The following is a 576,716-nucleotide window of genomic DNA, read 5'->3' on the forward strand; positions in this document are numbered from 1 at the left end:
TAAATATAACCAGTTCTATAAGCTCAGGTGAAATTCCAGCTCTCTTTGTCCTTTTAGGTGCTTTGGTGACATGCTGAATGAAAGATGACTCCAGACAGATACAAAACCATTTCAGGAGTAGAATTCTGTGCCCTCTAGTCATCAAGATGGAATTAGAAATCCTAGTGGCTCAACATAGAATAGCTTAGGAATCCAGCTTCAGAAGGCATTGCTAAGTGTTTCACATAACAAACCTGCTGTTCATGCAAGCATAAGGAAACTCTCCTATTACAGATAATCCTCATACCTTGAGTACCTTTAATTTCACTGGTTCTAACATTCAACCTGATGTTTAACAAATCACTCGCCTTGCCAATACAAAACCCATTTTTACAGTCAGTATGCCAATTAGCAAGTCTTTATAGAGGTATTCATAGCAGACAACAGTGTCAACAGCAACCTCTGGAGTATGTCCCTTTCTGATCTAATGCTAGGCAAAGACAACGGAACTGGGCTTTTTTTTTTTTTTTTAAGTATGATAGTTGACCCTTTATAGTATTCAAGCTTACACTGTTGGCACATGTATATAACATCACACTATCTGTACTGAAATACAGTATTTTTAAATGAATTACAGAAATGTTGACAGTGAATGGTCATCCCATGACTAAATCCTGACAAAAAGAATATGAGCAGAGGTAAGGCAGACAGCTTCCACCTAAAGTGCCCTTGGTTTCCTTCCCCATGAGCTTGAACAAGGCTGTGTCAATGACCCAACTTCAACATGTAGTGATGGCAAAGCAACAGTTCGGACTGTAGATTCCTGAGAGATTTTGTGATGCAAAACTTCATGCTTGTCTAGACTGGCCAGACGGTTACACGGCAGAGAAAGAAACTTCTATCTTAAGTTACTGTATTTTAGGGTGCCTTTTTTTTTCTTTTAATGACAACTTAGTTTTCACTCAAATTAACAACCCTTTACTTTACATCTTGACCCATCAGCATCCGTTTCTTCCTCTGTCTTCAATCCCCCCTCTCTACTAGCTCTTTCTTTTCAGTTCATGAACATGATCAGGTCTTTTCATCCTTCTAAGTATTGATTCCATTTTCATCTAAAAGTCTAAAAATATGAACTGTAGTTGCTTGTTCCACCCTCTCACCTCCCATATACGGTCTCTACTTCAAAATGATATCCGACCCACTACAATTTTTTTTTTTTCAGTCCTGTGTCTTTATTCAAGAGAATTAGAAAGAGACTAGATCTGGCAACATAGGGGTGAGGTCCTGGCCAGAAAGGTGGGGTGGGCTCAGGCCCTGGGGATTCAAGGGCAGACTGATGGCCTGGAAGGAGCCAAGGATACCAGGTCCTCGCAGCAGCTGAGGAGGTACCCGAGGGTGAGCTTTCAGGCACTGGGGGCGGAGGGGGGGGTTCAGTGATCAGCTGGTTCCACAGGTTCCAGCATAGGTTGGGCTGGCCTGGAATCTCCCTGAGACCACCCTGCCTTGTCTGCCTAGATCATCCACTGGTCCTGATCCTGTTCGTTGCCTTCCATGTCCACCTCACTGACCTCTCCATCATCAGGTGATTTGTAGTCATTCATCTCTTCCATATCCTGCATGTCCACATCACCCTGAGTCCTCTTCACTGTCCTCATCGTCATCTTCATCTTCCTCTTCCTCGTCATGGTAGTGTTCTGAGGCCGGCTTGCCGATAGGTACCAGGTTGTTGTCTTTCTCTGCAACGCTCTGGAGCCAGGCCTGATGCTGCTGTTCTTGCTGCTGCAGCTCTGTCTCCTCCACGCAGGGTCAATCCAGGTTAAACCACAGTGTCTCAGTCACACAGGGCAAGAGTGAGGGGAACAAGGTGGACACGGCTCCTAGATAGCTGTTCGACCTTGGCCAAGTCACTGAACCTCTCTGAGCCTCAGTTTCCTCATCGCACCGGGAGGCAGTAGCCAGCCCCCACTACATTTTTAAAAACTACTCTCAGTAAAATTGTTAATTGTCAAACCTAGAGGATACTCTTCAGTTCTGACCTTACAAATTAGCTATCACAGTAAGATGAAAACAAGTCTCGATCAAATTCTGCACCATGCACTTTGTAGCATTTTTTCCTCTCCTCGCCGCCTCCTCTTTCTCGATTTCTACAGTCCACACTCATCTAGACTGTCAATACCTTTTATGATTTCTTCTTGATCTCCTGTTCTTTAATATGTTTTTTTGTTTTGTTTTGTTTCTGGTTTTTTGCTGTGCCCGGCTTGTGGGATCTTAGTTCCCCAACCAGGGATAGAACCTGGGCCCTTGGCAGTGAAAGCACGGAGTCCTAACCACTGGACAACCAGGGAATTCCCTCCTGTTCTTTAAATGTTGGTTCCCAAGTCTACAACCTTGGCCAGCGCTCTTGTTCTACAAAGTCTTCCTGGTAAATAATACCCAATCTCCCGATTCTGATCCCTTGATGATGAACTTTGAGAGCCTGCCAGATTCATCCTCCACACAGCTGGAGGGCACTGACGCCTCCCTAAAATAGAGGCTCCTTCATTTATATGGCACCAATATGAAAAATTGTATGTGTCCATCGCACAGCTTTCGCATGTGTTGCCAACTGACTTCAGCCTTTTTGGTCCTTCAGCAACTGTCAGGTTCTGAGTAAATATCAGCTGGTCATGGATTGGGCTAGGCAGAAGCTAAGCATGCCCCTTCCCCCGCCCAACTTTGATATCAGGTGGTAGATTACAAGGAAAGCAAGCCTTAGTCTGAATTCTTCCAAATGTGTAAACTTTTATTTGCAAGTGGGCAAAGTTATAACCTGATCATTTAAGGTTAAGGAATCCTCACTCTCTGTCCTGAAGCGTGCCTAAAGCATCTCGTATGAGAGGTTCACTCTGAAGTGGGTGTAGCGATATCCAAACAGCAGAATCAGCCAACCTTCTATTCAGGTCTGTCAGTAGATGCCCCCAAGAACTGAATAGAAGATGGACCTAGAGATTATAATACTAAGCAAAGTAAGCCAGACAGAGAAAGACAAATATATGATATCACTTATATGTGGAATCTTAAACAAATGATACAAATGAAGCTATTTACAAAACAGAAAGACTCACAGACATAAAAAACATACTTATGATTACTTAAGGGGGGGGCGTAAATTAGGACTTTGGGATTAGCAGATAAAAGCTACTATATATAAAATAGATCAACAAGGACCTACTGTGCAGTACAGGGAACTATATTCAATATCTTGTAATAAACTATAATGGAAAAGAATCTGAAAAAGAATATATATGTAGCTGAATCACTTTGCTGTACACCAGAAAGTCACACAACATTGTAAATCAACTACACTTCAATAAAATAAGAATAAAGAAAATAAAAGACACTATTAAAAAAATTGGGGAATTCCCTGGCAGTCCAGTGGTTAGGACTCCACACTCTCACTGCCAAGGGCCCAGGTTCAATCCCTGGTCAAGGAAATAAGATCCCATAAGCCACATGGCATAACAAACAAACAAACAAAACCACAAAGAAAAACAAAACAAAATCTGAATAGAAGGCACTGGGGAAAGGTGGACAACACAAATCATATAAAATTTAGTTAGACTGAGAAGGTAATAAGATGCTGGGCTTTCTGGCAACTTATTCACCATACATTGGATCTTTGAGTGTCTCCTATATGTTAGGCACTGTTCTCAGCACTGGGTATAGAGCTATGGCAGGTAAAGCCAAGAAAAATTCCTTCTTTCATGTAACTTCCTCTCTGGTCAGGTGTTCTTGTACCTCATTCTCATAAGAGTGACAAGGCTCTGAAATCTTTCTAGTCAGCTATATATCTGGGACACCATTCATTTCACCAACGAAAATATATTTCTAACATCCCTTATGCTAATTAATGAACCTTCTGGTATAAATTTCAATAAAGATCCTTGAAAGGCTTAAGTAGCCACCTGGGGAGTATGGATTCCTGATTAGGGCACTTCAGACGATAACTAACCACCTCTGGAGTGTGAATTCCTAATAGGGTAACTCTAATGATAACTAACCGCCCCTAGAGTGTAGATTAAAGTTAATTTACACACAAGTACATTACACTGTTTATAAGGAAGTATTTTAAAGTAAATTATTACAGAGGCAATAAGACAACATGGCAGGAAGCATGGTTGCTCAGAACTCCCAAGTTTCACATAGAGATTTTAAAATCCTGAAGCAGACTATTCCCTAGGACTCCCAGATCTGCAACAGGGGAGAACAAAATCTGACTCGGTGTTGGATCTGTTTCTTTTACTTTGACCTGTGCTTTCCATTACTTTTGTTCTATCGATAGCTATAGGCAAACGTAATGGCCTGCCTTGGGGAACCCTGCCCCTCTGCCTGAATGTTAAACTAAAGTGCCTTTGTTCAACCCACAGGGAAACACCCTGCCCCTGCCCACCTGTGAATGGCTGCAGAAAAGAAGAAATTAACACATTCCCTCCCCGAGGATGGCCAAAACCAGGAGATATTTTGCAAGACGTATGGCCTTTTTACTTTACTTCCTCACCTCCTCCCCATCTCTGTTCTACAAAAGAAATTGGCATCCAGACCCCGATAAGATGGTACACCTGGGATGCTAGTCTGCCATCTTCTCAGACACCTGGCTTTCCAGATAAAGTTGCTGTCTCTTGCCTCCAGACCTCATCTCCCGATTTATTGGCCTGTTGTGTGGCGAGCAGAACAAGCTTGGACTCGGTAACAGATCCTCCCCAAGATCCAGCAACTATGGCAACAACAAAAGCCAACAGGGGCCTCCAGGCTCCTCCTCCTGTCACATGGTTCATATCCATTCTGAATGGCTAGCACCCATACCGTTCCAATCACTGAATATTTTAAATAGCACTCTTGCTCAAATATTTACTCATGAAGAAACTGACAAGACTCTTTGAATCTCATTCCCAAGTACCCTGGGGAAGGAATTATAATCTTCCCAGTTTGGTCCTGGGATTCACGCTCAAATTGATAGAGATCAGCCAGACCACAGGACCTTTACACTCTCGTTGGATGGGATGGGGTTGCTTGCAGACCTTGTGTAGGAGTGCAAGACGTATACTGGATTGCTCCATCGTCAGTGTTCTGCCAGGAGGATAAGTGAAAAGGGCAAAACCCCAAAAGAGTTGAAGACATAAGCAGGAGAATGGATAGTGGAATGCAAGTGGGTAGAAAGGGAAATAAAAACAGGGCTCTATTAAATCATTTACAGTATTTTAATTTTATATCAATATAATATTGAATTTTACTTATATCAAAAAGAGCTATCAATGTACACTTGAAATGCTACAGGTTCTGGTTCATGTATATAAATACATGTATATAGTTCCACAGATGACGTGACAGTGTTAATAACTACTGCTTTAAAGTAATGATATTTTCCCTATCTTATTGTGATGTTGTGATATAATAAGAAATATATACACATATTTTGGTCTTTGTGCCGGGCTCCTGGCCGGAGCTCCTAAAGCCATTGTAATTTCCTAAGCAATATAGGTGCCAGGAACATCTTGTGTTTTAATATTTGGTCTCTGACCTCAGTTCCTGACTCAGAGCTCCTAAACCATCTGGAATTTCCAGGATGACAGAAGTGTCTTTTGCTCTAATGAGGCAAAAGATGGTGGACCCCTGGATAAATTCAGGATGGGGGTTGGTCACCAAAAGACCAAGCCCTGATTAGAAGCTTGGAACTTTTGGCCCCATTCCCCTCCTCCAGGGAAGGGAGAGGGGCTAGAACTTGAGTTAATATCTATCATGCATATGTGACAAAGCCTCCATAAAAATCCCTGCACGATGGGCTTCAGAAGCTTCCGGGTTCACAGACACGTGCCAAGAGGGTGGTGCATCCCGGCTCCATGGGGAGAGGAGCTCTTATGATTTGGACCCTTCTGTTCCGCACTGTGTATTTCTTCATCTGGATGTTCATCTGTATCTGTTATTTCCTTTATTATATAATAAGCTAGTAAATGTAAATGTCTTCTTGATTTCTGTGAGCTATTCTAGCAAATTATTAAACCTGAGGAGGGGGTCATGGGAGCCCTGATTTATAGCCAGTGGCTCAGAAATACAGATGACAACTTAGTACTTTCAACTGGAGTCTGAAGTGGGGCAGTCTCGGGGGATTGAGTCCTTAACTTGTGAGCTAAAGAACTCCAGGCGATTTTGTCAGAACTGAACTGAATTGTAGGACACCCTACAGGTAGAGTCAGAAGTATTGTGAGAAAAAAAAAAAAAAAAAAGAAGTATTGTGAGTGTGACAGTAAAGGAAAACGCAGTGTGATTTTCTTAGACACTTAACAATAACAGAGTAGAGTTCCCTGGTGGTCCAGTGGTTAGGACTCTGTGCTTCCACTTCAGGGGGGACAGGTTTGATTCCTGGTCAGGGAACTACAATCCCACAAACCGAGTGATGTGGCCAAAACAAACAAACAAACAAGAAACAATAACAGGGTAAATGAAATGCATCCTTGATATCATGGGGAGATTGGATATTCAAGGACATCATGGTGTTCATTGGTGTTTACATTATGTCCGTTTCATTTCAAAGGAAGGAAAGTTGCATTTAGAAGATCTAGCTAGTGGTTGAATGATCAGTTTAGGTGGAGTGTATGGTAAGTTAAAGAGAGTTGTGGACCACTGTCGCTTTGTAAAGACAGCTAAGGAGACAGCATGTATCCCACATTATTTATAACAGCAAAAAGTTCAAAACTGGGAAATGGAAGTAATGAGCAAATATTGAAAATCTATTATGTGCAAGTCCTATTCATGCAAACTAACCCGAGTCAATTTGGGCACGTGCAACTTATAGGCTCTCTTTAGTGATACAAGCAGCCAAAAAAATTCCACTTCAGGTAAAAGCCAAGATTCCGGGACTTCCCTGGTGGCACAGTGGTTAAGAATCCGCCTGCCAATGCAGGGGACACGGGTTCGAGCCCTGCCCCGAGAAGATCCCACATGCCACAGAGCAACTAAGCCTGTGTGCCACAACTACTGAGCCTGTGCTCTAGAGCCCGTGAGCCACAACTACAGAGCCCATGTGCAGCAACTACTGAAGTCCACGCGCCTAGAGTCTGTGCTCTGCAACAAGAGAAGCCACTACGAGGAGCCCACACACCACAATGAAGAGTTGCCCCCGCTCTCAGCAACTAGAGAAAGCCCGTGTGCAGCAATGAAAACCCAATGCAGCCAATAAATAAATAAAATAAATAAATAAATTTATAAAAGAAAAAAAAACTCGGAAAAAAAATAAAAAATAAAAAAAGAATCCGCCTGCCAATGCAGGGGACACGGGTTTGATCCCTGGCCCAGGAAGATCCCACATGCTATGGAGCAACTAAGCCCATGTGCCACAACCACTGAACCTGCGCTCTAGAGCCTACGAGCCACAACTACTTAAGCCTGTATGCTGCAACTACTGAAGCCCATGTGCCTAGAGCCCATGCTCCACAATAAGAGAAGCCACCTCAGTGAGAAGCCTGAGCACCGCAACGAAGAGTAGCCTCCACTCGTGGCAACTAGAGAAAGCCTGCACACAGCAACGAAGTCCCAATGCAGCCTATAACAAACAAACAAACAAACAAATAAATAAATGTATTAAAAAAAAAAAAAAAACCCAAGATTCCAAAGGGAGAATTGGGTCAGGCACCAAGAATCCTCCAGTGTTCTTGGTAAGAGATCCCTTGAAGGATTTAGCCTAGGACATCATTGCTAAACGTTCAGGCTGTAGGCCTCTTGGGATTTGTATACCCTACTTATACAATGGGAGAGAATATTTTTAGAAAAATCACATATCTTGGGCATTCCCTGGAGGTCCAATGGTTAAGACTCCATGCTTTCACTCCTGAGGGCACGCGTTCAATCACTGGTCAGGGAACTAAGATCCCTCAAGCTGTGCAGTGAGACTAAATAAAAAAATTAAAAAAAATAAAAAACCCACATATCTTGAATATCTTTCGTTTTGCCAGAAAAAAAATTTCCAGCATTTATCCTGTTTTTCCATAGGCCCTTGTCTTTACCAGTAAAACCCATTTCTCATGTTTAGTTGGCAAATTATAAAGTGTTATGGTTGGTCAAGATACTGGTAACAGAAACATCTGCAAAAGCTGCCTCTGAAAGCCAGAAAAACACCATCCCTGGGCTGCATATTAGTTTTTTGTTTTTAGCTTTTCATTATGAACATTTTTTTATACAGAAAAGTAGAGAGAATAGTATAAGAACATCCATATACTCACCACCTAGACCTAATAATTCTTAACATTTTATCATATTTGCTCAAGTATTTTACAGTGAATTATAGACATCATGATATTTCACCCTTAAATACTTTATGATGCATTTCTAACAACCTAATACATTTTCCCATGATCACAATACCACCATCACACTGAATAAAACTAACAGTAATCCCTAATATCCTCTCATGCTCAGCCTGTACTCAGAATTCCACATTTGTCCCCAAAGTATATTTTACAGTTGACTTTTAAAAACCAGACCCAACGATGATCTTGCCTTGCATTTGGCTGTTACTGGTTTATACCTTCCAGATTAGGATGCTGGTAGCATCTGAATTACAGCCTAACCTAGGTGGTACACACATAATATCACGTATATATGCTAAAATATGTTAAAGAAAACTACAGACCTCATAATGACTTTACTAGATACTTTTACCAACATCATCTCATCTATCTCTTTCCCAAAAAGGAAGAAGGTTTCCAAAGGACTCAGCCAAGCTAACATGTATTCTCTGCCAAAAAGGCCTTTCTAGTCACTTTGAGAATTCTGAAGTTAAAAGAACAGATGATTCCAGCACCACACTTGGAGAAATGCTGGCCAGTGGTGTAACATGCAGACTCTCAGGTACAGCTCTGAAGGCTCTCTAGGATTTGGCCTCAAACCACTTTTCTACTGCCTTTTGTCCCCACATAGGTACCTGGAGCTATTCAATGTTTGCTGACAGGCAGGGACCAGGGCGAGGAGAGACGCTTGAGACTGCAGAAGGCCACGCCTGTGCTTGAATGAAGTCTCCTTAAATTTTGTGTCCTGGGTACCTCCCTTACCTTGCCCTAGTCCCCAACCTGAGATCTCAGGCATCTCACCTGTACAATTTCAGTACATCACACACTGAGTTTAAGATTTCCTCTTATAAATACTTTGGAAATCAAAGCATGCATCCTTGGTAACTGTTCACAGATTACTTGAATTTCAGCACCTTAAGATCTGAGATCCCCAGGGCCTCTGAGAGTCCAGAGAAAGCCTACGTGTGATTTCAGAAAGGTGCTTTGTCAGGTCAAGACAGCTCTGCGGAGGATACACACTAGGCAGGCAGTGGCCTGGGAAAGTGCAGAAGAGACTCCACCTAAATGGCAGGGTTCTATGATCTATACACCTCACATGTGGGTGATGAGAAATGGGTACTGAATAGACCTTTCCAAGTCCAAGCCAGCCATTTGCCAGGGAACTGTGGGCTTCACCTGACTTGGTCATGTCTGTTTCCTCATTTTGAAAATGTGAGTAATCATCATCACTTTTTTAGTGTTATGGCAAGGAATAAAAGAGTCATGTGTAAAGCCTTTCTACCTGTAACACAGTTGGTGCTCATTAAATGCTAGTTTCTCTAGAAGAGCTTAATAGAGAGTTAATACGTCCTTTCCTTCAGGAGAGGTTCCAGCAGCGGTGGAGGTTTCAGACCTGCTAGGACCTGAGATGACGATGCTGATGATAAAAGTAATCATGAGGAGGAGGGGGAGGAAGAGGAGCGAGGGATGGTGAAAGGGAGGCGGAGAGGAAGAGGAGGGGAAGGGTGAGGGAGAGGAAGGCGAGAGAGGAGGAGGAGGGGAAGGGTGAGGGAGAGGAAGGCGAGAGAGGAGGAGGAGGGGAAGGGTGAGGGAGAGGAAGGCGGAGAGGAAGAGGAGGGGAAGGGTGAGGGGGAGGAAGCGAGAAGGAGAATTTATTGTCTTTACGTGTGCCAGATACTGTTCTAAGAATTATACGTGGAATACCTCATTTAATCCTCCCAACCCTATGAGGTAGTAATTTGTAAAATCCTGGTGTGGAGATGCAAAATGATCCTCTCCAGAGTCCTGAGGCTCTTCTGGCTCAGTAAGACCTACGAATTAAAGGCAGAAGAGGAAATTATCTTTGTTTTTTCTCTCTAGTTCGTGTGGATATCAGGCCAAACTAGGTCTCCTTACCTGGCCTGGAGCATAGCAGTCAGGGCACACACACCGTCTGCCCGGGGAGTGGCGGTGGGGGTACCATGTTGACAGGAGAAGCATCCTCTCCTTTGACCAATTTCTAATGTTGCGAATGATCAGATAAACTGTGCTGTTCTTATAACACTAGCACTAACGATGAACATTAGATCCTCTGTGTTCAAAGGATGTGTCAAAAGATGATTTCCTTTGTGTTTTATAAAATAGGAGAGTAGGTTTGTTGGATTGTTTAGTGGAATTAAATGGTTTCAGAAGATCCACTCCCAAACTGCAGTCCAAGTTCCCACACGCTGACTTTCGATCCTTTGCCAAAAGCTCTGCCAGTTCTTTAGTTTATCGGTCAGCAAAGTTGTTGTGTTTCACGAATGGGTGTGTATTTCATGGCTGTTAGCATCCCTGAGAACTTTCAGTGAACCTAGTTACTTCCGTCATCAACTCCTCCACACCACTGATATGGAAGTCAACTTTAAGTAACAAAAGTTAGTTTACCCAAAACAAAGTATGCATTTTAGCCCTTGTAAAGCATGTCTTGCCCTCTCTCCATTGCCTGCCATGCAGCTCTTCACATGGTTAGCATATCACTGACAGATCTCTTCAAGCTCACAGCAATGAAAGGGCTTCAAAACGTTTCCAGCCCCAGGATTCTTGGCTATCAAGATCCACATGGGCAGAAGCAGTTTTGATCATTTCCAGCCTTCTGGCAAACAGGTCACGTATGTCATAATCTGGTATTTTTATTTATTCAGAAACTACTGACTGAACACCTACTATGTGCCAGGATTTGTAGAGTCTCTGGCAAAAAATTCAGAAATCTTCTTCCGGCTGGAGAAGGAGACGGAGAAAGCCTAGAAATAGGAGAGAAGCAATTCCTAGAGGCACAGGGAGGCTGTGGAGAGAGCAAGGCATTCGCATGGACTCTCTGCTAGAGAAAACATTTGTGAAAGGACCAGACACAATGCAGGTTCTGTCTCAAATATTTGAATCTATTCCATCTACACCATTTGGCTGGCAGGAAGTCCCTGCTCTCTGTGGATTTACTAACGGGAGACACAAACCTCTGACATAATGAAGTGGCAGGAGGCCTGCTTTACTCCAGCTTCCCTTGAAGGGAGAGAATAGTAGCTAAAGTTTCGGCCGTTAATCCCAGCGCGCACATTTTCGTGTGGGTGCGTTGCTGGTATGCAATCGTCTGTTAAATCCAACAGACTTCAGCTCTGTAAGATACAGAAAATTAACTCATGGATATTTTCAAACAATAAGAAAAAGGAAGCTTAGAAGCAAAGTTTGGACACTGGGCCCTTTTTTAGAACAAGACAGAGTCTGATCTCTTAGAGGAGAAACTTTGCTTGTACTGTTTTCTTGCCCTTATCTGCTCCATCCTCGCACATTTCTGACAACAACACAGACAGGCTACAGGCTGAAATCGGTTCCCTTGAGCATATTTAGCTACCAGTGAAACTGGGGGAAACTAGATTTTAGAAGGTTAAATCAGACAATAATTCAGAAAGTTTGCTTTTAAGGAAAGGCAATGTAATCATTGCTCAGAAGACACTTTTCGTGCAGCCCAAAGATAATTAGCAACAAAACCTAAATTAGATGCAGTGCTGGCTAAATCAACTTGCTGTAACTTAGAAAAAAAGATTCCTCAGCAAAGCCCACAACATTATAATGAAAAACGCCATCTACTAAGGCTGGCCTGATTGACTTCGTCAAATGGTATATAAATTAAATCCATCTGAAGAATCTGATCTCCAAATGGGATTTTCATTTCCATAAGACTGCAGTTTAAAAATGTATGAGAAGTAAGAAAGAGTAAAATCATTTCCCCTCATGCCTGGTGAACTTGGCAGCCCACGTGGAAAATGAGCCAGCTCTTCCCCTGCTGCACAAATCCATTCAAAATGATTTCATAGTTTTCCTTCCTTATCCTTTGGAATGTGGAAGCCATTTTCCAGTGGGTTCAAAAAAAATTCTGAACTTAACCCTTTGAGAGAAGATATTTAGTGTCTTTTTTTATTTATCTAAGGGTATGTAGAATAATGCAATGGAACTTTTGGGGGTGTTGTTTTGCTTTTTGTTTTTTAGCACAAATGCTGTAGGCAGAAAGTTGATTCAACCTTATTTAATGAGGACCCAAGGGAAATAGTTGTGCCTGATATAATGCAAAGTTCTGTAATTGAACTAATGTGATTTTGCGGCCACCTGCCAGGGAAATACCAACGCAGATAGATTAAATGATACAGAAAACTTTTTTTTTTTGCTTTGTATTGCAAAATTAAATACGCTAATTAAGGATCACCAGTTAATGTAGCCACTATGGAAAACAGTATGCAGGTTCCTCAAAAAACTAAAAATAGAGTTGCAATATGATCCAGCAATCCCACTCCTGGGCATATACCCAGGCAAAACTATAATTTGAGAAGATACGTGCACCCCTATGTTCACAGCAGCACTACTCACGACAGCCGAGACATGGAAGCAACCTAAATGCCCACCCACAGATGAATGGATAAAGAAGATGTGGTACATATATATACAACAGAATACAACTCAGCCATAAAAAAGAATGAAATAATGCCATCTGCAGCAACATGGATGGACACAGAAATTATCATACTAAGCCAAGGAAGGCAGAAAGAGAGAGGCAAATACCATATGATATCACTTGTATGTAGAATCTAAAATATGACACAAATGAAAATATCTAAGAAGCAAAAACAGACTCAGAGAACACGCAGAGAACACACTTGTGGTTGCCAGAGGGAAGGGGAGTTGGGGGAGGAAAGGATTGGGAGTTTGGGGTTAACAGATGCAAGCTATTATATATAAATGGATAAACAACAAGGTCCTACAATATAGCACAGGGAACTATATTCAATATCCTGTGATAAACCATAAGGGAAAAGAATATGAAAAAGAATATAAGTGTGTATAACTGAATCACTTTGCTATACAGCAGAAATTAAATACAACACTGTAAATCAGCTATACTTCAATAAAATTTTAAAAAAAATATCACCAGTTGAAGACTGCTAGCTTTTGTAGTCAAGTTGGATTCTTTCTGGAGTGTCATTCTTCCCTTGTCTAGTTTATCGCCTATCCTAAGCCAAACTCTATTCCAGGTAGAAAAGATAAATAAATATGTGCTTATATATGCATAAAATACATCTTCCAGAAGAGAAACCTACACACAAAAAAACTTTTTAAATTTTTGTATATATATATTTTTTTAAATTTTTGTATATTTTATATTTTCTTTTTTTGTATTGATCAAGTCAGTTTGTACATTGGGACCCACAAAATGCAGGCAGCCCCAGTGGCCTGGCCCATATCACAAATTTCAACCCAAATCAGCCTGTGTTTATGGAAAACACCTGTCAAGAAACTGAACCTAACCAATCACAATCATCTAAAGCTTTCACTAGCTTACCTGACCACAGAAAACAGGACCTGCTGGCCTTATAAGGAAATCCCTCACTTCCTAGCCAATCGTGCCCTGTTTCTACATTGCCTCCTCTAATACTCTGTAAAACTCGCTCTTGCCCCAGATTGGGGCACTGTAGTCCCCCAATTCAGGGATTATTTTCCTTCAATAAAGGACATCAAACTTGTTGCTAAATTGTTCCAGTTCTGTCATTTGACTAGTATAGATGTCATCCATGTTAATCAAAACTGAGAAAGGGTATACAGAAAGCCTTCCATCCCTAACTCCCAGCTGCCCAATTCTTCTTTCTAAGACAACAAATATTGTAAGTTTGTTTTGATTTGGTTTTTGTTGCAGTAAGGTGTGTAACCCTTTCTGAGGCAGTTTATGGATATTTAGGTAACTACATATAAGTATTCTCTAAATCCCAATCTTTATTTTATACAAAGGGTAGCATAGCAAAATATCCATCTGTACCTTACCTTTTTTTAACTCAAAATATACATTTGACAAAGGAGCAAAGTCTACAACAACTGAATATCCACATCCAAAAAAGAGAAGAATCTAGACACAGACTTTACATCCTTCACAAAAGTCAACTCAAAATGGATCATAGAAATAAATGTAAAATGCAAAAGTGTAAAACTCCTAGAAGATAACCTAGGAGAAAACCTAGATAACTGTGAGTATGGTGGATGCCTTTTTCAATATAATTCCAGATGGGACTTCCCTGGTGGTGCAGTGGTTAAGAATCCTCCTGCCAATGCAGGAGACACAGGTTCGAGCCCTGGTCTCGAAGATATCATTACACACCTATTAGAATGGTGAAAATCCAAAATACTGATAATACCAAATGCTGGTGAGAAGCCACAGGAACCACAGAAACTCTCATTCATTGCTGGTAGGAATGCAAAAAAAAAAAAGATACAGCCACTTTGGAAGACAGTTTGGCAGTTTCTTACAAAACTGAACATACTGAACATACAATCCAGCATTGTGTTTCTTGGTATTCACCCAAGTGTGTTGAAAAGTTTTGTCTACACAAAAACCTGCATACACAAGTTTATAGCAGCTTTATCCATAGTTATCAAAACTTGGAAACAACCAAGATGTTCTTCAGTAGGTGAACGGATAAAATTTTTTTTTAAAGAAGTTAATCTTATACCTGGTGACTCTCTTTCAAAATGATTCATGTGATTTTTCCTGAAAGTTTTCCAAAATTTTGAACAGGTCATGAAACCTAATATATATGAGGCAAGGAGAACCACTGTTTGCTAAATCCCCACTGCTACTCACAACATCTAACACTTTTTTTTTTTTCACGTCATGGATTTATTCATTCCCCACCCCACTCAGGCTCTACCCCCAGGAGGAGGCTCCAGTCCGCATCCTCAGACCTGACGGTCTGTCGAACATACTCCTTGCTGGGGAATGAGCAAGCAGGAAGAGAAGCTGAGACGTTTTCTGGACCACTAGACTCCTGCTGGAGGCTGTCACCGCAACCAATGGACTTTGGTGTGACGATGGCAGGTTATTGCAAGTTCTTTACTTTCCTGCAAGAATTGGGGGGTGGGGGGGGGTGTCTAAACATGAGGATCTGCCACCGGAACGTGTTGGGCGTGTGACCTTTAGCTGTCCCATGGGTCCCAGCATGATTGGGAATGGCAGGTCTAGAGGTGTCCACGGAGGAAGTCCACAGCTTCCACGTGACAACGTGTCACATGTTGGAAGCGCACTCACACGCCCCTTAACAACATCGAACACTTATTTAGCACAACTATGTCAGTCATTTTTCTAAGTGTTCTACATACTTTTAATTCCTTATAACAATCCTATGAGGGAGTTTATATTATCCTTTTCTTTCTTTGGGCTTCACCGTGCGGCACGTGGGATCATAGTTCCCCCAGCAGGGATGGAACCCACGCCTCCCGCATTGGATGCATGAAGTCTTAACCACTGGAGCTCCAGGGAACTCCCCATATTCTCTTTCTTTCACAGGTGCATAGACTGAGTCACAGAGAATAAGTAACCTGCTCAAAGTCACACAGCAATAGTGGAGCTAGAAATTATAAGCAGTTTGGCTTCAGAGGCCTTCCTTTTAACCATGAGGCTACTCGTTGCCAAAGACTGTACTTTAAATGTATTATTTCACTTTTAATCCTTACAGGCCTATCTGATTTAAAACTATTAAACCTACTTTACACATGGGGAAACGTAGACGAAAAGAAATCAAGTAACGTGCCCAAGGTTACATACCCGTCTTGAAGTTACTGGTATTCCAAAGCTGACCAGCTTTCTCTTACTCCTTTGCTGTATCTCACTTGTGTAAAAACTGCATTGCTTTCTTTACATACATATACATACATGTATCCATTAATTTGATCTTTAGTCAAAGGTAAATAAATCTTGCAATTCGAGCTTCTGGTGAGGGTAGGTCATCAGAAATACCATGTTGACACATCCCCTTTCACTTAAAGCAAATAACTTGACCTTGTAGTTAACCCATGAGGCCCTTTTGCAGGGAAATTTACTATTTTTCTTGGACTTTTAGAAAATGGCATAGTGGCCCTTTTTCATTTCAGCATCTTAAAGGGCTCTCCTCTCATGAAAAGTAGTTAGCAGCCCTTTCTCCTCACTCTACTATAAAACACTACTGATTTAATACTTATTATCATTTGTTATAGAACAGGCACTATCCCAAGAGCTGGGTTACAATGATGAACAAAACAGCCATGGTTCCTATACTTATGGGAGCTTCCATTCTAATGGAGAGACAGACATTAATAAATAATCACACAAATTTATACTGATGAACTGTAATAATTGCTCTGATGGGTAAGTGCATTGCTCTGAGAGCCTGTAACAGGGCAGCGGGTCTAATTTTGGTGTGTGTTGACGGGGGGTGTTGAAGACAAAAATCCCTCAGGAAGTACATTTGAGACAAGATCTGCAGAAAGGGGTGATGGAGGAGGCATGTTCAAGGGACTGAGAGGACTCACTGAGAGGACTCTGGGGTGCCTGGAGCACTGGTGACCGAGAAGAACACTCATAATTAGGCTGGAGAAGGAGTAGGCATGAGTCAGGGGACTTCCCTGGTGGCCCAGTGGGTAAGACTCCACGCTCCCAATGCACGGGGCCGGGGTTCGATCCTTGGTCAGAGAACTAGAACCTGCCTGCAACTAAAAGATCCTGAATGCTGCAACTAAAGATCCCATGTGTGCAAGTAAGGCATGGCCAAATTAAACAAACATTAAAGAAAAGGAGGGGGGGCCTTCCCTGGTGGTGCAGTGGTAAGACTCCAACTCCCAATGCAGGAGGCCCCGGGTTTGATCCCACGTGTATGCCGCAGCTAAGGAGCTTGAGTGCCACAACTAAGGAGCCTGCCTGCTGCAACTAAGACCCAGCATTCAACCAAATAAAAATAAATAAATAAAAATACACAAAAAAATAAAAGGAGTAGGCATGAGCCAGAGAGCGTGCAGCGTTTTGCAGAATCTTAAGGGATTCCAGTCTTTGATCCAAAAACAATGAAAAACCTTTGAAGGGTTTTGGGCAGTTTTTATTTACACCCCTTCTGACACCACTTCTGTTTTTTCCAACACCACAACTCCAACTCTGACACCAACCAGATGCGCAACAATTCAATTCAATTCTGACACTGCCTACCCGGAGTTAGCATCAGATCCCACAGGTTAAAGGGCTCCGTCCCCCAAGACTGCCCCACCTCAGATGCCAAATGCAAGTCCAGGACCCTCTTATTTCTGAATGACCAACTATAATTTGGGGGTCCCCATAACCTTCTCTTCAGATTTGAGAATTGGCTAGAATGGCTCACAGAGCTCAGGAAACTGCTTTACTTGCTGTCACTGGTTTACAGGAACAGCCAGTGGAAGAGATACGTAGGGCAGGTTATGAGGGAAGGGGGCTTGGCGCGTCCATGACCTTTCTGGGTGGGTGGGCTATCCTCCCAGATACCTTGATGTGTCCACCACCTAGGAGCTCTCCAAACTCCATCATTTAGAGGATTCTATGGAGGTTTCACTACATAGGCACAAATGGTTAACTCACTGGTCGCTGGTGATTGGACTTGGTGATTGGTCTCAACCTCCAGCCCCTCTCCCCTCTCCAGAGGTCAGGGGGTGGGGCTGAAAGTTCCAACCCCCTACTCACCTGGTTTGGTCTTTCCTGGTGAACAGCCCCTAGCCTAGAGCTATGTAGGAGCCCCCCCGCCTCCAGGCTTCTCAATAGCATACAAAGACACTCTTATCACTTCAGGGATTCCAAGGGTTTTAGGAGCTATATGCCAGGAACAGGGGACAGAGATTAAATCTTTATTATTATTATTATTATTATTATTATTATTATTATTATTAGCCACGAGGCTTGCTTGCAGATCTTAGCAGCTTGGGGGATCTTAGTTCCCTGGCCAGGGGTTGTACCCTCTGCAGTGGAAGCGCAGAGTCCTAACCAGTGGACCACCAGGGAATTCCCTAAATCTTTATTATTTGTGATGCTAGAGATTTTAAGCGGAAGGATGTGCTCAAGTTTCCATTTTTGTGCAGGGTGGAAAATGGATTGGGGGACAATAAATAACGTGAGTGTTGATGGTAGTTTGATCTGGGAGACGGAGGAAGAGATGAAGAGAAGAGCATACACTTGAGGAATATGAAGGTCCAAGGGCGGACCTGGGAGGCGGATATCAGGGGTAAGGCAGGAAGAGGCATGACAGCGATAGCTCCTTAGGGGTCCATCTGTGCAGCTGGACGGAGAGTGCTGCCAGTCATGAGCTAAGAACTGGAGGAGGACTAGGTTTAGAGCGAAAGTGTGTGAATTCAGTTTTCAGCACATTGCATTGAAGGTGCTTTTGAGGCATTCAAGTGGAGATGTCAAACAAACAGCTGGAGAGATTCACCTGAGACAGTGATGTGCTTCCAGATATTTGTCTATGGCTAGTCCTGAGATCACCTAGGGACAGAATATAAAGCAAGCAAAGCTGGAGGCTGAAGCATGGACTGATTATGTAGTTCATGAACTTGACCAAATTCTCTTCCATTCATCATTTGGTTCCTAATAAGTACTGAATAAATGTTTGAAGAATAGAATCTTTTAATATTTTCAATGATTATTTGGACCTCATCCTGAGCTGGTCATAAGAGCAAGTAAAACATCAGATGGTATATCTCCTTCCCTAATTCCCTCTCAGTTACACATTTTTTAGGGAGTGGAAAGGATTCAACATTAAGAATCATTTCTTTGGTGTCTGGATGCAGCACAGTAGAACAGAACTCTAACCACCATGCTTTCACCAAACCTCACTGCCATTTCCTCTGGGAAATCCTTTCCTTGTGCTCCCCATCCCATAGAAGAAAATGCCACCTTTGGATCTCCCTATATGGAAGATGCATTTTCACGGTAGCAACACCCATCATTCCATTAGAGCATCAAGCGTTTCTTTGTTTGTGGGTCTGTCTCCCTGCAAGACTGTGAGCTCTTTAAAGGCAGGTATGTTGTCAGAATCCATCTTTGTATCTCTAGCACATTGCTTAGCTCAAAGTAGGACATGCTCAATACATTTTTTTTTAATCAAAACTTTAGTTTTTTTAGCGCTGTTTTAAGTTCACAGCAAAATGAAGCAGAAAGTACAGAGTTCCCATATCTCTACACACCCATAGCTTCTCCCACTATCCACCACCAGGGTGGGACATTTGTTACAACTGATGAACCTATATTGACACATCACAATCATCCAAAGTCCATAGTGTACCTTAGGGTTCACTATTGGTGTTGGACAAATGCATAATGACATGTATCCATCATTATAGCATCACATAGAATAGTTTCCTGCTCTAAAAATCCTCTGCACTCTTTCTATTCTTCTCTGCCTCCTTCTAACCTCTGGTAACCACTGATTTTTCTCCATAGTCTTGCCTTTTTCAGAATGTCATATAGTTGAAATCATACAGTATGCAGCCTTTCCAGAATGGCTTCTTTCACAAAGTAATATGCATTTAAGCTTCTTCCATCTCTTTTCATGGCTTGATAGCTCATTTCTGTTTAGTGCTGAATAATATTCCATTGTCTGGAGGTATCACAATTTATTTATCCATTCACCTCCCAAAGGACATATTGGTTGCTTCCAAGTTTTGGCAATTATGAATAAAGCTGCTATAAACATGTGTTCATGTTTTTGGTGTGAACACAGATCTTCAGTTCATTTGGATAAATACCAAAGAGTGTGATTGCTGGGTTGTATGGTAAGAGTATGTTTAGTTTTCTAAGAAACTGACAAGCTGTCTTCCAGAGTGGTTGTACAATTTTGCATTCCCACCAGCAATGAATGAAAGTTCTTGTAGCACCACTACACACCTATTAGAATAGCCAAAATGCCTTTTAAAAGTTTTTAAAATTTCTACCTAAATGGATAGATTATATTTATTGGTAAGGTGATGTGAAGTACCTCAGAGCTAAGAATTACTCAGGGGTTTCCCTTTCAGGAAAGCCCCAAAAGAAAACTTACAAAACTTTATGAAAATTAGATTAGAAATAAAATGTAGATTTAATTTATTGGGTTCCAATTAGTTTATAAAAAGTATTCTCTATATTTTTATAAAAAGTATAACGTTGGCAGATTAATAAGAACAAGAAAGAAGTAGTTACTAAGTGTACCTGCATGTTGATTAGGGGGGAAATCTAAATGGAGAAGTTAATTAAAAATTTAAAGGGACACTTCAGGAAGTTTATTAATCTTTGCTGATTAAAATAAATGACAATAATTTGTTGCTCTATATCATTTGGGAAGAAGTAGGACATTAGGTCGTTAATGTTTGCCTGTTTGTAAGATGAGCCCAAGTCATAAGTTATGTCTACAATGCTGTCCTTATTCACTTGAAATGCCCTTTAATATCCTCCTACCCGATTACTTAAGAACACTTCAGCTTCATAAATTGTGAGCTGTTTGGACAGGTTGGTTCAATTAAGAGTATACCAAAAAAAAAAAAAAAAATCCATATAACTATTGTCATAAAATTCTTTAAAATTACGCAAAAGCCACATGATCTTCCTGAAGTAAGACTGAAACACAAACAGAGCTGTTTTCTTTCTACTGTGTGTTATTAAGTTTAATTGCTTCATTCTCGTGATTGCTTTTGAAAGAGAAGGAATCAATCAAGCTTTCACCAAAAGCGGATACCACTGCATTATGTATGAGGTTGGCAAGGGAAAAGAGACCTGTGACCTAGAAGGAAATCAGGATCTAAAGCACTTACAAATGTGAGTCTCTTACGTGTCCAAGTCTCCTTTGTCAGGAGGCATGCTGCCCTTGAACGTGAACTTCAACATTATTCACTTAATATAAATTTCTCAGGTTTATTTGTTAAGATCGTGCAGGCCCTTCATTGTGAAAAGGATGCTACGGATACATTAAAGACAATATAAAGATACACTTTCCCCAGGAGTGTTGAAAAGGTTCTGTCTACACTGCCTCCTTAAATTCCTTGGGAATTTACAGCATTGCTTTTGAGGTGACAAAGCAGGATTAGGGGTGGTAGTGATGGAAGAAAATGTGCCTGTGTTTGAATCTCCTGGTCCCCTGGGGGGAAGGCTTTGGTCTCCTTGGCACCAGAGTTCAACAAGCGGAGTGAGTTGGCCTAGATTCTTCATTTAAATGCAATTATTTCACATCTGAATTTTTTTTAAAGAGATGTGCAATTTATTTACTTTTATTTATTTACTCTTGGCCGCACCCCAAGGCATGTGGGATCTTAGTTCCCTGTCTAGGTATCGAACTCAAGTCCACTGCACTGAAAGGCGGAGCCTAACCACTGGACTGCTGGGGACGTCCCTCACATCTAAGTATTTTAAGTGAGATGCTAGGGGTAGAAAAATAACCCTGTGTTTCTCCCCTCATTTCTGAATCTGTCTACACATTAATGAGTTTGTTTCCTTGCTATATAATACGAGGTCACCACTGGGAAATGGGGAACATTCACAGTGATCGATTGATTAATTGATTGACTTGAGATATACATACAATGTACATGTATGTATATAGCATTCACAGAGTTTTAAAGCCACGATATAACCCATGTTACCCTCCAGCACAGTTCCAGAGCAATTTCTCATATTGAAAGCCTTCTCATCCAACCTGCTAGCAAGATTGAGCTTTAACTAATCTGTAATTTGTTTATCTTTGTAGGCAAGATGCAACAGGCTGGAGAAACAGTTAGCAAAGACAGGATATCTTAGTTGGGGTGAAATCTTAGAAGGGAAAATAAGAATTTGGTAGAGAAAGCATCTTTTAACAGCCTTCTCCCTAGAAAAATCCCATCATCTTCTGGTCTGAGATTTGTTTCGCTAATCATTATAGTTCCATTGGACCTAGATATCATTAACAAACAACTTAAAAGCCATGTTTCTATCAAAAGGCATTCTTTTCTTAAGTGTCTAGTTTCTAATAATTTTAGTCTGTCAAATGGTTGAACTCAGAGCTGGGCTTCCAGAACACACAGCCGTTCTTTTACAGCCCTTGGGAGAATGGAGAGGAGACATAGTTTTTGAGTGCCTCCTTAGAGTGAAGTACAGAACTTGGCAATTTCCCAACTTCCTTGATATACAGAAGAGGAAACTCTAGGATAAGTTAGGATGTCTGAATACAGGCAGATGGTTGGGTAAACCGTAAGCAGGGACCACAGTGCGGTTCACCTCACCATACCCAGTACCTTGCTAAAGAAGCGATCCCGGGTAGGAAGGGAGAAAGGGAGGGATCGTCACTCAACTAGAGCAACTAGAATAGAAAAGTAATGAAGTTGTGGGTGTCCTCTTTGTTTGGGCGGTGTTAACAGAGTGTCCTTCTGTGCCTTAACTATGTCTTATACAGCCTATACAACGTGTAGCGCAATGCCGTAAATACGGTGGATGCTCGAAGGAGGTTTTTACAATTAATTCCATTATCATCCTTTAAAATATGTTTAGGACTTCCCCAGTGGTCCAGTGGTTAAGACTCCATGCTTCCATGGCAGGGGGCATAGTTTCGATCCCTGGTTGGGGAATTTCTGCATGCCTCGTGGGGCAGCCAAAACAAACAAACAAAAGCAAAAAAAACACACACAGACAAAAAACACAAATGTCTGATGTCAGTTGTCATCACTGCTGCAAACAGATTTTGATCATAATTTGAGTCCATTTCCTCAGGCAGATAAACACTGGTACTGGATTATAATGACATGAGCAAGGGCTGGGTTGTGAGCTCCCACTGCAACTCCAGCGAAAAATCTATTAATATCACATTAACACTTCAGAATTTGGTTAGTGTCTTAATTAAAAGGCACTAGGCATTAAAGACAAGCTGACCCAAATAATGCTAGCTGTCAGGTGCTGAAATGTCTGTATCCACGTGCTGTAGAATCTCTTACCAATGGTGTCCTCTGACTAATTGCAGGGGCCCCAACATAAGCATAGGGTGAAAGGATCACATGCTTCCACTGCTATTCTGAAGGCAGAGGAAAAAGAACATACTGAGTGTGGAGAAATTTGGAGAGTGCTGCCAGAGAGCAGTCGATGACCAACCAGACATCCTACCTCTGGGACAAAATGTCTTCCTTGTTTCCTGAAGTCAGTAGAACCATCTGAACTTAGGAACATGCCCTAGAGTTTCTCTTCTCTTTCTAGAGGAGAAGTGAGGGAAGAAATTGTTCTCTTTTGCACAATTTTATATTGAATTCAATAGGTAACTCATTGACTAAGTTCCCCACAAAAACTCAAATACTCAAGTTTGAGTCTTGCTAGTATTGTATCACAAATGACCACAAACCGACTGGTTTAAAACCACACCCACTGATTAGCTCACAGTTCTATAAGTGAGAAGTCCTAGTGGGCTTGACTGGGCTTTCTCTCTGCTCCAGACAAGGTCAAAATTAAGGTACCAGCAGGGCTGGGCTCTTATCTGCAAGATTTGATGAAGATTCTCTTTCAAGCTCTTTCAGGTTGGTGATAGAATTAGTTCCTTGTGGTTGTAGGACTGAGAGCCCTGTTTCCTTGCTGGCTGCCAACAGGGGCTGCTCTTTGTTTCTAGGGGCTACTTGCATTCCTGGTTTTGTGGCCCTTTCTATTATTTTTTAAATAAATAAACAAATTTATTTATTTATTTATTGGCTGTGTTGAGTGTTCACTGCTGCACGAAGGCTTTCTCTAGTTGTGCACAGTAGGGGCTACTCTTTGTTGTGGTGTGTAGGCTTCTCATTGCAGTGGCTTCTCTTGTCGCAGAGCACAGGCTCTAGAGTGTGGGCTTCAGTAGTTGCAGCACACAGGCCCTAGAGCACACGGGCTTCAGTAGTTGTGGTGCATGGGCTTAGTTGCTCCGCAGCATGTGAGGTCTTCCCAGCCCAGGGATCAAACCTATGTCCCCTGGCTCATAGGCTTAGTTGCTCCGCAGCATGTGAGGTCTTCTCAGCCCAGGGATCAAACCCATGTCCCCTGCATTGGCAAGCAGTTTCTTTACCACTGCACCACCAGGGAAGTCCCAAGATCTCCATGATTTTAAAGGGCTTGTGGGAATTCCCTGACAGTCCTGTGGTTAGGACTTGGCACTCTTACTGCTGAGGACATGCATTCAATCCCTGGTCGGGGACTAAGATCCTGCAAGCTGTGCAGTGTGGCCAAAAAAAACAAAGTGGAGGGGGGACTCATGAGGGAGATTAGGCCATCTGGATAACCTCCTTTTTCCATATAATATAACCTAATCACGGGGGTGATAGGTCTTCATAGTCACAGCTTCCACCCCATACTCAAAGGGGAGGGGATTATGCAAGAGTAAGGTTCCCTAGGGGTCATGCTTAGAATTCTGTCTACCCTAAGTTTCAAAGTCTGTTTTCTCTCAATGGATGGTAAAGAAAGGAGACCATCAGGTACACCATGAAGGTGTTCATTTCTTCCCTTTCGACCTTCTTGTTGCGAGGATTGGAAAAGGCAAAGCTGATGATTTTGAAGTCTCTGGGCAAAGTGATCTACCTGGGCCATAAGGAGGTTGGGGGAGAGGGGACCTCACTTTCCCACTTGAATTTGTTGCTCTTTTAAAACCGAAGTCAGACTTTCAGAAAGTTAATGCACTTCCTGTTAGTCTCTTTCCCTGTCTGTGAGATCCCACATTCCTATAGCCTTGGGGGACAGAGAGATAATAAAATTTGATTACAGGCATACTTGGGAAATATTGCAGATTCAGTTCCAGACCACTGCAATAAAATGAATATTTCAATAACATGAGTGACAACTTTTTTTTGGTTTCCAGTGCACATAAATGTTATGTTTACATTATACTGTAGTCTATGAAGTGTGCAATAGCATTATGTCAAAAAAACAGCGCTCATATCTTAATTAAAAATTCTTGCTAAAAAACACTAACCATCATCTGAGCCTTCAGCAAGTCACTTAACAGTAACATCAAAGATCACTGATCACAGATCACCATCACAAATATAATAATAATGAAAACATTTGAAATATTGCAAGAATTACCAAAATGTGACACAGAAATACGAAGGGGGCAAATGCTGTTGGAAAAATGGTGCCAACAGACTTGTTCAACGTGGGGTTGCTCCAAAACTTCAATTTGTAAAAACACAACATCTGCGAAGCCCAATAAAGGGAAGCTCAGTAAAACAAAATATGCCCTTATTAAAAAACAACAAACATTATGACATACGCATTCAGCAAAGATTTTTTTAAATTTATTTTATTTATTGTATTTATTGGCTGTGTTGGGTCTTCGTTGTGGCATATAGGCTTTCTCTAGTTGCGGCGGGCTGGGGCTACTCTTTATTGAGGTGTGCGGGCTTCTCATTGCAGTGGCTTCTCTTGTGCAGCACGGGCTGTAGGTGTGTGGGCTTCAGTAGTTGTGGCACTTGGGCTCTGTACTTGTGGCTCACAGGCTTAGCTGACCTGCGGCATGTGGGGTCTTCCCCGACTAGGGATCAAACCCATGTCCCCTGCATTGGCAGGCGGATTCTTAACCACTGTGCCACTAGGGAAGTCCCAGAGAAGATTTACTATGTGTAATAGCACTCTGCTAAGTGGCGGGGATACAGCGATGATACACACACGTAGTTGCTGGCCTCAGTAGTCACTGCTGTGATAGGGGTAAAGCTAAAGCTGTGAGGGACACAAAAGAGCAGAGTTTTATCCTGAGAGGGATGATGCAGTCCACAAAGGCTTCTAGAAAAGTGAGGTCTAAGTTGACTCAAGGGTAAGTAGGCATTTCTTAGACAAGGGCAGAATGTGCCTGAGTGAGTGTTTGTGTGCCTGCAGGATGATTGTCCCAAACAGAGGGAATGACCTGTCCTTGTGGTCGACTTGGATCTCTACATTCCACAAAGCCTGAGCAAGCAGTCAGATCTAAGAGGACAGGGTAGTGAGAGGATTAAGTGCACAGACTCTGAAGCCCTCTGTCTTTTTTAAAACAATTGTGGTAAAATACACTTAAGATAAAATGTACTATTTTAACCATTTTAAAGTGTGCAATTCAGTGGCCTTAAGTACATTCATAACTATCGTGTGTAAAAATGTCATTTCTATCTAGCTACAAAACTTTTTCATCACCCCAAATGGAAACCCCTGGGACTTCCCTGGTGGTCTAGCAGTTAAGACTCCATACTGCCAATGCAGGGGACCAGGGTTCACTCACTGGTCAGAGAACTAGATCCCACGTGCATGTTTCAACTAAAGATCCCGCACACTGTAACTAAAGATCCTGTTTGTGGCAATGAAGATCCCGCATGCTGCAACTAAGACCCAGCACAGTCAAATAAATAAATAAATATTTTTTTAAAAAATGAACCTCAGATTAGAGGTTACATTAAAAAAAAAAAAAAAAGGAAACCCCATACCCATTAAGTAGTCACTTCTCATTTCCCCCACCTCTTCCCAGCCCCTGGCAACTATTAATCTGCTTTCTGTCTCCATGGATTTGCCTACTGTGGATATTTCATATCAATAGATTTATACAACATGTGGTCTTCTTTCACTTAGCATAATGCTTTAAGGTTCACCCATGTTGAAGTAGGTATCAGTACTTCATTCCTTTTTATTGCAGAGTAATATTCCATTGTATGGATATTCTACCATTTGTTTACCCATTTACCCACTGATGGACATTTTGCCTTGTTTCTGTCTTTTGGCTTTGTGAATAGTATAGCCATGAACATTTGTGTACAGGTTTTTGTTTGAATGCCTGTCTTCAATTCTTTTGGGTGTACACCCAGGAGTAGCATTATCAAGTCATGTCTAACTTGCTGAGGATCTACCAAACTGTTTTCTATAGGGGTTGCACCATTTTACATTCCCACTAACAGTGTGTGACGGTTCCAATTTCTCCACATCTTGCCAACGCTACCTGCTTTTTAATCTTAGTTCTACCACTCACCAGTTGTAAAACCTTCGAAAGTCCTTAGCTTTTCTGGACCTCAGTTTCCTCATCTGTGAAATGATGAAAATAATGGTGTTTCCTTTACCAGGCTGCTGTGAGGATTAAATTTAGCTAACATATACACATTTTAGTTAATATGTATAGGACAGTGTTTGGCATGAGTTGGTTGAACCATATGAAATTGCTGATTGACTGTTACTAATGTACAGAAAATGTAAATTTATGTGACTCAATCTAATAGCAAGCAGTGTATAACAACTTGTTTTAAGTAGGTAAGGGCCAACTCAATATAGTTTACCTTTTGTCTAAGATGATTAGGGCCCTCATTAGCGGGCTTCAAATAGGAAAGTGATATGATTACATATAGAAAATAGACTGAGGGACTTCCCTAGTTGTCCAGTGGTTAGGACTCAGAGCTTTCACTGCAGGGGACATGGGTTTGATTCCTGGTCAGGGAACTAAAATCCCACATGACCCTTGGTGTGGCAAAAAAAAGAAAACAGATTGAAAGTAAGGACTACCTCTGCATTTGGTTTAGAGGCTGGTGTAGTAGTTCCAGGTGGGAAATCATAGTGGTATTGAGGTTGGAACCGAAATTAGCAGGATCCTGTGGGGCTCCTGGGCATGGAATCCTGTCTGTCCCCTGTTTTCTTGCTTGTAGGGAACAGAATCCTACTTCCATGACCTTCCCTGAGTTCCAAAGGGCAGATTCCAACAGTTGCTAATCAAGGGAGGAGCAGCCAAGAAACCACCTGAGGCCAGGAACCAGAGAAACTCATCGAGATCACCTGAGACCAGATTAGAAGTGTGCAGGCCCTGCACACACCCTAATCTTATCAGCAACCCCACCCTTGAACCATTGCTATAAAATTCCTCACCAAATCCTCCCAGGTCGGGACACATAGGTTTGCAGGGCAGGAGCCTGCTGTGCCCATTTTTGCCTGGCAAAAAAGCTATTCTTTTCTACTTCACCCCAATCTCTATCTCTGAGATTCAATCTGGCACTGGTGCACAGAGGCTGAGCTTTCCGCATCAGATCTAAGTAGCTATAATCAAGAGAGCCTTAGAAAATAAAATAGACAAAAAGGTATATTGATCAGATGTAAGCATATGCTGATCTTGTTGATTTTACCTCTTAAAAATAAATATTACTCAATGCAGCTAGATTTCTCCATCTTATCACTTCACCTGTCTATGCTGTCATTATCTTTCAAGTAGACTGCTATAATGATCTCTTATAGCTTTTCCATCTCAATTATTGTTTTATTCCATATCTATTATTGATTTTTCCAATCTTGTCTCCATATTGCAAAGTGACATTAATAAAGTATTTCAGACATACAGAAAGGAATAAGGAATCATGAATATTCACGTATCTGACTCATATGTTAAGAAAATAAAAACAGGGAATTCCTGGCAGTCCAGTGGTTAGGACTCTGCACTTTCACTGCCAAGGACCTGGGTTGGATCCCTGGTTGGGGAACTGAGATCCCACTAGCTGTGTGGTGTGGCCATTTAAATAAATAAGTAAAAAAATAAAACTAAAAATACATCTGGTTGTGTCCCTCTTGTAACCCTCTCCAATCACATCCTCCTCTCCTCAGTCTACCTGTATTTAAATATTTCAGGGACTTCCCTAGTGGCACAGTGGTTGAGACTCCACCTGCCAATGCAAGGAACATGGGTTCAATCCCTGGTCCAGGAAGATCCCACATTCTGCAGAGTAACCAAGCCCATGAGCCACAACTACTGAAGCCTGCGTGCTCTAGGGCCTGCATGTTGCAACTACTGAGCCCACATGCTGCAACTACTGAAGCCCATACCCTCGAGCCTGTGCTCTGCAAAGAGAGAAGCCACCACACTGAGAAGCCCATGCACCACAACGAAGAGTAGCCCCTGCTCTCTGCAACTAGAGAAAGCCCACGTGCAGCAATGAAGACCCAACACAGCCAAATAAATAAAATAAAATAAAATAATAAATACGTAAAAAAAATATTGCAGAAGGAGGTACCTACCATCCTGATTTGGGTATTTATCATTTTCTCCCATGTCTGTATACTTTTATAACATTAATATGTGTCCATGTATGTAATATTGTATATTTTCTTGAGCATTTTAATGCCTCATAGAGATGAAATCACATTGTATGTGTCGTTCTGACACTTCTCCCCACCCCCACCTCACTTAATCTCATATTAGTGTGAAGTGTTCATGCTGAAACGTGTCTTCCTGGTCCATTTATTCTCAATGCAGTGGAATCTTTCCATTGTATGCATATACAAGAATGACACAGTTATCTGTTCAAAAGGCAGATCCGATCATGTCAATCTCCTGCTCAGGATACCTCAGCAGTTTGCTGCTGCTTGAGGTTGAGGACTACAATCAGGTCTGGCTTGATTTCTGGCTCCTTCTACTGCCAAAGCCCATCCTAAGCCCCTGGCTTCTTCCCCTTCTATTAATTAACTCCTACTCACTCTTCAGATCTCAGCTCAAATTTACTTCCGTGAGAAAGTCTTCCCCAACACCTCTACCACACCTGTTAGATTGCTTCCCTTACATGCTTTCGTAACAATCTTTCAGAACAAATAATCACATGATTTCATTACTGTTAGTACCTCCTCACCCAACCTAAAAGTCTGCAGAGACCATATCTATTTTTGCTCATAATTGCATCTCCAACAGACTTACCAAGTGCCTGGCACTTAGTAGGCATTCAATAAAACTTGTCTGAATGAATGAGAAGAGAAATAAGTATTGGAAGTATTTTCCTGCCTAACAGATACATTCTTCTAATTAATTCTGCTTAATTTAAATGTGTTAGATACTGTTAAACCCACAATGTACTGATCCAGTAAGCTTTTATTCAGCAATTCATGAATCAAGTAGCATCATATCTAGCTGACAGAAAGGAGCTCTAAAGAGTTGTGCAAGGTGACAGATTTTATAGACAAAAGCTAGAAGGAACAAGGAATTATACTAGGCATTCCCTGATTGGTTAAAGCAGGACTACCTTCCTTATATGGGGTAAAGGTGAACTCTTGCTGGGTCAGGTAACTTGTGCTGAGCAGGCAAGTGCTGACTGGTTGACCTAGGTCTTCCTTTTCTGGGTGAGCTGAGAAGAGAAACTTAGTTAAGTTTTGGTTTGCTGACATGGGGCCTAGCATGAGCAACTGCATCTTGGGCCTATTTTAGATATTTTAATACTACTTATTCCATGATTTAATTTTGAACCCTGATTGGGTAGCCAGGACTGAATATACCCTTCCTCTGTAAACAACTAGAAAACTGGACAAAACATATGAAACTAGTCTTTTTCAGATACTGGACAACATGAGTGCATGACCTTGAACAAAGCTGAGAGAAGGGAAACCAATGAGGCAAATCCTATTTTGCTCTGATGCATTTTGGGGACAATGGTGCAGGGAGGGAGATCCCAAGCAGACATGGCACTCAATTCAAAAGATGAAAAAAAGACAAAAAGACTAAAGAACAGATGAGATAATAGCAAATAAATAGCAAGGTGGTAGATTTAAACTCAACCATGTTGATGGAATTCTCTGGTGGTCCAGTGGTTAGGACTTGGAGCTTTCACTGCCATGGTCCAAGTTTAATCCTTGATCGGGGAACTAAGACCTTCAAGTCTCATGGTACAGCAAAAAACAAAACAAACAAATGAACAAACAAAAAGCTCAACTATGTTGATAATTACACACCAATTAAGAGGCTGAGATTCTCAGACTGAATAAAAAAGCAAGGCCCAAATATTGTGCTATCTATAAGAAATGTGCTTTAAATTTAAAGACACATATAGGGTGAAAGTAAAAAGTAGAAAAGGATATACCATGCAAACACTAATCATAAAAAAGATGATATTCCTATATTAATATCAAAGTAGACATGCAAGCAGATAAGCCAAGGGGTCGCTGGAGAAAGAGAACCAGGCATGACTTTCTTGACATAAGAGAAGCCATTTTTGGCCTAAGGCATTTTGTGATCCAAGCCTGGCCATAATGCTTGCCCTTGAACAGGTCTCAATAATTAATGACCTTGAGATAGGATTAAGATGGCGGAGTAGGAGGACGTGTGCTCACTCCCTCTTGTAAGAGCACCAGAATTACAACTAACTGCTGAACAATCATCAACAGAAAGACACTGGAGCTCACCAAAAAAGACACCCCACATCCAGAGACAAAGGAGAAGCCACAATGCAACGGTAGGAGGGGCACAGATGCGTTACAATCAAATCCCATAAATGCTGGGTGGGTGACTCACAAACAGGAGCACAGTTATACTGCAGGAGTCCACCCACTAAAGTGAGGGTTCTGAGCCCCACATCAGGCTTCCCAACCAGGGAGTCCAGCAACCGGAGGAGGAATCCCCAGAGAATCAGACCCTGAAAGCCAGCGGGATTTGATTGCAGGACCTCCACAGGACTGGGAGAAACAGAGACTCCACTCTTAGAGGGCACACAAAAAAATGTGCTCACCAGCACCCAGGAGGAAGGAGCAGTGACCTGGTAGGAGACTGAACCAGACCTACCTGCGGGTGTTGGAGGGTTGCCTGCCGAGGTGGGGGGCAGCTGTGGCTCACCGAGGAGGCAGGGGCACTGGCAGCAGGGGTTCTGGGAAGTGCTTATTGGCGTGAGCCCCCCCAGAGTCCACCATTAGCCCCACCACAGAGCCTGTGGGCTCCAGCGCTAGGTGGCCTCAGGCCAAACAACCAACAAGGTGTGAACACAGCCCTACCCATTAGCAGACAAGCAGATTAAAGTTTTACTGAGCTCCGCCCACCAAATCAGATTAAAGCTTTACTGAGCTCCACCCACCCAGCCCTACCCACCATCAGTCCCTTGAATCAGGAAGCAGGCACCAGCCTCCTAGATAGCTTCCTGCACAAGAGGGCAGACAGCAGTATTAAGCAGTATCAGCAGTATTTCGTCTTGCAGAACTGAAAACCACAGCCACAGAAAGATAGAGAAAATGAAAAAGCAGAGGACTTTGTACCAGATGAAGGGACAGGATAAAGCCCCAGAAAAACAACTAAATGAAGAGGAGATAGGCACCCTTACAGAAAAAGAATTCAGAATAATGATAGTGAAGATGATCCAGGAATTTGAAAAAAGACTGGATGCAAAGATCAAAAAGTTTACTAAAGACCTAGAAGAATTAAAGAGCAAACAAACAGAGATATGCAACACAATAACAGAAATGAAAAATACACTAGAAGGAACCAATAGCAGATGAACTGAGGCAGAAGGGCAAATAAGTGACCTGGAGGACAGAATGGTGATAATCACTGATGTGGAAAAGAATAAGGAAAAAAGAATGAAAAGAACTGAAGACAGCCTAAGATACCTCTGGGACAATGTTAAATGCACCAACGTTCGCATTATAGGGGTCCCAGAAGGAGAAGAGAGAGAGAAAGGACCTGAGAAAATATTGGAAGAGATTATAGTTGAAAACTTCCCTACCATGGGAAAGGAAATAGCTACCCCAGTCCAGGAAGCGCAGAGAGTCCCAGGCAGGAGAAACTCAAGGAGAAACACGCCAAGACATATAGTAGTCAAATGGACAGAAATTAAAGACAGAGAAATGTTATTAAAAGCAACAAGGGAAAAATGACAAATAACATGCAAGGGAACTCCCATCAGGTTAACAGCTGATTTCTCAGCAGAAACTCTGCAAGCCAGAAGGGAGTGGCATGATATATTTCAAGTGATGAAAGGGAAGAACCTACAACCAAGAATACTCTACCCAGCAAGGATTCAGATTCGACGGAGAAATCAAAAGCTTTACAGACAAGCAACAGCTAAGAGAATTCAGCACCACCAAACCAGCCCTACAACAAATGCTAAAGGAACTTCTCTGGGCGGGAAACATAAGAGAAGAGAAGGACCTACAAAAACAAAAACAAAACAATTAAGAAAATGGTAATAGGAACATACATATCGATAATTACCTGGAATGTAAATGGACTAAATGCCCCAACCAGAAGACACAGACTGGCTGAATGGATACAAAAACAAGACCCATATATATGCTGTCTGCAAGAGACCCACTTCAGACCTAGGCACACATACAGACTGAAAGTGAGGGGATGGAAAAAGATATTCCATGCAAATGGAAATCAAAAGAAAGCTGGAGTAGCAATACTCATATCAGATCAAATAGACTTTAAAATAAAAAATGTTATAAGAGACAAGAAAGGACATTACATAAAGATCAAGGAATCCATCCAAGAAGAGGAGATAACAATTATAAATATATATGCACCCAATATAGGAGCACCTCAATACATAAGGCAAATGCTAACAACTATGAAAGAGGAAATGCAAGGCAGAAAAAGAGACACAGATGTAGAGAAGAAACACATGGACACCAAGTGGGGAAAGCAGGGAGGGTTGGGGGGGAGTGAATTGGGAGATTGGGATACCAAATTGTATACTCTAAATATATGCTGTTTATTGTCTGTTGACTGAATCTCAATAAAAGTTCTTAAAAAAAAATTAATGACCTTAAGGGAACAAAAAATGCAGAAACAAAGGACTGTTATCAGGCAAGTGAAGTAACAATAGCAAAGATAAATCAGTTGTAAAGACTCCCAGTTCTATTTCAGTGGTAAAGACTAGCCTACACCACTATCTTGTGCTGTCTTGCAGATTTAAATTCCCCCTTGGGCACTCAACTGCCAGGTCAACCAGAATCTAAGGGATGATGATGTTGACTTTTCCTGACCCTCAGAGACTTCAATCAACTAAAGCTTGGACTGGACCCCCCCAACCCCCTTCATGAATATGCATGAACTCTTAGCTTAAAACCTCCCCAATTTTGCTGTTCAGGGAGTCATTGCTTTGGGAAGAATCCCTGGTGTTCTCCTTACTTGCTGCAAGTAATAACAAATCCTTCCTTCTCCCAATCTTTGCCTTAATTGTGTCTTTTGGCTTGACACCCACCAAGAGGCTAACCCAGTTTTCGGGTAACAGACATAAAGACAAGCAATTTTACCAGAGTTAAAGAGCAGTACATTTCATAATGACCAAAAAAAGTCAATTCATTGAGAAGACATAGCAGTCTTAACTATGCACGTACCTAATATCAAAATTTCAAAATATGCTAAGTGAAACCTGACAGAACCAAAAGGAGAGATAGACAAATCCACCATCACAATTTTAGTTGAAGCTTTCAATACTGCTCTCAGCAACTGACAGAAGAAGAAGAAGATAGACTATCTTGGACACAAAAGATGTGAAGCAACATTAGCTTTTCAAGTACACATGAAAAATTTATTGAGATAGATAATATTTGGAGCCATAAATTAATCCTGATTAACATAAAATGACTGAAAAACTACAGAATGTTCCTTTTTATTACAATAGAATTAAATTGGAAATTAATTACAAAAGTTATCTGGGAAGTTGCCCAGATATCTGGAAATTAAACAAATTTCCTTGTAACTCATGGCTCAGAGAAGTTGCAAAGGAAACAATATTTGAAATGAAATACAATCCATCAAACAATCAAAAAAAAACGGATGAACTCTAGCTAGACTAAGAGAAAAGAAAGGGAATATACAAATTATCAATATCAGGAATAAAAGAGGGGACATCTCTGAAGATATTAAAGGTTAATAAGGGAGTAGCATGAAGAACTTTATATCAATCAATGAAATGGGCCAATTCATTGAGGCCATAAATTACTAAAACTATCTCAAGAAAAAAATAAAAAATTGTAATAGTCCTATATCTAATAACTAAATAAAAATATAGTTAAATATCTTTCTGCAAAGAAAACTCCATGCTCATATGGCTTCACTGGTGAATTCCATTAAACAATTAAGGAAGAAATAATACACAAACTCTTTCAGAAAATAGAGGAAGAAAGCTTTCTATGTCACTGTATGAGGTCATTATTTGCCAACACCAAAAAGCTGACAAAGTCATTATAAGAAAAGAAAGCTGCAGATTAACACCGATTGTGAAGGATAAACCCAAAAATCCTTAACAAAGCATTAGCAAATTGAATCCTGAAACAGAAATGCAAAGGACCTAAACTAGCCAAAACAATCTTAAAAATGAACAAAGATGGAGAATTTATGCTATCTGATTTCAAGACATATTACGATAATCCAGACAATGTCATACTAGGGAAAGAATATCAATTCCACTTCTATGTATTTAGTCCAACAAAATGAAGACGTTATGTCCATACAAAGACTTTTTTTTTATATCAATCTACATGCACCTTTATTTATAATAGCAAAAAACTAGAAATAACCCAAATGTCCATCAACATGAATGGATATATAAATTTTGGTATATCCATTCAATGGAATGTTACTTAGCATTAATACGGAATAAACTATTTATACATGCAACAACCTGAATGAATTTCAAAAACATTATACTAGGTGGAAGAGGCCAGACCCAAAAGTGTACACTATAAGAGTCTATACAAAACTCTAGATAAGGGACTTCCCTCATGGTGCAGTGGTTGAGAGTCCAGCTGCCAATGAAGGGGACACTGGTTTGATCCCTGATCCAGAAGGATCCCACATGCCGCGAAGCAACTAAGCCCACACGCCACAACTATTGAGCCTGCGCTCTAGAGCCCGTGAGCCACAACTACTGAGCCCGTGTGCTGCAACTACTGAAGCCCACATGCCTAGAGCCCGTGCTCTGCAATAACAAGCCACTGCAATGAGAAGCCACTGCAATGAGGAGCCCATGCAGCACAATGAAGATCCCCCGCTCACCAGAACTAGAGAAAGCCCATGTGCAGCAATGAAGACCCAATACAGCCAATAACTAAATAAATAAACAAAATTTTTAAAAAATGAAATGGTTAAAAAAAAATGCAGTCTCCTTGAATACACTCCAGACTTAGCGAATCAGAAAGTTGGGATGGTGGGGCTCAAGAATTTATGTTAAAACAAAACAAAATCCCCAAATGATTCTGTTGATCAGCTAGGTTTAAGAAATGCAGATACTCTAGGAAACATGGATAGTCAGGCAAGTTAAATTTGTTTGTAAACAGTATAGTCCTTGGGTTTCACCAGACACCTCGTGAATCTGCTAAGGGAACATGGTCCTTGAGTGCCCTTGACCTTCATTACTCTCTTAGCCTCAACCTAATCCACCTTCTGGTGGTAGGTAGCTCCCTCTGCCCGCCAGTTGTCATGTTTTTATACTGTTATTGTTTCCTAGTTTTTACCTTCTTTTTTCTCCCCCCCACCAGCCATGCCGTGTGGCTTTCAGGATCTCAGTTCCCCAAGCAAGGACTGAACCTGGGCCATGGTAGTGAAAGTCCCTAACCACTAGACCACCAGGGAACTCCCTAGCTTTTACCTTCTTTACTTCCTTTTTCTTTTGTAAAAGGAGGTAAAGGGATCATAGCTTATATATTTTATCCACAAAGTGTTATGTGCTGATTCCTGTTTTCCATTTAACCACAGGAATCTTTTGGGAATCAATTGCTGTCACTTTGAAAGCAATCACAGGCATCCCTTGAGTTTTTCAGAACATTTTGGCCCAGATACTGTGTAAGGTCAAAGCCTAGTGCTTCTTCAGACCTGAGGGCGTTTGGCCACGATAGTAGGTTTATGTGGTACTATTTTTTCAAATAGGGCTAATTTTGATTAAAAAATGTGAATCATCTATCACAATGTCTTACATTACCTCTGAGCTGTTCCATCAGGAATCAAACAAGCCAAATCAGTCTCAGCTCTGAGGAGAGCCTACGAATTACGTTGCTGTTCCTGAGATTTCCTTGGAGATGATGCATTTACAGTATCAAATTCTACCAGACCAACTCACAAACAACTTTCTCCTTAGCGTCCTGACCCATGACTTCTCTTCTTGGCATGCTCATCCATCTTCCTTCAGAATCAGGTTCTTCATGATTTTGAGCTGGGCCTGTTCCTGAAATAATTATCACCTGGCTTCACCGACTGAGCTTTAGTCAGGCAGCTGGGGATGTGCTGGAGTTTGTCCTCTTGGACACACAAGTGAAATGTAACAGACTGCAAAGAGCTGTATTTTCCAAAATGGCTTATTTATGGTTTTCTCTTTATACTTGGCCTTGAATTAATCTCAAAACTTTTCTCTACTCCGTTCCCTGTAGTGACCTAAATGGGAAGGAAATCCAAGAGAGGGGATATATGGATACATACAGCTGATTCACTTTGCTGTACAGCGGAAACTAACACAACATTGTTAAGCAACTATACTCCAATTTAAAAAAAAAGTTTTATGGCTAAGATTTGGAGGTCATGTTGGGGGCCATCATCAGGTTGATTTTAACTGACTGACTAGTTTATCACTTGTTTCAGGTCCAGTGAGAACTTAAAAATGGAAATGTATTTTCTTTTCCTTACTCTAAAACTAAGACATGATTGTTTTCCCCCCAAATTTAGGGAATGTAGAAATCTTTAAAGATCCAGAATTAACATTATCATATATATCAGGCTTTTCTGCAAATGTATAGTATACACGTGTATTTTTAACAACATGGAGTCCTGTGAAACACACCATTTTATCAACTACCCTTTTCACTAAATATTCAGTGAACCGCTTTTCAGAGATTAACCACGCCATAAGAAGTGGCTTCTTACAATGAATATCCTCTAATTTATTTGAACAGTTCCCCAAAGATGGACATGTAGGTTGCAGAGTACTTTTTACAGCATGGCTTACTCGACACCCACTTCGACTCCCTCCTCACTGCCCTCCTCAATTCTAAAAGCTGGAAAGATAAACACTTGTTTTCTCAGATACCCCTACAGGTCAGGTGGCCACTCATCTGGGCCTGGCCAATGAAACAGAAACTGAAGCAGCCGATCCTGCCTCCTGGGCGTCCTGCTCCCCACAGGGAGCCCCAGGTGCAGCAGACACTGCCAAGAGCAGAGCAGAAAGAGGGGAGCCCAGCTCCCTCACAGCATCCCTGAGTCTCCAGCCCTGGACGCCCCTCTGTTAGACTTCCAATGGCATGAGATAAATAGATGCCTTATTTAAACCACTAACAAAACAAACTACAAAATGCCTCTAGGTACTCACTAGGTTATTTCTAAGCAAAATTTCCAGCAGTAGAATTGTTGGATCAAAGAGTATGCGTTTTTAAATACTTTTGAAACATTTTATCAATTGACACGTCCACCAACCCTGTATTATTACTGACCTGGGTCCTTGGACTGTTTAATCAATGGAAATTGATGAGGCCAGACGAGAATTTCAGGCAAGGCTTTCTTGGGGCTCCTTTTGCAGCACCACGGAATGAAAACAAGAAACAGGTGACTCCGCTTGCTCTCCTTAAATGGGGTGAGGATGGGGCGGGTGGATGGGTGTGGCCGGAGGCGTGGCTTAGGTGGTCTGCCCACTCCCGTGGTGGTGCTGTGTGCAGGGATTCTGCGCAGTAGCCTGACTTTGCTCCTGGCACCTCAGAAGCGGAGGTTGGTTTGTGGCCTTTTTGTATCTTATTGTTCATAATTGTGGGGACTGAAGCCTGCATGCAGTTATTTTTAGTCCTTTATAGTTTCTTTGTATTCTGTTGCTTGAGGAGGTGTTTACGCTCTGCCCTCCAGTAAAGGTCCCAACCTATCTCATGGTGCAAGCACTCTGGTAGAGGGTCCCAGGTCCCAGGCTATCTCTATATGAGTTTACAACTTTTTCTGCACCCTGCTAACTCAGGATATTAACACTTAAAAAAAAAACAGCTTTATAGAGATATAATTGATATATAAAGACCTGCACAAGTTGATGAATATGGACATATTCAGAGACTCGTGACACTATCACGACAATCAAGGGAATAAACACATCTAACCCTCCCAGGGTGTCCCTGTGTCCCTTCGTGTTTTTGCCTGCATGTCGGTGGTAAGAACAGCTAACATGAGACCTACAGTCTTAAAATTGTTTTCCAGCTTTGAGATATAATTGATGTATAACATTGTATAAGTTTACCTCTTAACAGACGTTGAAGTGCACAGTATGGATTGTGGATTGCATTTTCACTTTTTTTTTTGCAGCATTTCCAAACCGATGGGTAAAAAAGGCTATCTCATTGTAATTTGTCTCATTTTAATTTGTCTATCTTTGATTACCACTGATAATCATACATTTAGTGAATGCTTCCATTTCTTCTTTTGTAAATTTCAAGTTAGACCAGAGAACTTACTGGAAGCAGCTGCTTCCCTCATCTTTGCTTGTGGGCAGTGTTGAGGGATGTGGCTAGCAGCCAACTTGTTTGAAATTCCAGCAACTCCATTACATCCCTGTCACTTTCCAGTAGGATATTACAGACATGAGCTCTGTTTCAGGCCTGCTCTTTGGCAGTTTCCAGATGTCTCCACAATCCCAACACACTTGGGAAGGATCTTGGTGAGATATGTTATATCTCAAAAAAAAAAAAAAAAAAAGCTAGAGATCTTTGAGCATCTGCTACTTTAAGGCATAAGCTAAACAAGTTTCTGAACAGCTTAAGTTGCTACTTCAAATACAAAGGGTTGAGTCATTAATTTTCTTATGTTGGGTGGAACCAGATAGCCCAACAGTCAGAGAATAGCAATTTCTTACAGGTGACACAAATGTCTCCGTATAAATCACATACCGTATAGCAAATAACATCATTTGGGTAGATAATGTAATGGATTTTTTCATGGGTGCTCTTTCATGTTGACAAGGAATGCCACGTCTTCATTTACCCCCTTTTTTTTTTTCATTTACCCATTTTTAACTGATGTTTTCGTAATCACCCAAGGCTATGAATAAGGAAGTATGAATTGGGTACAAGGGCTAGAGTAAAAATCCAAACACAGCTGAGGATGGAGGCAAGGCCAAAAGTATGTGTTGAAGTGGACAGAGAAAAAGAGAGAGAGCAGATATTCCAGGGAGCCTGAGCCTTTCTACACCTTTGCATGTCTGGACGCTGCCTTTCTGAGTCATTTTTCACGAATGATTTGTAGCCTAAGAGGGACCCACAGGCTCTGGATGGCACGTACAGGCAGCGGGGCTTTCGCATCAAGGAGCAGACTGGTGATGATCTGCAAGTAGTGTCTGCAAGTAGCATTGTCCTTGGGAAGATGGGCTGGTTTCTCCTTGGCCCCTCAAGTTTTCGACTGCGCTCTGCAACAGGAGGCTGACCTCTAGGGACTACAGGCGGGATTCTCAAACTTTTGGATTTCAGGATTCTCACAACCTAACAACCACTGAGGACTCAGCTTGTTTTGTGGGTTATATCTATTGGTATTTGCAGCAATAGAAATTAAAGCTGAGTAACATTTAAAATACTTATTCATCAAAAATAACAGTAACACTATATGTTAACAGAAATCACATGCTTTTTAATAAAAAAAAATTGCTTTCCATTGTTGTAACGCTCTATTCTATCGGGATTAACGGAAGACAGCTGGATTTTCACATCTGCTTCTGCACTCAATCTGTTGAAGTATCACAGGTCAGATAGCCTTTGGGAAACACTGTTATTCACTATTGAGAGAATGAAAGTAAAAACAGGCAAATACCATCTTAGAGTTATATTGAAAATAGTTTGACTTCAAGGATCTTCTGAGAAGGTCTGGGATATCCCCAGGAGTTCCCGGCCGCACCCAACACAACTCCTGTGACCTCTGAGTCCTACTAGTTCAGCCAGTGGCAGCCCCGGCAATAACAGTGCCATTGAAATACTTCTTGCCCTGGCTCCATCCCCACAGGGTTTTTGTTTGCTTTTTGGCCGCACTGTGAAGCATGTGGGATCTTAGTTCCTTGACCAGGGATTGAACCTGGGCCCCCTGCAGTGGAAGTGCAGAGTCTTAACCACTGGACCACCAGGGAAGTCATACACTGAGGCTGGCTTGGTCTCTCAAAAAGAGAGTAAGGCTTATTTCAAGTGACTCTCTTCTATGGGTTACACTTACTTCTCCCCATATCCCTTTGGGCCTAGGGGTAGAACATCTGAGTCATTGCATTATTGTTCTTAGTTTTTCTACACTGTGCACATCTTTGTAAATAGAAATTGAACTTATCCTGATTTTTTACCACTACATGTAAGTAAAACAAGAATTCAGCAAACACAGAGCCTTATTATACGCCAGTGGTTCTCAAGGTGTGGTCCCTGGGGCATCGGCATTAGAATCACCTGGAAACTTGTCAGAATTAGAATTAAAATTTTTGGACCACACTCCAGACTGACAGAACCAGAAGTTTTAGGAATGGGGCCCAGCAATTTAACAAGCTCTTCAGGCGATTTTGATACATATTAAATTGTGACCCAGACTGAAAACACAGCTCAAACAAGGTAATCGATACTAGCGCCCTGGTAAATTTAGAAACTGTACAGTTAGATAAAGTTAGCCCTTGGTTAATAATAGCTATGGGAATTCCCTGGCAGTCCTGTGGTTAGGACTTGGTGCTTTCACTGCCGTGGACGGGGTTCAATCCATGGTCAGGGTCTGGGAACTAAGATCCCGCAAGCTGCGTGGCATGGCCAAAAAAATAAAAAAGCTTGTTTGTATCTTTAACAATGGATGATGATGGAAGTATCAGAAGAGTATTTAGATTCTGTTGGGTACATTTATAAAAACTGATGTAACAGTTTTATTTTAAAAAGTTAATAGTTACAGTATGCTAAAAACTGCATCCTTTTCAACTATTTCAACTCATGAAAATTGTGGATGTCAAATTTAAAATGTGCAAAGGGGCACATCATTTTAAAAAATACTCTTGTGGGTACTGAAGGGAAGACGTTTACAGATCACTTGTCTATGGTTATCGATTTACTTTTTTTGCTTTGGCCAGGGATCAAACCCATGCCCACTGCAGTGGAAGCACAGAGTCCGAACCACTGGACCACCAGGGAAGCCCCTAGCTGTTTACTTTTTGACCACTACAAAAGTATGGCTGTCAACTGTCTATAAACTGGGTGGAGGTGAATGTGGGATACCTGGATGTGATGACCGAGAAACCAACCCAACTGGGCATGCACTAAACTTTAAAGCTTGCTTCCATGGCAGAGAGGTGGCCCCCATGGCAACACCCCCCAACTTGGCGTAATGGCCTTACCAGCGGGTCTGCCCTCCCTACCACGAGCCGCGGTACTACCTGAGCTCTCTGCAGATTTCTTTGATAAGAGGTGGGAGCTGGGGAAGGTGAACTTTAGGTGACATAGAAAGTATTGATCTATTCAAGTTTTTGAAGAATACTAATAGTCCCTTCTACTATATCCTATAACAAATACCTGTGCTGACTTATTGTTTGCAAATATATGATTTTCATCTGGCTTTCTGAAATATTGACAAGAGTTACAACCACTTTACACTGCTTTCTCCAAACTCCCCCTAGCTTCCAGGTATCTCAGAATGGGACATTTTTTCCTTCTTGATATAGTTCAAAAAGTATGCTTAGAGTAAAACCAAAGTAACACCACACACACACACACACACACACACACACACACACACAACCAGTCAAACATAAAGACAAAAGCCCCACAAAAAACCCCAAACAAAACCCAAAGAATAACATCAACTATCCTCTCAACACCCATAAAAGCTTGGTAGCAATCACTGTATCATGACTAAAGGGAAATCATAATCTGTTGACTATTTCCTCTGGGAAGACTTCTGTGGGCCATCTTTAGAAAAAGGTAACACATGTAAACAAGTTTATGTGGATACAGGGAGCTAAACATTCTTCTCCCATTTTCACCTCTCTCTTCATTCACATCCTACATTAAAGACTATCCATTTGCACTCCATTTTGTGTTTCTGTTTGGAGCACATGAATTCTTATACATCTGCATTTTAAATTAAATCTAAATCCTCTTTAACATAGCATGGAAAAAAAGAAAAAAGAAAAAAAGAAGACTAACCAGCGCCAATTTAGTTTCAGCCATTTTATATAGGAATCCCAAAGCATCGCATTTCCTTGTACTCTGGGAACAATATATAGCCTGAACAAAAGGTTATAGTGGGAAGGAAATGTAATTGATTCTGAAGAGCGTGAACATCTGCAGAGAATGTGTTGTAAGAGAAAATGATCTCTGAGGGTCCTGCTTATGATGATGAAACGGTTTCTAGTTACCCATGTCAGAGAAATAACTGTCTGCCCCCGCCCCGCACCCCAAGTCCAACCCACTAAGCAGAGCGAGGCTACAGATGCTTGAAGCTACTTTCTATGACACGGAAACCAACAGAAACGGGTATAGAAGACTTGACAAAAACTACATTTGCCCAGTGGTGTTGAAAAGTCAGAAAAACTTTATTCTGGTGCAGATATTGTCATTAAATGTAATGTGATTGTGGCCAAGTCAATTTCTCTCTCTGGGCCTCAAGTTTCTTGACTTTGACATGGGAGAGCTGAGCTGGATGACAGACACGGTTCTTTTATGATTCTCTCTACAATAAGATTAACAGGCTATTTTCTCATCTAGAAGTCTCTTAAAGTCTCAGACTTCTCATTGTAGATGGGAAGAGCAAAAATTCTAACACAAGTGATTTAAGAACATCAACATTTATTTAACATGATAAAAAAGAAATGAGATATGAACATTTGCATTTAAACAATAGTAAGTAGCCTTTAATACTTACATTACATGTGCTCATTGTATAATATATACACAATGAACATAATTACATTTGTACACAAACTAAGTACTGGATTTGAAAACCTGCTTATTGCTGTACACATCTAGTCCAATGAAGTATGAGCCCAGTACTTCAAAATACCTACATGTTAAATTGTTTTTTAAGAAAAAGTAAGCGATAACATTTGTATTTAAGCTGACAAGAGTGTGGCAGTAACTGCTGACAATGCAATCTGACTGAGAAATAATTATAGCAGGAAACGGACATACTTCACTTAGCAGTAATAAAATGGCACATTTTAAATATATATATAAAATTTTTACAAATCAAGTGTGAAACAAAGCATTGCAGTAGCCAAAATGGGAGGAAGGAAAAAAAAAAAAAAGGAAAACAAGCATCACTGGAAATAATAACTAAATTTAGGTACTGAAAAGTGAAAAGAAATATAAATCCACCTAGACTTTAGAAACATCAAAATCTGGAAATCAGCAACTAAGTAAGCTCTGGCTGTAGACTGCACACTAAAAAGCACCTTTACTTATGTGCTCTGAAATCATAGCAGCAAGCTGGTGTCAGGATAATAACCTTGAGATTACATTACATAACCTTGAGTGTACATATGGGCCGTTAAAGCTGTTTTGGAATAAACATTTTCCAGAAGTGATAAAATGATGCTCTGTGGCCAAAAGCATCAGAACTATGAATTTCATAGATTTAAAATATACTGTACAATATCTTCTCACATTGCCAAAGGTCCATGTCCTCAGCTTTGAATGGTTTCAACAGAAGTCAGTATAGCTGAAAAATACAAAGAAGGAAAATTACTTTGACACCTGCAAACTTAAATGAATGACCATTTCCTAAAGTAACTAACGGTGACATTCTCTAACAATAGAACTGACAGGCATAGCCATGAAAATCCTAAAACATAATACAATTGAAGGACATCGTCTCTTCATTTCCATAAGCTTAATTCACAAAGCAAAGAAATATAATGCAGTTAAAGAGCAATTCAGATGAAAAAAAGGACCCAAACGTGTGGCTGAATCCAAAAGATGGATGAAATGAGCAGAGGTTTGCATGACTTTACTAAAATATGTAATACTATATGAAGCTGCCTACATAGCGGAGTCATTTGTAAAACTTCCCTGAGTCTTGCCAAAACTACTAGATCAGAAAGATGACACATGCACAGTGCGAAGATGGATTATAAAATAATGCAAGTTTGAATGCCACTGGTTGCTTGTGGTGACTGCACACCACAAGGCTAGAAAATATCCGGCAATCACTGTTATCTCGCTCTAGTATGTAATGCTACTGGCTCTTGGAATGAAAGTAAAACGAAACAAAATTGAATAATAACAACTTATGGAACCTGGAAATGTACTTGAGTTTTAACTGTGAACATTCTTTGCTATCAGAATGGTCCAAGTACAATGAATTGTAACCTGTTTATTGAACCAAAGGCAATGAGAGTGGCTCTTAATGGGCATTTCACCACTAAGATAGATAGAGGCCACGGATCAATTCCTTGCACAGCAGGAATCAAATGAGCATAATGCTTACTATCCCTGTGCTGGGTGTTATCCTGTCACCAGTGGCAACTGCCACTTCTGAATGGATTAAAAGTTTCAATATATGAGTGACAGAGGCAAGACACAGGTTACGACGGTAACAAATAGGGGGTTTATAACTCCAGAAAGGACGTCAGTCCTGCAGAGATATCAACTGACACCAAACAAAACCTCTTTCTAGGCCCCAGACAGACATGATCTCAAATAAAAATTACAGATATGACAAGACAGTTAAACGTAAATCCTCTGGCTGAAAAAAAGGGACACAGGTTACAGCGGCTACAAAAAGGTGTGAATGGAAGTAGAGTCTAGAAAATGAGCACTGCTGGATGAAAAACTTAGTCAAGTTAGTATTTGTACTCATTTATTTTGAGTACCTAAAAATCAAAGAACATGTTTGTAATTATGCTTTTAATGGCTGTAGGTGTTTTCTCAGCTTATAACTGTTTGACAGAAATTGGTGTAATCCTAAGGCAACAAACATTAGAAACTCTGGTAGACACTGGGAGAAAAAAAGTGCAGAAAAAGGCATAAGATGCTCACTCTATACCTCACAGCTTTTCTGAAAAATAAAAAAAAGTATGTAAGTACAAAACAGGTAAAATTTAGCCACTGTTGACAAAGGTGAAAAGTAAGACACCTCAGGAAATTATTCTTGGTTTTAAAAGTGTGGTCTAAGGAACACTGGTAGAGAAAGGGTCCTTTACCCTGTCCCCACTGTGGCTTTTTTAATAGCTACCTCCCTGACTTAAAAAAGATTAATTATTTAGAAATAATTTCTGATGGATCTTAAAGACTTTACATTCCACATCTAGTTGGCTGTACCATAAACTTTTCTTTACCCTTAAAAATAATTAGCAAACTCCCAATGCGGCTAAAAACCCATGCTGGCTGTAAAAAACATTTCTGTATCAAAACGTAATGACTTGAACAGAATTCTCAGACCCGACTATGGAAAGAAAGGGTGGGAGCACAGCTGCAAAACACTGGGAAGCCTGTCTTGGCACAGGCCCTACCCTCCAAGTTTGGCTGTCTTTAAGGATGATGAAAAACAGAGACAGAGAAAATGTTGTCACGTTACTGCCCGTGGTTCAAATACTTGGTCTACTTGCTCTGCCAACTCTCCCTGATGCATGGGCCAGAATTCATCACTGTTTTTATTCACCAAACCAACAAAGGAATAAAAGTCAGGCTGAAAGCTCTAACAGTAAAGCACAAAAACGAAAGGAGACGACGTACTTGTTCTGAGACTACACACACATGAAGTGTGAGCCTTCGGTGAGCTGCGGCTGAGTGGACGGAACGGGTGATGCCGAGGACTCAGGAGATGGGGACAGGCTTTGCACTAAAACACACCGAGAGAACGTGACAAGGTTAACATCCCGGAGACACCTTTGGACAAGGAGATCTTGATGCTGTGATCCCAACACGATCAGAACATGTGTTGGGAAGGAATTCTTGGTTGCGTTTCGGTTCTGTTTTTTTGCTGTTCTGGTAACTGATTATTCAGTATGAAATGTCTCTTGAAGACTTTAGAAATTCTTCTTCCTTGTACACCTTGATCTTATAATGTTATATGCCAACTATATCTCAATGAAAGTGGAAAAAATAAAAAAAGTCTTTTTTTTTTGGCTCCGAGGTTAACTTTTAGTTGTCTATCAGTGATTCACCCCTGTTGGGTCTCACTTTTAAAAGCTTTTCTAGTTCCACGCAGCTAAATATTGCAGATGGTTTAAATGTTGTGGTTTTAATACACCCACACACCCCTTTAACCCAGACCTGCCATAATAATAACCGAATGTGATCAATGACAATTTTTTTTAAAAAGTGAGAATTCCTATACACACTGCCTTGTAAGCGAAAAGAGGTAAAGGAGAAGACACTGCTTCACACTGGTTACAAAGGAACAAGGCTAAGGATAGAAACTTCCATGATACAGAAAATGCTCTTAAGAACAGTCCCGCATAATGGAATTTCATTGTACTTACCCTTCTGCAGAATGGCTGGCGGGGGGAGAAAGAATTACTAAGAATAGTTTTTTGCTTAAACTGATACATCACACTAGTGGTATGATTCCCCTACCCCCATCCCTTGGCAAAAATCATAAAGAAAAAAAAAAAGAAAAGAAAAAGAGAAAAGATTTGTGAAGAATCCAGAAAATATTAAAAAATAGCACAGAAAATTTTATTATTTTTTAACATGCTGTCAATCATGATCTTCTGTTATCAAAGAAAAACCCAGATGTGGATTAGAGCAGGAGCTAAGTAAAGTAAATCCATTCTCCTAGTGGAGATATTCAGTCTTCCACAGTTCCCAAAGGGGTAGCTTTATGAATAATGCTCTGAGAATCCTGCGTCAGAGAAACAGGTAAAACTTCCAAGTCCTAAAGGATCTTCTTCTTAGAAAAAAGTTTAAGGTATGTGTTAAAGTTCAGATTAAAAAAACAAATAAAAAAAAGAGAAGGAACTGATGTCCACGCCAGGAAAGAGGGCAGATCTGGCTGCACAGGCAGGGCTGGCCCTGTGCTCTGGTATAGCCGCAGCCCTCCTGACGGCGCAGGTGTGGGAAGGCAAAGGCTGCCTAGTTTGTAGTCAATGTCCCTGAGTAGCTCCCTTGCTAGAGTCTCCACATGGCAAATACATTCAGAGGTTCAGAGGAAGCACCAGTGAGAAAATTAGGAAACGTGTAATATCTACCTGCCATTGTCTGACTTCCTCTAGAAGCCTCAGGAGTTAGTTCGTAAGAAATAACAGTCTCTTCCTGCTCATGAATATTGTCCTTTGCATTTTCTTCAGGGTGGCCTTCTGGTTTATGATTTGGGATCTGTGACTCATCTTGAGGGCTAGTGAAAATAGATGGATCTTTTAAAATTTGTTATTTTAGAATGCAATTCATTTTTTTCTTCCAACTTAGTGTTATGAAAAATCTTAACTGTACCAAAAAGATGTCACCATCTATATCTAACCACTGCTAATATTTTGCCCGCATTTTTCTTTATACACATTTTGCCAATTTTGTTTCAATCTAAACCTGAGGACCCCTACACCCCAAATGATTTTAAAGCAGATTACAGACACATCATTCAATCTGTAAATACCATCAAATACCCACTCAGTGCTCAAATGATCCTGATTGCCTCGTAATATCATCTTAGGGTTATCTGTTTGAATCAGGATCCAAAGTCCATACATTGTATTTGCCCGACAAGTTCCTTCAAGTCTACTTTAATCTAAAATACACCACCCCACACACCCGTTTTATTCTTTGCCATTTATCTGGGAAAGAGTCAGGCTTCTCTGTCCAATAAAGTTTATTACATTCTGGATTTAGATGAGTGTATCCCTTATATTTTTTATAAACTGATATGATTTTGAGGCTTGATCAGATTTAGGTTTGGGGGGAAAGGGGGCGAATATTCCATTAGGTTGGTGTCTGGTGTTAATATTGCATTAACAGTGATGTTAAAAATGATCAGTGACTTCAGCGGTTATCAGCTTGACCCTTTCATTACAAAGTTCCTGGTCACATTTTTTTCAGCTAAAGGCTTCAGCAGCCACTGGGGAGTATTGTTCATATCTATTATTTTAACAAGGTTAGCAAAGCAGTGATATTCTAAGTCTCTCATTCTTTACTGGGTGAAATTCTCCTAAAAAGAAAAATAATTTCCTCATAAGCTCTTTGCTTGCAGTTTGCTTGGGAGAGGTAAGATAAATATTTAATTCTTTCCCTTTATGTAACAGGTTTTGAAACAATAATTCGATTCCCTAGCATCCTCTGAAGTGGCCACAAAATTATTTTTTGTTATTGCTGTATCATGAACTCATAGATTTCTAATATACTGAGTGTATTTTAATCTATGTCTATTAAAAATTCAGCAGGGATTTTTTTATCAGCTATTGCAAATATTTTTCAAATTCACTCTTGGGAGTTGCCTTGTTGCCTAGCGGTTAGAATTCCAGGCTTTCACTGCTGCGGCCTGGGTTCAATCTCTGGTTGGGGAACTAAGATCCTACAAGCTGTGTGGAGCAGCCAAAATAAAACAAACAAACAAACAAACAAACAAACAAAAATCACTCTTGTTATTCACCGAAGAGGTAAAGGCATTCCTAATAACATGAAATCACAGCATTTCTCTTTCAGCACTGAGAATCTGTTTATGGAGGGTGGGATTGAGGATACGCATTTAAAAAAGCTACTTAACAAATAAAATTAAAAATAAAATAGCAGGGTTTCTCTGGTGGCACAGTGGTTAAGAATCCACTTGCCAATGCAGAAGACACGGGTTTGAGCCCTGGTCCAGGAAAATTCCCACATGCCACGGAGCAACTAAGCCCATGTGCCACAACTATCGAGCCTGTGCTCTAGAGCCCGTGAGCCACAACTATTGAGCCTGTGTGCCAAAACTACTAAAGCCTGTGCGTCTACAGCCCGTGCTCTGCAACAAGAGAACCCACCACAATGAAGAGCCTGTGCACCATAATGAAGAGTAGCCCCTGCTCACCACAACTACAGAAAGCCAGCGAGCAGCAACGAAGACCCAATGCAGCCAATAAATAAATAAATAAATAAATAAATAAATAAAAAGGGGGGAAAGTGGATATTAAAAAAAATAGCAAATCACTATAATATTTGGAATGCTTATCAGACAGCTTAGACATCTCATCAATGTCTGTCATTATGCAGGCAATGTTGAGGTGCCTACTTTGCTACAGCTTGTGTGCTTCTGGCATTTTTATTTTTAAACATTTCATTATTTATTTATTTATTTATTGGCTGCGTTGGGTCCTCATTGCTGTGCACGGGCTTTCTCTAGTTGTGCGAGCGGGGGCTACTCTTCATTGTGGTCCACGGGCTCCTCACTGCGGTGGCTTCTCTTGTTGCAGAGCATAGGCTCTAGATGCGTAGATGCACGGGCTTCAGTAGTTGCAGCACACAGGCTCAGCAGTTGTAGCTTGAGGGCTCTACAGCACAGGCTCAGTAGTTGTTGAGCACAGGCTTAGCTGCTCTGCGGCATGTGGGATCTTCCTGGACCAGGGCTCAAATCCATGTCCCCTGCATTAGGCAGGCAGATTCTTAACCACTGTGCCACCAGGGAAGTCCCTGGCATTTTTCTTTTTCTTTTTTTAATAAATTTATTTATTTATTTATTTTATTGGCTGTGTTGGGTCTTCATTGCTGCACACGGGCTTTCTCTAGTTGCGGTGAGCAGGGGCTACTCTTCATTGTGGTGTGTGGGCTTCTCATTGCGGTGGCCTTTCTTGTTGCAGAGCATGGGCTCTAGGCACGTGGGCTTCAGCAGTTGCAGCACATGGGCTCAGTAGTTGTGCCTCATGGGCTCTAGAGTGGAGGCTCAATAGTTGTGGCATAAGGGCTTAGTTGCTTCACAGCATGTGGCATCTTCCTGGGGCAGGGCTCGAACCTGTGTCCCCTGCATTGGCAAGAGGATTCTTATCCACTGTGCCACCTAGGAAGTCCCCTGGCATTTTTTAAAAAAAGGTATTTATTGATCACTTTCTAGATGTTTAGCAGTGCTAAGTGCTATACACATATTTTCTTAGTTAATCCTTGTAACACACGTGAGATGGATACTATTATCCGCATTTTTACAAGTGAGGAACCTTTAGGAAGCATTTAGGAAGGTTGTGTAACTTGCTCAAGATCCTACAGCTCCTAAGTAGGTATTCCGGGACTGAAATCCAAGACCTGTGACTCTGAAGTTGACCATTTTTAAGCAGGTATACAATTTTGTGAATCATTTCTTTGTTTGTTTGTTTTCCCTAATTATTACCTGTATGGAACATCCTCAGGCACCTTTTCTTTGTTTCCTTCTTTATCCATCACTTCCTCAGAATTTACTCCATTTGGCTCAGGTGTGAAAAGTGTTTCAGAAAAAACATTTTCAGTTTTTTTACACTATAGAAGAAGAATAAAAAATTTCTTTTTCAAATCATTTTTACCACACGTGATATATTAGTGAATTATCTAAATTGATTCCTAAATAAAAGTTTATTTAAAAGCCATACCCTATCAAATATTTTACTGAAATATAAATTTAGATTCAAGGATATTAAAAATATTAACATACTTTGCAGCTAGGATAAAAGGTACATTGCCATTAGAGAGCTGCTTTGGGATATGATTCTTTAATTGGATTAACAGTAACTTATTCTAGCCTTGATTGATCGTGTTTTAAGTTTTCAATTAACCCAGTTTTGGATATGGCTGAATACATCAATCAAATTATACTGAAACCTATCATTTCACTGAGATCTATAGCCTCTGTGACAGAATGATACGTAACTATTTTCAACCTTCCCATCTGATCTCATATTAAAAAATCCACCCCTTTGAAGTATCTGTCCTAAAATAATCTCTCTAACCTCTTCGCTGAAATCTGTATTTTGAGATTCAGCTTCTTTTAGTCGAACAGTTTCTGTGGCAGGAGTTTCATGGTTTGGCTTCACATCATTTTCTGTAATAATAGCGTCCAGTTCCTTAATGTTCTCATCCCTCCTTCGAGCCTGTTCAAAAGATAGACAGCATTTTTATATTCATACTATAAAGGCATGCATACTTTTTAGATAGTACTTGCTAATTAAAAAAAAAGTTGACTCTTCACTCACAGGGAGGTTTCTTTATGAAAAACAATTTTGTAAAGAACATGCAGTTATTCAGCTGTCATTCGGTTCAATCTCCATTAGCAATGCCTGCTCTCCATTAGACAAGATGGAAAGGGGATTTTTATGACGACAGGGCATCACTTTCATCTGGTCCATATCTACTAACAGGGATAGGCCAGACTGAAGCCAATGTAAAGGTCTGCTAGTCTGCTGTGATTTATGAATCAGGGTAAAAAATAATAATGAGAAAAGGAATAGCGTCTCTTTCTAAGACCGAAGTTAAAATGTGCTGAATAGTAGAACTTTTATTCAGAAGCTCTCCCTTGCTACAATTTAGGTCATGCTAAATTAAGATACAGAGTAATGCACATTTTATTGGGAGGGGAATTGGGGACTATCTTGGTAACCTGCATGGCATTTTACATTTGTTGAAAGCACTTTTATCTTATTAGTATCTCTGTGAAGCAGATAGGACAGGTTGTATCTTTACCTGATTTACAGTAGAGGAGATTAAGTCCACAACTGATACGAGGGCATCCAACAAGTAATTTAGCTCTGGTTTTCTGAACTCAGGCCTACTTCCGTTTTACTAAGCTGTCTTGGCATATTATTATAAGAGTTAAATAATGTAACTATCCATGTTGCCGACATTTAAAAACCCATCAACCATGTAACTCTATGATTCTAAGACTGAAGTGATGTTAGATTTACCCACAAGAATGAGTAAAGGCAACTGACATACCTGGGTAACCCTGAACGTATTATCCCTTAAACTTGCAGGACTGGGTAAGGGTGACTGGTCTAAAGCACCAAGAATGTTTAATCCTTTTTTCTTTTCCCTTAAGCATGCCTGTTGATGCCTCCTGATTCTTTCCATTTGCTCTTCCACAGTCATCCTAGGTCGAGTGCTTTCAGCCAAACAGAGCTGTTCCACTGCACTTCTTGGTCTTTCCTTTAAATTGAAAGTAAACAGATGAATACCTGAACACAGGATAACTTCTGAAAAGTATGTCAGAATAAAAAAAAAAATGTTCTAAGACGCATTTATTTTGTTTGCAAAGTGGAAGTTTTGGGTGTCATTTAGATAACACCAGAGAGGCAGATGACTTTATGCCTGCACTGATGCAGGATCAAATACAGAAAGAGAGGGAGACAGAAGGTAGGAGGGAGGGGAGAGAAGAGGAACTTAAGGAGGGGATTTGCTTGTTTTAAAAAAATATATAAAAGGGTACAGCAGCTCTGGAGTGACCCTACCCCACGGCCTTGAAACAGGAAATGGTATAAAACTCAAGCTAGGAGAAAACAGGAGGCATAGCTTCTACATATCAGCAATTTCTTTAATTATATTAAAAATATAATGTTTCAAGTCACACTTTTTTTGTTTAACTGTGAAAAGACTGGTAGAGAAAACATCCTTGGTTTATGAGCAATAACAAAGCTATGGAAAAATCTGTTTTCTAAGAATCAGATGGTTATATTTGAAAACATATATATACACATATACATTTACATGGTTCATTTTTATGGTTTACTGAAGGGTTTAAAAATATTAGTCATATTAAATATTAGTCAAAGTAAGAAGTTCTTACTTCTCACTTTCTTACTAAAGATATAAAACAGTATTGGTATAAGATCCAAAATAAGTACATCAATAACTGTCATAAGGAAATTTTAGCTTATTTGGTATAACAGGTATTTTAGAGATTAAACATATTCTAAGATTTATAGAAGAGAATGCATAGGTTTCTAGAAGAGAATGCATAGGTTTCTTTGTGTCCTTTGGACTGAACTGCTGGGAACTGACTGAGACATTGGTGGAGTTGCTGGAGTTTTGGAAAGCACCCAGGGCAGAGGTAAGTATTTTTGTGACTAAGCAGTTATGTCAGGATAATGGCCGAGATCCTTTTCTCTCCACTGCAATCTAAAATGTGTCTGCAGGGCAGTAGCAACAGCTCTGTAACTGCTTTCTATTGTATAGACTATCTTAGCTCAAGCAGAAACTAAAAGGAAAATGAAAAATGAAAAGCCTCAAAGTGCAGAAATGATGATGTTTCTCATTTATTTGTAAAACATTTCCTTTTGTGAAAAAAAAATTTAAAAAAAGGTAAACTCTAGATACTGATTGGGAAGTTGGCTATTTTAGAACTCTTCCCTTTTATTTTTAGTAACAACAAACACGTATTCTTCCTGGTTTTTCTATGTTTGTGCAAAAGTGTTGTCTCACCGAAACTTCCCTTTCCAAGTTATCATATTGTACAAATCTACTGTATTCTTCTAAAATGCCAGATATTATTAATTTTTAGATCTTTTCTCCAATATAACTGGAAAAGAATATCTTATTGGGGTTTTAGTTAGCACTTTAAAAATGATTATCAGTGTTGAGCAATTTTCACGTATTTGTGAATTACTGTTACATATTTTCCATTTACAAAAAACCCTAAAAATAACTGATTTATATTCATTCCTCAAATATTATTATGAAACTTTTCCGTTGTATTGCAAGTATTTTCTTCTAGCATCTGTATGGCTTATAAAGGACTTTCCTGTACAGTATTAAGATAATTACAGTCTTCTATACTTTCCCCCCAGTATTTGGTTATGTAGAAGTCTTTCTTCTAGTATATAAGATAGTTATTTTTTAAAAAAGGTAGTTATAGAATAATATAAATCCACTAATATCTTTCTGTCTGATCTCAACGTGCATTAAAAATTTTGTTTTTTTCTGTTGACTTATTTCACATTACAATTTCCAAAGAAAACACCCCTTTAATCTAAAAAATACCCAACTCTATGAACAACATTACTACAGAACCATTACATTTCTTATATATAAATTTGTCCGGATTTTTGGCAAATACTTTGTATTTTAATATCTTTCAGGAATAATCATAAATCTTACCATTTGTTGTACCTTTCAGTCTTATAGTTTTAAGTTATCTCATACCAAATAAGTAGAGAATTTATAAAGATGAAAAGTAAAAGTCATTTTGCAGCCCAAATTTCTAGAGGGTACTTGGGGAAAGGGAGTTAAGACCTCTGAGAATCTTCCCCAGAAGACCAAGATCAGACTGGTTTAAAGCCAGTTTGAATTCAGTGGATCTCAGATGAAAGTGTAAAATATAGGATTTACTTCCCAATCTCAATTCACAGGTCTCACTGGAACTAGGCAAACTCCAAGTCTACCATAGGTGAAAGGCCCTGCAAACTCAGGCTGGCTTGGAAATCCATCAGCTTGAACGATCACGGAACATGTCAATCCCTCTCCTAAGGAAATTCTTGGAGGCACCAATGGAGGTAATACGGAAATACAGGGCAGCTACCTGAGAACAGATTCCACAAACTGTGCCCTAAAGACCTCAGGTGGAGTCTGAGCAAAGAAAACCTAGATTAGGCCTGTCCTCTGAGGTGCTAATTCTCTAACTGTAATTTTAAAAAATTAAGATTATTAATTTTTTCCTAGAATATGTAAAAAAAGTTTTGAAAAACCACTAAAACTTAAACCATATATAAGGTGGCAGTAAATCAGCGTGAGACTCCTTCTAGAAATTAATGTATACTTAAATACCGTTCTTGAATCCATCATCTTCTTAGTTTTCCTTAAGGTTACATATGAGGCTATTGTTGAAGATTCAGGCGTTGGGGATTTTGTTCTTGGAGGGACTACTCCAACAGGAAAGTGCGAACCTAAAAATTAAAAGAGTTAAGTTCTACAAAAAATCTTCACATGACACTGCTATCTTTCGACATATTCAATTTCTGAGGCTTTTAAAATCAGAAGGCAAATTTATTGTTTGAAAAGATACAGGGAAATGTTGTCTTCATTAGTTACTTTACCTAATAAGCCGGCAATGACACTAACCAGACAAATTTAGGGTTAGATTTAGAAATAAAGTTCTATTGATTATAACAGATAACATTAAAAAATTATAAAATTTAGTAATACTCAGTGGATCATATATCCTTATAACAACCCTGTAAAGAAAAGCAGGTGAATGAAGTGCAGGATCTGGTCTACTTCCTCAAGTCCATACAGCTCAGCAGCCTGGCTGGAGCGTCTGCTTTGGCCTTTTTCCCCCGCGTGTTGCTCTGCTTCTTTATGAAGGACTTACACTATTTTCAGAGGCTGAAAGTACCTTCCTTAGTTTTATCTTCTCAAACAGATGAGGAAAGTTACAGCCAGAAGGGTTAAGTAATTTACCTACATGTCCTTAACTCCCATCTGGTCTCTTAAAAACACTGCACTGCCTCCATGAAGAATCCAGTAACAATGTTAACAATATTTAACTACAGGTGATTGAAGTTAGGTTCTCTATTGCATTTTTGAAAATTTCTAAAATGAACACACACTACTGTTATAATTAGAAAACATACAATACACATACATACAAAATTATTAACGCAACAATAAAAGCTGTCAGTTAGCATAAAATGTATTCATTTGTACCATAGTCATCTTGTGTAGGCAGAATATATACACTGTAGTCCACTGAGGACACAAGGAAAAGAAGAAAATCAAATCTCAACGGTTTGCTGAAAAAAAGAAAAATCATTCTCTTTGGGCTCACTAAAGTTACATTAACTAAGTAGAAAAATGAAATCTGTTTTTCCCCACCAAAGACAAAAGGGTGGTTGATCATTCAGGGCCCCTTTAGGTTATGAACCAAACAACCTGCAGCTTAATGAAGTTTTAGTACTGTTTATGAACTCTGCATGTTTATTAAGAGTTGTATCTTTGAGGATGGAAGAGCTGGACTAATGTGTTACGATACAAGTAATTTTGCAATTCAGATTAGGAAAAGGCTCCTACCATGCCTGCCGGCGGTCCATTTTTAAAAGCTCCACTTTAAGTCATGTGGTACAAAATAAATTACACCATAATAGATCTGTATACTTCACACAATTTACGTGAGAGCTTATACGTTTTTTAAAACAACATCCCAAATTTTAAAAGAAGAAAAACTTCAAGGAAGAATTCAAACCATATTAGGGAACATATTTCAGGTGATATAGTTTTTATGAGTAAATACATCTATCAGTTTTCTGCCAAGGAGTATTGCAACCCGTTTAGCCACTCTTGTTGACAGACATATGACTGCTTCCAGTTTTTGTCTATTATGAATTAAAGCTACTATAAAAACCTTTGGATAAGTCTTTTTGAGGAATTCTGTCCTCATTTTTCTTAGATAAATATATAGGATTCCTGGATAGGAAAGCTGCATGTTTAACCTTATAAGAAACTGCCAAAATGTTCCATCCTATACCACATCAGAAATGTGTATGAATTCCAACTATTCCACATCCTAACCAACACTAGGTAGTTAGTCAGTCTTTCAAGTTTAGCCACTATAGAAGGTGTGAACTGTGATTTTTATTTACAGTAGAACTGCATTTCTTTTATGATTAATAACTTGTAAACTTTTCCATGTGCTTATTGGCCATTTGTCTACCTGTTTGTTGACTCTCCAAGGCTTCTGCCTACTTTTTATTGGGTTGTTTATCTTCTTTACTGATTTTCAAAAGTTGTTTATATATTTTGGATACAAGGATTTTGTAAGGTACATGTATTGATAATTTTTTTTCCATTCTGATGGTCAAAAGTTGTAAATTTTGATAAAATCGGATTAACTCGTTTTCACTGAGAGTATAACCCTAATCCAGCAGACTCCTTGTTTGTTCATGCTCTGAGCTTTGTCCTGTTACAAGGCTTGGAAGCCTCCTGCTATGGACTGAATCGGTCCTCCTAAAATTCCTCTTGAAGCCCTACACCCTGATGTGATGGCCTTGGAGATGGGGCTTAAAAGGAGGTCGTTAAGGTTAAATGAGGTCATAAGGATGGGGCCCTGACCCCCAAAGATCACTGTCCTTATAAAATGACATACCAGGGAATTTACACGCACTCAGAGGAAAGGCCAAGTGAGGGCACAGCAAGAGGCAGCCATCTACAAGTCAGGAAAAGAGTCCTCACCCAAAACCAAACCCTCCTGGGACTCAATCTGGGACTTCTAGCCTCCAGAACTGTGAGAATACATTTCTGTTGTTTAAACCACTTGGTCTACGGTATATTGTTATGGCAGCCCAAGTAGGCTGATGTACCACTCTTCATATAATTTTTGGCCTGAACATTCCTCTTTTTACTTTTCTTCACCTTGTTGAAGCTTCTCAAAAAAATTTAAAATGCTCTGAACTAGCATTTTTATTTATTTTTTTTTGAACTGGCATTTATAATCAATTTCTGCAGGAGGACTGGCCAAGGTATCCAGTTACCTATTTGCCAAAAACCTTTAAGTTTGCTTGCCGTCTGATATTTCCTGCACGTTTATAATTATATGCACCAAATACAGTGAGGACTAAGACTAAGACTGCTTAACTTACATCTGCGTATGAAAAGGGAGAGTTAACAAGGACTTTCAATAAAGATACGAAAGAAGATATGACTTGGAAGAGAATGAGAAAGGAGTGTAAATATTGGGACTTCTCTGGCAGTCCAGTGATTAAGACTCCCTGCTTCCACTGCAGGGGGCATGGGTTCGATCCCTGGTTGGGGTTAGGGTTAGGGTGAGAGGGATGTGGGATCTTAGCTCCCCAACCAGGGATTGAGCCTGCACCCCCTGCACTGGAAGGCAAAGTCTTAACCACTGGACTGACAGGGAAGTCCCCCTTTTTCTTTATAACACCAATTTCTTGAATGACCAGCATTAAAAAAATAGAGTACACACAGTAAGAATAAGCATTATTTTATAGAATTTTTTTATTTTATAGAAACTGTAAAAATTTGTTTTAGTACTAATCTTTTATGTATAATTTTGAAAGAGTAAAAACCAGAAAATAAAAGTGTCAGGTTAGGAAACAGAAAGCTTTTCAAAAGTTTGGCATAAACTTATTTCTCAGTAAAACCTAACCTGAACTGATATAAAGCTTTTTAGTCTTTATCCCACATAGGATGAATATTCCAGAAACAGTAATGTATTTAAAAAGGGGGGACTGGGACTTCCTAGGTGGGGAATTGGTTAAGAATCTGCCTGCCAATGCAGGGGACATGGGGTTGATCCCTGCTCCAGGAAGATCCCACATGCCACGGAGCAACTAAGTCCGTGCGCCACAACTATTGAGCCCATGTGCCGAAACTACCCAAGCCTGCAAGCCTAGAGCCCGTGCTCCGTAACAAGAGAAGCCACTGCAACGAGGAGAACGCGCATCAGAATGAAGAATAGCCCCCGCTGACAGCAACTAGAGGAAGCCCACGCGCAGCAATGAAGACCCAACTCAGTAAATAAATAAATAAATGAATAAATAAATAAATAAATAAATAAATTTATAAAAAACAAAAAAGGGGTGGGGGACGACTGCCTAATGCCTGGCAAAGAGACAGATGACTCGTAACATACGGTTTATGGGTCACATTATCTTCCCACTATCTGAAAACTTCTAAATTCAGAAACTCATCAGATTCTAAAGGTTTCATAAGGGATTGTGGACTTACATATGCACTGTGTCAACACAGAAACTGAATTGATTGCTAAAATGTCTGAAAAACACAGGAGATAAAACATATCTCAAATGCTGACCTTTGACAGAAGTTTCCATTTCTGAAACAGGTTCTGATTTTTCTTCTCCATTAGACTCATCAACTTCTGCCACTGTTGTTAACTCTGGTTCACTCTTGTAGAGTCTATAATCTGGACCCTTGAAAGGAAGATATGTAATTACAAAGAAAAAAAAAAGCAAAAGTCTCTTTTAAAATGTTTACCTCTATAGACTCACACTCTAACAATTAAAAGTCTCAGTCAGCTATCTTGGGTATAACACAATTAATATACATGTTACAACCAGGGTAGAAAAAAGAGGGTTTAAAAGATTTTTAACCAGTAAATCTTTTAGTTTTAAAATTAAGACTATTTCTTTTAGGGACAAAGTCATCAGAACATTTTTATCATAGAAAAATTACAGTCTGAAAATATAACATATTAACTCTGCCCTATTCCTTTTCTCCTTGTTCTCTTCTCCTTGCTTATTGCATTTTACATTTATTTACTTCCCAAACTTCTTTTCCCTAGTTTCCATGGGTAATGTCTCTCCTTGGCAATGTCCACATCCTCTAACACTTTTCCTAGACTGAACTGCCCACATCCCAACCTTTTTATCATTCCTGGTAAGAATCTTTTCCTTCTCACTTCTTTCTGATCTAAAGATACCATTTTTCTTCTATTCTGAAATGGCAGATTTAAAATATGACTCCTTAAACACATGCAAAGTAACCACTTTATGAATATATTCATGAAAAGCAAGAAACTATGAAATATTATTAAAATTGTGAAAGTATTACAAAGTAAGAATGGTAAAACTAAAATAGGAAACACAAATGGTAATATTATATAAACAAAAAAAGTGCTGGCTAAAAGTGGTGTTATAATAAAAAAAAACTTTGAGTCTAAAATAAATTAAGTTTGAAAAATGAGGGCATGTACGGTTGATTATTCTGTGGCTATTGCAGCCACTTACACAGTGAGATCCATTTCTTGGATATCCTTGAACATGGTGAATCTTCTTTTCTTCGGGCAGATGGACTGGGCCCCTGCTATAACAGAGCAAGGAGCTGCTATCACTGGGCAGAGGGGGGATTATGGGAGGCTGGTCTGTAAAGTCATAGGACCGAGGAAGTGGAGGACGAGGTGGGACTACTTCCTCTTCCTAAAGATTGTAGAATAGTCACCTTATTTAGATAAGCATATTGAATTAAGTATATCGAAATTCTTTGCAAAGGTAAGTTAACTTACATTCATTTCAAGACAATCAAAGGGACACTGCCAAGCCAAGAGTCTCATATTGAAAAGTAAAATCAAAAAATGTTTATGATAGCCAATAACTGAGTTTTAAATTTGCATCTCATTTTCTCCTGTAACACACAGGTTAGCTTTATTCTGAGGTTCAATAACAAAATATCAAATGAAAGTACTGTATTTTACTTTAAAAATAGAAGGAAAGAATTAATTAAAATTAATTTAAAAAAGCCTCACTCCATACTGTATTGTTTTGGTAATTTTTAAGAGGAAAAAAAAAACATTTCTTTTTGATTGGCTTTTAAACAAAATTCAAGATCATAGATGCTTTCAACTAGGTTGACAGTATCTCTTTGTAGCTGTAATTTCTTTATGGTATGCATCATACACAGCCAACTCATCTATCAATCATCCTATGCATTTAAGTATACCAAACAATGATAAACAAATATTCAAATTACTTAGACTAGAAAAAACATGACAATGTTCAAGTTCTAACACGGATGAGAAGTAGTGATTCAATTTTTTTTTGCATTAAGAAAAGGGAAGAAGATAACATTTGTTAGAAGCACCAAATTACTGAACCAGTGAAATTTCAAGATAAAAACAATAATGCAAATATATTTAGAAAACATTTTTGCTATGTGTAAATTCTCATTTTAATTATAAATTAAAATAATTAGTTTATAGTTAGACAAACAATCCAAACTTACCTCAGTTTTGTACTTAACTGTTGAGAAAGGCTTCGATCCTATCATACCTATTAAAAAAATTATAAAACATAACTACTTACACCAAACATATCTTCCTAAATTGACAGAAAAAAGGAACAATTTCATTTCACTTATTTTAAACAAAGCCTACAGTTTCTAACCCCTCATTTATTAATGTTTTCTGAATTTAAAACCCATTATATTGATGTACAGTAGAAACTAACAAATTGTAAATCAACTATACTTCAATAAAATAAATTAAAAAAACCCATTACATTAAAAAATACAAGCTGAAATATCTAATTTAAACAAGACAATGAGGAAATGGCTTTTCTCAAATACTACCGGAGTAAGTATGATTTGATATAATCTTTTAGGAGGGCAATTTTGGCTGTGCCTATCAAAATGGAAAAATGTGCGCTTATTTCCCACTTGATAAAATCCATTAGTACTAGCATGTATGTTTACTATGTACACAGTAATGTTCATTATACATTGGCTTATGAAAATAAACCAAAAAAACCCAACCAACCAACCCACAACCTGGAAGCAACCTACAAGTGTTCATTAACACCAAAATTGTTAAATTATAGTTCACCTATACAACGGATTCTTACACAGCTGTCACTGTATTGTACTGTTAAGGAGAAAAAAAGCATATTGATGAAAAACAACATTTTCTGTTGTGGGGAAAAAACTCCCAAAACCAAAACACTCTGTATGTATAATTACAGGCACAAAACAATGATTTATTTTTGTGTGAGTGTGGCTGGTAGAACTTTTGTTTTCTACGTTACATATAAACTTGGGTACTGATTCAGTATTACAAAGTGCCTGTTTCCTCATGTCAAAAATCCATTAAAATAACAAGACAAACCCACTTCTATGTGTCATTCCATTTGGTATAACATGATGGTTAATTAGTGCGGAATGAAAGGTGAAGCTAGTGCACCTGCTTCTGCAGCGCCTCTCTGCTGTTTGTGTTTACTCAGTCCTTCCATGACATCCTGAATTCTCCAGAGTTCTTTCTGAATTTGTGCACGCTGAATTCCTGCTGATTCAGTCTATCAGTACAAATGGACAGATCACATACGGGGGGAGAAATCATTAAATACAGTTATAAATTCCACTAATTATATATTTTAAAAAATGAGAGTTGCAGTGGATTAAGTTTTGAGAATATTTAATATGATCTGTGTGACCATCTCAATTTTGCAATGTCAATGGCAAAGATAGAAAGAAAAGCAGAGAAAGAAAAATGTAATATTTCAGACCTATACACACTATTTCACATCTTTTTAAATAAGCATCGCATTGCATTATTTACAATCCCAGGAAGGAAGACTGATTAGATGGGATTAAAAATGGGGAATCCCCCCTAAACCAAAACCAACAAAGCAAAACAAAAACACAAGAGAACAGAAACTCACAAACCACAAATTAAACAAAAAATTTTAGGGGATAAAAGGAAAGTATTTTAGCTTCCTAAGTTCTAGAACATTGAGACATGCCAAAAAAAGAAAAAAAGAAAGGAAAAAAAAGGGCAATTAACAAATATATTTTCAAGAGTTTTGACTGACAGAGGTAAAAAAATGTAGTTGCAGGACAAATTTTCCGTTTTGGAATCTAAATTTATTATTGCCATTTTTATTCTATTCTAAAATTATATCTACTTTTTAAACTGTAATACACCATTTCATATCCTTTGGCTAAATATGCTAATTGAAGCCAAAATAAGGTCATATTGGTAAGATCCTAATAAAACTCCATGACTTAATGATAAATAGGAAAACAAGAATATCACTTTTAGGAATGTAACTTTAAAATCAATAGGTAGTAAGTATGAAACTGTCACAATTATGACAGTCCTGAGATGTGAATACTGATAAAGACTTATAGGCAGGGAATATAAACTATAAAAATCAGACAATTGCACATACAGAATATGTATTATTACTTTTGCAATAACAAAAAAATACATATTTTTGTCTCTCTGAAAGGTTTACAATGAAAGTCTCATTTTTGTTTTATTTTGCACTTCTCTGGTTACTAGTGACATTGACCAACTTTTTCAAACACTTGTTAGCCAACTGAGTTAAATTTTCTATTAATTAAAACTACTATGTTCTTCATCTATTTTTATAATGCATTGTTTCTCCAAATCAAAAAGAAAAAGTTCTTTGCAAATCTAGATAGTAACTTGCTGAATTTTTAGAGATTAAAGATACTTCTTCCTCGTATGTCATCTTTCAAGTTTTCTATGTTGCTTTCATTGTTGGCTTATGTATTTAACAAGCATATATATAATATGTTTTATTTGCTTGGTTCTATTCTAAGTGCTTCAAAAAAAATCAACACATTTAACCATCATAATAACCCAACGGGGTAGGTATTATTATTATTTTACAGTTGTGGAAACTGAGGCACAAAGCTGTTATGTAACTGGCCTAAGGCTACATGTGCAGTGCTACTTCTCATAAGGTGTGCCTCCCAGTTCTTTAGTTTTTCAAATCATGTCTTAGCTACCTGTGATATTTATTATACCTTAAAAATATAGAACCATTTTGTTAATTTTGTTCTGGAAATTTGGTTGGAATGGAATTGTGCTTATGGGAAGAGTTTTCATCATAATAATATTAAATCAGGCCATCAATGAACATGGTATAGCAATTATACCTCTCCATTTATTCAGGTCTTCTCTTATATCATATAATATAGTAATTAAGTTTTCATGATGGACATTTTTTGCTAGGTTAAATCAGGATTGGCAAACTGCTTTGGCCTGCAGCTTCTTTTTTTATAACCTGTGAGCTAAAAATAAATTTTACATACTTAAGGGGTTATTAAAAACCCCCAAACACCAAAGATTTAGTGACAGAGCATATATACCTGACACACCAAATATAATATATTTAATATCTGACCTTTTACAGAAAAAGTTTGCTGACCCCTTGGTTATATTTTAGATGTTTACCATTATATTCTATTTTATTTTCTATTGTATTTAGTAACTTCAATGTTACTAAATACAGAAGTCACAACCACACATGGCTACTTAAATTTAGATAATAAAAATTCAGTTCCTCAGTCACACTAGCAACACTGCAAGTGCCCAACAGCTACATGTGGTTGGTGGTTACTACTGTGGACAGCACGCATAGAAGACAGTTGACTTTCTATGAGTAAACCTTACTAAGTCTTTATTGTTGTATTGATTTGTTGAGTCCACTGGGCTTACAATGGAGATGATCAAATATACACAGGGTCACAAGCATAAAGTCATTTTTATTATTTTCTTAAACATATATTAACTCCAATCCTCAGGGCAACATTTTAAGACAGGTATTATTATTTCCATTTTATAGATAAGAAAACAAACACCTGGAACTTGATTCCCTATTTGCCTCTTCATAAAACTGGATTCTTTGTGCCAAATGGTACTGGCATCTTCCCCTATTCTAATATAGCAGTCAAGATAACAGTCTAAATACAATTTGATAAAAGAGAGGGATTTAATATAGAATGGATAAGATAATTTGACACTTCACTGACAAGTGACATAGTTAGCTAGGAGAACAGAACACTCTAGGGCTCACCACGAGCCGAATAGAAAAGAACTTTTAAACAATGAGGGATGGGCTACTTTGTGAGACAGTAAGATTCCTATCATTTGAAGTATTCAAACCCAGATGTTAGGCAGCCAATAATGCAACAACTGTTAAGGGTGTGCATGAATCTACCAAGATGCGTTGTACAGCACCAGTCAAAGCCAGTTAAGCCAATGTAAAAATATTATAATTCTGTACCTGAACTTCACCAAGGCGATCTAGCTGCTCTTGCATCTGGTTCCTGGTAACAGTTACATCGTATTCTAACTTATCATATTCTCTCCATGCTCGTTCCAGTTCCTAAAATCAAAGAGCTTTAATTATTTTATTGGAGAAATGTGCTGGTGTGTTATCAAGCCTATAGTTTATAATGGGCAAAATAAAAAATTTTATAACTTTCATAATTATATCCCTTTGCTTTTTTCTCTTTTTGTTTCAATTTAAGAATTTACTGAGCAACTGATTTATTATTGTGCTGTTGCTGTACTCAAATTCACTTAAAAAAACAACAAAATCTCAAAACCTAAAAAACCCAAACAAACCCACCTTAACAATTTATTATTTGTTCATTCATGACATCAAAATATTCAGTTGATTCTAACATCTAAAGAATTTTATTTTGAGGAAATGTTATTTTATTCATGGTAATACATAAAATTTCTCTTGAAAGTGATTTCTTAAAATGCAGAAGAGGCATAAATAAAGCATTTTCTTATCTGACGTGATTAAAATTTGTCCAGGAATAAAAATACTAAATAGGTTGTATTATAGCATGTTAGATTTTTCAATAACACCAGAAGCCTGACATGACCTTACTCAGAATAAATCTACAGTAATGTAATGAACCTAATTCAGCTAACTAATCCAGTAAATTCTGCTCATAAAGACTCGACAGAGGTACTACTCACCTATACTTTTCTCCTTTGGGGAAAAAAAAACTACCCCCAAACCCTCAGAGAGAAAACTTTCATACTTGACTCTTATCCACTTGTCACCTATTTAATACAGAATAATTCTACAAGTGCTCAAAAATACATTGTCACAACATTCTGTTTCAGGGATGCTATTTCATGGGAGTATAGGCACCCTTCAGACATTTCAGAGAGTGGTATGAGGTCAAATTGATAAACTAAGGACAGAGAGTATATCTGATCACTATTTTGTCACCAGTATCTAGTGTGGTGTTGGCACACATGACACAACCAACAAATATTTACTGAATGCTGTTGTAAAATAAATCAGTAACTCTTGTCTAAGAGCCTCCCTTGACCAGAGATTTCTTGACTTGAGCTGCTTTGAGTGAAGCTCTCCTGGGAAATGTTATTTCAACAATAGCAATAGTTTTGGGATAAAGAAAGAGGGTACTGAGTGTAGAAGAGAGGTTACTTAAAACATCTTAGCAGTTTTTAAAAAAAGGCAGCAATACTCAAGTTCCTAGAAGTTTTCTTTTCTTTTTTAAATTTATGTATTTATTTATTTATTGGCTGCCCTGCGTCTTCGTTGCTGTGTGCAGGCTTTCTCTAGTTGCAGCAAGCGGGGGCTACTCTTCGCGGCGGTGCTCAGGCCTCTCTTTGCAGTGGCTTCTCTTGTTGCGGAGCACAGCCTCTAGGCACGTGGACTTCAGTAGTTGTGGTACGTGGGCTCAGTAGGATCATGTGGGATCTTCTTGGACCAGGGCTTGAACCCATGTCCCCTGCACTGGCAGGTGGATTCTTAACCACTGTGCCACCAGGGAAGTCCTAGAGGTTCTCTTTTAAAGAGTTATTCTATTTTGTATATTCTGCAACTAGCTTAAAATCATTTAAAAACTTAGGCAATGAAAGTTACTTTAAAAAATTAAGATGAGTGTTAAAATTTAGCCATTTGGAATAATTGCTTTTTGAATTTAAGATGTCTCCTTAGAAGCAGGTTTTATAATGAATTATATTTTTTTAAAAAGCAGAGATAAACCACTGGAGATTTTTATTCTCTCTATAGCATATAATTTAGGGAGTCTATTAAGCAGATTTCACAATGAATTAAATTTTATTTATTTATTTATTTATTTATTATTTATTGGCTGCATTAGGTCTTAGTTGTTGTGTGCAGGCTTTCTGTAGTTGTGGAGAGCAGGGCTACTCCTCATTGCAGTGCATGGGCTTCTTATTGAGACGGCTACTCTTGTTGCAGAGCACGGGCTCTAGGTGCGTGGGCTCCATAGTTGTGGCTCTTGGGCTCTAGACTGCAGGCTTCGTAGTTGTGGCACACGGGCTTAGTTGCTCTGAGTCCCTTTCAATTTGTATACAACACAGGGACTGCAAATTTAAATAGTGGGCCTCTGAAGGCTTCAGGGAGGGTAAAATGAGAATAACTGACCCACTGGTAGCCCAGCAATGAAGTGAGATGGCATTGCCAAACTGACACTGAACCTCTTTTGTAGAAAAGTTCAGGGTGAGATCAAAGGTGCTACAGAGGCAACTAAATACAAGAACATTTTAGGATGCTGAGAATTCTAGTCTTTCTTACCGAAACACATAAAAATATAGAGATTGAGAGGTAGAGCTTACTTTAGTAATACTTTAGGGGTGAAGAAATGCAATATACTTTCAATTTTCCTAACCTGGAGAGTCTCGCCAGTGCACTGTACCAGTTGGCCTGAGTCCCATTATCCTGCTGGGCTTGTTTCTGCCTTTACCTCTGGGCTCCTCCAACATGATTATGGGTGGGTAGTAACACAAGTGGATGAGGGACAGCAAGAAAAGAGGGAGCACTGGCATAACATCAGTCCTCCTAACACCTGGCTGAGCATTTCATTAAAGAATTTAGTGGCTTCTACAAGTATAATGTTAAAATCTTTAAATATAACATTACCGCTTTTTGTCAAGAAGATAATATATAGGTATACTAAGGCAATTAAAAGGGGTAATGACTCGCAAATATACAATTATCTTAAAATCACAGGCACAAGTCAGGAAACACAGCAGTGCTTTCAATAAAAACATGGACTTTCAAGCCATATAGTTAAGAGAATGAGTTAAATCCTGCAATTTACAACCACATGATGAACCTCATCCAAACAGTATATACTATACGATTATGCTTTTATAAAGTTCAAAAACAGGCAAAGCTAATATATAGCTTAAAAATCAGGTAGTGGTGTTTGGGGAGGAGGCAGTCACCAGGAGTGGAGTTTCTGGCATGCTAGTAAAATTCAGTGGCTTGATATGCATGTTGGCCATATCTGTGCAGTTAATCTGTGTACTTCTCTGAGAATATGTTCCACTCTAACAAAGGTTAAAAAAAAGTGTGCGTATGTGCGTGTGTGGAGTTGCTAGAGGGATGGCAGAAAACTTTAAAAAAATTTGACTTTGGGCTTCCTAGGTGGCGCAGTGCTTGAGAATCCGCCTGCCAATGCAGGGGACATGGGTTCGATCCCTGCTCCAGGAAGATCCCACGTGCCTCGGAGCAACTAAGCCCGTGCGCCACAACTACTGAGTCTGTGCTTTAGAGCCCGTGAGCCACAACTATTGAGCCCATGTGCTGCAACTACTGAAGCCCATGCGCCTAGAGCCCGTGCTCCACAACAAGAGAAGCCATGGCAATGAGGAGCCTGTGCAGCACAACGAAGAGTAGCCCCCATTCACCGCAACTAAAAGAAGAAAGCCTGCACACAGCAAAAAAGACCCAACACAGCCAATAAAATAAATAAGTAAGTAAATTTATAAAAAAAAATTGACTTAGTCTAAGTTTAAGGATTGGAACAAGTAAGTACATTTTAACAGTGGTTACTTCTTTATAGTCTGCAATGAGACAAGACTTGGCCACTGTGAGGAAAAACAAATTTCAAGTAGGTTTGCAACACTTACAGGCAATGAAACCCCAGACTACCAAAAAGATGAAAGAGGATTTTAATATCTAACTACAGAGCCACAGCAGCTACATATTGTGATCTTTATTAAGAAGGGATTAGGACTGATGATTTATTTCCAAGTTTTTAATGTAATAAGAACTTTCCTTTTCTTGTCCAGAACCAATTGCAATTTATAATAAAATCTACCCATGGGAGTAGTTACACAACATGATACACATAAGTATAAATATTATTACATAATGCTTAGAGCTAATAGAGAGACTGCCTTGCTTTTGGTTTGCCTCTTAAGTAGTGTCCCTGAGTATTAATCTAAGAAATGTTAATTCGCTGTTCTACTTTTTGTTTTAAAAAAATGAAGCGTAAGGCTTTGGTAAGGAATTGGGAATAGATTTTCTGTTTCAAAATAGAGACGAGGCAATAATATAGATATGTGATTATTAGCTTCTTAAGCTCCAACCATGCTTCAATTTTAAATATTACAGATTAATGTCCACTACTAAACCTTGGATAATTAAAATACTGCACTATTTAAATTTACTGTTACATTTTGGGGATTAGGCACAAAAAATATTAATTTTGACTACCAACCAACGATAACAACTCTGTCAACTGGGTATTAGAAGCAGCTGATTTTTGAGATCAAGCAAGATAAAAATCTGATTTCATTTTTACCTTCAGGATATAGATTTCTTGACATAGATTTTTAAGAATGTGTTCAGCAATTTGAATAATTTTTTTAAAAAATGTCTTTTATGATTTTATACTTGCCTTGGTACATAACTGCATCTCAAATAAAAATCACTATTTACTAAGCACATGACATATCTTACTATACTATCTAATAATGACTACTATATTGGCCTTTTTATTTATTTATTTATTTATTTATTTATTTATTTAGCTGCGCTGTGCAGCTTGCAGGATTTTGGTTCCCCTGACCAAGGATCGAACCTGGGCTCCCTGCAGTGGAAGTGCGGAGTCCTAACCACTTGGACTGCTAGGAAATTCCCAATATTGCTTTTCTGAATCTAAAAAGATGTTGCAAGGGACCAAATTCAAACTGTATAAAGTGAGGTTCAACTAAATCAGGCATAGTTACAGAGCTACCTTTATTTTAAATTTCTAGTTTGTAATAATTATAGTCATTCTTTTTTGGCTACTTATAATCTTTAACTCATGTATTCAGTTTCTCCGCTAATCTTCTCTTCTAAACAAAACAATATTCCATCTCAAAGAAAATGGTTAATTTTTACTGCACAAATTGAAGACATAATAAGTTTTTATAATGATAAAAGTAGAAAAATTAGCACACACAATAAGATGAAGAAAAAAGACCTATTATTATGCTACCTTTTTGTTAGAATTTTTGTGAATTTTCTTTTAACCTTTCTCAGGCATACCCAATGGCAATTTCCAAATATACACAAAAGTAGCCCACTAACACCCAAATTCAATAGTTATCAATACATGGCCAATCTGGCTTCGTCTACAGCAACCATTTTCTATCCCTGTGAGATTATATGAAAGCAAACACCCGACATCATATCATTTCATTTATAAATACTTCAGGATGCATTTCTAAAGAAAAGAAATGAAAATGAAAAAGATAACAGGGAAATTCTTATTTACTTAAATCATTAATATGTATCCCTTCAAATTTTTTTTTTTTTGTGGCACTGCTCGGCTTTTGGTATCTTAATTAGTTCCCCGACCAGGGATTGAACCTGGGGCCCTGGCAGTAAGAGTGCCAAGTCCTAACCACTGGATTTAGGAATTTCCTAAAAAATACTTTTAACTATAACAATTTCCCTCTGCCCCTCTCTATTCCCTTGCTACTTATTTGTTGAAGAGAATGGATCATTTGTTCTGCAGAATTTCTCTGTTGCTAGATTTTGCTAATTGAATTCCTGTGGTATTGCTTAGTTTGCTCTTCTGTTTCCTGTATTTCCTATAAACTCGTAGTTGGATATTGAAGCTTGCTAAGATTCAGATTTGATTTTTGATTTTTCCCACCCTCACAAGTGTTGCTGGACACTTTCCACTGCAGCACATCAGGAGGTGTATCCTGTCTCTCTTTCTGGGAATGTAGTACTGTGATCGTGAAATGAGCAGGGTATTTAAAAACTATCTTGAAATCCTTCAAAGTGTATTCCATGACAATTCATGGATGTCGAGGGATCTACGGTAAAAAATTACTCTTTGCTGTAACCATAATTCTCAGTAGCTTTGTTACATTGAGAATGAGAATATGAAGACATTTAATGTGCAAGCTTCTCCTCAGGGTGGTTCATTTGTCCTCCTCCCCTGCCCCTTTAAGTTTGTCCTTTCTGGTCTAAAATCTCCATGTACTCAAAGCCCTCCTATGCAGAACCGAGTTTAAAACATCAGTAAGTTTAATGGAAGTCTATACATAATGCTTATCCACTGCGTAATCCTGGGCAATCTCTCTGTGCTTCAGTTTTCCATTTTTAACACAGCGATAACAGTACCCTTGTCAAAGGGTTATTCTGTGGCTTAGGTACATGGAAAAGCACTTATAACAGAATCTGGCACTCAATAAACGGCTCCAGAAACATTTGCAGTATTTACTGTTATTTTTTATTCTGCAAAAGATAAATGCGTACGGAATCTACCAGCCACTCGGGAGGACTGGGGGCCTTTATATTTGTTTTCTGATGTCTGAAATTCCAATTAACTAAGTAATTATTTTGGTGCCAAAACCTGGGACTGAGCCATGAAATTCCAATTTTAGATTTCTGAGTAAGAGAATCTAGATTTGACTGATTTTTTCAGAAAGTACAAATTAGTGACCACATACAGTGAAGTGGAGTAGGAAGTACAGAAGCCCTAGAATTTAAAAAGCCTTTGACTCAGGTGTTGACTTTTTCGTATTGGCTATGTCACTTTGAAAGTCATTTAATCTTCACGAACCTGAGTTTCTTCTTCATCTGTGCAGTGGAGGTAATAAAAATGAAAATAAAATGGAGATAATAACTATCTATTTTGTACAGCATTTGCTTAAGGACCAAACCAGATAATATATGTACAAAATATAGAAATACAAATATATTTTATTGGATGAGCCCCACATTCTCATCTAAGATATGTGAATAGTGTCTGCTTTACCTGGCGCCTTGAGTTGTCAGAAAGAATAAAAGCAGTACCTGATGAGCGGATAAAGCGTGAGGATATTTCTCTTACAATTGGAGATAAGGCCTCATGTAAAATCCCCAAGCGGTGACTGTAGCAGATGTTTATGCCCCCTGCCCACCTGATTTCAAGGAACTGTGGTTCCGGTTCAGCTCCTCGAGTGCTAGTGTTTGTGGTCAATTAGCTAAGACGGTTTGGAAATATGGGTGAATTTAGGACCCTGGGGCAACTCTGACCAAGGAGCAGTAGAACCCCAGCCTCCCCGCCTCCCAATGGGAAATTCAGAAACATTCAGCTCATTTCCTCAGAGGGTTGCCCACGGTGATACCAACTCGGCAGTGAACATCTACTGGCTTTTCTCCCTCACTGTCTCATTCTCTGCACTCCTGCCCTCCCTTCTGCTTCCTGGAATCAGCTCCCAAATAAACTTTCTGAACCCAGGTCCTCATTCCAGGCTCTGCTTTCGGAAGAAAACCCAAACTAAGACAGCAACACATTGAAAATTTGCAAGGTATAACTGACTGTTATAAAACAATCTTTCTCACTAATCAGGCTTAGGTTAAAAAGAAATAGAATAAAGTAAAGAAAAAATTAAAAAAAAAAACAGAAACAAAAACAAAAAGAAAGAAAGAAAAAAAGAAGTAGAGGCCAGGAGAGCACACAAAGTCATTACGTGCTTAAAGCGTGCGTGCGAGTGTGTGTGTTGGGTGGGGCTTAGGGAAAGGAGATACTACAGCAAGAATTAAATCGACCACACAGGGAACACTGCTTTACATGTTTACCTTGTGTTAATACTAGTTTTAATACCTTAGTGACCAACCAGGTGAGGAGAAGATGTTCTCAGAATCAAAGCTTTAATCTACAGAGGCCTTAACATTAACACCTCTTATATCTTTTACAACTCGGACTTGGATTTGAACCAATGCCCCAAATCAACTGTGAAAGAATCAGAGGAATCCTCTGGGATTGGGCTGGCATAAATGTAATTCAAATTTAAGTCTAATCAACATCCACTGAATGCCAACCGTATGTCCGGTATGTTGTTATAAATGCATCATTTGTAGCCTTAAGCTACAAATATAAGTTTACATAAAGGCACAAATAACACAGTTTGTATTCTATGCATTAAGACATGTCTCAGAAGAACACACTGAGGGTTTGTAATGACCACTGAACAATGGGAAGGCAAAGAAAAAAAAAACAACAACAAAAGCCCAGGAAAGTGATTATATGGGATAACAACCAGAAAATGAGATACTTAAACATGATTAATTTCTTTGAACATATTTTGATAAACTTCCATCAGGACTAGAGTTACCTTGGGATGGAGCAAATTCTAAGCCTACTGATGAGATTTAAGTTATTAAACCTATTTGGTAAGGGAAGAAATAACAGTTTAGTGGATTATTGTACATCCCTAGAACTTTCCATGACAGACATGAAATCATGAAATAGTTTCCAACTTAATTTTTATTTGACTCAGGTTGTCACAGGGATACCGAGCTTTTCACTAGCCTGGCACTGACAGCTTAACCCCTCTTTCCCTTTCTTATTTTATAATCCCCATCCTCTATTTCAGTCAGCTGGTCAATTCGATTTCTTGTTTCTCCAAATATATCCTTCATGTTCTCATCTCTGGGCTATGGTTCAGAACATTTTGTCCTGTATGGACAGACCTTTACTTTCTCTTTCTTCCAAATCCTACCCATCACTGATGAACTAAACGACTTCTTCCTTACAGACAACATTTTAGGTTCACACAGTTTCTTTATGACGATATTATAAAAAGCCATGTAGATCTAAGTCTTCAGGACTATGGTTAGAAGCCCTGAATTTGACCTCTAGGCGTTGCATTTATTAGCTTTGTAACGTTGGGTAAGTCTTTCAGTCAATCATTCGTCACATTTTTAATGCACACCCTATAGTGTTGAATGCTAGAGTTACAAAGATGAATAAGATATGGTTCTGATTTCAAGGAGATCACAACTGAAAGGATAAATTCTTAAAAAAAATCTATAAACATCACAATATAATTAAGAGACTCGAGATAATGGAAATAATAGCATTTTATTTTTAAAAGAATAGGTATATTAAACATAAGGTACTTAGGAATCACAAAAACCAAGTTTTGATTTATATAAAACCATGGTATATTCCTTTTAAAATAGTTCATGTTTGGAATGTGAATTTAGTGTTTAGAATTAAAGCCATGTTGAGATTCTGGTAGCTTCCCAGCTGGGAAAGACCTCTCTTGGTTAAGTTAAGCTATCCTGCCTATGGACCTTCTTAAAAGGTAGCTGCCCCCAAACAGCCCACTGAAGGTACAGACAAGGGTGTGTTAGCAGTTTTCTATAACAGGTGGCTTTTTTCCCTTTCAAAGGACTGCTTAGACAGGTGCTCTTACTATGTTTAGAAATGACCACGTCATAGGATCTAAAGTAGACTGTTTAAACTCATAAAACACTCAATTTATAAACTCTAAGTAAGACCTTTAGGTTTGGTAATTCCCATAGACTCTTTATAAAGTAACTTGACTATGGGTTAAAAGGTTCGGCTAATTATATTTTTTACTCAAAACTATCATCTAAACTTAGATCACACTGCAGCTATAAAATGCTAGTGCTGACAGCTTCTTAAAAGCATTTCACAGGAGCCTTTAATTGAAATCGTTGGTTAAATGAATCCAATTGCTACCTTCCAAAAATTATTCTAACAAAACATTTATTTTCTTAATGCAATAAATTTTAACATTTTTAAGGACTTTTCATTTTTATAATATATAAACGGGTGTATTTATCTTCCCTGGAAAACTATTTCACAAAGAACAAAAGGCTCACTAATTAAAAAAACAAAGACCATCCTTTATTTTTGTTATTATTAATAATAACAAATTAAATTTTTGCTATAATAAAGAAAAATCCTAAAGAAAGCCCAATTAAATAGAGATATAAATTAAAAAACAAACAACAACAAAACAAAAAACTGCATAACATTCCAGTGATTCTTACTAGGAAAAAAATCTGCTACTTACAGCAGTGGCTCGGGAGAGTTCTCGACATGTGCTAAGCAGCCCATTTTGTAAATCGTCCCTCTGTAACACCACGGTCTGAATGGCTGCTGGGTTATCTGCATTCATTTCTATCTCTTGGCTGGCTGACAGCAATGCTTGCTCAAGCGTGTACTATTATAATAAAAATGATTACACTTAATGTTCTGCATCATTGAATTAATTCTTCTTTACTTTAGTTATCAGTGTCCTGATAATAATCATATAAAGTAACATCAGTTGTAGATAATAAACATAATTGTCCTACTTTCTCCTTGTGGAGTTGCTGAAGTTTCTCCTCCAGAGCATGTACTACTTTATCCTGCTCACATAATCGGCTTAACTTGGCCTAGGTTACAAAAGAAGATGTCTTTTGTTAGCAATTTTTAATTTTTCCTGTAATTGGATTTAGGCATAACAACAACAACAACAAGACACATTTAAAACAGCCATGGAATAGCTAGTTAGGTCAATTTTCATTTCAATTAGTAAAATAAAAATTAAAATATAGCTTATAAAGAAAGAATGCTTAAAAACGCATATAAAATAAAAAACATTTTCAACCATATTATTTAACCTACATAATTCAAAATATTCTTAGTATTCAGGCAGTCTCATATGACTTTAACAAATCATTTTAGTGTGGTTAAGATATTTTCTCTACAAACTGCTGGACAGGTTAAGTAACTTATGCAGTCCTTAAAACACAGACTGGATTCTGTTTTTATAGTTTTAAAATTATGCTCATATGTTTTTCAGAAAAATCTCTTCTAACTACAATAATACAAATAAAAACATTGTTAATGGAGAAAAATCACTTTCAATAGTTTCAATGTTTTAAATTCTTGGTAATACCCCAATTTTTTAGTTATAAAAATACGAGAGGGTACTTTAATAAAATTTCAATCCTGCAATAAACCAGTTCACCACACGTCTGAAAATAAAAGCCCTGGACAAGCTGTAAATATGTCCCAAACGTTATTGCATACTGACAAGAAAGCAAGAAATGTGAGATGCCACTTTCTTTGCCATTTATCTATTAAAGTAACCACCTTCTCTCCGTTAGACAACATCAGATGGAATACACAGAAATGAGGAGGTACAACTCAATGGAATAAAACCAGGGGAAATGAGGGAAGAATGAGACATAAATAAGGAAGTCAGTGATGTAAAATATGATTAAGAACAATAACAAAAGGATGCAGTGATAGAATTTCTAGAGGCTGATACTTTCTCTAGATGACAGCCAATTTTACTGTCTCCAATCCTCCATAATTTTATATTGGAAAATAGCCTTGACTTTCACTTAAATGATTCTAAATATGTTCAGTTGCTAACTACGAGGGTGGGGATGGGCAGGGAATAAATCGGGGAGTGAGGGTTTAACTGAATCTAGATGCAAAAGAAAATGTTATTTTTTATTGGGGTACAGTTGTTTTACAATGTTGTATTAGTTTCTACCACAAAGTGAAGTGGAGTTCCCTGTGCTATACAGCAGGTTCTCATTAATTATCTATTTTACACATATTAGTGTGTGTGTATATATATATATATGTCAAATGTTATTGATGTCATTTTGGAGGGCAGGAGATGAAGACGTAATTTTTTTGTCATGCTTATTTCCAATGTTTTGGCAGAAAATACGACAGAGCATTGATAGTATATCGCATACTGATACTTACATCAATGTCTACTTCTTCAGGTCTGTATTTATATAATGCACCTCTACATTCATCCTGTGACAGCTATAAGGGAAAATGTTATAGAGCAACTTTAAAAATAATTTAAAAATATACATTTAATTAGCTTATAGTTAATATCTTAGATTTATACAATAACAGAAATAGGTTTTTAATGATTCTTATACTTTTAGAAGTTTCATTCAAACACAGATTACAAAAATAGAAAATTATTTAACAGTGATACAATATGCAAGATACAGAAGAATGATGTTAACTTAAGCTCGTCAAACGAAATAATAAGCTGGCCAAACAAAATTATACAGCACCTTACATTTTCCATTTGCGAGACACACATTAATTTAATGAAAAATTGACAAATACAATCATAGCAACTGCATTGAATTAAATTTCGAGCCAGGCATATTTCAACAGTCAAAAGTGTTCCTTTATGCTATACACATAATCACACAACCGTGTATGTGTATGCTCAGATGCCAACACATCTTAGTACAATTTTATTAACAAAACCTGTTAACACATTGTATACATATACATAATATATAAACACACATACACAATATAGACTTATCTTGTTCCTCTGTCTTAAGAACTAAAAAGATAATGGAGGAAAGGATGGGTTTAATCAAAAAGTGGAAAAGCACTCAAACCTCTTAAAACTGAAAGCCTATGTTATAAACTATGGACAGTCAAATTCCATAACAAGTTTCTATGTGTTTGCTGACACCACTTGTTTTCTTATATTGTAATGAATTATTATTCAGTGCATTTAAGCATCCTTTTTTCAGCTTCTTCCAAATATCTTTTGGTCAAGCAAATCCTCACTTCTGATTGTGCTTACCAAGATTTCAATAAGCCATCCCAGTCAGCTGTACCATGGGTCACATGATGGCACCTCTGCAGGCAAAACTATACTATCTCTCTCGTCTTTTAACTTTATACTGACTGCTAGACAGTAACAAAAACATAGTAGGAAAATGTAATTTGCGCTCACTGCATGTTTACTAAATGGTACACTTTTTCTTAAACTGGGGATAGGAGTAATGTATCCTAACTACATTCTAGACTGGAAAATTAAATTTCATATATACATATATAAACGCATAAGAATGTAAAAGTTACAAGTATATATGCCCTCTCTGTAAAAAATTGCTTGACATTTACATCTTGAGGAGGCATAATTTAAACAGTAGATAACTTTAAGTGATCTAGGAATGTGGGAGTCAGGAGATTAAAAATGCAAGCATTCCAAACATACAATAATAAATCCTGGGTTTCCATGTTTCACTTCCAAGACATTGCTTTCACGTACCTCATGCAAGTGATTCTGTGACTACTCAGGGGTATGCACAGTGATCATTAAACCACAAAACTTTCATAGAAATGAACATCACATGAAAAATGAATTTAATGACAGAAGTCAGAATACTCGTGCACTATTTTAAAATAAACACCACTGAGTATGTCCTGAGAAGTGTCAACTGTCATTCTAAATTAAAGCACCTAGATCCAAGAAAAGAATTTATACTATCTGAAAAAAGTAATGAAAAATAAGTTTTAAAATGTTTAGATCCATGATAAAAAATGAGACAATGCTAAAATCAGTATTTCTCATTTATAAGAAATAAAAGATGTGAAGCCTTTAGCTACTAAATGTCTACATATACTTTGCTTATTTAATATTTAAAGTTAAATGCCAAACAGCTTTACTAAACCATGGAACGTATAATTTGAACATAACTAGTGGATAGTGCTATATCTAGATTAAAATATAAATTGTACCTTATATCTCAGGGTCAAAAGAAAAAGAAACAAGTATTTTAAAATGGAAACAGTAATTTGTAACAAATATTTAGGATAATGGTAAAATATTTTTACTTAGGGAATCTTATTGCATATTCATTTTCCTATCAGCTGGCATATTATAAAAAAGATGTATACTGTGTACTTATAATTTTAGAGTGATATCTCCTTAAAGCCATAGAAATAATATTACACATATAACTTAGATTTATTTTGTTGGACCTATATTTTTTGGTACCAATGAAAATTTATTTAAACCTTTTATCAACTTATTCAATAAAGACAATTAAATATCAACTAATAAAAATCTGAAAATAATCAACCTTCCACTATACATTTCTTTTGCTTATCAGAAGAAAAGCATAAGAAAACAAGATTATTCTTTAAATAATTAACTTTTAAGCATGGCCTATTTCCCATTACTGATAACAATTACTGAGGCTTTTCTTAAGAAAAGATGAATATAATTTATTTTTTTTAAATGTTACTTTTTGGCCATGCCTCAGGGCTTGCGGGATCTTTGTTCCCTGACCAGGGATTGAACCCGGGCCATGGCAGTGAAAGCGTCGAGTCCTAACCACTGGACCATCAGGGAATTCCTGAATATAATTTATTTAAAAAATTCCCATCTAGAATTAAAGTTTACTGTTCTGTCCTCACTATGAAAATCCTACTAATAAAAAGTAATTTTATGAATATTCTGATTAACTCAAGTTCTGCAAGAAATAACGTTTCATGGCGGTACTTTATTTTTTTTTTAATCATTTTTCAAATTCATCTTTCGCAAAAAAGCTCTGAGTTTGAATACCTTTGTTTGAGGTACCTTAGCAACACTGGAAAAGTAAGTGAAAGGGGGCTACATAGTAACTATATGAGCTTGAGCAGTGCTCAAGCTTCAATTTGAGAAGCGTATTATACAGACTTTATTGACAATATAAGGATGTGTTATACTTAGAAGGTCATAACTTTTTCATAGTAAGGTATCTTATAATCTTTTTAAAAACTGGTTTGGCATTAAGTTAAAACAAAATCACTTTTGCCAATTAAAATTCAACTTTCTACAGTATCCCTTTTAAGTATGTGAAATATATAAACATGTATATATTTTTTAAAAGCATATGAATATGTATACAAAACAAAAAAGACTCGTGGGGAAATTTGATAAAATTAGACATGTCCTATGAAAACTCAAAAATGCTCCTAAGGCTGTATGTATTTGCTAATTAGTCTGTATCCTTTAGACACTCACTTAGCATTTGCTTTGATTCATTTTTAGGTCCTTTTTATTTGACTACTTTTAAGAAAGTTACTGGGACTTCCCTGGTGGTCCAGTGGTTAAGACTCCATGCTTCCACTGCAGGGTGTGGGTTTAATCCCTGGTGGGGGAACTAAGATTCTGCATGCCACGTGGCGCAGCCAAAAAAAAATTAAAAAAAAAAATTACTGCTTAGGTAATTTCTTAGGTGTCCTCTTTCTCCTAGGAAGACACAAACACAGAGGTTCTCCTGAGAGAAAACCTGAATGGCTATGATTCAGAAAAACTGGTCATAAAACACTATATTGCCACTTTATTTTCAGCAAAATTTTCAGGAACCTATTAACACAGCATTGCAACGCAATGTCAGAAAAGCAAACCATCAGGTGTACAACATAAACTTTCATTAAGATTTTCTTTGAATAATAACATGTAATGGAAATCTGGAGAAAAAAGTAAGATGCAATTTCACTTCATAGAAGTTTATATAAACAGAGTTTAAGAAATGTGTCTCTCACTCTTATACATCAATGATGCTCGCAATAATTAAGTACTTTACTACTGGCTGATTAAAGAAAAGGATCATCTAAAAACTCCCTAGATTTGACAGCACTGACCGTCAATATTGATTACTTGGCTCCCTGGCTCATACCCAGGCATGGCTGCGGCTGTTAGACATTCCGATCTTACTGTTCTGTACAATATCAGGTTTTTTTCTTTCAGGTATCAATATGAGGAAATATATTTATATGAATCTATTACTCTTTCAGTATTCAAGGTTAGTGATGCTGTGTAAGACCAGTCTCAGATACCTCCATATTTTTTGAAAAACTCCAGTAAGAACTTTTAGTGCAACTGAGTGATTTCAATCAGCAAAGACTTCTGCACCACCAACCTTGATTACAGACTGATATAAAAAAAGAAAAACCAAACCAAACCAAACAGAAAATCCCGGCTCTCACACTTACTGGAAATATACAAAATGTGAAAAATGAAAACATAACCTATTAGAACAGAAGGCCTTTGATTATATAAAATTATAAACTGACAGCTTTGGACAGTGAAAAAGGTATCAATCCCAGAACAAGTGGTAAGGTTCTCAGTGTGGCTTTTTGGAATGAAGTGTCAATGTTCTATAATCTGGTGACTTTAAGAATGGAAAGATTCCATTTTCTTTTGAAAAGTAAAGCTGTTTAACTTTAAATATTTAATACCTCGTTTATCTCTTTATTGCAAATTAAAAACTATGCTCAATCACATAACATACTTTTAAATGTTTTGAAAATTGTGCTCAGCAATAAAAGTCACCCTGCCACCAAACTGTTTCAGTCTCCCAGTTACAAGGACCACGATGCAGACCCTCAAGGAGCCTGAAGCAAACCGGAGGCCTTTCAAGGCAGTGCTAGCTCAAGGTGCTTCTTTTTACCAGGTGCTTTTACATATTTTAATCAATATATATATATTCATTTTTCATGTTAGTTAATTTTTTTCCTCTGTATGATTTTTAAAATATTGTAACAGTTTATAGGCCACAGTAATCTGAGGGTGTTGAAGTGGAAGAAGCTGATGTTGCAAAACACACAGCTAAGAACATTTAGACCATGAAATACAAAAAAACTGGATAGGAATGTATAACATGACTTCTTTTGCAGATCTGCAGATTACCAAAGTCCTAAATGAAAGCCAGCCAACTCTACGGCACGTATTCTGAGTTAGGGAAAAGAAGGGGGTAAGATATGACAATCGTGATGACTACCTAATAGTGAAAAGAATACAGGGAGAGGACACACGCAGTATGGTAAGAAACGGCTGTCTTTAGGTTTTACCACACCCCAGTACAGAAACGAGCTTTCAATAACTCCCATACAAATATAATCTACTCCTAAAACACTGGGGGTGGGGGTGGAGAGGCTGCCCCTGAAAGGAAAAAAAAATTTTTTCTTAACTTTTCCCTAAAATTCAGTTATGCTTTTAGAGTTAAAATTAATGGCAAGTTAGTAAAAATTTTGCAAATGTACTGCAGACCTCCAAGTACATATCAATCAAATACTCTGCACAAAAACTTCAGGAAAATGGCACACAATATTCAACAGCAAAATGTTCAGCAAAGCCATGCTAAGAACTGCAGCATCTTGAAAAGCATGGATGAATTGCGTTTTTTCCAAAAAGACAGAAACAAAAAATGGAATAAGAAAAAGACTGATGTTATGAGTAACTCTGAGGATAAACCAAAACTGTCACTGAGGGATTTTGCAGATGATAAAGCAGTATCATTCACTGTCCAAGACCTTACTTGCTGGTACAGTTGGGGTCTTAGCGCCGAGTTCTCAATCATTGTGTGAACCATGGTGATAATAGGTTCATTTTCTTTCATCTATTTCAAATCAGGAGGAGCATACAGCAAACATCAGTTTACAGCATAGCTAGATTTGAAAGACGACACTGTAAATATAGCCTCTACTTTAATATCTTTCCTAACAGTGCAGTTGTTTACATGTTATCCCAAGGTTGTACAGAATTAACTTATATAAACCATTTCAAACAAGTACTAAATGCTGTAAAATATTTCCAAGGTCATAAAAAGAGCTTACTAATTGCAATAAAGGTTTTATTTTATAAACATGGTATTCCTATATATACTAGGATATATAGTATATTCTATATTGAATATTCCTATATATATTAGAATAGATGATAAAAACATCAAGATTCAAAGGCTAAACTAAAGGGCAACAACCTATAAACTTAAAAGGAGGAAAATGGCATGATTCAACCGATTACTCATTTAGTAAAAAAAAAGCTTAAAATGATATTCAGTCCTTTTAAGGTTATTCAGAAAATTTTTAGTTCTCTATAAATAATGTAATAATATATCTTGTCACTTAGACAAACACACATTTTATTAATCTTGATAGACATTTACATATACTCTATTTCGGATCTCCTCAAAGTATAACACCACTATGTAGAATGATTTCAGACACGCAAACTAAAATTTATTCAGCTAAGACTCAGTGAATCTCCCTAGCTCCTTAAAAAGGCTGATACCATATTTCACATTTCCAGCTATATTGTACTTAATTACTGCCTCTAGAAAAATCTTTGTTTTAGCAGGCTCTGGACTCAAGAGTTAAAGCATTCAAAAGACAATTATTATTATGTATATAGAGTAAAAGGCCAAGAAAGTTTGTACCATTTGTAAGCAGATAAGTCTGTGTATAATTGCAACTTGTGACAGTTTATATAATTTTCATCCCCCATATTATAGAAAAAAAGCATTTCTAGCATGGTTAACTAATACTACTCTACTGATTTAGCTAAATCTGCAACAAAAGGTTACTAATGTTAAGATTAAATGCATAAGTAAAAATCAAATGTTGAAAACTGCATATCTAGACAGTTTTATTTTTAGTCTAGTTACCAATGTTTCATGTCAATTACATCTGTTTTGGTTGTTACATGAGAAACCTTCTGTGACTGGTTTAATCTACTTTTTTTTTTTAAATTAATTAATTTATTTTATTTATTATTTTTATTGGCTGCATTGGGTCTTCGTGGCTGCACACGGGCTTTCTCTAGTTGCTGCGAGTGGGGGCTACTCTTCATTGTCGTGCGCAGGCTCCTCACTGTAGTGGCTTCTCTTGTTGTGGAGCATGGGCCCTAGGCGCATGGGCTTCAATAGTTGTGGCACACGGGCTCAGTAGTTGTGGCTGGCTCACGGGCTCTCGAGCACAGGCTCAATAGTTGTGGCGCACAGGCTTAGCTGTTCCGTGGCGTGTGGAATCTTCCCAGGGCAGGGCTCGAACCCGTGTCCCTTGCATTGGCAGGCGGATTCTTTACCACTACACCACCTAGGAAGTCCTTAATCTACTTTTAACAAGTTTTATTCAAGGTTAAATAATTTGTTTCTAAATGTACACATTTACATATTAGTTAAACTCAAACTTCTATATATCAAACTCAAATCTATACACTGGTTGAACTCAAACTTTTTTTCCCCCAGTGTTATCCAGTAAGGGACCAAGGCATTTATAGGTGACATCTCATGCACACAGGTAAGAACTGTGTTCATATGCATGCAGGACGAAATTTTACAGTGCTGGAAACTAACACAAATAGACAACTACAGATACAAATTTTTCTTTAGCTGAAAAAAAACTTTTATACAGAAATTTAAGACCTCTTTATAATTTAAAGTTTATTTTTAAAAAATACATTTATTTATTTATTTATTTATTTATTGGCTGTGTTGGGTCTTCATTGCTGCACACGGGCTTTCTCTAGTTGTGGAGAGCGGGGGGGCTACTCTTCATTGTGGTGTGTGGGCTCCTCATTGTGGTGGCTTCTCTTGTTGTGGAGCACAGGCTCTAGGCACACGGGCTTCAGTAGTTGTGGCACATGGGCTGAACAGTTGTGGCTCATGGGCTCTAGAGTGTAGGCTCAGTAGTTGTGGCACACGAGCTTAGTTGCTCTGAGGCATGTGGGATCTTCCTGGAGCAGGGATCGAACCAGTGCCCCTGCACTGGCAGGTGGAGTCTTAACCACTGAGCCACCAGGGGGGTCCCTTAAAGTTTGTTTTAAAGGAATGCTGGTTGTTTTATCTTAACCAAATGTTGATCTTGGAATAAAGTATAACTACCTTTGGTTTTGGCTTAATCATTTGACTGCACTGATATGTGCTTCATATAATATAGGTAATGTAAGTCTCTCTTCATTTTTAGTATTACTTAAATTCAGTTTTCAAAGCAATCTCATCTATACTTGCTATTTTTCCATAGCATGCCATGACAAAGAGTACCTGACGTAGAGGTTAGGTGGCAGGGGAAGGGGAGTGGGGAGGCGATAGAGGGGCTGGGGTTTGAAAGAAGGAGCATGAATGTTTAACAAATGATGCAGGTCAGATAGTATCCAAATGTAAAAGTTACTCAAAGGTCAAATTGAAACTGCCCGTGGAGTCTCGGAAATCTGGCACTACAAATGGACCACCGTCAAAGGGCTAGGTCTGCCACTAGAGCGGCTCCCACTTTTAAGTGGAGCTTCAGTACGGTACAGATCAATGACTGATGCTCAGACGCTAGGCCTGATACTTGGAATGTATTTATAAAGGGAGAAGAGACCATAAGATTTCTGCAGAAGTGTAATCAAGCCTGATTTATTTAGCAGAATACATTGTGAGGGTAAATATGTATGTTACAGAGGGAAGCCACGTTTGTGACTGAAAAATGACTCCATTTAATTTACCTGTCAAAGATCACTAAATATTAAGTCACTGAGAAGGATCCTGCAAGAAGACATGGACTTAGGAACAGAAAAACTAAAAAAACACTAAGAGTAAAAATAATATTAAAAAAAAGATTGTTGGGACTTCCCTGGTGGTGCAGTGGTTAAGAATCCACCTGCTAATAATACAGGGGACATAGGTTTGAGTCCTGGTTGGGGAAGATCCCACATGCCTTGGATCAAATAAGCCCATGGACAACAATTACTGAGCCCATGTGTTGCAACTACTGAAGCCCGCGCACCTAGAGCCTGTGCTGCACAATAAGAGAAGCCACTGCAATAAGAAGCCTGAGCACTGCAACGAAGAGTAGTCCCTGCTCTCCGCAACTACAGAAAGCCTGCGAGCAGCAATGAAGACCCAACACAGCCAATAATTAAAAATTAAAGTAAAAAAAAAAGTTATTATAAAATATTAGCTATATTCCTTATGCTGTACAATATATCCGTGTAGGTTATCTTATAACATCATAATTTGTACCTCTTAATCCCCTACCTCTATCTTGTCCCTCCCCACTCCTGTCTTCCCACTGGTAGCCACTAGTTTGCTCTCTACATCTGTGAGTCTGTTTTTGTTTCACTCGTTTATTTTTTAGATTCCACTTATAAGTGACAACATGGAGTATTCGTCTTTCTCTGTCTGACAATCTGCAGTTTATACATTTAAAGTCTCAGAGATCACTTCTGGAATTGACTATTTTTCATTATAAAAAATTTCAAATGTATATATCAAATCCTAGAATATTAAAATTAGAAAGCATTTTTGGAAAGTGACAATTTAGTACAGCAAAGAAATGAAAAACATTAGCAGCAATTATTTTGAATTGTGGGACTGGATCATTAGCTTTTCTTTCTCTATACTTCTCTACACTTCCCAAATTTTCTCCACTGAGTAGATACTGCTCTTCTATTTTTTAAAAAAAAGTTATTGGAGAGTCAGGGATAAAAATACACAAATATCAAATAAACTGAATTCATGGAACAACTACATCCTCTGGCAAACACCCCTTGGTGACACAAAGAGGCTAAGAAAAAATTTTAGCATGTGTTCGTATTATGTTCAAGGCTGTTGGAGCCCTTTAGTGCAGTGAGGCCCTGATCTTTATTCTGCTGTAAGAATCTGTTTCCACATCAGAAATTGAATGAAGAAATGTAAACTAACTAAAAAAAGTAAGCTGCCCCAATGCATTTGTAAATACCTATGACTCTTATAGTATCTCTTTTCCTTTTTATTAGCAGCTACTTTAGAAATCAAAGTTTATTTCAACCAGTGGTTCTTAATCCAGAATCACCTGAGAAGCCTGAAAAGAAGAGAGACCCTGATTCCCAGATAATTATAATGTGCAACTTGAAAATCTCTGATGTAGACAATCTCATTAAAACATTACGGGGACAGGCTGATCTAAAGATTCCTTTTGGCAGAAGTAACTACAATGTTCTTTCTCAAGGTGTTGAAGTAAGTCAAACGTAATTTGATAACAGTCAACATTCTTCAGCTCGCATATTCCTTGCGAATCTCATTTTACTTCAGTTGGAGAATGGGATAAGTCTATCTACAGAAAGACAGGAGCAGCAGGACTATTCCCTTGGGCACCACACTCACCTGACCAAGGGCTGTCAGGATGAGTGGGCTTGTAGGAAAGATGTGCACAGGGCAGGGGTCCTGTACGTGGTGGCACTCTCCTTGCGTGTGGCCTGCAACAGCTGAGGTCAGCTAAACACAATACTCAGGACCCCACACAACGGGAGTTTGGTCCCCATTAAACAATTTCAATGATCTGACTGAAACTTGACTCCAGGTTTACTGAATTCGAAATACTAGATCTGCTTTCTCTCCAAAGAGATCCTAGAAATAGGCTAGTGGTTTTTCACTAAATCACCTCTGAAATATCTGTATCCATCTATCTATCTTATTAAAGTATAGTTGATTTATAGTATTGTGTTAGTTTCTGCTGTTTACCAAAATGATTCAGTTATACATATGTATACATTCTTTTTATATTCTTTTCCATTATGGTTTATCATAGGATATTGAATGTAGTTCCCTGTGCTACAGAAGGGAACAAGAGGACCTTGTTTATCCATCCTATATATAATAGTTTGCATCTGCTAACTCCAAACTCCCAATCCATCCCTCTGCCATCCTCCTTCCCCTTGGCAATCACAAGTCTGTTCTCTATGTCTGTGAGTCTGTTTCGTCAAAAGGGTCAATTGTGTCATGAAATATCTATATTTTAAAATTTGGAAACTGATCATTTCTGTAACTTACACTGAAACAGCACATTCTATCTGGCTTTTGCTATGCAAACTTTATATAACAGCTTTTGAATTAAAGCAGTAAAATATGACCCCTTCCCCCCCCCCCAACAAAAATACATAATGCTCTGTGAGCACCTTAGAATTTCACGTCAAGTTCTTAAAAAAAAAAAAAAAGGAGTATCTAGCAATTCTCTTCTGGTCTGAACACAGGAATCCTAGGCAGCATTAAGGTACTGCTGATAATGGCAGATATATTTTTGTTTTAAGGAATCAGAGCAAGACAAAGACTAATTAGTACTTGGGGGATGTTTAATAATTTACTTGAAAATGTGTTAAATGCTTCGCTTCCTGCTTTAATTCCTGCTTTGAACTAAAAGGTAATACAGGTTTAGGTTCCAGCTAATTGCTAAATTATAAAACTATTATAAAAGGTCAATTACTTTATAATAATGAAAATGAGAATATATGATTTGGGCATTACACTATTTTCACAATTAACTTCAGCAATAAATAAGAAAACCTAAGTGGAAATATCTTGGAAATACACTTAGGCAATGCCAATACATTTCTATTTACAACAAAAGCACATATTTTTATTTGAAAATTTTTAAGTCCGAGTGTTTACAAAAACTACCTAGAAAATCTGATACTTAACTCGAGCCTCTTTCTCAGGTTTGAGGTCTGTTGGGCTAGTATGGATACAGAGCATCCTTTGATGTTACTGCTAGAAATACCTTGATTTAAAAACCCGTCACCAAAAAACTTACTCAACACAACTCTATTGAAACTATGTCACAGCTGGTAGGATCTTGAGCCGAACTTCCCAACTGACACCTGTGGGCTGGGAAAGGGTTCCAGGTGTGTGGAGATGGGGACCACCTCAGTCCTCTGAGGGCCTAACACGCTCCCAACAGCACAGCCTCCAGTTTCTGTCAAGGTGTGTACAAATACTGTCCCTTTTCTATGTACCATATAGGAAAAAGGTTAGAAAGCACTGAGGTTGTGTTTATGATTCAAAAAACCGCAGACGTCAACTCTTTCTTTGGTGTTCCTCGTCATTATTTATCTCAGTAGTTCTCAAACCTGACCGAGGAGAAAAAAAAAATCACTTGTGGAGTTTTAACATGCAGGGTTGGGTGGGCTCTGACACTTCTCACTGGGGACTGGGGGGCAGAGGGCCTTGAGAACTGTACTTCGTTTTTGTCTTTCTACAGATCTAATGGTAGTTCTGACAGGAAATCAGGCTTGAGAACAATGGTCCTACGCTGGCACTAATTTAAGTCATTCAGGACCAATCCAACCAGCACCAATAAGGGATTTTTCAAGGTCTTGATGAGCTGGTACTAAATGTTGGTCAAGGTATCTGTGCAACTACCAAAAGATGAAAAATGTCAAACTAATAATCTAAACACAAGTATATCGCATGTAGATGAAAATATTCTTGCCTTTGTATGACATACAGCATTAAGAGACAACCCCCTTAAAAAATCAATTGAATCTCCTCATTAATATTATTAGTGGACGCAGCAGAATCACGGGGAGCGGAGTCTGGGCGTATTATTAGGAATCTGATTTCCAATTGCCAGTTGCTCTGTTAACCTAGCAAGTTCTAACATCTGTTTCAAAGTCTCTAGCTCTACAGAAATTAGACCAGCTAGGAATGTGGAAGGAACAGGATATTGTAAGTCATGAGATAAATGCTCCTGAATCACTTTTAGGGGGAGCGGCAGGACGGAGAAAGATCAGCAGTGAGCAAAGCCAGGGCAATCACTCATAAGATTTACCCCTGGGGAGACTAATTTCCAGCCCCCCTGTAGGTATAAGAAGTGGTTAAGTACTGGCTTAATCGCTATTTATTTCTTTATTTGGGCATGTGGCTAGAGGGAGCCTAGCTCTCGGACCAGGGATCGAACCCGAGCCTCCTGCAGTGGAAGCTCAGAGTCTTAATCACTGGACCACTAGGGAATCCTCCTCAATTGCTTTTTAAAAAGGTTATATAATAAGTCATCTAGGATAGCATTGTCCAATAGAACTTTCTGTGATGATGGAAATCTTCTCTGTTAGTGTCGTTCAATATGCCACACCAATGGCTCTTCTGCTCTTGAACTGGTAGAACAGTGTAAAGCAATTATATTCCAATAAAGAACTCAAAAAAAAGAGAGAGAGAGAGAGAGAAAAAAAAGAAATGTGGCTAGTGGGAAAGAGGAAATGAATTTTACTTTTATAAAAATGTAGCTAATTGAAATAGCCACATATGCCTAGAGGCTATTATACTGGATAGTAAGTCTAGAAATTCTCGACCAGTAAAGAAAGTATAATTTCTGCCTAGGTTTGAATCTCATTCCCAGAAGGGAAACCATTTGCTCAAGCTTTGTCTAGTAACTGAGTTTCCTCAAGTCTGCGCTAACAGCGTCCTCTCTTTTTTTGAGGTGGGGGTGCGGGGCAAGCAGTCTGGAAGATTTCCATCCACCCTACAGAGCTTTTGTCCTTCACTGATCACCACTGAGAAGACCCATTTTTGTGCTGTCATTTTCCATTTAAATGGAAAATGGACTTTTCCTGAGTTCTTAATGACATCTTAGAAAAAAAGAATTTTTAAGTTGGGAATCTGTCTTAACAATAGCCAAAAACCCTGATAGCCTAATCACTGAAGAATCCATCTCTCAAGAATGTCCTCCTGTGTCTAGATCAATAAACTCTTAAGATGTGTGGCAAAAATAAAAGGCTAAAGAATTGGACATGCCCAGGGTGAAGCTGTGAGGAATGCAGGGGCCTTTATAAACAGGTCATTTGGATAAAGACAACGTAAATGCCTTCCACTCTCATTCCAGGCACATCTGAAAGTCCAAGAACCTGAGATTGAAGGGTATGACTACCACTCATTGTTTAACAGGAAGCAGGAAAATCTGAAGTGACTTTTCAAATAGAAGAATGTAAATAAGTCTTTTTATAACCGATGGGGCAAAGTATGGAGGTCTGTTACTTTGGAAATTTTAAAGCAATCAGAACAAACTGTTCATGCTGTGTATGGTCTCTAAAGGTAAACCTTTCGGAAAGTATTACTATTATATATATTCAGAAAAATCAATGGTACTTTAAAAGAGGTAGCTAGACCATACAATATACCCTCTTTTTCTTCAAGGGAGAATGATAGGTTTAAGAAAAAAAAAGAAAGAAAAAGAAAAAAAACAAATTGGGACACTAAGATACAAGTCAAATGTATTTGACATCATTCCCTTAAGAGGGAAAAAAAAAAAAAAGAGCAGCTCTAAACTGACTGATGCTGTTAAGTACTGGCTTTAGGAATAAGGTTCATTTATCAAGAAATATGAAAATACCCCTAATCCAGCAGAACTAAAGGAGGGCAATCTCTATACTCACAACCTTATTTAAATTGCTGAATTTTTAAAGCCACCATTTTGAGATATATACCTGTGGTGTATTTTGAAGGAAACTTTTAAGGTCTAGGCTAATGTCTTTCCAAAGAGTTAATTTATGTATATAATTTACTTCCAGTGAGTTTTATTATTCTTTTTCATGTACATGTCTTATAAGGATTTTTTAAAAATTAAAATCCTTTTGGCTATAGGATACATTTTATAGATCTGATTTTTACTTTAGTGGCTTAAATCTGTTTTCCTTGATTACCGACTTTTTAAAAAACTATTGTTCCTTTAACTTTAAATAATGTATTATCTGATGCCACCATCTGTGTTCCTGGCATCCACAGGCAACTGGAAATATTAAAAAAAAAAAACCCTCAATATCCATTTTATACAAATGCTTTATTGTGGATATAATGTATGAAATGGTCATATACTTCTCTTCTTTGCAAGCATTTTGCAAAACAATACATAAAACGATACTATTTTAAAGGGACAAAACATTCCCAAAGTGAAAATCTTACATCTCTGTTAGTTAAAAAAAAGCATTTGTTCTGGCCAATGGGTAAATCTACTCTAAAATATACTTGAGTTTTTAAATCGAAATTAAAATATCTTCAAGATACAGGATCTGGGTTTTATTAATAGCAATTGTATTCTTACTGCGTTAAAATTGGCACTGAGTAGCAGAATTCCTACCATTAATTCAAAGACTTAGCTTATGTTTTAACTACATAATCACATCCTTAGGTTGATCCCAGAAATGTTTTTGGCATTTATGCTCAACTTTATTTCCTTCCTGAGCTTTGAAAATCATTTACAATTCTACTCTGTAAGCTCTAACATCCTGCCTGACACTGAGCTTCATAAATCTCTGCTGAGTGAACTTTCTGACAAAATACATTAAAATAAGACAGAAGCAAACAAAAGCCACAATAATTGGGTTATAAAAATATTTGCTTTTGTAAATAAACTGTGGAACTGTGTAAATATTTTGCATTTTAGGAGAGGTAGGGAAATTTTGTTTTCATTTTCCTATCCTGTTAGATAGGAAAATAACCAGTTACGTAACCAGGAGCTGCTATTTCTCAGGTAAGAAAGATCAGCAACCTAAGACAGAACGATTCCAGGTACAAGAACAACTCTACTGATTTTGAAGGAAGTAAAATAGATTTAAGAAAAAAGAAAGATAAATCATTAATACAAGGTATTCATCCTCTTTGTGATTTTGGACAAGTCATCCAACCTGACTGAATAGGGATAAAAGTCACTGGCCTCACGCTGCAGAGGCGAGTATCGGAAGCAGGTGGGACACATTACATGACAGCGCTTTGAAAACTGTTAAGTGATACTTCAGCTATTCGGATGGACAGACGCTGGACAGGTGCACGTTGTAGAGAATGCGGGTGCTTCTGCAGTATCTGAGAAACGATGGGGCACTGGCCGGAGAAAAGGGTTGATGGGGAAGGAAGTGTTTCACAGGTTGGGGGGTGGGGGTGGTGATGAAATGAGGGCCTGAGTGACAAACCAAAAAGAGACTTGCTATTGTAGGGAACAGGGCGTTTGACGTTTCCTGAGTTAGTGGAAAGACAGTGTGGCAGGTGCTTTAAGCATCACCAGGATTTGGTGACTAAATGGCCACGGGGAGCTTGGTACGTGGAAGCTGTCTTGATGGCTTCTATGATCCTGACTGAACACCACGCAGATATTATGGGTCAGCTGAAGTAAAAGCTGTTCGGATGCTTCTATAGAATCGCATGATTTTCCTGTTTTCAGTAAAAGTGTTTTAAAAATACTTTTAACTCTAGTTCAAGGTATTGTTAGCTTTAATATGAGTTGGCTGCGTGACTGAATTCTGCCATTTTTTTAAATTTGTACAATCTCCACCCTCAAGAGTGGAACGGCAGGCAGGGTACCAAGGACCATCACATCTGGGGTCCTTCCAGCTAGCCTGCCAATTGTTTTTCTTTTCACCCACCAGGCAGTGAGAGGTTGTCCAAGTCGTAGCTGGAGAAGACTTTCCTCTTTTCCCACTTTATGTTCTAGGTCTAAGCAAATAGCTAAAGTAATGGTCCTGACCCTCCTCAAAGTCCATCGAGCTCTTCCCCAAGGATGAGGTGTAAAATAAATGTCTATTACATCAATGCGGTTAAAGATGACCAATATTCTGAACCATTTCTGTTTTCAGTTTTTTTGGTCAGGGAATTGGCGGATCAGATAACAACCTTAACTTTGGACATGATGGAGACATACTGAAGGCAGAACTTCCAAATGGAGATCTCTGTGAGCAACCAGAACTACATGACGGAAACTGCAGAGAGAGGTGCTTCGGTCGCCTTTTGTGCCCCCTCCACATCTGTGGTTTCAGCTCTTGCTGTGCCTATGGGAAGCCACTGGGTGCTCGCGTATGCTCGTGACACAGTCTCAAGGGGCGACCCTTGGTCAGTGGCGGATGGGGGAGAGCACAAATGGTTCCCACTTCTCTAGCTCAGCTGGGTAGTTCTGCACGGTTTCTACCTGTTTGTCAACAAGTGTCAGGTGAGGCCCCAGCTGCCTATGGCTCAACTCTATTCCTGTACCTTGGAATCACTTCCCAAAGTAAACTTCCTGCAAACAAGCCCGCATCAGGGAAGCCCACATCACAGGCTCTGCTTTCTGGAAGAAATCCAGGGGCTAGAGATGAAAAGTAACAAAGAAACAACTAGCCAATGGTGGGTAGATGAATGTTCAGATGAGAGAACACCAAGAAACAGGGCACTTCCCCAGTCAGGGTTGAGATGGGTGAAAACAGTTAACAAGAAGGGACAGGTGCATCACTGGTAAGAAACAGGAGAACCATGGTAATAATGGCTAAGCATCAGAGAGGTCAAGAGATCAGAGTATTGACACACATGTGTTAAATCTTTCCACATCCTAAGCTGTCATCTACCCGTTGTCCATTTATTTATATTCTGCCTGTATGATGTCACATCCTGCTTAAGGATTTTCTGGGTGTTACCTCCCTCCCCCAGCACTTCTATGATCAAATATGCAGAGGAAGGGAGAGACAGGAAAAGAAAAAAGGAGGAATGGTGTGAGAGAGAGAGAGAGATACAGGATTGCTCTGAATAGCACGGCTAAAGAAAATACATTCTGCACCATGTAACGAGTTTGGGTTAGCAAGTGTTAAATAATATACTTTCAGTTTTCCAATTTCCTTAGTTTGCTTTTTTCAAATGCCTCTTCTGTATCCCCCAGAAACATTACCTCCTGTAGCTCTCAATCATCCCTAAAAATAGAAGCTCTAGGACCCCTTCAAATATTTGAGAAAATGGGATCTTGCTTAATAGCTCAAAAGAATGAAGTTGCTGAATGGACAACAATGAAAGCCATCACGAATCTTTTCAATCATCTTGTTAGCATTTCTCCCCTTATAGGGAAGCTGTTTTTCATGAACACAAAGAACAAACTGCCAGAAAGTACTCTGAGATTTTTACCTTGAATGGCTTCAGCACCAATTACATACACCCAGTTAACGGCTCCTTTTCGCGCTTCCCCTGGCAATAAGTATGTTTAAAAGTGGTCAGAGTTCCTGCTTTTAGGTTGTGGTTTCTTGAAAGGATACAGAAAGCATGCTGAGGTGTAATGTCCACAGCAACCAATAAAAGTGTCGGATTTCTTCCAAAAGTCACTAGTAGTTTTAGGGCATGGTTCGCAAAATATTAATATTTATAAAACCTGAATGCTGCTACAGAGCTTTTGCATATTAGAAACGTCAGCTGACTCTTCAAGGTGTTTTAGAGGTGAGTATAATCAAAAATCACTCTAAAAATTATGCTTATAAAAGAAGGCTTGAGCTGTTCTGACTTGCACACCTTAAACATTTTTATGCAACAAGAATGCCACAGGTATCGCCTGAGCTGTATTTTTCCTTTCTTGTACTATATGGCAAACTGGTTTGTCATGAGAAACTTTCAGCTTTTCCATGAAAATTTGAGGATAAGGTCCTTTAGCCATCTGGTGGTAAAGAATATACTATGTGATGCTAAATTCAGAAATGACTTAAGTACGTTCCAGGTCGGGGCGGGGGGTGTGCAGGGTGGCGGTGCGTGCAGACAGCTCCAGCTGGGTAGGGGGAAATGAATTTCATTAAATTACTGCAGCAGAGTCATAGTCTTCTCACCAAGACCTTTTTTTTTTTTTTAAGCTCTTTATTGGAATATAATTGCTTTACACTCTTGTACCAGCTTTTGAGGTACACCAAAGTGAATCAGCTGTATTTATACATATATCCCCATATCCCCTCCCCTCCTTCAACTCCCTCCCACCCTCCCTGTCCTGGCCCTCTAAGCAAGAACTTCTGAGTACACCGGGAACAGGCAATCCCCAGCACAGGTGTGGCGGACTGAGGGATGTCCCTTCCTTCCCTGTTTTCATGCAGATATATCTGATGCCGTGACTCTTGAAGGGAGAGGGGTAAAGGCAGAATGTCATATTGTGAAGGGCCATTTGTGAAAGCACATTCGATGTTACCACAAGCAAAGCTCATATTTGTAGGAGTCAAACTCCATTTACTGTATCAGGTTTTCTACAATGGGGAGGCTGGCTACTGGAGTGTATAATCACACTGGTGGGGGGAGGAGGAGGAGGAGGGAAGAGGAAGGGGGCTGGTATATGCTCAAGTTTACCCTCCAGCGGGCAGCCTGCTTGCAAAAAGGCCTGTGAAGGGTTGCTGCACGTCTCTAGATCCTCTGTCCATCCCTAACTACGTATCTCTTCACCTCAGTTCTTAAGTATCTTATTTTCTGTTACCATGGCTTACATGGAAAGCTGGCGGAAATTCCCTCATAACCGCTCTTTAATCACTAATAGAAAAAGAAAGAAAAAGCAAGGGAGGAAGAAAGAAACAAATGGAGAGAAGAAGATGGATGAGGATGGGAACATGGCCTAATAATTCCCAACCCTATTAATCCTCCCTTCACGGACGGTCAAAGAAGCTCCAGCCCTCGCTCCACCTCTTCATCCACAGAGGCCTTGCCTAGTTCCCTCTCCTCAGCTTCTGCTCTAGTTTCTACAACCCCAGCTTCATTCCTTTGCTCAATCCACCCAGGAATAACCAAGGGGAAAGCCAATGTGAAATCTATTCCATAGATATATTTTAGGATGAAATTTCCAAGTTTCACTTAAACTGTAACTGAAAGTTTCTCTAATGTAACAGTGATAGCTAAGCTAAATGAGAAGAAAATGAGCTACTGATATATTATGTATTTATTCATTTTCTAAGCAGAACCTGGATGAGGTTCATTAAGTATCCAGTTAGGATTTATATGTTCACATGTTATACTCTGGGGTTTTGTTATGTTAAAATGAATGAAAATGACAAACCTAGGTTCATCTTAATAAATGTAGACTTTGAAGAGTTTACTAATTGGGCTATAAAAATATAAGTGAACTGTAATATTGTACTTCAAAGTAAAACAAAAATCAGAAGAAAATTCTACCATATAATTAGTATAACTTTTGTTATTTTTAAAAATACTTCAGTACATGACTTGCCCTCATAATGGTGAAAAGGCACCAGAAGTCAAGAGTTTTGGACTGACTGCATAATATGGAAATTTTCAGAATTTCAGATAAGGCATTTGTTACAGTATCAGAAATGAATTTACCTCCGATGCAACTCAGAGACTACCCTTTGGTTCTATTTTTCATGAATAGTGATAGGGATTAAGAGAATTTAAATCAATTAAAAATTGGCCTTAGGTTACTCTGATGATTTATTTGAGCAAGCAGAGTTAGTGTTGAAAGAGTATCAATTAGTACATGTTCTCTTGGTATGATATACAGTCTATAAAATGTGACCAGAGCCTCTGACTTTCAGGTTTTAAAATCTACTTTCAAATTTATAATTATATAAAACTCGTGAATCAGTTCATAAACCCAGGCAACCAATAATGTCTATAAAAGTACACCTGGTCATCTAGAATTGGCTACTGGCAGTAACAAGATTAAAAGCTGGAAATGTTTGATCTTAGTGAAAAATTTCATTAAAATTCAAAATTACCAAGGATTCTTTCTATATAACTTAATAACCTTACTACTGATGTAAAATGTAGGACAGTTCAAAGGTAAATATTTCATTTATATTAAGTGCAACTACTTGAAACCATAAAAATTTTTGACTTATTTAAAGAGAGATTTTTCTTTAGGAAACCTTAAGGATGTACACATTTAGGCATATCTGAGTTTCTGGGCAAAGCCCTCACCATGTTTTTATACACTGTCTAATTATTATCTAAAAATGGCCCAATTTTTGCCATCAGAAATAGTCTTATTTCAATGCAAATCATTATTTAAACTATCAAATTCTACAATTTTTCTCATTATCACAAAATTTTAAAAGTGGATTACCATAGCTATTTCAGGATCTAATATAAAAAAAGGTGAATTACTGGAAAAGCTCTGCTGACACGTTGAGAGAACGGAAAGGATCGATAAGAAGTCGAGATTTTATTTTAATTAATTAAGTAATTAACAACACACATGTATTCTCTTATACTTCAGGAGGCTAGAAGTCTGAAATCATTTCAGCGGGCCGAAACCACAGGGTGGGCAGGGCCACGTCCCTCGAGAGGCTCTGGGGGGATCCCCTTTCCTTGCCTTTTCCATCTTCTAGAGCTGCATTCCTTAGCTCCTGGCCTGAAAGATGAGACTGTAGAAGCCACCTGTAGGACTGCCAGCACGGAGCAGCAGCAAAGGCTCAGCATGGCGCAGCGAGGCAGCAAAGGACAGCCACAGAAGCCTCCGCTGGATCTGGGCCCCTGAGGCCAGGGGAAGAAACAGCCTGACCCAGGAAGAGGGGGTGAGGCGAGGCATCTCAGCAAATGCTGGTCTTTTCAACGTATCCACCTGTCCTCTCTCAAGAGCTGCTCCAGTTCTACGTGTCTGCAATGCCAGTTTAGATTTGTTGAGGTGAGTAGTAAATTAACAATAAATGAATAAACCACTAGGTTTATTTCCAGAGATTCTAGATAACTTCAGAGTCACATTTATATCTTTTTAACCCTAATGTTTGTGATACCCCGTTGTTTGTCAGAATTATCTCTAGCTTTATAGACAGAGGAGCTTTTAAGAAAGTTAGTCCCCATGTATCGTAGAAGCTTTCTGGCAGTGTGGAATTTTGAGGGAAGACTTATGTTACTATTTTGTTGGCAAATATGTCTTTGTTAGATTGCATAATGTACACTGTGGTTAAATTTAATAGCACCAGTCTCTGAAGTGAGGACTGGAATTTGGATTCATGAAATGCTGATTTCTAAAGCATTCTGATGGGCAAAACCATGATGAAACCATTTTGTGGGAAAATAAATTATATATTAACAAAAGCATATTTCTTTCAAAAAATTAAAAGAAAAACGATTGAACATCTTTTCAAGGGTTATCCTAATGCAAAATCCCTCTTTAAATATAACTAATTTAAAGCAGAACATTATTATTTTGTTTCAAACAGGGCAAATATAAATATGTAAATACTGTCATAACATTTCCATAGTAACCTCTTTCATTTGATAAAGTATTCAAGTTTGAACATTCTGAAAACAAGCTAAAGCAAGTTTTAGTTTAATTTACACGAAAAAAAGTGTTCACTAGAAGAAATTTTATGTTTAAGAACATAGCAAAAATTCTCATCAAATTAAAGTTAAATATTAACAGGGAAGTTCATAAAGGCTAACACTGAGGAGTGTTAGTCCTTGCTCATGAACTTCCACTCACACTTTTCAACATGCACCTTAACCAACCACACTCACTGCCAACACTGAGAGGACGCTAGCAGCTGCAGGTCACTATCAAACTGACCTCAGCAAACAGCAAACACTGGGAGGAGATGGCGAACAATTACAAAATACCTCCATCACACATTTCACCCATCGTTAACCTCCCCTTTGGGAATACGGAGCCCACCACACCCACTTCCTCCTGGCCTTCCAACAAGGAATTCACAGCTGGGTGTCTATTTCTTTAATTAGGTCCCCTCTGAGCTGACGTGAGCCAATGAGTACAAGTTTCCTTGGGATAAGAAGAAAGAAATCTGGAGAATCCAGGCTCTGAATTTCGGATACTTAGCATATGCACCCCGCCTCATCTCCACAACTGTCCTTTCTAACCTGGTTATTATGGTATTTCCTGAATTTCCCTGGTGACAGGTTTCTTAGTCTGCTACTTGTAAAAGTCACGCTATTAACTCAAAATGACCGAAATATCTGAGTAGCCTGAAAATTGTACTACATTTAAAACATTAAAACATAAGGTATGATACGTAAGAAAAATTCTTCAAATCCCACCTGATGATCCAAATATATGGTGTTCCTTTGAAGGTGATGTGAAAGGATTTCGTTCTAGTAGGCATCAGTCAAGAAACAAAGGGACAGAGAAAGGGTGCGGAATTCATGAAAAGGTCAATTTTGAAACAGGAAAAACAGGTAGTCTGCCACAGCCTATTATAGCACAGAACGCAACAACTTCCACACACATGCTCCCGTGTAAACGGTACAGATGATGTTTTCAATGATTCTAAGTTACACTTAGTTTTGGAAGAAATTAAGTAGACATGCACATAAGCTGGAACATTAAGCAGAAAAATCCTTCGAATGGCTTTAGCAGACTCAATGTTAGAAGCTTTATGTGTGAATTCTTTTCTGTGATATACTACTACTTCTTTGGATGTTTCTCCTATTACCAGAGGCTATTAAACCCTTTGAGAAACATTTACATGTATTCACTTTAAAAACCGAGAACACAAGACATTAAATCTTTGACATTTAGAAGGCAGTATTATTAAAACGAAAACCAATTCTCCACATATTACTTTATGGGAAATGATGGGACTCTTCAGTATGTTTTACCGGAGGTGGAAGTTACAGTGTTTGGAGAATGACAGCACTACTCTGAAGTCTGCGTGCACTTCCTCTCCACGACTGAAAGTCGGTGGGTGCCTTGGCAGGCAGAAGGCTATAGAGAAATGCATCCGACCCATGTTTCCCTTTAATGCCGGATAACCAGGGGAATTCTCAAAGGGTCAATAGGAGATGCCGATGTTGTCGCCGCAATGGTGGGATGGGCTCATGCACACGGCATCAAACGGATTAATGATGAGTGGCTCAGAGTGCATGACGAGCACAGACACACAGACACATCTCCCCATGGCTGACCTTTGGGCTGTGGGCCTCGAGCTTTAGCTGCATGAGCTGTGCTAACGTGTGCTCCCGGATACTACTCAGCTCCGCTTGCTGCCGTCTCAGCTTTATAAGCAGCAGCGTAAGCTCCTCTGGCTGAAGGAGTACAATTTAAGAATCCAAACAGTGGAAAACAGATTAATTGTGGTCTTAAGTGACAGATATTAAACCAAGATTTCTTGGCAAGTTTCCTCTTATGGTTGACATCAAACATAGTGCCTAGGCACTATGATGATAGGTCCTACATAAATGCATAGATATCTAGAGAAATAGAAGGAACAGTGTTACTTGATAAGATACAGCAAAACAACAATATATTAAGGCATTTTCTCAGAACTCATGAGAGAATATTCAATAGTATAAAAAAGTGCAATGCCAAAAAAATAAAAAAAAATTATAAAGGTTTGTACATGACAGCTATTATTAACACATATTTTAATGAGATGTTTAAAAAATGACACCTAAGCCTCTTATAGTAATAGAACAACACCTGCATGCCCAACACTCTATTTTAGAGAACAGAAGGTAAATGAAAAGAATTAAAATTCATGTAAAGCTTGGATGATATCTTCACATCATTAAGCTCAGTCAGTACCTGGGATCTATTAACTGCTTCCTAATTATATTTTTAAATGCCACTGTTAGTATTTTCACAGGATATTTTATATTAACCAAAAGACCAGTTTTTATTTTTAAGGGAAAAAAAATGTATTTACTACACACAGAAAGTTTCCATGTGTGCATAAATCCTCCTTCCACACTTGGAGGAGGGCAGAGAACCTTTTGGTTCCTCTGATGTCTGAAGAGAATAAACTTTCCAACGTAGATAAAATTCCTAACAGGCCAATCCAATATATTTTTCTTAGCTAGAAATGCAATAAAGTATGGTCATTGGCAGTCTTACAGGCCATAAAATATTATTCAGTGTTTTTCTGAGCTTTGTTATGATTAAAAACTGCACAGAGACCACAGGGAGACTCTGCTCACTTAAGGGCTACAGTTGTGCCCTTAAAACTTCCAAGCCAAAAAGCGTTCCCGAGATTGACTTGTTTCGCCTACACAGTGCATTACACTAGCTCTCTTCTGTTCTGTTCATATGCTGTTGCTCTTTATTTTCCACACACACAAAATTTTTTTTAGGGACACAAATCATTCTTTAGAAAATGGAAGTATAGTTGATTTATTGTATTGTTAGTTGCAGGTATATGCAAAGCGATTCAGTAACATATACATATTTTCAGATTATTTTCCATTATAGCTTATTATAAGATATAGAATATAGTTCCCTATTTTATACAGTAAATCCTTGTTGCTTATATATTTTATGCAATAGTCTGTCTGTTACAAATCAATTTTAACTGCTATTTGAAGTTACATAAAAGTTATTGTCCTCAAGATGAAAAAATGTCAGAAGCAAACCACAGTTACTATTGGATTCTCCAGATAAAACGGAGTATCTATACAGACGAGACAACAGCCTTTTAACAGTTAAAGAATGGGTGTGCGTGTGTGACCTGAAGAAATTTCTTAACAGGAAAAGAAGAGATGCTGTTGCTCTGATGCCAACCACATCTCGTGACCTCATGGCTGTGGGACAGTCCATATCTTATGCTGTCACATCAATCTCTAGAGGTCTTGCCAGAGAGAAAGAGGAGTGGACTAAGGAAGCAGTCTGAGACTCAGAATGATATTTGACAGAAATACTAAAAGAAGACCTTAAAACTCTGGTTTATTATTTATGGAGCTAAAGAGATTTTCAAAGGTATGAAAGATCACAAGTTTGCTAGATGTTTAAATTTGAGGCAAAATAAAAAGAGGCACAACTGACTCCTCCAAAAAGAGGAAGCAGTAAATAAATTTTATCCTAAATATCCACTAGAGGGAGCAAGGTAGAAGAGAAAATTTCACATGATACTTAGCATTATCTTATGATTAAGGTCTGTTTGTCAGAACAACAATCTAATGCTTAAAATTTCCAAGAGTTAAAAATTTTTAGTTATAGTCAAGCAATATCTACAGCCTTTAATAAATAAACCACAAGTAGTTTAAAGCCAAGAAATCTTCCTTGTATCTAAGCACGTAAGAGATGAAATAAAAGAATGTTTGAAAAATACATAAGATAAATTTGTTTTGATTACTGCAGGAAGAGGATTTTAAATAATAAACAACTATATGGTCTTCAAATCACATCTTCACAGAAATTGAGGCTACCTACTAATATTAAAGCATAGTTCCCCTGATAAAAGAATGACATTAAAATAAAACGAAGTGATGAAATTTGAAGAGTAATAGTGTCCTGGTAACATAACTCCTTTCCAATTTGAACAGAAACAATACTGACTATGAAATGATAAAGGTAAGTACTTATTTGAACCTAGTATTTGTAACAGTCTCACTTTCTCTGCATAAATATGTAAATCAGTTTCTTTTCTGCTCTCAACTAATGTATATAAAAATCCACAGGAGAAACAGGCCTGTGGTTTGACTACAGACACAGGGTTGCTTGTTGAATTTGTTTCCCTAACGAACTATCCAATTTTTGTTTTAAGGACGAGGAAATTAACATCCAGTGAAGTAAAGAAACACTCTCAGGTTATACAGTAAACCTGGAAAACAGCATCTCATATTTAGGCAGACATTGAAATGGCGACATGATTCCAAATTCTCCTTATTGAGTGTCTCTTCCACAAAACTAGTAACAGTTTTTCTCTGGGAGGCATGTCTCTGAAAACTCAAACTTAAAAGCTATGTCAGCTATGTGCTATCATGTGTAGCACATAAATAAAACATGATATGGAAAATAAATATCGTACTCACCGTTTTGCCTTGGAGGCTCTGGGGACTAACAGACTGTAAAGTCAGGCCAGCTGGCATTGACCTCCTGTCAGGCACATACACGTGCTAGGGTGATAAAGGCACAGTATAAATTCTGTGGTCAATGTCAGTGATGAAAATTATATTATAAAATGCCATTTAAAAGTGCTACTGGCACTTATGGAAAGAAGACAGATACTAAAACTTCTGGACTAAAATACAGACGATGATGAACGGAGTAATTCTATGTCGTCTGGCTCAGTGGTTCTCAAACTTACTGGTCTCAGGAGCCCTCTATATCCTTAGAAGATTTTAGTGACAGGAGTGGCATTATTTTAGTTTTGCAAATCTCTTTAATGTCTGGCTGGATTTTCACATTTGCCTCTGTATTCAATCTGTGGTGATAATCTCTTTTACGGGGAGTACATGAAGAAAATCCACCTTCGGTATACGTAATTGGAAAAAGGAAGAGAACTTGAATAGCTTTTTTGGATATTTGCAGATGTTCATCTTTGATATGGCACTAAAGCTTGATAAATGGTACTTTCTTAAAGGTTAGTTGCAAAGTGGTATCTGAAACTGTATCAATGAACATTTGTACACTGTCACACTGACATCCATTGGTCTATTTGTACTTTTTTCCCTTAATATTTATTTATTTGGCTGCGCTTGGTCTTAGTTGCGGGTCCTCCGGACCTTTTAGTTGCGGCATGCGAGCTCTTGGTTGCAGCATGTGGGATCTGGTTCCCTGATCAGGGATTGAACCCAGGCCCCCTGGTTTAGGAGCATGGCGTCTTAGCCACTGGACCATCAGGGAAGTCCTGGTCTATTTGCACTTTATTTTTTTAATTTTTATTTTTAAAATTTATTTATTTATTTTCTTATTGGCTGCATTGGGTCTTTGTTGCTGCACCCAGGCTTTCTCCAGTTGTGGCGAGTGGGGCTACTCTTTGTTGTGGTGCTTGGGCTTCTCACTGCGGTGGCTTGCCTTGCTGTGGAGCACAGGCTCTAGGCATGGGAGCTTCAGTAGCTGCAGCATGCAGGCTTCAGTAGTTGTGGCTCATGGGCTTAGTTGCTCTGCAGCATGTGGGATCATCCCAGACCAGGGATCGCACCTGTGTCCCCTGCACTGGCAGGCGGATTCTTAAGCACTGCACCACCAGGGAAGTCCCTATTTGCACTTTAAATGAATCTTTGACCCATCCATTCTTTCGTGACATCAGACTCGGGCCGTGTGGAAAATACTGGGTCAGTGAGTTATGCAGATGTCCCAAGCACTGGCATATATCAGTATACAAGATCAGCAGCTCCTATCTGTTAATACCATTGCTGATCTTTAAGCACCAGAGAGCTGTCAAGCTCACAGAGGCAGATACAAGACCGGCTAACATTTCACTCTGAGGAAGAGTCTGTCAAACACCAAGTCTGAACAACTATAGTTTGTTGTTTGTTCTTTCAAGTAAAAATGGTGTTTCAATAAAATTTAAAAAAAGGGGGGGTCTGGGCTCTGCACTCGAGTGAGGAGGTTGTGGTGTCAGCTGATTCCAGGCGATTCGAGGTCCAGCCAGTATGATCGAGCTTGTCTGCAATGACCTTCTGGGAATGAAGGTCTGTGTTAAATATAATACTGATGACACCATCGGGGACCTTAAGAAGCTGATCGCAGTCCAAACTGGTACCCACTGGAACAAGATCGTTTTGAAGAAGTGGTACCTGATTTCTAAGCACCATATGCCTCTGGGGGACTATGAAACCCAAGTTGGAACAAATCTGGAGCTTTATTACCAACAGAGCAGAAGTCCTTCTCCCTGCCCTTCCCTCTTCTCCCACCTCACCACCCACACTTGTATGGATGCTTGTTTTTGAAAATTTGTGTTAATAAAAATTTAGAGGCTGGAAAAAAAAAAAAGGAGCTAGTTCAGCTTGCAACACAAATAACTACTCAAGTGTTTTTCCCTGAGACAATCATTTACACTTTGATATGCAATAGAAATGCTTTAAATATATTCCCCATTTCATCACACAGAATATTAAAATGCTATGGAATGAAAAGTCAACACTGAATAAAATTATCTTTCATTGTTTCATCAAAGGGATTAAGTGAAACTGCTGCTTTATTTCTACTGCAAGTCTGTGGCAGTGAAGCACTGCAATGACCACTAGTACAGTCGGAGCCATTCCCTTGACTTACGCTAAGGTGCTAGTACTTTTACCCACCATAGCTTTCACACTATTAGAAAATGATAACACAACGGACAATGCCTTATTACTATAAATATAGTTCTGAGCTTACTTACAGACTCCCTGAAAGGGCCATGGGGACCCTCAGGTACCCCTTAAGGGTCCTTGAACCCTACTTTGAGAACCATTGATCACATCAAGGAAGACGATAGGACAGTTTGAAAGAAAAATTGGCAATGTTGGAGAAGTTTTTCGGGAAGAGGAATAGATGTTTAGTTGACTGGGAAAACTGGCTAGAGAGCACACACACATCTCATGTGCTGCTGAATCAGAGGATAAATTTTGGCCATGAGAACACAGTTCAACCGTGCACTAATAATCTGTTTTAGGTCAGATTTCTCTTGAATATTGTCACTATTTTTATTAGCCTTTGGATGTACCAAGTGACAAAATATTGAACTTTGTTACAGTGGAGTTCAAAGTGAGCCTTTTTTTGGTGAGACAAAGTAAAACTTCCTCTGAAAGAAAACTCCTGATTGACTTATTAATTTCTAATTAATACTTATTTATGAAAAAATCAAGCAAACGCTTTATGCAATGATGTAACCAAAGGAGTCAGCCCATCACAAGGATAAGAAAAGGTGCTTTTCAAAATGGCATAAAGTAAGAGTTTCTTTAGAATTAAAAGAAAGTGACAGAAAAATTCCTTTTCACTTTAGGACAGACATTAGAGACCTGGCTGCACACAGTGTGAAGGATCAAAACAACTGCTTCAGCATCATGAAAAGCTGATCGACGCAAAGCACTCCAAACTCACTTCAAAAAATCTACTAAGCAAGGCAACTTAATTTGCAACTTAAGGTGCAAATTAAAGCGTGATCTCTATTTATATCTTAATTTTTAAAAAAGTATATATAGAGAATTCCCTGGCGGGCCAGTGATTAGGACTGAGTTTTCACCACTGAGGGCATGGGTTCAACCCTGGCTGGGGAACTAAGATTCTGCAAGCCACGAGGCACAGCCAAAAAAAAAAAAAAAGAAAAGAAAAGAAAAGTATATATAATACCAGTAAGCATTGTTGCTTTAATATGAAATTGGGGGACTTCCCTGGTGGTCCAGTGATTAAGAGTTTGACTTCCAATGCAGGGGGTATGGGTTTGATACCCAGTTGGGTAGCTAAGTTTCCACGCCTCAGGGCCAAAAAACCAAAACATAAAACAGAATCAATACCATAACAAATTCAATAAAGACTTTAAAAATAGTCCACATCAAAAAAAATTTTAAAAACCTTTAAAAAATTATTTAAAAAAAAAGAAATTGGGAACCTGAGGAGATATTTCAATATGCCATATCTTCAGCTGGTTAGAAGATGAGGTTAGCACTTTTATCTCAGCAAAGAACACGAAGAGCCTGATACAAGACTGCAGGGATGCCAGTGGAGGGAGGGTGTAGAATTTGCAAGTGTGAGAAGGGCCAATCAAAATGCATGTGGTCTTAACCCACAGGGAAAGCTGATGAGACAGGCTATCAAGCAGGGAAGAATACATAATGCATCTGCTCCAAAGAGCTGCTTCTGAGAGACGAAGCATTGCAAGCTTAGTTTTCTACAGGAGGTCTGACACTGCAGAATACACTTCCTTAATTTTTATAACAAAAAAAGAGCTGGCTTTGCCTACCTCCTCCCCATTTTCCTGTCTCTTGCATTCAGAGAGAGAGAGAGCAGTGTAGTAGAAGGAAAAGGCAGCGTCCCTGGACAAGCAGGGAACCCCGGACAAGAAGACGTCTTACCTTGGGGTGATGGGGCCGGTGCCTGCGGTCTATCGTCACATCTCCCCTCTGAATGGGTGAAGACACTTCTGATCTGTAGGTTCGCTGCGGGGAGTAGCCCTGATACGCAGCTATGGAGCCGTGGGAAGGTGACGTGGGGATGGAGTGCATTGTCTGGTCAGAAATATTAACCATGGTTTTAGGACTGGTCAGGGTGCCGTGGCGAGGAAGGGTGCCCTGCTTGTTATAAAACTGACGCTGCTGCCACTCGTAAAGCTGCCACATGGTGTCGTCTCTCATGGACCTCCGCTTCTCTTCGGCTCCAGGTCCCGCCGTCTTGTCATGAGCAGAAGGGGTTACGCTGCAGATACTTTCTGGCCTGGTCTTGCTGTTTCTCGGGAGTGTTCTATAGCCTTCAGGGTAGCGGGCCACGATCTGGGCTCTGTGGCTTGGCATATTTCTTGGTAATGTTTGGTAAGAGATTACTCTGAAATAAGAGAACAATTGGAATGTAAAAATGAAGGAGAGTTGTTTTCCAGATTCTAAATTAGAGTCCTTTTTTTCCCCCTCCTGGTAGGTAACATATATACTTAGAACTTTTTTTTTTTTTTTAAGATTTTTAAAAAATTTTATTTATTTAATTTAATTTTGACTGTGCTGGGTCTTTGTTGCAGCGTGCAGGCTCCAGAGCATGTGGACTCAATAGTTGCAGTGCAGGGGCTTCGTTGCAGGATGTGAGCTCTTAGGTCCCTGACCAGGGATTGACCCCACATCCCCTGCATTGGGAGCACTGTGTCTTAACCACTGGACCATCAGGGAAGTCCCGGGACTTATTTTTTTAAAAGATCAAAATATTACCCAAGGTGCAAGTGATTAATGAACAATTTTAATCGTTTCATGAATTCTATTTGATGGATTTAATATATTAAGTGAACAGCATCTATGTCACTCACATAAAAGACTATTAATTCCACCAATGTACAGTCTGGTTTCAAGAAGGAAGAGTATCATGCTTTTTTCAGAAATAAGAATGTTCAAGATCGCAAGTCTGTCCTCATATCTTATTTGTTTTTACATAAATACACTCCCAGAATCTCATCTTCACACATCTCACCAGAACACTTAAATAGGGTTTCTGTGTGTAGATGGAACACTGGAGTTTTTGGGTTGTGCCGAACAGCGCGAAGGAAATGAAGGACTGCAGGTGGTGATGCTCTACAGTATCACATCCTCCTGAAAGCAGGACTGTTTGTGGGAAGAAGTACATCAGTCAGCACCTTTGTGGCTTGAAGGAACAATTTCCCTTGATAACTTCTCTTGATTTGAGAAATAAAAATGACTTGAAGCTAAAGCTCAAAATTTAATTATTTAAAGACAAAATACTTCAGCATAATATTTCAGAGACAAAACTGCAAATCTCTGGAATTTTACACTGCTTTAATATTAGTGAACTTTATTATTAGTCCAGTGGGAAAAAAGCAGTTGATCAAAAACCAGGAGGGTCGAGCTTTCATTCCTGCTTTCCCACTAACTAGGCAGACCTGAGATGAATGAGTCACACCTCTGGGACTGAGAGAATGTTCAAGTGTGTGTGTGGCGAAGACCAACAGAACATACTCCTTCTAAATACCTGGGGTTAAAGAAGCCTTAGTGGACAAGTTGGAACTAGAATGCAGACCTCTTATTTCCTTAAGCAGCACTCTTTTCATTATGCCAATGATTCCCAGACTTTTAGATTTAATGAAAAAGCAAACATCCTTCTATTTTAAACATTTTGCCAAAAGTATGAAAATTATTAAAAAAAAAACTTTACTATTTGATTGCAATGATATAAAGATAAAAAGATACCCCCAAATTAGGAAGGGCATAATCTTAGAGTGCTAGAGTCCTTCATATGCTACCGAAATCTGGCCAACAGAAACTTTTTGGGATTTGACTTTCTCATCTAGAAGATGGTTTGATCACAAAGTGGTCTTACAACTCTAAAATCCCATGTCTTATTTTGTTTTTGAAATATTTCCAATTCCTTCAACCATTCCCCTAAACTTCCTTCATCATGCTGACTGTCCCTCATCTTACTGAAAAGCTTATTTATTGAAAAACTTATTACTGGTTTAAAACAGGCTTGCTCAAAATTTACACCCCCCCCCCAATACTCCCACACAAGAACCACTTCTGAGAGGCCAACCATCTGATGGCTTTGAGGAGAAAGGTACCCAAAACTCTGATGTAAGCAGTAGAAAGAGTTTAATTCTTTGCTGCTTTCTCTTAAACTTACTTGATGATAACCAGATTTTCTAATATTTCCTAATTTTTCCCTGCTTGGTCTCCCTTCCTATTCCCACCTTCTCCGTTAAACTGAAAGGCAGAAACCAGATAAAGTCCAGAGCTGGCAACTCCAAAGCTATGTGCTTAGGAATTGTGTCAGACAAGGGAAGATGATTCCATCCAAGAAATTCTGCCCTGGTACTCTAGCAATGTACTCCAACATACCTTGGTTTATTTGGCCACTCATAAACTCAAGAAATATCATAGACACCTTACTGTGCAAGAAGCTCTGGACTAGACACAGAACTATATCAGAAGCATATACCGAAAACATAAATATTAACTTTATACTCTGTTTGAAAATCTGTAAAAAGATTATTTATAATCACATAAAACAGGGACACACATTTTTGATCTAAAACACATGACAAACTGCCTGTGGACTAATGTTTAAATTCCAGTTCAGAAAATCTGATTACACAAAACCCAAGCATTCACATGAGCTGGACCCTGGGGCAAAGATGGATATTGAACTTGAACACCTATCACGTGATCATTAACGGCAGGCTATTTGCCTACCAAGTTTGGCTAATTAGTGACCACAAAGTGTAAAAGGCTCTTCTGCCATCTTTGGAACTACTTTTGGAGAATTTTAATGGGAAATCTGGTTATCATCAAGTAAGTTTATTTTTATCCCATATATACTTTCTACCGCTTTGAGACCTGTTTTTTAAAAACTACAGTTTCCTTCAGTGGTTTTCCCCCAAAGAAATTCAAATTAAGCAAAGTGTGATTTACTTTTAAGTGAAAGCTTAAGAAACGAACTCTGTGAGTGCCTTCGTCGGGTTCAGTGCTCCATTCAGCAGCAGCTGCCTGTCAAACGCTGTGAAAACCCTGCCCCGTGATTCTGCCACGTAGAACAATGGCTTAGGCACCCGGCATCTGAACGGTGGCCGCCACTCACAAAGAAACTTTCAGGCTCTGTTCACAGATGCAGTCATCTACTACATGACTACATATTAAACCTCTATTCTTTCTATCAGAACTTTAGGAATAAAAGCCAGCCTTTCATCAAGTTTCATAAAATGAATCATACCAGGTATTACCATTATGCTTCTTCCCACCGATAAAAATTATTTCATTATAAAACCTTGCAACTACTTCTTAAGTATGAAGTTCATATAATAATGTAGATGATCTATTTTGGTGACCCAAACTGGACTCCAGCCAGTGAACCCAAAGTTGGAGAAGCAATGTGGAGAAAACCTTAGCTCAAAATAACCTAAGACCAACCTTCAAAAGCTGGAAGCTCTGCAGTTAAAATAAAAGAGTCACAGAGAGCCTTTATGTATGTTAATTACACCCAACCAAGGACCTGAAGAAGTGCTTGAAAACTAATACTTATGCTCAACAATTTAAAAACAAAATTAACTTCCAGATATTGAACCCCTTTGATTATACACATTCAACCTTAAGAAAGTATGATTTTATTTGAGGAAAAGTGATTCTATTAAGAAGTGAGATTTAATTTGCTGGGTTGAGATGCAGCAAATCTTCTGGCTGGGATTTTTATTATCATTTCCCTGAAAACAATTACCTTTGTAAGTACTTTCAAACATCCTTTCCCCCACCACCCCGCCCCGAACTACCTCTGGCTTTTCTTCTGTCTAATCAAATTTTATTTTTGAAACAGCAACTGTGTCTCACAATCGTCCCCTGGGAAAATTAGAAAAGTGAGCACTGAGGGTGGAGGAGAAGAAAATGGAAGTGAGCAACACATCACGGGGGATGGGTTCTGCAGCCCTGGTTGAGCTGCACTCCTGAGAGGAGGCTGGCTGACAACCGCCTGGAACGCAAGGACATTTGGCTGTGCCAGGTCTTAGTTGCGGCATGCGGGATCTAGCTCCCCAACCAGGGGTCAAACCTGGGCCCCCCTGCATTGGGAGCATGGAGCCTTAACCCCTGGACCACCAGAGAAGTCCCAAGTTCATCTTCTTATAAGCCAAACCTCAGTAACTCTTGCTTTCTGATTTCCTACTACCGAGAGGTGAGAGTTACACTAAGTCCTCAGTTAATTTTACTACGTTAGTTCATTACTTTATAAATCTTACATCACCAGCTTCCCACCTAACAACACAACACAACACTTTTTCTCATCCATAATCACCTGTTTTTCCCCCATTTCCTTCTGCCCTTATTTTTGGCCTCCTTTGCAGGCTCCCCACCTTTTTAAAATTTAAATGTAAACGTTCTTTCTGATTTTCCCTTAGAATCTTTATTTTATCCAGCTTCTGCTGAATGAATTTATCTACTTTCATCCTTACCTTTAAGCAGTATGTCCGATATACTGATGACACCCCAAATCTTTTATTCAAGACCTTTCTTTGGAGATATAGACTGTAGGCACCTCAAATCTAACCTGTCCAATCACTCATTACCTTCTCTCTTCCCAAACCTTCTCTATGCAGTGAAAGGCACTGGACCACGCTTGGTAACCAGACCAAAAAGCAGGGCGTCATTCTTGATTCCCCCCAGCTGCTCAAATTAGACTCACGTTTACCATCAAGCACATCCAAGCACTTCAACTAGCCTTGTCAATTACATTGTGAATACAAGCCCTTCCTCTTCTCATTTCACTCATTCCAAAAGTTTCTGAACTTTCTCCAATTCATCCCCCAGATTCTGCTGCAGGGGCGATAACTGCTGAAACACCAACCTGCATACAGCTCCTCTGGCTTCTCTCTCCAGCCTTGTTTTTCATCCATCAGCACAGCAGCCATGCCTAAGCCAGATTCTCGTCTTTGGAGTCCTTTCCCAGCTCTACTAACTCCCGAGTTTTGCATATCCAAACCAAGATACGCACACGAGCCTTCATATCTTGGCTTGTACTTCACTTCCCCTGGAGGCTTCCTAAACCCTTAGGTTGTGGGGGTTTGTCCCTGAACGTCTTCTTACAGCATCCTATTCTTCCATCACTGTTATTTGTCACCATATACTGTACTTGTCTGTTTAACTTTCTCCTCCACTAGACTAAGAACCGTTGTGATAAATCTACACCATATCTTTTCAGTATTTTACTTTCTGGCCCCTTGGTTACCATATCATAGTTATACAATAAGTATATGAAAGAACAAGTGCGTAAATGAATGAAGAAATGTTTAGATGGGGAGAGAAAGATGGCGGCGAAGTAGAGGGACGTGGAATGCATCCCTCTCCACAGATGCATTGGGAATGCACCAAAAGACACAATAATTCCCACAGAGAACCAACTGAACACCAGCAGACGGCCTTGGACACCAGAAAGGACCGCAAGGATCCCCACATAACCGGTAGGGAGGCATCTACGAGGGCTCAAAGAGGGTGAAGCGGCGGAGCCGTGGCAGACGGGAGGGAGTGAGAAACACACGGAGGGTCCGCACCGCAGCTCAGCGTTCCCGGACCGAGATGTCGATCCACAGCTGAACAGAGGGTCCGGAAGCGGGAGCGTGGGAACCGGAGAGCAGGTTCAGGGTGAGAAAATTGTTGCAAGTAAGGTGACGGACCGAGAGGACAAGAGGGAAGAGATCCGCGGCGAGGAGTGCTCGTCCCTGAGAGCTGCCCGGCCATGATGGCGGCTGCAGGCTGCAGGCTGCAGGCTCCCGGGCGGGGGGAGGAGCCGCAGGCATAGCCTCTCCCTCTCTTTCTTCGCCTCTGCAACAGGCAGCGGAGAGACGCCCTGCGGGCCACCTAAGGTGCTCAGGGAGAACAAGTACCCTCAGGCACTCGGGCGGGGCTAGATTAAAACCCCTTGGAACACCGGCAGTAGGGAGGCTGCCGAGAAAAAAAAAAAACAAAAAAACCCCAAGAGAGGCCCAACTCTGAGACTTTCTGTTTACACCTGAAATGCTTAGATGAATAAATATAATACTTAGTTCTGTGCATTATGAGTGTAAGAAAGCCAAGGGATGAGACTGAAAACTAGAAAACCCAAGCCTTTCCAGTATCCACATTACATGTCTCAGGAGAGCTGTGCATCACATCAAGCTGTGGAAGCTACTACAAGTTCTCACTGTGTGGGGCTGTGTGTGTGGTGTGTGTGTGTGTTCAAAACATAATCTGTAACCACAGCCTACGCCTTCTCTTGTGCTGGGCCAGGGAGGATGACTCCTTGCCATTAGTAAAGTTGGGTGACAGAACGCTGAGAAACAGAGAAAAAACACTTTGATTACCATGAAGAAAAGATGAGTAATGAAGCTGTAATAACTCAAATGCAATTTGACTTAATGCTCTGAATTGGTGTCTCAGAAACCAATCTCCCACCAACATAACAGGAAAGAAACCTGGGTTCACAACACATAACGAGACACTTACCCCCTGGTTTCCTCTTCATGACCTCTCCCCTTCTGGATTTTAATCCACTGTTCCAGCTGTTGCATTGAATTGGTCCTCTGTATGACTCGATCAGCCTCTGTGTGTAAGGGCCCTGTGTTTGGGTGACTTCCACCTCTAAGATCTGCCAGGCTAACATTGACTGTTTTGTTCTCTGAACTATTCACATTGACTGGCCTGTAGTGTCCAGTCTGACCGGGGCACGAGGACCCACTCTCATATTCAGAGGACAGAGAATTCAACTTGACACTATTAATCTTTGTTAAAGGTCTATCTTGGCCATCTTTCTGAAATCCGTATTTTTCAGCTTCTAATGCCTTTTTTTCTTCATTTTTGCTCATTTCCTTGTTTTTCTGGTTATTTTGGACCTCCGGTTTAATTAGCACTCTATGGTTGGGAAAGTTATTGATTTCTTTAGTTGGTGCATTTTCTGATGTAATCTTATCCACTCTGAAATCAGAGAAGAAAGCCAGAGTAAATCAGATGAAATAATGCACGTTATTTCTGGGATTCAATCTAGAAAAAACATAAAATTACCTTCGACCTTACAAAAAAAAACCCGAAAGTGTCACAGAAGAGAAGTCTGCACAAATCTCCCATGTTGTGGTATGAAAATTCAAGTACGACACCAGAATATATAAATAGAAAGGAGAAAAAAACACAAAATATACAGCATATAAAGCACGAGAGGACAAAAAGTGATGAGGTGTCCCCACCATTAGAAATCTGGAAAGAAAGCAAATAAGGCTGCCCTTTGACAGTGAAACCACAAGAATCCACACTTAAAAGACCACAGTAGCTAGTCATTTGAAATAGACAACATGGTTCCCAGCCAGGAAGGCTAACTCATCATGAGACAAACACGACTCTGGTTTGTGGCAATGGAAATTCTATTCTGATGCTATCAAAGATCTGAACTGACTAACTCTCTGTGTCTGTGTTCAAGAGGACTTGAGTTTCGGGTAAGAGCTCTTGGAGCCTGACTGTATGTGCTCAGCTTGCAGCTCTAGCTCTTACTAGCTGTGTTTCGGGCAAGGTGCAGAAACTGACCAAGCCTCAGTCTCCTCTTTGGTGAATGGGGAAGACTGTGGCACCAAGGATACAGGACTGCTGTGAGGACCAGATGGGTGAATCAGTGGCTGGCGCAGACTTGATCGCCACTACCATTCCATCTCATCAAGCAACTGTGGATTAGACTGGCATCTCGTGTCCACGTCCCCGCAGGAAGAATAGGCTGCTCAGCAGTGTGTGTCTGGGCCAGAGGACAGTTTTGTTGCTCACCATGCCAGCTGCTACATCAGGGTCTTTTTAATGAGAATCAGCTTCCCTGAGACCAATCACTTCCAGGATCTGACAAGACCAAGCTGAGTGTCTGAACCTGTACAAAACTGCTAAGATCACACCACACTGGGAGGCCTCTTGGGAACTGACCAACCTTGCACATGTCAATACATAATAATGCTCCTACTGGATCCTAAGTGTGCTATTGCTGCCAGTTTCAGTGATGTGTAGGACATACATAATCTATACATAGCCTGTGCAGCTATATAGAGACAGCTAGTTAGGAACACAATCGGTGAGAGAAATAAAAAGAAACATGACTGTTTTCTCTGGAGTACAGTTATGGACTACCCAAATATTTAGGTTAGGTGAAACCTGTAGCTTCCAAATTGGAAGGAATATTAGACGCTGGGAAAGTGGACTAAGATATCCTACAGAGCTTCTTTCCCTTGAAAGATGAAAGCCAGAGAAGATCTACAGTAAGAGCACATTTATCCATGCTAAGTTCAGGGGTGGGGAGGATTTTTTTAACATTGAATATCAAATATCTGAAAAGGTTTTTTAAAATTAGTTACCTCTAGTCTATGTAAAGCTATTATTTTAAATTAGAACTGCAATGACTTTTTCCTCAATTTTTTCCCAAAGACTTAAGAGATGTAATCAAAAAAGACACATGCTGACTTTTCTCTAAATGGAACCAAAACTGATTCTGAAATGTATGCTAACATAAATAATGTAAAACTTGTGATCTAATTTTAAAAAAATGACATTTAAGTTACTGCAGAAGATACATGCAAATACAGAAAATGAAAATAATGGGGCTGGAGATGGAAATTATTCAGAGAATGTATATTATGCTTAGATTTTTTAATGCCATCAATGTCTGCACGCTCGGGGACAATGACATTGTAGTTCATACGTTAAATACTTTATACATTTAGAAGAAGTGAACTATCTAGTTAAAAGCTGCATGTTCTCTCTCTTAGATGATATGCCCTGTTAAATGTGTGTAAGTATTCTGGCCATACAGGAAAGAGAGCCCAACACCTTAAAACCCAGTAAACAAAATCACCCCATACTTATGAAATGAAGTAGTACAGTAATTAGGTATCTTCACACTGAATGATTAAGACTAACAGGGCAGGATAAAAATGCCAAGAGCTAGAAGCAGAATAAAAGATGTAATTTCTACAGAATAATGACAACTGACACCAGGCTGGGCACACAGGTGGTGTTCAACAATTCTTGACTAATGGGGCAAACTATATCAACACAACTCCCTAAAAACTGCTGTGGGCACATTATCAATGAAGAGTTGTCAGACGTCAAAACAAAACACTGAATATCATCTTTATCACTATAAATTATGAGCAATTATTAGCTTTTAGAGTAGAAAATACAAGAAAAAAATGGAACGAAATTCTGGGGTAAGTGCAACATATAATACTGAAATTATCTGGAAATCATATACTTTAATTTTCTTTTTTAAACCTTTTTTTTTTTTTTAAATTGCATTGGGTCTTTGTTGCTGCACACAGGCTTCTTCTCTAGTTGTGATGAGCAGGGGCTACTCTTCATTGTGGTGTGCAGACTTCCCATTGCGGTGGCTTTTCTTGTTTCGGAGCATGGGCTCTAGGTGCGAGGGCTTCAGTAGTTGCAGCACATGGGCTTCTGTAGTTGTGGCTCACGGGCTCTAGAGCGCAAACTCAGCAGTTGCGGCACACGGGCTTAGCTGCTGTGCAGCATGTGGGATCTTCCCAGACCAGGGCTCGAACCCGTGTCCCCTGCATTGGCAGGTGGATTCTTAAACCACTGTGCCACCAGGGAAGTCCCCGTGTATTTTAATTATTATATTGATTTCTGTATTCTAAACAATTCCCTGAAAATTCCCTGAAATTTCAAAAGCAGATTTTTCTTTTATTAGCTCTCAACCTAGAAAATGCATTTGGTTGAGGTGGTTATTCTTAAAAATAGGTCTCCCAGATTCAACCCTGGACCTTCTTTCCCTTTTTCTCCATACTTTTCCCTAGCTCTAATTACTACTGATTAGTTAAGTTGATTTGCAACAGAAACTTTAAAAAATAAACACAAATTTACCTATATAGCATCGACTTGAGTCTTTTAACCAACACATTGAAAGACTTTATTAATACGTACACTTAAAAAGAAAAAAAAAGATTTACACCGTAACAATCCTATAATTTCCTGAGAAGAGAGCAAAAAGACTAAACTTGCAAGTTAGCGATCTTCCATAAGGAGATGTACTCAATTGTTGCTGACTGGAAGAAAAATTTAATTGTATCATACATCTTTCTTCAAATTATAGGAATATACAAAAAAAATGTTGTAAGTCCATTTTTTAGCTGCTATTTACGTATTTTAGCAACAGATTTCCTCTCACTAGTTCTTAATAAAGTTGAGTATTAAAATGATTCATATGTTGAAGCAGGGGGGAAAAATCACACTTACATCAATTTTAACAGTACATATTTATATTACCAAAGAATCTAAGCCCTGGAGTTTTAAAATAAAGAAGGTAAAATTCATCAAGAAGTAGATATATTTAGAAACAGTCTAAAGCTTGATGAACTATTTTCTGGAGACATTCATCAGAAAACAACCAGAATTAACCCAGAAATACCAAAGCAACAAAACTCACCAAAAATTTTCAATTTAATTTATTAAGCTTGAAAAACATACAACATAGTATAAAAACACAATGCAATTAACGTCATGAATATAAATTCTTTTCTAAGATTTAGAACCTTAAAAAACACTGTCTTGTGTACTTTTAAGATAGCAATTAAAAATGTACTTACCGGAAATTAAAGGTAATTCTGTAAGAAGAAAGAACATTCAGTTGGAATGTTAGGATTCTGGAGTCGCCTGAGAACATTGATAGGTGAGAATGAGGAGAGAGCGGAGGTGGGAGAGAAATGCAGGTGGTGCCTCAAACTAAATAAAGGCATATTCATTTCATACAGAACATGAGTCAGTCCTTGCTTTCTGAGGAAGAATGGCTTCGCATCATGACTACTAAAATGATATGTACTAGGATAATGACATACTTGCAAGGCATGGAATAGGATGTAAGTGGAAATCACCATTATTTTCCCTACAAGCCTTTACCTTTTCACAGGTTCTGTCTGTACCAGGGCAGCATCTAACATGGCTTTCATCCACAGCTCCATTTCCTTTCCTGTGTCAGTGCAGAAATAATAGGTCCGCATGTTTGGATGGGCTGCCTGATTGAAAACGACACGATCATTGTAAATAGAAATATGACATCTGTAAAAGAAAAAGAAAGAAAGTTCAGTGGCTCCCTGCACAGATCATTACTATCAAATTTCAAAGAAAGCAGACGTGTCTTACATACGGATATAGAAATGAGGGATTTAAGAAAAAGGCAATTCGATATTGAAAAATACATACATATTACATTTTTTCTCCTAACTTTACCATTTTTCTTTTTCTTAAAAAAAAAAAAAAAGATGTATAGAAGGGGAAGAAGGTAAGAAAGGAAGCCTGGCCGCTCTTGTTCCATGTATACATCCCTAGCAATTTCCATTTACTAGAATTCACATCTCTCTATTCAAGAATGTTCCAGAGCCACCACCAACAAAAGTCACTGAAATGTACACGTCATGACATTTCCCTCCTGTGTTACCAATTCCTTAAGCTCTTAAAAGGTGCTGCTGTTAAAGCATTTTGACCAATCCTATACACAAACATAAAAGATTTATAAATGACCCAAAATGGCATTGCCCTTCTCAAGTTTCAGAGTTAAGATGTGAATACTCTGGGTTTGAGGATATATAACTGGTAAGTAGGTTTCTTTCTTTAGGGTGCTTCAATCTGTCTCTATCTAGAGAGGGAAAGCAACATATAGAAGGCGCCGCTGACGGATAGCTACCCAAGTTCAAGCACTGAGCACTCAGTTTAGCCTTGGGCTGGCAGGGCAAAGACGGACACAGTGGAGTTGCAACAGAGTAGAAAACAAAGGCTGATTAACACAACATTGTAAATCAACTAGACTTCAATAAAATTAAAAAAAAAAAAAAAGAAAGAAAACAAAGGCAGAGGTGGGGAATTCTATAGGAAAAACATTCTTAATTTCCATTTAAAAATGCCTGTGACAGCTCCCTAGTAGACACTGAAGGACAAGGAAAAATAAACAAAAGCTATTTTAGCATAGAATGAGGCGAAAGGAAGAATACTAAGCACAGAGTCAGTCTAAAGAGATGAGAGGAGTAAATCTGGAGCCACACACTTCACTCGGAGATCTTGACTATCTGCTTTATCTACAATGTCAAATTCACTGCTTCAAAATCTTTTTCGGAATCAGGATATAAATAAATTCAGTCAACACAGTGAGCAAATTAACTTGCACAACCAACGAATCTTACTTGACTGTGTAAGGGATACAACACTATCTATGGAAACCACTTGAAAGAAACAGCTCAAATGCTTGAAATGATTAAAACCACCAAGTGTCCCTGGACTGTCTCAGTGGGGTTTTGGAGAAATGGATAAAGATGACTGCTCGTATCTGTGATCAAGGGAAGGAACACTGGGCTGGAGCTCAGAAGATCCAGCTGTAGCCAGGACTTAAGACACTAACAAACCACACCCAAGCTTGTAATGTGTCAAATCGGAATATTTACAAGATGATGGCAAAGTTCCCAATTCGGCTGTAAGTTCCACAATTTGTTCAACAATTGTCTACAGTTTCTACTTACCATTGTGAAAGCAGTAGCATCAATGCCAACAGACTCAGCAGTAAAAGTGGCTCATAAATTCAGAGAAGACAACAGGGCAGAGGAGAGAAGTTGAAATAGAAATCATTACCCTTGTTACAGATAAAATACAATCAAAATTAAACCAAATAATTACAGAGACAATATACTTAACATGCATGGTCGCTTTTATTGCTACTTTAACATTCTATTTATTTCTATTTAAAAAAAAAGCTGTATATTTTTAGAGTCTAGGAACCCAGCAAAATGTCCTATGACTAGTACAAATTCAATAAACGTTTGCCAAGTTGATGACCAAACAAAAAAATTTAAACCCATGCCCAAATAACAGTGTTATTAGTATCACAGAGTTTGGCACTATACTTAAAAAAAAATTATTATTTTAAGTTATCAGTATTAAACTATGTTATACATCTTAAAATATTTAATTCCCTTTCTCTGGGTTCATACTATTAATAACATTTATTGAAATGGGTAGCTACTGCCCTCGTAGCCGCTGGCCTTTGCTCAGATAGTACCGATACCCTCTCGTTGAGGTCACCCATCACCCTCCCATCACGCTGCCTTTCCCTTTCTTTTCTCCATAGCTAATAACGTAACACATTAATTGACAAAAGTTGTAAACCCAGCTGTAGTTCTGAATATTCTTTAAAAGTGGATAGGAATTAAAAATTGAATCCATTTTATAATGGTACAAATATTTTCATTGTTAAATAACAGCATATGTTACCCTCATATCCCCTCTTCTCCTTAAAATGAAATTTTTACATTAAACCCTTCAGAGTTCTTAAGACACTTGGCCCCTAAACATTTCAGCTTGTACTTCCTAATGAAAGGGACACTCTTCTTCTCAACCCTAAGACCACTATTATATTTTAAATATAAAAATGACTGTAACTGAAATATCTTTTTGTGATAATCCATGATCAATATCTATTTTTTAATCAACGCAAGATTCAAACACGGAATAAGAAAGTATGACCATTTCCTTACCTTAAAAGCGTATTTGCGATTAATGTGATCCTCAGAGGTAAGCATAGCTATCTGAAAACTAGGCAACAGTATGCTTCCCAGAATACCCTCTTCTTTCTCATCTAAGAGATAATCGAACATCTGGTTAGAATTTTAAATGTTCTCATGAGCAGAATAAATTTTCTTGAAACTCATTTTGACAAAAATCAAAAGATCTTCACATATAATGAACAACTCAGGTATTATTTAGGTAGTTCTTTGTAAGATTTTAAGGGAAAATATTAAATAGCAGAGTATGTATACTGCTTTACTTTCAACAAGCTTCCCTATCCTAAGCAAACCAGAAATTGGCCCACATGTCGGAAAAATGTCAATTAGACACAAAGACAGCATACATTTCTTTGGCGTACAGACTGAATTCTACAAAGCCCTTTGACGTGTGACTCACTGAAACTACATTAGCGTACAAGTAATGATACGGGAAGTTTACAAAGTGAATCCACCCATATTTCTGGTAGGATTTAAACATGCAACCATTTTCAAGCCCAGACGAAAGCACGGCTCACTTGTCACGTCCCTCAGATCTGGCTCGGTGTCTCATCAGCAAGGCCTTCCTTGACTGCTCTGTTTTAAAGTGCTTCCCATCCTGAGCCATCCCAGCGCCCTCTCTTCTCTCCCTGGAACTCCACCACGGGCCCCTTCACCAGCGCCCCCAGGAGCGCTGACGCACTGTGTGTCTCGGTTTTTTATTTATCATCTTTCTCCCTCCACTCGAATGTAAACTCCATGAAGATACTTAGGAACAACGGTACTAGAAACTCAAAAATTTCTGAATATATGATTACACACATTAAACTATGCTATAAAAATCATATGCTTTTTAAACATGTATCTTTGAAGGGTTGTTTTTATCAGTAACTATGATATACAATAAAGTTATGGGAATACATTACAGGCCTACGAGGCAAGCACATAAAATATACCTAAGAAAATGACAAAACATTAACCTTGGCACAGTACAGATCCACACGACTAACTTGCTGCTTGGGGGCGCAGATGTACAATATATAGTACGTCGTTGGAGACAAGTACATTGTATTAAGACAAGTTAATAAAGCTGTGCATTTGGCTTTTGAACTCACCAATGAGAAAAACCATAAATGAGAAATAATTCTTTTTATTATGCCTGCCATATTTTTTTTATTATTATAAACTTAAGGGATTTTATTTATTTTCCCCTCATTTCTAGACTATATGGTAAAACTTCCAAAAGAAAAAAAGTCGCATTAGAGGTTATTTATATAGCTTTTCTCATAACAATGGAACAAAATTTTGCTTTTACTATACTGTACTCATTCAGCAAAGAATGAACAAAAGTGCAGATTTATTCTAAAAGGTAAAAAAAAAAAAGAGGCAGAAAGCAGACATCAATTATAGAGAATACGACAATTTGGAAGAATGAGTCATTCTAATTTTAAATCCAATTTTATGTTTATCTAGAGCATATAATCAGAAACAGCTCATGAAGTCATCTTTATTAAAACATCATTTTTTATCAAATAATACATTCTTCTATGTTGCATAATTGGAAAACTGACTTCCCTAAAGTTATTTCAGAATACGCAGAAGCAAGAAGCAGAGGGTGACTTCACTGGATTGGATTATCATGGACTGTTTCCTGGCCAGATCCTAAGTCGCTGTGAGATCTTGGGCAAGTTTCATCTACCACACAACTGAGGAAAACAGGACTTACCACAAAGGAACTTGTTGTGAGAGTTAAATGAGTTAACCGACATAATGAATGCAATAATGCACTCAGCCCATACTAAGTGTTCAGTAATACCGCCGTTATTACATAAAACTGAAAGCATATAAAATCTTCCTCTGTCAAATGACGATCAGAAGAGTCCTCCGCTAGATTACTTAAATGTTCCTAATCGTGGCTTTCTTTTAGGTAGTTTCTGTCTACCTAGGCAACTGTCTTATTGATACTTTCTTACTGTCTTACCTCTCCCTAGGTAACTGTCTTAGTTTCTATCCCTAGAGTGCCTCGCACACTGCCAAGCCAAGGGTAGGAACTGAGTGATGTCTGCAGAAAGCATGAACTCCCGTTGGGGGTGGGGAGTCAGCCAGGCCTTTCTTAGACTGCTCTGTAGCCTAACTTCTCCCTCTGCCCCATCCTACTTCCCTCCTTTCCCGGCCCCAGGTCCTGGTCCCAAGAACCCAGTAAGTCTCTTGCACACTGATCTCCATCACAAGGCTTGCTTGCTGAGGAACACAACCTGGGACAGGAACCATAAAAATCTCAACATTTCAGTGGATTCAAGTAACATTTTCGATCCCCCATTTCTTCTTTGGCTTTAAAGACGTTTGGGAACAAGACAAGAAATACATACAATTACAGCCGGTAAGTAACTTACAGACTGGAGTATTGTTACTCCTTACCCTGCCTCACCTAGAATACGTCAATATTTTTCTAACTGGTCTCCTGGCTTCCAGTTCAAGTGCTAGAGTGATTTTTCTAAAATGTACACTCGATCTTGATACTATTTTCATATTCAGGACAGGAGTTTAGATTCATTAGGATGACACACAAATGTCTTTTGTGCCTTGATCTCCTTTTTAGCCTTTACTCTTGCTAGGTCTTCAGACATAACCTTTATCCCTCAAGCCCTATACTGTAACTTTACAAACATGCCATCCTCACTCATGCTTTGCACATGCTAAGTCCTGTGTCTAGGTCAACCTTCTTTCCTAATCCCTTCCTTGTACAGGCCTGGTCAACACTCATCAACACAAGTGAGTACTGTAACATTCTTTCTCAGACTCCTTCAGCTAATCTGTGAGTTCCAGAGGGAGAGGGATTTATATTGTTAGTTTCTGTGTCCTACCACCTAATAAGATGTCTGGTGCATCAAAAGAGCTCCCTATTAGCTACCATCCTAGTCTAAAGCCCGTCATCATTTCTACACAGTGACTCCTAACTCCGTTTCCTTCCTTCCCCTTTATAACGCATTTTCTTACAGCAGCTTAAGTGAGCTTTTCAAAATGTAAATCAAAGCACATCACTCTTATGCTTAAAAATACATAACTGGGGACTTCCCTGGTAGTCCAGTGGTTAAGACTCCATGCTTCCACTACAGGGGGTGCGGGTTCAGTTCCTTGCTGGGGAACTAAGATTCCACATGCTGCGTGGCCAAACACAAAAAGAAAACACTGCCATGCCTGTGGACTCGGGGGGAATTAACTTTCCTGAATCTCAGTTTCTTCATCTGTAAAATGGGTATATAAACACAGTATCTGAGTCTCAGAAATACACAACTGTTTCCTTATGGTACCTTGGGCAGAATCTAAACTCCAATAGAATCTCAAACTGGTGCAGTCTCCCATCCGTCTCTTTCCCTACTGCTAACCTCCCTGCTTGGTACACTGGTTTCTTTCTGCTTCTTCAACATTCCAAACACTTTCCTACCACAGAGCCTTTGCACTACTGCTCCCCCTGCCTGGAATACTCTGCTCCCTCTGGCTCTTGCCTGTCACTGGGATCTTGCTACCTAAAACAACTGCTCAGAGTCCTGATCCAAAGAGGCCCTTGCCCCATGCCTTTCTTTCATATCATGGCCTTATGTTCCTAAAAACAGTGATTATGGTCTTGTTTATTTATTTGAGTTTATCTACTGTCTCCCTGACCTCTCTAGACGGCAAGCTTCATTGAAGCTTTCTTTCATTGCTATTTTGAAAATACTTGGAATGAAGCAGGTCCTGCTCATTAAATATATGTTGAGTAAACTGCATCCCATGGTAAATTTCATCAGCAGACTGACTACAGAATAGAGCAGTTTCAGTGCTTTACCACAGTGTTCATGATATGCCTGGTATGTTGTAAAGAACAGTGAGAACCTGGGCTTCCATCTGGTATTGGATGCTATCCTATTGCAAAAAAACCCAGCAAAGCTCTTATTCTCTCTTATAGTATTATTTTCCATATCTGTAAAACACAGACTGACCTGTCAAAAAATTCTGACAGCACACTCTAAATATTAGTATATTAACTACTTTGAGAGATACAGAAGAAATGAATGGGGCCGTTGTATTTAGTGTACAAGAGGAGACGAGATTGGGAATTCCCTGGTGGTCCAGTGGTAGGACTCCGAGCTTTCACTGCTGTGGGCCGGGGTTCCATCCTTGGCCAGGGAACTAAGATCCCACAAGCTGCGCAACGTGGCCAAAAAAAAAGAGAGAGAGAGAAGACAAGATGTGGGTGGTCAGGAGAAGTGTCTGGGTGCAGATCCCGGCTCTGAGACTTGCAAGGAGAGTCGGGCCAGCAACTGGACCTTGCTGCCCTTAGTTTCTCTTGTGTGAAAGGTCAGAATAAGATCTGCCACCTTACCTGTGGCTGTGAGGCAATGATGGGGGAGATCATGATGTTATGTGCTTAGCATACAGTAAACGCTCCAAAAATTGCAAGCTATTAGGATCATCTCACTAAAATCTGATAGTTTTTATTTCCTATTGATAAAATAGTGACAGCATAGTATTGTAATGTTTCTTTCCAACCACCTGAAGAATGGAAGTGAGTTAAATGGTATTTCTTTACTTTCTATATTTTCTTCTTTTCTTATATTCCTCCTGTCTGGGGAAGTGTCCTAAAATTAATAAATACACTGAATGTAAAATGCATATGCTTAATAATAATATGGAATCTCATACTCAACATGGCTTCTGAATTTACCTCTACTTTTTTCAAACGAGGTTGAAAGTTCTTCTATTTTAACAACAGTGCCAAGTAGCAAGCACCTTTCCATAAGCCACAATAACAGCAAATGACAAGGAACTCAGTGCTCTTTTCGCTGCAAATCGACACCAGGAAAGTTTTATGTGAGAAGCAGCACTTTCTTAAAGTTCTAAATAGTTTATAAAACGCACTGCAAAAGGGAGAAAAGTACAAATTATAAGCTTAGGAATAATGTATGAGCTACCAATCCTAACTTTCTAAAAGACTGGGGAAACCTTTAAGGAAAATTGTAGAGTAAATCTGGCACTTAACTAAAGATAATACCACGATTGCGGCCTGACCAACATCTCTAGAACTAAATGAAATTTTATAGGGTCTGGTTAATTCTGACTCAGCAGTACTTCTCAACCACAGTATTGGGGGGGGGGGGGGGAAGATGAGTACAATTCTAGTAACTTCACAATTTGAAGGTCAATATGCATATGATGCTTTGATAGATGATCACAGAATTTTGCCACACCTTCTTTTGGACAATCACAAAGTAAATTTTAAAACTGCTAATAGGCTCTAAAATTCTATTGTATTTTGAGGTATATAAATTAGTAATTTTGCACTGAAAACCTAATTCTTTAGTGACTGTTTCCAATCAGACTTTAAAGTAGGGAAGAAGGAATAACTGTCCGGATTCATGATTTTATACTGCAGCTGAAGCAGATTTCTGGGGAGAGCACAGCCTATGTACTGCTTTCACTGTTTCGCATCAGCTCTGTGGTATCTAACAGATCCACGTGGTACACGAACAGAGACTTCCCTAGACTCTGACTTAAAATTGTTATTAATCAACAACTTACTAACCAGAAAACATTAAAAGAAAAAGGAAAAAAAAAAAAAGACAGGACATCCCTGGCGGTCTAGTGGTTAAGAATGCGCCTTCCAAAGCAGGGGATGCGGGTTCGACCCCTGGTCGGGGAACTAAGACCCCACATGCTGTGGGGCTACCAAGCCTGTATGCCACACAACACAGAGCTCACGTGCTGCAAGCACAATCCCGTGTGCTGTAACTAAGACCCGATGCAGCCATAAACAAACAAGCAAGCAAACAAATATTTTAAAAAAAGGAAAATAATGAGAGAGAGAGATAGAGAAATGAAGACTGCCTTTAATAATATCTTTATTTTTTCTCCACCAACATTAATAGCCTGGTTTGTATCTCTTCTGTAACTTTCTCAATGTTTCAGGGAGGTCCTTACTGTTTTTAAAACAAAAAGTGTAGGGGGAGGGCTGGAAGGGATCATAAGAAATACATTCTACCTTATATCTTTCTCATCTGTTAGTACATCATAGTAGTCTCTAATGCTCTAAGATCACTTGCTAGGGAAAACTGGGTATCTAACGGACTGATGGCTAGATCTGACAAAGCTGACAAGTAAAAAGAATCCCATCAAACTAGTGTTTTTCTTTAATCTATGAGGCACTGAATTGAAGGATAACATTATAGAGTGAATACTCACATGTTCACACAAAACAAATCAGTTCAGCACAATCAGATTATAGAAACGACCAAAACTAAGACCAATCTGCTTGAAGCCTTCTGTCCCGCCTTAGTTACTCAGAATTAGGTCAATAAAGAAAAGATTTTCCTGATACTATTTGTTGATAATAAAATAGCAAAAAAATTTATAATTTTTTTCTTTAAAAGAGTATCTGATACTTAACATTTATTGCTTATGGTAAACTCACCTCTATAATAAAAGAGGCAAAGGTCAGAAAGCACGAACCAGCGTTTCTTCCACAGCTTCATGCCAGTACTGTCCTGCGTTAAATCAGCGTATTAAAGGATTTTTTTTTTTTCATTTCAGAAAATTAAAACTCATTCTGGTTTTCTTACTTGTTTAAAATAAGCTTTCAAAACAAGGTGTGTTTGATATATGCTACACAGAAATGCAACTAAAACGCTAATCAAAATTTTGGGGTAGTTTTCTAGGGACTTGTATCATATTAAGATATTCCCAAGTATACTGGTCTTTGAAGAGTAATACTGTCATGTAAAAGGAATTCTGTTGAAGCAATTTGATTTGGTTTCATATTTACAAGCAATCTGAAATCCACTCTATTGAACACGTCCGCTAACATGAGAATAATGTAACTGTGCAGTAGTGCGTGCATTCTGGTAAACCAGATTTAATAAATATGTTAATCTTCAACAAGAAGAAAAGTATGTGATTTGAAATTATTCCAAAGGTAATGTGATTTAAAATGATTATGAATAAAGGAACCTTAGCATCAAACACATTTCATAAGCCTTTTTTTCTTCTTACGTACACAGCTCGGGATTTGCTTATCCTGCAGAAAAGAGTACCTACTTGGCAGCTTTTTCGAAGTAATTTAGGTAATAAAAATACCAAGCTCATACAAAATCACAATTTTAATAAAAATTACCTTCCCACATGCAATAAAGCAAAACCACAAGAGAAAACGAAGCACAGACCCAGACTCAGACTCAGACACACACACACACACACACACACACACACACACACACACACACGCACGTACACACAGAGAGGCAAAAAAGAGGCCAGTTTGTATGTGTGTTGATTGACATTTCTTAACTTATTTCTAGTTGTGACCATCATCTAATAAAAGGCTTTAGAACTGAAGAAATTATATGGGTAAAAGTCTCTTGAAGTAAGAGATTTGTCCTTAAAATTGACAGCTACACTAAGGAAAGCACCCCCCACCCCCAATTATATGGTATTTTTCAATTTCCTAATTAACTATTTCTTTAGTACAAATAATTAAAAAGTTTAGATTTTTAAGTGGCTCTACAAACATTCTTTGTAAGTCACACACCTATTACAAAATAATCACTCACGGTAGGGAAACTGGTTGGTAATGCTCTGGCAATACTAAATTAACCAAGGGATCAAGAATCAGAACAGCAATTACTGTAAATAAGGAATCCCACATCCTCTATAAAGCTCAGTATCACACTGAGCTATTTCCATAGAATTTGGACTCATAAGAAAGTCTAGTTAAAAAAAATCTTTTAGCTTGGATAAGTTTAAATGTCAGATGGTTAAAATATAGTAAATGATCTTTAAGTAAAAATTAAAAGTTGGTATCCAAGTTCCATACCCAATCAACTCAGTAAGAAATTAGTAAAACTACTTCGCTCGAATGGGAATTCTCTGGATTTTAAGTGGGTCTTCTTCCAATACAGTAGTTTAGTTGCCACACAGCTTTCAGACAGAACGATGTCTAATGAATGTTTCATAATGAATTCACTGTGAATTTTGATGAATATAACTGTTAGGTCATCTGAAAGCAATTAGCAATACTGGACAGAATAAGTCAGCACCACAAATGAACTAATATTTAACCTGCTCTGCATCATCTGTATACATGTAGAATCAGAGAGAGGAGAAAGGTCTTTTTTTTTTTTTTTTTTCAGCTGTATTTACACACATATCCCCATATCCCCTCCCTCCCGGGACTCCCCCTACCCTCCCTGTCCCGGGGATAAAGCTCTTGAATGCCGAGTTATCTCACGTATCTGGAGGTCATTCATCTGAAACCCAGCTGCAAACCAGAAAGTGAAAAAAAACCCAAAGGCCTCTAATCAATCAAAATAGATGTTACCAAGTCCAGCATACATGCATTCTTACTAATTCTAAAACTAACACCAAAGTTCCAAAAAAGCATAGCTACCAGGTGTCCCAGATAATGGAACAATATAAACTCCAACTTATCAGGGTATCTGAGTGACCCATGCTTGATCAAACAAACAAGACAAGAAAAAATAGCACAGACACTTAACAGAATAGTCTTGAGAGCACAGAAGCAAAAACCTGGAAAAATCAGAAAAACCTCAAATTATGATCAGATTTCTCTATAAATTAAAGCAAAGAAGTACATAATTATACATTTCTTGAATGATTTTTATAGGAATAGAAAAATGTACAATACCTCCATGTTTTTTCCATGTAAAAAATATTTCTGCCTAGAAAATTTTAGCATGTTATTCCTCATATTTTCAGGCAGCATACATTTAACTTCAAATTTAGAAATACTTATTTCTCTCTCCCTTTCTCCCTCCCTCTCTCTCTCTCTCTCTCTCACACACACACACACACACACACACACACAATATCTTTAAGTAACATCCATTACTTTTTCTCTATTGTTCCCCTAACACTCTTTGTGGTAATAAGAAGTGAAAAATCTGGATGACTAACTCTACAAGCTCTTTCTCCACTTTATACAATTGTCTTAGGTACCTTCAGCCAAAAAGGTCCCTTTTCATTCTTTTTTCAGATCAAACAGAAAAAAAAAATTACCTGTTTATAAAGCCAACCTCGTCTGACCACAGGTGCATTAGGATTCCTTTTAATTGAATTTGACCTCTTTCCGAAATTATGAACCTTTTTTGAAGCCCGTGAAGTCTAAGGGGAGAAAAAAAAAAGCCCAACAGAAAATATGATATTAATGCCTAGATATTGAGTTTATTTTTCATTGTCATAATTTTAATTTCTTTTCAGATTTCTCTGAAACTTCGAGGATTTAATCTTTTCAGATGAATTACTGCAATTCTGCTTTTGTGCCTTAGTTGTTTCAAGGGTAAGAATTCAGCACAGACTTTTCCCCCTCTAGGATATTACAAAAAGATCACAAATTTCTCTCCTTTAAAATTTGCATGTACAATTTTTTAAAAGGCACAGTGTCTGGCACTACCTGCTAAATAAAATGAACCTTGAGTAAAAATAATATTAATGCATGTTAAAGGATAAACCAAATGACAGAGTTTTTTGATTCATATCTGCATTTAATAGTGCTGTTCCAGTTAAAGAAAGTTAACAGTGTCATGTCACGAGAGCAAATCTCACAGATAAAATATAAACAAACATATCACGTCAAGTCAAAACAAAACCGGAAGGATCTGCTTAATGTCATGTAGTGTTTTCTTCTTTATGCACAACTCTGAACTTGAATAATACCAGACAGATGGTGTTTACCATATTCTTAAAAGTACACATAATCTTTTAAAATACTGCTATGTTTAGCCAGAACACTTTATCTTAGTGCGAATGACAGCAGTAACCAACAAATATAAAGACAAAGAAGCTGAATTTGAATTTCTCTATGAAGATTAATCATATCAATTTCTCTCTTATTTTTTCAACTTATCTAGAATCTTTGGAAATCTAGCACATTTCATGAGAATCTCCTTTTATGAGGCTCATGTTAGTACATAACAGGATTTTAAGGCCCAACACCAACTATTTTTCTTGGATAAATTTTAATTTACTTTTGAACAGATAATACTTAAGCACAGTGTAAATCTCAAATGGTACAGAAAGATATAAAAGGACCAATCTCCTTCTCACCTCTGGACTCCAGCACCCAAACAACCCAAACACAAACTGAGGCGACTGGTATCACTGTGTATATATGTGTGTCTGTCCATCTAAATAACTGTTTTCATAATTATGGAATATCTCTTTTTTTCTCAAATAACTGCATACATAATACCTACTCTTCAGCATTCATCATTAATTGTCATATAAATTACAGATATTATACATGCATGATAGTTTTATGTGGTAGAATTTCTCATTTTCTATTTTGACTGCTGGGATTTATATCATATTTAGACAGCCCATCTGCATTCTGAGTTTATTAAAAAAACAAAAAACAAACTTCCATTGTTTTCTGTACTGCTTTTATAGCTTTGATTTTACCATTTCAACACCTGATCCATCTTGAAAATTTTGGGTGTAAAGTGTGAGGCACAGATCCAACTTTCTTTCCAGACAATGACTTAGTGGCCCCCAACCCACCAGTCATTTTTCTAGATCTTAATTAGTATATATTTACAAGCATTATAATGCTGAGTTATCCTACTAGTGTTTTATGTTACACAAGAATTAGAAATAATTTACATTATTTGAAAATTTACATTTACCTGTAAGATTCTACAACACTTCATTTAAAAAACCTTAACAGGCATTTAAAACAGATAATTGTCTATTACCCATTTCTTTACAATAACCATAATTTACTATTACAGCTGTTTTACTATTATAAAATACATAATTATTTTCTAAATAAAGAAAATTCTTTTATCATCCTTTGATTTGCTATCCTTAATTTAGGAGCTGAGCAGTAACATTAAGGCAACTATTTATTCAGATTTAGCAGCAAGTTTTCTAAGAATCTGAAGACATTTTAATATTAAAATTCTAAATTTAAAACATTAACATGATTTAAAGTACAAGAAGCAATAACTACAAATTTTTATAGACACACAAGTCTTGGATCATAGATTAAACAATTAACATTTTTGTTTCTGATTACAAAGAAAAACCACCCACTTCTGTTTCCATATGGCTATGGTACTTTTCACATAATGGGTTCTAAATACTTCAGTCATTGAGCACACTGGCATAGGGTTTCCCTTTAGCAGTAAAAGATTTTACATTTTAAAAAAACAGTACAATGTAATATGATAGAATAAAATATGTACCATTCTAGGCATACTTAATAGTTAGGAAATGGGATTTCTATGCCATTATAGTAATCATCACCTTTAAAACTTAAGTTGATACAATAAACTGTCATTTTCTCACACAAATATCAATTACGTTTGTAAAACTATTCAAAATCTGAACTCAACAATATTTTAAAAATGTACATCATTAAAATATTAAAATATACTCTTTATTACTTTATATTCTAAGCCATTGCTTCTATGTCAATTACCTTAAATATAATTAGGTTCACGTAATAATAAAAATGAAATGATTATTCTATAATTCTAAGTCCATTAAGAGTGATACTAACAGATACTACCAATTATACCAGTTATCAATAATTAACAGTAAGCAAAATAACTTACTCTGCCTACAGGGCTCATTGGATGCACTGCATAGTCTGAAGTCATGTTATAGTTAGAAGCTTCGTTTATCATGCTTATAGGTCGTTCCTTCTTTTCTTCGGATGTCATGGTTGCAACGGTCCTGAAATACAATATGTCAGAAGGCTAGAACTTGCAGTTTAATTAAATCACTTCACAATAATGTTCCCTAGAGTTAATGCTGGTGTTTGACTTTTTCTAAACAGCTGGGTACTAGTTAGAGCTACATAAGCTCTAGAGTTGGAGCTTAATATTTACAACTACTTTAAATATAAGTAAGCACAACTTAAGTTAACATTATGTTTATTTTAATAAGCCTTAAGGCAGATATACTACTTGGTCATCTAACGGTACTATTAAAAATTTAATTGCAAGATCAGCTATTCTCATACTGAAAACAATAACAATGATAGGGAATTCCGAGGCAGTCCAGTGGTTAGGACTCGGAGCTTTCACTGCCGAGGACTCGGGTTCCATCCCTGGTTGGGGAACTGAGACTCCCCCAAGTCACACGGCGTGGCCAAAAAAAAAAAAGAAAAAAGAAAAAAAAGAAAACAATAACGATAATACCAATAACTAATTTTTGTGAAGAGATTTACAGTATATAAACTACTTTCACACAAATTTCATTTGATGATTATAAAAACCCTGAGAAATGATAATTACCACTACCTTTGATTTAAGGATGAGAAAACTAAGCTCAAATTAGTTGAAAAATTTGACTAAGCTGACAGTTTCCCTGACCTTGCATCCTGTGCTCTTGAGTTTACGGTGTCTGAGCTATTGTAAAAAACAGCTTCTGAAACTAAATTCCTCACGAAAAAAATTTTTAAGTCATGTTTCTATATCACACATGTAAACAGATGGCATTCTGTTATTGTACTTGACTGCAAGTGTCCAGATAAGAAAACTGTTAAGTTGTACTGTATTAAATACGGTAACAGTGATTTCAATGCTAACCCCATCCTGAACAGAGGCATTTCATGAAACATTTTACTTACTGTTCATTCACTACAAAAATACAATTGTCCTGTGATGGCTGTCCTGTGACTGGATGTTTACAGGTCACTTTCCTTTCATTATGGCTGGAAGAAAAGAGAATAAAAGAAAATATATGTACTATTACCACAAACTTTAAAAAATATCCTGGTAGCAAAATAGCCATTTCTTCACTGCAACATGAAAGGTAGTGAATAAAGGAGATGCAATTCAAACTCGCAGGTGTTGACACTCCTACATAACCTTTTCTACTATCTACTGTGTGCACACGTGTGTGTAAATGCTACTTACAGTTTCACAGTACAGCTAGACTGAACACACACCTCCCCCGCCCCGGCCCCCAAGCATGACCTCAATCTGTTCTATTTTATAAACAAAAGTAAGTTGATCTGGCTCCACAATCACTGCATTATTTTTCTTTCCATTTATTTGTATCATCTTTAATCTCCATTGTCAATGTCCTTCTTTTTTTTTAAACCCCTTTTTGGTTTTTTCTAGAGCTATTTCTCTTCGTTTATTAGTAGTAGTAGTATTTTTTTGCTGCGTGAGGGCTTTCTCTAGTTGCGGCGAGTGAGGGCTTCTCATTGCAGTGGCTTCTCTTGTGGCAGAGCACAGGCTCTAGATGCGGAGGCTCAGTAGTTGTGGCTCACGGGCTTAGTGGCTCTACGGCATGTGGGATCTTCCTGAACCAGGGATTGAACCTGTGTCCCCTGCATTGGCAGGTGGATTCTTAACCACTGCACCACCAGGGAAGTCCCAATCATTGCATTCTACATGCTAGGTGGGCCACAAAAAAGTGGCCTAAGTATGAATATCCACTTACCTTCATTATTTTGTATCCCAATCTAGGTACATTACAGAGACCTAATGCCAAATTCATGTATGGAAAAATAAATCTAACAGTACTACTAGATGGGCACCAGATCATTAAAACAAGGTATACAGTTTAAATATGTGTGTGTGTGTGTGTGTGTGTGTGTGTGTGTGTATGTATATAGACTACTGTGACGATAGAATGACTGATGGAATATAATGCGTTTCTATTATTCCTTTAGTTAATTGGTGCTTATTACACCAATTGGTGTTTACATGACTACGAATTTATCAGACTTTTGCGGTGGTTTTTTCTTTTCACAAAACATATTTGATAGGTGTTAAGAGGTGGTGGATTTAGATATTTATTTGTGGTAATATTTTCACTACACAAAAAGTAATTAAGTGACTTTATTTTACCTGCTGATCTGGAGACCTAAATCTCATAATGGGATATCTATTTATATACTAAGCAATAAACTGATAACAGAATAACTAAGAAAGTACAGCCTCTGGAGATAAGTGGAAAACAATGCGATGAATACCACCAATGTGTCAAGGTCTGTAAATTCTCATGTTTCAACAGAATAAAACACGGTGGGGGAGAAGAGGGGTAAACCTGCGACAGAGATTAGACACTTTAATAATGAAAATTGGAGGACAGCATCTTTTTTCTTTAGAGTGTCTTCTTGGGAAGAAGAGTTAAAAAGCTGGAGTTGGTTGAGTAGAAGATTATAAAAACCAATATTGCAAAAATAAAGCAAATTACCCCCTATTATATTGCATTAGTTTCCCATGATATGTCATCTTGTCTAGAAGGAATATATCAGATTCTAATCCTAATATTCTGGAAGCTGTAAATTATAACAACATGGCCCTGCAATGGTTACCGGGCTAAGATATTATGCTGACCTGGAACAGTAGATTTGAGTACCCATTAGACAAGGACACAGGGCAGTGGAGACATTAAAATAAAGAACAACCAAAAAGGAGCACAAACATTCTTTTCCCCGAAAGTGGATGCTATTTCAGTTAAATTGACATTTTCATTGTTCAAGTACTTTTAAGATCACAATGTCTTAAAATAAAACTAAAAATCTTAGCATTCCATTTTAGTTAAAAGTCCAGTGACTAAAACCAATACGAAAAATGAACATATTTATGTTCTTCTTTTACTTTTTCAGCGTATTCAATGTTTTCTTTTAATTAATATTATGATATTAAATTGACATAAAAATGCATAATTTAGAAGGACACTCTAACATGAAAGTCTTTTGCTATTCTTTAATGAAATAATTTTTCCTACTATGTATGCCTAATTGTAACACAAAGTAAACAAAGAAATCCTCTCAAATGTTCATTCATTTGTTCTGACTAATATATATCTCCTCCTCTTGAGCCTCCCTCCCACCCTCCCCATCCCACTCCTACAGGTCTTCACAAAGGACCAAGCTTATCTCCCTGTGTATGCAGCAGCTTCCCACTAGCTGTCTATTTTACATTTGGTAGTGTGTATATATGTCAATGCTACTCTCTCATCACGTCCCAGCCCCTACCCCCCCGCCGTGTTCTCTACGTCTGTGTCTTTATTCCTGCTCTGTCACTATGTTCCTCAGTACCATTTTTCTATATTCCATATATATGCGTTAGCATACAGTATTTGTTTTTCTCTTTCTGACTTACTGCACTCTGTGTGACAGACTCTAGGTCCATCCACCTCACTACAAATAACTCGATTTCATTCCTTTTTATGGCTGAGTAATATTCCATCGTGTATATGTGCCACATCTTCTTTATCTATTCATGCATCAGTGGACATTTAGGTTGTTTCCATGTCCTGGCTATTGTAAATAGTGCTGCAATGAACACTGTGGTACACGTATCTTTTTAAAATATGGTTTTCTCAGGGTATATATATTCCCCCAGTAGTGGGACTGTGGGTCATATGGTAGTTTTTTTTCTTTTTTTTTTTTTAAAGGAATCTCCATACTGTTCTCCATACTGGAGAACAGTATTTATATCCCTACCAACAGTGTAGGAGGGCTCCCTTTTCTCCACAGCCTCTCCAGCATTTATTGTGCCTAGATTTTTTGATGATGGCCATAATGACCAGTGTGAGGTGATACCTCATTGTGGTTTTGTTTGCATTTCTCTAATGATAGTGATGCTGAGCATCTTTTCATGTGTCTGCTGGCCATCTGTATGTCTTCTTTGGAGAAATGTCTATTTAGGTAGAAGATTGAGATTTCATAGGCAATTAGTTTAGTTACAAAACTGTCATCTCCTGTAAAACAATATACTTATCAAATAAAAAAATGAGAGTAATGTTTTCTAATCATTTTGCTAAAAATGAATTAAAATAAATCAAGAGTATGACAAACCAAAATATCAGCTAAACAAAATTTCAGTCTTAACTGTTGAAACGCGGTAACTTTCCACTACCTGACAGGATCATCAATACTCACTGCTCTTGTGCAAATCTATTTTTATACACATTTCTATATATTTAAAAATTTATTTTTAAATTTTGAAATCATTCCTTCTTATGTCGGCATTTACACTTCATTTGTACACTAGTGTTGCATTTTTAAGTACTATACTGGTAAAGGATAAAACATAATTTCTAAATCACTCACAGAAACTAAAAATGTGAGTTAAAAACATACTGAGTGCCAATAAATGACAGCAATGTAAATGAAATTCAAATGAACCTTTAAAAAAATAAGGAAAAAGCCATCTCTGTTAATGCATAGAATTCTTTTAGTGCATAACACACAAAGTTCTTTAATACACACAGTAACTGGGCACTGCGGGAGATGGCTGGCCGAGGTATCAAGTCACGATCACTGTTCTTGGTGCAAAGGAGGAGTGACTGCTCAGGGCCATGAGAGGGCGGGGAAGACAGGATTTCCAGCCTTTCTTCAATTCTACCAGCTTGTCCCCAGCATTATGTACAATGTGTATCTTTTCATCCTACACTCACATCCTTTCTGTAGTCCAAAAGTTTTTTCCCCCTCCTCCTTTGAAGGGTCTCGAAATGCAGATCAAGAGTACCACCAGTTTTCATATAACATTCATGTGCAAATGTGCTCCAATGCAGCTCATATACTAGGGAACAATTTGAGCATCACATAAATTCTGCATTTGTTTATGCGTGACCCCTGTCCATGAGAAAGTCTAGGTGAGTGCAGAAACTGCACCTTGATGATGCAGCCAACCAGGGGCATGCAAACCACACACCTGCACACCCTCAAGCGTCCACCAGCTACTTCAGCTCATTGCCTGTTTTACGAAACACACCCATCCATGTGCAGTGATGCGACTTTGTCTAATTTTCCATCTTCCCTATTTCTAACACGTCCCAGTAATTCACAAGCTGAAACCTTTCTAATGTCCATTTCTACAAGCAAACTGCAGGTCTTTTTCAACACAAAGTGTATTTGTAGTGTTTTGTATTTTCTAAGCACTTAACGTGTGAAACTGTGCCACCACTTTCATTAGGTTCCTATCTTTATTTTTATGTGTCACTAATGAGGTTTTTGAGTGTTGTGCTCATAAACCCATTTTCCACAAAAGCCCCAGGCTTTCATTGTCCGATTTTGCACAGGGAGGTGATTTTTAGGAAGACACATGCTGTGTTACAGCAAAAGTGACTGTGCTACTAAATTATGAACTAATGTACCTCTGTGCTACTAAAAATGAATTTGAACGTTTACTAGACAAGGTATTACTTTAAAAGTCTTTACCAGAGATTTTAACGCTCCTCATGACAGAAGAAAAAACTGGAAAGGTATGGTTTTATATAATTTTGTGTTTCTAGAGGAATCATTATAAAGAAGGGATAAAATTCGGGTCTTGATATAAAACATCCTTACAGTCACAGAACAAAGTAATTCCCTTCTTGTCTCAGACTCACTATGGCATAGCAGGAGCTTCAAACTTTTCTAAATATGAGACCAGGTATTCATCTCCACCTGACTCTTACTTCCAGACTTCTGTCTGTGATGGTTTAATGTGTACGTTTAGACCACTGGTTTTCAACTGGGAATGATTTCTATGTCCCAGGGGCATTTGGAAATGTCTGGTTATATATAATATATTACTGAAGTATAGTTGATTTACAGTGTTGTGCTAATTTCTGCTGTACAGCAAATTGACTCAGTTATGCACATATACACATTCTTTTTTATGTTCTTTTCCATTATGGTTTATCCCAGGGCATTGAATATAGTTCCCTGTGCTATACAGTAGGATCTTGTTGTCCACCTATTGTCTGGTAATATTTTTGAATGTTACAACTGGGGCTGGTAGGTAATGGGTAGAGGTCAGTATGCTGCTCAACACCTTACAATGTGCAGGGAAGTTTTCCACATGAAAGAAGCATCCAGCCCCAAGCATCAATAGTGCTGAGGCTGATAAACCATCACAGCCCTAACAATGAACTCTACCAAAGAAGCCACACTTAATTATTTCTTTGTGTTCCTCTTTTTCTCTAGAGACAGCAGAGGCAGCCACTGAGACCACGCGTTCTGGAATCAGACAACTTAGGTGTGAATCCCAGCTCTTCCTCTCACTAGTTAGATGACCTTAGGCAAGTTGCTATACCTGTCCACGCCTCAACCGCCTCAATTAGATAACAGGAGCTTTGTCACAGGTTGTTAGTTTATTTTTTCAGAACTCTTCTGGGCACCTGGGGATGGCAGTGAACAAATCATAAAAATCCTTGCCCTCATGGAACTTACTTTCTAGTGGAGACATTTATGAAGATTAAAAGAGTGAAGAGTGTAAACACGGCCTGGAACAGACAAGCCCTCGGTAACTGTTATCCACGTCTGTTATGAACTGCAGGACTTTGAGCATATGTCGTTGTCATCAGACTACTTACTGTTCAGTCACCTGTCTGATCTGAGACAGTTCAAATTAACACCTACCCCCCAAACTGTTTAAAACCCCTGTTATCCCACTACTCGGTATCTACTGTAAAAGAATAAAGCTGTGATCTCTCTTGGCTTTCATGCTTCTGGTCAAGATATCCCTAATATGCCCAAAAACAAAAAGTAGAGGAGAAAAGCAATCCTAATATAAAAGCTCCAGAGCAAGAGCAGCTATGTTTTAAAGTCGGTATTCGAGAAGGTTTTTAAATAGTGACAAACACCACTTAAAAAAAAAAGGCCTCTGCTACTCCGGAGGGTTCAGGACGGAAGGAAAGAGGTGATATGCAGCAGCTCAACTTGAGGATCACGCTCTATCAAAAATTCAGAGAAAGGATTGAACCAATGCCATTTTTAGAAAAGATATCAAGACACTGACAAATAGCAACACAAATTGCTTGTTCTTTGGCACTATGCCCTCTTCACAATTTATTACCAGACATTTAACCATTTACTAAAACGAGAAAATCAAACAAATGAAAGACCTGCTTAATTCCAGCCTCTATGGAGCTATTCCATTCAGTAATAATTTGGTTTTAAAAGATCGTAAGATGAATAAATCAGTGTGTGTATAAAATGGTCTCTTTCCACCAAATTATATAAAAAACAAATTAAAAATGACATGTCTACTGGCAATGGAATAGAAATTCATTATTCTCCTTTATTCTTTCTCACATCTTATTTGTGAACCCAACAATGCATCACGGAGGTAACTGTACCAGAAAAGCTGTGCAAAGGTGTGCCGTTTAAGCAGTTCTGAGTTTTACATCAAAAGGGAAAGCTGATAAAATACAGAGCTTCTATAATCTATTTATGGAATCAAAATTTAGTGGGTTAGAGTCAACTCTAAGCAGCAGGTTCTGTTATGTGAAGAGTAACTTAGACTGTAGGGCAGCGCCCTAAAGATCAGGGATGCTGGGTGTTTGTGTCTGTTTCCAGGCCTGTTAGAGGAAGACATTTTTTAGTTCCGTCCACCCTGCTGGTCTGCTCTCAGCAGGAGACTTACGAGGGAGTATGCCAACCAAATGACACCCCTGAGGAAACAACCCCGCATACACTAAAGAGATGTATAAAATGCACGTCAAATATAAACCCCAATAAAATTACAGGTTTAGAAAGAGAGGAAAAGGGAATTCCCTGGTGGCACAGTGGTTAAGAATCTGTCTGCCAATGCAGACGGGTTCGATTCCTGGGCCAGGAAGATCCCACATGCCACGGAGCAACTAAGCCACAACTACTGAGCCTGCACTTTAGACCCTGTGAGCTTTAGATCCACAACTACTGAAGCCTGTGCACCCTAGAGCCCATGCTCTGCAAACAAGAGAAGCCACCGCAATGAGAAGCCCGTGCGTAGCAACAAAGAGTAGCCCCCGCTCGCCACAACTACAGAAAGCCCGTGTATAGCAATGAAGACCCAGCATAGCCAGAAAGAAAGAAAGAGAGAGAGAGAGAGAGAGAAAGATGTCTGCTAATATGGTGTTTAAATTTTTTAGTATATTGATAAAAGTCAGTAACACTGACTTCAGTAACACTGAAGCAACTGTTTCACTCTTATTTTTAATTAACTTTTATTTATTGGCTGCATTGGGTCTTCATTGCTGCATGTGGGCTTTCTGTAGTTGTGGAGAGCAGGGGCTACTCTTTGTTGCAGTGTGCGGGCTTCTCCTGTTGCAGAGCACAGGCTCTAGGTGCTCGGGGTTCAGTAGTTGTGGCTTGCAGGCTCAGTAGTTGTGGCGCATGGGCTTAGCTACTCCGCTGGCATGTGGGATCTTTCCGAATCAGGAATCGAACCTGTGTCCCCAGCATTGGCAGGCAGATTCTTAACCACTGTACCACCAGGGAAGCCCACTGTTTCATTCTTAATGGAGTGTTATTTCAAACTACATAAGGTAAAAAAATATTTAACACACTTGACTATGAACTGACAAATTAAATCTGGTTTTAAAACTCCTGTTATCCAACAAGGCCAAAATTTTGCAACCTTTGTTGAGTATAAATGTAAATTTTATATCAAATATTTTAAATAGGTAAAATACTCTCAACAAGAAGTTCTTTAAAACAGGATTTGTTTGTTTTTTTGTAGTAATGAATGTAGTACTTAGAGTACTACATTAAAAAATTAAAATGAAAAATTAGAGCAATGCTACATATGATCAATCAGTACAGCACATGGTATTACATTCTTTGAATCAAGTCTGGAAAGATGCTAATCCTGATTTAAAAATAAGAACATCTGAGATTTGAAGGCAATATGACTATTCACAACTGCATACTACAGCAACACTGATTGGCCTGTCCTGTTTAGTTAGGCATTTGCACAGTCCCAAACTGGCTGCTGTGGTCCCAAACATCACATGCAGACCACAGAATCCAGAGGTGAAAGGAAAGTCTCTGTTTACATATCTCTTTTCAAGAAGTTTCCCAGGAGCTCCCCAGCCACTCTTGTTCATTAGCTAGACATATGTGTCTATGTCTAATTCAATCAACGGTAAGTGAACTCACACCATTCAAGATTCACAATTTTGTCTGCGAAAGTGAATAAAATGAGGTTATATTATAATGGCAAGGAAGAAGGGCAAGGGAAAGGCTTTTAGCTAAAGAAACAGTTCATTTTGCTTAGAGAAAGCAACTCACATAGGTTTCTGAAGAAAATATTGGCACTAGCGAATTCGAAACTAGATTTTCCCATTCTGTGTTTGGGAAGGTAAAGAGAGTGATTTAACCTGAACTTTAGAAACTCTAGAGGTTTTATTTACACACTCAGAAAAAAAATTTTTTCCTTTGCATTGTTTTAATTAATTTTAAACTTGAGGTATAATTGACATATAACATTACATCAGTCTCAGGTATACAAGATAATGAGTCAATATTTGTACATATTGTGAAGTGACCACCACAATAAGTCTAGGTAATAGTTAACATCAGGGACTTCCCTGGTGGCACAGTGGTTAAGAATCCGCCCGCCAATGCAGAGGACACAGGTTCGATCCCTGGTCCAGGAAGATCCCACATGCTGCAGAGCAACTAAGCCTGTGCGCCACAACTACTGAGCCCGCATAACACAACTACTGAAGCCCGTGCACCTAGAGCCCGAGCTCTGCAACAAGAGAAGCCACTGCAATGAGAAGCCTTCACACTGCAACAAAGAGAAGCCCCTGCCCGCCACAACCAGAGAAAGCCCATGAGCGTCAAAGAAGACCCAATGCAGCCAATAAATAAAAAATAAAATTTATTAGAAAGAGTTAACATCAGTTACCATACAAAGTTACAAAAATGTTTTTCCTGTGATAACTTTTAAGATCTTAGCAACTTTCAAATATGCAAAAAAGTATTATTAACTATAGTTATCATGCTGTACCTTACACCCCCATGACGTATTTATTTTAACACGGGAAGTTTGTACCTTTTGAACTCCTTCACCCATTTCACCCTCCCTACCCCTGCCCACTGACTCTGGCAACCATCAATCTGTTCTCTGTTATCTGTAAGTTCTCTCTTTTTAAAGATTCTACATATAAGTGAGATCATATAGTATTTGTCTTTCTCTGTCTGACTTGTTTCACTTAGCATAATGCCCTCAAGGTCCATCCACGTTGCTGCAAATGGGGAAGACTGCCTTCCTTTTTTTAATTAATTAATTAATTAATTTTATTGGCTGTGTTGTGTCTTCGTTGCTGCACACAGGCTTTCTCTAGCTGTGGCAAGTGGGGGCTACTCTTCATTGTGGTGCATGGGCTCCTCACTGTGGTGGCTTCTCTTGTTGCGGAGCACGGGCTCTAGGCGTGTGGACTTCAGTAGTTGTTGCACATGGGCTCAAGAGTTGTGGCTCATGGGCTCTAGAGCGCAGGCTCAATAGTTGTAGCACATGGGCTTAGTTTCTCCGTGGCATGTGGGATTTTCCTGGGGCAGGGATTGAACCCGTGACCCCTGTATTGGCAGGTGGATTCTTAACCACTGTGCCACCTAGGAAGTCCCCTGCCTTCCTTTTTTTAATGGGTGAATAATATTCCATTGTGTATGTATGTATATGTATATGTAACGTACATACACACATACACACTACATTTTCTTTATCCAGTCATCCAGTGATGGACATAGGTTGTTTCCATATCTTGGCTATTATAAATAATGCTACAATGAACATGGTGCGGGGGGGGGGGCAATGCAGATAGCTTTTTGATTTAGTGTTTTTATTTCCTTTGGATAAAAACCCAGAAGTGGAATTGCTGGATCAACATGGTAGTTCTATTTTTAATTTTTTGAGGAAACTCTATACTGTTTTCCACTGTGGCTGCAGCAACTTACATTCCCACTAATGGTGCACTGGGGGTTCCCTTTTCTCCACATCCTCACCAACACTTGCTATTGCATATATTTTGGATGACAGCCACTGTAACAGGTGTGAGGTGATAGCCCATTGTGGTTTTGATTTGCATTTTCATGATGATCAGTATTGTTGAGTATATTTTCATGTACCTGTTGGCCATCTGTATGTCCTCTTTGGAAAAATGTCTATTCAAACCCTCTTCCCATTTTCTTTTGGGCTATTGAGTTGTATGGGTTCTTTATATATTTGAGATTATTACTCCTTATCAGATATATGATTTGCAAAAGGTAGGTTGCCTTTTCATTTTGTTGATGGTTTCCTTTGTTGTGCAGAAGCTTTTTAGTTTGATGCAGTCCCACTTGTTTACTTTTGCTTTTGTTGCCTTTGCCTTTGGTGTTAGGAAAATTTTTTTAATGTTTTGGCCATTAATAACCATGTACTGACTACTTACTAGTATTGCAATTCTCCCCTATGGGAATAGTTGTTTTTGTGTTTTGTTTTTTTCTTTTTTTAAAAAAAAACCTTTGTTTCATGAGTAACTCCAATGACTGCTTTACTACAAAATCCATTCTGTTTTTTAATTTGAGAAATAAATATTGAAATTGCTATTATATTAACATTGTCAATTACGGCCAATAATTCTTCTGAGTAATATATTAGACAAAGCAAGGTTTATTAGGTAGTGTTTTATATGTGTATCCATGACAAGAGGTTGAAAATTTACCCACTATGCAAAAACAAAATATGTATTTCAGAAAACTCTGTCCCACAAAAGAGATTTTGGTTGTCTCTTCTTAAATTCAGCTGCAAAACCATTTGTATGATTTGTTCAGAATTATGAGAGAGAAAGAAGGATTTAATTTAGCCTAAGAAAAACAGAGTATCATAGTGGTTTGGCAATTCTTTCTGCAACCCTGGTAAAGAAGCCAGTATCAGGACTTGGACTTTCACAAGGGCCCAACCCATAAAAGCTGCCACATACCCACAGTGTTGTTAGACTGGAGCAAGGCAGAGATGTGGGGATTATAGAAGCGATTTTTATTTCCCAAATTTAGGCAGAAAACCAGACAGCAAACAGCTCAGATGATCACTGATGACTCTTTTCAGTATCCTTCCACTCAAACCAAAAAGAATATTGTACACTCTCAATTTGGCCTTGGTTTCATTACATTATCAGACAATTATACTTTTCAGCTTATTTTAAACTGAAAAGCTTTGCAAACTATTATATAAAGGATGGATAAACAACAAGCTCCCACTGTATAGCACAGGGAACTGTATTCAATATCCTGTGGTAAACCATAAAGGAAAAGTGTGTGTGTGCATGTGTGTGTGTGTGTGTGTGTGTGTGTATAACCCAATCACTCTGTTGTACAGGAGAAATTAACAACATTGTAAATCAATTATACTTCAATAAAAAAAGAAAATATTGAGCTTTCATCGATAGAAATCATAACGCTGTATGTATCACTCTGAGAGTCAGTCTCAAATTAGGTTTAAAAAACACGTTTGTAGCAGTGACTTAGTTATTAAATATTATTTTCACTTAGTTATTAAATCAATTGGTTCTATGGTGGTCCAGGGTAAATTTTAAAATATCTTTAAATGTAAAGTTGATTAATGTCTTATGCAGATAACTGTTTACATTTATTTTCCTTTGAATAAAAAGGAGAAAAACGTTATGTTGAAATCTGACCACAATGACTGTTCCTGCAATTTATTTTTAAACTGAAAATATGCTGGCATGGAAAACTACGCCTACAATTAAAAGCAGTGTTTTAAGAACAAAAGAAAACACTAAAAGTGCCATGCTTTTTCTTGGGAGAAACTGAATTCTTGAGCCTTAGTTATGTGAAGAAATAACCACTGAGTTAGCAATCTGAAAGATTGTAATTTTTTTTTCTTTGCAAAACATGTAAAGTATATATTTCCCTTCCCCACATTTAGTTCTAAATGCCATTTGCCTTTAACTTAGAGCTAAATGCTTCCAGACATCCTGCTCAAACCTCAAGTGATTCACGTACCCACATCTATGAATTCTCCTTACAGTCTTAACCCTTTATAATCTATCCTTTCTCCTCTCATCATTCAGGAAATGGATCAGCTCAGATTTCTCGGAGGAAACAAAGGACTGAACAGGTGTGAGCGCCTCGCTGATCCTCGCTCCCAACAATGAGTATTAAAATCATCACCAAAACAGTAAACACCACGCGACGTCTCAGCGCAGCTCACACACTCCGTCTGCTGCACTGGAAACTTGAGCATCGCTCCTGAGGTGTGCCTTACTCTCTTCACTTCGCACGTGAATAAACTGAGGCTCACAGCATTTAAGAAGTTGTCAGAAGTCACACAGAGACGTGGTCCCCAAGGCTCGAGCTGTGGTGCCCTTTTTAGTGCCCCTTCCCCTCCTTTCAACAGCTGCCCCTTCCTTGACGCATCTCAGCCAGTGGGACCTTCTACGTTCTGCCCTGCATCTTCTCCCAGTGTAACTAAAACACAACACAACACAACACAACACAACACAACACACACAACACCATCTTATCCTTGGAGGTCCTTCCCTCTTGCACGGACCGTGGACATACATCCTCCCCCATTTCTTTCTGTCTCACTGCCTAGCACCACTCCAAGATTATTTCTATCTGAAGCACAGTAATGAAACCTGTCCTGATTCCAATTTAATTTTAAACCCCCAGTATTTTTTTTCCATCTTCTTATTCTCTACGGCTTTGCAATCATTTTCAACTCTTAGCTGCTCAGACAACATTATCACAACATAACTGTAAATGTAACCTCACATTTGATGATCGGTCCCAAAGAATTTAAGTACAAATAACAACAGTAAAGAATGGGTTTTATAAAAGCACCCAACAGGAACTGAAAACTTTGCTTTTCCCAGTGGTAAAACAGGAGTATGATGTAACGTTGCAAGTACAGAGCTGAAAGCATTATTATAGACTAGGAACAAAGTAAAGTAAAAAATAAAAAATTCAAAAAATGAGACACATACAAATTCATCTGTTTTAGTCTTCTGTATTTACAGATAATTTCTAAATCATCTTCTCCAAAAAAACTTTCCTAAATAAAACCAACATACTCACTTAGTATCTACAAAATAAATTTTACAATAGATTTTAAATAATTTTGGAAGTAATGCAAGAATAATTCAATTAACACCATGCTCATTACGAACAAAACGTACCCAGCACGTTAATAACTGTTATCCATCCTGAGTGTTATGGGACAGCTACATTTTAGATCACTTAATAAATTACATTATAAACAAAAATGTTTAAAATAATTTAGATAATTCTCTCAATTGGAAGCCATTTGAGTGGTTCTTGAGAAGCTTTTAAATGGGAAGGTTAAAGGATACTTTATGGTTAAAACAGAAAAATGGCTCTTAGAATGTACAAGCTAATCCACCAGAGTAATTTTCTGTCAAGCACTCAAGAATCAAGTGACAGTTCTGGATGCTACCCAGAAATTACCCTACGTGAGTAGACAGCTAAGGGCATCTCCATCACTGTCTTAGTCCAGGCTCATATGTCTCCAAGACTCTTTTAACATCCAAATCCAACTCATTTTAATCAGGATATCTCCCATTTAGACCATCTTCACTGAGCCTCAACTCCCTTCTGTAAAAAAGACACCAAAACCAAAACAACAACAAACTTTACTCCAGAGGATTTTTGAAAGGATCAAGTACCTGGTAGCAACACCCTCCAAACAGTAGCTAACTTTGAATGCATTAGCAGGGTTAGATTTCCCGAAAAGAAGTGAAATTATGTTGCACCCTTGCTTTAAAAAGTTGTTGGCTCTCTGCCCTATCTTTAATGTACAGTACAACTACAATTTAACAAATCAGGAACCTGATAATTTGATCTAAGGTTAAAGCTTACTGTTGAATGATCCATGTAAAAAGTCCTCGTAAAACCACACGATAGAGTAAAAATGATTACAGGGTGTATTTTAGTGGTTTCAAAGAATACTTACGTGAAACATGACAGTCACTTGTATAAAAAAACTACTAATTACAAAAGTCTAATGGAGTTTTAAAATAAGACTAAGCAGAACTCCAACTTGGAAACCTGTCGGTAGTCAGAAATATTCTTGGCATTTAGCAGCAGTAACGTGGCATTAAGTACACATACGACCTAGAACTTCAGTAATTCGGACCACTCCGCTAGTCCCTGATGAATGCTAATTGGCAATGTTTTATGGTAACGTGCCTTCAGTGGAAGTTTACTATACCACTGGGAAGGAAGCAAACAACAAATTAGAAAAAGTGGAATTTAAGCACCATCTCTTTTGCTTTTGTGGGTGGTCATACACTACTTTAAAAAGTTAACCTAATTCTAGCCTACACTTAACCACACAGTTGCAAAAAAGATCCAGTTATTTTCTTGTAGATGAAATATTCTTCCCAACAGAATCAAGCAGGGAAGGTGGCACAGAGTGGCTGCCGTTTGAACTGAGCCTCCACGGATCAGCAATAATATTGGGATGCGGCCAGAGCTCAGCACAGACTGAAGGGATGGGGCACAGAAATGGGGCTGAAAATCTAGGCTTTGAATGACAATATATTTACATATAAAAATTCTGTTATGTAAGGTTTCAAACAATGTATTTGCCCCCTTCCTAGGTTCTCTGTCACTTCAGTTTCAAAGGAATGTATATTTTTTTTAACTCTGAAAAGGTCCAAATAATAATGCACTTATGTGACGCACGCAGCACTTTAATTAAGGCTCCATTTAGTCAGCAAATCATTATCCCCAAGTACTGAGAAATTTCTCACTTACAGATGAGGTAGGAGTCGGACAGAAATCTGACCCAGAATAGCAGGGCAGGGCCCACTTCCCACAGCAGAGACCCAGACACAGTGAGCAAAGCCGGCAATGAACTCCAACGGCCACTGCAGGCCACTGTGATGGCCGTACTCTACTCTGGAGACCCTTCCTTCTAACAGAATGCAAGGCCGCGGCATGCTGTTAGTTGGTTAGATAACCAGTCGGTTTTCATCATCACAGAAAAAGTGAAATCTCTCTAATACAGGATCAAGATATTCTGCTCATTCATTTAACTTGCTTCATCAATTTATTTAGTCATGCTCAAATATTCATTAAGCATCTGCTGCACACAAGGTTTCATACTGTCCACCACTAGGAAACAAAAATATAGTTCAAGACTATAACTGGCTTAAAGAATTACTATTCCATCTGAGTTTACTATTAAGCTAAATTTCAAACTTGAAGAATATCACAATTATATTTTTCCATCAGGCTTCAGTTATTTGTGGAACGAGTTCCTCAAAGCGCACCTTATTCACTAGAAGACAGACAAGTACTCAATTCCCAGTGCTTTAGGCATGAGTCAGACTTTTGTCAATTTCAGGTTATTCCCCCACCCCCCAAACTCTGCTCATCCTCCCTTCTTTTTTGTTTTGCCAGATTTAATTTCCTGTTCATACAAAAAAGTTTAAGTAGCTTCTCTTCACTTGAACTTTAGTAGCTTTTAGGCCAATGACCTCTCATGTCATAATGCCTCAAAAACATCTTTGTTTAGAATGTATACTGAATATATTCCAATTCATCGTTAGTATAGTAACTTACTAAGCTTAAAATATAGGCTAATTTAAAACCGTGTTACAATATTTTAAGTAGATTCAAGATAAATTTTAAAGGGAATAAAAATATTAATGAGTTCTCTATATACTCTCTAGCTTTGGGCGGAATTTTCAGCTGAAAATTCTGCAGCTTATGGGAAAAATTATGGATTTTGAATTAAGGCTGTAAAGTCAAATAAAATGAAGTTGAAACCCTACTTCTATATGTCCTGTGCTTCTAAATATAGAATAAGTATAACTATTAGGAGTTTTAATAAGGCAGTTATTGATATCTTTGCACATTTGCATATGAAAAGCTGATTTAGATCACTTCCTTTCAATACCGATCTTATTCACTTAAAAAATATGTACAGTCTTATTCTTTAACTGCTTCAGAAAATTGACATGAAAATATTTAACATTTATTAAGAATTTTTGTACTGTCTTTTCTTCAACTAGACTTACAAAGTAAAAAGTCCCTGTTCTTTAAGAGAAAACTTTGTTTGAAAATTCCTCTAAAAGACATTGAAATCACAAGGCTGCTACTGAATCTTCAAGAAAAGAATTATGCCAGAAATGACAAAGCCTAAGACTGTAAAGGCTTCAGTTTATACTATATAAACAGTACGAAATTAAAATAATATGATTCATCCACTCAAAATGAAGCGGGGGAAGCAAAATAGCCACAGAGGCGCACGCACACACACACACACCCCCCCCCCCCCAGAGTCTTACCCAACATAGCCTACTTCTTAAACTAACAATTTCAAAACAACTAAATCAATTTATATAGTGCAATTCAAAAGAGACATGAATTAATATTGCTAATAAGAAACAAATCTTGAAAGGCATGTTGCCAGCCTTTACAATCTAAGGCAGTAGTAATTTAATTACTTTAAATGCCAAAATATTGTCTATAATAATCTCCTGCCATTATACTGCTCTTAAATTTTAGGTAAATGAGAATTCCTATTTTGAATCACATTCCTGAAATAACCCCCAATAATTAAAGACTTAAATAAACAGCAGCTTCAGGTAATTGTTAATTAGAGTTACACTTTTTAATAAAAGTTATTATGTAATGAGTACTGTTAGCATCTCCAAAGGAACTTCTGAGAATTATTCATTTAGTTCTCGTGAAGGGGGGAAAAAACATCAAGCTTCTCCTCTGAATAAGTTAAAAAAATAAATGAGAATCTTTAGGGTTTCAAGCAATTTGCAGCTACTGTGCATTTAGGCAGCTTCAAGTTAAGGAGAGACCAAGAGGAAGATAACATCGTAAAATGCTCAAGTCATGTGAAAAACCTAACAATGCATTTACATTTCTACAAGAATGCAATACTTCAGTTATAGAAATACTTATAATATGTAAATCCTTTGCACAGGGTACCATGCCTGGCAGTAGGGCTACAAAGATTACTTCCCAGAGGATCATTAACTGAGCAAAAAAGAACTACTGCTCATTTAGCCATCAGCTAGTTATTATTATACATGAAAGTAACCAGGGTTACTCACCGGCCTCCATCAAGATCACGTTCGTAAACAGACATTCAACTACAGGCCAAAGGGGGGACACTGGAATAAAAATCAGACGCCACTGCTTTGTCTTTGAGCTGCTCCCAAATGAGCGCTGTGGGGAAGGAGCGCTCAGGAAATGCACAGTGGCTGTCGGGCTGGCCTGCCACTCTGCCAGTCTGACACCAGACTGACGTCACGCACCAACATGTCATTGCAGCCGCAAGTTGAGGCAGCTTCTCCAGAAGAGTCTGTTGTGATTATGCATGCCTTCCAGCCATAAGGGTAAAATATGATTTCAATTCCCTTAAAGTTGGCACATAGCATAGGGTAAAATACCAGCATATGTGGTTGCAAACAGCTTGTGAAGAATGTTCAGTGGGGAATTTTAAATAACCTTAGCTCTAAATAGATACTTTCTGCTAAAACTTTAAGCAAATCTATTTATATGATTCCGTTAAAAACTCTTTGTTGTTGTTGTTTGCTGTTGTTCCCAAAGTTGATACATATCTATTTCAAAAAATTCAGCCAATAAAAAAAGCACTTTACAAACTCATCTGAGCCTCGGAACCCAACCGTGCAGGTTCTGCAATTATCTCCATTTTACTGAAGAGACTGAGTCACAGAGTAGTTAGGGAATTTGCCCCTGGTCACAATGCTAGTAAGTGACTGGGCAGGACTCAAAACCCGTACATCAGATCACTAAGTTACACCATCTAGCAGTAAGGATAACAGCTGTTAACATTTTGGTGGGCATTCTTTTAGACCAGAGTTTGTGTATATAAACATATATTTATTCAGAAAAGGAAATCAAACTATATATGTTGTTTTGCAATCTGCTTTTTTTTTTAATCGAACAATATGCGTGGACAGCTTTCCATGTCAGTAGCGATGTTCCTAACTTTTCTCGTTTGGATGGCTGCCCACGATTACTGAAACCTGATTCCCACTGGACACTTATTTTAAAATTTTTTGTTACAAACAGTATGTAATGTATATCACAGTCTAGACACCTTTGTGTTTAGATGTGTAGGATAATTCTTAGAAGTGGGATGGACAGGTCAAAGCATGTGCATGTTTTCAACATCTACATGTGTGGCCCTCCAAAAAGAGGTAACAATTTATATTTATACCTCAATGCATTAGACTTCTTTCCCACATACTGGGTATTGACAGTTATTTTTCTTCTTTGGAAATCTAATAGAAAATACAGTTCTAATTGTGTGTGTGTGTTTTAACTGCACGTGAGGTTAAACCTTTCTTCCTATGCCTGTTCACACAAGAGGCAGTCCAGCTAATTAATGGCCACAAGAACATAGGCCCTGGAGTCCAAGTTCAAGTCCACCTCTTCTTCTCAATAGGTTTCTGACTACAGGCAAGTTACTTAGCCTCTCCATACTTCAATTTCCCTATATGGAAAATAAAGATAACAATTTAATCCTCATGGGATTTTTGTGAGAATTAAATGAGAAAAACCACATATGCAATTGGAACAGTGTCTACCACATAACAAGTATTCAGTTAAATGCTAACTCACATTTAATGGCCAACCGTATTTCTTCTGCATTTCATGCCCTTCAACCAAAGTGGTGATTCTTAAGGGTATGCACAAACCATTTTACAAAATGTACTGGAAATATCTTGTTAGAATGCTAATGACATAAAAATGTGCAGATACCTCAAAGTGAGTTGTCTTACAACTAAATCTAGCATGTAACATAACTGGCGCTGAAACACTCCCTTCATATGAAACCGCTATAACAAAAATTAAAAATAGCATTTCAAGTTGAGAAAACAAAATTGTTTCATCATGTCGCTTGAAATATAGACGAGCAAGCCGACAGAGTTTGCTATAACCAGAAGGGTTTGCATATGTTTTAGAAAAGCAGTCAGTCATTCATGGATCTGTCCTACTTTTTTTTTTCAAAGTGAAGGTTTTGCTAATTTCAATTAGTCTCTGTTTAAACCTCTCACGCTAAAAAGGAAAACAAAATCCATTCTTGAAAACATCAAAGAGAAGTCAACAGTATAACTTCTGCCATAATTCTAAATGGAAAGGACAGCCCCTTTTAAATGACACAAATCATAACAACCGTTAAGCAGAATATATGAAGGTTAAAATGTAGTAAGCTTATTATTCCTACCCCAAACCAATGTGACCTTGTGTTATGTAATAGTCTTCAACTGTTCACACCATCAGGACAGTTATAACAAAACACTTCTAAAATGCACTAAGAAGGAAGTTTTTTATATTTTTCTAGCAGATCTGGTTTAGGTGTAGTCGTTGTATATGCTATAAAATGACCCCATCTGAAAGCAGACATTTCTGTAATAAAATGGCGCATAATATGTTGCAGAATCATAGCCACATGGTGGACCTGTACATGGCTGCCAGGAGAAAAACAACAATAAAGAAGCAGCAGAGACCTGTCGGGAGACTCTGAGAGATTACCAGGAATAAAGAGAACTAACAAGTCGACCAGGGTTTGGTTTAGGAAGTTACCAGCACCCTGCACTATTTCTCTAGGACCTCAGGCCCCTCCACGCCCCGCCCATGGTGTACAGGACTTCCGCAGGGAAAACAGTGTGGTCCAGCAAGGAACAAAAAAGAGGGGATAAGATAAGGTCCCTTCTCTCAAGGCCAGAACAGCCTGGAACTGACAGTTTAATAGGGAAGAGAGAGCTGTAAACAGATCATTATAACATAACCTGATCTGCAGAGCACAGAAGAGGAAGTGGCTAAATGCCTGGGGGAATCTGGAAAAGGCTTAACAAAGTACAGTAAATGACAGCTGACCTGACTATTTCAAGAGGAGATTTCAGTTAGAGGTAGCAGTAGTTGTGAAAGCACAAATTTAACATGCAATCTAAATTTTACACCTACAAAAGGTGCCCAATTAACAAAGAAACTATTCATTTAAGGAAAAAAAATGCATACCAATAGGGCAATTCTCAAAAGTGCCTTGTAAGATTCTGCCCTGCTTTTCCCCAAAGTCAAGGGTGGCTAGTTGAGCCTTTTTGATACTGCCCAAACAACATTTTTAGGAAAGGAAGCTGAGGTAGATGGTGGATGTATTATGCCCCGTTACTTTGTCGGAGATAATAAACTTCTGTAAATCAGTAGAGAATCCTAAATCTCAATTAATTCTGATTCTCTATTTATGCATCTCTATGCCACAGGGCAGAAACCACAGAAGGGAATTCCTAGGTGGCAGAGTGGTTAAGAATCCGCCTGCCAATGCTAGGGGACAGGGGTTCAATCCCTGCTCTGGGAGGATCCCACATGCCGCGGAACGAGGCCCATGTGCCATAACTATAGAGTCTGCGCTCTAGAGCCCGTGAGCAACAACTACTGAAGCCTGCATGCCTAGTCTGTGCTCCGCAACATGAGAAGCCACAGCAATGAGAAGCCCGTGCACCGCAAGGAAGAGTAGCCCCCGCTCTCTGCAACTAGGGAGAGCCCGTGTGCAGCAATGAAGACCCAACACAGCCAATAAATAAATAAATACATACATCAAAAAAAAAAAAAAAAAAAAAGCCACAGAAGAAGAGTCCAGTGGGGGCCTCCAAAGTATTTGCCACCAAATACTGTGCTTCAGTGCATTCTTTAGGGCTGTTTGTGATGACTGAGGATTTAGTTGTGATACCTATCATTTCTCAGTTCTCAGTTTCTTCACTTCTCAGCAGCATTTAAAACTCTTGACCACTCAATTCTTAAAAATGCCACCATTGACCCTGAGTGATGCGACCCGGCTCCCCAGCCTTCACTTTGCAAAACAGGCACGAATCCAAATGACTCAACCCAGCACCCCACTGTCTCTATAATTTGGTGCCAATTTACTTATCACTAATACCCAAAGCAGAAGCTCTTTTTATGGGTGAGAAGCAGGTCTACCAATATCTTTTCCATACTGTCTAACAGCGCTGCAAATACAAAGCACTCAAATGCCCCTCACTTGATTACTGATTTTCATCCCCTGGTTCACTTAACGCAAATCTTTCAGGTCAGAAAAATACTAGCAGAGAAGACCACCACCATGTATTTCCGATGTGTGTTTCTTCTGACACTGCCAGGCAATTAACTCAATTGTGACACAATCTACCTGCAGATAGCGTCAGAACCCACAGGTTTAAGGCCAGTTCCGCAAGGCTGCCCTCCCCCCCTCCTTCAGATACCAATCACAAATCCAGGCTGTCATCTGTACTCCTGGCTCACAGGCTATAAACAGAGGGTCCCACGACCCCCTTCTCGGGTGTGACTGATTAGCTTCAGCAGCTCACAGAACTCACAGAAATAGTTATTTACCTTAACTAATTTATTACAAAGAATATTATAAAGGATATAGATAAGTAGCCAGACGGAGAGGTACACAGGTACATACTTTACAAAGGTAAAGTAAGAATACTGATCGCCTCCTTTTCCTTTCTCACAAATTTCCACATTCATTCATGTTGGCATATCAACCACCATATCTTCACGACTTAAAAAGAAACATCAAAGCAGCACTAATTACAAAAGTAAATTAAAAATACAGTCATCCCTCAGTATCTGTGGGGTTTTGGTTCCAGGACCCCCACCCCTCAGATACCAACATCCACAGATGCTCAAGTCCCTTATTTAAAATGACAGTATTTGCATATAACCTACACACACAGCCTCCAGCATACTTTAAATCATCTCCAGATTACTTATAATACTTGATACATTGTAAATGCTATGTAAATAGGCAAATTCAAGCTTTGCTCTTTGGAACCTTTTGGAATTCCCCCCCCCCCCCCCCAATATTTTCCATCCACAGTTAGGGGAATCAGGGGATGCAGGACCCTCGGATACAAAGGACTGGCTATAATTCAAAAATATGATGTCTCTCACATCCTCATTATCTTCTGTTAAAAGATGGCACAGGTAAAGAGCAAGCAATCAACTCACAGAAATTGAACACCCACAACCAGTGATAGCCTGAGACAGATTCCAAACATCCAGTGAATTTACTGCATGGGCGGGTAACTGCTAAATCAACTGAAGTTCAGTACAGAAACTAACTCGACACCACTAAGGAAGACAATTGCTGTGAGTGTTGGAGTTATCCTCACTTGACACTGACATAACAGTTCAGATATTCTCAATTCACTAACCGAAAAAATGTTCAAGGGTTGTTCCATGCTACCAGCTAGGTTTTCTATTAGAGTTAAAATTTCATAACACAGCAAACCCTTGGAAAAAGTAATTGGAAGAGCTGAATGATTTAAGAATCAGATATACCCACAAACACCTGCTTAGGAAGGAATCAATTATAATGAAAAAGTCCTTCATACCACTAGAGTCTTCCTCCCCAGGGAAGGGTAGCTACTAAGTATACTTGCTTACTAACAGGACTCAGAACCTTCTAATTTGAAAATATTCGGTTCTCAGGTCATCGATGACCACGTTGGCCCTTAAAGGCCAGTTTCATAAGATACTGACTTGGCCATCTTATACCCTTTTAATTTATTTCTTTCAATCCTTTTAAAATTCTTTCCACTTTTTGCATGAGATTGCTAGCCATGACTTCCTCCTTATGAACTCTGCCATAATTTGTGTATCTCACCAATTTACACATTTTTGATCCAGCTCAAATGAAACCTCTTTGGAGAGATTTCCCCCAATTTCCCTCACTCAGGCAGCTGCAATAATACACATCATGAACAGTTAGCATGACCAAGAAAATCTGCAGTTATCCACACCTACGTCTCAAAGAGTCTGTCAGGAAAGATGGAAACTGGTCTGCAAGATAAATAGAACAGATATACTCATGGAAAGTGGACTAATGTTATAAAATCAAATAAAAACCAAAGTGAGAGATAAAATCTAAAAGGTAACAATGATGTGGGCATCAAAATGAATCATCTTTCTTCCCTTTCACGACTATTAAATGACATCTCAACTTCTGAGCTACAGGTGAAATATCTGGTTATAGTTATACCTCCCTTTGAATCTCTGAACTCTCAAACTATCTCTGGGTGCTTTTACTTGATGGGGAAAAAATGGATTCTGAGTAGTCAATTTTTTAATAGGCTCTGGCATCTTTAACTATATTCTAACTGCAACCATTTCAATTGTACAAAAATTCCAGGTCAAAGTGTATGTGTGCAACAAATAAAGTACGAAAACTACTAATTTTGTGCTTCAATGTGCAATGGTAAGTAATATAAAATTAGATTTGGAAATATTTGTGTTTTATAAAAGATAATTTTAAATTCTAACATAATAAAGAAATTCAGACCCAAGAATGCAATGATGAATATGAAATAATATATCAACAACCAAGGAAAACAAATACAAATTTACACCTGATTTCCTTGACTAGGTCCTAACTCCAGCTCTCGATGAATATACATTTTTGAACGATAGTTTGTGACTTATACTCTGCCTATATGTAGACTGATTTTCGTTCTGAAATAAACTATGAAATCTAACTGGTTTTCTACAGAGCCTGATTTACCAACAAAACATCTATTATTCAAGTACTAACTCAGTTCTACACTTATACCATCTGCCTGGAAGATACATGGTCTGTTTTTGATGTGCAAAATAGAATCAAACATATGACAATGTCACCAGTTTCATTACCGTCAAAAAACAGGCCTCAAAGAAACTTATGAGAATGGTGCTTTGTGCACTGGCTTCATTTATTCAATAAAAGTACTGCTTACTCTCTTGCAAGGAGGCGAGAAAACATGAATGTTTTTAAAGGTTTTATCACCGCAGAGCAGGATGGAATACATTATGGAGACTCATCATTGAGACACAGCCTTGGGACCAAAGAGACTTTTATATCTACAGCTGACTCAATGAAAGGTCCTCATAAGTGTCCTTTTTTTCTCTTCATGACATTATGTAACAGACACAGCAGGTGGTCTTGTGGCAACACCTCCAAGACCATTTGCCTGCCAAGGCCAAATTCAAGGTATGAGTATTCTGCCTTAAAAAACAAAACAGGTTTTAACTTACTACACTTCTACACTCAGGTTTCTGGCACTGGAGGAGTAATTTCTTCGTCTGTTTTTATATCTTATTTGTACAAGTTCCTTGGCCTAAAGTTTTTTCTGCTTTTAAGTGAAAATACTTTATTTTAGAAGTTTATTGGAAATGTTATACATACTGCTGTCCAGTGTTGAAAAGAAAAAGTAAACAAACCTGGGTTGAGATTTAATTTTCTTGGCTACTATTAACAGATTTTTAAAATTCATTCAACGAAAATTTATTGAAGATATTGCTTCTTCTATAGAAGAAGCATTTGCTTGACTCCTGTGGGAGAACTAAAAAAAGAAGAAGAAATGTCCAAACTAGTTGTGGGTAAGTAACTACATAAATAAAAAACAAGTAAGACTATGAGATGCTACAGCATAAGTGGATTCTGGAACCAGACTGCTTAGGTCAGAATCTGAGGTCAGGCCTTAGGAAGACTACTGTGCCTCAGTTCTTCATCTCTAAAATGGGTATAAGAGCATCCTCCTCCTCCTAGGACTGTCATAAGGATTAGATGAATGCAAACATTAAAGCCCTTATAACGGTGCCTGACACATAATTAGAGCTCATTAAGCAATAACAATTACTGTTCTGAAAGACACGTGCATCAAAAAAGCAGAGATAAATGTAAATGGGCTTTGAGCATAAACCCATATAAGGTGGGTATAATTTGAAATAATAAGGCCAAATAGCAGTGAGATGCAGCAAAAATCCTGCAGAGTTAAGGGTTACTGCTTCCAAACCCTACTGCCACTACCCAGAGTTGCATCCATACCTTCTACAGAGTTTGAGTATATAAACTATCTAATTTCTCTTTTTGCCTAAAAGTTTGAGTTCGATTTCTATAAAAAAAGAATCCTGAGTAAGACAATGTATTTAGGAAAAAGTGAAGTGGTTTATGAGGTATACAAAATAGAACAGGAAAGAAATAAAACAAACAAAAATCCCTTTCCTCAAATTATATAATATTTGCCATGTCTAAACAAAGCTGCCAAATAAACACTGCAGAGAGAACAAAGGACAAATTCAAGAATGGTACTTTCACATATGTTTCATATCTTTGACAGTCAATGTCTCAGTATAAATTTAGCTTCTGAAATGTGAAATTCAAATACTTTTTTATTACCAGCAAAAAAGGGAAGCAGATGGGAAGTTGATGTACAACAAAGGGAGTCCAACTCGAGGATGGAAGATGCCTTAGAGGACTGGGGCGGGGAGGGTGGGGGGGACTCGAGGTGGGGGGAGTCAAGGAAGGGAGGGAATACGGGGATATGTGTATAAAAACAGATGATTGAACCTGGTGTACCCCCCCCCAAAAAAAAAGTCATAATTAAACAATATGAAAATAAAGAAATTTCTATCAGTAAAAAAAAAAAAAAAAAAAGGGAAGCAGCATTTAGAGTTCTAAAGTACTGAGAAACTTAGACATTTACCCTAGGTCAGTGGTTCCTCAACTCAAATCCTGGTTGCCTCCAAACCAAACCCTGGGAGTTCTGAGTCAGCAGGTTTAGTTTGGGCATCACATGAGTAGCTGATATGTATGTGTGAACAAACCTAGTTCTACTTGTTTCTTCCCTTAGGTACAACCCATCTTTACATTTATGATTTATATGATGGAGGTTAATGGAAAGCGTTTAAAGAAAATGTCTCAACTCTTTTTACCTATAAAATTTCCTGAATTTTACATGTAGGAATTATGAAGTATATTAAGTTTTTTTCACATTTTAACAAAACATTTTCTCTCTCCCCTTTGGAATGAGTTAGGATGCTTTCAGTAACAGAATATTTAATTAAAAAGTGGCTCAAACAATGAAGAATCTAGAGTTTCAAATGGCAAGAAGACAGGGCAGTCTCTGGGTTGACTCATTTAGAAGCTCTATAATGCCAGGACTCCTCTGCGAATCTCTTACTTTTCTCTCATAGTTCCACGGTTGCCACTGCAGCTCCAGGTATCATGTTCTTATGGTAAAGAAGGGAACGAATTCCTGTCTTGGGTTTCTTTTTTTTAAGAAAATGAAGAAAATGTTCACAGTTTTTCAGCGTAAACTACTCACCTATGGCATAAGGCACAGGACTAACTCCCTAAGAATAATTATGATCTGTACCCTGGGGCTTAGGAGGCTCACCTTCCCAGAACACTTGGAAGAAACAACCACTAGAACAGTCTGGACTCTTTCCAATAGGAAGAAAGTTGGAGGGATGTGTGTGGACAGTAGCTTGCTAGGCACCAAAAGGGGCCATTACATTCTGTGGCAGAATAATAAACCATGTTTAAATCAATCAAAATGTAATTCATCATGGAGAAACCAGTTCAGGGCATTAAGTGACTGGAAAACATCAGCAACAGCCAACAAAAGGAAGATTAAGCTGCCAACAGAAAAAGAAACAAAAGATGTATCCAACTGGAAACTGGAAGGAAAGAACCCACTTCCTTACCCAGTAAAGTTACTGTCAATCAAACTAAACACTTGATCTGAAAATTACTAGTCAGGAATGTTTTCCTACTCTAAACAATCTGTCTGTCCATTACTCTCTGATTGCTAGATCAGCTAAGTGTTTCCAAAGTGTTATTTACATATTAGATATAAAAGACAAACTAAGAAAGGAATAGATATATTAATTTGAATAACAGAACAAATCCAGTTCTTAAAATTTTAGTTCAGATGCCTGAGGATCAATGGTATAACAAATTATGGATACTTAAACACAAACTTTAGAAATGGATCACTTTCACAGGCTTCCTTTGAAAATATTCCAAAAACAATATATACTGGTGTTATCTGACCAAAAATAAAACATCCTGATTGTTCAGAATTTCATCTGGAAGCCCCAGAGTCAGCTTGAGATCCCAGCATAAATATGTAGTATTTAAAAGTGTAGCTGCTGCACTTCCCTGGTGGTGCAGTGGTTGGGAGTCTGACTGCCAATGCAGGGGACACTGGTTCGAGCCCTGGTCCGGGAAGATCCCACATGCGGCGGAGCAACTAAGCCCGTGTGCCACAACTACTGAGCCTGTGCTCTAGAGCCCATGAGCCACAACTATTGAGCCCATGTGCCACAACTACTGAAGCCTGTGTGCCTAGAGCCTGTGCTCTGCAACAAGAGAAGCCACTGCAATGAGAAGGCTATGCACCACAATGAAGAGTAGCCCCTGCTCTCTGCAACTTAGAGAAAGCCTGCAACAAAGACCCAACAAAGCCAATTAATTAATTAATTAATTAATTAAAAAAACCCAACAAACTAGCATCCTAGTTTGTAAACTTAAAAAAAAAAAAAAGGTGCAGCTGCTATGGAAAACAGTTCAGTGGTTCCTCAGAAAGCTAAAAAATAGAATTACCATACAACCTAGCAACTCAACTCCTAGCTATATACCCCAAAGAACTGAAAACAGGTACTCAAACAAATACTTGTACACAAATATTCCTAGCCACTATTCACAAAAGCCCAAAAGTGGAAACAACCCAAATGTCCATGAATGGATGAATGAGCAAAGAAAATGTAGCATATACACAAGATGGGATATTATTCAGTCATAAAAAAGAATGAAGTACCGATAGATGCTAAACATGGTTGAACCTCAAAACCATTACACTAAATGAAATAAGGCAGACAGAAAAGGTGACATATTGCATTATTCCATTTATAAGAAATACTCAGATAAGGTAAATCCATAGAGATAGAAAGCTGATTAATGACTGCCAAGGGCGAAGGGGGAAAGGGGGAAACTGGGAGCAACTGCTTAACGGGCATAGTTTCCTTCTGGGGTGATGAGATTATTTTGAAATTAGCTAGGGGCGATGGGTGCCTACCATTGTGAATATACTGAATGCCACTGAACCATACACCTTCATATGGCTAATTTTATGCTATATGAATTTTACAGCACAAAAAATAACTGATGTAGCTGTACTATGAAATATGCAAAGATCTGAAGGAAGACATGCATTGGAATTTAGTCAATCCTAATCACAAGTATTAATATTTCAACTGACTTTAATACAGCACAGCATCCTACAATTCTTGCTCTGATGGGATATAATTTGGGATCTTCTTTATTACATCCAGCATTCTAAGATTTAAAATGTGAATCTATTGCACTGAATTTCATATTAATTCCCACAATGCAAATGGTACTGCCTACCCAGCTCATTCAGGAAAAAGCTACGTTAAAAAGCATTGTGATCTAAGTTACAAATGAAAGAGAACCTAATTATTAATTGTTATGGTGAGGCCTAGGGAAATTTCTTGGTGGTTTAGGACCCTCTGAACTCACTTTTTAAGGCTGTTTATCCCATCCTTCTCGAGAGAAGGATGGGATAAACAGTTTCTTTGCTACGTCTGTTGTTTTAATGGGAAGGTTCTACAGGATCAGATTGGTCCTTCCAAGAAGGCAGGCCATACAGTACAACATGGGAAAAGAACAAGCATTTGCAATCCTGTGTTAAAACTCCACACGTTCTGGAGTTAAAACTCCATCTTTGTCTAGAAAGTTTCCTTGTTTACAAATATTTTCTATGTGGTAAGCAAGTTTTGCACTGGTCGGGAATTTCTGCCTCGAGGAGGGGGATGGTAGCTGGCTGGGCTAGTGGGGCAGGCAGCAGGCACCCCTCTCTCAGCTGGCATCATCTCTCCTTCAGACGGAGCGACACCAGCAGTCCTAGGGCCGTGAAATATTTAGACACTGAGATCCTCACCCTTAGGGAAGTAGACTGGGATCAGCAGTACAGCCAATAGCTAGATATTGCCTGGCACGTCACATCCAGGGAATTAAGAGATGGTGAAAACCCTTTTCACTGGTGTCCATCCCGTACTGCCCTGAAACTGCTGTTCCACCGTGGCTGTAAGAGAGGAACTCCAATGCTAACAGATTCTCATACATTTATAAGATACAAAGCATACATATTTCATAAGCTGATGGTATGCGTTTTACTTTTAAAATGTACCTGTATATTTAAAGTCACATACTTTTGAAGTAGTATCATACTAATTTTGTTTTATTAGAATATTGACTGATTATTGCAAATGCTTTAAGTGGGAACAGTCACTGAAGTAAAATGTCTAAAATTCTGGAGTTAGCTATCTTTATTTAGGAATAGTTCATAAACTTCTAAAAGTGAAGGGCATTTAAGTTTAAACACTTTTTTTTTGGCAACAAATTCTTTTTTAAAAAACACTCATATGAAACTACACAGTTATAAAGAAGGTAACTTTCTTGGAATGATGTCTTATCAAGAAATGAGTCTAAAGGTAGACAACTGGCTTCTATACCAAATAAGAGCACCATCCACTGACAATGTGGGCAAGTGAGCAAAGGAGTCAATGGTAGAATTCTGCCTGGAAAAGAAAAGCAGAGTTCAATTCAAGCAGAGGTCTTCCCTTCAATCATTCCTGGACATTTTGAGACTCTACCATATTTGAGTATCACATGTACTATTAACAGTATTTGAGAGTTCTTTTACATACACATAAAAAGCGACTTGAGCCTCACCCAAAGCAATATCTGCAAAACCGAAGGTTTTATCCACTAGCTGTATTTTTCTAATATATCATGAATACTAAAATGAGAATATTTCACATATGAAAAGATGCTCAACATCACTAATCATCAGGGAAATGCAAATCAAAACCACAATGAGATATCACACCTCACACCTGTTAGAATGGTTATTATCAAAGGAGACAAGAAATACGCGTTGGAGAGGATATGGAGAAAAGAGAATCCTCGTGCACTGGTGGTGGGAAGGTCTTGGTGCAGCCACTATGGAAGACAGTGGAGGGTCCTCAAAAAATTAAAAACAGAACTGCCATAAGATCCAGCAATTCTACTTCTGAATATTTATCTGAAGAAAGTGAAAACACTAATTTGAAAAGATATCTGCACCCCCACGTTCACTGCAGCATTATTTACAATAGCCAAGATATGGAAACAACTTAAATGCCCATCAATGGATGAATGGATAAAGAGGATGTCGTATATATACGAAATGGGTGAAGGGAGTCAAAATTTATAGTCTTCCAGTTATAAAATAAATAAGCTGTGGGATGTAATGTACAGCATGGAGACTGTTAATAATACTATACTGCACATTTGAAAGTTGATGAGACTACATTTTCGTTCTCATCACAAGAAAAAAATTACATAACTATATATGCTGATGAATGTTAACTAGACTTACTGTGGTGATCATTTCACAATTATACAAATATCGAATGATGCTGTACATCTGAAACTGTACATATAATGTTGTATGCCAACCATATCTCAATAAATTTTTTTTTTAATGAGAAAATTTCATTCCATACTACCTTGTTACACTTTATTTAACTTGAAAATTCTTCAATATAAAGAGTGGAGGAAGGTTAATGTATTAAATACCCTGTCATGATTCCACATTCAGGGCAACTAAGATGACCATTACACAAGCACTTCGAATATCAAATATCAAATAAATCTGTATCAAAGGGCTCATTAATAAGCATAAGGGATGTTGGAAATATTTTTTCATGGTGAAATGAGTGATATTCAAGTACGTGGTTGGATAGAAAGTCCTTACATAAAAAGGAAGTAAGAATTTGGCTACCCCAGCAGCCAAAGACCTTTGGAGTAGTGGCCAGTACAGAATTTCACTGGGGTCTTTCTTCCTCTCAGGAAAGGATTCTGCTACCCGAAACCATCAAGTTAGCTGATCCCCCTGTCAGCATGTGTTACACTTCAAGTAAATCTTTCTTGTAAGGTGCCTGCTGGAATGCTTTAATAGGACACAGGGTAGGGACTTTACTCTTCTTACAGGAATAGGTTAAATGATTGCTCTTGTACCTAACCTGCTAATAGCGTGTGTGGCAGAATTCAGTCTAGGACTTGCTTTCATGCACTAACAACTGGGCGCAAGGTGGTGGGGAAGGAAACATACATGTGTCACATCTACCTGTAACTGTCAGAGGCTACAGGTACTTGTCAAAAGAATTAACAAAGGCAAATGCCCAAATTGGCTTACCTCAGCTCACAACATACCTAAAAACCATTTTATAAACTACCAGTGACATGTAAACCACGCTCTGAGATATGCTAAATGAAACCTTATGTTAAAAAAAAATTAAAGAGAAAAACAAATACCGTATGCTAATGCATATACATATGGAATATAAAAAAATGGCACTGATGAACCTAGTAGCAGGGCAGGAATAAAGACACAGACATAGAGAACAGACTTGAGGCAGGGGTGGGGGGGAGCTGCGACAAAGTGAGAGAGTAGCACTGACATTTACGCACCACCAAACGTAAAATAGATGGCTTGTGGGAAGCTGCTGCATACACAGGGAGATCAGCTTGGTGTTTTGTGATGACCTAGAGGGGTGGGATACGGAGGACGGGAGGGAGGCTCAAGAGGGAGGGGATATGGGGATACATGCACACACACAGCTGATTCACTTTGTTATACAGCAGAAACTAACACAACATTGTAAAGCAATTATACTCCAATAAAGATCTGAAAAAAAATTAGCAACTATTTATTCTAACAAAGCAAATAACTATGGCTATAGATCGAAAGTCCCAGATTTCCCAGATGAGTTGCTGGTGTTCAAAAGTACTAGTATAAACCTGCTTAGAGTTCCCTATTTCATTTCTTCCAAAAAGTATGTTCAAAAAAAAATTACATTCAACAGCTCTGAAAGTGGAAGGCTTCACGCATCTCATGGTATTTTATGATCACTGTCCACCAGGAGGCAGCTGTGATACCATTTTTATAACCTGCGTATGCTCGCACGTCAGAAACACAGGGTATGCGTCCAGAGCAGGGAATAAAATCCCAGAGACAATAGCAGAGCACACCTCTACCCCTGGCACCCAGAGGCTGTGGAGAGGAGGCCCTCAGCAACATTTAGCGGGCAGGAACCAAAATTAGGCCAGGACTAAGTAAATGCACAGCTGTCTGGATAAAATTGTAGATTTGATGTGCACAATAATTGAAGGAAACAACAAAAATTTCACTCACATCTCGTGTTCTTCCTGCCCCAGTAAAACAAGTATTCATCTAGTAACATCTCTTGGATTGTGTACGCTGGTCCACTGAGCAAAAATTTAGGCCAAAGCAAACTGGCAGCTACCTCCCCAAGCGCGGTGTCGGATGAAGTGAACGCCGCTGGCAGGGAGGGCACAGACTCCCTGCCCCGACAGCATCACGCTTGATCCAACTGCGCATGTTTACAGCATCCGCCTGGCTGGCAGGCATTTGGGCTTGTCATCCCAGAATTAAAGAGTAGCTAAAAGAAAATCTGATGTGCTTCTATTTCAAAAAACATTTACGTACACTTCTGGGTCTGACTCAAACGTATTTTCTCTGGTACTGATTTTTCACCTTCCTTCTTTGTCTATTATTAACTTATTGTCTTTTTTCTTACAAGCCATTTCAAATTCTCCATGGGAAGAGGCGGGATGTGAATACACGGAAGTTTCTAGTGCCTGAACCAGCTCTTCACTCAATTCACTATTTCAATCAACAATAATGGAGCGTGCTTAGCAAGAGGGGGTGTTGTGTGTAAGGGATGCCACATGTACAACTGCACTCTGTAATTCCTGCCGCTGAGAAGGAACAAATCGTCAATTAGGTTTTCCAAAGATTACATTTTCCAAAGATATTTCTATCCAGATTTTTATAAAGTACAGAAATGTTTGGTGTGCATAACAGATAAACTGTTACACACTAATTAAGCACTAGTTATGAAATGAACAGTCATGCCTGAATCCAAATCATCTGTAACTTTGGAAAAATTAAAAAATGCATCTTTGTTTGAGGATGTTGGTACCCTATAATCTCAAAGAGAGCTGGACCGTTAAAAGAATATTTTCAATGAACTGAAGTCCATAGTTTATTTTAGATTCCTTCAGCTTTTACCTAATATGTCATTTTTCTGTTTCAGAACCCCATCCAGGGTACCATGTTATATTTAGTCATTATGTCCTTGGGCTCTTCTTGGCTGTGACAGTTTCTCAGGGTTCCCTTGTTTTTCCTGACCTTAGAGAATGAGTGTTTACGTACAGTGTCTTTTGTCTTTAGTCTTACAGACACCATTGACTTCCAAAGTCACTTTGGTCAGCACCTTTCTGCCCCACTCTGTCCAGTTAGGTTGTGTCACATATTTGTAACAGTTAGCTTCTTTTGTCACAATCTGTATTCTACCCTGGGATCCCCTGACCTCCCAAATGATTTTTTAGAATTTGCATACAGTTTGGATTTACTGTGTGTGTGTAAAGTTCAATGGGTTTTATCAGGTAACCACAATTACAGCATCACACAGAAGAGTTTCACCACCCTAAAAATCCCCTGTGCTTCACGTATTCAACTCTTCCCTCCTTTCCCTCAAACCCCTGATCTTTTTTACTGACTCCACAGTTTTGCTTTTTCCAAAATATCTGTAGGAATCACAGTTGGCAGACTTTTTAAACTAGCTTCTTTCACTTAGCAATATGCATTTAACATTCACCTGTGTCTTTTTGCGGCTTGTCCATTTCTTACTATTGTTGAATTGTTCCATTATATATGGATGTTTGTTTATCCATTCACCTATTAAAGGATATCATCCTGGCTACTTCCAGTTTTGACAATTATGAATAAATCTGCTATAAACATTTGTGTGCAGGTTTTCTTTTCTTTTCTATGTATGTATGTATGTATGTACTTATGGCTGCGTTGGGTCTTTGCTGCTGCGTGCGGGCTTTCTCTAGCTGTGGAGAGCAGGGGCTACTCTTCGTTGCGGTGCCTGGGCTTCTCAGTGCGGTGGCTTCTCTTGTTGCAGAACATGGGCTCTAGGTGTGTGGGCTTCAGTGGTTGCAGCATGCGGGCTCAGTAGTTGTGGTGCATGGGCTTAGTTGCTCCGTGGCACGTGGGATCTTCCTGGACCAGGGATGGAACCCACGTCCCCTGCATCGGCAGGTGGATTCTTAACCACTGTCCCACCAGGGAAGTCCTTGTGTGCAGGTTTTTGTGTTGACATAAATTTTCAACTTCTTTGGGTATGTACCAAGAAGGATGATTGCAGAATCATATGGTCAGACTATGTTCAGCTTTTTAAGAGACTGCCACACTGTCTTCCAATTATGCATTCCTACCAGCAAGGAATGAGAGCTCCTACTGCTCCACAACACTGCCAGCAAATGGTATTGTCAGTTTTTTGGATTTCAGCCATTCTAATAGGTGTGTAGTATTATCTCACTATTATTATTATTATTATTATTTTTTGGCGCACGGGCTTAGTTGCTCCGCGGCATGTGGGATCTTCCTGGAGCTGGGATCAAACCCGTGACCTCTGCATTGGCAGGCGGATTCTTAACCACTGCGCCACCTAGGAAGCCCTCTCACTATTATTTAATTTGCAATTTCCCCAATGACAAATGTGTTGAGCATCTTTTCATATACTTACTGGCCATCTGTATATTTTCTTTGGTAAAGTGTCTACTCAGATCTTTTTTTGCTCATAATTTAATTGGGTTTGTTTTCTTATTGTTGAATAAAGACATGTTTAATGAAAGAATTATCTTTGTGTTCAGATTTACATAATTTACTAGAGAACAGATTATAGATCAATCTCATCATTTCATCTAGGTCAGCAAAAGTAGAACTAATTAACTACTTGAGTGCTTGGTTTTATTTTTCTAAAAAGCAGCACATAAAAGGAAATCAATCCCAAATGTCAAAATCGCTTATGGAGAAATAATTAAAGAAATTAAGGTACATTCATTCACAAAAACAGTGCACTACACAGCTTTTAACACATTCATTATAAATTCTGAGCACATTCTGGCTTTATAAAAAATCAAGAATTGTATTGTTTAAAACCCAAGCTACATAAATGGCACAGCTTGTCCACGATCGGCAAACACGTATGTTTCGTTTCCATACCTCAGTCAACCTTAGTGATGCAGATTCCAAGTCGGAAATTAACTCCTCTGTTTTCTGTAGGAATTATAACTGCATTCAATGAGTCAGTGTGATAGATGCATTCAACCACTGGTTTTTAAAAAACAGCTACTGAAGATGTTTTTGACTTTTTTTGTGTGGGAATTTGTTTTTTGAGGGAAAAAAAAATCTTTGGCAAGTGTATATATTAATTAACTGCTATTCTATACTGTTTGACACAACCAGAAAGAAAAGTGCTTATTGTTCCCATTTTTTAAATGATCCCCCTCTTCCATATCCACCAAAACCAGTTATTTAAGATCGTATATGAGACAGTTCTCCCTGAATGACACCAGAAATTCAGGCCATTCATTAGGCTTAAGATCATCTTTCCTTCTGAAAAAAATCCATAGGAAAAAAATCCAACTAAAGCCTAAAACTAAAAACTATTTAACTGTATTTTTAAAATAGAGGTATATGTGAAATGTTACATTAGTATGCTTTTTAAGTAAGAGTAGGTTACCTACAAGCACTCACCATATAGTAAGCTAGTCCTTCTATTTAAATTATGATTGCCAATACATGGTAGGAAATTTAAAAATCAAGAAGAAGAGGTAATCTAGAGCACTACCTATCCAAATGAATCACAAATCTTTTGTAGTTGTTTCTAAAAACAAAACAAAGTACATACACACAGAGCCCTCAAACACACACCAAAGAACCCCCAAAACTTAAAAGAATATACACAGCTCTAGGGGATTAAAAATAGAAGTATAATCGACAAATTTCTTATTAAAAGGTCTGACTGCATTTCAAGTTTGGAAATATAATTACATTTCTGAAGTATTTTATACTACTATCTCACTACATACATAGTACTGTCTTTTATTTAAAATGACTAATATTAGTTTTTTAAAAATATACATAGACATATAGAAGAAAATAGAACAAAATAGGTCAATGATCCCAATGCCTAGAACAACCTTTTGACACACAAAAATAAATGAAATATATGTACATGCTCATTTAGGAGAGAGTGAGAAGTGAAACCCATCTAACCCTACCCTCCCAATCCAGGCAACCTGTGTCACCTTCTGCTTCAGATACACCAATTACTGCAATCCCCTCCTCCCTTTCACTGGAGCAAAGTCAATCATAAAACTTCAGACATACTTTTTAAAGAGGAAATAGTTTATTTTAGGGAGAAACATTTCTGTTCTACAGCATCTTTAGATACTGCTGCTAAGATTATGAATTTTTAATACAGAAGAATATGATGTTATTGCTTGTTCTTATTGGGTCTAATGAAAATAAGGTTCCTTTCCCAAATGAGAATGAAACATATCTATTCCTCATTCTGTAGTGTTCTTGACAACTAGGTTAAATAGTTGGTATCAAAAAAAAAAAAAATCACTGGTGTCCCCAACTTTTTAAGTTACAAAGAAAGTCAAGAGCTGAGGTTTAGGCAAAAACAACTCAGTTCAATCATGTAACACTGCAAGTAAACATCTTCAGCAAAAATTACTGGTAACCTCTGTTACAACTCTCTGCAAGAAAACTGTCCCTGGTAGATCTAAATCCATGCTACTCGACAATCCCATTCCGCTTTAATTCGTGTCCACAACTCCCAGAGAAGCTACTTTTCTATTAGTCTTAAGTCTCCTCACAAGTCTCGGCAGATGATCTTGCACTCTAATTGACTGAGATGACCGAAATCACGTGATATACGCCCTTTCATTTCCACACCTGGGCAGTCAGCTTCTAAGATGGTACCCAATGATCCTGAACTGGAACCATGCAGCTAATCTTAGCAAATACTTGATCCGCAGAAATGTGTATTGTTGTTTTAAACACCACACTTTGGGATGATTTGTTTTGCAGCAATAGGTAAATTGATGTCATTCATTCAATTTTTCCTAAACCTTACAAATGTTGTTTTCTCAAGTGTAAAAGCATTCTTCCCTCAGTTCTTCCTTCTGCCAAACTTCTCCAGAGAGTCTACACCAATTGTGCCACTAAAACTGCCTTCTCAAAGGTCAATCAGTATTCTCATAATTGCTACATCAAAGGTCTCTGTTTCTTTCTCATCCCTCTGATGTCCATGCAGTTTTTGACCACTGGAAATCTTTATATCCTTGGCTTCCACAACACTGAATTCCCCTGAGTTCTGACCCAGGCTCTCTGGACTAATTTTCTGACTTTCTTCATGTGCTGTATTTTTATTCATACCCATTAAACACAGGTATTTCTCCAAAATTCTGACTTCCGCCCCCATCTTTTCCCACAATAGGTATAGCAGCAACAACAGCTGAAACCAGCACAATTAAAATCTATCAGGTACTAATGTGCTAGGCCTTATGCCAGCCTCTTTACATACCATATAGACCATCCCATACTTGCCTAGCCTCTCAACTCCTCGATGCCTAAATACACCCTGCAATTCTGGCTTATCTACCACTTTAATCAAGCGTTCTTTCCTTTTCAGAAGTAAACTCATTCCAAATACCTTATTCTCTCATTTATTACCATCTCCCCAGTGTTTACAACAGTGCTTGACATACAGTAATGTCTATGAAGCATATGGTAGGATATTTGCTGCATAATGACTGGAAAACCCACACATATCCCACCTCTTTTTGACATAGGGTGGGCTGCCATTAAAAAGCAGACACTGGCTTAGAGCTACAACTGTTATAATTAGGAATTCAACCTGCTTGTCCTGTTCTGAAGCACATGTATGTCACTCCATGTATATTATAAAGTACCAGCATGTCAAAAGTTGTGTAAGACCTCTACACAGAAAACTGTAAAATACTACCAACTAAAGTTTTAAAAGTTCTTAGGAAATGGAGGAATATCCCATGGCATACCATGAAAAGTCAATACTGTGAAGATGCCAAGTCTCTCGAAATTGATCTACAGATTCAGTGCAATCAAAATTTCTGCAAGATTTCTTGTGGAAATTAAAGCCAATTCAATAATGTATATGCAAATGCAAAGGGCCAAAGTAGAATAACAATCTCTGAAAAGATGACTGGCAATACTGTTTTGGTGAGGATGTGGGCCAATCAGAACTTTCTCCCAATGCTTTTGGAAGCCTTAGTACAACTGCTCTGAAACACCGTTTGACAGTATTTTCTAAAGTTGAACACACACATATCCTGTGATCCAGCCATTCTCTTCTTCAGAATAAATTTCAAAAAAGGTGTGAATGACACCACCAAAAAGACATGCAAGAATGCTAACAGCAATATTATCTATGATAGTTATACACTGGAAATAACCCAAATGTCTCTCTGTGGGAGAATGGATAAAATGAATAGTGACGTATTTATTCAATGGAACACTAGAGAGCAACGAAAATGGAGAAACTCCTGCTACATGCAACATGGATGAATCTTGAAGAAAAATGAGTGAAACAAGCTAGACACTACACTATGCTGTATTCTACTATATTATCCCTTATACTTAGCAATACAGTATTAAGTGTTAGAAGTTAAAACAGAGGTACTTTGGGGACAAAGGGAGTTGGTGGCTGGGTGGAGACATGAAGTGGTCTTTTGGGGTGCTAGTAATGTTCTCATGTTTCTTGACTTGAGTAGTGGTACACACACGTTTACCTTGTGATACTTTATCCAGTTATACACGTAAGATGTGTACTATAATGTACGTTATACTTCAAATTTGACATACAATGGCTGAAGGAAGCAATATTCATGGAAGACCACACAAAACTGTGGTCCTTGGCCATTTTTTAAACCAGCTATCACCATTATTAAAGATGAAGGGGTTCTTTCTGAAAGAAACCAAGTCTAACTTTCATTATCACAAGGCTTTTATTACTACATTTATTCATCAGAATAAATCTGAAAATCATAATTATAACAGAGTTGAATCATACGGCATCACCATGTTTTATAAGTCAAAAACAGTCAAATACTGACAACTATATTTACTTCATTTACACATTACTGTAAGACAGTTTCACTACTATGACTTAAAGACACAATCAAAATAATCCCGTGAGTAGTTACATATAACAATATTGGGAAATGAAGTCCGGACTGGAAACATAAGAACCCAAGGTTATGGCTGGCACCGTAAAAGGTAACAGCAGCAGGCAGACAATGGGCAGGAGAGACAGGAGTCATACCTGCAGGCGACCATGACTTGGCCTCCCCTCCTCCCTCCCCGTTCTAGCAGTGGTCCCTGGGCCACAGCCAATTCCGTCGGTGAATCCCTTAGGCAGTCGAGGCTCCGCCCTTTTAGCTGAGACCCTCTAAGAATCACCCACAATAAGATATGGCCAATGTCATTCCCTTAGCTTTTTTCAAAGGCAGCTGTAACGAAAAGCTGTAGGAAGTTTGCCTGTTTGGCTGCAAAATTTTTGTAGAGTGCCCATTATACTATTAAGTGCTCCCAAATAAAAACTCACATGAGAAATTCTATTCAGGGAAAAACATGGCTTGTGGATGAACCGATAGGCATATTCTTTCTAACAGCACAGCGACTTACATTTCTGTTTTAGACTGGGAAAAACAGCTAAAAGTGGAGTTCAATTATAGGAACTCTATTGACTTTTACATTTTGCAAGTTTGCACTTGGTGATGTTCCTTAGTTTTGAACTTATCTTGTTTTATTTTACTGATCATATTGTCTTACTTTCTGTTATGTTTCCTAGAAAAAAACAATATAAATAAATCTAATTCATATCAAACATTATTATGCAATTTTTTCTAATACATCTTATTTATAAGTTGGGGACGAATCATTAAATTATCACGTTACCTTTGGAGACACAAATTTAGTCAGAAAATCAAAACCCAGCACATCTTTGAGCTATAATGCAGCTCTCCAGTAACAACTGCTTGGAACAGATTTCTCTACATTTGCTAAATAATTTGTGATTTCTTACAAATTGTGAAATGGATTTTTTAAAGGTGTCTCTGGGAATAGGATTGGTCTTGTATATGGATTATTAGGACATTTTTTCAGGATATGAATATACAGTTTCAAGCATAAACATGCTGTTGGAAATTTCAAATGTAACTTGAAGTGGGGGTGGGGTGGGGGTGGATCCAAACTACTTACATGCAACCCACACGTGCACACGCACACACGTGGCTAAAGTCTCAGCTATTAACGTGTCAGAGTCTATATTACCTTGGCCGTCTGTCTCTGCATGCTAGACAGCACGCAACACTCAATAAACAGTTACTAAATGTCTGGATTCTTTTACAGCTTCTATGTTATTGATAACTCATAACATATTTTTATATTTCACGTTAAAAAAAAAACTTTTGGCTAACCTAAACAAACTTAAACTGACAGGGATTTCAAGTATTACAAAAGAAGGGACGGACTAGTTTTTAGGAAGCAAATAAATTCTGGAGGAAAAAAGGAAGGGAAGGGGAGGGGAAGGGAAAGGAGGGGAGGGGACAGAAAGAAAAGAAAAATATTCCTGCTTTCAAATGAAAGGCAGCATCTACGTGGACAGACGGATATGATTAACAATTCCTGATTTCCTGCTTCAGATTTAACATCCCTTGGAGGCAACTGTTAAATTTGCTTTTACTTTCCCTTCGCAGCTACTCTAAAACCTTTTGTCATTCTCCTTAAGCCACCTACCCCATCCCTCCTGCGCCCCCAAGTAAACGTCTGTTGCCCTACAGCTCAAATCTGAATTTGAGTTACGTCCATGCTTACTTATTCCTTCAAGCCTTCAGAAGACGAGGTGCCTGCCCCCCATTGTATATCCTTGACCTGTTTTCTTCCCAAGTTCCCTGGGACCTTGTTCTAACAATGTGTCTTCTCTTTCCTGAATCTTCAATCGCCTCTCTCCTGGCTCCTGCTTTACCAGCTACAAAACACACTTTAGCGCGTTCTTTGATGCGTCCTGTCAATGAATTTCTCTTTTCTTTCTGGGCACAAAGACCAGCTCCCATTGGTTGGGCGCACTCTCCCCACCCCCTTCACTCCTCCACTGTCACCCCACGTCCATCCTCTCCCTAAGGGAAGGTCACTGATGTCTTCCTAAGGGACAAAGTCAAAGGCCGCTTCTTCGTCATCACTCAGAGGACTGATGTGCAGCGCCTGATACAGTCGGTGCTCCTGGTTTTTCTCATTTCACTCCTCTGCTTCTCTCCTGCTGACCCTTTCCACGAGGTCTCTCTGCCCCTCACCTAGACACGCGGTTTTCTTTTAGGTTCTACCTTTAATCCCCCTTCATTTACACCCCCCATGTTTAAGTGATTTAATTCAGTCTTTACTTAAGGACTCCAGTTATTGTTCAATAACTCTACTGGTGTTTTCACTAAACCAATACATTCTGACCTACATCTCTTGGTAGATATTTTCTCCCGCTTTGTGGGGCCCTATTACTCATTTGTGCTCTTTCAGCAAAAGGCACATCCTACCCATGTTTCAACCTTCAAAATGTCCAAACCTCTTTATCCCCACCTAAACCTGTTTCTCGTCTAAATTTCTCATCTCAAATATAATCCAAATGCTGCAGGGTGGCCCCTCCCCTCCCCCTTGCTCTCCCCTATCCCAGCTCATCGAACCCTAAGATTCTGCCTCCTTAACATGCACTGCACCAAACCTCTCTCCCTTTCTGCTGCCACAGTTTAAACCCGATGACGCTACTGGGACCGGCCCTCCTCACCACCTGAGCTCTCTCCCCGCGAAGAGCCCACCCCCAATCCTCTAGCAGCCCTGGAGTAACTGCTCCTTGGTCTTGCTGGTCACTCTGTTTTGACGGCGGCCCACCCCTGCTTTTCCGCCTAGCAAGTTCTGAATCATCCTTCAAAACCCAGCACAGACATCACGTGCTCTGGGGAGCCACCCGCGCTCTCAGATCCCTGGCAGGAGGGATCACTTCCTCCTCTGCGCCGCCTCACAGGCTGCACGCTTCTCTCACTGTCCTCAGTACACACCCCAGAGGAATCGCTTGCCCACCTTTGGAGATTAAGCTGCGTCTGGAATGTGTAAAGGCTCCTGTGTTTGTTTGTTTAATTCTTTGACAGAAATTATCTTTTTAGACCCTATTCCCCTCTACCGGTCAGATTAAGAGCTGTCTGAGGCTCACCAGAATCTAGCCCGGGGAACTGGAATAGTATCAAAAACATAAGAGTTCTTCAGCTTGGAGATGGAGAACTCTGAAGTTACCTAGATCTGTGTTTAAATCCTGGCTTCGGTACTTACTAGCTCGGAGAACTTCAAAGACTCTCTCTCAACATGTTTTCCTATTTCTGAAATGGGGATAATAACACCTTTCCCATAGACTGTTGTGAGGATTATATGAGATAACAGGCACTCAACAACTGCTAACATGAAGTATATGAAGTGTTCGGTGAATTTATGAACAGACTGATTACATAACATTTTGAAAGTTATCAATACTTAAGATTAAAACTAAACATGCAAGCACACTTTAATTTCTCAAAACCTACTTATCAATACATTTACATAAAAGTAGTAATTTAACAGATGCTTTACATACTTATTAAAACTAAACTTGAATTCTTTCTCTTTTGATTTTGGTTGATATTTTAAAATTTTCTAATCCTTGTAATGGAAAGAAGCATAAAACCACTAATTTCATCTATTTTCTCAAACTCAACATGACTGAGATTCAATTACTTCCTCTTTACTACTCAGTAACTCTGGTGCTTCAAAATGAAATTAAAAAGAAGTGACTGAAAGACAGACTGAGCTAACAGACATTAGCTAATAAGGGGAAAACTCACATAAATTAGATATGAAAAAGTCATTTCAAGTCAAGACAGCCATCATTCAATAGCATCAGGTTAAAAACTGAACATACAAAAATCAAGAGCCAGCAAAATATCAATATTAAAACATGATCATGAATGATTTTATGTTCTCCTTTTTACTTGTTCATTTTTTAAAAAATTTTCTACAATAAGCATGTATCAATTTTTTACAATAAAATAAAAAAAAAAAAATCTTGAGCCTGAACTGTTCTGAGAAGAATCTCTCTTTAGGTCTTTGGACGGAGGTGCAAAAAAACATCTTTCAAAAATGGCAATGGTATCTGAATTCCTGAAGCAGGCCTGGTTTACTGACAATGAAGAGCAGGAGTACACCAAAACTGTGAAAACATCCAAAGGTGGTCCTGGGTCAGCAGTGAGCCCCTATCCTACCTTCAATCCATCCTCGGATGCTGAGGCCTTGCATAAAGCAATCACAGTTAAAGGTGTGGATGAAGCAACCATCACTGAAATTCTGACTAAGAGAAACAATGCACAGCGTCAGCAGATCAAAGCAGCCTATCTTCAGGAAAAAGGAAAGCCCCTGGATGAAGCTCTGAAGAAAGCCCTCACAGGTCACCTTGAGGAAGCTGCTTTGGCTCTATTGAAAACTCCAGCCCAGTTTGACGCTGATGAGCTCCGTGCTGCCATGAAGGGCCTTGGAACTGATGAAGACACTCTGAATGAAATTCTGGCATCAAGAACTAACAGAGAAATCAGAGAAATTAACAGAGTCTATAGAGAGGAACTGAAGAGAGATCTGGCTAAAGACATCGCCGCAGACACATCTGGAGATTATGAGAAGGCTTTGCTTTCTCTTGCTAAGGGTGACCGATCTAAGGAGCTTGCCCTAAATGACGACTTGGCTGATACGGATGCCAGGGCCTTATATGAAGCAGGAGAAAGAAGAAAAGGGACAGATGTGAATGTGTTCACTACCATTCTGACCACCAGAAGCTATCCCCATCTTCGCAGAGTGTTTCAGAAGTATTCCAGGTACAGTAAGCATGACATGAACAAAGTTCTGGACCTGGAGTTGAAAGGTGACATCGAGAAATGCCTCACAGTTATTGTGAAGTGTGCTACAAGCAAACCACTGTTCTTTGCTGAGAAACTTCATCAGGCCATGAAGGGTGTTGGAACTCGTCATAAGATACTGATCAGGATTATGGGTTCCCGTTCTGAAATCGACATGAATGACATCAAAGCATGCTATCAGAAGCTGTATGTCATTTCTCTCTGCCAAGCCATCCTGGATGAAACTAAGGGAGATTATGAAAAAATCCTGGTGGCTTTCTGTGGAGGAAACTAAACATTGCATTGGTGATCTCAAGCTTTTTGATCAGAAGACTTTTTAATTATATCTTTTCATTCCATATCATAGAGTTTAATAGGAAAGTTTCTTCAACAGGAATATAGTTTAGTAACTCCTTCCTGGAAAATACAGCTTATAAATCATTTTTTTGTATTACAACTTTATATAATAAAGATAAGTTTTTAAAAAAATATATTTACTCCAAACTACAAAACCTCATAAAGAGGTTGTTCTAGTAACATTGCCTGAGAAAAATGTGTATGTCACAGAAAATAAAATGATTTTACAGGACAAAAAAAAAAAATCTTTTGGAAAATGCTCAAAATAAACCTGTCAGTGACAAGGTAGAATTATAATGTATAGTCCATATGGTATCTATTATGGAAGAAAATGTGTATACATGGGGGGTACACATACGGGGAAAAAAAATCTAGAAGACAGTATGTAAAAAATGTTCTTGGCTTCTCTGGTTGGTGAAATTACCAGTAGTTTTTATGGCCTTTATAGTGTTCTGTATTTTCTAATTTCTTTACGATGGTCTAGTATTACTTTAAAAAATAACAGTTTTTTGGATTCATATACCATAGAATTCAATCATTTAAATTGTACAACTGTTTTTAGACATTCACAAAATTGTGCAACTCTCACCATAATCAATTTTAGAACAGTTTTATCACTCCAAAAGAAAACCTGCATCTGTCAGCAGTCACTCATTACCTCCTCTCCCCAGCTCCTGGCAACCTCCCATCTATTTTCTGTCCCTACAGATTTGCCTATTCTGAATATTTCATATAAATCATATAATATGTGGTCCTCTGTGAATGACTTCTTTAGTATAATGTTTTCAAGGTTCATTCATGCTATAGCATGTATTAGTACTTCATTTCTTTTAATTTAATTTAATTTTTATTTTATTTATTTTTGGCTGTGTTGGGTCTTTGTTGCTGCATGCCGGCTTTCTCTAGCTGTGGCATAGGGGGGCTGCTTTTCTTTGTGGTGCACGTGCTTCTCATTGGGGTGGCTTCTTTTGTTGTGGAGCATGGGCTCTAGGTACACAGGTTTCAGTAGTTGTGGCACAGGGGCTCAGTAGTTGTGGCACACGGGCTTAGCTGCTCTGCGGCATATGGGATCTTCCCGGACCAGGGCTTGAACCCGTGTCCCCTGCACTGGCAGGCGGATTCCCATCCACTGCGCCACCAGGGAAGTCTAGTACTTCCTTTCTTTTTGTCACCAAGTAATATTCCACTATTTGGATAGAGTGCATTTTATCCCCTTACGAGCTGTCATTTGAGTTGTTTCCACTTTGAGGCTGTTCTGAATAATGCTGCTAGGAATGCTCATGTACGTGTTTTGTACACCCGTGTTTTCAAAATCTCTTGGATATACAAGGAGTGGAACTACCTGGTCATTTGGTAACTCCATGTTTAGCTTTTAGAGGAACTATTAAACTGGTTTTCAAAGCAGCTGCATCATTTTACATTCCCACTAGCGATGGAGGAGGGCTGTAATTTTCCCACATCATTGCCGACACATGTGTTACTGCCCATCTTTCTGATTACGGCTTTCCTAGTGGGTCTGAAGTGACAGCTCATTATGGATTTGATTTGTATTTCTGTGATGGCTAATGAGGTTTAGCATCTTTGCAGGTACTTCCTCTTCTTTGGCAAAGTGTTTATTCAGATCTTTTGCCCATTTTTAAATTGGGTTATTTATCTTTTTATGATTGAGTTGTGGGAGTTTTATAAAAAATTATTTTAGATACAAGTCTATCAGATACATGATTTGCAAAATGTTTGGTATTAATGTACAAAAAGGAAAAAGAACTCCATCTCTTCCAAAAATTCAGTTACCTGAATTAGCATGAAGACTGTGGTCAGGGCGTAAAACACAGCAATGACAATTATAAAACAACTTAATGTGTGAGCAGCATTTTATAATTTCCGACCTAATCCTCACGTGGATGGTAATAACTGGACTACTTCTGAAGCTGACAATCAAAGGCCAGCAGAGGTAAAGTGACATTCAAACTTTCTCCTGAGTTCGTTATTTTTTTCTATGTGTCATCTTTCTTATTTGTTTTAAATTAAAGTTTTCTCCCTGTATTGTTTTCAAATTTGTGAGCAAGTGGTCTTAATCTTTGTATGTTTAGACAGGAATTCCTCAAAGTCTAATAGGTAAGTAGGATTACTAACACCCAAATCTCTGGTACCTGGTTCAGGCCTTTGTCAGCTGTGAGATTACCCCTCTACACTCTGATGGTGTGAGAGATCTCACAGAAGGAACTGTGAAGCTTGGCACAGATTTGTAAGGGCCGACATGACAAAGGTGGAAGGTGAGTGTCCCGATGAACCCAGTTTGGCGGTGTGCTATGAGTTTTCTATGACTATTGTAACAAATGACCACAACACTGGTGGCTTAAAACAATAGAAACTTATTCTCTCACAGTTCTGGAGACCAGGAATCAGGCTGAAATCAGTTTCACTTCATCAAAATTGAGGTGTTGGCAGGGCCACCATCCCTCAGGAAGGCTCTAGAGGAGAATCGGCTCCTTCCTCTTCTAGATGCTGGTGCACCTGGCGTTCCTTGTGGCCCCATCACTCCATCTTTGCCTCTGGGGTCACACTGTCTTCTCCTCTTGTGCCTGAAATCTCCCCCCCGCCTGCCCTTATAAGGACACTTGCGATTATGTTTAGTCCCAGCCCCCACGATCCAGGTCCAGCTCCCCATCTCAAGGTACGAAATCTCTGCCATACAAGGTGACCTTCCGGGTTCCAGGGACTAGGACGGGATCAGTGTGCATCCATTGAGCCATGACTTAGCTGGGGGAGGGGAGGTTTTACACAACCCGAAAATAAAGTCCCTAAGTTGTGAAGGGGCAACTTCTACTACCTTCCTTTCTTTATACTCACAGTCCAGCTGTTTCACAAAAACTGCTCCTAGTTTCTATTCCAGCCCTAATGCTACCTCCAAATACTGCTCAAAGTCACCATCATAGTTACCTGCCCAAGCAGCTTCAATTACTCTTTTTTCTTTTTAAATAAATTTATTTACTTAGGTATTGGCTGCATTGGGTCTTTGTGGCTGCACACGGGCTTTCTCTAGTTGCGCCGAGTGGGAGCTACCCTTCACTGTGGTGCGTGGGCTCCTCATTGCGGTGGCTTCTCTTGCTGTGGAGCATGGGCTCTAGGCACACGGGCTTCAGCAGTTGAGGCACACGGGCTCTAGAGCACCGGTTTAGTTGCTCCGAGGCATGTGGGATCTTCCTGGCCTAGGAATCGAACCCACGTCCCCTGCACTGGCAGGTGGATCTTAATCACTGCGCCACCTAGGAAGTCCCTCGATTACTCTTGAGAACAGTTTTACACAGAGGAAAACACTATCGAAGATTCAAATTTGTTACAATAAAAAACATAGGAGGAAAAAAGAGAAACAATAACGTTGTTATCTCCAAGTTATTTATAAATATATGATACAAATTTAACATTAAAAGACGAATTAGGTATTTAATATTAAATCACTCCTCATTACCCCAAAATAATTGAAATGTACAATGCAGTCATAAGTGGTACACATGCAGTACAAGCTTTAAAATGTACTGGCAATTTCTTTCCTCTTATAGTAGACAGTGAGTATATGGGCATTTTTACCCTTATCCTTTGTAGGTCTGTAATATTTTTACAATGTTATTTTACAATTTTTAAGTATTAAAAAAGAAAAAGTTTACAACGTAGTCTTCCTCCATAAGCCCTAAAAAGCATCCAAAGCACTAAGCTTCGTGTTGATGCCTAGAATTACATCAGTAACTCTATCACACGCCATTGTTAAAATCTATAAACCGGTTAATTCTTTGGTTATGTAAAAGACTCTTGCTTCCTTATCAACTATTTAGGGAAGTGGAGAAAAGGTGAGTAGTGAAAATGAGAACATCTCTGACCAACCAGGAAACACATACGCTGATTAAGTTTCCCAATCTTCACATCCTTTGCCCTACAACTTCTATTTTTTGATACGGAAAGATTTTTGCACTATTTACTAAGATTAAGTTATCCCTCTCCCAGATGGATTTTGTTGGCTAGATGTTAACTGCCGCAATTCTCCCTTTCTTGCCATAAGCAACTTGGCCTCAAAGCAAAGAGATGTTTCTGAAATACTTATAAAATCGCTTTTGGTAGACAAAAATCATATTTTCTCATTGACTTACACTGTAATTTCAGAGATTTATTCTTAAGGAAAAAGTAGAGCTCCAAGAAAAATTTATGCTTATATCTAAAGCATACTTTCCTTTCTGACAGAAAAAAAAATTTCTATCATAGTTCATTGAAGCTATTTAAAAAACCCCAGAGATGTGTGCTAAGCAAGCAGACAAGCTGTCTAGCAGACACGAAGAAGGCTGGAGGAGATCTTGATCTCTAACTCTGAACCTCTTCCACTGGAAATCATCCATGCTAAACGGTGGCTTCGGGCAGGGGGAGCTCCATCTGTATTAAGTAAGTCACAGATCCTCTGTTCTAGACTTGTGACTTGCTATCTTTACCAAGTAGATTTTAAACTTATACTTGAAAAAATGGCAGAAGTAAAAATCTCAGAATACTTGCAGGATTTTACTAAGACATGTATTTTTCATTAAAGGTTCTCTAAACTGCATATTCAATGTCTGGTCCTTTACAGTGGAGTAAATATGGCTACTAAACCACCAAAATACCAATTCTACACTAGGCTTAAGAAGAAACTTGGTCTATCTCCATTATCAGAAACCAACAAGACTGACATTCCATCTGCAGAGCATCCTAGGGCAAAGCAACCAAGCCCATCTCAGGCTCCTAAGTAGCTCAGGTAGGAGTCCTCGCCCCCAGATCCAGTAACATTTGGACCCTCCATTCTCAGAATACAATAATAGGATTCAAGAACATGTATACTTGTTAGGTTAAAGCAAGAAAAACCACAGTTTAAATTAATTTCAAATTTAACACAGGTGCCAGGATAAGAGCCTAAACTGCTAGCCAAATTAAACTCTCAATTTTTCAAAACAAAATAAAGACAAAGAGCCCCTAAAGTAAGTGGGTGGGCCAGGGGAGCAGCCAACAGGTGTTCTATTGAAGAGGCAGATGGCTTGAGACTCCAGTAAACTAAAAGCCACTCTGTAGCCTCCCTGGCAGCATCTGGGATAATGGGAAAGAAATAGCATGTCGTCATGAGGGAGGAGAAAAAGCTTACAAATTCAGTTCAGGGCCAGTGGGCTAGGGTTGCTGAGGAGGAATCATCCTGAGGTTATTATTACAGTACACTGTAATTCAAACCGTTTTAAGGCTTAACCCCCAAGAAAAATGTATGGCAGATTTGGCAAGGAGGGCATGTCCACAGCTAGTCAGTCGAACGAAACGAAGACATTCTAGAAACTGTAGAGCCTGAGGTGGTTTGTTTGCACTCAAACATTAAGCTTGAGATGGGTGGGAGGAGGATATTTCTGTCTGGAAATGGTGTGAGGCTATTGCTATTGTTGAGGTTATTATTTTTAACGTTTATTCTGACCTATGGTTCTTTTCATTTTTCAAGCCCATGACGCCTGACGAAACACAGGTTACACAGAGCTGAAAATGTTTAGGGTAAGTCAGGAAAGGCCGAGCCCATGCATGTGGCTACCTGCAGGGCTCTCTCGTCTGTGCCAGGTGAGAGCAGAGATCTGGGTGAGCGAATCCAGGATTAATGGGGAGAAAGAGCAAAACGAATCTAAGAAACAGAAATACTGAAATGTGATTTCTGGACCAAATGTCTGAGCTATAAATACAAGCAAGTACTGAAGGTTGCTAAGAAGGATCCAGATGAGAAAAGAACCACTAAGTTGGGAACTGCAATCAAGACAGGTTGTTGAAAACCTGAAATGCAGCAGGTAATGTGGGCACCATCAATAAAACACTGAGGAAACGGCAGGCTGAGGGTAAATTTATGTGAATCTGCGGAGGGTTTAGTGACCACCTATTAAGGCCCTAATTAAAGAGTTAGGTTATGTCATGTCAGGTTAAGTAATGGGATTGCATACACATATACCTTTTTTTTTTTTTAGCTCTTTATTGGATACATATACTTTTGATGCACATATCCTAAATTATTTATGCCCCCGAGCTCTTGTTAAAAGTTTTATAATGAGTTAGTTAACTGACCTTGAATTTGCCAGAAAGCCAGGGTTAGAAGAAATGTGCTAGAGAGAAGCTAGTGTATAATGGCCATGGCCCTAAAGACACAGTATTTGAGGTGTTGCTCCAATGCCAACCCATGCACCCATTCATTCTCTGAAAGCTGAACAACTCTGCTCTATAAGGACTATGTCGGGCCGGATTTCATCACATTTTCAATGGATGGGCCGTAGAGTTCCAGAATTCCTGGCTATAAGTAATTATAAAATTCAAACAAGGTCAACAAAGAATTGTTTACAGTTAAAAAAACAGTCCCTATCTATTCATATTATTGGCTCATATGGTGATTAATTACATAACAGAGTCTGATAATTTTAATGTTTCTTAAACAATAACAGTGTGAAAAGGGTTTTGTTTTTAAAAAACAGCAAGTTTCACAAAAACAAAGAACAAAAAATCAAAATATAAGCTATTAAATAGGTTATTCTTTGATAATGATTGAAAAATATGAGAAGGAAAAAAATTTAATTCAATAAACATTTAGTAAGTGTCAACTGTGCACCAGGTATACTTTGGTTTCCACTAATTTAAGAGTTCAAACTTCGCTAAGTGTGATTTTATTTATTTAACATTGTTTATATACTAACAGAAACAAATTTGAGGTTTTTTTTTTAGATAAAATATTTATCACTTTGTCTACGAGGTCAAACACACTTGGAACATAACAGGTATTTAGCAATTACTCTACAGAAGTTGGCTAAGCAATTGAGACACTTTTAACATTTTATCACGTATGGATTCTGGTTTAAAAAATATATTATTGTAAAGAGATTCTAAGTATTTTATTATTTATAAATCAGTATACTTCTATGAATCTGATATTCCAGACAGCTGATAGGTAATATTTTGAAAAAACTTTAATACAGAAAATATGTAATTGGAGAGGAAATTAAGGAGACACATTTATTCAACATCTACTTTGTGACTAACATTATGCTAGGTTATTTTTATAAAAATTTAATTCCCATAAATCTAAAAGAAAAGTATTGACACTTCTGTTTACTATTGAAAACACAGAGACCAGAGAAATGCAGATACTTGCCTACAGTTACAAGGCAAAAGCTAGATTAGAACCCAGGCCCACCAGATTATAAATACCAGTTATTTCACAAATCATATTTTAAAAATTAATTTGTTTCTCCATGGGACTAATATAGGAGTAACTTTAAGAGACTGAATGAGAACTTGTGAGAATTATCAAAATCTTTATTTGGTCATATTGTGCCCCAAATCCTGCAGAGAGTATTCACTGCCTATACTTCTAGCGTTTGGGGCTTTTAAAAATGTAATTTTAGCTTACATCACCATTTCTATCACCAAATTTAATCATATCCTATAAATCCCATTTACATTGTAATTCTAAGATGGTTCTTCCAAATACAAAATGAGAAAAGAATTGAGGTAATTTTCTGGAAGATACATGCAAACCCATAATTCTTCCCTCACTTTACCAAATATTTCAATATAAGAAATATACATTCAGAATTAATGTCTGCTAAATGTCTAATACCATGTATTGGTTTTTCTTTTCAAAAGTAAACCATATTCCAAAGGAAAAAGTTCTGAATGTTAAAGGCCAAGAAGTTGTGCTATAAACAAACCCTTCTGGCCCACAGTTACCCAAACTTACTTGACCACTGGCCCCATTTTCAAGTGACACCCCTCAGGACCTCTAAGCAATACTGAACTTCATAAAAGCCAGGGAAATAAATGCTCCTTAACTGGCAGATGTTAAATTAAATAAATGAGTACATGAACTCAATGATTTGGAAATGAACAAAATATACAGGTACGTGCTTAATCTTTAGAAACCTGGCAAAGAAATCCTTGTCATCAGTAATTTTTCTTTTCATAGTCCCCTCTTTTCATTTCCCAGTATTTCTTAGTATTTTTCTTGAACAGATCTTCTACTGATTATACATTTCGCTTCTATTGAAGGCCTATGATTAGAGGTAAATGGGACTAAGTACGTAGGAGAAAACAGTGTAAAGTATCATTTTGCCATGAAAATTTCATGATTATTTCATGAGTAAATATGGGGGGAAAAGTTAAAATTTGTAATCTTCTAATTATATAATATACATGGAATATGTATTTCTGAAAAATTCAAAGACCACAGAACTTATACATCTGAAATATTTTTAATTAAAAAAGGAAACAGCTGACAGGATTCTGTAAAAGCAATACTTGCTTCTTTTCCCAAGTCATCTGTGAATGTCTTACAGCCCTCATGAATCTTTGCAATAGTCCAAGAAATCATCTTATTACTTTAGAAACCTTAAATGAACTTCCAATTACCATAGTAAAATATTTTATTAAAAATAAGGGGAAATAAACAGGGTGTATATGCCACCCAAAGGCACACAAGTGAGTCAGTATTTAGAAGGGGGATAGATTGCTTGAGTGCTGTTACCCAGTCCTCACCTCTCACTGCTAACCCTCCCTTTTCCATGAATATACAAGGTGAAGTATACGCCCACCTCCTTCACATATGCCAATCCTGGAAAATGGCATAGTGGGGGCAGTTCTCAAAATAAAGATATTTTAGGAAAGCATCACATAATTGCCTGGCATTTGAAGGCACTAAGCTTTTAGTATTCTCTTCCTATCCCTCCCACCCGCCTGCCGTTTTTCTAGAGCTCTTTAATGCACCTTCTATACCTCAAATTCCCTACCTGACATTTCTGTTTACTCACAAACATGATTTTCCCCCAAGGAAATAAATATGGTAATTTTATGCTTTTCCTTCAAATCTTCAAAAATACAACGGTTTATCTTGAGCAGAGGATGCAATTTTAATTTCTGGGAGAATACCCTGAAGATCTGCTTGCCAAGCTTATCTATTATAAATATATAATCAAAATCATGTTCATTAGGAAATAATTTATAGATTTTAAATGCTGCTTGATATTATGAGAAGATAATACGAAAAAAAAAATTGCAAACAAAAAACTCCGCCCTTTAACGTCATGGTAAAACATGAACATGTTGGATAACAAAAATAATCACAAAACATGTAAGGAAGATTACCTGCCTAGCAATCACCATACGATGAGCTCAAGTGAGAAAAGCCCCAAACGGCAAAACTATTATTGCACTCCCAACACTTCTGTAGCTAATTCAATCACTAAAACAGAACAAATTCCAAATATGAATCCTGAATAACTGTAACATATTTTACAAAGTGTTGTCAATCTCTTTTTATTTTAGAGTATTTTAAATAACCAATTATATTACAAGGCCAATTTATTTTTGAACCACCTATGTCAGAGCACGGACATATTACCACAACAGAGCCTCTCATCTCTTTAAAGAATTCCTCCTCTTATGCTATTACTTTATTAGATACAGTTTTTTTAAATTCTTGCTCTTACGCGAAATTCTTGCTCTTAGGCTACTACTTTATTAGATACAGTTTAAAAATGTGAAAGCAAAAATTACAATTTAATTAGTATACAAGAACAAAAATGTTAAACTGTCCACACAGGCAAATCCTGAACTCCCTTAGCACACACAACTCTGCCAGCGTTACTCAGCACCAGTGAGCAAATGAAATGTGTGGAGAACATGGAGGAGCATCACCACAGCAATTTATGAACTTGTCACCTCAGGAATACACTGAAAATATTTCAAAAGACTGAGATTGGACAGCAGAAACAATCTTCTCCCAGTCTCAGCGAAGTTACTTGCTACATAAAGCTTCATCTTAGTACAAAACAAGCAGCAGATATAAGTAGAGACAGAGCCTTGCTAGGAATTACAGAATAGAACAAAATAGGTAATTAACTCACCAAATAGCCTTTTGCTAAAAAGCTGCATTCTTTTCTTTGTCTCAGGCCTCCGGTTTCCAAAGACAAATTACATGCTCTCTGACAGAATGACGACAAAAGGGCACACCGTGATCTCTTTTCTGCTATTTCCACTAGAAGAAAACTGAACCACACTGCAGCCTCCAAGAATAAGTACTTCATACGAGCATGCTCAGTATCTAATTTAAATGACTTGGTATTTCTTGTCGGCATGTGATGGCCTACTTACTTCCAAACAAACTCCAAGAGCTGCAAATTTAATCGAAGGTCATTTACTGCAATAAACTAAACAGAACCACCAGATGATAACTGATTTGTTTTTTAACTTCATGATTTTTGTGGTTCATTTAACTTGATCTGACTGGAAATGATTATTTCTATACTTTTATTCAAACAAGTCCTTAATATTTCATTAACTATGTCCACATAAGCATCCAAAATGCTGGAATGAACTGGAAATTTCAAGACATCCACGATGTGATCCTCAAAAATAAATCTGACCACTGATAAATTAAGCAAACTATAAGCCATTCATACTGCACTTTTTAACCTCTTATTCAGTCCTCTTGCCTACTCATTAAATAAAACCACCTACAAACTATCTAGTAATATTTTAATTTCCCCTTTGGAAATATCAGCAAACTGGTATGTTCAGTATGTTTATTAAAAACATCTGCTATCTTCAAACTACAGCAAATAGGATTTTTCTCACCTATAGATTACACATTATATAACAGAGTATATACTTATATAAAACAGACCTCACCCAAATGTTGACAAAGTTTCAAATAGGACTTAAGGGTTTTTTTTTTTTGCATTTTCAAGAACTTTTTTTACCAAAACGCCACACAACCACACACACACAGATCAACCAAATAGTTGGCATATGTATGTTTATGTCGCCAAATAACTAATTTGCCTGGTTTGTTGAGTACCTTGCTGCAGAGACCATTCACTTTCACATGATGGAAATATGGTCAAGAAGCTTATCCTCTGCTCACTATGACCAGTTCAGTCTTCCAGAAACAGAAACCTAGCACAGCAGATACAGCCCCACCAAACCAACCAGACAATTCTCGAATGTCCACTTCCCATTTTCACCTTGGGCAGACATGCAAAAATAGGAAGGGTCCACACACTTGACACACACCCAGCCTGGGACAGCAAACCACCCACAGCGGGGCTGACCTTTAGATGCGCCCATGTGCTAATTTATGATTTTCCTTTCTTTTCACAACCCTTCTGGGTTACTTTTGCCACCTCCCTGTTGTAAACTACCTATCCCCCAGCCCCTACAAAGTCTCACTTTGTGAACAGCAGCCTTGCCTCTCTCCATGCCTACCCCCAAATGAATGTGGAAGGCCTGGGAAAGTAAGAAGGCACAGGAAACAGACAAATTCCACAGCAGCAGCTGAGATAAGGTCCCTCATAGATGGTGCAAGGAGATCTTTAAAGGTTCAGAGGTTGTAAAAAATAAAATGTTAAAGCTTTGAAACAAAACAACACAGAAAACTACTAATGGAACCACATTTAATTCCAATACATTTCTAGAAAATAAAGGTGTTAAGTTCAAAGAAAATTACCAACACACCAGTTTCTTTGGCATTCTACCAAAGCAACTCATTCTTTTTTTTTTTAATTTATTTATTTATATATTTATTTATTTTATTGGCTGTGTTGGGTCTTCGTTGCTGCACACGGACTTTCTCTAGTTGTGGTGAGCGGGGGCTACTCTTCATTGTGGTGTGCAGGCTTCTCACTGCCGTGGCTTCTCTTGTTGTAGAGCACAGGCTGTAGGCGCATGGGCTTCAGTAGTTGCGGCACATGGGCTCAATAGTTGTGGCTCATGGGCTCTATAGCGCAGGCTCATTTGTTGTGGCTCCCGGGCTTAGTTGCTCCACGGCATGTGGTATCTTCCTGGGGCAGGGATCGAACCCGTGTTCCCTGCATTGGCAGACGGATTCTTACCCACTGCGCCACCTAGGAAGTCCCCAAAGCAACTCATTCTTATTGGTAAAGGAAAAATTTGGTAAGAACAACTACAAGGTCTGTGGGTGCTGTGTGTTACATAAACATTCTATCTTTAACGAAAAAGCACAGGAAGTGAAGGAACACAAATTATCAACAAGGCTCAATATGCATATGTTTTAAGTACTGTAAAGTCTGGTTAAGTTCTGTGTACTGTACATGTCAGGGTGAGGATTCTGTAGAAAGAGTAAGTTACCTAAAGCACTCAAGGAAAGCGCTATGATTCCTGAACGAGAAGGAAAAGTTCTTCACTGAAAACTAGCAAATGAAAAAAATCTATATATGAGACATGGCACAAGGAAATGCAGAGTGGAAATAAAAAACAAGAAGGACTAACCATCTCTAGAGACAAAGCAAGAGAACAAATAACTAAGGTAAGATCACCACAGCAGAAGAAAGGTTCCTCCGTGTTCTGGAGAGTTTGCAGGGAAGACAGAAAGCATTCTGATGAGGGGAAGTTTGAAGAGGTTTTGCAAGGGGGTTAATGTTTTGAAATGCCTAGATGAATACTGAGGATCTGGCCCAGAAAGGAGAGGGAAGGAAGAAGAAACGGCCAGGCCAGGGACTGGGAGAGAGGACGGCAGAGGACTTGGGAACTGGTGCGGGGACCAGAAACTGTCATCAATGGGATGAGAGAAAAGAGGAAAAAGAAGATAATTATTTTGGGATGGTACTTGGAAGCAGATGGCAAGAAGAACTTTATACTCTGGATAATGGAAGAGTTAGGGTCATGTGTTAAAAAGCAGAACAGAAGAGTCAACTTTGGAAAGACAGGCAGATACAAAAACAAGGGAAAGAGGCATTTATTTTCCAGCACAAGGCAAAGTACATCCCTTTTCAAAGGCACATTCTGAATTCTTCCCTATCAGTTAACAGCTCTTCAACTTGAATTTCCTCTCTCCTAACCATTCAACCTTAGCATTCTGATTCAAATTTGAAGTCATCTTGTAATTACATGTATCCTCTGATTTTACCTAGAGGTCCTGTTTTTTTCTTCTTCTTCTTTTAAATCTCTCTCTCTCATCACTCATTGATTAATCTACTTGCTTACGCTTTCTCTACCTACGCAACCTGATAAAAAGTTTCCCAAATGCTACCCTGATAAGAATGGATGAATCTGTAAAAATTCAACAAACGATATGACCTATTTCTATGACGAGTGGGTAACCTCTGAAGACTGTACACAGTTCTAGCGCATTTCACTGCACATACACACCGAGAGGTTGCATGAATCTCTCTGTGTAATAAACATACCTGGCATTCATTCATTCCTAACTGCAGAGAGGGGCAGGGAGGAGGGAGAATGGAAATGAACATATGAGCCTTATATTGCAATTTCTTGTCGTTTTGGTTTTTACCAGAGGGTCACAGCAGAATCGTTTGCATACCTAAAACACACTCAAGCACACACATTCAAGGTCCAAAAATCTTTCAATCTGACCACTCGGTGTGGGGGGCAGACATTATGAAGAAGCTCCCTACATGATTTTTGAGGTTCCTCTGGTTAAGAGCCACTGTTTGAGGTACCCATGAGTTTATAGGGTGAGATGGACACAAATAATTGAAAGCCAATGACAAAGACAGGGAAGGGAGTAAGATAAGGATACAATAGTTGTGCACGATTTACAGATCAGTTAATATTTGAGGAGGACTGGCAGGAAGAATAGAGATGCTCTGGTACAAAAAGACAGATGGATACTTCAGAGGATCTTTCAGAGCAAACAAAGGAACAACGCGGGCAAGGCAGAAAGCCAGGGCAGAGGCATACTGTGTGGGCAAAGGCAGTTCCCGTGTGCACACGGCGCAGGGGCAGTAAAGCAGAAAGAGGCCAGCGAGGCACATGGACAGTTTATGAAAGACTTTATAAGTAATTCTGGAATGTACTAAACAGATGAATGAACACAGTTATCACTGCTAGCTCTTCAGAGACACTTTTTTTTTTTTTTTTTTTGCCGTGCCATGCGGCTTGAGGGACCTTAGTTCCCCAACCAAGGACTGAACCTGGGCCCTCAACAGCTGAAAGCGCAGATACCTAACCACTGGACCGCAAGGGAATTCTCACAAAGTAATTTTAAATAGTGCAATGATATGGTCCTATTTATGTTTTTAAATACATGGCTGATGGCAACTCGTGAAAAATGGATGAGGGAAGGGAGATTAATGGCTGGGGACTGATGGTTATGAGAATTAGAGAGAGATTCTAAAGTAGTACTGTATGGGGAGTACTGGAGAGGAAATAATAAATTTGATAAAATTTAAGGACAGGATGAATAGGATATGGTGCTGGACTGGATGGAGCAGTCAAACAGATGGACAAGTAGAGTACAACTACAGGGATTCTGGTTGGGGCAAGTGGGTGCAATGAGGCGACTAACTCAGCCAGAGAAGACAGATGCAAAAGACAGGAGGGCAGGTTGCATCTCAGGGAGGGTGAGTTCAGCAGGAGGAGAGCGGACATGAAGCAGAGTTGGCGCAGTTTGAAACTGGTGGAGTTTAGCATCTTGACAGCTACCTGATGAGATCTACTATTGGCTGATGGAAATATACACCTGGGGTTCAAAAAAGGGATCAAAGCCAAAGATACAGATCTACAGAAGAAGAAGGGAAGCCATATAAAGAACCTGAGAAGGGAGGTCGGAATGGCAGAACCACCCATGGAGGAAATAATATGGAGTAATACGGAGGAATCCAAGGAAGGAAACTTCAAGAAAGTGGCCAGACCGTCACAGACAGGATGGTCCGTGATGACTAGAAAAGGCCAATGGACGTATCCATCGAACACCACTACAAAACCCGTGCACACTGTTTTAACAGCACTGTGGGGTCAAAAATCAGCTTAGGAAAGGCTCAGGTGGGACTGAGTCCTAAAGAGACTTAATAACAGGTATATTTATTGAGGGCTTACTCTTTGCCAGACACTGCACTACACACTTTACATGGGTTGTATCATTTGCCCTTGCAACAATGTTATGTGATCACTTTATTTGAAATCTCAAATAGAGATGAGAAAATAAAGGCAAAGAGCTTTGTTAATTGTCTTTTCCAAGCTCACACAGCTAGAAAGTGGTGCAGCTGTGCTATGATTCCCTAGTTGGTGTGTTCACCAGGACCTTGCTACACTAACTCAACTGCTGGGATGCTAAAAAAGCAAGCAAGCAAGTAAGCAAGCAATAAATAACACAGAATGTTAAAAACATATGGTTTCATTTAATATTCACAACATCCCTATGCAAGAGATCAATTATTATTCTACCTATTTTACAGATCTGGAGACTGAGGCTCAGGAGGCTTACCCAGTGTCACTGATAATCAGTACAGGAATTTGGATCCTAAATTTTGGACCCCAAAACCCATGATCTGAATGAGATCTAAAGGGCAGTAAGCTTATGAAGAAGGCAGAATTATAAAAAAAGAAAAAAGGATTTTTCAATAGCTGAGGCACCATGGAAAGAGGCAGGGGAAGAGAGGAGAGTAACCGTGAAGAGGAGAAATGATAGTTAATGGGGAAGCAACGAACACGAGGCAAGGAGGACTGCACTAGTTTCTATTTAGTTTTATTGAAGTTAAACTTACATTCATAAAACTCATACCTGGTAATTGCATAATTCAATGACTTTGAATAAATTTACAGGTCGTGCAACCATTACTGCATCCACTTTCAGAACATTTCCATCATGTCTAAAAATTCCCTCCTGCCCCATCTGCAGTCTATCCCCATTTCCACCCCCAGCCCCAAGCAACAGGCTCTTGAAGACGAGAAATAAACCACAAGTTAGAAACAGCTGTGGCCCCCACTGTCACCACTTCCTTCTTTGGAACAAATGGATGATACTCCTCAGTACAACACAGTAACAATCAGTCATAGGTTCTGACTATATATCTTGTTGGTAAAAGGTTCCTACTTACATTTTATTGCTTTCCAACTCAAAGATCTTCAGAGCATATTAAGGAGAAAAAAGTAGAAGCACTGTGACTTTTTAAAATATGCAATCTTAATAACTAATACAATTGGGATTTTTTGTTTTTTAAATATATAGCAAGAAAGTAAGCCCAGGCAATGTACAATAATAATTTAAAAAAAAAAGTTAACATGAAGAGTCTCTACAAAATCTGCGGCATATATTTGCAAAAATCTTTGGTAAAGGAATACCTTCTGCACAATAATTTGTTATTGTCTGACAAAGGAAGAACTGCAAATTTTAAAATATACTTTCATAAGATAAACTTAAATATCCCAGTGACTTTTACTGCAGTGATAAACAATTAGCATCTACTTAGCATGTGGCAAGATAATGAACAGACCTAATTATACATTATTTTGGCATTCAAACTGTCTCTTGCTATCAACAATGCTTAAGGCTATAAGAAAATCTCTTGTGCTTTACTAGAAAAACAAAAGTGAATGTAAATTTTTGTTTCTAAATAAAGACATAAGAGAAAACTATTTAAAAAAATACTGTATTGTGTAAATGAAAAGAAAAAATAAGGGTGGGACAGAACTATTTTCTGCTTTCCACTAAGAAACAGAACATAAGTATTTCTTACTGTTTCTTCCCCCAAAATCAGAATAGTCAATTTCTTTCCATTCTGCCTAAGCATTCTTAGTCAATTAGTTAAAGTATTATCATAAGTATTAAAGAAATTTATAACTTAAAAAAGCAATTTGTTCCCTTTGTTCATTCATTCATTTTACAGATATTTATTTTTAATGAGATTTCTTATTTGATAAATCTGACATGTTACATTTTGTAAATTTAAGGTGCACATCATGTTACTTTGATACATTTACATATTGTACTATGACTGTCACAGAAGCAATACTTATCACATCACATCATTACAGGGCAATATTACTGCCTGTATTCTTTATACTCACAAATATTTATCAAGCATCAACTCTGTGCCAGGCACTGTTGTACGTATTAGGGATACAGCAGTAAACAGGTCTGTGCTCTTACGGAGCTCACACGCTCCTGAGGAAGAAGCTCAATAAACAAAGAATGTACCACATCCCCTCGGGATCCACCTGGGATTGCTGTCAGGATCCCCCATGGACACCAAAATCTGCGGATGCTCAAGTGTCACAGGGAAGAGCTAAATCAGACTCCATGTTCGATCTGTTTCTTTGACTTTAACCTTTGCTTTTCGCTGCTTTGGTTATTATAATCATACACAATGGCCTGCCTCAGAGAACCCTACCCACCTGTGAATGGCTGCAGAAAAGAAGAAATGAACACATCCCCTCACCAAGGCTGCTCATTCCAGATGTTTTGCCAAACGGAAAGCCCTTCTTACTCTCCTTCCCTGCGCCTCTCCCTCTCTATTCTGCCTTTTCACTTTACTTCCTCACGGTCTCTCCCTCTCTGATTCTATAAAAGAAACTGGCATCCAGACACTGAGAAAATGGTTTTTTGGAGACACTCGTTTGCCATCTTCTAGGTCTGCTGGCTTTTTGCATAAAGTCGTATCCCTTGCTCAATACCTCGTCTCCGATTCACTGGCCTGTCAGTGAGCAGAGTGAGCTTGGATGCGGTAACACAAGTACCTTATATGAAGTGGCGCAGTATCTGTATATAACCTACCCCGTATACTTTAAATCATCTCTAGGTTACTTATAATACTTAATACAATGTAAATGCTATGTAAATAGTTGCTGGTGCAAGACAAATTCCAGTGCTGTGTTTTGGAACTTTCTGGAATTTTTTTTTTTAAAACATCTTGGATCTGTGGTTGGTTGGGTCTGAGGATGCAGAACCACGGCTACGGAGGGCTGACTACAAGACCCTGGGAGAGGGTTATGCCAAGAACTACGACAGGTGACGGAGTGAAGGATGCATGGCCAAGAAAAGTCCTGAGGAGGCGACATGTAAGCACTGGCTTAAACTGGCAGAGAAGGGGGAAAAGAAACCCAGAGAGTGGATAGTGTAAAGGCTCCGAGGCCGCCATACCTAAAGAAAAGAAAGAAGGCCCGAGTGACTGGGGTGTGGTGAGCGCGGGGAAGAGTTGAGAGATGAGGTGTGAGAGGTCACAGGTCCACTGGTGTTGGATTTATGAGCCAGAGAAGGGACTCTGGATTTTATTCTAAGTGCTATGGAGAGCCACTCAAAGGCTGTAATGTGATGTGATTTATATTTGTACATTTTAAGAAGATGCCTTTGGCTACAGTGTGGAGAGTGAATTGTAAAGGGGCAAGAGGAGAAACAGAAACAGTTGAGAGGGCCTGGAATTGTCTGGGTGAGAGGTGATGGTGGCACAGCTGGGAGGTACGAGAGAGAGACAGACAGACAAACAGATCTGGGATGCTTTTCAGGAGGAGGAAGCATCAACAGAGCCTCCTGATAGATTAGAGGTTGGGGGGCGGGGGATTAAGTGAAGTAAAGAGAAAAATTAAGGAGTGTGCGAAGTTTTTATTTTTTTTCTGACGTGTCCATTAGACGCTATGTGGCGAGGTCAGCAGGTGGAGAACGGGGATAAGGTCTGGCTGGAGATGTGGGTTTATGGGTGATTGGCAGATGGTGTGCAAAGTGCCTTGGAACTGAATGAGGTGAAGGAAAAGAGAACACAGGACAGATGCTGTGCCTTCATCAATCCACGCCTGCTACAGATGCTTGGAATACGGGTGAAAAAGCCAGACCCCCTTGCCCTCACGGAGCTTACACTCTCTCAGAGAAGACAAATACAACATAACAAATAAGTAAATTGTGTTGTATGACACAAGGGGTAAGTGCTATTGAAAAAAAGAAAAGGTAGAGGAACCAGGGTGGGGGTGGGGTGGGGCTTGGGTGATGGAGCTAAATGGGGGTCAGGGTGAGCCTCATTCAAAACATGACATGTGCATGAAGGGCCAGGCAGAGGGAAAGGGCAGTGCTAAGGCCCCGAGGTAGGGATAAGTGAGATCTAAAGTGAGTACCACACTGGCGTACCTGAAGAATGGCCGGGAGACCAGTGTGGCTGCAGTGGAAGACAAAGAGCCAGCAAGGAGTGCCCAGAAAAGCAGTACGAAACCCAGAGTACATGATGTCACAGATGCCAAGGGGGAAAGGGTGTCAAGGACCAACTGTGCTGCACGCTGCCAAGAGGATGAGTAAGACCGGAACAAACAGGTTCCTAACGCTGGAAGTGCAACGTGGAGCCAGCAGAGAAGAGAGGCATCTCTAGGGGAGGGCAGGGAAGGAGGTCCAGCTGGCAGGCGGCATATCCACGTCTAAAGGTAGTAAGACAGGTTCTCAGGGCTTAACTAGATTCTTGATCTACTGTAGTCATCAAATAAGGATTTAAAAATTTTAATAACGTCAACATCATCAATCAATTCTGGAATCCAAAAAGCCCATTTTGCTTATTTTCTCACTCTATTAAGTATAAACCACTCAAAAATCACTACTCTTTTTCAAAAAAAAAAAAAAAATTCTTTTTTTTTTTTAAAACAGAGAAATAGAGCTAAAAACTCACAAGCCAGAGAAGCAGCTTCAGCATCAGCACAGTACCAACCATTCCAGGTATTGTGGATATAAGCCCGATCATTCATTTGCACAAGAATATTGTCAGATAGGTTTTACTACCCACATCCTATAAGAGGAAAAAGATGAAATAGACAGAGGCTACCCACAGTCTCACTGCTAGGAAACTGAGGGAAAGGGCTAGAAGGAGTCCATGTTTTCTCTCCTCTGCCACCTAGTGCCTCTCTTCTATTCATACGCACCTAAAACAAGAGGCAGACAGGGTAGGATTTCTTCTTGCTTTGTAAGACATCTCATGCTAGCTAGACATGATGATTTTAAATTTTCATTTTATTTTTTCCCCTATCCTCCCTCCTATCCATCTATCCATCCACCTCCTCTTCTATCATTTATAAATATGTACCAGCGTCTGCTATATACAAATAGACACTCTGCACATGAAGTCCTATTGCATTTTAGAAAATAAAGTTTTATAAAAATAAAAAAAGATCTCCCCAAATAAGCATTACTGTTGTATAAAAAGTATAATTGACCAATATATCAACAATGATGGTAAACTGTGATCTTCATTTAAATAAATTACTAAAATGGCACCAGAAATTAGTTATCTTAATGTTCTTCTGGAAAAATTACTTCCTGACAGTTTGTGGCTCAAATTTCTTCACTACGTAGATTTAACAATATATACGATTTTACAGTCTAATGACCTATGACAAATCAACTCTCAAATTATCTTTCTGTGGTAATTTAAAACATTTGCTTGAAATAGCAGATCCCTAAAAAATGTTAAATCAGAATTGACAAAACGTAATCTGCTGATAAATTGAGCAAAGAAGGAGACTTTTCAAGGAGTTTAATTAAGAAGGGGTGACAACATCTCATGACACAGAAGCAAAGTTCTATTTAAGAAATTAGACTCAATAAAGTACCATTCGAGGTCGTGGGAAGAACGTAAGCATTGCTTTTCAAAAATCATCTAGATTCAGATACACTTCAGTCATCTCAATTAGTGTAGGTAAGGCAAACGCCAGATGCTCATTAGGCAAAGTTACATAAACAGCAACAATGAGAGAAAACAAGATGCCAAGAGTCAAAAGGACACTCAGTAGGAAATGGCTGTGGAAGTTAAAATATCTGTGCTAAGGAACGGGTCAGGCGGCTGTGAAAAAGAACAGGGCGGAACCGCGTGTCCCATCCCGGCCGGTGTCTCTGGTGTAGGTACATCATCCCAGAAGCAGGTGAGGCAACAGTGAATGTGGGCAGCATGTGTGAAGCGACTTCCCTGGTTTACTTTGTACCCTTCTGTGCTATATAAATTGTTTTCCACAGCATCTATCAGTTATGCAATTAACAACAAAAAGGGAAAAAAGGAAATGAGAAAGGGAAGAAGAGATGGGAAGAAGGGAAAACAGCAAGGAAACCAACAGGAGTCAGGTGACAGGTACCAGGCCGAGCAGTGTGGCGTGGAGAGATCCAGAGTGAGATGCCCCCCAGCTAGCAAGCCCTAATCCTGCTACTAAATGTGAGCAAGGTAAACTCCCTAAGCTTCAGTTTACTCACGTGCTGAGTGAGGATAACACTGTTTCTCACCCTATGGAGTTACTGTGAGCATTAAAGGAGCTCATCTTTGAAACGTGCCTGGCACAGTGCAAGTACCCAATAAATGGTAGCTATTAATTTCAGAGAATACTAAAATAACTTCACCTCTAAATCTTTTCTTCTTTATACCGTAATCTTAAAGTTTCTTACATTTGGTATAAATTCTTTTCACTACTTTAGAAAAGTAGTTTTTAGTAATAACCACAAAGCCAATCCACTAGAAAAATGTATGCTGCTGGTACTATTAGAAACATATTAGGACTTCCCTGGTGGCGCAGTGGTTAAGAATCCGCCTGCCAATGCAGGGGCCACAGGTTCGATCCCTGGTCTGGGAAGATCTCACATGCCGCGGAGCAACTAAGCCCACGAGCCACAACTATTGAGCTTGCCGACCACAACTACTGAAGTCCACAAGCCTAGAGTCCGTACTCCACAACAAGAGAAGCCACCACAAGGAGAAGCCCATGCACCGCAATGAAGAGTTGACCCCACCTGCCACAGCTACAGAAAGCCTGAGCGCAGCAACTAAGACCAATGCCGCCAAATTAATTAATTAATTATTTTTTTAAACAAGACATATATTGCATCTGGGATTTCCTATTCCCCCTGAAAATAAGCACCTAGCATCTTGTCCTCACTCACCTGACCCTGAGCCCTAAACTTTGTGCTTCTTACCCAGAAATTTCATTTTTCAATTTGTCTGCTGCATATCATAACACCGTTAAGTAGCTGTACCTCTTCAAGTCATCCCTCAGCAGATGGGTAGAAAATGAGTATTATTCAGGGACATATTCTTAAGACTGTATTTTCATGTTAAAAAAAAAAAATCAAAACTCAAACCATAAATCAGAATATATTTCAAAGTAAATAATAACATTCCTCACCTCCAGTTCAGAGTAAGAAACTGATTAAAATTTTTAAATTGCTTTTTCACAATAACCTAACTCAGTCAACATAATGCTCACATTTGCTTTTCAAATGCCGGCCTTATGTGTTCCCCCATGAGCCCCTTGTGAAGCTCATGAATTATCCTAATAAACAAAATCTTGCCTAATGAAGCATTATTCTTGCAAATCTCACTATATTCTGTCCCTCTTCTAATTATTAAGATTTTTCTTCTAAAAAAAATTAAAAACACTTGACATTGCACTTTCTTTTGTGTTTGGGAGTCCACTTACATGCGATGGTCCTTGAATTTATACATCTCATCAACACTACAAAACCTAATCTTATATTTGTAAGTTTAAAATCTAAAGCAGGGGTTAACAAACTTATTCTGCAAAGGACGGCAAATATTTTAGACTTTGTTGACCAGACAGTCTCGGTCACAGTGATCACCTCTGCCACTGTAGTGAGAAAACAGTCATAGACAATATGTAAACAAATGGATGTGGCTGCGTTCCAATAAAACTTTATTTACAAAAACAGGCAGCAGGCTGGATGTGGTCCACAGGCCACTGCTGCCAACTCCTAATCTAGAGCAGCAATTAAGTAAAATCTATCTTCTATCTACTTCTTCAAAGTTCAGTGACACAAGTCTCTGACCAATCCATTGATGGGTCATTTCACTTATTTAATGATTAGTACTACTTATTTTATTAAATTATTTTCTATCCTTATTAATTCCATTTAGATTCTTCCCAATATTTAACTAATTTTCCATAATTCTGCCCTTCAAGTATGACTTGCTTAATGATTTAGTATTTCTTCATGAACCCCATTTTCTAAAATTTATCATTTTTATAACTTTGGATTCTCTTCAAATCTCCTGCGAAAAGTAGAAATGTCAGCACTTCTCTGCAAATAAAATGCCTTACAAAATTCAAAGATAAAACAGGCATTTACATGTTTCCTTTTCCCTTCATTAAAAAAAATCAAAGCAATGATTAATAAAGATATCCTTTTAAGAAATGGTAGTTAGCGTCTAAGACAGCCAAAGATCCTCACCTCCTGGTACTCACACCTTTGTATCACCCCCCACTTGGGCTCTAGGTCTTAGTCTCTAGGATCGCTCGCTCTGGACAAAGCCAGCTGCCATGTCATGAGAGCCCCGTCACCCCGTGGAGAGAAACCAACTGGCCAGACCCAACTTGCCAGCCATGTGATCCTCCAGCCCCAGCGTCCAAGCTTTCAGAGACCCAAGCCCCAGCCAACAACAGACAACAACCTCATAAGACACCCTGAACCAGAACTGCCCTACCGAGCAGCTCCAGAATTGCTGCCCTGCAGGAAGGATGGATGACAAGAAATGGTTACTGTACTAAGTTCTGGGGTGATCTGAAGTCACAGGGGATCCTCCTGGTCTGATTAGGTTACAGTGTAGCTTATTTTGTAGCACTGTTTTGGTTACCGTCAGCTGCAGTGGATAAACAAGCATCTCCTGTCTTGCAACAGGTTGGGTTTAGGGGATGAGACTGGTATTAGCAACAACCGATTTGGCTGTACTGTAGTGATGGCCGTTGTGCTGTGTCTGCTCAACAGTAAATTGACGCTTGCTGTGCGGACAGCTGTGCCAGACAGTCAAGGTGGCTGGATTTCTGCACACTGGTGTACACCCCACAACAACAGTTAAATCTCCCAAAAAACAATCCTTACTTCACTTGTGTTCTCGCCCATGTGGATTGCACTGCTTCCCAGGGCAGTATTTTTAAAGCCTGGTCTGACCCGTTTGAGGATAATGAAATGCAGTTAATGGGATGCTTTCTACCAGCACTTTAAAATAATGACACAGAAGAGAAGGTACGGGTAGTAAGGGGAAAGTAATTTTTCATTTCAGTTTTATATAAAGAAAGGTACTTGTATATGAACAGTGGGTCATGTAAGAATACGTATTTCTTGTTGCAGATAATGGTCAAAAAAGTTTAACACCACTGACATAAAATGCCCAATACGTTCACATCCTAGAACTAATGAGTCACAAATACTCTCCCAGTTCCCACCATCTCGTTCTTGTTTTCCAACTTCTCTTCTGCTTGCCTGTTAAAAACACTGCTCATTTTGTTTTTATGTTGATATTTTAAAGTCAACATGGAAATCGGCTCTGAACAATTGCTTTTTCCTAACTTCAGTTCTGTCCATCTTGAGGGTTGAGAATAGGGAAGTCCCTTCTCCTTGGGGACATCCCTTCTGAGACACACTCAGTGGCTGTCTCAAAAGAGTAAGGCAGGCAAGGAGAGGAAGATCACAGAGGGAACCTGAAACAACCCTGAAATCACTGGGACTTCTGACTAAATGAATCATCACCTTCACTTTTCCAACGTGCTAGAAATTAGATACACTGGGCTTATAAGTTGATTTTTAACTCCGTAACTTCCCAGCAACAATTATATTTTCCACCCAGTGAACTTTCCAATTGTTATTACTTATATGCAGTAGGTGAAAGCTCCCTGGTCTTATGACAAGGACTACCCGCAGAGGACATATCCTCAGGGCAGAGTATCTTCCAGTTCTCTCTTCTGTAGTGCCTGGGACAGGCTTTGCACCATTAAGCTAATCAATGAATGAATGAATATTTTAAAAAAGGCATTTATTTTGGTAAATAAAAAATAAACCTATCCAATCAAAGGATAATTCATTTACTTATTTGTAATGCTTCAAGAGAAAGGTATTTTTATCCATAAGAAAGTCTTCCTAGCTTTAAGGCAGTACTTCTACTACTGAAAATATAAATACTAGAGCCAAACATTTCTTAAAACTGTAATAGGAGGGAAGATTTCAAGATTACTTCAAAACGAGACAGAATGAACCAAAAAAAAAGCTCAGGGTGATGGTTCTATTGTGAACTGATGATTTTCTTTCTATCAAAAAGGCACAATGAAGCTTCAGAAAAGCCCTGGAATCGCTTCTCGGCCTTTTGGCTACGATCAAGTGCAGAAAAGCTCTGGAAAAAATGATACTAAGAGTAAGACTGAGCTGATTAAGAATTTCTAAAAAACATGCTACAGGGGGAAATGGGGAACCAACATGTTGTAACCAGATCTCAAAATTTAATAAGAAAATGGATTGATGTCTTTGGAAAAGCACAGAAGAGCAAGTAATCAAATTCCTTGAGAATGAGATCAAGAAAAGGGGGGAGGGCATTAAATCACAAAAAGCTCGAATGAAAGGAAAGTTCTGGCTCTTTCTGAAAGCCCTTATTCTAAGCAACAGTCCCGATTTTTCCTAATTATTCAAAAAGCAGTTCTTTTTCATGTCAATACAACTTTAGCACAATTATGTCATCCTAGTCCTATCGCTGGTCCAGACAAGACAAGAATATGTACAACAGTCTGTTTACTGGCCTAACTAGCACAAATATGTTGACATCCGCCAAACTTATTTCTCTGAGCTCCAGACTCACATACCTGGACTGCCCAGCTGACATCTCCATCTGGGTCCCCCACAACCGTCTCTAGGCCTCCAACCTTCAACACACAGCTCCTCCCCAACTCCCCACCTCGCCCCACCCTCCCAAAGTACAAACCATTTTTCTCATTTTAAAACATGGAACTTCCACCCAGCTGCATACGTCACAAAACTAGAAATTAGTCCTCCCGTGTAATCCAACAAATCGCGTGTCGTTCTACCCTCTAAATTCTCTCTCCGATGAGTCTACTTTCCCCTGTCTCAGCTGAAACTCCCTTAACTCCTCCACCACCTTTGCTCCTTTGGACAAAAGCAATCGCTTCTCAGCTATTCTCCTTCTTCTACTCTAAGTCTCAAATCATTTAATTCTCCACCCGGCAGCCAGAGTAATACACACAATGCCATCCCCCTATCTAAAATCTTCAACAGCCTGGGCCACGGGGTCCTGCACCATAAGAGTCCCCTGCCTCGCCCATTGCTCCAGGTGCTCTGGCTGCTCTTGGACCCCGTGGACCCCTGCAGCCTAGGAGGCTCTCCCCTGGTAACTAACTCTTCCACTCACCTGTCTAGTCTCAGCTTAAATCTTTTAAAATACGCATATATATTTACCTGTGTGGTCATTAGTTCAATGTCCATCTCTCCTCTACACTGGCAGTTGCTAAAATTCAGTGACAGTGTCTGTTTTGTTGATGACTCCGAACAAAAGGAGGCCTTGGTATATAACAGAAGCCCAATAAAGGTTTGTTCAGTGGAAGGACTTTCTTTTTTTTTTTTTTTTTTTTTTTTTAGGACTTTCTTTTAAATTTATCTCACCACTAAGATTACACAATGCCTTTACACATACATTATAAATGTAAGTAAACAGTCACAAGATAAAATAGGAAATGAATTCATTAAGCTCATAACAAAGAATATAACCAATGAAATAAGTTCTAAAGGAAATAACCTTAATGTATAATATATTACAATCTATCCTTTTGCCATTGGGGATTACAAACTTATTAATATATTAATTTCATAAGTCATATCTGCAAAATAAGACCTTAAAGATAAACAAGCATTATATGGTATTATAGTTATCCCATGGAATATGTACCCTAGGTTGGCTACTACCAGAAGCATCCGCAAAATTGCACAGCTAGAAATATCACGTCTAATATGGTTTGTTTCTATAATGGTAGTGAAACCATGATATGAAAACCAGATCAACAGAATTCTAATATTTTAAATTGTTTATATCCTCTCGTATTTTCTTTTCTCATCCATTTACAATGCTGAAAGTAGCACTGCTGTACTTTCAAAATGAACATATCAACCTGAAAACAGATTTTACTTATGAAACAATCTGTTAAGATGGGATGGAAAACAGGAGAGGAAAATTACTTGGGGAGAAGGTAGCAGAGAGGAGTGACAACTTTAATTTTCCTTTCTAATTTTACTTCAAAGACATGATGTTCTTAACACTAAAGTAAAATTCTTCTCAAGCCATTTTACTCTCAGCTCTGCTCACGTCCATGCTTGATAACCTGGCAATGTTTAAACCGGCATATGCACGAGGTGGCCACGCTTTCCTTACCAGCCTGTCACCTGTATCTCCGCCATTTTCATCACACCCTTGATGAGGCCAGCAGTGTTCTGACAGACTGTAGACCCAAAACGGAGCTCATTGCTCTAATTAAAATATGTAAGCAATTTAACAGAGAATCTTTGAAAAACAAACATCCATCACTAAGCATCCTCTCTGCAGAAATACTTCTCACCACTGAGCGGCACAGAAACAGATCACAGCTTTAAAAGATGAAAATGTTTCCGTCTCATGTTCATAAAAATTTGTTCTCATAAAACTCATTTCTAAGTGCTCTGTTTAAAAGCGTCAGCTTGGGAGCACTGACAACGTTACTGGCATTCTCCCAGGGGAATGAAGAATGAAATTAAAGTGGAGACAAGCTGGTCTAATTTTTCAACCCTCTATTTCACTCTAAAATACTTCCATTTGAAGACATACTAGTGCCTTCTTCGTATGGGCCCACATTCACTGACAGATGGCCACAAGCATGGGGTGGTAACACGTGGTAGCCAGCTGACAAGGTGGCCCCCAGTGATCCTCACCTCCTGGGAGTCAACCCCTGCGCAGCCCTCTTGCCTCACCTCTAAGGCGAGGTTACTGAAGACACTGAAGCCTCCGCTTGTTCTCTCCTGAATCACTCACTTGGTGGGGAAGCCAAGCACCATGACCTACAGAGCTGTGGCCTCCCGCCAATCAGGATGGGCTTGGAAGCATATCCTAGCCTTAGACAAGCCTTCAGGCGACTACAGCCCTGACCAACACAGTGACTGCATTCTCGAGAGACAGAGCCAGAACCACCTGGCTAGGGCACTTCCATAATTCCTGACTCACAGAAACTCAGATATCATATGCCTATTGTTCTAAGCTGCTAAGTTTTGAGGTAGTATGTTAGCAGTAAGAGAGAACTAAGGTACAATGCTTCTTTTTCATCCATCACGTGTACAACCAATTTGAAGCTCAGTAGGCCTAGAAATGTTAGGTACAGATGAGAAAACACTTTGCAAGACAAATATGGAGGCAAAAGTCAGATCTAGATACATTGAAAGCATGCCTTTGGGATTCCATTTGAAAGACCTCACATGTGTAACTGCTGCTACTGAAGGCCAGAATGCTGCTACACCAGACAAGGCGCCTTTAGCGTACTGATAAAGACCGTCATACAGAAGATGCTCATTACATGACTGACAAATCAGTGAACCAATAAACACAGCAGGAATGAAAGAAATGGATGATGCCAAGGCTGGTGAAGTCATAGCACAGACTCTTGGGCAATGTTTCTTTCAACCACCAGAGGGCAGGAATGGCACACTGTTCTTGGACCTACTAGCTCTTAACACAATGCCTAAAGCATAAAGCAGAGGAAAAAAATAGAAATTCTGCACAAATGGAAGGACAGAGAAAGGGAGGATGCTTGTTAATAACTGGGAGGGGATTAAGTCTGATTATAATGCCTCAAAAAGGTTCCTGGAGTAAACAAAGGACTTCATATATTAATACTAACTAGTGCTAACTCATAAATCACATAATACTAATTCATAAATGGTATTTTAGATAGAAAATAAAGTAAAAAAGCACAGAGGTTGAGAACATCAGACCAATATCAAGGAACACATGACCAGAGCATAGGCACTGAGGACTTGGACTCAATTTCAATCCAACCTTTTTACTCTTTTACTCCTTCCTTTTCTTCTACCTACTACCTAGAAATTAGTTGGTATTATTCTTTCATGAAATGTCTCTTTCTGTAGAAAACAGAAGATTTAGCATATTAAGTTCAGGCACATTCTCAGCTATCCACAGGTGATCACAATCCCACTTCCTTGTTCTACGTAACCCAAACAAGCGTCAGTGTGCGCCTGGGAGGCGCTCCTTCCTTGGCAGGTACAGCGCCCAGAAAGAGAGAATTACGCTCTCCGTGGCTGGCCTCTCTAACCCAACCCAGAGGGCAGATGTCACAATGCCCTCGGAAACCTTAGTATCACAGCAAGTACTTTCCTACTGCCCTACTATTTTTAATGTTACCTTCCAGTAAATAGTTTTTACTGAATTAAATTTTAAAATATATATCATTTTCTACTGAATTGGAAGCTTACTCCTAATGACAAAATTAGCAATTACCATTTTCTTTCTTTTTCAAGTTATTTAACTTAGCTAGAGTCAGGGAGGACTTCATATTTTATTTTTGGGGGCCTTTGGCAAATTCTGTTGCTTTTATTGTTTATGGTCTTGATTCCTAGACTAAGATTTATGGTTGGCAAGACTCTTTATAAGCCTATAGAGGCAAATAACAAATAAAATGGAATCTCAACATTTCAAAAAGGATATCCTTGCTGAAAGGAACTGAGGGAGATAAATGGGTTAACTCTTGATTAATCTAAAAGGCATTAATAAAAATTAATAAAATATCCCATCCCTTCAAGCCTACAATAAAAACACAAAATGTTACATGTATATTTGTAATAAAGATCAAATTGTCCCAAGAATGACCATCATAAATGAGCTAATGGCAACAATACCAAATCTAGATTTATGGGGCAAATCTTACTGCTAATAATTAAACAGAGTAAAGCATTTAATTCTGTTCAGTGGGCCTCTACCAACCTGTAAACCCCTAAGTCATTTGCAGGCTTTAAAATATGTACGTACGTAGTATTCTTTAGAGGAATGAGAGACTCTTTGAGTCTCGAATGACAGAAAATCCAAATAACTTAAACAGAAGAAGGGAAATTTATTGGATAAAAAACTGAGAAGTCCAGGAAAAGATCCAGAGACTCAACTCACACCACAAAGGGGTGTGTGTCCGTCTGTCTCATCTCCTCACCCCGCTCCCTCCCCAAGTCTCAGAGATACTTGTCCCATGAGGACAGCTCCAGGTTTACACCTTTACAGCTTCAAATCCAACAAAAGAGATTCTCCTTCTCCAGAGCTTCGGGAAAGTCCCAGGGTCAAGTGTCACTGGTCCAGTCACATCATGTGTACACTCCTAAGGTCAGGTCTGCATCAAATACAGGACAAGACCAGGCCTGAGAGCGAGCGGGGAGTTATATTCCAAGGAAAATACAGGTTAGATTCTCAAGAGAAAAAGGATGACAGGCAGGAAACGAAATAAAGGGACGTCATCTACGTCTGTCCACGGCTTCAAAGAGGTCCCTGGATGCTCTCTCCAAAGTCAAGAACCAGGCTTAAGAGAAGAGCAGGTACACTTTAAAAGCATTCCCTGAAATGTAACCTTGCACGACGACACTGCTGGTGTTTAGGTAACTGGCAGCCTAACCACACCCCGTGTCTTTCCCGTCCTCCTCTACGAGGGGGTGCGGCACTCCCTCTGCAGACTCCCCATCCCCTCTTCCCGAAGCACCTTTCTGGCTTTTGACTCTGAGGTTCCAGGAACCTCTCTTTCTCAGGCAGTCACTCCCAAGTTTCCTCCCCTCCTTTTTCTATCTTATTCTATCACTAGTCTATCTTTTCTGTCACTTCTATTCAGATGATTCCCAACTATTCATCTGCAGACAAGAAAAAAAGTTTAGAAAGTTCCCCTCCCACATTTTAAAGAAACCATATATACAAAACCTAGGTGCTGCGCCCCCAAATACCCAAAACAAACATCGTCCCTTTAAAACCCAGCCCTTCCTTCCTCTCAGTTATCTATGTGAGAAATACTCTGATCCCTGGTGCTTCAGGGTTCAGTTCAAACATCACATCTTCCGTGAAGCCATCCCTCCCCACTCCTGCCCAGGCTGGGGTATGTGTTTTCAGGGCACCCTGCCCACTGTCACAGTATTCACCCCATTTCAGCATAACGACTGGTGTACTTCACGAGTTCCCACCCCAGACTATAAGCCAACAGCAAGGGCACAGCTGTGTCTTACATCTGTATCCAACAGGCCAAGCACAGTGGCCAGTGCATAGAAGGCTCCCAATGAATGTTTAATGAAAAGGAGAGAAAAATTTAATTCTTATTAAAGATCTATCATTTTCCTGGTTTAAAAACTTGCTAAAATAGACTGTGCAGAAAAAAAATGTTTGGCTTACTATTCAAACAGTCCTTGTCTTGAAAAGGTCTAGGCAAAAAACTGCTACCAAAATTTATAAAATAAAAAGTCAGGGAACAGGATTAAGGTGAAAAACCACTACTTTCTTCTTTCCTTTTTCTTAGTAATCCCCTAGGTTAAAAAAAATATCAATGTTGGTAGATATTAAACACTGGGATACTCTTTTTTTTTTTTTTTTTCTTTTCTCTCCAAGGAACTAATAAGAACAGTCTGCAAATGTGCTTGCTGTTGAAGCTGTGACAAATCTTTCCTTGAAGGTATGAAGCAGCTCAGCTGCTATTCCTCGAGGCACCAAGAGATGGCCTTCTGAGACAGAGTTGACTGGGGACTGCACCCTTTAAACCCAAAGCCCTTCCTTTTTTTTTTTTTTTAAAAAGAAGGTGATTGACCAATTTATTTATTTTTTTTTAATAAATTTATTTCTTTTTGGCTGCGTCGGGTCTTCGTTGCTGTGCATGGGCTTTGTCTAGTTGTGACGAGCCCCCTTCTGTTGCAATGCACAGGCTTCTCACTGCGGTGGATTCTCTTGTTGTGGAGCATGGGCTCTAGGTGCATGGGCTTCAGTAGTTGCAGCACAGGGGCTCAGTAGTTGTGGCGCACACACTTAGCTGCTCCGTGGCATGTGGGATCTTCCCAGACCAGGGCTGGAACCGGTGTCCCCTGCAATGGCAGGTGGATTCGTAACCACTGTGCCACCAGAGAAGTCTCCCAAAGCCCTTGCTTCTTGTTGATAACCATCCTATCTTTAAAGTGTCTGTAATTCTTATGGCCTGAATTTTGGTCTGAGAATACATTATTTTCTAGTTTCCGTGGTCCTGAACGCACTGCTTAATGTCTCCAAGCCTAAATTTCCTCGTCTTTAAAGTGGGAATGATAATATGTGTCTCACAGGGATGTCGACTAGAGAGTAAGTGAAGGAGAAGCCCCCGCAGCACAGGTGGTGCCCACAGTGAGGGCTGTGGGGATGGTGATCACAGCGTAGTCACAGGGGACACTAAGCCGACACCCCCATCCCACCCCCTCTCCAGAGTCACTTGACAGCACCTTTCTTTAATCTACTCCAGGGAGGTATTACTCACACTCATCTTGTTACATGTATGTTTTAAAAACAATTCATTCCTTCTCACGACTTTTAAAATCATGCACAATTTAAAAAAACTTGCTCTCTGAACTCATCCCTGCCGGTTTCTCCCCTTTTCATCTCCTTCAAGTCAATCAAGTTTTGATGACATTTTTCATTACTGTTTTTTAAACGTTAATAAGCAACAGTTCTCTGTTTCACTGCTGTTCAGAAAATTAGCTTTCAAAAGAAGTCGTGAATGTGTTTTCTCTATGGGAGATGACAAGAGCTGTGTTGCAGCGGTCCTTTAAAATAATCCTCAGCATTGCTCTGTCCTTGGTTTCCCCCTTAGACTGTTCACATCAGCACCAAGGAGCTACAGTCTGTACTGTTTTTAATACCATCACACAGAACCTTAGAAACCTCATCCTATTCAACTCAAACTAGCCCTTGACAGCCAGCACTACAAATAAAAAAGTTAAACATGCCACATCTGATATTTTACTTACAGCTGTCGGACTGTGGTCTTTCTGTTTATTTTTGGTTTGGGGGTTTGTTTTAAGACAAAATATTTTTGGTTATTTTATTTCCTCTCCATTACTTGAATTTTGATGGAGATGCAAGGTGACATTGATTCAATGTAAAGCAGGCACAGGACATTTGATGAGGAGGAGGAGAGTCTAGCTAACGCCACTTCATCTTGCTATGCACAGAGTACTTGAATTAGGTTAAGAGTAAATTTCAACTTCTATTAATTAATTAGAAGCAAAATTACAAATCACATATACATATATTTCTTAAAACTACCCTGTACCACAGAAATTGTCATTCATTTTAAAGTTTCCATATATAAAAATTTTGCTAGAAACTGAAGCTTTTCTTTTTGGGGAAAGATCAACCTGTAAGAATGCAACACAATCAAAGCACTAAAAATGTCAAAACTATTCCTCTCACTGGCAATCATAACAAAAAGTAAGTAACAGCTTGGATGGAGAAAAACAAATCTGCTTCACAGCTCAAGCTCCAGAAATGTAAAGAAAAAGTGCCCTCATCTGGCCAAACAAAAAACTTAACATTTTAGTTGCACATATTAACTCCTGTTGAAGTGTAATTTTCAGGGTTTTAATTGGTATATAAATAAATCTGACGATTTTAAAAAATAAGAAGCAAGCCAACGGTATAAACTTTTTGCTGCTTTTTTACGAATATAACTATCTGCTGTTCAAAAACAACTACTTAAACCATAAAACACAAAGCAAATTATATAATACGTAGTCTCTCCCCAACTAGATATATTAGAAATATATTTGGAAGAAAATAAATTGTTATCAGTCCTCTTACTTGCAAATCATTAATAATAAGATGGCACACAGAGCTTTACATTCTAATGACGAGACTGATTAATGACCATCACATGCTATTATGTGGAAAAAAACATCTTTGTACAACTTACGAGTTCATAATTTTTCTTCCTGAGTACTTCTAAAAACTAACATGCCATCTCAAGTTAAATGATGGTAAATTATTTATGTTATCAGATTGACATCGCTGCCAAACAGATCTAGTAGAGCCCCAAATGACAATAAAATCTTCAGCAGTGCTGTGACACTGATGTTACCACTGAAATGCTAGCGATGAGTAACCCTATCACTAACAGTAACGCGGATGACGGCAATACTACTAATGGTATCAGAAATCACTTCGATGGTAGCGCTCTGCCAGGCACAGTGGCGCTGTGGGAGGCAGCAGGGTGCCCCTCCCCCTCCAAGAGGTCTACGTTCTGATCCCCACAACCTGTGATTCTATTCCCTCGCTACCTTACGTGGCAAAAGGGACTTTGCAGATGCGGTTACAATGGGGAGATAAGATGGAGAGAATGTTCTGGATCAGCTGGGTGGCCCGACGGAATCACAAGGGCCCTTAAAAGTGAAAGAGGGAGGCAGCGTGGCAGCGGGCGGGGGTGACCACGGAAGAGGGCTGGGAGAGATGCAACATGGCTGGCTTAGAAGACGGAGAAGGGAGCCCATGAAGGAGTAGGAGCAGCCTCCAGGAGCTATTCCACCTTACAGCCTCCAGAAAGGAACACAGCTCTGCCCACACCTTGTCTCTAGGCCAGTGAGACCGGGGTCAGACACGTGACCTACAGAACTGAAAGGCCATCAGTCGGTGTTGCTTTAAGGCACAGAGTTTGTGTACTTTTTACAACAATAACAGAAAACTAACAGACTGAGCCAAACTTAGTTACTCCTCATACTAGTGAGGTGGTACTATTATTAATTCTACTTGAGACTTAAAAAGAGAGACCAATTAACTTGTCTGGGGTCACACAGCTAGATGACCTTCAAATCTGGCTCTGTGTATCTGATATCAGCACCATGCAAGGATGACGTCCACCTAGACCACTGCCTCCAACCTGTAAGTGTTGTACTAGGGGCCCCTCCGTGCTGAATGGGCTCTTGTGAATTTCTCCCACCCTCACTCCCAGTGACATCTTCCTTCCACTTACTGTCATGTGCAACTATTTCTCTCATCGCTCTTCCTGTTCAACCAACCTTTGCCTCATTCTATCTTAAGTCTGTCTCTACTGACATCCACTGTGACCATGCTGAAGCAGAGCAAATCCCTTGGATAAAAATAATACTCTAACTCACCTCCTATTATCAGCTTCAGTCATGGAATGTCCCACTTGAAAGCTTTCAGCTCTCCAGAATATACTCGAGTAAAATCTAAGTTCCTTTTTAAGAATCCGACTTTAGGAATCCTTTAGGGATCTCAAAAAGATCCCAACTTACCTTTCCATCCTGTACTGCTGCCTCAAAACACTACAAGACCCATCCAAATGCAGTCTTCAGGCCTACATCTGGCCACTGTCTCACTTTCATGTCCTTTGTTGTTCCATGGTCTTCATTCATCAAAAACCATACTCGCCCCTAAAAAGTAGTACACCAGCCACAGAGTCCTAAAGAATTTTGCTTGTAACCGTCATCAGTCCCTGCGTTGCCCAGCTCCACTTGGCTTCAGATACTAACAACCCACTTAAGCTAAAGGAGGTAGTACACCGTCTCTTAGGTCAGACACCCTGGGTCCAAATCCTGGCTATGCCACCTCCCAGTCTTGTGATCTAGGGCAGTTGTTCCCTTCTCTGGACTAAGCCTCCTTAACTGAAAAGTGGCGAAAATAACAGTATCCTCCTCGTAGAACCGTTTCCAGGATTAAATGGTACAGGTAGCTGGCAGAGTAGCTGGTATATAGAGACTTGATTTTTAACTGCGGTTCCCTTCAAGAAGTGGCTTCCTCCTTCAATCTTAGTCCACTTGGCCGACACAAGTGATATGTGTAATCATTACCTTCCCTTCTCCCAGAAAGTTGGACTTTGTGACCTATTCCACAGTGCCAAGCTATGCCTCTATTTCCACCAGACAGATTTCAACTCCTGAGCCCTGGTAGTGCAGTACAGAGATCACCATGAAGCTGTACCTCCTTTTACCATCTTTCCCTTTCCCCTCCTGACCGACCCCCCCCCCCCCACTCCCAGATCAGATCCTTAACATATTTTCTTAAGCCCCGTTTTATTTACCCATGTAAATACCATGACTTTAACAACTGACTATAGATGAGTTAGTCCTTCTAGCACTGGTTTCTCCAGCAAACAAACCCCCTTTCCGACTACTGCATCAATGAAAAAAGTCAATGTGCTGTTATTGTTACTGGTATATGTCCTATTCACCTACACACCTATATTCTTTCACCTATATACTGGTATATTATTTACGCACAGGTTTTTGAAAGCAAGACTATGTAGCAATCATCTTTGAATTTGAATTCCTCCAGACCGAAACATACGGTTTTATTTTTGATTAAGTTAATGCTTGAAATGAGTCACCACTGACCCACAGGTGAGTACCAATCAGCAAAAATATCTTTCTGATTGCCACCCCTCCCCCAACCACTGGTACCAAAACTCAAACACTGGCAAATGTATCCTTGCTTACAATTACAAATGCCTGATACCATTTCACTTTTCTCAGGTTTCCAGTGACATTTTTTAACATGACCTTACCTTAATTATCTTACATTAATGTACGAATCTGTTCCATGCAACATGTTTTAAAATATCAAAATAATAATCCACACAGCCACTTTCATGCTTTCCAGCATTTCCACCTTTAATTATACTGAGTCACTGTACCTTAAGCCTTCAGAGTCTATATTTCAGTTCTATGAAATTACTGTGCTTTATTCAACCAGAGATTTCAAATATCTTTAAAACATAATGCAATACTACTGTTCTACTTCATGTACTTGCATACTTCTCCTTTAACCTCAGCTTAGTACTGAATTTAACTTGCTTGATAATCTCAGTCTAGTTCAAGTCTAACTCATGCCCAGTGTTGGTCTGTAGCTATCAGATGTCCTGCCATCTTTTCCTTGGTTATGTTTAGTTCTGGTCACCTCAGGTAAGGGGTGAAATTATTTCTTAGAGAGGGAGGCGCTTTTTTTTTTTAACTAATTAATTAATTAGTTTATTGCTGTGTTGGGTCTTCATTGCTGTGTGCTGGCTTTCTCTAGTTGTGGCGAACAGGGTCTACTTTTTGTTGCGGTGCACAGGCTAGGCTTGTCACCACAGTGGCTTCTCTTGTTGCGGAGCATGGACTCTAGGTTCGTGGGCTTCAGTGTTGCGGCACATGGGCTCAAGAGTTGTGGTGTACGGGCTTAGTCGCTCCGTGGCATGTGGGAACTTCCTGGACCAGGGCTCGAACCCATGTCCCCTGCATTGGTAGGCGGGATCTTAACCACTGTGCCACCAGAGAAGTCCCAGGGAGGTGTTCTTTTTAATCTGATATTTTTCAGAATATTAAAGAACTAAACTGATTTTTTTTCTTCTTACAATTACTACAAGGTAACTGGAAGATCTCTTTCAACCACGTGCCTTTCCGTGTGAAACACAGAACTTTAGAACAGTGGCTCGGAAGCCTGGCTGTGCACTGTAATCATCTGTGGAGTTCTTGAAAAACAGACCCCCAGGCTCCACAACCAGAGGGGTCTGACTTGGTTGGTCTCTGATGAGCCCAAGTTTGCATGTTGTTGTTGACGTTTGTTGAGGAGCCAGTGAATAAGAAGCACAGCTTGAAGTATCTGTCTTCTCTTTAAAGGGAAACACTGTATTTCAAAGATCTATATAAATATATATTTAAATATATGCATATTGCATTCAGTCATTTAACTTAAAAATCTCACATAACCAACATATTTTAAATCATCCTTGTACTGCATGTGTATTTGAAAATATAATTGCAATAATCACTGTCAAATTTTTTTCCCCAACTGATCAGTCTTCATACTGGTGATTTTCTAAAGTAAACTTTCAGGTGTAAAAACTGCTTGCACATCAAGCATAACAGCACAGGAAACATTCTAAATACCTTTAATCCTCAGTACCTGGCCAAATTGTTCTCTACCTGCGTGCTGCCAATTTAAACCCACTTGGCTGGATTAGTCTACAAAACAAATACCCCTGTGTTTTGTTATTTGTGTGTGTGAAACACCTCAGATTTAGTACACCTCAGCTCAGAGAACAGTGCCCCTCACAGGCGGATGGAGGAGCTTTCTGCTGGGCCTGCAAACAGTCTGGAGAATGAAAATGCCCTTGGTTACCCTCAAATGACCTAGTCTTTCAGAGTAAAAATTTAAAGCCCAACAGTGATTTACAATCTATATTCAGCTGTTAAGCCCTTTTGGACTCAAATAGCAGACACACCTAATAAATCTCAAAGCTGACAGTTTGAGATTTGCTTACTACCTCTGGCACTCCCAACCTCTAAGAAATCATTGGGATACTGCACTCGGGTACAAAGCATCAAACTAAGTATAACATTAACTACCTTGGGGAGGAGGGAGGCTCTGAAAGACCTTTGCTTAAATAAATGCCATATTTTCATATAAATTTATCAAGTTACCTTCTACCTCACTCTAATTAGTTTTTTCTGTATCTCTTTCACAAAAAAAGTTATATTACTATCCTGTTAGAAATAAGAGGCTAAATCTCAACTACCCTGAAATGAACATATCTGTAAACTACTGCAAAAGCCCATTCCTCCCCCATACACCAGGGAAAGACCTATATCCTAGAAAAATCTATATTTAATTAACACTTCATTCTTTTGCAATTCCAATTGTTTTTCAGGCTCCCCTCCAGTCTTTAATAAAAGTATGCATAAATTTATAATATTGTGATCCCAGAGTATCACACTTGTTTCCTCGATTTCGATACAAATAATATTGTTATTGATGGTCTTTAACAATAATGCATGGTATCAAAAAAAAAAAAAAAGAAAAAGAAAAAGGAAGGGAAAGGATTCAAGAATAGTTATAAAAGAGTCCATTTTGCATTTAAAAAAACTGTACCCCCCAAAACTGATTTCCCAGTGCCAAGGAATTAAATGTCTTGCTTTAAAATGTAATGTAATCATTAGTCATAAGAGTCATAAGAACTTCTGAAAGAGGTAAGGTGTATTTGCAGTTAAAACGACACAAAGATGAGATGTTTCCCTTCTTTCTCCTAAGCATTTGGTTTCTATTCCCAAACAGAATAAACCAAGTAAGATATACATGGATTTCTAGCTTTCAACTAATTAGACTAACATACCACCACTCACTATAAATAAATCTACTTCTTCTTTTCTCCTTTTTAAAGAAAGCAATTAACAGATATCATCACATGTTAGCCCACACCTCCTCTGTAGAGATGAGGAAACTAACACCCAGTGAGAGAGATGGGAAGTGAAAGGGAGGAAGCTGGAGTTCTACCCCTTTCTGCTCAGGACAGACCCATGTCAACCAGGAAAACCCTGTCACTGTCTCATCAAACAGAGGTGAGCAGGCTCACTACTACCTCTGTGCACATCAGCACAATGTGTTTCATTACATGGATTTTGTAATTTCAATCATGAAAAATAAGAATAAAATTAAGTACCCCCTTGGAAATTGTGGTCAAGCATTCTACCTACAGCCTATTTCATGGACGCGCCACAGCTGCAATCTGTCTCTCCAGGTCTTTCTTTTTGTTCTTTTTTTTTTTTTTGCATTAAAATTTTTTTTTAATTTTTTATTGGAGTATAGTTGACTACAATGCTATGTTAGTTTCAGGTGTAAAGCAAAGTGATTCAGTTATATATATATATTCTTTTTCAGATTCTTTTCCCATTTAGGTTATTACTGAATATTTAGTAGAGTTCCCTGCGCTACACAGTAGGTCCTTATTGATTATCTATTTTATATACAGTAGTGTGTATATGTTAACCCCAACTTCTAATTTAGCCTCCCCCCCCACCTTTCCCCTTTGGTAACCATAAATTTGTTTTCTAAGTCTGTGAGTCTGTTTCTGTTTTGTAAATAAGTTCATTTGTATCATTTTTTTTAGATTCCATATATAAGTGGTATCATATGATATTTGTCTTTATCTGACTTACTTCACTTAGTATGATAATCTCTAGGTCCATCCATGTTGCTGCAAATGGCATTATTTCATTCTTTTTTATGGCTGAATAGTATTCCCTTATATATATCTTCTTTATTCATTCATCTGTCAATGGGCATTTAGGTTGCTTCCATATGTTGGCTTTCATAAACACTGCTGCAATGAACACTGAGGTGCATGTATCCTTTGGAATTAAGGTGTTCTCCAGATACATGCCCAGGACTGGGATTGCTGGATCATATGGTAGCTCTACCTTTAGCTCTTTAAGTAACCTCCATCCTGTTCTCCACAGTGGCTATACCAATTTACATTTCCACCAACAGTGTTGGAGGGTTCCCTTTTCTCCATACCCTCTCCAGCATTTGTTATCTGTAGACTTTTTAATGATGGCCATTCTGACTGAGGTGAGGTGGTATCTCACTGTAGTTATGATTTGCACTTCTCTAATAATTAGCGACGTTCAGCATCTTTTCACATGCTTTTTGGCCATCTGCATGTCTTCTTTGGAGAAAAGTCTATTTAGATCTTCTGCCCATTTTTTAATTGGGTTGTTTGTTTTCTCCAGGTCTTGATTTCCCCATTTTTCTAGAAATTGAGTGTGCTGGCCTAGAATTCAATAATCCCTGAATATGTCTTCAACTAATGATGGGATCGGTTTGATTTTTCATCTCTCTCTGCAGATTCACCTGGGGAATAATGAATTCTGAACAAAACATAAGGTACAAGTGAAAATTAAACCAACATCTGTGTTACACTTTTATAAATGTGTTTTGCTAGCAGTGCTTCCTCCACTTCTTTCATGTCATGGGCGCACAAAGGAAATTATAATACTTGAACAGCACACAAGAGTAACAGACCAAGGGTACTGCTAGAGTCGGGGATGGTGGAGCGGTTGGCTCCAGCCCTGAAGACTGGCGGAGAGGGTGGAGTGTGGTGTTCAATGGCCCCTGAAACCTGATCAGACCAGGAGACCAGGAGTTGCAGAAGCTGCGAACTGGAGTACGGAAATGATGGTGACACCATCACAGACTCAACTTCATAATGAATGATTTGCTCATTTTCAAAGCTAGGGCCCATATACCTCTTGAGTTAACACACAAAGGTATGCAATTAGTCACACAGAAACTGATCATTCGTATTGTCAAAATCATAAAAAATTAACAACAGCAGCAAATACTCCTACCATGGGAAAAACAAATCAAGCATTTTTGAGTAGGAAAATCATTTATTATGAATTATCCTTCAGATTACAAATCTATCTATAAATTACAAGTATATAAATGTCACCCTACAGGTCTGATTATTCTCAACTATAAACTGGAAATGAGATATGGAGGGAACGACCACTTGGGCATCTCAGAGTTCAAAGAGGCTCCAGATCCACTCTTGGTGTGATGTGAAATCATTATTACTGATTAGTTAAGCGATATTTCTAAAAGATGAGTGCAGAACTTCTTCCTGAGGGCCAGCATCGCGCTGTGAGTGTACGGACAGACTGGAGTGGGAGCTGATGGGCTTTGACACTGGGGCTTCAAACCAAAGCTCATCTACATGACAAACTGCTGAGCTTCCCTCACCCTGAGTTTTCCTTTCCTATCAAACTGAGGTGATGTCTAGATATAACAGGAAACCTGGTTTCCACCATGCATGTCTGGTACTCAAATGCACTCAAAAAGCATTACTTTACCACTGGTACTATTTTGTATGCAATTTGTTTACTTTAACACCAACTCATGAATAGTTTTACAAGTATCTTCACAGTATCTGTGTTCAGTATTTGTAAAGACTACATAGCATTCTATCTTGTTGTCTCATGGTTTTGTCAATGGGAGTCAACTGCTAGACATTTGTATTACAGTCATTTTCTACTATTATGAAGACTTAAAATTTTTATTTCCTTAGCACCTAGACCCAGAAATGGAATTACAGAGTCAAAGAATAAAATTACTTTTATGATTTTTGATATATGTAACTTCTTAGAAACCTATCTTCTGAATGAAGACTATGGTGTAGGATGTGAGTGGGGTAGAATTCTATTGGTTTTGAAATTTTTCTGGTTGACTCTCAATAACTTTAATTAAATGTTGGAACTAAATATGCTTTTTCTTTAAGAGAAATTAAATTATAAAGAAATCAAGAAGTTTTTGAAAATTATTTCAAAATAAGGGAAGATTTCCTCACTCCTGGTTAATAAGCAAAATTATTTTAACAATGAACACACTTTACTGTTCAAAAAAAATTTTAACAAAAACAACATGTGTATAGAGTGCATATATATATTTTACAAAATACAGAAAAATTTAAAGTGAAAAGGGAAGTTTCCTCTGCTCTATCCTCAATATTCCTCATCAAAACCCAATAAAACCCAGAAGACATACATTATTAACATTTTCATTTGTATCCTACCAGAATTTTTAAATAGAAAGAACATAAACATGTATATCTTTATTAGCATACAAACATCTCTAAAACTTGCTTTTCTTTCCCCCTCTTAATAAATCTTGGACTTTAGCACACACCAATCTACTGCTACACATATTCTATTATTTTCTACTGTGCTATAATTTATATAACTAGTTTATTATTAAAGGATACTTGAGCAATTACCAGTTTTTGCTTTTTTCTTTTTGGTCTGTATAAATGTACAAAAACGAACCTTCAATAACCATTCTTGCACATCATTATAAACTACTGAATATACAGAAGTTCATCTTCATACTAATACTATGATATTTGTAGGACAAAGTTGCAGCCATAGAATTGATGGAGCAAAGGTTATGAGCATTTTAAATTTAACTATTCCCACAGGTAGGTAAAAGAGAATGACTATTTTCACCTCCCTTCAGTAATACGAGGTATCACCATACTTAAATCCTGGCCAATCTGATAGGTGAATAAGATAGCTCATTCCAGCTGGCAATTTTTTAGTGGCTATTTGTATTTGTTTTACTGTGAGCTGATTATCACTGTTTCGATCTTTTACCCACATTTTCTACTAGTTTGCTCATTATTTTCTTACTGGGGATTGAATATTTTAAAGTGCTACACATTCAAGGTCACTCGATAAAATTCTCTCATTAGAAAGATAATTATGAAAACTGGCTGTAGTCTCGTTATTTGAATTGCTTCTTAAGAATTCTTTTACTCACTCCTGTCCAAGTGAGATGACTGCATGCAGATTTATTTTTATATGCATAAGACTACTGCAAACATCAATACAAATACAACCAAGTGGCAGTCTAGTGTGGAAGGAACTAGCAAGGACACAGCACCATGTAGGGGAATGGCCAAGAGGCCAGGGTCCATCTAATTCTGGTCTCAGCTTTGCCACCATAAGCTGAATAACCCACAGGTGTCTCCTTCGGCCTCAAAGAATCAGCTCCTCAATTAATAAAAGAAAAAAGTTGGGCACAATGATCCCTGAGACTGCTTCCAGGTATAAATTCCCTAAGTTTAAGAGGTTTCAACATTTTCTTCATAGGTTCATGGGACCATGAAATACCTACAGAAGGACATAATGAAATAACTCGATCATTATAGAGTAAAAAATAATAAATATAAATAATAAAAAATATGTGTATTAAAAAAATAAAACTATAACAAGGTTATCAACATTGTAATATCTAGCTTCTTAGATGTTTCATTTTTTTAAAGTACTCAATATATTAAGAACTTGGGAAAATATGCATATACTGACTATATTCAAAGCGTTAACTTAACCACCTTCAAATTTTCTTTAAAGAATTTTATGAGTAGTTCAGCAAGAATAAAAAATAAGCCTATTTAAGAGCCCTCTGCTATTTAAAGCTTCTTGTTGCTGGAATAATATCATGTCACGCACCAGCATTTATGTTTTTTAAATTTTTTCAACTGTTTTAAATGAGATATATTGTATTTAACTAGACTTGTATTTGACTTTATGTTCCCACCCATGAAATCAATTGATATTTGTGATCGAGTTTTCATGTTTCCACTCATAAAATTATTAAACACAAATCACCTTTCTCCCATTTGAAGAATTATTTCAGGACTGTGATGCCTACGCTTATTCATTTTATAGTTTTAAAACTGTGTTTTTAAAAAAAACTGTCTCAAACACAAATTTTATGTAGGTGGAAAATCATTGCTATAGCAACAGTAGCTTCAGTTTATGAGAACTGCAAAGTGAAAAATTCACATTTCCAACACTTGAAAACGTAACTATTTGAGTTTTGATGGCTGAGGGCACAGGCTGTAGCCCCTGACCTTTATGCACTACTATCATGAATTGGACCCCAGTGAGATTTGGCCAAACACAAGCCTTAAAGGACAAAAATACATGGTGCTTTCTTTGAAGACGTGGTTAATTACCATAAATCAAACATGACACTTCAGGCCACCCCCAGGCTATTCTCCTCTGCCTCAGGTTCCAGGGAGCCAAAGAGGCTAGTTAGTGTGATAGTGACAGTTTCGAATGGTGAGTGATTTGTGCATCCTGAGATCTTTTTGCTAATAAAAAGCACCAGCACCATGTCATCGCTTTGTCCAGGAGGAAAAAAAAGCGCTGGTCTCAGCTAGAATTGGCGTCTCCACCCTCAGCTGTGGCTGGCTCTGAGAATGGAGCGTATCTTTTTCTTAGGATCCTTTCCTTGCTGTTCTGATGGGCAAAGGTTGAAAATCAGCAACAAAAAGAAATTAAAACAGTATTCTCCCATAAATAGACTCATACACACCAACAATTTTGTGTGTATGAGTTTATGTATATAAGAAAGGAAAATCAGGAGCAATTTTCTTTAAAGAAAAAAACATCTTTCCATTTTATTTCCCAAGTGCAAAACACACCCCCGGCACAAGGAGGACAACACTACCACTAACTTAAGAACCCAACAACACATGACCCACTGAATATGGTAGAGAATATAGTATTCATGTTATCACAAGAAGTGTAGGGTCTCCTACGTTTTCTTCTAAAAGTTTTATGGTTTTAAAATTTAGATCTGTGACCCATTTGGATTTTTATGTAAAGTATAATATGGGTTAAAGTTCTCTCTCTCTCTTTTGCGTATGATTCTAGACTATTTTATCTCACTGCTATATTATCGTTCTATTTAGACTTTCCCTGAGGTCACACTGTCTTGACCACTGGCTTTATGGTGAACCTTGAAAACACAGTATGTATCTCTTACTCTGTTCTTTTAAAACATTGTTCTGGGGCTTCCTAGGTGGCGCAGTGGTTGAGAATCCACTTGCCAATGCAGGAGACAAGGGTTCGATCCCTGCTCCAGGAAGATCCCATATGCCGCGGAGCAACTATGCCCATGCGCTACAACTATTGAGCCTGCACTTTAGAGCCCATGAGCTCAACTATTGAGCCCATGTGCCGCAACTACTGAAGCCCACGCGCCTAGAGCGTGTGCTCCACAACAAGAGAAGCCAAGGCAATGAGGAGCCAGCGCACCACAACGAAGAGCAGCCCCTGCTCACCGCAACTAGAGGAAACCCGTGTGCAGCAACAAAGACCCAACACAGCCAATAAATAAATAAATTTATTTAAAAAAAAAACTGTTCGGGCTATACAAATAAATACATAATTAAATTCACATAATTTCAGACTAGCTAACTGAGCTGTCTTGAGGGTAAATCTATACATACAAGCAGCTACTCTTACACGGTGTTGTTGGAACGCATAGCTAAAATCAAGTTCCCCTTTATTCTTATATTAAAAGAAATATTAAAATCTTCCCAGGTGCAGTTAAAGGTGTGGATCATCACCACGTTTCCCAGAACTTGTATCAAAGTCTTGTGAGAGAACTTAAATGCTCCCTCCCTCAATCGATTCCTTCTCCATACTCTCCGTTTGGGGGACATAACTTGGCATCACAGTTCTCAAGTATAAAAAACGCCGTTTTTCTCTAGCACCCCACCCCCACCCCATTAAATCAAGGCAGGCTGCTTGGGGTTTCTCTCGGAAGCGGGGGAAAGAAAAACACTAGGAGACATGTTTCTCTCTCTACTGTAGCTACGATTCTCATTTTGCATCTTAAACGGCAGAAAAATTTTCACTTAAGATTTTAGGAACTCTGTGCAATTGTCTTATTGGCCAAATCCCCAAAGACATCAGAAATTAGCAGCAGTAACAGACTACAGCTATAAATCAGGGCTTTACAACTGTGGTTTTTGAAGCATGTGAGTTGTGGCACAGTCATCCTCTCAAGTAATTCCACCACCCTCCTCCTAGCTGGCCAGGCTGCTCACTTTCAACTGATGTACACAAGGAAAGACAGCCAAGTTTCAAAAAATTATATGGACTCCAAAAAATGAAGGATGATAAAATTACTTTTAAAACCATTACAGGGAGATTTCAGTCTTACTTTGTGCAGAAAGCTATCGATCTGCATTCATTGGGTTTAAATGCCCAACAACAAAACCCTAGATAATCAGTCACTGAAGCCCTCTTTTTCCCATTACAGTTTGTTTACAGGGGAAAAGAAACACTCTGTAAACATATAAATTTGATAAATCAAAACTTGAAACACAAAAGAAAGCCATTAAATTATTCACTGCATGTCTTTAAGGCCAGGGTGAAAATGACCCTCTATAAATAATACACCATTCCACCTACTACACGTCAGGTGGGTGATCCACATTCCACTCCAGAGGTTGAGAACAAACCTTTCCAAAGGAGCACGACTCTTCAACTTATGACCTGAGTTTCCCAAAATTTAATTAGGCTAAAGCCAAGGACAAACATAAAAATGCTGTCATTAAGATTCTTCAAGGACTTCCCTGGTGGCGCAGTAGTTAAGAACCTGCCTGCCAATGTAGGGGACACAGGTTTCAGCCCTGGTTCGGGAAGATCCCACATGCCGCGGAGCAACTAAGCCCATGCACCACAACTACTGTGCCCACATGCCACAAGTACTGAAGCCTGTACGCCTAGAGCCCCTGCTCCACAACAAGAGAAGCCACTGCAATGAGAAGCCGGTGCACTACAGCGTAGAGCAGCTCCCGCTCTCTGCAACTAGAGAAAGCCCACACACAGCAACAAAGACCCAACGCAGCCAAAAATAATAAACACATAAATACATAAATAAATAATAATAAATAAATGCTTAAAAAAAAAAGATTCTTCAGAATTGCTACCTTACCTGTGTCCCTCAAACAATTAAACGTTTTACCTCACTCATACTTTCAACTTCTTTTGTTTAAAAACACAATACCTGCAGAAGCTTCAAACTTCAAACAAATTATACCCACGTATAGGTTTGGTACGGGGTTTACTTTCTAATTGAAGGGGGAGAAAAGAAGCATTCCAGATAAGCCAACCCGTCCAAATTTTTTTTCATCATACAGCAAAGGTCCCATGCTTGTGTTTTACCAATAAAAGAAAACAAGCAAGAGCTGGAGTTTACTGGGAACAGGGTTTCTACTGGATCTTGTTTTATATTTTAACGCAGGGTTTACACGTAGGCTACTTCCTACAGTGGTTCACACAGGGCTAGAGCTTGCTAGGCAGCTCCAGAACAGACAGAACATACACAATCAGCAATGCAGGGTAAACACTGATAACACAGCTAATTGCTGCTGCATGTTGCTTTCTCTCTACACATGGTGCTTAACATTCATGTCTTATCTCACACCACAGGGTGAGGAATCGGAAGAGAATGCATGACAAACAGCACACACAAAAAGACTGGACTCTGGGGGCGGACTTTGATAATGGGGGAGGCTACGCATGTTCAGGGGCCAGAGGAATATGGGAAATCTCCTTCCTCTGAATTTTGCTGTAAACCTAAAATTTCTCTAGGAAATAGAGCGGAGAAGGAGTTACACAAAGTAGAAGAACTGCAAGGTATCAGTAATGGCCTGGACGGATGTCCCGTTCAAGCTCTAAGAGACTGCGGCCCAATTAAATCTTGACCTGGTTTTCACACAGGCCCTTTCACAGGAGCCACCGATGGTCCTGTGGGATGCAGAGGACAGGCTTGGGAGACCCTAACTGTATCAACGCGTGCAAGGTCACAAAAAAGACTCATTAACGGGTTCTTCAAATTGTATTATTTCCTGGGGAACTTCCCTGGTGGCGCAGTGGTTAAGATTCCAAGCTCCCAATGCAGGGGGCCCAGGTTCAATCCCTGGTCAGGGAACTAGATTCCACATGCATGCCGCAACTAAGAGTTCACATGCCACAACTAAGGAATCTGCCTGCCACAACTAAGGAGCTATGTGCCAAAACCAAGGAGCTATGTGCCACAACCAAGGAGCTGGCAACCCACAACTAAGGAGTCCACCTGCCGCAACTAAGATCTGGCATAACCAAATAAATAAATAAAAATAAATTAAAAAAACAATTAAAAAATTATATTTCCTGGATGTATACATCTTTTAAAAATTGAATGAAAGATTCTTTAAATTCTATAGTGCTTTACAATTTTTAAGTTTTACACAGATGATTTCATGTAATCCCATAATAACTCTTTCTCTCCTGCTACCCCTATACTGCTCCTCCCTCTTCTCTCTCCCCACTGGTAACCACTGGTTTGTCCTCTATATCTGTGAGTCACTTCTTTTTTGTTATATTCACTAGCTTGTTATATTTTTTAGATTCCACATATAAATGATATCAAACAGTATTTGTCTTTCTCTGTCTGACTTATTTCACTTAGCATAATGCCCTGAAGTCCTGGAGGTACACATTTTGTTTCACATTTTAATATTTATGAAATTGGGTTCATCTTAGATTCAATGGTGGAATTTAATGTAGTAGTTTGGTTTTTTCCCTAGAAAAGTCAGTATTAAACCACTGACGAAGCTTTCAATCAAAGTGTCTCAGAAGTCAATGTGAAACTCAAGTATGCCACTGGTAGACAGAGGCAGCCAGCTAAGCACTGTCATACAAATCACTGTAAACTGGATGGGTAAAGGCCAGAAGGTACTGGAGGCCCTCCCAGTACTGGGCAGGAAGAGAGGGCTCTGATTCCCTTCAGTGTAGTATTAGCGGAAACCAACTAGGCAAGTGACACTAACTTCATTCATCTGGGGTGGCTTTAGTTTACAACCACCTCCCCCACTCTTTTTTTTTACTTGATAATCTTTAAATAGATCTTTACTTAGGTCCAAAGATAAAGCTGAAAATTGGTCTAAGTTAACCACTGGGTCTAAACTAGCTGTACCACATCAGCCAAGCTGCTAAGACCATTATGGATAACCCATTTCTTCTTTAAGAATAGCAAGAAGAGAAAGATGACACATGCTTTCTAGGACTACTATCAGAATAAAATTTGTTTTATCTTTCATAAGGTATTCTGAGATAAAAACGATTGCATCTTATTATTTGCATATCTACTATGTACCAGGAACTTGAAGTATGTTACTTTAATTCTGTGGGACAGCAGTTAATCTCATTTTACAGAAAAAGAAACAAGAGACTCAAAGGGGTTATATGGCTTAGAATCAGGTCTGGGATTCTAAGCCAAGTCTGGCTGATTCCAAAGCCCAGCTTTTTCCATTTCATCAAGTTGGCTCCAGAATATTGATTTACTATTTCACCACCATTCACTTACCTTTAACTGTGTTTCTGACTATGACACATTTTTAAAAGAAATCTCAAAACTTGGCATTACCCACTACTATTACACTCCTTCCCTCAGAAGGGAAAGCAGAGCTCTTTCTTACTAATGTTACTTGTAAGAAGGCATTATGAAAATCAGAATGTGTGCACTTGTAGGTGTGTATATGGGGAGGAGAAATACATGGGAAGATACAAAACTTTAAGTAAATTGAACGTTCAAATAAAGGCAAAGATGCCGGTATCAAATTTTTATTTCTCCTACCCCAAAGAAATTGCTAGATAGCTATTACTTTGTAAATCATGGCAATAAACTGCCTCCAGTTCAGAGTCTTGTGGTTTCCACAAATGTACTTGCCACAATTGATTTGTTTCATCTATGGCATAAGTAAGGTATAACTCACTTTGGCTGTACAAACTCTGAGGTTTATTTTGTATCAGAATAGCCTATTTATACATAATACAGAAAAAAATTTTTTTCCACTGATGGAATACAAATACATGATTTCAATGAAAAGTAAATCTCAAAAACCATTAGGTCAGCCAAGGAGACTCCTTCAGAAGAAATGAAGCAAAATGGCAGCCGGGAGATGGTTCCTTGTTTATCTGAAATAGCTTATGTCCTGAAGCCAAGCTGAAGGTTGTCTTTAAACACAAATACAACATACAGGTTGTATTTAAAACACATGGCTTTAATGGACTGAACTCTATGGTTCAAAAGTAATCAAGATCTCCTTCAGGGGCTGGGTGGGGGCGGGGACAACAAAATAGAAGCTTTCAGCTAGTATGAACTAGTATGAAGATGCAATCTCTCCATTAAGTAACTGTACTATACTTTTAGACTAGAATAGCAACACAGCCTGCAGTGAAATATGGAATTAGCAGCGACCAGAAAGAGCCCACACTACCAAGGATGCCTTAACAGAAGGATGACAACTAGGAAGAGCTCCAGCATCCAATGACAAGTGGAAGAGGGCCATCTCAAGGGTTGTGTCATTTTCCCCAGCAGTATTTAGCTTCCCTGAATAGGGAAGCTGATCTAGGGTTAGAGTTTTCCTGAGTGTTTATAACAAAACACGCCAACACTTACAAGAGCCCTCCAAGGCCACGTCTGTGCTGTTAAAGTTGAAGCATAAAAAAAAACGCCTTTTCGGTTCAAAAACAGCCCAATAACAGCAAATTATTATGATTCAATCTATTGATACTACATGTGGCTCTGTCCTCCCATCTACCAAGTTAATCTGATTCTCTCTCTTGGGAATTTGAGGCTTGAGTGAAGAGATAGTCAGAGCTGAGTCACCTTACTGAAAGAGCTCCGGAGTCACCTTACCAAAAGAGTTCCGGAGAGGATTCAGAAGCTCCCAGTACTCAGGGCCCTTGATTCCTGCCCCGCCCCAAACCTACCTGTGCAGCAAGTCATTCAAGACTGCAAGCTCCCCAAGAATCCTTTCATTAACCCATTTTAACAAATAACTTCTTTTGATGAGGTCAGAGTTGAGTTTCTGTCCTGGAAACCCAAGGAACCTTAACAAATACTAACTGTGAGCCTGGGAGGCTAGACGGGTGGTTCCAGCTGACCCTTGAGTCACCAGGCCAAGACCTAAATTTTGTTTTTCTTTCTGTTGCTCACAGAATCTGGGCATGACTGCTGAGTAAGCAAAGTACAACAAGCAAGGTTTCCTCTTCTTTCTTTCAGAGACCTTATAGTTGTTGCACATAAATAGACTTGCTCAAAGCATGTTATGTAAACCGAAGGAGAAAATTATGTTAATATAATGCCTAGTCAGGCTCAAGAAACTTTAGTTATTTTTAATAGTAACTGTTAAGGAAATTAAATAAAGTGCTCATTAAAAGCACAGTCCCTGGGACTTCCCTGGTGGCGCAGTGGATAAGACGCCACACTCGCAATGCAGGGAGCCAGGGTTTGATCCCTGGTCAGGGAACAAGACCCCACATGCATTCTGCAACTAAGGAGCCCGCCTGCCACAACTAAGACCCAGCGCAACCGAATAAATACGTATCAAAAAGGCAAAACACAAAAAACCACAGTCCCTCGAGTTATCATGATCTCAGTTTCCACTAACAAGAATGCGTTTTGGCTTCAGTCAGCATGCAGCCTCACAGCTACACTCGCCCCCCCATGCCCTGGTGTGAGATGCAGCCAAGTAGAGCCTCCTGTAATTAGATGACAAACCTATGACTGAGGACCAGCTCAGAGTGCGGAGATTTCCTGCATCTAAGAGCACAGCATACACCCTATGAGTCAAAGAAAGGGACTTCACCTTTTCCATGATACAGAGCTTAATGCATATGATGCTGCCTTCTGTTTGAGGTAACGTGGCTCTCTCGGCTTCAAATGGCCCAGGGATCTGCAAACGTTCTACCGTACTTCATCCTGGTCACTAATTATAAGGATAATTTAAAACACTTTGTAACAGTTTTATATATGTTCATACAATCTTATATATATATATATATATATATATATTTTTTTTTTTTTTTTTTGGCACACGGGCTTAGTTGCTCCGCAGCATGTGGGATCTTCCTGGAGCAGGGATCGAACCCGTGTCCCCTGCATTGGCAAGCAGATTCTTAACCAATCTTATATATTTTTAAAAAGTTAATTCTACTGGGACTTCTAACCAACTATTTGGCAAAAATAAATTAGGTTCTATATGCAAAATCGTTTCCAGGTGGACTAGAAATGTAAATACAAAGAATAAAAATATAAACATAGAGAAGGAAATACAGCCACTTTTATAATCCAAGAATAAATCCAAGCATGACACCAAAAACAGAAATCAAAAAAGGAAAAGACTGATAGATTTCACTACATAGAACAAAAACTTCTCTGGCAATAAAGAAACGACAGTCAAAATGCAAATGAAAAACGTATTTAAAATCCAAAGAAAATGTCTAATATATCAAACAAAAACAGATACTGAAGGCAATCATTTTAAGAGACCAATATAGGAATGTGTATTGGAACCTTAAAAATGGGCTTACCTTTTGACCCATCAAATTCTACTTCTTATTAATAACTTACTCTCTGAGGGCTTCCCTGATACACAGGGGTTAAGAATCTGCCTGCCAATGCAGGGGACACAGGTTCGATCCCTGGTCCCGGAAGATCCCACATAACTCGGAGCAACTAAGCCCGTGCGCCACAACTACTGAGCCCACATGCTGCAACTACTGAAGCCCGAGAGCCTAGAGCCTATGCTCTGCAGCAAGAGGAGCCACCGCAATGAGAAGCCCGTGCACTGCAACGAAGAGTAGCTCCTGCTCACCACAACTAGAGAAAGCCCGTGTGCAGCAATTGAAGACCCAACGCAGCCAAAAAAAATAAATGAAAGAAATAACAAAATAAATCTTAAAAAAAAGACTTACTCTTTGAAAACAATTTTCTTATCAAGGATTCACTTTAGCATTGTTAATGTTAGCAAAAATAAAATTACCAATGTGAGCATGTTAAATTATAATTCACCCCATCTGTTCAATGAAATAATCTACTGCTATTAAAAAAACAGAATGAGATCTATATTCATTGACATGAAAAGATAGTCACAATGCACTACAAAAAACAATAAAAATGATGTGCATGGCAAAGACTATCAACTATTAAAGTACGAAGCCGAATCAAAAATTATCCGCACCCCAGTTATATTAAAACTTCTGCTGGCTGCACTGTCTTATCAGCGCTTTCCATTCAAGGCTACTGTCTCCCCAGTCCCTGCTGTGTAGGTGTGAACGCGTTACATCAGTTCATTTGTAACTGCGGTGCGAGCAAAAATGGATGCCTCACCTGTGATTTACACAAAAGAAGAGCAGCGTGCAGTGATTCTTTTTTTGTGGTCTGAGGGTGTACCTGGGGCCGTTATTTATCAAAGACTTTGTGCACAGTATGGAGAAAGTGTTTTGTCTCGAAGAAGTGTGTATGAATGGACAGAGATGCTCATTGAAGAGCTGAAGCCCAAACTTCAGATTAAATGCAGAGGACTACTCTCCAAGGGCGCTGTGATCTTGCATGACAATGCACATCCGCACACTTCTGCCCACACTGTCGACATTCTGCAAAAACGAGAGGTGTTAAAGCATCCTCCCTATAGTCCTGATCTTGCTGCATTGGACTTTCACCTGTCCGGTCCCCTGAAAGCAGCCCCACGAGGACGAAGATTCACTTCTGATGAAGAAGTGAAGACAGTGGTGCATCATGGCTCGCAGCTCAGCCTAAAACATTTTTTAATGAGGGAACACGAAAGCTTGTTGACAGATGATCAAAGTGTATTGAAAACCAAGGAGACTGTGTCGAAAAATGATGTATTTGTCTTTTGTAAAAATTAATTGGAATAAATTCTACAGCCAGAGTGTGGATAATCTTTGACTCACCCGCGTACATTCTTCCTGGGCACACAGTAGACTATACTTCCGCCCCCATCCTTCCTCCCGACACACTCAGTTTGCTGTCTCTTGTGAGTACATTCTCTGCAACGGAACGTGAGCAGAGCTGTAACCTTGGAGCTACATGCTGAAGGTGGCAGAGACCCCGAGTTTCTGAAAGCAAACAGTTCCTGAATGGAAACAGCCCCACCCCCACTCCCACCTGGAGCAAATACCCTGGGTTGTTGTGTGAGAGAAAAATAAACTGCTGTGTCCATGCCATTACATTCCGGGCCTACATTCAGTAGCTTGGCCTACCCTAACTGATAGAGCACGATACCAGCAGTTTTACTTTTTAAGGAAATCTATATATGCACATAGCCATTTAAAAAGGTCTAGAAAGATATGCACAAAAACATATCTTTATGATATTGAGCCCTATGGCTGCATGCAGTTTTAAACTGTTTTTTCTCACTGCTGTACAGCACTTCATTGTGTGAACGTGCCACAATTTATTCACCTACTTCTGATGGGCATTTGGGTACTTTCCTTTTTTTTTTTCTTTGCTGTTATTGTACACGTCTTTTAGTGAGCATATATTCATATTTCTGTTGGGTACTGACGTAAGAGAGGAATTCCTGGGTCACAGGATATGCGTATGTTCAGCTCTAGTAAATACCACCAAACTAAATATTTCAAAGTGATGGTGCCAATGTGAACTCCCGCCAGCAGCACAGGAGACTTCTAGCCGTTCCACGCCCTTGTCAACACTTCATTTTCATTGTCTCCATTCTGGTGGGTAGTTACCATATGTTTTTAATTTTTCTCAACATAAAATACTTTATTATCTAAAATTAAAAGATATTTAATTACAGTGCACCTCTACAAAGCTACATATAAATGTGTTCTCAATGATGCAAAATAATGTCTAGAAAACATGAAAAGAAAACTGGCCACCACTCTAAAAAATGAATTAGCTGTAATCATTTGCAACCTGATCTTCCTTGACTTAAAGAAAACTATCCTACTGATGCCTGTAAGTCACTTGGAAGTATCACGCAGGCTCTGACGTCAGAGTGCCTGAGCTGGAGTCCTGCGTCCGTGACACACTGTGTAGCATGGCCTTGGGCTCTAACCTCACTAACCAGCCACTTCTAACCTTCCACCACCTAAAGGAAAGGTTAAGAGCTTGGGTTCTAGAAGTAAACTGACTGAGTTCAAACCCTGCTCTGCAATTTCATAAATCTCTCTGGGCCTCATCCTCAACTATAAGCAGAGAAAATAAAAGGTCTAACACCACATGAGACTGTATGAGAAATAAATGGATGTACATATGCAGAGCACTCAGGACACTGTCTGACATAACTGCTGCTGCTGTTGCTGGCACCTCCACCGCCTCCACCAGTCACATATCTAATAGATAAATAGATAAATAAGCAAATAAAAAGCCAATGAAATCATCAGAAAGCAAGATAGCACTTGGACCTCAATGCACTTGAGCTTATTCTCTAAGACTGACAGTTAATCATCTACAGTCACGTGGCCACACAGTTAGGGGTCTAAAGTAACCTTCCCCTTTACCTAGGTCCAAGCAGACTCAAGGTCCTTTGCAAGGCAGGTGGAAAGACAAGCTTCCACAAGGGAAATCCCAGACACAAAGCACAAAGAGAGTGAAATATGGGCACCATTTTGCATCTGAAAATTCGTTAAAATGACATTTGCAGTAGCCTCCTAAACTCATTTTTCTACATCTATTCTGCCTCTCTAACCCCGTCTCACAGGATGAGGTTTTCGAAACAAATGCAATGCAGGCACCTTTCTGCTCTGAGGACAAAAGCAAAAATCCTTAACGTGGCCTTCGTGGTCCTGCTTGCTAATGATCCCATGCCGACTTGCCCTGCCTCAGCTTGCCCCAGGCTTCTCCATCTACACAAACCCACCACGCTTCCTCCCTCCAGAGGGCTTTTGGGCAAACGTTTCCCTATACCCACAACAACCGCCTTTTTGTCTTTGCCTGGGTAATTCCCGTCTATCCTGTGGATCTTGATTCAGTCAACTCCCTGCAGACTCCCTCTTATGACACTGTGAGCCCCTCCTTCACTAAGCTTATCACACTTGTAATTTGACATTGATTTGTGTGACAGCTGGTTTACTGACTACCTCCCCTGCTAAAACAAAGGCTCCATGAGGACATCTGTGCTCACCACAGTAGCCCCCGTGCAGAACACACAACCTAGGGCAAAGCAGAGGCTGAATACATATCTTTGGCCTACTGAATGAATAAAGAGAATGGAAGAAATGAAAGACCAGAATGAAAGTACCTCAGGTCAAACCTACAGGGAAAAGATAGGATTTCAAAACCTGAAAGCTGTCAGCATAGCTAAGAACTACAAAAATACTATCTCTGCATCAAGATCGAATCTGCCCACAGCCATGTTTCCAAAGGGGGAAAAAAAAAGAGGCCTCAGAAGACTTGCAGAGTCTCACATAGTAAGCTGATGCCAAACACCGAAATCAAGACTTCTTTCTGCAGTTTCCTAAACCAAATAAGAGACTGCACCTACTGCCACGTTTATCCATCTTCGGTGTTAAGGAAGCTACATTCAGTTCACCCCTTCTGAACGACACACTCTAGCTTTTCTTGGTTCCCAGAAGAACCTGAGATCCGATTACCACTCCAAGGTTACCCTAGAGAGACTGCTTTCATCACTGGTCTATGTGCAAAGCCTGGATTGCAAAAAGGGAAGCCATCCTAAACAGTTACAACCACTTGGTAAGCATGAGGTAAGGTAAGGTGCGGCCCGGGTGTGTGTTTATGAAAACAGAGCGTAGGGATTATCTGTCTGGATGAATACATGCTAACAACTTCCTGCACTTTATTTTTTGGTGGTGGAAAGAGAATGTATAGAAGCTTTTTATTTTTATTTTTAAATTTTTTTAGTTGCAGCATTCGGGCTTCTTAGTTGCGGCCTGCATGTGAGATCTACTTCCCTGACCAGGGATTGAATCCGGGCCCCCTGCACTGGGAGTACTGGATCACCAGGGAAGTCCCTAGGTATAGAAGTTTTAAAGCTGGCTTATTTGATAAATTTGTTAACTCAATTTAAACAAAATATACATACGGTGGATTGCATGTTAACAGACAAGGGTCACAAAGGGAAACAAATCACAGGTCAAATACTCTACATAATCGGGAAAAACTAAACTGATGTTGCCATGACACTACTACTTTCTAAAGGAAGAAAAGCAGAAAAGGTGAAATATGAAGGGTTTTTTTTAAAGTTCAGTTTATCATTACATATAATAGCTACCAACACAGAAACCTGACACTTAACTAGTAAACTGCATGATCTGGAACTTCTCCTGGACAGCTGACAGTCTTTGAGTAGGTGCCAGGGAGGCAAGTTCCTGGCTCACAGCCACTAGTCAGCTGAGGTGCAAAAGGACAAATTTGGGATGTGGCAGACCATTTAGGGGTGATAACCAACAACGTGTGAAAGTTGAGTACAGACACAAAGATCCCACCCGGGAGGAGACAGCCACACTCTCAAATGACAAAGAGAGGCAACAGCAGAGATATTGAGGTATCCTATCTTTGGCCATTTAAGGTATGAAACGTTAGGTACAAGACATTTAGTACCATGATGTACTTGCACAACTGCAGTATGTTTCAGTGAGGTCAACATTACCTTGAATAAGCTAGATACCATTAAATCAAGTATTAAATTTAGGTTAAACTCTCTTCAACCCTGTTCTAATTTGGGACTTCTTTTATGTTTTAGCATTAGAAGAGATTGTTACTATTTTTTTTTTTAAGCCCACACACAATTTATGGGGGGGAAAAAGGTGCATTAGGAAAGGCTGCATAGTGTTGCATTTAGAATAAGGACTTTGGAACCAGATACTACCCATGTGACCTTGCACACTCCTCTCTTTTTGCCTCAGTCTCCTTCTGTAAAATGTCAAAAATAATAGTATCTACTTCCTAGTTACAAGGATTAAGTGAATTAATATTTATAAAAGTACAAAGACCTGGAACTCAGTATGCTTTATGCAAGTATCTGTTAAATAGGACTGTTTATTCTTTGCTTCCCTTAGCTTAATAAGTAGATTTCTAAAATTCCATGTCATAAAACATATAATTTAAGTATATATTACTCATGCAATAAACACCTTCTGCTCATACAACAAACTCAATTAAAAGTGCCCATCTTTTACTTTTATTCAATTTATGTAAAGGAATGGTCACGAAAAAACAGCCATCGCTTACTGAGTACTTACTTTGTACTATACATACTTTGTCACCTGGCCCTTACAACAATCCTATAAATTAGATGTTACTAACCCCATTTCACAGATAAGGAAACTGAGATGCAGAGAAGTTAAATGACTTGTCCAAGGACACAGCTAATAAGGTTAAAACACAGCTAATAAGGTTAAAGCTGGAATTCAAATCCAGGTTTTCCTGATTCCACAGCTTATCTTCGTAATCACAAAATATCTTGTTTCTAAAAACAGTTCTGTCGTCTAGCAGGTATTATAATGGTCTTTAAATACTAAGCTTAAACATAGGTAGACCTAAAAAAAAAAATCAGATCTTAATAAAAACTAGGTTTTTAAATAGTAAATGGGTATTACAGAGCACTTGATAAACACACAGCAGTTTCTCATAATCACTTCTAAAATCAAACTGACCAACTAAAAAACTGTTGTACTAACAAGCATCCTAACAGCAAATTGAAAATGCTGGGCACCATAATTTCAGAATATTATTTATTTCTGAAAAGAGTGGAGGGGAACTCTTTTTTTTTTTTTTAAAAGAGTGAGATGCTGAGGCTTGGGCCGCGGACATCTGTGTCCATGCACTAATAATTTTGAAGCCCCAAATGCCCTGGAATCCTCTGGGCTCACTTCTCCCAAAGGCTAGTGCTTGCCCTCTTACTTGAAGATGATGCAGAAGGCTCTGCCTTGCAAGGCAGCAGGATAAGCAGGGGCCCCTGATTGGTTTCCTCTCCAGAGCTGAATAAGAGGGGTCCTTTTGTCCAGGATAAATATTAATATAGCTGGTGTCAATACAAAGCAAAGAACTGGAGTTAAAATGCCTAATTTCTGAATCATATTTTGAAGCTCAAATGAGCCACTCATGAAAGTAAAATGCGAAAATAAGTATAATGGGAACATGAAATGCAATTGCCAATGCTCCATTTCTTTTTTACAGGAAGTAAGGGAGGGGTAGGAGGAGCAACATAAAAGCCAGCGAGCCCCTGGCATCCAGGCACACAGCCACCTCTGGTGTTTCAGTGAACAACAGGGCAGCTACATTTGGATTTACACCAGAACACCCTGTTCACTACTTGTTCAGGATGAATTAAGAGTTTCTTAATAAAATCCAATTTCCTAGTCTGTAAACTTGTCTACACATGCACATCCCTCCAGGAATGGGATCTTTTACCCAGTGTTGTGTTCCCTAAGGATCCAATCATGGTGCCTCCAGCTAGCCTTCAATAAATCTTTGCTACTGAAGTGAAAAGTTATTAAATCTTCCATATTGCCATGTATTTTACACATTGAAAGCACAGGTAAATAATGTACCTGGGACAATACTAATTACTTTCCCTTTTGGGAATCCTCTTTAAAACTGCTCACAGTATAACTAGGATGCAGCCACACCCGCTAAAGTGGTCTGTGTGTTTGAACAGTCTGACAAAAACATACAGAAGTTTGAGAGAATAAAAGACATCATAAATCACGAAGTGTAGGAAGTTCCCCAAAGTAGATCCTGCAGAGAATCTGCCCTGTCTTGGTTACCATACAAGCTGAACAGGTATTACAGGTTTCTAGTTTGAACTCTTTTCTATATTCTATACTTCAGACCTTATCTCTGAACATCAAAGATTCCATCGCTGCCACTGTAAAACTGATTAAGGATGTGGGAGAACAAGACGCTCTCCCAAAATCTGTAAAAGTGATGTCTAAGATGCTAACATAATAGGCTACTGTCCAGAAATAAGATTCTTTGGATCCAACGTTTACTATACGACTGAAAGGAAACTAGGGTTAAACAGCAAAGACGTGAGGTGCTCATATCCTAGGTTTCTAAATAAAATCGCAAACGTGTGCTGAGCATCAGGGACGGACCAGGCATAAGGCTGCACGCATGTAAGCTTCACCGAAATAGTGTGATGCGTTCATATTCCTTAGAAACCCACTTCCAGAATACCACATAAGAAAACCAAACTTCACATGATATTTCTTAGAAGAACTGTAATCTATCCATCTGTGGGGACATCATCCTCATCCTATCAGGAGAAATATTTTCAACAGCTCCAAAACCATGACCTTCAAGGTATTTTGTACAATCTGAGCCGGGGACTGTGTCCCCCAACCTGGCAGGGTTTTCACGGAGGACAGAGCAAGGCTGTTTCTGTTTTGGGTTGTTGTTCTTCACCGCCTGCCCCACCCCCCCCCCCCAGGAAGATCCCACATGCCGCGGAGCAACTAAGCCCATGCGCCACAACTACGGAGCCTGCGCGTTAGAGCCCGTGCGCCACAACTACTGGGCCCACGTGCTGTAACTACTGAAGTCCATGCGCCCAGAGCCCGTGCTCCGCAACAAGAGAAGCCACGGCAACGAGGAGCCTGCGCACCACAACGAAGAGTAGCCCCCACTCACCACAACTGAAAGAAGGCCCGCACACAGCAACAAAGACCCAACACAGCGAATAAAATAAATAAATAAATAAATAAATAAATAAATAAATAAATAAAATTATATATAAAAAAACAAACCAGTGGTTATGATGTTACACTGAGGGAAGATCACTCAGGGAGAATGGTTTCACCAAGAAGACAGACACAGGGAGGACCAGAGCAGGAGAGGCCACCAGTATTTAAGGGTGAGGATGAGCCTGTTCAGCAGAGTGAGAAGCTGGACTCAGAGAAGCACAAAGGGATTCCAATGGAAAGGATGTTGAGCCAGGCAAACAAGGAGATTTTTAAAGAGCTGGCAATGGTGTCAAGGAAGAAAGATAACATAACAGCCACACTGAAAAGGAACCAATGAATCTGGCTATTAAAACAATAATTTGGAGAGGAGTGGGAAAGAAATCTCCAGAATGTGAGGAAGTTAAGGGATGCCTTTCAGAAAGGGAGAGGCTTGGGCCAGTTTTTTAACCTGAAGAAGTGAAGCAGAAGGTAAAAAGGGTGACCATATACAAGCAACATCCAAGACTTTGGGGGTGCAGCGAGACCAACAGCAGCAGGGGAAGAAAAGAGTAACAGTCACTCTTTTGAAACAGACAGAATGGAAGAAAAAATGGGATAAAACGGTATCTTTGTTTGGGTGGTGGAAGAAAAAAGTTCTCATTAGGCAGCCTTACTTTCTCTAGAGAAGGGACAAGGGTTGTTAGCTGACCTCTGCAAAGGTGATTAGAGACCATTAAATGGATCACTGAGTATTACTGAAGACCGAGGTGAGACTCAGAAATTAGAAATTTGTAATGGCCCCAAATGGCAGTTATTTTATTTTTCCCAAAGAGCAGACAAGAAGATATAGGTGAGTAGCCCACACTGAAAAACTCAAGAATGGAAAACATGAACAAGAATTCAACCACCATTTTCCAGAGGACACTGGTACTCACCAGCCACAAACAGCAGAGGTAACGTTTGGGGGCGTAACACCTCCATCCCAGACCCAGACAGTGTGGCAGAAAGACAAAAATAAGTGGGTTCAAGCTCTGGTCCCTAGTTAACCAGCTATGATGTGGTCAACCTAACCCACCTCTGATTTCATTTGTATCTAATTTTACATTGTGCTTTGTCAATCATTTCACATGTCTCTTTAAAAAGGCACAAGTTAAATGCCACCCATAAATAAGAGAAAACATCAAAAATCAGATAAAGTATCTAAAAGTACCTGGATCGGTGCTGGCTTGGCAGGCACTCAGTAGATGTCTGTTGATATGCAAAACAGCTTCTGAAGGAAGCCTACAAATTCCTTAATAATTTATTACATAGGACAACTGTTCCCTGCATTTTATATTTACAGGTATAATTTATTTCACTGGGAAGGAGCTACAAGATGAAGGCAGACTCCTATTTGCTTTTTTCCCTATATACAAATCGTACCTCCAAGGAAACGGGCAAATAGAGCAATTTGGGGATGGAATTCAGAATATCCATTAAGTTAGGTGAGAAAGAAATGATCCTTTATCTTCACTGATCTCTAACTGAAATTTAGCATTTCCTTTAACTACGAATATAGACAACAGGCCACACTTGTATTAGCAGCACCTCTGATTTTCAGCAACAACAGAATTCAGATATTTTATATCATATGATAGTCACTGCAAATATCCTGAAATACCATTTACATTCACTGCCACTTCAAAATTATCATAGTTATGACTCACTTTTAGACTTTATTTAATGTGATATCGATATTACTATATCACAAATTTGTTTGAAAATTGTCCTATCTATATTTCAATATAATTGGTTTGCTTTGCGATCATAAATGTGTGTGTGTGTGTGTGTGTGTGTGTGTGTAACACAGATTTTAAAAGGGTTAAGAACTTCTGCCTCAAAGGAAGGTTAAGACCCTGCAGACGTTCCCTCTCAGTGCTCCATTCCCAGAGATTCCCTCTTCCCCAGTCTGCCCTCCTCACGCCCCTCTTCCATTCTTCCTGGCTTCAAATGCAAGGAACTCGGGAGGAGAAAGAGGGCAAAGAGGAAAACCTAATGGCCAATTCTGCATCCCTTTTCTCCTCTTCCCTCAAATATGATTATTATTTATATCCATGGCCTCTAAATCCATTTCATCTCCTAAACTCCAGTGTCTTTTGTGACTCTTTGCTCCTTAAACCTTAACACCAATAATCAGTGATAACATGTCTCAAGTAGTCAGTGTGCCACTCTCAACTGGACAAATCACAGCTTTTTTATACCCAAAGACCCACAACCTGTGTGGCTACACAACTGATAGAATGTGGTCTACTAATGAGCAAACAGGACAGGGAGAGGTGGGCGGGAGAGGGAATGGGCTGGGGAAGGGAGGTGGGCTAAAGAGAGAGTTTTTATTTCTCATCTTCCCAGTACTGGAAAGAAAGAAGGAATGCATAAAGGAAAACACATAAACATACATTCATCCCTGGAGAAACCACGACTGGGGCTATGAAACTGCCGTGGGGAAGGAAGACGAGTAAGACCGTGTCCCCATTGGAAGTGGGCCTGGAAGAAAAGAAGCACTGACTGAACTGAGAGAATGGTGAGGAAAGGGGACCTGCTCGTTAGCTCTTGGTAGTAAAGAAGTCAGCCAAGCACCTAGTTCAGACTAAGACGTGTTCAAATGGGAAGCCCAAGGTTTGTTCATATTCACGTGGCTCTTCTCCCTAGCTTCCCAGTACTCAGAACAAAACTCCACTGGAGACCCTATAGCAAGCCCAGGAGCCAAGAGGTCTCCATCACACTTGATTAAGAAGGGAGGGGGGAAGGAAAAGGAGAATCCTTACAATGTTACTGTAGAGGGACGTATCTGTCCAAAAAATTACGAATTAAGTTTTCCAGTACTATCAGCATTATACATCATGAGTTGGCTGATTTCAGAACAGATTTATCTACACAATATTGTTTCTATGAGACAATGCACTGCAAGTTATGATTCATATAAAGTCTGAACATGACTCATGACAAACAACTACTTTTATTAATTATGCACCAAAGCACCAAACAAATGGAGTAACAGAAAATAAGAAAGTAAAAGTTTAAGAAATGATGAAAACATTAAGACAGTGGCAAACATCTTTAAAAAAAAAACAAAACAAAGATTATTTTGATATTTTGCACAAATTTTAGTTGATTACACTTTCAGTTATTAAAAACATACACACAGGTAAGTCAAGCTGAAATTTAATACATAAATTCAATACTTTAACATAAATTTTAAAACACAAATTGGTTATTTTTCTCCACTATTTCTCTATAAAAACATTTTTTCAATGAAATGCTTTCTTTTTCTTTTCCATATACAAAACACATTCTCAACTAACCAGAAAATCAACATGAGGAATAGTATTTACATGATACAATGTTACTCTTTTAAAAGATGAAGCAAAAATTGTGTAGTTACAAGACATATAGAAAAATAAAACTAGAATTTCTTTGCTTCTGATGTATGAGTAAAATAAGCTTTAGAAAAACATTCTGTTATTCTAGCAATTAATGGTCATATAAGACTATTTTAAGCTCAAGCTGACGTAACAGCATCCTACTACTACTTGAAAATACTGGGATGCAATGACATAGCAAGACTGTAAACACTCAAAGAAGATGACAAAGCCAACTGCATTTTCCCAAAGTAACTGTGGATGCTGACCCTTCCACACTTACTACAGTACTTGTCTAATTATACCGTCTGGTCTCCCCCCTATAATTTCAAGTATTATTTCATCATTACCTTGCTAATTTAATACTTGGAATAAAATTTCTACCTAAATTTATTCACAAGCCCCACATTCTTACAAGATGAAATGTTTAAGTGCTTTGTTCTTTAGTTAAATTCACAAAGCAACCTGACAAGGAATATATCCTAAAACTGAATGGTCGAAGTAGAAACTGCATAGAGAGAGGTTACCTTAAAACTTTGGTTCCTTTAGATCTTAAAACATTGCAAGAAAAAAAAATATTGTCTTCATGGAAATGATTTGAAGGGATGAATTATGTCCAGCAATTTCGTGTTCAAGAAAAATCTATTTTACCCATAAATTATGTTTTCTTTGCCTACTTGCCTCAATAGAAAACATTTTCCCAAAAGCGTTCAATGTAACATTCTTATATGGAAGGAGAGTTAAAATTAAATACAAACCCATTTCTTATGAAAGAATAATGCATAAATTAGTGGTCATTATTTTCAAATCATCTACCAAGATGCTGGCAGAGAAAAAAAATGAGAGCTGGTCTAGCTCATAGCAGGAGCTCATGAAGTATTTGTTAAATAAAGCAATTTAATGTTTAAAAACTTTCCAGTGGGAGTAAATTGAAAGCTGGAGTAGCAACTTGTCCTCTCATTCAAATTACTGAAGTGTAAGTTCTGTAATAAGGAAAAACATTAAACTAAGCTAAATGTGTAATACTTCCATTTTATATTAAAACAAACTTGTATTTCAACATAAATACAAAGCAACTGCAAAAGCAATAAACCTAATTGTTAACCCCCTGCATTCTCCCAAAAATGACTGCATCATAGTACAACTGTTTTTCAGAGGTTAAAAGATCTCTGATTTACATTAGATGACTAATTTTTTTTTGGGGGGGGGGGGCATTTACTTAAATGAATGTGTGCAAATTCTTACTATGGGAACAAAAGTAAGAATACTTCTTGACCCCAGAAAAATCTACTTATTCTGTTCTTAAAAGCGATATCTAATGTGAATAATCAAGATTATATTTCTTTCCTTTGCCCTGAAGTAAAGTACATTCTCAGTACTGTTTTGAAGCTGGCACACACATAACTCAATCTTGGTTAATTTCCAAAAGCACATATGTTATAGTAAATCCTCTTCTTTCAATGCCAAAAAGTTTTAGCTCCTAGAAATCGTTTCACTGGCGTATTCTCAACAAATCAGTATCTCAATACCTGCGAATCCTAGAGAAGCAAGAGCGGCCAATACACTTTAGAAAGTAAGGTTCCATTTTGAATCTACAAAAGGTTGACTTTTACTGTGTGTAAGATCCTATCTGTTAAATCTGAGAGTTTAAAATAGCAACCTTTGGTGCACACTGGAATCACGGAATGGGAAAGGGGTATTGATTGTGTGCTTTAATACGTAGCTAACTATTAAACCTGTCTGCTTGTAACACATTAAGGATTTTCTTATAAATGAGGTTAACAACATTTGTCTTTGGAAAGACAGAAAATCTTATTTTGGCCAATTCAGAAGGCAATTTTATAACATTCACTGAAGTGTTTTCCCAGTGAAAAACCAATGATTAATTCAAAATAAGCTATGAGAGAGAGAGAGAGAAAATTTGCTTTCCTCTTCCTCTCAAAAAATGAGGGTAAAATTGAAGAGTGAAAGAAAAAAATTCCATAAAAATACTTAAGTTCTCCAATTCTCTTTCTTTAGGGAATAATCTGAACACTGCTAATATAAAATACTAATATGTGCTTCTATAACAAATCCTTTGATTTAAATGAAAGCAAAAACCTCACTGTTCTCTTTTATAAATATGAGCTATTATTAACACTATTATTACTATTGATTTTATTTTAGTATTTAGCCATAGAATATTCAAGTAGCAAAAAAATTATTTCTTAGGATGACATTAAAATTATAAAGCCTTGTGCCCTCCCCTTAAATTTAATTTTAAAATCCATTACGATAAAACGTCAAAAATTTAAAATTCATACTCATTGACCCAGCAATACTACAGCTGTGAACTTATATTAAAAAAAAAAAAGTCCTACGGAATTTATGTTCAAGGATGTTTATCATGGAATTAAATTATTTTAATGAAAAGAATTAGAAAAACTAACCACTGAAAATAGGAAATTAATGAAATATATTACGATACATCTATATAATACAATACTGTGTAGTCATTATAGAATAAGAAATTGTCACCAGTGGGGCTGAAAGCAGAGGAACTTTTTCAGCCCTCTTACACCACTTTATATAAATTGTCTGAATTTATCATCAGCGTGTATTGCTTTTCCAATAATTACCAGAAAGATGTAGAAGACAATTTAATAGAAAATATCCCAGACATATTAGTGGACTCAAGTTATGAATGTGTATAATATGATCCCAATTCTCTTATGTGTATAAATGTATAAGAAGAAAACTGAAAATATGTCAACAGTCTACATATGTAGATGGCAGAGTATAGGTATTTTTTTGGTAATGATTTCCTATGTTTTCCAGTAGGAGCATTTCTTTTATACCCAGAAACAAAATTTTATTTCACAGAATATATTGTTATATCCCATTTGGCTGCCATATAATAACTAAAGTTAAAAATTCTTTAGTTTAAAAGAAAAGGAATAATTTATGATTTGGCCTACAAAATCACACAAGGTAAATGATGACAGTGATGACAGGCATGGGGAGGAGGTGATTATCAGTCCTTCCAAGAGCAAGGACTTTATCTGAAAAAAATGAACAACACTGGGATTATGGTATGTCTCTATGTCATACAGTAAGTAAATTTAGAAGAAAGCACTATATTACAAAAAGTTGTTTAATATATACTAAAAAAAGAGATTGAACAGAGTGAAAACAAGTCCATGGATGACAGATACATAATATGTTAAATTAAAATGAGAAACATGTGGGGAACCCATCACTAAACAAATCATAGAAGCCAGATATGCCCTACTGGTAAGCTCACCTTCGTGTCACCATAGACAGGTTATTGACTGAAGGAGTCACATCAACTTGCTATAACAAACAGCTTACTACCACCAATTACACAAAAACTGCTATGTAGGAACACTACCACATATACAGTATATAAAAAATGAACTCTCCAAGGCCTTTGACACGTCCCTTGCTCACATTTGAGCCTAAGAAATACTTCAGATACTTTGGGTAGTAATTTCAACTGTTCAAATTGAAAGTTTTCATTTACTTATACCAGACTTTCTTTGAACTGAAACTTTTAACCTATGTTGATTTGCACAGTGTTAACGGCTTTAAGAGAATACTAATATTTAATTAGTACCATGTCCAGAAAAGACATTTGAACAGTAAAGTTTAAAAAAGGATGTTATTGGGCTTCCTAGGTGGCACAGTGGTTAAGAACTCGCCTGCCAATGCAGGGGACATGGGTTCGATCCCTGCTCCAGGAAGATCCCACGTGCATTGGAGCAACTAAGCCTGTGTGCCACAACTACTGAGCCTGCGCTTTAGAGCCCATGAGCCACAACTACTGAGCCCGTGTGCCACAACTACTGAAGCCCACGCGCCTAAAGCCTGTGCTCCACAGCAAAAGCCACAGTAATGAGTAGCCCCTGCTCAAAGCAACTAGAGAAAGCCCGCGTACAGCAACGAAGACCCAACACAGCCAATCAATCAATCAATCAATCAATTTGTAAAGACAAAAAAAAGGATGTTATTCATTACTGAAAGCAATGTCATTTTGGAACCACGTGAACTGCATAGAGTTTTAAATGAAATGCTGAGCTGATGACATTACTAATAAAAAAAATCACACTGTACACTTTAAATATATGCAGCTTATTGTATGTCAAAATGTATCTCAATAAAAGTTCTCAAATAAATAAATAAATAAATAAATGAAACACTGAACAATGGAATACTATGTAGAGGTTCACGTTATAATGACTTCATAGATGTGTAAGAAAATGTTACAGCAACCATCTAGTGAAAACAGATTATTAAAGGATACAGGGATTATGGCTACAGCTAGATGAAAATGGGTGAGACGGTGAAATTGTGCGTAAATCTACTTCAAAATTTTTTTTTAACATTATGGACAAATCATTGTTTCAACTAAAAAAGACTAGGCAATTTTTCTAAGCCTAAATGCCCAGTTTGCTTCTTCTGAGATCCAGATTTTAAGTAAAGGAATAAAGAATAAAACTGAATGCACAGCTGTTTGCTTCTAGGAATACAAAGAGGAGGCAATAAACAGAGGGAGGCTAATGTCTGTGAGAATGGGCTAACTACTTCATTCCCAGCTGTGTTTTAATTTGTATTACTAAACAGTAACAACCCCTTTTTATGACAGTCAGAGGCTGAGACTCTCCATTTGCGCCCAGAGAAAGTTAAAGGCATACTAGAAAACACTTGGAATGTTAGAGTCAGTAATTTATTGTCTGGTCTATATTCTAAGTTGTACACCATCAGTTGAATTATTGAGGAGTTAATCCTAATTTAACGCCATTTAAAATCAGAAATGACAAAAGTGATGCCTCATCACTTACAAGTGACTTAAAACACAAGAAAGATGGGCAAGTTAAAAATCATACCTGATTTGCTGTAGTAAGATAATTACAGTAATAATAAAGCAAGTCAGCATAGACTGAGGTCAGTTTACACCATGGATCAGGACTGCAAATAGCCCTGTTCTCTACCCTTCAAAAATGAAACAAGATTTCTACTCTAGCCAGAGAAATCAGGGAGGCAGGGATATATGTTCAGATGGAGACAAGGCAACACTACAGCAGGTGAATGTCTTCATCAGAGCTACCTTAGATACTACTCCCTATGTCAGCCTCTTAAATTGAGAACTGTAAAGTCAACGGAAGCCCACACATGTAAGAAATTCAAAACTTTACTAAAAAACAGACATTCTTCAAGCTACCAATTTTTAATGCTATCAAGCATAAGATCACTCTCTTTATACAGGACACTTGGCTGTAAGAAAACACACTCATTTTCAACCTAATTTTAAGGATCTTTTTTCAGTTTCATTATAAACTTGACCCTAGGTTTACAGCCATTGCCATATTTGTTGACATGTATGAAAGTTGTTTTTATTTATTTTTTTTATTTTTAATCTTTATTGGAGTGTAATTGCTTTACAGTATTGTGTCAGTTTCTGCTGTATAACAAAATGAAAAAGCCACATGTATACACATATCCCCAATATCCCCTCCCCCTTGAGCTTCCCTCCCAACCTCCCTATCCCACCCCTTTAGGTCTTCACAAAGCATCAAGCTGATCTCCCTGTGCTCTGCAGTAGCTTCCCACTAGCCATCCATTTTACATTTGGTAGTGTGTATATATCGGTGCTACCTTGTCAATGTCCCAGCTTCCCCTCCCCCTGGTGTCCTCAGGTCCATTCTCTACGTTTGCATCTCTATTCCTACCCTGTCACTGGGTTCATCAGTACCATTTTTCTAAATTCCATACATATGTGTTAGCATACAGTATTTGTTTTTCTCTTTGTGGCTTACTTCACTCTATATGACAGACTCTAGGTCCATCCACTTCACTACAAATAGCTCAATTTCAGTCCTTTTTATGGCTGAGTAATATTCCATCGTATATAATATGTGCCACATCTTTATCCATTCATCTGTCAATGGACATTTAGGTTGCTTCTTGTCCTGGCTATTGTAAATAATGTTGCAATGAACATTGTGGTACACGTATCTTTTTGAATTATGGTTTTCTCCGGGTATATGCCCTGTAGTGGGATTGTTGGGTCATATGGTAGTTCTATTTTTAGTTTTTTAAGGAACCTCCATACTGTCTTCCATAGTGGCTGTATCAATTTACATTCCCACCAACAGTGCAGGAGGGTTCCCTTTCCTCCACACCCTCTCCAGCATTTATTGTTTCTAGATGTTTTGATGATGGCCATTCTAACTGGTGTGAGGTAATACTTCATTGTGGTTTTGATTTGCATTTCTCTAATGATTAGTGATGCTGAGCATCTTTTCATGTGTCTGTTGGCCATCTGTATGTCTTCCTTGGAGAAATGTCTATTTAGGTCTTCCACCCATTTTTGGATTGGGTTGTTTGTTTTTTTCATACTAAGCTGCATGAGCTGCCTGTATATTTTGGAGATTAATCCTTTGTCAGTTGGTTCATTTACAAATATTTTCTCCCATCTGGGAGTTGTCTTTTTGTCTTGTTTATGGTTTCCTTTGCCGTGCAAAAGCTTTCAAGTTTCATTAGGTCCCATTTGTTTATTCTTGTTTTTATTTCCATTATTCTGGGAGGTGGGTCAAGAAGGATCTTGCCATGATTTATCTCATAGAGTGTTCTGCCTATATTTTCCTCTAAGAGTTTTATAGTGTCCAGTCCTACATTTCGGTCTTTAATCCATTTGAGTTTATTTTTGTGTATGGTGTTAGGGAGTGTTCTAGTTTCATTCTTTTACATGTAGCTGTCCAGTTTTCCCAGCACCACTTATTGAAGAGGCTGTCTTTTCTCCATTGCATGTTCTTGCCTCCTTTGTCATATATCAGGTGACCATATATGTGTGGGTTTATCTCTGGGCTTTCTATCCTGTACCATTGATCTATATTTCTGTTTTTGTGCCAGTACCATACTGTCTTGATAACTGTAGTTTTGTAGTATGGTCTGAAACTGGGGAGCCTGATTCCTCCAGCTCCATTTTTCTTTCTCAAGATTACTTTGGCTATTCAGGGTCTTTTGTGTTTCCACACAAATTGTAAAATTTTTTGTTCTAATTCTGTGAAGAATGCCATTGGTAATTTGATAGGGATTGCATTGAATCTGTAGATTATTTTGGGTAGTATAGTCATTTTCACAATACTGATTCTTCCAATCCAAGAACATCATATATTTCTCCATCCGTTCATGTCATCTTTGATTTCTTTCATCAGTGTTTTATAGTTTTCTGAGTACAAGTATTTTGTATCCTTAGGTAGGTTTATGCTTAGGTATTTTATTCTTTTTGTTGCGATGGTAAAGGGGATTCTTTCTTTAATTTCTCTGATTTTTCGTTGTTGGTGTATAGGAATGCAAGACATTTCTGTGCATTAATTTTGTATCCTGCAACTTTTCCAAATTCACTGATTAGTTCTAGTAGTTTTCTGGTGGCATCTTTAGGATTTTCTATGCATAGTATCATATCATCTGAAAACAGTGACAGTTTTACTTTTTTTCCAATTCATACTCCTTTTATTTCTTTTTCTTTTCTGACTGCAGTGGCTAGGACTTCCAAAGATATGTTGAATAGTAGTGGCGAGAGTGGACATCCTTGTCTTGTTCCTGACCTTAGTGGAAACGCTTTCAGGTTTTCACCATTGCGAATAATGTTTGCTGTGGGTTTGTCATATGTGGCCTTTATTATGTTGAGGTAGGTTCCCTCTATGCCCATTTTCTGGAGAGTTTTTATCGTAAATGGGTGTTGAATTGGAAGTTGTTTTTAAAACCCGCTCATAACATATATGATATTGTTCACATAAAATGATGAATAAATTCCATAGTTGGGTATCATAAATCTTCTAACTGCCTCTTTCTTGATCTGGTGAATTTTAATAATCCAATCTTCTATTACTTACACTGTGGATGGAAGTTTTACCACAAAACTCAACTGCTAAAAGATCTTTTCAGGTAGGATACAGACCCACAATTGCCAGACCATCCCAAGTCTGAATCCCAGCTCTGCCAGTTCCCTAAGGTTTGAGCTCCTCATTTTTAAGGAGATGAAATGGTACATAAATGCTCAAAAACAGGTGGGTAGGTCCATATGATGTATGCACTAAATGACATAATGCAGATAAAACACTCAGCAGAGTACCCGGACGTAGTAAGTGTTCCATAAACAGCAGATATTACATAAAGCAAGTAGACAAAAACTTAAAATAACAAGTGAAAATGAAAACTGTCTGTAATTCAAATAACTGTCTTCTCGAAATCTGAAAAAAACAAAAAGCAAACCAAAGGGAAAAAAAAACCCTCCCCCTACAACTCCCTCCCACTATTAACATGCAATATGTTATCCCTAGCATCCAGTACCATACTTAGCAAACAGCAGGTATTGGATAAATATCGTTACACTACTAAATAAAAACGGTCAAAATCTATTATGAAGTTCTGAGAATTTCTAGTTTGTAGACCTTGCCTATTTCATCTCTGCATTCCAGTGCCTGGCAGATTATGAAACATATTCAGTTAATTTCATCTTTTCTCATGCAATTAAAAATAAACTTGAATTTTTAAAACTTCTGATTTGTAATTTAACTCCACATAAGGGGTTTCGTGTTTGGACTATCCATACGTAAGGGTAAGGCCAGGTCTGTCTGGTTAATTACTTTATTCCCAATAGATGCTTAGTGTTTAACACAAATACGGGTTCGAATCCTTGAATAAATGCATGAATTTCCATGTTCTGTAAAAGAGGGGAACAGAACCATAATTCCTAACCAGAATTCAGACCAAACAAATGTGTGAGAAGGCTATAAGGAAAATATTACTGCAGGAAGCTCTGTCTTAAGAAAAAGTGTTAGGATATGTCAATAATCTATCAATAAAGCTAAAAAAAAAAAAGAAAAGAAAAAGGCTTAGAAGCTGATAAACACTAAGGAACGAACAGCAGTGTTATCATTTTAGATCTGAGAAGCATTTACTCTAAACCGCATGCTGGATTTTTAAGGTGCTTCTTACCAAGACCAAAACATAAGAATTCAGTGTATAGAGTTTCACCAATAATACACAGTTTTTACCTGAGAAACTCCATACAACCAACTTTCTAAAGTTAAAAAGCCAACTTTCCACACTGCTCTATAAAAATCTCCAATTACTTCCTGCTCTGTTTCACAGAAGTTGTAATGACCAGCTTGGCTCCATTCCCTAAAGGAAAGAAAACAAAGCAAGGAAATGCTCCTATCTAACCTTTTGATCCCTCTGCCAATTTAGAGAACATGCTCCCAGGGAGGTCCCTGCAATACTAACTTCGAGAGACAATAACTGACGTAAGAAACCTCAGAAAGCAAGATTCTAAAATGGAAAGTACTTACTAATAGAAATAATCCTCTCAAAAAACAAACAAAAGTACTAATTACAAAAATCACCTTCTCGTACACCTGGATTTGCCTATATCAACTATTACAGAGAGAAGGACAGTTCATTCAATGTACACTTTTCAGGAATGTCTCTGAATATAAAGAAGACCTTCAGAGATGAGTTATTTTCAGAGAGCCTTGTGAGTTGTTTTGCAGCATTCAGGATGTTTGGGTCAGTACGGTGTTATCACACTCAGTGGCACAGAAGCCAGAAACCATCACTATTTTTCCCTGTGTGTTTGATTTATTATGAGGATTAGGAGAAAGTAATTCTATCTCTGATAGAATCTTGTTGTCTAAGTGAATCCTTTGTAACCTTGAATGCAGAGCACTAATTTTAAAGATTAGTAATACTGTACATGCCCAAGACTATGATTCACTCCTTTAAACTACTATCCTCTTTTGCGGAAAACATATTCCACTTGATTCTAAGTAGGTTACATTTAAAGTCCTGATACCAGGGATTCCAAAGCTTATTAAAAAATCTACAGGTCCCCAAACTGCAGTAATCAGGTAGATGTCTGACTACAGACTAACATAGCAGTACACAAATGGGACTTGAAGAGAAAAGAAGGTTTAAGGACTTAATAGGAAAGAGTCTTGCTGTCTCCACTCCTGGCAGGGGCTCTCTTATTAGATGGAGTCGGGTTCATTATTCAGAAGCATCTGAATAAAAGCATTTTTATTTAATCTCATGATCAAAACAAGTTTAGAACTGTCTGGACTTCCTTCTTGCTGGTAAAAAGTTGGTAACACAAAAAACACACTTCAGTTATTTTACATAGAGCTTGTGCGATCGTCCCAGTATGTGACAACAAGCTTTCAGATAAGTACCAAGAGTTCCTATGTACATCTTTAAAATAATCTACTTAAAGACAGGCAATTCTATTCACCTGCATACCTCCAGTAGTATTCCTTCCCGCCTTTCTGACTGTTCCCTTACTGCTTCTCATCCCTTTGCTTCATTTTCCACTCTATGCTTTAGCCATGCCTGTGTGAACCCAGAGGGTTAGCCCCATAATGACATACAAAGAAAGGGGTTTCTTACTTACTCTTACCTGACATTGATTTAACATCAATAGATAATGCTGGGGCATATGAGCCTCTCAAGACAAAACCTATCATTTCTCTGCTCACAAGGTATAGGCTTTAGAACAGGAGACACTCGGTGTTGCCTGATGTCCTGATAAAAAATGACATTTTACTTTAAATCACTGAAAGCCATCAGACTATTAACAGAAGATTCTAGTTTTTAAGCTAAAAAACACAGCAAACATTCTGCTTCTTTTGATGAATACAAACAAAAAAGTGAAAAGCATTTAACCAGCATATTTAACTGCTCCCACTAAACAGAGATCAGTACTCTTTCTTAGAATGACTTTTTCCAAAATTATGAAGGGATTTTTATCAGGCTTTTCCTCTAATAACCTCTTACTGAACTTGTGGTACATACTGAAATCTATCTTTCCTGTAAGTCAACTACTGAGGGGAAAATTTATTATCTACTACTAAGTATTTTGGGTCTAATGTAAAAGACTACATATTACCCTCTTAAAAACCAATTTAAAAAAAAAAGGCAAGAGAAGAAAGTATAAAAGAGGAAAGCACAAAATAAGAAGGCAGAAATAATTTATTTTTTTAACTTGTATTTTATTTATTTATTTATTTAGGCTACGTTGGGTCTCTGTTGCTGTACGTGGGCTTTCTCTCTAGTTGCGGTGAGTGCCGCCAACAAGGCAGAAATAATCTAAAATATACCATAATCACAAGAAATATAAGCTAAATTTCCAGATTAAAAAAATTTTGTTAAAGCTGGTATGATACATTAAAATCAGACAAATAGGCAAAATCATAGGTATAAATGGAGGTAGACGTCAACTCCCAATGATAAAATGTTGAATTCACTCTGATAATATAGTCTACACTTAACAAAACATAACAATTCTACACTTAAATGCATCTTGATAACAATTTCAAAACCTGAAAAAAAAAAGTTCACAGAGAAAAATGAAGTTATCACAACAGCTGAAAATTATTAATATACCTCTCTCAGCAACTGATTCCAATCTCATGCAAACTTTTCCAGAACATAAAAACTGGAAAACCTTCCAACTCATTTGTTGAGGCTAAACAACCTTGATATCAAAGCCAAACAATGATAGGATGGGGAGGGAATTTACTGGGCAATTTTACTTATTATCACAAATGGCAAAGTCCTAAATAAAATATCAACAAGCCCAATGGAGCAATGTATAAAAAAGAAAATACATCATGAAGAACTTGGGTTTACTTCAAGAATGCAAGGTTGGCTTACCTTAAGAAGTGTATTAAAAACAATTCGCAATGATTTGCTGAGTTAGCAAATTAAAAAAAAATCCATCTCAATGGATGCAGAAAAAATGTTTAATGAAATTTAATACTCACTCCTAACAAAAGTTCTTTCCAAACTTAGGAAAAGCAGAGATTTTTCTTAACCTAGAAAGGATACTCTCCAAAAATCTTCATTAAATATCATTCTTAACGGTAAAATTAGAAGCAGTTATTTTTAAGTCAGAGCTGTAGTTGCTTCTACTTATCATTGTACTGGAGGTACTGACCAGAAATATAAATACAAAAGGTAGAATGGAAAAAGATAAAAGGACTGCAAAGAAAAAACAAAACAAAACGAAAAACATCTCATGACTTACAGACGATTGATAAATAATTATATGTTCATCAAAAGATCCCCTAAAAAAAGTGAAGACAACAAAAACACTATTTGGAAAAGAGATGCACCTCAGTGTTCACAGCAGCAATAGTAGCATTATTTACAATTGCCAAGATATGGAAGCAACCTAAGCGTCCATCGACAGAGGAATGCACAAAGATGTGATGTATATTAATACACACACACACAACGGAATACCACTCGGCCATAAAAAAGAATGAAATTCTGTCATTTACAACAACATGGGTGGACCTGGAAGGTATTATGCTAAGTGAAGTAAGTCAGACGGAAAAACAAATACTATATGTATGGCTTATATGTGGAATCTAAAAAATAAAACTAGTGAACATAACAAAAAAGAAATAGATTCACAGATACAGAGAACAAACTAGTGGTTACCAGTGGGGAGAGAAAAGGAGAGAGGAACAAGAAAGGCATTGGAGTTTAAGAGGTATAAATTATTATGCATAAAAATAAGCTACAAGGATATAATGTACAACACAGGAGATATAGCCAATATTTTATAACTATAAATGGAGTATAACCTTCAAAAAGAAAGTGAAGGCAAAATACAAACCCAAAGAGTAGATCTGCAAGAGACTTCTATCTATATTTAATAAACAAAAAACTCTTAAAAATCCTAAGGAAAAAGACACAAAGAAAAGTGGACAAGAGATATAAACAGACATTTCAGAGAGGAAGAAACATGAATATACAATGAACCTAATAAAAGATGCTTAATTTCATTAACCTGGGAAATTCAAAGTAAAAGCCACCATTAGGAAATATTTGACAACCACCAGATTGGCAAAAATGTAAAAGTTGGACCATATCAAGTGCTGACAAAGATATGAAGCAATAAGAACTCATACACTGCTGGAGGGAGTATAACAGTACAACCACTTCGGAAAATAATTTAGATTTTATTCAGTGAAGTCGAAATGCACCTTACCACCTCAATTATACTCCTAGTTACATGTTTGAGAGAAACTTGCAAATGTGCATGAGGAGAACTAAGATAATGCTCACATAAAGCCATAAAACAAAATAGCAAACACGTCCACTAATGGGTAATGTTTATATTGCAGTATAATCATACACTGACCTAATACATAGTCATAAAAATGAACCACATCAATTTGAGATGAATCTCACAAATAATTACATTTAACAAAATAAGCAAATCACATACAGAATGACTTCACTTTTATAAAGTTAAAAGAAGAAGCTGGGGAAATTAAACCATGCATTTCATATGCATTCAAACATATGTGGTTAAAATTTAAAGAAAACCATTGGAATGTCATAAACATTCAGGCTGGTGGTTGCCTACGGGGGCAAGGGCTGTGGGGAATGAAAAAGAAATGGGATCAAGGAGGGGCAAGAGGGGGCTTCAAAGGTCTGAGACATATTCTCTTTTTAAAGCTGAGTATCTTATGCAGTGATCAACCATATTTTATGTCTGACAAATGTTATACTCATTTGGTATGCATTAAATTTTTCATAATGAAATAAAACACATACTCAAAAAAAAGTTTAAGAAACTACTTAGCATCAGATACAAGTAGTAAAATAAACATTTGGCCCACAGAATTTAGACAATTTGTTGTTAACAGCGTAAAATAAACTCACCTGTTTTGCACAAGCAGACAATTTAAATTATATAGATTATTTTAACCTGCCTTGCTTATTTCACTGGAACAAGTCTGACCAAGCGGTTAAAGGCAAGAAACTAATTACTACTAATTATTCTTTATGTTACAGAGTCCCTATTTACGAGCTTATAGTCAAAAGCTTTTCCTAAAATTATTGCCAGGTGGTTCTGGGAATTTGTAAAATCTTCCACTGCTGTCATTCCTACTTTGTTGCCTATTAGGCAACTTTGGGTTTATAAAGATTATGAAATTTTGCTCTGGTTCATCACACAGTTTGGACTTTCAAAATGACTAACAGCAAAAAGAAGAGATTAAATATTTATATTTAAAATACCTACTTCGGTTAATGCCTATATAAAAAACTTTATGACCAAAAAATAGATTAAAATATTAATCTGAAAATTCTAATCCTTGGACTTTTAGATGATAAAGTGCTGTGCAAAACTGACTAAATCATTATCCTTTTAGTATCTGTGTATATCATTATTGTTTCACATTTTTTAATAGTTTACATTTGGAAAATGTCATTTCTAATTTAAAAAGATACTTAAAATATTCTTGAAAACTTAACAATGAAAATACTGAAGTAATAAATGGGTACACATCTGCTTAGCATGTAAACTCCCAGGAGTTCACAATATGTCTACCTAAATCACCTTCACACAGGCAGAGCCCAGAAATTCCAGGCTGACCACCACCCCTGGCCAAATGAGTCATGGCCTCTTGTCTGGTTAGTCCCTGGGCCACTTTTAAGATTCTACTGATATTAAATCCATCAAGCCCCTGAGTGCCCAAGTTCATACCATTTCCATTCCCTTTCCCAGTCCATCCCTGGACCCAGCATTAGCCTCCCCAGGCTTTGCTTGGCCTGTCCCTGACCTAGCCTCCACTCCACCTCTATCTCGTAAACTAAACTTCCCGTGGAAGCGGTTGCTCTTCTCAGAGCTTCACCCCAATATCCTGGCTGTTAAGGACGGTCCCCTAAGGACACCAGCTGTTCTGCTACACCCTCTCAAACAACAGCTGTTTTCTCCCTCCTCCTCAAGGTCCTTCAACCACTTGAGCCATTCATTCCCTTAATCCCAGGACCCCATCATGCCCGTAACCTGGCGCATCATCAGCGATGGCACTGCATCAACACAACCCCCGACCTCCGGCATGCTTGCCTAACCACTCTCCCTCTAGCGGGGTCTCTGGTCTTGGGAGACTCTCTGTTCTAGTTCCTCAGATTCCTTCTTGCTCCCTTCTTTCCCAGCCTGAAGTCCAACAGTCTAACAAACATTTCAACAACCTGATCACACCCTAAACTCTCCCGCTCACTGGCCTTTCATTGCATTCATCTGGAAAAACCCTCTGTGGCTCCAAGTATTCATTTATCTCTGCGCTCCCACTGCCCGTGACCCTCCCTAAAGCTTCCATAAACACTTCATGAGTGTCTACAAGGTACCGGAGACATAGCACATAACACACTGTGTTTTCATGAGTGGCTGATTTGCTTATGGCAAAATTTTTATTATAAATATTCAACAAATCTCTATTGAGCATCTCCTAAGGAGAGGAAGGCATTCTTCTAAGCTCTGGGAATTCAGTAGTGAATGGGTTAGAGGAGGTCCCTGCTCTTGGGAAGCTTACATTTCAGTGAGGGGAGACAAATGACAAAAAAAAAAAAAAAGTATATGAACAAGGACTTGAGCCAGTGCTAAGTACCAGGAGGAAAATAAAATTTGGTAGGTAACATGACAGCAAGTGCCTGGTCAATGGGTTTTGGGTGTGAGCAAGACAGGGGAGGTCATCTACTTGAGAGCTATCCTAAACGCACTGAAACCTACAATATCCTCTCCACCCCCCGAAACAGAAGCACTAGGGCCCATTCTGAACCTTAAAATGACATAGCCCCAATGAGACTACCAAACCAACTAAACACATCATGAAAGGAAAAAATAAATAAATAACCCTGCTCTACAGGAGTTAGCAACTAACCAATTTAATGAAAAAGAGACTCATACACACATCCACTGAATTCTCTACATAACTGAAGTATGTGATCAGCAGCGTGAACAGGATCAAGTGTCATCCCCTATTTCAAACAGAGGAACCATGAACTTCAAATGGATTCAGTAAATTTGGGGGCACATGTTCTATACAGATTACAAAAAGGTTTTAACTTTCCATATCTACAACCTTTGTGGGGTTTCTGTTTTTAATTTTTTTCTTGAAGTACAGTTGATTTACAATGTTGTGTTAATTACTGCTATACAGCAGTGACAGTTATACATACGTGTGTGTGTATATTATACACATATAAATTCTTTATCATATTCTTTTTCATTATGGTTTATCACAGGATACTGAATATATTATAGTTCCCTGTGCTGTACAGTAGGACCTTGTTTATTCATTCTCTATATACCAGTTTGCATCTGCTAATCCCAGACTTCCAATCCATCCATCTCCCACTCCCTCCCCTTGGCAACCACCAGTCTATTAATGTCCATGGTTCTGTTTCTGTTTCTGTTTCACAGATAGGTTCCTTGTGTCATATTTTTAGATTCTACATATGTGATATCATATGGTATTTGTCCTCTTTCTGACTTACTTCACTTAGGATGATAATCTCTAGTTGCATCCATGTTGCTGCAAATGGCATTATTTCATTCTTTTTTATCGCTGGTTAGTATTCCATTGTATATATGTACCACATCATCTTTATCCATTCATCTGTCAATGGACATTTAGGTTGTTTCCATGTCTTGGCTATTGTGAATAGTGCTCCTATGAACATAGGAGTGCATGTATTTTTTTGAATTGTAGTTTTGTCTGCGTATATGCCCAGCAGTGGGATTGCTGAATCATATGGTAATTCTATTTTTAGTTTTCTGAGGAACCTCCACACTGTCTTCCACTGTGGCTCTACCAACAGCATAGGAGGGTTCCCTTCTCTCCACAGCCTCTCCAGCATTTATTTGTAGACTTTTTAATGATCGCTATTCTGACAACATTTGCAATGTGATTTTCCAACTTCCCTCAAAAGATGGAATCCATCTCTCTACTCCTGGAATTGGAGCTGACCTTGAGATTTTCTTTGGCCAGTGGAAAGCAGTGCATGAAGTGACGCTGTCCCAATTCTAAGCCTAGGCCTCAAGAGACCCGGAGCACTACGGCTCACTTGCTCGGACACCTACCTTGCCCGTAAGAGCAAGCCTGGGCAAGCCTACTGGGGATGAGACCACGGAAGAGAGTCCAGTCATTCCCACCATCTCAGAAAAGACCATCCTAGACCAGCCACAATCAGCAGAGCCTCCTGCCTGACCCACAGCTGATCTCAGACAAGAGTAAATGCAACAGAAACTAGAGGAATTGCCCAGCCAACTGGGGGACCTGTGCTTAGCAATATACGGTGATTATTTTAAGCCTCTGAGTTTGGGGATGGTTTCTTATACAGCAGCAACTGATACAGCAAGATTATCTATTCAACTTGAATAATCCATTTCTCCTTTTATGTTTTTGAGGAATTGAAGTCAAAAATTGTGAAATAGTTTAATCTCAGGGTCTTCTGCAAGGAGGCTTTAACAGCAGGCCATGTAGGAACTGTTTATACAGAAAGTATGTAGGACCCCATCAGAGGATTTTATTCCTCCTACCAATAACAAATAACACTGCCTGTTCCCAATTCAGAGTTTCTTTTGCAGCTCCACTGAGAAAGGAACAGCAGCTGGACTGAAAAACATTCACAGAAGAATAACGGGGGGGGCCGACTCGACATGGTAAAAATCTGGACTATTAGGTAAATGTTCAAAACTGACTTGGGATTCCTCTGCGTAAGAAAAAAAAAAGTCCTTTTATCTCTCTTTTCTGAAATATGGAAATTCCTTAGTGTCAACTTTCTGAGAAACATAGCGATTCTTCCAAATTTGCAAAGGATTTCATTTCTTTTTTGCACACTGTCTTCTACCTCCTCTGAGAGTTTTAAGTAAGTTTTTGAAAGTAGTCATAATAAGTGAGCATGCCACCTCCCCTTCCCACTCATCTGGGTGAGCATAAATGGTTTAGTGACTTGAACTGGACTAGGTCTGTCCTGCTTTCTACCCCGTGGGGATGTTCTGAGAATCAAAGGAGAGGGAAGGAGAGAAGAGTATTCAGAAGGAATGTGACCTCGCCTGGCCCACTGCCCACAGCTCCCAGTCCCAGCCTCCTCAGGCCACTACTGGTCACAGGCCAGCCCGGCCAGCCAGCAGTGCAGGCCTGAGAGCGCCTGTTTTCCAGCACCTTTGTAGAGCCCGAGTGTGACTCCTTTGAAAATATTTCAAACCTATATATTTACACAGTTGCAATCCCAATTTTCTTATTCCTTTTTATTAATGATAAGGGGTTCAGTTTGTTTATTTCTTCTGCCTTCATCCACCACCTTCTGTAGACAATAATAATAATTTATTCTACAGTTAAATTCATTTATTCTTTAAAGAATTATAAAACACATTTTTCAGAAACAGCATTATCCACGTTCGAAACTACCTTTTTATCATCACTCCTTCGTACACTGTATCATACACCACCTTCCTCATAATTCAGTTCTACCCGCCTACGAAAGAGGCCCCACTGTTGCAATGCCTCGATCTCCACACCATCCTGGAGAACATATTCACGCCAGGTCCTGCCTTTTATCTGCAGCCCTGAACAACAGCTACTTTACTCTTTCAAGAAAGTCTTCCTTAGTGCCACTGGGTATTTCACAAATAAGCTGATTCCTAATTCCTATCAAGCGCAGGGCTGTCTTAAATAGAAAACATTTTAAAAACCAAATATGTATATTATTAAATGTACATACACCATCAACAACAAACTTACTGACTATCACGTGTAACAGTTCCTACCTTCAAGAGGTTTAAAAGCTGCATGAGATGAAGACTTAATATGATATTTCTGAATCACTATTACTAGCCCAGGCATTTTCAGCTGTTTTCCAGCATATATGACCCTGAAGCATGTCGTCTCATATACCCAATATTATGACCCTGCAAAACATATCCATGTATTTCATATGTACACCATGTTTTACAGTTTTTCAAACTTTATTCACATAGATTAACTCACATCATAAGCCTATAAAGTAGGCAAGACAAAAATTATCCTCTCCATTTTATATATGAAGAAACTGGTCCTCAGTGGGAATAAGCAATTTCCTTGAAGCTGTGTGGTTAATAAAGGCAACGGAGCCAAGGTCTGACCCTCGGCTACCTTCCACTTCACCAGAGTACTCAGTGGCCAGAGGCTCACAGATACGCACACTACGGTCACAGAACAAAGAGCGTGCTCCTCTTGGCCAATCTAACTGGCCTGAAAAGGGCCTAAATCATTTTTCGCTCACAACTCCTGATTTCCTAGGTGAATGCACACTAGAATTTCCATTGGGCTGTGGACAGGTTAGCACCCCTGTTTACACTTATTTTTAAAACACAATAAAACAAGGAAAAAAAATAAGCTTTACTAAGATGTAAGACACAGACTGACGTATATAATCTGTAAATATACAGACATATAACGAGAATATATAACCAAGAACTTTTTACTTATTGGGGTGCACAACGAAAATATCTTGGAGAGCTCTACTGAGCTAACTGGCTCAGACATCAAAAATATAAATAAGTATATAATGACATAAATCATTAAGAAAAATGCAATATGGACTTCCTAGCTGGCACAGTGGTTAAGAATCTGCCTGCCAATGTAGGGGACACAGGTTCGATCCCCGCTCCAGCAAGATCCCACATGCCACGGAGCAACTTAGCCCGTGAGCCACAACTATTGAGCCTGTGTGCCACAACTAATGAAACCCACATGCCTAGAGCCCATGCTCCACAACAAGAGAAGCCACTGCAATGAGGAGCCCATGCACCACAATGAAGAGGAGCCCTTGCTTACCGCAACTAGAGAAAGTCCGTGTGCAGCAATGAAGACCCAACACAGCCAATAAATAAATGAATAAATAAATTTATGAAAAACAACAACAAAAAATAGTATGAATTCCTCATCCCCAAAAGAGATCATTTAAAGAAAAACAGCAATATTAAAGAAAAAGAAAAAGAAAAATAGCACTGGAAAAATAGAGAAAAGATATGGAAGAGGCAATTTGTAGAAGAGACTCAAATAGGCAACAAAGGGAGGGAAAGATGACAAGCACTGAAAATGTACAAATTCAAACAAGATACCACTTTCGTCCATTAGATTACTCAAAACTTAAGTCTGGTAAGCCCAAGTATTGGCAAGGGTACAGGAGACGATAATCCTATACGCTACATGACGGATGTGAGGATAAAACGGTGAAGATTTTTTGGAAGCTGGCCTAACTGTAAACCACAAAGAGTAGAACCATAAATTAATCTGAATGTGACTGTCGAAGCGCTCCAATATTTGGCCCAACTCCAATTCCCAAAGGACTATAAGGAGTGAATGCACTGTTTTCTTTTGGGGCTTTCTGATTCACGATGCAGTTCTGCACAACGTGTCACTTTCTACCACTTTCCTAATTTTTGTGTGTGACTCCATGAACTACGTGAAAAATACTGCTTTTCATTAATCTTATAATTATGCATTTTAATCATTTCAGTATCTTCAGACCCTATTTATGGTGGATTTTACTAAGAGCAGGATTTTACTGTTTATCAAAAGCTAAAATACATATATAGCCTAACTCAGCAATTTCCATATCTATTTTATAAAAATATTTGCATACGGCCATAAAGTTTATATATAAGTACGTTCACAGCATTTTTAGAAATTGAGAAAAAAAAAAGGAAAAAACACTAAATGTCCAATAGGGGTAGAGCTAAATAATTAACGAATATTTTGTAGCTATTGAAAGAATGGTGTTGACTTCCAAGTACTAACACAAAAAGATCTAAGATATTAAATAAAAAGGAAAAGTCAAAGAATTGTACATATAGGATAAGCTCATTTTGGTAAAAATAAATAAATGAATGTATGCCTGTGTAGGTATGTAAATGCAAAGAAAGGGGACGAGGACAAACACCAAACTATTGATACAAAGACCCTCCTCTTGAGGGGCAGAGTATGGGCTGAGAGGCGAAAGCATGAAAGAGACCCCACACTACTGTATCAGGAGGAATAGTAACATTTTCCTGTAAGTCTCCCTTGAAATGCACAGGCCATAGTGCCTACTCTTAAATTTTGCCACTGATAATACTGGTTAAATAACATGAGTTAATCCAAAGGCCAAGTTCACAACTCAGTCAAGCACTTACAATCACACTCACACATGGAAATACATATATATGTGAGATTAACTCTTCACCCATCCATCTAGCCATCCACCCACCCACACATATGACCTTGGGCACTGTCGTAATCACTAATACAGGTACTTGCTCCTCACCTATGAACTCTGCTACAGCTTTTTCACTCAGCAATGGGAAAGAGCAATCCTGATATAAAATATGCAAATTGTGCAAACTAATTTAGCACAAGATACCAATTACTGATACTTTATACTACCAGTTGTATTAACTGTCAGTGGGAAACCAGGATGAACAAAAGCTTCAGACTCAATTTACTCAAGTATTCCAATGTTTATGCAAGCTCTTGAATTGATTTTCAAGTTTAGGTTTGTGGCTTTATGATATAAATTCAGATATTAAATTAAGGACGGTAAATACACCATTGTACCCACCTCTTCACCTACGCCCCTGCAAACATCATTAAATTGTCACAATATGCTTTCCTACTGGTCCAGAAGTTGACCTCCAAATTCTTCTAAATTCAATGCTCCAAAGTGCTATTGCTAATAAGTAAGAGTTGCAATGCTACTTGAAACTTATGTACTATCTCTGGTAGTCCATTACATCAACAGACTGCAATGAACCACATCTCCTGGTATTCACAGGCCTGTGTAATTCTCCCCCACTTTTGATTTTGGCCTTGGTCATGTGACTCGTTTTGACCAACAGGACACGAGCAAGCATACTGCAAGCAGAGGTTTTATAAACACTCGCGCCCAGGGGCTTGTCTTCTTGGAGTGTTCCCTCTTAGAACCCAGCTGCACTGTTATCAAGAAATTCGAGATAGACCACTAAGTGACAAGAGGCCATGGCGAGAGAAGACACCGGATATTCCAGCCACAGCCAAGTTCCAGTTGAATGTATCTGCATGACAGCCCTCGGTTACACCACAGGAAACAGAACAGCCTAGCTGAGCACAGTCAACCCAAAGAAAGGTGAGAAATTATAAATTGTTGTTTTAAGCACTGAGCTTTGGGATAGTTGATTATGTAGCAACAGATAACTGAAAGACTAATTCCTGTTCTAAACTAACTGAATCACTAATAACAACCCACACAGATTCTCCATCAGTTACCTTCAAATTTCATCTGTCCAATCAGAATATTTATTGAAGGTATAATGAAACAGGGGCACTTTTATACACGCTCATATACTGAGGGGAGAACATAACTTTGTACGAATCTCTTAGAGGGCAAGCTGGCAAAATGTTAAGTAGCGAACCTTTTAAAAAAGCTCATACCCTATCCCAATACCAAGTCTGGGAAACAGACATGCATGTAAGAATTTCATATAAGGATTTTTCTCACAGCAAAAAGTTGGAAACAAAATAGCCAGCTAAAAATAGAGGGATGATTAAACTATTATATATTCATAAGACAGCACATCAGAGTTATTAAAAAAATCTTCCATTGAATAAATATATAATGACATGAGGACATGCAATATAACTTTAATGAAAACAGCATTCAACAAAGTATTAGCAATAAGACCCAAATCTTTAAAAATATTTTTGCATATACACTGAAATATTAATAGAAATTCTCTCTGTATAATGGTGATTTTTATTTTCTCCTTCTTTATATTCTTCAGTTTTTTTCCAAATGTTCTATAATAAAAATGCATTACTTCTATAATCAGAAAGAAACACTTTACATTATAAAACAGGTTGGAAAAAAGCACACACACTAAAGACAGATTTGGAATCATTCTCTGACATTTCTTTACTAAATTTTTTAACATGCCATCATTAGATGCATCTATAGTCTGTGATAGAATACATTTTTCAAAATAAATGTAGTATAGCAGATGAATTTTCAAACAGAAAAAAACTGACACTAAGTTTAACATGTTACTTTCCCTCTACCACTGCTTTGTATACTATGAAAAATGAGCAAGGAGTAATTCCTTGTTTCTTCTTAGGACTCTGCCACACTGGCCTATTTTCCTAAGTTTTAAATTTTAGGTTAAACAGCTTTATAGTAAATATTTAATAAAATGGGTATTATATGCACCTTCAACCAAGTTCAGCAAAAGCTGATGGAATTAACTCAATATGAAGACTAAAAGTATTTTTCATCTCAGAGGCAAATTCTCTCTTTTGAAGACCATGTCTATTCCAAAGAAACAATATGTGTAAAGAAACTCAGTTACTTAGAAGGGAAGGGAGTAGACAAACATGCACAACATCCACAGGAGGCACGCAGCAAGCAAGCTTGGGTAGCATTACTCAAGCACTGACACTGTGTGGGAATTATTCTCTGAAGTGGCCAGCGATTTCAGGAGAACCAGAGGGAATCTCTGGCCCACGGTAGCAGGGTGGCGTTTTGATCACAGCGAGGCCGTACTGCCGCTTGTACTAAATCGAAGTTGGTTTCCTCAATCCCCCTTGCTCAAGGTGGCCAGTCCAGGATTGGTTTCCATGGCTTCCTTCTCAGAATTCAACACTTCCTCCTCATTCTCCCAGGTCCAGGCCTGAACCACCCTGCATGTATCTTCAACTACTCCCTCTATAATGGAACGCAGAAGGAATCCTTGAAGATCATTGGTACTATCACTGTTTAGAAGTCTGCAGATGCTGAGGTTCACAGCCTTCCTGCCTTGAGCACTATGCACTGTATACAAGGGAGGAGCAGTAGGCCTCTGCTTACGCAGCCTTTCACACCCAGGCTTCCTACGTGAGCCGGGCCTTCCTCTCTCATCACACAGTTTCTTGGAAGGCTGGCTGATAGTAATCTTGGCTGCAGTCAAGGACAGAAGATTACTGAAGACTGGAGGGCCAGTCTTCGCTCCAGCAATGGGAGCGTGACACAAGACGGTCAAAGTCCTTGCCCACGATTTTTTTATTGGGGAATAGAGAAGAAACCTTACCTTTCGGGTTAAAAAGCTAACAGGGTATTGGGGCTGTGGGCAACCATTTTTCTGGTTTAGTAGAGGAAAGCTTTCTAAAGTGAAAAAAGGTGGGTGAGGAAGGATCCTGAAGGAGTCATTTGTGTCACTCCTGGAATTCACGTGGGAAAAGAGTTTGCTTTTGCTTATATTAGTTGGCTTTGGGTCACTGACACTTGCAACAATATGAAGCCTGCCTAGAGGACAAGTGAGAAGCAGAACAATGTCCCAGGATGTTCAGGTTTGAGTATCACTTGCCCTTCTTAGAATCCGTAATAAGTCTTCATCTCAAACATCTCACCGCCCACTGTGTGTCGAGCGCTGGAAGCACAAGGATGATTATGACACAGTCTCTGCCTTCAAAGAGTTAATTAATAGTTCAGAGGGGTTCTCTCGGGTGCTTCTGAAATTACTGGCCACTTCAGAGAATAATTCCCAAAGAGCCAGGAGGCTACTTCAAAGTAGGCAGGGAGTTCCCGGCGTGGCTTTGAAATGTCTATCACCTGTACCTGGTGAGGACTAATTTCTATTTCTCTCGGGCCTCTCTAGGACCCACTGAGTTCACCGTCTGCATGTGCTTTACTCACACTATTCATGACAGCACACAGACTTCAGTATCTCCCCGTTCTCCAAACCACAGCAGCCTGAACTGTGAACGTTTCTAAACGGAAACGGCACGGTCAGGGCCAAGGTCTGGGTTCCAGCTGTCTCCCGACGGGCCTCCCAGGCCTTGGTGCTATCTTGGCTCGATCCTGGAGCTGGTCCCACTATCAGGTCTCTGAACAGATCCTAGCTGTCTCCTCGAGGGGCATCACATAAGCCAAACTCGAGAAACAGTTCATTTCCTAATTCATACTGGGATAGACAGAGATCACATAAAGAGAATATTTAAATTTCCCAAAGAGCCGCATCACAAGTTTTCTGAATGGCATGGAATTAAGTTGACTGTCATCGTCAAAATTCATCAATCAACAAATATTTACTGAGGAACTAGTATGAGAAAGGTTTAAGCTGAGGGACTAAAAATACAGCAATGAACAAGCCGCTCTTCATGAAGCTTACCTACCATAAGGAGTGTTGGCAAACAGGTATTAAACAAACGTTGGCTTGACTTTTAAAACGTGCTTTTTCAATATACTGTTTCTGAAATAAAGATCAAGGGGTTTATTTAATATGGTTATGTTTCTCCTGCCCCCCTTGAAAAGCTGTTATTATTATTAAATCAATGGTACTGATAATCACTGACAGCTAAAAAGAAACAGGGTGGTTATACACGTAAATATTTAATCATGATCCTGCTAAGTGTTAAGAGGAAACATAAGGAGAGACTGGTGAGAGGGAGAACGTACGCTAGAGGGGCTCCACGAGGCCCCCGAAGTCTCATCTTCACGCAGCAGTCAGACTGACCCTTTCAAAGGGTGAAGCCAGATCCTGCGTCTCCTCCTCTGCTCAGACCTGAGAAGGCTCCACATCTCCCCGTGTAACAGCCAGTTACAGCAACCGTTGAGGCCCCCCCACAGCCTGGCTCGTCCTTCTCTGACTTCACCGTCTCTTTCTCCCACACCCATTCCTCTTCACTCTTCTCCTGATCCTCACGCGTCGCTCTAACTTTTTTCTTACAGCATTTATAATTCTTACCTACCATAAAACTTATTTATTATATTCTTTGTCTGATATTCTCTCCCCCACCCCCCAAGATAGAGTTTTTCGCTCTATTTTGTTTAACGATGTATCCTAATCGCTAAGGCACATAATTGAGTTCAAAATGTACTGAAGAGACTTGAAAGGAAAAAAATGCATCAGTGAATGACTGAGTAACGGGAAGACCCTGCCACTGGGACTGAAATAATAGTCAGAATCAACTGGCTTAGCCTTGCTCTCTACGAGACAGCAGAGAGTCACTTCTGCTGCAGCTTCTCTCCTTTCTCTAAATTTCCACATCACAACAACCCCAACCCGGGTCTTTCTTCAGCTACAGCAATGCTTTCACTCAGGTTATGGTCCAACCACAAGCCCGAGATGTAATTCCTCATCTTTCAGGTGACTTTGCACTGCTCTGTTCTGATCACTCTGTGAGGTTTCACAGCTGAGCTTTCAGAGGAAAGCTTATTCCTTATGTCTGTGAGAAAGGCCTCTTCCACACTGGGCCAAGTCCCCACAACACATCTGCTCAAAGCATGATGCACACTTCACAGCATTTATCAGTCTACAGCTACGTATTTGTGATTATGTTACTACTGTCTCTCCCACTAATTTAACTACAAGCTCCTTAAGAGCAAGGTCCATGTCTGTTTCGTCCACAAAACCTAAAGCACTTGGCATACAGTACTCAGTGTTTGTTGAATGAACAACTGGATGGATGAATATGACAGCCCTGGCTTGGATCTACACACTATTTGGAGATAATTAGGTAGCTGAGCTGGTATTTGCCCTGGGGCAGTGGTGGTGGTGGTGGTTTCTTATTCATGAGGGAAGAATAGAAGATAATGTTTGGAGTCCTTTGGAAAGGCTGGGTTTTAGCCACCTAAAATGCTATGTCCTCTCAAGATAAGCAGCTCAAAACCCAAACCATCATTAACACCTCCACCCAGAGCTCCCCCAACCACCTACTCTCTTATTCTGGTCAAGGGAACCAATCATTCTTGTAGCCACTCAGACACAAAGGCTTCTAAGTAACGTTTGACCTCTCTTTCTCTGACAATCTCCCAGCTCAGCAAGACTCCCAAGGCCTGTCAACTCCTCTTTAATATCTTTGATCAATGGCCTCCTTCCTTTCCATTCCTGCTGCTACCAACTTGGTTCCAGCAACTAACTCTCAGACTACAGGAACAGACCCAGAATGGGACTCCTTGACTCCAGGTTTGCTACTTTCTAATCCATGCTGCCTATATTAAAATCTCTCCTAAAACCTTCGCTTTACAGTACTAATGCTATACCAAAAAACACCTGCAGTGGCTGGCCTAGAAATAAAAATCTCAGCCTTACATTCAGAGACCAAACACAATATGGCTCCAAACAGTATTCCTAGTCTGACTTCCCAAGAGCCTAGCATTTTCTAACCCCTTATCAGCAGGGCAGTTATCACCGTTCATCACACATATTATATATGTCCCACTCCCATGATTTATGTTATCAGTCACCTACTTCAACCCATCTGAGTTCCATCCATGCCCTTAAGGCCTAGCTCAACTCCTGCCTCTTCCTTCCAGCCTTTCCAAGTCAGCCCCGCCTAGGTAAGTTCCTTCCACTCCTCTGACTTCTTAAGACACTGTCTGACAGACAATCAACATCATTTTGTATATTAACTCCAATTTACTCATACAGATCTATATGTGTAACTTTTCACCATTAACCCCAACTCACACATATCCGTTATAGAGAAGTGAAAAGGTCCCAGGAGAGAGTATTTGCCTCCAGGTGCTGAGAAACCCCTTGTCTTTGTAGGACAGACATAGGTGCCTGGGCAGGGATGTTTACATCCTATCAGTCTCCAAGGCCTCTAACTCTCTGACTCTTCCAACCAATTCTTTCTCTACTCCCCATTTCTTCCCCCTGCCAAAACTACACCAGCTTTAAGAATAAGAAGAAAAAAAACCAAGAGGTCTATCCACACGAGGGGGAAAATCATTTGAGAAGTCCAGAAAGGGTTCTCCAAATGCAATCACGTGAGTTGTGGGCAGTCCTCTTGTTCTATCCCAACTGACTCCTGGAGGCTGGAGGCCAGCACCACCTGCACAGACGCCATTTACTCAGAGGCTCACTAGGTGCTGGCATTAAGCTCTATGCGGACACTACAAGAAGACACTCAGCAGGCCTGGTCCCCAGCAATGGTCCTGGGGCTAAAAAGGACAAGAGCTCATAATAAAATTCACTATAGTTGGAAATCCTAGTACCCCACCCTTGAAACTCTAAATACATTTTATCACTGAAACACTGTTATTTATGGTCAACTTTCCTAATCTGTCACAAAACACTCTGCTTTTCCTTTATCAAGATGCCATTTTAAAATTACGCTTGTTTGTCCCATGTTTTGTTTTAATGTCTCTTTTTCCTACTAGACTGTAGGCTCCAGGAAGGCGGGGTCTCCGTTGTATCACCAACCACCTAGAACAGTGCCTAGCACCCCTGACTGGATGTAAAGGAATGGCCAAATTCCAAAATTCTATTAAAATAATACTAGTCAACAGGTTTTTAGGGGGTTAAACAAGCTTTTATTTGTAGGTTGGCCTACTAACCTAACCACTGTACGTGCTTCTATGAAATGAGACTTCTATTCCCAAGCAACCTACTTATGGAGGGACACCTACTACAGGATCTGTTTATACTTCCCTGTATTTTCAGGTACAGAAAGGTTTTAGCCCAGAGACCTTAATTTGAATGCTAGTGACTAACAGTGAAGCTGTATGACCTACAACAGGCTCTTAACTTCTCTAAGCTGCACTTTGATCATGAAAAGGGGCGGGCGGGGGTGGGGGGGGTAGAGAAAAAGATAACAAAAGGCTACTGGGAGGATTAAATTCTGTATTGAAGTACCTTGCACTAAACAAGTCCATGGGCCCTATGGACTCCCTTTTTCAATCCACTGCGTGCTTTTCTCTATACTACAAACTCCTTGAAGGTTGAAACCGTAGTTCATTGTTATGCTGTACCTAACGATTTAGCATAGAGTGCTTTACACATGTAAGGATTACTTGTTCCAAAAACTCTGTTATGAATACGAAAAAAGATGTACAATGTCCATGAATGTTCTGAAACATTATGTAGGTATATCCAATTACAATATACTACCGTACCAGACAATTTTAAATATCAAATACGTTGCAATACATTCTCACATTCTTGTGGCAGCTATGTACACTTCTTTACTCACAGTTTGGACTGTGATAATCTATGAAGAAACAGATTTTCTTCTCCCTTGCAACCTTAAATGGCTATTTCATACGAGAATTCCCATCACTGCAGATTAGTTTGAAATTCTAAGCACACATTAGATCCAACTATAGCAGACACTAAAATGAAACTTCATTAGTCAAAAAATCAAACACTGCTCTATTTGCATATCTAAGAAAAAGTTCAATTTTCAGAACTTAAAATTTAAAGTCAAGAAAAAAGCAATATAAAAATATAACCTCACAAAATTTACATACTACTTTTTTACTCTGCAAAGACATTTTTTGATTCCCAAACCTGCCACATAAGACAATGACCTCTAAATAATTAGAACAAAGTTTCTCACTATTCAGAGAGCATTGTTTTAAGATTTACCTAGCACTTAATTAATCATCTTAAAGCTCTGAAGCACAAATGACACATCCATTTTAAGCTACCATGACCTGTCATTACAGAGTCATTAATATTTTCAAGGAGTAAGCAGAAAGCTTTACAACCTTTAAATATATGATTATCTTCTGTACTTCATGAGCTAAGTTATTTGAATATTTAAAGCTACACTTTATATATTATAAAAATCACTGGCAATTTTCAGCATTCTTTCTAAAGATAAAAAGCATGAATTAAGTGTTAAAAAGCAATATGGAAATAATAATCAAATTCAAATTCTGTGTATATGTATTTACACACACACACACACAAGTAATAAAATAATTTCGAGGCTGGCTAGCTTAAGGCCAGCTTTTCCCATTTTGAACCACCACCAACATTTGTTCAGAGAGAAATAATCTGAGAGTTAAATGTACTGTATTGTAAAGCTAAACACTGATCTTTACAATAAAGAATTAATTTTCAAATTTTAACATTTTCTGGCTAAACTGATTTAAAGTAAAATACCTTCCCTGCGTTATATATTCTGTTTCCTAACTGTAAACTGTCATGAAAGAACCGATTTCAAAAACTATATAAAGTAAACTGATTATCCAGCTCAAATCTACACAATTCTGAACAGCTTCTCTGTTGACATTAGTTAGCACTGTTAACTGTGTACACCAGCTCTCCCTAAAAGATAAGTACACAAAACACAAAATGTGGCAACAGAGAGGCAGCACACACAGTTCTGGCTCTGCTTAGACTTATCTGTGGTTATCTCCACAAAGCTTAAAGAGAGAGATTAAATAGTTAAGCGGGATAGGAAAGCTGAGTAACTTTCCACATTCCCCACATTATCTCTTCTAGGCACTGTGAGTTCACTATTTTGTAGAATACTGTAAATTCCCAGAACAGTATAAAATTCAAAGTAATCTGAAAGTGGGCTGGAATTAAGAAATTGCCTTTTCCAGCCGGCATAATTTAAAGATGTGAAGACAGAGCTCCAACATCTTGGAGGGTCAAGGCCTCAGTCCGGCCTTCCGACTCGTCCCCTCAACAGTGCTCTTCTCCTTACTGCCCAAGGGGATGCAGTCATTGATATCAAAGTACTATCCAAAGATAAATTCTTCTTGGCCATCTGCCATTTTGAACCACCACCAACAGCTGTTCAGAGAGAAATAATCTGAGAGTTAAATGTACTTCACTTGGAAACTAAAGTAGAAACAACTCAGGTTCTTCTTGGTCTCCCTTCTTGCTCTGGGAGCCTCCCAGGAACACAGGATTAGGAATAAAAGACAGTCAATGTGTCTTTTACTGGCCTTTCATCTTCCCTCTTTCCATGTGAACAAAATCCACCCTGCTCACTATATCACCTGTTTTTCTTATAAATTGATCAATAACCTCCTTTCTTCACCTAAGAATGAACCAACAATGAGAAATATACCCACCAACAGTCATCACTTTCCTACTGCAGACTCCTATCCTTTCTCCTGCTCTGAAGGTTCTAAATATAGTTCAGGTTCCTGCTATTTCTCATCTTGCTGTCTTTGCAGACCATAAGTTCCAAAGGCATGTTTCTGTTGTTTTATTATGTGGTGTGACAATGGGAAGAGTAATTCTTCTGACTACATCCACAATTAAAATGAGATTCAGACATGGTAACATATGTGACGGCACTTTGTAAATTGTGAAGTTTAAGATAAAGTAGTGCCCCTATTGTATTAGAATGATCAAGCATCCCTAATTGCTCATAACAACACAAGTAAGTAAAAAGTTTCTAGGAAATTACAGCCCGCGTTAGAGATTTAACTAATCTTAAAAGAAATTAGCCTTCTGATATAACCCAGAAAGGAAAAGAAGTAGCACCAAACATTCAGCAAATCATATATTTGTCAACGGTTATTTTTACTTAAAAGAAGTTTAATAAGTGTATATTTCAAAAACATGCTCAATTTCAGAACAAATTACCTTCATAATATAAATTCTTCATTGCTACTTTTGGACACGATTGGCTATCTGTCAATACCACATGATTAAAACCCACTGCTTTAAAAATGTATCCTGAGTTAAAGTAAAATTATTACAGCTTTCTTAATATTGTCCGCATATGCCTGAGAGACTTACTTAGGTTAGGCACTCAAATAAGATTCTATTCTGTTTAAGTCAACATAAAAGAAACTAATCAAAATAGCTAGTAAAACAAAAGAAAACTCAGTCTTTCTAACAGCTTAGTTCTAAATTAAAATATACATATTGAGCCCACACAGAATAACATTTTGTACTGTCAAATAAACATTCATCTAAGAATGTACACATTCACCGAAATTTAAATAATATTGAGAGTTGTAGTGTTACTCCTATTCTGTAAGATCAGCTAGGCTTGATGTATAGTAGTTAAAATTCCATGGGATAAAAATAAATGAACTCCATCAAAAAAACTGTCTTTCTTCATAAATATCAATAGTCTGCCCCCCAAAAAAGAAGCATCCCTTTTCATGGCAATACAAACTCACTTTAACTCAGGATGAAAACACTAGAAAAAATACTTGGTGACTCTGCACTTTACTCATGCCTTTATTTTTTAAGCCATCTAATGAGGCACAGCACAATCTCCAAATAAAAGATGTTAATCAAACCTACCCAGAGAAGGACCACATCATGAAACTATACTCCATTCCTGTATCTTAATTCTGCTTTCTCTATTTCTACATCCAAAAAAGCAAGCATAGCTAATACCTATATATATCCCTTAACATTTTATATGAATATCATTCTAAAAAATGTTAAAACCATATAGGTAATTATAATTTAGTGAAGTCCGGCATCATCTTTAAAATGGCACTTAATAAAATACCTTACTAGGCCTGATGAAACAGAGGTACCTTTAGCTAGATACCTGTTATTATTAATAAACCACTGACATCACAACCAAATCATGTATTTAAGCATTTTCTTTCAAGCCTCAGTTCCTTAAAATTAAACAAAAAATTTTAAAACAACAAAAACAAGCTTTTAAGTCGTTTCTAATTTACAATTACAATAAAGCTACCTTTATTTTCCCTTGAGGGATAAAAAATTTTCCTACATAATGTTGACTTCAAACATTGTATTGGTCTCCAAGTAATATCAAGTTAACTCTCAACACACACTATTTCAATATTCTATAGAATTAAAGTTAGGACTGGTCATTGGTCCCTTGTAAGTGCTACTGAAACCCTTTTACTCAAACACAATCACCAGTAAAACATTTAGATATGTATTTTTAAAACTTGGATATATTTAAATAAACAGAGGCAACTTACAAACAATGCTCCAACAGATGTCTGTGAAATATTCCATATTTATTTTTACTTTCAGCCCTGTTATTGTCCATCAAACTGTAATCTAGCTTTACATCACTTTTGCTACTTATTAATAGCTCTAGTCAAAATACACATGAACAGAATTCACTTAAAAAGAAAAAAAAAGGTAACATGCTAAAGACATGTTGCTTTATCACTCAAGAATATATACAGAAGCACCAAAGATGTACCTGTGGCCGTAAATGATCTAACTGCCAAATCAATGAATGTCCAGGCAAATAACATAAGAAAACTAAGTGTCATCTTTTAAAATTCCAACACTCATAAAGCATAAAGTCAATGTAATATGATAAACCTTAAGAAATCATGATCATACCCAGACACAGAACCAAAGGTTAATCACAACATTTGAATCACCAAAGAAAAAAAATCGTAATTAAAACAACTCACTTTATATAGTATCTTGCACCTTCAAAAGTATACGCTTCTTCCCAGCCAGTAGGCAAATCTAAAAAACATACATTTCGCAGTTAGTATGACTTCAACGGTACAGCACAGTAAGTTTCAAACCATTTTAATTATTCTTTTTTATGATCAGCCATTTATTAAGTCACTAACCAAAAAAAAAAAGCACTAGACTGATAATAAAACTCACAGCAGATAAAATATCACTTTGGGGAAAATGGTAATTCAAATGTAAAGCCACCGGAAAAGTATCAACAGTATTAGAGGTTATCTGACATAATTATACACTTTGATCAGAGTGAAGAGGAACTACGCTCTGGCAGCCAGAAAAGCAAAGAGATGCCTTCTAATCCTAGGTAAATACCCTTGAACGGTAGGCCAGAAAGCCCCCAAAATCAAAGAAGAAGACTACGTACGCATAAAAGGTAACACCCACTTCTTCGTAGCTATGTTGTGTCTATTTAAAACCATATCTTCCAGCTACATAAGTGAATCCATCTAGAAGTGTAACCGATGAGAAAGAACTTCCTAAGTACTTAATTCCGGGGAAAGAAATCTGACATCACATACTTACACATGTGTGTCTCTGCAGACTTGACTTTAAAAGACGTCAAGTTTCAAGTAATAAACCTGGCAGTAATGCAGGTGAATCATGGTAACATTCTGTGCTACATACTACTGACAAACGACCAGTGGCTTGGATTTAATCATAATACCGCTCTGAAATAAAAAAGCAATCGTGTGTACAAACCCAAAGCAAAATAAACCAAACCGGAAAAAAATCAAGATCGTCTCTCAAAAATAAAATTAACCTGAAATCATATAATAAGATTTTTCTGAGGTGTGAATGTTATCAAATCTGTGAGGGTAAATAGGATAAAAGATTTATATTTCACAGAGGCAAAATAATCACGGAATAATTCCTTGAGACGATGAGGCTAAATAATCTAAACATCATATTGTCTCCTGTGACACAAACCTGTCACTATCCATACGGCAAAGAGGCCGTCAAAGCTGACGTATGTATGCAAAACACTGAAATGTACATTTAAGTCAAAGATGACACCGGGGAGTTAAGAAATATGACGGTGTATTAGTCAGAAATGCCTTTAAAAATGTAACCTCATCATGCTTGCTATACCAGCTTTCCCTTTCCTCCTCCACCTTTTTGCACATTTGGAGATATTAGTCACTTCGCTGAACTCTAGAATCTAATAGAGAAGGCAGGCTTGTTCAATATCCTGGCAACTTTAAGAGAGAATCTCAGAGTTGCAGAGGAAGTATCCCGGAGGCCAAGCTCTAGAGACTGCTGAAGCCGGCCTCACCTTCTACCCAAACTGTTCTCAAGCCTTTCCAATCACCAGAAACAGAGGCAGGCCAGGAAGAGAACACGTTACGGTTTTCGAAGACAGACAAGTTTCAAGAATGTACACAAAGAATGACAAAAGGAAGCCAGACCAGCGCTGAAGCTCCAATCAGCCCTTCTGAGCTCAACCCACAGGCAGCATGCAAACAAGCTACCCGAGGCACCAGGGAGGTCTGCTTCCCCGGCGCCCCTCTCCTATTGGGGCGCCAATGCCCACACGCGGGACGCCTCGTAGCACCCCCACCGCCTCCCGGCGGCGTGTGCGACCTCGGTGCCGCCGCCGGGGACTTTGAATCGGGCTGGCCAGCAACGGCAGCTGCAGCTGCCTCCTCCGGCCCCGACTGCTCCTCCGGCGGCACGAGGGAAAGCGCGCAGATCTCCCAAGCCGCCCTGTCGCGGAGAGGATCGCGGCACCCCCAAACTCCTCTCCTCCTCCATCAGCCGCCTACCCACAACTCCCACCTCGGGAGGAGGAAGCCGCCCAGGAGGAGGCAGCTCCCGGGGACGAGGGGGAGGATGTGGGTACATTCTCCCGGCGGACAAGAGGCAGGGTCCCGGGCTGCAGGAGGGGAGTGGGAGAGGACTTCCTAACGGTGGATAGGGGGCGAGGTGGGGGGGCCGGCGAGCGGTAGGAGGACCCAGGAGTGGCCGCGGGAGGAAAAACTCAGGATCCCAGATTTCCCGGGCGGAGGGGACTGGGCCACCCAGGGGCGTGAGGGGAGACCAGGTTGGGATGGGACACAGGGCGCCGTGGGCTAGTGGCGATCAAAGGCGGAGGAGCGGGGCGTCCGGAGACTCGAGGGAAGTCCCCCCCCCCACCCCGGCCCCTCTACCTGCCGCCGCCCCTGCCGGCCTCCGCCCCTCCTCGCCGCCTCCCGGGCACGGCGGCTCGGGGCAGGTTGCCGGCAGGAGGCGGGCGGCCCGGGCTCTGCCGCCTCCTCCCGGCGGAGCCCAACTCCGCTCGGGCCCGGCCGGGCTCGGCGTTACCTGTGCTCTGCCGCCGGTGCCCGGTGACCACGGCCTCGCCGGTGACGGGGTGCAGCCAGGTGGTGCTCTTCGCCTCCTCGCTGCAGGGGTGAGAGAAGGGGCCGAGACCGCGCGTGAGTGCGGGCGCGGGAGGAGCCGAGGGCGCCGGAGCGGCACCCACCGGCTCGCTCGCCCCCTGGGGCCAACCTCCCGCCCCCTCGGGCCCCTCGCGCCATCCCCGGCTCTTTACTTGATGAAGAAGACTCGGCCGCCCCGGGTGATCCCGTAAGTCCAGGAGTGGGGCAGGGAGCAGACCCACTCCAGGTTCAGATCCGCCGCCATGTCTGATCCCCAGCCGCCGCCGCCGCCGCCTTCTCCTGCTGCCGCCGCGGCTGCCGAGGGAGGAGGGAGCGAGCGAGCGAACCAGCGGAGGGAGCGCGGCGCGAGCGCGGCCGGAGCGCGCCTCCCCGGCCCGGCGCGGCCCCGCGCGCGCCCTACCCTCTCGGGCGGCGCCCGCCCCGCCGCCCCGGCTGGGTCGGGCCCGCGCCGCCGTCGCCGCCCCTCCGCATCCTCCGCGGCCGCCGGCCTGCAGCCCGCCCCGCCGCGCGCTCGGGGGATGGGCGAGCGGCGCCGCGCCCCCGGACGGACCCCTCCCCCTCGCCCCCGCCGCCGGAGCGAAGGTTCCGGGATCGATTGGAAAACAACAAAAACAAAACGCAAAACGTCCTGCCCCGCCCCCCCCCCCCCCCCCCCCGCGCCCACCTCCCTCCCACCCACCCCGGGCTTTGCCTAAAGGTTTCCCAGCCCCTGGCGCGATTCAAAGGGAGCGTAATCCGCGCACCCGTGATTGCTCTCTCTTTAAGACGAGAGAAACACAGCAGCTGAGCTTTGTTTTATAAGGGCTATTGGGTATCCAAGAGATTTCTCCAAAGAATATATTTTTTTCCCAAAAAAATTATATGTATATATATATATATATCGCTTTAAAATGGAAAGCCGTTTCTGTTGAAGCTCACGGAAGGTTTTTCCTATTTGTGTTTTGTGTGCCAGATATCAAAGGTTTGACGAGTTGCCGTGGACCCAATGATATAGGAGTGGATTCAGACTTGACAAGTTTGCCTCGTCCTAGATCCCTTAAATCATATGATGTTTTACAAAATACAAACTTGTCTTTTTCTCTTACTTTTTTTTAAGATTCACTTACTTATCAATCTGAATTTCTACTTTCTCCTATCTCATAAATTACAATAATAGCTAACTTTACTGAGTCCTTTTGACCGTGTACATTTTTAAGTCCCTACAACAGCCCTGTAGATGCTGTTATAATCCCCATTTTACAGATGGGAAAAATGAAGTTTAAAGAAACTTGCCCAAGGTCATATCGCTAAGCGGCAAAGCCTGGATTCAAACCGGCTATTAAATTTCGAAAGTCTTTATGTATAATCACATTGCTATTTTAACCCCCCCTCCCCCCGCGGATGTTTTTGAAGAAGAGTAGGGCAGATCTCAAGGCAACCGGGATCCCCCTTAACGTCAGCTAAGAGCACTGGCCTCTTCTCACGGTCTCTGATGCTCAACCACACTAGGAATTGCTTCTGCGTCTTTGCAGCAAGATGACTCATGCAAACAGAATACACAGCTAAATAATAATAGTACTACTTGGTATTCTTATGGCACCTTTTTTCTGACCAGTTTTGGAGGCCTCTGAAGAATTATCTTCCCAGTCGCTCAAAGAGGCAAATATTTTTCAACAGGTATAGAAGCGAAGGCTCGGAAAGGGTAAATGTCCTTGGCCAAAGCAAGATCTAGCAACTCAGGTGGGAGCTTGGATGAGAATGCAGTTTCATTGGACTTTTTCTCTCATACTCTAATTCCCCAAGGCCATTCTGTCTTTAGTGAAAAGGAGTCTGCAATTACTGCTATAATTTTCCTGTCCATCTGCATACATGGAAAAAAATAACATCACTTTAATGTTTTTCTCTTTTCGGTTCCTTTGCATTCTCCTCTTTCATTTCATTACTTCTTGACATCTTATCTCCTGCTCAGTCTCTGGAAAAAATGAGGTTTTTTTTTAATCAATGAATAACTAGCAGGAAATGTTCCACATTACCATCAGTGGTCACAGGATGTAACATAGCAAGAAAATCGAGGGCTATTGACTTTATATTGTGCTATCATTACAGACTGAAAAATCTAAAGTAAATCTTTAATATCATAATAACTTCAGAAATCTAGTACCTGTTAGTGCAGCGATAGCATATGACTTTTTGACTGTGTACTGCTGAGAAGTCATTAAGTTGACCATATGTTGTATGAAGTCTTCTTTTAGCTGTGTATCTTTGATTTACAAGATCCATTAATACAAAGCATATTTCAAAAAGTGATAGAGATTCACTTAATAAAAATATGTATCTTATGAAATCACATTTGCAGTGCTTAAATAGTAACCTAAAATCTTAAGTACAATTCCATATATCCCAAAATATAGGAAAGACAGTAAATAAAAAACAGTGACAATATACAAAATGAGGCGTATACAAAAATGCTCCTGATTTGGGAAAATAATAGCCCTCATGGCTTCCAGGAACAGATAAAAGCAGCTTCATACATTAGACTGTGAGGCACTCTGGATAATTTTCACCGTTAATGAGTAAAGCTGTATTGTTCTTTACGTTTTATTAGAATGTCCTTTCTCTGTATCTTTATTGCCTTACCCAGTTCTGCTTTGCTTTCTAGTTGTGTGTACATGTGTGTTTTCTTCACTGTAGGAGGCAAAGAATCATGTCCTCTCCATTACTGTATCCTTACCGACCTTGAGTTGGTTATTGAATTTCATTTTCTTCCCAGCACTTTGACCTCCCAACAGAGTTATTTCCCAGTAACATATCCCCTTTTTATCACTCTGTACGTCTTCAATAACTGACTCAGACCTAAGCTCATATCCAACCTCTGCATTTTGTTGCATTTTTTTATATTTCCATCTTATGAAACTATTTCATTTCATATATCATGATCTACCTTTTTGAGGAGTATTAGCCTATGACTATTGCAGCTTCTCTGAAAAAAAGAAGAGGTTTAAAAGTACTGAGCACTAAAAGTAAACATCGCTCTGTCCACGCATAGAGGACAATCTTGTCCTAAAGAGCTCCCAGTTCAAATATAACAGAAAAATACACACTGTGACAAGAAAAACTCAAAGGAGAGTTTCTTAAAATATGTGAAAGGAAAGAGAACAAACTGACATGTTAGAAAACAGCAAATCAATTTTCCCCCCTTTAAAGGAAATGATAAAAGCATGAGCTCTGGAAAGCAGAGAAAGAGGCCCTAGATAGAGAAATTTCTTCTTTACTATCAAGAAATATTTCTTACATACACATTAATGTTTATTAAAATCTACCAACAAAGTTTTGGGACTTTAATTCGGTTGTCTTTCCAACTATACTTGTGTTACCTTACATATTTTGTTACATTGTTGGTTCACAAAATAAAGAACATTGTAGGACTTCCCTGGTAGCACAGTGGTTAAGAATCCGCCTGCTAATGTAGGGGACACAGGTTCTATCCCTGGTCCAGGAAGATTCCCACATGCCTCGGAGCAACTAAGCCCGTGTGCCACCACTACTGAGCCTGTGCTCTAGAGCCTGCGAGCTACAACTTCTGAGCCCACACTCCGCAACTACTGAAGCCCGCATGCCTAGAGTCGTTGCTCTCACAAGAGAGACCCGTGCACCACAACAAAGACCACACACAGCCAATAAATAAAAATTAATTAACTTAAAAAAGAATATTGTAAACAGTTCCTTTCATTAGTCAACTATAGAGTGTTATATATCAGGAAAAGTTGTGAGGAAGGGTAAAATAGAGGATACAATTAGCTTAGTGGAAATCTAGGCAGAAAAGATGGAGTTTGAGGGTCTAAAGGGAAGAAAAATAATATTTGGAAGTCAATTTATTAGAGATTCTTCTTCTGTTAAGGAATAAATGGGTAAGAGAGTTGTAGATGAAACGATTTCACTCATTCATCCAATAACCACCTATACGATCCCTACTACATGTGGTGTGCCAGCCACCGTGCTGGGTGAGAGGAATCAAAAGCCTTGGCCTGCTCTGGGTAGCTTAGAAAGGAAGATGGACATGTAAATATTGAAGTAGAGTGTGGAAGTAGCACCTCTATCCTTCTCATAGAAATAAACCTTCTATAGCAGGTGCTTCCTAGGGTGTCCCGTGAACCACTCAAGGCCTATCTCAAACTGCACTCTTTAAATGTTGATGTTTTGGAGAGCTCTTCAATTATAAATGGGGATAATTGAAAGAAATACATAGCGACTCTGCTGCTGACTGATCCCTCTGCTACAGCTGGAGTTCCAGACTAAGTTGGCATCTGCCTGGAGGCTTGGAGACTCAGAGGGATGGATATCAAAAATGTCTTCAAGGAACTTACCACTGAACCTCTGGACTCATTCAAATTAAATACCTTTTCTCTTATCCCAGTCAACAAAGCCTCAATCATGTACTTCTCTCTTTGTTGTAAAAGAAAAAGACCAAAATGCAAATGATAGAGAATTAAAAGAAGTATGTTATAATGCAGGGGCAGGGGACTGGAAAGAGTGAGTCAGGAGTCTAGCTGAATTTTATGCCTGCCTTTGCCGTGAATTAGTGTATGACTTTGAACAAATCATTTAACCTCCATTCCCATCTCAGACCTCTGGATTCTCATCTGTCACATAAGGGCATTGGTCTATTTAGGACATCACATGTGATTCTTTTTTGCTCTAAAGTCGTATGCTTTCATGGGGTGAGCACTGCAACAGCTGAAGCTGGGGATGTTTTGTCACAGTGGACAGACACAAGTAAGATGCCTGCTGCATAGCACTGTTTAGGTTTCTGCTACTCAGATGGTTTGTTAATAGAGAAATTTGGAAGGGAAATTTACAGAGTTCTTTCACACACAGTATCATATTTAACTTGTACATATGGCTCTGTACATAGACATTATCAACATATTATAAACAAGAAAATGGGCTCTGTGAAGATATTATGTAATCTAGCCAACAAGCAGCAAACTTCGAGCTTAAACCTGGTCATTTGGACATTAGATTTCAAATTCTGTCCATGAGGGATTCCCTTCCTAGCCAAGCTTCATTCACTCGGTCTCTTCCTTCCCTGCAATTGCTCTCTACCTGCTGCAGCCGGTGCCACGGTGTCACTGCATCTGCTCTTCTGAGTCACCAGTGTCCCTCCCAAGGGCTGCCAAGTCCAGTGGATACTTTCAGCTCCAAGCTTGTTTGACCTCCCTGCTGTATTCATATGTCACCACTTCCATCCTTGAAACTTTCCGCTTTTGGGTTTCTTGATGCCACTTCCTTGTTCTCCTCCAGCTCTTTGCTCTAGACCATCTGCAGCACAGTCACCAGGAAGCTTGTTTCAGTACTGATTCCTGGGCCTCTCCCAGATCCATTCGACCAGAACCTCTGAGGATTACACCAAGGAGTCGGCATCTAACAACCATTTTGATGATTTTTATGTATACTAATGTATATAAAACCAATGCCCTGTGTGACAATAGTTCCTAAATCTTATTTCCAGCCTAGACCGCTCTCCTGAGTTCTAGACCGTATATCAAATTTCCTTCTAGACATGTTCCTTCTGGAATATTCCTTCTGGGTGGTCCTCCAGTACTCAAATTCAACATTTCCAAACAAGTCACTTTTCCTCCAAATATTTGCACCACCCTATGTGTTCCCCTCTTAGTGAATGGTACCAGCATCCAAACAAACATCCACGTCAGAAACTTCAGAATCATCCTCGCACAACCAGTCAGTTAATAATTATTCATTGAATGTATCACCAAGTTACCCTCTTCCTCATTTCTCATATCCTACTATGAGCATTCGCCACCCCTACCAGAATGATCTTTTTAAAAATGCAAATCTGATTATGTTCCTTTCTTGCAGAAAATCCTCTTGTGGCTCAAAAAACTTAGAAGACAAATCCAAAGGCTGTTGCCTGGCATTCGAGACCCTTCTTGATCTGAGCCCTGCCCACCTACCTGGTCACCAGACGGAGCAGCCTACTGTTCTCTGAACAAGCCAGGCTCTTTCGAGGCTCTGTCCATGCTACTCTCTCTCCCTAGTATGTCCTCTTCTCTGCTTACTTAACAAACTCCTACTTATGTTTACATTCTTAGCTCAAGACTTACTTCTGCTAAGAAACCATCCCAGAGGGACTTCCTTGGGGGTCCAGTCATTAAGACTCTGAGCTTCCACTGTAGGGGGCACTGGTTCTATCCCTGGTTGAGGAGCTAAGATCCTGCAGGCATCGCGGCCTGGCCCCCCACTCCCCCTCCCCCCAAAAAAGGAAGGAACCATCTCTGATTCCTTTGGGCCAACAAGCGATTCCTTCTGCCATGTTCCCACATTTTCTCTACTGAATTGTTCATGTAGTCTGCATCTCTTTCTCCTCCCTAACTCCCTAAATGGAAACCTTTTATTTACCTTTATCACCTAGAATTCAATAAACGTTACTTACGTGAATGAATAATAGTGCTGATATATACATAGTGCCCTATATTTTATGAAGCACTCCTTACTTGATACTTATTTCTGTTTTTATTACTGCAACTTGCCAGTGAGTCATGTTTCTTTCCTTTCTTAGATTTAACATTCTCTTCAGCTTTTTATAGAATATCCCATATAGACGAGAAAAAAAAAATGACATGGGCCCAAAACTGGCATAGCAATGTATGAAAATAGCTGCTTTCTATAGAGTTGTCTACCTGGCTTAAAGAATACTAAGGTTTGTAGTTCTATTGAGTGAGATATTGAAGGACAGAAAGGACTCAACATTGTCTGTAATTTGGAGACAATTGAATGTAAGTTCATCCTAGAAAAGGGGCCCTATGGAGCCTTTTTTTGAATATAAGTTCTTCCTAGAAAAAGTAATATTAATAACAAGTAATATGTAGTATTAGAAAATCTATGTAGTATTAGTATCTTAGAAAATCAGATACTGTAGTTGAATGAACTGGAGGGAAAAACAAGGAAACTTACAATCACTAATTATGTGTATGGCTATAAGTGAAAAATGTTATCAGATCTCATTCCCTAAGCCCAAGGAATAAACAAAAGAAAGCAGGGGAGTCATTTTCTCCCTCATCTTTAGTGTTTTACTCTCTGAATAGACAATTTTTCTTTAATGTTTTCAGTCACCACTTGCTTAAAGCAAGAAATTTTTCCCCACCAGCTCGTATCTTATTACAGAAGCTTATGTACACACACATGTATATGTATATGTTTGATTTTTAACCAGTTTTCCTCAGTTTCCAATTTATCATTTATGTTTCAGTTACATGTAGAATTATATAAATAGTAATCTAAAATAGAATGTCTGTAGCTAATTGTAATATATCATATAGTCCCAATTAAGGAAAATGTAATGTGAATGCAAATTTTTGCATTATGATAGGCACTGCCTTGTATATAGTTAGTATTCAACAAGTGTTTAGTAACTGAATGAACCATAACATAACAGTGTACAGTGCCATGGGAAAAGAAACCTGGAGACCTTTTAACAAAGCTCTTCTATTGTGGATACATTTATCTTAAGACCAAGCAGTGGTAAATTCAGAAGTATCTCAACAGTTGAATTTCTGATCTGAAGGACATGCATGTTTGACCTAAGAAAATTAAGAAAAAATTATTAATAGTTACACAGGAAATAAATAGGTTTGAAATGAAAAGGGCTTTAAGAAACCATATCAGCTTAAATTTCTCTCTTTTTGCAAAGTTGTGTACGGGTAACAGAGGAGGGGAAAGGAGAAACAGCCATGGAACTCATTTTGGTGACAGTCTTGTTGTCCACTGGAGGCCTGCCCCACTAGAACTGCATAGGGTATAAACCTAAGAAACAGCGTTGGTTATAGGCATGTGTGTTATTCTGTTCCAGGTGCGCCATTCTGAGCCCAACTTTATCATTCGTATAGAAATAGAAATAGATCTTTATGTTTTTTACCAGAGTATTTTAAGAAAGTTTTTGGGGAAGCAATCTTGACAATAGGGTGATTTTAGAATTTTTATAATTGTCATAACATTCATCATCAACAAAATGCAATGAATTCTAAATTTGTCAGCCATATTTAATATGCTTGGAAGATTAGATGATATTCTAAATGTTGATGAAAATAAAAGAATCGCTTCTGTTCATAAGCAAAAAGTAAGGTGCTAAATATTTTGATAGCTGGAGAAATTCTCTTTATACTATTACTCTTTGGTAACTACCTTTATTACATTTGATTAGAGATGCTTTATCTGCAGTTTACTTATTTACCCAATTTAAGTCAGACAATTTTCATGAATCTAATAATATGTCGCACCTTAGGCTAGGGATACTTGGGATAGAAAGAAATACAAATTCTCAAGCCAGTACAGTCCCTCAAGGCATTTCAGTCAAGTTGGGGTGGGAGGGAATGGAGAGGAGATAAACAAATATTATATTGGTAATAAATGATATGATAGATACTGCACAAGGCGGAAGAAAGCTTGTAAAAAGGGCATCCATCTTGCAACCATGAGGGAGGTCTTCCTGGAGAAAGTGTTACCTCAGTTTTGTTGTTAAAAAACACTACCTCTACAAGGATTTCTTTTTTTTTTAATCTTTTTTTTTATTGAAGTATAGTTGATTTACAATGTCATGTTAATTACTGCTGTACAGCAAAGTGACTCAGTTATGCATATATATGTATATATATATATAATTTCCATTGTGGTTTATCACAGGATATTGAATATATTTCCCTGTGCTATACAGTTAGGACCTTGTTGTTTATCCATCCTATATATACCAGTTTGCATCTGCTAATCCCAAACTCCCAACCATCCCTCTCTTACCCCACTCCCCCTTGGCAAACATCAGTCTATTCTCTGTGTCCCTGATTCTGTTTCTGTTTCATAGATAGGTTCATTTGTGTCATATTTTAGATTCCACATATAAGTGATATCATATGGTATTTGTCTTTCTCTTTCTGACTTACTTTACTTAGTATGATAATCTCTAGTTGCATCCATGTTGGTGAAAATGGCATTGTTTCATTCTTTGTTTTAATGGCTGAGTAGTATTCCATTGTATATATGGTCCAAATCTGTTTTATCCATTCATCTGTCAAGGGACATTTAGGTTGTTTCCATGTCTTGGCTATTGTAAACTGTGCTGCTTTGAACATGTATCTTTTTGAATTATAGTTTTGTCTGGATATATGCCCAGGAGCGGGATTGCTGGATCATATGGTAATTCTATTTTTAGTTTTCTGCGGAACCTCTATACTGTTTTCCACAGTGGCTGCACCAACTTACATTCCCTCCAGCAGTGTAGGAGGATTCCCTTTTCTCCACACCCTCTGCAGCATTTGTTATTTGTAAATTTTTTGATGATGGCCCTTCTGACTGGCATGAAGTGGCACCTCATGGTAGTTCTGATTTGCATTTCTCTAACAATTAGTGGTGTTGAGCATCTTTTCATGTGCCTATTGGCTATCTGTATTTCTTCTTTGGAGAAATGTCTTTTTAGGTCTTCTGCCCATTTTTCAATTGGGTTGTTTATTTTTTTTGTTGTTGAGTTTTATGTGCTGTGTGTATATTTTGGAAATTAAGCCCTTGTCAGTCGCATCGTTTGCAAATATTTTCTCCCATTCTGTAGGCTGTCTTTTTGTTTTGTTTATGGTTTCCTTTGCTTCGCAGAAGCTTGTAAGTTTGATTAGGTCCCCTTTGTTTACTTTTGGTTTTATTTCTATTGCCTTGGGAGAAGGATTTCTAAAAATTGGTAAATTATAGCGTAAGCTAACTCTGCCCTCCTTCCCCTCTCCTCTAGCTTAATTAGAGTATTAGGTACTAGAGGTTCGGGGCCATGCATGGCAGAAATTGATAATTTACCCAACATCCCTTCTCCCCTCTCAGATCCCCCCTGATTTTTTTTGTTGGATACATGGATGCATGAACTAAAGACATATTGGTTGGGTTTTGGTGAATAGAATGGAAAAAGAGAAATGTATGGCAGATTATGGGAAATTTCCTTAAAAGATGGTTGGCAAATACTTGGTTCTGCTTTATTTCCTCTTCTTCAATCTGTTGCTTGGGATGTGGATGGGATGACTGTACCTGCATCTGGGATGAAGAAGACAAAGGCTACACCCTAGGGATGCAGAGCAGACACCTGGATGTAGCCTGGGTCCCTAAGGACTTCAGGCAGCAGCACCAACATAACAGCTCCAAACTGCTTCCTTCAGACTGACAAGTGAGAGAGAAATTAAATTCTATTTTGATTAAGTTAATGCTGTTTGGGGGAGGGGGTATCTGCTGCTGCTCCCAGCTCAACCTAATCTTATCTGATGTATCATGTCCATCTTACCAGCACTTACCACACACAGCCTAGTACATGTCAGATAATCAATAACTTTTTGAATGAATGAATGGATGTGTGAATCTCCACACACACATCAAAATTACTTACAAAAGGTCAGTCGGAGCGCGCGGCGGCGGCGGCGGCGCACCGTGGAGCGAGGCGCGGCGGCGGCGAGGAGCTGGAGGAGGGGCATGGAGCCGCCGCGGGCCTGAAAAAAAAATATTAAAAAAAAAAAAAAAATTACTTACAAAATTACACAAAATTTGCCTCAGTCAGACGGGCGCGGAGACCCTTCTGGAAGTAACATCACGATGGCTGCCCAAGGAGAACCCCAAGTTCAGTTCAAACTTGTATTGGTGGGTGATGGTGGTACTGGAAAAACTACGTTTGTGAAGCATCATCTGACTGGTGAATTTGAGAAGAAGTATGTAGCTACCTTGGGTGTTGAGGTCCACCCCCTCGTGTTCCATACCAACAGAGGACCTATTAAGTTCAATGTGCTGGATACAGCTGGTCAGGAGAAGTTTGGCGGACTGAGAGATGGCTATTACATCCAAGCTCAGTGTGCCATTATAATGTTTGATGTCACATCGAGAGTTACTTACAAGAATGTGCCCAACTGGCATAGAGATCTGGTACGAGTGTGTGAGAACATCCCCATCACACGATGTGTGGCAACAAAGTGGATATTAAGGACAGAAAGGTTAAGGCAAAGTCAATTGTCTTCCACCGAAAGAAGAATCTTCAGTACTATGACATTTCTGCCAAAAGTAACTACAACTTTGAAAAGCCCTTCCTCTGGCTTGCTAGAAAACTGATCGGAGACCCTAACCTGGAGTTTGTCGCCATGCCTGCTCTCGCCCCGCCAGAGGTGGTCATGGACCCAGCCTTGGCAGCACAGTACGAGCACGATCTAGAGGTTGCTCAGACAACTGCCCTCCCGGATGAAGATGATGACCTGTGAGAAAGCGAAGCTGGAGCCCAGCGTCAGAAGTCTAGTTTTATAGGCAACTGTCCTGTGATGTCGGTGGTGCAGCGTGTTTGCCACTTTATTATATAGCTGAGCAGAACATGTGCTTAATCTTTGGGATGCTGAAGGAGATGAATGGGCTTCGGAGTCAATGTGGCAGTTAAAAAAAAAAAAACCTTCATTTTTTGGACCTGCATATTTAGGTGTTTTGGAACCCAGTTGTTTCCTCCTAGAGTTTCAAATAGAAGACTGCTGCGGTCACATCACAACGTTCAGTTTGTTACTGTCATTCCCATTCCTCTTCGTTTAGAATCAGAATAAAGTTGTATTTCAAATATCTAAGCAAGCGAGCTCATCCCTTGTTTAAATGAGCATTTTAAAACCACTAACGGAGAGTTGTGCCACGTTAATATTTGAATTGCCTTTGCTCTTACCACTTAATTTGAAGTCTATTAGGTTGAAATCTTTGATTTTCTGTACATTTGAATCATTTCACACAAATGAAATGACAGATCAACAGTATTGTATTTGGGAAGTTAAGAGGTATAAATACTGTCAGCGCAGTTAGGCTAAAATAATGTCTACCCCCCCGCGCCTTTTGGCCCACACAGTGTCACCTAGGGAAGAGCTTGTTTGAGATTTATGTGACCTGTCAGAATAAAAGTGGTACCTGTTTTAGACGTTCCTATTAGAGACTTTAAGAATTATAATTGCTTTTGTGGCAGAAGTGACGATGTTCTTATATAGAGCTTTTCAAAATGTGACGAAACCATACAAACAGTTGCAGGAACTTGAGGGATGTCTCATCTGTTAAAAATGAGCATAAAGTGTGCATTTATTTGCTTTTTGTTTTAATGTTACATGTTTAATGTAAAGTTGGTATTCTAGAAGATGTTCCAAGTTTATCTGCTTTTGTCAAGTACTCCCAAGCTTTAAAGATGTCAAAGATTAAGGATTTCATTGGACACATGACAGCTTTGATGATTTTTCTGCCCCCAAAGAATTTTTTGTGGGTGGTGCAAGGACACAGGATGCTGCAACATAGAAGTAGAGCTTAGGCTGGCTTCTCAGTGATGTGAAACAGACTGCCAAACTTTCAGTAAATTAACCACGGACCTTTGTATGGTTTCCACGTGTAAACATGAATTGAGTCCCTCTTGCCTGAGTTTGATCCTATTGACACTGTACTGTAGCAGTTAGAAATCAAAATTAGAGCTATTTTGCTCATGTAAGTACCACTGTACTATAGTTCAGTTCACCAAAGTTCTTTAGATGTCCAATTATCCTTAAGTGATTACTTTCCTACCTAAAAAGGTAGGGAAGGGTCACTTAAATATATGGAAAAATGAAATTTAAAGAGTAAAATTGGGTAATTTGTTAAAATATTGAATAAATATTAATAGATTCACTTAACAGATTTGAATTGCTGTATATGCTATGCTATATACTCAGAATCAGATTTTAACAGATGGGAAGTTTCTTCCCATAATCTGGATGAGACCTTTCAGATAACTTACATGAAGGATACGTGCTTGTAACCTTATGTAGAATGCGAGTATGACAAATATTCTGAATCTTAAATGTAAGAGTTAAATTTTGGAAGCTACTTGGAGGTGGGAGAGAATTTACATCACTCGTTGGAAGAAAAAATTGCAAAATATATTGCTTCTACTTTGCTTGGAAAAAAAAATTACACAAAATTTGCCTTATACCCCAGTAACTCCTAATAATTTTTTTAGATGAACCAGGTGGTCTCATTACTTACCTTATTTCTTGAGCGAGGCAGGCCCTTACAGAAGTTACTTTAATTCATTCTGGGAATTAGACAATTTCTTTGATATCTTGATTTGAACTATAATGGTTAAAAGTTAGTTGACCTTCCAAATAGTCATACTACTTTACTCCCTGTGATTACACATTGCCTATGTGTTATCACATTATTGCAAACAAAAAGCAAAATTGGCAGAAAACGTGGACTGAAATAGGTGTCTTTGCCAGCTATGTATGGGTGGACATGTGTTGTGTTGTGTGTGTGTTCTGTCTACACAGGCCTCAGCGAGAGGCTCAGAATACCAACCATAGCAGCAGCATCAGTATTCTCCCGAACACATGCTTTGTAGGAAAACACTACTTATTAGCGGCAAGATGAAGTTGTCAAGAAGATTTACATCATCTAGTTTGTTCTACATATAATGAAGTCTAAAGAGTAAACATTTTAGAAAACATAAAAAATACTTCCAAATGGTTCCAGTTCATTAATGAGGGTGCATTTTATTAAACATTTTGAGATACAGCAAAGAGCATTAGACTCAGAGATCTCAGTGCATCACTTTGGTACTGGTTGTTTTCACTTTCCATCTCTCTGTAAAATGGTGGAATATTTACCCACCACATTTCATTATGTATATTGAAACAGATAGCATCTTGAAATAGTTTGAACTGCTCAGATACAAATGTTTTAAAGTAAACATGGCATTTTTCTACAGTAGAGAAGAAAGGAAGTTAATTTAAATTAGTAGTAATTTGCATGCTATTCCCATCTCTGGGCAGCTTGCAGTGATTTTTCCTCTATACTCCATCGCTTATTTTCAAAATGACTACTCCAAAATGAAGCTGGAGCAGGAGCTTTTGTTCCCTTCTAAAATAGTTGTATATGAGAATTTTTGTCTATGAAATTATACTTAATTTGGGGGTGGAGATGAATTGCTTTTACAAACAAGGAAGGAAGGAGGGAAGGAAGGAAGGAGGGAAGGAAGGAAAGAGAAAGAAAGGAAGGGAGGGAGGAAGGAAGGAAGGAAGGAAGGAAGGAAGAAAGAAAGAAAGAAAGAAAGAAAGAAAGAGAAAGAAGGAGAAAAAGAAAGAAAGAAAGAGAAAGAAGGAGAAAAAGAAAGAAAGAAAGAAAGAAAGAGAAAGAAGGAGAAAAAGAAAGAAAGAAAAAGAAAGAAAAAGAAAGAAAAAGAAAGAAAGAAAGAAAGAAAGAAAGAAAGAAAGAAAGAAAGAAAGAAAGAAAAAGAAAGAAAGAAAGAAAGAAAGAAAAAGAAAGAAAGGAGGAAAGGAGGAAAGGAGGGACAGAGGCAGGGAGGAAAGGAAGAAGGAAGAAAAGAAAGAAGAAAAGGCAGAAGGGAAAAAAGAAAGAGAAAGGAACCATACTATTCCACGATTCGGATTATCTACAAGTTAAAGTTTAGAAGCTCAAATTGATTTTTCATAGTTTTTCTTTTTTTTTCCTGCTCAATACCCTCATTATAGAAAATTATGTTGGATAATTCTTTTTTTTTTGGACCAGAAGAATTAATCATCAGCAGTAACTTTCTCTTTTCCAATCCCTCCATACTAAAAAGTTAATGGTTGCAGTGCTGCAGGAGTAAATATAGTATAATCCAATGCAATAATGAAGCTGATTCAGAAGAGAGAGGCTGGAGGAGACCACTGATGGGGTTGGGTTAGAGAAAAAGGCTGAGAGATTCACAGAATGAAGGATCTCTACCAAACTGTTAGAATGACTCTCAAAATTGTTTCAAGATATTTACTTACCTACACAGTTGCCTTGTGGGTAGTATTCAGGAAGAAATTGAATCAAAATTGTTGTGGCTTGAATAGGCCTCATTTCTTACATCATGTTTCACAGATGAGGAAATAGAGGCAGGACCAGCTACACAGTTTGCATAAAAGAAAATGTTGGGCCTGTTGTTCAAAACCTATTAGGCATTTGCAGATGGCAACAGCAGAGCATTAAACATATCAGAGGCTGTCTTTGAGGGCAGGACCCTCTGTGACTGCATGGGTTGTGTGTCCATGAAGCCAGTCCTGAGAAGAGGTCAGACAGGTTCCATTATTTGCCTGATGGGATGAAACTGGTTAGAAGTAGAGCTAGCCTCCTGATTGCTTGTTTAGTTTTTCTTTGTTTCCTCCACATTCTGTTATTTTTCCATATTCACAGCATGTTTAGCTTAGAATAGTATATATTTATTCATTCATTCTTTTTTTTTTCATTCATTCTTTAATTTAATAAATATTTCTTGAATGCAGACTCGGTGGCAGGCACTGCATTAAGAATCAAGGAAACAATTATAAGACAATTTCTTTCCTTAAGTACTACTTAACACTAGGTGCAGAAAAAGGACTTAAGCGGGAAAAATTCATTCCTACAGAGGTTGTGGGGAACATGGAACTCTCATATACTACCATTGAGAGTTAAATAGGTATTAATTTTCTGAAGGGCATCTTGGCCATATTTGACAAATGTTTTAAAATGTGTATACCCTTTGGCCCAGAAATAATACTTCTTGGAATTTATCCTAAGGCAATAATAAGAAATGTGGGCAAAGTTATATGTACAGAGCAGTTCATCACAGTAATTTTTTTTCTCGTAAATGCCCAAGAATTTGGGTTTTGTTAGGCACATTTTGGTATATCTATGCTGTTAACACATGGCCATTAAAAATGTGGTTTTAGAAAACTATTAACATGGAAAAATGTTTGTAATATGTAATTGGCTGTCTTTATAACTAGAAAAGCAGGGAAAGATGCATATCTAAATGTTAGCAGTGATAAACTTTTAGTAATTAGTTTTTTCTTTAGAAACTCATTTCATTATATTTTCTAATAGTTCTTTATTGAGTATATTTTATTGTTATAATAAAACAAAATTTTGTTTCACCTGTATTTAACTATGAAAATCTACATTTTCTTAAATGCCTAGGGAAGGGTAGCAATTCTATATTTTACATTGGAAAAAAATTAATAAAGTTTCATATATAAAACCTCATGATAGATTAAACTGAATGTCCATCATAAACTTGGATGAATTGAAATCTTTCCCTTCTAGCTGAAGAATTCTTACAGGTCATATAATCTAATCTCCTAACTAAAGTAGAAATTGACTCTACAATACCCTTGATAAATGATCTAAACTTACTGAGTTTAGAGACAGATTCATTTTATTCATGAAAAAGTAGATTTTAGCTAAATTACAACAAATAGAAGCCAATTTGGAATCAGAATATCAATATTCCATAACTACACTATAGATACTTCGGTATAATTGTGTATGGTAAAAGAAGGAGGGGGTGTATTACTGGATAGATGCTCTTTGAAAAATTCATCCAAATTGAATAACTGACTTTTGGCTGCTGTACTTGTTATTTAGTGTGTGTTTAGTGTCACTATTCACTAGAGACTCTGTTTTTTAATATCTGGATAGGAAAGTTAGAAGCAATTCACCCAGAGCACTCTACCAGAGTGCTTCACCCAGAGACTGATCTACCAGACCCTATCCATAAAAATACCTAGGACAGGCGTTCATTTAGAACCTCACTCAGTAATGTTTTATATTTGTAACTATACAGGAAAAAGACCCTATTTTTATAATCATTATATTTTGTGAAGTGAAAAGGCAACTTTCAAAAATTATTATAAAATTATAGAAGGCAGAAATGCACAAACAAAAGTAATATGAAAAAAAGTTGAACTCAGGGAAACAGAGACTGGAAAAGTGGTTACCAGGAGTTGGAGTGGGGGAATAGAGGGGGTAGGGAGAGGCTGGTAAAAGGGTACAAACATTCAGTTTTAAGATGAATGAATAAATAAGTTCTGAGGATCCAGTGTATAGCGTGGTGGCTATAGTTGATAACACTGCATTGTATTATTGAAATTTGCTGAGAGTAAAAATTAAATGTTTTTACCAAAAAAAACCACCAAAAAACAAACCAATAAATAAGTGAAGTGATAGACATATTGATTAACCTCCAGGGTATCTTCATAACTTATATGTTGTACACTTTAAATATCTTATAATTTTGTCAATTATACTTCAATAGAGCTGAAAAAATATTTATTTATTTATTGGCTGCGTTGGGTCTTTGTTATTGCACGCGGGCTTTCTCTAGCTGCAGTGAGCACGGGCTAGTCTTAGTTGTGGTGTGTGGGTTTCTCATTGCAGTGGCTTCTCTTGCTGTGGAACATGGGCTCTAGGCGTGTGGGCTTCAGTAGCTGCAGCATGTGGGCTCAGTAGTTGTGGCTCGTGGGCTCTAGAGCGCAGTAGTTGTGGCTCATGGGCTCTAGAGCACAGGCTCAGCAGTTGTGGCGCACAGACTTAGTTGCTCAGAGGCATGTGGGATCTTCTCGAGCCCGTGTCCCCTGCATTGGCAGGCAGATTCTTAACCACTGTGCCACCAGGGAAGTCCCTAAAATCCCAATTTTAAAAGGAAAAATATCTAGAGGATTATAAGAAAATGTTAATAGTAATTATCTTTGGGGAAAAGCTTATAATTTCAGAATAACAAAATTCTAAGAGGACAATTCCTTTAGAATAATACTGAAGGCAACACACTACTAGAAAGAGTTGGATAAGTCGCGAGAATGTGCTGCCTGAAAAAGGCTATTGCATTGGACCTGGTCACTCTTTTACTCTAAAATCCCATTTTCAATCTTTTTGTTTTTTGCCTGTAAATATCATCTAAATATTTTGCACTAGTGGATCTCAACAATTTCTTTAACTTTCAAAAGTTGCCATTCATAATTGTTATACTTTTAGTGTCCACTGACTGGGGGGAAAAAAAAATATATATATATATAAAATATATATACACTAACATATATGTGTGTATATATTATATATATATAATTCTTTAATCCTAGTTGCCATGCCTGCTCTGTGGCCATTTTCTAAGGAAAATAGTTTGAAAACTACTATTCTATATCTTTTAGTATTTGATACATAAAGTTAGTTTAGTACACTCTTCAAAGAAAAAGATGGTGGTAAACTTACTTTTCCTTATGAATGACAACCACTAAAACAATCACAAAAACCTATGCTCTATAGCTTAGAACATACTTTCTTATTCCAGAAAATATTCAAAAAATTTTGTTCAGTATTGGTCTTCTGTGAATTCTTTGAAACCCACAACAATTCTTGCAGCATTTATGATAATCATTTACTTGGCCAACTTTGTTACAATGCAGTTAGATTGAGTTTATGAGTTAAGAATTATATCTATGACAGTTTCTTCTCCCTTTAGTTTTCCCTGACTACCTGGCAAAACACAAAAACAAATCAGATAGCAACTAAAATCTCTTCTTAGCATCACTGTATCTTTCTCATCTTGATGAGGAAAAATTTGGAGTTCATAGCTTTATGTGTGCTCGCCTTTGTTTGAAAACCCTTTGCATGTAACCCCTAGCAATCCCTGTGCTCTGTAATCACCCGTAACCTATGGAAACTGAGTAGCCAATCAATTAATCCAATCAATTAATGCCAGCTGTAGCCAATCAATTAATGCCAACTACAGCCAATCAACTAATGTCAACTGTAGCTACGTGTTTTAAACTATATAAGGAGAGAATTCACCTAGAACGGGGCCCAGAATTTTGGAGCGTTAGCTCAACTGGTGCCATCGGCTCAATAAACCTGAGTTCTCCAACCCTCCGAGTGTGGGGCTTGGTTTCTCATGGGATCGATTTCTGCAACAGTCTCACCACTACACAGCTCTCAGAAACCATGATCCTTTTTGGCCTCAGTGTAGTTTTACCTTTTCTCCCATCCTACCTCCTTCTACGCTTCCTCCTTGGCCACAGTTTAATTCTAAGGACTAATGGTGAATTTTTCCAGATTCCTCTTTTTAAAACATGGATCTAGAGAATATAAAGGAAACAAATTTTGCGTTAAAACATGTTGCTTTTTGGTTTGGGGAATTGAAGCTCATAAAATACCCATTAAAATTAGTGGGGTTTTGTTTGTTTGTTTTTTGACTTAGAACTAATGCAAGAAGAAATATTTCAGGGTTAAATAATGATCATAAAATAGGGGAAGAAGGTAGGCAGAAAAAGAAATTGTTACATACAAGGGAACCCTCAGGAGACTATAAGCTGATTTTTCAGCAGAAACTTTGCAAACCAGAAGGAGTGGCATGCTGTATTCAAAGAGCTGAAAGGAATGAAACAAAACAAAACTTCCAACCAAGAATACTCTACCTAGCAAGGCTATCATTCAGAATTGAAGGAGAGGAAGAATTTTTCAGACAAACTAATGCTAAAGGAGTTCATCACCACTAAATCAGCCTTAAAAGAAATATTAAAGTGACTTCTTTAAGCTGAAAAAAGGCACTAACTAAAACAAGAAAACATATGAAAGTAAAATCTCATGTGAAAACACATGAAAGTAAAGGTAGTAGATTAACCACTTATAAAGCTAGTGTGAAGGTTAAAAGACAGAAGTAGTAAAATTATCCATAAATGTAGTAATTGGTTAAGGGAAACATAACATAAAAATATGTCAAATATAAAACATGGGGAAAGACAAATAAACAGAGTACACATTCTTCTTGACTACACATGGAACATTCTCCAGGATAGATCACATGTCAATAAATTTAAGAAGACTGAAATCATATCAAGCAATATTTCTGACCACAATGGTATAAAACTAGAAATCCATTAAAGGACGAATACTGGAAAAAAACACACACGCGTGGAGACTGAAAAACATGCTTACTGATTCAATGCAATCCCTTTCAAAATTGCATGGCACTTTTCACAGAACTAGAACAAATAATTTAAAAATTTGTATGGGACCACAAAAGATGTCAAACAGCCAAAAGAATCTTGAGAAAGCCAACAAAACCTTGGTTTCAAACTATATTGCAAAGCTATAGCAATCAAAACAATATAGCATTGGCATAAAAACAGACACATAGTTCAACAGAACAGAATAGAAAGCCCAGTAATGAACCCACACATAAATGGTCAGTTAATTTATGACAAAAGAGGCAAGAATTCATAATGGGGAAAGGACAGTTTCTTCAGTGAGTGGTGCTGGGAAAACTGGACAGCCATATGAAAAAGAATGAAACTAGACTACTATCTCATACATACACAAAAATTAACTCAAAAAGGATTAAAGACTTGAATGAAAACCTGAAACCATAAAGCTTCTAGAAGAAAACATAGATGATAAGCTCCTTGCCAACAGTCTTGGTGTTGAATTTTTTATCTGACTCCAAAAGTAAAGGCAACAAAAGCAAAAACAAACTAGTGGTACTACATCAAATTAAAAAGCTTTGCACAGCAAAGGAAGCCATCAACAGAAAGAAAAGGCAACCTACTGCATGAGAGAAAGTATTTGAAATCAAATATCCAGTAAGGGGTTACTATCCAAATTACATAAACAGCTCATACAACTCAATAGCAAAAACAACACAATTTTTTTTTTTTTTTTGCCATACAGCTTGTGGGATCGTAATTCCCCAATCAGGGATTGAACACAGGCCCTCAGCAGTGAGGGTTCAGAGTTCTAACCACTGAACTGCTGGCTAATTCCTCAAACAATACAATTGAAAAATCGGCAGATAATACAGACATTTTTCCAAAAAAGACATACAGATGGCCAAAAGGCATAAGAAAAATGTTCAACATCACTAATCACCCAGAAAACGCAAATCAAAACCTCAATGAGATATCATCTCATACCTGTTAGAATGGCTATTATCAAAAAGACAAGAAATAACAAGTGCTGGAGAGGATACGGAGAAAAAAGAACACTCATGCACTGTTGGTGGAAAAGTAAATTGGTGCAGATACTATGGAAAACAATATGGAAGTTCCTCAAAAAATTAAAAATAAAATCACCATATGATCCAGCAATCCCATTTCTTGGTATTTTTCTGAAGAAAATGAAAACAATAATTTGAAAAGATATATGCACCCCTATGTCATTGCAGTATTATTTACAATAGCCAAGATGTGTAAGTGACCTAAATGTCCATCAATAGACAAATGGATAAAGATATGGTGTGTGTGTGTGTGTATATATATATATATATATATATATACACGCACACATATATACACATACATACATACACAATGGAATATAACTCAGCCATAAAGAGAAGGAAATCTTGTCATTTGTGACAACCTGGATGAACCTAGAGGATGTGATGCTAAGTGAAATTAGTCAGACAGAGAAAAGCAAATACTGTATGATTTTAGTTATATATGAACTCTAAAAACAAAACAAATGAACTAAACAATTCCAAACCAAACCAAACCAAAATCAATCAGAGAACAGATTGGTGGTTATCAGAGGGGAAATGTGTTGGAGGGCGGACAAAAGGGAGCCAGTTGCCTGGTGATGTATGAAAACCAGACTTATTGTGGTGATAACTTTCTAGCGTATATAAATATCAAATTTTTTACTTGTAACCTGAAACTAATATAATGTTATGTACCATTTTTATCTCTTAAAAAAAAACTAATCCAAGGAGAAATTTTTCAGGAATAAATAGTGCTCATAAAGTGGAAGAAGATGATAAGCAGGAAAAGGTCCTATAGAGGGAGGAAATCTATCCAATCATACCAAAAACTCTAGAAATGTTTATTTCAGATCTCATTATTTTTTTAAGCTCTTTATTGGAATATAATTGCTTTACATTCTTGTACCAGCTAGATCTCATTATTAATGGAAAGATTTGCAGGATTGAGAGGTGTTGGTAAGACTTTTAACAAACAATTAGCCTATGTGGAAATGTTAACTAATGAAGTAAAGACTATAACAGTTTTTTTTTGAAGTGAGAAAATGAAACATTGAAGATATACACATTCAAAGAAATGATTAGTTTTGCCTTATCCTTGGGTGGATATGAATAAAACAATAGTCCTCAAAAGGGAAAAAGGAGGATACTTGGACCACCTGGTAGCATGTCAAACTGAGACAGTAACACTGGGGATAGATTTTGCAGTGACTCATGGCTGAAGTTAGGAGGAAGGGGAGCAGGAGGAACAGATGTATTTTTACCGTCTTTGTCATTTTCTGGATGTAATGTTACCTGATTACATCAGTCGCCTCCTACCATATCCCAAGGATGTTATTTAGCCCTAAATATTGTGGAGAAATTGCTTTTTCCTATAAAATATTATGATGAACTAAAATTCCTGCTAAATTTTATATACTGACAGTATAAACTCCTGCATAGCAGAGCAAAATCTAGACTTTATTAAGTTAGCAATTAAGAAAAATATTCAGTCTCATAAAAAATAAAAACATTAGTTCCTCAAAAAGTTAAAAAACTAGTTCTTCAAAAAAGAATATCATATGATCCAGCAATTCCACTTCTAGGTATACAAGCAAAAGAATTGAACACGTGGTCTCAAACAGATACGCCAGTGTTCTTAGCAGCATTATTCACAATAGCCAAAAAGTGGAAGTAATCCAAATGTCCATCAGTGAATGAATGGATGAACAAGATGTGGTATATACATACAATGGAATGTATATTCAGTATAGAAAGGGAATAAAATTCTGATTCATCTTACAACACAGGTGAACCTTAATACCATAATGCTAAGTAAAATAAACCAGACCAAAGAACATACATTGGATGATTTATTTTAAATAAGGGACCTAGAATAGGCAAATTTATAGAGACAAAAGGCATAATAGAGTTTACCAGGGGCTGGAGGAGAAGAGAATGCAGAGCTATTGTTTAATGGGTATAGAGTCTCTGTTTAGGATGAGAAAAAAGTTCTGGAAATGAATAGTGATGATGGCTGCACAGCATGGCAAATGTACTTAATGTCACTGAATTGTACACTTAAAAATGGTTAAAATAGTAAATTTTATGTTCTGTGTATTTTACCACAATAAAAATATGTTAAAAATAAAAAATTAAAACAGCCTTCAACTACCACAGAAATTTTGAAAAATGCCACAGCTTTGTACCAGAAATGGCTCTTGTTTTTGAATGTGTTATATTTACTCTTTTGAGCATATAATTCAATTTTAGCTTTATGTGTTTCTCAAACTTTGAGAGTATTCAGTTCTTCAAATTTCTAAGCAATCAGAGCCAGACGACTGAACACTCTTACAGGGGAAAAACGTTCCATGCTATTAACGAAACAAAGCTAAACAGAGTCCTTAATAAGCTCATCTTCATTTTTTAAAATCTCCATGGTATAGTTTGCTGCCTTTTTCAAATGTAAATGATTACAAACCTTTCAGCATGTCCCTGACCCAGTGCTTCTGGAAGATACTGCTAACCAGTCACCTACACGGTGCAGTTTCTAGATTGGCCCCCACAACTAATTTACTCCCGTTTCATTCTTTCATTATTTTATTCTTTGTCATTTGTAGATCAATTCAGCACGTTTATTGAGTACCAACATTGTGCCAAACAGTATGCTAAGTGCCATTCTGTGCCCCTGGTGAACTTCCTACATCTAGATATGAGTGATCTGAAATACCTTCTGTATAGTATTTACAATTATCCTTGAGTCTATCCAACTAAAACCTTGCCCAGTTTCATGTGGTTCCATCTCGCTTTATTATATGAAAGAGCTGAGAGAAAAGGATCTTCTCAGTGGAGGTTAATCATGGTTTAGGATGTGAAAGGAGAAACTTTGCCTCCTATCCAAGGACCTTTTCTCTTTCACATTTGAACTGTGGCTTTGCTTTCTCCTTCAGCCCCACAGGTTGACATCCTCCCATCTCCACTTTTGCATCTCTACTCTTCATCTAAGTGGATCTGGGGTTTCCAGGCCAGAATTACAGGCTGCAGTATTCTCTGGGACTCCTCTCCCTCTGCAATCCTGTTTTCCCAAGGGAGGAATCTCCTTGGCCTCCAAGTGCCAGAGGCTTATTCTTTATGCATCAAAAATATACTGAGTATCCTCTTGCCTGTGTTTTGCCCGGCCCTATGGACACACACACACAAATGAGTAAAATTTACTTCTTGACAAGAAAACCTAGATCCATACAAACCTAACAAAAATGCAATGGGCTAAGTGATATACTATCGGCATCAGCTGAGTTATAGCAATTCCAAATATCTATTGAATGTTCCTTACGTACGTAATTCCTTACGTACGTAACATTGTTTTAAGTGCTTGCCACATATTAACTTGCTATAGATCCATAACAACTTATGAGGTAGTGACTTACATTACCCTCATTGTGTAGATAAAGGAACAGGCCCACAATTACACGACTAACAAAAGGTAGATCTGGAATTTGAACACTGGCAGTCTGACGTCAGAGTCGGTACCGTTAGTCACTATTCTATGGTGCTTCTCTAGGGCTTGTATAAGGTAGTAGAGACGTTTCTCCGGGGAAAATTACAATGGAAATACTATTGATGGATAAGTCACATTTCACTGAGCACCGTGTAGATGTGTGTATGTGTGGAGGTGGGCAGGAGAGCATGGGGAGAAGGGACTGTTGTACCTAACGGTATATAAGTGGTGCACAAGAGGCCCAGCTAAGAAAATGGGGGTGGAGGGGGCTGGAATCTATACCCCCGCTGCTCGCTGAGCTGTGCACCCTGGGGTGGACCCACACCCACCTGGCGTAAAGGTTGCCATGTGCATGAAAATACTGTATGTTGTTTTTTTATCTGGTTTCTAGGGTAGTTTTGTGGGACAGATCAACTGTAGATGAAAATTTAAGCTGAAAGACTTGATTTAAAAGGCTCCTTTTGTGCCTGTCTCCCAGTTCTTGTCTTTTAACTCCAGCATTTCAGATATTATTATCAATGCTGCCTTCTTATCACTGGGCCTGCCTGCCCTTCAAATTAGCCCATTCCAAAATTAATTCTTCCTCCTCCCTAACCATAAGGACATGTCTACATTTTATAATACACCTAAGAAGTGATTGGTGTCTTCATAGTTTACATCAAGTTGTTTTAAAAATCTTTTTTGGCTTCTATTTTTATTTTTTCAATTATTATTTTTTAATTACACTAAGTTATGAATGACTGATGATCCTCCTTAAAACTCTAAAAAGGATCTCCTTCTCAGATCCACCCCAGAAAATCATCTCCAGCTCTAGCCCCAGTCCCAGCTTAGGTAGATTGAACCAGGGCAAGCCGTTTTTCTTGACCACTCAGTAGGATCTGTCCACAATCCATTAACTAATATTATTTAATGCAAATGCCACATTATCTAGAGTTACCCCTCACAGCAAGCCCAGAAATGTTCCTCTTGGCTTCCCTCTCTTAAGGCCTTTTTTTTTCTTCTTAAATGCAAATACTCCAAGTGTGAATAACACTTTCGACTAATTTACACTGAAGCGTTAGGGATTTTTTTTTTTCTTTTGATGGCCTTTTTTTTCCTCAGGAGAACTTAGGGAGGGAGGTTAGAAAATGGGGGAGGGAAGATCTGCAAAGGAAAAGAGAGAAGGAAAGGGAATGGGAGGAATAAGCGTAATTGAAACCAATAATATCTGAAGGCTTCGTAAATTAGCCACTTCACAGTTTTTACTTTTGGCACAACATTTTAGGATAATATCTTGAGGAAGTGCATCAGATGAATTTTATTGACACTTCCAAGGAGCCCAAGAAGAGCTATTGTGAATAGGCTTCCAAATACAGAATTTTTTATAAGTATTGATCCAGATCTTTCATGATATATATTACAGAGAGGCAAGATTTCTGACTCTTGATAAATAAGAACAAGTTTACATTGTCCATTTACATATCTTATGGACCATGTGAATTCTTTAAAGTTTCTGAAAGAATAAAAACTTTCCCTCAAAGTGTGAGAACATTATACATGCCTTAGGACATATTTGATATAAGGAACAGTTTTTCTCTAAGCTATCTAAAGAAACAAAGAATCTCTTTTAAAGAAGCAAGGTATCTCAGAGAACTCAAGGACAAGAAATACAGTCGGATCTCCCGAGGGACCAGAGCTGAGGACTGAAAAGTTGTCAGGGACCAAGGCAGCACGTGGTATACTTTCTCCTTTCCCTCAATCTCATCCCTCTACCAATGCACTTTCACCATAGTCTTTAATTTTCTTTATCTCTATGTTTCCACTTGCTCTTTTTTTTCTTGTTTCTTTTTTTTAATATATCTGTTTATTTGGCTGTGCTGGGTCTTAGTTGTGGCACATGGGATATTCGTTGCCATGCGTGGGATCTTCATTGCGGCATGCAGACTCTTCACTGCGGCATTCAGAATCTTTAGTTGCGGCATGCAGTGTTTTTAGTTGCAGCGTGTGGGATCTAGTTCCCTGACCAGGGATCGAACCCCGGCCCCCTGCATTGGGAGTGCAGAGTCTTAGCCACTAGACCACCAGGGAAGTCCTCTACTCTTTTCACAGAGCACTTTACGTGGCACATGTGTCAGGTTGTCAAATTTAGCAAATAAAAATACAAGATGCCTATATTTTACCTGGCAACTCTAACATCATGCTTAGCCAATCCATTGCCCTCATTTCCTGGGTGTACCTGACCCATAACCAGAGCTAATTTACAAGTTTCTGTGTCCTCATTTGGAGTTCAGGAGGGAGAATCTAATTAGTTCAGCTTGGGCCAGGGACCAGCCCTGGTGGCTAAGCCAGTCACAGGGCCCATCTCCATAGGTGGGAAGCATTGTCAGAAAAGCAGTCAGTACTGATGAATCAGCCCAAAATATTACCTACGAAATATAAGTTGAGGCTACTCATGGAGAAGTTGCTCTTGCATATTTCTTGAGTTCACAGACCAAGTTTAATTGGTCTTCACATTTCCTTGTGTCTGGCTTCTGGTACTTCATACATGTTGGTAAATTGAGTTAAACAAGAAAAATTTCAAAAATTATTTGATTTCTCTATTAATTTGAATATCCAAAAATGTGGAGAGAAAACAGAGTAACTAACCAGAAGCGGTGTTCTAGGTTACTAACGTGTTGCCTTTTGGGACTAGTATAAAAAGGGATCAAAGGGAGAATGATGTTGACCTAATGTAGACAAGAGTCACTGAAAGGCTCAGTGACTTAAAAATAGCTTAAATATTTTCTCTGCAGCATGGTTTATTAAATAGATGTCTTTAAAAAGTACACAAATTACCCCAGAAAGACTAATATATTAGTCAATCACTAAGAGGCAGATTTAGTTTACTAAGCTTTTAGATTAAATGCTTTTCTCCTAATAAGCAATAAAAAAAAAAAAAAAAAAAACCCTGCTATAATGGACCATTGCTCTTTTATTTTCTTGCTTCTTTTTTGGTCATTCATAACATTCTTTACATGATGATTTAATCTTACTTTTCAGGTTGTTTTATGCACAGTGGTAGCTAGTGACTTTTAATTTATTACCTATCACTTATGCTAACTAAAATGGGGTAAAATCATCTATATCACCAACATCTATAAAACTGATGGCTAAAAGTTATGGTACCATCAATCCACTTGGGGTCATAATACAGGAGGCAGAATATGGAGGAGAGGAAATTGAACCTGGGTTATATGACCTGGGCTTGAAGACACATGACCTAGGTTTAAAGCCTACCTCTCCCTACTGTTTACTGTGATGCCTTAGGTGAGTTTCATAACCTCTCTAAGTCTCAGTTTCTTTAGAGCAGGGATAAATATGTCTGTCCTGACCACCTGCCAGTGCTGTTAATCAAATGAGATAATGTATGTGAAAGTGTTTGTAAACTTGAAAACACTTCACAAATGTAAGATTTTTCTCATTGTTGTTATCTGATAGTAGATGCTTAAAAATCACATTAATAATGTAAGAAAAATGTCTAAGAAAAATGTCATTGTTCTATTGATGGTTACTATGAGCTAGAGGTACATGCTATAAAGATAGAATTGTTCAAAGAAAAATAATTGTGCTGAAATGAATATTACTTTATGTACTATCTTTAAGGATAAAGCTATTCTCATTCCTTATTATTATTTTTTAATGTATAATTTAAGAAGAACAGAGCACATGGCTGGGAAAAATACGAGCCACAACCAAAACCAATATTTAACAAAGCACTCATGTTTACCACAAGTAAAATCTTAGGTACCTTACCTCTAAGGTATAGTCTTAGAGGCTCCCCTACTTGATTTATCCCTTGTCTTTATTTGGTTGGCATCCTCAGAGAGAAGGAAGAACCTAGGTGCTAGTGTATTCCCTTCCCGTACCCCACGTAGAAACTTTACCATGGTATCTATTCTCTTCTCATTTCATTTTCTTCCATGATCTTAAGCCCCACCATGTAGCAGTAAAATGAGAAATAGCTCCTCGTCACAAAATGGAGACTTGTGGGAAAGCAAAGATCTCTCTGCTGCAGAAAGCTCCTTTCTTCTTGTAATGAGTTTGATCTTGTGTGTGGTGATTTTCAGGCCCTATCTGGGGGCTTCGTGTACATAGATCCCCAATACATGACTATTGAAAGGATAAACTGATTGATTATAGCTTGGCTAAATTATTACATTCTCAAGAAGAAAGATAAATATCTTCTTGTTAATCAATCCATTTAACTATATAAAAAGGATGTTACGAAGAATTTGGCCCCGAAATTGTCTATGGATGTAATTCCCCAATATAAAGTAGTTGTGGAAAAGACTATTAAATCAAACTATTAAATACTATTAAATCAAACACTTGCAACTTGCCTTATTTGGGAACACTTGCAAATATCCATTTTGAATATTGATAAAGTAATATTCCTATCCTCTTCTGTATTAATGATTTTATTATTTTTTAATCATTTAAAATTTTAAAGTCAGTTGAATTCACGTCTAAACAGGCTGAATTGCATTTCAAGTTCATGTTGTTAACTTGAAATGATTAACATTGACACAAGAAAAACGAACAGGCTATTTCCAGGCAAGTTTTATGTTTACGAGTTGTAGAAAGATTGCTTATTTTAACCAGTTAGATTGGTCTGGAGTGGTGAACTTTTAAAACAAGATGGACTATGACCAATTTGACCTAGAGACACAGAAAATGAGTTATGAAAACAAAACAGGCTGGGTAGAGTTACATTGGGGGCAGTTTTTGATATGGGATTTAAGCACTGGTTACGATTCTATTTCTTTTGTTAGATTCATAGATTTGGTAGTTGGAACATTTCAGCTAGCTAATATATCAGGTTTGCTCGTATGCTTACTGCAGGGTCTGTAATTGCTTGTCATATCATGATGTTTTATTTGTTTCATGCTGCTGTTCACCATCTCCACCCAGGCTTATCAAATTCTGCCCCTTGTTTACACTGTCAGTTTTCTGTCCTTATGCCTGAAAAAATTATCTCCACTTTGTTGCTTTCCTTTGTGACTTGTCTCTTGCTTAGGTCACAAGTTTCTGCCTAACTGGTTGGAGGAATACTTCTGGGCTTGCCACTGTAATTTGTTTAATCAGGTCCAGGTCATGGGAACAGAGTAATGATTCTGAGAATGGTTTGCCCTCAGCTGAGGTCTGGCCACCCCAGAGAATAGAGTTAACATTATGGGAGCCACAGCATCCTGTCTCAAAGCAGGGGACATGAAGCTCTGAGAAATCATTCTGGGAAAAAAAAATCTGGAAATTAACCTGAAAATGGGAGACACTAGTGGATAGGCCAGAACAAAAAATCTACCATGCTTGAGTGGCAATTGCACTGGTCATATGCCTTGGCTCAACTGTCTTGCCTTAGTCACAATGAATATAATATATCTTTTGCTTCTACTTCATAAGCAATCGCATTCGTGTATCCGTCAAATCTTTCCTTTTGGATGCCCCCAAAACTTTTTCTGTACAATTTTACTAAACAGTTTTCAATGGCAATAATTAATTCATTTATCAAAACAGGATTTTTCTAAGAGAGAAATAGATACAACCTTTAAAGAAAAACCCAAACCAATCATACATTATAATAAAGGGAACATCTTGACATTCTCCAAAGATGACTCTGGGTATTGAAAATGAAGACAAAACATTAGAATAATGCTATAGCAACATAATAGCTCATTCTTCATGTTTGCTCACATATACAATAGACTTAACAATTGCATAAACGTCTTTTGCGTCCCATACTTCAGCATGCCGCTGAGGTTATGTAAAATTACATCTATGACCCACTTTTGTCCCATTTGAAGTAGAAAAAAAAAAGTCCCATCGAGGGTAATTAAGGTGGCTCTTTTTTTTCCCGCAAACTTTTTCTTAAAGAATGACTTGCACACCCCGGAAGGATTCAGGGGGTGGGGGTGGGGGCAGACAGTACAAGTTCATGACTGATAATAGACACTGTGGCGCATGCAAATAAAACCAACCTGTTGAGCAATGATTCTTTGGATATGACAATTTTAAATATGCTTGCTTATATTCTGTTCAAGATACTATTAAGATAAACCTCGCTATACGCACAGGATTCTTAACGACTGACTTGAGTGCTGCAAACTCAGCTAAAGTATAATATTTGGAAAATCTGGTCTTTATTGGGCAATACAGTCAAGGGTGGGAGTTGGTGTGGTAAGAAAGCAGGTTCTCATAACATTCTCATGAAAGTTCCGTGGCCAGAAGAAAAAAATAAGTCTTTCGTGTCCTTGTCATGTCTGCGCAACATTAAAAAAAATGACTGCTCTAAAAATTGTGCAATAGAAAGTAGTCATACTTGGAGCTTTATAAGATTACAATACATGGGCCGCAGATGTCGTTTAATTATGTACTGATTTACCTGTTCAGACATGTCTTTGCTGTCCCTGGATATTCAGCAGAAGTTCAGGTATAATTACAATTAAGATTTTAAGTACTTAGTAATGTACATAGATAGCATGTGTAATTACTTCTTTTTGGTAAAAACAACAATAAGGTTTGTTTTAGAGTTAAAGACATGAGAAAAAAACATGTCATTTTTCAAGGCTATGCTTCCTAAGTGTTAATTTTTGGCTGAAAGGAAGAAATTAATTTTGCCTGTAAAAATCGATTTTTTCCCACTAGTGCTGAAGTTTAAAATATATTAGGGAATTAAATTTTATCAGAAATATAGGCATATCAACTGTTGGTTAACTTAGGGTTACACATAAAGTGTTAGGCAGAATTTTAAATGTGATAAGGTTATTGAGACAGTATACAAACCTTTTTGCCTTCATTTGGAGACATTTCAAGGAACACTATATGTATATGATATATCTGATACATGTATATATCATATATATAAATATCTATCTATATAGATATCTATATACCTACCTATCTATAGAGATAAATATATTTATTATATATATAAATTTATGTATATTAAGTTCCCTCTCCTCTTTCAGCTCTTACTTAATTCAAGTTCCTGATATTGGAATATTTATAGCACACGAGGAAAGTAAATATGAAAATTGATTACTACCCCTGTACTGCAGAAACAACCAGAATTCAAGATAAGGTTAGAGAAAGTGCCAGGAGGCTTCTTTCTTTCTAGCTAAACCTACCACACCCACCATAAGAGGACAAAGTTCAATGGGTGAAGCACGAGCTTCCCTTACAGCAGTGGCTCACAGATTTTTTTCAAAGTGATACTTTTGCCAACAAAATGCCACATACTCCATTCCCTTCTTCCTGGTAAAAAGTGCTTTTCTGAAGTTTACTTCGTAAGTGGTTCATAAGCCAGTCCCTTCCTAACTTAATACCTCCCAAAACTAAAAACGCTTTCGTGCTCCAAGAATACAAATGTGAAGGTTCTTAGGAATTACCCAGTAAGCTTCATTGTGATAGGAGAGTGCTTAAATGTAAGAAAAGGGGGGAAATTACAAGCCTTTAATGTTATTCTGCACACAAAAGGGAAGATCATATAGAAATAACTATGCTTAAGAAAAGAAGAGTGCATAATACTATTGCGGCAGTAATCTAGGACCAAAGATCTTAATAGTTTTAAATTGTTGATGGTTGGAGAGGGAATTAAACCACCAGACATTCTTACCTCCTACTCCTTCGGAAATGATGGAAGGTAGATTTGTCTTAGCGTATCATCCTCCTTTGTTTTGGACGGATTCATGTTTCATGAGTTAGGTATTTGTAAATTAAGTAAATAATATTTCTTTTAGTTGAGCATTTGTAAATGAAGTGCACACCATTACCTTTGGGGAAGCCCATTGATAAAGTCATCCAAAAATAGCTCTCTAAGTCCACTGACTTCTCTGGGGGGCTACATGCCTCTCAGAAGAGATTTCGATTATATGACCTGGCTCTCCTTCCTCTAGCTGAGTCTGAGACAGTGTTTGGGGATATGGTACTTGGGAAAGAAATGAGATTAAAAAGGGAACTTTGGCCAGAAGAGATAAATAGATTCCGTAAACATGCAAGTAGACCAGGGCCCAAAGAGACTATCCACCAGGAGATTCCCTGTGAAGAGGCATGTCAATAAACTCTAGATTCTAGGATGAACATCCCACATCAAGCTTTATTATAATCTCTTAGATCTTTAAGCCTTAATAAAATATCCTAAAATATATTAACTGTGTTTTCTAAATTCAAGGTGGAGGGGAAATCCATTTCTGTGCTTTGGGAGAAACGTGTGTCTACACTTTGGGGAAGTTAAGGAGCCTGGAGAACTTCAGCCAGGCGTGAACAGTGGAGAAATCTGAAGCAGCAGCCCAGAGGGAGTTGACACAAAACACTCAGGGTGGATTTGTGAAACATGTGAGAACTTCCTGTGTATCTTCATAAAGTCTGGGGAGGGACTGGACTCTCTGCATTCCTTGGAGGGAGGCTCTGAACCTTCTTTTTTAGATATTAAAGAGAAGAGTGACATTGGAAGCCTAGAGGACTGTGTTAAATAATTCATGCCATAAGCGTGTAACAAATGAAATCCTATGTCACACCGATACGCTAGTATCTGGCAGTAAAGTAACACGATCATGCCAGCTGTCAACGAAAAATTACTCAGTCGACCTGAAACAGAATTGGAAAATTTTGTTTGAGCCAGATTTTAGGATTATAACCTGGGAAGAGCATTTCAGAAAGCTCTGAGAACTGTTTCACCTGTTAGAAGTTGACACAATTTGTATAAGTTTTTTGAGACAGAGGGCTGTATGTTAAATGACATATTATCGACAGTTTACATCATCCAGAGTTAAGTGCCATTGTGGTGGGCCATGTGACCCTTTACAAGATCCAGAAGGAATGTTATCTTTTAAGGAGTTGTCTTATTGATGCTGGGAGAGTGTTGCTGTTTATGGCTGAGCAGGTATTCCTGCTGGTGGGGGAGGCCTGGTCAATGCATAATGCAGATCCACAATGCACAGTGGGACGAGAGCGGTGGCCAAAGGGCAGAGAAGAATTTTTGTATTAAATTTTTCTTTTTTTGCCATAAATATGAATTCTGTTTCACACAGCCAGTTTCAGAATAACTTGGAAGGTAAAAAGAGAAAGCTTTAAATATGAAAGTCTTTTACTTCTCTACTAAATATGATACCGCGACTATTGTATAAGGATGTAGAGAAAAAAATACATAGGCATGCGAAGAAAAGAATCTTAAATCCACATTAACAAAAACTGTAAAAGTCCTGCTCTTCAGTTATCATGGTGAGAAATGCAAAGAAGTTTGAAAACATGTCCCTGCCTTTAAGAAGTTTACCAGTGTGACATCTAATTTGCATACAAATAGAAAGACACATCTGAGAGACCAAAGAAAGCTTGTGTAGAAATTCACAGCTTGCAGTGGTTAAGAATCCTCCTGCCAATGCAGGGGACACAGGTTTGAGCCCTGGTCCGGGAAGATCCCACATGCTGCAGAGCGACTAAACTCATGCGCCACAACTACTGAGCCTGCACTCTAGAGCCCGCAAGCCACAACTACAGAAGCCCATGTGCCCTAGAGCCTGTGCTCTGCAGCAAGAGGAGCCACCGCAATGAGAAGCCTGCGCACCGCAACAAAGAGCAGCTCGCACTCGCTGCAACTAGAGAAAGCGCGTGGGCAGCAACGAAGACCCAACACAGCCAAAACTAAAAAAAAATAAATAAATAGAAATCCACGCCTTTCTTCCCAGACAGGGCACACCTCCCTGGACAACAATGTCTGGAAGACATAGGATGTGGTGGCTACTCTTGGACAAGCTAAATGTCTAGAATCAGTGGGATGCAACTGGGCATGAAGTCTGTCAGATTTTAGCAGGGAAGTGATGTCTCTGCTGCTCCTCAGCAGGGAGAGGAATTGAGCAGTGCTTTCTTTAAGAGAGGGGCTGTGCAGTACAGAAGTCCAGAGTAGGAGTTCTAGAGACACACTACTTGAGTTCTAACTTAGACAATCCACTTCTTTTTCTTAGGAGATCACCTTACTTTAAGCCTATAAGAATCAATTTAGATGAATCATTAAAGAGGAGCTGTTTTAAGCTTTGATTTGAATATTTCCATCTAGGCTTAGATGAGGTCTTACATGATCATTCTGGATAACAATTGGCTCTGCTTACTCTGGATTCCTTTTGGAAATAAAAATTAATCTTGGTTAAGAAGGTGACTTCCTTGGTGGCCTATTGGTTAGGATTCCGGGCTTCCACTGCCGTGATCCAGGTTCAGTCCCTGGTCAGGGAGCTGAGATCCTGCAAGCCGCCTGGCATGGCCAAAACCAAAACCAAATAAACAAACAAACAAAATCTTGGTTAAGAGCGATGGAATTATGCCAAGGTGGATTCCTTCCTCTATAATTGAGGTTAGTTCTGTTACAGTTTAGATTTAGAGTGCAGATGGGCTTGGGGTCATTTCTAGGATGATTAGCAGTGAATATGTTGGTTAGAAACTAGTAGTGACATTAGAAGAGTTTCTGTAGTCACCATGGTTTTCATGCTTCATCCTACCACCTGGTGACCTGGAAAGCAATGATTGAAAAAAAGCCAACAGATATTTCTTTGCTGACTGCTATAATGCATAAACTGTGTAGTCTGGTTATTGAGATGCTCTATAGAAACATAATGATGTAATAATAACCCTAACAGCAATATTTTGTAAAACTAAATGAATTCGCGTCTTAAAAAAACTGCCTTTTTAAAAAAAGTAATGTTTTATAAAAAATTTTTTAGCATTTACATTGCATTTAATTTCCTCCTTTAAAAAAGAAAAGGTGTTATGGTGGTAAAATCATTTTGTACTACCTGTACTTTATCTAAGAATAGTCAGTTTTTTCTGTATATACTGTACTTCTCTGAGCTGACATTAAAATATGAACTAAAGTCCAGGGAAAGAAAGCTAGGAGAAAGGGAGATGATGATGCAATCAGAAACAAACAAACAAACAAACAAACAAACTACACTGCACAGGAAGGGGCTACTTTTAGAAAGGACACAGGTAAAACGTAGCTCCAAATACCTTCTTTTTTTTGTCTTAGAACATCTTGGCTTTATGTATTAATGTATTTATTTATTTAACCTCTTTATTGGAATGTAATTGCTTTACACTCTTGTGCCAGTTTTTGAGGTACACCAAAGTGAATCAGCTGTATTTACACATATATCCCCATATCCCCTCCCTCCTGCGACTCCCTCCCATCCTCCCTATCCTGACCCTCTAAGTCATCACCCACCATTGAGATTATCTCCCTATGTTATGCAGCAACTTCCTACTAGCTATTTTACATTTGGTAGTGTATATATGTCAATGCTACTCTCTCACTTCGTCCCAGCTTCCCCTTTGCCTCCCCCAACCCCATGTCCTCAAGTCCATTCTCTACATCTGCATCTTTATTCTTGCCCTGTCACTGGGTTCATCAGTACCATTTTTTTAGATTCCATATATATGAGTTAGCATACGGTATCCAATTATTTTTTTTAAGTATAGTTCTCATACCAATATAGACACTCCACTCACTATGGGTCAACTTATAATTTTTTTTGATTTGACCATGGTGCAAAAGTGACAAGCATTCAGTGGAAACAATATTTTGAATTTTGATCTTTCCTGGGGCTGGTACTATGCAGTAGGATGCTGGGCAGTGGCAGCTGCTACAGCTCCCAGGCAGCCATGGGACCAGGAGTGTAAACAACCGATACACTTACAACAATTCTGTATCCAGGCTATCATTCTGTTTTTTTCACTTTCAGTACAGTAGTCAATAAATTACATAAACTGTTCAATGCTTTGTTATAAACAGGCTTTCTGTTAGATGATTTTGTCCAACTGTAGGCTAACATAAGTGTTCTGAGCACATTTAAGGTAGGCTAGACTAAGCTGCGATGTTTGGTAGATTAGGTGTATTAAAGGCATTTTGACTTATTATTTTCAACTTAGGATGGGTTTATATGGACATAACCCATCTGTACTTGGAATATTTCAGGTTAGAGTTGTAGGTACTGCACAAATAGTCAACCTGCCATTGTTCAAATTTTCTTGAAGATAAACCTAACTATCCTTAGTTTTGCAGATGGGTAATATAAACCAAGGGTTAAGAAAAAAAAATCATTGAAAGAAACAAAGCAAGAACTCCTGACTTTTGATTCCTGCTAGAGCCAATAAGACATACTTCCATCATTCTCATCTGAAAAGTTCAAAATATATGAAATATTCAGTCTAGAGCCTTAACTGGGAGAACTCCCTCAGAAAGAAGTTACCTTTAGCATTATACATTTACCATGGCTAGTAAAAACCTGCTTTTGCATTCTGCATTTTTTCTTTTTCTTTTTTGAGATTGACAGGTAAGACATTGCAAAACTCAGAAATTTGCAATGCTGGCAGTTTGGTCACTTGATCTCATTTGAAGGGTCTTTCTCATAAACTATATTCAAAACCACTTAATTTCCATTTTTCCTTTGTGCCCATTAGGACTAAGAAACTTGTCTGCTGAGAAGTTTCTCCCTTATATGTAATTACCATGCCCAGAGTCAACTTGAGATCATGCAGTGGGAGGTGACTTAAACCCATGCACAAGCCACGTGAGGTCAAGATTAGACTATACAGTTCCCTCCCTCCTCAGCCCCAGTGCTGAGGGGACTTTGGAGCAGCAGATTCCTAAAACTGGCAGAGAATCATTGAACTTGGAGTCATCTTAATGCTCAAGGCACACAGAGTACTCATCTGTCTAATTTAGTCTCAGGCCTGGCTGAGAAACAAGGTAAAAACACCAAAACTTGTTACACCCTTTAATGTCTTAAAGGCCTGTGCACTGAGGCTCTTTCTCCTTAGTTAGATGTTCTCCTGGAAAGCATAAGGGAAGCTGTGTCTCTGCAGTAAATTGTAGCAGTCTGAATCCTGTGCCTACCTTTATCCTTGCTAAAACTCACCTGTCTGGCACATTTGTTTACAAGACATTGTAAGGGGTCATCATTACAAGACCCCTAACATTCGTGGGTCTGCTACACCTTTGCGAGGCTCATTGGTCCCTGCCTTTTGCTCTGTGGTCCAAATGGTCCAAGAGGGGTTTGCTGGAAGCTACACTTAAATAGAGTGCTCCCCTGCCTGACACCACCCCTCCCCCCTCCCCAGCAGCCCTTGTCTCCTACAGAAACAGTTGCTCGTTCCTGGACAAAGCTGCCATAAATTGTAGTCACCGTTCCGTATGACCCCAAACTCAAAGCTTCACTTTCAGGCTGTTAGCAGATAAAGCCATCTGCCCATCTATTAAATCAGCTTGGCTAACACAAGCCTCTACAAACCATTGAGGTCAAAATGTCCTGCCCATACACTAAAGTCGAAAGCCCTTTGCCACCTGTCCTGACCCCATCAAAAGCCACTCTTGTGTGTATATTTTTTCTATCTCCTAATTCCACTTTTGTTTTATTTCTCCACGTTAGTAGCCAATTCATCCAATTTGGGGGGTCTTTGTGAAGATCCACCAAAACGTGTCTTTCTTCCTCTTCTGGATTCTGAACAAATTGAAAAATGAAGCAAAAGTATGACAGATGGAATGTCCAAACAGCACCATTATGACAAAGATTTTATTCAAGAACCGAATGGACTTCTTCATAGTGAATCCCGCAATGAAAGCCACAGTGATGCTGGCTCCCCACAAGGAGTGTTTAAATTTGCCACATTTAATAGAGGTGTAGAGAAGGCAGTGGTACTAGCTCTTCTTGGAAATAGCAAAGTAGCACTCTCATCTTGCACTATTTCATAATTCACAGGAACTTCATTTGGTCCAGGAATCCAGAATTCAGCAGGAATTCAACAGTGTCCCTTGTCTAGAAAAAAACATAAATCAATGGAATCTGTCCTTTACCTTTCTTATGAAGTTTAGGGTGTAACAACTGCCTTCTGTTTACTGCAGAAGCTTTGTTTCATTTTTCCAGAAACTCTGGTTAGGTCTGTTCTAAATCAGCAGCCAATCAGCTTAGCTACTCCTGGTAAACAAGGGCTTGTTCTGCTTCAGACCTGCTTAGACTTCCAGAGGATGTTGAGCAGATTTTCAGCCTAGAAGATCTAGTTTTTATTGCTGCTGTTTTTGTTGGTGGTGGTGGTAGTGGGGTGTGTGTGTGTGTGTGTGTGTGTGTGTGTGTGTAGGTGGGGGCAGTGAACAGGGAAGAAATATTTATGGGAAATATTTTTGTTTTAAAAAAAATAGTGAGAACAGGGCATATGGAAATGTGTCTTTGGCTAGCAAACATGTGAGATAAAATTAAATGCACTGGCTGAAGGTTTAGTGGGGAAACAAAAAAAGAGTAAGAATATTGGAGGAAAATAATACTCTGAAATAGAAAAACAGATATAGAAAAACGAATGTCTAACACTGAAAATTTGTAATTTGCTAAGAAAATGTGCCCTAATCTTTTCTAAATAGAGAGAAAAGGAACTTAGAAAGAGCAGAGATTTAGAAGTATGGTATCATATTTAAGAAAAAAGTCTGCAAACAATAGGACAATAAAAGCAGTGTTCATCTTACATAAATGCTGAATTAGATTTTTTTTTCATGATGAATTGCCTAAGGGATTTTTTGTACAACCGTGTGATTTAAAAAGACAGCTTTTTTTTTTACTTGCAAAAAAATTTATGGTAGAGCATTTAAAGCTTATTATTACTATTTTTATTTCAGTGAATGAAGACTTTTCTATCCAGATGGAAGCCTTTATCTTAAGTGAAGTCACAGTCATTTGCAATAAATAATTATACCTAATAATAGAAAAACATATGGACTAAATGCAGTTAATTTATAATATATCCTTCTAAAAAGCTGTTCTTTGAAGTTAATTTTATAATAAGATTATAAAAGAAAGGCAAAGAAGAAATAAATTTTCCAAGTTGAAACTCATCGAAAATTTTCACCTCCATTGATAACACTTTTACAAAGAACTACTTTTAGAAAACTATTGGCAATTTGAACAAACATTTGAGTTTGTGGGAATTCATTTATTATGCAATTTAACATTTTTGACTTTTCTAAAAATATGGTCACTGCAAAGTCTGAATTATCTGTGAGAAATAAATGATATATAACTGAAATTATGTTATCAAAACTAACAATTTTATTCTTCTTATGATATCTTTTTAAAAACTAATAGGCAGAAAAACTCAATTTTAACACCTTATTTCTCACTCTATAGGGCTGTAATAAAATTAAAAGAGCTGGATTTCCTAGTGGAGCTATGGTTAACAATCCGCCCGCCAATTCAGGGGACACACGTTCAATTCCTGCTCCAGGAAGATTCCACATGCTGTGGAGAAACTAAGCCCGTGTGCCACAACTACTGAGCCTGCACTCTAGAGCTCACGAGCCACAACAATTGAGGCCATGTGCTGCAAGTACTGAAGCCCACACTCCTAGAGCCTGCGCTCTGCAACAAGAGAAGACACTGCAATGAGAAGCCTGTGCACCACAATGAAGAGTAGCCCCCACTCACCACAACTAGAAAAAGCCCGTGTGCAGCAACGAAAACTCAACACAGCCAAAAACAAATAAATAAATAAATTAAAAAAAAATTAAAAGAGCTGATGGTGTTTTACTAAAAAAAAAATCGTGGTTAGATAAATGGGGGAAACTCTAGATTGAGTAATATTAAACAGATCTTTAAAATACTGCAGAGATTTTGACATGCTAATAAACATTAAATGAATACCTAAGAGGTAAACCTATTTCTCAACAGGTTTTATTTGATTACAGAATATTTATTTTCAGAATATCTCTTAAGTCTAGCACCATGCATGCTGTATGTAGCTGTATGTTACTTTTATTTGGAAGTCTGTGAACAAGAAGAAATGGACCCAGATAACATGCAAGCTAAATAATCAGTGTCCAGGGTGATAGGCCTTGGTGTCATGAATATTCAGTTCTCTCCTTCCTGGCAAATCAAGTACTGAACTTTCTAGACAGTGGGTTTTGTGGAAGTGATGCAAGTCACCTCTAGGCTGGAGCATTTACATCACAAAGCAGGCCATAACTCTTCCTATGTTCCAGATGGTGGCTACTTGTCAGCTTGGGTCCCAGAATAAGGAAAGCAGAAAATAGAGCAGAAGATTGAAGAGCAGACCATCTCCCACCCACCCCTGCCAACTGACTTTTAATGGACATACAGCAAAAGCAAGAAAATAAATCTTGATTGCTTTAAGCTGTTGAGATGTGGGAGTGTTTGTTACCATAGCAAAACTTAACTTATACTGACAGTTTTGCCAAGTGCTCAAGAGTAAGTTGTATTTTTAAAAAAATTTTTATTGGAGTAAAGTTGATTTACAATGTGTTAGTTTCAGGCGTACAGCAAAGTGAATCAGTTATGCATATACATATATCCACCCTTTTTTTATATTCTTTTCCCATATAGACCATTACAGAGTATTGAGTAGAGTTCCCTGTGCTATACAGTAGATTCAAATAGATAACTGGTAAGTTGTATTTTTTTAACCTAGGAAATAAAATCTTCACTGTTTAGTGAAAGAAAACTAGGTCAGAGCTTAGTGAGTGGCTAGACAGGCCAGAGCAGAGAAAGCAGGGATCCAGAGAATGGCTAGGTTTACCAAGTTGGCACAGCTGATCAGGAGAGGTGCCATCTATACAATGAGACACCCAAGAAGTCATGAAATAGTCTTAGTCAGGGAGACTTAAGGCTGCCATGGAGACTTAAGGCTGCCTAGCAGCCTAACGTGACCTGGTGTTTGGGAGAAAGCCCCAAAACTGGGATTGGTCATAAAGAACAAAAGGAGAGCCTATTTACTAGAACCATTGTCCAAGATGGGTAGATGATTAATCTACTATTATTAAATATCCTCTGACTAGGAATATCCTTACTTTCAGAGCTTGGAGTAGGGCTGAGTCTACAGATGAAAAATATGTGGCTTAAAATTAGAAGAATAGCAGAACCAGCCAAGTGAGTTACTATAAATGAAAGATTTTGTGAAATGGAATAGGAAAGAATTTTTGAAACAGATATCAGGAAAATGAGTTTCTATTGATTTTCTACCTGTTAGCTCTGTAGGATGCAAAATATTTGGTTATGACATGGTCATGATTCTTCCTTAACCGTTAGGGTATTTGGTAGACTATTCTGGCTAGAGAGCCCTTCATGGACTTCTAGTTGCACTCATAGTACCTTTTATGAATTTGGGCTGACTTGACACAATGAGGCCATTTATGGCGCGTTTATTAGTTTACTAGAGCTGTCATAACAAAGTACTGCAAACTAAGTAGCTTAAACATCAGAAATTTATTGTCTTAATTTTGGAGGGTGGAAATTTGAGATCAAGCTGTTAGCAGGGTTGATTCCTTCTGAAGTCTGTGAGGAAAAATCTGTCTCATGCCTCTCCCCTGCTTTCTGGTGGTTTTCTGGCAATCTTTGACATTCCTTGGCTTGTAGAGACATCATCCCAACGTCTGCTTCATCTTAGTTTTTTAAAAAATTTAATTTTTTATCTTTAAAATTTATTATTTATTTATTGACTGTGCTATGTGGCATGCGGGATCTTAGTTATCCGACCAGGGATCAAACCCGCACCCTCTGCAGTGGAAGCACAGAGTCTTAACCACTGAACCTCCAGGGAAATCCCTGCCTTCATCTTCATATGGTGCTCTCCCAATGTGTGTGCATTCTCCAAGTTTCCCTTTTTTATATGGACACCAGTCGTATTGGGTTAGAAGCCCATCCTACTCCAGTGTGACCTCATCTTAACTAATAACATCTGCAATGACCCTGTTTCCAAGGTAGGTCACATGTTGAGGTACTGGGGGTTTAAGGCTTTAACATATGAATCTTGGGGGACATAACTCAACTCTTAACAGCACATAATCAAAGGAAGAGATTGTTTCTGCCCTCATACCGACTTGTCCCTATTTTCTCTTTTGTGTGGCCGCTTACAGAAGCGTTTACATGTCTTTTTTGTTTGTTTGCTTTTCCCCCAGACACTGAGCTTCTTAAGATCAGAGACTACACTATTTTAATCTGTTCAGCTTCTGGCACAGGACCTGTCACAAAGTAAAGCAGTTGCCATCTCCCTTGAACTAATAATTGCAATAGCCTTCTAATTTTACTCCCTGCTTCCTCCACTTTTGGTTGAGCCATTCTGATTCATCTTGCACAAAGCTGCTCCCTCATTAAAGAATGCCCTTCACCAAGTGGTCTACTTGGAAGACTCTCATTCACCCTTCAAATCTCAGATCAAACATTCTCATCTCCAATGCTTCTATGGTATTCCTGAGCAAAGTTAGGTAGCTAATTCCTCTTTACCAACGTATAACATTGTGTATACCTATGGCAAGCATTTGGCACTCAGTAAATGTTTGAATGTGTATTTGAATTAACTAAATAAATGACTTATAAAGCAAGTCCTATAAAGTAATTTCTATTTTAAAACTTTCAGGGAATATTTTCCTATTTCTGTTTGTATTACTGAATTAAGTGGATCATACTTTAGAAATATTCTCACACCTACATCAGTTAAAAAATTATTTTTAAGATTGAGATATAATTGACAATCCTACATCACTTTTAACTCTGAAGAACTACCTATAAATATCAAAGAAGGTAATCATATCAATACATATTTACAACTTAAAAAAATTATTATTTAATTAATTTTTTGTTGGCTGCTTTGGGTCTGTTGCTGCGTGAGGGCTTTCTCTAGTTGTGGTAAGTGAGGGCTACTCTTCATTGGGGTGCATGGGTTTCTTAGTGTGGTGGCTTCTCTTGTTGCAGAGCATGTCCTCTAGGTGTGTGGGCTTCAGTAGTTGCAACACGTGGGCTCAGTAGTTGTGGCTCTCGGGCTTTAGAGTTGCAGGCTCAGTAGTTGTGGTGGATGGGCATAATTTCTCCGAGGCATGTGGGATCTTCCTGGACCAGGGCTCAAACCCACGTCCCCTGCATTGGCAGGTGGATTCTTAACCACTGCACCACCAGGGAAATCCTATTTACAACTTTTTATTGAATTAAAAAAAAACAAAACGCTATAGGGCCCTCAAATCTTCTTTTGAATAAAGATTGGTGTTCATAAAATAGCTAGAATAGTGGTGTACCATTATTAACATAACTAGCCAGAAATATCATTAGCACCGTTTGACAAATCAGAAAACTTCATCTTGAAAAGAAGGCCCTGGAATGTATCATTCCTTGGGTAGGGCACAAGAAAGGAAGCAGATGACAAACAAGTTAACAACGTGGACTAAGACAGTAAGTAGAGCAACTCAAGGATGTGCTGAAAGCAATTTGAAAACCTCCAAGCATCATCATTAAGGACAACTAGGAAGCTGTTGTTGCTACCAGAGCTAATTTGCATATCTTAGATTTAGATTGAATGAAAAAGTAGATTATCTCACCAATAAGAAAACGCTGCCGGCAAAATCCAGGGACTGCCAAGCCTTCCACCCTCCCTCTGCCACCCAGTCTTTTATCATTACTTCATATGTCTCCTTCTCCAAAAAGTCCTCTCCATTTGCTGTCCACATCTTCGATTCACTTTCACATTCCTTTGGTCCACTTCCATCTGGTTTCCATCATTGCAAGGAAAGTGAAGCTATTTTTCTTTTTTTTTGAAATATTGTTGTTTTCTTATTGTTTTATTCTTTAGCTATTTTATGAATGCCCTTTTCCTTTTGAAAAAGGAAACATATATGTTATGTTTTGAAAAAAACATATAACATGAAAGCTACCCTTCTGACATATTTTTAAGTGTATGATACAGGATTATTAACTGTACGCACGTTGCTGTACAGCAGATCTCCAGAACTTTTCATCTTTCAGGACTGAAACTTTATCCACTGAACAACAACTGCCCATTTCCCACTGCTCCCAGTCCCTGGCTACCACCATTCTATCAATACTTTCTGAAGTAATGCTTCTGGGTTACCACTGGCTTCTTAAGTGCAAAAACCTACCACGATTTTCTGTCTTTATCTTACTGGAGCTTCTGCGGCATTTCACACTGATGAAGAAGCCTTTCTTCTTGAAACTTTTTGTCTCTCAATTTTCCTTCTAGTCCTTTACCATCCTCTATTTCCATCAGCAACTCCTGTCTTTCTACCCACCCAGTAAACGTTGGTGGCCTCACAAAACGCAGCGGTCTTCTCACTCTCACTCTCACTCTCCTACTCCCTCCCTAAGTGGTTATATCAGAATTCATTTCTGCTATTATATCTGCCCTCTTTTGCTGCAAGCCTTGGCGATGCTCCTGCTGGCCATTTTTACCTGAAAAACCGACAGGCAACCTCAAACATAGCTTTCAAAAACTAAACTCTATATTCTCACCTATTATTTCCCTCAGCTGGTAACACTAAGAGTCTTACAGTAACCCACACCAAAGATGTGGAAATCACCTAGAATGACTCCTTTTTTCTTGCTGTCTTCATCTACTCATTGACCAAAGCAAATGATTTTAATTTCCAAACTTTCTTGCATTTGTCCATACCTCTCTCTGTCTGCCATCACTGACTTAGTTCAGGCCTTCATCTTCTCTGATCTGAAATTCTGAAAAGCCTTTTAAGTCCTCTTCTTCTTTCTAGATTTTTTTTTTAAAGATAAGCTTGGAAATTTTTGTAATATTTTCTTAAAATCTTTTTTTTCTTTGGAGTTTAATATAGCTTTTACTTTACACTACATGGTGATTTTAAAGCATAATGAATACAGACTAGTTACAATTCACAAAGCAAAGGGGAAATGAATATAATATTGACCATTGGTTAGTTTTTGTTGCTGTGTCTTAATATTTAAAACATTACTTTAGCTATTAAATTGGAGTTTAAATTATAAAAATCAGTTATTCAATTATTGTGATATTAAAAGTGCTTCTCTGCTTTTGGGGATGGGAGTGAAAGACTTCTGAAATTTTCCTGGTAGTAAATGAAAAACTTATAAATACTGTAACCACTGTTAGTGGTCTTTGTTTCAGTTTTATTTTTTTGAACAGCCCGCACAGAGAAAGCCAGTTATCTAACTAAAACACAAGTCCAAATACATTGTCTCCTGCTTCACTCCCACTGGGGACTTAAAACTTGGGGATCCTTAAAACTGGGCAACTAGAGTATCCAAGGGGGACTCATGGGCTCAAAGAATGGCTACTAGCAATTTCTGTAATTTAGAAACCTGTGCAGCTATCCTGGTGTGTACCAGCTGTGCACATATACTGTCTCCTACCTATGCCTTTACTCCCGTCCTGCCCCTGAGGCCAAACTGGCTAACTTCTATCACCCTCAAAGTTATCTGAGATGTCTGTTCCTCCAGGAAGTCTTTCTGTCACCTCTCCTAAATATCTTGTCTCTATGATTCCTAATAAATGAAAATATTTCTCTTTGCATTTTCCACATTAGTTTACATACACCAAGACTGTGAATTCCTTCTAGACGGTGACCATGTCACAAAGCCCTGTTGCACAGGATCTGATATAGACATGCATAGTGAAGGTTATTTATGAAGAGGGTGGTCAGGTGCCCGGGAGGATCTAGGACCTAGACAAGCAATTTTTAAAAATTAATTATTTTATTTATTTATTTTTGGCTATGTTGGGTCTTCGTTGCTGCCCACGGGCTATCTCTAGTTGTGGCCAGTGGGGGCTACTCTTTGTTGCGTTGCACGGTCTTCTCATTGTGGTGGCTTCTCCTGTTGCAGAGCACGAGCTCTAGGCATGTGGGCTTCAGTAGTTGTGGCTCACGGACTCTAGAGTGCAGGCTCAGTAGTTGTGGTGCACAGGCTTAGCAGGGATCAAACCTGAGTCCCCTGCATTGGCAGGTGGATTCTTAACCAATGCGCCACCAAGGAAGTCTACAATTCTTTATTTTCATTCTTTTTTTTTTTATATGTATGTCTTTTCTACTCTCTCACTTCGTCCCAGGTTCCCCTTCACCCCCCTTCTTAAATGACAAAGCCAGAGCAGGTTCTCCTTGCTCCCATTCTCCCTACTATATTTCTTTTCTTTTCTTTTTTCTTTTTTAAAATTTTTAAATTTTTTTTCATTTCATTTCATTTATTTATTTATTTTTTTGAGGTACACCAAGTTCAATCATCTGTATATTTTCATTCTTACAGTTCTTGTTACAGTTTTTACAAAGGTGAAATCAGGTAAAAATGTGTGTGTGTATGTGTGTGTATATATATATATATATATATATATATGAAAACAAAGAGAAGGAAGAAGAACATCAAGGACAGCTTAGGGCATATGGCTGTGAAATGTTGAAGGGCAAATTCACATCTTTGCTTTGGGAAGACTGAGAGCTGGAGCAAATGGGTCTTTGAAATGTTTATAAGCTTTTAGTGTTTTTAGCATCTGCTGACAGGGCTATTGCTTTCTTCCCATCAGATTGTATCCTGATTTACTGCTTCGTGGGAGCATTATGAGTGAATGTCTACATGCTCTCACGGACTGTTTTATTTCTAAGAATCCTGTAATAAATGTCTTGGGTAAAAGGTAAAGATAGTAAAATTCAATATGTGTAGTAGATATTTGTTTATTGATTTATTTATTTCCTGGCTCATTCTGCAAATGATTTGAGGCTGATTACAATAAGAATATGTATGTAAAAGAATAATAATGCCACAATGATTATAAGGGTGCATATATATTTTCAAATTAGTGTCTTTGTGTTTTTTGAATAAATACCTGGATCATATGGTAGTTCTAGTCTTAATTTTTTGAGGAATCTCCATGCTGTTTTCCATAGTGGTTGCACCAATTTACATTCCCACCAATGGGGTGTGAGGGTTCCCTTTTCTTCACATCCTCACCAAGATTATGGAAACAACCTACGTGCCTATCAGTGGATGAATGGACAAATAAAATGTGGTATAGTGTATACAACGAAACACTACTTATCCATAAAAAGATGAAACCTTGCCATTTGCAACAACATGGGTGAACCTTGAGTGTATTATGCTAAGTGAAATAAGTCAGACAGAGAAAGACAAATACCATATGACTTCACTCATATGTGGAATATAAAAAACAATCAAAATAAATGAACAAATCAAACAAAAACAAACATGCAGATACAGAGAACAGCGTAGTGGTTACTGGGGGGAAGGGGTGTGGAGGGTGGGGGGCAAAATGGGTAAAGGAGGTCAACTCTGTGATGGTAAATGGAAATTACATTTTCAGTGCTGAGCACACTGTAGTGTATACAGAACTAGAATTATAATGTTGTACATGTGACACCCTATATAATGTCATAAACCAAGGTTACCTCAATTAAAACAAACATAAGCAAAAATAGAAGGACTAAGGAAAATAACACAAATATGGGCCAACAGAAAGGCCAACACAGTTGCTTTACTCATTCATTCAAGGATTCATTCTTTCATTTATGCACTAAATATTTAGTGGATACCTACTATTTCTAGCCATATACTAGCTTCAAGTCTGGCTTTGAATTTCTTGGGAAGCCAAGTCAACAAGGGAGGTATGATCAATTTCATAATTCTTATAGGTGGAAGGAATAACATAGTTTCCTCTAGGAAAGTAAAGCTTTCTCTGGTATTAAATTCTAAAAAACAAAAAGCAGAAAAAAAAAGCTTATATAACATTTAACGTAGTAGACAGTGAGTCAGAAGACAATGTTTTCAATGACTTATAGAGGTGAATTTATATGTTCTGATATGTAAACTAGACAGAGGGGGTCCTTTGAGCAGGTTCTAAATAGACCAGAGACTGGGTCGCATATAACATACATATATACTAATACATTTAGTGGTAGCTTAGAGGAGAGAACAGCAGACTTAAAATAAGGAGATCTAGGGTGTGTCCCAGGCTAACCAAATTACTTATGCCTCTTTATGTCTTAAACCATAAGTTTAAGGCATCACTGTAATATTACCATCCCACCCCCTACAGTGTTGCTATGAGAATTAAACAAGGGTATACATGCAAAGTGCTTTGTAAATTGCAATATAAATGTTATTCCTTTAAAATTATGAGCTCTTTGATGGTAAGAACTATATCTTATTTATTTCCAAGCTTCAACATCCCATCGCCTCACCACAATAAGCAATATGTGTTTATTAATACAGTAGAAAAAAGTATGGGGGAAGGCAGAAGCAAACCCTGTCTTATGCCCCTGGAAATTATTTGACTATTCAAATTTTGTTAAATTATGAAAATATCAGGTTTCTGAGTATCAAAACAACTTGTCTGGCTATACAATCAAGCAATAATAAAAAGATGAAAACCCGCAACTTGTGTTACACTGAGATCGGAAGATCCCTCCAGGGATAGAGAGCATTCCCATCCAACAGGGCACTCACCCAGCCTGAGGTCTGCTTTCCTCTCCTGTAAAAATGGAGATGAGAAGATGCAGTGTGCAGTTTAAGTAGCAAGCTGATGTAAAGGGTTTTAAACTATAAAGGGTTTTTTCCCCGTATATATATAACATAAAAATTGTTTATTGTAGAAAGTTTGGGCTATATATAAAAGAAGAAAATTAAAATCATTCAGAATTTGGATATGTCGAGGTAGCAATTTTTTACATTTTGGTGGTTATCTTCCCGTGGGGTTTCTTTCAATGTAAAAATGAATGGATGCATGAGGATGGCATTGTAATATATATTCTGTTTTGGAAACTTTAGTCTCAGGATGACTAAAGATTATTTTATAAAATGATGTTTAATGGCTCCTAAACAATTCAATTAAACAATAATAATATTAGTTGCTAAGATCTACTGAGCACTTGATGTATACCAGAGCTAGATATACATTAAATGCTTGTTTAATACAATAACTCAGCAAGGTTATTTCAACATGAGGAAGCTGAGCCTTAGAAAATTTAAATAACTTTCTGTCACACAGGTAGTATGTGACTTGAACCCAGATTTGTATCTCTCCAAATACTAAGATCTCAGTCACTACTGACTACTGGCTCATGTATGGATATAACATCATATATTTATTTGAGCAACTAATCAATTTTGTATTCCTAGACATTTAGGTGGTTGCTAATTTAACGATATGAAAAGAAATACTGTGATTAGCATATTTATAGGAAAATTTATATACATAGGGAGATTATTGCTCTAAGTTAAATTGCTAGAGGTAAAATTGCACAAAGGAACCACACAATTTAAAAAAGAATAAATAATTTTATTTATTTATTTATTGGCTTCATTGGGTGTTTGTTGCTGCGCGCAGGGGCTGCTCTTCGTTGTGGTGCATGGGCTTCTCACTGCGGTGGCTTCTCTTTTTGCAGAGCAGGGGCTCTAGGCATGTGGGCTCAATAGTTGTGGCTCACAGGCTCTAGAGCTCAGGCTCAGTAGTTATTGTGCACCAGCTTAGTTGCTCTGAGGCATGTGGGATCTTCCTGGAGCAGGGATTGAAACTGTGTCCCCTGCATTGGCAGGCAGATGCTTAACCACTGCGCCATCAGAGAAGTCCCAGGAACTGCACAATTTTGAAATGACTTTTTAATACTTACTGCCAAATTGCCCTCTAGAAACACTGAAACAATTCACAGTACCTAGTTTCCTAAAATTTTTGTAACACTACATATTGTCTTTTCTTCAGTTTTTGGCATGAAGTGTTCAAGGAGTGCCCAAGAAAGTAATAATTCTATAGCTTTGAGGGAGCAGAAGATTGTCCTTTTGGAAAATTTGGCAGACTAGATTTGTATCCCAGCCAGATGGCATTGTATCTGAGCAATTAAATCAATACATCGTTTGGTGAGGACTGGAGCCCTAAAATAAGAATAGACTTTGACAATTTATGTTATTTAAGACTTATTTAAGAACTTAAAGTAAATGGAAACTAAAAAGAGGATTTATTTTGTCATGGCCTAAGGGGAATATAAGATGCATCCTCCTTGTGGTGTATTACTTTATGTACATCTACACAAACTTGATAGGAAAAGAGTGATTTTTCAGTGTCATTTTTAGTTCTCAGAAATATGGATTACGGCATTTTTGTGTGATCTTAATGAAACTTCTCTTTCCAAACGTCTTTAGATATTTGAGGTCAAGGCACAGGGAAGAACCAATGTTAGATAAAAATTAGCGCTAAAGGCCAGTAGTGTAGTTAAATGGACAGGGAGTCTCATGACCTGGATTTTTGCCCTAGTTCCTTAATCTGTGGGCAAGATTCTTAACTTCTTTGGGCTGTGTTGTCTACTTGTAAAATACTTTTCAACCAAATCAGTGGTTTGTACATTGCTACAGCCATTCTAAGAAATTTGATTCAAATTTCACATTGAAAAGGTAATTTTTGACTATTAAAAATCCAATTGGTACAAACTTAAGGCTGTTAAATCCCAAATTTTAACATATTTGAGACCACCCATGCACTGTCACATTAACCTCTTTTTTTTTTTTTCTCCTGGGAATAAGGATTCCTGTGCTTATATTTGACTGCCTTATAAATGTGTCCTTGATCAAGAAGAGTATAGTTTTTCTGAGAAATTCTGCAAATTTCCTGCAAATTCAGGTCCAGGTCCTCCCAAATGCAACTATACAAGTGAATACAGAGACTGCCATCAAAGAAGTGACAAGTCAGAAACACACACATCTGCCTGGCCTCCTTCCACTCACCAGGTAATCATTAGTGGAATAGTCCAGAGTGACTACTTTCTGTATTTCTCCTTGAGAATGCAATTGGCAGTGTGTTTAAATGCTTTTTTTTTTTTTTTTTCATTTTGGATGCTTGTTATCTGATCTTTATGATAAAGTTGTTACCTGTTTTGGGTGCTTTGTGTATTTGTTTGTTTTTGTTTGTTTGCTTATTTTAGGTGAGACGAATAATCCCTCTGCAACTAGAAATGGATTGCTGGTTAAAAGCAGGACATTTAAAAAGCAAATGTGATAAGGGAAATGATAATATTGACCAGTCTCACATTTTAGGATAGACATGCAGTATTGATTCGGCTCAGAATAAAATGAGTCATAATATAAAGTACTGAATGCATCTTCCAGTTTTATCGACCATACTGACAGCGTTTTGCAAAATGAAAGCAATATGCAGAATATTCTCTTCAAAGTCACTATGACACAAGTTTGTATTTCTTTGGCCATTCAGAGTCTCCACGAATTATAGCTACAGATTAAAGTATCAGTGAAAAAATGAAAATTTAAAAGCACTGTTTTTTTAACCATTATTTATCATTCAGACTTGCCTTTGTGGTAATAAGAATGCCCAAATCTTCAGTGTGATATGCATAGTGAAGTTTTGCAAGATATTTTTAGTTCTAACAAGTTACAACATCACTTTGAAATGCAATTTTGTGAATTTAAACATAAGGATTCCAGATCCTTTCATCAATATTGCGCAGGTCCGCCCATAAACAGGTGGAATCTATTTTTTGACTCCTTGAATCTGAACTTGCCTCTTGACCTGCTTTGACTAATAGAATGTTGCTGAGGTTATACTGTGCAGAGGCAAGACCCCCAAAGCCTTGGAGTCTTTGCCTCTCCCTCTCAGAATATTCTGGCTACCACATAAAGAAGTCTAGCTACTGAATGATGAGAAACCACTCAGAAACAATGGTTTACCTAACAGCAAAGACCAAGGCCGAAGACATGTGAGTGAGACCATCTGGGACTCTCTGGACCAAGGCAAGTCACCTGATCAACACAATCACAGGAGTGAACCAAGGCAAGACTAGCAGAAGAGCAGACCAGTTAATTCAGAGAATGGGAAAAAATAATAAATTGTCTTTTTAAGCCACTGATGTTTGGGGTGGTTTGTTACGTGGCAACAAATAAGTGATACAACATAGTAACAAATATAGGAGCATTATCTGATAGCATATTCTAGAGAGGATTTCAGGATGTATCTACTGAACTTGATATATCATTAAGGAATCTGAGATTATACAAATTCTTTACAATTCAACTCATGACGTTGCAAATAGTGTGGATTTTTCATTTTTGTTTAATGTTTGATGTGTTCTGTCATGCATATAAGAAGATAATTTAATGCTGTGTCAAGCACGTGATTCATAGGAACCAGAAAGAAATGGTAAGCGTTAAAATCATTTTTCAAATATTACTAACGTGGGAATGTCTTCAATGACTGTGTAAAACCAGTGATGGTGGTGGTGGTGCTGGTGCTGGGGGAGCACCAAGGGATTGGTGGCTCAGAGAAAATGTGTTGCCAAAATGTACATACTTAGTCATCGTGTATTTTATAAGACAAACATTAGCTATTGAGAAGAGTCTAGCATCTTTGCATGCAATGTTAGATAGTGCCACACTAATCTCAATTTTATCAACTCAAATTTTTAACTGCATGTTTTTCAGGATTATGTGTATTGATATGGATAGTAAGTTATAACGTGAACAAGCCCATGTTTGTTTGGCAATTCAAGATCCCAGTGATACAGCTACAGATGAAAGTGTCAGTAAAGAAATGAAAACAAAGTTTAGGCTTGATACACAAATAACATAATCTGATTATTTTGAGAATTTAAAGAAATATCTGACAAAATTGTCCAAGTACCTGGGGTTTTAAAAAAGATGGCATTGAACATGTCATAATTTAAGAATATATGTTTGAAAATTATTTTTCCACCAAACAATGATAGTCTGAAGAATCCATTCATTGATTCTCTCTACACTGAACATTTACCAAATAAGAAATGTTTGTAGATATTGTTACTTATTAAATATTAAAACTCTGCTTTCCTTTTAAATGCCTGGATTGGTTTCCCTGAATGTGGTAGCTCATTTCTAAAAGGGCCACCATTGATTCCTTCAGCTCTTTGTATACATATACCATTCCTCCATTGACAGCTAGAGTCCATTCCTCCCTTCCCTTGAACCTGAGCAGGCCTTAGTGACTTGTTTGATCAATAGAATATATTGGAATGGATGTTCTAAAATTCTGAAGCTAGCTCCCAAGAAGACGTGCAGCTTCCGCCCAGGCCTCTTGGAATTCTCACTCTTGAATCCTTGAGCTACCATGAAAGAAATTTGACTGCCTTGCTGGAGTGACCACATGGAGAGGTCCTGAGTCTGCAGGGAGGGGGAAGGACCAGCTGAGACCATCTATCTGGGGTGCCCACCGAATAATCATATATGTGAGTGAAATAATTTTGATCACTCTAGAGGAGGTCATCTGTTAGCTAAGTACCAGTAAAGAATGACCTCAGTTAAAGTCACATGGAGCAGAAGAATAAACCATCCAAGTTCTGCCTGAATTCTGAAATTGTTATGATTTTCTAAGCCACTGCATTTTAAGATGGTTTATTACATTGCAATATATAATTAGAACATTGAAGAATAATCTGAGATAAAAAGACAAGCTATTAGAAAGTTATGACCACTTCCAACTATTTATCTTGAGTAACAGAAATGGAGAATGCACAATACAGAAGTAAATTGAGCATCCTGTCTGATTTAAGACTGTGTGTCTGACTTAAGACTACAACTAACACCAATAACCTTCAGTTGTCAATAGCTTGGCATTTGCAAAACTGCTTTACTGTTTTAATTGGTTGTTTTCTTAATAAACACATATTATAAGCTTGAGTTAAGAAAAAAATTTTGCTAGTATAATACCACTTTTATCGCTTGGGGTCTATTAATATTCTTTTTGGAATGTTCTAGCTAAGAAATAGTTTCTTAACTTAAAAATGTTTGAAAACCACTGAACAAATATTCTTACTATTTCTAGTTCTAATATTTATAAAATGTGTTACAGTGGCCATGGTGGATTTTGAGTAGATTTTGATTTGAACCACAATCTCGCTTGGTCAGGGCTATCGAAAAAATTCTTCTTGGAGTTTGAACAGATTTTTCTTAAGAAAAGAAAGTAGAATCTCTTAAAAATAGCACCTGCCCTAATACTGGTGAAATCACTTCCATTTTATATGCTTACATAGGTATTATAAATCTCAGTGCACTGATCAAAGCATATAAGAAACATACTTTTATTTTTCAAATTTAATTTCTATGTATGTAACACTCATTCCTCCAGTATGGTAGAAACTTAACAGTGGTTAGTGTGGTCAGTTTCCCTATACTTCTACTTCCCTTTTCCTTGGGTTGCATTTAAGAGCTGGAGGGCTTTCTTGGGTCTAAGCCCTCAGGGCTGTAGAGGACGTTGATCACACATGCATCTCTGAGACACCCAGTGGCACATCTTGTCCTGGTGCCTCATCATGTGTGCCTTCTTCCTTTCTGGCTGAATGAGGCCTTCCGGTCTGGTAGGGCTCTCAGCTACATCCACACTTTTCTAGGGCTTTTGAGATTCATATTGCTGTTCCCAGCTCACGCTGGCATTCGTAAAGCTCTGCAGAGCCTGCGAAGACCCTCTCTTGCCAATACTTAGGGGACTAGTCATAAAATAGGGCTCAAGTTTCCTTTGCTGTAAGGTCCAAAAAACTTACCTGGGAGTTCTGTTATGTCACAGTAGCTTGGTTCTAGGACAAGAGTGCTGGGTCCTAATTACCCCACCTCCCCATGCCAAGGAGCCCTGTATCAGTCAGGGGCCTTATTGAGGGGAAAGCCTTTCTCTTACTCTTATGTTTTTTCCTAAATTGTTCCTGTGCCGTGAGTTCTTACTAGTCTACAGATGTTCCACACCTTTCTAGGTTTATTGTGTCCTTAGTGTGTCAAAAATCTTTTTTTGATGGCATCTGTAGGCCTAAACAAACAAACATATAAACAACAAGCAAACAAAGTACCAAAATCCTAACAGTTCCATTTATTAAACAGTTAGGTCCAAACAACTTAATAGTGGTACTTTGTGCACTGTCTGACAGCTCAAAAATTTAAATATGCCACAACGGTCCTATAAATTCACTGTAGCACTTTTAGAACTGTGGGTGTAGGTTATTGCAACACAAAATCCAAGAAGATTCCTCATTGACTTTATATGCCTTTGTATGCACAGGAGCTCAAAAAGGACTGTTTGATTGGCAGTAGTGAGCAGTGGGGTTGTGGCAGAGGAACAGGACATAGTAGAAAGCAAATGCTATAAAAACAAATGGGAAAGAAAGATGGCAGTGAAGTAGGCTGTGGAATGCATCCCTCTCCACAGATGCATTATGAATACACCAAAAGACGCAATAATTCCCACAGAGAAGCAGCTGAACACCAGCAAATGACCTCAGACACCAGAAAGGACTGCAAAGATCCTGACATAACTGGGTAGGATAGAGGGGAAAAAAAAAAGGAGAAAGAGGAGGAGAAGAAAGGAAAGGGACGGGTCCCACACCCTAGGGCGGGGGGATCTGAAACAGAGGGGAGATTCCCGAATTCGGGGAAACGTCCCTTATCTGACAGGGAAACCCCTTCTCCAATGGGGAATTTCCCTGGATCAGAAGGGAGGCATTTGGGATTGTTCAAAGAGGGTGAAACGGCTGATCTGTGGCAGATGGGAAAAAGTGAGAAACACATGGAGGGTCTGCACCATGGCTCAGCATGTCCTGACTGAGACGTTGATTCACAGCTGAACAGGGGGTCTGGGAGCTGGAACGTGGGAACTGGAGAACTGGTTCAGGGTGAGAAACATTGTTGGCAGTGGGGAGACAGACTGAGAGGACAGGAAGGAAGAAATCCACAGCAGAGAGTGCCTACTGCAGAAAACTGGGTGGCCATGGGGGAGGCTTCATACTGCTGACTCACAAGCAGGGGGGAGGAGCTGCGGGTGTAGCTTCTCTCTTGGTACCTGTGACAGACAAAGCAAGGACCCCTGTGGGCCTGGCTAACGAACTCAGGGATAACAAAGGCCCCCAGGGTGGGGATGGCTTAGAGTGCCTGCAGCAGAGAGCCAAAAGCCTGGAGAGTGGCCCAGCTCTGGAGACATTCTGTTTACACCTGAGCCACTGGTGTCCCTCTGCAACAGGCACCGCCACAGCCAACTGAGCCACTGTGACCCAGGCAGGGCACCCCAGTGGAGTCATAGCAGGGGGAGGAGCTGTGGTTGGAGTCACTCTCTTGGCCTGAGCTGCCCAAGCCACCATGACCCAGGCAGGGTGCCACTGCTCATTGACTCCCAGGGGAAGGAGCCACCATTGTACCCTCTTTCTCCCCACATACCAGCGCTTACCGACAAACAATAAAGGAAGCTCTGCTGGTTGTAGAGTAATACAAAAAGCCCAAGGTGGGTAGAAGAACACTTGCTGCTGAGACCCCAAGGAAACAGAAATATTATTATTAATTCTATTGATCTGGTCCATTCTGGGGTCAGTTCTAGTTTTTTTATTTTTTATTTTATTTTATTTTATTTTATTTTATTTTACCAATTACGATCTTAGTCCTAAGGGATCTACATGTTTTATAACATATTTTTTGTTCTTTTTTTTATTCCATTTTTATTTTTAGCCTTTTTATGTATTCTATTTCTAGCTAAGTTTTTTGTAGTGCTGACTGTATCTCTCCTACTTTCTTTTCATCTCTATCTTTTTTTACTTTTCTATTACTGTCTTTTTCTTTTCATATTTCCAGTCACACTACGCTCTTCTGTTGCCCTGTCTTCTATCTTTTTTAGTTTACTTTATCTTAATACACTTATAAGCAATATTATCAGTCTGCTCTGTTCCCTTGCTTATTCTCCAGAAGACACATTACTTTGGTTTTTGTTATAGGTTTTGTGTTTATCTTAGTTCTAAGTATAATTGTCTGATTTTGTTCTGAGAATCTACAATCTGTCTGGTGGTATGCTTGCTCTTTATTATATTTGATCATAGCTTTCAAAATCTCCCTGGATTTGTGTTTGTCTCTGTGTGTGTGTTTTTGTTTGTTTGTTTTTTTTTGGTTTTGAATTTCTGTTGGTTTTCTCTTTGATTGTCTGATGGCCTACTGGGGTTATTCTGTCAGGTCTTTCTAGTGCCTTATGTTCTATTAGATTCAGTATTTGTGTGTCTTATACATGCATGTGTTTCCTTGATTTAGTATTTGTTTGACTCAACACTCTGCCATTAGTCTGGGGCTTAGACAGTCTTCTTTAAACCCCTTTATTGCCGGGACAAGCAACCTCTGAAGTTTGGACTACTGTGAGAAAGCAAAGAAACACCATGCAGGCAAAGGAGCAGGAAAGAAACCCACAAGACCAAATAAATGAAGAGGAAATGGAAAAATTGCCTGAAAAAGAACTCAGAGTAATGATAGTAAAGATGATACAAAATCTTGATAACAAAATACAGAAAATACAAGAAACAGTTAATAAGGACTCAGAAGAACTAAAGAGCAAAGAAACAGTAATGCACAACAAAGTAACTGAAATTAAAAATACTCTAGATGGTATAACCAGCAGAATGACTGAGGCAGAAGAACGAATAAGTGAGTTGGAAGATAGAATGGGGGAAATAACTGCCACAGAGCAGGAAAAAGAAAAAAGAATAAAAAGAATGGAAGACAGTCTCAGAGACCTTGGTGACAACATTAAGTGCACCAACATTCGAATCATAGGCATTCCAGAAGAAGAAGAAAAAAAGAAAGGGTCTGAGAAAATATTTCAAGAGGTTATAGTGGGAAACTTCCCCAACATGGGAAAGGAAATAATTAATCATGTCCAAGAAGTGCAGAGAGTCCCATACAGAATAAACCCAAGGAGAAATACACCGAGGCACATATTAATCAAACTAACAACAATTAAACACAAAGAAAAAATATTAAAAGAAGCAAGAGAAAAGCAACAAATATTATATAAGGGAAAACCCATAAGGATAACAGCTGACCTTTCTGCAGAAACTCTGCAGGCCAGAAGAGAGCGGCAGGATATACTGAAAGTCTTGAGAGAGAAAAACCTACAGCCAAGAAGACTCTACCCAGGAAGAATCTCATTCAGATTCGACAGAGAAATCAAAATTTTTACAGACAAGCAAAAGTTAAGAGACTTCAGCACCACCAAACCAGCCTTACAACAATTGCTAAAGGAACTTTTCTAAGTAGGAGACACAAGAGAAGGAAAAGACCTACAAAAACAAACTCAAAACAATTAAGAAAATGGTAATAGGAACATACATGTCAACAATCACCTTAAATGTAAATGGATTAAATGCTCCAACCAAAAGACACAGATTGGCTGAATGGATACAAAAACAAGACCCTTCTATATGCTGCCTACAAGAAACCCACTTCAGACCAAGGGACACATATAGACTGAAAGTAAAGGGATGGAAAAAGATATTCCATGCAAATGGAAGTCAAAAGAAAGCTGGAGTAGCAATACTCATATCTGACATATTAGACTTAATTAAAGACTATTACCAGAGACAAGGAAGGATACTCCTTAATGATCAAGGGATCCATCCAAGAAGAACATATCACAATTGTAAATATCTATGCACCCAACATAGGAGCACCTCAATACACAAGGCAAATGCTAACAGCCATAAAAAGGGAAATTGACAGTAATACAATAACAGTAGGAGACTTTTAACACCCCACTTGCATCAATGGACAGATCACCCAAACAGAGAATAAATAAGGACGCACAAGGTTTAAATGACACATTAGACCATCTCAACTTAATTGATATTTATAGGACATTCCATCTAAAAACTACAGAATATACTTTCTGCTCAAGTGCACATGGAACAGTCTCCTGGATAGATCACATCTTGGGCCACAAATCAAGCCTCGGTAAATTCAAGAAAATTGAGAATTGAAATCTTCTCTGACCACAATGCCATGAGATTAGATATCAATTACAGGAAAAAAACTGTAAAAAATACAAACGCATGGAGGCTAAACAATATGCTATTAAACAATCAAGAAATCACTAAAGAAATAAAAAAAATAGCTAGAAACATATGACAATGAAAGTACAACCCCAAACCCATGGGATGCAGCAAAGCAGTTCTAAGAGGGAAGTTTATAGCAATACAATCCAACCTCAAGAAACAAGAAAAATATTGAATAAACAATATAACCTTGCACCTAAAACAATTAGAGAAAGAAGAACAAAGAAACCCCAAAGTGAACAGAAGGAAAGAAATCATAAAGATCAGATCAGAAATAAATGAAAAAGAAATGAAGGAAACAATAGCAAAGATCAATGAAACTAAAAGCTGGTTCTTTGAGAAGATAAACAAAATTGATAAACCATTAGCCAGACTCATCAGGAAAAAAAGGGAGAAGATGCAAATCAACAGAATTAGAAATGAAAAAGGAGAGGTAACAACTGACACTGCAGAAATACAAAAGATCATGAGAGACTACTACAAGCAACTATATGCCAATAAATTGGATAACCTGGAAGAAATGGATAAATTCTTAGAAAAATACAATCTTCCAAGAGTGAACCAGGAAGAAATAGAAACTATGAACAGACCAATCACAAGTACGGAAATTGAGACTGTGATTAAAAATCTCCCAACAAGATCAACTCGATGATGGGTGATGCCTTAGAGGGCCAGGACAGGCAGAGTGGGAGGGAGTCACGGAAGGGAGGGGATATGGGGATATATGTATAAATACAGCTGATTCACTTTGGTGTACCTCAAAAGCTGGTACAAGAGTGTAAAGCAATTATATTCCAATAAAGAGCTTAAAAAAAAAGAATTTATAACTAAAAAATAGAAAAAAATCTCCCAACAAACAAAAGCCCAGGGCCAGATGGCTTCACAGGCAAATTCTATCAAATGTTTAGAGAAGAGCTAATACCTATCCTTCTCAAACTCTTCCAAAATATAGCAGAAGGAGGAACACTCCCAAACTCATTCTACAAGGCCACCATCACCCTGATACCAAAACCAGGCAAAGATGTCACAAAAAAAGAAAATTACAGGCCAATATCACTGATGAATATAGACGCAAAAATCCTCAACAAAATACTAGCTAACAGAATCCAACAGCACATTAAAAAGATCATACACCATGATCAAGTGGGGTTTATCCCTGGGATGCAAGGATTCTTCAATATACCCAAATCAATCTATGTGATATATCATATCAACAAATTGAAGGATAAAAACCATATGATCATCTCAATAGATGCAGAAAAAGCTTTTGACAAAATTCAACATCCATTTATGATAAAAGTTCTGCAGAAAATGGGCATAGAAGGAAATTACCTCAACATAATAAAAGCCATATATGAGAAACCAAAAGCCAACATCGTTCTAAATGGTGAAAAACTGAAAGCATTCCCTCTAAGAACAGGAACAAGACAAGGGTGTCCACTCTCACCATTATTATTCAACAGAGTTTGGAAGTTTTAGCCACAGCAATCAGAGAAGAAAATGAAATAAATGGAATCCAAATTGGAAAAGAAGTAAAATTGTCCGTCTTTGTGGATGACATGATATTATACACAGAAAACCCTAAAGATGCTACCAGAAAACTGCTAGCACTAATCTAGGAATTTAGTAAAGTAGCAGAATACAAAATTAATGCACAGAAATCTCTTGCATTCCTATACACTAACAACAAAAAAGCAGAAAGAGAAATTAAGGAAACACTCCCATTTACCACTGCATCAAAGAGAATAAAATACCTAGGAATAAACCTGCCTCAGGAGGCAAAAGACCTGTATGCAGAAAACTATAAGACACTGATGAAAGAAATCAAAGATGACACAAACAGATGGAGGGACATACCATGTTCTTGGATTGGAAGAATCAACATCGTGAAAATGACTGTACTACCCAAAGCAATTTACAGATTCAATGCAATCCCGATCAAATTACCAATGGCATTTTTCACAGAAGTAGAACAAGAAATCTTACGATTTGTATCGAAACGCAAAAGACCCCAAATAGCCAAAGCAATCTTGAGAAGGAAAGATGGAGTTGGTGGAATTAGGCTCCTGATTTCAAACTATAATACAAGGCCACAGTGATCGAGACAGTATGGTACTAGCACAAAAATAGAAAGGAAGATCAATGGAATAGAATAGAGAACTCACAGGTAAACCCACGCACATATGGGCAGCTTATCTTTGACAAAGGAGGCGTGAGTATACAATGGAAAAAAGAGAGCCTCTTCAATAAGTGGTGCTGGGAAAATTGGACAGCTACATGTAAAAGAATGAAATGGGAACACTTCCTAACACCATACACAAAAATAAACTCCAAATGGATTAAAGACCTAAATGTAAAGACAGCCACTATAAAACTCCTCGAGGAAAACATAGGCAGAACACTCTATGACATACATCAAAGCAAGATCCTTTTTGACCCACCTCCTAGAATCATGGAAATAAAATCAAGAATAAGCAAATGAGATGTCATGAAACTTAATAGCTTTTGTACAGCAAAAGAAACCATAAATAAGACTAGAAGACAACCCTCAGAATGGGAGAAAATACTTGCCAATGAAGCAACGGACAAAGGATTAATCTCCAAAATATGCAAGCAGCTCATGCAGCTCAATACCAAAAAAGCAAATAACCCAATCCACAAATGGGCGGAAGACCTAAACAGATATTTCTCCAAAGAAGACATACAGAAGGCCAACAAACACATGAAAAGATGCTCAATCTTACTAATCATTAGAGACATGCAAGTCAAAGCCACAATGAAGTATCATCTTATCAAAAAATCTAGAAACAACAAATGTTGGAGAGGGTGTGGAGAAAAGGGAACTCTCTTTCACTGTTGGTGGGAATGTAAGTTGTTACAGCCACTATGGAAAACAGTTTGGAGGTTCCTTAAAAAACTAAAAATAGAACTACCATATGATCCAGTAATCCCACTCCTGGGCATATATCTGGAGAAAACCATAATCCAAAAAGAAACATGTACCATAATGTTCGTTGCAGCACTATTTACAATAGCCAGGACATGGAAGCAACCTAAATGCCCATCAACAGATGAATGGATAAAGAAGATGTGGCACATATATGCAATGGAATATTACTCAGCCATAAGAAGGAATGAAATGGAGCTATATGTAATGAGGTGGATAGACCTAGAGTTTGTCATACAGAGTGAAGTAAGCCAGAAAGAGAAAAACAAATACTGTATGCTAACTCATATATACATAATCTAGAAAAGCAAAAATGGTACTGATGAACCCAGTGACAGGGCAAGAATAAGGATGCAGATGCAGCGAATGGACTGGAGGACACCGGGTTGGGGGGGTGGGGGGGGGGGGGCGAAGGGGAATCTGGGAAGAAGTGAGAGAGTAGCATAGACTTATATGCACTACCAACTGTAAAATAGATAGCTAGTGGGAAGCTGCTGTATAACAAAGGGAGATCAACTCGATGGTGGGTGATGCCTTAGAGGGCCAGGACAGGGAGGGTGGGAAGGAGTCTTGGGAGGGAGGGGATATGGGGATATATGTATAAATACAGCTGATTCACTTTGGTGTACCTCAAAAGCTGGTACAAGAGTGTAAAGCAATTATATTCCAATAAAGAGCTTAAAAAAAATTGGGTTCCTCCTACGCTGCTGGTGGGAATGTAAATTGGTGCGGCCACTATGCAGAACAGTATGGCAATTCCTTAAAAACCTAAAAATAGAGCTACCGTATGATCCAGCAATCCTACTCCTGGGCATATATCCAGAGAACACTATCATTTGAAAAGATACATGCACCCCTATGTTCATAGCAGCACTATTTACAATAGCCAAGAAATAGAAGCAACCTAAATGTCTATCGACAGGTGAATGGATAAAGAAGATGTGATACTATATATATATATATGAAATGGAATACCACTCAGCCGTAAAAAAATAATGCCATTTGCTGTGACATGGATGGACCTAGAGATTATCATATTAAGTGAAGTCAGTCAGACAAAGACAAATATATGATATCACTTATATGTGAAATCTAAAAAAAACGATACAAATGAACTTATTTAGAAAACAGAAATTAACTGACAGACATGGAAAACAAATTTATTGTTACCAAAGGGAATAGAGGGGGGTGGGTGGAAGATAATTTAGGAGTTTGGGATTAACATATACACAGTATTATATTTAAAATAGATAAACAACAAAGACCTACTGTATAGCATAGGGAACTGTACACAGTGTCTTGTAATAACCTATAATGGTAAAGAATCTGAAAAAGAATACACACACACGCACACACATCTGAATCACTTTGCTGCACACCTGAAACTAACACAGTGTCATAAATTAGCTATACTTCAATAGAAAACCAAACCAAACAAAAACCCAAATGGGTTCAATCAGGAAAGAAAAGCCATTATAAATAGCATTAGAACAAGAAATTTATTATAGAAAAGGAAAGGAGGAAATGAGAGAAGAGAGAATACTAACCAATCTATTATATGGGTGAAAAGTCAGGACTGCAGGAAAACCCAAGAAGGCAAGCACACAGATCACAAAGGATGAGCTTATGGAGAGGGCTGTGGAAAACTGTTAGTTCTGTGGGGCCACAGGCAAGTGTCTGGAGCCACTGTTGATACACAGGACCCTAGGGGGAAAAATGTCCACATATATTCAGTGACGGTTGTCAGGGAGAACTAGGAGAGCTGAACAAATAAAGAAAAGTTTTATTTAAGAAGATCAGGAGAGGACTGTCTCCTCAGATATCTGAGCAAATAGCCCCCCAAAGAGAAAAAACAACCTCATTGGGTTCTGGGGGCTGCAAAGATTTACAGACAGAGTAGTAAAACTAAAACAGCTCTACTGAGAAGAATTATCTATCTTGCAATAATTTGCACCTCTTTTATTGTCATTACCTGTAGTAAAGTCGTTATTAATGTCCTCAACAAGAATGATTCTTGCGTCAGTTGCTGAGAATGAGAGAAATCAGAAAATAAATGGTATGAGGCGCTTTCTGTTTCCAAGTTTATAAATACAAGAGGAAATCTTCAAATGCTCTGGTGGTCACAGCAAAGGAAGCTGATTACTAAATTGTCACATTTCCAGACAAACTGGGTCTATGTGTTCTATTTGAAACTGTCACAATTGTAAAAGCCAACACGCATAGAAAGGACTTGCCATCCCATATAACTCAATTCTGACCTTAATTACATGGGGCGTACTATAGTGTAAATACAAATTATATATTCATCTATTTAAGTCACTTTTTTGGTGATAAAAGGCTGGTAATCTGCTGGTCTAATGCTGTAATGAATTGTAATGATGATTTTTGGGTGGTTGAAAACCACAGAGTGCAGTTCTCAATGCACAAAATCCTGACAAATTTGAATGGGAGAAGATGTGCATTAGTCCATTAATGCTGGATGACAAATAATCACAAAATCCAATGGCATAAAACAGCAAGCATTTATTCCTTGTTTACCCATTTGGTGTCATCTGGAGTTCAGCTGCTCCAAGCTTTAGTTGAGGGTTGGGCTTAGGTCTCTTACATGAGTATTCATTATAAGACTGGGGTCAAAGGGGTAATGGCTATCCAGCGGAAATTTTTCCCAGGGCAATGAGAAGGAGTGCAAGAGGGCAAGCCCAGCCACACAGGCACAGTTCAAGCCTTTACTCATCTTAACAGTCAAAGCAAGTCACACAGTCAAATCCAACATCAGTGAGATATGGAAGCACATGCCTCGGATGGAAAAGGGAAGAGTGAATGCTTCCTTATGAACAGTTTAATTTACCATAGGATGCTTTATATATTACTTTCATTATTTCTTGAATTTTAAATTACCTAAGTTCAGATTCAATTTTAAGTGATAAAAACCACTAGATAATAGTAGCTTAAACAATATAGAATATTTTTTGTACCCATAAATGAAGTCCACAGGAAAGCTATCTAAAGTGACATGATATCTATGTAATCTTCTGGAGCCTGTTGCCTTCTCTCTAGCTCTATTCCTATTTCTAGGCCACCTCCTGCTTCAAGATGCTGATCGAGCTTCAGTCATCAAGTCCACATTCCAGATAGCAAGATGGAGAATGGGATGAAGAAAGTCACATCTCCTGTCTTCCCAGAGGTTGCATGCAATTCTTTTGCTTACATCTTATTGGTCAGAAATTATTCACATAATTATATTAGCAAGGGAAGATAAAAATTTATACTCTATTTTTGAAAGTCTCCAGGTGGCCACATTTCCCGTGAAAAATAATAGGTTTTATGATGTTAATATACCATTAGGGAAGAACGGCTGTTGGTGTAGACAATTGGTGGTTTGCCACAAAATTACAAAGAAACAGTATTCTCAGCACTACCAAGCTTTTAAATCAGATAGTTAATTTCTTCTTCTAAATTCCTACAGCAAAAATATGATTGTTAACCGAAAAGACACCATAGATATCATCCCTTAAATTCAATTTCTGAATTATTTTTAGTTATAGCTGGCAAGCTGCTAAGAAAAAGGGGGAAGGAACCAGGTTTCTGACATGCATATTTGTTTTCAATGGAGTTTGTTTCAGTGGTACTTTTACTATCTTTCAGGTTCATCCTGAAAATAAATTCTGGGGAAAACCATACTGTATCTTTTCCACCTTAATATGTTAATTCTCATACACGAGTTCTTGAGAGATTTTGCAGGAGAGAACATTTCCTGTTATGAATAGATGGCTAAGGTTTGAATTAGCCCACAGACATTGATGGAATGCTGCTTTTCATCATCAGCATTGGCCTGCAATCAAGGTCATCCAAGATCTGTTCCCAATATACCTTTCCAGGTCTATCTTACACAACTCTTTTTCACATATCTTTAAAATTTATGACACGTTGCAGAATGTGAAGTATTACATGAATTTCTCTAACAGACTAGATCTATTGTGCCACCCAAATATATCCTATATCTTTTTTTCCCTATGCTTGAGCCATATCAGATTGACTTCCATCATATCCACTATACATCTACTCCTTCATTTAAGACTTAAAACAAAAATTCACCTCCTTACAAAAGCCTCTCTAGAACCCCAGAATCAGAAGTGACAACTCTCTAAATCCAATATAACTGTATATTATATCCATTCTTTCCTTTATTACTTTACAACTGATTTTATTGAACACTTACTATGCATCTCTGTGAGGGACAGTAAGAAAATAATATTTTCTTATGTACATACCACAACCTATCACATTTTACTCCAACTGCTCATCTTGCTTACCTCCACAAGTTTAAAAAAAAATGGAAAAACTGTCTTAACACCAGTATACCCTTTTGACATCTAACACTGTGCCTTAAACTGTTAGTTAAATATTCAGCAAAAATATGTGATGAGTGAATATTCTTGGTTTGTCTCATTTACTGCTTCCCCCCTATTTCCAGAGGAGGCAATACAAAGGAAGTATGTTACCATTATGTTAACTGCTGTAGAAAAATTCACTTAAAATCAAAGCACATGTTTAGAAATATGTGTGTCGGACTTCCTAGGTGTCGCAATGGTTAAGAATCCACCTGCCAATACAGGGGACATGGGTTTGATTCCTGCCCCAGGAAGATCCCACATGCCACGGAGCAACTAAGCCCGTGTGTGACAACTACTGAGCCTACGCTCTAGAGCCCGTGAGCCACAACTATTGCGCCCGTGTTCTGCAACTACTGAAGCCCACGCACCTAGAGCCCGTGCTCCGCAACAAGAGAAGCCACTGCAATGAGGAGCCCACGCACTGCAAGAAGAGTAGCCCTTGCTCACCACAACTAGAGAAAATTCGTGTGCAGCAACTAAGACCCAATGCAGCCAATAAATAAATAAATAATAAAAATAATAAATAAAATTAAAAAAAAAATGTGTCGACTGAAAAAAATGCATAACCTAAAAGTTGAGAATTATGCTTTATTCGGTGGACTTGCTGAGGACTTCAGCCTGGGAGATAGTTATCCCTCTCAGAGAGCTCTGAGGGATGGCTCCGAAGAGGTAAGGGATAAGCCAGGATTTATAGGAGTTTTGCAAAAACAAACCAGGTACTGAACATGGAAAAATTTCTTCTAATTGAAGAAAAAACAAACATCACAAATTAATGAATTCAGCACTTTATACATGGGAAGATGCAAAAGTCTGGGCTCATTGGAATCATTCCTTTGACATGCACATTAGCTATCTAGGGCCAGTATCCTATTTTTCTTCATCCTGAATCCCCTCAGGGTGCACAGCTGAGGGTGACTTCAGTGGCTGATGGCTTGCTAGTTATAACATCCTTTGTTTACTGATGTATCAGGTGACATTTTTCATCCACATACATGTACCTTCGTCACTGGAGTGATGGGGATGGGGAAGAATCTACAAGGTAGAGGTAAACTGCTAATTATAGAGCATTAATCAGAATTTTGTCTGGTCATTCATCGGTCATCTCCATGGACCAACTCTGGAAATAGCAGCCTCTCATCCACGTGGGACAGAAGTGTGGAGATCTTGGAGCAAAGGTATCAGAAAATGAAACAAGTAAATATGCAATTCTGTTTACTTTATCTCAACAATGAAGAAAAATCAATAGGCTTACAAAATACGGCAACTGTACTTTTAAATGAAGTCTCTTTAGAAGGCAGAGTTTTTGTTTGTTTGTTTGTTTTTGTTTTTGTTTTCTCTTTAACTTAAGCTGATTCCAAACAAGTGATGTTCTCATTGTGGAATACTGTATGCTTAATGAGGGCTGTGCTGGGTCAGCCCTGTAAGTGGCAAAGCTTTAGTGTGGAGGGTCACTGTTAAATTCATCTTACTCAGAAAAGGTGAAATTAAATTTCAGTATTTGACATTGAAAGCTGAATTTTTCTTCTGTGTTACACACTGATTTGTTAGAGAAAGGGGGTTGGAAGTCCTAGGGGTAGATAACATTAAAAAAAAACTTAACAGAAAATGAGTATCAAAGCATGAGGTTCTTAAGGAAAAACTCACATAATTAGGAAGGCTTGGTGAAGAAATCAACCACTTTAAAAAAAACCTATTAATTTTTCGCTAACCTACCCATTCATGCTCTCTTCCAAAGAAGAAGGAACAGAGTTACAATACAGCCACACTCTATTAAAAACAACATTTATTCAACAGTAGGTCTGCCTCCTGGGCTAACTCCCTCTTAGAAAAGGCCTATTATAAATCCCAGTAATTTTCCCATGAGTTCTACAAAGAGTGTTTCTTCGTGGTGGGTTTGAGTATTTTATTCACTATAATTTAAATGTCTCAAAGGAAGTCACTTCAAATCATTTCCCTTGGGAGGTTGCTCTAGCTTGAAAAAATATCTTCATTAAGAGATTTCTCTAGTATTTAACCTGGAATTTTTCTGTTTTATCTGGCAACAGAAATATGTCATTTTCTCCCCAGCTTTGACCACTGAACTTTATTTGAGGAGCCAGTATGATGGCATGAGAAGGGTGGTTGCCTTTTCTTCATAAAACAAATGACTTTGAGCTCAATTGTACTGAGCACATGAAAATTCCCATTTGATTTCATGTGCTCTTGGTATGTGTCTTTGTCTGTAGATACCAGTTTTGAGAATTTGGTAAGGAAGACTTGAGCTTTGGTTGGAGGAGGATAAAGGCCAGTGAAGACAAATTTTTTCTTTTTTTTAATTAAAAAAAATTTTAAAATACATCTTTATTTGAGTATAACTGCTTTACAATGTTGTGTTAGTTTCTACTGTATAACAAAGTGAATCAGCTATATGTATACATATATCTTCATATCCCCTCCCTATTGAGTCTCCCTCTCACCTTCCCTATCCCACCCCTCTAGGTCATCAAGAAACACCAAGCTGATCTCCCTGTGCTATGCAGCAGCTTCCCACTAGCCATCAATTTTACATTTGGTAGTATAGGAGAGACGTTTTAAAGTAAATTTTAATTTTCTCATACAAATAGAGTTTTAGTTTTTTTAAATATTGAGAGGTTAAACTTTAATCTGGTGAAATGAAAATTGAGGAAAGCGAGGAAGCTACAAGAATATAGGTGTGAAGCTTCAGAATTGTTTCCCTTTGAGGTAAAAAAAAAAAAAGAATGAAAGAAAGAAAAGAAAAAGAAAAGGAAAAACCAAAACAAACAAACAAACAAAAAAACTGGGAAAGCATCTTGCTGAGAAGTCAAGGCACAAATTTCTGATCCCTTTATGAACTTCTACCAAAACTCTTTAAACACTTCTAGTTTAATTTTAATAACTTAATTGGAATGATAAAGGAAGTGAGGCTTGTGAAAGCCAATATATTAAAGGACTGTGCAGGAAGACCTGGTAGCTCTGTGGTACCTGATAATTCACTCAGCTTCATAGGGGTGAGGATCTTTTTCTTTGGCTCCCTGGTGTTTTTCAATGGTGTGCTCGTTGACAGTTCTGTGGGAAGCAGTGCACTCCAATGGAGGTCCTAGAGGGTCCATAGATGGAATAGTGCAAGAATATATATATACATACATATATTTATATATTTTTAAAGTATAAAAAATATATATTTAAAAATTTATGTATAGTACATTTTTTAACAAAGAGAGTTAAAGCTATACGTGGTTTGAAATGGTTGCTGTTCTTTCTCTTCTGATAACCTTACAATTCACCTTTCATAAAAAGAAAACTCTGAAGTCCTTTATTTAAATCAGTGACATGATGGCTTTAGTAAGGATTGTTGTGTTGGGCTGTAATATAAGATTATCCAAGGCACAATACGAAGACCAGGACTGAATTTAGTAGGCCATTGACTGCAAGTATCAGTGTCATTGGACACCATCTGCTGGTTCATGTTAAAGGTTTCTGTAAGCTTTTAAATTTTGAAATTTAAAACACATACAAGGATTTATTGCAGCACCATTTACAAAAGCCAAGACAGGGAAGCAACCTAAGTGTCCATCGACAGATGAATGGATAAAGAAGATGTGGCACATATATACAATGAAATATTACTCAGCCATAAAAAAAAATGAAAAAAATAATGCCATTTGCTGCAACATGGATGGACATACAGATTATCATACTAAGTGAAGTAAGCCAGATAGAGAAAGACAAACATTATATAGTAGCACTTATATGTGGAATCTAAAATAAAATGATACAAATAAACTTATATACAAAGCATAAATAGACCTACAGCCATAGAAAACTAACTTATGGTTACCAAAGGGGACTGTGAGTGGAAGGATAAATTAGGAGTTTGGGATTAACATATATACATTACTATTTATAAAACAGATAACCAACAAGGACCTACTGTATAGCACAAGGAACTATATTTAATATTTTGTAGTAACCTATAAGGGAAAAGAATCTGAAAAAGAATATACATACATATATATATAACTGAATCACTTTCCTGTACACCTGAAACTAACACAATATTGTAAATCAACTATACTTCAATTTAAAAAATTAAAAAAAAATACAAAGAGATCTGCTATATACAACAAGATGGATGGAACTTGAAGGCATTATGTGAAGTCAAATAAGTCAGATAAAGACAAATACTGTATGATATCACTTATACGTGGAATCTTTTTTCTTCTTTAAAAACTTTTACTGAGATACAATTGACATACAATAAACTGCATATATTTAAAGTGTACAATTTGATTTTTTTCTTATTAGTAATGTATATATGGCAATCCCAATCTCCCAATTCATCCCCCCCAACTTGCCCCTGCCCCCCACTTTCCCTGTTTGGTGTCTATAGTTTGTTCTCTACATCTGTGTCTCTATTTCTGCCTTGCAAACCAGTTGATTTGTACCATTTTTCTATATTCCACATATATGTGTTAATATACAATATTTGTTTTTCTCTTTCTGACTCACTTCACTCTGTACGACAGTCCCTGGGTCCATCCATGTCTCTAAAAATGTCCCAATTTCGTTCCTTTTTATGGCTGAGTAATATTCCGTTGTATATATGAACCACATCTTATTTATTCATTCATCTGTTGATGGACATTTAGGTTGCTTCCATGTCCTGGCTATTGTAAATAGTGCTGCAATGAACATTGGAGTGCATGTGCCTTTTTGAATGATGGTGTTCTCTGGGTATATGCCCAGTAGTGGGACTGCTGGGTCATATGGTAATTCTATTTTTAGTTTTTCAAGGCACCTCCATACTGTTCTCCATAGTGGCTGTTATCAATTTACATTCCCACCAACAGTGCAAGAGGGTTCCCTTTTCTCCGCACCCTCTCCAGCATTTACTGTTTGTCGATTTTCTGATGATGCCCATTCTAACTGGTGTGAGGTGATACCTCATTGTAGTTTTGATTTAGAAATGTAAGAGATTTCTGTGTGTTAATTTTGTATCCTGCAACTTTACCAGTTTCATTGATTAGTTCAAGTAGTTTTCTGGTGGCATCATTAGGATTTTCTATGTATAGTATCATGTCATCTGCAAACAGTGATAGTTTTACTTCTTTTCCAATTTGGGTCTCTTTTATTTCTTTTTCTTCTCTGATTGCTGTGGCAAGGACTTCCAAAACTATGTTGAATAGTAAAGAAAAAAGCTGAATTCGTAGATACAGAGGACAGATTGGTGGTGCCAGAAGCTGGGGGGGGGGGGGGGGAGGGCATGGTGAAATATATGAAGGTGGTCAAAAGGTACAAGCTTCCAGTTTTAACATAAATAAGTCCTGGGGATGTAATGTATAGTATGGCAACTGCACTTAACAATATGTATTGTATATTTGAAAGTTGCTAAGAGAGTAGATCTTAAAAGTTTTCATCACAGGACTTCCCTAGTGGTCCAGTGGTTAAAACTCTGTGCTCCAAAATGCAGGGAGCCTGGGTTCAATCCCTGGTCAGGGAACTAGACCCCAGAGTCCGCAACTAGGAGTTCACATGGAGCAAGTAAAGATGCCTCATGCTTCAACTAAAGATACCACACACAGCAATGAAGATCCCGCATGCTGCAACTGAGACCTGGTGCAGCCAAATAAATAAATAAATAAAAATAAACATTAAAAAAAAGTTATCACAAGAAAAAAATTGAATTGTGTGAAGTGATGGATGTTAACTAAACTTATTGTGGCAATCGTATTGCAATACATACATATATCAATCAAATCATTATGTTGTACACCTAAAGTGAATACAATATTATATGTCAATTACATCTCAGTTAAAAACCCTATTATCATTAAATTAATATCAAGTTAATTAAACTAATTTTATTATTATTAAATTTCAAAAGATACAATTTCAAAAAAATAAAGCATATATAAAAATGTTTGAAACAAAAATGTGTGCCTTAATGATTTATCACAAAGCAACCCCTCACGTAAATACCACTCAGATCAAGAAACAGAATCTTGCCAACACTTCCAAAGACCCTGTCATGTCCCCTTCATCTCCTCCTGGCAATTATGGTAATCACTTCCTCTCTTGCTTTACAGTTCCAGTGTATCCCCAAACTCTATAGTTCTGTTTTGAATTTTATAGTAAATGAAATCCTACAGTATAACTGCTTTCATGACTGGCTTTTTCTGCTCAGCTTATTTGTGAAATTTACCCAGGATCTGATTGTAGCTGTATTTGGTTCATTTCCACTCTTTTATAATCTTCAATTGTATATACCTAAAATTTATTTATCTATTTTACTCTTAATGTGCATTTGGGTATTTCCAGTCTGCGGCAAGAACAAATAGTACTGTTAAGAACACTTCTACTGTCTATTAGTGCACATATACACCCATTTCTGTTCTCTCTCTTCCTATGAGTGGAAATGCTGTGTCCTAGGGTGTGCTTGTATTCAACTCTGCTGCTAGCGCCAATCTCTTTTCTAAGGGAGTTATACTAATACACTTGCCAAGAAGCAGTGAATAAGAGTTCCTGCTGCTCTCTACTTGCCTGAATGATTGGTATTATCAGTTTTTCAAATTTTAGCCATTTTGATGGATTTTCCAATTCAAGGAAAATTCTCTCTACTCACAACTCTTCCGACACCAAATGTGTGGGTTATTCAAACCAAGGAATTCTCTGATCCTCTGTGGATACCCATTGGATGTTGTACAATTTAATTCAATTCTGACACTACTACCTGGATTTAGTGCAGTCCCTACAGCTTAAGGGCTCAGTCCCACAACTCTGCCCCCACTTCAGATGCTAACTGCAAGTAGAGGGTCCCAGGTTATCCACACTTCTGTCTTACTTGGCTAAAAATTGGGGGTTCCCACAAGCCTTCTGATATCAGGTTTGAAAATTTGCAGTAATGGCTCACAGAACCTAGGCAAACACTTTACTTACTAATAACACTTTGTTATAAAGGATGCTATGAAGGATACGTGAACAGTCATATGAAGAGGTACATAGGGCAAGGTGTTGGATAGGGGTGTGGACCTTCCACGTCCTCTCTGGGTATGCCACCTTCCCAGCACCTCCATTTGTTCACCCACCGGGGCGCCCTCTGAATCCTGCTGTTTGAGTTTTTATGGAGGGGTATCACAAAGGCATGGTTGATTAAATCACTGGCAATTTGTGATTAATTCAAACTCCAGTCTCTCTCCCCTCCCTGGAGGTCAGCAGAGGTGAGGCTGAAATTTCTGTTTCTAATCATGCCTTGATCTCTTTGGGGACTAGTTCCCATCATGAAACTATCCAGGGACCCCAAGGACCAGTCATCTCATTAGCATATGAGAAAACACTCCTATCACTCTGGGGATTCCAAGGGTCTTAGAAACTCTTGTGTCAGGAACTAGGGACTTAGACCAAATATTTTAACAAAAAATGCTCCTGTTATTCCTATCACTCAGGAAATTACAAGGGTTTTAGGAGTTCTGTGTCAGGAACTGGGGGCAGAGACCAAATATATATTCCTTATCACAGGAGTGTTATCTCACTTAGTGTTAGTTTACATTTCCCTTGAGTTTACATTAGCCCATGAGTTGAGTTCCTTTCATATGTTCATATATTCTGTGGCTATTGGCTATCATATTTTGCGAAGTTGCTGTTCAAATCTCTTGCCCTTTTTCCTTTTTCGGTTGCCAGACTATTATTTTTGTTGTTGTTATTGATCTGTAGGATTGTTTAGGTTATTCAAAAATTGTCCTTCAGTCTGTGGCTTCCTTTGTACTTTCTTATTGGTGCCTTCATGAACTTAATATAGTAAAATTTGTAAATCTTTCTTTTATGATTATGCTTTTGCTGTCTTGTTTATAAAGTCTTTTCCTATCCTAGGTCATGAAGATATTCTCCCATTTTATCTTCTAGAAGCTTCGGAGTTCTGTACTTCACATTTAAACTTGCAATCCATCTGGAGCTGTTTTTTCTGAATGGTGGTATGAGATTGAGTTCAAGGTCCGTTTCCCCCTCCGCCAACTCAATTGGGATATCTAACATTCTCAACCACATTTATTGTAAAGTTATGCTTTCCCTAAGGTTTGAAAGTGTCACGTTAGTCATTCAGGAATCTATATACGCACAGTCTTGATTTTATCCCATTATTTTATTTGGCTATCCTTTCATTAATGATATTGTCTCAATTACTGCTACATCAGGGAAATTATCAATGTCTTGCATAGTTAGTTCTTGCACCATGAACTTCTTCAGGAGTACCCTCACTATTCTTAGCCTGTTGCCTTTCCATTGATTTCCATTTTGGAATCAGGCTAGTCCAATTGCATTTTAATATATTTTCAAAATCAGCTTTTTGAATTCCATAAAAACATCAAAACAAATATATACACATAAACATCAGCATACACTTAATATGATAAATATATACATAAACTGAATTTGAAAACAGATTGGGGTTGTACTCCGATAGCCTTGAATCTATAGAATAGTTTGAAGAAAACTGACATCTTTATATTATCGAATCTTTAAACTCATTAGTCTGGTATGTCTCTCCATTTAACGTGTTCTTCTTTAATGTCTTGCAGTAATATTTTATAGATTTCTGTGTTGTTTGTTTGTTTTTGCTTTTCCAACTGTATTTAGAAAAACAAATACAGATCCCAGTGCCCCCAGGCCCTCCCCAACCCTAACCATAATTTAAATAACTTAGAGACAGAGTCGGGGTTAGGTGGTGGGGGGGTGGAGAGAGAGGGAGGAGGAAGTGCTTTTGTGTATTTTATATAGCAAAAATTTGTTGAACTCTCTCGTTAATGCTAAATACCTGTAATTCTTTTGGAATTTCTTTTTCCCCCACTAGCTTTATTGAGATATAATTGACATATAGCATTGTGTAAATTAATTTAAGGTGTACAATGTGATGATTTTGTATCTATATAATATATATATAAATATTTATAAATGACTAGCACAATAAGGTTAGTTAACATATCCATTACCTCACATAGTTACAATCTTTGTATTGTGTTGAGAACTTTTAAGATCTGCTTTCTCAGCTGCTCTCAAATGTGCAATACAATCTTGCTAATTGAAGTGACCATGATGTAGACTACAATCTCTGAGTTTATTCATCTTACAACTGAAGTTGGTACCCTATGCCACCTTCATTCATCCCTCACCCCTACCCCCTGGCAACCACCAATCTATTATGCTTCTATGAGTTTGGTGTTTTGTGGATTCCATATATAAGTGATATTGTACAGTATTTGTCTTTCTTTGACTTATTTTACTTAGCATAATGCCCTAAGAGTTCATACATATTGTTGCAAGTGGCAGGATTTTCTTCTTTTTTTACGACTAAAGTATATATATATATACATATATATATATATATATATATATATATATATCACTTTTTAAAATTCATTCAAACTTTCATGGACATTTAGGTTGTTTCCATGTCTTGGCTATCGCAAGTAATGCTTAAATGAAACTGGAGGTACAGGTATCTCTTTATTTATATATTAAAAAAAATACTATTTATTTAATTGAATTATAATTAACATACAATATTATATTAGTTTCAGGTAAAGTAGATAACTAATAAGAACCTACTGTATAGCACAGGGAACTCTACTCAATACACTCTAGGTATCTCTCTGAGATAGTGATTTAATTTCCTTCAGATATATACCAAGAAGTGGGATTTGCTAGATCATATGGTAGTTCAATTTGTGTGTGCATGTGTGTGTAACCTCCATACTGTTTTCCACAGTGACTACCATTTTACCTTCCTTTTTCAGAAATTCTATGAATATACACACACATATCATCTGTGAATAATGAAAGTATTATTTCTTATTTTCCAATCTTTTCCTCCTCCAGTTTTCTGTCTCTCTTTTTCTTTATCTCTCTTTCTCTTTTTTTTTCTGTTATAGCTATGTTCCCTTTCTGCACTGTCTGAAACCTTCAGTTCAGTGTTCAATGGGAGTGGTGACAGCAGACATAATTATCTTGTTCCAGGTCTCAGTAGGAAAGCTTTCACCATTTCACCACTAAGCTTAATGCTTGCTGTGTGTTTCTTGTTGATACTGTTTTTGAAATAAAGAAATTCCCTTCTCTTCCTACTTTGCTAAGAATCTTTTTTATAAATAGTGAATTTTATCACATTTTCTCCATTTATTAAGATAGTCATATGATTTTTCTCTTATTCCATTAATGTAATAAATTATATTGTTTGATTTTTAACTGTTCAATCAATATTGTATTCCTGGAATAAACCCAAATTTTTATATTTTGCCAAATTTGATTTGGATTTTTTTTTCAATCTGTTCTGGGTAACATTGGCTTGGAATTTTTGTTTCTCAGGATGCTTCTGTCATGTTTTGATATCAAGGTTATTAAGCTCCCTCAAAAATGATGGGAAAGAGTCCTCGTTTACTGTTCTCTAGAAAGTCTGCTTAAATGTTTGGTAGAATTCACCAGCAAAGCCATCTGGGCCTGTTGTAATTCTCTGTGGGAGGGAATTAAATTAACAATCCAGTTTCTTTAATAGCTGTAAAACAATTTAGGCTTTCTATTCTTGTGTTTGGTAACTTGTGTTTTTGTTCATGTCATCTGAATTTTTAAGTTTATTCACATGAAGTTTTTCATAATATCCTTTTATGATCATTTTAATGTCTGTATGATCTATAGCAGGAGTCAACAAACCAAAGCTCTCAGGCCAAATCTGATCCATGGTCTGTTTTTTTTTGGCCCAGTGAGCTAAGTATAATTTTTATATTTTTAAAAGATTGTTAAAAACAAAATGAAACAAAACAGCAAAACAAAAAAACAACAAACACACACACAAGAATATGTGACAGAGACTTTAATCCCTGTTCTTATCTTTATATTCCCTTTATTTTATTTATTTTTTAAAATTTTGATTGAAGTATAGTTGATTTTCAGTGTTGTGTTAATTTCTGCTGTACAGCAAAGTGATTCAGTTATACATATATAACTTTTTCACATTTGTTTTCACTATGGTCTATCACAGGATATTGCTTATAGTTCTTTGTGTTATGCAATAGGACCTTGTTGTTTATCCATTCTGCATATAATAGTTTGCATCTGCTAATCCCAAACTCCCAATCCGTCCCTCCCTCACACCCCTCCCCCTTGGTGACCACAAGTCTGTTCTCTATATCTGTGAGTCTGTTTCTGTTTCGTAGATATGTTCATTTGCATCGTAATTTAGATTGTATGTGTAAGTGATATCATATGGTATTTGTCTTTCTCTTTCTGACTTACTTAGCTTAGTATGATAATCTCTAGGTCCATACATGTTTCTGTAAATGGCATTATTTCATTCTTTTTTATGGCTGAGTAATATTTCATTATACACACGTATATATGTATATATGTATGCCACATCTTCATTATCCATTTATCTGTTGATGGGTACTTAGTTTGCTTTCATGTCTTGGCTATTGTAAATAGTGCTGCTATGAACATTGGGGTGCATGTATCATTTCAAATTATAATTTTGTCTGGATATATGCCCAGGACTAAGATTACTGGATCATATGGGAACTCTTTTTGAGGAACTGCCATACTGTTTTCCATAGTGGCTGCACCAATTTATATTCCCATCAACAGTGTAGGAGGGTTCTCTTTTCTCCACATCCCCTCCAGCATTTGTTATCTGTAGACGTTTTAGTGATGGCCAATCTGACTGGTATGAGGTGGTACCTCATTTTAGTTTTGATTTGCATTTCTCTAATAATTAGTGATGTTGAACATCTTTTCATATGCCTATTGGCCATCTGTATTTCTTCTTTGAAGAAATGTCTATTTAGGTCTTCTGCCTATTTTTTGACTGGGTTGTTTGCTTTTTTGTTATTGAGTTGTATAAGCTGTTTGTATATTTTGGAGATTAAGCTCTTATCAGTTGCATCATTTGCAAATATTTTCTCCCAGTCTGTAGTTTTTTTCATTTTGTTTAGATTTTCCTTTGTTGTGCAAACAAAAGCTTATATGTTTGATTAGTTCCCATCTGTTTATTTTTGCTTTTATTTCCATTGCCTTGGGAGACTGACCTAAGAAAACATTGGTATGATTTATGTCAGAGAATGTTTTCCCTATGTTCTCTTCTAGGAGTTTTATGGTGTCCTGTCTTAGATTTAAGTCTTTGAGCCATTTTGAATTTATCTTTGTGTCTGGTGCTGAGGGAGTGTTCTAACTCCATTGATCTGCATGCAGCTGTCCAGCTTCCCTTCATTTTAAATTATTTTTTTTAATTTCCTATTCTCAGATGTCTTCTTGAGAGGACAATTTTTAAAAAATAATCCATGTGTATTGGAAAAGGTCAGGTTTGCTATAATGTTATTTGATTCTTCTATATACTTCCTGAATTCTTGTCTTCTTATTCTAATGTTAGTGAAAGTTGTGTAAAAAACGCTCTCATTTATTGTGGATTTGAATACTTACCCTGGTAGTTCTGATCAAGTTTTGCTCTACATATTTTGAAATGATGTTATTAGAGTATAAGAATAATAAAGGAATGCTATGAACAACTTTATGCCTATACATTTGATAAACTGGATGAAGTTGACCAATTCCTTGAGAGACACAATTTGCCAAAACTCACACAAGAAGAAATAGACAATCTGAATAGGCCTGAATCTATTAAAGAAATTGAATTACTTATGTTATAAACAGTAAGCACCAAATCCAGATGGGTTCACTGGCAAATTCAACCAAACGTTTTAGGAAGAAATTATACCAACTCTCTACAATGTAATCCAGAAGATATAAACAGAGGAAAGACTTTATAATTCATTCTATGAAGTCAGCATTACCCAAATACCAAAACCAGACAAAGACTTTGCAAGAAAACTACAGACCTATAACTCTCATGAACATAGATGTAAAAATCATAAAAAAAAAAACTAGCAAATCAAATCCAACAATATATAAAAAGAATTATGCACCCTGACCAAGTGCAATTTATCCCAGGTATGCAATACTGGTTCAACACTTAAAAATCAATGAATATAATTCATCATATCAACAGGTTAAAATAGAAAAATCACATGATCTTACCATAGATGCAGAAAAAACATTTGATAAAAATCCAAAGCTCATTTATAATAGAAACTCTTTTTTAATAGATGGGAGCTTTCCCAACTTGACCAAGAATATCTACAAAAACCCTAGAGCTAACACCATATTTAACAGTGAGAAACTTGAAGCTTTCCCAGTAAAATCAAATACAAGGCAAGGATGTCCCCACTCACCATTCCTTTCCAATATTATACTGGAAGTTATAGCTAATGCAACAGTTCAAGAATAGGAAATAAATTGTATATAAACTGAGAAAAGGGAAATATAACTTTTTGTCACAGATGACATGGTCATCTATGTAGAACATCCAAAAGAATTGATAGAAAAATATTCCTGGAACTTATAAGCAATTATAGCAATGTTGCAGGATACAAGGTTAATATATAAAAGTCAATCATTTTCCTATATACCAGCAATGAATAATTGGAATTTGAATTAAAAAACACAATACCATTTACATAAGCACCCCCAAAATAAATTACTTAGGTACCAAATAATAAAATATGTACAAAATCTGTATGAGGAAAACTACAAAACTCTGATTAACAAAATCAAAGAACTAAAGAGATAGAGGAGTATTCCATGTTCATGGATAAGAAGACTCAATATTCCTAAGATGTCAGTTCTTCCCAACTTGATATATAGATTCAATGAAATACCAAATAATATCCCAGCAAGTTATTTTTTGGACATCAACAAACTGATTCTAGAGATTCTATGCAGAGATAAAAGACCCCAAATAGCCAACACAGTATTGATGGAGAAGAACTGTTAAGGGACTGACAATTCCTTACTTCAAAACTTATATAGAGCTACAGTAATCAAGTCGCTGTGGTATTGGTGAAAGAATAGACAAATTGATCAATGGAACAGAGTAGAGAGCCCCAAAATATACCCATAAATACAGTCAACTGATCTTTGGCAAAGGAGCAAAGGCAGTACAATGGAACAAAGATAATCTTATCAACAAATGGCAATGGAACAACTGGATATCCACATTGAAAAAATGAATCTAGAGATCATCTTTCACCTTGCACAAAAATTAACTCAAAATGGATCATAGACCTAAATGTAAAACATAAAACTGTAAAACTATTGGAAGATAACATAGGAGAAAACCTAGATGACTTTGGGTATGTGATGATTTTTTAAATACCCAGAGGAATGATCCATTAAAGAAATGATTGATAAGCTAGACTTCATTAAAATTAAAAATTCTTCCCTGCAAAAGACACTGTCAAGAGAATGAGAAGACAAGCCACAGACTGGGGGAAAAACCTGCAAACATATCTGATAAAGGACCGTTACCCAAAACATACAAAAAGCTCATAAAGGTCAAAAATAAGAAAACAAACAACCAGATTAAAAAATAAGCAAAGGGGACTTCCCTGGTAGCACAGTGGTTAAGAATTTGCCTGCCAATGCATGGGACATGGGTTCAATCCCTGGTCTGGGAAGATCCCACATTCTGTGGAGCAACTAAGCCTGTGAGCCACAATTACTGAGCCCTCGAGCCACAACTACTGAAGCCGGCTCGCCTAGAGCCTGTGCTCTGCAACAAGCGAAGCCACTGCAATGAGAAGCTTGTGCACTGCAACAAAGAGTAGCCTCCGCTTGCCACAACTAAAGAAAGCCCATGCAGAGCAATGAAGACCCCACACAGCCAATAAATAAATAAATAAATTTATTAAAAAGAGTAAAAAAAATAGCAAACTGTGGATATACACAGCAACTTGGCTGAATCTCCAGAGAATTAAACTGAGTTTAAAAAAAAATAGGCAAAAGGCCTGAACAGAGACCTCATCAAAGTTCTCTGTTGCCATACGGATGGCAAATAAACAGATGATAAGATGCTTTACATCATATGTTATTAGGGAATTGCAAATTAAAACAACAATGAGCTACCAGAACCTAGCTATGAGAACAGCCAAAATCCAAAACACTGACAACACCAACTGCTGACAAAGATGTGGAATAGGAACTCTTGTTCATTGCTTGTGGGAACGCAAAATGGTATAAACACCTTAGAGCAGTTTTGTGTTTTTTTTTTTTAACAAAAGTAAACATATTTTTCTCATGTGATCCAGCAATTGCAGTCATTGGTATTACCCAAAGCAGTGGGAAATATATGTCCACAAAAAAGCTATAAATGAATGTTAATAGCAGCTGTATTCAAAATTGCCAAAACTTGGAAGCAACCAAGATATCCTTCAGTAGATGAAAGCATAAAAAAAACTGTAGGACATCTTGACAATGGGGCATTATGCAGAACTAAAAAGAAAGTAGCTCTCAAACCATGAAAAGACATGGAGGAAACTTAAATGTGTATTACTAAGTGAAAGAAGCCAATCTTAAAGTATATGGTTCCAAGCATATAACATCCTGGAAAAGGCAAAACTACAGGGACCGTAAAATCAGTGATTAGCAATGAATGTTTGCCAGGGTTGAGGAAGTGGGTAGGGATGAATAGGCTGATTACAGAGGATATTTAGGGCAGTGAAAATACTCTATATGATACCATAATGAAGGATATCTGTCATACATTTGTTCAAACCCGTAGAATGTACACTACAAAGAGTAAACTCTAGGGGCTTCCTAGGTGGTGCAGTGGGTAAGAATCTGCCTGCCAATGCAGGGGACACGGGTTCGATCCCTGCTCCAGGAAGATCCCACATGCTGCGGAGCAACTAAGCCCATGCGTGCACCACAAATATTGAGCCTGCGCTTTAGAGTCCATGAGCCACAACTATTGAGCCCATGTGCTGCACCTACTGAAGCCCATGTGCCTAGAGCCCGTGCTCTGCAACAAGAGAAGCCACGGCAATGAGGAGCCCGCACACCACAATGAAGAGTAGCCCCCACTCACTGCAACCAAAGAAAGCCCGCACACAGCAAAAAAAGACCCAACACAGCCAATTAAATAAATTAATTAAAACAAACAAACAAACAAACAACAACAACAACAACAAGTTATTAAAAAAAAGAGTAAACTCTAATGTAGACTATGGACTTTGGGTGCTTATGATGTGTCAGTGTAGGTTCATCGGTTGTAACATATGCCTCACTCTGGTGGGGGATGTTGGTAATGGGGGAGGCTATGCATGTTTTGGGGTAGGGGATTTATGAGAAATCTCTGTACCTTCCCCTTAATTTTGCTGTAAAGCTATAACTGCTCATAAAGAGCAGTTTTTTAAAAAATATAAATTTATTTATTTATTTATTGGCTGTGTTGGGTCTTCCTTGCTGCACACGGGCTTCCTCTTGCAGTGAGTGGGAGGGCTACTCTTTGTTGCGGTGTGTGGGCTGCTCATTGCAGTGGCTTCTCTTGTTGTGGAGCACGGGCTCTAGGTGCGTGGGTTTCAGTAGTTGTGGCACGTGGGCTCAACAGTTGTGGCTCATGGACTCTAGAGCGCAAGCTCAGTAGTTGTGGTGCACGGGCTTAGTTGCTCTGCAGCACGTGGGTCTTCCCAGACCAGGGCTCAGACCCACGTCCCCTGCATTGGCAGACAGATTCTTAACCACTGCACCACCAGGGAAGCCCAAGAGCAGTATTTTTAATTAAAAAAAAAAAGGATGGGAGGAGGAGGAATTGGAAGAAGGTGATGAAAAGATACAAACTTCTAATTATGAGATTAAATATGTACCAGAAATGTAATGTACACTGTGATGACTATGGTTAACACTGCTGCATGTATACAGGAAAGTTGTTAACAGAGGGACTCCTAAGAGTTCTCATCACGAGGAGAATTTTCTTCTTCTTGTATCTATATGAGAGGATGGATGTTAACTAAGCCTATCGTGACAATCATTTCACAATATATGTAAATCAACCTATCATGCTGTACACTTTAAACTTGTACAGTGATGTATGTCAATTATTTCTCAATAAAACTGGAAAAAATTGGTGGGGACTTTATTTTGGTTTGCTTCAAGTGTCAGAGGAAGGAGTTTGTATCTAATCCATTCTATTTTTTATTTTTTAAATTAATTAATTTATTTTTGGGGGGCTGCCCCGCATGGCATGTGGGATCCTAGCTCCCCAACCAAGGATGGAATCCGTGCCCCCTGCATTGGAAGTGGAGAGTCCACCAGGGAAGTCCCCCATTTCAAATTTTTGAATGTCATTTTTCTTACCTAAATTCAAGCTGTTCATAATCATACGCAATAAGAAAAACTTTGATTTAAAGCTATAGACATCTTTTCATACCTTTACCCAAAATAAATAATCTTAATCATTTAATCTTAAACATTCAGTTTTAATAATTATTCTACCATCTCATTTCATTTTTCTCAAGAAACAAGGGAAGTAGGTTTTTATAAACAAAAAATAACAAATAAGTGATCACTTACTATCTCTACGTGAAAATACTCATGTTGGGTGTTCCTTTATTTTCTTCCAAATGGTGACCTTCGAGATAAAAACAACTGATGGAAAAACAAACTGAAAGTCTTGCCTCAGAACTGGCTCAGTGCCAGAGCTCTGTATGTGCTAAGCTGTACCTGAAGAGCGGCTGCAGTGTGATTCAGGTTTGGTGGGTGGAGATGCCAGGTTAAGATTCAGGACGATTCAGTTGTGACAGAGCTACAGAGGGGCTTACTCAACAACAACAGGTTTGAAGCCAGCGAAAAGAAGGTATGATGGGAGGGACAGCAGGGGAGGCCCCAAGGGTTTTATACAGACGTCCACCTAATGGACAGAAAGCTGTTCTGAACCTTAGACCATTCTCAACTCCTGTCTCACCAAACGGCGACCAAATCCACAGCAACCTCAACTGCAATGATTTGTTGGAGACTGAACTGTTCATGTTGATTTCCCTGAACAGGACCCCACCTTCCCATCTTTCCAGCTCTTGATACTAAGATTTCAGTAAAAGACAGGACCCAGTGGGGGTGGGACACTGGTGTCCTTATCTGACAGGAGAGGTATCTAGTACACGACCTGTTCTATGCCTTGCTCAACAACTTACGTGCAGTGGGGCCATAGATAAATTGCTTTATCTGTCTCTGCTTTCTTTTCTGTCTCTGTAATCTGAAGATAATAGAGTTATACCTCCTACTTACACACTTTAGTGACACACTTGTGAAGATAAATGGAGGCTGCATGGTAATGTGTCTGCAAAGTCCCAAGAGCTCTGGGAATAAAGGCTATGTATAAATAAAAATGTATTATGAATGCCTGAATATTAATAAAGGCTTTTATATTTTACCCTCATGGCACACTAGGAAGTCATAACTTTTGAATATACAACAGATCTTTTTTCTTTCCTCTCCAAAATAACACTTCTAAACTCTCTAAGTTAGTCCCTAGAAAATAACCATCAACAAGGTAAAATTTGTCTCTGTGATTCCAGGTTCTGCTTTTTCCTCTCATCCAAGCTACCGTTGCAAATGGGTTCAGGCCTTTCATGGACCTCCTACATCCATTAAAATGCACTCTCAGCCGAGGAGTTTGAGAATGTATCCATTGAAGTAGAAATGACTGACAAAGCTCATATGTTATCTTTTTTAAAGTATTTTTTAAACTTTAAAATAATACACAATCTTTAGCCAAATGGTTTAATGTAAAATGGGAGTTTCAGGTTTCCATCTGAGTATCAGGTGAGTTTTTTTTTCCTTCTGATGGTGGTATGGGTGAGGAAAGAAGGCAAATAGCAAGTTGGAGCTTCTGAAATCTTACTACATAGGTCCAGATGTTAAACAATAACTTTAGTGTTAAACACTTTATGTATCACCAACCATACTTATCCACTATTAAACATAACCCTCACCGAAGTAGATCATAGTTGCCTTTTTTTTTAAAGGATGAGAACGCTGAAGTTTGAAGAGATTGAGTAACTGTCTGAGGTTACACACCCAGAAAAGAGCTGAGTTGAGCTTAGAGTTGAACCCAAGCTTGTTTGTCTCCAAAGTGTTTTTCTTACCATGTACAATAATGAAACAAATCATAACTGCCCCTATGATTGACTTTGGATGTGCTGGTCAAGCACACTTCTTTTGATGCTATTAGGGCTTCACGTCCCTGGCTCTGTAATTCTCGCCACTGAAATAGACATGCATATATTCAGCCTGCTCTCCGAAATAATTATGTGGTGGTGAAATATCATCAATAGATCAATGGTAACTTCTAAATGCTCTTCAGCATTTCATCAAATTTAACGATGAATTTGTTTTCATTAAAAATCAGAAAAAAATGAATGCTATATAGTAATACATGTGTGTGACTCAATCCAAAGGCCTTTTCTTTATCAGCAATTTCCTTGACATATGTATAGCATTTTTTCCTGAATCTCTCTATTCTTACATTATAATATATTTTTAGTTCTCTTGCTCCTTTTTCAGTCAGTTCTGTTATTTTTTCCTGCTCTTTTCTCTTTTACAGAGCTTTTGCATAAGAATTCTGTTTTATTTTTCTTTCCCGTTACTTCTTAAGCATTTGCAATTTTCATGTCAGCTTTTATTTCTTTCCAGTATGAACGTTGATTTGGGCAATTCAGCCTTGAATTCTCCTCTTCCCCCTCGCTATTCTGTATACTTATGCTTGTCTCTCTCTCTCTCTCTGACACACACACACATACACACTCCATTCAGTGCAAGCTCTGTGTTGCCCACGCTATGGTAAATCGCTATATCACAGAATTCACAATTTTTGAGTTTTTTTCCAATAATATTTACAAAATTAAAGAGATGGAGACAGATATCAAAGTAAATGCCTAATAAAATTAATGATAAATATTGAAGTTTTACAGTAAAATTAGTAACTACTATTAAGCAAGTAGAACTAGCATCAAATTTTGTCTGGGAATGGGCACTTTGGTTTTCTTGTGTGACCTTTTTTCTCCCATGGGCTTCTCTCCACTCATTCACAGTCCTTTGTGCACTGTCATTTTATGACTCAGCTGCCTGTCAACAAAAGTATTAATTGGGGACATTGATGACATGTCCTCTTGTCACATCCACGCATTCCATCGCCAGTACTCTGATCATTCGGCCTTTTATCCTGAACTCTCCCTAACCTAGAGAAATTTTAGAATGTTTCAGACGTCACAATATGTCAAGTTAACAACCCCTGTTTTTATCTACTAATATCCTTCTCACCAACTCTGACTTAACATGTAGAAACAGTCTCTCACATCAATAACTGCCCCCTTTTCTCTTAAATTCAGTTCCTGTTTTCCCAGAACATCCTCAAAGTATTTAAATGTGAAAATAGTTTAAAAATATGGTTTTTAATAAGTCATGTGTTCTATTTCTCCATGTAGCAGAGAAACACCTTATCGAATTTTCTTCTCACATGTAGTTCCACTGAAATCAGAAAGAGTTTGCAAATTATTTTTTGAAGATTCACTTTTATCTTTAGGGTATTCTACCAATTTCTCTAATTATGATAAATAGTAGCTGTTAACTGAAAAGGGAATTTATTTAAGACTGTGATGGCAAGGATGGGGAGGATATGGTGCTTGCTTTTTTTTAAAGATTTATTTAATATTTTATTTATTTATTTTTGGCTGCGTTGGGTCTTCGTTGCTGCGTGTGGGCTTTCTCTAGTTGTGGCGAGTGGGGGATACTCTATGTTGCAGTGTGTGGGCTTCTCAGTGCGGTGTCTTCTTTTGTTGTGGAGCACAGGCACTAGGCTCTCAGGCTTCAGTAGTTGCAGTGCAAGGGCTCAGTAGTTGTGGCTCATGGGCTTAGTTGCTCCACGGCATGTGGGATCTTCCCGGACTAGAGCTCAAACCTGTGTCCCCTGCATTGGCAGGCAGATTCTTAACCACTGCACCACCAGGGAAGTCCCGGTGCTTATGTATACAGGGATAACAGGCAAGGAGGCTGTGAGGCTAAGCCTAGAAACAGAGAGGAGCAAAGAGAGCTTCAGAGGACCAGGAAGGGCAGCAACCACCCCATGGCAAAAGACACCTGCTTAGTATACCTCTTCTCTTTTGCTGCCACTGAAATGAAATCATCTCTACAATGTTTTCTTCATTTTTGCATCACACCCTCAAGATTCACAGTCCCAGGAGAGAGAACCTGGTTGGCTGAGGTTGTCACATGTCTGACCCTCGGGTCTACCAGAAAAAGGACCTGGGTCCCTTGGTCTCCAAAGCCATGCAATTGCCTTTCCACCATAACCACATGCAATAGGGGAGAGGCAGTTTCCTGAAGAATCAGGGGAAGGTGAATAGATTGGGCAGCAAATAAAGACCAACATCCAGGGCTTCCTAGGTGGCACAGTGGTTAAGAATTCGCCTGCCAATGCAGAAGTCACGGGTTTGATCCCAGCTCCAGGAAGAACCCACGTGCCGTGGAGCAACTAAGCCTGTGTGCCAAAAAAAAAAAAGACCAATATCCATGACGGAACTAAAATTTTGGATTTGGTCGCTAATCAGTTGAAATGTTGTAGGGAAACTGGATCTAAAGACAACTTTATGAATCCATCATATAATATCAATTATGTTCCTATTTGCCATAGGAAATAACCTAGATAACACATATCTAAGTTTATCTACCTAATAAGAATATACAAGTAATTCCCAATTGGGCACAAGAGGTGTTCTTTTTTTTTTTTTTTTTTTTTACTGTTTTTACATTGTATGCAGGGCTGCTGTTGAAATGTTAGAGGAGAGGAGGAGAGAAGAGAAGGAATCAGTTTGAATGGTGGATAAAGACGAGAGGCTACATGGGGAATAGACATGAGTGTGTCAGCATTTTGCATGTCACCTGCAGGTCTAGTTATTTGTGGAAACTTGGAATTGATTTTCAAGCCCTTTGGGAACCTGCTTTCCTTCTTTCTATTCGACTATCTTCTTCTATTCTAACAGGTAGAATTTTCTGTACAGTGGATCAACCATTTGAGTCAACATGTTTACTACCCACTTTCCTCTGTGGCAATTTCTTCCCTGTTGTATGCAATCTGCTTATGGGCTTTAGTAGTAACAAAGTTTCATTTTTCAGGAGGGAGCATCAAAAGTAAAAGGATTGTAAAACCATTCAGCATCATTCTTTCTTCTTGTAATTAGCAAGGAATGGGCTGAAAGCAAGATAAAGTGTATGTGTATATATATATATTTAATAAATTTATTTATTTATTTATTGGCTGTGTTGAGTCTTCATTGCTGTGAGCAGGCTTTCTCTAGTTGCAGCAAGTGGGGGTACTCTTCATTGTGCTGCGAAGGCTTCTCGTGGTGGCTTCTTTTGTTGCAGAGCATGGGCTGTAGGCACGTGGGCTTCAGGAGTTGTGGCTCGCAGGCTCGAGAGCGCAGGCTCAGTAGTTGTGACACACTGGCTCAGTTGCTCCATGACATGTGGGATCTTCCCGGACCAGAGATCAAACCCGTGTCCCTCCATTGGCAGGCGGATTCTCAACCACTGCTCCAGCAGGGAAAATTGGGCTGTTTCTTGTCTAATTTGATAAGATGACTATTGTCAGGCAGATGTCTTCATTAAGTCTGTGTAGGAAGAGAGAAGTAGATCGAAGGGAAAAAGTGTTGAACTTTCTGGTACTTTGGATAGGGGGCATATATCTTGCAGGACGATCTATGAGTACGAATGGTTTGTAGTATTTTGTGTGAAATGGTTAACTTATTATGATTAAAAATAACCTGTAGTGGAACAGTTTCTCAGAGCTATCTGGGATGCTGTCTCCTGGGCTGCGGTCCTCATTTTGCCCCAAATAAACTCAACTTGCAACTCTCACGTTGTGCGTTTTTTTAAGTTGACAGTTTTGGCAACCACGAATAAGGGACCCAGAGTGGACTTCTCTCCTTCGCTTGAACTCTATGAGGAACCAGAGCCTTGGTAGCAGCAGAGGCCCCTTGAGCCCGTCTGCCTCCTTGACGAATTTGGATGGTTCTGGTTTTATTCTGATGCCTCTGCAAAAATGCTTCCCCTTCAAGAAGATTTATAAAAAGGACTTTTGGATAAATACAAGTTTCTGACTTTCAGACCATCATGCTGAACAGGATCCCCCACAACCTGCCAGCAGGGGATTATGGATACTAAAAAGGACACAATTTAAAGGACAATCTCCAACCTAGACAGAAGGACACTTATCAGAGGAGAAAACTACACTCACACCAGGATAAGAAGAAGCGGACATCAGAAGGAGACAGCTAGCCCAAGATGCTGGACCTGACTCGTATGAGCATTTATAATGTTTTCTTGACTTCTTGGACCTTTACATATAAATCAAATGTTTTTCTATCATGGGCACAACCCTATGCTAATTTAAAAAATCAATCCAGTTGTTGGATTTGTGGCCAATTACCTATGACTAGTCCCTTAGAAAAACAGTGATTGGTGTAGAACTGACTGATTCAGATGACCGGAGATTCACTGGGTTGCACCTAATGGAACTCACTGGATTTGTGGTACTAATTTATGGCCTTGGTTTCCACTGGGATGGGTAGTAAGATGTACCCTAGGATTCCCATGGACTCACAGTCATATATGTAACAAATTAGAAACCATTGGCACAAGCTGATGGGTCAAGAGATCTGTATTCAACTGATATAACCATTAGCAGCTATTTTTGCCATATCTAGTCCGATCGAAGCCTTAAATTCACTCAACAGGCCTTAAATGATAATAACCAGGCTATTAGCCTATTGAATTCTGAGCTATGATGAGAAAAGTGGTGCTATAAAACCGCATGGCCCCGGACATCCTTACAACATCTCAGGGAGGCACCTGTGCCATAATTCAAACTGAATGCTGTGTTTTCATACCTGATGAATCCTCTAATATAACACATCTAATGAAGCATATGAAAAATCAGATTTCTGCCTTAAGTGACCCACTCCCAAGCCTTGATGACTTCTTCAAAAACTGGTTTGGCGTGGGAAGCTCTTGGCTTAAATATTTACTTACAACTCTATTAGCTATATTGTATTTTGCCTGTTTCACAAGATTATTGCTTTTGTATTGCCAAATGTGTGACTGAACCACCAACAAAAATAATGATGACTAGGCTACTTGAAGCAGTTGATCAAATATATAGTTCTGTATGGGATCAATGATTGTGATAGTGTAACTCTGGATATGGGAAGGTGCAACAAGAGGGAATTTTTCCTGGACAATAACAGCTTAGGAATGCAGGTGGTCCAGAGACCTTTGACTTTTGTTACAAAGACCTAGCCCAGTACTGGCAAACTGAGCTGCCTATCGGTGAGATCTTCATCAGACCTAGGAATGAGCCTTCCTAGCACCGTGGGATGAAATGGTCATGAAATGCTTCCCAAAGCAGGGTCAAATTTATGACCATGAGCGGGCCCTGTCAACTATAACTTGGAACTTGCCATCTGCCTGTACAAGAATTAAGTCACTTTGTGGTGCTGTAGCTACTGACCTTCCACATCCCCTGAAGGGAATTCAGGGAGGAGACCAGGAATGAGGCACTCTGTGCTTTGGAGGATGGGCAGAACATGTCTTTAGATAGTTAGATGCTTTCAGGAGCTGATTTTATGAGCCCAACCCTTGCATCTCCTCATATCTAGAAAAGCACTAAATCCCTACACGGAGACGTCTGCTCCTTGTGACTAGCAGAAACCCCCTACAAAAAAATATGTTTGATTGCGTGTACGCCTCCTTTACCAAGAATATATACATACTAATCTTCTCCCCTGCCTCTTTGGAACAGTTTCTCAGAGCTAGCTGGGATGCTGTCTCCCAGGCTGCAGTCCTCATTTTGCCCCAAATAAACTCAACTCGCAAATCTAAAATAATAATAATAATAATAATAATAATAATAAATACCTGTGGCAAACATTTGTTGGGTCCTGACACTCCATTTTGTAGTCTTGGAATATGCAGTGTTATGACTCGTTTTGGGAAACAATAATGATTGAGACTGACTTTCATTTTTAGGTGTTCAGGTCATGAAGAGAGATATATGGCAACTAGGTGAGGTTTGATCCAAGGCGGGGAAGACTGGACATGAGCTGGGAGCTGGATTAACATCCCCATCTATCGTGAGGCTTGGTATCAAAGATATCTACCAGTTGAATCATTTTTTGTTGGCAGTGTCTATTTAATTTCAAGCATTTTCATTCCAAGTTAAGGAAATAACTACCCAAATGTGAGTGCTTGCTCTACTTAGTAGTTTTCATTTCTCTTCCTTTTTCTCCACCCTCAGTCGGAAGATCAAAATAGTCTTCCTCTATGATATCTTAGATTTTCTTTTTTTATGATCCCAAAAGCTTGTCAAATGTCCTTCCTCAGGATTTATTCTTGTTTTTAATTCTTTGGCTCTTTTCAAGGTATCTCAAATTATTCACGTTGGTCATAGAATATTTTTTTTTTTTTTTTTGTAAGCAGCAAGGAATCTCAGCCACTCCCACACTCCTGAGGCAACTTTCTTTCTGTAAGCTACTAGGTTACCTCAGCAGGACAGGATGAGAAGATGGTGTCCCAGCAAGAAACTTATATTGTGCTAGTTAAGTGTGGGGAAAGACCAGTGGTATACAATCAGCAACTGGAGACTAAACAACAGTGGCAGCTCTTCTGGACAAATTCTTGCTCTATTAATTCAGTTATACATTGTGATAACTACTATGCATCCTTAACAATAAACTGCAGGTGATCAAATTATGCCTTTCAATCATCATGATAATGTAGAGGGACATTATAAGAGCAGCAGCTCTGAAATGCTATGTACGGAGTAATCAAAGAATCAGGATTAGGAAATAGTGCTGCCAGGAAGAGCCCCTTTTCTTTTCTTTCCTCTTTTTCTCTACCTTTTAAAACGATCGGTTCCTTCCCAAACCACTAGAAAAATGTCTACCATACATTTTAGCATGAGGTCTGATCCTTCTTCCCCTACTCAGCTAGTACAAATCTTGAGAAATGAAGTAAATAGCATAACACTTTGGATCTATGATCAGGGAGTGTTGTCACATTTGAAATTATGTGGACTAATGGGGTAGGGATGAGGGAAGGAAAGGATGGATGATGACAAGTAACTTAAAAAACCCCATAAAATATGGAACAAAGTTAATTTAATGTAAAAGTTCTCACTTAAGTTACTTCTAATAGGTCAGGAAACCTTTATCGATTTATAGATGTCAAACAAAAGATTAAAGATAATGCAATTACAATATTGATACACCCAATCAACAAGAATGTATTGAATGCCTACCTACCAGGTACTGTTCTAGTTGTTGGGGAACACAGCAGTGAGCAAAGTTCTTGCTTTCATAGAGCTTCTATTTCTAGCGGTGGTGAGAATGTAGAGACAATAACTAAAATAGTAGATATACAGTATGTTGGATGGTGAGGAGTACTGCAAAGAAAGGGGAGAGGAACAGGGGTAATGGTGAGGAGCTAGCTACTTTATGTGGGTTTATCCAAAAGAATCTCCAAAGAGAAGATGGGATTTGAACAGAGACCCATAGGAAGTAAGGGAGTCGTCATTGCGGATATTTGGACAAAGAGTTTCCAGGCAGCAAGTGCAAAAATCTCTGAAGAAAGAGCATGCTTAGTGTGTTTGAGGGAAAACAAGGAGATAACGTGGTTGGAACTGAGAAATAAGAAGGAGAGTGAGAAGGGGTAAAGTCAGATAGATAGGAGGGGCTGGCGTGTCGGATTATGTAAGTACGACTGTAGGACTTAATGCTTTGAAAGATACCTTGCTGTTACGTCGAGAATACACCGTTGGGGTTGGGGTCAGGGCAGCCACATGGAGACCAATTATCGGATGTCTTTGTTTGGGTTGCTATAACAAAGCACCTTAGACTGGGTGGCTTATAAACAACAGAACGAGGAGGGTTCTCACCAGAACTTGATCATGCTGGCCTCAGACTTCCAGTCTTCTCCAACTGTCTCTTTGTAGCTTCAAAGGGCAGAAAGAGGGAGAGGGGGTTTTCTGGCCTCCCTTTTATAAGAGCGCTAATCCCATTCATGAAGGCTCCACCCTTATAACCTGATTACGCCCAAAGGTCCCACCTCCAAATACCATCACATTGGGGGTTAGGATTTCAACATATGAATTTTGGGGGACACAAACATTTAGTCCAGCGCAGGGGTTATTATAATAATTAAAGCTAGAAATGATGTGACTTGGATTAGATTTTACCTTCAGCTGAGATAGTGGAAAGTGGTTGGCCATTACAAATGAAACTTCTGTGAACATTTATGTACAAATCTTTGTGTGGTCATATGCTTACATTTCTTTTGGGTAAATAAATACCTTGGAGTGGAATGACTTGGTCACATGGTAAGTGTATATTTAACATTTTAAGAAACTGCCAAACTGTCTTCCAAAGTGGTTGGTTCATTTTACATTCCCTCGATACTATATGAGACCTTCAGTTGTTCCATGGTCTTGCTAACACTTTTTACACTCTTTAATTTAACCATTCTAATTGGCAGGTAGTGTTATCTCACTGTGGTTTTCATAGGCACTTCTCTCATAACTAGTGATGTTGAATGTATTTTCATGGTGCTTATTTGCCACCCATATATCTTCTTTGATGAAGTGTCAGTTTAAATCTTTTGCCCACTTTAAAAATTGGATTGTTTGTTGTCTTGTTGTGGAGTTTTGAGAGTTCTTCACATAATCTGCATGCAAATCGTTTATCAAATATGTGATTTTCCAGTGGGGAAGATATTTTCTTAATATCTCTTAACAGTATCTTTTATTCTCTTAATATCTTTTGAGGAACTGAAGTTTTTTTTTTTTTTAAGCGCTTTATTGGAGTTTGCTTTACATTGTTGTGCCAGTTTCTGCTGTACAACAAAGTTAATCAGCTGTATTTATACATATATCCCCATCTCCCTTCCCCTCCACGTCTCCTTCCCACCTTCCATATCTCACCCTTCTAAGTCATTACCAACTGAAGTTCTTAATTAAAAAAAAAAAGATTAAAAAATGAGCTTCAGTGTTCAGTCCAGGATCACATGTTGCACTGGTCACATCTCTTCAGTCTCATTTAATCTGGAGAAGATCTTCAGTCTCCTTTTCTTGAGCATATGCTTGACATAGTTGAAGAATACAGGCCAGTTATTGTTGTAGAATATTTCTCAGTTTGGGTTTCTCTGATGTTTCCTTGTGATTAGTTTGAGGTTCTGCATTTTGGACAGGAATACCACAAAAGTGCTGTTGTGTGCTTCTCAGTGCCTAGTATTATGAGGCACAGGATGTTGATTGGTCTTCATACTGGTGATGTTCACCTTGATCATTTGGTTAGTATTCTCCATTGGAAACTTTTCTCCTTTTAATTAACAAGTATTTTCTGGGGAGATAATATTTTGTTAAGTCTACACAGGTCTCTCGATTCATCACCAAACTTTCATCCAGTAGTTTAGTGATTGATGATTTTTGCCTAAATCAATTAGGATATTTGTCATGTAAAAGTCTTTTCTCTTCCAAATTCACTCACTCATTTATTCATTCATTCATACATTTTCTATATTAGTATAAATTCATGGATCCTTATTTCCCTTAATGAGTTTTAATCAGCTAGTATATTTATTTTCCTAAACTAATAATATAACTATTTTAATCTGTTAATATAATGGTTTTTAGATTTGGCCAGGATCTTTTCCAAGATGGTTCCTGTATGTTATTGCCATCCCCAGGATTTTTGAAGCCCTTTCTTACTTTTTGGCACAAGATGTTCACAGTTGCTCTTATACTTTTTCTGCCCCAGGCTGATATCAGCCATTTCTCTAAGGAGTCTTGGTTCCTTTTAGTACAAAATATATTTAGAAGTCAAAATTTGGTCATTAATTGTTCTCATTGCTATTGGGGAGTGACTGCTTCTAGGTTTTCTCAGCAGACTGCTAAGAAATACGTACATGCACACACATATGTACATGTACACACATATACCCCTTATCAATTTATTGACCTCTCTCTCTTTTATAATATATAGACTAAAAATCATAGGTTTAATATTTACTTACAGTTTTTTCTCTTTAGAATGAAGATATAATATTTTTAAATAAATTTATTTATTGGCTGTGTTGGGTCTTTGTTGCTGTGTGCAGGCTTTCTGTAGTTGCAGAGAGCGGGGGCTAACTCCTCGTTGCAGTTCGCAGACTGCTCATTGCAGTGGCTTCTCTTGTTGCAGAGCATAGGCTCTAGGCAAGTGGGTTTCAGTAGTTGCAGTGTGTGGGCTCAGTAGTTGTGGCTTGAGGGCTTAGTTGCTCCATGGCATGTGGGGTCTTCCCAGACCAGGGCTTGAACCCATGTTCCCTGCATTGGCAGGCAGATTCTTAACCACTGCGCCACCAGGGAAGCCCCGAATATATAGTATTAAAATGCTGTGCTTGAAAGTTACTTGAACCTGTAACTAATATAATGTTATATGTCAATTAAATCTCAATTTTAAAAACGTTACTTGAATAGCCCTTCCTGATCCTCCCCCCTGCACCCATTTCAAGTATGGTTTTGGAAATTAATAAGGTTCACTTACTTTAGTTTGTATTCCTTTTTGGAAATAGAATATATTCATTATTATTTTATGGGTATTAAAACATTAACATGGTTCAAAGTCAAAGTGATAAAAATGATATCCTTAGAGAAGTATCATTCCCTCCAACTTTCCTATATTGTATCTAAATTACTTTTTTAAGGCTAAATCTGAGTGTTTTTTTGCTTAAAACCTTTAATCACTTACTAATATCTGGGAAGGCCCTACATGATCTGGCTTCTGCCTAATTTCTAGCCTCATCCTGTGACAATCCTTGCTCACTGTGCTCCAGGCACATAAGCTGTCTTTTAGTCCCCTGAGTGATTAAAAACCTCTCACACACCATGCCCTCTACCTGCAATGCTTTTTTCTGTCTCTTAAACTTGTTTACTCTTCTTTAAACTCCAGGCCCAAGTCAAATGCCATTTCCTCAGGGAAGCCTTCTCTATCCCCTTCTCCTATCCCCCCCACCCCCCCCCCCAAAAAAAAGATCTAGGTCAGATCTTCCTATTATTACATCCTCCTAACATTTCCTGCGTGGCGCTGATGACTATTTGCTGTTAAAGTAAATATTTAATTGTTTGGTTATTTGAATCATGGCTATCTGGCCCACCATCGCACAGGTTTCAAGGACAGGAAATATTTGTTGAATTAATTTAAAAAATAAAGTTTAAGTTAGTATATAATATCAAGATATATGCCGTCTTATGTGTAGCTATTTTAGCTGGTTCATAGTTATTTTAGTTTTGTTCACAAATTCTTGTTTATTGGTCCAACTAGAGTTAATGTAAAATATAAATCTGGCCATGGATAACTGAAAGTAGTTCTATTGGCAAATACTACCTCATACCCTTTAAATAACAAGATTATAGGAAAGAAAGGATTTTAAGGAAAGCAGAGTGGATAAGTGAAATAATTGCTGTATTTCTTGTTGCTAAGTGTAGGAAGCAGATGGAATGAAGTGGGAGATAAGAGAGTCATTCTTCAACAAAACCAAAGACAGTTATTTTGGTATCTGACTGAAAACGCTTTTCATTATTTTTGCCACGTTTTCCAATATGATTGCAAATATGCTTACAGACCTTAATGCAGAGCAAATGCTTTTAATTTCCATGGTCAATAAATATAATTTTATCTACAATAATTCCAGGCAACTATTATTTTTAAAAATTATTAACTTTATTTTATATTTTTATTTTTAATAGACTTTATGTTTTAGATTAATAGCAAAATTGAGCAGAAGGTACACCGATATCCATGTATCCTCTTTTCCAAACATGCATAGCCTTTCTTCTTACCAGCATCCTCCACCAGAGCAGATTATTTGCAACGATTTATGAACCTACTTTGATATGCCATTATCATTGGAAGTCCATTGTTTACATTAGGGTTAATTCTTGGTGTTGTACGTTCTGTGGGTTTGGACAATTTCATAATGACATGTATGCAAGATTTTGATATCATATAGAGTATTTTCATTGCTCTCAAAATTTTCTGCCCTCTATCTACTTATTATCCCTTCTCCCTGCCCCCGGCCCCCCCCCCCACCCCAAACCCAAGGCATCCACTGTCTGCATAGTTGGAATCACACAGTATATATAGCATTTTCCGGTTGACTTCTTTCACTCAGCAATATGTATTTAAGGTTCCTCCATGTCTTTTCATGAACTGATAGCTCTTTTCTTTTAGTGTTGAATAATATTCCATTATCTAGATGTAGCACAGTTTATTTACCCATTCACCTACTGAAAGATATTTTGTTTGCTTCCAAGTTTTAGCAATTATGGTACATGTAGGTATTTGAGTTTCTAAGATTTCAACTCCTTTGGGAAAACACCCAGGGGTGAGTGTTAGATCTTATGGGAGAAGCATTTTTAGTTTTGTAAGAAACCACCACATGTCTTCCAAAGTTGCTGTACCATTTCACGTTTCTAGCAGTAATGAATGAGAGTTCCTGCTGCTCCACATCCTCACCAGCATCTGGTGTTAGGGTGGTGCTGGCCTCATAAAATCAGTTAGAAAGTATTTTCCCTGCTTACATCTCCTGGAAGACATTGCAGAAAACTGGTATGACTTCTTCCTAAAATATCTGGTAGAATTTACCTGTGAACCCATCTAGACCTGGTGCTTTCTGTTTGGACAGTTACTAATTTTTTTTTTTTTTTTTTTTTTGGGCACACGGGCTTAGTTGCTCCGCGGCATGTGGGATCTTCCTGGAGTAGGGATCGAACCTGTGTCCCCTGCATTGGCAGGCGGATTCTCAACCACTGCGCCACCTAGGAAGCCCCAGTTACTAATTTTTGATTTAGGTTTTTGATACAAAAATAGATATAAGCCTGTTCAGATTGTCTATTTCTTCTTGTGAGAGTTTTGGCAAATTCTGTCTCTCAAGGAATTGGCCCATTCCATCCAGGTTATCAAATGTGTAGGCAGATTTGTTCACAGTATTCCTTTATTACCCTTGTAATGTTCATAGGATCTGTACTGATATTCCCTCTTTCATTTCTGATATTGGTAGTTAGTATCCTCTCTCTCTTTCTTAGTTAGCCTGACTAGAGGCTTATCAATTTCACTGATTTTGTTTTTCAAAGAACTAGCTTTTGATTTCATTGTTTTCTGTTGATTTCCTATTTACCATTTTATTGATTTCTGCTCTAATTCTTATTTCTTTTCTTCTGTTTACTTTGGATTTAATTTTCTCTTCTTTTTTCTAGTTTCCTAATGTGGAAGCTTAGATTATTGATTTTAGATTGTTTTTAAAGAAAATATATACATTCAATGCTACAAATTTTCCTCTTCGCAGTACTTTCATTGCATCCTCAAATTTTGATGCTGTATTTTCATTTTTACTTAGTTAAAAATACTTTTAAATTTCTCTTGAGATTTTATTCCTTGACCTTGTATATTTAAAATTGTGTTGGTGTTCCCCACGTATTTTGGGATTTCCAGCTCTTTGTGTTATTGATTCCACTGTGGTCTGAGAGCAAACACTGCATGATTCCTATTCCTTTAAGTTTGTTAAGATGTGTTTTACGGCTCAGAAGTTGTCTGTATGGGTGAATGTTCCATGCAAAGTTGAGGAGAATGTGTAATCTGCTGTTATGGATGTTGTTTATAGATGTCAATTATATCCATTTGATTGAGGTATTGTTGAGTTTGGTTATGTCTTACAAATTTTCTGCTTGCTGAATCTGTCCATTTCTGATAGAGGAGTGTTTAAGTCTCCAATTATAATAATAGTAGATACATCTTTTTCTCCTTGGAGTTATTTTTTTAAAATAAATTTATTTATTTGTTTGTTTGTTTATTGGCTGTGTGGGGTCTTCGTTGCTGCATGTGGGCTTTCTCTAGTTGCAGATAGTGGGGGCTACTCTTCATTGCAGTACACAGGCTTCTCATTGCAGTGGCTTCTTTTGTTGTGGAGCACGGGGTCTAGGCATGCAGGCTTCAGTAGTTGTGGCACACAGGCTCAGTAATTGGGGCTCACAGGCTTAGTTGCTCCTCGGCATATGGAATCCTCCCCGACCAAGGATTGAACCCGCGTCCCCTGCATTGGCAGGTGGACTCCCAACCACTGTACCACCAGGGAAGTCCCTTCTCCCTGGATTTCTATTGTTTTTGTTTCATGTATTTTGTCACTCTGTTGTTAGGGGCATATGGATTGCTATGTCTTCTTGGAACATTGTTGCTTTTACCATTATGTAATACCTCTTTTTATCCCTGATAACTTTTCTTGCTCTGAAGACTGCTCTGTCTGAAGTTAACACAGCTTCTCTCACTTTCTTCTGATTAGTGTTAAAATGGCATATCATTCTGTATTTTATGATATCATATCATATCCACCCCTGTATTTTAAGCTGTATGTGTCTTTATATTTAAAGCGGGTTTCTTGTAGACAACATACATTTGGGTCTTGTTTTTTGATCCACTTTGATGATCTCTGTCTTTTAATTTGTGTATTCAGACCATTGACATTTACAGTGATTATTGAGATCTGAAGGGAAAAAAATAAAAAAAAATAAACTGATTGTTGATATATTGGATAATATTTAGCATATTTGTTACTGTTTTTTGTTGCCCTTGTTCTTAGTTCCTGTTTTGTCTTCCTCACTTTTCCTGCCTTTTGAGAATTTAATTGAGCGTTATGATATAATTCCATTTTCCCTCCCTGCTTAGCATATCAATTATGCTTCTTTTAAAACTTCTTTTCAGCGGTTGCCCTACATTTACAACTAATCCAAGACCACTTTCAAATAACCCTATACTGCCTAATGGGTAGTTCAAGTACCTTATAATAGCAAAATATTCCTAGTTCCTCTCTCCCATCCTTTGTAATCTTTTCACTTATACAAAAGCATATGTAAGTACATAAGCATGTTTAATTGAATACAGTGTTGCTATCATTATGTGGAGCAAACTCTCACCTATCAATTAAGAATAAGAAAAATAGAAGTTTTTATTCTACTTTCACTCCTGGATCACTTTCCAGGATACAGAATTCTAGGCTGGTGGGTTTTTTCCTCTCAACACAAAACACATTTTACTGTATTCTCTTCTCGCTTAAATCATTTCTGAGATGTTGGATGTAATACTTATCTTGTTTCTCTGTAAGTAAGTTATTTTTTTCCTCTGGCTTTTTTCAAGATTTTTTTCTATATCTTTTATTTTCTGAAGTTTGAATATGATATGCCTAGGTGTAGGGTTTTGGGTTTTTTCTTTTCTTTTTCTTTTATCCTGCTTAGTTTTCTTGGAGATTCCTGGATCAGAGGCTTGGTGTTGGACATTAATTGGGGGAAATTCTCGGTTGTTATATTTTAAATTATTTCTCTCTTTCTTCTCCTACTATTCCCGTTACACGTTACACCTTTTGTAGTTGTCCCACAGTTCTTGGATATTCTATTTTATTTCAGTCTTTTTCTCTTTGCTTTCCAGTTTTGGGAATTTATATAGTTATATCCTCAAGCTCAGAGGTTCTTTCTTTAACTATGTCCAGTCTACTAAATAATAATTTCTGCTACTATGTTTTCGATTTCTGGAATATCTTTTTGATTGTTTCTTAGAATTTCCATCTTTCTGCGTATACTATCCATGTTTTCTTAATGTCGTTTACTTATGTGTTGTCTATATAATTTAATTAATACGTAACATAATTAATCTTAGTTATTAAAACTCTTGGTCTGATTATTCCAACATTCCTGCCATATCTGGCTTTCATTATGATATTGCTCAGGCTCTTCAAACTGTTTTTTTTCTATTTAGTATATTTTGAAAGTTTTTGTTGAACAGTGGACGTGATGTACTTGGTAAAAGAAACTTTAGTAAATAGATCTTTAATAATGTAGTGGTAAGGTGTCGGGGGTGGGGAAGTCCCATGACTATGTCTCAGTCTTTCGTAAGCCTGTGCCCCGGACTGTGAACTTCAGCAGTACTTCTCGGTCCCCTCCCTCCCTTAGGTGGGACAGGATGGCTAGAGGGGGTCGCAGGTGGGTATTTACCTTCCCTCAGCTCATTTAGGCTCTGATAAAACCCATATAGGTTAGGCTCTGGTAAAATGCTTTCTCTTGACGGCAGATCTTGTAAGAAGAACAGAATGCTCTGGCGTGTCTAAAAAGCTGCCTTTTCCCTTTCTCCCGCTAAAAGCATGAGGATACTTTTATCCAATATTTACTGTGAGGACCTGATAGAGCTCCTGGAGGTAAGACTCACACAAGTGTGGAAAGTCCCCTCCTTGTCTACACTGAACCTACAGGGATTTGTCAATTTATGGTTCAGGTTTTCCTACTGGTTCCTATGGAAGTTTGTGCTTGTGAGTTTCTGCTCTGGTAAGTTGTCTTTCTCTGTATCTACCTGTTTGTCTCTCCAACTTTTGCAATAGCAGTTTGCTCTGTGACCTCACTTCTCTGACCAATCTGAGAAGATTTGTTGATTTTTCTGTTTGTTTAGCTTTTTACTTGTAGTTAGGATGGAGTGACAACCTCTAAGCTTCTTATGTGCAGGAAACCAGGAGTCTAACCGTCCTGTTCTAAAGGGTCAATGAGGTTAGATGCTGAGGCCACTTTACTGTGAAGCTGATGGAGCTTGCATTCCAAGGCCCCTCCTTGCACATCTCCTTCCAAGGCCTTGGGAAGACCATAGCCATGTGTTCACATGGTCACGTGATTTTGTAACATTTACAGACTTTTAACTACAATTGGGTAAGACTCCTGTCTCCACGCATACTTTCTTTCCAGCACACTTCTTCTGGTGTCAGGCATTTTGGGGATGCAGAAATTGACTGTCGCTTCTGTGTATAATTGCCATCCCTTTGGAAGAATTGCTTCCAGGAAACTTCTGTGGACTATACGGCATTGCAAGATGAAAGTGCAACAGTGGAGTCATGTTGTGATATGAATGTGTCCTATAGCACCAGGCACTGAAGTATGTGGATAGTGGAAGAGAAAAAGGACTTAAAAAACGGGAAGCCAGAAGCTAGTCTGTGGAAAATTCTTCTAAGCATCAGAAGTGTACAAGTATCCCTTCCCATTATCACCTAATCAAAATGGTTGTTCTCTCCTGTCAGTAACATACTTAATAATGCAGAATGTACAATGATAAATGCACAGTATTTTTTTTCCTTTTTGAGTGAGAATCACACAAAATAAAATCTATCTAATAATTCTTGTGTTTATAGGTCACAAACTTTAGGAATATTACAAACAGTGGATAAGTCTCTTGACGGACTGTGCATTTCATTCCAATATGTCAGATCACTTCTTATAGTATCTGACATACTTTGCCCTTGGAAAGTCGAGCAGTTCCAGATAAAATAGCACGCAAAAAAATTGCGTATAATAAAGAAGTTCCAACTGAGAAAATAAGTGCTCCAGTGATAAAATACCTATACATATTCATCAACTTAGTTAATGTATGTAGTAAAAGAGTAATTTGATTACATATTTATGCAGCTCAATATAATGTAGCAACAATTTAAAACTGTATTTTAACTCCTCTTGTGTTACAATTAATTTTGTATATATTTTTCAGAGTATGAAACCAAAAAATTGAATTATGTATCAGAGAGGCTTATTGGGCAATTAATTAATAAGTTATTTTCTGTATTGTGTGATGTTTAATGTATTTATCTGTTTTTTAAATTGTAATTTATTGTGATTTTTCTTTCCAAACGTATATTCACTTTTGTTCCTAATTTTCTATTTGTAATTTTGTGTTCTTTTTCATAAAGAGTGCCCCTTTAAGTTGAAAGGCCCTATACAAACTTGACCTTCCCTTGGTTAGATGAACTAAAAATGTTTCTGTCCTTTGAAGTGTTTTTCTGTTAATCATAAAGATAATTAAACACATACATACTGCTCTGTCTCAATATGTTCTCCAACATTTATGAGATAACTGTTCGGCTTTCACTTATGTTGTATATGTTTGGATTATGAATTCACAGAAATTGGGTCTTTGGAGAACTGTTAACCCTTCCTCCTTCAGAGATGGGTCTTTTTCTCTTTGGCAAAGATACGCAGCGTCTTACCAGGAAGATGAGTCAGAGCTTTGAACCAGCACAGGATAACAGAGGGAGCTGGGGCTGGACAAGAACTAATTAAAAAAGGAAGTGAACATAGCTAAAATCTTACTATGGCCGTTAAAAATATAGCCAGAAGGTATCAGATGCCTAGGAAGAATCTGCTGAATACAAAGACACCAAAAAAGTCACTGAGTGGAAATTTGAAAAAAAAAAAAAAAAAAAAAGGTCATTATGGGATTGTATGAAATCATGTGTGTGAAACTTCTGAAAATTATAAAGTGCTGTAGAATTTAAAGAATCTTTCATTCAATTAAAAAATAACTTGACAAAACAATTTTCCCCTTTAATTCTCCCAGGTAAAAAATATGGAGGAAAGATATGAAAATTATCAAATGTGCATACAAATTATTTATTTATAATTATATATTACTGAATATACAAATTATTTTTTTATGGAAAAAGTATATAAGTATATGTATATAAAGTTCCATCTGGTATAATTTTCCTTCAACTTTAAAAACTTTTTTTTCCGCATTTGTTATGGTTCAGGTTTGCTTGTGCTGACTTTTCTGTTTTGTTTTGTTTTCATTTACCTGAAATGTCTATATTTGCCTTTGTTCCTGAAGAACATTTATGCTGGATGCAGAATTTTGTCCTGGCAGATTTTTTTAAACTTTGATGTTGTCTTTTCACATCCATGGTTTCTGATAGGAAATCAGCATCATTCAGACTGTGTGCTGCTTTATGTAAAGTTGCCTTTTTTTGTCTATCCGCTTTCAAGTGTTTTCCCTTTGGTTTTCAGCCTTCTATCTATTATGTGCCTAAGCATGTTTCTGCTCATATTTATTCTTCTTGAGATTTATTGGATTTCTTAAATCTGAAAATTAATTTCATTCATTAAATTGGGCAAATCCTTGGTTATTTTTTTAAAAAGTCACTGAGCTGGAGTTTGAGCAATGATGAGAGCCAGAACTAAGCATCTATGTAAACAAAACAAAACAAAAAACCCCAAGGGACATAAAAGGACTAGAAGACAAAAGATGAACAGGATGGAGGGCGTATTGTTAGGTAGGACTCTCGGAAATTATTTGAAAAGGACATTTGCCTCTCTCCTGACCGATTTCGATCTAAGTCAAAGCCTCTGCTTCTTGTTTTTGTCCAGCCTCAGATTTTGGCCTTGCTCGCACTGTGCTCACATAGCTAGTGAGCAGAAATAACATTATTCTTCCGTATTTCCCACAGAGGCTTTGCCATCGGATCTCTTTCTAGCTCCTACTCACCTTTCCTTTTGGGGCTTGTTTATTTCTGCTTAGGTGGAGCTGGAAGTGGCAATTTCTAACCGCCAGCTCAAGTGACTAAAGCTCTTTGATGTTTCATCATTGCAGGAAAATTAAACTAATCTACAGGTTATAAAATATGTGCTATCAGAGTACATGGAAGAAAGGATAAAGAAAACCTCAAATTTGAGGACAGTTTAGAAAGTGCTGAAGTAGATACATTGATAGTATGGTTGGGAACTTCAAAATCGCATAAAAAGCCGTTAAGTCAAAACGCCTGAAACTTTGTCATACTTTCTTATACATCTTCTTTTGCTATCTCTTCTATCTTAAAAGATAATGATGCATTAGAATTTTTGGCAGCAATTCAGTTAACAGAATAAAATGTAAAACAAGTATGAGGGTGAGTCAAAAATTATCCACACTCTGGCTGTAGAATTTACAGAAGTTTTAATATAACTGGAGTGCAGATAATTTTTGACTCACCCTCGTGCATCAAAAAATTGAGAATTCTGAGCTGCGTTAGGAAATAAAGGGTCAATATTTTACCAAAACATCCCAAAGTCTCTGCATGACAAATCACCTCCTCTGGAGAGCTGCAATAATATGACTCAATCTGCTGAGTGTCACATGATGCTTGTTTTGAAAATATTTTGCATTTCTTAGCTGAAGGGCACGCTCTAACACTTCAGATTACCATAACATGGGCTTACATTTCAGCTTCTTTAATTCACATCAATCTCACAATCTGGCAGAAACATTTTTTACCCAGTCTGTGTTTGTGCTGGTCACACCGACAATTCCATTTTTAGAAAAAGGTGTTTAAAAGGGAACCACAAACACAGATGTAAAAAGATGTTTACATCTGAAACTTATGAATGTTTTTCAGATTTCAGACTTAGGAAATGAGACGGATGGTCCCATGTTGCCTGCCCTGGAAAAGGAAAAGAGGAAACAAAAGAAAAAGAAGTGTATCCTAGCAAGCTCAGGGAAAACTTTTCCCCTCTAACTCTTTTCTTTCAGTGGTAGAGAAAGTATAAGGGTGGAGAGTTATTTGTTGCAACCTGCTCAGATTATATTTCATGTTTGGTTTTAAATTTTGCTCATGTGCTTCAAGGCCTCTTCCTAAAGAAAGAAAGAAAAAAAGAAAAAAAAAAAAGCCTGCTTACCCAGCAATGCTTATTAAATCCAACAGCACACCTGCTACAGATTAAATGCCAGTCGCTCTTTGACTCTTCTTTTCACATCCCAGTATCTCTCTTCACTGAGGTATGTCATTTTTACTGCAGGAAATCCAGACAAACATGGGAGTTAGACACGCAGACCAGTTAAAAGCAAACAGACCTAAACCATTAAACGTGTTTGAGAAGAAAATCTGAGTGTGCAAAGCTTATGATATTTGCTGCTATAAAGCATGCTCCTGATTCTTTTGATAACCATATGCATCGGTGCTTCAGCCACACTGCAATCTTTAGTGGACCTGTTAACAAATAGTAAATCTTGCTTTGCTCCCTCAGAAGAATAAGAAATAAGAAAGCTGACTTCCGCTAAAGGGAAAGGCTTCTAGATAGGTAACCCACCATCGTGTGCTATGTATTGAAGTTTATTTTTGTCATTCAAGCAGCCTCGCCTCAGTGGCAATTTGGGGGAGGAGAGGGACTAGGTGAGGACCTTGACCGAGGGCAGAGCTGAAACCAGTGAGGGAATCAACAGCTGAGGTAGAAGCAGCTGGTAGGAAAGAGCTCTATCTGGAAAACAGTGCTATTCTAAGAGGCCCATCCAGTGTATGATGAATGACTACAGAATTTAGGGACTGGTGAAGCCAGGCAGAGGTCAGGGGCAGGTTTTAGGAAAAGGCTTCAGCCACGTGTAGCAAATGAGGGAAGAAGGAAACCCTAAAACAGTGGCTGGCACATGGCCCAGGTCCGCACAGCTGTAGTGGCGGAGGCTGTGGCGGAGAGGCACAGACATCAAACTCAGCAGCAAGATACACTGTCGACTCCGTGGCCGGGTGTATCTGAGCCTAGCTCTATGTACACTCTCCTCTGGTTAAAATTATTCCTGGAACTCAGGTTGTTGGCATCAGGGTCTGCAGCTGAGAAATTTGGTGACGTTTCTGGTAAGAGCCACTTACGTGGTCTCCCTAAATCCACTTCTGTCTCATTCCAATCTGTTTTTCAACAAGAAGTTGGAGAAATCCTTAAAAAAATATGTTGGATGACTATACCCTCTGTTTAAATTCCATTGGAGGTGTTCCTTTGGCCTTTTGACTAAAACCAAACCCCAACAAGGCCTACAAATCTGTCCATCTGGCCAGTCTCCCTGTTGATTTCTGCCCTCCAGCCATCATGGCGCTTTCCAGCTGCTCAGGGCATACATGCCTGACTTTCTCTTCTCCATTTACTTGCAGTAGCAGCGGCCTGTTCTTCAGCTCGCCCGTCAAGGGTCACTCCCTTGCAGAAGTGCAGACTAGGTGAGCTCCCCTGTTCTAGACTCTCTTGCAGCTTTTCTTTCATCTTCAAAACAGTTATCACAATAGCGATCAAATAATTAAGTTGCTTAATGTTTGTCTCCCCGGCTGCCTGCAAGCTCTACTAGCCGAAGACCACATCTGTGTTGCACTTCACTGTGCCTACCTGTCATAAGACCTTTTGCGAAGTAGGTGCTTAGTAGGTAGTTGATGAATGATTGAATGTGTAAAATAAGGGATGAGCATCTCATCACCATATCTTAAAGCATAATACAGTCAACAGTCTGTTCTGCCTGCCTATAAGGCCAGCCCACTGTAAGGATGAGTCTTAGTAAACTGTCCTATTACATGGTATTATGCCAAATAGTGTAGCACAACAACAATAAAATGAGCCATATCAATGGCTTACTTTATTTACTACTAAATCTATTTTTTTTCAAATTCCTTTTTTTTAGGGTTGAAGAAAACATTACTTATAGAAAATGAAAGAGCGAGAAGAAAAGAGACAAGAAAATACTACCTCAGTCTTCCGGAATTGATAAGTCAAACAAGCACTATGTATTGGTGACTTTTTCCATGTTCATCTGTGAGCCACTAAGTTTAATGTTGTTTTCCAAAGTCACATCAGTCTACAAGCTATAATACCTCAACAACCTAGGCTTTAGAATATTGCCAGAGGCCCTTATCTCACCTCCCTGTGCTAACACATTGGAGTTGAAGTGAAGCAACTGATGTTGCTGATACTACATCAATCCACCAAAGGAAAGGTAAAGTGGATTACCTGCCTGCTAGGCCCAAACGCTGTCGAAATCTGCTACATGTGTAATAAGACTTGTAAAAGGCTGTTCATTCAATTTCTAAACTGTCTCTAGAATCTGTTCCCTCTTCCTGCATCTGTTCACACTCCTACTATCACTACCTTAGTTTCGACCCTTTGTCATTCCTTGAATGGGCTATTTTAACAGTCTGACTAATGACTTTTCTGCCTCTTACATCTACTTTCTCTAATCTTTCCACCTGCCCTGCAACCAGAATTAGCTGTCTGAAACGTAAATACGGTCATTTAACTTCTCTAATTAAAGATCTTTTATGACTTTCATTGGCTTATATGAGCAATTTAAAAACTTAAAAATAACAGCAGGGTTCTACTTTCAAATTAGAAATATAAAAGAGATATATAAAAGATATAAAGTGGGCTGGGGTAGAGTGGAGGGGGCCAGAGCTCTGGTCTTTCTCTTTTTTTTATAAATTCATTTATTTACTTATTTATTTATTGGCCTCATTGGGTCTTTGTTGCTGCGCACAGGCTTTCTCTAGTTATGGAGAACGGAGGCTACTCTTCGTTGTGGTGTGCAGACTTCTTCCTGCAGTGGCTTCTCTTGTTGCAGAATACAGGTTCTAGGCACACGGACTTCAGTAGTTGTGGCACGTGGGCTCAATAGTTGTGGCTCGTGGGCTCTAGAGTGCAGGCTCAGTAGTTGTGGTGCACGGGCTTAGTTACTCCACAGCATGTGGGATCTTCCTGGAGCAGGGATCGAACCCATGTCCCCTGCATTGGCAGGTAGATTCTTAACCACTGCACCACCAGGGAAGCCCCCCAGAGCTCTAGTCTATTGTGCTCCCATTAGAGCACCTCTTTGGGACCCGTAGGCTCTTTGGATGACCTTGTTGACCTCATCAAGGCCAAGCTCTTCAGAAAAGCATTCACAAGTCTTCACAATCTGACCACACTTTTACCCTCTAGCATAGTCTTGCTAGTCCACCCGCATACTTTCTGAGCCCTGGACTTGTCACCATTTCTAACACAATGCTTTTTCTCATTTTTGCCTTGGCATCTTCTATTAGTGCTGACTGGAAAGGCCATTCTCTGCTGGTGAAATTTGGGACTCAGCTTCAATCTCATTACTTCTGAAAGGCTTTTCAGGTGCTCCCAATCAGAGCTGGGCTCTCTCCATCCCCCAACACTGGTCCTGTACTTAACCCCATCATGGCACTTAGCACATTATGTGATCTGTCACCTTATTTGATGTCAGAAAATGTGTTATTCATCTTGGTGAAACTGGTGCTTTCCTAATGCTGGAGGATAGTTAGATATTTGCTGAATGATAGATGATTCTATTCGCTTCCCTTAGGAAGTAAAATTCCTGGCAGATGAACTCAACATAACCTTTTCCTCATCACCAGTTTCCTCCCTGCCACAATATACACTGCTATGGACTGAATGTCCCCCTCCCCCACTTTATATGTTGGAGTCCTAATTCCCAATGTGATGATATTTAGAGGTAGGACTTTTGGGAGGTAATTAGATTGTGAGTGTTGGGATTAGTGCCCTTATAGGAAGAGATGTGAGAAAGATGATCTCTCTCTGCCATGTGAGGATACAGTGAGAAGGCGGCTATCTATAAGCCAAGAAGAAGGCTCTTGCCAGATACCAAATCTGCTGATACCTTGATCTTGGACTTCTCAGCCTTCAGAACTGTAAGAAATAAGTGTTTGTTGTTTACACCACCCAATCTATGGTATTTGTTATAGAAGCGCAAGCTAAGACGCATACCTACATACTTAAGATGCTGCCTTTCTTTTCTCCCTGATTTGAATGGACATTTCAGCCAGGCATGAACATCCCTTTCTTGGGCTTTGAACCAGACTTTGGATTACTAAGAAGAGTCTAGGGGGATCATGGGGTCACTCCTGAAGACCTACTAGAAGAGAAAATGCAACAGAGGTGACAAGTCTTAAAAGATCTGGGAGAGAAAAATTGAGAGAGACCCAGAACTGTTTTTCCTCATGTGGCATGCAGTGAGTATGAATTTCTCAAAATCCAAAACTCAGATGTGCAAGAAAGGAACATTTGTAGATTTTTTCTTTTCTAAATTTCAGTTTAATATCTATTTAGAGTCTCTGTTCTTCCTGATGGCAGTAACCATAGTTTTAGTCAATTCCTGGCATACTTAATCACTTCAAGTTTAATGCACGCAATTCCCTGATTGCATTGAAGTAGCCTCTTGGCTCCAGAGGAGGAAGTATCTGGGCCTTGGTTAGTAGTTGTCCATGCTGTCATTTGCAGAGGTCATTGTGTATGGTTTCCAGATGTAGTTGCCACTCTACAGTAGCTTCTATAGAGATGTGCATGTTCCTAGTACTTCTCACTGTGTGCTCCAAGCTTCCTTATGCTGTACTGTTCCCTTGTCCTGACCACAAATTTCATTCAAGGCTCTTCCCTCTCTGTCAACTAACTGTGTAAACCTAAGCCAGTTTAGTCTTATACAACTTTAGGCTATTTTAGCAAATAATAGTAACCACCACAAAATCGACTTACTCTCCATAAATTATGTCACAGATACAATGTTTATTAAAAAACACATTCATTGGCAAGCAGGCTCAAAAACATTTATACACACTGTTCCGTAAGATCGATGAAGTCCCAGCTCTCTGTTCTTTTGAAGTGCTCCAACTACCTCTTTACATGAAATGTTTACTTGAAGCAAATGCAACAATATCCAGAGGCAGAATCCTGTGCTCTTGGAGCAACCAGAAGTCCTCTGACTCGATGATTGGACACAGGTTCACTTGTGGGTCAAGCCTCGGGCGTTATTCTTAAGGGTATAGGTCACAGGCCTGGGTGGACTTTTGTATTCTGTTCATTGAACAATACAATCACAAATTCTACTTGTTTCCACAGCGAGACCTTGTTTCTAACATTCGTCATGCTAGTTAGAAAAGCTAGCATGGATGGAGATGTGGCTAACAGGAGGCATATATTAGTACGGGCTGTCTCTGCACTGTGGGCTCCTGATTGGTGTGTCAGCTGGCCACACCTGGGATTTCGATTCCTGATTTGGGTAACCTTAATTTAAGCTGCTATCACAATATATCATAGACTGGGTGGCTTAAACAACAAATATTTATTTCTCTCAGTTCTGGAGGCTGGGAAGTCCAACATCAAGGCAGCAGCAGAGTCAGTGTCTGGTGAGAGCCCTCTGCCTGGCTTCAAGACAGATGTCTTCTTGTATCCTCCCATGATGGAGAGCAGAGAAAGAGGGCAGCTCGCTTTCTCTTTAGAAGGAGACTAATTCCATCATGGAGGCTTCATCTTCACGAACAAATTACCCCCCAGAGGCCCCACCTTCAAATACCATCACATTAGGGCTTCAGCATATTAATTTTGGGGAGACACAAACATTCAGTCCGTAACTGGAAACTAAACCTGGAGTTATCGCTTAAACTGACGAGTATATAATATGACTCTGGTTATGCTGAAGTATTTTTAATTTGTCCTCTTCGTACTCTGGTTCTGCCATAATAACTACCCTTTTGGACAATGGTGGACGTATGTTAAATTGCCTGAATTTGAGGTGGGGGTGGCGTGGGATGGAGTGAGGAGACATGGATTAGTTCTTCAAAATACTATTCTACTCTGTAAATATACTTTTCTCTCTTGAGAGGAAATGCAGAAGTCTGTTTGCTCATAAACCATCAGCAGGAGGTGGATAACCCTTTCAGGTAAATATTAAACATTTTTATTTTTATGTGACAAGAGAACCTGCTGACGTGTTGGTTAAGAGAAAATTTAAACTGACCTGATCTAAATTTAGAAAGTAAATCTCAGAGCTTTTCTTTTCTTCAGATAATCTAGTTTGTCCTTATTTTAATTAATCATTACATCACAGAAGGTTGCCTTTTCTAATTAACACACAAAAAGACAGGGATTATGAAGAACCTTGAAATATCTTAATCCCTAAGTATGGAAACCCTGCATAGGGGAAAAATAATTTTAAGAAACTGAAGAGTTAAGTATCTGGCACATAGTAGGGCCTCATTAAACATTTATTTTTGAATGAATGAATGACTGAATAAATGAAATCATGATACCAAAAAAGCTGATGGGTGTGTTATTAAAACCCAGGCAAAGGCATGGCAACCTTACACATAGTAGAAACTTCCAAATGACTGAGAGAGTTTGTTTCTGCAGACACAATCAATCATAGAGAAAACGACTCTGCCAAAATCTCATGAGAGAATTAGGCTGAGGAATCCCCAGTGACTCTCCCATCTGTCACTTTGAACTTGAAGCCCAGAGTCTTAGGGTCTGAGACATTCTGCTGGGGACAGAGAGGGGAAAGTCCCAAGAAGGCTTTTGCTCCTCTTTGAGTGTTAGAAAACACAGTAGAGCAGAAATTACCTGTCAGAAGAAATTTAGAAACATTTACTAAATTTTTACTCCTACGTTGTAGTAAATTTTTCTTAACTTAATTTTTTTAATCAAACTATGCAGGAGTAATTTAAAAGGTCAAATAGTTGTATAAGGCTTATAACAAAACCAAAAATCTGCTCTCTTTCCTCTCTATCCTTCTTCTAAAGGGGCGACCGATTTTAACTCTTTTAGCTATTACCATGTTTATACTCTTATTTCCTATTTTTTCACTTCTAGACATTAACGATTAACTTCCTAATATGGAAGATGTGAATTTAGCTTGCATACCCCTCTGTGTCTCTCCCATTTTGTCTTTGGTGGGAAGGAAATGTAATTTCCCCTCTACCCTTCTGAGTTCTTGGCTGAGACTCCTGTAATAAGGGACAGATTGACAAGAGAAAAGCAGGAACTTCCCTCATGGTCCAGTGGTAAACAATCTGTCCTGCAATGCAGAGGATGTGGGTTCGATCCCAGGTCAGGGAACTAAGATCCCACATGCCTCAGGGCAACTAAGCCCATGTGCCACAACTACTGAGCTTGCATGCCTCAACTAGAGAGGCTGCATGCTGTAAACTACAGAGTCCAGGCACCCTGGAGCCCGCGTGCCAAAAAAGGAAAAAAAAAAAAAAGAGAGAGCGAGAGAAAAGCAAACAGCAGATTATTAACACGTGTACCTTATGTGTCCATGAGAGGAAACCCAGGGGAAAAAAATGAGTAACTCCTCCAGGTGGCTTAGAATTCATACTTAAATGTCATCTTAATAGGGAAAAGGTGAGGGGGAACGTATACCTCTTAGGTAAATGATTTTTAGGAATGATGAATGGGCCCTTAGAAGAATAGATGGGAGGTGTGATAGTTTGTGACAAAGTTTGTCTGGTTAAGGTGTCCATTTCTAGTCTCCTCTCCTGTGATAAGAATCAATCTTCCCTGGTTATGAGACTCCTGGGAAGGGATTTATGACAGTTGAGTTCCTTATGGGGGACTTATCTGTCTTCAGGCAGATCAGGGGAGCTCAGAGAAGGCCTCTCCCTCATTCACTGTTTTTTCAAACAGCTCAAAATAATCAACCTTCCAAAGTAGCATATTTGGGGGAGGCAGGTCCTGAATTCTTATAGTCATATTTTTTTAATAAATTTATTTATGTATTTACTTATGTATGTATTTATTTATTGGCTGCATTGGGTCTTCGTTGCTGTGTGGGGGCTTTATCTAGTTGTGGCGAGTGGAGGCTACTCTTCATTGTGGTGCACAGGCTCCTCATTGCGGTGGCTTCTCTTGTTGGGGAGCATGAGTTCTAGGCGTGCTGTCTTCAGTAGTTGCGGCACACAGGCTCAATAGTTGTGGCACACGGGCTTAGTTGCTCCGTGGCATGTGGGATCTTCCTGCCCCAGGGATCGAACCCGTGTCCCCTGCATTGACAGGTGGATTCTTAACCACTATGCCACCTAGGAAGTCCTATAGTCATATTTTGGGGTGGCATATTCTGCTACCCTTCATCTTGCTATTTACCCTCCTAATATAATGATACCACAATTTTTTGTTAAATCATTATTCAGCGTTTATTCTCATGTGCGTATCCATCATGAAGTGTGATTACATTTTCTTTCTGGTTCGACTCTTTTTCTCCATGGAGTATTTGCCTCAGGGTTGCTTGTTGGGTTGTCTATGTTTCTCTTACCTGTTTATCGTGAAAGTCTTCCACAGAGGTATGAATCTCTCAATACATTTAAACACATCAGATAGTTCCCTGGTTTCAATTTCTATGGCACATGTAGCCTAATGTTGTAATTAAGAGCATGTGGATCCTGGGTTTAGACTGCTTGGGACAAGGTTCATAAGGTTCAAGTGGCTGTTCAGATGATTTGAACATAACGGAAAATTTTTAGAACAATAACAGTCATGTCGTAAATGTTCATTTGTAATATCCCTCCTGTAGCCTTCTGTTCTAGACTATTTGTGTTGTGTCTTGTAGCTTATGTCTCCTCTTTCTTGCTTCACTCTTTCTTTGGGGAGAGTACATCTACTGGTAAAGTGTTTCTCAAACTGTAGCTCGCACCCAAATGGTTTGATATGACATAGACTTTAGCCTCCCCTCCTGACCCTGGCCTCTGAGTTTCTGCTTCAATAGATTTGGAGTGAGGCCTCAGAATTTGTATTTCTAAATGAATGTCTAAGTGATGCTGATGTTGCCTTGGGAATCTCTGCTTTAGTAGCTTTCTGAGAAAGAACACTTAAGAGAGAAAACTTCTGAGACTTTGATTTATTCTGTAATCACTCATGATTGGATTGATAATTCGAATGCATTAGAGTTCTAAGCTGCAAATCATTTTCTTCTAGAATTTTGACTGTATTGTAGTTTCCAGGACCTCTTTTTTTAAAAAAATAAATTTAATTATTTATTTATTGGCCGTGTTAGGTCTTCATTGCTGTGTGTAGGCTTTCTCTAATTGTGGCAAGTGGGGGCTACTCTTTGTTGTGGTGCATGGGCTTCTCATTGTGGTGCCTTCTCTTGTTGCAGAGCACAGGCTCTAGGCGCTCAGGCTTCAGTAGTTGCAGCACACGGGCTCAGTAGTTGTGGCACACGGGCTTAGTTGTTCTGCAGCATGTGGGATCTTCCCAGATCAGGAATCAAACTCGTGTTCCCTGCACTGGCAGGTGAATTCTTAACTACTGTACCACCAGGGAAGTCCTCCAGGAGTTCTTAAGCAGTGAATATAATTTTCATTCCTGATAACTTTGTATGTGATCTGCTTTTTCTCTCTGGAAGCTTTTAGGACCTTTTTATTTCCAATGTCTGGAAGTTTTTCTATAATATGCTTGGTGTGTATATGTGTGTTTTAATTGGGCTGGTGCTCTCTGGGGCTCTAGGCTCCCTTCCACCTGAAAGCTCACCTCCTTCAGTCCAGGGAACTTTTCTTGGTGTTTTCTTTTTGATAATTTCCTCTTATCCATTGCTCTGTTCTTTCATTCTGGAACTTCTGTCATTTGAATGTTCAATTTTGTTTTTCTCAACTTCTTTTTGTATTTTATACTGATTGGTGGTTTTATTCCCTTTTGGACAGCTTCAACTTTACTTTCCAACACTTTTATTGACATTTTTGTTTCTACCATTTTTTAATTCTAAGAGGGCTTGTTCTCTAAAGGATTACTTTTTGAAAAGCGTTGTGTTTTTAAACTGATGTAATAGTTTCTGCTCTCTACCTGGGGACACTAGAATTTGGTTTATGACATTTTCTTTTGCTTTTTGTGTTGTAGGTCATCACTTTTCCTTTCTCCTGTTTTGCCTTCTACTTTCGTATTAAAAGCCTTCATCATGCCCAATGATCCTTGATGGTGTTTTTATGTTTAATTGTAAGGCACTAAAAAGCTGATTGAAAGTTCTGTGTGCACCGGAGAGGACTGTGAAGTGCTGGAGCCATTGCAGGATGATTAGGATGGAACCTGGGGAATTTCCAGCTATCTGCGTCTATGGGTCTTCTTCTCTTGGGCTGGTCAGATTTTCTTATCTCTTGCTTGAGGTTTATCATCAAAGCTGCTGCATTCTGGGAACAAATGGGGAAAAGGCATTGGAGACTTTACCATTCAGAGTGCAGAATTTTCACTGAACCCTAGTTTCCATTATAACACACATCTTTTGCCCCCAGCTCTGCCTATTGTCCTCAAGTCCACATACCTTTTGATTCAATTTCTCCAAAGAGAAAAACTTCAGTCTTCTATTGGGGTTGGCGACAGGTAGACATCTAGTTGCAGGGAGTTGGGGAGTTGATTTAGAGATTTAGTTGATTTTTACATTAGACTTCTGCTCCTCTTGAGCACCTCCCATCTCCTTTCAGAAGTGTCTTGTTTCTCTAGTTGCTGAGTTCGTCTGGGGTTTTGTGGGGAAATTCCAGTTCTTGGTTTTCTGTTTTCCTTCGATTTATCATTCAGTCTACCTATTTCTGGTTCTCAGAATTTTGTTGCTATTTCTCTCTGTTATCATTTCTTATGTATTCTTGTTCTTATGTGTTTATACATTTTGTTTGGGTAGGAATAGAGGCAAAGAAGTGCGCTAAAGTTACCAGATTTCACCAAGAATACATTTTCCAAAATAGATCAAGAAATATAATAGGTATCCTCACACACGAAATATGATCAACGAACTATCTTTTGCAGCTGTAATGGTTCTTAGGGTAACTGATGATGATGTTTGTAATAAGAAAAAAAATATGAATAGTGAATATAGGCACCAGGAGGCAGAAGAAACTTGGACTTTCTATAAAGAAAGAAAAGAAACTAAGGGAAATATGTATCCTTGGTGGTTACTGGTCATGTAATTCATTTTTTTCTATACATATTTGTTCAAACTAACAATCTCGGTTTCATCCATATAGTCCAGGCCCTATAACATCTCTCATGTATACTATATAGCCTCTACACTAATAGCCTCTGTGATGTTTAATTTTATGTGTCAACTTGGCTGGAACATAGGTTACCAAAATATTTGGTCAAACATTATTCTGGATGTTTCTGGGAGGGTGTTTTGGATGAGATTAACATTTAAGTAAGTGAATTTTGAGTAAAGCAGATTGCTCTCCATAACATGGGTGGGCCTCATCCAATCAGTTGAAGGTCTGAATAGAACCAAAAGGCTGACCTCCCCCAAGCAAGAGAGAATTCTCAGCACACTGCCTTTGGACTTCAACTGCAACATTGAATGACTCTTTCTGCTGGTACAGCACACAGCCTTCAGCTAGAACTGCGGCATCGGCCCTCTTGGGTTTCCAGCCTACCATCCAACCGGCAGATTTTAGACTTGCCATCCTCTGCACTAGTGTGAGCCAATTCCTTAAAAGAAACCTCTTTCTATATAAATATATATACATACCCTATTGGTTCTGTTTTTCTGTAACAGCTTCCTTTTCTTACTTTAATTTCACTCTTACTCTTTTTTTTTTTTTTTTTGGCTGTACTGTTCAGCATGGTGGATCTTAGTTTCCTTACCTGGGATTGTGACCAGGAATTGAACCTGTGCCCCCTGCAGTGGAAGCTCAGAGTCTTAACGGTTTGGACCGCCAGGGAAGTCCATCACTCTTCTCTTATCCACTCTCCAAACTGCAACGTGCAATTGGCTTCTAAAACTGAAATAGGATAGTTTCACTCATCTGTTGAAAAGCTCTTCAGTGTCTTCTTTATAGTTTTTTGAGGTTCCAAGTTCCCTTTCCATTTCATCACCAGCCCCTCAACGGTGAAAGCTTCCTGAACATACTGTGGTCTTTCCTCCTCTGTCCTTTTGCATGCATGGTTTCTCTGGGGACTGTCCTTCTCCCTCTTTTCCATTTGGAAAACTGGTCTTCTTTTAAGTCCCTGGTAATACGTCACTCACATGAAGTGTTACTAATGCTTTTCTTCTCTTTCCCAACCAGGTGAAGGCTTTCCTTTCTTAGCCCCACAAAAGCTCTCGCATAGTGTATATGGAAAGAAATGCAACCCAAATTGATCATATTGCATTGAGATTATTTGCTTTTGTTCCTCTTTCTCATGAGATTTGAAGACTCTTCATGGGGGCCTAGTACTGGGTTGGCCAAAAAGTTCGTTTGGTTTTCCATAACATGAAAAACCTGAGTGAACTTTTTGGCCAACCCAATACATAGGAGGTATGTTGTGAACATTTAATTAATATTTCTGGAACTGTACTTGAAATTCCTTCATCATTTCTTATTGCAGCTGGAAAATGGCTGAAAAAAAACAACAACAGTTCACTGCAATTGAAATTAAATTTTAGTTCTGTGTATCACAGTGACACAGCAAAGGGGAAGACTGTTTCTATATTTTCTGGTCCAATTATTAGCCTTCCCTGTTCCCATTAGATCCCTCCATCTTGTTCTTCGACTCCTGCTTTAATGGTTCCAATTGTTTTCATGTTTTCATAGTTTCTATTGTATGGATGCTTCAACCTTTTTTGGAAATTGATAGTCTATAAATAACAAATAGCCTAAACTAGTAAACTGCTTATTTCCCAAGAGGCTTCACTTGTAAAACACTAGTTGCCTTTTCTTTTGAGGCTTTGTATGTTGTTAAAAAAATAAAGGACAAGAAAAAGATTTAAAATAAAGGGGATGTAAATAAATTACTACCTTCTTCTGTCTTTCCCAGATCCTCCCTCTACCCATGACAGAGACACATTCTAAGGCAGACTCCAGAAGTTAGAAGAAACAATATCTGGCAGGCTCTTTCTTGAAGTTATCCCTCACTTGGCCCCAGCTTTTCACAGTGAGAGCCAAATTGATCTCCAGCTTCTGTGCTCTGAAGAAATTGATGCCTTTCCTGCTCCACCGTCTTGGGCAATGGATTTCTCCCTGCTGCTGTGATCATCATTCCGGTGGCTGGGGTGGGGCAGGGGCCAGATGGGATGGGAGCTTCCAGAGCTCAGCCTCGAGCCTTTATCAGACTCTGATTTCCAGTTTCCTTGGAGCTCCCAAGGAATTTACCCTTTAGAAAATTCTTCTTCCTGACCTCACAAAGTTTTTGCCTCTTTGTTGACTTCCCTGATATTTCTGCTTTCTTTCTGTCAGTTGACTTTTTTTTTTCTTCCAAATTCAAGTTAAAATTTCAGCCTTTTGTTCAGTTCTTTGGGCAACAGCTGTGCAAACGAGGCCTTTTGTCTGTTGTTAGTGGCTGAGCCTGGAAAAGAGGGAGGGAAGCTGTCAACTACTTTATTAAGGGAGATCCTTGTTTGTTTATTTTAGAAAGCACTTTGTCTCTCTTAATGTTTGACTTTTTTTTCTTTTAAAGTTCTTCTTGGGTTATTGGATACAGTGAGCTTTCAAATTTTTCTTTAGTCCCACCATCTTTCTTCTAATCTTTTTGAAATGTTTGTTATGAGTGATAGGTCACCTGAGGAACCAGGAACAAATATAAACCCATGACCGGGCATCTTCACAGAATAATTCTTTTGTGTAGGGATTCTAAGACCCTTTTCTTTGCTGTTAGGTATGCAGGATAAAGCTCTTCTTCTAAGACCAGACTGAAGGGAAGCAATACAAAGCATCTAACACAGCAAAACTGCAGCAACAAAAAGATTACTTTTTATAGTTTCCAGAAAAAATGAATTCAAAACTTCCGAAAGAATATCGGAGCCTGTTACTTAACATCTGCTGTGGTCAGCGTTGAGAGCAACCAGTTTCTCTCCCCAATGTGGGTTGTACAATCTCTCTATTCAGGATCACTCCAATAAACAATGACAAGTGGCCTTGTGGCCGGGAGAACAATAATCAAAGGACACTTGACATTTAGTCTGGTTTTGATTAATTATTACTCTAAAATGAATAATGCGGTGAAGGTTTTGGTTCAAGTTTTGTTTTCCTCTCCCCCCTGCCTCTAACATTCCCCCGTCTGGTGCTGCTGGTATCAGAGTGGCTTCTCTCGGTATCAGTTTTTCCTCTGAGCTGAAATTTAAGTCTTTATTTAGAGAAAGGAAAGCAATCAACTTAATGCAACACCCTGTAAATGGTAATTTTACTGGATGTAAGTGAAGTTGGTAAATAGTTTCATGCCCCTTTTATTGTTAGGTACTTACAAAAATGTTTCGGTCCAGACTCTGGAAATCTTTTCTTTCTTCTACTCAAAGGGAGACTCAATAGGTGGAGAAACAAAAGCCCCGCAGGTGGCTCCACGCAGGGATCAACATGCAGAAATCAGACAAAAGCAACAAAGGTGGTAGTGATGAGGGAGGGGGTATCCTGCAAGATCAGGTGTAAGGATGCAGCTGTTTTCTGGCCAGGTATCTGCCTCCCTTCTATCCCATTCTTCCAAAAAAAGAGGAGAGAGAAGGAAATGTTTATACATAAGATGAAAAGTTCATGCATATTATAAAAATTTGCTACTTTGCCTCAGAATCAAAACAGAGTCACCAGGTAGAATACACTTTTCTTTTCACTCTTGTAAAATAAAATAATTATTACCATTGAATGGGTATCTACTCAATGCTGGGCATAATGTGTGTATTGTCTGATTTAATTGTCATTGTTAATACTAGTTTGATTATATTTTTTATTTTTATTTTTTCCAATCTAGTACTTTGATTTTTATTCATACTCAAATTCCACACATTCAAATTTATTTATTTATTTTTTACAATTAATTTTATTTATTTACTTATTTATTAGCTGCATTGGGTCTTTGTTGCTATTGCGGGCTTTCTCTAGTTGTGGTGAGTGGGGGCTACTCTTCACTGTGGTGCGTGGGCTTCTCATTGCGGTGGCTTCTCTTGTTGCAGAGCACAGGCTCTAGGCGTGCAGGCTTCAGTAGTTGTGGCACATGGGCTCAATAGTTGTGGCTTGCAGGCTCTAGAGCACAGGCTCACTAGTTGTGGCGCACGGGCTTACTCTGCTCTGCTGCATGTGGGATCTTTCCCGCCCAGGGAGCGACCCTGTGACCCCTGCATTGGCAGGCGGATTCTGAACCAGTGTGCCACCTGGGAAGCCCCACACATTTAAATTTAAAACAAAACAAAACGAAAAACACTGATAAATCAGCAAATTACCTCGAATGCAGCTCTGTGCTGCCATTACTATACCTTTACTTCCTTTTTCCCAGACAGCAAGGTGAGGTACACAGTAAACGCTTTCTACACAACATAAAAGGTTCTGAAGAGACCTCACCAGTGTTATAGATAATCTGGAGTCCTGAGGAAATCATTTCCACAAGGTAAAGGAGACAGAGTGACACTGCATTTATTTGAAGATGATCATGTTCCTCATAGGAGAGGATCTCATCCCCTGTATGTACCTTAAAAATAAAGGCATGTTGCTGGGCGTGGATCCTGCTTAAACTGCTGGACCTTATTGGCCTGACGCCTACAGCAGCAGAGAATTCCTCTCATACATTTTACGGCAGATGCTCCAGCTCATGGGTCCTCCCCTTTTCATCACCAATGCGCCTGTATGCAAGAGCCAAAGCCCAAGCCCCATGGCGCAGTACAGACCGTCGTGGATCTTGGCCTTCTGATCATCACCACATGTTTTAGTGCGAAAGAGATCTGTGGTCGGACTTTGATACTGCAGCAGTGTTACTTGACAGTTCCGTAATAGTCATCCAGTTTATCCCACAGAGTTCACTATCAGGGCTCAGAATGTTAATGTTCTTAAGAGGTTCAAAAAACGAGCCAGACTTTTAAGAAAGCTAGTGGAGAAGCCAGACCTTAAGAATGCAGCAGGTGAGCTGGCCATTTCAGCGTTGACTCTAATCACAAGCGTCGCAGGCTAAACTATAGCAATTTTCAAAACTCAGCGTTTGGTCAGGGCTCTTCGCTCGGAGACCTTCCAGCTCACTTCTGCCAAGAGCTCTGCCATCGCGCTGTCAGCCCCGCTGGCCCCGCCCCGCCGGCCCCGCCCCGCCCCCTCGCACGACACTGTCGGGCGGGGCACCGGCCGGAAGTTATCCCGAGGGTGAGCTTCGACCTAGCTCCGCGACCTACCGAGTATGCAATTTTCCATTTTAAAGGCGAGACAGTGTTCTCAGTGAGGTAAGGAAACTTGTCCAATGGATGCAGCTAATTAAGAGTGTTCACATCCTGTTGACATATTATGTAGATTGAAACACTCCTTTATAGATACTCAGTGATTGAGCAATCTTGTATTTACTTTTTTTGAGAATCAGTTGTTTAAAAGAGTAGACATTTTAAACTAAGGGATATATGTAATCTTTATTACAGATCAACCATCCTTTCAATTCAGTAATTGTTTATTGAGTACTACGTCATGCTCTGTTAAACAGGTGCTGGAGAGACAGCAGTTAACAGGAGCCAACCAATTGTACAGTTTTATCACACAGACCTACAAAACTATTGTATACACACACTACACTGACTTTTGACTTTGTAAACTTATTTTGTGAACAACACATACAAAGGAACTTCGAACTGTCCTTTACCCAATTGCATTTCATATTACATACCAAACCCAGAATGTTTAAGAAAGAACCCAGAACATCTGAGAAAAATATTGGAATGTGGCTAACTCAGGTTATGTCCACATTTCCCCAAGATTTCTTCTTGTGGAGTTTAGTATTAGCCCATCAAAGTAAGAACATGGGAAATTGGTTTCTTTTAAAAAGTAAAAGCATGTATAATAATCACCTTGATAGGAACTGCTTTGGTTAATCTTTTTTGTAAAGGATTTTCAAATGCAGAAAAGTACTTATTTATCAGCAAATTCTGCCTAATGACAGGTAAATTTCTGTTTCATTTTGTAATGATAGGTAAGATTTTAAGCTTGAGTGAAAAGGGAAAAAAACTTTAGTGAGTTTCTTGGGGCTTAGTGCCCTTCTCCTTTGTTGGTACCACTAAGCAAAAAAAGATGACCATTTCCAGTGATATTTTGCATCAGCAAGAAACACCAAATCGTTTGGAAGTGAGATTGTTTTTAACATGTAAAAGATTGCTGATTTACTGCAAAGTGCAAGGACTGGAGCAGAGGAGAAGTTCTTAATTGATAATGTCCCAAGTGGGAAGCTTATCCATTTAAGTAGAACTTTTCAGAAGCCACTAGAGGAAGGGGTGATTTGGGAGAGGAAAGAATGCTTTTGAAACTCTGAGTACTTAGGTGAAAAACAATGCCATATATTTGGTTGCGTGTCTCATGTCTCTTCTTGGACCTGTTTTTAAAAAGGGAATAATGGACAATAAAGATTTGGAATAATTTCACAACGTATTAAAGTCACACATAAAATACAGAGGAGATGCAGGGAATTAAAACCATAAAGGCTCATTTTTCACTAGGATAGGTAACTTCTCCAAAATGTATTTGAAAATCATTAAGAACTCAACTGAGACAGTGAATTCAATGATCCAGTGAATCACAGAGGCTGCAGTGATTACTCTTAACCAATTCTTTGTTTAGATGAAATTGAACACATGGCCTTCCTAGACAATTTTGATCTTGGAGTATTTTTTTGCTAGAGGACCATAGACTAATCGATAATTCTTATTTATGTTTTTAGGACTGCTTGAGAAGTTTAAATAAGAAAGGAAAGACCTTTGCAATTTGATGAGCTGTGCCACTAACAACAGACATAAGTGTAATTGTTCAGTTAGCAGAGTACATCACATGGGTGCTACCTTTGGGAATAACCTTTGATGGGTGTATTACAATGTCTAACAGAGAGTGATACATCGTTGGTAGTGATTAGTTCTTTCTTTTAAACACTCCTGGTCAAACTTTGTATCTTCCCTTGTCCACCTTTCCAGTAAAGGAGTATGTTACTGACTTGCATGGCCATTTGAATCAATGGTAGAACATTATGCTATTTTAAGCAACTTTTTAAAAGCTCTCGCAATACCACAATAAATGCATACATTAACATATATTCTTTAGTTGGAAATAAGTGCATCTTCTTTTTCAATGTTCCAATGCTAGGTGAATGGAACATTTTTTAGTTCATTTCAGGAACTGAAGCAGGATACTTTTTCTGCGTGACACTGAAAAAGAAGAGCAAAATTGAGCTTTTGATGCCTCAGGCGTTCATAGAGTAATGAGAATGTGAATACTTGCAAGGGAGTTCTGCATTTAATATTATCTCTCATGTTTGAAGATGATGCTTACAGGTTGGTCATGATGCCAAAAACCACAAAAAGTTTCTTGTTTGCAGGGAGTATTTTTATTCATGAGGGTACTGGCTAAGTGGCTATCCCTTGGAGACTTCAAAATAAAACTAGATAGAAGCTTATTTCTCTCTTTCCTAATAGTCCAAAGGTAGGTGAGCTAACCAGGGCCAGCAGGCAGCTCTGTTCCACAAAGTTGTGCAAGCACCTGGGTTCCTCCCATCTTAGGTTTTACCCTCCTTTAGGGTGATGCATTACCACTGTGTGTAAGCTCTGGCCACTAACAGGCCAAAGAGGAAGTACAGGCAAGCAGATTCCTCTTAAGATCGTGACCATGTCGAACTTTACCAGAGCCCTGTGATTCTGGAAACCAACAATGGTTAAAGAAATCCCACCTACTCTTTGTGTTCTGGGAAACAACTTACTGCAAGGAACCCTTACCTATGATTTAGATAAGGCTCTAGGATGCCCCTCTTGTTTGTGTATGACAAGGCCAGGCACAGGCCCTCCAAATTCCCATTCTTTGCTTCCTAATTGATTAGCAGAACTGTTTTGTCCCCACTGATCATTGGGAACAAAATATTTATTAACCAAGCTTTGGTTAAGATTTTCTCCTTCCCTTGAGCTCCTTGAAGTTTTGGTCTGCCCTCAGAGCTGGGATTCAGCCCTCCTTAAGGATCTCCCAGAAAATGGGTCGGACTCAGGGTGAAACATTCTTTGATCTACTATCTGACTTTGCCACACATTCATCCTACTTGCCTATACCAGTTTCTTTCTAGCCTTGTTTCCTCCTCTGGGTGGAAGAAACCCACTTTGCCTGACACGTGCAGCTCGTGTGGTCAAAGTGTTCTCCCTGCTGTAATACTTCTCCTCCTTCTTACTGCGATCATCCATCTGCAATGCTTCTTAAGAATCCTTTCTAATAAAGTCCAGATTTTTTAAAATAAATTTATTTATTTATTTTATTGGCTGTGTTGGGTCTTTTATTTTTGCTGTGCACGGGCTTTCTTTAGTTGAGGTGAGTGGGGGCTACTCTTCGTTGTGGTGCGTGGGCTCCTCATTGCTGTGGATTCTCTTGTTGTGGATCACGGGCTCTAGGCGTGTGGGCTTCAGTAGTTGCAGCACATGGGCTCAATAGTTGTGGCTCATGGGCTCTAAAGCACAGGCTCAGTAGTTGTGGCTTGGGGGCCTAGTTGCTCTGCGGCATGTGGGATCTTCCTGGAGCAGGGATCGAACCCGTGTCCCCTGCATTGGCAGGCAGATTCTCAACCACTGCACCACCTAGGAAGCCCCTCCAGATTTGTTTTTAATCCAGCAGATGTCAACCAGAAATTCCATTGGTTGGAACCTAGCTGCCAGGGAGGCTGGGAAAGTGTCTAGTTGAACAGCTAAATCCAGTTAAAACTTGGGGGTTCTGTTCCTAAAGGAAAGAAGGGGGTGATAGATATTAGAGGGCAATGGCCAATATCTGCCACACTCTTCATAAAGTCAGCCACCATGTGTAGTTCTACATCCTCTTCTCTCTGACTGTCTGGTACTTTTGCTGAAAATAGATCACCCAGAATCTAGCTGTCATTTGCCACCTTGGTGTCCCCGTCAGAGTTTCCCTGAACGACTATGCCATATTTTTGAAAATGTGTCAGTGAGGTCTTCTTTCCATCAAAAATGCTTGGGGCTTTTCAGATTCACCTTAGGATTTCAGCTTTGAGCTTAGGGCTTCTAAACGTCAGTGTTTAAAACTTAATCAAACTTTGGAAAATGTATCTTTGTGGAAAGAGGTGGGCTTTAACAGGACCATTGTGTAGGGTTGTGTAGCTTGAGCAACGCTACCAGGCAGCCCTGGTCTTTACAGTTGGATAGATATGACATTAAATCCTGGCTCTGCAGTTCCTAGCTAAGGAATGTTAAGCCTGGTATATAACCTTATGGAGATTTGATTCCTTATCAAAAAATGAGAATACTTAAGACCTGCCTTGTGGAGTTACTGCGAGAATTAGAGATAAGATTCATAAAGTGTCTAGTATAGTGCCTTGCCCTTGGCATATGCTCAGTAACTGGTGGATGCCATTTTAATTATTAGATAAAACTTGTCTTTGGAATTCTGGAATTCTCCCATTCCATCTCGTCTTCCAAATGCTTCATCATTCTGTGTTGCTGCTCCTAGTCTGGTTCCACACCCACATCTCATCTTTCTAGACAACATGCTATGCTGTCTTCAGTGTTTTGTTTTCTCTTCTCTGTTACCAGAATTTCCTAATCTGGGTTGAATTACTTTAAGGCTCAGTTTTCTGACTTTTAGATATAAAATTTTCTGTAAAAAGGTAGTTCTGGGACTACAACAGATAGGCTGAATTGGATCTTTGGTTGTTTCAAACCATAACGTAATGCGCTATGGGACAATGAAATGACCCTGTGATATTTTCTCAAGTATCCTCCTGTTTACTATTTTCTGCATATAGTAGGAGCAGTAGAATTGCATTGCTCCCACTTGTTGAGAAAAATCCCATAAAGATGTTTATTTTTTTTCCATAAATTTATTTGTTTATTTTTGGCTGCATTGGGTCTTTGTTGCTGCGGGTGGGTTTTTTTCTCTAGTTGTGGTGAGCGGGAGCTACTCTTTGTTGCGGTGTGTGGGCTTCTCATTGTGGTGGCTTCTCTTGTTGGGGAGCATGGGCTATAGGTGCTCGGGCTTCAGTAGTTACAGCATGCAGGCTCAGTAGTTGTGGCTCGAGGGCTTAGTTGCTCTGAGGCACATGGGATCTTCCTGGACCAGGGCTCAAACCCGTGTCCCCTGCATTGGCAAGTGGATTCTTAACCACTGTTCCCCACCAGGGAAGTCCAAAGATGTGTAAATAGCCAGAATGTACTGCACACCTTGGTGGCCTGGGTTTTGATGGAATGTGCATCAAGTGGTGATTGAGATTAGTTTCAGAATCTGCTCCCTAACACAGAAAGATAGTCACCTATGTTTTTCATGGTGCTGAGATACTGTTTGTGGGTGAATGTACACGGATTCTTATTTCAGGCATATATGGTTTTAAACTCAGATCTGCATGGTGTGCTTCCTTAGGTGTTCTTTTGATATACATCATTAAATGCTTTAAAGTCCTGGCAGTGGATTACTTGTTTTGCTAAGAATAACCTTAATCTTTGAGTTCTTACCAAATTCAGGCTTAATCATTATGCAACCAAATATCCCATACCATCTGTTGGTGTTGTTTACAAGGGAGTGAAAGTAGACACATATAAATCTGAAGCGAAATAAGTGATGTAGAGAACCCTTGAAGCTTCCAGGTAAGGCAAAAAACAAATTTCATACAAGGGAGGCTCAGTAATTTTTATTGCATTAGAAGGGATTAAAACAGGGCTTCACAGATTACCAGCATCTCAGCTTGGTGCTAAAGAGTAAAGTTTTCATGATGATGAAGCATTTTTACTTTTCCCTAAGTCTTACTGCAGGATTTGGGGAATACTGATGTAAATGGGGAAATGTGTTGCTGAAGTTTCTGAGAAGATTGCTAGAAAATAACCGAATAATTATGAGAATATTTAATGTAAACATCTAATATTATTATTCTGCTACACCCTCTTTTGGGAGCCTAAAGGCTGGCTGCTGATAGTTATAGGACTGAAATAAACAGGAAGAAATCGAAGGCAACCACAACACCTCCTTCCCCCAGTCAATAGCAGGGGGAGCTTTGATTTTACTGACACCCCTGCCACGAAGTCCAAGTCGCCATCTTCTCCTTCCTGGACTAATGCAACAGCTTCCTAACTTGTCCATCCATTTCTTTTGCATTTTCCCAGATTATCACATGGTAACCAGAGTAATTTCCTAAAAACAGAAATCAGATCATGCCACTCTCCTCCTTAAAACTTCTCAATAGTTTCCCATTGAACTTAGAGTAAAATCCAAGCTTCTTCCCATGTCCTACAAGATTCTCCATTTTCTGGCTTCTAAAAATCTTCCAGTCTGATCAGTGCTTCTTACTAAGGGGGCTTGAGACCGACTGCCTACTTCATAGTGCTTTCCCCCTCAGTCTCTGTCCTCTGCCTTCCACTCTTCACTGGATATTTCCCTCATCTTTCAGGTCGCAGGTTTAAAGATAACCTTCTCCAGGAAGCCCTTCCTGATTACCCCATCTTTCTCTGGTGTTCTCACCTGTCTTTTTAGCCTTTGTTGCTATTCGTAGTTATATGCTGATTTGTTTATTGTGCCTCTCCCCTACCAGGATGTAAGCTCCACAGAGGTCATAGACCACATCTCTTTTATTCACCACTCATTACTGAACCTTTAGAACATGCCAGGAACATAGTAGGTGCTTCGAAAATAGTTGTCGAGTGAGTGGAACAGTGATTACAAAAACAAACATCTCTTAGGCCCTTAATTTGCGTTAGTTACCTGTCCTCCCATGATCCTAATATTTCATCCCTACAAGAAACTTATAAAATAGGTACTAACATCCCTTTTTGCAGATGAAGGACACAAGGTTTAGAGAGTTTAAATAAATTGTCCAAAGTTTCACAGCTAATAGTTGATGAAGCTAGAACTCCAACTTAAGTCAGACTTGAAGTTCATGCTGTTAACTGCTGTGCTATATCGAGGTCTATCCATTTATCCTGCAAACGTTTAGTAAGGATATAAAGTGAACAGAACTATTAGGAAATAAGGAGCAATAGTAGTAGTTGTGCTTTGTTTCAAATTTATAAACGTCTTGGCATTTGAAACATGTTTATGGATGAAATTACCAGGTGATTTTTGTAAGGCAGACTGGAGTCCAGCACAGTCCTGCAGTGTACTGTCCAGAGGGATTACAGGGTGGAGATACTCGAGTGCGCACTGATTGATGGGAGCAGGCTCTGCCTTGAGGACGTGGCAGGCGAGACTTGGAGAAGCCTGTGACTGAGCTTGTTCCGCTATCAGAGAGGAGACAGTGGCTATCTAACACATAACAAGGCTGCTTCTAGTGTGATAGGAGCAGAGCTGAAATCAGGTTTTCAGTCTACTTTTGAGGAAACAAATGGTGATGTTTACCATGTAAATGTTTGTAGCCTCCATGGAGAAAACGTCCCTTCGAGCCATTTGAAAATGTTCCATGGATTCACGTTGTTATGGCGATGCAGTGGCAGCTGTAGGATGAGATCTGTAAAGACAAAACAGGCGCTAAGTGTTCATGCTTACAGCCTGTCTTACCTGGCGACTTTATTTCTCTTTGAAAACATGGAGGGGTTCTTGGGGAGTTAGAAAATGTGAAACCATTGAGAGATGGTTCTAGCCTTTGGATATCCATCAGGTTGAATGTTCTAATGCATGGCCACATGAAAGCATGAAGGTCTCTTCTAAGTTTATCCATATTAAAGCAGCAACTTTAGAGGTGTTTTTTTTTTTTTTTTTAAAGAATCACAAACTAATCAAACAGGAGAAAGTTTTACTTGAGCAAAAGGTCAAGGTGCTTAAAATTATACTTTTCCAGAAAACTCTCAGAAAAAATAGTATTGTTTTTGTCAGTCATTTGATTATTTGCCTTTAAATTCCAGTTATTACATTTAGGCTGAGAAATGCTTTGTACAGAAGCACATTTCAATTAAGTTTATTTTAATACCTCCAGTTAGGTGTTTATTTGTAGGCAGGAATAGGGCATTTCAGACACTGATTGGACTGATTAATGGTGCTCATCAGGAAGAACCAAGGGATCATAATTAAACACCAAACCTACATGGTCTGTTGGTTTTATGTTGTGTAAATTATGCATGAGTTTGGCATTTATATTTCACGGAAAAATTACAGTGCTGTTTCCTCGATGCATTTTCTACATAAAGAATATTATATGTGTGTGAATGTGAATATGAATTTTCAGTCCCTGATGTATTACTTTTTTTTTTTTTAATAAGCAAAAATTTCAAGCAAAGATTCAATAGTTTCAGCTTAAGGATGCAGGAAGCTGTACTTCTGGTTGTTCTATACTATTGCCTCTTACAAAACAGTCAACTATTTAAGGTAAAAATCAATCTAGACACTGTTGCCTTTTGAGTCCTAGACTTGTATATTTCACAGAGCACAAGAAGATACCCCCAAATCAGATGAAAATAGTTTTGGGGGTGCAATAGAGTTGCTACCTTTTGATTTTTCTAGGTAAATACATTAGATACAAAACTATCATCACTATTATTTCACAAGAAACTAGTAAGGACATAATTATAAAATTCAAAATCAAATGAATTTATTAATAGCACTCTACATTGTCCTATTTTTCTTGCCTCAACTCCAGGCACTAAAATCTGTTATTCACAGCATGGCATGAACCTGTGGATCACCTTTTGGAAATTACTTGCTGCATGTGTCATTAACTTCTATTTCCTAGATAGTGTTTGACATTGTTAGCAATTGGTCACACCATGGCGGTAGTACTGTATGCCTAGCCTCTCAGGAGAGGGGTCCTAGGCTAGCTATTAAGAAAAACAGAAGGCTTATCTCTTAGTTTCGTATTATACACCCCTCCTGCTTGCTGACCAGGCCACAGCAGCCTTCTTTCAGCTCTAAGAATGCACACGTCCTCTCCTTCTTCAGTCTCATGCTGCTGTTCCTCTGTCCATACCGATCTCTCCAGCATTCTTCACCTGGTTAATACCTCCTTATCTTTTTCAGACTCAGTTTAAATGTTTATCAGAGAAAGGATCCCAGACCGTGCATTTCAGTAAGGTTTCCTTGTTATGCTTTCTTACTAAACTTGTAGCTTTCCCGAACTTACAGCTTTCCTCTGATGAACTTAATGCAGTTAATAGACTATAAGATCTCAGAACGTAGAGCAGGGATATGCTTATCTTTGTATCCTTGCCACCCATCGTATGCTTGTCGCACAGCTGAGTCTCCATCAACAGTTGATGAATGATTAATAATTATAGAAAATAATAATAACAGTATTACCATTTATTGGGTGCAGACTTTGCTTCTGGTACTTTATATGTAATAATTGCCTTTATTCTTCCCAATAAACTTGGGAGGTTGTTCTTTCAATGCTTGTTGTGTAAAAGGAGAAACTGAGGTTCACAGACTGGTTTTTTTGTCGGTGTTTGTCCAGCTAGTAAATGGCAGAGTCAGAATTTTAACTCAAATAGGGCCTGTTTCAGAGCTCATGAACTTGGCTCTGTAATGCTAAAGTATTCTTTTACTAAAGAACATGGAATTATTAATACACAAAATAATTTCTTACTTTTAATTTTTCAACTAATTTTCATACAAAAGCATTTATTGTTACAATGATCACCCCAAACTCTTAGTGTCTTAAAACAACAACAGTCATTTCTTTGCTTATAATTCTGCAATTTCAACAGGACTTGACAGGACAGTTCATTTCTGCTCCACATGACATCAGTTCTGGTTGCTTAATTGTGACTTGAAAGATCCAATTCCAAGAAACCTCACTTGTATGCTGGCAAATTGATGCTTGCTAGGAACTCAGTTGGAGCTGTCAGCCAAGGTCCTGATGGTCCTCCATGTGGCTTTTCTACATGGCTGGGTTGGGCTTCTCACAGCATGCTCGCTGGGTTCTGCGAGGGAGGGTCCAGAGGGCAAGCACTGCAGGAGGATGGGCTCCATGTGCAAGCTTCTGTCTTCATCATGCCCATTAGTGTACCATTAGCCAAGCCAGTCAAATAGCCAATCCCAAAGTCAAGATTGAAGAGGCCTCCCCAAGGAGGCATGGTTCACTGGAGGCCACGAAAGAAACAATCTGCCAACTTGCTGTTAAGTGCAGAGTTGCTGGAACAAAGCTCTTGGTCTCATCTGTTTTTAGCCTTTTTTTTCTTAAAATTGTGAAATGATGGCTGACTCATACGTAGTTATTTTTCTAATAACTACTCTTCTGAGAAAAAAGTACATTCATCTCTGTATTGGTCAGGTTAAGCTAGGTTTCTAGTAGGAATAACAAACAGCCCCCAGATTTAATGAACTCAGTGTAACAAAAGCTTATTGCTTGTTCTTGCTGCATTCCCAACGCGAGTCAAAAGGGCGGCTCTACTTGTTATAGTTCCTCAGTGACATTGGCTGATGGAGGATTGATCTTGACATGAACCTGGACATGACCTGAGCGGAGGGGAGAGAGTGGCTGAATCGTACACTGGCCTTTAAAGCTTCATCTAGAAATGGTATACGTCACTTTCATTCACATTTCATTGACCAAAGCACATTATATGGCTACACAGAACTTCAGAGAGGGTGAGGAAATACAATTCTAAAGATGCTCAGAAGGGGGATGGCTGGAAACATTAAGTGACCAGCACTGTTACAAGTTTAATTATGTGCCCCCCAAATTCACAGGTTGAAATTTTAACCCCTAGTGTCTCAGAGAATGACCTTATATGGAAATAGGATCATTACAATGATCATTAGATAAGATGAGGTCATAAGGTGGACGCCTAACGCAAATGTGACTGGTTTTCTTATGAAAACGGGGAGTTTGGACACAGACCGGCACAGAGGGAGAACACCATGTGAAGATGAAGGCAGAGATTGAGGTGATGCAGGAGAAGCCAGAAGGAACACCAAAGATCATGGGTAAACCACCAGGAGCTGAGCGAGAGATGTGGAACAGATTGTCCCTTACATCCCTCAGAAGGAACCAACCCTGCGGACACCTTGATCTCAGACTCATAGCCTCCAGATCCGAGAGGCAATGCTTTTGTGTTGTTCTAAGCCATCCAGCTTCTGATACTTATGGCAGCCTTAGCAAACTAATATGATCATTAAAGACTACCACAGTCCTATCTCCTGTTTTCCCTTTAAAATACCCACTTTCTCTTCTGAGTTTTCCTTTCTGTTCTCCTTCTGCACATATTGTGCACTTGGGCAATAGTACTAAAGAACAGCCCAGTTTTCCATTTAAGACTTTAAAGTTATTTGCAACTCCCTTTTCTTTTTTGCTTCTAATTAGCGCCAGCTTCTGAACATACTTCTCCATAATGTTTCTTGCACGTTCTTGTTTTTCTCTCTGTTTTCACCTAAGGCTGATTTGCCTCTTGCGTAGCAAAATGATAGGTTTCTATCTCATTTGTCTCAAGTCATGTCCTTCTTCTATTCACTTTACATATAGTTTTCAGAATAGCCTACTTTGAACACCAGTCTCTCTATATCATTTCTCTTCTTGGTCTAATGTGTCCTGTTATTTCCTAGTTTAGTTTTTACATTTCTGGACTTATCACCTCTCACCCCCTCTCCCTCCATAACTTCTTTCTCAATTTTCATTATGATTAGGCATCACATGTCTAACCCAGCAGAATATACTGGATGGTTGTCCATTACTATACTCATCTTGGCAATTTCACCTCAGTGCTTTTGTCTGACATTTTCTATATGGAATGTTCTCCCCAATAATTCATGTCTTTCTTTAATGGTTTTCTCAGAAATCACCTCCCCAGGGAAACTTAATGGATAATACCATCGATACGACTCAACCTTCTCAGCAGTTATTTAGAGTACATTATTATTACTTTGATCCAGACATTGTGCTAAATGGTCTATATGAATTATTTAATATAATTTTCTTGCCAGTACAGTAGATAGTACCATTCATATCTTTTAGACAAAGTTTCAGTGAGATTGAAACCCACTGAATCTTTTATAACTAGTGAAAGTGGTCATGATTTAAAATCACTTCAGGTATAATTTATGGAAAATAAAATGCACCAATTTTAACAGTACAGCTTGATGAACTTCAGCATTTGTGTGTATATTCCCTATAGTCATTACTCCAAACAATGTATAGAATATTTTCATAACCCCAAATGCTTTTCTCATGCTGCTTTGAAGCCAGTTCTCCATCTCCAGGCTCAGGATCTGATTTCTGTCACTATTGGTTAGTTTTGCATTTTCTAGAACTGTGTGTAAGTGGAGCTCTGCAGTATATTCACTTCGTCTTTTGGCTTTTGCTCAGCATTATGGTTTTACGATTCGCTCATGTTGTGTGTGCATTAGCAGTTCTCTCCTTTTAATGCTGAGTAACATTCCATTATATGACATGCCACAATTTCTTTACTCATTCACCTGCTGAATGCTTTGGTTTCCAGTTTTGACTATTTTTTTTTAAATTTTAGTTTTATTGTAGTATAGTTGATTTACAATGTTGTGTTTCAGGCGTAAGCAAAGTGATTCAGTTATACATATACACATATTCATTCTTTTTCAGATTCTTTTCTCGTATAGGTAATCACAGAATAGAGTAGAGTTTCCTGTGCTATAATAGGTCATTCTTGGTTACCTATCTTATAAATAGTAGTGTGTGTATGTGCATTCCAAGCTCCTGATTTATCCCCGCTCTTCACGTTTCCCCTTTGGTAACCATAAATTTGTTTTCAATATCTGTAAGTCTGTTTCTGTTTTGTATATATGTTCATTTATATGATTTTAAAAATTAGATTCCACATATGAATGATACCATGTGATATTTGTCTTTCTCTGTCTGATTTACTTCACTTAGTATGATAATCTCTAGGTCTATCCATATTGCTGCAAATGGCCTTATTTCATTCTTTCTTATGGCTGAGCAATGTTCCATTGTATATGTGTACCATATCTTCTTTATCCATTCCTCAGTTGATGGACATTTAGGTTGCTTCCATGTCTTGGCTATTGTAAATAGTGCTGCAGGGAACATTGGGGTTCAAGTATCTTTTTGGATTATGGTTTTCTCCAGATATATGCCCAGGAGTGGGATTGCTGGGTCATATGGTAGCTCTATTTTTAGTTTTTTAAGGAACCTCCACACTATTCTTCATAGTGGTTGTACCAGTTTACATTTCCATCAACAGTGTAAGAAGGTTCCCTTTTCTCCACACCTTCTCCAGCATTTATTGTTTGTAGACTTTTTTTTGTTGTTGTTTGTAGACTTTTTGATGATGGCCATTCTGACTGGTGTGAGGTGATACTACATTGTAGTTTTGATTTGCATTTTTCTGATAATTGGTGATGTTGAGCATCCTTTCATGTATTTTTTGGCCATCTCTGTGTCTTCATTGGAGAAATGTCTGTTTAGATCTTTTGCCCATTTTTTTTTTTATTGAATTGTTTGTTTTTTTGATATAGAGCTGTATGAGCTGTTTGTACACTTTGGAGATCCCATCGTTTGCAAATATTTTCTCCCATTCTGAGGGTTGTCTTTTCAACTTGTTTAATGGTTTCCTTTGCTGTGCAGAAGCTTTTAAGTTTAATTAGGTCCCATTTATTTATTTTTGTTTTTATTTTCATTACTCTAGGAGGTGGGTCAAAAAAGATATTGCTGCGATTTATGTCAGAGAATGTTCTGCCTACATTTTCCTCTAAGAGTTTTATAGTATCCAGTCTTACATTTAGGTCTTTAATATGTTTTGAGTTTATTTTTGTGTATGGTGTTAAAGAATATTCTAATTTTGTTCTTTTACATGTAGCTGTCCAGTTTTCCCAGCACTGCTTATTGAAGAGACTGTCTTTTCTCCATTGTATATTCTTGCCTCCTTTGTTATAGATTAATTGATCATAGGTGTGTGGGTTTATTTCTGTGCTTTCTAGCCTGTTCTGTTGATCTGTATTTATGTCTTTGTGCCAGTACCATCCTGTTTTGATTACTGTAGCTTTGTAGTATGGTCTGAAGTCAGGGAGTCTGATTTCTCCAGCTCTGTTTTTCTTTCTCAGGATTGCTTTGGCTATTCGGGGTCTTTTGTGTTTCCATATAAAATAAAAATTTTTTTGTTCTAGTTCTGTGGAAAATGCCATTGGTAATTTGATAGAGATTGCATTGAATCTGTAGATTGCCTTGGGTAGTATAGTCATTTTCACAATATTGATTCTTCCAATCCAATAATATGGTATATCTTCCCATCTGTTTGTGTCATCTTTGATTTCTTCATAACTGTCTTACAGTTTTCAGAGTACAGGTCTTTTGTCTCCTTAGGTAGATTTATTCCCAGGTATTTTATTCTTTTTGACACGATGGTAAATGGGATTGTTTCTTTAGTTTCTCTTTATGATCTATGATTGTTAGTGTATAGGAGTGCAAGAGATTTCTGTGTATTAATTTTGTATCCTGCAACTACTGAATTCATTGATGAGTTCTAGTAGTTTTCTGATAGCATCTTTAGGATTTTCTATTTATAGTATCATGTTATCTGCCAACAGTGACAGTTTTACTTCTTCTTTTCCAATTTGGATTCCTTTTGTTTCTTTTTCTTCTTTTATTGTCATGGCTAGGACTTCCAAAACTATATTGAGTAAAAGTGGTGACAGTGGACATCCTTGCCTTGGTCCTGACCTTAGAGGGAATGCTTCCAGCTTTTCACCATTGAGAATGATGTTTGCTGTGGGTTTGTCATATATGACCTAATTTTTCACTATTTTGAGCATAGCTGCTATGAAAATTTTTGAAGTATTTATGTTTACATATATTTTTGTCTTGGGGAAATATCTCGGAGTAGAAATGTTGGGTCATATGATAAGTATACATTTAACTTGATAAAAAACTACCAAACTATTTTCCAAAGTGGTTACAGTATACCATTTCACATTCCCACCAACAATATATTAAAGTTGTAGTTGTTTCACATCTTTGTCAACACTTGGTATTACAAGTCTTTTAAATTTTAGCCATCATGTAGTGGGTATGTAGTATTATCTCATTATAGTTTGAGTTTTCATTTCCCTGCTGTCTAATGATGTGGAGAATCATTTTATATGCTTCTTGACCATTTCTATATCTTGTTTTGAGAAGTTCTGTCTAAATATTTGGCTCATTAAAAAAAAATAAGTTGTTTGACTTCCTATTGAGCTGGAAGAGTTCTTTATATATTCTGGGTACAAGTACTTTGTAAGATATATCAATTATGAATATTTTCTCTCAGCCTTGGCTTACCTTTCCGTTTTCTCAATGATATTTTCCAAAGAGCAAAAGCTTTAATTTTGTTGAAGTCTAACTTATTTATTTTCCTTTTATGGGTAGTGTATTTTGTGTCCTGCCTAAGAAATATTTGCCTTCCCCAATGTCATGAAGAGGTCTGGTAAGTTGTGTCTTTCACCATTTGTTGATTTCATCTAATTTTTCAAGTTTATTGGCATAAATTTGCTGAAAATACATCTTTAATATTGTTAAGAACTGTGAAGGGCTAAGATTTTACTCCACTTGTAAGTTAATGTGTTGCCTGCTGCAGTTTCATGGGTGAAGACAGAAGACACAAGACTCTTGGGTCAGAGATGAAGGATAGTTTATTACTTATAGCTATAGCAGTAATTAGAGTATTAAAATTTCTTTACCAGTTCCCAAAAGCTAGTTCCCATAGGGTGGCATAAAGAAGGCCAGATGACACTTGCACATGCAGTGGATTGTATTACAGGAATCAGACACTAGGTTTAGGAAATCTAAAAAAATTTTTTTGGGTGGTAATCATACCTGCCCTTTGTTCCAGAGGAAATCACTATCTATATCTTCCAAGGCTGTAAGCAAGCCCTAACCCTAATCCTAAACCTAACCCTAACCCTTCATTAGAGTTCATTAATTAGCCTAAAGGGTGCCAATTTAATATATTTAATGTCTCATATAGCTGTTATTATTTGCCAGATACTGATCTTAGCACTTTGTAAACATCAACTCATTTAATTCTTACAATGACCCTACAAGGTAGGTGTAATTAGCATCCCTATTTTACAGATGAAGGAAGAACAGCAGAGAACTTAAATACCTTGCTCAAGGTTATGTGGCTATTAAGTGGCACGATCAGATTTGAACCCAGGCAGTCTGACTTAAGAGCCTACATCCTTTAAGATTATACTGTGCTGCCTCTGTTAGAAATAATTTTTTGTTGGTGAAATAAGTGGTATTTAAGATATTGTTTGTTGACTAGGAATAATATGCAGATACCTCTATAAATGTTACATAACAATGTTATATCATAATATTATGCATTAATAAGAATTAGGGAGCCCATCAGCCTAAAACTCTTTGAAAAAGCACTTAGTCCATTTAGTTCCGCACTCTACCACTTAATGGAAGATTCTGTGTCTGCTCCAAGTAGAAGATTAGCTGATTCTGTTGCTAAAATATTTTTATGTTTGCCATGCTTGTGAGATACCTGTTTGAATGTCGAAAGGGCTTCCACCAAGCTCCAAGATTGCAGTATGGCATTTTTAGTGCTTGCTCACTAATAAATATTTGTATGTGTCACAATATTTGGCCTGAGATTTGCTTTCATTACAGTATCCTACCTGTTCTTATCTACTGTTAATTTCCAGAGATTGTAGACATCTATCAAAAAGAACTAGAGAATTCTGAACATCTTAATAAGCTTAGATCGGTTAGCAATGCCAGATTTGTCTGAGTCCAAAGACTTATGCTTTTGTACAGATTGTAATTAGGTTATAATACTTCATCCCGTACTTCCTTTAGAAAAAGACAACTATTTTATTTTGTTTTTGAAAGGATAATACAAACACATGGCAAAAACGTTCAAACTGTACAAATGGCTAAGAGTGAAATAAGGCTGCCCCAACCACGTCTATCTTTCAGTCCTCCTCTGCAGAGGAAACCACTGTCTTTACATATTCTTCCAGAAGTGTTCTGTGTGTGTGTTCACATGTATTCTTGATCTATTTCTACACTGTTCTTTATGTGTCATTTCATATGCCCCAATACATTTCATGTTCATTACCAGAAGACTTTGTCAAAATTTTTTTTCCCCACACTGCTCAGTGTAGTTTCTCAAAAAACAAAAAAAACAAAAAAACTCAATAAATGTATATTGCTATTTTCTATTTGGGCAGAATGAATAATCAAGAGGAAAGAGAGCTTGAGTAAATTAAGGGTTATATTCTGGTGTCCAAACATCTGAAAACTTCAGACTCATAAGTGAAATCATACACACACACACACACACACACACACACACGAATGGTTAACTTTAAATAAGAAGGACATCAATTTATGCATTATGTCTATAGACCAAATATCCCCAAACTTCAGTGGTTTTGGTTCCAAAGGAAGCCATGCTTGCTTATGTATTTATTTTGTTAGCTAGTTGATTCCCACCTACAACCTCTAAAACTCCCCAGTCATTCTTGGGATTCACATGTGTTCCTAACATCCCTCTGGTGCTTTTCTGTTTAACTCTCCCTGTTGAGAGCTGCTGGCTGCAAGCTGCTTTCCAGTGGCCTCTGTGGGAAGGCTGCTTCTCTACCCAGCATACTTTCTTACTCCCAAAGCTGCAACATCTCTAAACTGCCAAATGTGACTGAATTCCTCTCCATTTTTACAGCCACACTGGAGCCATGCTGTATTATTTACAGAAATGATAAAATGCCCTTTCCCCAGCTCTGCCTTGGACATTGTTAACCTGGCACCAATCTCATGAAATTCCTTCTGCAAACAGCTTCTTCAACTTTTCTGCACAGGCCTTTTCTCTGTGATAGTTCAGACTGAGTCTTGGGGGCAGGCTGTAAAAAGGACCAGATATTATCCTTTGTCTTTGTTCCTCTCTGGGCCCAGGAATCCACATATAAAACCATTCTTTTCTGTCTCCATTTTCCATCTGGCTCCCATGAATGGATTCTGAATCTGGGCGGTATAGGGATGGGTGATGCCAGCCAAACACATTTGATCTCAGCTATGTAACGTTTCTTCTACTTATTTAGTGGAATTATAGAACATGGGTTACCAAAACGTCTGTGGCTTCACATCCTATTTGATGACATTTAGAACTCTATATTTTGGCTTATCTTTATAACATCAACCTTTTCCTGATTTTTTTCAAGTGAAGGATCTTTGAGCACTGGGTTGTAAATAACCGTGTTTTGTTTTTTTTTTTAAAGCTCTTTATTGGAATATAATTGCTTCACATTGTTGTGCCAGTTTTTGCTGTACAACAAAGTGAATCATCTGTATTTATACATATATCCCCATATCCCCTCCCTCCCGCGGCTCTTCCCACCCTCCCTATCCCATCCCTCTAAGTCATCGCCCATCATAACTGTGTTTCGGTAGTTCACATGTTAAGTATTATGCTGAAATCAGCGGAGACATACTCTGAATACAGATTTGATAGAAATGCTTCACTGATTTTACTAGCGCTGAGCCAAGTTCATTAACAGCCTGGATTCATTAGGGAGGCACCATTAATTCAAGGAAAATAAAAAAAGATTAAATTCTTTTATTGTATTTTATAAAGCATTACACATTAATCAGAATTTAGTATGTTTGCTTTAAAGACTACTTCCATTTCATCTATGAATCTTTACAGAGAGCACATTTATTAGTTTACTTACCAAATAGTTATTCATGCTAGTCTCTATGTTGAGTTTTGTAGGACTATGTGAATTCCAAGACGGGGTTTTAAAATCCTCACCCTTTCATAGGTACAGTGCTTACCCTCCCTTCCTGCGGGTTCTGGCTCATTCCAAACTAGGATAATAGGAAATGGTAAAAAATGGGAAAAAAGACAGAAATTCTTTAGAATCAGAGCTGTGCAATCAGATGGAGATGCTTCGTCTGGTTCTAATCAGAGAGAGTTTCCCTTTGTTCCTTCTTTCTGCACATGAGACCAGGCTGAGGGGATGGAGAGGTGGGATTAGAGAGCAGGGGCAGGTGGGTGAGAAATGATGGAAGGAAGAGAGAAGGGGTGAAGGAGGAAAGAAAGGGAGCCTGCTTGATGTTCTTCTGAGCTAGACTCAGTAGGGACTGGCTGTGACTTCAGGGAAATGTAAGAGGCTCTTTTCACCATCTCTGGAAGCTGGGTTTATTCCTGCTCTTTCTTTAATACAATTTATTTTGGGCAGTGTGCTTATCAACTGAGACGGTGCTAAGGGATCTCGGGGGTCTTTAGAGTCATCAAAATCTCCCTCAGAATCCCGAAGCCACCTAAGCAGCCTAAATGAGAACAGTGTGCCAGCCATGAGGATGCTGTTTCCGACAAAGTCTCCCATGTCCTCCCTGCTCCCACAGCCAGATTCTTAAACCTCTTCTTTATAGAAATTCTGGAACCGACTGCTTCTTGCCCTTCCAACATTTAATGGCACAGCTAAAGGATTACACAGTATGAAAAAAACACAGCCCCTTCCTTTCAGGAACACACAATTTAGAAGAAAGAAATGACAGCTGAAATACACAAATAGCTCAAATAAAAATCAGAAAGTAACCCTTGTTAACTTCTGTTATAAGCTAGGAGTGGTGTTGAACTAGAAGGCAGAGATTTGAAAGATGTTGTGAGCTTGACTGATTTGAATTATGGGTCAAGGGGAAGGAAGAATCTAAACAACTCTAAAGTTTTGTGTCAGGTTGATCTGAAAGACAGTGATGTTGTTAACAGTTCATGAGTTGGTGTCTGGAGGGAAGAGTGAGGGGATCTCCACTAGGGAAGTGTTGAGTTGAAGGAAGGAAGGGACAGATTGGTGGAGATATGGGAGGGCATATAAGTGTTTAAGTCTGGAGATCAAAAGAGTGTTCTGAGCTAGAGGCATAGATTTGATGTCACTGAATATGGTGAAACCTGAGCTCTGATTAGGATAGTGGATGGTGTTCTTGCAGAGAAGGGGCTGGCCATTAAAGCATATGTTTAGCAGACTAGAGGAGGAAGAAAAGATACAAATGAAACATAAAAGAACAAAGTAAAGTTTTACCAAAGCCAAATGAGAAAAGAGAGAAAGAAGAGGGGAGGAATCAGTTGTGTGAAATGTGGCTGAGAAGTTCAAAGGGATGGGTTTGAGGAAAGTCCCTTAGACTTGATAACAAGGAGGTTATTGGTATTGGAAGAATGGTTGGGAAAATGGAACCGGATTGGGTTGGAATAAGGAGTAAAGAGTAAAGAGGAAGTAGAAGGAGTGAGTGCAGATTTCAAAAGGGTTGTCACAAGAATGAATATCTTGCATATATACGTATGTTAAAAGTTTGCATTATCTATATTTCAAAGCTCACCAATGGTGAGCAAGGGGAGCAATTAAAAAGGTTTTTTTAGATGCTGTAAAACAATAATTTGCCTATCAGAAGACAGAGTCAGAATTCTTTTTATGGAGAGAGAAAAATTAACTCATCTTTATAAGATCAAGTAGTGATCGATATATGAACATGTTTGAAAAGTGAGGCAATGGTGTCTTGATCCTGTATGTGCCTTATCTGAAATGCTTTGAGCTCTCAAAGGTATGTGTTATACCTTTAGGGGAAAGTAATTTTATGTTATCTTATAACAGGGATTAAAAGGTAGTTTTGATATCCAGTTCTTTAATCCCAAATCAGCTAACTAAACTACTTGTTTTCCAGTATTACACTTTAGAGAGTAGGTTTCCAAGGTCTTAACAGTTATTGAGAAATACATCTTGGTATAAATGAATTTTTTTTCAAATGCCTTAGATTTCTGGAAACAGAAGACTAATGTAAAAGAAACTTAATTAGAAAAAGAAAAAAAATTCTAAGCATTTAGCTGCTCTTCTGGGTCTTCAAAGTTGAATTGCAAATAGAACTTGATGAGAAGAATCTAATTTGTCATAATTAGTTAGAAGACACAACATATCTGTAGAAAAAATATAAACTAATTTAAAACATAAGAACACATATCAACCTCATGTATAGGGAATCTTGATTTTAGTGAACTACTTTTGGTGTCTTTAAAATCCTCCTCATGAGTTCTAATACTGCAATTAAGAGCATGTCAGCAGTTGCAGAGGGCAAGACTTTTTTTATTTTTTATTTTATCTTTATTATTTTTTTATTGGAGTATAATTGCTTTACAATGTTGTGTTAGTTTCTGCTGTACGATGAAGGGAATCAGCTATATGTATACATGTATCTCCTCCCTCTTGGACCTCCTCCTCCCCCCATCCCACCCATCTAGGTCATCACAGAACACCAAACTGAGCTCCCTGTGCTGTACAGCAGGTTCCCACTAGCTATCTATTTTACACATAGTAGTGTATTTATGTCAAATCTAATCTCCCAATTCATCCCACCTTCCCCTTCCTCGCTGTGTCCACACATCCATTCGCTATGTCTGTGTCTCTATTCCTGCCCTGCAAATAGGTTCATCTGTACCATTTTTCTAGATTCCACATATATGTGTTAACATATATATTTGTTTTTCTCTTTCTGACTTATTTCGCTCTGTATGACAAACTCTAGGTCCATCCACATCTACAGATGACCCAATTTCATTCCTTTTTATGGCTGAGTAGTATTCCATTATATATATGTACCACAGTTCTTTATCCATTCATCTTTAGACTGACATCACATGGAGAAAGAACATAGCTGGAAACAGTCTTAGGACTCTTTAAGAACAATTTTAAAGCAAAAATGATCTCATTCTTGAACTTCATAGCATGTAAGAAAGCTATAGTACTCATCTTAATCTTTTTTCTTTCTCCAAGAAGTAATTCAAAGTACTGAATAGATATGAAAAGTGTCATTCATGAATTTACAGTCTAAAATCTATAGGTTTTTGAGTATACTGAATTTGGAAACATTTGCATTGCCCTGTCACACATGTGTGACAGATACCTTAAAATATCAATCAATCACTTAATTATGTTTACAGGGAGGCAAGGATGGGCTTTCTCCTCCAGTATGCTACACTGGGGCAGGGAATTGTCAGTAAGGGCATCAGATACCCTCTTTACTTCCATGTGACCCAGCGGAATTGTTTTTTGACCATCAGTTTCTACATGTAAAAAAATGAGGAAATAATGCATCTCAGAGGATTGTTGTAAAGAGTAAATGAGAGGGAGGGTGGGGGGGGGGAGTCGAGGGAGGGAGGAAATACGGGGATATGTGTATAAAAACAGAGGATTGAACTTGGTGTACCCCTCCCAAAATAATAAATAAATAAATAAAATTAACAACAACAACAAAAAAGAGTAAATGAGAAAACAGATGTGTGGTTCTTGACTCAGAGCTCATCATTTTGGTGATCTTCCATACATTTATTTCCTTTTAAAGTAAATAACTGAAAACAGAAATGCTATATAACTTCACTTAGCAGAAGCTTTAATTAAATAGCCTGCTTTGTGACAGCACTGGAACCTTGTTCACGGTTTTCTCTTCTCCATGCTACAGAGTCAAACTTTCTTTTTCACATAAAAAAAAGAGACTTCCCAGATATTAGGCTGAACCATATGAAATTGCTGATATTCAACACTTTTGACCTATAAAAATCCCTGACAGTTTCATATGATCCTATTTAATAATTCTATTCAAACTATAAAGTCCAACTCAGATCCCAACATCCAATGTGAGATTGGAGATGGAAAGCCCCTGGGGACACAGCCATCTTTTCCTGCCACGTTACTTGTACCATTCATTTGGACACTTCTTGTGCACTATTTTGTATTGTTGGCAGTACTTTCATATGAGTGCATCTTGCTTTCACAATTATTTTGTATATTCCTTGAAGATGTTCATTGTCTAGACTCTATTATGGTACCTAGAATTATGCATCCCACATAATATTTGCTGGGTAAATTTTTTTGTGATGCTAACGATAGTGAATAATTCGTAATTATTGACCTGGCTGCTCTGAGGGTTAAAAAATTTATACGGTGCTTTCTTCCAACATTTAACCTTTTCATCCATGTGTCTAACATCAAAGAAAGAAATTTATTTGGTTTTGAGGCGTCTTCTAGTGATAGTATATGTAATGATAACGCTGTCCTTGATACACAAAAATGACTGCTACTGATCAGTAGTTCAGCATGAATCTTATAGGCTGTGGTCCCACGAAAGGTCCTGGAGTCCTGTTACTCATTGTGGTTTCTCTTTAGGTTCCGTTTGGTTGGAGAGCTAGGAGAAGTAAGATATTAGCCAAGGTGATGAGGAGCCAAGTTAAATTAACTAGCCCACGTGGGGACTGATCCCTTGTTCTTGGTATGATTTAAATTGTACTTTAATCAACAGCCAAAGGAGCACCAAATAAAGCTTATTTATTTAGTTATTTAGAGAAAGCGCACGGGCTTGCTCTAGTTATCCCAAGCGGGGAGATACTCTTTTTTGCGGGCTTCTCATTGTGGTGGCTTCTCTTGCTGTGGAGCACGGGCTCTAGGCACGTGGGCTTCAGCAGTTGCAGCACATGGGCTCAATAGTTGTGGCTCGTGGGCTCTAGAGCACAGGCTCAATAGTTGTGGCGCACGGGCTTAGTTGCTCTGAGGCATGTGGGATCTTCCCGGCCCAGGGATCGAACCCGTGTCCCCTGCATTGGCAGGTGGATTCTTCATCACTGTGCCACCAGGGAAATCCCAAAACTTATTTTAGAAACGAAAATGATGTTTTTCTTGGGGATTCTGATGTCATATCTTCAGCAAGAAATCAGGAGGGGGAATCAGAGTGGTTGTATGTCCCGTAGGGCGGGAACTGGCAGAAAGAGTCTTACGTAGCGTTAGGTTTGATAAAACTGAGGAAGCAAGCACACATCAAGAGTGAGCTTCAACGTTAAAGGAAAAGGTCTAAGTGAGTCACCAAAATGAGGAGAAGAGCTTATGCCAGGGCAATGTTGAAGTTTGAGGGGGTCAATGAATTGCACACCTTTCTATTCTGGGTTCAGTTTTACTAGTAAACATGAACTTGAAATGTCCCTATGCTCAAGGTCTAAGTAGCGTCCTGCTTTTTCTTCCAATAAATCAGACTGGTTTGACTTAGGGCAGGCAAAGCAGCTGGGCACCTACCTACAGGGCAACCCCTGCACTTTGTGCAGCCTGGGAACAGGCTGATTATAAGAGACTAAGGTGCACAGAGGAGGACAGGCCACCTACCTACTTACAACACCTCCTCTCGCAATCTGAGCCGCTAGTTATGTCCCCTTTCTTCATATGTGGGGAAGCCAGTGAGAGGTAGAGAGAAGGAAAGAAGTTTCTCTTTAAAATTCAGTCAATATAACAGCTCCCAGTTTTAAGGCTGGCAAAAGTTTACAGCCAGGGGAAAAACTGCCTTCCCCTCCCCACAACCCAGTGAGAATGAACTTGAAGGATTGAGGAGAGAGGTTAGATGTCAAACTGACAAGCAGTCTGGACAAATGCCAGAGAGAAGGGCTCGGCTGCAGCCAGCACTTTCGGGCTTCCTGAGGAGTGAATGTGGAAGCTGGCTTCATAATAAGGGTCTGAGACAAAGCAGATGCCAGAAGTGTATTGAATTTTCACTTTGTTGTTTCACTGTTCCCATATGGTTAATGTCTTTAGTATTTTGGCTGTGATGGAATTATTGGTACAAGGATAGCCTCATGCCGTAAATAATCATGACACCAGACAAGATCTATATGGCATTGCCTTTTAGGCTTTGGACAACAGGTCATGCAAGACCGTGATCCCTGAAAGAAGGGACACTCACAAGATGAGCCTGGTGCTTGACCTGGACTTCTTCCTGGGAAGCATTTCCCAGTCACAGCATAGGATGCTGGAATTCACAGTGGTTATTTGCTGAAGAGATAGAGATTAGAGTTCAAGATAGCAGAAGTGGGTGGAATGGATGGGCACTGGGGAGGAAAAAGTGAACCTCAGAAGTCTGTTTGGAAGTTCTGCACCAGTCTTGGCTGAGGATTGGGCTGCATATGTGGCAGGTGAGACGACTCAAGGCTGAGAGAGCTGAGACTTGCAGCTATGGGGATGAGAGAGGAACAGAGATGCTGGAGGTTGAGTAGTGTTGGGGACATTGGAGTTCTAGGCTAGCTGTGGTGGGGAAATCTAGTTAACCTCTCACTAATGTTTGTTACAATTCAGTAAAGACACCAGAAATACCTCTAAGGACCACCTCTTAGAGTAAAACCTATAGTACACGTGGTATAACAAAGCCAAAGACCAATCCCTGAGAAGATCCACAGGGGAGACCGAGTTTGGAACTTGAATTTTGCCAACTTAGAGGAGCTTGGAAAACACCTTGTGCCTTCTACAGATCCTCCTTAATGAAGCATGAAACCAACCCCACAAGGTTTCATATAAGGTTCAAGATAATTAGTAAGTAATTGAACTGCCTAAGAAAACAAGTCAACTCATCAAAGGAAGATAACGGAATTCAGTCTTTACAGTGATTTATCCACAATATTGAGTGGAAAAAAACCCCATTATTATAAACTTAAAAAAAAAAACCTAAAATGTGGTCCATAACCAGGAAAAAAGTTTAATAAAAGCCAACTCCAGGATGGCTCATGTGTTGAATTTAATAGACCAAGACTTTAAATTGACTATTATGAATATATTGAAAGAAGGAAGGGAAAATATTATCTTATTAAGAGCAGATAGGAAATCTTAGCAGAGAATTTTAAACTTTAAAGAAGAACCAAATGGAGGTTCTTGAACTGAAAACTAAATTTTTCAATGGAAAATTCACTGGCTGGTCTTAGCAGCAGATTGGAGATGGCAGAAGAAAGTTTATAGTCTTCAAAATGAAAATTCACCCAAATCAGCCTTGGTTGAAATTTCCTCAGTGATCTATGCTGAAAAATTTGGAATCATTTTGGGGGTAATTTACTCTTTTATTAATTGTACTCAGTCAGTCTCTAGGGCCTATTGATCTTTTCTTTAAAATATTTTTCTTATGGGCACTTCTCTCTTATTTCTATTTCTACTTCCCTAGCTCAAGGTGTCATTCTCTTGTGCCTACATTACTGCTGTAGCCTAACATTTTGGTCTCTAATCCTTTTAGTCCATTGTTCAGTCCATCTAGTCCTACTGCTTTAATTGTTTATTCATTCAACAAATATTTATAAATCACCTAATCTGTTTCTGATATGCATCTCTATTCTGTTCTGAAATCTTTAATAGTGCCAATTTTCCTTCAGTAGGAAGCTATATTCTTTTATCTGGATTTCAGTGTCCTCTATATTCACTTCTTCATCCTCCATTAATTATTCCAGTCATATTTCTACTTATAAACACTGTAGTAGACTTCCAGCCAACCACTAATGGAACGCTCTTTTTAAAAAAAAAAAAAATTTATTTGTTTATTGGCTGCGTTGGGTCTTTGTTGCTGCGTGCGGGCCTTCTCTAGTTGCGGTGAGTGGGGACTACTCTTAGTTGTGGTGCAAGGGCTTCTCATTGTGGTGGCTTTGCTTATTGCAGAGCACGGGCTCTAGGCTTGTGGGCTTCAGCAGTTGCAGGCTCAATAGTTGTGGCTCGCAGGTTCTAAAGCACAGGCTCAGTAGTTGTGGCGCACGGCCTTAGTTGCTCTGTGGCATGTGGGATCTTCCTGGCCCAGGGATTGAACCTGTGTCCCCTGCATTGGCAGGAGAAAACTTAACCACTGCACCACCAGGGAAGTCCTGGAAGGCTCTTAACTATGGGGAATCCCCTGCTTTATGAAGCAGGGCTATACCCCTGCTGTAGAAACTGCAGATGATAGATAGTCACTTTTCCAGCCTTCCTTGCAGTGTCATCATATGTCATAGCACATGATCTAGGTTCTCTCCTTTGGACATACTTCTCCCAAACTTTGAATCATAAGATAGAGATACAGAGTGATAGGGCCCTCGCGGAATGCACTGTGATATGTGGTGGCAGTGGCAACACCCACCCAGTTTCCAGAGGCATCAGTGACAGTATTTAAGGTCAATAATGCAAACTAAGGTGTCTGTGCCCATCAGTGGCTGCGCTAGAATCTTCTAGACCAGTCTTTTTTTTTTTCCCATTTATTTTTTAATTTTTTGCTGCTTTTGGGTCTTTGTTGCTGTGCATGGGCTTTTCTCTAATTGTGGCGAGTGGGGGCTAATCTTTGTTGTGGTGCGTGGGCTTCTCATTGCAGTGGTTTCTCTTCTGTGGAGCATGGGGTCTAGGTGCATGGGCTTCAGTAGTTGTGGCGCACAGGCTCAGCAGTTGTGGCTCATTGGCTCTAGAGCACAGGCTCAGTAGTTGTGGCACACAGGCTTAATTGCTCTGCAGCATGTGGGATCTTCCTGGATCAGGGCTTGAACCCTTGTGCCCTGCATTGGAAGGCAGATTCTTAACCACTGCGCAACCAGGGAAGTCCCTAGATCAGTCTTGCATTACAATTTTGGTCATTGACTCTGGCTGCTTAACCTCTTAACCTAGCTCTATGTTTCTCCTGTGGATTTTGTGAGCTTTCTGAATCCTTACATTAGCTGGAGTTGTTTTTTTTTTCACTGCATATGGCTAAGAATTTTGACTGAACACGTACACACATATCCTACCCTAGACCATGCTCTAGGGTCAATCTTCGCATCCCGAGAGCACTCCAGGCTCATCCTGCTCGGCCCGTTTGGCTCGGGTCATTGGAATCGCTAGAGATTCCTCCATTTTCCTGTGTCTCTGTTTAAATCTTGCATACTTCCAAGCTCCACTGCTTCAAAGAGATTTTTTTCCCCCTGACTTTTCTAGACCTGAATAATCATTCTCTCCTCTGTAGTTTACATCTTAACTCTAGTTTATATACAGTTTTCTGCTCTTCACTAATTTTAAATATATATTAATTTCCATTGTTTACTGAAGAGACCACAGTGCATGCCCCAGATGGCTGTTTCCCTCCTCTTGCTTAGCACTGTGTTTAGATCTTTGTAGTCATTCACTGTGTCCTAAAAGGAGGATGAATTTTATGAAAGACTTTGCTTTTATTTAGTATTTTGTAAGTAGTGATAATACTCAGGATAATGTTAAAACATGACAGCCTTTGTGTGGGAAGATGGCAGTGTTGACTGATTGAAACCATCTGACGTGAGTGTGTTCAGTTTCTTCCCATTTCAATGTTTCCTGAAGGCTAATCTTTCTTGTCATTATTCTTGCCTCAGAGGAAGAAGTGCAGCTCTTTATACCTTGACCCTCTTCCAAATCTTTTGAAATCTTATTCTATTAATCTTTTTCCCATCCATATTCTTCTTTCCTTAGGACTGCTTTCCTGTACTGAAACAACAACAGAAGCTCTCACAATCTAGTTCTCTCTTCTATTACCTTCAAAGTTGCTGAATCCTTTCTGTCTTTTCATGACCAGATTTACTAACACAATGATCTTACTAATACAATGTCACTTTTTTCCATCCTATCCCTTCCTGGCACCTCGCAAGACAGATTTTTTTTCTTTACCACTTTGTTGAAGCTGTTTTTTCTTCTTCCTCCTCTTCTTCCTCTTCTTCTTCCTCTTCCCCTTCCCCTTCTCCTCCTCCTCCTTCTTCCTCCTCCTCCTCCTCCTCCCCTCCCCCTCCCCCTCCCCCTCCTCCTCATTTTGAAAGTTGTTACTGAATTTGTTACAATATTGCTTCTGTTTTATGTTTTGGTTTTTTGGCCAAGAGGCATGTGGGATCTCAGCTCCCCTACCAGGGGTTGAACCTGCACCCCCTGCATTGGAAGGTGAAGTCTTAACCACTGGACTGCCAGGGAAGTCCCTGAAGCTGCTTTCTTGATGGCTACCCAGAATCCCACTCTATCAGTCAGTATGGGCTCAATCTCAGCTGCTTAAAACTGCAAAGATGAGCCTCTCATGCATATTATACAGATGACGGCTGCAACATTGGGGGTGGCCTGGGGATGCTGCCCCATGACTGCTTCACTCTGAGATCCAGGCTGATGAAGCAGCAGGTATCTGGAACATTGCAGGTTGCCTTGGCAAAGGAAGAGAATTCCACAGGGTTTTGTACTCGCAAATTACATTTTCTCACCTGGAAATGAGACATGTCACTTTGGCTCAAACTCATTGGCCAGAACTAGTCACATGGCCCCATCTAACTGAAAGGGTCAATTGAAGAAGTACAAACTCACATGTGTTCAGGAGGAAGAATGGAAGTATATTCAGTGAACTACCAGGTCTCCTTATTATCAAATGAAATAGATTTTTTTCTCTCTTCATTCTCCTTTATTTTCTGTAGCATTTGATATTATCAACTTACCCTTTCTTAAAGCTATGCATCTTCTGCAACTTATGAAGGAATTACCTCCTGATAAATTCATCGTAAATTGGAAGTATCTTAAGTTGAAAATGCATTTTAATACACCTAATCTACTGGACATCATGGCTTAGCTAGCCTACCTTAAATGTGCTCAGCACTTATATTAGCCTGCAGTTGGGCAAAATCTAACACAAAGCCCATTTCATAATAAAGTGTTGGCTATTTCATGTAATTTATTGAATACTATACTGAAAGTGAAAAACAGAATGATCTTATAGGTACAGAAGGGTTATAAATATATCAGCTGTTTATCCTTGTGATCAGTTGTCTGACTAGGAGCTGCAGCTCACTGCCACTGCCCAGAATCATGAGAAAGTATTGTACTGCATGCCGCTAGCCTGGGAAAAGATCAATGTTGAAAATTCAAAGTACCGTCTCTATGGATGCAAATTGCTTCCACACCATGGTAAAGTAGGAAAAAATCGTAAGTTGGGGGCATCTTTAAATCCTGCTGTGTGAATCCGGCTGAGTGTTTTGCCAGTACTTCAGTCTCAGTATATATAAACACAGTTCATCATCATCATTTACCTTTCTGACTCCTCCTGGCTAATTCTGTCCCTTTTATTTCTCTTCTTTATTTCTGTTTATGGTACTACCATTTCCCCTATCACTGGATTTTGAATAATTCTTATATATATATTTTTTAAATTAATTATTTAAAATTTATTGGCTGTGTTGGGTCTTCATTGCTGTGCGTGGGCTTTCGGTAGTTGCGGAGAGTGGGGGCTACTCTCTGTTGTGGTGGGCGGGCTTCTCAGTGTGGTGGCTTCTCTTGTTGTGAATCGTGGGCTCTAGGTGCACAGGCTTCAGCAGTTGCGGTGAGTGGGCTTAGTAGTTGTGGTGCATGGGCTTAGTTGCTCTGTGGCATGTGGGATCTTCCTGGAACAGGGCTTGAACCTATGTCCCCTGCCTTGGGAGGCCGTTGACTCCTCATGCATTTTTAATTTCCCTTCCTTCAGTAGTTTTTTCCATCTGATTCATTGCCAAATCCTGGCGATTTCCATTTTCCTAGTATTTTCTGAATCTGTTTCCATTCTCACTAAGATCTCAGATACAGCTGTCAAGAAAGCCTCATTTTCTCTGCTTTTGTCTCTACCCCCTCTCTCCAAGGTGTCCCATGCCACTGCCAATGTAGTCTGACTTCCAGTCAGGTTGTGGCTGTATTAAAAAACTCTAATATTTCTCTTTCTTAGAAGATAAAATGTAAATTATTTATTTAGTATTCGAGGCTCTCTATTACCTAGTTTTGACCTGTTTTCTAGACCTGTCTCTCAGTTTTTCTTGTAAGCCCAGACTGAATTTCATTTTTTCCATTAGGTTGCTTTTGATTACCCTAGCTGACTGTGAACTCTCTGTCTTTTGTAAGACTCTGGAGCTGTTTAAATTTCATGATTTATCATATACCTTATTATGCCTATTAATTACTTCCTGCTTGTATTGTAGTTTCTTTTCATATGTCTCAGCCTCAATGTTTGACTTTATTTCTTTGTTGGGCAGGATGTCTCCTGAAATTGAATGGCAGGTTGTAAACTGTTCTACCCATATTAGCTTTTTTCCGATCCACCACTTATCTGGCAGATTACATCGCACAGGGCAGATGTGGGACATTTATTGGTGAATGAATGATCCACGAATTTTCCTCCATTCTCTAAGCAGTGATAGTGACTTTCCTTGAGCTACCCATACTCTTCCTTTTAATAGTCACTTGAGCTCACTGGCAAGTTTTTTACATGGCTGGCTGGGTTTAGAGGTTTAATCTGCATCTGTGGAATGGTGGTTTTGTGTAAGCGAAGTTAATTGGCTCACACAGAGATTGAATCCACAACCTTGGCCTCATTAGCACCTCGTTCTAATCAGTTGAGCTTTCTGGCCCAATGCTGTAAAATATCCACAAAAGACATAAATATAGATGAGTTTGAACCTGGCTTGTGCTTTCCCCTGTGTACTGTGGCAGAGGTGAAAATTAGTTGCCTATCGAGCTTGGACAACTGGTTTAAATTGAGTAGTGGAATTAATAAATGTGATTTTGAATGAATGAATGAATTTAATTGGGTCAGAATAGGCTAATTAAAAGCAGTGGAGCAGATTGAGCCTTTGAAATACATAAGAAAGACACTTTCGTGTGATGTTTTGCACTTTGCCCACTTTAAAAAATGCCAGACAACTACTCAGTGGGACTTAAAAACTTTTGAAGAAACTGCCCAAATGCCCAAAAGTGGTCCAGCACAGCAAGAAACTTCTCCAAAGCCCTAACTTGCAAGCTTTTGTTGGAGCAAACTTGAAAGCAGCTGCAGCTTGGTCATGTTGGGTTGGGACCAGTCTTGAGCCACAACTGTGAAGAGCAGCTTTGATGGGGGCTTTGTGACAGTATTAACAGGGCAGCGCTTTAAAGTTAACCGGCTCATGCTGTGGGCTGGGAGGGTACTTGATGGGGAGGGCCAGGGCTGACTTGTCTATAATCTATTGCTTGGCTGTTCGTGGGCGACAGTCCAGGGTGGTCAAAGGGCCCGATCACAACTTACCTCCAAAATCAGAGGGTAGAAGCCCACAGACGGGATGAGGTACCTGGTCTGAGTTCAGTGGATTTTAAAACACTCTATTATTTATTTGCCTACTCTGTATTTCAAAAGATCTTTGTATCATTGTCCTGAAACAGCTCATTAACTTAAATCCTAAATTGAATTTTGCAGATTTAATATCGATACATTAGTTTGTTTGTTTATATGCCACCTTGTTACTGATTTAGGGTGGAACCGGGAATACATGTCTGAATTTGACATAGCCTTAATTTTGCTTTAGGATAATAATTGCCAATTTCCCCCTCGTGTACTTGAAATATTGAGAACTGATGTATTTGAAGTAATTTTGTTCTGAACGTGAAGCTCTGAGGGCATCGTCACTATCTCCGAAGGGTGAACTTGTGTCTTCAAGGGCCCTTTTAACAAGTCTGAGAAGTTTTGTGATAGGAAAATGTTCGTTAAGCCCAGGACTTAGGGGAAAAGATCAGTCTAGGCAATTGAGAGAAAACATTTAAAAGGGGTCGTGGAATCGCAATGAAATCAAAATAATTGGCAGAAAGTATTCATGAAAAGAAGTTTTGGTGAAAAATTTGCGGTACAGCCAGGAAGATGAATGTCTTTCCTTGTTTCCTGTAATGAGCAGTTAAACTAAGAAGAGTTTGATAACCACACTGCCTCGAATATAATTCTTTTGTTATTAGTGTATTTTTCCTGATTATAAAAGTAATCAATGTTCATTGTAGAAAAACAAGAAGTTGCTAACCTAATTTCAAATAAAATGCTGAAATAAGCTTAAGAGGAAAATGAAATCAGACAAAACTTAATAGCTTTTAGTACTGTATCCTTTATACGAAGTGCATCAAAAGAGTATTAGGAAGAAAGCTTAAAGGGAAAGAATCAAAATTTGACCACAACAGACCTTCCCTTTTGAAATCTCTATGGGCTGGTATTGATTCTGCTTAGAAGTGGGAGATGACAGCCACAGGTGGGTGGGCTTGAGAACTAATTTGTGGACATCAGCTTTCTGTCTGCATGTGATTCTGACAAGAACCTCTTCTTACCTTTTTCAGCGGTTCTGGACTCTTCCTTTCAGGCAGAAGCAAGCAGAATTCTGCTTTCACAACAGTGCCCTCTGTTAAGAGACTGCAGAGTCATCCACTTTGTGGGCACTTTAATGTTCTTTCTCAAAAGGACCAAGCAGTCATTGCTTTCACAGCCAGGCCCATCGCTCTATGACCACAAAACAGTATGCTTTTCTTCTGAGCTATGCTATTTGATTGACCAATTTTATTTTTAAATCTACCCAGTGGACTAGATGCTGTAAAGAAGAAGAAAGCATTTTCTAGCCAAGAAACACGTGTATAAACTAATAACGTACATAGCAACAGGATATGACAAACAAAATTTATTTTCATTGAACTATATATATAATAGGAGGTCTGTAAAGGATTAGGAATGGTAGAGGGTTTTTTAAATGCTATGTTTTTAGGACTGGAAGATATTTTGTTGAAGTCTTTCTCTCTGACCTTTAATCTAAGTATGAGCTAATTGAAACTAAAATGATTTTCAGTCTAAAAGAGCTTGGAATAAAAGGCTTTGCCTGGACAGTAGTTTTCACTGAAAATAGTGAGGTCTTTGTCTCTTCTTTCCTTAGAACTCACTCCTAAATTGCAGTGAAACACTGCTAATATACCTATATTTGCAGTGAGATGTTATAGCTCAGTGTCAGAAGAGTAAGATTAAAAAAAAAGGATAATAATTCTTTGGGTAACAAGTGCAAATGAATGAGTTTATTACCTAATGAATGTTGTTTAAGAGGATGTCAGGAGTGGATTGCTTCTGTGACTTTAATGGTAATTCATCTTGGAGGCACTTTCAAGTAGTGAAACTATGACTTCTTTGTTTTATGATCAAAATAAAACCAAAATTTGCAGGTGCAATAGAGTATGCAGTTAGACTTTGCTTTATCTTGTAAATGAGAGGAGCGTCTGAGCATTTTCTCTTTTTCCTTAAGGTAGCTTTCGTATCGAAAGGTTAGAATAAAACAGTCTTGTGATGAAGTAGGAACGATTTACAATGAGAAAAGGGTGGTTCCAGTGTGTTCTACTAGCAAGATTTCCACGTAATCAGAAACTCTTAAACTGGAGCTCCGGGCTCTGCTTTGGTCTAAGTGTGATTAAAACCATGCTAGAATACACCTTAAGAGGCTGGGCCAGTTGTGGTTGATGATTTACCCTCTTCTAAATAATTGCTGAGCAAATATCATCAGTTGACCTGGGAACTGACTGGTCAGATTCCCAGCATATATCTAGGTTGTTATCAATTTCCGGCCCTTTGTATTAAGGAAAAAGCTTTGGTGTTTTTGTTTACCTAAGTAGCTGCTTCCTGTTTATAGAAGGCCATTCTTAAAAGCCATAACTTGTACCTGGCTAAAATTTATTTGGATGAAAAACAATGTGTGTACATAATGAATAATGTGTATGGCACAAACAAGATAATTGGTGTCAGATGACTGGCTCCCAAATTGATTTTTACAAAGGTAGTAACAGAGGGTAACTTTGAACTGCTAAACATAAACAGGCCTACGAAACAACGAAGACAAAAACAAGTAAGCATCTACAAAACAGAGAGCAAGCAGGTCTGTGTGTAATAAGCCACAGAGCAGTGGTTTATGGCATAATTATCTGATGGCCATATTTGTCGTGTTTCTAGTGAGAAATATCTCACTTAAAAATAGCTTATACAGTTTGGCTGAAATGTATAGGGATTTCAGAAAAGGTGATACTATGCAATCAGCTCTTTGTCCTCCCTGGTGATAAACTCTTCAAAGTGGCCCTACGAGGTCTACTCTGGTAGGATGAGGTTTAAACTATTTCGCACAGCCAAAAAGCTTCTGCGTGACTTGGCCCCTGCATGACTTGGCCTCTGCCTTATGATTCTGGCTTCCTTTTTCCAAGGGGCTTCCCTTGAACTTGTTTCTTTGTCTAGTTAAATGCTACATTTTTCTTAAGAGTCATTTCAGGAACCTGTTCCTCTGGGAAATGTTCGCTTGTCTTTTTGCCAACATGGCACTATTCAGCCATAGTGGTTATTACTATAATTTCTGTACAGTAGCTGCATTACTTTGGGGTCATAAAATGCTTGTTTATTCCTTCCAGAGTGTGCATGTCAGCTAGAGAGTTAAGGTCACAGCTCTATACACATGGTTTTCTGGTATTTTATTCTCAGAAGGAAGACATTAGAGAAAGGATAAGTGAATACAACAGCTTTGAACCACTCTTGTTAGGCTGTGCAGCCCAAAGAAGGAGATTTCGGGAAGGATAAGACTAACTTTCATTTTAAAGTTTCTTTTAGAGTGGTATTTTAGAAACCTTGTTGACCCAGCTTTTTCCCTTAGTAACACTGCCAGTACTTAATGAAAACTTGACTAGGGTGGTGAAAAACTACTAGATTATGTTTTTTCCCTCAGAACGGAATATTTAACTTTGAGACTCATCTTTCCTTCCGTTTCTTTGGGGAATTCATAGATTTACATAGATTTTTCTTCTCAATTTTAATGTTAAATCATTTTTCTAATACTGTAGAATTCTTCTTAAACCCTCAAGAAGAAAGCCTGTTGTTTGCACTGTACCTATTTGACCATTACAAACTCACGTAGGAAAAGATCTCTGGATTACTGCTTTAATAGTCATTCAGTAGTTCAAGAGGCAATATATGTCCATATCACTCTCATCTGCTTTTAGCTATTTAGTTATAGCTTTTGACAGCATTAAAAAATGAAACATTGTGTCCCCCCCACCCCCCCCCCCCCCCAAGTCTTGTTTTGGAAGGAGTTGGAGGATGAAGGAGGGAGGGAGCAAGTGGAATTTTGGAGCAAGTTCAATCAGTGAAATCTTTCAGGGAGCATGTCTTTTCCTATATGCTCTTAAGTCTTCTCATATAATGTTCAAATACTCCTTCTTAGAGGGGGAGGAAGAGATGATTTGAAGTTCTGTTAAATTCTGCATGGAAGCTAGTGAAAGGGGCCAAAAAGAAAAAGCACAGATTTCTTTTCTTTATGGACTTTAACACTGTAAAAAATGACAACAATATCATATACTTTGCTTACAGGGCTGGTTTTTTACAAAGCACTTTGTTTTACCTTATCTCATCTGAGAGGGAAGGAACATCAGGTCTAACAGTAAATCTCTCAAAATGTTTATTTGTTTCCCATAAGAGTTTAAAAAACTATCATATAGTTTGCAGTTAGTGGAAAACATATCTTATAGGTCACTTGTTCCAAAGTGTACATTCCCTGGAAATAAGAAATATACCCATGACAGGTTTTATTCTGCCTTCAAAGAGCTTAAAATTCTAACAAATAGTGACTTACGTTCAAAGACTATTTTCTAGCCAAGAAACTGAAGCAGATACTTTGTAGGGAAATTTGTAGAAAACTGTAAGCCCCGAAGTGGGAACTGGAAATCTTACTTTACTTCATTTGTTCATTAGCTGCACATGAAGGACTTAGTGCTTACTTAGCGCTGTGTCACCAAGGCTTGAGACCTAGTTTTTGCCATTGCGGTCTTAGGGACTGGCATGGAGAGATGGATAGATGTCTGTGATGGTGTTATTTTGAAATATTTCATTACTGTCATATGTTGTGCCTTATAAGGAAAAATTGTGAAAAACCTTTAAATGGGCAAATATTGTGTGTTGCTACAAAATGTGCTGTTATCATAGCATAGTCAATTTATTTAGAATCTGACAGTTTGCTCTTTAGAACTTCCGGATTTTCCATCTATCCATCCATTTAATTAACAAATATTTATTCAGTGCCTTCCGTGTACTAAGTACTTTTCTGGGCCCTGGTGATACAAGTGGTGAATAAAATAGAAAAAGCCCTGGTCCTATGGTGCTCACATTCTGATGGCTAAGGCCTTAAAAAAACAAAAACAAAAACAAAATAAGATGCATATGTAAAATATATAAAAGATTAGATATGTATGTAAAGCAGAAAAAAAACTATGAAAATGAGGTTAGGAAGTGTGTGTGTGTGTGTGTGTGTGTGTGTGTGTGTGTGTGTGTGTCTCGGGGGAGAGTGGTGGTTGAGACGCTTTGATGAGGTAGCTAGAGAAGGCCTCACCTAGGAGGTGACATTTAACTACCTTCAGGTTTAGGTTCCTTCTGGGCCTCCGTCTTCTGTTTGTCCCTTCTGCATGTGGCACATATTCCTTCAGAGACAGCTCTTCTATGGGTACCCGTTTCATCAAATAGGTGCTCAGAGTCCTGCAGGAAATGACGAATGTCTTTCAGAAGGATTTTGCTATTTCAAAATTCTTGTTGCATTTTGAAGAGTTGTTTTGACACCTTGGAAAGGGTACTGCTCATCTTTTGATAAAACTCAATTACCGTAGCTGGACCTCAACCTCAACTTTTTTTTTTTTTCCTTGAGCTAAAAAAACCTGCCAGGCTCAAAGCCTCAGAGCAATTCTGGGAGCAATTTGACTTTCAGCTTTGAGGGTAAACTGCTCTTTTGTTTTAAGAAGATCTCTTGACTAAGGCTTTTAGATATGCAAATGAAATGCTTCTTTCAAAAGTTGTTCTTTTTTCTCCCCTGTTAGAGTTGGCGAAGGCCTAAAGGTGGTGCAGTAACTGGAAGCAGATGTTTCAGAGGGAGGTGGTGAGAGTTCTGTATAGTCATAAAAATCGAGTATCCGTTATGTTTTCTTTAGAGAATTTTCCCCCTCTACACGTAGACCCCATAGTCTCTGAAAATTATTGTTTTTTTCTTGTGAGGATTGAGTGTATATCTTCATTCATGCCTTTGTCCAAGCATTTGCCAAAGATTAGAGGGAAGATACAATCATAGGAGAAAAGATGCAAATAGACACCACAAACTGGGGGAGAGGGACCCTAAAAATGAGTTGCTTGAAGTTATTGAAGCTTATTTTTCTGGACTGTTCTGTTTAAGCCCCACAGAGGATGTTATTAAAAACTGAATAGCTTTAGACTTAAGAAAATATGCAATTACTGAATTGTAGTAGATTGTTCTGTTACAACTCTTAGAGCAAGACTAACTCCCAGTGGGTTGGAGATGGTATATCCCTTATAATTTCCTGTGGGAAGAGGCCAGTTCTAGGGCACAGAAATAAAAATTCTTGGAGGCAGATTTTAGATTCCTACTCTCTCTGAGTCAAGCAACAGTTTTGCTTGGACTATGGGGAATAAACAGACTTCCTAAAGCTCCCTGTAGTGAAAGGGGTGAACTGGCCTCTGTTACCTGGAGGAGTTATGGAAACTAGGCAGGAGATTCTGAAGTCGTTTGTGTTTTTAGGTTCTAAGAAGAGTGGTCACTTCTGGTAGCAGTTTAAGCCACTCTTTGTTGGGTTTGTCCCTTAATTATTCTAAGTCTCTGTTAAATATGTTGGTCTGGTTTTGAGTTGCTGTGGAGAACTGGGGACCGGACTCTCTTGTGCTTAGGAAGGAGGGACAGAAGTATCGTGGCAGTCACGATAAGGCACAGGTGTGCCTTGCAGAACAGCCTTCTCATGGAGGAATTGACACCTACAGGTGAATAAGATATGGTGAGGATTTAATTTCTGAAACTGAGACTGGTGGGAGCATGAACTATTATTACTTGACATTGAAACATGTGACCTTCTTTTGGTCTTCTAGGTTTGTGAGGTCTATGATGTATTTAGTTATTCAACAAACATTTTTTGAACTCATGATGTGTGCTGGGTACTGTTTATGTGTTTGAGATATACCTACGAACAAAGCAGGCACAGTGGCTGACCTCATGGAGACAGACAGTAAATAAGTAAATTATGTAGTATGCTGGAAGGTGATAAATGCTATGAGAAAAAGGTAGAGCAGGTGAAGTAAGGGGGAGGTAAAGGGAATTAGGAATGCAGGGGTAAGGAGTTGACTGCTTTATTTTAAATAGGGTAATCAGGTTTGGTTTTGTTAAGAAGGTGACACCTGAGAAGAAACTTGAAGGGGGTGAGGGAATCAGCCTTGTAATTATCTAGAAGAAGAGTGTTCCATGCAGCGACGGTAGCCATGCAAAGGCCCTGAGGTCAGTATGGTAGGCTAAACAATGCACCCCCAAATATGTTCATGTCACAGTGCCCCCAATCTGTGCATGTTACCTTGTATGGCAAAAGAGACTTTGCAGATGTGATTCAATGAAGGATCATGAAGTGGGGAACTTAACTGGATTATTAAAATGGACCCAATGTAGTCACAACTCGTCTTGTAAGAAGGACACCGAGGAGTCAGAGTCAGCGACAAAATGATGATGGAAACAAAGGTTGGACTGATATATTTTAAAGTTGGAGAGAGGGGCCACAAGCCAAGAAACACAAGTGGCCACTTAGAAGCTGAAAAGGGCATGGAAATGGACTTTTCCCTCAGAGCCTCCGGGAGGAACCAGTGCTGCTGACCACTTGGCTTTAGCCCCGCGAAACTGATTTTGCATTTTGACCTCTAAACTGTGAGAGGATGAACTGGTGTTGTCTTAAGCCACTGCATTTTTGGTAATTCGTTATATTGGCAAGAGGAGATTAATACAATGTGAGTGTGCCAGTGATTGTTCAAGCAACAGAAAGACCAGTGTGACTGGGGAGAGAATGGGAGCAGGCAACACCAGAGAGATAACAGGGGTGGAGCAGCTCTCATGAGGTTATTAAGGTTTGGTGCAGAGGGGTGAAGTGACCTGCCTTTTCCAGTAGGCTCTGTGTGTGTGTGTGTGTGTGTGTGTGTGTGTTTTGGAAGGAGCTAGGGGAGCCTAAGGTGGTAGAAAGGAGATCAGTTTAGTAGCCTAGTTCAGTAATCAAGCAGAGAGATGATGGTGGATCAGATCAGGGAGGTAGCAGTGCAAATGGTGAGATTTGCTTTAAAGATAAATCCAACAGTATGTCCTGACAGGTTGGATGTGGGATATGAGAGAGAGAGAAGGGTCAAAGATGGCTCCAAGATATCTGGCCTGAGCAATTGGAAGGATAGCAATTGCCAGTCAACTATGTGGAGGAAGCCACAGGTAGAATGTGAATCTAAAGTTTGAGTCTGGATTAGACATCCAAGTGGAAATATCAAGTGGGCACTCAGATACACAAGTCTGGAGTTCAGAGGATGTCCTGGGATGGAGATACAAATTTGGGAGTTTGTTGGCAATATAAATGCTATTTAAGTGATGAGATTGGATGAGATGGCTGATGGGGTCATTGCAGGCGGGGAAGAGTAGTATTAAGGCCTGGAGCTTGCTGATGTTCAGAGGTCTGGGAGAAGAGGAGGGACCAGAGAAGAAAACGGAGAAGAGCCACGAGTGAGATCAGAGGAAAAGAGAACATTTTCTTGTCCAAATGACAATAAACTCTTGTGTTTAAAAGAAAAACACACACCACTACAGAACCCAAGGAAAGAGGGGACATTTGGGGGACATTTCCCCACGAGTCTTTTGTTTCTGCACATTTTGTGAGCAGAGGCACTGATGGTCTTTATTCCAGGCTATCTTTGTAAAGATATTTGTATAGTGGACAACTTTGGAAGATACGGTGTCTCCCTCTGGGGCAGAGAACAGTTTTATTAACTGTTCAGTGTAACAAGGAAAATGCCTCCTCCTTCAAGAGCAAAGTTCAGGCCAGTTTGCTAACTCTCATTATAAAAGGTTGGGGACTCCTATGCTTAAGTTTCCTCAACTATGACACAAACCCATCTAGGTCCCTCTACCCAGCCCTTGAGGGACTTGGGATAGAAGGAAACTGACACAAATAAGAAGCTCTTACTTCCTGCTGTGCTGTGACCCAGGAATCTCCAGTCTTCTGTCAGCATGAAACTAGCAGTTGCAACTAGGCTAAAACCTCAGGCCCTTCACAGTTGGTGACAATCGCAATTCTTCCATTATCTAGATATACTGATAATTATCGTGCGGGACATGAAGATAATAAAACACTAAAATGTTTGTGTATTAACAATTTTCAAGGATAACCTTTCTCCAGTTGATCCTTCCCACTTTTTAAAAGAGGAAGGTTCTGAAATAATCTTCGCCTTTTGGGGGCTTGGTGTCCGGTCCGGCCCTGAAGTCCTGCTGAGTTACGTAGGGTTGTCTGTGTCTGCATCTGTGATTCTCAAACTGACTTTTAGGAAAGAATCACCCCATATGCTTGTGAAATTGCACTTTCTCACACCCCCAGAGATGCTAATGCGGGGCTCAGGACCTTGCTGGTTTAACACATCCGCAGGTGATTGTAATGTAAGTGCTTTACACTTTGGGAAACTCATGAGATGGCTCTGGGCGAGCTAGGGTTTCACCTCTTTCGATGGCATGTTGTAGTTCTGCACCCTTTCCCTACTGTCATTGCAAATTATTGCTTTTAGCAGTGTAACTACTTCTAGCAGGTACTCTCTCCTGCTTCATATTTTCTGTGCCCTAAGGAACATGATAACCAAATTTGTTAGCATTGTGTCTAAATGAGTGAAAACAAGCGTTAAGTGAAGGACAGAGGCATTCTCCTGGTGCAACGTGTGTGGTCTTTGGTGCAGAGCTTTTGTATCTAGATTTGAAGTGTTTAGAATTTTTTTATTTTACTTTTTTGATGATCAGGACTGTGTTTTAGAGAGTCAGTGTTGCCGTGTATGTGCTCTCTGGATAATTTAATATACTGATTCCAATCCTTTTCCCCAAAAGAATTTGAAGTAGCGTTTGCAACATTAATACAAAGATAATAAAATAGAAATAGAAAATTAGAACTATGGAAAAATGGAGAATGCAAAATGATACCATATGGATTAACTCATTGCCATATTGAGGTTCATGCTTATTTGTGAGATTCCTGGCAGTCAGTGCAAAAAGGGAAATAAACTACCTGTTTCTTCTTATTTTAATAGCAAGAAGCACAGGTCTTAGAAAAGATAAAGTTTTCCCTGGCAGGATTTTCTGAAATAAATTTTGTCCAAGGGCTTTTCTTTATAGGAGACATTGAATGATAGGTTCAATAATCTACCCAATTATTTTTTTTAAACAGCAAATACAAAGGCACATTTCTTTTGAATGTTTCTTATAACAACATTTCATAGAAGCTTAAGGCATCATTAAAACATATCTCAGTCAAAGCAATGCTGGGAAGTACTGAACTCCTGTGGTCCAAATATATATTATTTTGGTAACATAATAAAGTATAACTAAGTTTAATTTTTCAAGAAAAAATGCAGAGAAAATGTTCACGTTCATCAGGAATGAATGGCTGATGTGATATCTCTCAGTGAGATAATTTAAATATTGCTTCTGTTTTATGTTTTGGTTTTTTGGCCCCTAGGGATGGTGGGATCTTAACTCCCTGACCAGGGATTGAACCTGCACCCCCTGCATTGGAAGATGAAGTCTTAACCATGGGCCCTCCAGGAAGTCCCTCAATGAGATAATTTAACCCTGATCTATAATCTACCTACTGCTCTGACCCACCCATTTAGTCCATACATCTCACATTTTGTTGCCTTACCAAAAGGTCTGGAAATACTGTGTATGGATCCTGGCTGGTTGTGGTTTTTGTTTTCTAGGTGGTTGTTCTGCTCACCCCATGGATTAAAAGCTGTCTACTTTTAACTCAAGCCTTAAAACTTCAGGGTACTGTTGCACTGTGATCAATTTCTGCTTGTACTGTATGTTTTGAACATGTCATTCATCACACAGTTCTCTGAGGTACTGCATAAAAATTACCACCTTGACTCTAAGACAGTATGTTAGCCAACTGTGACTAAAAAGGTGTTTAGATACAAGCTGTCAGCATAGTTTGAAACTCCCACCTAAAGATGGAAATTGCAGCAACAGCAAAAAATCCAGCATGCCTCTAAACACAATGCTAAAGAAACCACAGCTGTCAATATCAGTCAAAACAGAACAATTTTAGAAAGGGAAGTACCAGTGAATAGAAATTTGTAGTAAGTTCAAAAAAAAAAATGTAGGTATTTGTCTTTGTAAGCATCCTGCTTAAGTTGGAAATAGACAACTGGTTACACATAGCTTTATGACGTGTTACATCAACATAAAATTTCTGCTGTGGGTAGAACTAAACCCTTCTGTACATAGTAAACATTTTGTTCTTGTTAAGCTCGGTTTTCTTTGTTCTTCCTATGGTTCTCTCAATTCACACCAATCAACTTCCTTTATAGCATATGGAGTTTTCTCCAGTTAGAATAACATTTGTGTTTTTAATTGGAGGACCAGCATAAAATATCTAGCGTTATTACTTGAGCAAGGTATTTATTTATTTGTTTGCTTATTCATTCATTTATTTATTTGCTGTGTTGGGTCTTAGCTGCGGCATGTGGGATCTTTCATTGCCGTGTACGGGCTCTTTGTTGCAGTGTGTGGGCTTCTTTCTAGTTGTGGTGCATGGGCTCCAGAGTGCGTGGGCCTTAGTTGCAGTGTGCGGGCTCTCTAGTTGTGGCGTGCTGGCTCAGTAGCCCCGTGGTATGTGGGATCTTAGTTCACTGACCAGGGATCGAACTGGCGTCCCCTGCATTGGAAGACAGATTCTTAACCACTGGACCACCAGGGAAGTCCCTTGAGCAAGGTTTTGATGTTATCTTGAGATGCTTTTTACCATCCACCAGCAAGAAGCATAGCAATCAAGATAAATTATATAAACACTATGTAAAAATATTCTCTATAAATCTGTGTAATTATTTGATAACATAATATAGTAAGCTATATATTGAGACCACCTCTCAGAGAGAGATTGCAAAGCTCTTTTATAGACCATGCTCTGGAATATATAGGAATCTACAGACAAGGAGGAATTTTAAAATTGGAAGCAAAGTTGAAAACAGTTTACGTTTTCAGGTTTCACAATCGGTGCCTCGGATAGTAAAATGTTATAGCAATAAAAAAATTATTTTCTACTTCTCAAGAAAATTTTATATACTCCCCTCTAATGATAATCTGAATTGAATGGTTCAGCATTCTTGTTGTAAATTCTTACCCTCTGAGCGAGCAGGTTAGATATATTTCCAGAATGCTTGCCTGGGCATTGAGGAACCTTTCAGGGTTTCCATGGTGGGCGAAAGGGGGACCTATAGTGATGGTGAGCTTGGATTCCAGTAGCTAACTACATCCTCCCCTAGAAGAGTCCCTGCTACTTCTCGCAGGCCAGGACATTTGTGAAAGAGCCCCGGTAGGCCAAAGAAAGCAGAGGATCAAGGTAATTAATAAGATAAATAAAATGGTTTTTAGGTGACTGTGATTGAGTGACAAAAAGCAGTACAACAGGGAAAAAGCAATCTGCTTTTCTCAATTCAGTTTTTGGGATTTATTGATCCTGTCATTAGATTTGTGGTTCATGAAGTGAGAAAAGAATGAAACTGGGGGAAAAAGAAAAGAAAAGCTCTTACTCTTTAAATAAGAGAGTGAAGTAGGAAGAGTAATGACAAGTTGATTTTCCTTTCTTTGACAACTTGGTGTGAACTGTCTTTTTGTATGAAAGTTTTTGTATGAAAGTAAAGAAGGGCTCTTTAGAGCCAAGTTGTATTTTAAAATAAGTAAAGCTACTACTTATTAAGCATTACTGTATCTTTTTAATGGGAACAACATCACAAATTGTCTTGAAATTCCACTTGAACAAAGTTTTCTATGTAACCTCGATAGGCTTTTCATCATTCATAAAAAAAATAAGAAAAATATTTAAAAAATACCATATGAGAGTAAAGTACTAAGCAAAAGTGTTCATTCTACTCTGTATCCTATTATCAATCATTGTAGGGGGTTGTTATACCATATATCCTGTTCCAGCTTTACAGGTTAACAAAATTAAGGGTAACTGGGTTTAAGGAATTCACTCAAGGTTATGTGGTTATTAAATATATTGTGTGGATTATACCCAGGTTTGTCTAAATGGGAAATTTAAACCAGGTTTACCTAATCCCAAGGTTGGCATTCTTTCCATGAATTTCCTAAATAATGAGCTCACACAGCTTTAGCTTCACTGATTATACTGGAATTAGCTAAGCCGAATGATTGTTACTACAGAACACATGAAAAGTAGTCAAAGAGACTTACTTCATCAGAGGTGTTCAGAAGAAAACAGATTTACTCCAGGGAAAAGTTCAAAGGGTTCAAAAGTTCAAAGACCCATAGGAAGGAGGCTTTCCTTGAAAAGGAAGGATGTAAGTTTAGGACAAATGCTGCTGTAGGGCAGCAAGGCCTAAATTTACCTTATTAGAAGACTCACTTGTGATGCTTGTTAAAAAATATAGATTGTTAGCCTTCCCCCTTAGAGAATCTGATTTAAGCAGGGTTTATGTGGTGGGACCCAGCAATCTGTATTTTAACAAGGACCCCTCCTCTCAAGAGTGTTTTATGATCAGGCAAGTTTAGAAAACATTGCTTAAAAAGGATGGATCAGTATTCTGAACTCCCAGAATCTGAGACATGTATTTTATTTTTATTTTTTTAATTTGTTTTCTTTATTTTATTTTTGGCTGCGTTGGGTCTTTGTTGCTTTCTCTAGTTGCAGTGAGCAGGAGCTATTCTGCCTTGTGGTGTGTGAGCGTCTCACTGCAGTGGCTTCTCTGGTTGTGGAGCACCAGCTCTAGGCTCTTGGGCTTCAGCAGTTGTGGTACATGGGCTTAGTTGCTCTGTGGCATGTGGGATCTTCCCAGACCAGGGATAGAACCCGTGTCCCCTGTATTGGCAGGTGGATTCTTAACCACTGCACCATCAGGGAAGTCGCGAGATGTATTTTAACAGACGTTAGAAAAAGAGTATAACAAAAAAAATCATCAGCGACAGTTTATTTAAAGGTAACTGTAAATAGCAAACTGTGTGAGAAAAAATAAATCAGAGTAAATGGAGTTCAAGTAAAATAAAGGATAGTACATATATTATTCAGGACTTTTTTAGATGCAGGTGACCAGGGACCAGCTCACACTAGTTTAAGCAAAATAGTTTTGGGGGTGGAATTTACTGGCTCACAAATACTGGAAAGATCCAAGGACTTAAATAATGTGTGGGTTCCACTTCCCTGATTGCTGCTTCCTTCTCAGGGAAGGCTGTGATTGGCCAGCATGAGTCACCTGCCTGCCCCTGTGATGGTGGTTTATGGACAGTGATTGGCAGTCACATGCGCCTTCTGGAGAGGAGAAGCAGGGTTCTGCAAAGACAAGCATGGCGATACAAGAGAAGGGCGGGGGGAGAGGGGGTAGGGCTGGGGTGAAAGTGATTTAGGTCAGTCACTACCATACTGTCACACACTGTCATTACTATCTTGTTATTTTGTGCCATATTTAAGAATTTGCATAAGTTGTAATATTAACTGCTTAAAGTATTACAAATAAAATTAAATATTGTAATTAAAAATGTATACACAACACTGGGGTGACATTTTCCTGGAAATTTCCTGTAAACTGACACCTTAAAATCAAATCTCAAATTCACCATACTGCTCATTTTCCATTGCAGTTGAATAGAAAAAGGATATGGCTTCCAGGGCAACTAATAAGTCTCTTTTTTTCTTATTTTTCTTTAAAATTGAAGCATAGTTTGCCGAGACCAGCTCGGGGACTCGAGGTGAGTGATGGGTGCTGCAAGCTTGAAGAAAACACAGACACAGACTGAAGAGAAAAGTGGGGGGGGGGGGTAGGGGGGGCTCAAGACCTCTCGGATCAAGAGCCCTGCTGACTCATCCCACGTGGCTTTTATTGAGTTCTCCGCTAACATTCTCAGGTTACTCCCATAAACAATCAAAGGCCTCACATGACTGGGGCAATTATCTTTGTTTGCTTCCTGGGTCCGAGTTGAGCAGGTGTGGATTTGAGCTGGGCCTGGAGAGCAAAACAGCCCTGGGGGCAGGAGACCTCTCTCAGATATTAGGGGTCTGTGCCCCACCCGTGTTGGCCCCTCTGCGACTGTGCCTGTCTTAGGTTGTTCCTCCCTTAGGTTGTTCCTCCCTTGAGGAATCTTACCCTTCTCTGGCTAACCAGTCATCCTCCAGGGCCAAACAGGGTGATATAAGGAAGGCTCTATGCACCACCCCTGTTGGCCCCTCTGCGGCTGTGCCTGTCTTAGATTGTTCCTCCTCTGAGGAATCTTACCCGTCTTTGGCTAACCAGCCATCCTTCAGGGCCAAACAGGGTGATATTAGTCTGCACGCCCCGCACCCTCAGCTCCTCTACTGCTCAAGCAGGACATTCTGAATCCCATCGCTCGGCCCACATACTTTAACATTTTCAAGGTTTCAGAAAGGCTCCTGAATGTCTTCCCACAATAGTTGACTTACAATGTTGATTTCAGTGTACAATATAGTGATTCAAATTTTTGTAGGTTATGCACCATGCAAAGTTATTATAATATTATTGCCTAGATTCCCTATGCTATACATCACATCCCTGTAACTTTATTTTTTATCTGGTAGTCTAACATGTCTCTTTAGGGCCTGCTGCCCTCCCAAATAATGAAGTACATCGTTGTTTCGTTTCCTTTTGCATCCAGTGCTTCCTGGAAGGACCTGTTTGAGGTGATAAGTTCTCTTTGGAAACTGATTTCTTTCCAAAATTAAAAGCATCAGTTTTGCTAGAATTTTTCAGTGATGTTTCTCATAAAAACCCTGAGACCTTATTTCCTCAACTATGCGTTAACCTGCCTTCCAGAAAAGGCTTTATTTGAGTACTTTTACCTGCAAAGTTGTGGAGATTTAAAAATATTTTTAGCAGCCTAAAAAATTTCAGTTATATTAACAACTTTTTAAAGCAAAATGTCCTTTAAAATCAAAGACAGGAGACAAAGAAAGAGTAACCATTGTTTGCTGAACAAATGTTAACTACAGACGCCTGCTGTGAGCCACATTACAGTAAATAGTCTGGGAGACTCGGTGCGTTTTATTATCTAGGATAGGATAAGTGCTTTTAGAACATTAGTTCTCTGCGTCTCTCGGAAATCTGTTGCATACTCATACTTTTTGCTCAATAAAAATTGGAGATTCATGGTTGTTACCATCACCAGAAACGTGGGAAGACAAAGCCAGTCCTCGGTACCCGCCCAGTTCCCTTTTGGGACTCCTTCCGTGCCTCCTGTTCCTGCTCTTTCTGGCCAAGTTTCTGCAGAGCCCATGCCCTGAGTGCTGTCCCTCTGGGTCTCCAAAGGGTCTCGTTACTGGCTCCCTGTCTAGCTCTACTCTCTCACAGTGTGCTATCTTCCAGAATTACCCCTTTTACCAGTTATGATAAGTATTAGCTGGTGGTAAGATGGTATTATGGTTAGGAACACTGTAATACTTGAATCTTGCCAGGCTTTCAGGCACCCTTTTTCCTCCAAGTTCCTCAGGGGGATGCAAGCTTTGCAAAGTAAAGGAAGAAAATGCTTTGCTTACTATGCTAGGAGAGAACCTGGTGAGCGAGGCTGGACTTGGTGGCTGAGGCTAGAGGACCACAGAGCTTTCCTCTCGGTCAGCCTACACTCAAACCTTGAATCTTCCTGCTGTATAATAAAGGGCCCATCCTACATACTCACCAGCTCCGAGAAGATGGAGCCAGAGAGACAGATGGCAGGAGAGATAGCAAGTGTCCCTACTCAACCAGGAGACTCTGGCACTGCTGCCTTGTGGGACCGCAAATCCTTCAATGTGTCTCTAGCATTTGGCTCCCTTCCAGGAGCACAGTTTAGAGATGGTTTTGAACAGTGAGCTTTTCCTAATAACCATGAATTGTTCTGTAATAGCTTTTTCCTTGCATTCTGCACAAACTGATATTAGTGGATTAGACCTCACTTCTGAAATGCTGGCTGTCGACATTGTGTGACCCTCTTAACTAAGGCACTGGGGTGACTCCAGAGGGGATGAAGCTGAAAGGCAGGCAACTCGTTCCGCTCCTGCTAGTTGCCGCCACTCGAGTTTAGGCAATTCGCTCACATTCTCTGATCTGGAATCTAAGATATTACTACTTTTGATATTTTTCTGAAGGCAAGATAAGCTCTCGACATACCTGCCACCTCCCAAATCCTAAACCTCTTTTAGGCTTTTAGGGACCGCAAAGTGTGAGGATTTTCTCTTTTCTTCTTCGTTAATTTACTTAAAAGGGAGTGAAAATAAAGGTGGAAGCCTCATCTGCTTCTACGATGTCAGACCAGGTCACCCAGGAGGCTTGCTTGCATCCATGTCTCCAGGCCTCCTTGGAGAACAGACGCAAAGAGCTTGGAGGCTGATGGCGTGGCCTTGGGAACAGCAGGATGGAGGCGTTCTAAGAAGAAGGGACTCCCTGTGGCCCCAGCATCTGGCAGCAGTGCCTCCAGTGGCGAGAGGCTGCAAAGAAGGGCGCAGGTGCTCAATGTCAGCCTCCAGTTTGTGGTTTGGCAGGAGCAGAGTTTTTGAAAACCATGAAGGGTTTCTCAGGAGATAAAAGGCAAACCAATGAAGGACAGTAGAATAAATACCTTCCCCGTTGAAAGGTCACCTGACATCAAATTCTGGAATATGTAAATCCATTTCTGAATATCTTCCTGATAACGTTGAGGACTTGTTGGGAACAGGGAGAGTTGAGAATCCCTGCTCATAAAAATCATGTAATATTTGGAGAAAGGAAGGTTGCAGAAGAAATAATATGATCTGAGAATGAACTCTTCCCTAGAGAGATTCTCATTAGTTTCTTCTTCTTTTTTTTTTTAATTAATTAATTTTATTTATTTTGGGCTGTGTGGGGTCTTTGTTGCTGCGCACCGGCTTTCTCTAGTTGCGGAGAGTGGGGGCTACTCTTCGTTGTGGTGCACAGGCTTCTCATTCCAGTGGCTTCTCTGGTTGTGGAGCACGGGCTCTAAGCATGCAGGCTTCAGTAGTTGTGGCACGTGGGCTCAGTAGTTGTGGCATGCAGGCTCTAGAGAGCAGGCGCAGTAGTTGTGGCGTACAAGCTTAGTTGCTCCGAGGCATATGGGATCTTCCCAGACCAGGAATCGAACCCGTGTCCCCTGCATTGGCAGGCAGATTCTTAACCACTGCGCCACCAGGGAAGTCCCTCTTGTTAGTTTCTAAAGAGCAAGGGGTTGGTGATAGAGCAGAGGGCAGCCCTGTCTTTACTGATACACTGGACCTGTGTTCCCTGGGCCTCCCCATCTGTGCACACACACAGGCTCAGGCTGGTGGTCTTGTCCATGGTTCTCTGGCTCTTACCCTCACTTGGCTATGGACAGCCCTCTGGAGCCCCTCCATTTCTTATCCACCTATTTCCAGCCATATCTGGCGTGTATCTCTTGTGCTTAAGAGCAATTCTGTTGGCTAAAGATGTTGCCAAATCTGTCATACAGTAAATCCCCTACTTACGAACGAGTTCCGTCCATTCCGAGAGCGCGTTCGTTAAGTCCAATTGTTCGTTTGTCCGACAAAGGCAGCCTAGGTACCCAACTAACACAATCGGCTATATAGTACTGTACGGTAATAGGTTTATAATACTTTTCACACAAATAATACATAAAAAACAAACACAAAAAAAGCAACCATTTTTAATCTTACAGTACAGTACTTTGAAAAGTACAGCAGTACAGTCCAACAGCTGGCACACAGGGGCTGGCATCGAGTGAACAGGCAGGAAGAGCTACTGCCTGGGGGAGGGAGAGGAGGGGGGAGGTGGCAGAGCTGAAGGATCGTCAGCAATAGGAGACCGAGGGCGAGCTGCAGTGTCACTCACGCCTGACGCTGATGGCACAGGTTCTGCTTCCTTGCTGGGTTCAATTCTGTCTCCTTCTTGAAAAGACAATCCAGTGATGTCTGGGTAGTAGCACTGGCTTGCATTCTGAACGGCTGCTGCAACCTTCATGTACTGTTCTACGTTCAGCTTCTGTGCCTCAAAAACTAACAGTGCCTCCTCAAATAAAGAAAACTCCCTTGCTGTTTCCTGTGTTGTGAATCTCTTCAGTTCTTCAGTTCCTTCCTCTTCCTCTTGTCCCTCTTCGTCCTTTCTCTGGGCCTCCAGTCCCTGGCGCTTCTTAGCTATACCAGCTACATCACCACTGCTTTTACGCTTGCTTCCGGACATCCTGGGCTTGAAATAAAGATACCGTACTACTGTACTGTATACAGTACTGTACAGTGAAGTACACAAAAGCACAACCACTTGTAGAGGATGCACGCACATGACAATGTACGCCAGACATGTGAACTAATGTACGTGATTGGACATGAGAATGTGCGTTTGAATCTCTGAAAGTTCTCAACTTGAAGCCTCCTGTGTAGGGGGCTTCATGTGCGCTTCTTTCTCTCTCTGGTCCTGTTGCTCAGCAGGACCACCCTGGGGGCAGTGGGGGCGGGGGAGTGGTCACTGCTGCCTTGCTGCTGTGGCTAGAATCAGCGAGGTGCTCCGAGTGTGGTCAGTAAGGGGCATTCAGTGCTCCCAGAGGGCTGCTCTGACGTCTCCAAGCAGCAAGGTGAGAAGTGGGGGCAGGCATCTGTCCCCTCCTCTGAGTCACATTGTTACCCACTGTTACCTGTTCCTTGGACACAGATGCAGTGTGGGCCTCTACCGGGTGATTTGCAGAATCTCTCATTCAGCCTGGGGTCTATACTCAGTCCCTAGAAAATGGCTCAGCGTGAGTCCCAGGGGCCAGGCCTGGGAATCCGACTGGCAACAGATGTTGTGTTCTTCTCCTCTCCCGGTCTTCTCCTCCCTCTCTGCGTGTATCTTTTCCTTACATGTGAATCAATTCTTGCAAATAGATGTTGGCTGACCACCTGCCCCCTTTTCTCACACATATGCCTTTGACCAGTAAAATTTTAGCATTTGGGACCCCTGCTATACTAACACTGTGTTTCATTGCTATATTCATTCAGGTATGCTGTCTTATGTTTAGAGTTGTCAGATAAAATACAGGATGCCCAGTTAAATTAAAATTTCAGAGGAACCACGAATAATTTTTAAAGTGTAAGTATGTTCCAGATGTTGATCTGAAATTCAAATTGAACTGGGGGTTCTGTATTTTTATTTGTTAGATCTGGCAACTCTAGTCTTTATTACTTTATTTTGTGATTATAAAATATTTAAGAAGCTTTTTTATCATCCATTATCATTACGGATGTTGGTCCAGGTTTTTTTCCCTGTAAGGTTTCCTTCAGCCAAAATCCCTCTGCAGAAGGCTCAAAAGTTGGAGAGTTGGCTGTCATAATCCATTTCAGTAAAGCTGAGAACCCTGCTTTGGAAAGCAGAGGCAGGGGAGACAGTTAGGCTAGGACTGGGAGGCCTGGCTTCAACAGAAGGAGGGTGGTCTGAGGAGCTTGGAGATCTTGGACATTTTTCAACAGAGGTTTGGGAACAGAGACCCCTGCGATGTTACTCATGTCTTTGGTTATTGCTCAAAACAGGTGTGACCTGTATAAAGAGGATTTACCCAAAGTTAGCACTTAAGCGAACAAAACTTAGGAAACCTATGAGAAGAGCATCCAAGCAATTCTGATGTTAACAGTTATATCTCCTGAGTTCTAATATTCTGTGTTGAAAAATTCTGAACTAAGACTCTGTCGATTTATACAAAATGACAGAAAATACTTTTCCCATAGAGAGATGTGAAAATAGAAATAGTGCCTTGAAAACTTTAGCTTTAGAAATATAGTCTCTATCAATCTGAATTGCTAATGCAAAAATATTGTTTTTATTTTTAAATCTATATGCCTCCCTCCTTAAAATTTTCATAAATATTGTAGGAGAATATTAACTTTCATTATTTATGAATCTGTTGAACTTTGCAAGGATTTGCTGACAGTTAAAAGATTACAATTTTAAGGATAGTTTGTTTTACATCATAAATAACCTAAAAGGTCATTCAGTATTCTACAGTAACATCCAAAGAGCAGATATTGAGAGTATTAGAAGTAGAAGAGTTGACAAGTACTTTTAAAAAGATCCACTGATTTAAAAAATTTGGAAATAGAAGATAGAAGTTCAATCAGGGTTAATATGTATTGCAAAGTGATTGTTTAATATCTTTTCTGAAAGTCCCGTTATTTTAGTAGTATTTTCGTATGTTGAAGCTTGTTTTTTTGGTTTGTGGCATTCATTAGGGTATAGGCTAAGCTGCTCTAACAAATAGATTCAAAATTAAAGTGGCTTAAACAAAATAGAGATTTCTCTGTTTCTCTCTCTCTCACACAGACACAGACACAGGCACCCACAGACACACATGTACACAGACACAGTCACACGCAGGCCTACATGTCCTGGGCTGGCAGGCACTTTTGCTTTTCTCAACCTATAGCCTCCACGTTTGGGTCCAAGCTGGCTGTTTCTCTCAACCAATGGAAAGGGGGTTCATGTTCACATGTGTTGAGAGCAAGACCCAGAAGGGACACACATTCTTTTTGCTGACATTCCACTTAGCAGAACTCAATCAAATGGTCACAACTAGTCACGTGAGACCCTGGGAAATCTCTGGGACCATCTCCAAGTGCTCTTTTCTGAATTATTTAACTAACAAGTGTTGACAAAATAAGCAATGAGATTTTTTTTTTTTAAGCAGAAACTCTTTTAATATGTCTTTTACTTTCTAGTAAAATAATCTTATCTTGATTAACTTTCATTTACAGTAATAATAAAATTAATTCATATTATATACCATTATAAATAGTATCTGTTCATAAGAGCAGACATCAGTGACAGAGAAAACAGAAAAACAATAGTGAAAAATCGGTAGATCCAAAAACCCATTCTTTGGGAAGCTCAATAAAAATTGATAAACTTTTATTAGTCAATTTAATCAGGAAAAAAAGAGAAAAGATACAAAGTACCAAGATAAGAATTGAGAAGGTACATTACTATAAATCCTACAGATATTAATGAAATAATAAGGGACTATTATGAACAACTTTATGCCAGTAAATTCAATGACTTAAACTAGACAAATTTAAAGACACAACTTACAGTGCTCACTCAAGAAGAAAGATACTTTGAATACCCTCATTAAAGAAATTGAGTTTATAGTTAAAAACCTCTCACAAAGGACACTCCTGGTCCAGATGGCTTCAGTGGTAAATTCTATCAAACATTTAAGGAAGATATAATACCAGCCCTCTATAATCTTTTCCAGAAAAATAAGGGTAGAGGACACTTCCCAGCTCATTACACAGGGTCATTATTATCCTGATACCAAAACTAGACAAAGTATTACAAGAAAATCACAGACTAATATACTTATGAGTATAAGTTCAGACAGACTGAATGACTTAACAGTAGAGAAAGTCCTTTACCGCAATGGACAGTCATGCCTTGGAGAGGTTGTGGGTTTGATTACAGACCACCACAATAAAGTTCCGGAATATTGCAATAAAGCGAGTCACATGAAAAAAACTAGTATCTGTTCATCTGGATATTTTTGTAATAATTATGAATTCCATGTACGATGTGGTTGGAAAAGTATAATTGTCACCGTAAATGGAAAATAAGGAATATCTAGGTTTCACCTAGATGGGGGTTTTACATGCTTATGTTTCTATTGGATTTATGATTTAATGTGGAACTTTCTGTTTTCAGAAGTCTGGTATCCTGAAAGTGGTTTCAAATATTATGCCAACTAAAGCATTTGTTTTGACTTTCTACTCCAAAAACACTTTGAGAGACTTAGTGGAAACAACTTCTCTAATGGAACACCATTTCTTTCTGTGCTGCTTAATTGTATAATTTGGTTTATATCGTAGATGTTGTATTATTGGGTGACATGTAGGCTGCGCTGCTGAAAGTGGTGACTAATGTGAAGTGTTCTTGATGCCTCCGGAAGATTGGTGACAAAGTGCCACTCAGGCCAGTGCATGGGGCCTGCCACCCTGTTGGTTAGAGCCCAGGAGGTTTGGAGAATTATGAACAAGGACTTAAACTGTACTGTTTCCCTAGCCTCTTTGAAAATAAGACTCTCTTGGGGGCACTTATTCAGTATTTAACTTTCCAGTTCCCTAGCTGGAGATTCTGATTCAGTGGTTCAAGGTGGGGCTTGGGGATTTGTGTGTTTAACAAGAACTCCGGGTAGTTCTTATCATCCACTGTGCTAAAGAGAAGAGCAGCCTCATCCTCTGCCGTGGAAGAGCCCAGATGACCATGGCCGCTGTCCGACGTGTGCACCTCGAGGGACACATCTTTGTTCTTTGACAGCCAGTCGAAAGATAGCATAAAATGTTTTCTCTCTGGTCCCAGACTCACTACCTGATGGCAACTACTTTCACCCAAGAGGAAATCGTTTCATGACTGTGGACCCTGCCCTGGCTGTCCTACCTTACGCTCCAGTCCTGAAGCAGAATCGACAGTAGTTGACAGCAGTCACTGCCTCCGTGCTGTGGATTCCTTGGTCTACCAGTAATGGCTGTTTCACTTTTTACAGTCCTCTCATCTCTAGGTTCTTGGTACCAGAATATTTTCTTTTTCTTTCTTTTTCACTCATGGGAGCAAGGAAAGTAATGGTCTATGCATTAAAACTCTCTAACCTTTCTCTAGCTTCGAAGAGTTCAAGTTAAAGCCAGAGCCCATAATAGGATAAAAATAGCCAGGCCCTCTGATAAGCAGACGTGTGGAGCCTTTCTTTATTAAACATCTGAACTGAAAACTTCTTCTTCTTCTAAGATTCTGTATCCTTGGTCACCCAAATGGGGCACCATTTAGAATCTGATCCTAAGCAGGGGTTTTTACACAAGTACTTCCACCTTTGCTCTCCAAGTTCCTGTGCATCTATGCTCCACAAGGTGGCCATTCTAAGTGGAATTGTGCTACTGTACCATGAATAAAGGGCCTTGAGTCAAAAGCAAGAAATTTTTTTAAAAAGCAGCATCCTTTAGTGCAATCTGTGGTTGCCTTGCATAGTTAGTAGACAACAGCATTCCTTCCTAATGCGGGGTTTCAAGTGGCTCTAAAAGCACACCTCTATTCTCAGTGTCTCCTTGAGACAACTTAGCTGGGGCAGTTTCTGTTCGGTGTGGGGTAAGTACCAATTCAACGAGGTGGCTCACTAAATTTTATAAGGCACAGAGTCATTTTGAAACCCTCTTCCAGTCCTAAGCAAAATATAGTAAAATACTGGAAACAGCAAGTATGTTTTTACAAACTGCAAAATGAACGTCCACAAGGCCTACCTTCTGGAGCACTGAAAATTGTGGCCATTCATGATGATGGGGATGACATCTTTTCTGAGAAATAGTGGCCATTCAGTAAGTGTGGAGCAGCAGTCTTTCTTCTTGTGTTTTTCTTCTCCTCTCTGCTACTCCTCAGATGTGACTTTCTTCTCATTTCTATTGTAAATCAAAGAGAAAGGAGTCATAGAATCATAGGATCTTATGGGCTTGAAAGAATCCTAATGGTTGTCTAGTTGTCCGACCACCTCTTTAATGTTGGGGAAACGTCTACATCCCACCAAGTTGCCCTGCTGGTATTTATCTTGCTCCAGGGAGCTTGAAGCAGCTTCCCAATTCTTGAGACAAATCATTATCCTTGTGAATAACTCATTGTTCAATAGTTCTTTCCCCAACTGTTTCTAAGTTCTACTTTTTCTTTCTGTCTTCCACACGGCCAATGTTTGCTGACACCATTTGTAACCCCACATGAGTCTTTTAATGATAGCTGCCACTTCCCAATAGCCAGGCCCTGTGGTTAGCACTTTACAGGCATCATCTCACTTAACCATCACAGCAAACGTGCATATCAGGTGCTGCTGTGATCTTCATGTCACAGATAAAACCCTGAGGCTTAGAGAGGTTATATGATTGGCCTAAAGTCACAGAGTTAAGAAGCCACAGACTGAGACTTGAACATGACTCTATTGGGATTTGATTTCAAGTCAGCTTTACAGTGAATTTCCCGTTATTTGTTAAAGAAGCTCAAGTTGCTCTCTGCTATTGGTGGCTACAGTTGGCCTAACAAGTGTACTTGCTAGTCTGCACTTTACAGTATCCAGCTTGGATTTGGAAAAAATGTCAATTTTTTGTTTACTATGTCCAGTCTCACAGCCTTTCCCCCTTTTTCCTGGATTCTTAAAGATCACTGAACATGGTTTGAACTGCTTCTTTTTTAAAAAGAATGTTTTATTTATTATATATTTATTTATTTGGCTGTGTCGGGTCTTAGTTGTGGCACACGGGATCTTTCGTTGTGGTGTGTGGGCTTTTCTCTAGTTGTGGCATGCAGATTTTCTCTTCTCTAGTTGTGGTGTGCAGGCACCAGGGCACATGGGCTCTGTAGTTTGCAGCACTCAGGGTCCCTCATTGAGGCACGCAAGCTCAGTAGTTGTGGCTTGGGGGCCTAGTGGCCTCCTAGCATGTGAGATCTTAGTTCCCTGACCAGGGATCAAACCTGCATCCCCTGCATTGGAAGGCAGATTCTTTAGCACTGGATCACCAGGGAAGTCCCAGTTTGAAGTACTTCTAACAGGAACAAACTATGTCTATAGAGTAGGACAAGCAAATTCCCACTCTGCCAGGCCGCTGGACAGTGTTTCAGGGGTAGCACACCACCACTGCTCTACCTGTCCCTCCTTTCACAAAATACAAAACATGTATGTCACCCAGCGGGGGAAGGGAGAATAGTTGGCATGATGGGAAAAGGAATACATTTCCTTCTTGTTTTAACCTCTTGGATGAATACTTTCCCTTGTGGCTTAGAAACAAAGTAAGACTTATGAGGTACTCTACTTTCTTTCTTTAAATTTTTATTGGGGTATAATTGATTTACAATGTTGTGTTAGTTTCAGGTGTACAACAAAGTGAGTTTTATGCAAATACATATATCTACTCTTTTTTAGAGAGTCTTTTCCTATATAGGCCATTACAGAGTATTGAGTAGAATTCTGTGTGCTCTACAGCAGGACCTTATTAGTTATCTATTCTGTATATAGTAGTGTGTATATGTCAATCCCAATCTGAGATACTCTATTTTCTGAGCAAAGTTTTGGTGTTTATAAAACTATTGTTTGAGTATTTTACAACTGAGTTGACTCAATCCAGACAGATCACCCCAGTCTTTTCTCAGAGCAAGCATAGTACCCCACTTGACTCCTGTTACATAAATGAAGAGGTTTCCCAAGAACATAGGAGAGATAAGTGACCCTAGAGGTAGGAAAGGAGGAAACGTGTTTGGTCACAAAAGTAAAAAAGTCAAACACATGGGTACACACTACAGTTACATCTTTTAAAAAGGTGTGTAATCCCCAGTATATCTGTAATTCCTCTTTCCCACTTTTTCCTGGGAGTAATATTTTTAAGAGTGATATTAAGGGTAGTAATATTTCCCTGGTTCTTATCCGCTCAGATCCACTCCTGGTGTAGCTCATGCATACCCAGATTCAGGACCTCTCTGCTTTCATGTGATGTGCAGTCCATTTCCTTATTTTCTGCATTGGCTGCTCTCAGTGATGTCTGATGCAGAAGTCTTGGCTGCCCACCAAGCTGGACGAGGCGCCCTGGCTATTGCGACTAGCTGCCGGAGCCTGACGTCCAGAGAGTTAATGCTCCTCCAGGCTCCCAAAGTCGCTCTGCCACCCCCAGGCAGGCCAAATGTTTGAGTGCTAGCAAAAAACACAGCCTGGACTCAAGTTTGGAAATGCTCCTCCCCCACTGCAGAGCATTTTTTTTTTTTTTAAATGCCTGTTGAGACTTGGCGGTGGAGAACAGGCTCACTTGTGTGTTGAGTTTGATTCTGCCATTATTGTCATTTAATCATTTATCTACTTATCACTTTCACCAATGAGTTAGCACAGTCGGGGGAGAAATTGGAAATCCAATCAATTTTATTAGCAAATTTTGTGGAATGTTTGGTGCAGAAAAGTCCTGAAAACGTAGTGCTGGCTACAGAGAAATTTTAGGATTATTCACGGGCTTTGCTTATCTGCGCCCTTCCTATCATGCACTGCCGAGGATAATTGGAAATGTGCCGTGCATGCGTTACCATGTCAGGACACAGCAAGATGACACAGCGTGAAATGGCAGATTTGGTGATGATAGTATCTTGGTCTAAAGCAGAGTGATAAAATCAGTTAGCGAAAAGCAAATTTAAAAACAAAAAGATAAAGCCACTGAACAAAACAGATTGTAACATTAGTTTGGAAATAGAACAGAAAAAAACCCCATGTGTTTAACATTCAGTGTACGGACCCATAAAAAGTCAATTAAAGGTTTAAAATTTCAGTGCCAATCCATGTGTCACTGTGTGCTTCCTTAAGCCCTGGTGCAGAAATGAGTATTTCTAATAATAATCCTTTCCTCATGAGGTCCCTTAGGCCTACCATGCTCACGAGTGAGAGCCTGTAGGTCTAGTGAAAAGAACTGATTGAAAGATTATGATAGTTCTCCAGATCTCAGGTGCAACATACAAATGTATCACAGCCAGTACAACTGATATTACTTTCACCTTCACACAATTATGGATTTTCTTCTACCATCGTTTGTTTGCAGCCTCCTGAGATAGTAACCTGTAATTTTATTCATTAGTTTTTTTTTTTTAACCCTCTCAAAGGGAAAAAAAAAGAAGTTAAGGGCCAGGGAGCTGATATGATAAAGATGGCAGGGAGGTAAGAGAGTTCTAAATTCAGAAACTCTCTGCAGGAAACAGTGCTTCATTAAAGAGGTGCACACAAAATTACTTCCACTCTAATTTCAGATTCTGTCTAAAAAAATAAAAGAATTTGATTTTATTATCGCTTCCCTTCTGCTTGGAGGTGGAGGGCTGGTGGCTGTTACAGTGGAGTCCAGGCAATGAAAGCAGAGCTTGAAGATTCCGGCCCTTCCTCTGGGGCTGTGGCCCGGCAGGCTGGGACAGTGCCAAGAGCTGACACCCTTGAACACTTGTTTCTGCGGTCCCCTTCTCTGCCTCTCCTGGCCGTGTGCCAGGACAGAAAAGGAAGCAGGAGCGACTGTGCTATTACTTGATTTCTCAAAATTCAAATGTGACTGACCCCTGATTTCCAAGACACACAAGCCTCTGTCTTCACCCTGGTCCTTTGCCTTCTCAACTTGATGGGAGAAAGGAGAGGGGCAGCAATGCCACATGAAGTCATCCCATGATACTGGAGTGAGGAAAAGATGGAGAGAGGCTTCTGAGCAGCAGTGATAGAGTCATCTCTCAGGAAATCTGCAGCAGTAATTTTTTTTTATTAATTAATTAACTTATTGGCTGCCTTGGGTGTTCGTTGCTGCGCGCGGGCTTCCTCTAGTTGCCGCTAGTGGGTGCTACTCTTCGTTGCAGTGCTTGGTCTTATTACAGTGGCTTCTCTTGTGGAGTACGGGCTCTAGGTGCGTGGGCTTCAGTAGTTGTGGCTCACGGGCTTCAGTAGTTGTGGCGCACGGGTTTAGTTGTTCCTTGGCATGTGGGATCTTCCCAGACCAGGGCTCGAACCCGTATCCCCGGCATTGGCGGGCGGATTCTTAACCACCGTGCCACCAGGGAAGTCCCAGTAATTATTTTAAAGAAGAGAGAAGAGTGGTGGGACTTAGAGGGAGATCAACGTGGGATTGTGGGGGATGGAGGAAGCCAGGTAGGGTCAGCTCGAGGGATATAAAATGATAGGGTTGGGAAGACGAGGGAGAGGCATCTTTATGACCATTTTTCGGCAGATGAAATAACTGAGATGCATGGAGGCTGTGACTTTTCCAAGGTTTCAGGAAAGTAAGACTGACTACTTGTGGGTAGGTTTTGATGTTGTGATAACAGGTTCCAGCACTTCCGTCTGTAGTCTGAGCTACAAACCCGTGTGAATGCTGACAGGTACGAAGGCCAGCGGGTGTGTCAAGAGACTTTTAAGAGTCTTGATATATTTTTATTGTGCCTCCAATCAGGGCACTGTTCTGAGGCTAGGTCTTATCCAAATAATAAGCTCTCTACTATTCTGAGCTTTAATTTCAGAACAGAGTGAAAGGAAGCCCTCTGAGCTTCAGTTTCCGTTTGCGTTAGTGCGCGACTGTGGATGCCTGTGACACGCGTGTTGTGGAGGGCAGAAACCACCGCCTCCAGAGCGGTAGGATGATTCCGCCTTTCTGCATTGTCCTCGCCTCCTTTCCCAGGTGAGATTGAGAGTGTGGTGGGTGGTAAAGGCATTAAGCATCCATCTTTTCAAAATGCCCGTTTTCTCTTGTCCCATGATTCTTTGTATAATTGGAAGAGTTCCTAGAGCAAACCAAAGCCGCGGTGGTAACTCAATCATCCCTGAATCGTGTTAGTCAGACCATTACAGCTGTCTGTCGTGCTGAGATTACAAACCTCCAGGGCATGGTTTAGGTCTTCTCTTCTGTTTTACATTATTTCAAACTCAATATTGGCCCTTGAGAAACCACAAATATGTGATTTAGTATACAATTTAATATGTGATATGATTTAACATAGTATATGATTTAATGTGTCACCTCAACCACTCTATATAAAAAAATGAAAAATTTAAGAAAGATCCTAGTTAACTCTGTAAGTGAATTTAAAATTGAAGCAAGAATAAAACACTTCCTATGAACCTCTCGTTTTAAATTAGTGTGACACTCCAGTTGGCTACTGCTTAGCTCAGTATAAAAATGTGGCAATTGCTTCTAGACTTTGACCAACACCTATCATTTGACACCTGTGTCCAATTAGTTTTCAACACCTGTAGCTTCCTACATAGTACTGCTGGTATCTGTTCCTTCTTATCTATATGGGATGATGAATGCTCACTGAACTTATTGGGGTTGTTATTTCATGATGTAGGGAAGTCAAATCATTGTGCTGTACACCTTAAACCTATACAGTGCCATATGTCAATTATACCTCAGTAAAACTGAAAAAAAAAACCCCACTCATAGTTACCTAGTTCCAGAATTCTAGTATATGGCAGGTGCAGGAATTCATAACATCGTTTAAAATTACACAATAATTTTAAAGTTTTAATATTACATTGATTATATTGAATAGAACTGACAACTGCCTGTATCATTCATCCATTTATTCTTTTCTATATGAAACTGTTTTTTTTTTTTACATCGCATTGTAATAAGTCTTTCTGAGAACATGATACTTTTAATTACAGTTAGCGGCAGTTTTATCCTTCATGCTTGCTTTTCAGGTTGTGTGGGAAGCTCTGAGGAGTTTCCTGTGGCTTTAGGGCCGTTCGTTGGGCTCCAAAGCAATCTAGATAAGAATGCTTTTTCGTATCACGCTCTCCTCCTCACATTTGATTGTCCCCTTGTTCTTAGTCTTCCATAAAGATGGTTCACCACCCTTCCCCCACTCTCCTTGGTTACTTCCTCTTATTTCTTTCGCTTGACCCCTTTCCTTCCTGAGCCCAACTGGAGCCATTCATTAAGTTTTTTGTAAACGCTTCATTAACGGCCATGCTTAATCACAGCAGTTTCCCTCCATGATGTTAGACTTCCTCTGTCATTGGTCAGTGTGGGAATCTTGACCCATTTCTTGATGAGCTTGCGATCTGTTCACCTTTGAAGACCTTGAGTAGTTAATTCCAGTGCCTGCCTCTGCTCCAGGCACAGCCACAGCCGTCAGAGTGAATATGTGTACAGTGCTGAGAACAGCACCTGGTGGGTAGTAAGTGCTATGCAATTCCTAAATGCATAAATAAGTAAATTGTGCCCTATATGTACTCGGTTTCCCGGACCAGACTTTGCTTTGCTTACACTCCTTTTCACCCTCATTAAGTCCCTGGTGGTGAGCTGTAGTCAGTGGTGCACTGAGGCTGGATTGCACCGGCTCACCAGTAACTCGTTAAGTTTTCAGGAGTTTTGTGAACTGGTTGTTAAACAAGGCCATAATTAAAAATTAAGTTCTATGAACTTAAAATTAATAACTTGTTTTTAAAACAGAGGTAATAAATACTCAAGACTCATCACTTCCTAGTGATATTTCTGCCATTTAATGTTACCTCTGTGTTGTCGTATCTGCCCCATAGGTAGCTCACAGCCACTCGACAGCACACGGCAATGGTTGTTTACTTCAATAGCTGTTCTTCTTCAGTGGTTACAAGGGAACATCTCATGCTTTTTCATGTATCACTCTATACCAGAAACCAACTTCCAAACTATTCTAATGAAATCTTTTTCTTGTAAAAAAAATTGTTCAATATAACATACATCCAAAAAAGTACATAAACAAATGTATAGTTTAATAACTAATTTGTAGTGAATACCCATGAAACCACTACCCAGAAATGGGACATGATCAGCACCTCAGAAACTTCTAGTTGCCTCTCCTCAGACCGAGGAAACCCCTCTCCTGACTTAAGGATCGTTTACTCACCTTTCTATAGAGTTTCACCACTTCTTCCTCTGTAACTCTACACCAACATTTATGTCTGATTTAGAATTTTATATCACTGAAATCATACAGGATGTAGATGTCTGGCTTTTTTTCTTTTCGGTATTATTGTTATGTGCTTCAGACATGCTGTCATTTTTGTTAAAAAATTTAATGCTTGTAACTCTTGTGACAAGTGGGCATTTGGTCCATTTTAATGAACTTCTCCAACTAAATGAAGGTGAAATTTAACTGAGGTGATGAAAGGGGGAAGCTTCATGCATTCCAGGTGTTTCCTGGCCCCAAACTGCCCTCGGGCTCTTTCCATTTTCTCCTCTTGAAGCCAGGCCACCAGAGCCAAAGCACTCAGCCATTTTGTGCAAAATGGCCTCGTTACCTACGTGTTTGCTCTCTCAGCCTCTCCCCTGTGCTCTCAGAACCAAAGTTCTACAGAGGTGTAGACCCCACAGCAATCTTCTAAGGGCAACACCTGCCTGGTGGCAGTTGGTCTTAACCTTGGGGGCCCAGATGGGCACTTGTTTACTTGAAGGATGCCAGTGTTGCTACCAAGGAAGCCTCCCACCTACTCCGTATGGGGGCTCAGGCCTGCTCCGGTTGGAGCATATGTGGGGTGGGAGTGGCGTGTCAGAGCCATGGTGAGTGGCCAGCAGGTCAGCATGCTGGTCATTGCCCAAGGGGCTTCCTTGTGGTGTCAATCTTGAACTCCTTGGGGCTGGGTAGAGGGCAGGGTGCAGCAGGAGCCAGCCTTCTTCAGTCCTTGAAAAGAATCTGGGTGCAGAAAGTGGAAATTTGGGGGTCAATGTGCATAGGCACTCAGTCATCAAAAAGAAATCCTCTTTCAGCACTACAACAGAGTCCCTCTGTAGTCCCTCTGGAGTTCCAGAAATAACTCTTTGGCTTCTGAATTGAGGAAAGTTATGCTGTTCCTGGGGTAGCTTCAGGAATGCTGACATAGTGCGTGGCCCTCAAAGGAGCTGTGGCCGTGGCCTTTTCCAGTGATTAAGGAAGTAACTCACGCTTTTAATTGCTGCAGCTGTACTGGTGTGCAGTGGCCAAATACCCGACCTGGGTATGTGTGTGTGCTAGGGAACAGAGGCCCTGTTCTCTAAGGACCCTTAATTCCTCCTCATGGCCTTCAAAAAAATATATATCTCTCCTAATGTGAAGCAAAAAAATCAAAACAAAACAAATTCACCTGACTCTGTTACGGTGTCTAGCTACCATTTTACTTTTCTACTATGGTTTATAGCAAAATTTCTCAAATGAAGAATCTATACATTAGTCTTAGTTTTCTTACCATCAGCCACCTTCTTAGTCCCTTTTAATCTGATTATTTTCCCAGAGACAAAAAGACCCTGAAACTAAGAATAGGCTACCTTAGGGCAAGAGCTATTAGAGAAAGTAGGAGTTTTTGGTAATTACAAATATGGTTGCCGATGAGGGACAAATTAAGACACGTGGAGAATCCATCCATGAGCTCCAACAAACATCTCATAGGAGTTCTAAAAATAGAAGATTGAGGGGAGGACTTCCCTGGTGGTGCAGTGGTTAAGAATCCACCTGCCAGTGCAGGGGACACGGGTTCGATCCCTGGTCCAGGAACGTCCCACATGCTGAGGAGCAACCAAGCCTGTGTGCCACAACTACTAAGCCTACGTGGCACAACTACTGAAGCCCACGTGCCTAAAGCCTGTGGCTTAACAAGAGAAGCCACCGAAATGAGAAGCCCGCATACTACAATGAAGAGTAGCCCCCGCTCACCACAGCTAGAGAAAAAAGCCTGCGCGCAGCAACAAAGACTCAGTGCAGCCAATAAATAAAAAAATAAAAAAATAAAAACAAAAAAGGAGATGAGGGAAAAAAAGGAAAAAACAGAGTAATTTTTTCTCAGGATAGCTGAGTGATCGTATTGAAAGGGCCTGTGAAGTGCCACACAGAGTAATAGTTTTTAACATCTTACATTAACTATGTCCCTGATAAATTTCAGAAGACTAAGTTTATTCAGATGAATAAAATGAAGCCTCTGAAAATTACTCAGAGGAAAAACTACTTACCGTCACGGGAAAAGGAATTACCTTGGTTTCAGACGTTTCACTGGCAGCACTAGACACAGGAAGATAAAGGTTCAATAATTTCAAGTTCTGAAGGGAAAGATTTTATTCTAGAATTCTAGACCTGGCCAAAAAGCCGTTTCCAGAAATTCTAGCAAGAAGTCCAGAAGTTTTGTCTCTTACTAACTTTTTTTGAAAAATGTATTTTTGGATATGTCTAGAAGTAAAAAATGAATCTGAGGGAAAAGAGGATATGGAATCCAAGAAACAGTACAACTCATCTGGTCATATGATAAAATCCTTGGATGATCCAAATTGTGAGATGAAGCCCAAGGTATTCAGAAAGAATGTCTTCAAGAAGAAGGCAAATTATATTACAAAATTTTATCAAGAAGTGAGGTCATCTTGTTGATAAGATAATGATTTGCTGTACTGATCATAAGAAGGAAGGACAATCAGGAGCTCTGGGTAAAGGAACTGTTTTTTTTTTGTTTGTTTGTTTTTGTTTTTTTTTTTTAAATCATAATCCAAATGTTGAGCAAACTAAAATGTGACATGGTTTTGAGCAATTGATGAATTGTAAGAAAAGTGAATTGATTTGACCCTAATGTTTGGAATAGTTTCCTTCCACACAGGGTTAGCTAAGGTTTGAGGTTTGTTGAGACGTTTAAATGTGATAACATTTGAAGGCACCCGCTATACAGTAATACACCCACTATGCAACACCTGCTGTATAGTAATTACACAAGCATTAGTTCCTTCATTTTTCCTACCCCAACTCCTAGCACTTCTAACTACTTTTCAGCAAAACTTGTACTTTAAATAAGCATATAAGACTTCCCAAGTGTATAGATGAGGTTTCAGTCAGTTTTAAGAAAATTGTTAAATTTCCCTTTGGGAAGAAACGAAAGCAGCCTGACCAGATATATAATCAAATGATTGCATTGCGTTGACTACAGGGTTCTAAAGCAGAAATAATATTTAGAGAGAAGATTTTTTTTTTTTTGGTGGGGATTGTTAGTGCTCTGAATACCTTAAAGGAATAATGTAGTAACTGAAAAACACAATATTAAAAAACACAAGTACCTGTTCCATCTAAAGGAAAAGCAGTGTATCATAACAGACCAAAGTGATACATTTCTGATTGCTTTACTTTTTCTTTCTTTATAGCAAGTCATATATTCCCACTGCTCTGTTGCTGTAGACATTTCAAGGAGACTGGTGTGTTTCAATAGGTGTCCTGTCCTTCCTTCAAAAGAAGCAGAGTGTATGAAAAATCTTAGGCAGATCATTAAAATTGTAATAGTACCCCAATGTGGAAGATGAAAGGGAAGAACTCTGCCTCATGCTGAATTTATTTTTAGTACTCAGTGGTGTGTTTTTTGCATGGTACTTGGATTAGGTCATCCAGAAGGAAAGAATCACATTAACATTGGTGTTTGTGGTGAGATAGAATATTATTTAGTGGGACCTTTAAACCTAGGTGAAAATGAATGGAGATGATCCTGCATCACATCCCATTTATTGAAACCAGTTATTTTGGCCAGTGATGTGCCTGACAATTCAATGTAAACTCACCTCTTTTTTTTTTAACAATTTATTGTGCAATTTCAGATAGCCATCTATCGTCTGCACGTGCCAGACCACATTCAAAGTATCTGTCAGATTCGCCTGAGAGTATTAGAGTCATAATTTATTTGCTTCCATATCAATAGAGCCCTAATCGCTCTCAGAAGTTTCTAAAAATGCACAGTCAATAGGGTTAGATATCCTATCCGCTAATGAGAGGTGGCTTAGTTATTGATGGCCCTGTGACTTCAAGTGAATCCTGTAGCGGCTGCACTTCCTCTTTGTTTCTGCCTGACTTTTCCAGCTCTCCTGTTGCATTAGGGCCTCAGCAGAGTGAGATTTGAGGAATACACAGGTGGCCAAAGGAAGGCAAGCTTATTTTAATATCTGGAGAGTTTTGGAAAAGGTTGATGAAGAGGAAGATTTTGAAATGATCCAGAAACTAGAAATTTACATTTGATTTCATCTACCATTGGCCTTGCAGGATTAGCTTTGAATGTTCACATAAGAACAGTATTTTTCACAATGAGCTGTTTTAAAAAAAAATCACATTACTCAAAAACGTTAATAGACAGTGTTCTTTTTGCTAACTTTGTGATTCTGGGCAAGATACTTAACTCGCTTGGCTTTAGTCTCCTCATTTATAAAAATAGCACCTACTTCATAGGATGGTGGGGAAGATGAACTAAGTTATAAAACATGTGTATGGTGGTATTTCTGCGTATTAAACATAAATTACATTACATGATTTAAATATTTACAAGATAGAGAAGAGTAACAAAAAAGTATAGCCTTTTAAAGAAACAAAAAGGTGCTGAATCTTTCTGCTGTTAGATTTTAATTTAAAGATTTGTTAAATGCTCCAAGCTTCAGGTCTAAGCAATTTAAAATTTTAGTAGGAGACAGTTTCACCAGATTCCTTTCGAGGACTACAGCATAAAGTGCTAATGCTGCTTTAGTTTAATCTATCACAGTAACTAATCCGCTCTCCTCTTCCCCTGTTGATAGGGCCCCACTGCAGATTTTGACTATGAGAACTTGAAATCAGTTACAAATTTGTACAACTAAGTTCTGCGCTCACGAATGCCAGTTTTGTTTAATCTAAAAATACTAGTATTCTGTTAGGTAATTTTTATACTCAACACTGTACATCACGGAAAATGATCTCAGAAAAAAATGTAAAATGTGCCTTAGCTGAGTACTGCATGTTTAAAGCTTTAAAGCATGTGACTGTATATCAATATTAACACATTTTCCCCAAAGGCTTTTATTTTTAGGATCAATTTCACTAGATCATTTTCTAGATCAGACACAATATTTTTATTCATTTTCTATTCTCTTCTTTGGTGATTTTAAATAGAATTATGTTAGTCCTTATTATTCAGCTTTCCATATGTCTTAATATCTGCATATTTTGCATCTCTCTGTCTTATCTGCTTCTTCCTGGGTAATTTCTTTGTGTGTGTGTATTAATTATTAATTTTCTCTTCAGCTGTGTTTTTTATTTTGTTTCCCCATTCATTGAGATCTTGATTTCAAGATTATATGTTTCCTTTCTGTAATATGTTTCCTTTCTTATTGCAAATATATCTGTCATTCTTTAACAATCTCATGTTGATAGGCGATCTCTGATTTTATCCTCTATTTCTTTAATCATTTTGTATGTCATTGTTCTGTGCTCTGTAGCTACGTTTGCAATCTCTCCAGCCCCTGGATCTGTTCTTTCTTCTCCCTCTCATTGGTGGCTTGCCTTCAAGTATGTTTGGCATCAAATATTGTGAATTTCTTGCTTGATCCTTTGTGCCTAAATTGAAAATTTAAGAAACTGTTTTGTAGAGAAGTTCCCCTTTTTTTTTTTCTGCTGGTGTAACATCCAATCTGGAACCACCTAAGCTCTGCGTGTGAGATGCAGGTCCTAGTTCTGAGACTCATACTGGCCCAAGGCTGGCTTAAGGCTGAGTTTCCCGACAGCGTTGCTACTACAGCAGCTGCCTTCTGGGAACTGTGTTCCTCCTTGGACGTCTGCTTCCAGTCTGGCCCCAGTGACTTTTTAAAAAGAGAGTACATCCCTGGGAAATGTTCTTATTCCTTTGAGGTTAGCAATATTTCACATAGTGTGTTGTTTCCGAACTTCAGCTGTTCTGTAGAGGGATATTTCCTTGAACCTTGTAGTCAGGCATGTGGTTGGAAGCAGAAACCTGTTACTGTTTGTCGTGTGTGTACACACCTCACAAGCAACCTGAGCAAGCTTTGCCATATCGTTCATGGGTATTTATAGTTGTTTGGATGAGTGTATGTTAAACAGATGACACCTATCTATCATCTATCTTATCTACCTATAGCACTCTTTCTCTCTCTCTCACTGTTTCATTAACCTTTTAAATGATAATATAATCTGTTAAATCTGAAACGGGTTTTGGAAATAAATATTCAATATTTGTTTTATTATTTTGCTTCATAACTTATTTATATTCTTTTATGTATCATTTACCTAAAAAAATAGGATTGAAGGTAGATGTAGAAAGAATTGTTTGCCAGTACCTCCCAGAAAACTTCAGCAAGCTCAGCCTGAGTGTTTACGAGTATTTTGCGGTAGTTTGGGTGAGCACTTATATAAAGTGACCTCAAGGAGGAAAGAGAACATCTGGAAATAGGAAGATTATTAGATGATACTGAGGATCACATGAAGGCTTGGATTATATGTATTAAAAGGAAGACAAAAAAAGCCCCAGGTATATTTCCAAGGCATTGAGCCACCAAACAAACTAGGTAAGTTCAAGAATATAGATGAGTTCTAAGGCCAACTTGAGGGAATGGGCAGTGTCCTCAGAGATGGCTTGGGACTCACTTGACTGAATAAATACACAATAGACTTCTTTCTGGGAATCAAGCCAGCTCACATCAAATAGATTGAAAACTTCAGTAAAACTACTAAAGTATTTTATATTTGAATATTTACAGTATCATCAGTTCCTATAAAATAACCATCTCCATAAGCCTTTAAAATAAAAATCTTTCTACTGAAATGAACTTTTCTATGATACTCAGTAATTACTGTGCTGTGCTCCAGGGTGGCACAAGCTCATACTCTGAGTAACCTGCCTTTTATTTTTCATTTTGTAAAAATGCCAATGAAATCATGCATTGGTATGAAAAGAGAAGACTCATAATCTGAGAGTCTAAAATGTACCGGTTTTCTTTTACCCAAAACAAATTCTCAAAATATATTGAGGTCTTAGTTCATAAGAAGGATTATGGCACAACTTGCCAGAAGTAGTCTTTCCAAAGCGCCTAATCATCATTCTGTAACTGGTTTTTAAATTTTAATGGATCTAATTTTAATTTGACAGTAACAGTTGTGTAACAACCATAAGCAAGGTCCCAAGGAATTCCAAGGCAAATAAGACAGGCTCCTTATAATCCGGCAAATCACAAAGAAGCAATTAAGCTGCAAATTTTATGACACATTAGGGGCAAAGAAGGTGCTTTTTGATTTGCATTTGTGCATTTGGCACAATAAGACCTTGTTAATAAACATATATGTAGCTTTATAAAGCCTACATTTTAATGAAGTTTGAAAGAATATACAAAAATATGAACTAAGTGATTATTTCTGGGTGGTGGGATTATCATACATGAATTTTACTTTTTTTTGTCTCTTTAAAACATTTTTCTGTAATGAATATAAATTACCTGTTAATAATCATTAAAATGGATTATTATTATTTAAGTATTCAACAAGCAATGACAATGGCCCTGTTAGGTAAGGATTAAAGTGTTGTCTTTAATCTTTAAATTGTGGCCCTAGACCAATAAAGAGCTTAAAAAAAAAAATTATGGCCCTAGGGACTTCCCAGTGGCCCAGCGGTAAAGAACCTGTCTTGCAATTCAGGGGACACGGGTTTGATCCCTGGTCAGGAAACTAAGATCCCACATGACACGACAACTACTCAGCCCGTGTGCCTCAACTGGAGAGCCCGTGTGCCGCAAACTACAGAGCGCACGCGCTCTGGAGCCCACGTGCCACAACTAGAGAGAAGCCCCGTGCGCTGAAGTGAAGAGCCTACGTACCGCAACAAAGATCCTGTGTGCCGCAACTAAGATCCTGAGTGCTGCAGCAAGGATCCTGCGTGCGGCAAGTAAGACTCAACGCAGCCAGAAAAAAAAAAATTGTGGCCGTAACATAGACCATGTGCTTTTTGCTGTGGAAACAACGCTGAGTAAGTTTTCGCAGTTCTACCTTCGTGGACTCTTGAGAGTCCAAGGGAGTTAAGTGAACAATTACAAGTGTGGGAAGTACTGGACTGTAATAGGAAATGTACAGGTTTTATGGGAGTTAACAACAATAATAACAGCTCTGTGCCAAGCCTTTGTAAATGTAATCCTCACAGTAACTCTGTGAAGAGTGCCTAATTATTACCCCCTCCCCATGTTTCACCTATTAGTGGGGGTCAAGTAAGTTGCTCAGGATTACAGTTTATGTGCCAGAGTGTCATGAGGTCTGCAGCCTATTTCACATGGTTTGGCAAAGGGCAGTGTGTGTGCGTGTGTGTGTGTGTGTGTCCATCTCTATACTATCAGTATGGCAAGCTATTAACTGTGCTTCTCATTGCACTTCTCTTTCAAATTTACTATGGCAATAAAAAATTTCAAAATTAAAAGGAAGTTTACACAACCGATAAGAGTTTGGAGTCAAATCCAAATCTAACCCCCGAACTCCATATACTTAAGCGTTCAGCTACTGCCATCTTGTATGTAATGTCTCCATTCTCGGGCATAGGTGTCATTTTATATGAGGAAGCAGGAACAACATATAATAATATGTAAACCGACTGAAAAGTTCTGATTCTCCTGTAGCCTCAGTCGACTGTTTTTAAAGATTATATTCAATTTGGACCTTGGAGCAGCTGACTTATAATCCTATTTTGTATATTTTCTAATAGGTGCTCAGTTTGACTGATTGATTTGTCATTCAACGGATATTTCTGAATCGCCTACTATGCATTCAGCCCTGTGGTAGATGTAGCTAATACAGAAAAGTTCTAGAGTTCAATATATCTATCTTTTAAAGACTTTAGAGTCTGGTTAAGTAGACATGTTAATACGTGCCAAACAAGAATAACCACCACAAATATATGAGCAGAATTTTGATGCAGACTCTTAAGTGCTGTAAGAAGTGAAAAGACGAGTATCAGTGTGGTCTGGGGTAATTAGAGAATGCCTTGTGAAGAAGGCGATCTTAGAATCTCTTTGAAGGATGGTTAAGATTTGAAAGTTTAGAAAAGGACTTTCCGGACGGAAACAATATAAGCAATGACACATGAGTATTTTGTGTTCGTGGATCAATGATGCAGCCTGAGAGAAAGAATTTGTACAGAAAGGTACATAATAGTGGGATGAGTTGCATTGGAAGATGTAAATTCTAACGTGAGTAGTTTATATTCTTGTTATCACAAGAAAAAATAAACTATTGAAGATTTTATTTATCAGAGGTGCACATGGTGAAGCTTTCTTTTTGAAAAGCTTTATGCTCTGTTTCCTTTGTTGAGGCCTCTGTCAGAACTGCTTTCAGTGAATCGGATTTTCTGTGTTACAATCGCAGGTTTCAATAAGACGTACCTTACACAAATCAGTCTTAGAAAATACTATATATGTATTTGTTTTTTACTTTTTTTTTTTTTTTTTTACTGCATTCACTGCAGGGAAGTTGTCAAATACCTCGCCTGCCACATCCCTCAGGGGCCTTGATGTTGGGAACAAGGAACTTTTCTTCCACATCCTTGATCCGGTGTGGAGGAAGCTGCAACCTATGTATCTCTTTGCACCTCACCTGCTCCTCCTTTGGGGAGGTGTGGGTTAGTCAGATGGGTGAGTTTGGAAGGAAGAACTGGACAAGGGTAGCTCATTCCCTCTCTCTGCTCTTCTTTTTGGGAGCAAGTCTGTTCACAGAGTGTGCCCTCAACTGCCCCCCGCTGTTCTGGAAGCTGAGTGGTAAAGGGGGGCCCTGCCTCTACTGGGGTCCACAGCAGGGACTGGAGGAGGCAGGTGACCTAATTCTGTGTTCAGTGTGTAAGCCCATTTGTCTACAGATGTAAGTCACATTCTCAAACTGCAGCTTTATTAGTGATAATTTTGTTATTTGAGCTTCACTGCCTTATTCCTTTCTTCTAATTTCTCAGTTGATAGAAAACCTAGGTAGAAGAGAGGGTTGCTATTTGTTGAGCTTCTTCCACATTGCATCATCTTATGAAGACAGTGTTCGTATTTGTACATTGAGAACTATGAATGTACATAGTTCCATTTCGTTTTTTTATCATATTATTCAAAACCAATGTTTTACTAAATTAGAACAATTGTATATGCTTTTATAATGTACATATCTGCTTTACTCCTCCCTGATATTGTATTTGTATTCTAATTTATACTTTCTGTAGTTCTGACTTTTTAAATTTATGGTGAACTAGTTTGTTTATGTGCTTTCTACATGCCGCCTCAGATATTCCTGTGGCATTAGACCAGGTTTAAATCGTATAATTTTTCCATGATATATTGACAGACCTGAAAGATTGGCTGGATGTAGAAAATGAAGGAGAGAAGTTAATTAGAAGTGAGTCAAAATCTCATATAAATGGCTATAAGAAGGTGACGTCACTGTGAGATGTCACCATCTCACAAATGGCAAGTGACAGTTTTCAAGTGAACAAGGGACATCTGAGTGAAATACCCAGACATGGGACATTAAAGAGGAGCTTGGGCAAGTGAAAGAAAGAGAACAAATTGATAAAGAATGAATGAGGAGGGTTGGGGGTGGGGAAGACAGAGAGAGAGAGAGAGAGAATAACCATATGCTTTTGGGAGGAATTTCCATAATTGATGTAAATAAAGAGGAAGGGCTTCCCTGGTGGCGCAGTGGTTAAGAATCTGCCTGCCAATGCAGGGGACACAGGTTCGAGCCCTGGTTTGGAAAGATCCCACATGCCGTGGAGCAAATAAATCCGTGTGCTACAACTATTGAACCTGTGCTCTAGAGCCCGTGAGCTACAACTGTTGAACCCATGTGTCACAGCTACTGAAGCCTGCATGCCTAGAGCCTGTGCTGTGCAACAAGAGAAGCCACCGCAGTGAGAAGTCCCCTCACTGCAATGAAGAGTAGCCCCTGCTCTCCACAACTAGAGAAAGCCTGTGTGCAGCAATGAAGACCCAACACAGCCAATAAATAAATAAATAAATAAATTCATAAAAAAAAAAGTAAAGAGGAAGCAGGACTAGCGACTAAAATGAGAAGGAATCAGACAAAAAGGGAGGAGAAAGTAATGTTCCTGAAATCTTGGAAAGGAACAGGTTACTAAACATGCAAATGATGCATGTTTTGCCAACTGCAAAAGAAAGTTTTAGGAGAATGATGATTGTAAGCCCATTGCTAAGCAACAGTCTCTTTGGGGGATTTGTTTTATCTTTCATTAATTTGTTTATCCCATTCAAGAAATGTTTATACATTGCCCAGCATAATACTATATAATTTGTGCTTGGACGGGATAAGAACTAAATAAAGGATTCGGTGGATGAATCTAGCTAGCTGGTATGTTCTGTAGGGTGGTTCTTCTTATGAGGCTCTCCACTGCACTGGAAGGCTGGCTGTGAGTGTACAGTACCTGGGTGTGCGTGTCAGCTGGAGTGTGTGAGCAGGAAGTATATAGCCAAGCTGGCCCCTCTCCTGGCTGATGAATAAGAAGCACCTAATTCTGTGGTATCCCATCCACACTAGGAACCCTGACCTTTCCAGGCATATTGCTCAATTTGTTTAGAGAGAATTTCTTTGATTTTAGTCTAGGGCAAAATGCTGCTACTTCCAGTCACTTTGCACACTTGGGGGTGCGGTGGGGAGGGGGCTGCTGGCGCAGCTGCTCTAGAGACTGTCCTTTGATTGGTCACCTGATTTCTGCCCACCTCCCACTGTAATTCAGGGTTTGGAGCGTCTCTGGAGCTGAGCTGGGAAGAATGGCTTCTCCTTCCATTGCATGTGCTTCTCCTCTGCATGTTCTCAACAGTTTGTCCCCCAAGCCCTCCTTTTCCATCTGCGTAATTCCACCTGCTTTCTGTTTTCTAGAAATCATTCAAATCTGTTGCTATCACTCCTTCCTCTTGGGGCTGCTATGAATTCGTTCTCTCCTTTTTTTTTTTTGCATAAATTATTGTCATTTCAATTAGATCTTTGCAGGAAGGGATGGTAAGTATATGTGTTCAATCTACCATCTTGAACTGGCAGTCAATTCTCAATTTAAAGTAAACTGTCAAGACTCTCACTGTGTTATTGTTTTCCTTACGGACATTTGAAAGATGTTTATTTCTTGAACTGTGTTTATGATGATGAATTAATTGTGATGATAAAAATGTATTTTTTCCCTTAAAAAATCATTATTTTTAAGGCCCAAACAGAGCTTCCAATCAGCAAAAGTAAACTATGACATCAGATTAAGTTGATGAAATTTCAGGCAAGAACAAGAAATTTGATATTTTTATTTTCCAACATAGCTATTGTGTCAGAAAATAAACTGTTAATGTCAAGAGATGATTCAGATATTCCAGATATTTATCAAACAATAGTTACATTTTATGGACTCTGCTAGACATTGGGTTGAATAAAATAGATTCTGCCCTCAAGGCATTTGTGGACTAGTGGGAGAGAAAGACATTAAATACACACAAGTATAAATAAAATTGTGATATCTTTTAAAGGAAAAATGTAGGTTATTATGAGGAAGCATAATAGGAGGAGCCTAATTTAGTTTAGAGGATTAGGAAAAATCCTCTTTAGGGAAGTGACATTTAAGCAGAAGCCTAAGATATTAGCTAGCGGAATAGAAGGGGGAGTATTAGAGGTGATGGAACAGCAGCCAGATGCCCAATGGGGTAGGAACAGGCCAAGAATGGGGGAGAGGGGCCCAAGATGAGGCTGGAGACAAGGCAGAGACCAAATGAAAATCCCCGCAGAGTCTTAGATTATATCCTAAGAACTGTGAAAAGGTTTTACCCTTGGCATTGACGTGGTCTTGTTTGTACTTTTAAAGGTTGCTCTTTTCAGCTTTATGAACAACAATTTGGTAAGGTGGTACTCCTGGAGTAGTACAGATGAGAAACGATGGTGGCGTGGCTAGAAAATGGCCATGGCCATTGAAAGAGGTAAATAAATTGCACACGTGCACACACACACTGTATTGAATTGATAGTACTTAGTGATGGTTGTTGTAGGTTTAGGAAGGGAAGTTAAATGACTGCTGGGTTTCTGATTTGGGCAACTGATGAGATTGAAGTGCCATTTACTGAGATGAAGGGTATAGAATAAGGAAGAATTTTGGGAGAAAAATTAAGAGTTCAGTTTCTCATTTTTACTTGGGAGGGAGACAAGTCCAAGTAGAAATGCTAAGAAGGCAGTTAGATGTGTGGATCTGGATCTCAGAAAAGAGATCTTGACTAGAGATATAAATCTGGGAATTATCATCATATAGATATTATTTAATGGAGTGGAAGACATCCAGGAGAAAATGAAAAAGAGAAAACCACATGACTAAACCCTAAGCAACCTCAGCATTTAGAGGCTGGATAGAGAGGAGAAGCTGCCCTGAGAATTGAAAACCAAGTGAGTTGATGCCAAAGTTTTCAAGAAAATAGAGTATTTTAAGAAGGAAGAAATACATGGTAAACCCTTTGAAATATTCCTAACAGACCTTCTATGTTCAAGGATCCATATTACCTTTTTCCTGTAAAGGTTTCAGAATGAGATTCTGGGAGTGCAGCTTGACAGGTGGTCTTGGTGGTGTGCATCACTGGTTAATGGGAGACCAGGCTCAGAAATGTGTGTCAGTGATCTAGCTTATCTAGTACCTCTCCCTCCTCCACCCTGCTTCCCGCCTCAAACGTCTTTGCATCATAATCTCAACAACTATTATGCTAACATATTACTTGAAAAATTGTTGTGAAGACAATACCATTGGAGAATTTCTCAAAGAGAGAAATTTCTCCTCTTATTCCTGTCTAAGATGGTGATCTGGACCAGATTGAGAACAACTGAAATTGTTAATACAAGTAGTTTTGGGGAAAAGAATGTTCATTTTTAACTCAAGTTTTCTGACTGATTATGTTATGTGAATCAGATAAGTCTTTGACCATATGCATCTGAACATTTGTTGAAAACTGAATATCAACTTCTGTTGAGTCCTTCTTCCCCCGCCTAACTTAGCATACTTTATGAAGACGAGATAATAAAGTATTGTCATGTTTTTTTTGCATGTAGTTTTTCAAATCAGCATAATGACCAAATATTACTTTTCTGAGTGTTTTGTAGTTGTGCAAATGTAAGAGAAAATACTAGGTGAGATCATATGAAACTGTCATTTGATGAAAAAAATGGCTAAACATGGGCAATTTCATGTGGCTCAACCTAATACTTGACGTGTCTAGCAGTTTATCTCAGAAAATGCTTCTTTGTTTTTGTTGTTCAAATAGTCTCTCTTAGTTACTGTGAGCTATGGTAAATTAACTTGTACTAAATTTAATTTCATTTTGTAGTACTGGACATAATATTTTGAATTTTTATCTCCTTACATACTTTGTTAAATGGTTTCAGACAGTTCTAAGGAAGGAACTTAATCCAGAATATAGTGATAGGCTTTCAAGTTTTATTCATTCTTTTCTAGACCTTTCCTTATGCCTAGGATGTAAATGGATGAGATTTTATAGATGCTCATCTTGCGCCTCAGAGCTGTGTTCCAGTATGTTCTCAAGGAGTGAAAGCAACAGCTCAGGAAGATTCCTCTGGCTGTCTTGAAGGATAGTAGCTATTATTTTATTGCTCTTCTCAGCTAAGATGATCTTTAGCTATTTTATGAGAAGTTTTATAAGAGAGGAAATTTCCTGTGCTTAATCATGGTCTACTATAAGGTCTTTAATTCTTGGCCAGAATCAGCTCCCATATCATTGAATTTATCTTTAATTTTTTTTTTATTTTTCAGTTTTTAAATTTTTTATTGAGGTATAGTTGATTTACAATGTTGTGCTAATTTCTGCTGCACAAAGTGATTCAGTTATACATATATATATACACATGCTTTTTCATATTCTTTCCCCTTATGGTTTATCACAGGATATTGAATATAGTTCCCTGTGCTATACAGTAGGACCTTGTTGTTTATCCAGTCTCTATATAATAGTTTGCATCTGCTAATCCCAAACTCCCAATCCATCCCTCCCCTACCCCAGCCCCCTTGGCAACCACAAGTCTGTTCTCCATGTCTGTTTCTGTTTTGTAGATCGGTTCATTTTGTCACGTTAGAGTCCACCTATAGGTTTTAGCTTTAAATTTAACTGAAGCTGAACTGTTTTTTGGCCACCAGATAGTAATTTAAAAAATTGTGAATAGATTCAACACTCAGTAAGATTAGATATTGAGTTTGTGTATGCAGGCACACACATGAAAAAAGGAATTTCAAGTTTTGTTACAGTCGTAAACAGGTAAGTAGTAATCTAATTCACGCAGTTTCAGTTATGTTTACTTGTGTGTACATGTTTTAAATTTGAAAAACTGTCATTGGGAAATGAAATGAAATGGAAGTTAGCAAGTGCCTGTTAGTCCCTTCCTCCTAATATAGAGAAATCATTTGAAAAAAACATAGAATCCACAATCGGTGGCCTCTAAAATGATACAGAGAGTTGCATTTTCTTGAGCTTGTACATGTAGTATCTTTCAGAAGATTGGGAAAACAGAGTAAAGAATAAAGTTAATCAGAACCCTCAGTAAATTTACTACTAAAAAATAAAACCTGCTAATGTTGTGATGTGTTTTGTTAACACATATGTAACAGAATGTGACCACTTAGACTATCCTGATTTATTTATTTTTTCTTTGCTACAAATGAAAGATAGTATAGGAAGACTTCTTGTTATCTTCTGGAAGGAATTGAAGGTGAAACTTTCCCTACGCTCAAGAAAAGGGAGGCTATTGTTAAATATTGTTAGATAGCTTTTAATTGTTTAATTTTGTTTAATTGCTTAATAGTTAAAGATATGGTTTGCAGGTTTAATGGGGCTTTTAGGTCGATTATAAAAGAGAAGAGGAGTGTCAGTTTTGAGGAGGGATGAAGTGCCTCTTGAGGAAGCCTATAGAGAAGAGGTGGGCTGGGGTAGATGTGTGGCATGGGATGGCGGCAGAGTAACAGAGATGTACCTATCAAGGTGAGAAATTTTGTCCAAGGAAGGAGAGGGCCTGATTTCTGGGAGCTCTCAGATGAGTAAACCTGACAAAGGGGTGCTGTTTAAGGGGTATTGTTGAACTTACCAGGACGTGCATTGGACCTGAGTCTCTGCCCATTGATAACCCAGCCTCCTGTAGCCTCCCATAGACTCCCGCAGCCTTTCACCCTTTCCAGCAGGGCCAGAGAAGGGTTTGTGTTCTGTTTGTAGCTAGTGTTATCACGCACTGACTGTCCAGCAGAAGCGATCCTGTCCACAACACAAGACCTTGCTTGGTCCCTGTTTGAGTAGCACGTGTGGACATCCCTCCAACAGGGACCTGGGAGTCTTTCTTAGTTTGGCTTCTTCTGGAAGTAAATCCTGAGATGAAGACTAGAGTGCAAGTAATTTACATGAGGATGATTCCAGGAAACCCTGGTAAGAGGGTGGGTAGGTGAAACAGAGGAGAGGTGACAGCCAATAAAGGGATCTTAGTCAAGCAAGTAACCCCTGTAGATAACTGGAAACTCACTGAGGAGCCCTAGGAAACTGCAAACATGCATCTTAGAGTTTTCTTCCCCCCACGTGAAAGGAGCTGTGGTCTTTATACCCCAGTTCCCTTCAGTCATTGGGTGAATGCTGCTCCTGGGGGTTGTTAATTCTCTGACACTTCCGACCTGTCATGTGTGTGGACAGAGAAGCTCTGGCTACCAGAGAGAGTCGTCGGACAGTTGGAAGTCAGCTTTGTGCACTACAGTGGTAACGTTTGAGGGTGTGTGGGTGGAACGCTGACAGTCTCTGCTACAGTCTGCCCCTTGGCACTGCTCAGATCCACCCATGCTCCACGATGAGTTTGTTCCATTCTGTCATTCATTCTTCAAGGTGGTGGCCAGTCACAGATTCTTAAAAAATTTTCAACAGGTGCCCTTTAAATCCCTTGAGTCCCAAACATACTTAACTCCTGTGCCTGTTTTGTAGAAGAAATTCTAGCCCCCCATGAGAGTGTCACTCTTGCTGGTATAATAACTCACTTCGTCTGCGGATCTATTAGCATGAACAATGAAAGGGACTGGGAGGCAGTCATAACTTTAGGTTTAGGGGGCCCTTACTTTGTCCTTTACTGTATTTCCACTCACCCAGGAACCAGGATCTTTAGTCCAGTTGACCTTAAAGTTGAAGAAGCAGGAAGCACAGACTCCTTGAATAATTCACTGGGACTAATGGTGAGAAGGGCCACTTTTACTCTCATTTTCCTTGGTGCCTGGACCTACTTCAATCCTAGCTGTTGACACAGAGCAGCAGATAATGGCCATTGGTTCAAAATATGTACTGCATCCTAACCTCATAGGCTATTATTCGATAGCTGGCACCTCAGCTGTGCCTTTAAGATGCTGTTCAAACATCCTAAAAGGCCAATAGCTTTTGGCATGAGGTATATGGTAGGAATGAATGTGACCTGTTGTCCAATCCAAGCAAATGAAAATTACTTCAGATACTCTTTCCTGTAGGGAATTGAAAAGAACTCCTTCAAATCTGTAGCTTCATTCCAGAGTCGGTGCTAATTTCTTCTAGTAAAGATACTACATCCAGCACTGCTCTAGTGACTGAGATTGCCATTTAGTTAAGTTTACTGCAGTCAGTTATCATTTTCTGTGACCCATGGGGGTTTTGTGTGGCCTAGACTGGTAAAGTAAAGGGGGATTAGTTGGAGACCACCATCCTGCATCCTTTAGGACTTTGAGGGTGACACTAATTTGCCATTCTTTCCAGGATGTAGTATTACTTTCATTCACAGTCTTGGATGGGAAAGGGGCAGATTTAGAGACCTACAGGTTGCCTTTCTTACTACTGTGGCTCTTTCTCCATAGGTTAGAGAACAGAAGTGAGGGTTATACCAGCTACTAAAATGTATCTACCATAATTATGCACTCAGTCTGGGAAAATGACCACAAGAGGATTCTTGGTCCAGATCTCCAATTGTTACTTTGCCTCTGTAGGGTCTCCTTCTAACAGTGGGACTGTGATGACATTTTGAGTCTCCGAATTTCTCAAGAGCATCAACTCAGACCCTGTAGCCAACTGTTCTCAAATAATCTGGGCATTATCTTTATTCTGTTAAATATATATAGGTCCCTTTGTAGAAGGATTGGGGAGTTTGTTATGTTTATACTTGCTATGATGTCACAGTGTCCTTTCTCAAGAAGTCATAGACTCTTCTTCAACCAGTGGGCTTTGGGTCTGAGAATTGGCCCAGATCTGGAAGCAATCTCATCCAAGGAATACTATGATCTATTAGCCATTGCCATGGATCTTTGTGGGCCAGGAGTCTCTGATGCCATTTTAGACTTGCTATAATGGCTATTACATTTACCTTGCCTCTAATGGTTATGTGTTGCTCCCTGGCCTCTGCAATTCTAGAATCCATTCATGCTCATTCATACTAGGGAGCTCAGTTGCATAGCATGAACCCTACCATCAACCTTGGCTTACAGAGAATAGCCAGCACTGAAATTTTAAAAAATGCCTTGTACCCCTCAGGGACATTACTATTCCCTTAGTGAAAAGAGTATTCTCTGGCCTTCTGGGGAACATGCACAGCTGATGAGTTCTCTGATTTTATGTAACACACATTCTGGCATGTCCATCTTTGGACCAACCTTGGACCCCCTTCCTTAATCCTCTGCCAAGGAAGTTCTGACATTCCGTCTCCTTTACTGTAGACCATCATTTTGTTCCTAGCTTCAAGTAGCTATTCCAGCAAGGTATTAGAACAGGTTACAGGTATCTCTTCCAGGCGTTCAATCCTGAGTCACAGGAGAGTACTCCTATGTTATAAATATTTCCTTTACTCAGTATTATTTTCTGCTTCCTTTGGTTCAGTACCATCAAGATCCATTCCCAGGCATGTTTCCTATTGCTGGCATTACATGGTAGCCAGGTCCTGCAGTTCTTTTCATAGATAACTCCTTTCCTGCAATCAGAGGGACCCAAGTTTAATCATGCTTAGAGTTAACCCTAGTTATTGGCCTGGAAGTAATCAGAGGAAGTGGGGGCAAATCTTGAGGAGGCAAGCGTTATCTTGTGAGACATCCGCCATAGGTGAGGATTTTGCATGATCTGTAGACAGGAGAAAGCTGCTATCTTAGCAGGGGGCTTGGACAGTTTCTGCCAGCCCAGAAGATTTAGGGGAACCTAGGGGTTCAAGTTTCTCAAGTGCGTCTAACCAGATGTCCCTGTTTCAGTTTTCTGAATCCCACTCCTTCAGTATCTAAGGTCTTCTCTAGACTTGCTGGACTCTGAATTTAGTCTCTCATTGTAATGGCCAATCTCAGAGGCTGGGCTTGATATTCTGCAGCTACTCTTTTGGCTGCAAGAGTTAAGTGTCTCTAAAGGCTGTCATGGAGGTCATCTTTTCGTTTCCACAGTGTGCTCTGATTGATTGACCTGAGCCTGTCAGTACTTTTCCTTTAGTGCATCAATGATGTTTAACAACAACTAATAATCAAGAAACCTCACAGTCTTTATACTTTCTCTCTCATTCTGTGGATATTGCATAAGTGGGTACACCCTCTTTCTTCCACCTTAATCTCATCCCAATTCACCACAGTTGAGAGTCTTCCTTACTATGATTCCACAGCTAAGTTATCACTCCCCACAATTTATCACTATCCAATTCCAGAATCCATGATAAGGATCTGCTTCCTAGAACCATTTCTGTCACCAGCTGTTTCAGGATGGGTTTCCACAGAAGTATAACCTGAGATCGAGATGTGGTGCAATCTTTGGGGATGATCTTAAGGAAACACCAATAATGTTGAGTTATCAAGCCAGTTAGCTTTGTGGGTAACTGGAGTTTAATTCTTCCAGGGGAACGCAAAGAGTCAGGACAGAACACATGTCTCAGAGCTGTCCCGCTGGAGGGGTGAGAGAGCTGGCTCATTTATTCCGCCTCTCTAGTCAGGCACTGGTGGAGCACTGGTGGAGATGGAGATGTTCACTCTTGGTCACTTCCAGCCTGTTCAGGGTGCAGGCAGGGTGGGCTCTGGATGGATGCCAGAGGAAGCCCGAAGGTGGCTGGGAGCCAGGCAGTGTAACCCGCCTCGTGTGACCTGAGGAAAGCTGCTGGGGTGCTGGCCGCATCTGATCTGGGACCCAGTGACTCAGCAGAGAGCCCTGGGTGCCTCGTGGGCTTGTGGGTGATGTCGGTATTTGGGGGTGTCTGAACTCAGCATGGTTGAGATCCCCAGGCTGGGACACGGCCAGGTGCTGCCACGCACACTCACGTGCTTCATGTCCAACTTTGTACCTTTTTATCACTTAACACTGCATAGTGTGTATGGTCATATTACCTGAAATATTATTAAAACCATTTTTTAGGTGCCATCAGGAGTTTCATTTTCAAAGGAGAAGGCAAGTTATACTCCTTCGCTGACAATTTTTGGAAATTAAAAAGCATGACAATATGTTGACCAATATGTTTCCATGGCTATATCTAGATACGAATTTGAATCTGTAAGCTTAGAGTGCGTCCCATGTTTAAAAACTGCAAATGCACACCGAAGTCCAGATGTAGTTTGTACGTACTTCATCCTGGGGGGGGGGTCCCCCTTCCTCCCTGCCTCTGCTCCTGCTTGCTCTCTCATGGCTGCGGAAGTGCTGTCTGTGTGCGAGCTCCTGAGAGACAAATTGCTTCCTATCCTGGGCCTCCACGGCTTGCCTGGAGTAGCGCTTAAGAAATAATTGCTTCGGGGATCTCGGAGTACTCAGACCGAATGAGTTCTTCTGGCAGCTTCTCGAGTAGTTGTAGGACTTGCGACTGAGGCACCAAAAGATTGATTGGCAACATAGGAAGCAAAGATGTCATGACTAGGGCAGGACCAAGAAATGCAAAAGGCGTTTTGTGATGCCCAGCCCAGTGTACCGAGTTATATACTCATCAGGTGTGCAAAGCTGGGAGTTGCTAGTTTCTTGTAAGTGGAGGTGGGGTGGGGTAGGGTGGACGGATAGCTATGGACAAGGGGAGGGAGTGCTGTAGGGTAACAGTGCACGCCAAACGTGACCCTGCAGACCTTTAGAAACTTAATCCTCTCAAAGAGTAGGCCAAGGAAGAGGGCATTCCATAATGCATGTGAGACAGCATTGAGTGTGTATGAGCTACCCGCAGAATGAGCTGGCCTCAGAGGGGCGGAAAGGCATAGAGAAACTTTGACTTGTTTCAGAAATGCCTCTTATACAGGCTCGGTGGCTCTTCCCTCTCCCTGGTTCCTGTATGACATTTCAAGTAGGTTTCAGTTTTAAAGCTCCTTTTAGATGAATCGATGATCCCCTTGTGTTAGTGCTAAAAGCCCAGATCGACCTAATAATCAGATAATTCTTGTCTAGTCCACTGTGGTATAAAAATAAAAAATAAGCCCAACGTATTTCAAATTCACGTACCCAGCTTAAGCCAGCTTCAGGCGTGTCCGCCAGCAGTGGGAGAGAAACTGTGTTCACGTTCTAGCCCTTGATGTGTATTTCCCTCCCCCTGGAAAGCGGCTGCTCCGACCCTTCCAGAGCTGGCCCAGCCAGAGAGCAGACCAGGAGGGAAGGGGCCGTTTTACGTGAAACACATATAAACAGCTCTTCTTCACAAAAACCTACCTCTTTCCTGCATTGGGTAACAGAACAGCTCACTCCCAGTACAGCCCCCTTTCTTCAAAGTGCCATCTTTTCCCTTCAGTTTTGTTTAGTGGGAATGAGTTTCTGCTTTTCAAAGTTGAAGGGACATGTATCAGACTTTTCCAGTGCCCTGCGATGTTCCTCTCTTGGCTTGAGGTAATGGGGACCCACCCTCTTCCTCATTCCCAGGGAAGGGAGAGGAGAGGCGCCCTGGTAGCCCAACAAGTCTCTCTAAAAGAAGCATGTTCTCCAGCGTCTTCATTCTTTAAACCCTTGAGGGGTGAGGTAGGCTGATGCTGACAGAGCTGGTTTGACCCTTTCCCAGCACGCCCTACGTTTGTTGGTGTTCTAGAATCTCACTTGAAGATTTGGGCAGTACTTGCCACTTGTGTTGTTCTTGGTCTTTGGGAACTCGGCTGAAACTGAAGTATGTCTAATTTTACCAACCATGTCCTGTGCTTTGTAGTCAGATGGGCATAAGTTTGAAAGGGGGCTCTCCTGCTTGAGAGAGCAACCGTGGGCAAGTACCTTCATTTCCTTCTGCTTCAGTTCTTTCTTCTGTAGAAAGGGGAAAATAATACTTCTCAGAAATAGGTTTGTTGCGAGGAACACAGATGCTAGAGCTCAGGACGTGGGGCTCCTAAGAGGATGAGATAATGATGGCGGTGGCTGGCTTCCCTTGGGTTCTTGATATCTTCCTGCCGCCACCTACTAAAGAGAAAGCTGCAGCCATTGATGAGATTTCCTGCCTACAGTAATTCCCTCAGCTCTCCACTCTTTGAGTGGTGGAAATGCCTGGGCAGTGGCAGGGTGGCACTTCTAAACATCTTCACCCTTCAATAGAATCTTGGGAAGAGACGAAAAGAAGTAAGAAACGGTCATAGTCCATTATTCTTTTCTCTAGTTATTCCTGCCATGTGCCCATTGGAAGTGTTGGAGGAGTCCTCACCCTGGACATTCGCTCTCTCACCAGCCTCCCTTACCCATTAGGAAGGGGGTTCAGGAAACCCTGGCTGGTGGTGGGGTGCCAGGCAGTCTCCACTTGCAGGGAAATTTGATGTGGCAGTTATAACTTATTGTCCTTGCAGCTACCCTGCAAATGCCAGAGAAAAGAGCTTTGTAAATAAGTGTGAGGAGCTGATAGCAAAAATTGGAGACTGCACTGCAGTGCTTCAAACACCATTATAGGGCACTGATTTAGTACTGGCTCACAGAAGGGTAGGCTACCTTGAGTACTGAATTAGCAAGTCCCCAGGGCATTCCTTGGCATTCTACCCAGGCTGCTAACCAAGTCCTCCATGCTTCATTTATGGAATCTGACACTATCACAGACTCCAGCCGTGTAGCTGCAGGCTCTAGTAAACTCCTAAATTAAAAGTCAACCCAGTCAAGGATATTTTGATGTCCAGGGATTTGTATGCAGCTCCCATGAGGATTAGTGCCTAAGTAACTTCTGACTTATTGAAATAAATGCAGATCCTTCTATCCTAGCGTTATGTCTTTGCACAGGAATTTTTTAAAGCCGAGATGAGATTTTTTTATGTAGGTCAATCACTTTAAGAATGCTTCATTTTGGGGGCAGGAGGCATATTACATATGTAAGGCACTATTCTGCAGAAAGGATAAAAATACTATCCTGAAAATAAATTCTTCTCTTCGGTTTTGTGCTTTTTAGCCCACATTCTGTCAGAGTCCACCTAACATAGAGCCATTGAGGAGAAGGGAGAAGGAAAAACCTGTTAATGAAGCAGTCATGAGTAGCATTGCGCTGGCCAAAGAGAAGCTTTCTCAGCTTCTTAACTCATGGCTTGAGGTGGTTCATAGATCAGGTGGTTGATCAGAAGCCACTATTTAGGTGTCACAGACTGTTAGTGTGTCAACCTGTTGGCAAGGTTAAAAAAATAATGTGCCTTTCAGAGCTACACAACCAACTAAAGTTTTAGTTGATTCTTTTTTTCATCCTCGTCCATGACATGCAGTTTAGAGTGCAGTATTGTCCCAGTTCCTCACTGGTGACGTGTAATCAGTGCACTCAGCGGCCGCTCAGTCGTGTGTGAGAAAACTACATTTACAGTCTTTCCTCTTATAGTGTCTGATCAGCTAGCAATTTATAGATGTGGTAAAAAGAAAAAAAAAGCAAAAACAAAAACGGAAGCAGACCTTCTAAAGCTTTTGTCGTTTGTTGGTACTTTTTGGGTGCCACATCCTTCGCTTATACTATGTTGCCCTTAGAAGAGGTAAATGGCTTGGAAAAAAGGACGCAGCGGAAGTTCTGTTGTTTGAATTTTGATCTGTAGGGGAAATAAGTCATTTCATTTCCGTCTTCTCCCCTACTGCAAACTATGGCACGTGATTCCAAAAATCCCAATGGTTTGTAATATACAATTGCAAAGCAAGCATTTTTTTAAATATGAGAAATGAACATACTGCTAATTAAAACACCCAACAAGAGGTTTGACGTTGAACTGAAAAACTTTAGAACTGGAAGATATCTTAGAGAACATCTGTGCAAATTTTTATTTCTCCTTATCTTTGTCCCCATTCTGTCGAGGGGAAAACTTAAAATTCTGGGAGATGTGGCTGTCCCAGTTCACAGCACAAGGTAAGAGAACATTGTCTGATGCTTATGGCTTTTTTCCCCACAGATCTTTATTGGAATATAATTGCTTTACAATGTTGTGTTAGTTTCTGCTGTACAGCAAAGTGAATTAACTATAGTTATACATATTTCCCATATCCCCTCCCTATCCCAACCCTCTAGGTCATCACCAAGCATCGAGTTGATCTCCCTATGCTATGCAGCTGCTTTCGCACTAGCTTATGGCTTTTTTTTTTTAAGCTTTTTATTGGAATATAATTGCTTTACACTCTTGTACCAGCTTTTGAGGTACACCAAAGTGAATCAGCTGTATTTATACCTATATCCCCATATCCCCTCCCTCCCGAGACTCCCTCCCGCTCTCCCTGTCCTGGCCCTCTAAGGCATCACCCATCACCGACTTGATCTCCCTTTGTTATACAGCAACTTCCCACTAGCTATCGATTTTACAATTGGTAGTGGATATATGTCTATGCTACTCTCTCACTTCGTCCCAGATTCCCCTTCACCCCCTGCCTCCCCAACCCCGTGTCCTCCAGTCCATTCTCTGCATCTGCATCCTTATTCTTGCCCTGTCACTAGGTTCATCAGTACCACTTTTTTTTTTTTTTTTTTTTAGATTACATATATATGAGTTAGCATACAGTATTTGTTTTTCTCTTTCTGGCTTACTTCACTCTGTATGACAGACTCTAGGTCTATCCACCTTATTACATATAGCTCCATTTCATTCCTTTTTATGGCTGAGTAATATTCCATTGTATATATGTGCCACATCTCCTTCACCCATTCATCTGTTGATGGGCATTTAGGTTGCTTCCATGTCCTGGCTATTGTAAATAGTGCTGCAGTGAACATTATGGTACATGTTTCTTTTTGGATTATGGTTTGCTCTAGGTATATGCCCAAGGTATATGCCCAGTAGTGGGATTACTGGATCATACGGTTGTTCTATTTTTAGTTTTATAAGGAACCTCCAAACTATTTTCCATAGTGGCTGAACCAGCTCACATTCCCACCAACAGTGCAGGAGAGTTCCTTTTTCTCCACATCCTCTCCAGCATTTATTGTTTCTAGATTTTTGGATGATGGCCATTCTGACCGGTGTGAGGTGATACCTCATTGTGGCTTTGACTTGCATTTCTCTAATTATTTGTGATGTTGAGCATCTTTTCATGTGTTTGTTAGCCTTGTGTATGTCTTCTTTGGAGAAATGTCTATTTAGATCTTCTGCCCATTTGTGGATTGGGTTATTTGCTTTTTTGGTATGAAGCTGCATGAGCTGCTTGTATCTTTTGGAGATTAATCCTTTGTCTGTTGCTTCGTTGGCAAGTATTTTCTCCCATTCTGAGGGTTGTCTTCTTGTCTTGTTTATGGTTTCTTTCACTGTGCAAAAGCATTTAAGTTTCATTAGGTCCCATTTGTTTATTCTTGATTTTATTTCCTTTATTCTAGGAGGTGGGTCCAAAGAATCTTACTTTGATGTATGTCATAGAGTGTTCTGCCTGTGTTTTCCTCTAGGAGTTTTATAGTGTCTGGCCTTACATTTAGGTCTTTAATCCATTTGGAGTTTATGTTTGTGTATGGTGTTAGGAAGTGTTCTCATTTCATTCTTTTACATGTAGCTGTCCAATTTTCCCAGCACCACTTATTGAAGAGGCGGTCGTTTTTCCATTGTATATTCTTGCCTCCTTTGTCAAAGATAAGGTGCCCAAATGTGTTTGGCTTTACCTCTGCGTTCTCTTTTCTGTTCCATTGATCTTCCTTTCTGTTTTTGTGTTAGTACCATACTGTCTTGATCACTGTGGCCTTGTAATATAGTTTGAAGTCAGGAAGCCTAATTCCACCGACTCCATCTTTCCTTCTCAAGATTGCTTTGGCTATTTGGGGTCTTTTGCATTTCCATACAAACTGTAAGATTTCTTGTTCTAGTTCTGTGAAAAATGCCATTGGTAATTTGATACGGATTGCATTGAATTTGTAAATTGCTTTGGGTAGTATAGTCCTTTTCACAATGTTGATTCTTCCAATCCAAGAACATGGTATGTCCCTGCATCTGTTTGTATCGTCTTTGACTTCTTTCATCAGTGTCATAGTTTTCTGCGTATAGGTCTTTTGCCTCCTTAGGCAGGTTTATTCCTAGGTATTTTATTCTTTTTGTTGCAGTGGTAAACGGGAGAGTTTCCTTAATTTCTCTTTCTGCTTTTTTGTTGTTAGTGTATAGGAATGCAGAGATTTCTGTGCATTAATTTTGTATGCTGCTACTTTACTAAAATCATCGATGAGTGCTAGCAGTTTTCTGGTAGAGTCTTTAGGGTTTTCTATGTATAATATCATGTCATCTGCAAAGAGTGACAATTTTACTTCTTTTCCCATTTGGATTCCTTTTATTTCTTTTTCTTCTCTGATTGCTGTGGCTAACACTTCCAAAACTATGTTGAATAATAATGGTGAGAGTGGGCACCCTTGTCTTATTCCTGTTCTTAGAGGGAATGCTTTCAGTTTTTCACCATTTAGAATGATGTTGGCTTTTGGTTTCTCAACTATGGCTTTTATTATGTTGAGGTAATTTCCTTCTATGCCCATTTTCTGGAGAGTTTTTATCATAAATGGATGTTGAATTTTGTCAAAAGCTCTTTCCACATCTATTGAGATGATCATATGCTTTTTATCCTTCAATTTGTTGATATGATGTATCACATTGATTGATTTGCATATATTGAAGAATCCTTGCATCTCAGGGATAAACCCCACTTGATCATGGTGTATGATCTTTTTAATGTGCTGTTGGATTCTGTTAACTAGTATTTTGTTGAGGATTTTTGCATCTATATTCATCAGTGATATTGGCCTGTAATTTTCTTTTTTTGTGACATCTTTGCCTGGTTTTGGTATGAGGGTGATGGTGACCTTGTAGAATGAGTTTTGGGGGTGTTCCTTATTCTGCTATATTTTGGAAGAGTTTGAGAAGGATAGGTGTAAGCTCTTTTATAAATGTTTGATAGAATTTGCCTGTGAAGCCATCTGGACCTGGGCTTTTGTTTGTTGGGAGATTTTTTTTTAAGCTCTTTATTGGAATATAATTGCTTTCCACTCTTGTGCCAGCTTTTGAGGTACACCAAAGTGAATCAGCTGTATTTATACATATATCCCCATATCCCCTCCCTTCCGTGACTCCCTCCCACTCTGCCTGTCCTGGCCCTCTAAGGCATCACCCATCATCGAGTTGATCTTGTTGGGAGATTTTTAATCACAGTCTCAATTTCTGTACTTGTGATTGGTCTGTTCATAGTTTCTATTTCTTCCTGGTTCACTCTTGGAAGATTGTAATTTTCTAAGAATTTATCAATTTTTTCCAGGTTATCCAATTTATTGGCACATAGCTGCTTGTAGTAGCCTCCCATGATCTTTTGTATTTCTGTGGCATCAGTTGTTACTTCTCCTTTTTCATTTTTAATTCTGTTGATTTGCGTCTTCTCCCTTTTTTTCCTGATGAGGCTGGCTAATGGTTTATCAGTTTTGTTTATCTTCTCAAAGAAACAGCTTTTTGATCTTTGCTATTGTTTCCGTCATTTCTTTTTCATTTATTTCTGATCTGATCTTTATGATTTCTTTCCTCTGCTCACTTTGGGGTTTGTTCTTCTTTCTCTAATTGTTTTAGGTATAAGGTTAGGTTGTTTATTCGATATTTTCCTTGTTTCTTGAGGTAGGACTGTATTGCTATAAACTTTCCTCTTAGAGCTGCTTTTGCTGCCTCCCTTAAGTTTTGCGTTGCTGTGTTTTCATTGTCACTTGTTTCTAGATATTTTTTGATTTCCTCTTTGATTTCTTTAGTGATTTCTTGGTTTTTTAATAGGATACTGTTTAGCCTCCATGTTTTTATATTTTTTACAGTTTTTTTCCTGTAATTGATATCTAATCTCATGGCATTGTGGTCAGAGAAGATGCTTGATATGATTTCAATTTTCTTGAATTTACCAAGGCTTGATTTGTGACCCAAGATGTGATCTATCCTGGAGAATGTTCTGTGTGCACTTGAGAAGAAAGTGTATTCTGTCGTTTTTGGGTGGAATGTCCTATAAATATCAATTAAGTCGAGATGGTCTAATGTGTCATTTAAAGCTTGTGCATCCTTATTTATTCTCTGTTTGGATGATCTGTCCATTGATGTAAGTGGGGTGTTCAAGTCTCCTACTGTTATTGTGTTACTGTCAATTTCCCCTTTTATGGCTGTTAGCATTTGCCTTATGTATTGAGGTTCTCCTATGTTGGGTGCATAGATATTTACAACTGTGATATGTTCTTCTTGGATGGATCCCTTGATCATTATGGAGTGTCCTTCCTTGTCTCTAGTAATAGTCTTTCCTTTAAAGTCTAATTTGTCTGATATGAGTATTGCTACTCCAGCTTTCTTTTGAGTTCCATTTGCATGGAATATCTTTTTCCATCCCTTTACTTTCAGTCTATATGTGTCCCTTGGTCTGAAGTGGGTTTCTTGTAGGCAGCATATAGAAGGGTCTTGTTTATATATCCATTCAGCCAGTCTGTACCTTTTGATTGGAGCATTTAATCCGTTTACATTTAAGGTGATTATTGACATGTATGTTCCTATTACCATTTTCATAATTGTTTTGGGTTTGTTTTTGCAGGTGTTTTCCTTCTCTTGTGTTTCCTACTTAGAAAAGTTCCTTTAGCACTTGTTGTAAGGCTGGTTTGGTGGTGCTGAAGTCTCTTAACTTTTGCTTGTCTGTAAAGCTTTTGATTTATCTGTCGAATCTGAATGAGATTCTTGCTGGGTAGAGTATTCTTGGCTGTAGGTTTTTCTCTTTCAGGACTTTCAGTATATCCTTCCATTCCCTTCTGGCCTGCAGAGTTTCTGCAGAAAGATCAGCTGTTATCCTTATGGATTTTCCCTTATGTTATTTGTTGCTTTTCTCTTGCTGCTTTTAATATTTTTTCTTTGTGTTTAATTTTCATTAGTTTGATTAATATGTGCCTTGGTGTATTTCTCCTTGGGTTTATTCTGTATGGGACTCTCTGCACTTCTTCGACTTGATTAATTATGTCCTTTCCCATGTTGGGGAAGTTTTCCACTATAACCTCTTGAAATATTTTCTCAGACCCTTTCTTTTTTTCTTCTTCTTCTGGGATGCCCATGATTCGAATGTTGGTGTGCTTAACATTGTCACCAAGGTCTCTGAGACTGTCTTCCATTCTTTTTATTCTTTTTCCTTGTCTGTGGCAGTTATTTCCCCCATTTTATCTTCCAGCTCACTTATTCATTCTTCTGCCTCACTTATTCTGTTGTTTATACCATCTAGAGTATTTTTAATTTCAGTTATTTTGTTGTCCTTTACTCTTTGTTTTCTCCTTAGTTCTTCTGAGTCTATTAAGTGTTTCTTGTATTTTCTGTATTTTGTTATTGAGATTTTGTATCATCTTTCCTATCATTACTCTGAATTCTTTTTCAGGGAATTTTCCTATTTCCTCTTCATTTATTTGGTCTTGTGGGTTTTTTTCCTGCTCCTTTGCCTGCATGGTGTTTCTTTGTTTTCCCATTTTGTCTGATTTATAGGATTTGCTGTCTCCTTTCCCTTTGCTGCCTAGTAGTACTTCCTCTTGTTTCTGCTCTCTGCCCACTGTGGTGGGGTTTGTCCAGTGTCTTGAGTAGGCTTCCTGGTTGGGGGGGCCTGGTGTCTGCTTTCTGGTGTGTGGCTCTGTGTCTTTTCTCTCTGATGAGCAGGGCCGTGTCAGCAGGTGTGTTTTAGGGTGTCTGTGAGGTTAATGTGGCTTTAAGTAGTCTGTGTGCTGATAGGTGGGTTTGGGTTCCTGTCGCGTTTGTAGTTTGGTGTGAGGTGTCCAGCACTGGCAGTTGCAGACAGTTAGAGAAAGCTGAATTTCAGACTCTGATACAGGGCTCTATGAGAGTTCTCTGCAGTTAATCTTCCCTGTGTCTGAGGACTCCCTAGTAGTCTAGCATCCTGGATTCAGTGCTCCCTCCCCAGAGCCTCCTACTTGACTTCTGATGGAGTAATCCAGACTTCAGAGGTTGCTTGTCCTGGCAATTAAGGGGTTTAAAGAAGACTGTCCAAGCTGCAGACTAATGGCAGAGTGTTGAATCAAACAAATACTAAGTCAAGGAAACACATACATGTATTAGACATACAAATAGTGAATCCAGTAGAAATACTAGAAAGACCTGACAGAAGATCCCCAGTATGCCATCAGACAATCAAAGAGAAAACCAACAGAAATTCAAAATCAACAAACAAACAAAACAAACAACCCCCCCCCCCGACACAAATCCAGGGAGATTTTGAAAGCTAGGATCAAATATAATAATGAGCAAGAGTACCACCAGACAGACTGAAGATTCTCAGAATGAAATCAGACAATTATACTTAGAACTAAGATAAAGACAAAACCTAATAATAAAAACCAAAGCACTGTGTCATGTGGAGAATAAAGCACGGAAACAGAGCAGACCGATAATATTGATTGTCAGTATATTAAGATAAAAAATAAACTATAAAAGGATAGAAGATAGGGCAACAGAAGAGCGTTGTGTGACTGGAAATATGAAAAGAAAAGGAAAGAAATAGAAATGTATAAAAAATAGAGATGAAAAGAAGGTAGGAGAGATACACTCAGCACTACAAAAAACTTAGCTAGAAATAGCAATATATAAAAAGGCTAAAAATAAAAATAGAATAAAAAATAGAACAAAAAATATGTTATAAAACATGTAGATCCCTTAGAACTAAAATCGTAATTAATAAAACAAAGAAACAAACAAAAAACACAAAAGCTAGAACTGACCCCAGAATGGACCAGATCAATAGAATTAATAATAATATTTCTGTTTCCTTGGGGTCTCAGTGGTAAGTGTCCTTCTACCTGCGTTGGGTTTTTTGTATTACTCTGCAACCAGCAGAGCTTCCTTTATTGTTCATCTGTAAGCGCTGGTGTGCGGGGAGAGAGAGGGTACAATGGTGGCTCCTCCCCTTGGGAGTCAGTGAGCAGTGATGCCCTGCCTGGGTCACAGTGGCTTGGGCTGCTGAGGCTGAGAGAGCGACTCCAACCGCGGCTCCTCCCCCTGCTATGACTCCGCTGGGGTGCCCTTCCTGGGTCACGGTGGCTCAGCTGGCTGTGGTGGTGCCTGTTGCAGAGGGACACCAGTGGCTTAGGTGTAAACAGAATGTCTCCAGAGCTAGGCCACCCTGTGGATTTTTGGCTCTCGGCTGCAGGCACTCTAGGCCAGCCCTGTCAGGAGGCTTTTGTTATCCCTGCCTGCGTTAGCCAGGCCCACAGGGGTCCTTCCTTTGTCTGTCGCAGGTGCCGAGAGAGAGGCTACACCTGCAGCTCCTCCCCTCTGCTTGTGAGTCAGCAGTATGGAGCCGCCCCCATGGCCACCCAGCTTTCTGTGGTAGGCACTCTCCGCTATGGATTTTTTCCCTCCTGTCCTCTCAGTCTGTCTCCCCACTGCCAACAATGTTTCTCACCCTGAACCAGTTCTCCAGTTCCCACGTTCCAGCTCCCAGATCCCCTGTTCAGCTGTGAATCAACATCTCAGTCTGGACACACTGAGCCGTGGTGTGGACCCTCTGCGTGTTTCTCACTGTTTCCCGTCTGCCACAGCTCAGCCGCTTCACCCTCTTTGAACAGTCCCAAATGCCTCCCTTCTGACCCAGGGAAATTCCCCATTGGAGCAGGGGTTTCCCCATCAGATAAGGGACGTTTCCCCGAATTTGGCAATCTCCCCTCTGTTTCAGGTCCCCCACCCTAGGGTGTGGGACCCGTCCCTTTCCTTTCTTCTCCTCCTCTTTCTCCTTTTTTTTTTTTTTTTTCCTTTCCCTTCTGTGCCACTCAGTTATGTCAGGATCTTTGCAGTCCTTTCTGGTGTCTGAGATCATTTGATGGTGTTCAGCTGGTTCTCTGTGGGAATTATTACATCTTTTGGTGTATTCCTGATGCACCTGTGGAGAGGGATGCATTCCATGTCCTTCTACTTTGCCACCGTCTTTCTTCTCTCTTATGGCTTTTTGATTCATTATATCTATGAGAGAATTTTAGGACTGTGATAAGACAAACCAGTCTGGAAATATTTGGGAGAGGGTCAAGGGGGGGATGAACAGAGAACTGTTTCTAAGGTTCTTGTGCAGCACCAAATAGAGTAGTCAAGAGAAGAGCAGTGGTTGGGGTAGAGGAAGGTGGGGAAGAATTAACCCTGCCAAGATGTTAAAATATATTATAAAGCTTTACTAATTAAAAGACCTGGTACTGGTTCATAGACATATAAATCAATGGAATGTACTAAATCCAAATATATATATATCAAAATTTGGTCTATGACAAAGGTATCTCCAGTAAGTAGGGAAGAAGTAGCCTATTTAATAAATGATGTTGGGGCAACTGGTCAGCCATCTGAAAAGTAATAAAGAGTTAAATGTAAAAGAGAAAACTTAAAAATTCTATAGGAAAAAAAATAGTGAATGCCTTTAGAACCTTGGTGTGAAGAAGGCCTTTTTGAGTATGACACAAAATCTGGAGACCATAAAAAGAAGAGATTGACAAATCAAAATACATAAAAATAAATTCTTTATGGTGGGACAGTCAAGAGGGACAAAAGACAAAAGAAAAATGGTGAAAATATTCGCATATTAGCATTCCCATCTCACAAATAGAAGAGTAACCTCCTTAATATCTAAGGACTCTTGGATGATACAAAAAGACCAACTCAGGAGAAAACTAGTCCAAAAACTTGCACAGAGATTATATAGCAAAGGAAATAAAAAGGACTCAAACACATTAAAGAAATATTCTACATCACTCTTATTAAGTGAAATGTAAATTATATATCCACTGAAATGTACTTTTGTAATTTATTGAATTGGCAAAAAATTCCAAAGATCACTGATACACTTGAGTTGCTGAGGCTGTGGAAAAACACGTGCTTTCTAACCAAATACCTCCTTTGATGATAGTGGGAAATTTAGGACAGTTTAGGAAGATCTCTCAAAATCGAAAATGCGTGTACCCTCTGACCCTTTAAGTAATTCCACTTGTGTGTTATTCTACACATACTCTTGCTCAACGTACGCAATGATTATACAGACATAAGTCATTATGTACAGTTGTATCTATCTATCTATCCATTTATATTTTTATATGTTTTTAAGGATATTCCCTTGTGAATAATAGCAAACGTTGAAATAAGCTGAATGTTCACCAGTAGGTGACTGATTAAACAATCATGGTGTAGACATGCAATAGAATATAATACAGCTGTGAAAAAAGTATAAAGTTCTTTGCATACTGAAACAGAAAAACCTTTCAGAAATATTAAGGGGAAAAAAAGCAGAGTGCAGAACACTGTATGTAGCAGGCTACCTTTTTTTCTTTTTCATGAATTGGTGGAGGTTGGAGGAGATGTATATTTGTATTTATTTGCTTATGCATAAAAGCTAGAATTATTCACAAAGAAATAATTATAGTGGTTACATGTGACAGGTGGTAGATTAGGAACTGGCAGGATGGGGAAGGGAGTTGGAAGAAATCTTTGCACTCTGTCCTTTTCTATAAATATAAGGAATAGGGGAATGTATTACCTTTTCAGTTAAGTAAATGTCAAAAAGAGAGAAAATATTAGAAGAAAAAAAATTACACTGATCCTCTGTATCAGTCAGGGTTCCAACAGAGAAACAGAACTGTAGAATATGTATAAAAGGTTTTATTGCAAAAAATTGGCTTATGTGACTGTGAGAGCTGGTTAGGCAAGTTCAAAATCTGTACATCAGACTGTCAGGAAGGACTAGCCAGAAACTCTCTGGTAGGAGCTGATGCTGGGGGATTTCTTCTTCCTCAGGGAAACCTCAGTTCTCCTCTCAAAACCTTTCAACTGATTGGATCAGGCCAACCCAGATTATGGAGGATAATCTATTTAAAGTCCACTGATGGAGGATGTTAACCTCATATGTACAAAACACCTTTACAGAAGTACCTAGATTAATGTTCGATTGAATAACTGGGGCCTCGAGTCCAGGCATGGTGACATATGAAACAGACCATTACACTCTCCCTCTGAAATCCAGTTGGGATTGAAGAACTGCAAGCTTTGAATGTGTATATTGAACATGACAGAAAAACAGATTGCTTTTCCTGGATTTTCTAGGATAATCCTGGGGTCAATTTGATTAAAGCTAAGATACTATTGATTGTAAGACACACCGTTATTTTTTGTACCACTAATCAAGAAAAAAATGCCGCCAGTTAAACCAACATGTTATTGATTACAAGACACATCCTCATCCTTATTTCAGTGATGTTAGAATATTAAACTATGTGTGTATTAGAATTGATAAAAAATACTCTACTCTGTGTTCTTGTTTGACCATGTGCAGCTAGGCCAATGTGTCCGACCACTATGTTTCAATTTGGATTCAGAAAATATGATCATATTATCCGTAACTCATGTTTTTGGATTGTCTGTCCCACTTTCTGGCTCAAGATCTGAAAACTGGCTCTGTCTAGAGTCCACAGATGTGCCTCCAAAGGTGAGGTGGGGTTGGGAGGCTTTTTGGGTGGAAAGTGGAGGATGGGAGGAGAGTCCTTTGCAGACTCCTTCCTGCCCTCCTTTCTCCATCCCCATCCTAAGTGGGGAGGAGCAGCACAGTGGTCTGGGGTATTGTTTGCCACATGCTGAGAGTAGTTTTAGCTGATCATTGGTATATTGGCTTTTTCCACTTCCTTTTCTTTCTCTGTGGTAGTCAGAGAGTGTAGGCCAACCTGAGGTATCTCACATGCTGAACCTAAATATTAAAAGATTGCTTTTACATCATGGTAACTATAGGAATGTGCAAATTTCACTCAATGGTTATGAAGTATACTAGCTCCTCATTAGTTTAACTTTAGGATAGAAGGGTGACAAAGCCTCCCTGTGGTCCAATTTAGAGTTACAGAAAAAAAAGTTCAGTGCCACAATTCTAGCCGGTGAGGGGAGAAATGACATCTGGATCCCAGCTGAGTCATCATAATCAGTTACAGTGACCTGCAAGCCCCAAAAGAGTGGGTGGCTGGTCTCTCTATTTGCCAGGGCCAAATTTACAGTCGCCATTAAGAATTAGAACTCTTACATGTTGCAGATGTTTGAACACCATCTCATTGAGGGTAGCCTATTGTTCGTAGAAAACTTGTTCTGATCCCTAACTTCAAAAGGGCCCAAAAGGCATGTAAGAACCATGCCTTGTTCAGCTTAACTCACTAACCTTACTGTACCCTGTTTTACTCTATTTTATGGAGTCTACAAAGGAATCTTGTTTTTGACACAGTGGATTCAACAAAGTAAGCCATGGTACAGACTGCCTTTAATGCTCAATTAGTGGGAATATAGAGCTCAAAAAAGAGCAGCTTGCTTTTATTCAATCTGATAGTAAAAATATAAAAAAGATAAAAACACAAAATCAACTGAATCACTTATAGACACTTATTTCTAAAGAGCTAGGTAACGATTTAGGGTGTACTTGTGCTGTTTAAAAAGATGGCTTCATAAGCTCTTTGTGCTTTGAAATTTGCTTCTTTCTTTATTGGTTTTCTTTTTTTCTAAAAAACAAACTATAAAAATATTAATAATGGTGAATTTCCTCCCGAATTTGCCAGCCACTGGAAGTATTATTGTAGATACAGTGTCAAAAGAGGAAAACAAAATCCTATAAAGGAGCAGGAATAAGTATACCTCAAACAATGAGTGCTTCTGAGAACAGCTGTTAATATCCATTGTGTTGAAAATCTACTTAAAATGTACAGGTGTGTACAATAGCCTCATAGCAGCCTGAGGAGCCCTTTTGTGTCTGACATATAAGTCATCTGGATGCACAAGAACAGTATTGTGCCTCAAAAACATGTTTTATATTAAAGGTATTTGAAGACAAAAAAGAGAAAATAACAGCTAAGGTCCAAGTTTCTCCCATGCAAGAGAGGAAAAAATCATTGAGAAGAGAATTCAGAAGCTGATGAACTTTGACACTTATTTTCATCATTTTTGACAATAGCCTCCCCTTATACCTCTGATTCTACTGTGAAATCTAATTTTCACCCCTACCTTTGAAAATATGGTTCTGAAATATGCACAACATGAAATAAAATTATGAGTGCTCTCATTAAGTGAGTCTGTTACTTGAAAAGGCAGAGTGCTTATACAATGAAAGTATTTCTTGAGCATCTTCCATATATAAGATATTGGCTCTGGGATGTGGAAGATGCAAAGATGAGTAAGACATAGTTCCTGCCCTCGTGAAGCTTACAGAAGACAAAGGAGAGAAAACTGTAAAAATAATTACTCATTGTGTTGAAAATAAGGCATACAAATGAATGCAGTGGGATATAATACTTTTTTTTACAAATTTAGCCCTTCCCTCTTTTCAGACTTGAAAGCTGGCGGCAAACCTTATCTCCTCACTTTCCTCTCTGGTACCGTGATTGCAATATTCTTTGTCTCAGAGTCCTCCATTTGCAAAATGTGGATTCTAGGTAACACTTGCTTGTTTATCCCAGTTTGCAGTACTGCTTTGAGAACAAATGAGTGAACTTCTAATTAAATGAATGTGTAAGAAAGGATCTTTTTCTTATCTTTCCATTTAAGTAATCTTTTCAACAAAAGCTAGCAGTGCTGTCTTCTTCCTTTTTAATAAGAATTGATGCCAACACGTGGCATCAGTTACAGTTTGACTGTTTTCTGCATTTGTAGAGACTGCATTAGGTTTTGATTCTAGGCATCCTTTAAAAAATATAAGGTATTTTTTAATAAAAAGAGATGGGTAACTGATTTCTCAAAATTGCTAATTTTCTGTTGTTGGTTAATGGAATCAAACATAAGATGGCTGTGTTGATCTGAAAACTGGAGGAATGCTGCTGCAGTGAGAACAGGAGAGAGAGGAGGGCAGGATAGGGAAGAGGGGAGGGCTGGAAGGCACCAGGCAGCACGAAGGCTTCAGTTACCTGCTGGGTGCATCGTGGCATCATGGGGAGAGTGCAGATTCTGGAGTCAACACACTGGACTCGAAGCTTGCATATTAGTTGTGCTTCCTTGGACACTTAAGTTCTTGAAGCCTCAGTTTCCTAATATGTAGAATTGGTTTAATACCTCGTAGTTGTTGAGAGTGTGAAGTGGGATGATTTCGCATGGCTTACTTGTGTATTTCATGGTGTCTAGTGCATAACAAGTACTCAGTAAATGTTTATTTCTCTCCCAGGGCACAAGGGAAGTACTGGAAAGAAACAGAGTGAAGGAAATGCTAAGGGAAAAAGGAAGAAAAGAGTGGAAGATGAAGTTCATAAAGTAACTAGAGGTGGTGCTGATTTTGGGTGTGTATTAACTATAGAAACCCGATATTGTCTGGGACTATAGTTACCCTTTTTCTAGGCTCACAGGTAGATGGACTGAAAGACTACTGGATTGGGTTTTAGGCTCAGCTCCCCCACTAAGTAGCATGGCCTTGGACAAATCACTGAACCCCGTGGGCCTCTGATCCACTGTTTATTAAATGAAGAGTTCATTTAGATGATCTCTTCCAGCCCTAAAATTCTTGATGAAATATTTAAGATGAAAATAATTGAGAATCAGCCTGTGTATTTCATCTAAATCTGAGTAGTGACCTTGTAAAGGTCAGGAGTGAGTTTTAAGAAGTTTTATGTTTAAAGGAACTATTTATAGTGGTATAGTGCTAATATTATAAAAGCAGTAAGGCAGTTACCACTTCTAGGCCTGAAGGTGGGGTGGGGTGGGGCATACAGAAAGTGTCTTGGGGAGGCCTCTTCAAGAGGAACCATGACCTTGGGCCAAGGACGTAGCCAACCCTAGGAGATCTCACAGAGTAGGGGCCAGGGGAATAAATCACTCCGTCTCACTCTTCCTTCTGAACTCCTGCTGGGACTTCCAGCTGTTATTCTAAATCCATCTGGAAGGCTTAGGGCAAAAGAACTTAATGATGTTAGGTCTTGGGACAGGGAGCAGGGTAGTAGGCTGGGGAGTATATATGGAGGGGACGAGGAAGACTTATGGTATAGATCTATATTTACATTGGAGTCTTAAGTGAGGGCTTGTTTGGTAACAACAGAAGGACCCCACGATGCTGCTGCTACAACCAGCCTGAGGTTGCATAGAACCTGCAGATGCGAAGATATGGTCTTCACGAGACAAAGGCCCTTGCTAGGTATCGATACCTCACTTCTCTCCACTCTGAACACATTCTGTCTATCCTAGTTTAGCACTAGCAAGAGCCCTGAAATGTTCGTACTATCAGCTCTGAAGCACATGATCATTAGTCTGATCGATGAGCCAACCATATATAAAATATATCTAGATGTTATATGAAGGTTACAGAGCCTGCCAGGCTGCATTGAGAGTTCCACTCAAATTGCCCTAGAAATTAAAGAGGGCAGATATTTTGCCTCCAGCAAAGTAAGCTTTATTCTAATGCTCCGTATCTTCAGGGCATTTTTTGGTTACTTTCAGGGAAAATAAATAATTGCCAATAATTGAGGGCCATCTGTGTGCCAGACATGGTACATACTTAGCACAAGAAGTGAGATTAAAAATTATGCCCCTTTCTTCTAAACTCTAAGAGGGGTCTCGTAAGACTCTTTGGGTAGATTGTTCTTATTAAGTGAAACATTGGAAATATAAGAAGACCTGTTTGCTATCTCTGACTGGGAGGGAGGATATAAGAAAAATCTACATAGGGAGCCCAGTGGACTTTCTTGGAGGAAGGGGGAGGAGAGCTCTTGTTTCAGAGATTTGAAATTTGGGAAATTGGTCTTCAAGCTTTGCTATCAAGAGACCCTGTAGTGGGTTGAATAGTGTCCCCCAAATTCATGTCCACTGGAACCTCAGAATGTGGCCTTTGGAAATAGTCTTTGCAGGTATCTGGGTGCTTGAGTTATTAACTCTAAGTGAAAAGAGACTTGGCCATGTGTTTATCCTGAGTTAGTGAAGTGGACCATGCTGCTTATACCTTTATAACCCATGGGGTAGATTAGATGTATTTATCATGTTTAGATTGTTTTGGAAACTTGGAGAGATTAGGTAACTGGCTTACTGTCACACAGTCTAGATTTGAATTTAGGTCTGAATTCAGAGCTTGCGCTTTTACTGACTATACTCTCCCTCGCCCAAGCTACTGGTTCTCTGTATGTTAACTGTATCTCAATAAAAGTTCTTAAAAAAAAAAAAGAAAAAAAAAGAAATGTGTCCAGGAGACCAACGTTAGAATCGGGAGGGAGGGGGTGGTCTGTACCCTGAGCCTGAAGCAGGGTCCTCAGTGTGGGCGTGAGTGTGGTGGAAGCTGGGGAGGGTTGAATGGAGCTGGAAACCAGGTGTGGGGTGGGCAGACTGAACCGAGGCCTCAGAGATAGTGACAAGTTGACACCACGGGGCTGGGTTTCCTGGGTGAATCCAGATGTAGCAGCCAGCTAGCAAGCGGGGTTCAAACGGGACTGGGTTGTCATGGAAACAGAGACAGCTCCAAAGGCCAGAACCTGGAATCCAAACAGGGTCAGAGCGAGACAGTGACCGAAGCCACAGCTGGAGCAGAAAGGGAGTGCACGCAGGGCGGGGCGCACAGATTTCCTCTGCGCGCCTGCCTGCTGCTCTGACTGCCGTCAGTTCCGCTCACTGCACCAGGGAGCCCTCTGGCCCTGGAGTGCCTTAAAGGTGCCCTCATGCTTCTGAAAAGCAAAAAACCCTTCTATTACCTGTCTTTAACTGGTTTGCTGGTTCCTGCTCAGGTATATTCAGCAACAAGGTTTGGAGGTAATGGTTCTATCTTTAAGCAGTTTACCAGTTTTGTTACATGGCACTAAAACCTGATTCTGAACCAACAGGGAGTTGGTTTCTCTTTCTCCTTTCTCTTTCAGCCCTTAAATTGTTAGTCACAGAAACTGGCTGGAGGAATCTTCAAATTCTCAAGGCTTAAACAGCAGAAATTGTGATTCACTAAGTCAGAGATAGGGCCAGAGAGTCTGTGTTTAGAAAAACCCTCAAGGTGCCTGCCATGTGCAGCTAGAATTGGAAACCACTCATGTAGTTTCCTTCATCAAAATCCAGCAAAGTAGTGACTGTAGCAGAAAAGAAGCAGACTCACAGATGTAGAGAACAATCTAGTGGTTACCAGTGTCGGGGGAGGGGGGCAGCGTAAGAATGGGGGAGTAGGAGGCAGCGACTGTTGGGTGTAGGGTAGGCTCCAGGATGTATTGTGCAACAGGGGAATGTAGCCAATATTCTGTAACTGTGAATGGAAAGCAACCTTTAGAAACTGTATACAAAATTTTTAAGAAGTCCTGTTGATGCTACCTGCCAAATGAGTTCCACAGACAGCTGGCAAGTTTTGCCCTCCTCACCATGCTTGCCATCTTCGGGCCAACTTTCCTTATTGTCTACCTGTATCATTTCACAGATTTCTCACTGGTCTTCCCGTCTCCCGTTTTTCACCCTTTAATCCATCCTCCTCATAGTTGCCAAAGTGATCTTTTAAAACTGCACATGTGAGGGGGCGGGGGGTTGGGGTGGGATGAATTGGGAGATTGGGATTGCCATATATACATTACTAATAAGAAAAAAATATCAAATTGTACACTTTAGATATGTGCAGTTTATTGTATGTCAATTACATCTCAATAAGAGTTCTTAAAAAAAAGGAAAAAAAAAAGACAGTAAAGACAAACAAACAAAAAACACTGCACGTATAAGCATGGCACTCCTTGCTTCAAATCCTGTGCTCACTGTCCGTGGCGATACGTGAAATAATAATAAAATAAATAGACAACCAATAATGTATTAGGCCTTTGGCAGTGAAGTCTCTGCCTGTCTTCCTTTGTCCCTCATGCCCCGGCCATGCCCCAGCATTTGACATTCTCTGATGCTTCCGACTTTATCAGCATTGTGCCTTTGCATTCTTCCTTCAGCCAAGAATGTTCCTTTCCTTGCCTGATTAATCTCCTGTTTGTCCTACACTCAGCTTTGGCATGGCCTTCACAAATAAGCTATCCAAGACTCTCCTGCACCACGTAATTCGTTATGTGATATTTTGACTTGGCTATTTTGGTAAATTTTACCCTGAGGACATTTTGATTCCAGGAACATTTTTATACACCATCATTTGACTTGAGTTTGCTTTGATGGAGCCTAAAAAAGTGAACCATTATACTGATGAACTCAGTGACAAGAACAAGGATGCAGATACAGAGAATGGACTGGAGAACTCGAGGTATGGGAGGGGGCGGGGGGTGAAGGGGAAACTGAGACGAAGCAAGAGAGTAGCACAGACATATATATACTACCAACTGTAAAATAGATAGTCAGTGGGAAGTTGTTGTATAACAAAGGGAGTCCAACTCGAGGATGGAAGATGCCTTAGAGGACTGGGGCGGGGAGGGTGGGGGGGACTCGAGGGGGGGGAGTCAAGGAAGGGAGGGAATACGGGGATATGTGTATAAAAACAGATGATTGAACTTGGTGTACCCCCCCCCAAAAAAAAAGTGAATCATTAAATTCTTGACTTAAAAAAAAAATCCCAGGGGAAAACATTTATTCTTACTCCATTACTGACCTTTACAGCATTGCTGACCCTCCCCTCTGGGGGTGGGGAAAGAGAGAGGGGATGTGGCTTAGGGATGGGGTGAAGATGAGAGTGACAACTGGAGTAGAGTCAGAGATGGAGGACGGGTCCATGATGGAGCGAAGATTGAAGTCAGGGTGAAGGGTCAGAGGCTCCTGCTGATGTGGGAGTGTAACTATTGTTGCAACTTCTGCTTAGATACTTACAAAATGAAAAAAGATATCTTGACATGCCTATTTCAAATTAGCCATGTGTTATGGGTTGAACTGTGTCCCCATACCCACAAAAAGTGTTAAAGTCCTAATCCCCAGTACCTGTGAATATGACCTTATTTGGAAATAGTCTTTGTATATGACCAAGTTAAGATGAGGTCATTAGGGTGGGCCCTAATCCAATATGACTATCCTTATAAAAAAAAGGGAAATTCGGCTACAGAGACAGACCTGCATAGAGGAGAAACTACTTGGAGAGAGACAGGGAGAACACCACGTGAAGATGAAAACAGAGATCAGGGTGATGTATGTACAAGCCCAGGAACACTAAGAACTGCCAGCAAATCCCCAGAGGATAATCATGAAACAGAATGTCCCTCACAGCCTTCAGAAAGAACCAACCCTTTGGACACCTTGATCTTGGGCTTCTAGCCTCCAGAACTGTGAGACAGTAAATTTCTGTTGTTTTAGCTGCCCAGTCTGTTGTCCTTCATTATAACAGTCCCGGGAAACTAATACACCATAAAAACAATTGTATCAAAGAGTCCTGGTCAAAATGTCCTGTTTCCAGGTGAGTTGCCTGTCCTCTGAACTCCTGGAGCATCATTACTCTGTATATTAATGGACTGAGACGTGTGTGTCTTGGGCACAAGATTGCTAGCTCTCTAGGGTCAAAAGCTTGCTTGTTATTCTGTTTTTAGTACCCATGTATTGAGCCTACATAATTTAGGAATAAGCAAATCATATGGGCTGAGAATGCTGCAAGGTTGAGATTAAATGGTTGCCCTGGTTCTCAGAGTATTAGGGTCGAGATTGAATTCTGCCTTGGTCTCTAGGCCATTTGCTTTCCGTTACACCATGAAGAGTGCTAGCAAATTTACCTCTAGTGTTTTCCTCTTCAGGCTAAATTTCCTCTGTTTCTCTAGCCTTGCCTATGTGCACAGATTTTCGAAGCCTTCATTATAGTGGTTACTCTACTCTGGATGGACTTGATTTTAAATAGCGGCATCTAAACTGAACACAATCTTCCATCATCACTACCTCCTTTGATACAGACCCTGGGCTAGTACTTATTTGGTTAAGTCTGTTTGCACACTTTGGCTAATTATGGGCTGCAACCTACCTCCCGTGCAATGTGTTTTCACACAGAAAGTTTATCCAAGTCTCCCTCACCCTCTATTCAATTTCTGCAAGTTTTGAACTCAAATACATGGCTTTATAATTAACTCTGTTAAAGTTTGCTGTTTTCCCGTGTGTTGTGATTTGTTAACATAATTTTGTATCTCAGTATTTCATCTTAATTATATTAGCTCTCTCGTTCAGTTTTGGGGCTTCTGAAAATACGGCGAGGATGTTATTTATGTTTTCAAATCACTGCTAAAAATGTAGAACAGTTAGATGTTTACCCAGTACAGAATAGCTGGTTAATCATCAACTCTCTGTTTTACTTTTTTTCTATGTAGCCTGGGCTCAAATTAGCACAGATCTGGAAAGCAGAATAAAGCTTTTTCAGTATGGTGCCAGGCCAGCAGCTCTGTGCACACACTTGGGTAGTGGATAGTGAGATTTCGTGAGTTACAGATGTCTTCCTATCATGGCTGTTCTTCCAGCTTCAACTGGGTGTATCTGGTTCCAGAGTCCCCTCCTTACCAGCTGTGCTAATGTAACCTGGCAGAATGGTGGCTATCCGTTCTCAGATTTTCCAGTTGTTGAAAATTTTGTCTAAACTTCCCATCTGCTTTCTTACCTTCAGTAAAAATCCTCTTGATGGGGATTTTAAATAGTAAATTGGTCAACTTTTTTCAAACTCTGCTACCATCTCAGGTGTCAACGAATTGGTTGGGTGTTTAGTTAACTTGGGATATAACACAATCTAATAAAGAATGGAAACTATGGAATTTGTTTTGGGTCCAGTTTCAATTCTGCTAGTGGACTATGTGGCCCTCGCTGAGTTCTTTAGCCTCTCTGTGCTTCAGTGTTCCCATCTGTGACAAGAGAATATGAATACCTGTTAGTGTTGATGAGTTTTAAATTGAATTAGGTGGGGTGAGTGCTTATCATAGGGGCTGGCACACAGGAGGCATTTAATAATCATTATCAACATCATTATTATTTAAGCGTAAAGCATTTACATCTTTTAGAAACACTGAGACTGAGAGAACTGTACATGAAATACTTTACCTGTCCTTACCATTGCTAACATAAGAGCTTAAAGCCCCTGTCAATCTTTACATGAACATGGGCTTATTGAAATTATTTCACACATCTAAGGAATACTTCCAAATAAATGAAATGGTTCACCTAATTACCCAAGTTCTTTCACTCTAAGCAGAACTGATTCACTCTTCTAGTATGCCTTGGAGATCTGTGAAATCCAAAGAAAAGGGAGCAATCTCAGCAGAAAGCAGCCCAAATTTTCTAAAACAGAAACTAAAAAAAAACCCCTACAGAGTCCTCAAAAGAATGAAGACTAATTCTGATGAGGTCCATCATGCACTATTAAGTAAATAGGAATGTTTCCTTAGCATCTGTGCATTTGACCACCACACTCATTAAGAATAGTAAGAAAATTGTTCTTCCATGGAATTGACTTTTATAGTCCAGTTTTTATTGTCTTAGCCTGCATACTTGCTTTTACTCCTTTTTTTTTTTTTCCCTGAAAATCTGGTTTTTCTTGTCAGGTTAAGAAAGATAGCAGTGTAGGCTGTAAACCTGAATTTGCCCTATGATATGAAGATCACTATAATAATGACTGAAGTCAGCAGTCAAAATTCAGTTCAATTGAGTGAGCATTTATCATACACCTTTTTATATGCAGATGCAAGACTAGGGCCTCCAGGGGGTTCAAGGATGACCAAATGTTGGTTTCTGTCCTCAAAGCAATTACAAGTGAAGAGGGACCATTCCAGGAGAAACTGCGTGAACAAAAGCATAAGGGAGGCAGTGAGGATTTGCAAGATGTTCAGAGAATAGAGCTGGAGGAAATGATTTGTTTTGGGAAGAGGGAAGTTGCAAAAGGAAGGCTAGGGAACTGACTGTGAGGGCTTGGCTATAATTATTTTTCACGCTATTTTCTATTTGATAATTGATCTAATACACCAAGTGTCAGTTTTCATTGAACAGAACACTGAAATAGTGGTGCTCAAATGAGATGAAGTCAGTGTTAAATAGCTTTCGGTATGTGTATCTGTTAGTTCTCTCAGTATTAAATTTGCTTGTCCGACATGTCATTATTTATTAATTAGTGATGAAAGCGCTCTAAAACTTCTAATGAAAAGCTTCACAGATTGACAATTCAGAAGTCAGGCATCTCTCTAAATTTAAAGTGCTTTTTCCCCTTGTACCATTTGCTTCACATCTGTAAATCTTTAACCAACTCAAAGTAGATGGGTTACATCATTTTATTTCCATTGGATGGGACTTAGAAGAAGTGACTGTGACCACAGATAGTTTGTAAAGACAACACGGAGCTCTGATTTTTAGGAATGATATTTAGTCTTTGGTAGTTACTAAGAATTTCTGAGATGACCAGTCCATAGACAAAATAAAATCTTTATTAAAAAGGCAGCATAAATGTTAAACTCCTAGAGAGAACGTGATAGGTGACATACTGATTCCAAGGTCCAACCCTGGGTCATCCTTTATTATTCAACTGTTTGTTTACTTTCCTGTCTTCCTTCTCCCAGAGATAGTGATCCCTGTTTTCTGGGCTCTCTAGCATTTTGGATATAACCCGTGGCAGCTTTTGGGGTAGATGGCCTTCAGGCATTAGATATTACATTATGCACTTAGCCTAAGATCAGAACAAACACCATCATATCTGTGAGATAGCCCTGTCCACCTCTGGTTTTTTTTTATTTGTTTGTTTTTTTAAATCTCAAGTTAGACAGAAATATATTGTGAGAAATAGAATGAGCTTTCTTTTGCTAATGGCCTTTCTAAGTCTGGTCCAAGTTGTAATCTGTCCTTTTACTGATGAGTATAGGTTTTAAACTGTATATTCTAGTATATAAGAATGGACACATTTCTTTTTCCCTTAAATCAATTTAAATCTGCCTTTGAACTCCCATCCTGTTGGGGCTGGTAGCAAATTTGATCTTTAGTGTTGTCTGCCCTCTACTCTACCAGACTGTAAATTCTGAGGCATTTTAGGCTGCACCAAAATATCAGGGAAGCGCCTCCTGTCTCATTGATAACCTCTGTGATGCCTGTTGTGCCCATCCTTCCAAGTCTAACAACTGTGCTGCTTTTGTTTCAGACTTGGGAACGTGAAGATCATTACTTTTGACTGAGGGCTCAGTGCCCCTGAGTGACTGCATAGCAATGGTCTGGGTTTTGCTACCTTCTCGGCTTACTGCTTATTGAGCAGGGCTGTTCTTGGGAGAGGTGGGCCTTTGTTATCCATACACTTCCCTTTACTCTGTTCTCAAATCATGGGTCTTTTTTGCCTTATTCTCCAAGACACTGGCATGATATCTTCAATGAAGTCAGCCCTGTGCTGTCTGCACAGCAAAACACTTGAATCAGGAACTCTAAAGGATCTGGCTACCTGCTTGGTAACATGGAAGGAAAATGGAAGGGAAGTCTGATATGATTAAATGTCAGGAAAATGTCTTGCCACATTCTCATTGAAGGAAGTAGGATTTTTAGTGAGACTCACTTTCTCTTCTAAAACTTTTTCTTTACTGCGTTCCCTTACCTTCAATATTTTTTATACAATGTTTTTTATTCAATGTTTTCAACGTTTTGAAGGTGCTTCAGATCTCTACTAAAAATAATTGTCATTTCTCCACCTGAATGCCTTTTTTTGAATAATGATAAATTGCATTTTAATAGCTTAGCCCCTCTGTTATGTGTATGCCCCTGTGATGTCTAGAAAAGAAACAATTTTACATTAGTTGATCATAAACACATATTGTTGTCCAGAGGAGGCAGGTGGGCGCAAGCAACCATTTTACTTCTTTCCTTTTCCTGTTGAGTTGCCACTTCTGAGTTAATCTTATTTGGTTTTCTGTGAGTTCTTTCTCTCCCTGGTCTCTTCAGTCCTGCACCAGTTTTAGTTCTGCTGGTGCACAGAAAAACCAAGGTCATGGTAACCTTTGTTTTGGACTGGAATGGCTGCTATCAATTCTTACCATTGCTGTGGTAGTCATTAGGGTTGTTTTATTTCAATACTGATAGGTGGTAGGATTACACTTTCTAAATTTTGTAGTTAGGCATGGCCATGACTTGTTTTAGCTAATGAAATGTGAGCTAAAGTGATGTGTGTCACTTCCAGGGGTAACTTTACCAGCTAGTGCATAATTTTTGTTGCCCCGCGCCATACTGTGGTTCATCAAGGAAGCCTGTGTTAAGATGGACCTCCCTTTAGTCTCAGTCCTTGAGTGACTAGAATGAGCAGAATTCCAATGTCAGTTCGCACTGAGCATGAAAGAGGGCGTGAGAAACGGATCTGTGCTGTGTTCAGTCACTGAGATTTTGGGGTTGGTTTTTACTGAAGCATAACCTAGCTCATACTGACTGACACAATTCTCTTTAATAGTAGATTAGCTGTTCTAGATTGTTTAGAGTGGAACATCTGAGAGATACAAAATAAATATCTTGTCTAATATCCACACACTTCAGTTTTAAAAAAAACACTTATGATATCTTTGCTTCTTTGCTTGATCTTTTAAAGATCCCTTTCCATCTGAGCACGTGTGGGTAAAGAAGAGGTTGAGTGGGGTGGACAATCCCTTTGTGCCACGATGGGTCTGGGTGCTGGTAGATTCCATTTTCCTCAAAGCTTCATGTTTCTCAAATGAGCCATACATAGTTAAACACCTATACTTTTTTTCTCTCTTTTGATAAGTCATTTGATTATTCTAAGATGGAAACCTCAGGGATTCCAGTGATCCAAGACCAAACCAAGAGCATCTTCCCATACCAGTGTGGTTGCTGTATCTGTGTTACACAGAAACTTCAGGTCTAAAACGGCACATGCAGCATGCTTTTCATTCAGTCGTATAAAATTATCAATGGCCTGATATGTACTAGGGCCATTGCCCTAGTGCATATTTGAATAAAATCTGAATAAAAATTGCGGGGAAATGTAAAGGCATGTAGCAGGGAGAACTGATCTATTTGGAGTCATCAGGAAGGTTTTTTTTTTTTAAGGATTTATGATTTATTTATTTATTTTATTTTTGGCTGTGTTCGGTCTTTGTAGCTATGAGCAGGCTTTCTCTAGTTGTGGTGAGCAGGGGCTACTCTTCCTTGTGGTGCGTGGGTTTCTTATTGTGGTGGCTTCTCTTGTTGTGGAGCACAGGCTCTAGGCACATGGGCTTCAATAGTTGCAGCATGTGGGCTCAGTAGTTGTAGCTCGAGAGCTCAGGCTCAGTAGTTGTGGTGCATGGGCATGTGGGATCTTCCCGGACCAGGGATCGAACTCATGTCCCCTGCACTGGCAGGCAGATTCTTAACCACTGCTCTATCAGGGAAGCCCAGGAAGGCATTCTTGAGGAAGCAACTTTGGAGTTGAGAGCTGAAAGGTGAGTGGCATTTGGCCAGGAAAATGATGGGAAGGGGTTGGGAGCCAAGAGTTTCTGCAGAGTAAGTAGCACTATGCTTGTGAGGAATCTGAGGCTGGAGGAAGCAGAACGTATTGGAGAAAGAAAAAGAAGCCTTGTGTAAGCCAGAGCACAGAAGTGAGTGAATGGTATATAAGACTGAATAAGTAGCCAGGACCAAACTGTATGCCAAGTTGAAGATTTGGTTATTATTTTTAAAATTACAGAAATCCATTGAAAGATGGATATATAAGGCTGGCTATTTTTTTTTTAATTTATTTTTTTATTTTTTTTTATTTTTTGGGGGTATGCCAAGTTCAATCATCTGTTTTTATACACATATCCCCGTATTCCCTCCCTTCCTTGACTCCCCTCCCTTGAGTCCCCCCCACCCTCCCCGCCCCAGTCCTCTAAGGCATCTTCCATCCTCGAGTTGGACTCCCTTTGTTATACAATAACTTCCCACTGACTATCTATTTTACAGTTGGTAGTATATATATGTCTGTGCTACTCTCTCGCTTCATCTCAGTTTCCCCTTCACCCCCTGCCCCCTCCCATACCTCGAGTTCTCCAGTCCATTCTCTGTATCTGCATCCTTGTTCTTGTCACTGAGTTCATCAGTACCATTTTTAGATTCCGTATATGTGAGTTAGCATACAATATTTGTGCTTCTCTTTCTGACTTACTTCACTCTGTATGACAGATTGTAGTTCTATCCACCTCATTACATATAGCTCCATCTCATCCCTTTTTATAGCTGAGTAATATTCCATTGGGTATATGTGCCACATCTTCTTTATCCATTCATTTGTTGATGGGCATTTAGGTTGCTTCCATGTCCTGGCTATTGTAAATAGTGCTGCAATAAACATTATGGTACAAGTTTCTTTTGGGATTATGGTTTTCTTTGGGTATATGCCCAGGAGTGGGATTACTGGATCATATGGTAGTTCTATTTGTAGTTTTTTAAGGAACCTCCAAATTGTTTTCCATAGTGGCTGTACCAACTTACATTCCCACCAACAGTACAGGAGAGTTCCCTTTTGTCCACACCCTCTCCAACATTTGTTGTTTCCAGATTTTGTGATGATGGCCATTCTGATTGGTGTGAGGTGATACCTCATTGTGGCTTTGACTTGCATTTCTCTGATGATGAGTGATGTTGAGCATCTTTTCATGTGTTTGTTGGCCATCTGTATGTCTTCTTTGGAGAAATGTCTATTTAGGTCTTCTGCCCATTTGTGGATTGGGTTATTTGCTTTTGTGGTATGAAGCTGCATGAGCTGCTTATATATTTTGGAGGTTAATCCTTTGTCCGTTGTTTCATAGGCAATTATTTTTTCCCATTCTGAGGGTTGGCTTTTAGTCTTGTTTATGGTTTCTTTTGCTGTGCAAAAGCTTTTAAGTTTCATGAGGTCCCATTCGTTTATTCTTGACTTGATTTCCCTGATTCTAGGAGGTGGGTCAAAAAGGATCTTGCTTTGATGGATGTCATAGAGTGTTCTGCCTATGTTTTCCTCTAGGAGTTTTATAGTGTCTGGCCTTACATGTAGGTCTTTAATCCATTTGGAGTTTATTTTTGTGTATGGTGTTAGGAAGTGTTCTAATTTCATTCTTTTACATGTAGCTGTCCAATTTTCCCAGCACCACTTATTGAAGAGACTGTCTTTTTTTCCATTGTATACTCGTGCCTCCTTTGTCGAAGACAAGGTGCCCATATGTGTTTGGGCTTACTTCTTGATCACTATGGCCTTGTAGTATAGTTTGAAGTCAGGAGTCCTGATTCTACCAACTCCATTTTTCCTTCTCAAGATTGCTTTGGCTATTCGGGGTCTTTTGTGTTTCCATACAAATCGTAAGATTTCTTGCTCTAGTTCTGTGAAAAATGCCATTGGTAATTTGATCGGGATTGCATTGAATCTGTAAATTGCTTTGGGTAGTACAGACATTTTCACGATGTTGATTCTTCCAATCCAGGAACATGGTATGTCCCTCCATCTGTTTGTGTCGTCTTTGATTTCTTTCATCAATGTCTTAAAGTTTTCTGCATACAGATCTTTTGCCTCCTTAGGCAGGTTTATTCCTAGGTATTTTATTCTTTTTGTTGCAATGGTGAATGGAGAGTTTCCTGAATTTCTGTTTCTGCTCTTCCGTTGTTAGTGTATAGGAATGCAAGAGATTTCTGTGCATTAATTTTGTATCCTGCTACTTAAGGCTGGCTATTGACACTGTGAGATTTGGGCTTATGACTGGATTTAAGATTCTTCATTTATTTATTCATTCATTCAGCTTTCATGTGGGCATTACGTAACAAGGTGTTGCATCAGCCGAGTTTACCTTTACAAAAGCCAGAGAAAGGGCAGGGAAATTTTCTCCAACAAGCTTAATTGTCTGCAGCTTGCCTTGATGTGGCAGCTAAAGTGTAGGGCATATGGTAGGAATGAGGTTATCTGAGTTTGTTGGACCAAGGCTGAGACAGATACTAGTAAGCCTTGTCTTTTAAATATATTTCCCCAGGGACAGGCTATATCCTAAAATATTGGTTCAGTAGGCCAGACTAAGGCAGGTACTTTATATATAATTGAAAGCAGAAAATATATTTAGCTGTGGATGAGGTAGTCTGATTCCCAGAAGATGGCCATACATTTATTTATTTTTTTCCAGTTTTATTGAGATATATTTGACATATAACATCATATAACTTTAAGGTGTACAACATAAGAATTTGATATATGTATATATTGTGAAATGATCACCACAATAAGTTTAGTTAACATTGATCACCTCACATAGAATTTTACTTTTACCTGTGATAAGTACTTTTAAGCTCTACTCTTTTACAATATAATATTATTGACTAGAGTCAGGCCACCACTTTATATTAAACGATATTGCCCAGGACTTATACAAGTTCTCCTTGACGTTTGATGGTAGCTGAATCATAGTTTAAAATAGTTTGAACTTAACCTCTGCGCTTTTATGGTACGAAGCAATTCAGCATTGGCAGGAAGCTGAATTGAATGCCCTATAGATCATTTCCACATATGAGTTTCCGTTGTTCAAAACAAATCCATATTCATTCCAATGATTTCCCCTTCATTCTTTTCACATTCCCAAGCAGAAAAGATTAGATTCAAGTTTCCTCTCATAAATTACACAGTTGTAACTCAGTAAATTTGCATAAGCCTCGAATAGCAAACTTCCTACAACTAGTTGAAAAAGACATAGCGTTTATGTATCGCATTATCTATTCATAGATTTTCAAATTATAAATTATCTGACTTTTGTAGAATATAACTATGAGAAAGGTCAGCTTCAATTCCTGCAGCAAAGATAGAGCCAGAAGGGTTGTTCTACTTAATGAGCCTGAGATCCATGAATTAGGGCCATGGAAGAGGGAGGAGAGTTGAGGAATAGAACAGAATCCCAGAGGAGCCAAATTTAAAACAAAATAACTCTTTAGAGGAGTGTCTCAACATGAAGCCTTGTGTTAAACACAAAATCCAAGCCATCAGTTCATGTTCATTCCGTATCAAGCCTGATATTTGATATTCTGAATTGATGATAAATTCCTCTAAGGGACACCAGGGAGCCTCTCCTGGAGATTGGATGGACTTGGCATTTAGTTGCATGTGTCTGGCAGAGAGAAGATGGGTTTATAGTTCTCGTCCTCTTATCTTCACTTGATTGGGCTTCACTCCATTGCTTCTGCCTGTCATACGTTCTCATTCCTCTCCTCCTCATGCCTTTCATTTTCCCAATCAAATGTAAATTAATGGCCCCATTGTCTTTATTCAATCGATTTCCATCTTCTGAAATAATGTCTCTCCCTGTCTTCTAACCAGACTGTACCCATCCTTCTTGGACCTTCCTGAATTCTCTCTCCTTCAAAAAGCCTTTTATGATTGTCATTCAGCCTTTCCCCACCCCCTTTCCCCTTTTCTCTGAATATCTTTTGTTCTCATGATCAGAGCACAAAGTTTCATGCCTAACTGTTCTGAATTTTTTTAATGATGTTTTGTTGCATCTCTTCAGTGAGCTATAAGCTTTCTTAAGACAGGGACCATGTCCTATACATTTTTCACTTGTTGAACAGGTTTCAGCTGCGTATAAAACAGGTACTAAAAAGCTATTGACTAATTATATTGCTTTCTCTTTTCTTCCTGTCAAGATTGTGCTATATTATTTGAGGTTTTTAGTTCATCTGCTTTTGGGAAAATTTCACTGTTACAGCGTGGGTCTTGCCAAATGCATTAAAATAAAATTCTATGCAAATGAATTCTAGTAATATGATAAGTGAATTCTAAGTTTTATCAATCGTCAGTTTCCTAAGTATTCATTGCACTTATGTAAAATCACACTATTTTCTAAAATAATAATAATAATAAATTTTTCAAGGTACAGGTAATTTTCATGTCTGTTTTAACAGTGCAGGGAAAGGCCACTTATGTAACCCATTATAAGTGGAGAAATATCTTAGATATACAAAAAATGTTGCCTGAATAATAAGTCTAAAGAAGGTAAATCCTTAGTTGTGTAATACATTTAGGTTTTAATGTATATCCACAATGATGACTAAATTAATAAATAATTTTTATTATCTGTTTCAACATTTACTTTTATCCTCTCCAGCTTATATTGATAAGTTCCATGAAATTATTGACTTATGCTAAGCAAAATATTGGTCTGTTGACCATTGACAGGAAAATTAGATTTTTCTAAAATTCCTGATAGAATGAATTTAAGGATGTGAAAAATATGAAGTTAATTTAGCCCCTTTATATAGGAAGACAGATGTTTGGTTACTTGGAATGCTCTAAAACATATTTTCAAAGTAATGTGTATTCATGTAGAAAATTTCAAAAATACAAAAAAAAATCATCATTGAGCCTAATCTCTGAGATAACTCTTCACATTTTAGTGTTCCGAGTTTTTTTAAAATTAATTAATTAATTAATTAATTTTATTGGCTGTGTTGGGTCTTTTTTTTTTTTTTTGCTATGCATGGGCTTTCTTTAGTTGTGGTGAGTGTGGGCTACTCTTCGTTGTGATGTGCGGGCTCCTCATTGCCGTGGCTTCTCTTGTTGCGGCGCACAGGCTTTAGGCACGCAGGCTTCCATAGTTGCAGCACATGGGCTCAATAGTTGTGGCTCATGGGCTCTAAAGTGCAGGCTCAGTAGTTGTGGCACACAGGCTTAGTTGCTTCGCAGCATGTGGGATCCTCCTGGAGCAGGGATCAAACCTGTGTCCCCTGCGTTGGCAGGGAGACCCCTAACCACTGCGCCACCTAGGAAGCCCCATAGTTTTTTTAAATGAGCATTTTACCACAGGCATAAAATTTATTTGATATTTTTATCCTTAGCTACATGGAAATAAAGATAAACGCAAATATTTATAAAATTTTTTAAACTTGTAAAAATGTGAGCACATTTTATTAACTTTATAAATTTTTGCTCTGATGAGTTATAGTAAAAAGTTTAGCTCCTTGACTTGAAGAGTTTTTAACTTTTACTATTATGTCTGGATGGAAAACTGCTGATGCTGACCTTGAGAGCGATTAATTATTTTTTATTATTTTTTATTTTTTATTTTTTTTATTGAAATATAATTGCTTTATACTCTTGTACCAGTTTTTGAGGTACACCAAGGTCAATCATCTGTATTTATACACAAATCCCCATATCCCCTCCCTCCCTTGACTCCCCCCCACCCTCCCCGTCCCAGTCCTCCAAGGCATCATCCATCATCGAACTGAACTCCCTTTGTTATACAGCAACTTCCCACTGGCTATCTATTTTACAGTTGGTAGTGTATATATGTCTATGCTACTCTCTCACTTTGTCCCAGCTTCCCCTTCACCCCTCGCCCCCGCAAACCTCGAGATCTGCAGTCCATTCTCTGCATATGCGTCCTTATTCTTGTCTTGTCACTGTGTTCATCAGTACCATTTTTAGATTCCGTATATATGAGTTAGCATACAATATTTGTCTTTCTCTTTCTGACTTACTTCACTCTGTATGACAGACTCTAGGTCTATTTACCTCATTACATATAGCTCCATCTCATCCCTTTTTATAGCTGAGTAATATTCCATTGTATATATATGCCACATCTTCTTTATCCATTCATTTGTTGATGGGCATTTAGGTTGCTTCCATGTCCTGGCTATTGTAAATAGTGCTGCAGTAAACATTATGGTACATATTTCTTTTGGGATTATGGTTTTCTTTGGGTATATGCCCAGGAGTGGGATGACTGGATCATATGTTAGTTCTATTTGTAGTTTTTTAAGGAACCTCCAAATTGTTTTCCATAGTGGCTGTACCAACTTACATTCCCACCAGCAGTGCAGGAGAGTTCCCTTTTGTCCACACCCTCTCCAACATTTGTTGTTTCCAGATTTTGTGATGATGGCCATTCTGATTGGTGTGAGGTGATACCTCATTGTGGCTTTGACTTGCATTTCTCTGATGATGAGTGATGTTGAGCATCTTTTCATGTGTTTGTTGGCCATCTGTATGTCTTCTTTGGAGAAATATCTGTTTAGATCTTCCGCCCATTTGTGGATTGGGTTATTTGCTTTTTTGGTATTAAGCTTCATGAGCTGCTTGTATCTTTTGGAGATTAATCCTTTGTCTGTTGTTGTTTCGTAGGCAACTATGTTTTCCCATTCTGAGTGTTGCCTTCTTGTCTTGTTTATGGTTTCTTTCGCTGTACAAAAGCTCTTAAGTTTCATGAGGTTCCATTTGTTTATTCTTGATTTTATTTCCCTGATTCTAGGAGGTGGGTCAAAAAGGATCTTGCTTTGATGTATGTCATAGAGTGTTCTGCCTATGTTTTCCTCTAGGAGTTTTATAGTGTCTGGCCTTCTATTTAGGTCTTTAATCCATTTGGAGTTTATTTTTGTGTATGGTGTTAGGAAGTGTTCTATGTTCATTCTTTTACATGTAGCTGTCCAATTTTCCCAGCACCACTTATTGAAGAGGCTGTCTTTTTTCCATTGTATATTCTTGCCTCGTTTGTCAAAGACAAGTTGCCCATATGTGTTTAGGCTTACCTCTGGATTCTCTATTCTATTCCATTGATCTTCCATTCTATTTTTGTGCCAGTACCATACTGTCTTGATCACTATGGCCTTGTAGTATAGTTTGAAGTCAGGAAGCCCGATTCCACCAAGGGGCGATTAACTTTTTTAAAAACATTTTGAAGCCTTCTGGGTAAATTGACTGGAACATAAGCTTTAGTTAGAATTAGAGACACAGTGAGTTTTCCTCTTCACATTTTCGGTGATGTTTAAGTGTTTGAGGAACATGCCAGATTGACAGATTGTGTTAACTCAGAAGACATCATAAACACTGGTAAGTACAGAGAAAACCTTTCTGATTTGAACACACTCAGAGATAACAGCAAGAACTTTTATAAAGCAGAAAACACATATGGGGGAAGTATATGAGGAAAAAATATTCACAAACAACACTGAATTTAGATTAGTCAATTATATAAAAAATTGTGGTATAGTAGACCAGAGGTAATTCTTCTTGCTTTTGTTATCTTGGAATGATCATGTGTACAGTTTTGAGTAGTTAACCCTTATTTTTGGAAATGTGTGCATATGTTGGAGGTGGTTTAGAAACACATGACAAATATTAAATCACCAGAAAAATTAGACATCAAGGATCCAAGTACAAATTCATTTAGATTGATGTGTACAAGTCTATGGCATTTTGCCATTTAAGAGAACTGCATGAGTGGAGGTGACTCAGAATCCAAACTATGTTGATATTATAAAGTGAGTCTCCAGAATCATGTTTGTCGAACACCTCCTTCAATTGTGTGGGACTAATATATTATAATAAGGCATTTTGCAGAAGTATGTTTCTAAGATTTTCCTGTCTCCTTGATGCTAGTCCTCCCTGGTAGACCCAATTGGTAGATCCATGTTGGTTCCAGAGCTAAGAGGAGAAATGTACTCTCTCACTCAAACCATGTTGATGAAACAATTTATTCAACAAATATGATTGAGTGAATGAATAAATGAGGAAAGTAAACCCTTTAGATTACAGCAGAGTCATGCATGTGGAGGGGAAAGCTGTGTATAACTGGAAATAAAGCTTTGGTTGTGGAGGATGTGGATCTCCTCAAGAATTATCTAAAAGTTGTTCCTGAGAAAATTTTGAAGACACCTGGACAAATTAGCAAGAAATACAATACAGAAAGCAGTTGTATAGAGGGAAATGAGTGGGATAATTTGATAAGCTTTAAGTATATCCCAGGGCAGAGAAAAATGTCTTTTACAACGCAGATTACAAGAAGAGCAGAGGCAGAGGGTAGAGGCTCACTTTTGCAATCCTACTGCAATTCACCCTTCATTTGGATCAAGATTGGCTTGGCCTCTACACAAAGCCCAGCTGTGTCTCCACCCACTGGGGGAAGAGGGGAGTGAAGACAATTATCCTGCTAATCTATCTAAAACAGACAAAATTGCAGAAACCGTTTTCTCATTTCCCCCCAAATTATCCAGATAGGGGGTCCAGCATGATTAAGTTTCTGGGGGAATCTTTCTCTGCACTTCATTTTGCATCTGTAATACAGGCTCTTTCCCCAATTTCTGCAGCTGAAATTTGCCTACTGCTAAATACTGTGAATTCTGTACCTTTATAATATGTAGATCTGAGACATTCCTTATCTCAAACACATGCACACACATGCTCACAAAATGGAGATCTGTTCCCACAATAATTCTACTTTGATATACTCTGTATTGTAAAAGTGCCAAATGAAGAGCAGAAGCTTATATAAAATAGCCCAAGGTTCAGGGGAGCCTTAATCTTGTTTTTCTAAGTACATTCTCTGCTCTTTCCGTCAAAGAGCAGAGAATGTATTTCTCATTGTAACCTCCATAACACTTAACATGGCCTAGTCACATAGCTGTTTTTTAATAAAGTATTTTTGTAACTGAAATCTCAGTTTAGTGCTCATTTAATGTGGTGTGGATCTTTAAGCAGAGTCTTTAACATGTATGAAGCTGAGGTAGGGATGATCACATGTTGACTTAGTCCGTTTGGGCTGCTGTAACCAAATATCACAGCCTTGGTGGCTTATAAACAATTAAATTTATTTCTCATAGTTCTGGAGGCTGGAAGTCCAAGATCAGGATGCCAGCATGGTCGTGTTCTGGTAAGAGCCCTCTTCCAGGCTGCAGACTGCCAACTTCTCACTGTGTCCTCACATGGTGGAGGGAGCAAGGGAGTTCTCAGGGGTCTCTCTTAAGGGCACTAATCCCATTCATGAGGGCTCCACCCTCATGACCTCAGCACCTCCCTAGAGCCCTACCTCCTAATGTCATCACTTTGGGGATTAGGATTTCAACATATCAGTTTTTTGCCGGGGAGGCACAAACATTGCATCTATTGTACGTGATTTTTAGGGAGTGACTTAGCCTGTCTTAATCTCTTCATACTGTGAGCCAGGCTGAGAAATGGTGGTTCCTTGGATGGTTGTAATAATTTAGTGATTTTTCAAATTACTTTTCTTTGAATGTTCCTTTAACTTTTATTTTGAGAAGTAGCTGAATAAGATGTGAGAGAAAGATAAAGAAAGAGAACCAGTTGTGGCAGTTCTCAGCTTTTCTAAAATAGTCCCCAGAAAGTCAGTTTTGGCCTGAAACTCTCATTCCACTCTTAGCAAAAGAAATAAACCAAAACCTAAAAAACCCTGTGGTCAATCAGATGTAGTTTCCTTAGAAGGAAGGAAGGGTTAGCAGGCTGTTATGAGATCTAACTTCCTCTAACCTCCATCTTCCGAGTTTGTTCTTTCCATCTGTAGCCAGTTTTCTGTGAGAAGAGTCCAGATAAAAACAAATTTCTTCATCTCATTCCTGTCCAGTGACATACAGTGTCTTCAGAAATGGGCAGTATGTACAGTTGCCCAGGCTGGGAACTAGCTTAGGGCAGAATTTGTGATGTGAAAAGTTTGGATACAACATTTTGCTTCAGGATGTGGCTAAGCCATGTGCTACATCATAATTGAAATATCCTGGGATCCATCTGAGTCCCTTCTAACCTTTGGAGATGAGTTTTTGGAGGTGTCCAATATAGAGATGAAAAATCAGAGCCGCTCGGATTGTAATTATTTTTTTCCTTCTTCCTGAATTCTGCCTGGGAAAAGACTGAGTCATTGAAGAGTCTGTATTCTAGACACGCTCCACAATGCATGTGGCTGGGGAAGCAGTGGCAGGTATACAGTGTCCTAGGGCTTCTGGAGGTTAACTTCTCAGCAGTGTGTAATTAGAAGCCACCAACCAAAAAGCCACAAAGTTGCACTCAACTTTCTTTATAAAATTTTACATTGTTGATCCTTAATCGTAATTCTGGTATTAAAATGTATTGGTCTGAATCTACATTAGCATCCTCTGGGATTTAGAAGCAATTACATTTAAAAATGGAATTGCAGTCCACGCGTAAGCAGGAATGATCTTTAAAGCAAATTAAACAAAGGCTCTAATTACAAATCCATTTAATTTACAGACAGAGAGAATTAACCTTTAGTTCATTGGTAAATAAATATGCAGAGAAACAATAGTCCACAATTTAATAATGTGAACAAAGTATTTCTCATAAGCTTCAGGGCTGATATTTGACCATAGTTTCCATATCACTTCACCTTTTGAATTTTAAAAGGGTTGAAAAGAAATTAGTATGAGGAGAGAAGAGAATGAGTTCTAAGTTAGTTTCCAGTTACTCTTCCTTATTTATTGTGTCTGGAGATTATTTATATACAGAAGACCTCTTTATGACAAAGCATGTTTACAGTGGGCCACCAGTTCTGACTTGTAACCTTCCTGCTGTCTGGCTAACCTGTGATGCTGTTCATATAAAATAGGTTTTGTGGCCAAAGATTTTAGGAGTGTGTCAGTCAGGATGTAGCCAGGAAAACCGAGTGGCCAAAAGTAGTGTTATGGCCTGGATTGTGTTCCCCTAAATTCATGTGTTGAAGCTGTAACCCCCAGTGCCTCAGAATGTGACTGTGTTTAGAGATGGGGCCTTTAAAGAGGTAATTGAGTTAAAATGAGGCCATTATGGTGGGCCCTAACCCAATATGGCTGGTTTCCTTAAAAAAAAGAGAAAATTCGAACACACAGGAGAGACCCCAGTGCTGTGCACAGAGAGAGAAAAGACCACGTGAAGAAGCTGCAAGAGGGCAGCCATCTACAAGCCAAGCAGAGAAGCCTCAGAGGAAACCAATCCTGCTGGCGTCTTGATCTTGGAATTCCAGCCTCCAGAACTGTGAGAAAAGACATTCTGTTGTTTAAGCCACCCAGTCTGTGATATTTTGTTAAGGCAGCCCTAGCAAATTAATAAAAGTATTAAGGGAAGAAGAGGTTGTCTATAGAAATTAGAACTTACACAAGTGTGAGACAGGGAGAGGAGTGAAGAACTGAAGAGGAGAGTAAAAGATCAGAAAGTCACTAATCACAGTGGCCTGGAATGTGGTTCTCAAAGTGATGTCTGGGGACACCCTGGCATCCCTGAGACCTTTTCAGGGGTCCTAAAGACCCTGGAAGTCTACAAGGTCAAAAATATCTTAATAACAGTACTGAGATGTATTTTCCATTGTCTCTTTCAGTCTCTCGTGAGTGTATGGTGAGGAATTTCAGAGGTTATATGACTTGAGGTCATATTGAGATGGAATGTGTGTGTGAGTATTTTGTCTTTAAAAAATTTCTCAGTTTTACTTTATAATATTTGTAGATATAACCCACATATACTAAAACTCTTCGGGGTCTTCAGTAGTTTTGAAGAGTATGAAAGAGTTCTAAGACCAAACAGTTTGGAACCTTAACTATGAAGCTTTGGTGAAAATATGCAAATTAGAGTTTGTAGGAGAATCCCAAAAGCTGTGTGTCCGGTTACTGGAATGGAATTGTGAAAGGGGAGCTCATGGAGAAGGCTATGGAAGCTGCTGTCTGTATGGGAAGTGCACTCAAGCATTTGGTGGTTGGCTTGGGACTCCCATCAGTGGGCAGGCCAGGAGTCAGGAAGACCGGAGGAACTTGGACCTCTCTGGACTTCTCTACGTCTGTCTGTCACTGTGTCTGACTGCCCCGGCTTGTTGAAAGTAATGGCCCCTGTTTCACCTCTGCCTGCTAAACTTCTTGCAACTCTAATCCAGAACATACTTAGTTCCAGGTCATAGACAGGAGAGGAATAAACTAATAGACCAACATAGTTTAGCACAATCTACTCCTTTTTCAATGTAGCATTCCTTATACATTTTAAAACCATATTTAACTTCCAAATAAAGACCATAGAAAAATCATGCTTCTGTAATCCTGGCTGTGGTAGAAAGAGTATCATATTTTGGTCACTGGATCAGAGCATTTATTGACTCCTAAAAGCAATAGCCCAGCTCTAAAAACTGGCATGATAACTGAGTCTTCAGGCCATTCCACTATTCTCTCAATCCAGCTGCTTCAGAGTGATGGAGAACATAGGGAGAACAGTGAATCCCTTGATTAGGAGCCGAATAAATACCACATTTCATTCACTGTACAGTGAGCCTTTGGTTACAAGTAACGTTGATTGGAATACTATGAGGGTGAATAAAGCATCTCTAAGTGCACGAAAACTAGTTGTACCAGAAGTATGGAAGGCATGGCAGATCCACATGAAGAAATGAAACAAATTGATGCCTCTTCCATGTGGGTCTTAATCAGTTATTCAGCACACCTTCAGTTCTTGTTAGTTGCCATATTGAGGGCTCAGTGTTTGTTCCTGCTGATGGCAGGTTATGGTCTGAGATCGCCCTTGCCGGGTGAACAATCATGTTGCTGAACCCTTGTGAGTCTCCACTCCTGTTGCTATTGTCATGTTGTGCAGGAGGCCACATGGCAATAACAGAAGTGACTGCAGAAAAAGTGACTGATCTTCACAATTGGGTCATGTTTCCTGTTTGATTGGTAAGAGCCTCCTCTGCTAATATTACTTTTTAGTGAGCATTTACATGAGGCACAAATATCCTCCCACTATTTGCCAATTCTGAAAGGTCTGTCCCAGTAACTCCTTCCCTGACCTTGTTGTCATCAGTGTCACAATTGTTCTCCTTCCAAGTCCCCAGTCTCCTAGAGAAATGGTTAGCCACTGCTCATGAATAAACATGGCTCTGTACCTCTGGAAGTCTTTCCTTCCAGGCAAAAGGGATATACCCGGTTCTCTGCTCAAAGATCTGCCTGCTGGGATGTTTCCTTTCACCACTGTCCATCCCTGCACGGGCTACAGTGCTCCAACCAGCCACTTGTAGGTTGTATCAGTACTTATACCAAACCATCTGTAAAGCAGCCTCACATTTTCCATTTATCAGCTACCTGGTCCCTATTTTCACAAGTTTGGTGGTTTAGAAAATACCTAGTTCATGATGGGTAGCTCAGTTGAATAGTAAATTGGTGGTTCACGTTCAAATTGGTGGTTCAAATTCAGTTTGTATTAGGGCCCATGAGCAAGCTAGGGAGAATAGTTAAATGGAGAATAGTTATATGTAGAAGCTGAAGTAAAGATTAACTGCTTCAAAATACCAAAGGCCATATTGTGATTCACCTATAATGACCAGCCACAGGTTTCCTATAGCATCTCTTTAAGCACCATTAGATCTATTGGACCATATGTACCAAACAGTAGAGCAGCTTGTGTGATAAGACGCATCTGGTGCAGAGCCTTCTCTTTCTCTGGCTGCCACTCAAAATGGATAATTTTATAGATTACTTAGATATAGAGTCAGAGCAGCTTGTGCAAATGATGTGTGTATGTTGACTCCCAAATCTGAAGACCCCATTTGTTGTTGTACCTCTTTTTTAGTTACAGGAGGTACAAGGTCAGCAACATGTCCATCTTAGAGGGGATGTCTCAACATGCCCCAGATTAATGAACCCCTAGAGATAAGAGCAGGAACTCAGGCCTGTGTTTATTTGCTCCAGTTGAAAAAAAAAAATCAGACCTGAAACAGCAGTTGCAGTTGGAGCTGAAACCTGAATAAGTTTACAATAACCCATTGTTGTTTCCTAAGATCCATTTATTTTCTGCACAGTCCAGAGAGGTGAGTTAAATGGGGATTTGGCAGGAATAATCATCCTTCATCTTTTAAGTCCTTGATGGTGGCACTGATTTTTCCAATTCTTCCAGGAATGTGGTGTACTGTTTTTGTAGGTAGAGACAGGGAAGATTTACAGTACACATTTTGAAAGGGTAGCAGGGATCTTCTTCTTCTTCTTTTTTTTTTTTTTAATATTTATTTATTTGGTTGCACGGGGTCATAGTTGTGGCAGGTGGGCTCCTTAGTTGTGGCTCATGGGCTCCTTAGTTGTGACATGTGAACTCTTAGTTGTGGCATGCACGTGGGATCTGGTTCCCTGACCAGGGATCGAACCCAAGCCCCCTGCACTGGGAGCGCAGAGAACTATCCGTTGCATCACCGGGGAAGTCCCACCAAGATCTTCTTAAAGGGGACCTGGGCTTTTTTTTAATCAATGGACTCTGAGTCTGGGAAGAAACTAAAGTCTGGAAAGTGGCTGAGGAGCCATAACTTTATGGAGGTGATTGAAGTCACACTTCTGTTCACCAGAACAAGACAAATCAAATTAAAGTTTGTAGTCTGCCCATCACTTTCAGTCCTAGTGACAGCATGATTAATTAGCCAATATCAAAGAACCCGGGGTGGGGGGGCACTTCCTGATGGCTTAGCATTGCTGCCATTATAATAAAATCTATTCCATACATATTTTTATTCCCCATCACTATAAATTGGCGAAATCTGATAATTATTTTGTCATGTGTGGGACCTCTTACTGGGCCATGCTTTGTACTTAGTCCCCTGCATCGCACTGGGATTTGAGGCTAGTTATAGTGTAGAAGCAGTGAGAGGTCACGGAGATGGGTCTTGAGAAGGGTCATCATTCCCCTGCAAGGTCACTACATCAGAAAAGATCACTGCAGTCTCTTCAGATAAGGGAAGGCTAGTCTCTTTGGAAAGGGGATGAAGAGCTGTTTCTATTAGAAGGGGGAGTACAGCAGAATTCAGGCATTCAAGATCCTCAGCTTCCTTCAATCTGCCCAATCTTTCAGGGCCGCATTCTTTTCCCAATCCATATCCCATAAGGGACCTCTTAAAGCTATGAATTTAGTTTCTATTGTAATTCAGTCACCTACAGATTCAGATTTGGGGTTTAATTTTCACAAATAATCCTGAATGTACCAGAGATGAGAATTTCCTTTGAAACATCATAAATGCTTTGTGCCTCCTTATCTGCATCATAATCAGGGACTTTTAAGCTCAGAGATGATCATTTTCTTTCTCAGAGCTCCATTGGTAGACAAAGAACTTCATAGTCTTTATTCTTTTTATTTCCACTAGGATGTTTGATGCATGCAGCAATTTGGTCACCCAAAGCCTGGACTTTTATAGGCACTCAATTGTGGGTGACCTCAGGTGATGATTTAAGTGACTTTTGCCACTTAAGTTATCACAGATATCACGGACTACTGTTGTTTCATTTAGTAACAGCAACAGGGTCATTAATGTCTTTATATCTAACCTAAACAGAGGAAAAAGTTTTCAGATTCCCTTCCCTATGATCCTGTTCTTTGGAAACCGCATTCAGTACTAAACTGGGGCCATCAGCAGTCACTCAATAAACCAACTGCTAAAATACCATGGGGTTAACTGTGGAAGTTAGAGTTTATATACAAGCGGGGGGAGCCAGGAAATTGGTGATCTGGATGGGTAGAATCTGGATCAGAAAAAGTCACTAACACAAAAGCCAGAAGCTTTAGTGTTCATGTGTGGGTCAAAACTCATGGGAAAAATCCCCCAAGTGGAAAATCCACCCAAGTGTCTGTTTTAAGCAGAATTGCACAAATGAATTGCACTGAAGGGGACCGTAAAGGGGGAGCTGGTGGAGAGGTCTGTGGAAGCTGTCACCTCTATGGGAAATGCAGTCTGGTATTTGGTGGTTAGCTTGGGTTACTCTCGGCTGACACAGCCAGAAGCTGGGAAAAGAGCTTAAAACTGCAGTCCTTTAGGCACTTTTACTGTCTCTGTCACTGTGACTGGCTTTAACTCAGGAGTTTATGGGAAAGTTTCCTGGGAGATGTCATTCCCAGCCTCACAGGGAAGTGATAACACCACGTTAACAAAACGCAATCTGGCATATGGACAGACAGTGGAATGCGGGTACTCCATGACGTAGTTTTACAAATTAACAAGCAAGGTAATATAGTAGATATTGTGTCATATTTCTTTGTTTTGTTCCCATTCATCAAGATTGTCAAGAAGGGCAATACCAATTATAATTTAGACTCCTTACTCCCTTGTTTGCTACAAAAACCTAGAGATTTACTCAGTCCTCAAAAAAAGAGATCTCCATTGTGGTCAGCCCTGTGGCTGCTCTCAGTGCAGGGCCCAGTTTTTTCAGAGTCAGGCATCTCTCAGTGCAAAGCTTGACCATAGGGACAGTCATCTTCCTAGTGGCCATCTTTAGGCGTCCCGCACTTTTTTCTACGTGCATAGCTGTTTGACTTTGGGGCAGTGCTTATCAGGAGTTCTGCTCTATTACAGGGAGCCTAGAACTTCTCTTCCACAAATTCACTCATGTCAAAAAGCTCCCTTTTTAAGTCCTAGAACCCTATAGCTTCCAAAATGTCTTCTCTTGGTGGGGAAATTCAGCCTCATTCTTTGAGAGACTTGAGCTTCCAAAACAAAGGTCTATAGAGAGCTGTCCTTATAGTCATCCCATTTCTACTGGCAACAATTCCCCTGATTTCCCCAAATTGGAAGGTTATCTTTCTTATCTGTAATTTAAAAAATAAATAAGACAGAAGTGAATTTCCCAATCACTCTGCCTTTTAATATATAGTAATGAATATCTTGTCTGTTGACTAAACCAAGAAGGTTACTCTTTCAACTAGATTTCTTAGAATTTTTAATTTGTTTTTTGCATGCTAACTTCAGAAAAATTTGATGGGCTTTGATAACGCTCGGAACACTTTTGAAGGCTATAGGAAAAACCTTGAAGTTTGATGTATGGTTTCATCTCTGAGGATGAGTTTTCAAATTAGTTTACATTCTGTAATTTGAAATGAATTTCAAAGATATTTGCTGTGAAGGTAGATATTATGGTATTAAGTGATTGTATTGTGAAGACTTTAGTATACAGAACCGCTAGCTGTGACTTGAAATCACACAGACTTTATTTTGATATAGGAGATGCTGTGTATGTAATCGTGTGTGTGTGTATTTACCTTTGTGTTTGCTCATATCGGTATGAGGGAAATTACCTGTTACGGAACAGCACTAAATCCACTCCTTACACTCTGGTTCATCAAAGAGCAATTTTGTATTTTGTCATTATTACCACAAAAGACTCTCTAGATTTGATTTCACCATTGGGGAGTTTTGTATCCTCGGGCTCTGAACAAAATGATAAATAAAAGAAAAGAATGATAGATGGAGGACACAATGTTACCTTCAATATTGACCGTGGCTTTGAGGATGTGGGTCTAGTTCTATTCAGCAAAGTGACCTTACTAGTACTGAAGCCCAGAATTAGGCTGATGCCAAAAGACACATGCAGTGTTGGACCAAGGTGGACACACCGCTTCCACCCCCACCATAGGGCAGAGGAGTCTATGCTGTCTCTTGACGAGCTGCTTCCTAAAAAAGGGAAAAAGACAGAGCTGGGCTCAGCATGCCTAGGTTACTACTCCCAAATCCACTAGTAAGTTGAATCTTTCCAATTCCCTTAAGGTGGAGTGATTAAGAGAGAAGCTAGGCCAGGAACACTAACTGAGCTGTCCCCTTAGCAAAGAAGCCTAAGGAAAGGGCAATAAATTTTATCTCTTAATCCTATCAGACCGAGACGCTTATAAAGGTAGCTATGACTCATCAAATTGCTTCAGTCTGTCCTGTCTGATTCCCTTAGTCCCTGAGACTCTATTGGCTGCTACCTGTGATAAGAATTCACTGGGGGGTGGGGGTAGTAGGCATGTGTATTTTGGAAAGGGTTCCTAAATCTAAACTATCCCCTCATCCACCTGTTAGAAACCACTGGCTTAGATTGCAGGTATGCTAATTTGTGCTTGCCTGTGGCTTTCACGAATCTTCGATTTCTGTTGCTCATCTGGTTCTGACTCAACGCTTCACAGAGCCTGCAGGTTTGCATATGTTCTACTCTTCTGGTCCTGGAGTTTCCCTCAGGCCTCAAGTACACTGCTGTCCCTATGACAACCAAGCCCGAGGAGAATGGAAAAATGAGGCAAGAGCATGCTTTTGGGAGAGTCACTGCCTTCCCGGCCGGCACTGATTGGGAACAGAACAGTTGGCAGCTGCAACACTCCAACTTCAGGTCAGCAGCTTGAGGCCCTGGGCTGCCACCAAACCAAAGAACTGATCTGAACAGGGTTGGAGGAAAGCAAGGAGGAAAGGATGAAACATCACGGGGCATATGGGAAGGACATCTGTTTAGTGAACGTTTGAATGTGTAGCAAAGAGTGTCTTGTTCAGGGCTCACCGACTGGCTGATGCATTGGGAAGAAAAATCGAGTTTGATTCCTTTTATGACTCACACTCTCCAGTTTGCTCCTGTCCCTCTCCTCCATTTGCCCTTTCTTTTTAAACTAGGCTGCAGTCCACATTGATGTTATCTGTTCCCACTGGAAAGCATTTGAGTTTGTTGCCCCAGGTCTAGTGTGAACTTGAGATTTTTTTTTAAACAGTTCAAACTCTTAATCCTCAGTCTGCAACCTTCTCTGCCTTCCTTGGGGAATGATCCTTAATTTCCTTATTGCTTAGTTCCTCCCTAAGTATAATCCTAAAATGCCTAGACAGTGAGAAGTCAAGCCAGTTACTAATTAGGATGACACTATAGCTTTTAAATTAAAAGACTGTAGTATGCTCTCCTGTTATGGGCTGAACTGTGTGTGCTCCCTGTCTCCTTGATCTATATGTTGAAGTCCTAACCCTCGATAACTCAGAATGTGACTGCATTTGGAGACAGGGTCTTTAAAGAGGTGATTAAGTTAAAATGAGGCTGTTAGGATGAGTCCTAATCCAATCTGATTGGTGTCTTTATAAGAAGAGGAAGTTTGGACACACGTGGAGTGTGCACACAGAGGAAAGACCATGTGGGGTCTCAGTGAGAAGGTGGCCATCTGCACTCCAAGGGGAGAGGCCCCAGAAGAAACCAAGCTTGCTGGCTTTGATCTTGAACTTTCAGCACCTAGAATGTGAAAAAATAATTTTCTGTTGTTTAAACCACCCAGTCGATGGTATTTTGTTATGGCAGCCCTGGTAAACTAATACCAACCATTTTACATAGGAACCTGCCGCTATGCATGTATCCTGGAGGAAGGGAAAGAGGGAGATTCTACTATCTTTTATACTTTTATCCTCAAAAAGCCTTATATAACAGTGTCTCCTTTTATGCCAAACGTCCTGTCTTCTTTTTTTAGCACATGTCACTAAGCAGACCATATTCCAAATCCCACTTCTCCAGAGCCTCTTTTTTTTTTAAAGACTGATTTATTATGATATATAACTACTAATTAAAGACAATCTAGTATTTTCATTGGTCTGCCTGTCACTCAAACCGAGTGGCCTAGATATAGTGCAGACCTGAGGGACCCCAAAGATAATCCAGGTAAAAAGTAATCTAGGTCACCCTGACTCATAGTTTCATTTCCTTTTTTCCCTGTAGGTTCCTGTGCCCATATTGTGTCCAAAATGAAGTAGAAGGATAAATATAGTCATACGAAATTGTGGAAGCTGAACAGGATGACATAGGGGAAAGCTGAACTCTAAAAAGATAATAACTTTGATTGACATGGACAGTTATCTGGGCACCTTGGGTAAAACACTCCTGTGTGTTGTTTACAGTGCCACAGCAGATTTCTCGCTAAAGATAAAATAATAGTTGATTGCAAAAAGAAAACTGTATTTCCTATTTCAACATGTCATTTCAGTTCCTTCATCTTCACACATTCCTGTTCTTAAGATTATTTATTTATTCACTTAGCAAATACTTAGAAAGCCTGGTATGGTTCTTGACATAGAAGATAGAAAAATGTGTGAGATCTACAACCTTGCCCTCAAGAGATTACAGTCTACATGGAGGGGACAGACATATAAACACATAACTGCAGTGATGTGTGTAAGCACACTTCAGTTTACACAGATGAACTCTGTGTCAGCAACTGCCAAAGAAAAACCACATGGTGTTCTTTGTAGAGAATATTTTGATGTCCTCAATATGAAGGCCGCTCTAGATGAAGACCTAGGAAGACCTTCCTCTGAGGACCTACAATAGATTCCACCCCCTATTTCACTTTGACAGAAAGGAAATCCAGAACAAAATTTGTAACACAATTTCAGGAAATTCATAGTGTGGCTTGGTATCTGAGAACTCCCCTACCCTCTTTCAACCCCCCCCCCCCCCACACACACACACACACACAGGGACTAGGAAGAAGCAGCTTGGAGTAGGCTTTCTTCATCGGCAGGATTGTGTGAGAGGGCAAGGTGTGTGAGGTAGGGTGGGAGAATATAAGTGGGGAACACTGGGTGGGGAAGGATTCATGGGAGGGAGAGTTAAGGAGCTAGGACCTTGGAAGGTCTGGTTTCTCATGGAGGATGAGAGAATCAGAAGGTTGGGTTAAGGGCTTAATTTCTGACTTGAGGGCTCTTTCTCTGTCTCCCACCCAAATACAATCTCTAGAGCTTTGGAACCCTTGCAGGGACCCCTTCTGTAGGCAACTGTTTACATTGTTGAGACTGGCGTATTTCCTTCAGGGAGAGACAAGTGCAGTGACATTCATTATGGTGGCGAAGGGTTATCGTCTCAGTTCAGTGGTGACTGGCAGCCTCCTCTTGGGGTTTCCCAGGCCATGAGGCGCATCTTCCCAGAGTCCCTGCACAGCTGAGGAAACAAGGTCTGTTGACCCACAAAAATAGTTCACAGCAAACTTTGTGAGATAGGAAAACCAAAGGCATTTCTTTCATGGGCCAGGACTTTGTGGCTTGACTAGAAATGCAGAAGTCTCCTTGTGATACTAGCTTCTCATTATGTATTCCCCAAATCTGTCTCACGGGTACCAGCTTAACATTTTCTCCATTTTACATTTAATACTTGTGCTACTCTTTACTTACTATTGCTGTGAATAAACTCATTTTGAAATTCTGGAGGAATTAACTCTGTTCTAAATAGTACTTGTGAAATCATAGGTTCTATGTGCTGCATTTTTAAAAATGTACATAAAATACAAGTAAAATTTCAAAAAAAGTGAATTTGCATATCACTTAAAATCTTCTCGTGTGTCAGTTTGGGTAACACTATTGTAATGTATTTATTTAAAACATTTTTTTTTTTGGTTGTAAATTTAAGAAATGTGTTTTTCCAAGCTGCTTTGGTTCTTCTGTGGTGGATAGTGATGGGGTACATATAGGAAGGAAATGTGGGTACCAGGGTGATGCTGTCAGGATGGAATTTGGGGTCTCCAGGTAAGGCTTGTTAGCTTCCCAACAATAGAAGCCCTTTCTGAAGCTGGAGGTCCTCTCTCATTGGATGATGACTCTTGTGCTCCTGACTCTTACGGCCACCCCCCACCCTCTCACCCGGCTTATTCCTGTAACTGGGGGATTCTGCAACAGTGGAACTGGTCCAAGGGGATCATCCTTGATTTTTCTGACTGTAAGTGAAAAACCACAAATTAGTCACATTATCTGGAAGAACACACAAATTGGCATTTCTAGGTACTGGGGCTGCCAGATAGCCAGTTTTATATTTTCTGTATTTTTATGAAATTTTGGCCTACTTTTGACTGTATTATTTCAGGCCTGCCTAGCAGAACTCATGCATAAATAGACAGCAGGGCTTGTTTTTGCCTGAATCACTATGGTGATTGCAAAACCTTTTCTCAGCTTTGGCTGGAAAGATAGGGTAAGAAGGGGAGGTTTGGAGTCAGTCCTGAGTAAATCCCTGTACTTCTTTCCATTCCTCTGCCTCCCTCTGGCAGGACCCTCACCTTTGGTTTCTTTACCTGTGCCGGCCAACTTGCTTACAAAGAGACGGAGCAGCTTCTAGGAGTGAAGTCTTTTTAAAAAGCTTTTAGAAGCAAAAATAGCCTGTTTCTTTTCTACGTGGACCCAGATTAATAGTTGATCTCTCTCTTTTTTTTCCATTTGCAAAGTTCAATTGCACCTTTTTCAACAAATGTGGTCTGAATGAGCACAGCTTGCGGTGGCCTAGAATTGTCACATATGGAAAATAAACTGGAAAGGAAGTTCGCTTAAAAAATGGAGAAGCAGCAGCAAGCAGTTCATTTTAGGGCCATAATTGGACAATGTTCCCTCCTGATACGTGGTAGCAAGTTTTCCTGTTGTACAGCAAAACCCACTGATACATTTCCCAGGCAATTTCATAGAGATATTCCATGACTGCCTTGCCAGCTACAGTGCACACTGAGAGTTGGCTGTTTAAGACAGCCCAAGGTTTTGTACAATAAGGTTAAGTAAAGAACTAACATTTTCTGTGAGCCAAACAATGGGAGACTTTCATTTTGGAGGAAGTGCATTTTAACGGTAGAGGCGGAAGAATAACCTTGTGCATTTATTTTTTCAACAGTAGCCCTGAAAAGATTCAAATCAGCTAAAAAGTGTTTGCCTTCCATTTGCATTTAGCCTTGTCTGTGCTGCTCTGTGAATTGGCCACACCCCTGCATCACTTTCTTAAACTGATTTCATAGCCCGATGCTCTGGGATAACACTGCTTTCAGAGAAATATAGAGATTGAATTTTTAATTCTGTATACAGCAGGAGCCTAACTGAGTAGCAGATGATGCTCTCCCACCACACCTTGACCTGCTGATCACAGTTGAAATGAAGTTGACAGCCTCTGTGGTCCTGCATTAGAATCTTAGCCTCCATCTTGGAGTGCCTCATGTGTACGGCATGCTGTTGCTTCTTTGGGTTCTGAATCATTACATCACATAACACAGTCCTTAGAGCAATCTGAAACAGTGAGCGGTGTTATCCTTGTTTGTTTTTTTAACAAGCATGGGTGTGTTAAGTAACTTGCTCAAAGTATCACAGCTTGGAAATACCTGCCTCTGAAACCTATTTTCCTTCCACACTGTTGCAAGCGTGCGTGGAAGTAGCTGGCAATTTCAAATGTGGAGTTCAAAGTACCACTGGCCCCCAGATATCTCTCTTCATGTGCAGAATGACCAGAAACGCTCCTTTAATCAAAAGAAAGGCTTTGTCCAAAATAAAAAAAGATTCAATAAGTGGTTGCCAGAAGGGAGAGGGGTGGGGGCGAAGTAGGTGAAAGGGATTAAGAGGTACAAATCTCCAGTTATGTAAATCACAGGGATGTAATATACAGCATAGAGAATATGTAATACAGCATACAATAATATTGTAATAACTTTCTGTATGGACAGATGGTTGCTAGACTTACCATGGTGATTCTTTCATAATGTCAGATGATTATGTAGTACACCTGAAATGAACCGAATATTGTATGTCAGCTATATTTCAATAAAAAAAATAAGAGAAATTGTGTAAGGGGAAGGGGTATATGGGAACTCTCTGTGCTATCTGCTCATTTTTTTCCTGTAAGTCTAAAACTGTTTCAGAAAAGTATTTTTTTTACTGAAGTATAGTTGATTTACAATGTTGTGTTAGTTTCAGGTGTACAGTAAAGGTTTTCAGTTATACATATGTATATATATTCTTTTTCAGATTCTTTTCCCTTATAGGTTAATATAAAATATTGAATATAGTTCTCTGTGCCTTACAGTCGGTCCTTGTTGGTTATCTATGTTGTATATAGTAGTGTGTATCCCAAACTGTTAATCCCAAACTCCTGATTTATCCCTCCTCCCTTCCTCTTTGGTAACCATAAGTTGTTTTTTATGTTTGTGAGTCTGTTTCTATTAAGTTCATTTGTATCTTTTCTTTTTTTTAGATTTCACATATAACTGATATCATATGATATTCATCTTTGTCTGGCATACTTCACTTAATATGATATTATCTAGGTCCATCCATGTTGCTGCAAATTGCAATATTTCATTCTTTTTTTATGGCTGAATAAAAGTCAATTGTATATATGTATACACCACATCTTCTTTATACATTCATCTGTCGATGGACACTTAGGTTGCTTCCATGTCTTGGCTATTGTGAATAGTGCTGCTATAAACATTGGGGTGAAATTATCTTTTCAAATTGTAGTTTTCTCTGGATATATGCCCAGGAATGGAATTGCAGGATCATATGGTAATTCAAAAATTAAAAGCTTAATTTAGAAAAAAAGGCTTTGTCTTTAGCTAGTTCCTGAAGGCTGTGGAAGTCTCTTGTTTATGCCCAGTGTCTGTGGTTAGATCTATGATGGTTCTCAAACTTGTTCTGGATGCAGACACCTGAAAGTCACGGTGCTTTTTCAGTGTAGTAAATGAAATATGGATATATTAGTCTTCCATCTCTGAAATGTCAGTTTTTGAGAAATGAGGGAAATAGAAGTCAAAATTAATTACCAAGGTGGGAGGGAGGGAATAGTTAGGGAAACAGGGATGAAAGTGGGACTTATCTGAATTTGTTTTACGGTTTTGTCTTTGGAAACACCTTTTTTAGTATTGTTAAGAAATTATTTTACTGTATATTTAAAAAAATGGTTATATATATTAATTAATTTAATAAAATAAAAGCTTAAAAACGTCTAAGCTTTCACTAAAAATATTGATTCATGGGCATCTCTAGGTATGTTTCCACTATCAAATTGTGATGCACATCAGTGTAACTATCTTTATGCATTAAACCCCAGCAAGGTTAAGGGTTTAAAAGAGAAGTCTAGATACTCATCTTGCTAAGTTTTCAAGTCACACCATCTATGTTGCAAAGAAGGATCTTTGTCCCTTATGGTTTTTAAAAACAGCTTTATTGAGATATAATGCTGCCACCATACAGTTTACCCATTTAAAGGGTACAATTCATTGGTTTTTAATATATTCACAGGGCTGTGCAACCATCACCACAAAAATCTGTGTTAACTGTGTATAACATTTATAGGATTTTTCTTGTTCACGCAGTACATAACTTAGAAGTTCCTTTGGTGAAGGTCTGTTGGTGGTAAGCTCCCTCAGTTGTTCATTTGAAAATATCTTTACCCCCATTTAAAAATGATAGTTTTGCTGGATTTACATTTTGGGATTGACAGTTGCAGTCTCCCAGGCTTTGAAGATAGTAATGCTCAGTCTTTGGTTTCCATTGTTGCCAGTAGGGTTGGTTATCAGTATCATTATTATTCCTGGTAAATGACCTGTCTTTTCTCTCCATCTGCTTTGAAGTTTTTTCCTTGTTTTTGGCATTCTGTAGCCTTATAAAAAATGCCCGAATGTGGATCTCACTTATCTATACTGTTTGGTATATGTGGGCCTTCCTCTCTATATATCCTTTATCAATTCTGAAAATTTCTGCACTGATTGTATCTTTCAACCTATCCCTTCTGCATTTTAAAATATTATGTTCTTCTGGGACTCAGTCGAATGCGTGCTAGAATCTCTCATTTCTCTGTTCTTTCATACAGTTCTTATTTTCTTTCTGTGCAGCACTCCAGATAATGTCTTCAAATCTTTCTTGCAGTTTACCATCTTGCTCTGTTCTGATGCCCCACTCATTCACTAGGACTCCACCTTCACCCTATTTTATATTAATTTCGAAATGTTGATTCTCCCTTAATTGTTTATGGTGATTTCTGATTGTTACTTTTTCCTTGACCATTTTTTGGACCATATATTTGAAAAGGTTGCAGCATTTTGTACATGTTCTTTTCTGTGTTGTATCTAATAATTCTGAAAGCTGAGTCTTTGATGTCCTAAAACTGTTGTCTGTCTTTTCTGCTCACACTTGCAGTGGGTTGTATGGCCTCTTTTTGTCCATCTCTGATTTTGAGGTCTCATTATTTTGAACTTAAATCAAATGAGATCCTAAATTGGGGGTATATTTCTGAAATTTATTCATTTGTTTATATGGCTTACTGCCTGTATTCCTTGACAAGAATACAAGCTACTTGAGGTCAGGAACCCTATCTTGTTCACACTGTATTTCCAGTGCCTTGAACAAGGCCTGAGGTAGAAATTTTCCCATCTCTGTGTATTCTCTCATCCTCTCTTTCCCCCTACCCAACACACATACACATGCGCATACTTTGTCATACAGTTTCAGAGCTACCATTGATTCTAATTTAATAACTGTGGATCTAAATTCATTTCTTTGGTCGTATACATAACAGCACACTCAGCTTCTAAGAGGGAAAAAATATGTGCCACCTGTTTTCAGGTCATATTTCCTTATATTTTTTTCTAATTTATGCCTCTGAGATACATACTTTTAAACACAAGTCACTATTGGTTTTAGATCAATAAGGGCTTAAAATTGCCAGCTAAGTACTTTCGCCATCATGGCTGAAAGAGTAAATATAGTTGAGAATTCCTTACTTAATCTTGAAAATAATTTCATGTGTTTTCTGGAGAGACCTTTCTAAGTCACAGTAAGTTGTTAAAAATCCTCAGTATAATTGAGGTAAGGCACAAACATTGCCTTTATTACGCTTGGAATTATTTAAAATATGAAAAATGAATCCTACATTCTTGAAAAACATGTTTTATGATTAAGTAGATTGCTTCAGGAACACAGAGAAAATATAACCAAATTAACAATGCATTTATAAAACTGATATCTACCCAGGAATTTTTGTATTTTATCTCTGAAACTAAAGATTTTAAATTTTGAAACAGTCTTAGGCTCATGCTTAACTTGGAATTGAAAATTATAAACTATTTCTCATTCTGAAGTCTGAGCTTTGTATGCTACATCTTCTTTAGGCATTTATTAAATACTTATGCAGAGTAGTAAGTAGAGCCTCGGAAGTTAAACATTTCTGTCAATTTAGTTGCTCACATACATAAGGCATTTGACAGTAACCGCTACACTATAAAGTAAGCACTGATGTTCATTAAAGTCATAAAAGATAACCATGGAATGAATCCCTTAAGAAAAATCTTTATGCCACTAGGGAAGTGGTTTTAGGAACTGAGTGCTATGTACATTATTAATGAATGGTATGCTTACCACCAAAGTACCACTCATGGACTTCTAATCTTCTGTCAGAAGCCCTGTTTGCTTGGAACTGAAGTAGCTTTATAAAACATTTTGAAGACTCTACAAGGATCACAAAAGACTTGGTGTTTCTACCTTTTTCTTCCCTGAAAAATGTAAGGCCATCAGAAATTCCACTTCTTCACCAGCGACTCTGTGTTCTCTGCATTTCATCTGGTGAGAATGACTTTACTGGCCCACTTTTAAGACAAGATTTTTCAAGCCTCTGGAGAGCTTCCAGATCCCATGGGTACTTAACAGGAAGGAAGTCAGTGACCGAATTATCTGTCAGTGCTTCAGTTCTCTGTCATCCTTATTTTAGAGCCTCAGCTTCTAAGAACCTTTCTGTTGTTTCTTCCCTTGTGCTTTATTCATTCTGACACTCAGAGTAGGGGTGATAAAGATAGATCGAAAGTTTCTTCAACTCACACCAGGTGAGCAGCGTTTGAAGTAGTTGGCAAGAAGACATTCTGCATTTCTGAAAATATCAAGACTCTTGGGAAAGGCTTTAGCCTTGGAATAGTAGGGTAGGGGATCAGATTATGCTTGGTTTCATGAATAATAATGATATGCATAAGATACTAGTGGATATTCAGGAAATGCTTACTGAATGAAAGACTTTTTGAATCAAGTTATTACACATTGAAAACAGGATGCTGATATAACTGGCTACTTTGATGCCATATATAAACTAAAGCTTTTTTTTTTCTTTTGCTGTGATAGCATCTGAACTGTCTTCCAGAATTTTATTCAGAGATTAAATCTTCAAACCAGAAGTTGAAAATGCACTAAAAAAATTTTGGAAAGTGAAACAAGGAGCTAGTGTAGGTTGGCTTAGAAAATGAATGTACACCGAGTGAGTATCAAGTTTGTAGCTATACAAATGATTGATGAAATCACTACCACAATAACACAGAACTGAGCCTGGAGAATATCCAGGTGGACTTGATTACATTACATTTCCTTTATATAATTCTCCAGACCCAGCTTGGCTTCCTTTATATTCAGATTATTTCCCTCTGGATGGGATTTGGTTGTGCTTTTTCACTTGTCCTCACAATTACCTGTTAGATTCCCTTAAAGGACCGAAGTTTCTTTCCTCAACACTTTCAGGCAAATGAGTGTTTTATAAATTATTAGGCTGCTGATAAAGTCTCCTTTATTCCTCTTTCTTTTGTGTTCAGTATACTGAGGTCTTTCACTCTCTCCCTCTAAGTCTCTTCCCTTACTTCTAAGGCACACAGAAATATGATACAGGCCTATTACCTTCCAACCAAATGTACTGGAAGAAATCATTCAAAGCAAAATGTGCATGAAAAGAAGGATCATTATGAGTACTGACATCTACAGACCATGCTCAAGGGTGAACAAAGAAACAGAATTCATAAGTAAAAATACAATTTTTTTGATGTGGCATTTCAGTGGCAGTTTCATTTGTAATTATGGGACATTAAAGAGTTTAATAATTATCACCTTTATTAATAATAATGCCACCTGAACAACCAGCCACTCTAACCCAGTCATTTGGAAAAAAATCATGGCAGCCTCTTATCTAATTATCACTTCGAGCTTTTATCCACAGTACAAATTTATCTGAATTTATCGACTTTTTAGGTTTTAGGGCATGCAAGATGGCAACTGCAGCATCAGAAATTCTGTAAAAAGTTAAAACTGCTAACCTTTTTTTTCATAACTAAACTAAAATTGTTCTGTAACCAATGTTTTATCTCCCTCAATGAAAAATTTTTCAGAATTTGGGATGATAAAATAATGATAACAACAGTGATAATAATAGCAGCTCCTACTTGATGAATGCTTCATGTGTGTCAGGCACTAGGTTAGATGACTTACATACATTGGCTCATTTGCTTTCCTACTTACCAGCCCTTAAAGTAGGTATTATCTCCATTTTACAAGTGACAGTTGAAGCTTAGTGAGTTTAACTTGCCTGAGACCACTTAGCTAACACGTAGAAGAACAGAAACCTCAGTCTGGATCTGATGGCAAAATGTAGTCTTTTGGCCATGTTGCTATTCTGTGTGTGTGTGTGCGCGTGCGCGCGCGTGTGCACACACGTACGCACACATGCATAGGGATTGTCCGTCTACACAGCTCAATTGATCATGACATATAGAAAAGCTGTTACTGTTGGAACACTTGCCATGGCTGGAACAGGCTTAAATCTAAAAGACACAGCTTTGGATCCTGAGTAATTTCTTATGGGCACCATAACTATGCCTGGGAAGGTGTCATCAACCACTTGATGATGCCAACTGGGATAACTAGTAATCACTAATTAGGACCTTTCCTCAGGCATCCCTATTCAAGAATTTTAGAGATAGAGACATACAATGCAGCATTTATGTTATGCGGTTATGAAGAAATTTAACTGTTCCATCCATATACTTATATCAGATGTTTTCTGTATGCAGGTGTTGTTTTAGTTTCTAAGAACTATTTTTTTGTTTTACTGATGGAAAATCTGATGGCTGGTTACCCTAAAGTATACAGATTATAGCTGGCAGAGCTGGCATTGTAATCAGACCACTATACCACAGAGCCCATGGCCTCTTACAGGGGACTCAGTGGGGGAAAAGACTCTCTAGCCCTCAAGAATGTAGAAGAGAGAGATGTAAATAGCAATTCTCTGCTTTAGTCCACGAATACTGATGAATTAATTTTCCAAATCAGAGCTTCAGTGTGCAATAGAAACTTCCAGTAGGTTGTGAGGAAACTTTCTTCCTTGTGATTAATTCATTTATTAAGAGAGCCTTGAACTAATAAAGGTAAGGCTGACAACAGTGCCTGCTGAATTCCTTCCTTTAAGCTTAATGTGGCTTGAGATACTGCACCTGGATAATTCATGTCAAAACAAGTACTTTCAAGCCAGAATTTCCCAGATATTTAGCTTAGAATAGTGGCCAATAAATACCTAGCTGTTTTTCCAAATCTATTCTTCACTTACATGAGTTAGATTAAAAAGGTTCGCATAACCTTGATAAAATGAAGCTTGTATGTCTTCTAATGATATATTTCAATCGAATACTCTCATGAGGTATCTCTTGTGTTTGGGCTGCTGCAACAAAATACCATAGACAAGGTGCTTACAAACAATGGAAATTTATTTCTCATAGGTCTGGAGGCTGAGAAGTCCACCAAGATCAAGGTGCTGGCAAATTTGGTATCTGATGAGGGCCTGCTTCCCGGTTCATATGTCCTCACGTAGCAGAAGGGGTGAAGGAGTCTCTGAAGTTTCTTTAATGAGGGCACTAATCCCATCATAAAGCCTCCATCCTCATGACCTTGTGACCTCCCAAAGGCCTTGCCTTCAGATGCCATCATATTGGGAATTTGTTTTCAACATATAAATTGTGAGGGGATACATTCAGTCTACAGCATGAGGTCAAATTATAAATGAGGCAGTCAAAATGAAAAAGCCTATGCGCTAAAAGCCAGAATAAAGATCAAGACACATAGTTTTGATGACTGGGTAAAGACAGAGTTTCTTACTTCATTTATTTATTTTTAAACTCAAATTGTTCCACAAGGGATTTGAAGTGGCTTATACAAAAACACATAAACAAACGTTAAAAACAACAAGAATTTTTAAATAAAAATATCAGGTAAATATAAACTAGAAGATCAAGGCAAAATTATAGGCAGAATTAAGTAAAGAGTTTGAGGTAATGATGTATCTGAGTCAGTTTTTAAATTGCTACATATGAGAAGGTAAGAACTTACACTCCTGAATTAACTACGTTGGGTATCTCTACCAGATACTTTGTCTGGGTAGATGCAGCCTTCGTCGGCATTCCAGTATAATTTTTAGCATATGTGTGTGTTACAACATTGCTCTGAAAAGCACAAGGCTACTCATTCACAGAACAAAAGCTGGACAGACATAAAATCAAGAGATGATGTCACAATCTTAGTTAAAACATCCATTCGGTCTCATTTATTTTTTTTTACTTCCATAGACTGGGAATTTTCCATTGGAAACTGCATTGTGATTGACTTGGAGTACATGAGCAACACAGACTTAATGAGCTACTGTGCATTTGCCTGCATTAGACATTTAATTGTCAGAAAGATTGGCAGTAGAGTGATTCAAGTGGGCTGCTTACTGGGTACCACCCACACTCCCCAACGTGTCTCACTGTGGCCAACAGTTCCACCACCAGCCTGGCAGGACTTGGGAAACCACCTGTGATCACTCATGGAAAGTACTTCATGTTCCTGCAGTACAGTCAGCAGACAACTGTTTATTACTCTTGTTCTCTTTATCATTATTGTGATTTTTGAGTGGGAATACGGAAGGAAGAGGAGATGAGGAGAAGGAAGGTAGGATGGAGATGGTAGATGTCACATGGAGAACATAGAGGAGGAAAATAGCAGCTAGAGGGAAGAAGCACTTAGCAAAGGAGAAATCAGAGGGAAAGAGAAAGACAAAGAATGAGAGTGAAATTCTTGGGAAAGCAACAGGTTTTGAGAAGGAGAACCAGAGGCAGAATCAGTGTGACGTCTTTATTTGTCCTGCTATGATCCCACGAATTCCCTGTGGATGCCAGCTTGTTCATTTCTAGGATGGTGGGGGAGGATGAGGAACAAGACATCAGAGGTCACTGTCTCGGTCACTCTTCAGTGACTCCAGCCTCTAAGAACCTGTAGGCATCTGTGGCCACTGTGGGAACAAAGCGCGGGGGGAGGAGGAAGAGTCTGTTTCTTGGTGACTCATTCTGGCACTGACTTGGCCTTCTGAAAGTAATTTAGCTCCACTGGGCTGAACCTCATTATAATTAATAGCAGGATACCTGTTTATAGAGTAGGTCCAGTATTACCAACAAAGTGCTGCCTGAGGGAGAGGCTGGGAAGAAGCAGAAGAAAAAGAAAAGGAAAGCAAGAGGAGGGAGAGAGGACAGTAATAGCTTCCAACATTCTTTGAGTTCTAGGGACCTTATGGGGAGGGGTTGTGGGCTCGTATGTGCAACGCAATTGAGATTTAATGGAACTAATACTTCAGTGCCTATTACGTACCAGACAGAGTGCTGGATGCTTTTTCTGTGCAACTCATGTAATCTCTCCAACAGTCCTGACCAGTAGCTATTATCCTGACCTATCCTTTAGGAGGAGGATCTGGAGTGGAAAGCACTATGCTAGGTGTGTCCCTATAACTCATGTGAGGCTAGGAAAATAGCTTGCTTATTATAACAGGTTTGAACTCAGGTCTACAGGACTTGAATCCTGATAAATGTTTTTAACTTCAAAATAATTGTAAAATCTTCATTATACTTAAAAAGACATAGCTTACATATATATTTAAAAGCAAGGAAACTTTTTGCCAGAGTCATTGCCTCACTTTTCTAGTGTCTAACTTTGTCTTAAAATCCCAACATATCAATCTATCCTTCAGCCTTAGAAAATACTTAAGGATTTTGTGGTGGGAAGAAAATGGAGGGAAATGATCCTTGCTTTTTTTTTTTTAAGCTCTTTATTGGAATATAATTGCTCTACACTCTTGTACCAGTCTTTGAGGTACACCAAAGTGAATCAGCTGTATTTACACATATATCCCCATATCCCCTCCCTCCCGAGACACCCTCCCACCCTCCCTGTCCTGGCCCTCTAAGGCATCACCCATCATCGAGTTGATCTCCCTTTGTTATACAGCAACCTCCCACTAGCTATCTGTTTTACAATTGGTAGTGTATATATGTCTATGCTACTCTCTCACTTCTGCCAGCTTCCCCTTCGCCCCCCCCCACCCCAGCCCCATGTCCTCAAGTCCATTCTCTACATCTGCATCTCCACTCTTACCCTGTCACTGGATTCATCAGTACCATTTCTTCAGATTCCATAGATATATGTTAGTATATGGTATTTGTTTTTCTCTTTCTGGCTTACTTCACTCTGTATGACAATCTCTAGTTTTATCCACCTCATTACGTACAGTTCCATTTCGTTCCTTTTTATGGCTGAGTAATATTCCATTGTATATATATGCCACATCTTCTTTATCCATTCATCTGTTGATGGGCATTTAGGTTGCTTCCATGACCTGGCTATTGTAAATAGTGCTGCAGTAAACGTTATGGTACATGTTTCTTTTTGGATCATGGTTTTCTCTGAGTATATGCCCAGGAGTGGGGTTACTGGGTCACATGGTAGTTCTATTTTTAGTTTTTTAAGGAACCTCCAAACTGTTTTCCATAGTGGCTGTACCAACTTACATTCCCACCAACAGTACAGGAGAGTTCCCTTTTCTCCACAGCCACTCCAACATCTATTGTTTCTAGATTTTTTTGATGATGGTTATTCTGACCAGTGTGAGGTGATACGTCATTGTGGTTTTGATTTGCATTTCTCTAATGATTAGTGATGTTGAGCATCTTTTCATGTGTTTGTTAGCCATCTGGATGTCTTCTTTGGAGAAATGTCTATTTAGGTCTTCTGCCCATTTGTGGATTGGGTTATTTGTTCTTTTGGTATTAAGCTGCATGAGCTGCTTGTATCTTTTGGAGATTAATCCTTTGTCTGTTGCTTCATTGGCAAGTATTTTCTCTCATTCTGAGGGGTGTCTTCCTGTCTTGTTTATGGTTTCTTTCTCTGTGCAGAAGCTTTTAAGTTTCATGAGGTCCCATTTGTTTATTCTTGATTTTATTTCCATGATTCTAGGAGGTGGGTCAAAAAGGATCTTGCTTTGATGGATGTCATAGAGTGTTCTGCCTATGTTTTCCTCTAGGAGTTTTATAGTGTCTGGCCTTACATGTAGGTCTTTAATGCATTCTGAGTTTATTTTTGTGTATGGTGTTAGGAAGTGTTCTAATTTCATTCTTTTACATGTAGCTGTCCAATTTTCCCAGCACCACTTATTGAAGAGGCGGTCATTTTTCCATTGTATATTTGTGCCTCCTTTGTCAAAGATAAGGTGCTCATATGTGCTTGGGTTTACCTCTGAGTTCTCTATTCTATTCCATTGATCTTCCTTTCTATTTTTGTGCCAGTATCATACTGTCTTGATCACTGTGGCCTTGTGTTATAGTTTGAAATCAGGAGCCTAATTCCACCAACTCCATCTTTCCTTCTCAAGATTGCTTTGGCTATTTGGGGTCTTTTGCATTTCCATACAAACTATAAGATTTCTTGTTCTAGTTCTGTGAAAAATGCCATTGGTAATTTGATAGGGATTGCGTGGAATCTGTAAATTGCTTTGGGTAGTATAGTCATTTTCACAATGTTGATTCTTCCAATCCAAGAACATAGTATGTCCCTCCATCTGTTTGTATTGTCTTTGATTTCTTTCATCTGTGTCTTATAATTTTCTCCATATAGATCTTTTGCCTCCTGGGGCAGGTTTATTCCTAGGTATTTTATTCTTTTTGTTGCAGTGGTAAATGGGAGAGTTTTCTTAATTTCTCTTTCTGTTCTTTTGTTGTTAGTGTACAGGAATGCAAGAGATTTCTGTGCATTAATTTTGTATCCTGCTACTTTACTAAATTCATCAATTAGTGCTAGCAGTGTTCTGGTAGAATCTTTTTTATTTTTAATTTTTAAAAAAAATTTATTTATTTATTTTATTGGCTGTGTTGGGTCTTTTTTTTTTTTGCTGTGCACAAGCTTTCTTTTTAGTTGTGGTGAGTGGGGGCTACACTTTGTTGTGGTGCATGGGCTCCTCGTTGCCGTGGCTTCTCTTGTTGCAGAGCACAGACTCTAGGTGCGTGGGCTTCAGTAGTTGCAGCACATGGGCTCAATAGTTGTGGCTCACGGGCTCTAAAGCACAGGCTCAGTAGTTGTGGTGCACAGGCTCAGTTGCTCTGCGGCATGTGGGATCTTCGTGGAGCAGGGATCGAACCTGTGTCCCCTGCATTGGCAGGTGGTTTCTCAACCACTGCACCACCTAGGAAGCCCTCTGGTAGAGTCTTTAGGGTTTTCTGTGTATAATATCATGTCATCTGCAAAGAGTGACAATTTTACTTCTTCTTTTCCAATTTGGATTCCTCGTATTTCATTTTCTTCTCTGATTGCTGTGGCAAAAACTTCCAAAACTGTGTTGAATAATAATGGTGAGAGTGGACAGCCTTGTCTTTTTCCTGTTCTTAGAGGGAATGCCTTCAGTTTTTCACCATTTAGAATGATGTTGGCTATTGGTTTCTCAAATATGGCTTTTATTATGTTGAGGTAATTTCCTTCTATGCCCATTTTCTGGAGAGTTTTTATCATAAATGGATGTTGAATTTTGTCAAAAGCTTTTTCTGAGTCTATTGAGATTATCATATGGTTTTTATCTTTCAGTGTGTTAATATGGTGTATCACATTGATTGATTTGCATATATTGAAGAATCCTTGCATCTCAGGGATAAACCCCACTTGATCATGGTGTATGATCTTTTTAATGTGCTGTTGGAGTCTGTTAGCTACTATTTTGTTGAGGATTTTTGCGTCTATATTCATCAGTGATATTGGCCTGTAATTTTCTTTTTTTGTGACATATTTGCCTGATTTTGGTATCAGGGTGATGATGGACTCGTAGAATGAGTTTGGGAGTGTTCCTCCTTCTGCTATATTTTGGAAGAGTTTGAGAAGGATAGGTGTTAGTTCTTCTCTAAATGTTTGATAGAATTTGCCTGTGAAGTCATCTGGCCCTGGGCTTTTGTTTGTTGGGAGATTTTTTTTTTTAAGCTCTTTATTGGAATATAATTGCTTTACACTCTTGTGCCAGCTTTTGAGATACACCAAAGTGAATCAGCTGTATTTATACATATATCCCCATATCCCCTCCCTCCCGTGACTCTCTCCTGCTCTCCCTGTCCTGGCCCTCTAAGGCATCACTCATCATTGAGTTGATCTTGTTGGGAGATTTTTAATCACAGTCTCAATTTCTGTACTTGTGATTGGTCTGTTCATAGTTTCTATTTCTTCCTGGTTCAGTCTTGGAAGATTGTATCTTTCTAAGAATTTATCCATTTTTTCCAGGTTATCCAATTTATTGGCGTATGGTTGCTTGTAGTAGTCTCTCATGATCTTTTGTATTTCTGCGTTGTCAGTTTTTACTTCTCCTTTTTCATTTCTAATTCTGTGATTTGCATCTTCTCCCCTTTTTTCCTAGTGAGCCTGGCTAATGGTTTATCAATTTTGTCTTCTCAGAGAACCAGCTTTTAGTTTCATTGATCTTTGCTGTTGTTTCCTTCATTTCTTTTTCATTTATTTCTGATCTGATTTTTATGATTTCTTTCCTTCTGCTCACTTTGGGGTTTCTTTGTTCTTCTTTCTCTAATTGTTTTAGGTGCAAGGTTATATTGTTTATTTGATATTTTTCTTGTTTCTTGAGGTAGGACTGTATTGCTATAAACTTCCCCCTTAGAACTGCTTTTGCTGCGTCCCATAGGTTTTGGGTTGTTTTGTTTTCATTTTCATTTGTTTCTAGATATTTTTTGATTTCCTCTTTGATTTCTTTAGTGATTTCTTTGTTGTTTAATAGTGAATTGTTTAGCCTCCATGTGTTTGTATTTTTTACAGCTTTTTTCCTGTAATTGTTATCTAGTCCCATGGTGTTGTTGACAGAGAAGATGCTTGATATGATTTTGATTTTTTGAATTTCCTGAGGCTTGATTTGTGACCCAAGATGTGATCTATCCTGGAAAATGTTCCATGTGCACTTGAGAAGAAAGTGTATTCTGTAGTTTTTGGGTGGAATGTCTTATAAATATCAATTAAGTCGAGATGGTCTAATATGTCATTTAAAGCTTGTGTGTCCTTATTTATTTTCTGTTTGGATGATCTGTCCATTGATGTAAGTGGGGTGTTAAAGTCTCCTACTGTTATTGTGTTACTGTCAATTTCCCCTTTTATGGCTGTTAGCATTTGCCTTATGTATTGAGGTTCTCCTATGTTGGGTGCATAGATATTTACAATTGTGATATGTTCTTCTTGGATGGATCCCTTGATCATTATGGAGTGTCCTTCCTTGCCTCTTGTAATAGTCTTTCCTTTAAGGTCTAATTTGTCTGATATGAGTATTGCTACTCCAGCTTTCTTTTGAGTTCCATTTGCATGGAATATCTTTTTCCATCCCTTTACTTTCAATCTATATGTGTCCCTTGGTCTGAAGTGGGTTTCTTATAGGCAGCATATAGAAGGATCTTGCTTTTGTATTCATTCAGCCAGTCTGAGTCTTTTGGTTGGAGCATTTAATCCATTTACATTTAAGGTGATTATTGACATGTGTGTTCCAATTACCATTTTCTTAATTGTTTTGGGTTTGTACTTGTAGGTGTTTTCCTTCTGTTGTGCTTCCTCCTTAGAAAAGTTCCTTTAGCACTTGTTGTAAGGCTGGTTTGGTGGTGCTGAATTCTCTTAACTTTTGCTTGTCTGTAAAGCTTTTGATTTCTCCACCGAATCTGAATGAGATTCTTGCTGGGTAGAGTATTCTTGGCTGTAGGTTTTTCTCTTTCAGGATTTTCCGTATATGCTGCCACTCCCTTCTGGCATGCAGAATTTCTGGAGGAAGATCAACTGTTATCTTTATGGGTCTTCCCTTATATGTTATTTGTTGCTTTTCTCTTGCTGCTTTTAATATTTTTTCTTTGTGTTTAATTGTCATTAGTTTGATTAATATGTGCCTTGGTGTAGTTCTCCTTGGGTTTATTCTGTATGGGACTCTCTGCACTTCTTCGACTTGATTAATTATTTCATTTTCCATGTTGGGGAAGTTTTCCACTATAACCTCTTCAAATATTTTCTCAGACCCTTTCTTTTTTTCTTCTTCTGGGATGCCTATGATTCGAATGTTGGTGCACTTAATGTTGTCACCAAGGTCTCTGAGACTGTCTTCCATTCTTTTTATTCTTTTTTCTTTTTCCTGCTCTGTGACAGTTATTTCCCCCATTCTATCTTCCAACTCATTTATTCGTTCTTTGCCTCAGTTATTCTGCTGTTTTTAGCATCTAGAGTATTTTTAATTTTGGTTATTTTGTTATCTATTACTGTTTGTTTGCTCTTTAGTCCTTCTGAGTCCTTATTAACTTTTTTTTGTATTTCCTTTATTTTGTTATCGAGATTTTGGATTATCTTTACTATCATTACTCTGAATTTTTTTTCAGGGAATTTTCCTATTTTCTCTTCATTTATTTGGTCTTGTGTATTTTTACCTTATTCCTTCATCTGTGACATATTTTTTTGTCATCTCATTTTCCCCCCACTTTGATTGGGTGGGATTGTGTTCCTGTCCCACTGGGTGTTTGGCCTGAGGTTTCAAGCACTGGAGTTTGTAGGCTGTTGAGTATAGCTGGGTTTTGATTTTGAGGTGAGAATCTTTGGGAGACCTCACTCTGATGAGTATTCCCTGGGAACTGGGTTTCCCTGTTAGTCCAGTGTTTTGGACTCAGAACTCTCACCTCAGGAGCTCAGGCCTGACCCTGGGTTTGTGAATCAAGATCCCACAAGCCATGCAGAGCAGGAAAATGAAAAAGATAAAAAAAAAAAAAATAGGAGAACAGGAGAACAATAGCAAGATAAAAAAATACGATAAAAATAGGAACCTAACAGATGTGTTAGAAAAAATTTAAAAAAAAGATAGAGCAACAACTGGAAGGTAAAACAACTGCAATAACTGAGGTGAGGAGGTGGGAAGAAAAAGAAAGAAAAAAAAAAAAAAGCCAGGAAAGGCCTTCTCTGTGGGGGCAGGGTTTAGACAAGGGCCGGGTGGGGAGAGGGGAGTTAAGAAATGGGCAAGGCCTATGCTTAGAAAAGGCCCTGGGGGTGGTGGGGAATGGGGCTTAGGCCCAGTTAGGCAGAGGGGCCCAGGAATGCCTCTGGTCTGGGGGGCAAAGGACCAGGTCAAGTTACCCAGAGGGCTCCTTGTGCCCTGGTTGGTGGGGGACATGCTAGGCACCTCCCCTAGTCCTCCAGTCTCGGAGGGTCCCTCCCCCTTGGATTCTCTTCTTCCTCATCCCCTCCCTCCTATTCCCCTAGAACCCTCACAGCTGCAGGGGGCACTGGAAGGCAGGAGACCAGACTCTGATGCCTAACAGGCTTCTCAGGGCCAACTGGGCTAGGGTAATGCCTGCGGCACTTCCCCAGATCTCCCAGTCTTGTAGGGTCCCTGTCTGCCTCTCTTCCTCTCCTCTGTCCCCTACTCTCCTAGGTCCCAAGCAGCTGGGGGGGGGGGCCCTGGAGTGTGAAAGACCAGGTCCATGAGCCTAGCAGGCTTCCTAGAGCTAGTGGGCAGGGGAAGTGCCTTCCCCGCCTACCTTGATCCTCCAATCCCAGAAGGCCCCCTCCCCTGCCCGCCTTTCCTCTTCTCCCCTGCTTTCCTTCCATACTTCTAGGATCAGTGAGACCTAGAGGGGCCCCTGGAGGACCAAAGACCAGGCCTGGGGGTGCAACAGGCCTCCCAGTGCCAAGTGGGTAGGGAGATTTTCCACAGTGTCCCCTCTGATTCTCTGGTCCTGCAAGGTCCCCCCCACCGCTGTCTGCCTCTCTTCCTCCTCTCCTCTCCTCCCTCCCTCCCGCGCCTGTATGACACACTCAGCTGGAGAGACCGAGGGACCAGACTCGGGAGCCCAGCAGGCCCACCAGGCCCAAGTGGGCAGGGGAAAGGTCCTCCGCACCTCCCCTGGTCCTCTGCTCCTGGAATGTCCCACCACCAGTCTGCCTCTCTTCCTCCTCCCCTGCCATGCTCTGATGTCCCCAGGACCAACGCGTCTGGGAGGGGACCCTGGAGAGTTGGAGAGCAGGACTGGGAGCCCAGCAGGCTTCCCAGGCCAGTGGGCAGCAGAAATGCTTTCCGCTCCTCCCCTGATCCTCTGATCCCAGAGGGTCTCTCCCCTCTTCCACCTCTCTTCTTTTCCCCCCACCGCTTCCCTCCTGTAATTCTAGGACCAACGGCTGGTAGGAGCCTTGGATGGTGGAGGACCTGCCCAGAAGAAATACCCGGTGGCGCCTCCCCTATCCTTCTGACCTGGAGAGATCCCTTCCCACCCCCACTGTCTGCCTCTCTCCCTCCTCCCATGCCCCCAGGACCCTCATGCCGGAGGAGGGCCCAGAGAGTGAAGGACCAGGCCCAGGCGCCCAGTCAGCCTCCCTGGCCAAGAGGGCAGGAGAAATGCCCACTCACCTCCCTGTCCCCCAGTCTCAAAGCTCCCACCCCCACCTGTCTGCCTCTCCACCTCCTCGTCCCTCCTCCCTCCTTCCCACACCCCCAAGACACAGGCATCCCAGAGGGGGCCTTGGAGGGTGGAGGACCCCGCTGGGGAGCCCAGCAGGCTCCCAAGCCCAGGAGCTCAGCAGGCCTCCTGGGCGGGAGAAACCCAGTTGTGGTTTCCCGATCTCCCCAGCCCCCAACGATCCCTCCAGGCGGGAACCTCCCCCCTCACCCAACCATGCCCCAGGGGTGCCAGTCCCATCCGGCTTCCCCTTCCCTGCCCCCCTGACTTCCTCCATGTCCTACCTGGTTGCTCTGGGGTTCCTGCGGTCTGCTTGGGCCTCAGGTCCCCTGCTGGCCTCAGGCAACTGATCTGTTTGTGGGTAGACCTGATCTCTGTGTCTTTCCATGCCACCATCTCGACTTCGCCCCAACACACTCTTGAAGAAGAAGAATGGTGGATTTGCTTGACTAGATATTAAAACTTCTGTAAATCCAGAAGAATAAAATCCATGAGGGTTGACACAGGAAAAGATAAGCCAATGGAAAAGAAAGGGAAATTTGAGGAGTGTGGTAATAAAATTTGGCAGAAACAAGATGGATTATTAAATAAATGATATTGTGACAATAATTGATATGGAAAAAATTTGTATCTGTATAGATATACAAATTGAATTCCAAATGGACTAAAGCCCTAAATTAAAAAAGTAAAATAATAAAATATTTCGAAGAAAACGTGGGAAAATAATATTCTAATTGTATCAGGTCCAGGTTTCTTATATATGATGCAAAAGCACAGACTAATAAGGAAAATATTAATAAATCTGACTATGTAATAACTTCCGTAAGATGCTATGAACAATGTGAGAAAAGGAGATAAAAATTACTAGAAATTTATAATGCATACAGCTATCAAAGCATTAGTATCCAGAATATATAAAGAGCTTCTACCAATTAATGATAAAAGGAAAAGCAACCCAATAGAAAGATAGGCAAAGGCCGTGATGGGTAGTTCACTGAAGAAGAAACTGAATGCCAATAAAAATTTGAGAAATTTTCAACATTGCTAGTATCCCGTTAAAAGTCATGACATACTATATCAAACGTATATAATGAGTACAGTGCGATAATTCTGATGACACCTGCTGGAGAGATTATGTATTAACAATGGTGTTATAAATGTGAGGAGGGTTGTGTGCTACAGCCCACCAATTACACATTTGGGGAGAAATTCAAGTGTATAAGGAGGCACATATATAATTGTTTTTCAACATTGTCTTATAGAGCCATACAAATAAACAAACTAGAACTGCAGGTACCAATATAGATAGATCTCAGAAATATATTTTTTAGAGGAGAAAGTTTAGAAGGGTACATTTAGTATGTATGTGAAGTTTTAAAATACACTAATATTAGTACATTTTCTTTATGGAGGTAAATGTCCCAAAACTTGTATGGAAATGATATACAACAATTTCGGCAAAGTGGTTGTTTGAGAGAAATGAAAAGAGGAAAAGAAGGGAGGTAGGTCTTTAATTTTAGTTGCAATATTTTATTTTTTCAAATAAAGGGAAAGATCTAAAACATACAATAGAAAATGTTAACATCTGTTTATATTAGTGGCATGTTAATATGTAACTATTATAGTATACAAATAATATATACTATACTATATATATACTCTAAAGTGTATATATATATTTTCTATACTTTTCATGTTTGCAGTATTTCATGATTAAAATTTAAACTTGAAATATCCTTGGATGGTATATCTTCACATATGTACTGTAGTACAGTTATTCTTAAAATCTTACAGCTAAGCTTTGTAATTGGTTCTTTGTCATAAATAAGATAGATATTTTCCCCCCAGGTGTTTTTTTTTTTTTTTAATCCATGTTTTAAAGCAGGTGGCTTAATTATTTCTGGAATCTTTAGCAATAATCGTGTATGTTAAAACATCGTATGGTCTAAAGGTGTATTTCCAAGATATTAGTTTTATTGTCACACATGCTCTCAGGAAATAGATGCTGCAATCTTATCTAGAGATAATGGGACTGGGACAGATTCCTACAGTCATCTATTGAAAAGTAGCAAGGCTGTTCCTTATACTTAGGATTTCATCCCCTAAATCAAGTCACTCTTTTCTGCCTTCAATCGTTTTCATTTTTTGTTTTGTTTTGGTGTATGATGGGGTCCATACTGGGCAAAAGTGATCTAGAAATACAGCTCTTTGGCCATGGTCTCAGTGATCTCCTTCCAATCTAGCACAATAAATCTCCTACATACGAATGAGTTCTGTTCCAAGTGCACATTCGTAAGTCCAGTTTGTTCAATAAAGTCAGCCTCGGTACCCAGCTAACACAGTTGGCGATATAGTACTGCACTGTAATAGGTTTATAATGCTTTTCACACAAATAATACATAAAGAACAAACACAAAAAATAAACCATTTTTAATCTTACAGTACAGTACCTTGAAAAGTCCAGTAGTACAGTCCAACAGCTGGCATTACAGGGGCTGGTATCGAGTGAAAAGGCAAGAAGAGTTACTGCCTGGGGGAGGGAGAGGAGGTGGGAGATGGTAGAGCTGAAGGATCGTCAGCAATAGGAGACGGAGGGCGAGCTGCAGTTTCACTCATGCCTGACGCTCATGGCACAGGTTCTGGTTCCTTGCTGGATTCAGTTCTACCTACCCTCTTGAAAATGTGGTCCAGTGATGTCTGGGTAGTAGCATGTTTGCTTTCTTTGAAAGTTCGCAACTTGAAGATTCGTATGTAGGGGACCTATTGTGTTCAAATTTGCCTCCATTGGATGGGAATACTAATGATTTTAAGTCCTGCCGTAAAAAGGCCGACTGGAAACATTTTAAAGGAAATACTTTTGGCAACCATTATAAATTCTGAGGGAATAATATGTCGTTAAGGTAACAACTATCTGCAGGAAGAAGGAAGAAGTGAGAAAGGTAAGGGTGAAATGGACAACGGAGGGGAGGAAAGCAAGATGTTGGAAGGAGAGAAAAGAGAGAGAAGAGGTACAAGGATCTGTGATGATAAAGTGCTGCTGACAACTGCCTCATGGGCTACTCAGGGACCCTAAGGCTCCTTTGCATCTGCCGTGATCCATCCTTTCTGGTCATGCAGAGTTTTCAAGGTGGGAACCTGACATTTAGGAATGAGGCGTGCTACGCAATCTATTGCAGTCCATGCACTGACTGCATGTAAAGCTGACAATTGGCATTGTTGAAAATGGAACCAGGCAAGATATTAGAAGGGCGAGGAAGAGGGAAAAATTTGGACATGTGGGAGCTGCGGGAGGAGAGTCACTGGAGTGTGTGATGTATAGGTCTTCTGTCTGCCAGGTGGAGTTCATTAAGTGGCCGGCATCTATCGCTTTCAGCTCACAAACAGAAAGATGGCAATGACAGCTCAGTTGTCACTATTAGATAAGGCAACTTTTTCTTGACACTGTTCCTCCAATTAAGCAGAGTATCAAATCAGACATTAGAAATAACATAATTAAAATGTATGACTAGCAAACGTTCTACATAAATTGCATTTAAAAATATTGGAAATGAAGACATTTTAGCTAGGTTCTAGTTGAAATTTGTCTACAGAAAGGAGGAAACAGCTTAGTGGGGGTATTTTTCATAAATGTGTATGTATGAATGAAAGTTTTAAATACAGATAGATTTTTAAATACTACATGGTAAAAGATGCAGATTCTAAGAAATGTAGGAAGAATAATAAAATAAATATGAATAGAAAGATCTCTATGGCATTTATTTAGCAAAATACCTATCTTGCTGTGTAAGAGAGACATATCTAGTAATGGAACTAATTTTTTCACTTGTTAAAGTTCATATATTAAACTCACATTTATTGAGGGTCTGTTCTGTGCTGGGCATTGTTTTTCGTGTCTGGGATGTGTAAATAAATCAGAGGCACAAAATCCCTGCTCATGTATGTCTTACATTCTACTAGGGGAATAAATAAACATAATAAATAAGCAAATTATATAATACATTAGAAAGTGATAAGTGCTATAAAAATCAAACAGAGAGGGAACCAGGGAGTGTGTGTATTTGGGAGGAGGCAGGCTGTGCAGTACAGTTTTATACTAGGTAAGGCCTCTTGAGCAGATGATATTTGAGCAAAGACTAGAAGGAGAGGGAAAAACCATTTCACGCAGAGAGAACAGCCAGTGCAAAGCCCTCAGGTTGGAGCATGCCTGGTATGTTCAAGGAACAGCATGGAGGCCAGAATGGAGCAGAGTGAGCAAGATGGCAGGTAGAGGATGATATTGGCAAGGTAGCAGGGGCCAGAGCATCTGGAACCTATAGGCTATTGTAAGGCTTTTGCCTTCAGGGGGCCTTTGGAGTGTTTTAAACAGAGGAGTGACATGATCTAACTTCGGTTTAAAAGGATCACTGTTGAGATAGGCTGTGGAATGGAGCATGTGAAAGCACATAGATTGGTAAGGATGCTAACGTGGTAATCCAAGTCAAAGATGATGGTTGGAACATATGATAGAAGTGGAGATGGTGAGAAACTACTGGATCCTGGACATACTTTAGGTAAAGCCAACAAGTTTCTCTGATAGAATGGATAGAAACAATGTGGAGTGAAAGAGAAAGACAGAAATACGGAAAACTTCTAAAGTCTTGATGAGAGTATAAAAATGGAATTGCTGTCAGCTGAGGGGGGAATTTGCAGCTTTAGATTGAAAGATTAGGAGTCTGATTTGGGACATGTTAAACTTGAAATGGCTATTAGATATACAGATAAAAATGTTGTGTAGTGTGCAGCTGGAGAAAGGAAGCTGGACTTCAGAAGGGAAGTCTGGGTTGGAGTCATGGAAATCGTCCCATGACCCAAAGGGATGAGATGGGATAAGATTACCTGGAAAATAAATGTGGATGGATAAAGAAAAGAAGTCCGAGGACCAAGCCCTAGGGTCCTCCAATATTAAAAGGCTGGGAGAAGAGGGGAAACTAGCAGCAGAGACTGAGAAGGAAACCTTGGTGAAGTAGGAGGAGACCCAAGAAAATATAGTATCGCAAAAGACACGTGAAAAAAGTGTATTAAAGAGGAATGGGTGATCAAATACTTTAAGTGCTGGTGACGGCGTTTAGCAATGGGGAGGTCATTGGTGACATCAGTGGATCTTTGCCCATTGTGGAGTCATGAGAGCACAAGGCTTGTGGAGCAGATTGACAGCTCTTATATTTTACAAAACATGTTTCAAAGCTCTATTAAAAAATTACTGTCAAGCCTGTCATTTAGAGTGGACTTTAAAATGTAAACTTACATTCATTTGTCCAAATCATACCCTTTTTCCCCTTACCATTTTGTTTTGTTTTGCTTTGTTTTGTTTGCAGTGTAACCAAGAATACACAATACCCAGACCACGTCAGAATGATATTGTTTGTAATTGTACTGTATTGTTGAGTTAATTATTTTCTCATTTGCATTTATTTTTCTTCATCGCAGTAACTATGGTAATTTGGGGACCATTGTGTAATACTTACTCACAATTTTTCAAAATACCATAATACATTAATTGCAGAATCTTTACTAACTACAATAAACACCTTCGCTGGAAGCTTACTCCCAATAATGAGAATGAATTATTTTTAAAGACACAAATGTTGAAATATTTCATCCTGAGATGTGGGTTTACTGTGATGAAACATATATTCATCACTTTATTTACTAGGCAAAAGTTCAGTGACAGTGATCAATTATTCTCCCCTCCACAAATCCACATCTTTGCAGGGTGGGGGGACCTGTCCCTCTCCTTGTCAATGGGTTCAGCCATGTGGCTTGCTTTGGCCAATGGGATATTCACAGACATAGCGTGAGAAGAAGCTTGAAATGGGCTTGTGTGTTGGGGTTTTCTCTCTTGTGCCTCTGCCATCAGCACGGGAATTTTATTCAGGCTCTCCTGCTACAGCGTGAGAGACATGTCCAACCGAACCATGTTACTCCAGTTGCTCCAGTCAAGACTAGTCTGGATCAGCCAGCTGCCAGCTGACTCCCAAACATGTCAGTGACTAAAAACTCACAAAAGCCACTGAAGTTTTGTGGCAAGAAGTCACTGATGCCATACTCGTTTCTGCCCCTTAAAGGCAAGTGTATTTCTTGGTATAGTCATGCCATTGAAAGTGGGTAGTTGACATACAGGCAATGCAGCTTAGAAACTTTTATATTTTTCTACCATTGATACATTTTCAATCTGAAACCACTTAATTGTCTGCAAGCCTGTAGTGAAAACCCTACCCCCATTTGCTAAGCAGGTGACTTCTACTTTTCTGAAAAGATTAAATTCATTAACATGAACTCAGTTTCCTCCCTGACGACACCTTAATCTATGACTTTCATCTATTACCTTTTTCTGTCGTCTTTCAAGCTCAGCAGAAGAACCACATCATTTTCATGGCTGACCCTGCCAGATTGTTCTCTTGATGTATCCCTTTACCCTCTCCCTGACTTTGCTCCATCAAGTATGTTTTTATTTTCTCTCCTCACTCTATTTTGCTCTACCAGGTCCTTCCCTTCAGCTATAGATTAACTTATGTGTCTTCTGAGAATAGAACCCCGCCTTTTTTCAGTGTATCCATGCCCTGAAGTTACCGTTAAAACTCACTGCATAATTTTACTTTTATTGTGTCTGCTTTCTTAGTTCTTACTTAGTTTTTCACCTGGCACTATCTAAATCCTGCCAACTGAAACTGCTCTCTTAAAGACCACCATTGATCCTCTCCAGCCTTATAATAGGCAACCCCTTAAGATCATATAACACAATGGACTATTTTACTTCCTCTTTTGGGAAACTCTCTATCCTACATTCTTGAGAGACAGCACCCAGCCATTTCTTGCGCCGCCTTGTTTCTTGTTTTCTTTTCCTTTTCTATTCTCTTCCATTTAGATACTCTCCAAAGCTCACCTTTTGGCTTTCTCCTCTCTTCTCTTCTCCTCTTCTTTCCCCCTTTCCTCTTAAGCAATTTCACAGGCTTCTGTGCCTTCAACTATACCCTCTATGCCCAGACTTGTAAAACCAACTCTTTAAGACCCTGTCTGACTCCAAATGTGTATTTCCAGTTGTTCACAGGATAACTCTAGTACTTCAAACTCACATATTCATAATCAAAGTCATTTTCTCTATTTTCATACATTTGTGCTGCAATATTACAAGCGGCATCATTATTCTCCTAAAATGGTAACTTCTGATCCACCTTTATTTTTTCCATTTAGTTTATATTCCACCTCTAATCTTTTGCTGTGGAGTCTACTTATTCAACATCTCTCTTTTTTTCTGATCTCCCAGCCATTACCTTGTTTTAGCCCTCATTACCTCTCAACTGCATTTTGCAGTAATTCTCTAATTAATCCTTTCCTAATCTAATCTGTCTCCTCTAAATTCTAGAATAATCTTTCTAAAGCAGAATTCTGGTTAGATTATTCCTCTACTTCAGAACCTTTTTCTTCATCACATACTCACTAGAGTTTAAATGAGTGTTTCTTAAGACAACCTATAACATATTAAGTTGGGATAATTGTTGAAATGCAGATATTCAGGTGCCTCCTCAAGCCCTCTGAATCTGAGTCTCTGGGAATGGGGCTGTGGAGTGGGCAAAAGCCTACTCTCTGAGTTATTAAATACACTAAAGTTTGCAATTCACTAGCTTAAATTTGCCTGCATGTTGAATTGGATACATAGATTATTTTGTTGAATCAAGCTTGATTTGTAATTCCACATGGACTTTTTGTTAATCGAATCTACTTGAATTTTTCATATTATTTTGAAAATAATAAGAATGTTCTTACTCTGTCAAATTTCTATTTATGTTGTTATATCTAATATCCAAAGATAAGTACTTTCTGTTACTTTTTACAGAAGATTGTCATTATTTTTGTGCACCTGAGGGAGCAAAATGTCCTCCAGTGACTGAGACAAGCCTCTCTCCATCCTGTGTCTTTCCATCCTTTTTTTAAAATTAATTAATTAATTAATTAATTGGCTGTGTTCGGTCTTCATTGCTGCGCACAGGTTTTCTCTAGTTGCAGTGAGTAGGGACTACTCTTTGTTGAGGTGTGTGGGCTTATTGTGGTGGCTTCTCTGGTAGAGCATGGGCTCTAAGTGCGTGGGCTTCAGTAGTTGTGGCACGTGGACTCAGTAGTTGTGGCTCATGGGCTTTAGAGCACAGGCTCGGTAGTTGTGGCACACGGGTTTAGTTGCTCCGTGGCATGTAGGATCTTCCTGCAGCAGGGATCGAACCTGTGTCCCCTGCATTGGCAGGCAGATTCGCAACCACTGAGCCACCAGGGAAGTCCCTTTCCATCCTTTTTGAAGGGAGGTTGCCCTGCTTTCAGGCTCCAGGTCATGTCTTTTCTGCTGTCTCTTGAGTTTTACAGGCATTAGTCTATCTTAGACTAATAGGTGATGGACTGGCCTTTGTGAATGTCAGCGTAGGCCAAGGTACTCTTTTTTTTTTTTTGTCCATGCAGCATGTGGCATCTTAGTTTCCCAAGCAGGGATCGAATCCGTGTCCCCTGCATTGGAAGTGTGCAGAGTCTTAACTACTGGACCACCAGGGAAGTCCCTAAGGTGTTCTTTAAGAGTGGGTGAAAAGGGATGAGATTCACATAATGCTGTAGAGTAAGAGAACCTCAAATATCATTCATTTTCAGGTATTAGAAATTCTGGATAAACTTTGATCAAAAATTGTCTTAAATGTATAACTAGGTTCACGGGATAGAAAGAACTTTACAAGCGACAGAAATAAAAATGAAACTGAAAACGAGCAAAGTACAATGACTGCTAAAAATTAGTCTGGTGGGACAAAGATATTACTTAAATTTGAATCTGTGTGAGCCTTTGCTTACTGTTTTCATTAAAGACAGTGATCCTTCAGTGTTTGCTGACACGGAAGAAGGTTCCCAAGTTATACGACAATTAACTGCAAAGTTTTGCTTTACTCACCAAAGGCTGTGACTTTTATGTGACAAAAGACACTGTGAAGGAAGCAAAAATGTATGCCACAGATTGGTAAAAAAAATATTTACAATGCATGTAAAGAACAAGAGGTTACTGTCTAGAATATATAAAGAATCACACAAATCAAAAAGAAAACAATAATCAACCTAACAGGAAAACGTGCGACGCATATGAACAGGCAATTCATAGAGGAGAAAACTACTAGTAAAAACTAAAATGTGCTCCACTTCACTAGTAATCAGAGGAATTCAGATTGAATAAGAGTCAGATACCATTTAGCATCCATCTGGTTGACAAATGTTCCTAAGACTAATATTAGAATGTAATTGTGAGAATGTACATACATGGAAATAAATTGCTGTGGGAGAGTAAAACTGGTTCCAGTGCTTTGGAAAGCAATACCTGGTAAAATTTAAGATGCTTATGCTTTGTGATTTAGCATCTCACTTCTGACTGTCTTAGAAAAACTCTTACCTGTATTTGCAGTGAGTTAATTCAAGAATGTTTACTGTAGATAAATAATAGTGAAACAGTAGAAACAAACTAAATTTTCCTGATTAGTAGAAGGGAAAAATAAACTAGAATTAATTTATCCAATATAATACTGTATAGCTATTGAAAATGAGTGAACTAGACTTCTTTACCTATAAGAATAAACCTTAAAAACATAATGTTAAAGATGTGGTACCATTTATGTAAAATTTTAAGTACACACTTACACTTTATTATCTATCATCTGTCTGTGTCTGTCTGTCTGTCTGTCTGTCTATCTATCTATCTATCTATCTATCTATCTATCTATCTATCATCTGTCTATCTCCTCTGCCTAATTACATTTTTTTTTGATCTTTTTTTAATTTTTATTTTTATTTTTATTTTTATTTTTTTTTGGGGGTACATCAGGTTCAATCATCTGTTTTTATACACATATCCCCATATTCCCTCCCTTCCTTGACTCCCCCGCCTCGAGTCCCCGCCACCCTCCCTGCCCCAGTCCTCTAAGGCATCTTCCATCCTCGAGTTGGACTCCCTTTATTATACAACAATTTCCCACTGACTATTTTACAGTTGGTAGTATATATATGTCTGTGCTACTCTCTCGCTTCGTCTCAGCTGCCCCTTCACCCCCCGCCCCCTCCCATACCTCGAGTTCTCCAGTCCATTCTCTGTATCTGCATCCTTATTCTTGTCACTGAGTTCATCAGTACCATTTTTAGATTCCGTATATGTGAGTTAGCATACAATATTTGTCCTTCCCTTTCTGACTTACTTCATTCTGTATGACAGATTGTAGTTCTATCCACCTCATTACATATAGCTCCATCTCATCCCTTTTTATAGCTGTGTAATATTCCATTGTATATATATGCCACGTCTTCTGTATGCATTCATTTGTTGATGGGCATTTAGGTTGCTTCCATGTCCTGGCTATTGTAAATAGTGCTGCAATAAACATTATGGTACATGTTTCTTTTGGGATTATGGTTTTCTTTGGATATATGCCCAGGAGTGGGGTTACTGGATCATATGGTAGTTCTATTTGTAGTTTTTTAAGGAACCTCCAAATTGTTTTCCATAGTGGCTGTACCAACTTACATTCCCACCAACAGTGCAGGAGAGTTCCCTTTTCTCCACACCCTCTCCAACATTTGTGGTTTCCAGACTTTGTGATGATGGCCATTCTGATTGGTGTGAGGTGATACCTCATTGTGGCTTTGACTTGCATTTCTCTGATGATGAGTGATGTTGAGCATCTTTTCATTTGTTTCATGTGTTTCATCTGTATGTCTTCTTTGGAGAAATGTCTATTTAGGTCTTCTGCCCATTTGTGGATTGGGTTATTTGCTTTTTTGATGTTAAGCTTCATGAGCTGCTTGTATATTTTGGAGGTTAATCCTTTGTCCGTTGTTTCATAGGCAATTATTTTTTCCCATTCTGAGGGTTGCCTTTTAGTCTTGTTTATGGTTTCTTTCGCTGTGCAAAAGCTTTTAAGTTTCATGAGGTCCCATTCGTTTATTCTTGATTTTATTTCCCTGATTCTAGCAGGTGGGTCAAAAAGGATGTTGCTTTGATGTATGTCATAGAGTGTTCTGCCTATGTTTTCCTCTTGGAGTTTTATAGTGTCTGGCCTTACATGTAGGTCTTTAATCCATTTGGAGTTTATTTTTGTGTATGGTGTTAGGAAGTGTTCTAATTTCATTCTTTTACATGTGGCTGTCCAATTTTCCCAGCACCACTTATTGAAGAGACTGTCTTTTTTCCATTGTATACTCGTGCCTCCTTTGTCAAAGATAAGGTGCCCATATGTGTTTGGGCTTACTTCTGAGTTCTCTATTCTATTCCATTGATCTTCCTTTCTATTTTTGTGCCAGTACCATACTGTCTTGATCACTGTGGCCTTGTAGTATAGTTTGAAGTCAGGAAGCCTGATTCCACCAACTCCATTTTTCCTTCTCAAGATTGCTTTGGCTATTCGGGGTCTTTTGCATTTCCATACAAATCAGAAGATTTCTTGCTCTAGTTCTGTGAAAAATGCCATTGGTAATTTGATCGGGATTGCATTGAATCTGTAAATTGCTTTGGGTAGTACAGACATTTTCACGATGTTGATTCTTCCAATCCAGGAACATGGTATGTCCCTCCATCTGTTTGTGTCGTCTTTGATTTCTTTCATCAATGTCTTAAAGTTTTCTGCATACAGATCTTTTGCCTCCTTAGGCAGGTTTATTCCTAGGTATTTTATTCTTTTTGTTGCAGTGGTGAATGGGAGAGTTTCCTTAATTTCTCTTTCTGCTCTTCTGTTGTTAGTGTATAGGAATGCAAGAGATTTCTGTGCATTAATTTTGTATCCTGCTACTTTAGTAAACTCATCAATTAGTGCTAGCAGTTTTCTGGTAGAGTCTTTAGGGTTTTCTATGTATATTATCATGTCATCTGCAAAGAGGGACAATTTTACTTCTTCTTTTCCAATTTGGATTCCTTTTATTTCTTTTTCTTCTCTGATTGCTGTGGCTAAAACTTCCAAAACTATGTTGAATAATAGTGGTGAGAGTGGACACCCTTGTCTTGTTCCTGTTTTTAGAGGGAATTCTTCCAGTTTTTCCCCATTGAGAACGATGTTGGCTTTTGGTTTTTCATATATGGCTTTTATTATGTTGAGGTAATTTCCTTCTATGCCCATTTTCTGGAGAGCTTTTATCATAAATGGATGTTGAACTTTGTCAAAAGCTTTTTCTGCATCTATTGAAATGATCATATGGTTTTTATCCTTCAGTTTGTTGATATGATGTATCACGTTGATTGATTTGCGTATATTGAAGAATCCTTGCATCCCAGGGATAAACCCCACTTGATCGTGGTGTATGATTTTTTTAATGTGCTGTTGCAGTCTGTTAGCTAGTATTTTGTTGAGGATTTTTGCATCTATATTCATCAGTGATATTGGTCTGTAGTTTTCTTTTTTTTGTGACATCTTTGCCTGGTTTTGGTATCAGGGTGATGGTGGCCTCGTAGAATGAGTTTGGGAGTGCTCCACCTTCTGCAATATTTTGGAAGAGTTTGAGAAGGATAGGTGTTAACTCTTCTCGAAATGTTTGATAGAATTCGCCCGTGAACCCATCTGGTCCTGGGCTTTTGTGTGTTCGGAGATTTTTAATCACTGCCTCAATTTCCGTACTTGTGATTGGTCTGTTCATGGTTTCTATTTCTTCCTGGTTCAGTCTTGGAAGATTGTATTTTTCTAAGAATGTATCCATTTCTTCCAGGTTATCCAATTGATTGGCATATAGTTGCTTGTAGTAGTCTCTCATGATGTTTTGTATTTCTGAGGTGTCCGTTGTTACTTCTCCTTTTTCATTTCTAATTCTGTTGATTTGCATCTTCTCCCTTTTTTTCTTGATGAGTCTGGCTAATGGTTTATCAATTTTGTTAATCTTTTCAAAGAACCAGCTTTTAGTTTTATGTATTTTTCTTATGGTTTCTTTCCTTTCTTTTTCATTTATTTCTGCTCTGATCTTTATGATTTCTTTCCTTCTGCTCACTTTGGGGTTTCTTTGTTCTTCTTTCTCTAGTTGTTTGAGGTGTAAGGTTAGGTTGTTTATTCGATCATTTTCTTGTTTCTTAAGGTAGGACTGTATTGCTATAAACTTCCCTCTTAGAACTGCTTTTGCTGCATCCCATAGGTTTTGGGTTGTTGTGTTTTTGTTGTCATTTGTTTCTAGATATTTTTTGATTTCCTCTTTGATTTCTTTAGTGATTCCTTGGTTGTTTAAGAGTGAATTTTTTAGCCTCCATGTGTTTGTATTTTTTGCAGTTTTTTTCCTGTAATTGATATCTAGTCTCATGGCGTTGTGGTCTGAGAAGATGCTTGATATGATTTCAATTTTCTTGAATTTGCTGAGGTTTGATTTGTGACCCAAGATGTGATCTATCCTGGAAAATGTTCCATGTGCACTTGAGAAGAAAGTGTAGTCTGTCGTTTTTGGATGGAATGTCCTATAAATATCAATTAAGTCGAGATGGTCTAATGTGTCATTTAAAGCTTGTGTGTCTTTATTTATTTTCTGTTTGGATGATCTGTCCATTGATGTAAGTGGGGTGTTCAAGTCTCCTACTATTATTGTGTTACTGTCGATGTCCCCTTTTAGAGCTGTTAGCATTTGCCTTATGTATTGAGGTGCTCCTATATAGGGGGCATAGATATTCACCATTGTGATATGTTCTTCTTGAATGGATCCCTTGATCATTATGGAGTGTCCTTCCTTGTCTCTTGTAATAGTCTTTCCTTTAAGGTCTAATTTGTCTGATATGAGTATTGCTACTCCAGCTTTCTTTTGACTTCCATTTGCATGGAATATCTTTTTCTATCCCTTTACTTTCAGTCTATATGTATCCCTTGGTCTGAAGTGGGTTTCTTGTAGGCAGCATATAGAAGGGTCTTGTTTTTGTATCCATTCAGCCAGTCTGTGTCTTTTGGTTGGAGCATTTAATCCAACGACATGTGTGTTCCAATTACCATTTTCTGAATTGTTTTGGGTTTGTATTTGTAGGTGTTTTCCTTTTCTTGTGTTTCCTACTTAGAGAAGTTCCTTTAGCACTTGTTGTAAGGCTGGTTTGCTGGTGCTGAATTCTCTTAACTTTTGCTTGTCTGGAAAGCTTTTGATTTCTCCCTCAAATCTGAATGAGATTCTTGCTGGGTAGAGTATTCTTGGCTGTAGGTTTCTCTCTTTCAGGACTTTCAGTATATCCTGCCATTCCCTTCTGGCCTGCAGAGTTTCTGTAGAAAGGTCAGCTGTTATCCTTATGGGTTTTCCCTTATATGTTGTTTGTTGCTTTTCTCTTGCTGCTTTTAATATTTTTTCTTTGTGTTTAATTGTTGTTAGTTTGATTAATATGTGTCTTGGTGTATTTCTCCTTGGATTTATTCTGTATGGGACTCTCTGCGCTTCTTGGACTTGGTTAATTATTTCCTTTCCCATGTTGGGGAAGTTTTCCACTAGAACCTCTTCAAATATTTTCTCAGACCCTTTCTTGTTTTCTTCTTCTTCTGGGATGCCTATAATTCGAATGTTGGTACGTTTAAGGTTATCACTGAGGTCTCTGAGACTGTCTTCTAATCTTATTATTTTTTCTTTTTCCTTCTCTGTGGCAGTTATTTCTCCCATTCTATCTTCCAACTCACTTATTCGTTCTTCTGCCTCAGTCATTCTGCTGGTTATAGCATCTAGAGTATTTTTAATTTCAGTTATTTTGTTATCCATTGCTGTTTGTTTTTCTGAGTTCTTATGAACTGTTTCTTGTACTTTCTCTATTTTGTTATCGAGATTTTGTATCATTTTTACTATCATTACTCTAAATTCTTTTTCAGGCATTTTTCCTATTTCCTCCTCATTTATTTGGTCTTGTGGGTTTTTTTCCTGTTCCTTTGCCTGCATGGGGTTTCTTTGTTTCCTCATGGTTGTCCAAGCTTTTGGGGTTGCTTGTCCTGGCGATAGAGGTGTTTATAGAAGACTGTCCAAGCCTCAGACTAATGCCCAAGTATTGGATTAAACGAATATTAAGTCTAGGAAACACATACATGTATAAGACACACAATTACTGAATCCGTTAGGACATAAGGCTCTAGAAAGACCTGACAGAACCCCAGTGTGCTATCAGATATTCAGAGAGAAACCCAGCAGAAATTGACAACTGAAACAGAACAAAACCGAGACAAAAGCAAAAGCAAAGAAACAACAAATAACACCCTACACCTACAAACATCAATCCAGGGAGATTTTGTAAGCTAGGATCAAATATAGAAAAGAGCTGGAGTACCACCAGAGAGAATGGAGATTCTCAGAATGTAATTAGACAACTGTACTAAGAACTAAGATAAAGACAAAAGCCTAATATTAAATACCAAGGCAGTGCGTCATCTGGAGATTAGAGCAAGGAGTCTGAGCAGACCGATAGTGTTGAGATAAAATAAACTTAAAAAGGCTGGAAGAAAGGGGAACAGAAGAGCGTAGTGTGGTTGGAAATATGCAAATAAAAAGAAAGGAATAGAAATGTATAAAAGATAGGGATGAAAGGAAAGTATGAGAGATATATTGTCCGTACTACCAAAAACTTAGCTAGATATAGAAGTATATAAAAAGGCAAAAAAAAAAAAAAAAAAAAAAAGAATAAAAAATATCATTAAAAAATTATGTTATAAAACTTGTAGATCCCTTAGGGCTAAGATTGTATTTAATAAATCAAAAAAAAAAAAAAAAAAAAGAGAGAGAGAGAAAGGAAAAAAAAAAAAATCCAGAACTGATCCCAGAATGGACCAGTTCAATAAGTATTGATTCTACTATTTCTGCTTCCTTAGCGTCTCAGCTGTAAGTGTCCTTCTCCTTGCCTTGGGTTTTTTTGCATTATTCTGTGACCAGCAGAGTTTCCTTTATTGTTCATCTGTAAGCGCTGGTGTGTGGGGAGGGAGAGGGTACAATAGTGGCTCCTTCTCCTGGGAGTGAGTGAGCAGTGGCGCACTGTTGTTTCAGTGAGGCTTGGAGATGCCTGTTGCAGAGGGCGCCAGTGGCTCAGGCGTAAACAGAAAGTCTTAGAGTTGGGCCTCTCTCGGGGTTTTTTTCTTTTTGATGCTGTTTTTTTTTTTTTTTTTCTCTCGGCAGCCTCCCTGCTGCTGGTGTTGCAAGGGGTTTTAATCCAGCCCCGCCCGAGTGCCTGAGGGTGCTTGTTATCCCTGAGCGCCTTAGGTGGCCCGCAGGGCGTCTCTCCACTGCCTGTTGCAGAGGCACCGAAAGAGAGGGAGAGGCTACGCCCGAGGCTCCCCCCCCCCCCCCCCCCCGCCCGGGAGCCTGCAGCCTCCAGCCTCCATCATGTCTGGGCAGCTCTCAGGGACGGGCACTCCTCTCCGTGGACCTCCTCCCTCCTGTCCTCTCGGTCCGTCACCCTACCGGCAACAATGTTTCTCACCCTGAACCAGCTCTCCGGTTCCCACGCTCCCGCTCCTGGACCCTCTGTTCAGCCGCGGATCGATGTCTCGGTCCGGGAACGCTGAGCTGCGCTGCGGACCCTCTGTATGTTTCTCCCTCCCTCCCGTCTGCCACAGCTCCGCCGCTTCACCCTCTTTGAGCCATTGTAGATGCCTCCCTACCGGCTATGTCGGGCTCCCTGCAGCCCTTTCTGGTGTCCGAGGCCGTCTGCTGGTGTTCAGCTGGTTCTCTGTGGGAATGACTGCGTCCTTCCGTGCATTCCCAATGCATCTGTGGAGAGGGATGCACTCCATGTCTCTCTACTTCGCCGCCATCTTTTTCTCCTCCCTAATTACATTTTTACTTCGCGTTTGGACTGGAGTCTGTTAGAAGCACCTACCTTATACAAAATTAAAACATTCTTTTCTGTCGTCAAATAAATCTAAACCCAAGAAGTCTGAGTATTCCTGAGAAGCAAGAGAAACTACCCTTATATATATAGTACTGGTTTAATAAATAAAAAAGTGTGTCAGGACATTTTTGGCTTAGGTAGCTAAATTTTAATTTTTGTTACAAATATATTGTTTGGGTGAGAAACAGTTTCTTAAAACAGTATTTGGAGTTAGCATATGCCTTCACATTCTTTGAAGAGTAACCTCAAATTTTGTGGTTAAATGTTGGATAATGTGGGGACCTACTTTCTCCTCACTAAACGCTGAAGAAAGTAACTTGCTTTAATGCAAACAATAAGCAAAATTTACATGGGTTTAGACTTAAGTACTATTATTACCACGCTCAGCCAGTGTCATAGCAATTTCTTAATTTTGCTCCAGGGGTGGTTGTTGGAATATTAATATTTTCTAATCCTGTCCTTCTCTTCCTGAAGTGAGTAATGACCAGTACAGTGGTTTGACTTCTCACAGTACTTATTTCAACAATGTTTGTTCAATCTAAAGTTTCTCTCAAATACTGCTGTGACATAGATTTTCTCTTAATTTTACTCAATGCTGAGTTAAAGTTTTTAGAATTACTACTAGCGTTTCCACCGTAGTAAAAGCAGAAAAACAAGTGTGAGATTGACACCCACTGACGTCAGCAGGGTGACAACCTCTGGGGAGTAGAGTGAAGAGAAAATGTTTGGAGGGTGTCTTTCGCTCTATATATACCAATTTATCTCTTTAAAAAAAGATCAGCTATCTGAAGCAGTTATAGCAAAATATTAACATCTGCTTAACCTCTGTGGAGACACACATGTATTGAATTATTTTCTGTTTGAAATGTTTTTATAATTAGACATTTAAAAAGGAGGCAGTGGAGGAGGAGAAATTGTTCTCAGATAGGATTATCCTGGAATGTTCTGACCACCTCAGATTAAACACATATTAAAATCCAAGATTTCTAGGTGATTAAAAAATTTTTTTGTAGTTTTTGTAGATAAACCAATGGACCTTTCTACCCCTTTAAGCTTGCCTGTCAATGGGCAGGTTATCTCCTTGCTGACTGCCTTGGAACCCATGCTCCTGCATTTTGCAGGCACCTGGATCTATACCTATAGCTCCCAATCTTATTCTTGGCCACGCTCTTGCTTCAGTTCCCGCATCTGTCCGGGCCCACGATCAGCTTTACAACCCCTTGCTCATGACCCCAGATTGGCTTGACACTGACACTACTTCCAACTTTTAGGTTCTCTGGGCTGGATCAATCTACTTAATTACTAGCTTTGTGTTGCCTGGGCGGCTGTCACCTGGTTCTCAGTATGGCTTTATATACACAATCTTAGGCAGTTTTGCAGACCACTTTCCTAACCTTTCCCAGACTTTTTTTGAGCAGTTCCACTCACAGCCTTTTCTGCTGCTTCTATCTCAAATTTACTTAATTCTTAAAAGCAGCTGTTTGGTGAGCACTGGAGGTTAGTGACCACAGTTTAAAAAAGAGGCCGGGAATGGAAATAAAGACTTGAGAATTGAAAAGATATAGTCAATGGAAAATGTAATGGAAATGAATGAAATTATTCCAGAGGAGAGATTAGAAATAAAAAAGGAGAAAACAAAGACTGAATTCTGGGACAACCCAAAATGTATGGCACAAGGCAGTGGAAGAGGATTCAGTGAAGAAAACAAACCAGCTCAAGTGAAAAGAAAGAGAACCTGAAGGGAATGCTACCTTGGAAGCCAGGGTTCCAAGAAAGAGAGAGTGGGAAAAATGGTCATTGTTTTAGGATAGTTAATGAGAATAATGCCATTGGAGCTGAAAATTAAGATGTCATTGGATATTTCAGCAAGAGAAGGACAGAGTGGGGTGGTTGAAGCCAGACTGAAATGAATCAGGTATGAAGTGAGGAAACAGAAGTGAGGATAGACCATACCAAAGATGCTCTAATGTGCATCAAAATCATTTGGATGGCGTGGTGAGATATCTGAATCTCACTGTCAGAAATTCTAATTTAGTCTTAGCAAGGGCCAGAAATTTGCCTTTTTAAAAGCTTCTCAGTTTTAATAAAGTCTGGATTATATTTTTTAAAAATTGGCAATGAAAAAGAGGGAAGATATGGGGAAGAAGCGTAAATGCTGGTGGGGGTGACAAATAGCTTATAATTTTAAACTTGCTTCTCCCCCAAAGCTTTCCCCTGGGGCAATAATGTGTTGTCCAGCCAAGACAAAGAGCAGCCAGCTTAACAGTTGTGCTTTTCATGGTAAATTATTTAACTGCCTTTTTGTTTGAATCAATTTGGGCACCATGACCTAATATATCCTAGGGCCTGATGGCCCTTGGATAAACTGAATGTTGATTTTTTTTTAGCCTTCAAAAAAACATTTATTGTTTGATTTTAGCTCTGCAGTGCCTAAAAACTAAGTACTTTAGGATTAAAAAAAATTCTGAATTCTTTCCCAACCATCATTTTTTTCAGCCTCCATTCTTGTTTGCCAAGAACAAAGATTACTGGTGATAACCTTGCAGGCAATCTTTGCAAAAAAACCCTTTTACTGTTTTCAGTCTTTCCAAAAAACCTCTTATTGTTTTCAGAGTGCTCGAGAGCTCACTCTTTTTAAACCCTTGCCATCTGAATTCTACGCTTCCCATTCTGCTTAAATTATACTACTTAAGGTCACCCAGTGATATCAAAATCCACATTAAATTTTTTTGTTGTTTTTAATTTTTGACTATTCTGAAACATTAGAGATCATTAACATCACTTTCTGAAATTATCTTTTCTTTGGATGTTTCCTGTTCTTCATATTGCAGCCTAATTGTGGATGGCCACAAAATACCTGTTTTCTAACATTTACATAGTAGTCTCATCTACTCCTAAAAATACAAATGTAAATTCTATGTAGTTTATTTAGAAATTTCTAATTTTCAGCCCTGTCTTTCTTTTCAGTTACTATCTTTCTCACTGCCTTTCAGGCTTTTTAACTTGATCGGCCTGACCATGACAGTGTCTCAAATGCAATGGCAAAAGTTGAAATAAACATTCATGCTATTTTAATTCTTTTCCAGATATTTTGCTGTTAGTGCAACTGATTTATGTATGTTGATTTTGTATTTTTCAACTTTACTAAATTTGTTTATTAGTTCTAAGTTTTTTGGTGGAGTCGTTAGGATTTTTTATATATAAGATCACACCATCTACAAACAGAGACAATTTTATTTCTTCCTTTCCAAGTTGAATACATTTCTCTTGCCTAATTGCTCTGACTAGGACTTCCAGTACTATGTTGAATATGAGTTGTGACAGTGGGCAGCTTGTCTTGTCCCTAATCTTAGAGAAAAAGCTTTCAAACTTTCACCACTGAGTAAGATGTTAGCTGTAGGCTTGTCATACATGGCCTTTATTATGTTGAAGTACGTTCCTTTTATATCTACTTTGTCGAGAGTTTTTATCATGAAAGGATGTTAAATTTTGTCAAATGCTTTTTCTGCATGTATTGAGATGATTGTAATTTTAATCTTTCATTCTGTTAATGTGGTGTATCACATTTATTGATTTGTGTATGTTAAACTGTCCTTATATGCTAAAGATAAATCCCAGTTGATCATGGTGTATGACTTAATGTACTGTTGAATTTGGTTTGCTATATTTTGTTGAGAGTTTTCACAACTATTCTCATCAGGTATATTGGCCTGCAGTTTTCTTGTAGTATCTTTATCTGGCTTTGGTATCAGGGTAATGCTGGTCTTATAAAATGAGTCTGGGGATATTATTCCTGCCTCTTTAATTTTTGAAGGATTTTTGAGAAGGATTGGTATAAATTCTTCTTTACTTGTTTGGTAGAACTCACCAGTGAAAACCCTGGTCCTGGGCTCTTCTTTGTTAGGAGGTTTTTGATTACTGATTTAATTTCCTTGTTATTGGTTTGTTCAGATTTTCTATTTCTTCATAATTTAGTTTAAGTAAATTGCACGTTTCTAAAAATTCATCCATTTTTTCTAGGTTATCCAATTTGTTGGAGTCTAATTGTTCATAGTAGTCTTTTATGATCTCTTGTATTTCTGTGGTATGGTATCAGTTGTAATGTGTCTTTCATTTCTGATTTTGTTTATTTCAGTCTTGTCTCTTTTCTTAGTCTACTTGAAGTTTTGTCAATTTTGTTTAACTTTTCAAAAAACCAATTCTTAATTTTGTTGCTCTTTTCTATTTTTTTCTGGTCTCTATTTCATTTATTTTGTTCTGATCTTTCTTATCTCCTTCCTTCTGCTAACCTCAGGCTCAGTTTGTTTTTCTTATTCTAGTTCCTGAAAAAGAAATAAGAAACAGAATCTAATTTACAATATCATTAAAAATGATAAAATATTTAGAAATAAATATAGTCAAGGAGGTGAAAGATTTGTACACTAAAAACTGTAAGATTTTGATGAAAGAAATTGAAGACACAAATAAATGGAAAGATACCCATGTTCATGGATCAGAAGAACTAATATTGTTAGACTGTTCATATTATCCAAAGCCATCTATAGATTCAATGCAATCTCCATTGAAACTCCAATGACATTTTTCATAGGAAAAAAAAAACAAAAACGATTCTATCACAGAAGACCCTGAATAGCCAAGGTGATTCTGAGAAAGAAGAACAAAGCTGGAGGCATCATGCTTCCTGATTTCAAACTCTATTAAAAAGCTATAGCAATCAAAATATTATGGTACTGGCATGAATACTCAGTGGGAATAAAGGATAGACTTTTCAGTGAACAGTGTTGGCAAAACTGGATAATCATATGTAAAAGAATAAAATTGGAAATCATATCTTACATCATTCACAGAAATTAACTCAAATGAATTAAAGACTTAAATGTAAGACCTGAAACTATAAAACTTATAGAAGAAAGCAGGAAAAGAGCTCCTTGACCTTAGTCTTGGAAATAGTTCTTCAAATATGGCATCCAAAGCACAAGCAACAAAAGCAAAAATCCACAAGTGGACTACATCAAACTAAAAACTTCTGTACAGCAAAAGAAACATTCAACAAAATAGAAGCACAGCCTATGGAGTGGAAGAAAATATTTGTAAACCATCTTTCTGATGAGTTAATTGATATCCAAAAAATAAGGGGAACTCATGAAACTCAATAGCAAAAAAAAAAAAAAAAAAAACAACTCCAAAAAAGATCTGATTGAAAAATGGACAGAGGATCTAAATAAACATTTTTCCGAAGAAGTCATACAACTATAACAGGTACATGAAAAGATGCTCAACATTGCTAATCATCAGGGAAATGCAAATTAAAGATATGACCTCACTCTTGTTAGAATGGTTATTATATAAAAAACAAACAAGAGATAACAAATGCTGGCAAGGATGTGCACTGTTAGTGGGAATGTAAATTGGTACATCCACTATGGAAATTAGCATGGAAGTTCCTCAAAAAATTAAAAATAGAACTACCATTTGATCTAGCAATTCCACTTCTGCATATTTATCCAAAGTAATCAAATCACTATCCCAAAGAGATATCTGCACTCTCATGTTCCTTGCAGCATTGTTTATAATTTACAAGACATGGAAACAATCTTAGTTCATCCACTATTGGATGAATGAATAAAGAAAATGTGATAGTTATATACAATGGAATGTTATTCAGCCACAAAAAAGAAGGAAATTCTGTTATTTGTGACAACATGGGTGGACCTTGAGGGCATTATACTAAGTCAAATAAGTCAGATATAGAAAGAAAAATACTGTAAAATCTCACTTATATGTGGAATCTAAAAAAATTGAGACTCACAGATACAGAGAGCGAATGATGGTTACCAGGTGGGCTTATAGGAGAAGTGAGATGTTAGCCAAAGAGTGTAAACTTTCAGTTATAAGTTGAATAAGTTTGGGAGAACCTAATGAACAGCATTGTGGCTATATTTAACAACATCGTATTATATATGTGAAAGTTGATAAGAGAGTAGATCTTAAATGTTCTCACAATAACAACAAAAAGAGTAATTATACGAGGTGATGAAGGTGTTAACTAACCCTATGTGGTATTTTGCAGTATATACACAGTCAAATCTTCATCCCATACACCTTAAACTTTATGTCAATTACATCTTATTAGTCCTGAAGAAAAAAAATCCACCTCCCAAATCACTTTCTTTTCCTGGACTCCCTTCCTTCCTTCCTTCCTTCCTTCCTTCCTTCCTTCCTTCCTTCCTTCCTTCCTTCCTTTCCTTATTTATTTTTAGTGATCCCACCATGCTTTCAGAAGACAGTTACTCCTTTGATTTTATATGCAATTAGTTGCTGACATCTATCATTTAATCCTTTTTGATGTACTTAGAATCAGTCTCTTAATTTCCAGTCACACTACCATCAGATTTAATTTGGATCCTTTCTTATAGGTTTATAGGAAACCTATATCTTATAGGTATAATTACATATTATAAAATTCACTCTTTTTAAATGTACATTTTAATAAAATTTGACAAATGTATACAGTTGTGTAATCACTGCTGCAATCAAGATATAGAACATTTGCATCACCCCAAAATGTAGTAATCAATGTGTGCAGTCAATTCCTCTCCCACCCCCCTGATCTCTAGCTCCTGGCAACTGCCGATTTGTTTTTCTGTCCTGATTTTGCCTTTTATAGAGTCACATAATTAAATCATTCAGTATGTAAACTTTTTAATGAGGCTACTGGCACTTAGGAGAATGCTTTTGAGATTCATTCATGCCACATATATTAGTGTAGTTCTTTCCTTTTTCATTGCTGAGTAGTATTCCATATATGGGTTGCCCTGCAATTTGTTTATTCATTGACTAGTTGATGGATATTTGGATGTTTCCATTTTTTGGCTATAATGAAAAAGCCTGCTGCAAACATTTGCATGCAGATCTTTGTTTGGATATATGTTGTCATTGCAATAACACTTCAGTCGTTTCCCTGCATACAGTTTCTCAAGTTCATGGTGCCAACAGAAAAAAATTAATAGCTGTGAAAGTGCTTTTCGCTTACACCAAAACTTTTAGTGGTTCTCCATTACATTAGATTAATTAGACAAAACGTTATTCATTAGATAACATTATTAATAAACATCACACCACTTGTTTTTGCATTAAAGGCTTCCAAAATTTATCTCAGTCTACCTTTTCGGGTATATTACTTTATGCTCCTCTGTGCTTCTGGATTATTTATCATTCCCAGCATGACTTATACTTTAATACTTTTTCTGCTTACAAGCCGTTAATTTAAATAGAATTTAGCTAAGTAAACATTCATTGATTACCTACTATGTATAAGTTATAATGCTTTATAGATACTAGTATCCCTTGCTGATCAAGTCTTACTGGTTCCTGAGTTTCTGAGAGCCAATATTGAGAGTTCAGCTAATGAAGGATACTGGCCCTGTCTTAAACGTTTATTTGAGTATTTCTGAGTTCAGATAGTGACAGGAGAGTCTCTAGCCCAAGACAAGTGTCTTGCATACAATGGATGTTTAATAAATACTTGTTGAAATAAATGTAATTCGTATCAATGGTATGAGCATTGGAGTAGATTTCAGGTGAGTAGGGCGAGTTTAATTTTAGACACACTTGAGATAGAGGCATCATGAAAATGTGGGATGGGAACTAAAGAGAGATCTCATTTAAAGACATAGCTTGAAGCAGCAATTACATGGATGTGGTAGTTGATAGCAAGGGAGTGAGTAAGGTCCCTTAGGGAGAAAGTAAAGCAAGAGGAAAGACAGATCTGCAGGAAACAGGCAGGGTGGTGGAGAGGGAGGGCACGGTGAAGGGCTTGAACGTTTATTGGGTGACTATTATATGTCTGATAGAGATTAATTGGCAATTTACATAGTTTGCCTCATTTATTCATCATAATATTTCTTATGAAACAGACAGTATTATTCTCCTTTTATAGGTGAGCAAGATTACGCTCAGACAGTTTAGTAAGTTTTCTCATGCTAATATGGCTGGGAAGTGTTATAGCTGAGTTAAATATTAAGCACAGTGAGGGCATGTTCTTTCATGTCTGCCTTTACCATTGATCCCTAGAACCTAGTTTAGTCCCTGACACAGACTGTGCATTCTGTAAATACTTATTGATTGTATTAAATCAAATTTAGTTTTGTTTGGCTTCAAGGCTCATGGTCTTTGCACTACTTCACTGAATGATCACAGAAACCAAGGAAGGTGAAAGTTTGAATATAAAAGCAAACACTAAATCATTTAGAGTCATCACAAGGATTTAGAAGAGTGCATTGAATTTTTCAGTATGGAAGGTAGTCATTGGCAACTTTTAAAAGAGCATTTTCTATAGAGTAGATGTAGGAGCCAGAATGTAATAGGCTGGAAAACGCCTTGCCCCAGTAAACACTGGAATTGCACACTGGTGCCCACATATAGCAGCAGTACTCCATTGCTCTCAGATAATTGCAGCTGATCAGCCCATTTCTGTTGCCTGATCTTGGTGGGAGTCAGATTCCAGTCCACTGTGCTCCTCCCAACTTCAGGGCTCACATGCTAAGTTTCAAGGGCCGACTCACTGATGCTCCCTCATGAGGCTTGAGAGCTTCCCACTCCCAAGGAAGATGTGACTCCAAGCACAGTCTTAGAAAGAAACCCACTCAGAAAGTCCATCTCCTATCTCCATGTTCATTTTTAGGAATATTTTTGATGCATCAAAGGGATTCAGGCATTGTTTCTAATGAATCATTTTTAAAATTCTGTAAGTGCTCTAGCACCTTCTTTGGAATGTGACATCTATTATGTTGGTGTCTCCATTGAAATTTATAATTTAACATCCTGTTACATCAGCAGATATTTGCAATATAGTGTAATGTGTGTTATATAAGAGGTATGAAAAGGCATGGAGCAAAGGAAAGTGATCAAATCTCACCTAGGGTGGGGATGTGGTCAGGCAGGACTTCACAGGAAATGTGATGTTTGACTTGGGTTTTGAAGGATGGCAGCATGTGGGTGGCACAGGGCTTTGACAGTGGATGGCAAATAATGTTCTTCCTGTATCTTTCCCATATTGGCCTCTTTCCAGACTCTTTTGGTATAGGTGATAAACTACAAGTGCATAGCATTGCATTTTTGAAATCGGTTTTTCTTTTATTCCCTTTAAGTTTATATAAGGAGTAGTTCTGCTGTGGCTGTGTGCTCATATGCAGTGGAGGAAATAAAAAGACAAAAGAAATGACTTAAAACATAAAGGAAGCAAAATTAGCTTTTAAGAAAAAGTCTCAGAGAAGAAAGCGTCTTAGGAACCGGTTGTGGGAAGGGTTACTATTAAAGAAACGGGGTGACTACCTGGAGTATCACTGTGTCTGCTGAATTGCTTTCTATAGGCAAGTTGAGTCATAGATACAATTTAATGTGTTGAAATAAATTCTCACAGAGTGAACCAAACTAGATAGCATTAATATAAATGTGGTAATAGAACAATATTTTTAGTTGAATTTCAGACCATGCAGATAGGATGAAAGAATATTGAGGATACTTGTCATTAGGTGATCACAAAGAAGTCCTTTTTGAGGTGAACGAGGGTGGTGGAGTCTGGGTCATGGAGTGTGGACCTGGGTACGAAGTCCAGTTGTGCTAATTGCTGTGTTTTGACTTTGGGGAAACTACTCTCTCAAAGCTGCAGTTTTCTCATGTCTAAAATGGAAATGATGACATCTTTGTGACATTTAGTTGTACAAATTATATGAATTTGTGTACCTGGAGTACCTTACATAGTATCTGGACCAAAGTAGTTGCTCAATTAATGTTAATTTCTCCCTTCTCTTGTTTTCTTTTCCATCCACCCCCCCCCCCCCCCCCAGCCACCCTTTATCTCTTTAAGGTCTTCCTTTTCACTTCTCTTCCCACTGAAAGATGGGAAAAAGAAACTATGGTGTATTTAAGGAAAGTCCTGGTAATCATTAAAGATTCAGGAATTAAGGGTCAGGACTTAGAGAAAAGAATTAACATAGTCGATTTCAGGTTGAAGATGTTGCATACTATCATTCCTCTCATTTTACAGATAAGGGAACTAAGCTTTTGGAAAGGCTGAGTAATTTGCCAAGCTTAATCTGTAATGCAAGTCAGATCCAGGACTTTATCCTTGTGTCTTTTGATTCTGAGGAGCAAGTCCCTAATCACAATTCACACTGTTGACTAATGGTAAGCTCACCGTGCACTTGACTAAATCCTTCAGCTCTCATTTCACCTGCTGCCCTTAAGCCACAGGCTCCCTCAGCCTGTGCTCGAGTAGCAAGCCTCTTTTCTTTTCTTTTTCTTGTTGTTGTTGTTGTACTGACCTTACATTTATCCTTATTAAATTTCATCTTGTCAGGTTTGGCCCATCTCTCTAGCCTGTCCAAGTCTTTTTGGCTCACGATGCTGGCATCCTGTCATCCACCCTATTCCTTATCCTTCCAAGTTTTGTATCCTCTGCAAATGTAATACACATATATTTTCTGTCTTCATTCAAGTCATTGATAAAATCGTTGAACAAGACTGGGCTGAAGGCAGAGTCCACAGACTGTGACATCATTTCATTAATCAGTATCCT

The 576,716-nt window shown here is 38.9% G+C and overlaps 3 protein-coding genes, 1 non-coding gene and 3 pseudogenes across 7 annotated transcripts; 3 read left to right on the forward strand and 4 right to left on the reverse strand.

Moving 5' to 3' along the window:
* Positions 1-1,490: 1,490 nt before the first annotated feature.
* LOC130834007 (anaphase-promoting complex subunit 15-like) lies at positions 1,491-2,140 on the reverse strand (annotated as a pseudogene).
* Positions 2,141-40,801: 38,661 nt separating this feature from the next.
* On the reverse strand, positions 40,802-40,874 carry TRNAG-UCC (transfer RNA glycine (anticodon UCC)). The gene has a single exon. It is a non-coding gene; the product is annotated as a tRNA-Gly (tRNA).
* A 2,436-nt stretch (positions 40,875-43,310) lies between these two features.
* On the reverse strand, positions 43,311-276,478 carry PLEKHA5 (pleckstrin homology domain containing A5). 4 transcript variants are annotated; one of them, XM_057703991.1, is made up of 31 exons: positions 276,258-276,478; positions 276,029-276,108; positions 273,661-273,718; positions 132,912-132,995; positions 131,893-132,013; positions 129,335-129,439; positions 126,735-126,807; positions 120,281-120,381; positions 117,660-117,775; positions 113,232-113,699; positions 106,635-107,100; positions 102,669-102,752; positions 99,828-99,947; positions 98,961-99,014; positions 82,014-82,094; positions 77,219-77,254; positions 76,645-76,707; positions 75,231-75,311; positions 74,948-75,097; positions 65,115-65,216; positions 62,261-62,372; positions 61,309-61,355; positions 60,318-60,506; positions 59,384-59,501; positions 55,384-55,502; positions 52,561-52,770; positions 51,579-51,719; positions 50,987-51,111; positions 47,895-48,040; positions 46,438-46,543; positions 43,311-44,422 (listed from the first exon to the last, which is right to left on the reverse strand). In XM_057703991.1, the coding sequence occupies exons 1-30, from the start codon at positions 276,347-276,349 to the stop codon at positions 46,449-46,451; spliced, it is 3,837 nt and encodes a 1,278-aa protein (XP_057559974.1). In that variant the 5' UTR covers positions 276,350-276,478; the 3' UTR covers positions 43,311-44,422; positions 46,438-46,448. The 4 variants fall into 4 exon arrangements, with proteins under 4 accessions (XP_057559974.1, XP_057559971.1, XP_057559972.1 ...); XM_057703988.1 differs by lacking the exons at positions 60,318-60,506; positions 77,219-77,254; positions 82,014-82,094; positions 98,961-99,014; positions 99,828-99,947; XM_057703989.1 differs by lacking the exons at positions 60,318-60,506; positions 77,219-77,254; positions 82,014-82,094; ... (3 more) ...; positions 276,029-276,108; positions 276,258-276,478 and adding an exon at positions 150,101-150,236.
* LOC130832996 (ubiquitin-like protein 5) lies at positions 104,235-104,531 on the forward strand. The gene has a single exon (XM_057702147.1). It carries the CDS (start codon positions 104,235-104,237, stop codon positions 104,529-104,531), a length of 297 nt encoding a protein of 98 aa, XP_057558130.1.
* On the forward strand, positions 175,983-177,088 carry LOC130833883 (annexin A1-like). The gene has a single exon (XM_057703992.1). The coding sequence runs from the start codon at positions 176,048-176,050 to the stop codon at positions 177,086-177,088; it is 1,041 nt and encodes a 346-aa protein (XP_057559975.1). The 5' UTR covers positions 175,983-176,047.
* A 10,204-nt stretch (positions 276,479-286,682) lies between the features above and the next one.
* On the forward strand, positions 286,683-287,755 carry LOC130833884 (GTP-binding nuclear protein Ran-like; annotated as a pseudogene).
* Positions 287,756-396,820: 109,065 nt separating this feature from the next.
* On the reverse strand, positions 396,821-397,632 carry LOC130834008 (phosphorylase b kinase regulatory subunit beta-like; annotated as a pseudogene).
* Positions 397,633-576,716: the final 179,084 nt, after the last annotated feature.

Source organism: Hippopotamus amphibius, chromosome 12 (assembly GCF_030028045.1).
Source record: "Hippopotamus amphibius kiboko isolate mHipAmp2 chromosome 12, mHipAmp2.hap2, whole genome shotgun sequence".
NCBI lineage: Eukaryota > Metazoa > Chordata > Mammalia > Artiodactyla > Hippopotamidae > Hippopotamus > Hippopotamus amphibius.

What these genes read in the sequence shown, in the direction of transcription:
- LOC130832996 (XM_057702147.1), top strand. Translation starts at nt 104,235, where the DNA reads ATGATCGAGCTTGTCTGCAATGACCTTCTGGGAATGAAGGTCTGTGTT.
- LOC130833883 (XM_057703992.1), top strand. Translation starts at nt 176,048, where the DNA reads ATGGCAATGGTATCTGAATTCCTGAAGCAGGCCTGGTTTACTGACAAT.
- PLEKHA5 (XM_057703991.1), bottom strand. Translation starts at nt 276,349, where the DNA reads ATGGCGGCGGATCTGAACCTGGAGTGGGTCTGCTCCCTGCCCCACTCC. An exon ending in ATCGCAAATACGCTTTTAAG is followed by an intron (nt 117,776 to 120,280) that starts GTAAGGAAATGG and finishes GTTTTCAATCAG; the next exon opens with GCAGCCCATCCAAACATGCG. An exon ending in AGATGATGGATTCAAGAACG is followed by an intron (nt 52,771 to 55,383) that starts GTATTTAAGTAT and finishes TTCAATTTAAAG; the next exon opens with GAAAGACCAAGAAGTGCAGT.